The sequence below is a fragment of the Pipra filicauda genome, unplaced genomic scaffold (genome assembly GCF_003945595.2).
Source record: "Pipra filicauda isolate LSUMZ 115617 unplaced genomic scaffold, ASM394559v2 scaffold150_size2825430_pilon, whole genome shotgun sequence".
Taxonomy (NCBI): Eukaryota; Metazoa; Chordata; class Aves; order Passeriformes; family Pipridae; genus Pipra; species Pipra filicauda.
Genome location: NW_024103996.1, coordinates 39,604 through 578,528, shown reverse-complemented (window position 1 = coordinate 578,528; position 538,925 = coordinate 39,604). Strand labels below are relative to the sequence as shown.

The 538,925-nt window shown below is 45.3% G+C and overlaps 9 protein-coding genes across 19 annotated transcripts; 5 read left to right on the top strand and 4 right to left on the bottom strand.

The window, feature by feature from the left end:
- The first annotated feature begins 10,157 nt into the window (after window positions 1-10,157).
- On the top strand, window positions 10,158-22,418 carry DPYSL4 (dihydropyrimidinase like 4). Its single transcript, XM_027746320.2, has 14 exons — window positions 10,158-10,229; window positions 12,031-12,119; window positions 12,416-12,600; window positions 13,406-13,570; window positions 14,964-15,025; window positions 15,118-15,198; window positions 16,732-16,800; window positions 16,886-17,006; window positions 17,646-17,802; window positions 18,018-18,159; window positions 18,555-18,725; window positions 19,234-19,413; window positions 20,447-20,618; window positions 21,436-22,418. Exons 1-14 carry the CDS (start codon window positions 10,191-10,193, stop codon window positions 21,525-21,527), a joined length of 1,725 nt encoding a protein of 574 aa, XP_027602121.1. The 5' UTR covers window positions 10,158-10,190; the 3' UTR covers window positions 21,528-22,418.
- Window positions 22,419-25,416: 2,998 nt separating this feature from the next.
- STK32C (serine/threonine kinase 32C) lies at window positions 25,417-92,183 on the bottom strand. Its single transcript, XM_027746321.2, has 12 exons — window positions 92,046-92,183; window positions 55,993-56,048; window positions 37,744-37,895; window positions 35,239-35,412; window positions 34,750-34,787; window positions 34,034-34,123; window positions 33,334-33,437; window positions 33,125-33,241; window positions 31,162-31,287; window positions 30,898-31,029; window positions 30,162-30,229; window positions 25,417-29,343 (listed from the first exon to the last, which is right to left on the bottom strand). Exons 1-12 carry the CDS (start codon window positions 92,128-92,130, stop codon window positions 29,208-29,210), a joined length of 1,278 nt encoding a protein of 425 aa, XP_027602122.1. The 5' UTR covers window positions 92,131-92,183; the 3' UTR covers window positions 25,417-29,207.
- Window positions 92,184-118,357: 26,174 nt separating this feature from the next.
- Window positions 118,358-136,865, top strand: PWWP2B (PWWP domain containing 2B). The gene is made up of 3 exons (XM_027746332.2): window positions 118,358-118,539; window positions 125,085-126,729; window positions 136,337-136,865. The coding sequence occupies exons 1-2, from the start codon at window positions 118,358-118,360 to the stop codon at window positions 126,709-126,711; spliced, it is 1,809 nt and encodes a 602-aa protein (XP_027602133.2). The 3' UTR covers window positions 126,712-126,729; window positions 136,337-136,865.
- Window positions 136,866-221,132: 84,267 nt separating this feature from the next.
- Window positions 221,133-413,418, top strand: INPP5A (inositol polyphosphate-5-phosphatase A). Of its 2 annotated transcripts, none has more exons than XM_027746326.2 (16): window positions 221,133-221,241; window positions 267,464-267,505; window positions 276,476-276,576; window positions 277,110-277,197; window positions 318,101-318,164; window positions 321,738-321,841; window positions 329,432-329,484; window positions 333,913-334,032; window positions 349,749-349,833; window positions 379,001-379,096; window positions 379,449-379,523; window positions 392,256-392,329; window positions 406,208-406,319; window positions 410,407-410,475; window positions 411,654-411,741; window positions 411,835-413,418. In XM_027746326.2, the coding sequence occupies exons 1-15, from the start codon at window positions 221,167-221,169 to the stop codon at window positions 411,732-411,734; spliced, it is 1,239 nt and encodes a 412-aa protein (XP_027602127.1). In that variant the 5' UTR covers window positions 221,133-221,166; the 3' UTR covers window positions 411,735-411,741; window positions 411,835-413,418. The 2 variants fall into 2 exon arrangements, with proteins under 2 accessions (XP_027602127.1, XP_027602126.1); XM_027746325.2 differs by having other exon boundaries at window positions 411,654-411,690; window positions 411,835-411,966.
- A 2,019-nt stretch (window positions 413,419-415,437) lies between these two features.
- NKX6-2 (NK6 homeobox 2) lies at window positions 415,438-418,202 on the bottom strand. The gene is made up of 3 exons (XM_027746328.2): window positions 417,425-418,202; window positions 416,932-417,104; window positions 415,438-416,243 (listed from the first exon to the last, which is right to left on the bottom strand). Exons 1-3 carry the CDS (start codon window positions 417,837-417,839, stop codon window positions 415,995-415,997), a joined length of 837 nt encoding a protein of 278 aa, XP_027602129.1. The 5' UTR covers window positions 417,840-418,202; the 3' UTR covers window positions 415,438-415,994.
- A 1,215-nt stretch (window positions 418,203-419,417) lies between these two features.
- Window positions 419,418-423,419, bottom strand: LOC114001276 (collagen alpha-1(I) chain-like). The gene is made up of 4 exons (XM_039378927.1): window positions 423,380-423,419; window positions 421,151-421,544; window positions 420,666-421,003; window positions 419,418-420,325 (listed from the first exon to the last, which is right to left on the bottom strand). Exons 1-4 carry the CDS (start codon window positions 423,417-423,419, stop codon window positions 419,418-419,420), a joined length of 1,680 nt encoding a protein of 559 aa, XP_039234861.1.
- Window positions 423,420-437,002: 13,583 nt separating this feature from the next.
- On the top strand, window positions 437,003-450,341 carry LOC114001292 (opsin-VA-like). 2 transcript variants are annotated; one of them, XM_027746334.2, is made up of 6 exons: window positions 437,003-437,363; window positions 438,869-439,079; window positions 439,679-439,796; window positions 443,367-443,606; window positions 444,721-444,888; window positions 447,278-447,295. In XM_027746334.2, the coding sequence occupies exons 1-6, from the start codon at window positions 437,003-437,005 to the stop codon at window positions 447,293-447,295; spliced, it is 1,116 nt and encodes a 371-aa protein (XP_027602135.2). The 2 variants fall into 2 exon arrangements, with proteins under 2 accessions (XP_027602135.2, XP_027602134.2); XM_027746333.2 differs by having other exon boundaries at window positions 444,721-450,341.
- An 8,458-nt stretch (window positions 450,342-458,799) lies between these two features.
- CFAP46 (cilia and flagella associated protein 46) lies at window positions 458,800-523,772 on the bottom strand. 5 transcript variants are annotated; one of them, XM_039378930.1, is made up of 59 exons: window positions 523,431-523,772; window positions 522,774-522,895; window positions 521,800-521,931; window positions 519,361-519,425; window positions 518,710-518,874; window positions 517,275-517,398; window positions 517,051-517,145; window positions 516,118-516,225; window positions 515,132-515,231; window positions 513,354-513,452; window positions 511,822-512,012; window positions 509,987-510,215; window positions 508,864-508,984; window positions 506,786-506,909; window positions 505,754-505,884; window positions 504,589-504,731; window positions 503,916-504,049; window positions 503,346-503,558; window positions 501,825-502,038; window positions 501,353-501,496; window positions 500,475-500,582; window positions 498,628-498,809; window positions 496,622-496,753; window positions 495,676-495,841; window positions 493,657-493,741; window positions 493,410-493,548; window positions 492,705-492,888; window positions 492,103-492,262; window positions 490,646-490,872; window positions 488,604-488,723; window positions 488,059-488,214; window positions 487,552-487,700; window positions 486,007-486,105; window positions 485,628-485,757; window positions 484,560-484,706; window positions 483,023-483,223; window positions 481,968-482,074; window positions 481,220-481,402; window positions 480,272-480,407; window positions 479,327-479,506; window positions 478,701-478,889; window positions 478,121-478,255; window positions 477,054-477,233; window positions 475,797-475,964; window positions 474,757-474,854; window positions 473,979-474,058; window positions 473,403-473,554; window positions 471,464-471,585; window positions 470,964-471,049; window positions 469,875-470,039; window positions 468,059-468,123; window positions 467,440-467,491; window positions 467,312-467,347; window positions 466,055-466,157; window positions 464,724-464,836; window positions 462,581-462,662; window positions 460,558-460,694; window positions 460,018-460,104; window positions 458,800-459,286 (listed from the first exon to the last, which is right to left on the bottom strand). In XM_039378930.1, the coding sequence occupies exons 1-59, from the start codon at window positions 523,480-523,482 to the stop codon at window positions 459,150-459,152; spliced, it is 7,884 nt and encodes a 2,627-aa protein (XP_039234864.1). In that variant the 5' UTR covers window positions 523,483-523,772; the 3' UTR covers window positions 458,800-459,149. The 5 variants fall into 5 exon arrangements, with proteins under 5 accessions (XP_039234864.1, XP_027602137.2, XP_039234865.1 ...); XM_027746336.2 differs by having other exon boundaries at window positions 490,646-490,869; XM_039378931.1 differs by having other exon boundaries at window positions 501,825-502,035.
- Window positions 523,773-524,494: 722 nt separating this feature from the next.
- TCTN3 (tectonic family member 3) lies at window positions 524,495-538,326 on the top strand. Of its 5 annotated transcripts, none has more exons than XR_005562661.1 (15): window positions 524,495-524,586; window positions 525,252-525,370; window positions 527,133-527,263; window positions 528,190-528,298; window positions 528,371-528,489; window positions 529,598-529,633; window positions 530,101-530,175; window positions 530,263-530,388; window positions 531,400-531,495; window positions 531,689-531,786; window positions 532,345-532,510; window positions 533,162-533,299; window positions 535,298-537,040; window positions 537,826-537,927; window positions 538,173-538,326. XR_005562661.1 is itself a non-coding variant. In XM_039378934.1 (13 exons), exons 1-13 carry the CDS (start codon window positions 524,498-524,500, stop codon window positions 535,517-535,519), a joined length of 1,524 nt encoding a protein of 507 aa, XP_039234868.1. In that variant the 5' UTR covers window positions 524,495-524,497; the 3' UTR covers window positions 535,520-538,326. The 5 variants fall into 5 exon arrangements, 1 of the variants encoding a protein (XP_039234868.1); XR_005562662.1 differs by having other exon boundaries at window positions 535,298-537,412; XR_005562660.1 differs by having other exon boundaries at window positions 535,298-537,927.
- The last annotated feature ends 599 nt before the right edge of the window (window positions 538,327-538,925 follow it).

Below are 538,925 nucleotides of genomic sequence, written 5' to 3'. Positions count from 1 at the left end.
GAAAACACTTTGTCACCGACTTGCTGGGGTTTTGGTTCTAAGCCAAACATCTGGTTTATTGCAGCAGGAACTTTTGGTTGTGCTTCCTGGGCAGGTTCAGAGAGGGCAGGACCTGGAACCAGCCTTTCTTTTATCCTCTCTATGACCAAGCAGCCCCATTCCTGTGTTGTTTTAGGGATATCACACACAGCACAGAATCACAGACTGGTTTGGGTTGGAAAGGACCTTAAAGCTCATCTTGTTCCACCCCCTGCCATGGGCAGAGACACCTTCCACTAGACCAGATTGCTCCAAGCCCCATCCAACCTGGCCTTGAACGATTCACAGGGTATTCTTGTGTCTGTGGGAAGTAAAGAACAGCTTTTTCAGAGTGCAGACATCCTGCAAATTTGTGCCCAGCAGCAGCAATTTGGTGTCCTGTCTGCCTCCCCTCAAGACACCAGTGCCTTCCATCCTTAGCTTTCTCTTAGAAAGAAAACTCAGCCTAACTCTATACAGAGCTGAGACTGGCAGGGTAAAAGCCTGGTCCTCAAAGCTGGTTTAAAGATAATCATTCATTTTATCCTTCATTCCCCAAGCAGAGCAGGTTCAATTCTCATCACATCTGAAGAGTTCTCCCCCTTAATTTAGGTCTTACTGAGTTCTCATAAATAATAAGGACATGTATTTTCGTAATGTACCAAACTCAGTGTTAGCCTGAAGAATTAATTAGCTGGAAAATCTATTATAAAGAGAGCTTTTTAAAAAAAAATTGCACTATGTTTGTAAATTCATGTGTTTGTGTACACCCCCCTATGTATTTATACAATTACATTTTCACGTGCACAGTGTTCATTTGCCAGACATGTAGAGGTCAAAGCCTTTGGGGAAGTTGTTATACTGATATGTAACATCAAAGGAATTAGAAATGTATCTTTCTGAGCATCCTGTAGCAAAAGTTACCAGGAACCTTTTCTTGGCTCCTATCAGGAACCTCACCCTTTCACTTCTGATAAAGCCAAAATGTACAACAAAACACCTAAATTTTATCTGGAGGATCAAATTTTGAACAGAAATGCAAATTACCAGATTAAAAAAAATTTTTTATGAGTTCACAGTGCTGATGGTACAAATTTTTGTAAATTCATGGTCTTTATTCCTAAAGATTTAGTACAATAGTTCTAGAAAAGTGGTGCAGCTGTTTGATAGTGTCATGTGGATCAGCATCAACTCGATCACCCTTATGGTCCCTTCCAACTTGAGACATTCCGTGGTTCTGTGATCTCCTGGATATTATCTGTCCTCTCCAGTGCTGATGTAAGATCATATATAGAAGCATAAAAAACTATTGTGAAGATTTTTGGTTGAGATATATTGGGAAGAGTCCCAAATCTGAAGATTTTTGGTTGGATAATTACATGAGAATAAGAAATATTTGACTTACTCTTGAGCATTATTAGTTATTGGGATTTTGTGTTGTCAAGTCTTAAACTTCTGTTTTTCTGAGTTTGGTCTGGTTTGATAAAGACACATAAAGGCAGGGTGGCTGCTGCCCAGCCCCACCCAAGTAACTGTGCCAAATCCTTCCAGTAAGTTACTAATTCCTGTGGAATGAAAAGGGACAGGTGGCAGAGGGACCATGTTCACCTGTGGTTCTCCTGGAGTCACTGTCCAAATGCAATAAAGTGTCAGACAGATGTTGAAGGTCAGACTGTGTCCTGGGGGGGGGGAAACCTTTCAGCAGCTAATCCTGCTGGGTAGGGATCTGGGGCTCCTGGGGTGCCAGCTGGGTGGCAGGGAGGGGACAGCCCAGCTGCGAGGTGGACTGGGAGCAGGACAGCTCCATCCTGACCACACTGGAGAGGTTCATGCACAGGTGGCCGTGTCTGCCACAAACCTGTGCTGTGTGTAGGGTTTGGGTGTCTCTGTGTTCCACTAAAATCATTTTTTCTTCATGGAGCAGCTCTTCAGTGCAGACAAGGAGGGGGCTGGGGTGCCCAGTGATGTGCCTGCACTTCCAGGTCAGCAAAAATCCCAGAGAAACCTCCCCCAGGAAAGGAGAACATGTCCAAGTAACTAAGACTATCCCGGTCTCATGCAGATCTGTAGAGGCAGACAGAGGAAATTCTGTTCTGTCAATGGCTTTCTGAAGACACATTGCCCCAGGGGGCACTTTCCTCCTTGTTATAAACAAGAATGTTATAAACAGCCCGGGGATACAGCAAATGGATGAGAGGAGTGTCAGGACGGCTGTCACGGACAGAGCAGCCCGCGTTGGCAGCGCTGGGATGTCATGGAACTAAAGGGATTGTAAAATACTCACCCACCATCAAATCAAAGCCACTTTTCACCCTGTGCTGATTATACTGAGTGAGTGACTGTAGGATTCTGGGGGCTGTACATTTATAATGTACCAGATCTCTGAGAGTGTTAATTGCAGCTGTGTTTCCTAAACCCTTCATACTAAGGAAGGCAAGAGAAGGATGTTCCAGTGGGATTGAGCAGTGCCATCACCCAGAGGCCCGGGGTTCCTGCTGGGGAACACTCTTGTGTGCCTTTTCCCCAGGAGCAGGTAATGGGGAGGCCAAGGTGTTATCCTGCTTTAGTGCTGCATTTTCAGCTTGCCCGTGTGCCCGTCCTGCTGAACTGTCCTGTGCCAGAGCTGCAGCTCCTCCCTCCCTGTGCCCAGGGGTCTGTGACAGGAATAATGCTGGGGAGTGACCATTCTCGACAGGGTGTGATGCTTTATTATTTCTCAGAGCTGTTTCCTTATTTGTTTCCACTGCCCTTCAGAGCTGATGTGCAGAACAGGTGAACCAGGGGGTGGTTTATTCCCTTCTGTGTTGTGTAATTATGACTTCACGCTGTAGGGGAGACCTGGCCATGGATTTAGCATTGGAGCATATGTTTTGGAAGAGACCAGAAGTCAAGAGAAAGGCAGTGGTTACGGCCCCAAGGCTGCCAGACCTCAAAGAGCATTTAGACAACATTCTCAAGGACAGGGTGGGACTTTTGAGGTGTCCTGGGCAGGGCCAGGAGTTGGACTGGATGGTCCTTGTGAGTCCCTTCCAACTCAGGATATTCCATGATGCTGTGATTGTGTGACACCTGCACGTGAGCAGGTCTGGACAGGGAGGGCTGCTGGAGGCGAGCCTGGAGAGGTGCCATCCCACCATCCCACTCCCCCTGCCCCGGGACCTCCGGTGGCGCCGGTTGCTGCCACCAACCTGCTTCCTGTTCCCGCAGGTCCATTGGGAAAGGACAGAAAATCCATCCCCATCTGCCCAGGCTGAGTGGAGCTGAATGGCTGCTTTGTCTGCAGTTCTCCCGGGAGCCCCTCAAACACCACATTCCTGATCCCAGCTGCCCCTGGAGACACTCCCAGCCCAAGGATTTATGTCCTGAGGGTCGTTCCAGCCCTTCCAGCTGTGGCAGCAGATGGACGCAGGTGCCATAAGGGATTCCAGTCATGAATTCGCTGCCCAGGCCTTACAAACAGAGATTTCTCTAAGGCTTAACTGACAGTGACATTTATAAAATCCCCATTATTGCAAATATAGAAGACAAATATTTTAAATTAGAATCCCAGAATGGTTTTTGTTGGAAGGGACCTTAAAACGCATCTCATTCTACTCCCGGACATGGGCAGGGACACCTTCCACTGTCTCACAAGCCCCGTCCAACCTGGCCTTGGACACTTCCAGGGATGGGGCAGCCACAGCTTCTCTTTCTTCTTCTCTTATTTTATTTAGTCGGAAAACAAATTGATGCTGTTTATGTGTGTAAAAAATAGGGATATTGCCCAGCATTTTATGTATTACACAACATGTAAATATATTTTATAGCTATTGTATGTGTTTTCCATCACCATAATGACTGTCTTCTAAGAGATTTGTCTTTTAAAAAAACATTTTAATATGATTTACAATTTACATGAAAAGTATATATAAGTGTATCACGTTCACTCATATGCACCATGTACCCAAATGAAATACCCCTGATAATTAGGGGATGATACCAGCAATTAACCTAAACCAGGTTTCTAAAGGACAAAACTAACAGTTTTCAGTGCAGAATCAGCCATTTTTGTGAAAGCAATGCAGAGTTAAAATAGATCCGTTTAACCTGTTCTGGTGGGAGCACAAGAACCAGGGCTGTGCTCACACATGCTGCTTTTTAGGTGGGGTAGGAGTCATTAAATAGTTTTAATTATAAATGTTCTGCCCATTCTTTGTTATACACTGCTTCAAAGTCCAACATCAAAAGAAAATGCCGTAGGCTTCTGTGCACATATATTTGTGTGTGCAAAATGAGTAGTATCAAGATTTTATCACAAATAAATGATTTGTAATGGAAGGAAACAGCTTTTTAAAGCCCCACTATCAAGCCTCAAGGGACCAGCACTATTTTATCCCGTAGCAGAAGCAGTTTATAGCGTGTCTGTGTCAGAATTCCTCCTGTCTTCATTGGGAAGGGACAGGTAAAGCCTGATTGTGGTGGCAGAGCCCCCGGCATTCTGATTGCAGTGCAGGAGGGCGATGCCAGAAACCCAGCTCTGCCCTACCTGTGGGTTGCTTATGGCACAAAACTGTGTAGAAAAGTGACCAGAAATGGTTAGAACTCAGCTGTGCTGCTTGTTCCTGTTAGTCCCGACCTGGCAGAGCAGGGGTGGAGGTGAGGGGCACAGGCTCCAGCAGTGCCTGACATCCCCTGCCCAGCTCCAGCCTCCCCCCAGGCCCTGGAGATGCTGGAAAGCTTCGGGGGGCCCAGGAAGGGCGTTTCAGATTCCAGGCCATAAATATTAATGAGGTGAAGTGCTTTTATGCTTGTGGGCAGTTCCTGCTAAGCTCACAGGGTTTGTCAGCACAAATGGGTCGGGTCAGTAATTTTCCTTCCATTGGTAGATATGACAGTCTTAAGGCAGGAAAACCCCAGAATTTTCCAAGTCATTATGGTCAGGAACAAAGCACAGCATTGGATATGTTCACTGGGATGTCCTGCAAAACAGTGCTCTTAGTTCTTAAGTAAAAATTAGGAATTTAGTAACCAAAAGACAATGAAGGGCTGCTGATTGCTGAGATTCTCGGAGCCAGTAACCCTTCCTCCTGCCACAGAAGCCATGGGTGTGTGGTCTCAAATGCAGTCAGAATCTGACTTTTTGCAGAGACTAATTTTCACTGAGTAGATAATTACCTGAGTGGTCTTCACCTCCTCATCCTGCTCACACAGGCAGGTGTTAGGAAAAATCACATCAGGTGCATTGAGTCCAAGCTGGGGTTGCAGGTGTAATTTCTGTAAGTATGGAAAGATCCATAACTATTAGTAGCCTGATCTTTTTCTGCTGTAAATCCCCATAACTTCATAGGTCCCAAGCTGGATTCCAAACTGGGTTCCAAGCTCCACCACTGCCACCACTGGTGGGCTCAGCCACTGCCACCAGCCCCTCGCTGGGGCACACGGATGGCAAGAGTGTGGAAATGGGATTTCCAGCTCAGGGTGATGTGTTTAAACAAACCCAGCAAATCCCCTTTGCACCAGTTATAAAGAAAGAAACATATATATGTATATTTATATACATATGTCTCCTTCCATTGCAGCCTTGCTAAGAGGCTGTGCTGATGAAGGTGATCATTCTCCATCGGGAAATGTAGTGACAGGACAAGGAGTAATGGGTTCAAACTGAAAGAGGGAAATTTAGGTTGGTTGTACAGAAGAAACTCTTCCCTGTGAGAGTGGTGAGGCCCTGGCACAGGTTGCCCAGAGAAGCTGTGGCTGCCCCACCCCTGGAAGTGTCCCAGGCCAGGTTGGACAGGGCTTGGAGCAACCTGGGATAGTGGAAGGTGTCCCAGCCCATGGCAGGGGGTGCAATGAGGTGAGTTTTAAGGTCCCTTCCAGCCCAACTCAGTCTGGGATTCTATGATTCCTCTCCCATATGAAATGTGACCCATAATCTTTGAGGAATTGCATTCCTGCACTGCTCTATCCAGCAAAGCTGCCGTTTTCCACAAGCTGTGAACGCTCAGATGCACAAATATTAGCACTCCGTCCATTACCGTTTCTGAAAGGCTTTTGTCCCATTTGCACGGCTTTCTGTTAAAAAAATCTCTCTTTGGCAGGAGATTGCGGGGTGAGAGAGTGGTAACTGTGCCTTTTATCTGAGGCACGGCCAGCCCCGGGCAGCCCCGGGCGCACTGAGTGACATTTGAAGTGGCAGCTCCGCGGTCCCAGCGCAGGCACCGCGTCTGCCTTCACCCAAACCCGTTGTGACGGCCCCGCCATGCCCGGCGCTGCCACCCCGGTGCCATGAGCAGTGACAGAGCCGGGCATAAAGCAAAGTGGCATCTGGAAAAGCCGGTGTTAGTTACTCTTGGTTTCTCTTAAGTTCTGTGTCTTTTCAGGAATTGCTTCTGAGAATTCTTGGGGTGTTACTGTCCCCCTGTGAGCAGTGTGTCCCTGTCTAGGGCCTACTGAGGAGGGATGAAAGGGCCACCTGACCTCCAGGACCTGGTGTGGTGAAAGGTGTCCCTGCCCATGGCAGGGGGTGGAATGAGGTGAGCTTTAAGGTCCCTTCCAGCCCAACCCAGTCTGGGATTCTCTGACCTGCTGGCCGAGTGGGCAGGGAAGGGTTAATTCATTCCCTGCACAGTGCGGGGGCTGTGCTGGGGAGGGGGGATTCAGCTGCTCCTGAGGTCTGGGGGGAGAAGAGACAGGGAAAGGGGGATGGAGAAGGGTCAGGGAATGGGGGGTTCTCTCCTTTCTAGTCATTGGCTGAACTGTTCTGCTTCCCATGTGTCTGCCCCAGAAATTCCCCTTCCATCTGGCAAGGGTCTTGTAGCTGAGTGTGAAATAGAGAACACAGAGATAGGTCCAAGGAGGTGCACAGGAAGGGTCAGGGCAGCTGCAGGACCACCCTCCCACCTATGGGCACCACGTCCTTTGTGCTATCTCTCCTCACCTGAGGAGGTGGAATTTGGCTCCGTGGTTATCAGCTTGTCCTGTCAGAGCTTGTCAGATGAGGCAAACTTTAAATTCTTCATTCATCACTATCATCACAATATTCTGAGTGTTACCCAAAACTGTTAGGGGAGTGTTGATTAAGGAAAATGAATTATATGATATATATGGCACAGCCTAGAGAAAACAGTACATTTAACATTTAATAAATGACCTCTTTTTTTTCAGGGAAAATCTAGCAATTGGCTAAGCCTGTGCCAACTTAGACTTAACTGAGAGCTGCTTAACACAACGCAGCACAGCCCATGGAATGGAACTGAAAATCCCATGTGGGGGAGAGGAGCCCAGCTGTAGTTAATTCCTGTGTTTATTTTGTTCTGTAGGTACCTGCACTGCTTCCAAAGCTTGGCTGGAGTTTGTAAAGCTACGAAGAAAACCCCTTGATACTAAAATTCTAAACCCTCTCCCCACACTTGTACATTGACCACCTCTTTTAACCCAGCACAGGGAGCTCAGCTGTGGAAACGGAGTAAGTTGTTAAAATGTGATATTGGTACTGGATGGATGCAACGTTTTAAGGCAAAGGTTGTGGATTTTGATATCAGCAAATGATTATATTATGGAATTAATTTAACAAACTCCAGTTCTACCAGATCCTGATACCAGTGCTGGGATTCCAGGATGAGCTGCATTTTTGCTTCTGCATTTCTCACCTAAAACAGGTCCATTTTGAGTTCTACTGAAACACTTCATGTCTTAAAATATTGTATTTACTGGAAGCCCTGCAGGTGATGGTTGAGGTGTGTGTTAGGAAGTGACTTGGGTCCATCACATGGCTCTTCACTCAGGCTGTGCTCTTGCCTGTTGTGTGTTTCTGTCTCAAGTATCAGTTCTGTTTTCCCATTAACTTGACTTCCTTAATCCTGGGGGTTTTAATTACAAAGCCAACTGTACAGGACAGATCTGTGTGTAAATAAGGGATTGTGCTTATCTATATGTCAATATAAATATGTAAGAAGATTTGTACATAGGAAAGAAAAATTGGCTCCAAGAATGTTTTCGGAACTGTTTGCTCTGTATAAATGCACAGAGGGGATTGACATCCATGTGCTCCCTGACTCCACAGGAAGAGATTCCGCTGGGTTCTTGGTCTCTGTCTGTGACCCCTCTGGGCTCTGTGTGATGAGTTTGTTTGATCAGTCCCTGGCCGTGGCTTGGGGCCGAGCTGGAGCCGGTCTGCCCATGAGATGAGCTGTGTCGGGTCTCAGCTGCTCCCTCCTCACCTCTGGCTCTGGTGCATCTTCTAAAACACGGTCTCCAAGCCACAGGACCACGGTGAGGGGACAGTGCCCTCACCTGGGGGGTTCCTGCAGCCCCTCGGTGCGGGTGTACAGCAGCAGGAGGAGGGGGGGCCACCCCTTCACCCCAAACCCACCGCCATGTGTGTCAGGCCTGGACTTCTTGTTCAAGCTGTTTGGAGGATGTGGCTGTTATTTCCAGTATTCTGCTTTATAATATCTGTAGCCTTCAGTGATTCCTTGAGTGCCTTACACGGCTTGTGAACTGAATTCCTGACCAGGAAGAGACAATGCCCCTGGACCGGCGCCAGCTCCTTGGCCCCGGCAGCGTGTGTGTGCACAGGAACAGGTTTAGCTTCGACTCAGGAAATCGCCCTGTGAATACGTGTATTAAACCCTGTATGATGTGTTGTACAGTTTATAAAAAGGGATTATTGTAAACTTATGCAAAACATTAACACGGAGAAAATGGAGTTTTTTGGTCCCCTGGCCGGTGTGACCTGTGTCCTCTAATCCAACCCCAAAATCATATCCAAAATACAGAACATTGGGTTCAGTGCTGCAACAGCCCGAAACCAGGGACTGGAGCGATTGAGTACAGAATTTTACACATATTTTTGTATCGTGATTCCTATGATATATATGGACAGACTTTCTATTCCTTTGTAAAATACATAAATTATTGTCAACTTTTAATAAAAAGATCTGTTTTAAACCTTCAAATTGGATGAATTGGTTTGGGGCTGAGGCGATGGGGAAGCTGGACTGTGACGCTGGCAGCCCTGGGGCACCGGGAGATGGCCGGGGGGGCGTTCGGGGAGCCAACCACGCTCTCTCTGCCGTCACTGGCGCTGGGAGATGTCACCTCCCGGTCGTTCGTGGGGATGGGCACGGGTGGATGGGCACCAGGAGGGGCGGGGGGTCCCTGGGCGGCTCTTAACGCAGCGCTGGGCTCTTCTCCCCAGGGCGAGGCGGCTGCGGGAGCGCAGTGGCACCGGCACCGGGGGAACGCGGGGGTCCCGGGCCTATGTCGGGGCGGCAGGAGGAGGCTCTGCCCGCCTGCTTTGCGGGGCTGGGTGCGGGCAGCCCGCGGCCGCGGCAGAAGCGCGGCGGGATGTTCTGCAGCGTGGAGGATGCGTTCGACAACAAGACTCTGAACTTCGCCTCGCTCGCTGCCTCCGGAACAGGGACACCCGTCGGGGGCCACCGCCGCGACACCGACCCGAGACCCAGCCCCGACTCGAGACCTAGCCCGGACACGGGACCCAGCCCGGACACGGGACCCAGCCCGGACACTGACCCCCGCCCCGTCGCGGCCGCGCCGCTCCCGAGAGCCGCCGCCCCGGCGGAGCTGCGCGACGGCTGCCGGCAGGTACCGGGGCTGCGCCGGGACAGGGACTGGGGCACCTCCCAGAGCCATCTCGGCCGAGACCCCGCAGGGAAGGCGAGCGGGAGCCCCATTCGGTCCCGTTTCCTCCTGTCCCGTTCAGCCCCGTCCCGTCTCTTCTCATCCCATCCTGTCCCGTCCGGTCCCGTCCCGTTTCTTCCCATCCCATCCCATCCCATCCCATCCCATCCCATCCCATCCCATCCCATCCCATCCCGTCCATTCCCGTCCCGTTCCAACCCCGCCGGTCCGCGGGAGCCTCGCGCCGGGACGAGGCGCTGGGACGAGCCCGGCGAGCGGGGTTTGTGCAGCGTTCGGTCCGAGGGCGCCGAGCGGCCGCTTCTCCCTCGGGGGACAGAAATGTCACCGGCCCCGCCAGCCCCGGGCCCGGCGGGGGCTGCGGGACCGGACGGGCCCCGCTTGGTCCCGCTCGGCCCCCGCAATCCCCGGCTCCGTCCGCGGCTCCGGGAGCGCGGCCGGGGCGGGCGGGGGGCGCGCACGTAGGCGGGGACGCGCAGCCGCGGGCACGCGCAGGAGCCCCGCACACCCTCGGCGGCGGCGGCGGCGCGGAGATGTCGCACCAGGGCAAGAAGAGCGCGACCCGCACCACGGTGAGGGGCTCCCGTGCGGGGCGCGGGGTGCGGGACCCCCGAGGGCTGCGAGCCCGGGCCGGGGGCCGCGGGTCCCCCCGGCCGGCGGAGATGGAGCGGGGCGGGCGGTCCCCGCACCCCGGGCAGAGCCGGCGGTCCTGCTGCCCCCCAGGGTGGGCGCCCGGCGGTCCCGGCCCGTGCCCGGGGTGGTCGCGCCGTGCGGATCCCCCGCCCCGCCGCTCCTTTGTTGCCGGCCCGGTCGGACCCGGCGCTTTGTCCCGGGGCCGCCCCGGGGGGACAAAGGCGGGCGCGCCCCTCGGTGCGGCCGCGGGGCTGCCCCGCCGCCGACACGGCTTCCCTTCGGCGCTGGGGAGGGAAATGTGCTTGGAAATGCTTTTATCGCGGAACGGGCTTGGGGAGCGTGAGCATCTTTCCGCCGTGTCCCTGCTCCCCGCACGGATCCCGCCGCCCCAGCCCGGGGGTCCCCGCCCGCACCCCCCGGTCTCCCCGCGGCTCTCCCGGCGCTGCCGCTCGTTCGGAGCCGCGGGCGCTCCCCGGCCGGGCTGTGTGGGAGGGATTTCCCTCCTCCCGGCGCCAGCACTTCCCAGCAGGAGTCGGGAAAAATCCCTCGATAGCGATGCCTTGTTTTGTTTTTTCCACTCCTTGTGCTGGCTCGTGGCAGAGCTCCCTTGGGAACATCCCGGTGGGTACGGGAGCCGGGGACCAGCCGCGTTACTGGGCTGGGGGAGCAGATCCTGGGTGTGAGGGGCTGTAGCGGGGGTGAAGATGGGATGAGTGTGAGGATGGGGATGGGGGGAGGTTGAGGATGTGAATGAGACGAGAATGGGGTGAGGATGGGGATGGGGGGAGGATGAGGCTGGAGTGAAGATGGGGATGGGGGAGAGGATGAGGGACGGAGTGAGGATAGGGGTGGGCATGGGGTGAAGATGAGCCCCACAAGGGAGGGAGGGGCCGTCAGGCTCTCTGTGGGGCAGCAACACTGAGGCTTCTTTGATTGATGTTATGGGACAAGGGAAAACAATAAAGACACGATAAATCTTTGATAGTTCAAAAAACACAACATAATTCTTTAATTTATTTTTTTTAAGACAGCAGTGCTTTTTTAAACAACCCCGAAATGTTTCCAGGCAGTTTTTCATCTGCTGTGTGGTGCAGCATCTCCAGACTGTGCTGCCACGTGCTCGGGATTCCCTCGGCTGGTTTTGTGCCCAGGCCATGCTCTTTGTGTTGCTTATTTCAGCCTTGTTGATAGCTTTTTTAGCAACACCAGAGAGCAGGAAAGGAATCCTCTGAAATTAGGTTGCAGCTCCACATTGACATCAGCGCTGCTGCTTCCTAAATTTTCTAGTTAAAGATTCTGGGTAAAGATTCTGCAAATCTGACAACTGTGCCAGTGTCTGGCTTTGAAGTGAGGCGAGTCCTCGAGGCTTTATCTGCATCCAACGAGACTGTGAAAACTAATGAATGGCAATAAATTACCAGGTTAATGAGATGCACTGAGAAGTCTCTGTACCCAGAGCTGAGAGAGGAGGCAGCACAGATAAGAGACGTGGCTCAGCCCTTGGAGCTGGGGGTACTGGTGCTCCCTCTGCTCCCCTGGCTCCTTGAGGGACCTGTGCTCCTCCAAATGACAAATTTATGTGTTTCCCTTTGCAAATGCAGTTGTAGAATAGTCTGCATAGTCACTAAACTGGTGTGATTGCAGGGAAAATATTAAGTCCTAGACTTAATAAAGCTCAGAATGAGTAAAGTGGCATCTAAATAAAGGAATCTTTAAAATAATATGTTTTTTTCCCATTAGAGTGACCAGCTTCTAATCAAAGGAGGAAAAATTGTCAACGATGATCAGTCATTTTATGCAGACGTTTACGTGGAGGACGGTTTAATAAAGTAAGTTAAAAATTTATATTCGGTAATGTAATTTCTTAGAATGATACAGTGCTGTGAGATTTGAACAAGGTTCCTTCCCATCATTTTTCGCTTGGAAATCTGTTCCCTTTTCAAAAAAAAAGGCAGCTTTTTAGAGTAGTATCGAGAAAAAGCTACACTGGTGTAGTTCTGCAGCTGGAAAGACTTCCAAAGCACCGGCAGCCTGGGGAGAACCCAGCCTTGCAGACAGAAGTTTTTTTGGCATCTTTACTTCAAAGTTGTTGCCAGTTAACAGGAGATCTTGATTTCCTTTTCAGACAAATCGGAGAAAACCTGATTGTCCCTGGTGGCACCAGGACAGTGGATGCCTATGGGCAGCTGGTGATGCCGGGGGGCATCGACGCCCACACGCGGCTGCAGGCGCCGGTGCTGGGGCTAAGCTCGGCCGACGGCTTCTCCCAGGGCACCAAGGCAGCGCTGGCAGGAGGCACCACCATGATCAGTAAGGGGGAGCACATCCCAACAAGGCTTCTAAGCAGAACGTTGTCTAGCAAAATACACCAGGCCTGGAACCAGTGCAGAGATATTTACCCTCGTAGCACAGAAATGTTAATTTCTGCTGGAGAAATCAAAGCACTACGAACCCAATTAAAGGTGTTATGTGCCTTCCAGAACCTGCTTCCCTTGCTGCACACATGTATTAAAAATACATGGCCACTCCTGGCTCACCTCATCACAGAACAGAACAGAAGAACACTTTAAACACCTTTTAATATGTTTTGAACAGCTTTGCAAGTGTGTTTTTTGAGTTTCTCAGCTCTGACCGTGGGTTCCTTTTTTGTGTTAATGTAAAATAATTTTGACCTCTGTTTTGTTCCTGTTCTGGTCCCAGGAACCACTGTAGTATGTGACTGCAGGACCAGTCTCGACAGTCCTGGCATAGCTCCCTACTGACCCCACAGCCAGTGCTGCAGGAAATAGGAGGAGAGCTGAGGGATGTGATGGGCAGTGGGCGCTACCCTTGGGAAATGCCCCAGAGCACAAGTATGTGAGGACATGGGTTGGTCACCAGCCACTCCCACTGCTGTGCTGGATGAAAAGAAGGCAGAGTAGCCATAACTTGGAGTTTGCTTGTTCCATTTATATCACTTTTTCTGGGAAATTCATTACCCATCGTGTTTAACCAGCACTATAAAATGAACTGGTGTTGCAATGGCCCCTTCTCACAGCAGCAGGTCTCCCACAGGGACCTGTGGTGCCCCTGGGTGCCCCCTGCCCCTCCCTAACGCTGTGCAGTGTCTCCCCAGTTGACCACGTGTGCCTGGACACCGGGACCAGCCTCGTGGCCGCCTTCGAGCAGTGGCGCGGCCACGCCGACGGCCAGGCCTGCTGCGACTACGGCCTGCACGTGGACATCCCGCGCTGGCACGAGAGCCTGAGGGAGGAGCTGGAGGCCCTGGTGAAGGACAAGGGTAAGGGCAGGGGGAGCCGTGGGCAGCGGTAACCCCCAAACCCACAGCGGGGTCACCGCAGGGCCATGGGGTGAGTGGTGATGTCACTGCTGCTCCACCTGGTCCCAGGAGTGGGGGGGACATGGAGGGAATCATCCTTCCTGCGGAGCTGGGACCGCCCCGTCCTTGGCCGTCTTGGCACCAGGTTCCTGCTGTAACATCTGGGTTGTGTGCCCTCACCTTCGGGCAGTTGGCAGCCTGGTCATGGAAAGGGATTTTGGAAACTAAAGGGATGGGGTCAGGCACCCCAGTCTGGACTGCCTGACGTACAAAAAAAATGTTTAAATCAAAACCTCCAGGATGGGACTTGGTGAACAAAACTCAGCTTTAGGCATTCCGTAGAGGCTCCGTTTTGCCTGTGATTCCTGCACATCCTGAAGTATCCACAGGACGTGGTTTGCTGGAAAGCAGGCCACACAGCAGGGATTCATGCATTCACTAATACACATTGCCATGTTTGGGACTACATTTTCCTTCAGATATGCTACTGTGGGGCTAAATGACTTCAGTGTAATTTGTAGTCTTGCAAGCAAGGGTTTAATTGGCCAATTACCATAGAAATTTGCAGTGAATTTCCTATTAAAATGCAGAGTGGCTGATGTAATGGAACTATTCCGAGCTTGGAATACACATGAAATACATTTTATTTGTCATCTGATCGTAGTCTTATATTAGTTGTTGCCTCAATATAAAATATAGCAGCAATTCATAGAATCAAAGGATGATTTGGGCTGGAAAGGATCTTAAATCTCATCTCATTGCACCCCCTGCCATGGGCAGGGACACCTTCCACTATCCCAGGTTGCTCCAAGCCCCATCCAACCTGGCCTTAAACACTTCCAGGGATGGGGCAGCCACAGCTTCTCTGGGCAACCTGGGCCAGAGCCTCACCACCCTCACAGGGAAGGATTTCTTCTCAATATCCTGTTCAGCCCTGCCCTCTGGCAGTGGGAAGCCATTCCCTGTGTCCTGTCACTGCAGGCCCTTGCCCAAAGTTGAGAATAAATCATAGGCTGAAACCACCACTGGAGGAAAACCCAGCCTGGGAGCAAGGCAGCTGACTGCGCATTTGGATACGGTCACAGGGGGCACCTGAACCTAGACAGGGACCATGGGGTTTTCTTTTTTTTTGGTTCAGATGGACCCAAAGATGGGGGTTTATTGTCTTTCACAGCTCCCAAGCTTTGGGGTCAGTTCTTTTGGGGACATTTCTCACTTCAACCCTTGGTCTTGGTTTGCTTCCAGTCTAACCCTCTCCAGCACGACCCCTCAGTTCAACCACCCCTGCTCAGCCCATACCAGGTCAATGAGTTCTCAGTGGGACCACAACCACATGTCATTTTCTTTTCTCAAGGTGTGAACTCCTTCCTGGTGTTCATGGCTTACAAGGACAAGCTGCAGTGCACTGATGCCCAGGTAGGACAGCAGCATCCAGGGAAAGTCACTACCCTCACCGTGAGCATGGATAGGGATGGATCTGACGTTGGGAACTCGCTGTGTCTTGGCAGATGTACGAGATCTTCTGCATCATTCGAGACCTGGGGGCCATTGCCCAAGTGCATGCGGAGAACGGAGACATCATCGAGGAGGTACCGTGTTTGTGCCCACTGAGACTGCAGGGGCACCAGGGCACCACAACCAGGGCACCACAACCAGAGCACCAGGCAGGGGAATCCCTGACCCTGCAGTGTGGACTGGTGCCCCAAAGCCTTGGAGGGAAGGGGCTGGTGGGACCCTGCGTGGAAATGTGTGCAGGCAGAGGAATGTGCAGGAGGATCGGGGTCTCTTGTGGAATCATCAGCATCCTCATGGATGCTCACATGCACGTGGGTTCCAGCACAGGAATCTGTACGGTTCCCAGCAGGCGGTTTGGAGGTTCCTAAGGGATGACTGACTGCCTTAAGTGATGCTTTATCATATTATCTGTGTTGTTTAGAAATCTGGGGCACTTGGGAAGCTCAGGAGGTTTGAATATTTTGCTATAACACTCATGACACTTGTCAGTGCCTAAATCCACCCCTGGCACTTGGGAACTCCTTAGTGTCCGAGCCTCTGCTCATGGGCATTATTTTTCTTTTTTACCCATAGAAAAGACAATCCTGGCTCCAGCCTGCAGTCAGATAGACAAGGAGGAGTTAGACTGGCAATTCCTTCAGATCACAGTCACACCAGTGTTCAGTCTGGTGTGGGAGGAAGGTTAAACTGAAAGCCGAATCCAATCCTTCAAAGGGGCTTATTTGAACAAACAGGATAGAGGCTAATTCCCATCTCCCGGGATTTTATCTGAGAAACCTGTTCCTCATCTCACTGTGGAGCATAAAATGACCCCAGGCAGTTCAGTAACTGCAGCAGAATTTCTGTAAACTGCCAGCCAGTGTGGTGACACTGGAGCCCTGGGGACAAATTCAGAGATCTGTGACCAGAATACAGAGAAATAAACATCCTCTAAGAGGGTCCTTTAGAGGATCCTGTGGGATCTGCTCCGTGGTGTTGGATAATGTCCTTGCATTAGTGCCAGCTGAGTGGGAGGTTACATGATACACAACAGCACAGAGGGACAGGGTGAGGGGTGGGCTGGACATCTGCGTTCAGGTGCCACGTGAGTGACCTGGGGCATCCAGAGCTCATCCCAGCATCTGTCACCACAGGTGCCCTTTCCTCTGTGCCATGTGGTGAAGTGCACAGGGACAGGGAATGCTCGGGAGAGGTAGCACTTGCTGCACCCCACTGACAGGCTCTGTCCCCTCAGTGGGCTCCTGAGCTGCTCCAGGCAGGCCCAGGTGTGCAGGAAGCCCCTCTCCCTTTGCTGTAGCTGTACATGAGAGCTCTGACAGCCTTGAGGTTAGCAGTGATGGGTGTGAATCCTCCTCCTCCAGAACTGTGGGTTTGAGGGGTGGAAAGGTCCAGAGGTGCTGTTGGGATACAGCAGTTCCCATCCAGGAATGTTTCCCCAGCACAGGAATGGTCTCTGGGAGTGGTATGTGGGGTGTTCCAAGAACATGGTGCCACCTGGGCAGGTTCATGGATGTCCCTCAGCCCCTCAGGTGCCTCTGTGTCCCGTGGTGCTCTGGATGGGCTGTGCCCATCACTGACTGCTCTTTCCTTCCTCCTCACCCATCCAGGAGCAGAAGAGGCTGCTGGAGCTGGGGATTACGGGGCCAGAGGGGCACGTCCTGAGCCGCCCCGAGGAGGTAACACTGCCAGCCCTCCCACTGAGCTCCCAGTCCCACCGTGCAGAGGCCCTGAGACACCTGTGCCACGTTCTTGTCCCCACAGGTGGAGGCAGAGGCCGTGTACCGAGCCATCACCATTGCCAGACAGGCCAACTGCCCCCTCTACATCACCAAAGTCATGAGCAGGGGCGCCGCTGATGTCCTGGCCCAGGCAAAGAGGAAAGGTAAAGCTGGTCTGTGTTAGCTAGTTGAGCCTCTAAATCCAGCCAGGGATCTCACTGTAACTTCGAGGGCTGATCACTGTTATCACCCAAGCTCTCTCGTGCCCTGGGGGCTGAATCTCAGGAGCTGGTTTCCCTGGAAGGATATACCAGAGTTAATTGCTTGGAGCTGGGAAGATTGGAGGGGATGTGCTCCAAACTGTGACACATGAGAAACAGGGAGTAATTCATTTGTGAGCGTTTGTCATGAACTTAATGAAAAGGAGATCTGGAGCAAGATCCAAATTCTGACTACAGGCGGAGTGGGAAGGGCTGGGAGTGATCCTGTGGGGAGCAGGGTGGAAGAGGGGGCACAGCCACCTCTCTCCCAGCCTGGCAGCTGCCAGAGGGATGTGGGTTTAGTTTAAAGGAAGGCTTGTAGGAACATGTGTCTAGTGTAAGGAGAGAACAGACACATCCAGAACTTGCTTTGACAGCATTTCCCAGTCATTTGAGATAATCTAAAGGATTAATGTGATTCTGAAATACTGGGAATGCTGAAATAAGTGGAACTGTCATGTGTCGTTACTGTGTCCATGTCTGTGCTGTGTGAGAGGCTCATGGGATGTGGTGTGATTGTCCTCATTCCCGATTGCTCCACAGGCACAGTGGTGTTTGGGGAGCCCATCACTGCCAGCCTGGGCACTGATGGATCTCACTACTGGAGCAAAAATTGGGCCAAAGCTGCCGCCTTTGTCACGTCCCCCCCCATCAGCCCCGACCCCACCACGCCAGATCACCTCACCACTCTCCTGTCCAGGTGAGTCCCGTGTCACTGGTGCCTGAGCATACCTGCCCTGACTGCTTCCAGCCTGGATCCATCCTGATGCCATTTCCAGCAGTGGCACTGCCCATGGAGCCCAAAAAGCCGTGGGTGCCCTTTCCAGTCTGCTGGGAGAGGGGGGATATCCTGGCCAGGGAGGTGGCCTTGGCACCAACAGTGCCCCCTGTGACCCTGCCCTGTCCTTCCCCCAGCGGGGACCTGCAGGTCACTGGCAGTGCCCACTGCACCTTCACCACTGCACAGAAGGCCGTGGGCAAGGACAACTTCACCCTCATCCCCGAGGGCACCAACGGCATCGAGGAGCGGATGTCGATCATCTGGGAGAAGTGTGTGGTAGGTGCTGGAAGAGCGAAGGTGGGGTGTGAACACACGTGAGCTGTGCCTGTGCTCGGGACTGTCACAGCCTCCTGAATTCAGACCAGCTGGGAGGGTGACACCGTCTAGACACAACTTCAGAGAGCTGCTGCTGAGAGACTGTGACACACAAATCCTTCACAGTGTCTATCTTAAATTTCAGGAAAAACGTATCTCTTGTATCCTTTAGCCCACAGGGACAAGGCTCAGCTCCCCCCTTTCCCCTGTAACCACACCCTGAGGCAGTGCAGACTCTCACACCACATGGGCACGTGGGTGGGTCCAGCAGTTCCTCCAGTCATGGGGAGGGACTGTACCTGTGGTGGGCACAGGGCCATCTCCATGTGTGATCCTTCCTCCCTGCTCCTTCCCAGGTCCCTGGGAAGATGGATGAGAATGATTTCGTAGCAGTGACCAGCACCAACGCTGCCAAGATCTTCAACTGCTACCCTAGGAAGGGGCGCATCGCTGTGGGCGCTGATGCAGACTTAGTCGTGTGGAATCCCAAGGCTACTAAAATCATCTCAGCAAAAACCCACAATTTGGTAAAATATTTTTAAAATTATTTCCTGGAGCTGGGTTTAGAATCAGAAGAGAGCTGGACAGCAATGCATGTCCTCAGAAAGGTCAGATCGTTCAGCAAGCGAGGAGCTCTCTGTGTGAGTAAAGTGATGAAGGACCTTGCATTTGCTTTTAACATACAAGGAAAATATCCTTTGGTTGCTGTAGAGGGTGGCATTGGTACTGAGCGACCACTCTGAGGCAGGGAAATCTTAAGGTCAGTGTATTCTCTGTGGATTAGAAAAAGGTAAGCGCTGAACTTGGTTTAAGTATTGAACTATTGTTATAGTTTGAGTGGTTTTAGGGTTTAGTTTCTCCATTCCAATTTGCTTCAGCTCATCCCATTGGAACTTTTTATTCGGAATATGAAGGCTTAGTTAGTTCCGACTGATGGTGCATGAGGAGCCATGTACAGAAATGGGGGGATTGTTGGCTGTCACCTCCTCCTCTTAAATCCTACCAGGACTGAACATCGGGTTTTGGTTTTTCCAGAACGTGGAGTACAACATATTTGAGGGCACCGAGTGCCACGGGGTCCCGACTGTGGTCATCAGCCAGGGAAGAGTTGTCCTTGAAGATGGAAACCTGTGTGTCACCCAGGGGTTGGGTCGCTTCATTCCTAGAAAGACGTTCCCAGATTTTGTTTATAAAAGGATAAAGGCAAGAAACAGGGTAAGGAGAGTTTTATTTGCCATAATCCTGTATTTTCACCACAGTGTCTTTACATTAGTGTGTTCAGGTCACTGTGATGGCAAACCTGCAACAGCAATAGGAATATTATTAATGTTATTTCTTTCTAGGTCTCGGAAGTCTGTGTGTTGTCATGTAACTGCTGTGGTGTGGCGCCTGGCACCTCAATCAATAATTCCTAGTGCAGTATTAGAGCTCATAATGCCAGTTTTATTAGTATCCTTTGCCTATTATAATGTTAGAAAGCAAAAATACAACTTATAGCAAAGGTTTTTTTTTTTTGTTTATTGAGGTAGAGGGAGGAATTCCTCTCCTACTTGTACTAGAGAAGTTTCTGTTACTGTGTTCCCAGTGTTTGCTCTGCAGTGAGGTGTGTAGGTTCCGTAGGTACTGGAAATTCAGTAGGATAAATCATCCTGTGTGCTGGCACAGCTTTTTAAGGAGACACAAAGACATGCAAATATGCAAAAAGCTTCTTAACAGCTCTGCCCTCCTTCCCTTTTCCCTGTGCTATTGCAGGCAGTTCCATACTGCATCCTAGATGAAGGCAGAGCAGGACTCAGTTACTTACCACTTATCTCCAGAGGCAGGACCCCCAGCTCTGGGGTGCCTGAGGGTGCCTGGGGGTGTCCAGGGTGCCTGGAGTCAGGGCAGGATGGGGATGGGGCTGTGCCAGCTCCCTGCAGGACGGGAATGGGACCCAGAGATACCCCATCCCTGTAAGTGTCCAAGGCCAGGCTGAAAGCCTCTTTAAGACCATCCAGTCCAACCATCCCTCAGCACTGCCAAGACCAGCACTAACCCACGTCCCCAAGTGCCACATCCACACAGCTTTTAAATCCCTCCAGGGATGGGGACTCCACCCCTGCCCTGGGCAGCTGAGCAGCCCTTTCCATCAAGAAATTTTCCCTATTATCCAACAGGACCCTCCCCTGGCACAGCGTCAGGCCATTCCCTCTTGCCCCGTACCTGTCCCTACTCGTGCCTGACCCCTGTGCTCACTCTCCCCCCACAGCTGGCCGAGGTCCATGGCGTTCCCAGAGGGATGTATGACGGGCCGGTCCATGAGGTGCCAGCGAGCGTCAGGGCCGCAGCGCCCACGGCCACGTCGCGCCTCACGCCTGGCGCTGGCAAAGCCCCGGCTGTCCCTGTGCGCAACCTGCACCAGTCGGGGTTCAGCCTCTCCGGTAGGTGGGGGGCCCGGGGACTGGTTTGGGTGGATGTGAGTGGCCAGGCAAGGCTGGAAAATAGAAACTGTGTTTCTGCTCAGTGAAAAGCAATTTGTCCTGTGGCAGCAGCCGAGGGCCCGAGTGCAGCACTGATAGGTCTGGAATATTTTACAGTACCTGTGTCAAGGCACAAAGCCTGGCAGGGGCTGCAAGGCTGCTCCATGGAGGGAGGAAGCTGCAACCATGGGCAGGGGGAGGATGAGGCTGGAGGTGATGGAGTCACCACAGCCCTGCCTGGGTCCATGGGATGCTGCCATGGCTGTTGGTGGGTTGGGACTTCAGCCCCAGCTGCAACTCAGGGGTTGGAAGTGGCTGGGTTTGTAAAGATCGGCCAAATAACTCCATCTCCAGGAATCAGAATAGTAATCCCTCTGGTCTTTCCTCGTGAGCAGGCAATGACTCAGCATCATTCATCCTGCAGAAACCTGCCCAGCAGCTGTCGGGAGCTTGGAAAGCCAATGCTCTGCTCTAAAATGACTTCCATATTATTTTTTTAAGTGACTGGATCAGGTGGATCCCATGTTGTTTGGTAAATGTACACAGTCCCACATTTTATTATATACAAACTTTATTTACAAGAAAGCCATTTATAAAATTTTCCAGAAAGACACAATACAGAATTATGTAGTTCAGTCAAATACAGCCATTCCTAAGGGTACTATGATAGCAGAGTGTCCAAAATGATATATGGTGAAATTGCTGGTATTTCCCACTGAGGAAACACTGTGTGGTGTGTGCATTTAAAGTGGGACTCCCCTCGTTTGCTGTCCCCCAGGGTCGCAGGCAGATGACCACATTGCCCGGCGCACGGCGCAGAAGATCATGGCCCCGCCGGGCGGGAGGTCCAACATCACCTCGCTGTCCTGATGCTGTCCCTGTGCCACCATCGTGCCAGTCCCTGCCACCGCCACCACCGGGGTCCCACTGGGGCCAGGCCAGCCGGGAAGGGGACGGTGGGTGCCCTCTGTGCAGGGTGACAATGAGCAAGTGCTTGTCAGCTGTCCCAGCCCTTCCCTCGTAGGTAGAAAGTAGAGTGACCCCTGAGGTAGCACTCCCAGCCTGGATTGTCCCATCAGTATTCCTTCAGTAGCTGCTTGGAAAGCCCTTCCCCGTGCATGTGGCACCATGATGTCCCCAGGGCAGCGGGCTCAGCCCCACTGGGCTGGCTGGGGGCCAGGGCAGAAATGAAGGCGCATCCTGGCTGGATCACGCTCCTTTCCAGCAGCATCCACTGCCCGTTCTCATTGAAGAACTTCCAACCGATGAGAACTTCCATGGTTTCCATACAGTCAGTCACATCCCGCCTGTCCACAGTGCTCCAGAGCAGCCTTGGCCGTACTCCTGGAGCCACTGTCACCACACTCATGAGCCACCCCCGTCCATCTGTCTGTCCGTCCCTTGCTGATCACAGCTCCAGGGGCGGGTGCAGGCCCTGTGTCCCAGGGCAGAGCAGTGCTGGCTCTCTGGGACCCGGCCATGCCATGGGCCTGTGTCCTTCTGTCAGCCTTGTTTTTACAGATTATTTATACAGTTTCTCAAGAACTGAGTGTGGGTCCAGTACCCAATACCAGGGCTCGTTTGGAGGTTGGGTGCATATGGCACACTCTTTTATAAAGGCTATTATAACCTGCTTATTATATTTAAAGGTGTGTACATAGAGCGAACCTCTGGTCACAGAGCCATGCATGTACCTCCAGGAACAGCTCGCCGTTCCTGTCTGCTCCTTGCTTGGAATAAAGTTGGTTGGAAACCGTAAAATGGTGGCAGTGGTTGATCCTCCCAAGTCTATTTTTGTGTTTTCTTCCTTTGGGTTTTTCTGTGTGGGGATTGTACGATCCAGTCCTGACTTGCAGATTGCTGTGCTCCCCTTGGACAAAGGGAGAGGCTCCTCATCCGCTGTGTGGGCCCCAGGCAGAATCCCACCCTTCTCCTCAGCCATTCCGCTCGCCCAGGGTGCTCAGCCAGGCTCGGGGTCGCACAGCCGCCTGACCCCAAACCCCTCTGGTTTGCAGATGAACCCAGAGCACTGGGAGTGGGGGCTGGTTTGTCCCACTAAGTCAACTCTGCTCCCGGTGCCGGTGAGACGCCGGCTCAGTGAGATGCTGTGACATGTCCGTGAGATGCCAGTTTCCCTCAGGCAGTGTCAGGCTTTGGTCTCCAGCTCTGTCAGAGCAGGGAACAAGAAAGGGAAGAGGGCTGTGGAAGCACAAGCAAACATCTACTCCATGGGTTGGAGCTGGAATCGCACGTATGGTGGCTCCGGATACACGAATCCATGAGTTCGGTAGGAATGAATGTATTATTATCTGAACCCACAAATGTAAACCAGGGAGCGATTTATTTTTTGGTGGGTTTTTTTTAATTATCTGATCTGACCTACATCTCACAGCTTAATGCTGCAGTAGGTTCTGCAGCAAACACATGGGAATGCATTTATTCGTATGTTTTATATTTAGTTTTAACTTATTTGATTTCATTTGTTTGTTTTCTGATTTCTCCTGCAATTGCACCAAGACAATTAACATCTAGTGGAAGGTATCCCTGCCTGTGGCAGGGGGTGGGACTAGATGAGCTTTAAAGTCCCCTTCAACCCAAATGATTTATGACTCCATGATCTATTTTCTTTCTAAATAGAGCTTAAAATTATAGCAGTAGGAACTCTATAAGGAATAGGAAAGATAGAAGTTACAGTCTGCTGGCAGTGACCTCCCCACCACCTCAATATGCAGGGGGTGAAAGGGACACCCCAGCACTCTCAGCTTGGTAGCACTTAACAAAAGTTCTGTGGTCTCTGTCCTGGAAATATCCACAGAATTTTCCCACAGTTGGGCTGGTTAGTGCCAGGTCCCAGAGATGCCATTGCCTCTCCCACCATCACCTGGTTTTGTTCCTTCCACCCACTGCAGCAGTCCAGGGCCCAAATCCCACCATCCCTTCCCTTCGGAGGGAGCGTTTGCATTTATTCCCTCTGTCAGGGAGCTGTTGAAGCTGGCACAGCTGCCCCAGCCTACTCCTAATGCAGGAGTTGGAGCCAGGAGCATCTCAGCAGCTCTCCCAGTGCCAGGAGATGCTGAGCAGAGCTCCACAGCCGCCTAATGGAGCCAGAGCCTCCAGGAAACAAACCCCTCCATGGCACCAACAGTCTGGCCCTAATTCCTTTGGACAGTTTTCCTGCAGGCTCTAGGTCAGGGACGCTGGGGAGATGCTCCGTGCCCTTGACCGAGGGCACATCTCCAGCTCTGCGGCACCGTGGCTGCGACGGAGGAGCCCTAAATTTCTGCACTTGTGCCTGGAGTGGGGATGGATCTCTGGATTCCCTGCAGGACAACAGTGCTCCTAAGGGACAGAATCAGCTGGCAGAGGCACTAAACTATTCCTACATTTATCTCAAATTATCCCTGCCTGTCCATGTCCCTGCAGCTTTTTTATTTATTTTTATTTTGCATGGAGTGTTAGGACAAGGGGGCAGGGTAAGTTGGGATATTGGGAAGGAAATCTTCGCTGTGAGGGTGGTGAGGCCCTGGCACAGATTGTCCAGAAAAGCTGTGGCTGCCCCTGGATCCCTGGAAGTGTTCAAGGCCAGGTTGGATGGGACTTGGAGCAACCTGGGCTAGTGGAAGGTGTCCCTACCCATGGCAGAGGGTGGGACAAGATGCTTGTTCCTGGAAAAGCTGGTTCCCACAGTTTAGGCACAGAGATAATGGCACAGGGCAGGCAGACATTGAGCACTCCTGGCTGCCATGGAGGTTTGAATCCATCAGTTTTCCACCCACTGTATTTCAGTGTGGGAAGCTACCCTCACCCTGTGCCCCCCTGTAGTGAATGACCTGGCTTGACAGGTGTCCTTGGTCCTTGGGGACACCCATAGACAGCTGGGAATGCCGTCCCAGAGGCATCAAAGCGGAGGCGCCGGGCTCTGCAGAGAGGGACGAGCTCAGACTCAGACATCAATTCGTCTCGTTCCTTCACGGCTCCTTTGAAGTCAGGAGGAGCCTTCGTAGCTGCTGCCTGCGCTGTGACCCAGCAGCAGCACGTCACTGCCGAGCGAGAGAACTGATTCCTGCACTCGGGAGGGATGAGAGGGAAAAAGCAGAAATCTCCTGGCACTCCCAGGGCTGCTTTTACCGAGTTTAAGATACAAAATCCAGGGCTGTGTAAGGGGAAATACCAAATCACTGTGAGCCACAGCTATCGTGTCCTTCCTGCTGCAGCAATGCCGGGGTCCTACCACCATCTCCTCCCACCTCCAGCCCCATCCTGCTGCTCCCAAACCACCCACCTGCCCCCCACCCTAACCTCGGTCCTCTGAGTACCCCCAGCCCCATCCTGCTGCTCCCAAACCACCTGCCAGCCCCAGTGCTGACAGCAGCAGGGCCAGTTTGGACAGCGCTGGCTCAGGCCCATGGCCATGCCCAGGACTCTACTCAACCTCACTGAGACCTTCCACCCACCATGGACAGGGCCCTCAGCCCCCCTGTGTGCACCCCCAGCCTCCCTAGGGAATTACAAACACCTTCTGGCTGACACTGGAAAGTGGGACACTGGAAAGCCTGGATCCAGCTGTTCCTCTTTCAGCACCTGTTTTTGAGGTGTCTCATGGCCATGTTCCTGCAGCTCTTGTCCCACCTGGCTCCACACCAGCAGGGTGTCCCAGCAGCCCTGGATCTGGCTGGTCTCCAGAATTCCAACATTCAGGTGTTTCCATGGTTTCATGGATCTACAGCTCAAAACCCTGGAAATGACACCATATCCTTGCCAATGTTAAAAATACACATTTATTACTCCACCTGTGCAATGGCTTCCGGCAGTATCTGCAAAAACACAAACTTGTCGTAACTTAAATGTTCCGTGACATGGTAAAATTGTCATGCAAGAAAATTACAGGAATGTATTAACATAAAATACAAAGATATATTTACATATATGTGCACTGCAATAATTTTAAAAAAATACCCTACCAAGGCAACAGGATTTCAGCACTGTCCAGGGTCAAGTCCATATTATTGGCATTTTTGCTATTATTTTATTACTCTTAGTCTCTTTTTGGCAAGCTCTGGAGTAATAAAGAATTGGCAACAGAAGAAACATCAGGACCTGAACTGACATTTGTCTTCTGCACAAATTCCCAGTGAAGGCTGTGGAATTCAATGGAAACACTTAAAAATATGCAACTTTGCAAAACACAACAGAGATAAGAAAACAATCTCATGGCAAGTGATTAAAGGAGAATAATTTATAGGTGCTGTAGACGTTTCACAGCGGATAATGGCACACGCTGTATAAATCTGTCATAAAAAAAATACAGGTATTTAAATATTTATATCCAGAAAATTCCTGTGTTCTGGTTGTAGTGGAGGTGTAACCCAGAGCTGCTAGTGATGCCTTCCAGGCTGGGATTTGGGACCAGGGCTATGTCACAACTTCATTGCGAGGTTTGCTCAACATCCGGCATCAGCCAGGGCTCATCCAACACCGACGGCAACAGCGGCACTGGCACTGGTGGGAAATGGTGGGAAACCCCAGCACATCCCCAGGAATCCATTGTGGAGGGGGTGAGCTGGACATGGGACACCCTGGAAGGAGCCACAAAGACGTGGGGCCGGCAGGACCACGCTTGGCTCAATCAGCACCAGCTCGTTACTGGGACACAGCGATGGGGACACGACACAACAGGGGCCCAGAGCAGGGACGGGAGGGCCCGAGCACTGAAACCCAGCACGGGGGTTCTGACAATGAAGCAAACACTGATCTGTTTCCCATCGCTTTTCCCTTTTCTAATTGCTCCTTCCTTACCATTTCTCCTCCAGGGACTGGGCAGAAACAGGCATCAATGGAACCTGGTCCCGACGGGCTCTGGTGAGGTTATGTCCAAGCATCACTCTGGACCAACACTGAGCACTTCAGGGACATGTTCACGGTGTCTCTCCCACTCGGCACAATGATCCCAGAGCTCTGTGTCCTGGTACTGTTCTTGGGGATTCAGGTTCAGTAATGATTGAGGCAGAAGCAATTCGTCCCCAGCACATTCCTGGGGATGCACTGCTGAATTCCAGGGATGTTTCCTGAGCAGCCAGGATCTGCCCGGAATGTTTCCCCTGGGAAGGAGCTGTTCCCTAGCTTTTCCCAAGAAGCTCTCCCAGTTTCTGCCAAGTGCTGCTGAAACGTTTTGCACAATTCACCCAGGAAGAGGTGTGCTGCAAAGGTGTGCTGTCAGATGACTGACACAGAGAGGGTTTGGGCTGAGAAGCCTCCATTTCAGAAGTGAGTCAGCTCCTCCCCACACACATCAACCCCACCTCAGGGGTCTTTGTCCTAAGGAAAGTGATGCAAATATCAATTAGACATGTCATGTAACTGCCAATAGCTCTCCTGGCCTGAGAGCTTCTGGTTGAATAGGATCTATCTGCACCTCTCATATACAGGATGTTTTGGTCAAAAAATCAGTGACTCTTCTCATCATTCTGATAGTCCAAACTTTTGTTGTTATTTACAGAAAGTTGCTAAATAGTGCAACGGAATTCACTGAAACTATCCATGCCAGTGGAGTTAATTACCTGTAATTCATAACCTCTGAATAAATACATGGTTTGATCCTCATCTGCTGCACTAGGATAGGGCCGGGTGCTCCGGCTGAGGGACGTGGGATGGAGGACATGAAGTGTGTGCAGAGAGACACAGGGTGAGGAACAGGCTCCCCACAAGGAGAGCAGGGGCTGCTCAGCACAGAATGGGCCAGAGCACATGGCCTACCTGCACACACAGGTGTGCTCTGATGGGCAGGAGAAGGTAAATAGGCCACCCTGGTATCCAGTAAACAGACTGGAAGTTACCAGGGGTGGAAAGGGTAGGTCCCCTCAGCATAGCCCAGGATCAGAACGGGGGTAGGTGCCCTCCTACAGCTGGGAAAAAGAGCAGAACACATTTATTTCAGCCCCCGCTCACTGAACAGCCCAGCCTTCCTGAGCTGTCATTAACACAGCTCCTAACGAGGCACAGGGTGTGCAAGGACCAGTGGGTGACACGACGGCCTCCCAGTGTGGCCCTGGTCCCTCACCAGGCACAGCAAGGGTGGGATGTTCATCCCCCCAGGTCTGACAGCACCTGCCTTGCTCTGTCCTGAAAATAACCGCGCAACTGGACCCAGCGCTCCGACTCCTCTCCTCCTGCACACCTTTAAAGACTGCCCCAAAAATGTGCTTCTGCACAATTTTAGCCATGCAGTAATTCCCACATAAAACTGTGGGAGATGCACGGGCCATGTCACTGCTCATATCAGACAGTTTCGTACCACTTAACACCTTTCTGGTTTATTTGTGGAAACAAAAACTGCAACAAAACTTGTCCTGAAAGAATCTGCATTTGTTAAAAACTTTTCCCATCTATTTTTGCATTAGGAATATCCAGTAAGGATGCAAACACTGCAACCTCCCACTGTCTGGCAGCAAAGAGCTGTTGATGGTTTGGTGGTGCCTGCAGTCCCACCACACCTCCGGGTGCCACAACAGCTGCAGGGCTCAGTTTTAGCAACAGTAACCAAAAGCCACTCTATAGCAGATTAAACAACATATGAAGGCTCCTAAAACAAGAAAGGCAACATCCAGAGCTGGAGCAGGGGAAGGAGACCTCCCATCTTATTACGCATTTAAGACAGGTAGTGGTAAATTATATACAGTACCTGTATTTTACATTGAAAATAAAGTAAACTGAAGGGTACAATAAGATATTCCTGTCTTTCATAACCGAGCAGCCTTGCTAGGCCACTCATTCTGCCTCCAGCTAAACCTGAGCCTGTGATAAACTGTGTCCTCCAAACCCAGGCAGAGCCAGACCCTCCAGTCCATCCCACGGCTCCCCGCTGCCTGCAGCAGCCACGTGGAGAAAGCAAATATTTTAAATACATTCTGCATCTCAAATACACATTGAACCCATTACACTTTACCCAGTCCCTGAAGAATCCATGGAGTGCACAAAAAACATTTATTTGCCCGGAGTCAGGAAAGGAACTGACAGGTGACGCAAGGACAAGGAGGTGCCTGGGACGTCCTCATGCTGCAGGACTCAAACAGCTGGAGGCTCCCAGGAGCTGATGCCACCCACCACAGACTGGAGAGGCCTCAGGGCTGCTACAGCTTGCACAGGGATTGCTTGTCCCCACGCAACCTTTGTGAACAGGGAACGGGGAAAAGTCAAACTCCAACTACCTCTTCAGCCTTCCTCCCTGCTCCGCGTCTTCCCCTGTGGGACCCAAGGATGCGGCTTCTTTCCTTGTCCACTCACTGCATTAAAAACGTGCATTCAGCAACCTGACATTAAAACAAGTAAAGAAGTTGATCTCCCCTTGGCAAGTTGCATAGGCAGTGTCTTCCCCCACGACGTGCCGGGCTGGCGCTCCATAACCCAGGAGGGCAGTTCTATATGAACTCTCTGTCTCCAGCTCTGCAGGACGAGCTGTCGGTGCTCTCGGGTGGCAGCGGGGTCAGCTCGGGTGCTCAGCGCACCTGAGGCGGGTGAGCGGCGCGGGTGGAGACCCTCGCCCGGGGCTCCAGCCTAACTGCTGCCCGAGGAGCACACGGAGCTGCACATGTGCAGGTTGGAGGGCTCGGACTCAGCCTCTGCCTCGGCTTCGTCAGTGGTCTCGGAGGCAGACACGGACTCACTCGGCTGCTCTTGGCTCTTCTTTAGTCTGCAGGAGCAGAGGAACCAGGAGTTATCAGGCACCCTCAAACCAAAAACCCCCAGAAGGAGTGGGGTGAGGGTGGTCTGCAGCCATGAGCGCACCCCAGGCTGCCCTCCCACTGCTCAACAGGGGCCTACTGCAGACCCACAGTGAACAAGAGGAGGCTTCCCAGGGCACGCAAAGAGGTGATGACAGAGGCCAGTGTATCAGCAAACCACACTGAACTGCTCTGAAAACATCCCAAAATGGCTTGAGAGGATTCAGCCTACTCAGACCTCGGCCACAAGCACCTGCACTGCAGCCAGACTCTCACCCCCATCTCCTCCATGGAGCCTCCTGCTATGCTTATGGACCAAACATTCCCAAACTCGGGGAAGCAGCAGTTTTAATCCAGCACTTTCACTGCCTGCTCATGCCCACCAGAGACTTTAACACCTTCACAAAATCATTCAGGTTCAATATCGTCAAGTCTAACTTTCCCTGCCTTCATTTCCCAAAACATCATCTTCTAAAAGCAGGATGGGCAAGGAGATGCCATGGGGAAACTGAAGCAGTGTCACATACATATGTTAAATCTCAGAAGTCTCTCTGCAGCATATTTCATTTAATGGCAGTGATTAATAATCCCCGATCTTGTCTCCCTTTGTGGGAGGTCAGAGCCATTTTTCACACACAGGCAGCACCTGAGCTCCTCAGCTGACAACAGTCACCTGGGGCTAAGCCCGCAGCAAGGTGCTGCAAGCTGTCAGGCACTGAACTCTGATTCCTAAGGGAAGTCAGGAAAAAGAGTATTTTTCCCTAAAAAAACCACCCAACATACTCACTTCTCTCTGTTGAAGATGACAAAGTCCTGCTGGATAGCTTCAAGGCATTCCTGAAGATAGTCATTTTCCTGTTGAAGAAAAACATGACATGCATAAGCCACCCTATTTGCATCTCATTGCTGCCTGCAGCACCCCAGCACTCCCAGCTGTGTGCAGAAGCCTCCAGATGTGTGCAGGAGACGTCCCCCACCCCAAACCTCAGCACAATAGCTGGAGGCAGCAGGGCTGGTTGCTGTGTGGCTTTCACCAGGGGCTTGTGCCATCCACAGCAGCAGTTTTCCATAAAACACAGATCACACCATTCCCCACATAAACACAACACATTTATCCATGTATCCTGTATTTTGGGAGTGCTGTCAGCCCAAAGGAAGGACAGCCAGCGTGGGGAGAGCCCAGCACACAGCCCACATGTGTGAATCCCTGTAAACACACACAGGGAGCTGCTGCCTTGTCCCCAGGCACACGTGGGTCTGGGGCCGTGTGGGGACACGGGAACACCTCAGTGCCCAGACCTCTGCTGCTCATTTAATTTTCCAAAGTACAGACTACTGTGAAAGACTTTGATCAAACTTCCATAAAAAGAATGCTTGGTTGGCAGAAAGACTCCAATGGGGAAATGTTTTTACCAAACTAAACCTACAGCTCCTGCAGGGCAGCAGGAACAGCTGTGACACCCCCCCCCAAATCCAGCCACTCAGCCTTTTGCCAGCTGGATGCTACCCCACAGAGCACGTACAGACTGGGAGCTGTCTTTGCTGTTATCTCTCGACTTGTTCTTTGCAAGCCTCTTCTTCTTTTTGTGCAGGGGCCTCGACTCCAGAATCATCTCCTCCAGCTCAAAGGTGGGGTCACAGTGCAGGCGGCCCTTCTGCAACACAACGTGGCACGTGTGTCAGGCACAGCAGAGGCTCAGAAACCACCTCCCCAAGGGAAACCCTCTGCTATCACAGTGGTTCCTTTAATAGGAGAAGTGGTCCTGATACAGATCACTCCTACTCACATTGGGGACAAAGCCTGGCTCCACGCGCTTCCCACAGACATCGCTCCAGACCACACCAGACAGGTACGTCGAGGCCTGGATATCGCCCAGGCAGGAGAAGCGATGCTCAGGGTTCACTGTCAGCAGCTGGAGAGGGAAAAACATCAGACAGAAAAGCATTGGAGGGAAAAAGCACTGGAGGGAAAAGCACTGGAGGGAAAAGCACTCATATCAGAGGAAAAAGACAAAGCACCCAGCACCATCCTGCCTGGGACAACTCAGATAGTTCAGACATGCAGGAGCATTTCTGTTATGGGAAATACATAACTTAGTACAGAAAAAAACCTTAGAAAACGTTCTGGAGGTTGTGAAACCAGGTACTATGAGCTCCTGGACAGAGTGGGTTTGCTCCCCCCAAGCATCCCAGGATGCACAACCCTTTCCTGCAGCACTCAGCACTCTCCAGGAGCCCCATGTCTCTCTGGACCAGTTCTTGCCATTTTCCCAGAGCACCTAGAATTTGAGACCTGACCCCTTGGTTTGGGCATCTTCAACTGACCATGTCTGGTCTTCCAACTGACAGGCACCTACATGGGACCTCCACAAAATGCCCATCTGGGACTGTTTTCCTTAAGAAACTGGACAGTCCTAGGCACACTGATTCTAGGTGGTTACAATGTTCTTCCAGAAAATAAAGCCAGCACAGGGTGTTTCTCCAATGCTGAAGGTGACGGTGCACAGGGAAGGTGACGGTGGCTGTACTTGCAGCTCCCCAAGCCCAGGGATGCTGTGAAGGCTGAGTGAGCACGATGCAGGGCTGGGGCACCCCAGCGCTTTGGGGGGACATGGGGGTCCTTCTCGGCTTAGGGGGATGCTGGCGCGTTCCCGGTGAGAGGATTCCCTGGATGCCCAGCAGATGGCAATGCGAACCTGCCGAACGCGCCGCCGCTGCCTCCGCTGGAAACGCTGCTCCTCGTTAAACCGAAGCCAATTCTACAAATTGCCCGTCCAGCATTAACTCACACCAGAGGCGCTTATTTGCTGCCAGCACGGGGTGTATCTTTCCTACAGCAAATTCACCAGCTACTTTTCTGAGTTCTCAAGCAAGCCGGAGCTAAACCAACCTTCCCACCTCATCACCAGCTTCCTCCAGCTGCAGCACGAGGGGAGCACCAGGACATTCCATAGGCCTGCAACCCCCCAACAGCTCTCACAACACCACCAGACCCTTCAGCCCTGAAAAACTGGCGAAAAAGAGCAGCCAATGCTGCAGTGCAGCACACGCTCTTTATGTCATATGCCACCCCAGCCATCACTGCTGACTTTATAGGTTACAGAGCTCATGGAGAGGATGGGATGCTGGAAGACACAGCTGGGAATCTGACTGTCACATCGAGAAAAGCCATTTTGCTTCCCTTGCTGTCGAACATAGTGCATATTATTACACGGATAATAAACACAGAACGCACATCATTAATTGTGGAACCCCAGGATGGTTTGGGTTGGAAGGGACCTTAAAAATCATCTAGTTCTAACCCTCTGCCATGGGCAGGGACACCTTCCACTAGCCCAGGTTGCTCCAAACCCCATCCACCTGGCCTGGAACACTTCCAGGGATGGGGCAGCCACAGCTTCTCTGGGCAACCTGTGCCAGGGCCTCACCATCCTCACAGCCAAGAATTCCTTGCCAATATCCCATATAACTCTGCCTTCTGGCAGTGGGAAGCCATTCCCCCTTGTCCTGTCCTTCCAGGCCGTTGCCCCAAGTCCCTCTCCAGCTCTCTCGGAGCACCTTTAGGCACTGGAAGGGGCTCTAAGGTCTCTCCTAACCCTTCTCCAGGATGAACATCCCCAGCTCTCCCATCCTATCTTTTTTGAAATTAGTAGTAGTAGTAGTAGTTGGTTAATATGCTGATAATTTTCCAGCTAGTCCCATCCACACAGCAACTGACACCCAACACAGCCCCCCAGCAGGACGACGTACCTTCCGCAGCAGCGCAACCATCTCTTTGGACCAGGCCGAGGAGTACTGAACACTGACAGTGCTGAAGAGCTGCACCAGGGACTCCACTGGGTTGTTGGAGTGGATGTCATACGGCCTCTGGGGAGAGAGCAGAGAGATGAGAAGGAATCCCCTCTCCCGCTGTGTCAAGTCAGACACGCATTCCAAGGGCCAGATGGCCAGAGCCCTACCCAGCCCCGCAGCAGCTCGTAAGCCATGACTCCAAGAGACCACCAGTCCACCTCGAAGGAATAGCCTGTCCCGCCGCTCAGGAAGGAATGGAAAATCTCTGGGGCTGAACAGAAAGGGCAAAATGCAACAGGTCATTCATTGCTTCTATTTCAGTATTTCATGTAAGTCAGTGAAAAAGCTTATGGTGATTTTTATTCACTACTGCCCAAGGGGAGGTGTGTGAGGCAGGGAGAGCAGTGGCAGCAGCAGTGTGCCTGCCCTCCATGGGAGCTGGGCTATTGGGTACAGTCAGGGAGAGCCCTCCCAGTCCAGGCACGGCAGAAAACTGGAGCCCACTGGGGTGTAGCAAGTCCAAGGGTGGGGCCAGCGGAAAGAGAAGGAAGGGATGGGGATGGCAGGGTGGGATGGGGGGGGCATGATAGGATGGGGATGGCAGGACTGGTTGGGGAGGGTAGGGCAGGATGGGATGGGAGGGGGAGGCAGGGCACACCAGCAGTGATGCCTTCACCCCAGGAGTTTCACTTTTCAAACCATCAGGCTCTGCTGAATGACTTGGGCATGTGCATTAATGCCCTAAATTAATCCACTGCCTCTGCCCCAGCCAGGGCCCCTTGGGCAGCATGTGCTGAGCGTTCCCAAACTGCAAAAAAGCCCTCTCTGAGTCAGAGCAAAGGGGTAAGAGCAGCGATTGTTTCTTACCCATGTAGGGCTTTGTCCCAGCCAACGCAGTCGCTCTTTCACCATCCCTAATTATTGTTGCAATATTAAAATCTGTTAAATGGGCATGACCTTAAATAAAGACACATTTTAAGAAGGAATTAATGGCAGTGCAGTGGCAATGCAGAGTCAGAATACATTTGTTTCATAAGCTTCTGCCCTCAGACAGGGTAGCGCAGGCAGGGGCAGGTCAGGGTCAGACCCCATGGAACAGCCATATCAGATCCCAAAGCTTTCCCAGGATCTGGGCTGGCTAGGTGATTAAAGGGTAGTGAGCTTTGGATCTTGATTTTAAAAGCTTGGAACAAACCAGTAGCCCCCAGCAGCTCCAGCACTTGGCCAAATTGCTCTGGCCAGAAGCTCTAGGAATGAAGAGGACAACGGGGAAACACTATCATAGAACCACAGAATGGTTTGGGTTGGAAGGGACCTTAAAGACATCTAGTTCCAACCCCCTGCCATGCCCCTGTCTCTTCCACCAGCGAGGGAAGAGGCCAAGTGTGGGCAAAGCGAGGGGTAACCAGGAGAGGGGCTGCCCTTGGGGGATCCTCCCTGGCATTACAATGCACAATGTTCAAGTAAAAGAAGGGGTGCTTTTCCCACACTTTCCCCAGGTAAAAAGATGCCCAGTACTCAGGACTGTAAAGGATATGTTCCTGGAATGAATAAGGGAGCAAAGAGGGGCAGAGTGATCCTACCTTGCTCATCAAGGAGGATGTTGTCTGGTTTTACATCTCTGGGAAAAGAAGGAAGGTTACAGCAGGTGGAATCTCAGTCAGACCAAAGATGTAATTCAACAAAAATCCTGTAACTTTTTATCTATCAAAAATTAGGAACAAATGAAACAAAAATACCCTAACATGAGGTAAGTCCCTTTACGGTGGACTAGAAATATGCTTTTTCTGGGTAACCGGGTGAAAAAGTGGGAACATGGGACTGGTTCAGGTATCATTCCCAAGGAAAATTAATAGCACAATACCAGGGATATTTGTGTGAAGCCCTGGATGGCTTTGACACATGCCCTGGAAGGTTCAACCCCCAGTGAAGCATCAGGCTCCCTCTGATTGATGGGGCAGGACCAGCAGACAGAGGGTGCCCAGGACCAGCAAAGACAGTGTCACCCACCCCAACCCCACCACGGGCAGGTCCCACCAGCTCCCACCTGCCAGCACGGCCTGCAGGGTTACCTGTGGATGATGTGCTGGCTCCGCAGGTAGTCAAGAGCCAGAGCCATCTCACAGATGTAGAGTTTCACCGTCTCCTCAGTAAACTGAACATTCTGCTGCAGGTGATAGCGCAGATCACCACCCAGAAGCAGGTCCACCACCATGAACATGTCCTCCTCATCCTGGAAGGAGTACCTGTGGGACCAGCAGTGGGTGAGCAGGGCTTACAAACCAAGTCAGGCTTTTCCCCTCTCCTAATTATTCAGCACCTCCCCGAGAGTCCCACCACAGGCACGGAATCAGAGAACCACAGAGTTGTTCAGGTTGGAAAAGCCTCTGAGACCATCGAGTCCAACCATTCCCCCATGACTGCTAAGGCTGCCACTAACCCACGTCCCGAAGTGCCACATCCACACACTTTTTAAATCACTCCAGGGATGGGAACTCCACCACTGCCCTGGGCAGCCTGTGCAGGGCTGGACAAACCTTTCCATGAAGAAATTTTTTCCTAATATCCAATGTAAATGTCCGCTGGTGCAACTTGTGGCCATTTCTGCTCATCCTGTCCCTTGTTCCCTGGGAGCAGAGCCCAACCCCCATCTGGCTCCCCCCTCCTGTCAGGGAGTTGCAGGGAGTGAGAAGGTCCCCCTTGAGCCTCCTTTTCCCCAGGCTGAGCCCCCCCAGGTCCCTCAGCCACTCCTGGTGCTCCAAACCCTTCCCCAGCTCCATTCCCTTCCCTGGACACGCTCCAGCTCTTCAATGTCTCTCTTGCCATGAGGGGCCAGAACTGAATATGCTACTTCATATTTGAATATTTGCACCTTCCCAACTAAGCAAGCCCAGCACAAGACACGGGTCTGTTTTTTAACCCATTGCTACACCAAGCAACACTTCCCTGGAAGAATCCCAGCCAATGTTCCCCCTCTCTCCCTGTCACTGTCCTCTCCTGAGTGAGCAGTGCTGTGTCACCCCACCAGCGCAGAGCTCAGGCTTTGCCAGCCAGACACTTCGGAGAAACTTCACATTCTCAATTGCAAATAATCTCATAAACCTACTTAAAATATCTCTGCCTATCCTGAAGATGAAATGGAAAACACAACTGCTAATTTAACCAGAAAAACCAGAAAGAGATTTATATTTACTGTGGAGTAAACCGCCTCTCTAAATCTGCTGTGGGTCCCACAGGAGACTGACAGCAGAGGGATACACCAAAACAACGCTCATTGTTATATTTGGTGACTGCAGTTCCAAGGAAAGAGTATGTGGGATTGTATAATACTTATGAATCACTCACTTCTACTCCCATCTTAATGTAGGTTTATTCTGAAAGTATGAGCCAAAAGGGAAAGATTTGCTAAGTGAGCAAGTTCTCTCCAGAATTTCATTATTTTTTGGAAAAAAACATTTGTAATTCCTAAAATGCTGAAAAAAATCAGTATTAATTGGCTATTCTGGAGCAATGGATAAACAAAAGAAATGTGAAGCACTACCCACTTCCATTACTTCGGGTACAAAACTTCCTGAATTTTTGGAAGTCTCACATCTGACCAGCCTGCTGTGCATCTGGCACCACTGGAGCAGGAGGGGAGAGCAGGGGCTGCCCCAGGCTCAGCAGGTCCAGCCACATGAGTGTGCAGCTCCCCAGGAGAAACTGCTGCTCCTGCCCCTCCCTGTGGAATCAGGCACTGATTCTAGCATTCACAACACATCCCAGTAGAAATGGGATATCAGAGGTTTTCCGTCACCTCTCACTGCTGTCACTGTTCCTGTGCCCTGGGAACAGAAACCATGGAATCCTTGTGTCCATCACCATGGCACATGCCCTTTGTTTGCTCATGCCCCAGCTCTGTCCCAGCACAGGATCAGCTTGTGTTGTGCCAGTGGACCATGGGTGAAGAGGACGGATTTACTGATCCCTGCCCAGTGTTGGGTACTCCTTCACCGGGCAGGAAGGCAAGAAAGGACAGATCACACGGAGCACCCAGCAGTGGGTCCCAAGGCTGACTGCCACAGACTCATCCCAAACTAACCAACAACCCTAGGATATATTGCTCTACATTCTAAACCTTGTAAATTAATTTTTCCTACAAAATTTGGTAATTACTTATCTGAACCCTAAAGGAATACATTTTTATGTATTCTGCAGTGAATGTGCTGCAGAGCACAGTGAGAGTGCTGGTGGGGTGAGGGGTCAATGGGACTGTAGGGAAGCCAAGGAGACAGACTGCATGTTCTTTTGTACTGGAACTACCTGGACAGAATGCATTTCACAAGTATTACCAACTCAAGCTATTTGTTAGATTTCAGCCTGATTTGAAGAGGTTTTTTAAAATTAGACCCTAAAACATTGCTCAGTAACAAGGATACTTCTGCCAGTGCACACACACTCAAGTCATTATTGAGCAACTGGAAACATCACTATTTGTAGTGATGCTGAAAAAGAGTTATGAAATCCTCTCAAATTTTCAGGTGTGTAGCTCCGCAAGGATGGATGGCCCCCGAGGCTGAGGAGAAGGAGCTGCTCACCAGAGGTTCACCAGGAACACGTGCTCGATCTCCTGCAGGATCTCCAGCTCTCTGAACACGTTGCGCACCTCGTCCCTCTCGATGCACTGCTGCTTGTTCATGTACTTCATGGCATACATCTTCTCCGTGTCTCTCTTCTGCACGATGCACACCTGGAAAAGGAAAGTTAGCAACAAATTCCATATCCTCATTTGCTGCTTATTGGGCTGAGACCCACATGGTCAGCACCTCACTCCTTATCAAATCTCCCTGATCCCTGAGCTGTGACCTGGGACCTATGGACAGCAGCATCCCTGCTCCCAGTGCCACATCCAAACTGGGAGAGCATGGGCTCTGCTCCAGTTACCCACTGGCACTGGGTAACTGCAGCTGCTCTGGAGAGCTTTCCAAAGGAAATGATGTCTGGGAGAGCTTTGGCCTTGCTGCCTGTGGATGGAGACCAGCTTTGGACAACCACGGGGCTCTCTCCCAGCCTCACCTCCCCTCTGCTCTCACCCCCTGCTGCCCAGCTCAGCAGGTTGGGTTTAACCTGCTGCACATATCACTGTGCTCTGAAAGGGCAAAATAATCCCATTGGGGTTGGCAGAAAGCTATTAAAATGCAAATTTTTTACAACAACAACAAACACCTGGCCCAGAGGAATAACCCGGCACCTGTCCCCCTGACGGGCACAGAGCCCGCTGGGCTGGCACAGCTTCCCACAGCATGGCCTTCAGTGCCTCCCTCGGCTCCTCTAATGACACTTTAATTACCCAGGTGCCTGTTTTTAAAAGAGCTAATTAGCTATCAACATAACTATTTTTAAATGAACTAATGGAATGTCTACATCTGCTATAATTGTGTCTGCCCTCTTTTAATTATCAGACACGTTCGTAATTAGGATGAGCTGGATATAATTCCTCTGGCATTTGGGCATTTGGTCGGGCGCAGGCTGACCCGGGCTGGCTCCAGGCAGAGAGCAGGTCATGCTTACACCGTGTGGGAGCAAGTAAAGGGAATTTCCGTGGATGGCAGGAAACCCCAGACAGGTGGGAGCCAGGGAACTCTGCGCACCTCTAAAACGCTGCATTTGCGAGTGCTAATGGTGCTCAGTGTAATATCATTAAGGACACACTGCAGCGAGGAGGTGGCAAAATAATAGGTGGTTATCGTTTGCCTGATAAACCCCCAATTAGCAACGCACAGGAATTAACGGGATTATTTTGCCATTGTCATAACAATTACAGTAAGAGCTGGAAATCAGGTGTTGCAATAACTCTGTGCACACCTCAGACCTCACATTAGGGGCACTTTGCAGGCGGAGTGACCTGAGCTTTTCCTCTGGTGCCCGTGGGCGAGCAGCGCCCATCAGCTCCAGCTGCCAGGGACTGTTCAGGTAAAAAACTTAAGGAAAAATCTCCTTTGTGCGAACTTAATAACGATAATGAACAACCTACCACAATGCACACCACCAGCAGGATCCAGCCCCTGCCTAGAGCAGGCCGAGCTGTTTGTACATTCAATAAACCAGTGAAACATATATTTTATATTTTATAAATTCTTAAAGCAGCAAAGCCCTAACAATATCTCTTTAAAACCTGGTCGTTGCTGTAGAACTGCTCTGAAAACAAACCTCTGGATAATAGCCATCCAGGCACTGAGCAACATTCTCTCCTGAAGCCAGTTTATGCCACATTATGGCTGGAGACTCTTTAGTTTCTGGGTGCTTTGTTTTTTAGGCTATGACTTGCTGTATCTTAACAAGTATAGCACATTATATTGCTGTCATTTGCCTCTTGTTTTTCCGCAGGGCAAATGAGAGCTCAGTATAATAAATGAGAAAATGGTGAAAACTTCTTTTACTCTGTAATCATAACAAATAGTTTTCTGCAATGCAACAGCGTCACTTCCACACAAAACAACACCAGTTCCAGGCCCTCTGGAAATTTTTGTTCTCTGATTTCTGGAAAGAAACATAATTAATGGTTCATGATCACACATACCGCTCTTGGCAGGGATCTAACTCAAGGCAAACCAACACCAGGTGTCAGTGCTGCCCCGGCTGGGCTCCGTCACTTGGGTCCCCTGCCACAGGCAGGTGCCTCTGCTCATAGAAATGCACCAATGTGTTTGTGTCCCCCCAAAAACATCAGTGCCACAACACCTATCTTTTCCTTTATGTGCTTCTTCATTCATGTATCTGCTCCTGGGTAAGGAATAAACATCTCCTTGGTCACGAACCAAGAGTGTTTTTTTAATTAATCCATTTTCAGGCAGGTCTACAATGCAGAGAGTCTACAATGCAAGAAGCAGAAATTACTCTGTCCTTGTTCTGCATGCACAATGGCCCCTTGTCACACACAGGGAATGTTCAGTGGTTAAATACAGCCATTAGGAAAACATGCCAGCCCTGCCAGGCAGAAGGCAGGCATCAGCTGGGAGTGGATTGCTCAAGATGTGGCACATGAAAGCTTTCATAGAGTCCCAGATACCCCGAGCATTCAGCCACTGCCAAAGGGTTTGTGTGCTGCTGCCCCTAACAGCAGAGAAGAGGGCTGGAGCCCACACCCGGGATTCCAGCCAGGAGAGGGGACTGTAACATCTCCCAGGTCCACCTCACTCCACAGGGCCCCCGACAGTGAGAAGTCCTGTACTGTCACCTGAGTTGGCAGCTCCCCTGAATCCGGGACATCCTTCACTCAGCAGCACCAACTGCCTCATTAATTCACCAGTGACCTCAGTGATAACAAAAAAATGCCATATGGGGAAAACTGACTCTGGGCTCTGAAATATCCTCCTTAAGGTAAGAGCTCCACACATGAACACAGTACTCAGAGCTGCCTCTGCTTCCTGCACAGGCTTTGTTTTATCACTACAAGCAGCCACAGAGCTGGAGTCAGCCTGGCTTCAATCATAGAATTGTGGAATGGTTTGGACTGGAAGGCACCTTAAAACTCATCCAGTCCCATGCCCTGCCATGGGCAGGGACACCCTCCACTAGCTGGGAAACCAAGAGGAACCCCCATGGCAGGAGTTGGGCATCTCACAGGCATCCTGCAGGATGTCAGGCACGGGCAGTAGGGCTGCACCCCCCTCATTGCACCTGGGGGACCCCTCCCTGTGGTGCTCCAGCAATGCTCCCTCTGGGCACTGGAACGGGCACGGCACAGAAACCCAGCATAGCACCCAAAGCTCACCTGATTGTCCCATGGCATCTGAAAATCAGAGATGGGGACAAAGGAACCAGCTTTAATTTGAAAAACACAAATGAACAGCAGCCTGTGGAGTGGGAACAGCCAGTATGGCTCCAAATGGTTGTCCTGGAGTCAGTTTGGTGGGGGCTCTTCAGCAGCTTCCAACTCAGCCAGGGAAAACATTAAGAATTTCAAATATCAGACCACAATTTAAAGTTTAAAAACCAGAACAAACAAAAACCCCCCACTGGGACTAAATAAGAACAGATCTGAGGGACTCACCCTTTTGACTGGTTCATCTTCTACCCCCACCCACACCACGACTGTCACTCGCAGGGGTGCACCTCAGTCCTTCAGTGGGACATACACACCACTTACACAAACCAGACCATGGGCTAAAGCCTCAGGATAAACCTCAGTCCATAAGACCAAAGCACTCACTGTCACATCACAAACTGTGCACCAAAAGCAGGAAGAGTTCATAATCCACCAGGAATTATCTGGCTCCTCCCATCACTCCTTGGACATCACTTACCGAGCTGCTGCTTACAGGAGTTATTGCTACTTTCAACCCAGCCATGGTGTAAGGTGCCACAGAAATAGGAAACAGGGATTTGGGGGCTAACTGATGTTCAGGGGACTTGGGAGTTATGTTCTTTTGGGAAGTTTTTTCATTCTAGTGTATTTAGAACACTTTCCCCCATCACCTCAGCTTTTGCTGCTCTACATTTCCCTGTCCAGCTCCCTCTCTTTAGTCAGGCTTTGCCTTTTCTCTTCTAGAAATCCAATAACTTTTTTCCTGCTGATTCTGAAGGAATTCAGCAGGCTGAAATCGCCACTCAGATGAGAGATCACCTAATCACTTAATAGCATGTTCTGACTTCTCTCAAACTCATTACGAAGCGGCAGCACAATTTGCCTGGGCTCAAACAAAAGCCAGCCGTTTTTGTTCTGGGCAGGATCCACAGAGCTAATAGATACTGGGGATCGATCTCAATCTCGGCTGCACAAAGACATTTTTCTTTCTGCATATGCAGACCTGAAATGACCCTGTCCTCTGAGGGACGTCACCGTCACAGCCGATGCACAAACCCACAGCTGACTCAGGGACCTGCCCTCGGGGTCCAAACTGGGAGCAGTGGTTTTTCTTCTTGAATTTCCTCCTTCTTTGGCTTCTGCCTTTGGAAGACAATGCCCTGTAATCCTTCCACACACAGACACTCTATTGACTTTGGCTCACAGCCACCGGGACTGTGAGTGTACAAAGCTGGATTGCACTTATTTTGATTTTAGAGCAGAGTCAAGGCTTAGTATCAGCCAGCACTACACACCCCCACCAAACACCTTAATCCTGCTCACTTCTGAACTGCAGCCGAACACTGCTCTAAAGATGCTTACTTGCAGTGGTTGCACCTTGCCCATTTATATTGATTTCTCCTCCACTTCTGCTGATTTCCCTTGGGTACTTAACCCTCCCTGTTTTCCCCAACACCTATAGAGCCACCATTTTACCAGAAAGGTTGAAACTTGAAATGTGAAGCATAAACATACAATTGCCTGTGGCAACCAAAACCATCTGTAGGCTTCGGGACCACTTGGGGAAAAGAGTCTCTGCTCTGGGGGAAGCACAGCAGCAGCCTCAAGAAGGATGTTGAGGAAATGGGAGATTTGCAGCCTCTGGAGCAGGAACTAAGTCCTTCATTCTGAAGGGCCACAAGCAGTGAGGAGGCATTTGCCATGACATATAAAGAGCTCAAGCTTTTTTGAGAACTGCGTTCAGTTTTGAACACTAAATTTTACAGCAGAAATGAAAAGAAAAAAAACACAGTAACTTGTGACAGAGCCACGTAAGCACATGAATACCGCAACTCTCCGGACACCAGCCTGTCTGCTGGGCTCATGGAGAACGTCTGGGGTAAATATCAGTCACCCCAGTACAGCTGGAGACCACCTCAGCAAGGCTCTGAGACATTGGAGACAGACTGCAAAGACAGGGACAGGCAGCTCTTCCTTGCAGGGAAGGGCAGGAAGATTGTGATCACTGGTTTCCTGAGCTTCTTGAGCAAAAACAGGTAAGAAACGCTTTACTGCTGAAAGAATAACCTCAATATTGACCTTTAACAATCCATCTCCTTCAGCCAAGCTCTCCTTGGATGGCTCAGCTCTTGCACCAAGACATCGCTCACTTCTCCCAGAGTTTTCATCCTTTGGAAAGTGGCTGTAGGGAAATCCCTATCATCCAGTATCCCCAGGACCCCTCTGCTTCGCTCTTGTACCAAGAGCTACAGCCAGAATCTTGCCAATTATATATATACAAAAAAAATTAATTTAAATTCCCAGCTGCTGTCAGGAAAGCAGCAAACAGGGATCAGGATGTTCTGGACATGGCCATGGTGTCACAGCTGCACAGGACACTGAGCCACTTCCCCTGGCATTTAAAAGCATCTTTGTATCCATCCTGTATTATGATGGCGTGGATGGCAACTGAAACACAATCCTTCCCTGGTAATTAACATCTGTGTAATACTGGTAATTAAAAAGTTCATATTAACTTGTTCTACAGTTCTCACAAACACTAAAGATAAAACCAGCTAATTTTTTTTTTCTAAACACAGCCAAGACAGCAAAGCTTAAAGCTGCCTCCCGGGTGTATGTGCAGTGATACAATTACTGTATCAGGGATTCATTAAGCACATGAACCACGGGGAGCAGCTGGATGAAGCTCTGCTGGAAGCATCTCCCACAGAAACCCCCTGGGAGCAGCTCCCCTACAAGAGCAGGCCCAGGAGGATGCTGGTCCCTTGAAGGGGCTCCCTCTCTATGGATGCTGACCCAGAGCTTGGTGCCATGAGCCCAAGGGGCTGGAAACACTAAAGGCAGCCAGCACCTGCAGGAGGCTGTGCAGCCCCTCACCGCCCCTTCAGGGATGGTCCTGGGGGAGGGAGTTCTGGGCAAGGCAGACCATTTTTATCCATAGGGGGCAACGGGTCTGGTGGAATTCAGAGGGACCTCATGGAACCACAAAACGTCCTGGGGCAGGGCTGTAGCTGCACACAACCTACCGCTGACACTCACCAGGGACATGCTCAGCAGGGACACGTAACTGTAACTCTATCTGATCCTGAATAAAAAAATACTCTGAAACAATCAAAACCCTTCACTGTTTGACTGTGCAGCTCATTTAACCAGGACTCTGTCCTGGGAGCAGTTCTGACAGAGTGTCGCTGGCAGTGTTTCTCCCAGCCATTATCTCCAGCACACAAAGACCCATTTGAAAGAACAGCACATCTGCTGTGCCGGTTCCCGCGCGGTTCCCACGGCCACCTTCCTGTTGTGCCATGGGGATGGACCAGCCCGGGTGACACAAATATGTGACAGCTGCTGGCCATGATGACAGCGCTTCTCGGCCTTTCCACAGCTCATAAAATCATGGAATCCCAGACTGGTTTAGGTTGGAAGCTACCTTAAAGCCCATCCAGTTCCAACGCCCTGCCATGGTTGCAACCCACTATCCCGGGTTGCTCCAAGTTCCATCCAACGTGGCCTTAAACACTTCCAGGGATGGGGCAGCCACAGCTTCTCTGGGCAACCTGTGCCAGGGCCTCACCACCCTCACAGGGAAGGATTTCTTCCCAATATCCAATCTCAGCCTCTAAAATTGCAGTGCCTGGCAAACAAGTGCAACTCTCAGGAGCCATGCTCTAAATACAAGGTTACCAGCTCAACAAATCCACCTTCACATCTTTAAGTACTGATTTTGTTTCCTATTCTAAATACCTTGCCACATTTCACTCCTTAAGATATTTTTCATGAAGTCTTGCAACTTTACTTTTTCCCTGATGAAAAGCTGTGCTTTTCCGCAAGATTGATGGACTGGCTTGTCAGAACACCATAAATCATTAAAATCTCTTTTATGCACACTGCTGTTTGCTGCAGCCAAGTTGTAACAGCAGTTGATGAAACTTTTATTCACAGCAAGCCTGTTGGTGTTTCCAGGTCGTGTCAACACTTCCATTAAAAATCCCTTTTTCAGTTGCTTATGCTAGAGCCAAAATTCTCTCCTGACCCAAAATAACACCTGCTGTTCACAGTAGCACCTCAGTGTGCCATATATCAGAGAATCACAGAATCCCAGACTGGTTTGCGTTGGAAGAGACTTTAAAGCCCACACAGTTCCACCCCCTGCCATGGTCAAGGACACTTTCCACTAAACCAGGTTGCTTCAAGCCCCATCCAACCTGGCCATGGACACTTCCAGGGATGGAGCAGCCACAGCTTTTCTGGGAAACATCAATAGCTTCAATCTGGAGTCTTAAGAATATGTTCACTTCCTTGAAGCTCAAAAGACCCCCAGATCTATATCACCTACAGGTGTGGCCAACCCTCTGCGTACCAGCAGAGGAAACGTGCAGATACAGCTGGGAGCAGCTCAAAACACGGGCAAAACAAGGCTTGCTCATATTTTATATTTTTTTCCAGAAAGAATCTTATTTCTATCTCACTGTTGACATGAATAGCACGACCAGCACACTGAAACTATGTCAACAGAAGTTCTTCTCATTGGCACCAGTACACAGCAAACTGGGAGCTGGGATCTCCCAGTTGGTGTCTACTGGGGAATATTTCCTAATTTCCCTGCAAGAAATCATGGGAGGGGGATGCAGAATGTTATCTACCAGCTCTGAATCCTGTGATTTAATGCAACTTTAGGTGGCTCAGAGTAAGCATTTCCCTTTAATGTCACACTGAGAAAATAAGGTTCCATTAGACATTAAGCAGATGTTTCTGTAATTGAGTTTGGATATGGGGGATTATTTGACTTGCAGCTCCAAAAGAGGTGTAGACTTTTTTACCTCAGGAAAGACATTAATCCAAATAAACAAGGAGAAACTGAAGAAGTGACAGCAGAGAAACCTAAGGAATAAAAAGGAAATAAGAGCATTTTTCTTTGCTTTTGCTTGTCCTGGTTTTCCACATGTGCCCCCTCACACGCCAGCTGTACGACCTCTTTGCCAAGCCAGACACCCCAAACCTGACGTCTTTACTTCATGTTAAAATAAAAACTGCTTGCATTTTGGATCATTCTTTGGCCATAGCCTGGAGCACATGTCCTCAGTGGGGATTTTCTGACCTCAAGGATACGGAGCAGCAGACCCCCCTGGGGAGGGTCCGAAGGGGACGGAATCTGAGCTTCCCACAGTGTGGACTGCTCTGCTGAGAGCAGGGAGGAGGGCAACCCGGGAGATGTGTTCTGGAGCTGTCACACTTCCTACGGAAAGGCTGTTAAGCATCTACATTTTTGTCTGGTTTTAATCACATGCTCAGAGATCTCTGCTGGGCTTTTTCAATAATTAAAGAAGAATGAGGAAAACTCAGACCAACCTGCAGAGGTCCCTGAAGACATCATGACCCATCTTCTTTTTGCCTTTTGGACAGATCCAAACCCGGATTCACCATTTACTCCAGTCCAGCAGCACACAACACATTTACACAAGGATCTGGACCCCTGTGCACAACCACAGCTAACAAGTGTTTTCTGAATAAATTGTGCAATATCCTCCTGTGGGTGACACACATTCTGAGTTACATCTTGTATTTGGAGCCATCTCTCCTTATGGCCACGACTACATTCTGTGATGGTTTATACATTGGTCAAAGAGGCAGAATGATTTTTTTAGCTGTATATTTGATAAAACTCGGGAACAGAGAGAAATCTAATTACTTCCAATGAAGAATGGAAGGTTTTATTTAATATCTGAACGTAAATTGATGTTGAAGCCTTCCCTGATCCCAAGACAAGAACTCGCTGTGCTATTTTAAAAAGGCTCACCACTCATCACGATCTGGTGCCGCTGGGCAATGGCATTGAGACCCAAGTGGCCCCAATGTCCTTGTCTGTGCTGCTGCCACAACCCACCCCCAGGCCCCAAAGTTTCTCCTTTGTGCTGAAGGAAATAAGCACAGGTCTGACTTTTCAGTCAAGAAAGGAGATACTTGTGTTTCACAGTGCAAAACCTTGAGGAGGAATTAATGTCACTTACAGCCAAATGCTGAATTTTCCCTTGGTGGAAGCTTACTCCATTGAGCTGGTGTTTACCACCAAATTGTACATAGGGACAGACCCTGGAAGAGCAGCTGTAGAGGGTGGGGAGATGAAGATCCCTTCCAGAGTGGGGCACAGGCGCTCTGATAAACCTGGACACAGACAACCCCCCCCACTCCTCCAGGCTGGTCCATTCCTCCATCACTGTGTCTGCCTCAAGCCTGAGCAGACACAAGCACCATCAGACAGGGGCTGCCTCCACCCTGTCCCCAGGGAGCCTTCACAAGCTTCACAAGCCCTTCTGTCAAACCTACCAAACAGCACTTAATCATATCGTATTGCCAAGGTGAAGAAATATGCTTCCTATTTCTCCAGGGATGGGACTCCCACTGGAGGGCTCTGTCCAGGAACACCCTGCAAATCACAGAATCATGGAATGGTTCGCACTGGGAGAGAACTTACAGATCATCTCGTTCTACCCCCTGCCATGGGCAGGGACACCTTCCATTATCCTGGGGTGCTTCAAGCCCCATCCAACTTGGCCTTGAACACTTCCAGGGGTGGGGCAGCCACAGCTTCTCTGGGCAACAATCTTAATCTCTCCGACAAGCCTAAGAATAGCAGGGGTTAAAATTGAATTTTAGAGCAGGGCAGAGCTGAGAGCCTGGGAATGCAGCAGGGGCCCAGACCTCTAAGAGGGGCATACATGGGGCACTATCCCATCATGGGGTAAGTGGTGACCAGAGCTCCTGCATCCTGGCAAAAAGCATTGTCCAACTGCAGCTGGGAAGAACGAGTTGGTGTTAGTTCATCTTCAGTGTGGTTTGGTTTAACTGCACCACTTGCTGAGTATGAACAGATAAGTATTTTATACTGCATTGCCCTTTATTGAGAGGAATTTTTAGCACTTACTTTTAAAAAGAATTTTTAGATCAAAAATAATAACGTGGCACAACAATCTTACTGCAACTCCGTGAGCAAACGACAGGAACAGAAGGATTCTCGATGGATTTTGGACATAAATAGTAACTAAACGGGAGGTGAGAGTGGAAAGCAGAGACACAAAAGGCTTCTGTTTAATAAACACTGTTCCTTTTCATGTCTTTCTTTCTTTAAAAAAAAATCCCATTTACTTACAGCCCAGAGTGTGTTCCGAAGGGAGGTACAATTTCTGATCATACAGATAAAATACAGTTCATCACAACTGTGATGGGTCAGTAAGAGTAAAATAGTATAGAACATTAGAAAAGAAAAATGTGCAAATGTCAAGGCAATCCTTGTTGCAGTTTTATTTCAGAGAACAAAATGGCCAGTTGGTATGAAAATGGAAAGCACTAAATTTAGAGTTCATCAACATTTCTCTCCTAATATTTTAATTTTACAGAACTATCGAAACTATTATGGATTTTGCTATCCACATCACACAAATGACCATGTCCAGGACCTTTCAGCAGGTGACCCATACCAGGTCACACCTGAGGGCCCCTCACCCCATACCCTGGGTTCAGCCAACAGCCTCAGTGACGGAAAGGCTCAGAGGAAAGAGACCCAAACCCACCAAAAATCCCACCCTAATACCTCTGCTGCTCCCAAACCCTGTTCTGTATTTCCTGGCTGTTTTCTCAGGAGCCCTTTGCAGTGACAGCCTGAGCAGCTCAACCTTTCCATCAGCCTGTTCTCCACTGCCCTGTTTCCCCAGTGCCGACAGCAGTGTTGAGCAGAGAGACACGTCAACAGAGACAAAAAAGAGCAGGTACCATGAGAATTAGTCATTTCTGCCTCTTTTCCCCCCAGACCCACCAATCTTGGGCAGAGAACGCAATGCGGAGCAGAGCAGTCCCAGGGCACAGCTCAGAGCATTAGGGAGCAGTTCCTGGTTCTGAGGAGCAGGGGGTCTCCAGGCTGCCCTGCCCTGGTCCCAAACAAGGCATCTCCCAGTGCATGGCCAAGCCCCATGGTGGGGGGCTCCATGTAATGGACCCAGCTGGATGAAACACCCAAACCTCCACACAACCTTTCTGATACACCTCTAGAGGTCTATCCCACAACGACTTTTCCCACATCCTCTTTTTGCCTGTCTCCAGAGTCCACCAACATTGTTCATCCGGGAAAACAAGGCAAACCACCACGTTATTCTTAGAAGACGGGAAAAAGAGGCAACTTCAAAGGAGAAAGTCAGGCAGGAAAAGTGGGAGGAATAATAGCACATCATGTGCTCATCACTGGGAAGGACACCTCCTAGCAAGCCTGGCTCACACAGAGGTTCTGTCCCGTGGCTGCCACTGACTCCAGGTGCCCAGCGCAGGCTGTGGGTACCTCTGACTGTGGTAAAGTTACCTCAAATCCATCATCACAACAGTTGTTTCTATTGTTAGTTTTGCACCAGTTGCATCAGTTTCTATTTGTATTTCTCATGTTCCATCTTTAATTCATTGCTGAGACACAGGAAATCCCAATGGCCTTGTAGTGGCTTGTGGGCAGCTCCTGCCTTCACCACAGAAAAACCAGAGCAGGACTGTATCCAGCCTCATGGAGCTGTGTCCGTACAACTCCCATGAGATTCAAATCTGTTTCTAAGCAGGGCACAGACACATAAATGAATAGGAAGACCCATGAGAAAAAATACATCCTGTGAAGAAAAGGAAAAAGTCTCCTTCCAGAAACACCACTGATCGATGGTGCTGCCCAGAGTGACAACAGGGGTACACCCCATAATGCTCTGGTGAAATGCAGGCAGTATTTACCTTAATAAACTCTATTTGCTGTATCATGCTGATGTATTCATAATTTCATAAGAACAGCAGACATTGTTCCTTGTCATTTATGACATTAAGTGGTTTGTAATTGTATTGTCCAACCATGAGCATTAACAGAACATCCCCAACTCACAAGCTGCAGCTTCCAAGGACCTGTAGATGACCTTGATGTCCAACACAGCTTCAATTTTATTGTTGCCAGAAGCTGCATCTGATGCTGGAACCTCCCATCTCTCTGTTCCATTATCCAGCTGGTGGGGGGGTGTGCTATGATGGCTTGTCAGAACAACACCAAGATCCAAATGCTGGTCACATTTCAGCCACTGAGAAGTTTATAATTATCATTAGCCATGAAGGGAGCTTTTTTTTTCTTTAAAAGTGAGACTGCTAATGTTGTCCCTGTGAGAGCTGCAGGCTGGCACCGAGGACAGGACAAGACCCTGCCCGTGACAGGGACAAAAAAGGAGGTTCTCCTAAGGGCAGTACTAACAGAACAATAATCAGATTTCCAATTATTAATCTGATCCATGCCAAAATATTCTGCTCTTTGTCCTCAAGACAGATGATCTTTTATGGAATTCAGTAATGCATTTAGGGTGGGTTTGTTCTCATCCAGGCCACCTGACCCAGCTCTGTCCTCTCCTGCTCCCACTGCAACTCCTCCTCCTCCTCCAACACCTGCACCTCTCTGTCCCCTTGCCCCACTCCGAGGCTGGCCCTTCCGACATAAGGGTCAGGGTTGGATTCAGAGACATCTGCCACTCGACAGGCAGCATATGTTGATCCATAAAAAGGTCTCCTTAATCAAAGACCTCGAAATGAGATCGCATTTGGGCTCAGGCAGGGAGGGGGAGTGGGGATGGTGTGGGAGGATTTTGTTGTAGAATCTAATATTGAAAAAACTCCCATGTTAGAGCCAGGAAGAACCTGAGCAGCCAACAGCTACTGAGTCTTGATGCACACACAGGAATTCATGTGAGAAAACATTCCTGCTGCCACAGCAAGTTCTCACTGTGCCGACGGCAGGAGCCGTCTTGTGGTCCAGCTCCAGATGTCGCTTGGGCTTCCAGACTGAGTGGAGCCACTTTCTGGATGCTGAGGATGTGTCCTGCCAAGCCAGACACCACAGGAACATCGACCAGTGTGCCACGGGCAAAGCCAGCCATGGCAGGAACACCAATCAGTGTGCCACGGGCAAAGGCAGGCACCACAGGAACAGCGGCCAGTGTGCCACAGGCAAAGCCAGGCATTGCAGGGCCGTGGACTGCATGTACCACGGGCAAAGCCAGCCACCACAGGGCCACCAACCACCCCTTCCCCACCTACACCAAGCACTGTGGCCATGCCCCACCTGCCCCGCTCCTGGCAGTGCCAGCCCCCACACAGAGACCTGCAGGGGTGGCCCAGGACCATCTGTGGGTTTTCGGGTGGAGGATGATGCTTCTGCCCTCTACTCTCTTACCCCTCTTTCCTGTCCACAGGCCCCCAGTTGCTGGCACAAGGGTCCATCCCACCTCCCATCCCACCTCCTGTCCCACATCGGTGTGACTCATCCACAGGGAACGATGGGGGCTGAAACAAACCCCAGGCAGTATCTAATGCAAATGTTAATAAGGCACCGGGTGTATAATAATAACAAAAGTGGGCAGCTTGTACGATAAATCACTGTCTTATGAAGACTGATCCTTCAGAAACCACAAACAGGTCCCCAGTGGGGACATGCAGGATCGTGTCCCAAGCTCCTTCCAGCTGAAGTCACTGCTCACTCTGTCTCTCCAGACAGTTCAGTGGCACTTTCCACTGTAATTTTCCTGCTGCTGTCCCCACAACAGAAGACAGTGGGGTGGTGCTGGACCCCACTGCCGCTGCGGCTTTCCATGCTCTGCTATTCTCTTTCCTGTGGCTTTTACCGATGGACAGACTCTCAGCTTGGCAACGTCCAAGAACAAAAATCACTTGGTATTACCTGGGAGTGTCGGAGGGAGGATCTCCCTCTGTGTGCTCTGTGCTTTCTCACACGTCCCTGTGCAGCCTCAGGGGCCAAGTGGGACAATACCTGACCAGCACCAGATGGTCCAGCACCAGATGCTCTCCAGCACCCCAGGACCCACAGACACCCCTCACCTGGCTGTCCCCTCCCAGCAACCATGCTGCCCGTTGGCAAAGCCAAGGCATCCTTGCCTCTGGAGCCTCCCAATGACACAGCATGCAATCCAGTGACAGGGACAATGTCCAGCAGGGATGTGTGTCCCCAGTCCCTGCCCACAGCTCTGGCAAACCCTAAGCCTCATATGAGCTCCAGGACAGCAAAGGAAAAATCAAGGGCAAAAAAATATCTGTGGCAGTTTAGTACCAACGGATTAAACTTCCAGTCTTTCTTTTGGGGGAAAAAATTCAACATTTATAAAGCTGAAAAAAAGGAAAATGGATCAAGCTTGTGTTGATGTCAAAGAGAGATTCAGCTGAGAATAGACTTGAAGGGAATTTTATTTATGATGCAGCTACTGGGTGGGCATTTGTGACCTTTAGAAAATGGATTAAAGCCTTTCTATACCCAGCTCTGGGTTGTGTGAATTATTAAAGCAACAAAATCATGAAGTTGAAGTACCTGTGCAAAGCAACCCACGGCACAGCCAGCCCTCCTTGGGAGGGTCGGTGCGGAGCTGGGCACAAGGAGTAGGACACCCAGCCCTCTCTAGAGAAAACCAAAAGCCAGGTCTCCACCCCCTATGGGCCACTGGCACCCATCCCAGGCATATGGTTCCCCTGGAAGATTCCATTTCCTCCTGCTGCTGCTCATTCCATCCCCATCCCTGGTTTAATCCTCTATTTCCAAAGGCACACAAAGACATAAATTGGTGCTGAAAAACTTCAGATGTGTTCTTATTTCTTCACAGCAGTGAAGTGGATATAATGAATTCCCACAACCCCATCCAGCTTTTTATCCCTTGAAAAAGGCAGCTGGGGCTGATCTGCTGGTGAATTGAGAGGTAAGCCCAGGCAGGAGAAGGAGTTCAGGAATGAACACCCTCAGCTCCCTCATGGTTCAAACGGATGGGGACTGAAGCCAGGAGAGGCCAATTTTTACTTAGGGAGGTATCAGGATACTGCAACACCACCACCGCCTTCAGAGATTTCTGGGTCTCATCACATCTTTTATGAAGCACAGTGAACTTCAGAGCATGTTCCCCATTAAAACAGGGTCACAAACTGCACCTCATTCTGGAAACCCAGACCTGGCTGCTGCTACTTGGGAAATGGCACCAGAGCAGCCAAAACCTGAGCAACTGCTGCTGCTTGGAAAGGAGGCTGTGCTACAGGAGGAACACCATGCTGCTATGAAATTACTAAAAATCAAATCATATCACCTCTAATATGCGTGGAAAATATTACACACTTGCTAATTGGAGTAAACATGGAATTGAACATGACCTTGATTGGATTAATGGCATCTTAAAGCCGATTAAACCCACCTTTAGCAAACAGAAATCGGCCATTTACTGCAGATACACCAGAGCCACAGCTCAAGGTCTCTCAGGCTCTTCAAAAGGGATTTGTGACTTCCTTTTCCCTTCTTTTCCTATAGTTCCTGTACTGATGACCACACAGTCTGTCCTGAGGGGTGCACAAAATGAGCGTGAAGGAAATGCTGAGCCCAAAGTCCCCACGGGTGCTGGTCCCGGGTCCCGTCACCACGGGATCACACAGCATCAGATTCCACAGGTCATTCATGCACACTGAGGGCCTACACCCCTACTTTGAGATGGACGGGACACCGGCTCCTAAATATCCTCCTGAACGTGGGCAGAGAGTGGTTAAAACAACCAAAGCAACTAAACCACTCCTAAATTTCAAATACCACTTTCCAGGTAGGTAGTTCTATGTTTTCTGTAATTAAATGCAAGTTGTAAATGACTTGGTAAATGCAAAAAGCTTTTCTCAGTGTCAGAGGAAATTCAGCATATTGACATAATTATCCAGAAAGATGACAGATGAATCATTTCAGCATTTTGTTGAAAGTGTATGTACAGCTCTGATGCCTGATAGACTGCTACGTGCTAGACTTAACCTTTCTGCAGCGTAAACAGAGGAGTGAGCAGCCACAAGGAGCAGCCACGAGGAGCAGAGCAGCCTTGGGAGGCAGCTCTCTTCAAAGTCTTCTTATCCTGCCCTGGGATAATAACTTTTTTTTTCTTCATTTCACGTCCTCAGCAGAATTAATTTTCCAAGTGCTGCTGCTCAAAAGAATAAAACTCCCTTCTCTGGAAAGTTACTTTTAGAAATATGAATTTTCTTAAATCAGCTTGAAAAAAAAAAAAGTGAGCTGCTCTTTTTGAGATTTTGAGTTAGTCTTTGGTCTTTGACAGCGAGACGAAGTGACAAGACCCTGAGAGTTTCCATTCTCACCAGGAGTGTCTGGGGAGACTTTCCTCTGCTCTTTGCCTTATCCTCACAGTGCTGCCCCACAGAAGGATCTGAGCTGGTATTTAATAATTCACCATCATTTAACAGAAGTCCAGAAATTTGACAGAGCTCTGCTGCCAGCTTTTGCTCTCCTTGCTGAAGGGACGTGGCTGCAAACACCGGTGACTATTTCAAACCACCCCCTCAGTGACTTACACACTGCTGGCAATCCATTTTCATTAGCCCTGGAAGTCCCATGCAGACTTAACATCGAAGCCCAGCAGGAATTCACGGGGGTGGATTGTGCCAGAGCAGTCTAATAGATACCTCAGTGTTCGTCAGTTCACTGAGGCTGTAACGAAACGGCTTCATTAGCAAGCAGCACTAATGGCAGCACTGTGACTAACACTGTCCTTGCTCCTGACTCTCAGAAAAGCTGGACTCTACCCACCCAGACTGTGGCTGGATTTTGTGCTGCTGCTGTTACTCAACACTGACACTACTTCGTGCATTTTGAGTATTTAAAAAGAGATTTCCAGTAATCAGTAAAAATTTGGGCTCTTCTTTGGCCAAACAGGTCTCAGATCTGCTGAGAAATTTCTGCCTTTGCAAAGTCTCCAGTTTCCAGCCATCCGAGTACAGCAGGTCAGGCTGCTCCCGAGGCCATGGCCTGGTCAGACATTGCCTCATCAGGTTGCACCAGGCAGAGGGAGAAGGCAAAGGACAGGGCAGGTCACCTCCAGAGCCAGGTTCAGATTTTCTCATCCTCATGGCATCAGCTTTTGAACAAAGCACAGTGAGAGAAACCGGCCAAGCTGACGCAACCAGCAGGAAGCATGAGCACGTACAGCTTTCCCTGACGGCTCAGCTTGTCCTCAGTTTCTCTTACCAGTGTCTGGGGACACTTGTGTCCCTCTCTGAGCTGGGCTGGGCTATTCCATAGGTTTGATATCGCACGTTTCACACAATTTTCAAGGTCATTTCCCCGCCTGAAGCCCCAGTCCCGCACACAACCCTGCACCACACAACCATCCCATGAGAAGGTGACAAGCCGATTCAGTGCGTTCAGGGATCATCACCGGGGCTGTCGCTCCCACAGCTCCTGTCCACTGGCACAGGCGACTCAGCTACAGAGGGACACAACCACTGCTGGGTCACAGTAAAACAAGGGATAAAATGAATGCAACGAAGCCTTGTGTGCATCCAAGGACATGCATACACACACTGAAGGTTGCGCTGGCAGTGCAAACTCAGGTTGGAAATGCCATGAGAGATGCAGCAAAGTCACCTACACAGGCATCAAGTGAGAGTCAGTGAAAAAGGGAATGAAAAAGGACTAACACTAGGAAACCAACCAGTAACTGATTTCCAGAGCTATCCAGCTTTTTGATCATCACCTCCCACCTCTTCCCACATGCTTGGCAAAAAAAACTTGTTAAAAATAAACAATAAAACCTCTTCAGCATAACTCATTTCTGACTGGGAAAAAAGCCCAGGACTTCGGAGAACCCCCTTGACCACAGTGTGCCAGCTCAGTCCATCACCCAGGACAACTTCCAGCACCTTCCTGACTTACTACCCCCTCACCGTCCAGACACCCCCACAGGAAACAAACCGTAACGAACGTTTGCTGTGAAATGGTCACAATTGTGCTGGTAGTTTAAGACACACCCGTTTCACCAAGATGCCAAGAAATAAAGCAGCGCCAAATGGCAACAAGGTATTTTCCTGAACATTTTTCCTGTGTTCACTGAGCAGCCATCATAAAAAATATAAAAATAGCCTATTTCAGTCCTGTTACTGTTTCAATACCCCATAAGTACATAACAGCAGACACCTGATAAACCCCACAAGACCGAGCGTTCAGGCCTACCTTGCCAAAGCTTCCCTTCCCAATCGCCCGGAGAATCTGGAAGTGGTCAAAGTTCACTACAAGGTAAAGAAAAAAGAATTTAAATTTGTAAATGCTTTACTGCAATGAGCTTGCATTTAAAAGAAGGCAGGGAGACAACTAAGAACATTGGCCAAGCTTTTATTAAAACTGCTGCAGGACAGCAGTTGTTTTGTCAAGTCTCTTTTCATCTGCTTGAGGGAGCTGGCAGAGGGTTCAATGAGGTTACTATATTAGTGGTTTAGCACAAGTTAAAATACAGCTTGGACCTGTGTGGATAAAGGAGGGGTCTCAGAGCTCACGGACAAACTCCGAGCGTGGCAGAGCAGGGAACACAACGAGCCCCTGCCCCACGCCCCACACAGGACACTGCTCCGCTCCACACGGCCGCGCTGAGCCACCCATGCATGTTCAACACAGGTGGGCTGGTGGTGGTGCTGCCCAAGGGCAGCATTTAGAGGACAGGGATGGCCTTCCACTCCCTTCATGTGCAAGCCCACCTGGGCCAGACCCATTCTTTTTTCCAGAGCCAGGGTGAGAAGCAATGGCAAGAAAGGACCATGCAGCTGTAACACCTCACCACTGCCTCGATTGGCAGCTGCTGCAAACAAAATTATTTTTATACTGAAGTACTGCTGTGATCTAATTTAGTGCCACTTTTAGATAAAGAAGACGAGGTAAGGAGGAGCTCGCTGGGTGGACTGAGCTGCACTGTCTCCAGTACATCCGTCAGCCCTTGACAGTTCCACCATGAGAGCCCAATCCTGTGGGGGACCCTCAGCATTCCACGCCAGTTTTCTAGAGGAAGAGAAATGCTTGGCATGGGCTTGGGGATTTGCAGTGTGAATGATGCATGAGATGGTCAACAATGAGCACTGACCCAGTGTTTGACCAACAGTGGAGACCAAAATCACATAGGAAGAGTGGGAGCAAAGCATTCACTATAAATATTACCAGTCCCACTCCCAGATCTTAAATAAATGCACATCTGCCATCTCTGAGGATGAATCAAGAGCCCACGCATGCCCATGGAGTTCCTATTACCCTTTTGTGCTAGGCTTATATCCAAAATATTGTTATTGTCACTTTTGTGGGACATTTTCTACAGGAGAGCTCAGAAAACTTTGCCAAATGAAACTGAAAACAGAATCTGGGCCAGCTCCTACTACTTATCTCCCCACACTCCCACTCCACTCTACCAGCGACGCTGAAGGGCAAATGCACAACCAATTGGTGCATGTTTAGTTGTCTTAGTTGACATCGTGGTGATTGGTCAAAGGTTGGACTCAATGACCTTGCAGGCTTTTTCCAGCCTTAATGATTCTATTGATCTCCCACAGATTGCTCCAGGAGTCTCCATGAAAAAACCCCATGGGGACACCAGTGCCCCCCCCCATCCCTCTGATGGCCTCCCACAGCTCTGGAGGAAAGGCTCAGCTGCACAGGTGCTGTGTGAGCTCCTCATCACATCCCTTCTCCCTCGAGCTTTTTATTTAAGCAGTGGTTTACTGAGGATTTTCCTACCACCCCTATTAGAGAGGCTGCAGTGAGCAATGCAGAACTGCAGCTACAGCTTCTTCATAAATATTCTGTTTGAAATCTTCTGGTTGAAGCATTTGGGGTAACAGATCAGATGTTTTCCACGTGCGATCAAATCCATTGATTGACCTTCTGTCTCTAAGAAGCACTCCAAGAGGACACTCAGCTACAGGGAGCTCCTTTGAAGGACAGCATTTCCTTGGCAATTAAACCACATGCAAGCGCTCATGATCTGCCATCGCTCCAGGATAGCTTTTGACAATTCTTTATTATAATGTTTGGAATATTGTGTATAAAAGCATTGCCACTGAGAAAACAAACCCCAAAGTGTCATTTCCATGTATCCATGACTACAACAGCTCTGGGAAGCCTGCTCAAGTCAGCAAGCAGGAAACAAACCTAGATATGAATATTCACCAGGCCCTTGAACCTATCAGCAGAGATGTCACTTTTAATAAATTAATACACAGTTCTCCTGATGGGAAGTTCAGATGATGTTAGTGAACAGGCACTGACTGGTTTTCCAGTTCCAGTATTTTCTGCAGGATTCAGTCAGCAATCTGACAACTCTGTGTGAGCGAGCAATTCTATGATTCCATGATCCCTTTAAAGGAAAAGCAAACCTTAACATTTGAGGAAGAAAATCATAGTAGCAGTGTGTTGCTTTTTGTGCACAACACACTGAATTTCTAAAAATGACAACTTATCACTACAGAATATGTGATTATCCCTAAAATAGAAATCCTGAACCTGCCTGGAACAGTTGCGTGTGCTCCAGAGGTTCCACTCTGAGCTGACAGGAGAAAGCTGTCGCTCACCCGCAGCCAGAAGTGCTGATGATTTGGGGGTGACTGGTACGGGCCTGAGTCACAGATGCCAGTGGAGGCTTTCGTGGCAGCGAGCAGGAGGTGACAGCTGTTGCCTGTTCACAGGCCCTGCTCACCCGCTGCTGTGACTTCACATGGCACGGCTCTGACAGCCACAATCTGGAGGTACAGAAATGGATTCGGCTTGAGGACGAACTGGAGGAACTCACAAGAGTGGGAAAGGGACCTGAAAACCTGGGATGCTTTAGGAAGCGTTTCTTTACTGAGAGGGTGTCCAAACCCTGGAACAGGCCTCCCAGAGACACGGTTGTGCCCCAATCCTGTCAGTGTTCAGGAGGCATTTGGACAATGCCCCTAACAGTGTGCTTCAGCTTTTGGGCAGCCCTGAAGCATCGGGCACCGAGACTAGATGACCCCTGTAAGTTCCTTATAACTGAAAATATTCTATTCTTCTATTCCATTCCATTCCAAATCCACCTGCAATGTGCAAATCCGAGGTGCCCCGGTGCCCGGACACTCACTCACACCCCAGCCCAATGCCATCTGCTTCGCTGTGATGTCCCCGGGGTATTGCCTTAGCTCCTCACGAGAACAGGAAACTAATTGTTCCCAAATTGTTCCCATTGACTCCTCCAGCGGCTCATTATCAATGTAGCACCTTCGCAGAAGAGCGGAACTGTGGGACATAAGAACAAGAGACACACGTGCCTCTTCCTGGCTCTCCCTGGCACCAAGTGACAAACTGTGAATCACAAATAAATACCACGACCTGGCTTTGCTCAGTGTGGTGTGGCTTTGTTCTCCAGCTCCAGGAACACATGCAAGCAGGATGGCAGCATTCCATGTGCCCGAGGGACCTCCTCAAACCTCACGCAGCCCGGCCCTGCCCACAGCACAACAGGGTGCCAGGTGCTGCACTGACATCTCTGTAATTAAGATCTCACTGTAGTCACAAGATGTACTGTGGGATAAAGCAGCCTGGATGCACAGCTTCCATTTGCCAGTGAAATAAAGAGAATGAAGAGTACGTTTCTCTTTATATAGAAGGATGAGAGATGAAAAAAAATAGGGTTTTGTCTTTACTATTTTAAAGTGGTGAATTTTTTCATTATTTTTGCTGTTAATTCTTCATTTATTTAGAAGATATCTAAAAGTATAGCAAGATAAAACTACCATAAAACTTAAGATACAGAGTGGACACCCAGGTATTAATGTCCAGCAGCAGAAGCACAATGTAGTGGGATGCAGCTAGCAAACCCAGTCTCCAATACCCTCAAATCTGGGGAAACCAGTAAACTAAAAATCATGTTTTAAGGATCGAGTCAGCCTTTCACTCTTTATGTGAATGTTTTCCAGCCTCATCAGTAACAGGGACATTTACCTCCAAGACTGATTCTCTTCAACATTAAAGACCTAAGAAATTACTTTTTGAGTTTTGTAACAGCAAATGTGTCAGTGTAGTATGACATGATCTACCTTCTATCAATGTATTTCTGTATGTTGGCATCATTAATAGCATTTGTCTACCTATTGTATTGCTGCAACATATCTCGGAGGAAGCACCCCAGTAATTGATGTAGAAACATTAAATTGCGGCCACAGAACCACAAGTTTGTGGCCACAAAATGCCAAGAGTTTCATCTGGCAGGAAGGAGAGTTCCAGCTTTGATCCAAAGCCACTGCACCCATGGACTGATGCAGGAAGGTGAGGCCACCCCTGTGAGCCTCCGGGAGGAGATGGAGGGAGAAGGTGTGCAGCCCTGCAGCACAGGGGGAAGGGTGGGGAAAGACAAAGGACAACAAAAAGGAACCCAGCAGGATGAATAGATTAGGAGCAGCTTTAGAGCCACAGGGAGGGCCTGAAAAGGGAGATGGGGCAGAGAAGGGAAGGATGGCAGAGAGTCCATAGGGGAAACGGCGGCACCGCTACGAACGGAGACCTCCGAATGTTCCCAAAGAAGGGGTGAGCCTGCCAGAAACAGCATGGGAGAGAAGGGGAGGACAACAGGAGGGATAGGGGGGACTCAGTATGAAAAGTTTCCAAACTGGAGAATGAACCTGCGAAGACCAAAAGTGAGATTTGTGGTTAGAGGTGAGGTAAAGCACAGGGGGAAGGGCAATGAGGTGTGATGCCAGTAGTCCTTTCAAGAGCCTGAAACCCTTAGAACACAAGGCATCCCATTTTCTCTAACTGGAGGGCTCTGTGTGGTGCAGGAAACCACTGCTTTCCTTTCTGTCCCTGGAGAAAGCCCAAGCAGTATGTTCAGTCTCCAACGTCTGGGGCTGATCTGTTTTGCCTATTCATATCCACAGAGAAGATTATATGGGTGAGAAAAATGGAAATACAGTGTAATATGACTGTCAGGAACCTCAAGTGAGCATTAACTACCCAGGAATCCAGGGAATGCTGGTAGATAATGAAAGAAATTAAAGGTACAATACCAGCCCAGTGCTACAAATGAACCCCTTCGAAACCACGTATTCAAACATACTATTAGGAAACAACTATGAAGTCATGTAAAAATGGCGAGTTATTGTATAATTAAAAATTAATCCCTGTGACTCCTCGAGGAATCAAATGCACCATGCAAAGCAACTGCTAAGTCAGGTTAGGTATAGTGGGTTATTGATATTGGGTACAAAAATGTTTGGATTGGTCAGAAACCATTCCTAATTAGTGAAAAAATACCACGTTGGCCAGGAGCCCTTCCAAAGGAGTGCGAACACGTTGTGTTCATCTGATCTCCATCAGCGAGCTCAGGAGGCAGTAGAGAAGGAAACTCCAGCACCCTGTTCCTTGTGCTCTGTGTGCTCCACAAGTGCTATTTCTGTTAGAAAAATACATGTTACTGTGCAACAACAACCCGGGGAGGCCAACAGGTCGCTCATTAACCACTCAGCTGAGCCCTCACTGGTGCAGATTAACGAGCACTAAATGAGTTCCTGATGGTCCTGGTCAAAAGCACCAGAGACGGGGCTGTGCTTCACACACACAGGTTGCTGTACAGCCAGGGCTGTTGCCCACACACAGCTCTCACAGCAGTCAGCCTCCCAGAGCTCGGGGTGAGGTGTGTTTTCAGGGCTGGCTATGGGGCAGCCCCACAAACAGTCACCAGAGACGCCAACCACCCAACACGAGTAACCAAATGCTCCAGGGCCAACTCCAAAGACGGTTCTGTTCCTCTGTGCTCCCACGTGTCCAGCTGTTATTGCCAGAAGGGCACTGCCTCTCAGCACAACTCCCTGGTAAATGGTCCATTTTATGGTGGTACTGCATGTTAAACAGCTTCCCAGGAAATTACAGACTGGTGGTGTTGGAAAAGTAAAGGTAACACGGACATTCAACCCCACTCACATCAACACTCCCATGTAACCTGGGGGAGGTGGCCACGTGGCTCCACCGGGGTCAGGGCTCTCGCACCAGTGCGTCCCCTCTCCCAGCAGGTTCTGTGCTGGCAGGTGACAGGGACACCCACCATTAAACCTTCCTGCCCCAGGAATGCTCCAGGAGCCACTGCCAAACACCAGCACACAGCACACCTGGGCACACGTTCACCTGCTCCATGAGCGGCTTCCTGGGGCAGAACCAGCACCAACCTGGGATGGAAAACTTCATATGCAGCTGGAATAAAACCTCTCTGGCAAATAGTCAAACTCCTCCAGCTCCCCAAGTCTGAAGCAGAGCTGAAGCCGTTTGATCACAGAATCGTGTGATCTGGGCTGAAAGGATTGATAATTAGAGCCCTACCAGAAGCGACAGGAACGCACCAGCTTGATCCCAGTTCCTTGGATGTGCCTCTGTGACAAACCCCAGGCTGTTTCCCAGGGCAGATCCACACCAAGGTGCTGGTGCTGCCACAGGAGGACTCACAAGGAAGGGCTGATTCGACAGGAAAATCAGCTTCTGCCTCACAGCAGCAATCCCAGGGCCAGCCTTTACTTGTTTTTTTGCCTTTTTTCCCCACTTCTACGGCTTAGAAAATTTTATTTCAAGGAACTAAAATTGATTTACAAAAAAAAAAGCCTTTATAGCATATGTTTATAGTAGCACAACGTTAGCAATAAACAGCCGCTGGATGTTACTTAATGTGTCTGCAGCATATGTTAGAAATGATAAATGGGTGAGTTCAGGTGCCTCATGAAAGATTGAGGCTGTACTGTGTTCAGGGCTTGGTTGGGACTGCTAAAACCCCCAAAGTGAACAGAAAACACCTTGGTAAAGCTAAGTAGTTTTAGACAAATTGATTCCAACCAGGATTGTAAAGCAGGCTGGACCAGGACACTGAAGAAATTTTCCCCATTCATTTGTTTACAACATATAAAAGTGTCTCTTTTGGAATGTTTTCAAAACTGGTCTTGCCAGCACTTTTTGGCACAATAAGGCCTCTTTGTAATTTAATTTTAAAAGGTAAAAAGAATAAATAGTTACACCAAATTAAATGTTAGACCCCAGATGAAGTTTTCATTTCTCCTCTGAAATATCTGAATTTCAGGTAAAACACCCCAGTGGAGATCATCTGTGTGTGTTGGAAAGCAGCTTATAAACTTCTGGGGATTGTGAAATACCCTACTTAGAAAAACACCTAATTTTCAATTTGAATTGTTTACTATTGTTTTATAAAATCAGAAGTTCTCGACGTTTCATAGAATTACAGAATTGGCTCAGAAGGCACCTTAAAGCTCATCTCATTGCAACCCCTGCCATGGGCAGGGACACCTTCCACTGTCCCAGGTTGCTTCAAGACCCCTCCAACCTGGTCTTGAACACTTCCAGGGATGGGGCAGCCACAGCTTCTCTGGGCAACCTATGTCAGGGCTTCACCACCCTCACAGCCAAGAACTCCTGCCCAATATCTAATCTAAATCTAACCTTTGTCAGTTTAGTCTTTTAAAATCAAAGAAAGTTATTTAATTAGAAATCCTCCTGGTGACCTTTTTCCCCCCCTTTATGGGGTGTGTGCGGACCCTCATGGGGCCCCAGTTCAACAGCTCATGTCCTTAAACATAACTCCAATAAATGCTTTTTAGTGAGAGGGTTAATGTTACCACAGCCCCTTCACAGAAGTCCTCCCTTAACTACAACCAGTACATCTTTGTATTTTGGTGTCAGCCTTAACACCCATAATGGGTGGGAAGGGAAGGTGCTGAGTCCTTATGCTCCCCTTCCAGCAGGGCCTCTGTGGAGCCACCCCTGCCGCAGAGGCTGCTCCTTCATCCCAGTTGTCCTCATCAGACCTGCTGCCTCATAAAAAATGGATACTGCAGCATTCCTCAGCCTCCCCACCAGAGAAGGAAACCTGCCCTGCACCCTCAAGCTGCAGCTGAACTGTAAAACATTGAAGCCCATCCAGTGATGCTGGATGAATTCTGGAAGCGGGACGCCAGCAGGGCTGGCAGCTAAGCTTATGCAAACCCAGATTTAAGTGGAAGGAGGATGTGTCTGAAGGCCTGCTGGAGAGCCAGAGCCTCTGGATTCTCATCCAGGACACCACCACCGCCTTTCTCCTGCCAACACGCAAGAGAAGTCCTACAGCCAGGAGGACCAGCACAGGCTGGTCTTACAGTAGCCTCTCCAACAGTCATTTTCCTGTTTGGCTTTTCCCATGGCAGCCACTCCAGTGTGATGTGGGAGGGATTCCCCAAGAGAGAAGGGAAAGATCAGCATCTCGCAGCCCGTGGTGCAGGGGCAAAACCTACAGCAGGGAGCTGCCAGGCAGCAGGTTCAGCTTACCCTGGGTACACATAGCAGGGAGCTCTGCTGGCTTCTCTTACAAAGACAAGGAAGGAAATAATTAATGGCAGGTTTTACAGCTCTGTGGGGAAGCAGTTCCACCAACCAAACTTAATTGTCTCGTTTGAAGTTTCCGGAAGGCACAGCACTGGAAGGCAGTGGCACAGGCCCCTCTGTCTGTGCGAGCCACTAGGCTCTGTGCCGCCCTGGGGCAGGTAAAGCTCTGCTTTAGTATTTAATATAAGCTTTAGTACTGTCTGTGACAATGAAACACACATCACCTGGGCAAGGAGCAGGCTGAGCTGTGCCTTTCTGGCTCCATTTTAAAGCATTAACCACAGTTCAGTCCTGTCTAATACAACAAGGACAGATTCTTTTCACATTTATGCCACAGTAATAGTTCCATTGAGTGTCACCAACTTGCAGTGCAAGAAATACAGGTTTTAGATCAGAAATAATGATCTTGGCTCACCCTGTGGTCCTGACTGTACACTGGGAAACCATGAAACAAGATGTTAATTCTTTAAATCATTTCAATTCACAATTTAAACAAAAGTTGATCTGTGACAAGGCCACCTCTGAGGATCTGACACTACAAAGTGCTCCCCATCGCCAGGTCTTCAGTTCACCTGTGCCCTGAGGATGAGACAAGCCTGAATCTTGGATTTTCTCTCAGTAGGAGCCTTCTTTGAGCGAATTCCCAGGACTTAAAGGATGCGAAGGCTTTGTGTTGCCGTCCTGCCCAGGAGCATGTTTCGCTCCAAAAGCACAGTACCTTCCCATGCTCCAGCCTCTCCTCTATGTTAATCACTTCAAAGTTGCTAAATTATTCACTGCTCAGAAAATACATTTTCATTTCTTAGAGCTGGCAGCCGAGGATGACTTACAGAAATAGGTCATGTTCATCCCATAGAAGAATTACCATACACTTCATGTGCTCCCCTCCCCAGTTTCCATTTTTAAGCTCTGCTCCACATGAGGATGGGCCAAATTTAAACCGTCTGCATTTTTCATGCTGCTCCCACAGTCTCCACCATGTGCCCTGACTTTCCATTTTTAATAAATTGCACCCAGTGACAAAATTAACAGACCGACTTCTGTCTGGTGTTCCCACAGACCTGAGCAAACCACCACTACCTTGGCTTGGGAAAACTCTGTCCAGCCTGGAGCTCAACCTCCACCACCCTTGGCCTTGAAGGTTTGCACCTGCCTTGAAGGAGGAAGCAGGTTGTAGTTTTCCTTCTTTTAATTTTTTTTACCTCAATATCTCCAAAATAAACAGATTTTAACGTGACATTAAAAAAAAAAAAAAAGTGACATTTTTTGCTGGCACATTTAATTTTCTGTTTTTCCACATTGCCAAATGAAATACAATTTGCCGAGGCTTTTTCCCAGCAAGCTGTCAGCCAGAATATAGAATATGCTCAGGCTGCTGTTGTCTGTTGGGTCCACGGCAAGCTTTCCTCACTGGGAACCACAAGGAACAAGGACTGTGCTCCTGCCATGTTTTGCACTGGCAGAGGTGGCACGTGCCAGTGTTGGATTACACAGAGACCACACTGGAGCCTCCAGCCTCCGGGAACAGGATTCAACCAAGGGGAAACAAGTGGCACATGAAACCAAAGGACAAAGCAAGAGACCTTTAATAGAATCATAGAATCCCAGACTGCTTTGGGTTGGGCGAGACCTTAAAGCTCATCTCATTCCACCCTCTGCCACGGGCAGGGACACCTTCCACTAGCCCAGGTTGATCCAATCCCTGTCCAAACCTGCCTTGGAACACTTCCAGGGATTGGAATGTTCAATATCATCGCCAAAACTGATGAAGAAGAGCAAAATCAAGATCTAAGCCCAGTGTGTAGGCAGAGGAGTGAAGGGGCATGGCAGGTGGGTAAGGGAGGATGGAGGGGACCACAGCACCTCGCCGATGTCACCGAGGACACGGTGCTCTATTCTGGGCACCATCTCTGACCCAGAGTGAGTTGCACTGACTGTCTCTTCAGGCTGCTTGTTGAACAGCACATTCTGCAGCCCCAAGCGTCCTCATGCTTTGCCACCCACGGGAGCAGTACAGGGGCTCTTGTTTCCCATGGAAACCGTGCAAAGGTGTCATCCCCAGGCTGGAGAACTTGCTGCTCGTGGGGCAGCACCTGCAGCTCCCAGGGAAAGAAAGAGCAGGAACAATGAGGGAAAAAAAAGGTCCATGAACCATTGCTTGGGAATTCTAAGGTCCAAATTCAACTCTGTGCGCAATGGCAGTGGCAGAGCTTGGGGATATTTTGGCAGAATCCACAGGAGGCTTTTCCGACTGACTCTAATGAGACAAAGATTCTCTCAGTAAGGCTCTGAGAGGTGCCACTCCACTGCACCAGCCAGGTACTCAGTTTGCTTAAGCACTGGGGACCTGCCTTAAGCCAGGCCCAGTGACACAGCTCAGCACACCTTCAGCAGGGTCCACAGCCCCCCGATGGCAGAGTCCCCGGCAAACCCCAGTCCCTCCGTCGTGACTCCGCACTCCGGGATCCTGTTTGTTTGTGATTCACGCCAAGTGAGAGGGATGCTGCTCACGGAATGCAGCTGCCCTGCCATATGCAGCGGATTAATTACGGCATCGTTTGTTCCCATGGCAGGTCGAAGCGATCATTACCAACTCAGGAACACAAGTGCTAATAATAGTATTGCTCCCAATTGTATTCTGGCATTCAGCTCGTTCCAATTGTTCGGCTCAATAACAGCTTACACTAATTCCTACCAACTTTTAACACCCATATACCGAGAAATACAGAGTTCACACTGAAATGGCACAAATTCTAATTCACAGCAGGATTAACTCTTCATGCTTTAAACTTAAGTACGTGTAGTCGGGTGGCTTGCGATGTTACTCCTCCTTAGCTAAACTCAACCACACACATTTAATGATTCCAGTGCACATTCACTGACAGAGTTAATTAGGACTCCTGGGGGGCCAAGTGCAACTTTTTCAGTGTTTCTAAACTGAAAACAAAATGTTCCAGAAGCCACGCTGTGCAGCACAGGCTCTGCAAGACAATCCGCTCCTGTGAGCCTGCAACAACCCCATAATGTTTGCTGGGGAAAAGGAAAGTAGCTCAGAAAAGTATTGCTCACAGAATCACAGAGTATATAAGGTTGGAAAAGCCCCCTGAGACGATCGAGTCCAACTGTTCCCCAGCACTGCCAAGGCCACCACTAACCCACATCCCCAAGTGCCACATCCACACAGCTTTTAAATCCCTCCATGGATGGGGACTCCACCGCTGCCCTGGGCAGCTGTGCCAGGGCTGCACAGCCCTTTCTGTGAAGAAATTTTCCCTGATACACAATTTAAAATCCTCATACTGATGTTAACACCCCACACAGTCCAGACTGCAAAAGCTCATGCCTGTTCAGGAGGCATCAGCCTTCTCTTTCTGAAAAACCTCCATTCTGTGTTTCTGTCATTTCTCAAAGCAGAGAATTCACATCATGCAAAATCATCAGAAAATGCTGGAAACATCCTGATTGAGACGTATTAATCCACGTAAACCCCTTTCCACTATTCTACACCAGCAAGGCAAAGTTGGAAAAGATCCTTTTGCAGTTGCACATAAGTTACTACAGTGTTCTTACAGAAACAGTTCTGCCACAGCAGGTGCCACATTACTGCAAAGAGCCAGACAAACTATTCATTATTAAATTAGCCCCTTTCTTGTCTAATAATTATTTAAGGCTCACTTCTGCTTCCCACAAAGGTGTTGGCCCCTGCCAGTGACAGCTGGTCTGACACGGAATGTGCCCAGAGCTGCTGCCATCACCGCTGGGTGTTACAGGGAAAACCAAGCTCGGGGTATTTGAGAACAAGTCTGGTATAATGAAATGCCCTGGGAATAACAGTCAACTGGAAAATAGGGATCCTCTTAATGCTCAGAATGTTTATGCAAATATATATAATATTACCTAATACAGGCATGAATATTAACATTAAATCATCATTGTCTCTTCTGAAAATGTGACTCCAGTAAGGACAAGTACACCTACTATATTCTATAGATTCTGTAGCTGACTTAGACCTTAACCCAAATAAATACTGGTGCAATGATGCTGGACCATGTCTGAGGCCTAAGGAAACATGCCTGTCCGCCAATAGACACATGCATATTCTTGACTGAAATTCATCCAACAAATCTTAGTAAATAGAGTTATGCAATTTTATTTTGGGGGGGGGGGGGGGGGAAGGAACTGCCTCTATGTCCAGGATCGCCGTGTCCAGGCAGGAGCACTGCCACTGGACACCACATCCCAGGGCAGAGGAGCCAACTCAACGCAGCAGAGCCTGGTGCCGGCAGAGCACAGCGGGGAGGCTGTTGCCCACTGGAACCCTCTTCCCAGCCCCATGGCAGGGAGGCCACGGCACAGTTCAAGTGTGGATGTATTAGGAAAATCCCACGATCGGTGTAACAATGACAGACGAGCAGATCGTGCCATCTGGAGCTGATGGGCTCCCGGCTACATGTCACCACGATTTATCTTCCAGATTATGTGTCTGCTGATGTGCTGGATTTACAGCAGCTCCTCACATGACAATATCCCTGTGTGGCAGCTGCACACTAACAACCTGCACATTGTAATTTAAAGATACTCGCAGAAGCCAAGGCAGCCCAGGCAGGGGAAGCCTTACAGCTGGGGACTGCTTGGGGCTGTGCCGGGCACTGATGTCCCTCTCCCAGAACAGGCTGTCCCATCCTCACTTTAAGCAAACCAGACTGATTAAACACAACAACACTGTAAACTCACAGGTTCTCACTATCACCCAGCAGTCTCCCCAGCCCTTGCCATGGAGGCAGAAACCCTGTTTGGCTGCCAGGAGACAGAGCAGCCACATTGAGACTCACACCCAAAAATAGGAAAAACCCCAAACCCAGCATCTAACTGATGCCAGAAGCACCCAAGTAGACAGATAAAGGACTAATCTCCCATGAAGTGTCATAAACATAACTTTGAAATACCCCAAATGCCAACGAAGTCCCGCCTTTGTTCAAACTAGTACAATTCCCTCCAAGAAAAAAAAGGAGAGGGGAAGACAATCTCAACAAGCACGTGGGGGCAACACTGAGGGTTATTCCTACTATTAAGATCTTCTTCACTGAGGAGAGGTGATGCACCATCCAATCTTCTCACCTGTCTGTGACACTGCCACAAATCCCTCCTCCAACTCCTCGTACTCCCTCTGGTTTCCTTACAGTTTGGCCACATCTGTCATGCATCTTACTGTGAACAGCACTGAGAACTGTCAAATTCAGCAAATTTCTGATAAACTGTACAGTCAATTGAATAAAATCAAAACCTTTCCCTTCTCTCAGCCTCTGTTTTCACACTTGACATGTCGAGCACTTTCCAGCTAGATTTAATGAACAGAAAGTGTTCTCTCCTTATTCCCTAAAGGCAAATACTACTTTTCTATCTCCTGGGGAAAAAAATTGCTCAAAATCTGCTTCCTTTTGATCAAGAAACAGAGAGAGAAAGACTAAATGTTTCCTAAATTAGCTTAGTAGTATCCAGGAATAGTCAAAAAATCACTATAATGGATATATATATATCTCCATACAATGAAGAATATGTACCTTCTCACCATAATTGATCACTGGGAGGAAGGGATTTGTTTCCAGGGGAGAGGCCAAATTTCCTGCTCATGATAATGGAGACTCAGTGTCTGACAGGCACGTAGATACACCTTACTGGAAAAGCTGTGAGGACACAACTTGCTTTGTCCCTTCCAGCTTTAAATCAGTGTCCTACCACAGCCTCATCCAAGCACAAATGATACTCATGGGGCCACGGGAGGAAAATGGGGGAAAAAAAGTTCTGCATTTCCAAAAATTCCCTGCTTTTTCTTGGCTTTTCCTCCTCTTCATGAGCTGCTTTTCCAGAAGTTATTTAAGCTGTTATTCCTCGAGCTGTGCTTATCCCAGCACAGGATGAAGCCTGTCAGTGCCCAACACTGGGGATCACAACAACCCGCAGAGTGCTGAGTGAATTATGGTTCTCCCTCCCATCCCTCCCCTGTGCTGCACCATTCACCATCCAGCTGCACTATTACATGGCTCAAAAAGTGAGGAAAAATTCCAAAAGAAACAAAAACACTCTATGAAATCAGAGTCTGATCTCAGCATTGCTCTGAGCAGAGGAGAATCTCGGCACCCTGAGTGCTTCCTCCTCTTCTCAGAGACAGCCAAGCACTGCCTGTGCTGCCTCCTGACCGCACACCTGCCCAGCAAAGAGCTGGCTTATCTACACCAGAGAGGCCCAAATGCCATCCAGCATCCCAGCAAAGCAACATTTCAGCCTTTTTCTGTAAACAGTGTGGATGTCTCAGCTACCTGCTTGGAATTCCTACAGAGCATCTCCAAGGGTAACAGAACCAAGTGCTGACACTGAATCATCCCCAGACAGGAACCTCTCCCCAAAAGGCCCTTCCCAGCTGCTCTAAGCAAACCAAGGCTGACTTTGCATATACGTAGGCATTTGTTTTTCCTTTTAAAATTGCCGTGTTAATTGCTGGCTGACTCCACTGGCTCCAGCAGGAGTGGGGGAGCCCAGACGCAGCTGCTGCCATATCCCTGGTGTGGGAGGAGATGCTGGTCCAGTCAGTGCTTGGTTTTTTGTTTTTTTTTTTTTAATAAATATGTAATTTACAATATCGAACAAAATATGGAATAAATACCACTTGTCACTATCCAATGCTACAACTTCCCTTAAGCCTGTAATTACTTACAAAAGCCTTTCAGTACTGCACAGATCTCCCACAGATTTTCACTCAGTAAGTTCAGGCTGAAGTTGATGACTGTCAGCTGCGAGACAGGAGTTGATTTCAGCCTATTTATCCTCCAGTTTGATCTATCCCACGGATGAGGAGAGAAAATGAATTACATGTTATGTATGTTTATTGAAGTCCTCCAGGAGCTCCAGCCATGGCGTGGCTGTGCAGGTCACACTGACCATGGTCCCCTCTGGCAATGGCTCTGCACGGGATGCCAGTGGCCAATGAGGAGAAGGGGATGAAAAGGGTACAGCTCATCTCCCAGGTGAAAAATAGGGAATGGTACTGAAGGCCCCATCCTGCCCAGCCCTGGGGACCCTGTCCCCAGGTGTCCCTGAGAGTCCCCAGCCAAATACACCTCACAGCATCAGGAATCTCCACTCTGGTGGCCCAGTCACTGCCTAAAACACACCCTACATTTAACTGATCACTGCCCAAGGTGTGCAAAGCCCAGACGACACCGGGGGGGTTTCCAGCACCCTGTTCCAGCAGTGCACACCCACACCCCATGTGCCACCAGCTGTGGAGCCTCACGGTGGGACACCAGCTCTGCCACTGCTTGGAACAGGTTCCAGTTTGCATCTTTAGACACAAGGTGTTTTTTCATGTCTTTTGGGCAAGAAGTACTCAAAACACATTAATGTCTTGCTCTGTTAACAAAGAAACTATGGCAACACACGCAGAGCTGCCAAGAGAATTAGTGAAACAAGGTTTAGTAGTTAATAAGCAGCCAGATGATGTCAGACTCATCTATTAAGACCAGTTTATATCTGCCTATTAGAACTTAATGTCCCAGAAAGTTGGGTTGGCCAGGATTAAACAGTCTTCCTTTAAGCCCAATTATCAGTAATAAAACCAATTTTCTAAAGAATGGGGTAGAATTATCCAAAATGTGGTCAGACCAAGCCTGCATTTCATAGCAGGACTATAATGTTCCTTTTGTTAAGGAGCAATTTTCTAGATGTCAGAGACGTGAATCAAAATTTAATGTGTGTGTGTGTGTTATGGAAATGGCAATTGCAGCAGTTGCTTGCAGCACACGTCCTGCCAGGCAGCACACGCAGAGGAAACCAAAGGCTTTTATTCCCATTTATGCCAGTGCATTTCTGAGTGCACTGAAATTGTTTTTCTTTCTAATTGAGGTGATCAAGAATTCTTAAGAAATATTTTTTTCAGTAAAATTAGTTTCTAAAATGGAATAATAGTTATTTTATAGAAAAGCGCTGAATTGCAGATATACCTGCAGAGGGTTCTGTTTACCTAGCTGGGCATGTCCACCATGAGGAGACCCTGTGGTCCTCACAGCTCTGCATGGTCAGAAACCCTACTAATTAAAGTTCAGGGAGAATAAGGGACTGTTGGTGATGTCTCTTGAGCCCAAAGGGAAACACACTGACATGGGGAGTCTGTAACCCAACACTATGGAAGATCTGGAGACACGAAGCAACACACGTCTCACCATCAGCCTAATCCAAGGGCTTTGGCCAGCATCAACTCAAAACCAGTATAGAATAGTAATGTTTGTATGGAAAGAATGTGGCATACAGTGAACACAAACTAACTGAAAAAATATTAAGAGATTGCCAGTCAGTGCAAGCTCGAAAACTGCCGTAAATCCATGTCAGTGTATCCCTTGACTCTATTACCAGGGTATTAGAATAATGGTTATTGGAGTTTCGAAACCAGATAAGGTTTCTACCAAGCCAGAGATGAAAGGGGTTGAGGCTACGGAGCAAGCTCAGACCCCCCACAGGGGCAGCTGTTCCTCCATGTCCTCCCTGGCACAACAGGCCAGGCACTGTGAGCACCACTCCCCACCCCAGTGGGTCAGCACCATGCTCTCCAGAGTGCCCAAACTCATCCCCCAGATGGAAAAGGTGTTCCCTCCCTCCCTCTGGCACTGTCCCCTGGTCTCAGATCAAAGGTCAACCTTCATGGGTCAGAGGTCCTGGGCACCGGCCAGGGTCCACCTCAGTCCCTCCCCAAGCAGCCACCATGTCAAGGCTTCACTATGCATCCAACCTCTCCCCAGTTCCAGACAGAACTTCCATTCTTGCAGAGCTGCTCCCTAAGCAGTTTCCTCCCAGTCCCTGCTGTTCCTCCCAGTTTCCCCTCTGCCGCTGCTGCCATCACCGGATACGCCGCATGGGCAGGAGCACCCCCCAGACTGCCTGACACTCCACTCTGTCTCTGTCTCACTCTATTCTTAGCAACTCCCAGCTCACCGATCCTTTAAACCATCTCATCTCTGACCTACTGCATCTTCTGCACCTTCTCCTGCAATCAATCAGAAGCTCTCAATGCTTTAAGAGGGAAAGACAGGATGTTATTTCTGGACAGTTCCCGGCTCTCTCCTGAGTGTGTCTGACTCCTTCTGCTCCCCTTACGCTCAATGCAGAATTAAAGTCTCTGGCAACAAACTCCTCCTCCACTTCCTAAAGCTTTTTGTGCCATCCATCTCTAACCACGGTGTCCGAACTTCAGCTGAGCCCAGAGGAGCTGCCAGGCATTCAGAGCATGGTACAGCCAGACAGGGGGACACCAGGGAACAGGAACTGGATCTCCTGGCATTGACTGGGATCAGCCACTGCCTTCCCAGAGCTGGCACCCACAAGTGGCCGCCTCCACAGCCACCCTGAGCCTGACTGTGCTCACAACATGACGGTCTGCCCAAATTTTGCCCAATTTCAAGACACCTGGCAACTTCCCACTACAACACGGTGACTGGAAGAGAGGTGTGCTCCTGGTGGTCCTGCCGGAGCTGGCTGGTCACAAGCAGTGGGAGAGAGAGCTCCTCTAAGCCACCACGGCCCACAGACAGCACAGGCAGCTGTATGTGAGCCCTGGTCAGACCCCGTCACCCTGACACAGCTTGGCAGTCCTGGTGTTTCAGGAACACAGAACAAAAGATTTAATGGAATTTCTCATGTGTACGCAACCCCTCCGCAAAGAAAAACATTAAACAGCTTTAAAAGCTCAGCTCTTTATGTGAACATCACGGGAAAGATACGGAAACGTTCTCTTCTCTGTGAAGTGAACAGCTGAGTAACTCGTACCAGATGGACCATATTTGGATCTCTCTCTCATAAATACAATATTCACCATTTGGAATAAAACGAGTGGAGCAGCTGTCCATTGTCCCCACTTGGAGGGGGTTTGTTCATTAAATAAGCAGAAGCCAAGTAGCTGTGGAAGGAGAATCACAGAATCATTTAGGCTGGAAAAGACCTCCAAGATCATCGAGTCCAAGCTGTGACTGATCCCCACCTTGTCAACTAGACAAGAGCACTGAGTGCCACATCCAGTCATTCCTTGAATCCCTCCAGGAATAGGGACTCCACAACCTCCTTGGGCAGCCCTTTCCAATGCCTGACCACCCTTTCCATGAAGAAATTCTTCTAATGTTCAACCTGAACCTCTCCTGGCAGAGGTTGAGGCTGTATCCTCTTGTCCTGTCACACATTACCAGTCAATGCAAGCACAAAAAATGCCATAAATCTGTGTCAATGAATCCTTGACTCTCTATCACGAGTATTGGAATAACGATTATTGGAATTTCAAAATCAGATAAGGTTCCTACTAAAACAAGAGTCCTCTAATTTCCTCCTATGAGCAGTGCCACTGCAGGGGGTACAGCTGTTCCCTTAATCCACTGCACAAAGGAAGGGTGGGAATTTATGGAAGGTTGCTTTTCCTGTCTGTATTTTTCTACACAAACCCCACAACAGCTACAAAAATAAGCAATAATTAAACTGTAACCTAATCTATTGTCTTATTCATGATAAATTATGAATTACTGTATTATGGACACTCATTAAATGCAGAAGGCTGCTAAATAAAATATATCAATATTCATAACTCCTCGACCCAGTGCCCATATAACTTAATGCCAGACTTGCTTGACTCCAGCGAGGCCGACAGCAGGCTGTGCCGGGAGGATTTGGGTCCTGCTGGAGTAGGCGTAGAAGGAGCATAAATCTAAACTAGGGATGAGATGACTCAGCTGAGACCGTTCGAATGAGGCAGATGATAAAAATACCCAAAAGACGTAAGGCAAATCTCAAAAACACTCCTTTGGTTCTAAACCGGCAAGACTGGGCCATCTTTTCTCACTCATTGCCAAACCAAGCTCTGCAGCGAGGTGGGATTAAGGCTGGGATGAGCCATGGACCGGCTGCTGGGGCTCAAACCCGCACAGCTCCCCCAGCTCAGCTCTGCATCCTCCCACCATCACCCTCCTCGCACTGCTCTGGTGACACAGCTCGTTTCAAGGCTGATTGGAAAACGTTGGGAAATGCTCTGAATGGCTGGAGATGAACAGCAAACCCACAGCAAGGTCTGGAGCACTGGCATCCCCAGAGCACTGACAGGTCCATCAGCTCCACGCCACGGAGGAGAGAAGCTCCCACAGCACAGTGTGGGAGAAAGACAATGCCAGTGCCCTTCTCTTGCCAAATTAAATCTCTCCAAGGACAGACATTCATTTCTTTCAGGCTTCAGTTCTGGAGCAGAATAAGCCATCTTTATCTTATTATTTTAAAAGGCAAATTTTCCTTAGGAAAGTGGAGCTTTGCCTCTCTCAGAAGTAAGGATTTTCTCTCCATAATTGCCATTAAGTAATGGACACTCATTTAATTAAAGGCTCACTGTAATTTGACAAGAATCTCTAGAAATAATTTCTCCCTCGAATTACCTCCTTGAGACGTTTTCTGACAAGACTTAATTGAGGGAACAACCTTAACCAGGAGTGGGGGAAGCTCCCAGAGCCCCAGCCAGGAGCCTTAGGGATGAGGGTTGGTGGATCTGAAACACAGTCAATGGGTTCTTATGCCCCTCTGAATCACCCTGGAGTCCCAAAGCATTTTTCAGGAAGGAATTTGAACCCTTGCCTTAATCCATCCTTGTCCCTATCAATGGCCCAGCAGAGTGAGGGGAAAAGGGAACTGTCATAGAAGAGCATTTGATGTTCCTATTTTTAATTAATAATGTCAAACGTGTTCTGCACATTTCAGTGGGGTTTGAGAGACGTGTGCATTGTAAGCGACTCCTTGTTAACTAATTATGAAATGCAAAATCATTGCCAATTTACCATCACCAGACAATGCTACAGCTGCTTTCACATGACACAATAGGCTTAGGTTTTAAGACAGATCCTTCAAAGGCAGCAAGTGATGAGGAGGAAAATCGGGCCCTTTTCATGGTGACAATTGAGGATCCCCACTGTTTTGAACAGAGAACTCACTCTGAGACTGAAATATTGTATTCCTGCTATGATACCTGAAGCTGTTACCTCAAAATAATTGAAGACACAGGGGTGGTTTTCTCTCTTATTTTTCCATTTCCTTATTCACTTCCCCACAGTTCACCCAGTCGCTCTCAGTGACGTGTTTGCTCAGCATCTGCCACATCCTTGCAGGCAGCACATGAACACGAGAATACAGATGCTGGAAGCTGGGCTCCAGCTGACTCTGGTTTCGGAGACGAGGCTGCAGCCTGACAGTGTGTCTTTAATAACCATATCTCACATTAGCAGAACATCTTTGTTTACGCCGAACACACCACATGACATTCAGCAGTATACGAGGAAGAAGGAGCGTAATTAAATCTGTACTGTAATTGTCAAAACAAACAAGCAACATTTATTTTGCTCATTTGCTGATATAGATTCGCAGTGGAAACAGAAAAATGAAAGTGGTGGGTGGTGGATGTGGTGGATGGAGGGACGGTGGAGGAGGGTGGAGAGGCTGGGTGATGAATGGCCAGGCACTGGGAGCGGTTGCCGGCATTCCATTGGGGATGGGAGAGCCATGGTGCAGAGAGCAGGGTTACAGACAGAAAAGGCAACAAGAGCAACGGAGCAAGCCACCCCACACCCTCATTTGCATCCCTCAGAGTTCTCCTCTTAATTGCTTTTTAATTAACTGCCAGTAATTAGTGTCACCCAAGCAGACTCGGCAAAGCGCCTCTTAATGGCGTCTCCCTGCCCTACAAAAGCAATGTGTTTTAATTAGGGGCAGATCTTGGCCAGGTCATCAGGTCTGTGTGTACCTCCCACCAAACCCACCTCCCTGGTGCTGACTCACTGGTCACACTGCACCAGGGTGGCCACTGGGCTCCCAGAGGAATAAAAAAAAAACAGGAGGATTTGCATGTGTCACCCAGCTCGGGGCACACTGACCCCATAACACCACCCAAGGCAACTCTGACTGCAACACTGTCTAAGCAAGAGCATCACTACTGGTTGGTGCTGGGACCACCTGGGCAAACACCACCATGTGCTCAGAGCCAACAAATTCATTAAGAGTTTACCTGCAGGCAGGTGTGTACCACATCCTGATGTACCAAACATCCCCCTCAGAAGCACCTGTAGGAAGGAACCCGGGTACGTAGGACATGGATCTGACAACTCTGTACAGCTCTGCTTGAGCTCAACGCCTGCAAACACGGCTGCATTGAGACTACTTTGCAGCAAATCTTATGCCAAAATTGCATTGTGTTAGGACACAAAGAACTTGCAAGCACTGGGGCTTCCCAGAAAGGCTTTAAAACAATCCTGAGCTGCCATTTAGGTCACACGTGGGAAGTCTGAACTTGGGTCTGTCAGAACAGCCTTAATCACACTCCCAACAGCAGGTCCACATGAGGAACACTGGCTGCGATAAGCTGGGGGCTACCTGAGGGCCGTAAGGAGAAGCTGTCCAGAGAGGTTACGCCCATATCCTACTGGGAAGAATTACTTTTTTTTTTAACAAATGTGCCTATAATTATGGCATCATAGATAATTTCTTACATTTAATGATTATTCTTGACGGCAGTTACAGATCTGACCTTTCCCTGCCCCATCAGAAGGTTATTGTTGGTGGCAGAGAAGAGGCTCTCTGACAGCACTGGTCAGACAGACAGACAGCTCCAGGCAGAACGACGCCTATATCCAGATTTTGCCAAGGCTTGCAAACTGCTCACAGGAGACTGCTAATGAAACCTAGGGGAGGCCTCCCTGAAACCAGGAAGGGGCTTTCAGCACCCACTCTGGCTCCAATCCCACCTGCCCATGGAAAGGCCACATCCCGACCCCATTGCAAGCTCACTGTGCTGCTCTGCTCCCCTTCTTGTTCCTGTGACAAGGTCAGAGCCTGAGTTGGCTGTCAGGTGCCCAGAGCAGGGTTACCTGGGGTGCAGACAGCCACACACATACGTGTCCTGACAGCCTTGGGCAGTTAAACAGAGAGAGGAGCAAACACAGAGCACCAGCCAGCCAGGCACGGCCACCACGGCATCACTCCTGCACCACTCCCTGCCCAAAATGACAGTTTATTGTTGCTATTTTTCTTTATGCTCTGTGACATTAACAGGGTAAATTTAGAAACAACAGTCTATTTCTTTATATAGCAACAGCCAACCTGTGGAAAGCAGCGTCCCGAGACTGCGGGAGAACAGATTCCCCAGTCAGGTTTTTTTAAGGGTTGTCAGGTTGTGTTACCACTCACAGGCTGACGAGCTCAGAGAGCAATAGGGACACTCACACTTTGTCAAGGCGTGCACTGACAGGCAGGAGATGCTCCTGCCCAGCTGCACTGGGCTGCCTGGCTCCCATCAGTACCTGCTGGTACGACAACACCTGGAGACAGGGCTGGGATGGCTCAGGGATCTCATTTGTAGTAGGTGTAGTACAGAAAGTTAAGGAGTGCTGGTTAGGGAAAATGAGAACAAAATGAGCCAGTAGATTTTCACAAGATGGGCAGAGTTTCTGCTAAGGGAGAGACCAGCCCTGCCCCCCGTTCAGAGCAGCCCTGGTGCCAGGGCTCTGGTGGCAGAGGAGACCCTGCCCTCGCCCCCAAGCCAGCACCACACACAGCAGCCCCAGGTCCATGACCAGACCTTCCTGTTGCCATGGAAATACAGATAATAACGAGCAGCAAGAGTAATTGTAGAGATGGACCAGTTGCTACCATGAAATCCAATGCACTTTATCACACTGTAAGAGTATCCCATCCTCCTGCAACCGCACAACCGCATCCTGGAGAGATGGAGTCACTTGAGAGAAGGAAAAACAACAAGGCTTTGTATTTAAAAGATAGGGGGAATGGCTTACAAGGACATTCAAAGTAGACAGACCATGGCTAACCTCAGTACCATATCACTTGGAAAGGCCCTCACATGGTATTTGGAGGATTTTAAATGTTAATTAATAGGAAAGTTAGCAATGCTAATAATTACCAATGCTTTTACAAGAAAGAGCCACATGAAATCCAGTCACCACAGGTAACTGAAGTCCTCAGATCTGGTGTATTTTTTCTGTGCACCTAAAGAGAGCCACAAAGGCTGTTCAGGGCATAGAGGAGAAGGACCTGCCCACTTCTTGTTTAACTTTGTGTTCTATGCTGCAACAAACACGGAGGTATTGTGACAAAATTACTGGGCTCACAGTGACAACCGGCATGTGATGATCACACATGAGCATTTTTAAGCAAGAACCTAAAAACAGCTGAAAACAAGACAGAATTCAGCACTTCTTTTTTTTTTTTTTAAATTACATGAGAGTCTTTAAGAGGTCTGAGACTGAAAAATAGGTCTTTTGTGGAAACAACCTTCCTCATTCTATTCAATCACACATTCTATCATTTTTTTTATGTCTCCTGATTATCCCAGTTTTTCCCAAATCAGTCCAGAAGCACTGGAGCTTCCTGCAGGCTCAGTGTGTAACAGCCCCGGGACAAGAACTCTTTGTAACATCGAAGCCTCAGGAATACTTTTTACAATCAGCTGCTTCTGGTTTTCAATCAAAAGAGGCTTTTACTACTTGCCACACCAGCAAATCCATTGTGGGGCATGAAAGACAGTCTTGTTCCTCCTGCTGTGTCAGTGGGGCTGGTGACAACTATCAGAACATTGGGAAAATACACCAAAAGAAGTCAGTTGTGCACCGGCCAGATCAGTCTGACAACTGTTCTATTGCATTAGTGAATCCATAGAGAGCAGATCATGGCAGGGGCGTTGGAAATAGATAATCCTCAAGGTCCCTTCCAATCCAAACCAGTCTGGGATTCTGTGAGCACAAACCATTTGGATTCTACACAAAGGGAAGCCAACACTAACTCAGCAGTAGCTCGGCAGAAGCACTTCTGTCCCTGCTTCTCATCTGTGGGTGTCACTTTCTAACACTCCACAATTACACTGCTGCACAGACACAATTACAACAGTGAAGGGTGGTCTCTGCTGCAGCGTTTCACCCCACTGGAGCACCACAAAGAAAATCAAAAAGAATAGAAAAATAATCTCCTGAAAAAGGGCTGGACTGGCAGCTATGCTCATTTCTTGGCAACTGGATGGATCAGCACCACGGAAATGCAGTGATGTCTGGTTTGGGGTTGGGGTTTTTTAACACATGCATATTAATGAATGCACAGGCATCCACCACGAACTCCTCTGTGGCTCAGGAGCAGAGCAGTGGTGCTCTCCCCACAGGGAAGGTCCCTTCAGCACGGCCCCCCCAAGCACATCCACTGCCACCAGAGCATCCACAGCCATGATTAATGCCCTCACACACAGGGGTCCAAAGGAGCCCCCTCAGCCAACAGCTCTAAAAGGGGGTTGGCACTGAATCACAACAGAAGAACCTCATCTTCCCCAACAGGCAGTGGAGGCAGCTCAACAGCTTTTCTCCCTCAACAAGGCTGCACCTGGGGAGGTTCAGGTTGGACATCAGGAAGAATTTCTTCACGGAAAGGCTGGTCAGGCATTGGAAGGGGCTGCCCAAGGAGGTGGTGGAGTAACTGTCCCTGGAGGTATCCAAGAAACAACTCGACGTGGTACTCAGTGCTCTGGGCTGGGTGACAAGTGGGGATCTTGCATAGGTTGGGCTCGGTGACCTTGGAGGTCTTTTCCACAACCAGTGATTCTGTGTGATATATCTATTCAAAAGGCCAACAAGTCCTTTGTTCACTCGCACTGGGTGGTGAGCAGTGAGCACTGCCTGCATGTGCGTACACCGCTCTTGGAGTTAATTCAGATATTCCCAGTTGAGATCGTTTTCCCTGCGACAGCCTTGTCAACACAGCGATGATGCCTTGAAAACAAACTCTGGATTTCCCTCTCAAGAGCAGCCACTGGTGGGGTGTGCAGGCTCCAGGGCGCTATTTTGGGCGCATGGTCCTATCTTTGTCCTGAAGGCTCATGAGCAGCAGACACACTCCCAAAATACCTTTGGCTGGGATCAATGGATGTGCTGCTTGGCAGAGCTGCTGCTGCAGCATTTTAACGCCTGTGGAAATGCTGCTTCTCCACTGACCCTCCCTTCTGTGACAAACTCAGCTGAAGAGGGGAGACATGGGGCCCAGCAAGGCCATTGGCTCACCGAGGGTTCAGGAGGGAACCCAACTGCCCCGAGCAGGCTGTGCACCGGCAACGCGGCGGCAGCGCACGGCACCGGGAGCCACTGGCTCCACGCCTGGTGAACATCAACACCGAGGCAGCACCAAGAAGGGATCTGGTCTCCCTGCAACTGCAAGTGTTCCTGCACATGGGTCTGCGTTATGCCCCACATTGAGTTGGGCAGGCATTTCCCACAGCCCTGGCAATGGAAGGGGCTCTTTCTCACAAAGAAGGAAAAATTAGGAGCGAGACAGTATAAATGGGTCACACATGCTGGTGATGTCAGTAAATCTGGGAAGTAAAAAAGGAGCCACAAGAGAGTGATGAATACCTGAAGATATTTTTGCTTGATCCCAGGTAGGAGCAGTGACCCCTTTCAGTGCTCCCTGAAGTCAACAAGAAGCCTGTTCTTTCTTTTGGAGGTGTCAGAACAGATTCACTCAATGGACAGACCACACTGGTGTATCCAAGCAACCGAGCATCACGGGATGGCCCACCCAGTACCTGCAGAAGCACAGGATGGGTGGCCATAACTGCTAAGAATTGATTTCAACTCCACAAGAAAAGAGCAGACCCAAATTCACAGTGGGATGTCAAAGAGAATTATTCACCAAGTTCAAATTCTCTGGGGAAAGCAGGCATCCTACTTCTGTGATAAGAAATTCTCTGGAGCGCAGTGATGTACCAACTCATGCTGGAAAGAACATCTCTTGACAGAGACTCCAGCCACAGAGAGGAGGGAAGCCAGGTCTCGCAGTGGCACGCAGAGCAGAGGGCATCATCCTCCTCTCCAGCAGGTACCACTGCAGGCTGCAGGGGGGCTGAGGTGATCCTTGGGAGAGCCATAAACACACTGCACAGCACCTTGGGGTGCTGGTGCCCGAGCATGGGTGGCTTGTGAGGCCTGAGCACATCCCCAGGGCTCTGCATTCATTCAGTGTCCCCACCACCAACACCGCCGGGGGGCACCAGGGCCACCCATCTGCCCACTTCCAGCTGCACTAGAATACCCTGGGAAGCAAATCCCCTGGGAATAAGCCCCTGTGCAGCCTCGGTGAGAGAGCAAGAGAAAGGTCAGCAATGGAAAACCCCCAATTCAGCACAGAGCAGAGGAGGAGAATGGCCTCCGGAGAGAGCAAGGGGGGAAGCAGGGCTGCCTTTGGAGATGCCAAACTAAGAGCGTGAAAAAATCCAAACAAGGCCAGAGGAAACACTAACTAAAATAATTTCCCAAGTAGTGCTGAGGGGCAACCAGTGACTGAATTGTTTGTTGATGTTACTCAGTATTTTGATAAACAGAAGCAATTTGTTCTACTCAAAAGAAACCTGCTATTTTTTAAATAAATTCACACATTGATCTTTACATCAGAGAGCCATGTAGAGAAACACACAACAGGCTGAAACTATTCATTAATCAATCCCTAAGTTCGTCTTGCTGCAGCTGTGCTTGTTTTGACACCTGCTTGCGATGCTCCTGCTGTGGCATTTAAAGTGGAATAAAACCCAGTGGAGCAGAGGAGCAGTGACTGCCAGTGCCCCCGGCCCCCCGCATGGCACACACTGCATCAGAGCAGCCACAGAGGTCCTGGCCTGTCACTGCTTTTAAAGGTGTTACCAAGAGATCATTGCAAAGCCCCAGTATTCAAGCAGGAATTGGCAGTTTAAAGCAGCTGCCACATGCCCGTGGGTCTGACTCCCGAAGGAGCCGCAGGCGGAGGATGGGGAGCCATGCCGAGCCGGGATGTCTGAGCAGCACGGTACAGTGCTGCTATCGTCACCCCGGCATGAACACCTCTTTGCCCTTCAGCTCCACCCAGAATTCCTGCCTGTGTTGTCTGTACAGCTGTGCCTAAGCCTCAGCACTACCCAGTTACTCCAAAAATCCTGCGATGAAGCCAACCAGCGGTACCTGTTGGAGGGGTGAGAGCCAGACACGCTCGCATGCCGGGGCAGAGACCCCCAAGCCAACACCTGCTCCCAGATCCCTGTGACTGCCCACCACTGCTGACATATCCACACCCCTTCCAACAACATGGGTTCATTCCCTGAACAGGCACTGTCTGCCCTTTGGGGAACTCGGAGCTCTGTGCTGAGCTCACGGCAACAGCTCGGACCCAGGCCAGCTCTCCCGGGAGCGTTTGTACCGGTTACAGGAGCACCGGTGTATGAAAGTAAACAAAACATGTCAAGGTCAGGCCCAGGAGGCACTCGAGGTGCCGAGCTCTGGACACTGTTGGAGCCATTGGCCAGGTCCCCTGAGTGGAGATGTCAGGGAAGATCACAGCCCTTATGTAGACACACAACCGGAACCATTGGGAGAAAGAATCTTCATCCCTGCGCTGAAGGTCCTGCTCAGCTGCTTCTGTGCTGGAGGAGCCACTAATCAGTGCTAGTTCAAAGTTCTGAGCAAATCTAGACTCACATTGAAATATGAAATCATGGGGTCTGTTTGCATGTGTATGAATTATTCATGTGCTTACCACATGCGGCATTGAGCCTTTAAAGTGCAAATTATTTGGGACCAAGCTTTAGCCCTATTTTCTGTGAAGCATAAAGCACGTTTTCCAACAGTGCAAACAATCCAAGCCTAATGTGTATCATTTTCTGTGTTCCTGGCTTGCTGGTCTTGCCTGCCAGTTCCCATTAAGGCTGGAAACCAGTAACACACCAAGCAAATGTGCAGTACTCAGCTTTCCCGTGGATTCCGTGACATTTGTTTCACAAGGCAGTTTAACACACTAGGTACCTTTCACAGGAGATGATCTATATCCTTCTGACAGTGAAATGCACTGAGCTATGGAGGTAAAGTTGTATCCAGCCAACAGCAGAGGCAAGAGGAGATTCACCTGAAGTGTTTCTCCTAATCCTCACCGAGAACTGCCTGCTCAGAGGAAGAACCTGAGCTTCAGCCTGAGCCCTTCCCAGCCCTTCCTTCTGACCTTTGTCAGGCGCCAGAAGTAAAAACACATGGGAGTTGTTCAGGTGACCATCATTCGGTGCCTGCATCTCCTCACCAGTCCCAGGTACTGGAAGAGCCCCTGAACACCACCTGAGATGTAAATGAGCACATCAACATTCACACACTGTCACATCTCCTTGCCTGGCAATGCTCAGAGCCAGCTGTTCCCACACATCCGAAGCACTTTTAATTTTCCATAACTGTCACCTAAAGCAATTTAATTCCTGAAGAACAGTGGGAGAGGGAAAGAGGACACTGACACTTACATTCTCTTACATGGAGAAGCCGAGCTGCTCCCAGGCTGTCCTGATGCTCTGTACTTTGGGAGATAAACACCAAAGCAGGACTCAGCCAGCACAGATCCCCTCCCTGGTGCACACCTGAGATGTGCTGGCACACACCACGTCTAGGGGTACACCCCATCCACCAGCCCCCCCTCAGAGACTGCCACTGCTCCCTGTGGTACTTCTCTATGACTTGTGGCCACAGAAGTTGTTAGTGATGATTAATTGGGTGGTTCACTCCAGGATGCCGGGGTGAGGTGGTAGAAACTGCTCATTAACAACCACTGCAACCATGAGAGACTCCACAGCCTCAGAGGACAAAGCATTTGGAACTGGAGAGTAGCTCCATGGAAAAGAGTGGGAAAAGTTGAACCTGCTTTTACATCCCAGGCTGCCTGTGAACAATGGGCTCAGCAACGTCCCTGCCCAACTATGTCCAGCCAAGCCACACTCACAGAGACTCACCTGTGGCCACGGTGAGTGGAAAGCCAAGTCCTGACCCAGAGGCAGAACACCACTGTGAGTGAGCAACACTCTCAACTTCAAGCATTCCAACAAGAAATAAGGCAGTATTTAAAGGGAAACACATGCTGTCCCCTTTCCTGAGTGGCCTTGGGCACACACCCCTCCTCCCGCCAATGCGCTGCAGGGAGACCCCAACCAGCTGTTTAACCAGCACCCCAGTCTCAGATGGTGAAAGTTCCAAACTGCAAGAAGAGTGGCTTTTTCCATTTCTGGGAAGGTTTTTCTTGTCAAGTGCCTCTTGCTGACATTCCACCAGGCACAGCATGATGAGACCTTGCGCTCTGTCCACAGCCGGCACTGACAGCGCAGCTCTCCTGGCAGCTGGTGCTGGTCTCTGTGAGTGACCTGGCACCATCAGCTCCATGTCCTGGGACTTGTATCCCAGGAAGCACAGCTGCAGGCATGGGGGGAATGCCAGCTGAGCCGGCAAGGTCACCATGCCAGCACTGGGGACATGGTGAGGAAGGTGTGCAGATCTCCAGCCCCAACTCAAAGAGAGCCCATTCCAAGCCAGTTGTGAGGATCATGGCCTCCACAGAATACACAGAGTATTAATTTGGTCTAACATTTCACTTGAACAATTCTTCCCAATGACTTTTCCTTGATTGCCTTTGTCCCTCTCTATTTGTCCCTCAAATTGCTACCGTGTTTGTTAATTTTTTCTTACTCCAGCTCCATAAGAACAGCCCCAGCTTCCCTCAGGGCTCTTTTTACCCTGATCTCCTCTCTTCAGATCTCCTACAGACATAAGAGCCCACCAAGAATGACTTTTGTTCAGATTTCTGTCAGCACTACTGTGAAGGGACCACAGCCATCGGTGTGGAGAGGGACAGCACTGCAGCAGCAGGAGACAGTACTCCCAACAATGTACATGGTAACACACACCTCCATGACTTGGAATTGCTGAACTGGCAGGATTTAACCTGCAATAGCTCTGCTGGAAGGGGCAGTGATCCTGTGGAGGGAGTGTGTCCCTGGGCAAAGCACAGGCACAACTCCACAGATCTGGGGGCAGCAGAAACAAAGCCCTGCTGACAATGCTAAACACAGCTTTGCTGACACCTCCTTGCAATTCCCACTCCATCCTCCCCCCGCTTACTTACTTAGCTACCACTTTGATAATACAGAAAGGCTTTTTCTCTTGTTTTTAAATAACAGGGAAAGGCATCTGTGCTCCCAACCCACAGCCATGAAAGACTCAGGCTATGGAAAAGGTTCCCCTTGCAATCTGAGCAGGGAGCACTGTAGTCAGTGGTTTGCAGAGTGTGGAAGCTTAACACACCTGTATCTGACCATAAGTAGTATTTGGGATTATACAACCACCTTACAGGGCATTAGTCTGTAGATTTCAAATCAAAAGGGCAATGTTTCCTGCCCGGGGCTTTAAATTCCTGCCCAGAGCTTAAAATCCCTGCCAAGCTGAGGCGATGGAGCCGGGTTCCATGAGGAGCAGCCAAGGCAGGAGGAGCACAGCCGGCAGCAGTGGGAACAGGGATGATGCCAAGGGGCTGCCCTGGCCCCCAGGGACCAGGAGACCAGACCAGGCCATGCTGCTGTTCCAAGAAAGAGCAGCACATGTTTTATGGCACTGATCATCTCAGGAGAGGGTTTTTTTGGTCCATGGATCCATCTCCCAGGTCCCTCTCCCCGCACAGCAGGATGCCCCCAGATCTGAGGCAAACCTGGCTAGAAGGGTTTGTGTCACCACAGAGGTAATGGGACAGAGGACAAGACAGGTCAGGTTTTGCTCCCTGTCCCTCCACATCTCTGTTGCTCCGACACCTCTGACTGCCCAGCAGCACGCTCTTGCTTCCCTGAAGGTCCCAACCCCTGGAACAAACAATTATGGGGAAGAATCCCACTCTAAAAAATTAACACCGAGGTCTGTGGAGAAGGCTGGACACGATGCTCCCATTGGAGCGGGACAGAGGAAATAAAAGGAGGAATGCAAACAACTTGACAGGCTGTGACAACTGAATCCCTGAATTCCCAGGGATTTAAATGATAAGGACAGGTGGGTCTAAGAACCTACCCAAAGCTGCAGCCAAAGGCACCCAGCACTCAGCAGCCCCTGGCCAGCAGGCTCAGAGGAGGTGGCTGTAGATGCCAGGTGGGAGCCAGAGACAGGTGGGCTCTGCTCCCACAGTTTATTCTCTGTACACCAACAGCTCCACAAACGCAGCGCTCCCACTCCCGCTCCCATTCCCGCTTCCCAGGGCGAGGCAGGAGGGATGCCCGCTCCTGCTCCCGGGTGTGTGACCCCACCGCTGCCAACACATGGCTTGACATGAAAATGGGGATTATTTTAAGCACATTCCCCCAGGTTCTGCAGCTTCTCGCCCGTTTCCATGGGGACGGGTGCCATGCGTGGCTGCCGAGGCTCTCCGGCCTCCCGCGTCGATCCCTGCCAGGATGAGGAGGCTGGTGGGGAGGCAGAGAGGGACTTCAGAGCCCCCCTGGACCCAGCATGTCCCTGCAGCTTGACCCTTCAACAAACAGCACAGCCAGAGAAGCAGTGATGAGCTGTGTAAGAGTTTCCTGGTTTTCCACAGAACCACATTTTAGAGACCAGTTTCTCCGCTTGCAAGCTCCAGCAGACATTCACAGAGCAACTCCTTGAAACCTTTTAGACCCACATCAACCAACACATGCAGCCACGGGCAGACTGACCACAGCACTCCTCACCCTGCACAACCCCCCCAAACGCTGCCAGCTGCCCCTGCAATTGGGGTTTCAGCCCCAAACCCCAGCCTGCTGCCTCATCCCAGTATTACCTGAGCCAAAGAACTCCAAAGAGCGCTTGTTCCCTGAGAGGGGACACATCACAGACACTTCTCCCAACCCAGACTAACCCTGAGCACACACTTCTCAGAGTCAGGCTGCTTAACTAGGAGAGCTGCACCCATGGGCTGTAAAACTGGGAACCGGTGTTTAAAAGATGATTTTGATGCAAGTAGGATAAACCCACAAGTCTGCACCTGACCCCCTTAGGAAAAACCATCTGCACTCTGGCAGAGAGAGCCAAGCAAGGGATGGGAAAAAAGTGACTGAGGTGAAATATTAATCATGATGAAATTCACTGGGCTGCTGCATCAAAACCTTGTACATCAGCTGGAAAACTAATTCAGCCTCAGGACATGAGCAGGAACCCTCAGACCACTCGCCTCATGTCAGCGAGGGGAGGCACAGCTCAGCAGGAAGCAGCAGATGGCTTCACAGATTTTCGTGTATATTTACACACAGTTTTTTTAGTAAGCCACTTTGATTCAGGAGAAACCATAACCAAAATGCACTACTGAAATTCCTCTTCAGACATAATTGCATGGAGAGATACATCATGCTGCGGTTTTCCCCTCTCTCACACAACACAACTGTGGGCAATGCTAATAGCACTAAGTGTGCCCTGTATTTCCTCCTGCTCAGCCCAGCTGCCCAAGTCCAGCAACTCTGCTAAACATTTTTTAAATATCTGGGTTGAAACATTCCCATTGGCTGCATAATGACAGGTTGTCTTCACTTAGTATAAAAAATAATTAAAAAAAAATTTAAAAATATGGAGGCATGTCAATAAAACTTGCTTGGCTGTTTCCCAGAATGACAACAGAAAATAATTGCTGTCCACATGACAAACAAGCCTCACAACTGCTGTGCTGTGATTTCTTGCTTTCTACAACTCCCTGACAGAAGGGTGGAGCCAGGTGGGGGTCAGGCTCTTCTTCCAGGGAATAAGGGACAGGACAAGAGGAAACACCCTCAAATTGTGCCAGGGGAGGTTCAGGTTGGACAACAGGAAGAATTTCTTGCTAGAAAGGGTGGTCAGGCCTTGGAAGGGGCTGCCCAGGGAGGGAGTGGAGTCTCCATTCATGGAGGTGTCCAGGGAACAACTGGACATGGCACTCAGTGCTCTGGGCTGGGTGACAAGGTGGGGATGGAGCACGGGGTGGACTCCATGGTCTGGGAGGGCTTTTCCAACCTCAGTGTTTCTGGGATTCTATGAGACACCCCAGTGCCCTGCACAGAGAGATGTCTCACATCTGGCAGACAGGGAGTGACCACCCAGCCTGGGCCTTCTGTGAGGCTGGAGAACAAATCCACTCATGGGGTGAGGAGTTTTTAAAAGATTCTTACGGGTATAAATAACAAACCCTGAACAGCCTCTACAGACAAAGGCCAGTTTTTCCTGATGGAAAACAGCACATGGTGATAACGCTGAACCCATAAGCCCACTATGACTCACTTCAGCTTACTGAACCCACCACAGTCCAGTGCACTGTAACTCCAAGGGCTCAACCCTGAAGCCCTTCTGTTCTTTTGCCTTGTCCTCTTCTTCCCACATTTTCCCTTACTTCATTTTTCCTCCCTTCCCCTCCCCATTCATTAATTTTCTCTGTTCAGGAACAGGATTCAACACACCTCGCTAAAAACGAGCTGAGGTATCACTAGGGAGCATCTCCAGCTGGACAGGCTGGAGTTCAAGCCCATCTGATGTACGTGCAACTTGCCAGATTTCCTATGAGACTGGAACCAGCTGGAGCCACAGCTCCCACAGCCAGGGAAGCACATCTCCCTCATACCAGTGTTCCTTGGAAGCAAACACAAACATGCAGGCACTATCCTTTCACAGTCAGCTTTTCTATTAGTAGAATCCCCACTTGAAAGGCCCAGAAATATTTCCAGGGCTGTATGTGCAAACATGGAGCAGCAGGGTGTACACGCTGCGCACGCTGCAGCCAGGCAGGGCACCCGAAGGGAGTCAGATGCTACTGTCCCCAACACACAGGACCGGGCACACCTGGTCACCACCCAGCTTCACAGCCAAGGGATGTTACCTGAACTGGGGGAAAACTTAGGGGCTGGGGACACCACAGCACCCAGGAAGGGAAACAAGGAGGGAGCAGCACAGCTGTTCCTTGGGCATGACTCCCCCAGCACAGCTCCCCACTGCCCTGGCCCTAGGTGGGCGAGGAGCCAGCCCTGCACATGGGCTGCACCAGCACCGGCCAGTCTGGCGCCCAGCCCTGCTGGAAAATAAGCCCTATACCAGCACTAACAAAAGAGATCCTGAAAAAAATAGAGAGGGTTAGAGAAGATCCATAGGACAGACTCAGGAATATGAAGTTTATGCTTGGAGTAACAGACTCGGAGAGCTCGATCCATGTGTCCCATCAGTGAGGACACCAGGCAGCCACAGCCCTGACAGCAAGAGGGGGGTGTGACAAAGGTACTCCCCGGTTTATCCAGGTGAGATCCAACAGCAGGCTGCTGGGGTTGGACAGATGCAGGCTGGGGAGGAAGGGCAACTTCTACCAGTGAGGTTGACAGCAGATAACCCTCCACGGCCAGGTGTTTTACACTGAGACAGAGCAAACACGTTACTGCGCAGCCCCAGGAAACCTCTGCCTGCCAGCCCAGCCACACCGGTGTGACAGGAGGCAGTGAAGTAAGTCCCCAGGAAGTCAGGGAAGAGAACTGTAAGGGTTTAGAGTTGGATTTATCTGAGGGGAAATACTGTGCTTTGTGCTAGTACTCAGTAGAATAAACTTTAACCTTCTATTTACATACACCCTGCCACAATTCCCAGGGATCATCCGATGGATTTCGGCAGTTGGGCTCATCCTTGTGAGGAGATCCATCACCAGGAACCACCTATGGGCAAAATTTCACATACCAACCAGTCTTTTTCCTTTTTATTTTTTAATTGATTTCACATTAAATTGTCATCACTAGTAACTCTTCCACGTTATGTCACATACAAACTGCAAGTATTAACTGGCTTCTTTATCTAAGGAAGTTATTGGGATGTCTTCAGAGATCACCATAGCAACCATGCCGTGCCAGTAAATATGAGTTCACCAGAACAACACTCCAAGCACACATCAACAAGGAATGATGGAAAAGCAGGAGATATCAAGAAAGTAATGTCCTAATAATTGAGACATATTACAAAAGCACTGCTTGAAAGCACCTGATGAATGAGGTGTTCCCAGGCTCCTGTCAGTGGTCATTCACCTGCAGAGCTCAGGCTCCCTGGCTGGTTGCATACAGGCTCAGGGCACAATGAAATGCTTCTCAGAAAGAAATTTTGCTTTCAGAATGAAATTGCAGCGAAGCCTCCAATTTAAGCATTTTTACTCAGCTCGCTCGCTGTGAACTGCTAATAAAAACATGTTGGGGAAACCAACCAGCTCCTGCACCGGGAGAAGTTTGCCTGATTTAACCCCTGTCAGCTGCCAGAGCAGCACAGCCAGGTCTGGTCCCCTCAGCGAGAGGACGACAGCAGACCCTGACCTGTCCATCACTGGGCTAAGAGACTCAAATGAACGCATCTAACTCCAGGTTTATCCAGAGCACAGTTCCAGTACCCCATGCACATGGGGATTTTTGCCTGTGCTCATTTTGTGCCCCAGGGCCAATGCAGCGTTGGGCTGCCCCGGCCATACAAGCACCCATCTGCTGGGCTGACGGCTCTCCGAACTCTTCCTTCACCTGCAGTCAAAGTTTCCTTCCTTTGCTCCTCTGCAATTTCACCCTGCGCTTGAGAAGTCTAATGCAACGGTGGCATTTCGTGGTGTATTTCTACAAAAAAACCCCACAATTTGTATGTTGGGAAAAACCCCAAAGCAGCCCCTCTGCGCTGACAGCAGTGTTTGGGCGTTGATGGCCGGCGGCACTTGGTCCTTTCTCGTTAAAACCGGGGCTGTCCGCGCACAGAGTGAAACTTCACTGCTGAACTGTCCTCTCGCCGCCCCCTTCTCAGTCTCCCCGGGTTTTAACGACAACTGCCCCGTGTCCGTGGGGCGCCCGTGGGCAGAGTCCCTGCGCCCCACGGGGAGGCACCGCCCGGCCCGACACCCGCACCCGGGCACCGCTCCCCCGCCAGCAGCGGTGCTGCGGGAATTCCGTGCCGGGCAGGGGGTCTCGGCACCCCGGGGCTGGGCAGGGCAGAGCATCCCGGAGCAGGGCTGGCATCCCGGCCCGCACTCACCGTCCTCCCGCTCGTCGAAGACGGGTCTCTTGGAGGAGGATGCGCTCGCTCCCATCCTCTTCTTCCACTTGCTCCAGTGAAACATCGGGGCAGGCGGCTGGCATGCCCTGCGGCCGCTCCGCGCCGGCCCGGCGGCTCCCGCGGGCGGCCCCGCCGCCGCCCTCAGCCGCCCCGCGCCCCGGCGCCGCCCGCCCGCATGGCAGCGCCCGCCGCCCCCCGGCCCCGGCCCGAGGCGGCCACAGCGCGGCGGGGCGGGGGGAGCACGGCGGGGAAGGGGGGCGGGACGGGGGGGACAGCGAGGGGGATGTGCGGGGGGGGGGAGCGGCGGGATGCGGGCGGAGCGGAGCGCGACCGGGGGGATACGGGAGGGGTCGGACCGGGGGGATACGGGAGGGGTCGGACCGGGGGGATGCGGGCAGCGCGGCGGGGGCCAAGCAGAGCGGGGAGGGACAGGGGGACGGGAGCAGGAGCGGGCCAGTGGGATGCGGGCGCTGGGGTGGAGTGGAGCGGAGCGGGGCCCGGAGCGGGGTGATGTGGGTGGAGCGGGGCCCGGGGGATGCGGGCGGGGCAGGGCGGGACCGAGGGGCGGGAGCGGGGCCGGAGGGATGCGGGCGGTGGGGTGGAGCCGGACCGGGGGGCGGGAGCGGGGCGGGAGAAGGGGAGGCAGGGCGGAGCGGGACCGGGGGGCGGGACCTGGGGCTCGTCCTGCATCCCACCGAGCACGAGGCTTTGTCCGAGGGGCGCGATCCCGGCTCCCCGAGCTGAACCCGCCCGGTCGGTTCCCCCGGCCGTGCTCCGGCCCGCCTCCCGCTCCTCTCCCTCCGGGCGCACTCACTGCAGCACCTCCCAGCCCCGTAGTTTTTAATCTTGTAAATAAAGGTTGCCTCGGCAGGACGGGCCACCCGGCTGTGTTACAGCCAGCCTTTCGCGGCGGTTTCTGTGATCGCGCACGTCGCACATCTTGCATCGGTCACTAGTGCTCACTGCCGGCAGCGGTAGCCACTAGAAGCCATTCCCCCTTGTTCTGGCACTCCAGGCCCTTTTGAATAGTCTCTCTCCATTCTTCTTGTCGGCTCCTTCAGACTCTGGAAGGCCGCAATTAGGTCGCTGCAAAAACTTCTTCAGGCTGTACAATCCCAACTCAGCCTTTCCTCACAGCAGAGCTGCTCCAGCCCTTTAATCACCTCCGTGGCCTCCTCTGGACTCACTCCAGCAAGTCCATATCCTTCCTGTGCTGGGACCCCAGAGCTGGAGGCAGCTCTGCAGGTGGGATCTCAGCTGAGATGGCAGAATCCCCCCTGCCCACACCGTCGGATCAGCCCAGTACACGGGGGGTTTCTAGGCTGGGCCATGTCGAGCCTCTCACCCACCAGTACTCCCAAGTCCTTCTCCCAGGGCTGCTCCATCTGCTCATCTCCAGCCCAAATTAACACCAGGGGTTGCCCTGACCCAGGTACAGCACCAGCACTTTGTCTTATTAAACCTGATGAAAATGCTGAGCTGGAACACACTCGTGACACTGGTTTTCATGGCCTGTTGAACTGAAATGTCTTGTGGAATGACTGATGAAATGCATCTCTCAGAAATAACTCACAGTGCCAGCAGTGTCACGGCAAGGGACAGCCCTGGAGCCAGCAGATCACAGCTGTTACACCAGCAGTACCTTCACAGTTCCTGAGATGCTGTTTCCCAAGTTTTCATTTAAAACTTATGGTGTTTTCTTTCACAGCATGTTTTGAAATGGATACATCAGTTATTGTGCTCCTCACAGGAGGAGGCACTCATTATTTCAAAGAGCCTGGAAGTTGTAAAAGGATTACAATGGAAGGGTGTCATTTAAGAACAGTTTTCCAAAGGCAAAGAATAGTTCTCAAAGAATATTTCTTTGAGAAATCAGAAAGAATTTGCTCTCAAATAAGAAGATAGAACACTTTTATACAAGGCAGTAATTTTGGCTTTGTTTAGGGATAGGTTTGTGTTTAAATACACTGTAAATCTCAGAGGTATCAGCTTTCCTCCTTCCTTTCTCCTGTCTTTACGGTCTGTAGGAAAAGTATGAAAGATGCCATTAAACATCTTCAGTCAGTTGTCATTTCTCTCATTGTCTAGTAATATTTGGACAATCAAATCCAGAGCACAGAATCAGAATCTTTTCCCAATAAATTTTCAAGATATAATGTAGGAAAAAGTTTGGGACATAGAGATGTGATTGTCTTCATGCCAGAGGATGGTTTCATTCCACCCCATCTCCTGATTCTTTTCCCTGTAAAGTGGTAGAAGGTGCAGCACAGGGTTTGTTCAATTTTTGATTCATGAGCAGTGTAATAAATGATTTTACCTTCCCAAAGAGGAGTCAGACAGGAGACAAATGAAAGACCATGGAAGTTGGTTTGTTTTTTTTTTTTTCTAGTGCTGTGTTATTTCTGTAGCAGAATTTTACTTCTAGAACTTGAAAAGGGGCTTCCCTTCTGTTCAGTGAGCACTTGTGTCTGACACCACTATTAAACCCAGTGAGTAACATTCAGTGAGATACACTGATCCCCTCAGCAAACACCTGCATGTTAGGAGTCTCAGCACAGGTCACCCACCTCAGTGACACAACTGCAGTCACCTGAGAAAAATGCCCAGTCAGTAATTAATGTTGGTCTTACAGGAGGAAAAGAAAGAAAGTCCAAAATCTGCTCCACAGGGGTCCAGTGTAGGAAAGGGAAATGGAGAGAAAATTCTGCCTTCTTACATATCCTGGTCTCCAGGGAAACAGAGAGCCACTTTGTGTTTGAAATGAGGGAGTTTAAATAAAAGCTGACTTTCACGGTAATTTATTCCTCAAACATCTTTGGCTGTAGCTCTGACTGCCCCTCTAAGGGGCAAACATGTGAGCTGGGGGGCCAAAGGGGTCATTGGGAACAGGCTGTCCTTGAAAACTCTAAGAATTCATTACTCCTTTTTGTTCATTTTCTTCATTTTCCAGTCTTCTTTTTATGTTTTATATTTTATGAAGAGACAATCAGGCATTTTACCAGTGGAAGTCTTGGGGATACTCTGTGCATTTCTGTCTGTCCTGAAAACTGTGAACATACAGCAAACTGGATGGTTTGCTTCAATTATAAAAGAAAAAAAGGCCATGAAAGGGTTCTGGTTTTTTCTAGGGAAAGCAGTTCCCCAGCCATGAAATCCCCTCTGTCCTTAAGGAATTGCATATGCTGGACCAAACTCATCATGTTTTCATCCAGTCAATACCATCATCAAAATCCACTGACATGAAACAGGCAAAGCCAACGTGCATTCATTTACCTGGCAGAGACAATACCTGTTCTAATCTAGGACAGGCCAAAAAAATTCTTTATTAAATTCCTGGATTGTTATTTTAATTGAAGGATTTGTATAAGGAATTATTTCCTCCAACTTTCTCACACGCCTCAGTTCTGCAAGTGAATGAGTCCCCTTTGAGGAATGAGTGATCTTTCTCATTCCCAAGCATCGTGAGCTGCATATTGTATATCCTGTCAAAATTTGTATGAGGGAAACTGAAGATAATATTTAAACTTTTGCTGTTAATCTCACACTTCATTTAAGCACACGGATTTTGCAGTTTACCTCATTATGCTCTACTCTGCTGGGAGCTATTATGGTTCCCGTTCTGCCGTGTTACTGGTTGTACAGAATGGTGACAATTTTCTTCTTTCACCGCTGTAAATGAGGATCAGGTTCCCTGGTACCAGCGAAGTTATCCTGTATAAAACCAGTGTAAACAGAAATAAAACTGCCCAAAGCAGCATTACGTTCTTCATGGTTATCTGGTCTCAGGCAGCTGATGAAGCGGTTTCTAAACAAAATCACCACCAATTATCACAAAACTGCAAAGGAGGCAAATATTGTAAGACGCTCCTAATTTGGGCATAGAAACATGGGGGGGGCAAGATACCAGGATATTAAATTCCTTAAAAAGCCCTTTCCTGAATATAATGGCTGTAATTGCAATGTATTTAAGATGATGAAAGGAATATTACTGTGATTCTTAAAATTCATATGCCTTCTTCATCGAGAAGAAAATCTACAGAGAAAAGCCTATGTTTATTTTTAAAAGTTCCTCTAACAGAACACATAATTCTTTCAATAAACATTACATAAGGGGGAAATTTCACATATTTTCCTATCATTAGTGTTTCTGTAAATACTGCCAATTCTATTTTTAAAGATGCTCATAGTAATGACTCTGCGCCAGCTGTTCCAAGTCTTTAAACACCACCAGAGTTAACTAATAAATCCTGTTAGGAGATAAGGAATTAATGGATGAACACCTCAGTGAATAGGGAATTGTCTAGATGGTCACATGCAGAGTTGTGGTCAATGGTTCAATGTCCAAGTGGAGCCCAGTGAGGAGTGGTGTCCTCAGGGTCAGGATTGGGACCGGAGCTGTTTGAGATCTGTGTCTGTGACAGGGACAGTGGGATTGATGCACCTTTGGCCAGTTTGCCAATGACACCAAGATGGGTGGTGCAGTCACATACCCAAGGGAAGGGATGGGGCATCCAGAGGGACCTGGAGAGGCTGGAGAGGTGGGGCTGTGCCAAATTCATGAAGTTCAATAAGGCCAAGCACAAGGTGCTGCATCTGGGTCAGGGCAATCCCAAGCACAAACACAGGCTGGGAGGAGAATGGATTGAAAGCAGCCCCGGAGAGAAAGACTTGGGAGTGCCAGTGGGTGAGAGGCTGGACATGCCCTGGCCATGTGCCCTGGCAGCCCGGAACCCCCCCATGCCCTGGGCTGATCCCACAGCATGGACAACCGGGGAGGGAGGGATTCTGCCTCTCTGCCCTGCTCAGGTGAGACCCCACCTTTAGAGCTGCCTCCAGCTCTGGGACCCAGCATCAGAAGGATGTGGAGTTGTTGGAGCAAGCCCAGAGGAGGCCATAGAGATGCTCCAAGGGCTGGAACCCCTCTGCCCTGGAGCCAGGTTGGGAGAGCTGGGGGTGTTCACCTAGAGAAGGCTCCAGGGAGACTTTAGAGCCCCTTCTAGAGCCTAAAGGGGCTCCATGAGAGCTGGAGAAGGACTTTGGATAAGGGCCTGGAATGACAGGACAAGAGGGAATTAATGGCTTTAGGATGACAGAGGACAGGGTTAAATTAGTATTAGGAAGAAATTCTTGGCTATGAGGGTCATGAGGCCCTGGCACAGGTTGCCCAGAGAAGCTGTGGCTGCCCCATCCCTGGAAGTGTTCAAGGCCAAGTTGGACAGAGCTTGGAGCAACCTGGGATAAGTGGAAGGTGTCTCTGCCCATGGCAAGGGGTGGAATGGGATGGTCTTTCAGGTCCTTTCCCACCCAAACCAGTCCATGATTCTGTGATCACCTGCAGTGGCCCTCGGGAAGCAGCAACAGGCAGGAACAGCTCTCACAAAACCTTAAAGCCAGAACTGGTCCACTCTGACAGGGAAGGGGCTGCACCTTTCGGGCAGTGCGAGGCTCCTGCCATCCCAGGTACAGCTGCAGTCCCGTGGGATTACAGGGTTTTTACCAGCGAGTGCTCGAAATCAGAGTTGATAAAAGTACTGCCTCCCTCCCTGCCAAGCTCCCTCCTCCCACGCTGCTGAGGTAAGTGTAGCTACTTCAGTTTCTTGTTTTGGTTTAGCCTTTTACAGTATCAATGTGTATCCTGCTTAATATTCTCTATGCTGTAGTGTTTTCTCTTGCTTAATCCTGTGAAAGCGATTGTATTTCTGGTACTATTTGAGCAATTAAGCCCTTTAATTTTTTTGTGACTGCTGCCTCCTTTAGGGTTTTTGTTTTGTTTTTCTTTTCATTTAAGTCTGCTTTTCTGCTTGTGTCATTCATTTACTCAGGTTAACCAAATGCTTCACTAAGAAAGTAAGAACGTATGTTGCCATACGTTAATAAGGTACATTCTTAGAATTCAGTCATCTAGTTCTTTCAGTTATGTGACAATTAAAAAATCCATCTAAAGCTGTAGAGAGCAGCTTTATATAGAAAGCAACGATATTTCTTGTATTAGAGGAAGACAAAGGCCCAGGGTGGCAAGGCCTTGGAGGTAAAGCTCAGGAGCAGCTCAGCACCCGAACACGGTGACCAAACTAACAGCGGTTTGTGCAGAGAAAGACATACCCTGGCTGCTGCTTTGGGACTGGAGCTTGTAACTCTGGCTTGATGAAAGCCAAATGAAGCTATGGAGGGATGTATTTATTGACTTTTGATCTATTATTTCATTAGGATAAAATCTTCCTAGACAGTGTCCTGTTAAAGAAATGGTGTTTTGTTACTGTGCTGATGCTGCACAGAGAACTCGGGCTTCAGTAAGGAGGGTAAATTGGACAACTAGACTTGAAAAAAGAACACTGAACATCCTGTTTTAAGGTGATTTACCTACGTTGGGGATCTTTCCCAATCCACTTTCTCTCCCTGAAATGTCCATGAACACGTTACAGAATTCCAAACATGATGCTGAGATGAAAACTAGCTGAAATAATCCCCTCTTTAATTATTGGAATGGCGTCATTGCTTTCAATCCTGATGTATTTTCTTATGTAATCTCAAATAAAATTATCCTCAAATATTTCTTGTTTTGCATAAACAAATGCAAAGCAATATTTTTTCAGCACTGCCTTTCCATTGATCTATTTTTAATTGTCATAAATGTTGCCATCTGGTTTGCAACTATAGCTCATAATTAGGATTAAATCACCTAAGTAGCCTCAAAGAAAGTCTGTTCCTGGAAAAACATAAAGTAATGACTAGTCATACCTGCTTTTTCTTAAAATCAGGTAATAGTCTATTTAGTAGCATCTGTCTGTTCAAATTGGAGAGGAATCCAGGTTGGGGAACAGGTGCTTTGCCACATTCAGCCCAGGTTATGAGAATTTTCAGGAGCTTGTGGCCCTATAACTTAATAAATGTGAAGATTTAGGCTGATCTAGTTGTGCATTGAAGCCAATTCTTCCCGTGAAAGAGCAGCATCATATGTCAGTGCAGGACAACAGGTTGTGTTTTTTGTCTAAGGTCTTTTTTTCAGAATTCAGAGATTTCCTATAAAACAGAAGTTTCCAGGGTTCAACTTGCTCCAATACACAGTGGGCTCCTGTCTGAGTAGTCTGTGTGGGTCAGAATTCCTAAAGAAGGGGTTTGTTCCAGTGAGCCACGGTGGGAGCACTGAGAGCTGAATGGAATCCAAGCACTGCACTGAGGCAGCATTTTGAGGTGTTCAGGTTCCAGCTGTATCAGCAGGGGATCTGACAAAAACATTACTTGTTTGCCCAAAAATATATTGCCCAGGCTGTTTGTTTTGCCATGTGATGGTTCTCATGGTTAGTGACATGCTCTTTCCTATGAAGGTCAAGGTGCATTTAAGGTCTAGACTATAATAAAATGTGCCAGTTTCTCCTCTACGAACAAACAAACAAACAAACAAACAAAAAAACCAAAAAAACCCCAAACCAATTAAAATAGCTTCTGTAAGGAAATAGCTTTGAGAGGAATGCCATCAAAATAGCTTTGTTTCCTCATTTAGTTTAATAAACATGGTATAAGTCAACAAGAAAATAAATATGTCTCCGAACTCTGAATTAATTTCCTGCATTTTAAACCCTACTAGTGCTACTGATCAAACTTGGTCAGGTCACTGGGAACATAATTATCTGCATTTGTAAGATGAAGTGTCCTAGCAATGGATTTCTAATGTCATGCTAATTAAGAACACTTTATTTCAAACCAGTACAATGCCTGGCTAATCTCTGGGTAAGTCACCCCACTGCAGGAAAAACTGCTTCAACAACAGCTGATGCCTGTCCCATGGGTGATTCTGGCACACTGGGAAGGGACTCCTGCAGGGCTGGGGGTCCTTCCAAGGCTCTTGCCTTTCGCTCTGGGTGTACTCATCTTGTAACTGTCCCAAACAGGGAAACCTGCAAACAAAACTGCTTAATTGCAGTGAGGGATATCATGGACATCAGCCTGGAGGGCAAATAATAACTAATAATAATTGGAAACAGGGAGAAGAGGTTTTAAAAGTCCATGAGAGAATCATGGAATGGTGTGGTTTGGAAAGGACCTTAAATCTCATTCCATTCCACGCCCCTGCCATGGACAGGGACACCTTCCACTAGCCCAGGTTGCTCCAAGCCCCATCCAGCCTGACCTTGGACACTTCCAGACATGGGGTAGCCACAGCTTCTCTGGGCAACCTACACATTCTTATCTATGGTCTTCAATTGCTGGGATTTTTTTTAAGACAAAGTCCTTGAATAAATCATTTCCATATGTTATTGATAGAGTTGTGTATCCTTTAACCCTCTTGAACAGCGTTCTTCTCACAGAAATGTAGAGCAGCTTATGGTGTTCACATGTGACACTTTACGTACCAAGGGATACCAGCCGCTCTTTCTGGGTTTAAAACATGTTTGTGTTTTTCTCTCCCAGTACTTGCATATGGAAGGAAATGTTCTATCAATGATTTCAGAAGATTTAATTCAGAAGCTGCCACATCTGCTTTGGCTGGATCTCTGATCTAACAAGATTAAAGCTGCCCTCTAGAATCACTTACCACAGGTAAAATCACTGGTCATACAGGTAATTTAATAACAATTGTATTTGTCTTCCACTTGCCTGACTGTAATTTCATTGCAACAATCAGACTTTGAGATGTTTTTTTTTGGCACTGACCTTGGTGCAGGGGAGCAGTAAATAAGCTTGATGTTGTTTACTAAAGCTCAGATGAACTGAAAGGTACAACTGACATTACAGAGTGAATCTCTAAACTCTTTAACTTCAGAAAAGTAAGACCTGTTGCTCTTTTCAGGTGAGATTTGCACAATTTTAATTTGGTGATTATTTTTATGGTGTTGTAGGGAAGGTGGAAATGAGACCCGCAGTTACAGACCTCGTGTTTTTCCTCAGAGACAGGGAAGGACAGTTCAGTCAGAGAACATTACCCATTTATCTGCTTTTGGTGGCTGTCTGACAGGGTATTTATCACCCGTTCGAGGGATAAATGGGCTGTCCCTGGTTGGGATGGAGTGTGCAAGGAGGAAGGTTCACCATGTCCCTGTCACCCTGAGAAGTGACACTTGCTCTCACTTTGCTGTGATCACCAAAGCTTCTCTCCAGGTTTGTTAATGTCCTTGGACAAATCCTTGTTTCTCGCTCCAGAAGTGGAAGCCAACAAATCCCAATATATGGTAATTAACTGGAACAAATAAATTATTTTTTTCCACTGGAAGGAAAGAAATGACCAGCACAGGTCAGTTTGCTGGCAGTCCTGGTTCTAAAATAAACCTTTCTGTGAGGAAGCGTGAGGAGGAGAAGGAGGCAGCCCTTGGTCAGTACATGCTACAGCATTTTTCAAAGTAAAAAAACCCAAACAGTAACATCATAGTGCCTTTATGGAAACTTTTTGGGAACCTATTCATGGAAATTCTTCCTGGAAATCCTTCCCTGTGAGGGTGGTGAGGCCCTGGCACAGGTTGCCCAGAGAAGCTGTGGCTGCCCCATCCCTGGAAGTGTCCAAGGCCAGGTTGGACAAGGCCTGGAGCAACCTGGGATAGTGGAAGGTGTCCCTGCCCATGGTAGAGGGTGGGACTGGATGAGCTTTAATGTCCCTCTCAACCCAAACCATTCTAGTCTGTGATTCTACCTTGTGACTGAAACAAGGTGCTTAAAGATATTTTAGTATCACTTGTTTGTGAATCATTATATATTCTGCTTGTGATTAGAAAAATGTAGCAAATGAAGGTTATGCTTCTAAAAATAGCTGGAAAATGTCAAGTTTAACGATGTGTTGAAATCTTTTAATTACAGCGCTCATGAAATATTTTTAAATGGGACAGGACTAACAGTATTTTAATGTGGTTTGTAAATTGTGTGATTATCATTGTATGAGGGGTTGAAATCCTTTGAGGCTGACACTTTTGTGTGCATCTTCCTCAAAACTGACATCAGTTTAGTCCCTCCATGTGTTGTGCTGTATCTTGTTTATGTTTCTGCACTGACTTCAACCAGCAGCTCAGGAAATGCCCATCAGAAATATCCACTGAATATTCCTTAGTTGCATTTTGCCTTTATTGTCCATATTTGTCCGTATGTATTTGTGCACAAGTATTCCAAGCTGTTTGGAAATTCTGTGGGTATGGTTTTCCCTTCCTTTTTTGCTTTAAAAGCCACTGAATCCTCCTCTTCTAAAACAGCAAATGTGAGCACAGTGCTTTCAGGTTTTGACTGAATTGAAATGTCTTAAAATATTGCCACAAATGTTAATCCTGTGTTGAGCAGCTGCCAAAATGTTTGTTTCTCTTTCCTAGAGGTAAAGAAATATTATGACAGAAACAACCAAGCTTTCTCCACATTTGTTTTTTTTTTTTTTGAGTTTTAACAGTAAACAAGTCAAATTGCAATGTTTGGAAATTAAACCAGCCCCTTGCCTGTAGAATCTCATTTGAGCTGATCTGCTGCTGGGTATTAAAAGCTGTTTTAAAGAATGTTGTTGAAATGGCAAAATGGAAGCAGTGAGAAACTGGAAATAAGTAAAGTCTGATTTCTGTCTAGTCTCCATGTGGTAGGTACCGGGGGTGTGGGACACAGAGCCCCCCCATCCCTGTGCTGGGATGAGGTGTCCCTGTATCCCAGATATATTGGCACCCAGAGGTTCCCATCAGAGACGCTCCAAACAACAGCACATAGAGCAACCCTGGGCATTTTACTGCTGAACAGTACCAACTGTTTTCTGAGCCTGGGCATGCTGACATTTTTCAGAAGCTTAGGGTTTGCCTAAATGTTAACAGGTTTTCAGATAGATCAAAAAATATTATCTTATACGTGACATAAATGTCATATGTGCCTTGTGCTAAGCTTCCAGGCTGCTTCCCAAAACAGTAACACCAGAGTTTTTCAAAACAAGAAGCTGATGAAACTAAATACAGACAGGGCATATTTCTTTCTAATCTCATTATCAAAAATGGCTGAGCAGTTTCAGCTCAGATTTAGCCCAAGGAACGTGCTCAGCAACCCAAACAGCTGAAGCTCAGCAAAATTATAAACAACAGCAAATGATGTGTTTGTAATGGGGACAGTCAGTATCAGACTTGAAAGTGATAAGCAGGATTTCCAAAGAAAGATCAAATGCTAAATATTGGAGCAGTGCATAATGAATGGGCATAAATGCAACCTCCAGGTTATCGTGCTGGAAAGCTTTGGGGTGTACTGTTTTCCAGCACTGATGTCAGCGATAGAGAAGTCTGGATTTGCCTTGCGGAGTCCTTTTTGTCATAGGAAACAAAGGCAAGAAAAAAATTAAGGAGGAAAAATATTCTTGTGTTTCTATTTAGTTCAATGAACTTCACTCTTACAGTTGCTGCTCTTTTCTGTTTTATTGAAAAGGCAATTGAAAACTCTGCTTTCAGAAAGGAATCCTATAAATGAGCTCCTGCAGAGCTTGGTGAGTGCTCACTTCTGGTTTGAAAATATCAAAGACTTTTTTGGTTCTCAGTGTTTAATTCTGTGGTTAGACTTTTAAAAATGCTTTGATATTTATCTAAAGAACTGTTTCAATTTATCGCCAACATGTGCTATGAGAGAGGGAGAAGATTAATTATGTTATTTGTAATGAGAGAATCTCAGACTGGTTTGGTTGAAAGAAGCATTAAAGCTCATCCTGTTCCACCCCCTGCCATGGACAGTGACACCTTCCACTAGACCAGGTTGCTCCAAACCCCTGTTGTCCATCCTGGCCTTGGACACTTCCAGGGATGGGGCAGCCACAGCTTCTCTGGGCAACCTGTGCCAGGGCCTCACCACCTCACAGGGGAGAATTTCTTCCCAATACCCCATCTAATCCTGCCCTCTGGCAGTCGAAAGCCATTCCTCCTCTGGCCTCCCCAGGCTCTGTGCTGGGACCCCTCAGAGCCACCATGCCCAGAGGTGCAGGTGACCTGTGCAGGTGACCTGGGGATGTGTTTGTACCTGTGTGGGGAGGGAACTGACTGGCCCCCATGTTTACGAGGCTGTTTTCTCGGACACAGTTCCCACACTCCCAGCTCTGCTGTGCCAGTTGCTCTTGGAGCTTCCTGAAGCAGGGCTCATCCCTATGGAGTCTGTTTCCTAGAAGCATCATTTGAAGGGGAGCTTTGAACAGGGGATCAAAGCACATCAGAGAGCTGGGAAGTGGCCTCAGGCTGGAGCTGGCCCTGGTGCCCTCCGCAGTCCTACTGTTGCCCATCTGGCTTCCAGAGTGGAATGGCCCAGGCAGAGGAAGGACAGGACATCAGTCCTTCAATTCCTGCTTCACACAAGCAGCCTGTTCCTGGAATAACTCTGCTCTTTCTAGCCCAAACTGAGCAGTGACGAATCAAAAAAATGTTATTTGTGGATTTAAGCATCTTTGTGTCCCTGGGAGAAAAATGAGCTGCAGGTCTGCTGCCCTCCTGCAGTGGCCTTTCTGGCCAGATCCCAGACCAGGACTTCTTCACTGTAATACTTTGATCATTGCAGGTTTCCTGGGCTGTTACTGAGATGAGGGAATTCCTGCCATATGTGGCATTTATCCATTTCTCCTGGCTCTGTGGTGACAGGTACTAAAATGGGATGCCAGCCTTCCCACTGCGCCGGAGGCTTTGTTCAGGCCACAGCGATGGGTAAGGAGTGCTGCAGGAATTCAGGGCAGGTTTTTGGGCAGCAGTGCCGTGGTGACAGATGGCTGCAGGCATTGAGGCTTCCCAAGCTGTGCATGTGCTCCCAGTGCAGCGATTCCTGGCTGTGCAGAGGTGCCCATCCAGCCCATCTAGCCTTGCCACAGGACTGTCGGCAGTGTTTGCCTCGACCCCTCACACACATCCACTTTGGTATTTTAACAGTCACAGGGACCCTGGGAAAGGCTGGTGGGATGGATGGGTTGGGGTGTTGCTGCCTACCACGTGCCTTGCTTTGGATGATCTGTTCCCTTGGCAGAGCCTGAATGTCCATGGCATTGCCACTCGGGAGTGGTGCAACCACAGCTGCCACCATGGAATGCGTGTGTGTGTGTGTGTGTGTGTGTGTATTATACACACATGACGTGCAGAGCTCTGTCCCTCTGCCCCACAGCACCTGGGCTGCTTCAGGCTCAACTCCTCCTGTGGTGGACAGGGTGAGACCTGGACTAGCAGAGTGGTCTGAACTTTGGCCTTAATCCACGTTACTGAAGGCATTTCCCTGAGGTGGAAATGTGCCTGTCAGGGCTTCCAAGGCCCTGCACATCCCAGGCAGCCCACAGCAGAGTCTACAGTCACAGGGACCTAGCATTACCAGGCTGTCCCTGTGCCTGGGAATTCTGCCTGTGACATAGGGAAGCGTTGACAAAATCTAGTATATTTTTATGAAACACTCATGTTTTGACAAGACAGCTTTTTCTGACAAAATCGTGTTTCATGAGTTAATTCCCAGCCCACTCTTCTCCTCTGTTCCCCGTTGCTCCTAGGCTGCACACATCAGAAGCATCTGGATGCAGGGACAGAGGAGGAGCTAAAAGTGCAGCAGTGGCACTAACTCAGAGTAACTGCCTGCAGGGGCTGATCTGTGACCTCCTGTCTTCTCTTCTAGTGAGTAGAACACCAGTTTTGTGACACTAGTGCCATCAATACCAAACAAAAAGTCTGTAATGTGAACTGAGGCAAGTTTGGAGGCTGATCCACGACAGCTCTGACTCAGCTCTTAGTCTTGGGCACGTTTTCATCTAGACCTGGAATGAATTTGCAATGTTCACCTTTATTCATTGAACTTTGATTTTTTGTTGTTGTTAAAAGCTGCCTGTTCAACGACTGTGAAACCTTTGGAAGGGGAGCAGAAGTCTGAACAGTGACAAAGCAGTTTTGTTATTCACCCATGGCTGTTCCTTGATTTTATACTGGTTCACCTAATTCATGTAGAATTGTCATTAATTATCACAGATGAAAAGTTCATTGCCAGCCAACATGTTTCAAAAACGTACCTCAGACTCCAGTGTAGTGTGCACTGGTTGGGCAGTGTCATGGGGAATTTGGGATCCATGCCTTCTGTTCCCAGGACTGACAGTGGCTTGCAGGAGAGGTCAGAAGAGTTACCTGGCTTTGGATAAGTCACTGGACTGCCCAAGACTCAGTTTGCTCTGCTATGTAAAGGGGTGAGAACACAGTTATAAACTCCTCAGCCCACTAAAGGAAGCACAGGAGCTGCAGAATTGTGTGGCTGCTTCTACCCAAGAGTTCTGTAGAGTGATTTAGGAACAATTCTAAGGCCTGAAGCTTTTCGGGAGGTGATGTGGTTTAAAATGTGACTGATTCTGTAAGGGATGCTGAGAGGTGCCAGTTTGCCACCCCCAGGCACAACAGTGCAGCCAGAGCTGCAGCTACATGGCCTGGGCAACTTCCCCATTGCATTCAGATCAGAGTGTTCAAACCTCAGTGGCTTTCAGCAAGATAAAAAGAAATTTTGTTTTTCCAGTAGTGAAGTCATCTGTGACTCATTTTGATCATTTCTGTTTAAAAATAGATCCGGTTTCTTCATAACAAACTATTTTAAATCTAATTGTATTCCCAAATAGTCCTTTACAAGGTGCATTTTCAAAGCCATTTCTGCTTGTTAATTACGCAAGTCTTCCATCTCCACGTTTGTATTTTATGATTATTTGAAGTAATTTTCTAATTTGTGACTCATGGCTGTATGAAAAGGTGTTCTGGTAATTGTAGCTCTCTTAGCAAACTTTTGTGAGAATAGAGTCAGTTTGCTAAACCCCCAAAGGCAAGCATTCCTTATCCCCAGTGCATGCTGACAGCATTCAGAGGGGTGGGTTAGGGCACGGGGACACTCACTGGTTTGACAGACTCACAGTCCTGTGCAAGCTCTGTTGATATATTCATTGACAAAACCAGCAGCAAGAATTACACAACAGCATTTTCAGTCTGTGCAATAAACACGGATTTTCAGTTTTATCTGCTTATGTCACTCAGTGCCAGAAGTATGTGTACGGCACTGCTGGGCTGGTGGATTTTTGGTTTGTAGGCAAATTCTCCCTTTTAGACATTTTCTGACCAGTTTTCCTCCCTGGGATATTTCCATTGCTGTGTGGTCCCAGGTAATTCCTCTTTCCTGACCTCTCCTCAGAACTCCTGGTCTTATTACAAGAGCATGTAGTGACAGGACAAGGGGAGTGGCTTCCCACTGCCAGAGGGCAGAGTTAGATGGGAGATTGGGAAGGAATTGTCCCCTGTGTGGGTGGTTGGGCCCTGGCACAGGTCACCCAGAAAAGCTGTGGCTGCCCCATCCCTGGAAGTGTTCAAGGCCAGGTTGGATGGGGCTTGGAGCAATCTGGGATAGTGGGAGGTGTCCTTGCCCATGGCAGGGGGTGGAACAGGATGGGCTTTGAAGCTCCTTCCAACCCAGGCCATTTTATGATTTTATGATTCTGGAGGCTGATTCCATGTTGTTCCCTCATAAACTTAATGTACAGTAAAATAAAAGGCCTGTTGTGCAACCAGCATGTGGTATACTGGCGGTGCAGATAAACTTCCCTCTAAATATTTCCCCAGACATTTCAACGAGTCATTTTCCAGTAGTATTCCTGTTCAGTTTCTCTATATCCCCTCAGTTGCAATTTCAGGATAATGACTCAGCCATTTCTGGGTTTTGCTGCCTCTCAGATTAAGTTCAACTTTAGCACACTTCAAAGTAATAATTCTGATTAAAAATTCAGAGTTCTAGTTCTGGCTATGGCCTGTGAGGGAATAAGTTCTGAATGGATTTGAGATTTGAGATGAATTTTCCTTAGCCCAGGTAAGTAACTTTGTTGGTGTTGTGATGGCAAAACTCCGTTTTTCTTACAGCACTGGTGAATTACCAGTCAGCTCTGCCCCTGGGGCTGATTAAACATAAAACAACAAAACAAAACAACAACAAAAAACAAACACAAAAAAAACCACCACAACAGGTAAACAATGAGAAATCATAATGATAACTGAAAAAAAATGAGTTTTAGGAGCATTTGTTCTTCATTTCAGTGGAACTGGGACAAATCCATGTCCCATGGTGGTAACTGGATGCCCCAGTACATTCTTGGTGTAGCTGTGGTGTAGCTTTACGTGCAGCAGGTTGTATGTACCATCTCCTTGATGTGAGGAATCCTTTTGCACTTGGGTCTCAGGTCTCTCTTCCAAGAGAATAGCCCAGAAGGATCCAGCAGTTGTTCCCATTGGGATGCCTGGAAAAACGCCTTCCCACTCTGTTATCCCAGAGCCCCCCCCAGTCCCCCTTCGGCTGCTCCTGGCCTGCAGTTCCTCTCATGATGGGTTTCATTTCTTCTTTTCAAGTGTACCTTGTCAATATTGCTGGAGCTGACATTTCTAAGGAAGTAGTGTCAAATGGAGCTGCTAATTACGCTGTAAGATTTGTTTTGTAACATTCCTTTCAGCTTTAATTACCGGTAATTTAGAACCAAGGAGCTGTGCCATTAGCAATGTATTTGTCATTTCCGCAAGGGAGGTTTTACAGAAACATCCAAAAAGAGCAAATACAGTATTTTATACTGGAATGAGGAGGGCAGACAGACACAGGCAGGATTTTAAGCAGCCAGCCTGTTGAAGGTGAGGCAGGTTGGACTGTACAGTCAAGCTGGGAATGGAGATTTACAGTGACTCCAGCACTTCAATATGGAAAATATATCCTGATTAACTGGATTCAGATTGTCCATGTGGCTTTTGGTTCTGTGCTTCCAAAATACATCCTTATAAACCATATGTCCATTTAAAATAAATATCAGGACAAAGTATGATATTACCTTTCTCTTAGAGGCTTGGTACATTTATTTTCTTAGAGATTTACCAGCTTTCAGCTGTTGTGCTTTTGTTTCAATCAAAACTGACTGAAAGTATTATTTAATTCTGCAAATCTAATTAGGAAGGGAAAATTGCTACTTTTATTTCACTGCTATGAAACATAATTTATATATGTTTATAATCACCAGAAGTCTGATTTCTGAAATAGATTGTGCAACCTTGGCACTGTGCTCCCATCTCACCAGGCAGTGAGCAGGACATGACAGGTGACTGCCACCTGACCTGTCACATTCTCTTTGCCTGGATCACCTGTGCTGCACCTACTTCTGCCTGTGAGATGCTGGTGGCTCTTTGTTTCCCTGGGCAAGAACAGCTACAGGTGATGCTGGGACTGAGAAGCGACATAGACCCAAGGATTTCAGAAGCAGTACAAAGTCAGAATAATGACCTAGAAAGAGAAGAGGGAAAAATCGAATTAAAAACTTCAGCTACTTTTCTTTCATATGAAAAAATTAATGCAGCATAAAAAAATAGATTTATCAACAGATTGCATTCACTTGTGAGTGGGGGGGTTGCACTGATTAGCTGAGCTGTGGTGACAGTTTGTTTTGTCTGGACTAAGCTTGAATGGGGCAAATCATTTGCCTAGAGAAACGGTCAAAAATTTTAAAAATCAAATTAAAAACACGTGTTAAAAGACTTGGGGCTGGGAGAAATGAGAAAAGAGAAACACCCCAATGTTGTGGTAAAAAATCAATCTGTGAATCTCAAAGCCCTGAGTGGAGAAGGAGAGGTTGTGTTTGTGTGAGAGGAAGAAGCGTTAATTCCAGGGAATGTGGTTAGAGAGGCAGAAGACAAAGTTTTCAGCAGAGGCTGTTCTTTGGAGTCAGAAGAGAAGAAACACGAGCAGAAGGTTGGACTGTTTTATTGGGATGAGGACTGGTTGTGTTGGGATGAGGAATCACTGCGTTCATGGCAGGCACTTCACCCAAACAGCAGAGAGGAATGTGTACAGGTAGGAGACATTTTAGAGGGGACATAGGGGAAATTAGGATATCAGAAAATGAAAGAAGACAATTAGCAGAAGACGGGGTGGGTGGAGAGGGGAATATAAATACAATACCTGGCTGATACATGTGGAGGAAATTCCTTCTGTCTGCCTGTGTGTCATGGGACATAATCATCACATTTGTGTACAACCTCATGCATAGACCTACTTTAAAAAAACAGTTTAGTGCACTATAAATGCACCATAACTAATTTTTACAAACTGCTTGAAACTGTTCATCCACACACCAGAAGCCTGAGAGAGTTTTCTGTGTTTTCATATGGTATTTAAGTTCATATTCTTCAGACAAGCATGATTTGCTCTTTCTCACACTTTCTATTTTCCCCCCAGTATTGCAGTTATAAATTTACATTAGGAGCATAAAATTAAGAAGTTGTCAGCAGAGAAGGAAAGATGCATTATTTATGGTCTGATGGATTCCAGAAGTCATTAATAATAGAAATACTGGGCAAATTCCCACAGAATGTCTCTTCTCATGCTTAAGCTTTCCTATAATGAAGGCTAATTACTGTGGGTACCATTAGCATCAGATTGGAATTAGGGGTGTTAAAATGTGATATCATTAAAGGGAACGCAGTAAATTCAGGATATAAATGAGCCGCTTAAAATGCTAAGCAGTATGGTGAAATATTAAAATACAAAAATATCAGCTCAAAATACCATGAGACTGAAAACGAGGTCAAAATACTGATGTACAGATGAGTCTTTTTAATAAATCTAAGTTCCATGTGTGGTGTCATTAAAGGGAACCACATGCACTCCCAGAATGTCACATGATTGTTGTCTTTGTATTTTAAGCCCTTGGTTTTAATTCTTGTTCTGAGACAAATTATGTCCCAGTAGTGTTGCTTAATAATCACTATTTACCTTCAAGTTTCACCACACTTTGGCATGACCTGAGAGTGAGCAGTGCATTTTTCTATGTAGCCATGTTTTATCTTCCTTAGCAGCGCTTCATGTTTCTATCATTTTTTCTGTTTTAGTGGACATCTATTTTAGCATGCACAGTATGCAAAAACTGGCTTACTTGACATTTGATTTCTCAGGATCTCAAGTGGAATTCCAGACTGAGATCCCACCTGTATGATCCTCCTGGCTTGGCTTTTTCACTTGCAAGAGCACTACATTGGATGAGATCTGCAGACAGATTCACACGGCATATTAGAGATTTAAGTAGTTCAGTGGGTTGGCAAGTTGAATTGTTTTCTCAGAAGACCTAAATCAAGGCTGTTTCAGACCAAAACCTCTGTGAGCCCCTCACAGACATCGATACCTCCCTCACCAAGGCTCATGAGAGATGGGAACTGCTGTAGGTCAGACTGGAGTGGACTGGGAGAGGTGGGATGCCAGCCCAGCACTTGGCTGCAGGTTGTTTTTCTCATACCTTCCTCCAGCCACAGCAGAATTAGTGAGAATTCATCATCTGGAAACACTGACAGAGTTTTCCAGGAAGGAAAGCAGTGACATATTAAATAAGCTTTCAAGATGCACTATTGTGCTTTTAAAAGCATTTTCCTGTTTTAGAAGTCCAGTTATAGTTTGATTTTTTAATGTAGCATTAATGATAGAGCCAGAACTTCAAAGTTCTCTATTTCACGGAACTGTCCATGCTGCAGTGGCCAAAGGGGCTCCAAGAGAGCTGGAGAGGGACTTTGAGTAAGGGGCCTGGAGTGACAGGACAAGGGGGAATGGCTTCCCAGTGCCAGAGGGCAGGGTTAGATGGGAGATTGGGAAGGAATTCTTGGCTGTGAGGGTGGTGAGGCCCTGGCACAGGTTGCCCAGAGAAGCTGTGGCTCCCCCATCTCTGGAAGTGTTCAAGGCCAGGTTGGACAGGGCTTGGAGCAACCTGGGCTAGTGGAAGGTGTCCCTGCCCATGGCAGGGGGTGGGACTGGATGAGCTCTAAAGTACCTTCCAACCCAAACCAGTCCATGATTCTGTGAATCAGCACAGGTCATTGTTAATCACTATAGATATAAATCAGAGATTCCTTTCCCTAAGAGGCAGTCAGTGTTTGTGGAGAGGGGGAGTTTCATTAAGTGTTTCAGGGGTGTTGGCAAATATTGGCATTTCAATGCTGGAACATACAAAAGTTTTTTAACTTATTTTCTGCTATACCTTCTGCAGAATCTGTCACATTTCCTGATGAAACTACTGCCATGTACAAGGAATGCCAAAACAAAAGGGAAAGAAGTTCTTGGTTTCACTTGTGCCTGATGTAGCTGAGGTGATGTTTCTTTTCCTGGACCTGGCCCTAAAGCCAAGGGTAGGTGTGCACTCAGTATTTCCAGCAACTGCAGAATAATGGTTAGAATCAAAATAAGAAAAACACCTGGGAGTGGGAATAAAATGCCAAACATTTAATTTTCAATGAGAACTTGTGTGGCTCTTAGATATTCAAAATTATTCCTTTTATAGACTCTCAAAGTGTTTTGGTGACAAATCCTTATTGTGGAATCTTCAGTCCAATTACACTGAGCTTTCTCTTCCATTCCAGTGGCATTTTAGTGAGCAAACTGTGCAGCAGAGTACCCATTCCCACTGTGCTTACTGATAGTAATTCTCCTCTTTGCAATTTGGAAATTCATTTATTTTTGGTGTTGTTAATTGTAACATAAAATAAAAAATTAGGGTAGTAGCAAAAGCATGTCTGGTTTATGTTACTGTGTGGAGGGGGAGTTTGGTTTGGAAATGAGCAAAGTAGCGTTGACAAGTGTGTGTTGTTTTTGTAGTAAAGTGGCTTATTACAGCTGTTTTCCCAATCTCCCTTATCATTTGTTACATCCATCCTTTCCAAATAAACATATAACATACTTGAAACACTCTAGTTAGTGATTTTAAGTTTTAACTCCCCTTCAGCGGTACACAACCTTGAAAACATAGAGGATCTGGTTAGTATTCTTCAAAACAGCAAATCAAAAGAGTTCCTGCTGAGTTTTGTCTGCACAAGAACGTGGAGTCACGTTCTGTTCTGCTTAACTCATTGGAGTGACAAAGCAGGAATAAATGATGCTCTGGAGAAGCACTGTAACTTAGTTCTGTGATCACATTTAATGGTAGTTTATTTAATGGTGGTATATTTAAAGAACGATAATCCCATGGTCTTAATATTTAGAATCTGTGGGCATGCACATGAGGTTTGGGAACCTTCTGTAACAGGCAAGAGTTTTCTGCTCCCTCCCACGTGGCCCATCTGTTTGTGTTGGATGGGAGCTGGGTAAGAAGTAGTAGCTACACACTGTATGCGGGGATGGTAACGGAATGTGCCTGGGAATGCTGCTCCTGCTCCCAAATGTGAGCAGAGGGAGATGGAATCCCGTGTGTTTCTGCTCCAGGATCCAAGGAACATACTGAGTCCGTAGTTTGGATAAAGCCAAACCTTTGTGTACCTTGTGATCTCTGGACACCACATGGGTGAGCTGAGACAGGTTCGGCTGTTGGTGGGTGGGGCAGCAGCAGAGCTGGGGCACAGACCTACCTGAAAAGTGAGTGAGTTCTGTGGTGGTCACCTATTGATGAGCTGGGCCCTGCTGTGGGTACCTGAGTAATTCTGTACACAAACACGGTTCCCAGTAGGTAAAAGTCAAGCTTTGGAGCACAGTACCCTAGATGTACCCTAGAATGAATCATCAGCAGGCAGATATGAATGATCACCAAGAGAGCTCAGTTGTGTGTGAAGATTAGTACCTATAAAGGTGTAATTTGAGATAATACTAAGTTTGTTAACCTGAGATGCCGGCTGGGATGAAATGCAAGGTGTGCAAAAGTCATCAGTACCTTGGTTGTCGTCATTATATTGCATTACATCACATATTTAGAATCACAGAATGACAGAAGGGTTTGGGTTGGAAGCGACCTGAAAGCTCATCTCATTCCTGCATGGTCAGGGACACCTTCCTTTAGACCAGGTGGCTCCAAGCCTGTCCAGCCTGGCCTTGAAATTTAAATTGATTGCGTTAAAAGATCACTCTTGTTTTGACTCACAGATTGCATTTGGGCCCTTGTAGTATGTTAATGATTATTGTAGCTGTTTGCTTTGCCTTTTTGCTTCATCTGATGCATGGAACTTATTTTTAACTCCTATTCATCATGCAGAGAACTCTGTCTTTTACTCAGTCATATACATCTCATGTAATACTTATTTATACCCCAGTGTGCACTGGCAGGCTATAAATGCTGCAGGCAAATGAAGTGAGAGAAGTAGTTATGGTTATATACAGCCCTAACTCAGTCCTTATATGCACATGCATCATGTCAGTCTTAGCTTCCAGTCTATTTTTAGCTCAAAGTAGAGATCCCAGCACAGAGCTGGGATTTTACGCTGTCATGTCCTACTCTGTTTCAAAATTCCATCATTTTACAGTGGATGTGACACATTTAAACCTTGCTAGGGGCTGTGGTGGACACAGCTTTGAGAGCTTCATTTCTGCAGGGTGTGGAGGACACAAGACTCTCAGACTTGGCATGAGTCAGAAGGATTAAGCACTTAACAAAAATGATTGTTAAGGTGGATCAGCTTCTACATTGTGGGATGGATAAAAACCCAGGTGAAAGGTTTGCAGAACGATGAGCTCCATTAATCGTGAGATCCATTAACTATCAATCAGAAGGAAGGCACTGTTCTGCTCACATGCATCAATAGATTGTTGGTTTCTTTCAGAAGACAGATTGCTTTGTGAAAAATCCTTGAGATTAAAATAAGTACTAAAAGAAAACAGACCAGTGGATCCCATTTCTGTTGGACTGATTGACACTCTGAACACTGTGTTTTCCTTAAAACCCAATTAATTAATTGGTCCACAGGACTGCAGCAATTCCCCTTTCATTCCATGGAAATGCCTCCTGTTGAGAAGCTGAACTTGAGTGAACTGTTGCAGTCCAGTGTGGATCTGTCAGGAGAGTGGCCTAGGGAAGGCAACGAGCCAAGAGCTCAGAAACCGAAAGAAGGAATGATAAAATACAAAAAGATGGAAAAGAATAATTTCTTGCTGACAAACATGTAGGTGCAGCCCAGGATTTTATTGGAACATGGGAGAACAGCTCTGCTCTTAGGCAGCTCCTCTTTGCAGGTGACCAAGCCTCAGTGGTGTCTGATAAGGACTGTGCAAGTGCTGGAAAACTCTATATTCCTACTGAAAAATATAAAAGCAGTTTAATGTGCATCTTTGTCAGTTCTGTATTTGATTAATAAATGGTATTTTAGACACAAGCATATGGAATACAAAACAACTTTTGTATTTTTATTGAAAATATTTTTTCTCCAAAATTAAAAAGCACTATCAAGCTTTTATATTGTCTTATTTACTGCCTTTTGTGTTATTATTTTTGTAATTGTACCTGTGAATGTCCAGATTCTTTCTACTGAAGAGCAATAGGATTTTATATACAGAATAACAACGGACTGTAGAATCCTGCAGGTAACTTAATTTTTCATTTCTAGTATACTCAGTAGGATAAATAACTGTGTATAAATATACATTATATTGCTTTGCATTTGCATACAAAACATGGAATACATGCTTTATTTGTCATACTTTACAATATGCAAATAATGCAAACCCTATTGGGGACAATTTATTGGCAAATCATTTCTGAAACAGGGAAGTATGTGGTTGTGTGAAGGAGAGAATAAACACACTGGAGATGTTCTTAATTTTATTTTTGGTCATTAATTGCCATGGTATCAATGTTTTTTTCTCTCCAATATTCATGAACAGTTTTTTGGGTAATCAGGTAATGCCTGTAAATCTTCATCTTATAAATCTTGTTCTGTACATCCACTTTTTAAAAAGTTTTGTGCTGCTCTTTGATACCTGTCTCAGTATCCTCATGTAGTCACCACTTTCTGTGAGCATCTTCCCTGGGTTTAGGGTGATGGCTTTCCCTGCGTTCCCATATCCTATGCAGCTCCCCTTGTTGGATCACTCCGGTGGTTCCCAGCAACGCTCCAGCAAAAGGCAATGCTGTCCTCTGGTGTTTCCCGGCAGGATAACCGGCCTGCCCGCTGCTCGGCAGGGACTGGGGGCACTGGGAGCACTGGGAGGGGCTGCTGTCCTGAACATGGGACGGCACTCCAGGACGTGTCCCCTTTCGCGTCTGGGTTAGGGTTGCTTTATGCCTAATAAATACAGGAATTAAGGAAAACTCTGCAACATATTCACATACTTTTATATTGACTGTTTCAGTTTTGCTCTCATGTTTAGTTTTTCTTGTTCTCTGATCATGTCTTAGAAGCAGTTTTCATATTCCTTGGGCATGACAGAGGATATTCCTTTATTTAACACCAAAGATTTCAGTTTGCAAATTGTTGTTGGAACAAGGGGAAAAAAACACAAGGCAGCTGACCTTGCTTAATAAAACTTAGAATATTTTTTCCTGAAATTATGGGGTTGTCTTGGATTTACAATCCTGGTTTTGGGCAATTGTGCTAAAGGCGAGGACAGGTGAGCACTTGTGGTGCCATCACACACCTTGGCTCTCCCCAGAGTAAATCCTCTGTGTCTGTGTCAGATGGAGGTGAGTGTGCCCTGTCATTTCTGCTCTGTTGTCACCCTCAGTGATAATGCCGTAAGTGAGAGCCCTGGAAATAGGTTTGTTCCATAGGATTCTCCCTCTGTGAGCTGAGTGACTGCAGCAGCACAGGCACTGCTGTAAAATAGACTTGGCAGCTGTCCCATGAGCAGCACAGAGGGGAGCTTTGCACAGCGACAAATGAAGTGCCCATGAAATAATTCAAACCTACCACAGTAATTTCTCTCAGTGCAAAACCTGGGGATTTATTAACTTGAAGCACAGGTAAGGTGGTTTGTCTGGGAAATAATTTGGCTTCACAGGATAATTTTGAGGTTTTAAAGACATTCAACCTGGCAGAACAAAGACCTTTATTTTTTTTTGGTAGCTTAATTTGGAAACTGCTGAGAGAAGGCCTAACTTGGCAGCAGAGTGCCAAGGAGCAAGAGACCAGGAATGTGAGGAGTGTGGAGTTGGGGCTTTGCCTTGGCTCTGCCACCCGTGACCCCACGAGGCTCCTGAGTCAGCACTCATCAGTGTTTCCCAGCACAGCCATGTTCCATAAATAACTGATTTGGGCAGCCAGAGGTCAGAACATCTGGCAGGAGGCCCTGAGGGCAGGCAGGGCACCACTGCCTTCCCCAGGGCAGAGGAGGACATGGCACATGCTCTTCTGTAACCCAGCTGTGCTCAGGGAAAGCCAGAGATGTTCCGGTGGGTTTCCTCATGACAAGATCATGGTTTGCTCTGTTTTGCACTTCTAAAAATTAGTGTATCTGTATTGGAGGCTGTATCTCGACTGTCTATACAGGCATGTTCCAGCTGATCCTCTCAGGACATGATTACTGAACAGTGTCTGTAAATCAAGGGGAATTTTCATCATCTCTAAGGGAAAACATGTGACATTACACTATCTAGTAATATGGCAGAGAGGTGGTTCCAGATCCCACAGCTGCAGCCAGACAGGTCTGAGGAGCACAGAAAGTGAAGCACAGAAAATAAAGCAACCAAAATAATAATTTTATCATGTTTACTTAGATCCCTCAGAGAAAATAAACTGGAACAGCACATCAAACAGCACATGGGAATGATGAAAGCAGGAGGAGGAAAATGCAAAGGAACATCCCATCAAGGCCAATTCAATTCACTCTGACAAGATCTCCTTTGAATGTCTGTAAATATGTGGTTATGTCTGTCCACTGTGTCCACGCTGGTAGCTGGGCGTTGATTTGTTCTGTATATTCCAAGATGGCCCAGCTACCCCAGGTACATCCATAGTCACTGGATTTAGTGAGTGCGTGTGACAGAGGACACTGCCGGGATATTGGCTGAACCCTCTGATGAGCAGAAACTGCAGGAGCTGGGCCTGGTTAGCCCAGAGAAGAGAAGGCTGAGGGGGAATGCCATCGATGCACAAAAATATCTCCAAGGGGTGTCAGGATGGTCCCACACTCTGTTCAGGGACAGGATGAGGAGCAATGGCCATAATCTAAAACACAAGTTCCACCTCAGCATGAAGCAGAACTTCTTTTCATGGAGGTGGCAGAGCCTGGAACAGCTGCCCAGGGAGGGTGTGGAGTCTCCCTCTCTGGAGACATTCCAACTCCACTTGGACACGTTCCTGCGTCACCTGCTCCACCCACCCCTGGTATGACCCCGCCCCGCTATGGCCCCGCCCCCGGTGTGGCCCCGCCCCCGGCTGGTGCCGGTGCGCGGATCGGCCGCCAGGTGGCGCGAGGCGTTGGCCCCGCCCCTTCCCTGCCCGGCCCCACCCCTTTCCCGCCCGACCCCGCCCCGCCCGCGCACGTGCCTCGGCGCGGGGCGGTGACTGTGACGTCACGCGGGCGGCGGGGCGGTGACTGTGGCGTCACGGGCGGTGGCGGCGGGCGGCCCGTGAGGTCACGGCCCGGCCCGGCCCGGCCCGGCGGCCCCGGGCGGCAGCGGCGGCAGCATGGCCGAGCCCCAGCCCCAGCCCCAGCCCCGGGGGGCGCAGGGCGAGCCGGCGGGGGCGCCGCCGCGGGTGGGCGCGTGGGTGCCGGTGCTGGTGGAGCAGATGGTGAACGACACGCTGGTGGTGACGCTGAGCTGCGGCGAGCGGCGCTTCACCGGCGTGCTGCTGGACTGCTCCAAGAGGTACGGCGCGGGCACCGGGGGCACGGGGGCCGCGGGGCCGGGGCGGTGGGGCCGCGGTGCCCCCGCGCCCTTTGTTCGCCCCGGCGGGACAAAGCGGCGGGGCCGGACTGGCGGGGGGGACCGGACTGGGGGGGGCGAGGACCGGGGGGACCGGCCCGGGGCGCACGGGGGGGGCGGTGGTGCCCCCGGGCCGGTGGGGCCGGACCGGCCGCGGCCCCGCACGTGGCGCCGTGAGCGTGTCCCGGAGAGGGGCCGGACCCGCCGGTCCTGCGCGGCCGCAGCGCCCGGGCCAGCACTGCCCTCCCCGGCCTCCCCCCGAGCCCGGAGCCCGCCGGCAGAGCCCCGGGGCCAGGCCGGTTCCTGCGGGTCCCGCAGTGCCCCCTGGTTCCCGCTGGGCTATGGCTGCAGCAGTAGCAGCCCCGGCCCCGGCCCTCGTCGTGCCGGGCACAGCCCGAGGTCCCGGGAACCCCAGAGGGGCTTTCTCTCTAAACAGGGCACCCACAGGCTGCGGAGCTGCGGGACGGGGACCCGCGTTGGATCACCCCAACCCCGTCCCTCGTGTGTGTGTGTGTCCCCCAAACCCTGGCTCTGAGGTGTTGTTTCCCCTCCGGAGCAGGCCCGGCTGTCCGAGGCTGTGGCCGGGGTGTTGCTGGACTGTGGTGGTGCTCTGAGGAGCACGTTTGGTGTCTGTGTGCTCAGGAAGGGATGTGTCAGGCCGGCACTGCGTGGGAGCACAGCAGCCTCACCTCCCCGATTCTTCCTGGGAGATGTGTGGGGCAGGACTTCTGAGCTTCATTTTTATCGTTTATTTAGTTTCACGTGGCTATCTTGGAAAATTGGAGCACTATTTTCAAAAGTATTCAGGCACCTATGGCTGCCCGGAGTCCATAAACCAGCCTGGAGTCTGGTCCCAGCCTGAGCCTTTGGCGTCCCTCCAGCACCTCAAACCAGCTACTTCTGTCTTCTCACATTCACATCCTCTGCAGTGACACCTTTTTTACCTGTATTTTTTCACCCTAACCTTTCTCCATTATTATTTTGCTTCTTTCTTCCCCTCTCTGCCCCCAGTGGGTCCAAGAAACAGCCAGACCAGTGTTTTTCGCAGGCTTTAAGGCGCCTCTGGAGCCTCGTGCTGCCCCACCCCTGTCCTGGTCTGTGCTGTGGGAGAGTGACCAGTGGCCAGCTGAGCTCTGGGCTGTGGCCCAGGTCTGGATCTCATCCTGCTGCCATCCCCTGGGGCCGCATCCTGCCCGTGGGGGTCCCGAGTGCTGCCTGGCCTGTGGTGGCTGTGACGTGTGGTGGCCAGCACGTGGGTGAGAGCCACAGCTTCTGCTTCTGGCAGTGAGCAAGAGGGGAGTGAGAGTGTGGTTGTGGCAGGTGCCTGGCTCCTGGTGAACCCCAGAGACTTGTGGTGAGCACAGGCAGCAGGCTGAAAACACCCCCAAGATTTGAGGTGTGGAGGGGAGGAGATGTCTTGCTTGTTGTACAGCAGAGCACATGAGGTGGTCTAGCAGTGGTTGGAAGGTGAAGGTCAGGATGTGTCCAAAGGCAGCAGGAATTTATCAACTTGGTGCTGAACTTGGAGTGCCCCAAAGAGAGATGTGGCAGGGATGTGTCCCTTCCTGCTGTGCCTGGCTGATGGAGCCATGTCCTGCCAACCTCTCCATGTGTGGAGTCACTGGTACTCTGCCTGTACCCCCCGGGCAGTGGGACAGGACTGGAGGGAGAGAAGCCACCACAGCAGATTGTTTTATCTGCAGAGAAAGAGAATACCCTAAAAGATAGGGAAAGCCTGTGTGGTGGCTCTTCAGCTTTCTTTTGTGGTTTAAAGTGGTTTTAGTGAATCTGTTTTACTTAGTTGTGGCTGCCCTATCCCTGGATGTGTTCAAGGTCAGCTTGGATGGGGCTTGGAGCAGCGTGGTTTAGTGGAAGGTGTCCCTGCCCATGGCAGGGGAGTTGAAACTGGATGAGCTTTAAGGTCCCTCCCAACACAAACTGTTTTGTGATTCCATTATTATTTCTCCTAAGATGTAGTGAGTGCCATGGGCTGAGGAGGCCACCCTGAGCACCCAGGGGATCCCTATCTGTCCAGGTCCTGCCAAATGACTCCATTATTTTAGCCACAAAAGGCAGGCACAACTTTGAACCCCAAACCACCTGCCTGGGTTTGGGGGTCTCAGCCTGCAGTCGGTTGTGTGGGCAGCAGAACTGCCTGCACCCTGCCTGCACCCTGCCTTCTCCCCTGTGCCTTTAGGAACAGGGGGCTGGGGTGTAGGGAACAGCCATACTTGACTTTCCAACTGCTGGGGAATTATTTGCAGAAAAAAGTGGCCGTGTCCTTCCTGCGGGCGTCCCTTCCTGCCACAGCCTGGGTGGTGCAGCAGCACCAGGGCCTGCCCGGTGACTGGCAGTTATTTGCTTCTAATAAATTGGCTGTGCTCAAAATGAGCTCCATAGTGTCCACGCTTGAACGGAGATTTAAATGCATTTTGACTGCAGTTACACTGTTTTTGATAACAAGACTTGGCAGTTTTTTTGCAGCTGAACTTACAATTAGTTGTTTTTTAATTATGCACGGGCATAAATCAGAGGACTGAATCTCCTGTTCCAAGCAGAGGCTGGGTTGAGGTAACTGAGTCCATTTGGCTGCAGCTGCCCCAGAAAGGGGGATTACAAGCAGAGTGAAATCCCATCACACAGTATTTCCTGCTGCTTTAATCACAGTATCACAAACTGGTTTGGGTTGGGAGGGACTTCAAAGCCCATCCAGTCCCACCCCCTGCCATGAGCAGGGACACCTTCCACCATCCCAGGTTGCTCCAAGCTCCGTCCAGCCTGGCCTTGAACACCTGCAGAGCCAAGTGTGTCAGATGGAGCATTCCTTATTCTGCAGTGAGTGGAAAGACACCGGCACGAAATCCTCTTACAAGGAGCTCTGCCTGCGTGGAAGGCGGCTTCGGGCTAGGGGAGGGGAACAGCACCAGGGGCTGCAGGCACGGCAGCTGCATCAGCTCTCCAGGGGTAGGACTTAACCACCTGTAGCTGGCCTTCCCAGGGCCAAAGCAGCACAAGGAGCTTGGTCTGTCAATGCTTCCCCATCTGTAGTGTGTAGGCTAGAGGGACAGAGAAACCCCTCTAGAGTGTGTAGTGTGGGTGGATAGGGAAACCCCTCCAGAGTGTGTGGGGTGGAGGGATAGAAAAAGCCGAAGCAGCCTTGGGCTGTGGCAGGGGTTCAGTCATGCTGAACGGGTGCTGCTGGCACCTGGCAATATGGTGACAAGATAAGAGGTACCAGTGCACAGCCTCTCTGCAGCTGTTTTCCTTCCCCCTGTGCCCAGGATGTTAGGCTGGGACAGACAGTGTCTCGCAGGGAGGCATGCAAGATGTCAGAGCTTGTCTTACCTCTGCCTGGACCTGGCATGGAAGGTGTGGAAAAAGCACGATTCCTCAGCAGAACTGTTCTCTTGGCCTTTGGAGACACTTCCAGTACAGGAGTGGTTCTTCAGCGCCATGTGCCTCAGTGGGGTTTGCAGAGCTTGTCTGTCCCCATCTGGCCATGGCCCTCCTGACAGAGCCACTACCTGGCCACATGGAAGGTGCTGGTGCTGAAAATTTATCTTAAGCTGCTTTATTGTCCAGCATGGCAATTTGTGTAATCCCTCGGGCAAGGCAGGTCATGTCTTCTCTCAGAGCACTGGCACTGCTGTATAGACTCATGGAATCATGGAATGGTTTGGGTCAGAAGGAACCTTTAAGGGGTCATCCAGTTCCACCCCCTGCCATGGGCAGGGACACCTTCCACTGTCCCAGGTTGCTCCAAGCCCCATCTAACCTGGCCTTGAACACTTCCAGGAATTGGGCAGCCACAGCTTCTCTGGGCAACCTGTGCCAGGGCCTCACCACCCTCACAGGGAAGGATTCCTTCCCAATCTCCCATCTAACCCTGCCCTCTGTCAGTGTGAAATTATCATGCCTTGTCCTATTCCCAGCAGGCCCTACTGAGAGGTTTGTCCCCATCTTTCTTACAGGCCTCCCTGCTGAACTGGTGCCCTGGCACAGGGTGACAATTGGGGCAGGCAGTGCCCGGGGCCTGTGGGGTGTGCTCCATGGCATGGAGGCCGTGTCCAACCCAGCAGGGTTACAGGGTGCTGATAGGTTAATCTTACAGGGGTAAACCACCCCGTGAGTTACCCTTTGGGTGCTCCACTTGTGCTGAGTGAGGAGCTCTGTGCCAGGACGGATCCCAGGGCAGGATGTGGATTCAGTGACCTGCCCACTCAGAGGCAGGCTGTGGGAAGGCACAGGGGCCGGGCTGGCCTGCAGGAGCAGGGGGAGTGGGCTTGTGTCCACATAAGAAGCAGTGGTGTGGTGTGACCAACTCACACAACCTCACTGCATAAAATAACCATAAGTTGTAGCCATCATTGCATTTAGAAATGGTCTCACTTTGAATTGTTTTATGAACAGTGCCGACATCTCTCTCTGGCTGTGCAAACTGTACTGGCTTTCTGGGTTGTCGTTTGAAGACGCCTACGTTCTCAGTTGTCTTGTTTAAAAAAGCCTCTTAAAACAAAAGTATTTTGTTCCAAATTATGTGATTTCAACAGCTTAATCCTTTCCCAGTTAAACTAAACTGTCATTTAACAGCATGTTCTTGCATTCTTTCAGTAATGGGAAAGGACTCTCCAGACTCCTCTCCACTGGTGAACACACGGCAGTGGCTTTGTGCTGCTCTTGGTGAGGGGTGTGGGACTCAGTGGATGCCTTCAGCTCCTCTTCAGTGCCCTTCTGCTAACGCTTGGCAAAGTGCCCCCTCTCTGTAACACCACCAAGAAACTTGCCCCTTCCTTCCTGGGGGTTGGAAAGAAAGCAATATCTGGCAAGGAAGGGAATGGGAGTGTAGCATCTTAGACTGATGTTTGGTCTTTACCTGTTCTCCATCCCTTTGCGTCTCCTTCGTTGCTCCCCAGTACAGAATTTTGTTGTTACTTAAAAAGCCCCCACACTTCAGTGACGGCGTGCTCTCTGCAGAAGTGTCTCTGGAAAGCCAAGACAGCAAGTGCTGCCTGGTCAGAGTTGATGTTTAAGGGCAGATATCTGTCCCAGTGCTGTGTTAGTGCAATATTTCTAATGTCAGACCAAGGGCATAAATTCATAAATTCTGGAGACATGAATTGCTGTTGCAAGTTTCAGCATTTCAGAGGATCTGCTTTTGTCAATATCTAGGCAAGATGTTGTATCCAGACTTTGCTGGCCTGTAATGAGACTTGACCTTGAATGACAGAACATCATCATTGTTAATCTTGCTGTTCTGAAGCAGTAGTTGATTCCTTATTTGAAGAAATATAATTATATGTAGAGAGACTGCGGGAGAGGAGCAGAGCCGTGTCCTTACGAACCTGTGGCTTGAAAGTGCAAATTATGCACCCAAGTCAAGGTGTTCAGGTTTGGAATGAGAAGCTGGAAAATCAGCCGTGCAGGTACAGTGTGAAGAACTGCAGTTTCATAGCTCCCTGAAGGCTAATCCTATCACAGCCCTCCTTGGCCTTACCAGCATGCTGATGCAATAAACTGCTTTGCAGGATAAAACCTACAACTTCTTAGAGCAAAACTTTGTGCTAAGAGTTCATGGAGAAAGAGGTTTTGATCTCTGTAGCTTTCCTGGCAGAAGAGTAGGACACCTTGCCGATATTTTGCACTGCTGTTATTTTTTTTCAGTGGCAGAATTGGTTGCCTGGTCTTAAAAGTCAAGGGAGAATGTTGTGTTCTTGTGTGCTGGTTTAAAGGTAAACCAGGAGGGGAAAATGAACTCAACCCAAAAGAGAGATTATAAGTCAGAATAACAATTTAATAAAATAATACAATAAGTACGATTATACAGACAGACAATTGGTTTTAACCCACAAAACCCAAGTGTATAACCCAGCATCCTGGGGCATGAACAGAGTTCATGCAGTTTGTTGGGCCCCCTGAGTCCAAAGTAAAGGGAGAGGGGAAAAAACCTGTTGGTGAGAGAGCTGTTGCAGTCTGGTCAAAAGTGGTGATTGCAGTCTGGTTGAGGGTGGTGGTTGCAGTCTGGTTGAGGGTGGTGGTTGCAGTCTGGTTGAAGCGTGGTGATCTGCAGTCTTCCTCTGGATCCCACGAGTGGTTAAAAAAGTTCCAAGACTCCGAGATTGTATATTCTCCAGTTCAGGCAGGAATGGCCAGTACTTTCCTCAGGGCGGGGAGTTTCACAAAGGGTGTGAGGAACAGGGAGGCACCCTCCTATCTGGCAGGCCTCTTAACACCTAGGTTACAGCCTGAGGAGTCAGGTTGATCTGGGCAGAGGGTGTAAATAGTCTATTGAAAAGTTTCTGGGAAATGGCATGGAAGGCTATAGAATACACAGTTTTGGGTTACACCCATGCAGTCATGAACTGGTCCCAGCTGTCCTAACTAGGACATCTTGGTATTGAAGTTGTTGGGAGGGTTGGGGTTTTGGGGTTTCCACTTTTCAAATCTCCTGACTGTTTCTTTTCCTCCTTGCCCTTGTCACCCCATTTTAGGTCTGGATTGTTCTGCCTCCCATCCTCCTTCCCGAAGCACGAGGACCCTCCCGCTGGCGCCTGCGCTAATGGCACTGCCGATGGCAGGGATGGTGCACAGGGTGAGCCAGAGGCACTGCCCGCTGCCGAAAAGCCTCCCAAGGGGAACGGTGAGGAGCAGGTGCCCCCGCTGCTGCCGCCCCCCCCACCGGGCCTGCCCCCCTACCCACCGTACTTCGAGGGAGCCCCCTTCCCCCGGCCCCTCTGGCTGCGCCACACCTACAACCAGTGGGTCCCGCAGCCGCCACCACGGACTATAAAGAGAACGAGGAGGCGTCTGTCGAGGAACAGAGACCCAGGGAGGCTCATCATGAGCACCATCAGGCTGCGGCCCAGGCAGGTGCTCTGCGAGAAGTGCAAGAACACCCTGAACCCCGAGGACACGGCGCCGCGGCAGAACACCAAAACCAGGAGGAAGCTGAGCATTCAGGACAAGGAGCAGAAAAAGCACAGCGACTCCGACTACGTGGAGAAAAGGAACAAAAGAGAGAAGAGGGAGGATGACAAGTTTTCTGGGGAGGTACATCGAACACCAGTTATAAAAATATCCTACAGTACCCCACAAGGGAAAGGTGAAGTGGTAAAAATCCCTTCCCGGGTCCATGGCTCGGTCAAACCGTTCTGTCCAGAGCGAGTATTGCAGAACGGAGCGGGGGACCAAGAGGAGACCAGGGACTCTGAACGGTGTCGAGAAACCAAATGTTTAATGGACAAGTCAGCAGGCAGCCAGCTTGCTTCCATTCCAAAACTGAAGCTCACACGGCCAGTGCATTCCAGTGTGGATGTCCCACCCCCAAAGATACGGCTGAAGCCCCATCGCATGAACGATGGTCAGAGTGTTTCAATTTATAAGGCAGAACTGATTGATGAAATGAATGTCCTTCAGAACAGCAGGGAGTCCAATCCCGGAGCATTTTACAATGATGAATCCACTGACAGAGGTTTGGCTGAGATATCTTCAGGGAGTTCAGGTGAAGATGATGACTTTAAAAGGTTTCCCCAGGCTAAAGATGGACATGATAACTTGGCTTTCCTCATGAATTATCGCAAAAGAAAAGCAGATTCTTCTAGTTTATCAGTGTGTAGCAATGACAGTCTAGACGAATCCAAGTCTTCTAGTTCAGAAGTGACATCACCAGAACTGTGTGACTTTTTGCCTGGTGATGATGCCTCCGTCTCTTCATCTTCAAAAGATGAGCGTAAAATTGTGCCGCCACTGACAGTCAGACTGCACACCCAGAGTGTGTCTAAATGTGTCACGGAAGATGGAAGGACTGTTTCAGTGGGGGATATTGTCTGGGGTAAAATTCATGGGTTTCCATGGTGGCCAGCACGCGTTCTTGACATAAACCTCAGCCAGAAGGAAAACGGGGAACCCTCGTGGCGAGAAGCTAAAGTGTCATGGTTTGGTTCTCCAACGACTTCGTTCTTATCTGTTTCAAAACTGTCTCCTTTCTCGGAATTTTTCAAACTGAGATTTAATCGCAAGAAGAAAGGGATGTACCGGAAAGCGATCACGGAAGCTGCGAAGGCAGTCGAGCACCTGACTCCAGAAATAAGAGATCTCTTAACACAGTTTGAGACATAACTTTGCCTCCAGTTTCAGGTGAGTGCTTGCTGGACTAATGCTTTCCATCAATGCTTCCCTTCCTTAAGCTTTTTAAATGTTTTGTTTGAATTTGTTTCTCCATAAAGTCTGAGGTTTACAATTGAGAAACTTAAACATCTGGCTGGTGGTGGTGGTAATTTCAGAGATGGTGAGAAGCTTGAACTCCAGACTTTTGGAGGGACCATGGGAGTTGGAGCCCCTGTTCCTAGAGGGAAGTGCAGGGCAGCTGATCCCATGAGGAAGCAGCACTGCCTGTTCAAAGAGCTGATAAACCTGTAGCTCTGTATCAGCACTGTTTACAGCTGAGACTGAGATGTGTGGAGTATTGAGGGTGCTTCATTTGCCTGGAGGATTTACAGTTCCTACCTAGGCTTTCAGTTTCTTTGGAATACCTTTTGGTTCAAAGAACTAAAACTTCTATTGGGATTGAGATGACGTTTATCATATGTAGGTGCTGGTGCCCAGCAGTTACCTGGAACAGTTCAGGGCCCCTGAGGGCCCTTTTCTCCCCCTGCTCTGACCCTTCTGGTTTGGATTTCTTATGATGACCCCGTATGACTCTTCAAAACGATTGTGCCAAAAACTTTCTTTAACTGGGGAGCAGTACGTCAATATCTCTCACAGCACTTATGTTTGGCTTGTGCCTAAATTGTCAGTGTGTTGCTGGGGAATGGCCTGGATCAAATTAAATTCCTTTGGGCTTCACCTGCAACCTCTTTGTGTGAGGTCATTAGATGGGAGTGGAAGCATGGGAGTTGATTGTTTGTATTGGAGAAGGATGGGTCTCCCTTTCTCATCAAACAATCAAAGCTCTGCACAGAATGAAAATTTACTACCTAAAAATACAGGATGTGGTGTGATTGGGAATAGAAATACCATCTGTCATTCCAGTTGATGTTAGACAAGGGGAAAAACCAGAACTAATCGTTAGGAAGAGCCTTGTTGGCAAAGGTTGTGGCTTATGCAGCATGGTTTCTTATGTTGTCCCCTGAACTCTCTGCTCTGTTCCATGCTAGAAGGACTCTCTGTGTTTAAGCCAGTGCTGCTCCTGTAGACTCTGCTCTTTATCTAAACCTTCGTAGTGTGGTGGGACTGGGATGGTCAGTGCTCGTGTAATCCTGTTGGGAAAACAAGATTTTTTTTTTTACCCTCTGTCATGGGACTTCACCCCTTGCTCAAGTGTGATGAATGACTTAACTTTGCTTGGGTTATGACTCCATCTCAGCAAGCCTGGCTGGAGTAAATAATCAGAGCATGGCATATTTATTCTGCGTGCTTGGGGTGTGTGGACAACTGGACGCTGGAGCTGGTAAAAGCATATAACTGCAGCAGCAGCATTTAAGCTTCATCCTGCCCCTTCAGCTGCTGCTTAACTCTGGCTTTCTTATATCAGGAGTGTTTGGATTAGACCCAAATTCCTGTTAGCTTGATCAGGAGTATAAATAAACCTGCTGCCCAGAATACACTGTCCTCGCCAGTGGAAGAGTCCTGGCCAATCCATGGCTCCTCTGGACAGTGCTCTGGTTAAAGGAGCAGCAAACTTCATCCTTCTCTGAGCTGTCTTCACTGCCTGTGTGAGCAGTGTGGGACAACTGTAGTGAATGTCACCATTCCTGTCAGCTATCCTTGTCCTTGCGTGCTCTGGGTGGGCTGGCTTGGCATGGCTGGAGAAGAAGGGACAGGGTGAGGGGATGGACTGGATGATGTCCAGAGGTCCCTTTCAACCCTAACAGTTCTGTGATGAAGCACCTAATGCTTCAGATCAGACGTTGGCCGTGCCAGTCAGTCCGCGGGGAGTAGGAAAGTGTTGTGTCCAAGAGGAGTTCCAAGTCCAGACCTGGAAGTCAGAATGGGAGGATGCTTGCCCAGCCACGTCAGCCTGTGAAAAATGCTGGCTATTGGTACCGGTAGTACCAGTGCCGATGTGGTGGTTACGGTAGGACCTGGCCAGGAGATGCAGAGGGACAGACTGCAGGGCAAGGCCTCAGGAAGGAGAAGCAGCCCTTGCTCCAGAGGCCAGAGTTTTTGCAGACACAATGGGATCTGAGGTACAGAGCAGGTCTGTAAACTGGGGGAAAGAAGAGCATGTTGAGAATTACAAGAAGATGGTGGGTTGGCCTGGATTAGACCAGACCTTTCCTTCCCTCTGTGCTCTGCAGCCAAACTTCCTCATGTGTATGTGAGTATGTACATATATCATATATCACCATTTTGCTGGCCTCCTTCAGCTGGCTTTCCACAGGTGATTTCCTGCCTTACATGTGTCTGAGGTGAGCTGCCAACACAGTCTGCCTAGCTGGAGACAATATGACAGTTGAATAAAGAACTTCAGTTGCTCAAAACTAGAAAAGCAGAACCAAGCAACTTCCCATGTTCCATGTGTCATGATTACGTAGATTCCCCATCAGACCAGCATGTCTGGTGTTTTGGTACATCACTTATAAAACTTCTCATTTCAGAGAATTGCCTGTTCCTAATTCTCTCTAGTCAGGAGGATAGAATTTTATTGCTTTCCTTGATTTTCCCTAAGGTAGAACTGAAATGTTTCTTTCAGGTGCTCATTGATTGTTCTTTCCTGAAGGATGACATAGAATGGGTTGATTTGAAAGAGACCTTAAATCTCATGGAATTCCAACCCCCTGCCATGGACAGGGACACCTTCCACTATCCCAAGTTGCTCCAAGCCCCATCCAAGCTGGCCTTGAACACTTCCAGGGATGGAGCAACCACAGCTTCTCTGGGCAACCTGGTAATATTGCATGGGACCACTATAAAATCCATCGTGCTGGGATTCACCAGCAGCGGCACAAGGGCTTGTTGTCATCAGAACAAGAGTCCAGGAGGTGCCCTCAGCATGGACACTGCTCATGCTAATTCTGGGCACAGCAGAAGTTTGTGACCGGTGACACTTTCTGTTGAGAAACTTTGTCTTCTGGCACGTGATCTGTTCTGCAGAGGGTAATTACTGGAAAAAATGTACAAATAATGCAGGTCATTTGTGGATGCATTTAAAACTGGAACAATTGGATTTATTTTTTTTTAAACTTGGTCTGGGTTGAAGGAGCTGGTAGGATCACTTCTTGTTACTGCTTTGTCCTTAGGCTTTTTTTGCAAAGAGAGTACTAGTCAGGTAATGACAGGGTTTCAATGAAGTAAAACAAGTTTCTGGAAAAACGAGGCAGAGAGCAGCCTGTAGAACTCAGACTTGTAAGACACTCTTGGTTTAGAGTAGTGCCAGGGGAGACATGTCTGCTCAGCATGTGCTCGTGCCGCTCTGTAGCTTCCCTGGTGTGTGACATCAGGGAGCCATCACAAGGCACGAGGACAGCAGTTGTCACTGGCCCAGAGTGATGGATGTTCGCCTTTCTGTTAGGGAAAGCCCATCCAAGGGCCGTGACAGGGGAGCAAGGACCCTTGGGTAGGTGTCACAAATGTTTTGTTGGAGGCTGCAGCCATAGCTCCAGCTTTGCCACAGGCTTGGGCGCAGGAGGGAAGGAGACCCGTGTTTCCAAAGGCCACCCTCTCCCTGCTCCAGGAACACATCATGTGGGGCTGGACTTTTCCAGGAGCGTGTGTTGCTCCAAGCCCCTGTGTGGGGAGAGTGTTCCTGCAGGGACAGTCCCTTGGCAAGTTCAGCAGGTCCTGCTGTGCCACAGGGTCTCCTGCTCTGTGGCTCTTCATGACAGATCCCCATTCCTACCACAGCCCTTCCATGCATTAAAACCTCTTGTAAAAACTGCTTTAATGTACATCTCTGCATGAAATAAGTTTACAGGATGTATATTCCTTTGCTTTTTCAGTCTGGAAACTCCTTTATTCTTCCTCTCTTCTCTCTCCCCCTCCCCCCTGCCCCCAAACTGTGGCTGTGGAACCATCAAACTTGCAAATGCTGAAGGTTTTAATTTTACTGCCAGGAGCTTAATAGACCCTCAGTGTCAGTACATCGAGCCATCCATCACACTGCTACTGTGTGCAGCAAAATCAGAGCTGCTGCACGCTCACTATCTATAGTAACCACTAATATAAAACCTGGCACGTCATGTTGTGACTTCACCTTCAAAGACATTCAGGGCTCTGCGTGTCCATGCAGCCAGGGCTGCTGCCAGCACTTGTGAAGCAGCATAAATCACTCCTCTTTTACCTCTTCTCTTCTGTTCTACCAGTGGCACAAAAAGGTTGTATCTCTTGATATAAAGTGGTGGTGGTGATTGCTGTGTGTTTTTTTAACGCACCTGCCTAGTCACGTGAAATATTTCAGTGCAGAAGATGAATGTTTGAGATTTTTCTTGGCCTGCTTTCTGGATGCTTCAGTCCACCAGGCATCCAACTTAATTACTGCTTCTCAGTCTTCCTGCAAACATCTTAGAGTCAACGTCTCTGCACACTAATACAAGGTGGGAGAACAAGTCCAAAATAGACTGTGCTGCATTTTTGTGTGCCCTGCACTGATGGCTGGAGCTGTGTTAGGTGACATCCCGCTGATCTTCCTGTTCCCAAAAGCACATTGTACCCACGGACTGCATTTGGAGACACCTAGATCCACGCTGGTGCTCCCCATCCTGCCACCCATGGCCCCTCTCTCTCCAGTCTCTGCTCCCAGGCGTGTTTTCTGGAAATGCCACCAGGCCATACATTGTGCTATTTCTAACTGCACCCATGCTGTGCCGATGCCAAGGAATGCGATCGGCTTACGGGAGCTGTAACTTCAGCTGCTGGGGGAGATTGTATCCACCAAGGGCTTAGCAACTCCCTTGGGAGCAGAGCAAGCTGCTCCAGGGGCTAAGGGTCTCTGAGTCCCAGCTGGAGCTCTCAGCCTCTGCTGGTCGTGCTGGCCAAGCGTGCCCACGGTGGGCAGAGTGGGTGGGTGTCACCAGCCCACAGTGCACTCATTGCCTGTGAGGTCCAGGCAGGATTGGGGGCTGTGCCGGGGTTTTGGGGCAATGGGTGGGAGAGATGTCTGGACAAAGAACACGGAAACTGGTTTCTTTGAAAACTTTTTCAAGTTATGTAAAACCAGAATTTCTGTATGTTTTCCTGAATTGCATTTATTTACTCACCTCAAGTGGAGGTGTCTGAAACTGTGGCTACAATTCCCGTTTTCCCAGCGAACACAGAGAGCAGCAGGGTGGGAGTTGCGGCTGAAGGGCAGCCCGGGATGGGCAGCACTGGTCTCCAGAGAGGTGAAGCACCCCCGAGGGAATCCTCTGGTCTCCCAGGCAGGGCTCAGAGCTTGTCCTGCCTCTCCAGTTTGTACAGTACTGAGCACCTCCAAGGTGCACGTATGGAAAGGCTCCTTTGGGACAAGAAGGAATAGGGGATTTTGGGAAACTTGGCAGTGACTCTGTGTAGGGAAGGGTTCATGTGCTCTGCAGGTGAGGAACCAACTGGATCTTCACACAGTAGTTGTGCATTGCTAATGGTAACACAATGGGGTGACATGATTCATAGAATCACAGAATGGTTTGGGTTGGAAGGGACCTTAAAGACTATCCCATTCCATCTCCCTGCCAGGGGCAGGGATACCTTCCGCTAGACCAGGTGCTCCAAGCCCTGTCTAACCTGGCCTTGAACATTTGAATATTTCTCATTTTCATGTTCAGATGTCCAAGGTAGAACTTCGATCCCAAAAATTGTTGTGAATGTTCTTAAACGTTGAAAAACTTATGAGCTGCTGTTCTTCAGCCCTGACGTGTTCTGTTTTGTCCGTAAGTCCCCGTTGGTGGTGCTGGGATCAAGGTGAACAGGAGCGTGTGGACTGAGTGACAAACCCTGACTCCTTACTGTAAAAGACTTAAGGAGCAGCTTGCCTGTACCCTGCAGACAAGATGAGGATGAGCTGGGGCCTGGTTTAGTTTATTTAAATCTGTTTGCTACATTTGTTTTGCACTGTGTGTGTACCTGTATGGAACACGTGGGCTCTGCATTAGCCAGATAATGAACTCTGCGCATCCTGAGATTACGTACGGCTCAAACAGGCTTCCCGTGACCAGCAGTGAGGACACAGATGGGCCTTAATACCTTGATTTCTGGAGGGCTTGTGCTCTTCACATCTTCAAATCTCCAGCTCTTCAGTCAGCTGCAGAGTGCTCTCGCTTCTCCTGGTGCTTTTTCTGCCAGATCAGGAGCAGCATGGGACCTGCCACGCACACAGGTGACAATGTCCCTCTGGTGTGTGAGGGCTGTGGCTGTGTCTCCTGCCTGCCCTGAGGTGCCCATGGGCAGCAGAAGTGCTCCCATCCCAGCGGATGCAGCGTGAGGTGAAGGTCCACGAGTGGCTCCTCTGCCCATGCAGGTGAATGTGACTCACCTCACCTTAGAGAGGGTCCCCAGTGGTCCCACAACCCCTGTCGCTGCCCCACGTCAGCCGTGTCATCGCCTGGTCATGACGTGCGTGTCTCTGGAAGGGAGGAGCTGGGCACGTTTTAATGAAGGCTCTTCTCATTAAGCTGATGAATTTCTGAAGGAGCGAGTGGCTTCACTGACATACTAGTTCCTGTTTCATCTGTTTTAGGTCTGTGTTAGTGCAGGATCAGCCAGCCTGGGTTTCTTTATAAAGCACATTTCCTGTGTGCTCTCTGCAGCTTAAGGAATGAATTGTAGCAAATTACTAGTTTGACTTCCCTTGTGAGTGATGACTTGCTCTGTTTTGATTCAAGCCAATAACTTTAGCCATTTTTTCATGCAGAAAGCAGCCCTTTCCCAAAGCAGAAACCCTCAACCGCGATGCAGGATTTGTAGAAGGGATACTCAGATGATGGAGTTTGAGAACTCCAGTGTTGGAGAACATAGCTGCCAGCCTGCTCAAGTCAGCTGGCTTCTGGTGCCTTGAGAGTTGGAGACGGTTACAAAATGCCATTCAGTGGGCCAGAGATGGGTATCCCAACTGCCATCCAGCAACCCCCACCCACCCTCTCCCTCCTCCCACCGGAGGAAGGCATGGGAAGAAAGGACTTTCTCAGTCTGCTGCCAGCAGCAGCCACTCTGTCCTTCCCCCAAGGGGAGATGGTTGGAGGAAGACTGATTTGATGATGCTCATTTACAGCCTGCTGTTAACTGCTTTATGATTAGAAAATATTCCTCAAAATATGCTTCTTGGGCACACTTGGGGTGCAGCAACCTATAAATTGTCTTCTGCACTCCACTGCTGCTGTTAAATCTGGATTTGTGAATGGCTTTATTTGATCCAAAACTTCATTTTTTTAATTATGAACCGGCACTTGGCTTCAGGAGAGCTGCCTTGGCTCTCCTTTGGACACACAACTTAGCACCCAGGCTGTCATGAGTCAGCCTGTATCGTGTTCATTACTCACATGTGGACTGAGGCAGCAGCGATGCCTGGAATGTGGGGCTTCAGCTGCTGCTCCATCTTGGAAAGTTTTTTTAAACAGAAATCTTTGAAGTCTCTCAGGGTTGAAGCGAGAGCATACGAGGGACTGTCGCTGTGCTGCTGCTCTTAGATGCATTGAAAACTCCTGGGTCTGCTCTGCTTGCACAGACGCCTGGGCTCTCTCTCTGTGTGGAGGGTGGCCTCTGCCCTCCACCCAGCCTAGCTGTGGAGCTCTGCTGGGGACAGACACCCACCCACCTGCAGGCACAGGGTGCTGGGGCTCTGGCATTCCAAGCCATAGAGCACCCAGCTGTTCTAAAGCAGCTGGCTATATTGCTGGTAGCACCAACTTTTTGCTCCCAGAGGAGAGAGTCCCCAGTATTTGCCCCAGGTGTCCCTAATCTTTCTCCCCCAGGTAGTTCCCTGAGCAGCTGTGGTTTGGCCCCAGCCCCTGTCCCCATGGAGGGGCAGTGTCTGCCCTGGCACAGGCAGAACCCTTCCCTGGGACTTGCTTGGCATCCTGCTTCTGGTGTGATGCTTCCTTCCCCCAAGTGAGAAATTCCTAAGAATCCAACCTGCTTGAGGACTTGCTTAGCCAGGAAATGCACTTTTTCCTGTTTAGACCAAATCGTCTCACTCTGTAATCTGTCTCAAAAGGGTCAGTGCTCTCAAAGCCATTTGAGGGATATTGTTCCAGGTCAATGGGCCTCATGGAGGCTTTGGTAGGTGTACTGTGATAAACCTGCAAGTGAGTTTGTTGTGTGCTTTTGAAAGTTTCTCTGTTCCTCAGAAGGCAAATGAATAGATTCTCCTTCATGATTAAGTATGGATTTATACTCTGTCGACTGTAGGTAGTAGAGCCCTGGGGTGAGACCGTCCAGTGTCTCAGGGGTGATTCTGCTAAATACTGAAGGACTGTATGAAATCTGACTGCAGCCCTTCTCTGCAATACAGCTTTTGGGACAGATGTTCCTGGTGTATTGAATCAGCTCTTTGCATTCTCCATTGTGTGGGCACTGCTGAGGATCATTCTGGATGCTGAGTCTGGGTGAATCAGTGTCCCTTTGGGTCCCCTGCCCACAGGAGCACTGCTACTGCTGTGTCAGCAGCGTTGGGGACGTGATCCTCTTCCTGTGTTTGGTGTTCTTAGTTCATTGTGCTCTGTAAGTCACAAACCTCAGCTAGTGGGGGGTTTGAAGGTCTTTGATCTGTTCCTTCATAGCATTAATGCTGTGTGTCAGGAGCACAGATCCGAGCTGGTGTCTCCTGTGGTTCCTACTGGGCTGGAGTTGATGTGGTTGATGTGGCACAGACTTGTGTTGGGGCTGGTCAGACTCTTGGGCTGCTCAAGCTGCTGTGATGCAGCTCATTGCTGAAGTGGAGATCTCCGTGCCGTTCTCTCTCGGTGATTCTGTATCACCGAGTTGTTCCACGTGTCTTCTGGTTTCTTCACTTGATCTTGAAGGCAAATGGATCCTCCCCTTGAGCTTTTCCAATGCTTCCACATCATAACCTGGCTTACAGGGCCAGTGCAAGTCCCTCCTGCATGCAGGGGTACAGGTGAGGACTTCTCCCTTCCTTAGTTTTTGCCAGGCACATCCCCCTCTCCAGGGCATGCACCTTTCCCAGGTCACCAGCCCTCGGCCCCAGTGGCTGCTCCCTGGTGCAGGGCCAGTGACAGCAGAGGGACACTGGCTGCCCGAGGGCTCCACAGTGCCATATGCTCCATTCTGTGGGAAGAGGGGAAAGGGGGGCTGTGGAGAAGTGAGGTGTCTTTACCCCCAGGACAGAACGAGGTGACGTGGCTGCTCTGGCTCTCCATGAGCACGTTGCTGGGGCACCACAGCAGCGGTTGATGGCTCGAGCAGTTGCAGGTACTTAGGAAACCTTCTGTATGGCTGCTCTCAAGGGGAGAATAATCCTATTTTGTAGATCGTGTTTGGAAACTGGAGGCAGATGTTCTTCACGTGGCGCGCTCCGTAGGGACTCGTGGTGGATTAACCTACAGTAACCCACCTGAACAGGGACTTAAGAGTCCTTAAGCCACACTGAAGATTTATTATTGTCATTGAAGTTCATATCATGTCGGTCTTCAGGAAAATTCCCGCTCTTACTTCGTGCTTGTTAACCTGACAAGCTTCTTCCCAAGCTGCAGCCACTGATGGTTCTGCTTACTGGGCCAGCTGGAAGCAGGAGAATTCCTGGCTATATTTAGAGGGAAGCCAGAGCGTGTGTCAGTCCATCACAGTAACCTCTCCCTCTCTCCCTTTCTTCAAGGTAACAGAAGACGAGCACAGCTGTTCTCCTAGAGGGTCACCGAGTCTGTAACACCCTGACATGCTCCCCAGGAGAACCTGGAGGCTGCCGGGAGGCAGGAGGACAAGGTTCCTGGTCAGAGTGCTCTGCGTTTCATCCGGGACAGGTGACAGGCACCGGGACGTGGAGTTGGGAGGCTCTTCTGGTGTGAGGCTGGCAGGAAAGGCTTAAGGATATCTTACCCTAGAATGAGAATTTGACCAGTCAGACAACAATGAACTAGGAGAACAGCAAAAGCCACACCTCGGAATGTATTTATTACTTAAAATTAGCTATTCTTGATAAAATCCCCCAAATTATTGCTGCTGCTTATTTTACTTACGGATTTCACACACTTGTTAATTTTAAAGCTACCAAACTTCTATTCAATACTGTACTCTGAGAAATGTAATTGGGTCAGGACATGCAATAGAATGAAATCATTGTAGTGTCTTAAGTACAACGGACTCACTTTGTGTCTATTAAACCTTGGAAGATGTGCAACACACAAGGATGTGGCTGTCATTGTATCTGTTAAAGCTTTTTTGTGTCATTTGCTGCAGAGTGGAGGGAGTCAGTGGTTTCAGGTATGTGAACAAGCAGTGCTGGTGACCTGGATGGCTCTGGGTCCTACCCTGGTACTTTCCAAAGTCACCTGGAACAGCAGCACAGCCTGGGCCTGCCCGTGCTGGGTGCGTAGGGTGGGTCTGGGCTAATGGCTCCAGCCAGAGAGGGAATCCCTGATCTGAACTGACTCGTGTGCTCACACCCAGTCAACAAGTGTGATTTAAGGCCCGTTGGACGCTTGTTGGATAGAAGGATCTTCCTCCTTACACATGACCAGAGGTGACTTGCAGTCTCTAATCCAGCAAACAGCTTTTGTGACAAATTTGGAGTAGACGGTTCACAGATGAAGTGACCTATGGACAGGGTTCTGGAACTGTATTGGTTAAGTTTTTGGGTTTGTATTAGTCTAGCTTTTCCTTGGATTCCCTCAGTCCAGAAACATTAATTTGTGGTAAGCCATTGCTTCTGATCCTGGAGAAAACAGTTCAGAGTGTCCCTGCTCAGTGAAATGTTATCTGGCTGTTGGAGATTGCCTTGGAGCTGCAGGATCTCTGCACAGATCCTGCTTCCTGTCTGCTGGACCTGCTGCAGCAAACACAGGATTGAACTCTCACTGAGTTAGAGCGAGCGGGTCGGAAATCACACAGGCTCGTGTTTTCCTGGTTCGTGCTGCTTCACATTGTGGTCTTTGAATGTCAGCAAGAGAGGTCAGAGCTTCCCTTTTCAGCAATAAAGTGTCACAAGAAGAGCTCAGCTCCAAAACTGTTCTGCTGACTCCCAGTCCAGCACACAGTGAGTCAAATCTGCATCCCTTAGAACAGCAGGAAGGCTGTGGTGTAAAACATGGAATGCTGAACCAGGACAGCTGTTTCCCCAGGCCCGTTTTGGCCACCTCTGCAAACAAATCAATGAGCTTCCTGTTTTCCAAAAATAAGTGCAAGAAGGACAGCAGTATATAGTGAGGGACACGTTCCTGCACCTTGTGTGAAGCCTTTGTGCAGCGGGTGTTTACCCAGGCACCCGCTGGGCCCATCCCAGGCTGGCAGAGGTGCCCCTGTGCTGGGAGTGCTCCTGCTCTGAGAGGAACAGCTCTGCCTTTCTTAGGTCCAGTCTGTCTGGCCTCAGGGGCTCTTTGTGAGGGTTTTTTTTCTAGCATCTTCTCGAGCTAGGCCTGGGCTGAGCTGACGGCTGTGAGGTGGTTTTTGTGTTTTCTGCTCACACAGTTCTGCATTGTACAGAATCCCTGCCCCGAAGTGCTGCCAAGCATTTGGCTGTAGCATTACAGTAGTAAGCTGCAGGGAGGTACAAGCAGCCTTCTGTTCACTTAAAAATTTTTTTAAAAAGGCAAAGCAAAAATAACCAAGCCCCCACTCCCCCCTACTCCCAGGAAAAGCACGTGTCTGCTCCCGTCTCTGGTGAAGGGCTGCTCCTGCCCACGCACTGAAAGGCTGCTCCTTGCTCCGAGGCTGAAGGAGATGCCAAGCACAATAGGTGAGTGTTGGCCACATTCCTGAGCAGGCAGCCAGTGGCATTCATGAGCAGGCAGGAGCATCCTTCAGACCAGGTGTTCAATCTCTGCTGGGTGTGAGGGGGAACTGCAGTACCTCACACACAGGCCCAGGGACTTTCTCTAGGCTTGGGACATGAGATGGGTTAAGGTTTGCTCAGGTCTGGTGTTCATCCTCTAACACTGGAGTAGTCCTCAGGATGGAGCTGTTTAAGGGGATGTCCAGTTTTTCCCCACGGTGGTTTGTCTCTGCAGTAAAGCCCCGGGTGCACACCAGCCCTGCCAGATGTGTAATGGCACAGTGAGACCTGCTGGCCTTGGCCTCTGCCCTGCTCAGCACTGGCAGCTCATGCTCTCCCAGCAGTGGTTCTGCTCCTCAGGGCTGATGGAAGAGTGAGTACCTGTATTCCTGAGGGAAGCTCTCCCCTGCTGTGTCCAGGCACAGCTCCTGCTATCCTTACACCTGGGTGTGTGACATTCCTGACATTGCTGGGCCCTGCAGAAAGCAAACAATGAGCTGTTACTGCCCTAGACTCTGCTGCTGCAGAGGTGAGTGGAAATGTCAGTGTTGTTTAGGGGAAAATGTCAGTGATAGGACTCCTGGGCTCTATGTCAGCAGGCAGGAGTTTCCAAGAGCTGGTTTGCTGCCCTTTGTGCCAGGGGCTGGGCAAGGACCCTCCTCCAGAGAGCACTGGAAGGTTGGTGTGTCAGGACTCTTGTTTTCCCTGTGCTCCTTCTGATGCCAGGTGGTATGTCTGTCTGTCCCAACACCAGCTTAAAGAAGAAGCAGACGAGTGACATTTCAGCACTGCAGGTGAGTCACTGGATTTTTGCCACTTTACTAAGAATTGCCACAGAGAGTTCCAGTAAAAATGTGGTAACAGGAAAATGGTGCTTGAGAGGCAGGTGAGTGGATGGGACACAGGTCCTGCTCAAAAGCAGCAGCTCGGTGCCAGAGGTGGGTTAAACCCCAACCTTACACAGCACCAAACCACAGACCAGCTGCAGGTCTGCATGGCAGCTGCCCCACTGCTCCTTGGTGAAAAGATGACTCTTGGGGTTTGGCAAGGCTTAAAGCAAAGATCTAGCAAATTGCTTCTTTGCAATAAATGAAAATAATTTCTCAGCAAATGCAAAAGAATAAACCAAGAACACAGTGATGGTTCATTTCTTAACTGGTTTAAAAAAGCTAATGTGGAATGTTCTAAATGTCACTTTTAATAATGTGAGGTTGGAGTGGCTTAATTCAGTCTTTTATTCTGTCAGAGGAAAAGCTGCATTGGGTTAAAAACATAAATGTAACATTGAGGAATAGTGAGGGGTCTTTGGTATTCCCTGTGAACATCGAGTGGTGTTCACAGACTCCTCTATGCTGTGAAATTTCACTTTTTTTCCCTTCTTAAGGTTTCCCTCCTTATACTTTTAAAACTTGAGCAGGACTTCAGGAACCAGTTCAGTTCTTGTCACACTAAAGGCTTATTACAGTCTCCGGGGCTCCACACTGTGGTTTTGGAGGTTTCCTCCTGGACCCCACAGCTGTGCTCCAGCTCAGACAGCTGGGCTCTGAACCAACAGCCCTGCAGAGTCAGAATGGGGCTTTTGAGGGTGGGGGGGTGGTCAGGTTTTTATCCTAACATTCATCGAATCCTAAAATGGTTTGGGTTGGAAGGAATCTTAAAGCTCATCCAGTCCCACCCCCTGCCATGGGCAGGGACACCTTCCACTAGCCCAGGTTGCTCCAAGCCCCGTCCAACCTGGCCTTGGACACTTCCAGAGATGGGACAGCCACAGCTTCTCTGGGCAACCTGTGCCAGGGCCTCACCACCCTCACAGGGAAGAATTCCTTCCCTATATCCCATCTAACCCTGCCCTCTGTCAGCTGGAAGCCATTCCCCCTTGTCCTGTCACTCCAAGCCCTTGTCCGAAGTCCCTCTGCATTATTCAAACCAACACCAAACCTATCAGTATTTCCTGTAATAAGACTCTTTGCTAATATTCTAAATCTATAGATTAAATTTGGGGTTATGGTGGCAAACCATTGCGGGACCTGCTTCTGTCTAAACATCACCTGTGACATTCCCCTAAAGCTTCTCCTCTTGCCTCTCTTGTAGTTCCACACTTTTCTGTGCTCTGTTCCCCCTTTGAGCACTTCCCAGGGGTCCTCCCCCTCACCAGGCCATTGGAGCAGGTAGGGAAAGCCAAGCTGTGCCAAGGGTCTCCCAGCGAGGGGCTGCCTGCACCCCACACCCTTCCTCTTTCCACTGATGTGCCTCTTGCTATAGCCCTGGAAGTCCCCTAAAACACCTCATACGGCAGAGCAACCTTAAGAACAAGTGGTTTTTGGAAGCAGAGCCCTGGTTTTCCAGGCACACTGGCAGCTTCACACTGGAGCTGGGCACTGCTGCCCACAGCAGGACTCCCCCTGACCTTCCTCCTGCTGTGTCAGCACTGGAGTGTCCCAGGCTTTCCCACTGACCTCACATAAACATTTCTCATGATTTGAGTTTGTGACATTTCAGCTTTCTTCTTGTCCCAGTGCTGAATTGGGGAAGAGACATCTCAAAGTGAACAGGATGAGAATCCGTTTCCTGAAGAACTCTTTGCCTTTGCTGCTCACGAGGCTGCGAGTGGGGAGAGGTGAGTCAGTGGTGAGTGTCTGCATTCATCAGTTCTGACTGTTCCTCACTTCTCCTTTCCCAGCTGGGCCATGGCCAGGTAACAACATCTCACACACTTTACCCGTGGGCCTCAGACCATGTCCTCCAAGCGCATCCTGTGCTGCGGGAGCAAGGGCAGGTGGGATGTGTGAGGACAGACAAAGTGAATTCCTGCTGGCTCAGTCCCAGTGCTGGGTCCTGATGGAAAGGCAGAACAGCCCTGTTGGGTCATCCAGAAAACCAGAGTCAACCAAAGCTCCTTCTGCCATCAGGCACAACCCAGGACAACAGCATCACCCCATGTCCCTCCTAATGCACCTCAGTCACTGCTGGCCCCGTCAGGTTTCCATGGGGTTTCCAAATGCTGCCTCTGGGAAAAACTGTTTGCACAGTGAACGTGCTGGATTTTAGCAACAGTTTTACCTTGATCTGTCCTCCTAACCTGACTGCAGCCTCAGTGCAATAATCCTTCCTGAGGCTGCCGTGTCCCTTTGTAGGCAAGAGGAAAAGGGAAGTTGAGCTTTAAAGGTGGAAGTAGCTTTATCCTGGCAAAAGAGATACCACCATTCTGGAACATGGGAATTTTCTTGTTTTGCTAGATCTTCAGGTTAATATACCGTCCACTTTTCATTCCTGTTTGTAGCAGATGACTTCCAAGCAGCCTCAATTTGTGCATTTTCTGTGTCTACGGATTCATGGCTCTGCTGTGAGACCAGGGAGTGAGCTGAAGCAACAGTAGCCAGGTGGGATCTGGGGTCTCCCTGCCCCATCCCTCAGCAGGGATCCCCGGGGTTGGGGCACCTGGATCATCGCAATGACTGCCCCCACTCCCTGCATCCCAACGTGTCCATCCATCCCTGCCTGCATCCTGGCATGAGGTTGGACCAAAGGCTGCCGGGGAGTCCAGCTCTTACTGGGCATTGATCTGTCTTTCTGTGCCTCCAGCCTGAGCTCTGGCTGCACAGGAGGGACCAGCCTGGGCACAGGAAATGGAGTTGGCCAAGCATTGTGGGGATTTAGGCCATGGGTGCCCAACTCTCCACTGGGGCTCCAGCAAACCCCCTTAAAAGGGAAGCTTGCTTTAATCCAATCAAATGTCTGTCGTATGAGGAAAATATTTCCTTTCCCCTAAACTAAATTTTTTTTTTGAAATGCATCTTATAAAACACAAAGTCGGACAAGTTGTTTTTAAAGCTGATTTCTGAGGAAAAGCACATAAACTGCAAGCTGGTTTGCATTATAGACCAAAACCTGGAGCATTTGGCTTTGATAACTGAGGCCCAACGTGGCTTGAAGCAGAATGTAGCTGAAACAGGGAATGCTGAGGGCAGCTGAACGGCCTGTGGAGCAGCCCCTGCCGCTGGTTCCAGTCAGAGAAAGGGCTGGTTTTCCTTGCTCAAAGTCCTTGGTGCCAGCAGAATACTGAAGGCCCACCTTCAGTGGCTGAAGGTGACACAGGGGACAAAGCACTGGCCCCGAGGGGAGTAGGTGTCCGGTTCTGGGGGAGAGGCAGGGCCCAGCTGTGCCAAGGCTGGAGCTGCTGCCGGGGGCTCAACCTGATCCCCCTGTGTTGGGTTTCCCAATGCCCAGCCTGGAACAGGGAAACCATTTTGGGCCAAATCCCCTGAAATACAGCATCTTTCATGCATGCTTATGCCCCCCATTTGGTGGAGGGGTGCCCCAGGGACTCGCCAGGCAAGGTGGGGAGGCACTGGCGTGCCCTTGGCTGGAATTGGGCCGTGCTGCTGCTGTTGGCAAACCTGGGATGGGATGATGACATGGGGGTCACTTGGGCCACCTGTGATGGCTGCTGAAAGTGAAGGTGGTTCTCCTGGTGGACAGGCTTGGGCTTGGCAGTGAGGCTGGCAGGGAGGAGAGCGGAGGGACTGGGCAGGGGGTCACCAGCCCTGTGGGGACCTCACTGATGGGTGTCCCAGCCTTGGGGGCCCACACAAGAACACAGCATGTGTTCGCTCTGGAGTGGAAACTCAGTCTGGTTTTGTGGCCCGTGGCTGGCGTGGGGGTGGGGATCCTGCCTGCTTTGATTCTGCTTATGACTCTCCCCCACCCCATCGTTCTTCTCCACGGCGGCAGCGTTCACAGGAGCTGTAGTGGTTCTGCATGTTTTTAATTTGCTGATGGGCGTGAGCTAATGAGCGGTTGGGGATCAGGCTCTGCTGGTCGGAGCACTGTCGCCATGTGCTCCCTCCTGTCCGGACCCGCTCCTGTCCAGACCCACTCCCACCTGGCACCACAGCTCCTCCACGGAACACCCGGACACAGCCCTGGCTACGGCGAGTGATCGGTGATGCCCTTGTGCCAATGGCACCGCAGGCACCAATACCTGTATCAGTGAAGCTTAAATAAGAATCCTCATATTCCTGTGGCCTCTCCAAACCCTAATTATTTATAATTTCCACAGCTGAAGCTCTGTTGCTAAAGAAAAATTGAATTTTCCCAGCGGCGTGGAGGCTTGGCTGATGAGTCACGGCACTTTGTTAGCTAATCTTAGACCTGCTGTGAATTACTCACTGGTGCTGATACAGAGTGGGCTGAGAAAATGCTCATTTGGAGTGGATAATTTTAGAATTTGGGTCTCTTCCCTGGCAGGGGAGGGTGTGAGCACGCGGGGGTTTGGAGCCCTTGTGTAGGTGCGTGCTGCTCTCCTGAGTGGGTCTTCATATGTAAAGATACTCAGAGCCTGTGTTGCTTTCTTCAGATCCATGGGTGAATTTCAGTATGTGAGGATGCTTTAAATTCGGGAATAATGTGTGAGTCTGTGCTGAATTAGATGGATCATGTAGTAGCTGGGATAAAGGCCCGAGTGAGAGGGGGTTGAGGAGGACAGGGTTTATTTTTACAACATTAAGTGTTGAAGTTGGTAATGAGGGAGCACAAAAGTGGGTTTGGGGTGGGATTCTTGGGGGTGTCTTGTGCAGAGCCAGAAGTTGGACTCCATGATCCTTCTGGGTCCCTTCCAACTCAGGGGATTCTGTGATTCTGTGAATTCTGTAGTTCTCAGCTTTTACTCTGGAGATAACGTTTTCTTTTGAAATCCCTCAAAAGGTGGCTGAGGAAGCAAGATCACTGTGAAACATCCGTGTTCCCCTTGGAAAACGCAAAGGGATCACAAACCCCAAATCCCTGAGTGCTCCCTGGCCAGGCACATATCCCTATGGGGTCCCTGGGCAGCACCCACTGGGCTCCAGCAACCGCAGGGCAATGCCTGTGGGCAGCTGTCAAACCACAGGACCTCGTGGGAGCTTTTGGGGAGGTGGGAGGCATTTCCCTGGGGAGCAGCTGGGAATTATTCCCGCTGCTATAATGCTTTTTATCTTTCTTTTTATTATGGCTTGCAAGTGTGCGCACCAAAAATTTCATCAGCAGTTTCCCAAGAGGCCATTCCCACTGTGGCTTGAACTAAGGAAGTTTATTACAATATCCAGGTAATTTTCTCCCTGGTGCCAGACGCTGTCAGCCTGCTGATCTGTGCTGCCGGCTCAGCCCCGGGGGATGGTCCCTGACACATGAAACAGCTCTTGGTATGATAATTGCAGCAATTTCAAGAAACAGGAGTAGGGGTCTGGGCAGGAATTGCCTTTGGGAACATCTGTTTCACCTTTCTGTCTATTGCCTCTTTCTGCAAACATCTTTTAAATTTAAAAAAAAAAAACACCTTGTTCAGTATAACCCAATCCCTGGAGTGACTCAAAAATGGCTGTAAGCTACACAAGTGCAACATGTGCATACAAATGGATACCTGGTGGGAAAGGGGTGTTCAGGCATTGGAAGGGGCTGCCCAAGGAGGTGGTGGAGTCCCCATCCCTGGAGGTGTTCAAGGAATGACAGGACATGGCACTCAGTGCCCTGGGCTGGGTGACAAGGTGGAGATTGAGCACAGGTTGGACTTGATGGGCTAGGAGGACTTTTCCAACCTCAGTGATTCTGGGATTCTAAGAGAACTCCCTGGCCTCCCTCTGTCACCCTCTGCTCACAAAGAATTGAGCTGGTGATGCCAATTTTTGAGTTTCATGGTGTTCTGGCTGCACCAGCTTTGTTGTATTTAGAGACCTGAAATCCGTGACTTTCCAGAGGGAAGGCCATGTTGGGTGGGAAGGGCCTGACTCCAGCCTGCTCTGCTCTGCAGCCCCCAGCTGGCTCTGTGTCAGGCTGCTGTGCCAGGCAGAGTCAGCACAGAGCTGGCCAACGGAGCTAAATTTGGCTGTGTGGTGCAGTGGGGAGGAGTGGTGAGACATGGGGACCCCTCATGCCCCTGGTACCTGCAGGGGGATGGCCACGCTGCATCCCCAGGGGCTGTGCTTGCTCTGCTGCCACGGGCACTGCCACAGGCATCGCAGCACGGCAGCCATCCTGCACGGGGAGAAAACCAGCAGCTCTCGGACACACCAGTGATGTCTCCTCCTTCATACAGGCTGCAGAAGGCCCTGGAGGAAAGCTGGTGCTTGGCTGAATTAAACGTGCTTGCTCCATAACATTTTTCCCTGTGCTGTGCCTGATCCCAATCCCACCGCTGGGGCAGGATCTATGCCAGCGTCCTGCTCTCACCAGGGCAGCTTTGCGCCTCAATTTAATTCAGCCTTTATCCAAGGTTAAACTGTTCTTCCCATCACAGATGTTAATTATCAGCTGTAATTAATGGGTTTCCCAGCCCCCATTACAGATACTGGGGCTGAGTTATGACCAGCAGTTTGGATCAGCTCCTTGCATGGCAGTGATGGATGCTCTTTTTTGGGTGGTGCCACCAGCGTTTCCTCTATTAGAAACCACTGATGTCTCTCTGGGAAGTGTGGAGCAGCATTCTGTTTAGAAAAGCATTTTTTGTTCAGGGCTTTGGGTTTTTGCCTTTGCTACAAGTCAGCAAACAAAACTGGTGTTTACTAATGCTGCCTGCGCAAAACAGGACCTGTCACACTCTGTGTGGCGGGACAAGTGGCTGTGACCAGGATTCAAGGCCCCTTTTGGGAATTTATGGGTGCAGTAATCATTCCTTCCAGAAGTACTTTGCATCCACTGCAGTAAAAACAACCAGCCGTGTTTCACCCTGAAATGGGTCACTCAAACTGCTGTCCCTGCTGGTTTTGGTTGGAGCTGGATGGGGAAGGTGCTGCTGGGCAGTTCTCTGAGCAGGGGACACGCAGCCATAGCCCTGTTTCTGAATCGGCTGACCTTCCCAGTCCTGTCCCTCTGTTCAGTGCCACGGGAGCCATCAGAGCTGGTGGATGGAGTGAGCCCAGCACAGAAGGGACGTGGCACCAGCTGGGAAGTGCAGCAGCACCGGTGCCAGAAGGGGAAGGGCTGGGACTGATGGTAACTAAAGGTGCAGCCTGGTCTGCAGAATCTGACCATGAAGAGAAGTGAGGTCATGCTGAGACACATCCCTGTCCAATTGTGCTGTTTTCCTGTGTAGAAAATATGTTCTTGCTGCTTGCATCCGCTGTGGGGGCTGGCAGGAGCGTTGTCCCCAGTGCCAGCGCAGGCCCAGCTGTGCCCTCTGTGCCAGTCCATGCCCAGCTCAGGGCCTCAGCTCTTCTTATCAGAGAGCCCACGGCAGCTTTGAGGCTGTGTCATATCACACCTGCAGCAAAATCATTGACAAACTTTGGGAAGGATCTCATAGAAACTTACTTGTCCCTGTGAGATTGAAAACAACTCTGCAATATTGCAAATATTAATGTCTATGGTAGCAACATACCCTCCTCTCACTGAATTGCTTTAAAATACAGCAATGAACCACCATGTCACTAATGCCTTGTGGAGGAAGTGCCACTTAGGTCAATAAACATTTGTTTGCAGCAGAACTGAAAAGGCAGACAAACACGGGGAGCCTGTTATTCCAGTGACTCGGATCTTTGATTAAAAGGTGATAAATGAACTGTTTATCTACTAGAAATTGGGCATTTCAGGCATTTTGTTTTCGTATTTCAATTGCATTTATTAGGCCTTGCTAACTGAATCCAAGCACTGGCAATAATTTGCTGCTGTTGTTGCAGTTGTCTCGGGCAGAGCATTCCGGATGGATCTGGCTGTGGAGAAGGCACAGCCCCCTGTCCCGGGGAAACCCAGCACTATCAGCTTAGATCTCACCCCAGAGGAGATCCTGGGAGGTGTTGGGGGTGGGGGGGGGGAAAGAAGGAGGATGAAGGGGCTGGAGCAGTACAAGGGAATGGGTCCCCGCTTCTCTGGGGAGGAGACTGAATGGTGGGGTGTCCTCAGAGCTGTCCCCCTCACCAAGGGCTGGCTCATGTGCCATGGGCAGGGGCACAGGGAGAGTGACGGGTGTGGGCAGGCAAAGGGCAGCACATGGTGGCCCAAGGCAGGGGAATGGCAGGAGGCTGGATCCATGTTTTCCATGGCGACATCCAGCTCCCGACCCTGCGGGACCCAGGTGCAGTAGGAAGCTGGGAGAAGCTCTGTTGCATCTTTTCATGGAGCTGATGGATGTTCCCCCCTGGCACAGTGCGGATGGATGGAGCAGCGTGGGATGGTGGGAGGAATCCTCGCTGTGTTCTCAGCCGGGTGACGGTGGTGTGACCTGGGGGCCTTTCATGTGCTGCATCCAACACGAGCCCAGCCCCGGGTCCACATTGCTGTGGCTGTTCTGTTCTTCCTTAGCTACTGGTAATTATGTTTATAATATATTTATCAGGCAGCTATTCCTGACTTGTTCGAGACTCCTTATGTACCAAAGACAGCAGGCTTGAAGGCAGAGCAGCAAATCGATGCATTGTACTGAAGACCTTTCAAAATAAATCAAGTTCCCAGGACCAGCCCCCTCAGGAGAGCCCTGGGGAACTGAAATTCCCCCTCTCCATGGGTGTGTGAGCTGGGCTGGCTCTGGGAGGGGCCTTGCTCAATGTGCCTTTGCTTTTCTAGTCTGAACAAACCCAAAGAGGTGGAGGCCAAATCCAGAACAGATTGTATTCCTCCAGACCTTTCACACCATGTCACTGTGATGGGCAGTGCCTCTGATAAAGACGGGCATGTTGTCCGTTCTTGCTGGGGCTGGAAAACAGCTGGGAGCTCAGACTCTCACTTGGAGGATGCTCATGGCCCCTCTCAGCTCCTGTGCCAGTTCCCATCCCAGTTTATCAGGATGGGACATTACTCTGGGGTCATAAGAACTGCTTTCTATGGGGATGCACCTGCAGATATTTAGGATTTACAGTGCTGCATGGACAACTCTGCTTTGTTATCTCAGGAAGCTGAAATTGGTTGAAGGGCTGATGTCCTGGCTGGGGTAAAATGGGCCCCTGCCTCAGCTCCACTCCTGGTGGCTCAGTCCCATCTCTCCATGGAACAACCCCTGGCAGGGGCAAGGGTACTGCCAGCCCAGGCTCTCTGCACGAAGCTGCCTGCAGGTGAGACGTCCTCCGGAGCTGCCACCCCTTTGTCCCAGCATGCACAGACACCCTCAGCTGTGCTGCCAAAAGAGAAGTGAGCTTAAACACCACGAGCTCCTGGGATCTGGTGATTAAATAATGTGCATTTGCCTTTTATGTGCCCTTTGAGTTTCTCTTTGATGGGCTCGAGTCTCTTTCCCTTCTCCTCAGACATGAAGACGGGAAGTGAACATCTCTTTGAGGCAAAGGTTTTTGCTGGGTGGTTTTGCTGTGGATCTGGAACTGAGGGGAAGAATTCGGTGAGACACTGGAATTCTGAGCAGCAGCAGCAGCAGCAGTGCTGTTCTCCTTGTGACATGTTTTGAGGGGTGGGTGGGGAGGGAGCTCCCCCATAATGCAGGCAATGCAGAAAGGAGCTGTGCTGCAGAAATCCCTGTCCACGTTTGCTGCTGAAACTCCTCCGTGTGCAGGGAGGGCAGGGGGTCCCTCAGGGTGCTGAGGTGGGCTCCCCTCAATCCTCAGATCTTCTTGTGAGATCCAAACAATGGCACCAGCAGACCCCCCTCCTGGGGGGCTGTAAGTGGGACCCCCAAATACGGAGTGCTGGTGCAAGGGGTCAAGTCACTGCAGTCAGGCACTGACTGAGCCACCAGCTGCTGGCAACCTGCAGCCAGTGGAAAACTGACACTTCCTCCAGAGAGGGGATTAGGTGGAGAATTAAATTTAGATGCTGTTGCTTGGGGAGCATGGTAAATGGATGGCTGTAAGCTGCTGCTCCACGTGCAGCCTGTCCCGGTTCCTCCCCAGGCCAGTGGCAGGGAAACCCCGCTGGAACCATCCGGGGGTGATGAGAGCAGCAGCACATATGGGGTTTTCATAAATCACAGGGTTTGAAGTCATGGTTCCTGAGGAGAACAGTCACCTTCAATAAATCACTAGCAGAAATGAGCTGGAAAGCAGCTGCTGCCAGGCCCTCCCACACATGGTTACCAGCCATGATCCATGGGCACTCCATGGGCAGGGACAGCACAGTGACTGGGCTTTGGGGGGATTCTTCTGTAACCTGGAACATGGACAATATATACCTGTGTAGTTTTGGGAATTAACAAATGAGGCTGGCAGCTGGCTGTGCACCAGACCAGCCGGGAGCTCTACCTTGGTCCCAAAACTTTCAGAGATCCCAACCAGAAAACCTTGTTACCTTGAGCAAAATATTCACAGAATCACTGAATATTCTTAGTTGGAAGGGACCCACAAGGATCATTGAGTCCAGCTCATCAGTGAATGGCCCATACAGGGATCAAACCCACAGCCTTAGTGTTATTAGCACCATGCTCTGACCAGCTAAGCTAATCTCAGTGTCAACTGAGCTTCTTGTGCTTCTGTTTCTTTTGCCCCATTTGGCACTTGCCAGGAAGGCTGATCGCAGCTGGACAGGGTCTGGGGGTTGTGAATCAGCCAGTAACTCAGCTGAAGGCCACACAGGATCCATTTTGTGACCAGGTCATCCTTTCTAGTTAGTTTTCTGGTCAGGAGGGCTGTGCCGCAGCCGGCAGTGCGGGGGATTGGCACTGTGGCTCTCCTGGACTGGCTTGGGAGGCTCCAGCAGGAATGGCTCCCAATCCTCATGTAAACACACTGTCCATGACAGAGCCAGTGATGGCAGGTAGTGCAAGTTGATGCAGAGTTGTTTTTTGAAAGGGAAAACTCCTTCCCACCATGGGACTGCCCTGGCTGTATTGAGGTGGGACATGCTGAGAGCTGGGCTGATCAGAGCTGCTGGCAGAACATCCTTCGTGATGTACCTTGTTTGGAAATCCTCTTGCTTTGGTGTAATCTGGCTTTGCAAGATCCCAAGGGCCCCTCTGAGAGCCACACAAGGAGCTCTGCAAGCAAGTGCTGGGGACAGCCTGGGAATCTGCCCTGGGATGGTTCTGGGGGATGCTCCGTGGTTTATTGGAGTTTGATCTTTGCTTTACTTTAAAGGTTGTATTGGTTTACTTTGATGGAAGTGCTTTAAGCCCCTGCTCTTGGTGATCAGTGGGAAACTGGGGATCCCTGGACAGGTTAAGCATCACCCACAGCCATCCCTGGGCAGGTTGGCATCACCCTGCAGCCATCCCTGGAAAGGTTGGCATCCCCCTGCAGCCATGCTCTCTGTGCAGCGACCAGGGGCACGTGTGCTCCCTGATGAGCTCTGGTAGCAGTTTAATGAGCACAGAGCCACTGGGCTGGATGTAGCTGAGGCAGGAGCTATTCGTGGCCTTTAGAAATGTGCAGGGGGACAGAGAGCGATTCCCAGCAACTCAGCACAGCTCAGCACAGCTCGGTGTGCTGAGCTGTGGCTGCAGGGCTGTCACCCCAAGCAGAATTGTGCAGCAGGGACAGGTTTCCTGACACTGGCCTTGGCTTTCAGCCCGAAGCCAATGGAATGAGGGGTGTTTTCTGATCAGCTATAGCTGTCCATCATGTTTCCACATGACACCATGGTAGCTGGATCCAGGGTCACTCGTCTTCTGTCAGTCCAAGCCCCTCAGGGGCAGTGGCTGGTGACACCCCAGGACACCTCCGTGCTTTAAACACCCCTGGTGACACGTGGGGCTCCACGTGAGGACAGAGTGGCCTTGCTCACACTCAGCCTGTGCGGCCACAGAGGCTCCACTGAGTCACACCAGGTGCAGCCCTGGGATCTGGGCCCTCTTCCCTCCCAGAGCAATCAAACCTCACCCAGAAGGAGCAGAGTTCCTCTCCCACTGGTCTTAACCTCTTCAGGTACTGCAGAAGCACAGACAAGTCTTGTTGCCCTGACCAGAGTGAGGTCAAAAAACTTAGAAACAGGCAGGGGAAGAGCTGGTCAGTCTGGAGCTGGTTGAGTGGTGCCTGTGGGAATGGGGATTGGGACACTTGCCCCAGGCTGGGTGGGAAGATGCATCCCAGGGGCTGTGGCAGAGACCCCCAGGTGTGGGTCTTGAGGCAGGTGGCCTCAGGATGCCGCAGGGCTTTGGGAGGTGGTGTACAGGAGGAACCCTGGGAATATTCACTGGGGATTGTGCGTACACAAAGTCAGTGGCACAGCCGAGCTAAGACAGGGCTCAGCAGAGTCAGGGCTAGTCTGGAAAGGGAAACTGTGGTTGCAAATGGGATAGTTATGGCTAACATTAAAAACTTCAATTGTGTGTGATGTGAAATGAGCCACCTGCATTAAATGCAGCATAAAACAGCAGCCAAGAACAGAGTTTCCAAGGGGGGAACTGTTACGGTCTCTTTAGTTCCTTGAGTCAACAGAGGAGAATTTCATGAAGTTTAGGACCACATGTGAGGATTGGTCTCTGCTGGAGCTGAATCTGATGGGCAGTGTGTGCCTGGCCCCTAGTGCACTGCATGGCTGTGTTATGATCCACGTCAGCCCTGGGAAGTACAGGTCTTAGGCTGTCTCAGACACCCTGTCAGGTCTTAGGCTTAAAAAATGAATTGAGGGGGAAAAAAAAGACATTTCTGTGCATCAGCAACATGAAGATTTCCTTTGAAAGAATCCAAGCAGTGGCCTGTCACCTGCCTTGAAGGGACGCTTTCCTTCCCCAAGCAAGCAGTGGATCCCATGGTTCCAGCTGACCCCCGAGGGTGGGGTGCTGTGTCTGGGCTGACTGGAGGTCTCGGGCTCTCCCCTCGACGGCCACACTGCTGGTCCCAGCTGAGGCCCCCAGGACTGACCCTCGCACATGGAGTGGGCTGCTGGAGTGGGAAGCCCTTTATTTACTTGCCAGTGTTCTTATCTTGGGCTGTCTCACAGCACGGTGTGTGCTTTGGGCTGACTCATGGCTTCACTTCAATAGACAAAGGAATTAAAAGGACAAACAGGAGGTGGGAACCAATTTGTGAGTGGGGAGAGGAGGAAAGGAGAGCCCTCTTGGGCTTGAGCACTTTGCTGACTGGGCAGGGTGATAGGAGCGGGCCTGTGCTTGCTCTGCTTCTGGATGAGGCAGCTCGAGAATTCAAGGATTTTTTTAATTTTCCACTGCCCTTTTTTTTCCCCTCTACTTGTTTTTTTCCATGAAATGTTAAGGTTTCATCTGTCCAGGAACTCAGTGTGGAAAAATATAAATAGTTGTGACAGGGGTTGAAAGCTGAGTGAGTGAAAGCAGAGGAGATTTATGGCCAGGCTGGTTAAACCCTTCCCTGTTTGTGAGCACCGACTATGCTGAGGCACCGTAAACCCATCTGAGAGGAGCCACATTTGTGCAGCTCCAGAGGTGCAGTACAGGGAGAAACCACCCGCTGGCACTTAAGCTCACTCCTTCTCCACTCAGGAAAATGGAGGGATAAGCCACTATTCCCAACACTCCTAACGTCCAGAGGGCAGGAGGAGGCTCTACCATCTCATTTGACCTGTTTGTGATAAGTTTTGTGGTTAACGTGTGTGCTCAGCCTGCTGCACACACAGTGCTTTATTTCCCAAAGTGGGATGGATAGTGGAGGGGGTCCATGGGGACCCCAGGATCCTCCTCGTGCCTGGGCAGGGGTGTCAAGGTTTAGGCCAAGCCTACACAGCCGCTCTCCCTGCGGCAAACACGGCACAACAGAACGGGAGCAGCCACGTGGGACAGCAAAGCACAGCCGGGGCGCTCAGGTGTGGCTCACCCCCCTCTGCAGAATAGAGGCCTTAAAATCTGATTTATTTTTTCTGCAAAATCATCAGTCAAACTCAGCAATGTCTATTTCAAAACAGTCTGTGGGCACTTGGAAAGAGAAGGGGCTGCCTTTTATTTACTTGTTTATTTATTTATGGGTGAGGTTTATTTGTCTCCTGGGTTTATCCCAGGCCATAACCACCCTGTTTGTTGCCATTTGCCATCAGCTGTTATATTTAGCCATGTGTATATGACGGCAGATACACTGTGGGTTCTATTTTCAGTGGTGTCAACAACTATTTCTAAATATCACAGATCCCTGAGATGTACAAGAGTATTGAAAATACTCTGTTTCGGGGGAAAGCTTCAGCTCTGGGTTTCCATAGCGAGTTTCCAGGTGTCTCTTGCTCCAAGCTCAGCACTCTGCAATGGCAGCTCCTTGTGCAGCCTAAAACAGGCCCTGACGTTGCTCAGCTGCTGGGAGTGTGAGCCAACAGCAGCGTTAGCGCAACGCTGGAGTTCAAAGGACACACTTGCAAGGGACATCAAAAGAAAGATTTTTCGAGCAACAAAAGCCAGAGTAACCATCCCTCTCAGCAGTGCCAGGAATGTGCTGCTGGAGTGTTTGCTTTCCCTAGGATTAATTTTCTGTACTGGTAAGATGTGTAAACAGATGTTCCAGGCACCTGGGCCCAAACACTGCACGTGTGTGACCGTGCTGCTGTGTACCACACGTGCTGTACATGTTCAGCGTGGGAGCTGCTTCACACCAACCTATGGCTGTGCATAAAATCACAGAATAATCCAAAAATAATGGGAAGTTGGTACTTTTAGCCTTGAAGATGCTCACCCACATGTGACAGTGGCTGCACTACAGAGTTTGTGGCTAGTACTTGCTGTGCCCTGTACCCTCCTGCCCGGGCAGAGGTCCAGTTCTGGGGGCAGGAGCAGCCTGTGTCAGCACAGCCCCCTTGTGCCACAGGGCTGTGCCAGGAATAATAATAATAATAATCATAATAATCATAATAATCATAATAATAATAATAATGAAAAACACCAGTTTTTCTCAAGAGGCCACATACAAGTGGAAAGGTTGGTACATTTAGAACCAAGAGAAGAAATGTTCTTCTCATAGAGTATTGTATCCCTCCGGAATTCATGTATGGAGAAGATTTAAACACATGGCTTGGCTAGAATAAAAAGAAGAACTTTGGCAAGACCCTTGTGTGTCTGTTTATAACATCTGGGGCTGAGCAGGCTCTGGCCAGTTGTATCTGCATAATCAAAGCCCACTCCAGGACAAGGAGGCTGCAACGAGCAGGACAGACAGAGAATGGGAGTAGGATGGGCAGGGAATGGGAGAAGGATGGGCAGGAGATGGGAGTGGGATGGCAGGGAGCCAAATCCGACGAGTCGACTGCCCTAGCTGAGGCTGCTCAGGTCACAGGCTCACTTGGAAAACGCAGCCAGTCCTCGAGGAAGGCAAAGGTTAAAAAACAGGGAAATAGTTGGGACACTGTTTTTGAATGTGGGTGAAGAAAGAAAAAGGAAAAAAAAAACTCCAGCTGAGTTATTTCTGGCCGCTCACCTCTGTGGTATTTACTGTCTGGGAACAGCCGAGCGCATCCCGGCGCAGCCTCTGCACCCGCCCGAGGAAACATCCTCCTCCTCCCTCCCGAGCCGCTCCTGAGCCGGGCACGCCGAGTGCCGCGGCTCAGGAAGGAGCTGGAGCCTGACTGGTACTTTCCCACAGAGGAAAAGATGGCGGATTGTACTTTCAGTGAAGTCATTGTTTTTGTTACAAAAAAGAGAATGAATTTTCTATCTTCTTTTGTCCGCAGTCCATCTCATAAAAATATCCGACTGGTATACAGGGAAATATAGGTTAGTATGTGCAAAGCTCTGTGACACATCAAAACCCCTTTGGGAAAGGAAGGGCATTCAAAGGGCTCCCTGAAGCCCTGTCAGCTCCTTGGCCTCTCAGGTTTCTTTAGCGCTGGTGTGAGGGGGACAGACACCCAGGAGGCACCTGGAGAACTTCCTGCTCACATAAAGTTTAGAGAAATGTTGGTAAACAAAAGGGAGGCTTGGGAATTCCACAGGCTCCCTAAGGTGGCTGGTGGCCAGCTCAGCCCTGCCCAAGAGCCAGGCTGAACTCACCAGGACTAAGCACGTGCTGTCCCTATCCCCGGTGACAGCCCAAACACATGTCCTGACACTGTTCCTACTGCAGATTGGGGTGACTGTCATGAAACTTCTGAAATGAAACACACTTTGGGCTTCAAATGGTGAAATGCTTCTTGTGCCTCCAGCCTGGAGTGCTCCTGGCACTCAGTGGAGGGGATGGAGTGTGGCCCCTGCAGGGTCCCTGGTGCTGCCTCTGCCCCATGGCACAGACGGACCCCACACCCACCGCCCCAGACCTGCTGCAAGAGCCTGGGGGTGCTGAGGTTCATTTTCAGCCTTCAGCTTCCCACCGGGAGCATCCCTCGCTTTTCCAGTCTGCAGGACTCCTTGTGTAATTATTTTCTCAGCCACCCCTCGCTGTTCACAGTTTTTCTTATGAGTCACTAAATAATGTGTGATTTATACAGCTGTGCTTGGGGTTTGCAATAAGCATCCAGCTGAAGGCCTAAACCTGGATTTCTATGGAGTCAGGGAGTCCAAAAACTGCTCACGGGCCACGTGGAAAGGGCAGGATGGACTCAGTACCCATGAGATTAGATTGAAGGATTGGCTTTGTACTGTTCAGGAGCACTTTGTTTCCTCCTGGCCTCCTTCCTCCTCCTCCTCCTCCAATCCATAACATAAAATACTTTGAACAAGGAAAAAATGATCCAGTTCACCTCATCTCAGTGCAGTTGTCGTTTACAGGTACAGAGACAAGACGACTACACGGAAGGGTCCCAAAGCTCCAGTTCTTTGCAATAAAAATAGAATTTAGGGAACTCACTCTATAAAGTTGTTTTTCATAGCTATAAAAAGAAAATGGAAATGTTTCCCCTTGGTATGTCTACATCCTTCCCACTAAATAAGTGATTTCCTTTTCTCCTTGCTGATTAGGAAGCTCTCCTCTGGAGGTTGGCTTTGATGTCTCAGGGAAAGAAAAATCAAATTAGCAAATCTACAGGAAAGAATTAGCATGGCCCAGTTCCCTGGGCCTGGAATGAGGGATTAACCCTCTGACTGATTCCTGCTGGCTTCGGGTGGGCCGAGGAAAGAGGAGCTCTGTTGGCTTAGAGCTCCCAAAGGGCAGAACAATGGGGTGCTTGGGATTGTTGTGGAGGAGGGGGGGCAGAGGAGGGAGGCTTGGGGATGTCCAGAGAGCCTCACATGCTGCTGCCACTGCTGTGGGATGGGCACTGAGCATCCTTCCCTCCTCCATGGCTGGTACCGCACACACACCACCTTGGGGTACCCCAGGAGGTGCTGCGGGACAGCCACCAGGCATCCCGCCATCCCCCATGGCTGGCCCCTGCCATGCACCACCTCAACCCCGTCGGTGCTGGCCCTGAGCCCAGCTGGGCCCCTTCAGTGCAAAACTGGGGTACAGCAACCAACCCGAACTGCCCTGACAAGAGTTGAGGGCACAGGAGCTGAGGAAAAGCTTCAGTTAAGACAGAGCTATGTATCCCTCCTCCCTGGAAATCTCAGCTGGCTTAGTTCTACCTAATGCATTTGGGGTTGTTCAAAGTCAATGTGACACAGAGATGAGCTCTATGTTTCACTTTCTGGATAAATTGCTGTTCCAAGCAGTGCCCTAAGCATCCCCCTCCAGTGCCTGCTGAGGGCAGACTGAGCTCCCTGTCCCAGGAGCCGCAGGACCCACCCACACTTCATGGGCTGGGACAGGGCATTGCTCTCCACTCCCTGCCATGTTTTAGGGCAGAAACAGAATTCCCACTCAGATTTGTGTGAAACCAGAATTGCCCTTGGCAGCCAAGCCCCTGGCTGGTACCCAGCAGAGGCTGCACCATGTCCCCATCCCCAGCCACACTGCCAGGACCTGGTCCCCATTCCTGTCCCTATCCCTGTGGGCTGGCAGGGGCAACAGAAGCCCAGCAGCCCTCCTGAGCCAGGCAAGGGCAGCACATTCAAGGTCTATGTAGGAGCACTGTTCTTCCATTTCCTCTCATTAAGCAAAGCCTCTGCCTTGTTTATCTGAGCTATAAATAGTTTCCCTGTGTCTGCGCTTGCTCTCACTGTGGTCACTGACAGGCAGAGTTGGGGTTTGAGGATGGGGTTTTAAACCTGATGGTGTTTTTGCCTATCACTGGTGTCAGGAGGGAGTGCAAAACCAGATTAAACACAGAGAGATTAAAGGGAGAGATGTATAAATGCATCTAAAAATAACTCCCGGGCTCCATTGGGCAACAGGGGCCTGCTGTGCACAGGGCAGCACAGTGTTGTGACAGTAACAATTCCCATGATTCTCACCGATGGCAGATGGGACATGTGTGGCAGGGAGCTCACACTCCTGGCCCGGCCAGTCAGGACCCGCCGTGCCCCCGGGATAGGGACCACACTGATCACTGGCAGCTCTGCAGTGCAAAATCAAACCTGCTTTTCTCCCCCTCTCTATGCAGGAGACACTGGGGTGCTGCAAAACCCCCCTAAGCCAGGAGTGGAGCTGGTGCCCACATGAAACCCAGGTGGTGTGGCTTTGGTGGGTCTTGATCTGCATTTTCTGCCTTCCTGGCTGGTGAGGGCTCCAGTCAGGGACACAGGCAGCTCCTGCCGCAGCAGGAGAGGATGCCCTGCTCCAAGGGCTCTGCCTCCAATCACCTGGAAGGGCTCGGGCAGTGCAGATCCTGTCACAGACGGAGCCACTGCAGGGCCATGGGGCAAGAGCTGCCGTGAGGAAATGGAAAATCCCAGACCAGGGGAGACCGAAGCCAATTCCTGCACATGCCCCATGCCTGAGTAGTGCAGAGGAATTTTGGCTGATCTGTGCTGCCGGGCGGGGGGAGCTGCTCGGACAGGCCCGGGTGTGGAATTAGCGTGTGGGTAATTCCCTATCAGGCATTAGAAATACGTAAGGGTGGAGTAATGGAAAATGTGGAGAGCTGGCACACTGGCTCGAAAACCTGCTCAACAAGAAATAACCTTGGGCTGCTGGAGGTGGATGGTTGAGAAGTGTCTTTTGTGGAAGGGGGTACACAAGAGCATTAATGTGCTGCGAACAGACTCCTTTGTCTGAGAAACGACTGTTGATAACAGAGATATTCCCCTCCCTCTCGGGTGTGTGTGAGCAAGCACCCTCACCGTGTTTGCATTGCCTGCTCCCTCCTGGAAATAGACCTGTGCTCAGTATGTGTGCCCTGGCACTGCCAGGCTTTAACTGCTTCACCACCAGCACTGCACTGGCACCTCGCTGCCACCTCGCTGCCACCTCACTGCCACCTCCCTGCTTCTGTGACTCAAAACCCATTTTTGCAAATCCCAGCAGCAGGAGGAAGGAGAAAACCCAAAGGCCCACCTATGGGCCCACCTATTCCCTCACCGGTCATTGAACACACAGTGTGAAACACATCTGCCATGAATCACCCTGAAAAGCTTTCAGTTCCAACTCTTTTTCCCAAGGGAAAAAAAGGTGATCAGTTTGGCTACAGGCTTGGCACAAATCTTTTGCCAATAAAGGCTTTTGGCATTTACTCACATCCAGGGGTTTGTTCAGAGACACAGTGTTTTACACATGGGCAAGTGGTGACTTTTAAATGTGATGAGTCTTAGGAAAACTAAGGAAGTGTTCCTTGAGGGAAATTTCAGGTTGCTCTTGGAGCCCCATCAGGCACTGGAAAGGGCTCTAAGGTCTCCCTGGAGTCTTCTGTTCTCCAAACTGAACACGCCCAGCTCTCTCAGTCTTTCTGGTATCTCTGCATTGTCTGGTGACACCTTGAGTTTTTATTTAATAATTTAATTTATCCCTTCAGATTTGCCCAATTCCTACTCACAACCAACCAGAGTTTCTCAGGTACCCTGACCTTCAGAATGTGGGTTATCTCTGGTATTGCTTCCTGTGCAGCCACAGAACAGATGAAATCACACTGAACAACATGACTTCCCATAATGGCACCAAATGCTCACCGCAGCGTCACATTCCTGCACAGCACAGCAACAAACTCCAGCCTTTTACGACAGGGTTGTTTTCAGTGACTTGTCAAGATCTGGAATTTACCCTCTGAGCATGACAGGCACAGGTGGGCATCAGGAGCAGCCTGTTCCCAAGCACTGGGAACCTGCTCGAATCCTGATGGGGGCTGGTGGGCACTGCAGCCATCCTGATTCCCAGTGTCCCTGTTGCTGACTGAGGGAGCTGGGACCTATGTTTGCAAATACTTAGTTTTTAGTTTCAGCCTCTTTGATGCATGTTTCTCTAAATACTTTTATTCCATCAAACTGCTCCGATTGTTACATTTTCTTGGATTTAATTTAATCCCAGCGTTTAGCTTTGTGTTTTGTAGCAATTTTACACGAAGGAGGAAGGCTGGGAGAGGGCAATGCCTGGAGGAAACACACAGCATCCAGCAGCAGGAGCCACATCTCTGCCCAGCCACAGCATCCCCACAGCGTTCCAGCAAGGGCCACTGGCAGTGCCCTGGGACAGAGGAGAAAGTCACGCCAAGCCTCAGGTTTTTCTGCAAGCTAAAAGCAGACAGAGATTAACAACATCTGCAGAGAGAGGAGGGAAAAAAAAGGAGCTCCCTAACGTATAATTCAGGGATGAAGTTTCAAAGTCTGGATTTGGAAATCAGAGCCGAGGGCTCTGAGAGGTTCATCTGTCACTGAAACCCTGACGGTGACTAAGGAAAATGTCTGACCCAAGAATGTAAAAATCATGAATCATTTCTGAAAGTCAGAAAATGTTTCATAACTTTCATGACTTCAGACCAGCCCTCAGCATCCTGTTTGCTGCTGGCCTTTGTTCCAGGGCTGTGACTCAGGATCCATTGGGAGGGTCACCCTGAGAGAATGGAGGCACGAAACTTAGCTTTGAAAAACTGAATAAAGGGAGACATAATTTTGTCCAAAATATGTGTGTGTGTATTTACGTGTATTGCTGCTCCCCTGTCATATATATCCCTTATTTCCCAGGGTCCTGGCACATGGCTGTTGAGACTTGCACAGGTACTTGCTGGGCACCCTCACACCTGAACGCGATCCCCGCCAGTTGCTAGGGTAGCTTACTTGTTTATGTATTTGATGTGTATATATCTATATATCTATAAACACAGCTGTGTTTGTGTGTGTGTGTATGCATATATCTATATTTATATATAGCTTGCTGTGGTTTTACAGAGAAATATGAGAGTTCCTGGTCATGGTTACTTTGCAGTTTTAAATAAACCTATTCAAAGGTGGAGGAAATAACTTATGGCTGATTTGGTGGGAGCAGAATAGGACTTCAGTTTCCTGCAGGAGTTCTGGCAGTCAGGAATGGCTTGGTGGATCTGTTCCTTCCCCAGCAATATCCTACTGCAATGGTTCAGACCCAGAAAAGAGAAATCAGTGGTGGGAACTTCGGCACCAGCCCAGTGTCTCTCCCCTTGACAAGGCCATGGTCTGCAGCATCAAATAACCCCTAAAGCAAAGGCACCTCCTCTGCTGTTGGTTTTCAGTATTTCTTTCCTCATGCAGATCCCTAGAAATTCTCCATTGGAGCCAAGAAATTTCAGGCTGCTGAGAAAACTCCTGCTTTTTGGGGTCACATTTTGTGGGCCCCTTTGATCTGCGGGGTCTGGGAATCCCAGGCCAAAACCCAGTAACTGCTCATCCATTGGGTAAAATCTCATGTATCATGATGACCCCAGCTGATGGGAACCTTGGGCTGCTTCAGGGTCCCCATTTTACAGATGCCCTGATTTTACAAATGCCAAGGAGCAAATATTAATTATGGACCTGTGCTTTAGGAGAGACATGAGGGGCTGCAACTCCAGCTTTGCCTTTCAAGTTGAGAAATAATTGCTTCACAAAGCAGATCCTCCCCCGGGATTTCCTTATGCACTTCCATTTGGTGCAGCTGCAGGAAAATCACTGGTTCCACAGCCATTCCTCCCCCTCGGCCATGCAGCCCTGGGGATCAGCACACAGGGAGCTCTCACTGCAGTGCTGGTGGCAGCACTCAGTGGAACAGCCGGCCTGTTAATTAGCTTTCACCAGCCCCAAAATGATCATTTTCCTCCTGCTCCCATCCAAGCCCCTTGGTTTTAGCTAAGAAAGCCTTGCCCCGGTTTTTAGCTAAAATCCGTGGAGCCCCTACCCTGCTGCTACAGATGACTCCAGGGACCCGTGGGTACTGCTTGGTGATGGACCTGCCAGGTCAGGTGTGAGCTGATAATAAATATTCCTGTGTGCAAGGGGGAAGCAGGCACAGAGCTCCCAGTGCAAAGCCACATTTGGGGGCTGAGGTGCCCAATCCCCTCATTGCCACTGCCAGGTACGGGCCTGGGCACCCCGGTCCCCACAGGGACACGAGCCTCCTCTGTGATAAATATGAACAAAACTTATCACCATGCAGCCAACAGGGCGAAGCGTCCTCCTGGGGAATTAATTAGAGGAAATGTGGAGGCAGTGACCATGATATGCAAATCAGGATGAATTACAGTTACCAAAAAGAGATGAGTTTTGTGCTGCTGGGGTGCAGGGAGCAGAGGGGCAGGGTGCTGGGGTCGGGCAGGACAGAGCAAATCAGGGTCACCAGAAGTGTTCTTTAATCAGCTCAATAAAGCTGAAGATATCAGCTCTCTCCTTTGTGTCAGGACTGGGGGGTTCCTGCCTTCCCACCGGATTTTACCTGATGGTTTATTGTCATGCAAGGAGCCATTGCTCCAAGTGGGCTTCCACACTGAGAAATGCAAATTTCATTTCTTGTGGAAGACAGTTAATAAATGGTCCTCAACAGTTACCCTTGTTAATAGCTCTTTAATTCTCTAATGAATATTTATGAGCAGTGGCCTGAAAGCAGTGAACCTTGGACTGTATGGACTGATATTGATTGTGTTTGAAATTAAAAGAATACTGATTTTTTTCTCCGTTGGTGGAAAAGCTGAACAAGAGGAACACAGCCATCAGTTCAGGGTGGGGTTTTTTAATTTGTGGCAGTTAATAGATTATTGAAACATCCCTTGCCAGAGAAGTGCCTTTGGGAGGGTGAGTTGGTGGCACATCAGCAGCAGCTGCCCATTTTGGGGACCCAGTTGTGTCCCTGCCCATTGGGGCAGTGGCACCCCCAGGCAGCCCTGCTCCCCCTGGGCACAGACCCCACTCCCTGTCAGAGCCCTGTCCTGGTGAGCTCTCAGGGCTGCTGCCACCAGGGTTTCCAGGGTACCTTGTGACAGGATGTAAAACCTGAGGTTTCAGGCACCAGGCCTGGTGTGCTGTGACTTCTTACACAGACTCCAAGCATTCTCACAGTGCTGTGCTCCCAGATGGATTGTGTTCTCGTCTGACTGCATATCCAATGGACTGTGGAAATCTCCTTATTAGTATGACAGTGGCATATCCCCATAGCTGTGATTCCTGCCTGCCGTGTTCCCGGACTGAGGCCTTGCTGGGAGCCCAGCGCGGAACAGCTGTGCTTCCGCTCAGGAAAAATGACTCAGCTCCAGCCATGTACCCATGGATTGGGTCTCACAAAGGCTGTTTTCCCCTTGCAAAGAGGGAGCTGGAGGCAACAGGCTCTGGGCATCACCGCAACTGCGGTGCAGATTGTGGGGATTGGTTTGTCTGGAAACCCTCTTGTTCCAATTTTCTTGTTTCTTCTGCATTTGAACATAAAGAAAGCAAATAACCGTGGATTTGAGGAGCGGAACATCAAACACCGGTAATGCTGTTTTCCGAAGGATGCCAGATGAGCTCACTTGCAGGAAGACTTCCAGCAACTTGCCCTGCTGGTTGCAAACCAGTTGGGTAGGAGAGCCAGGCCCTGGCTTGCCCAAGAGCAGTGGCAGTGGTGGCACTGACGGGGGCTGCAGCTCCATCAGGCAGCATTTCCCTGGGACAGGGGTCATTCCCCACAGTCCCCATGGCCCCTACAGCCCTGTGCCCACCCCACTGCCCCCGATACGTGGCTGTCAGCCTGCTCATCCCAGCATGCTCAGGAGCGTTTCCAACACTCCTCTCCAGGGCTTCTGTTACTTACTGTGCAGTCTCTGGCTGATATGAAGATCCTAAGGCAGAGTTTTGTCACCAGATCTTTAATAAAATGGTAGAAAACCTGATGCGAGTGGTTATTGGCTTCCTGGCTGGATTAGCTTTAAAAAATTAGTCATTTAAACCGCTAGTAAATACCTGTTTTGGTTGCTCACTAAGAAAGCAAGCCAAGAGGGTTGCAGGGAGCCTATTTGCTCCAGTACTTTATTCCAGAATATTCTGCAGTATTCTATTTATCAGAATACTTTATTCTCAGATATTCTTTAACCTTTGAGGACATGAAAATCCATCAGTTCCTAAGTGTAAAGTGGCTGTTTGGAAACAGGAGCAGCACAGTTGGTCATCACTGGCTGAAACCCACCTCCTTGTTCATGTGCAATACAAATTAAGTTTGTAATAGGAGTTGATTAAAAGGGACACAGTCAGTGTTTGGGAGCATCCATCTTAGTTTCAGATGGAGTTTTCCTGAGAGTATCCATCCATCTATATTTCCATAAAATTTACTTTTTCTACACAGGACTTCACGGAAGAGAGATGAGAAATAGCTGCTCTTCCAATGCAGGATAGCACACATGGGCCCACTCACACTGGTTGTTACATATTAAGCTCCTGCATGTTCAGTGTTAAAGTTGGTTGAAACATTTCTCCCCAGAATAGTTTCAGTGGGGAGGGTGCAGCTTTCCCTAAATTGTGTTTCTAAAATGGTATTTTGAAATGAAAGATTTCAAATCAGAGTTTCACACTGAGATTTTCAATGGCTGGGACAGCTTGTTTAGCTGTTGTTGAGCTGAAATCTTTTGAAACTACTCCATGTCTCCAATTCTCGGTCTCATTTTGGATAAAATACAATGTCAAAATGACAGCATTTCCCACAGCAGATTCCTCTGTGGCTGACTTAATTCCTTGCCATGTGTTAGCTGCTGCCCAAGGCCAGTCACGACATGCCAGTGGAGAAGATGACAGTAACCCTTCCCAGGCTGATATGGCTACAGAGGGAAACTGAGGCAGCACCTACCTCACTCCACACCTCCAGTGCTTCCAACACCTCCAGCACTTCCAGCACTTCTGCCACCTCAAGCATGTTTGCATGGACTTGGGTAGCCCTGGGTACCCAAGAAAGGTGATACCTCTGCTGTGACACCTCCTGCCATACAGCACATGGGACACCCACCTGTCCCTGCCCAGCTGGCACCACAGCACAGCACTCACTGATGGCTGATTCTACAGAAATAAATAGGAAGTAGAACAGTTTCTCCAAGCTGCCTGACCTTGGGCACTGAGCACAAATGAGCCCTAATGGGCCTGACCAGCCCCACGTGGGTCCTCCCTCCACCCATGCCCAGGAACCCATTTCAGCCCAGCCCAGCCCAGCCCAGGGCTGCTGCAGGGTGCTGGGCTCTGGTTGTGTCTAACGCTGTGGGAAGTGTGACTGACCCAGCCCAGTCACCAAGGGGTTTCTGCAGGAAGTTATGTACATCTGGTTTCACCCAGGTAAGTCAAGCACAGCATTGCTGCAATTTGGGGTTTGCCATCTGCATCCTGCTGTGCCCAGCTGGGGGGCCAAATGTTTCCAGGCTGGTTTGTCCCAAGCTCTCTCAGTTCTTGCTGTTGTGTGCATGCAGGCAGGCAGCCCTGGCTGCTGGAGAACAACTCCTGGCTTTAAAATGTAGGTCAGTCAGAGCGCTGCGGGTCCTTGCACTGCAGGTCTGTAAATCTGGAGGTTTATGCTTTTGGAAATCTAGGCTGCAGAAGGCAATGCTGCTGGCAGGTTATTCTTTATCTACAATCAAATTAAATAATAATAAAAATAACAAATCAAGAAATACAAATGCAGGAGTTGCAGGTTTTATGGAACCTTACAAGGAAAATCTCCTTTTACTTTCAGGCTGCAGTGGACCCCAGCACCTTCTGGAAGGTTACAAGGAAGCCCTTGTGCAGCAGATTTCTGGTCAGAAATTGTGAAGGCTTCCAGGGAGGCATCTCGGGAGGGGGGGGGGAGGTTGGAAGGGAAGGGGCAGAAACTGAGGCCACCTCTGAAAACAGGGCTCAAACTCCAATAACATGTGTGTTCTGGGTTTGGGATGAACCTGTACCTTGGGATCTCAACTGTAGATGAACTTATGAAGCCGAGAAGGGTCATTACTGGTTTTCCTCTGTCTGGTTTATTTATTAACACACTGAACCTTCATATGAACAGCTGTCTTAAGCTCCAGCAAAACTGTCTCAATAGGTCTCGGTATCGCTGCTCAGTGTAAGGACAGGCGGGATCCCCTCTCACCCTGCCCAGTGTTCCCCTGGCTTTCCCTGTCTCCAGAATGAACATCCCAGGAGTGTTGGAGAGTGATCACACTGTGCTGGAGGCAGCACAGGACCTGCAGATGGAAACAAGGCCGAGAGCTGATCTGCCAAAGGCAAGTGGTGAAGGAGAGGTCAGTGATCCGCAGAGCTGTCTGGGCACTGTGCCACCCTCGTGTCACTGCTGACGCACGGTCCTGACCGTCCCCTGGGCTGGATGAGCACAGCTCTGAGCGTGTCCCTCATCCTCATCCCCACCAAGTCAGAGACCAGACTGCCAAGTCTCAGGGTGAGATTCCCCCCCGTGGGGCTGAGATTGTCACCCAGGCAGTGAGCCCAGGGCTGGGGCTCAATTAGCCCGTGGGCTGGAGTTACAGCCATGAAACCATCCCTTGGGGGAGGGAGCAGCAGTAGGGGCCTGTCCTTCAGCGATGCCTGGTCTCTGTCACTGTGTGTGGAACAGGAGCAGTGGGATGGGAGTGGTGAGACAGGAGTGGTGGGCAGCCCCTCCACATCTGAAGTTGTGTCAGGGAGGTTTAGGTTGGATATTAGAAAAAGGTTCTTCCCCTGAAGGGTGGTCGGGCACTGAACAGGCTCCCCAGGGCAGTGTTCACAGCACCAAGGCTGACAGAACTCAAGGAGTGTTTGGATGATGCTCTCAGGCACGTGGTGTGACTCTTGGGGAGTCTGTGCAGGGCTCTGGGTTGGACTCTATGATCCTTGTGGGTCTCTTCCAACTCAGCCTTTGCTGTGATTCTGTGATCTCGGTGCTGCCGCAGTGGGTGCTGGCGCTGCGTTCACTGCCCAGCTCATGTTGCAGCAGCACGTGCTGCTGTCTGCACATCCTTCCTGTGGAGAATAATCCAAAAGTGCTGATGAACTAGAAAGTGCTGGATTGGGAGCTCTGGCTGGTGTCCCAGCAAGAGGCTGTGTGTCATCCATGGCACCCAATGTCCCCTGGTCAGCTCCTGCCTCCCAGGCAGCAAACCCTGTCTCCCCTCAGCACAGGGGTGACCCTGCTCCACTGTGAAACACTGTTAATGACCACTGGTGGAAAAAATATTCCTTGGATTTCAGGGATACCTTTCTGAAGCACACATTAGTGTTTTAAGCATGTAGTTTGTACCTTCACTGGTGGCCAATTTCACTTGCCTGTGTCCTGACCCTGTTTGGAGCTCCTGGCATTTTGGGTCTCAGGAGGGGGAGGCACACTGGGGAGAGGAAAACAAACAAAAAATCAAAACACCCCAGAATTTCTGAACAGCTGTTGGTAACTTAGTGCTGGTATTTTACAATCTGTTTTGTAAAGGAAGCAAGATAAAGACCCCAGGCTCTATTTCTATGGCAGCATGAGGAACCTACCTCTTCCCTATGTTTTCTGTGGGCATTCATCTTTTGCAGACATCTGAAATCACAGGACTGTGGCAAAGAGACAAGGCTGGTTGTTACATGTTTTTAACACTACCAAAAAGATCTGTAGAGGGAGAACTTGTCTCACTAAATTCAGGGCACTATTTGCTGGGGAAGGAAGGGTCAGCCCTCAGGATGAAAGCCTGGATCAAAATGTGTTCCTGCTACATTTGGCATAGTAAAACGCTAAATATACAAACGGGTCCTTTATCGTGGAATACATGGCAAATGCCTTCAGTCCCATCAGCCACTCCATCACTGTCACCATTTATTTCCCAGAGCTTGTTTGGGTCAGTCAGAGATTTCTGGCACAGACAAACATCCTGTTTTTCCTTTCAGTTGGATCACCAGAGGGTTTCCAGCCTGCCTGGGAGCTGGATGGGGTGTGAAATGGTGGGTTTGTGCTGCTTTGGCTCCTTCTTGGTGCTGGAGCTGGTGGGAGGCTGCTTAGCTCCAGGCTTGCTTTGGTGTGTCCTGAAGGCTTAAATCAGAGTGTTCCAGGTACCTGGTTGCTGGAATGGCTCCACTAGACTGCAGATAACTTGTCTGATTCCACTTTTCCTTAGGGAACACTGAGGAGGGATACAAAGTTGCCACCTGAGCACTGTAGCTCCCACAGGGAGTCTTCAGTGGTCCCTGCAATCTTAGTTTTGGTTCCTTGGCAAGTGCTGGATGCCCATCCCACTGGGCTCAGTCTGTGCCTGATAATGTCTGGAGAAATTCAGTTCAGCTCCAGAGGCTCATCAGGAACCAAACTGCAAGAGGCTGATGACCTGAAACTTTCTCTGTGCTCAAAATTGTGGTATTCTGAGAGCTGTGGTTCCTCACAAGGTGGTTATAAACCACCTCAAACCTACGCACTGACCTGCTCCCAGCAGCGAGTCGGAATGCCAAGGACTTTGGCTTAAGAACTGCTCCACACGTGATGCTTTTGTGCCAGTGCAGAGGGAAGGGGATGGGAAAATAGCACAGACAGGGCAAATAGTGAGATAGTGAGACTGGGATCCATAGAACAGATCCTGGGGTCTGCTCATGCTGTGAGCTCTGGGATTTCAGCCAGGGCAGTGCTTTGAAGCAATGTCAGTGTGACCTTGTGTGAGACAGCATCAGCCCCGGGCAGGGGGAAGGCACTGAGGCACAGCACAGCCCCACATCAGGGGTCCCTCCCCAGCCCCAGGAACCTCCCACAGGGATGCGGGGATGGATGCTGGTGATGCTCCATCGTGGTTGTGTCCTATTCCCTTGGTCTTTGCTGTGTCAGAGGAGTCAGGCTCTCTATGCTTCAACAGAATTCAGTTACCCAGAGAATTTTTGTTTAACCTTGTCACTGTTCAGTGTGTTTTCCCTTGGTCCTACTGGTCTACCCCCACCTTGGTGACTGCAAACCCCCCCCCTCCCTCCCCCCCGCTCCCCTGGGCTGGGATGGAGCAGGACAGCAAAGGCTGTCACCTACAGCTCCTCCCAGCATGAGAACATTCTCCTGGGACATCCCTCACAGCTGTGGGGCCTGGTTTTGTTGTTTTTGCTGGTTTTGCTGCTGCTCCAGTGCACAGTGCTGATTCCAGACCAGCAGACACAGCCTGCATTAATTTTGCTGCAGTCTGGTGCATTAATACACTAATTATTAACCATTATAAATCCTTTTTATGAGATTCTGAGTAATAACATCTCCTGTTCTAAAAATAGACCAGGAAGGTAAGAAGGCACATAAGTGCCAAAGAAGCTACTTTAATTTCCTAATACATTTCATGCTGTTAATTTACAAGAAAACTGGTTGCTGTGGGGATTGCGGAATTAAATTGCAGCTGCGGGAGGTAAATTTGAAAGGAGGTAACATTTTTCCCCAAATGGCCGTTCTGTGTTTGCAGGAGAACCTGTGCTGGCTCTTCTGGGGGCTGCATTCCACGAGTAAAATGTGTGTGTGCAAAGAGGAGCCTTTCAGCCCTGGCTGTGTCACAGCTGTGTCGTTCACCCCCTGAGAATCAGGTTTGCATTGGCTGAACCCGACGAGTCCAAGGGACAGTGGGGAGCAGGGACAGGGGTTGGGGAGCCCCATGGTGGGGATGAAGCAGGGATCCCCATGGAGAGGGGCAGTGACAGAGGGCTGTGCAGCTCCTGGGAAGCCGCAGTGCGTGTGGCTGCAGCACCGCTCCTGTGCTGATCAGCAGGAACTGCTTCATCATAAAATCACAGGATGGTTTATGTTGGAAAAGCCCCCTGAGAACATGGAGTCCAACCCTTCCTCCAGCACTGCCAAAGCCACCACTAACCCACATCCCCACAAGTGCCATATCCACGTGGCTTTTAAATCCCTCCATGGACGGGGACTCCACCACTGCCCTGGGCAGCTGTGCCAGGGCTTGACAGTCCTTTGTGTGAAGAAATTTTCCCTACCAGCTTCCCGTGGCACAAGTTGAGGCTGTTTCCTCTTAGTCCTGTTGCCTGTTCCTTGGGAGAAGAGGCCCAAGAGGTCCAGAGGTTTCCCATGAAACCCACAGTGACTCCAGCAAGCTGTTAAACCAGTGGGAAATCAGGCAGTGACAGAAACTCAGAGGAGGGTTTTTTTTAAACCCCCAAACAGGAACATCTCAGGGGTGTTGGATAGGGTTGGTTTGAGCTGTTGCACAAAATCCTTGTTTTCTGCCCAATAATCGAACCTGACTCAGAACAAATGGCTGTTTGAAGCCCCCGGGATTGGTGAGGATGTGGAACTGCATTCGTGTTAAAGCTCAGCGTTCTCAGCAGTTCGAACACAAGTCACTAATTCCAGCAAAGACCAGGAAGATGCTGCCCGTGGCTTGGCTGACGGCTGCGGCTCCTGAGCCCCGTGACAGCCCGGGGGGAGCTCACGCAGCCTCAGCCCGGCCAGGGATTCCCACAGCCCCGCGCCGCGCATCCCATCTCCTGGCCGCAGCCTGGAACAGCAAGTGGGAGAGCTCGGGAGCGGCAGGAAAGCTGTGGCAATGCAGCAGGAGAGGAGACTCCGCTTTTTTTCTTTTATTTGCACAGAATGTTAATCCTTTGGAAAATGCTGGTTTCCCAACTGCGATTTTGCAGAGAGGGAAAGGAGGGTTTGCTTCATCGTCTGAGTCACAGACTCTGGTGAAGAGTTTGTGAGCTGTTAGAACGTGTCCCTCTGGTCTGTTGAAGCCACAGAGCTCAGCCAGGGCACTGCACAGGGATTTCTACCCTGGAGATTTGCTTACAGTAACCAAACTGCAGCTGAAATCCAGGCGTGGGCTCATCCCAGCACGGTGGGCGGTGGGGAACCCAGGCCCAGACCAAAGTGTTTCCCCCAGAGGTGCTCCAGGCGCTCCTGAGGGGGACCAGGGCACCCTTTGCCTCGCAGCACTGCCAAGTGCCTGGTGCTTTTCTTCCCCTTCAGCTTTGCCACTGGTCTGAGCTTTTGGCTGCAGGCACGTGGCCAGCAGCTGTGGCCAGATGACATGTGGCCGTGGCCATGCAGGTGCCTGATGTCACATTGTGCCACCCCGGGGCTGTGCCCACTCCCACCCATCCACCTACAGAGCATGCTTGGTGGCTGCAGTGCCACCCCCTTGAGCAGAGGCACGTCCTGGCTCAAGAAAAATGTTATTTTCAGGCAAAATTTTGAAAGAAAATTTCAATATTTGGTGAGTTTCCAAGTAGGAAATACTGCCTGCGTCTCATCTTGTCCTAAGATGATTTGCTACACTTGAGTGTGACAGGACATATCGGATGCATCCATGAAGACAGGGGCTGGATGCATGGCTGTCCAACATGGGGGACCAGGGCGTGAACCCTCACACCTTGTTGTCTGAGCTACTCAGCCAGAGTTGGGCAGCAGCAGTGCTGCCTCTCATTGACATCACCTGGCTCTCGTTCACCTCATCAAACATCATACACTATCTGGTGAATTAAAACAAAATCCCAGCCCACCCTTGGAGCCTGCCTGACACATGAGTGACTGCCCCAGGACTGACAGAGCGCTGGTTCACCAGTGGCTCAGTACTTGCAGTGTTGACTCACGGGTCGCTGGAGACCCGCGGCTCCCAACCAAACCCTCTGGCTGTCCTTCCTTGGCAGCTACTGACTGGTGGCTTCTCTGAGCACACAGGACCAACTGCTCAGAGCCTCCGTGCTTCGTGAGTCACACGCCAGAAGGACTGAGCTAGAGATGATGTACATTCTTTACAAAGCACTTGTCCCTCCCTATAGCAGCTCTTGGTACATGAAGCCAACAAACTTTTCTCTCAGAAGGACAAAGTTGGGTGTAGAGGACATGGGCAAGGAGCCCCTTGGCAGCAAGAGGCAGGGAGGTCCTGCAAGGATACGAGCACTCAGTGTACAACGCTGCAGCTCCACAGGCTGGGATAATGCTGGAGAGCTTTTAAAAGCCCAGTAGAACATGTACACAAAGGGAAGTCATGCTGTTTAGATAAGCACACCTTGACCTTCAGAGCTGCAGGCAAAGCTGCCTGTGGCTGTCTGCTGTCCCGCTCCCCAGGCAGCACCGGGCCCTCCAGGCTGGTGCCTGCCCTGTCTGTGGGCACAGCGGGGGCTCACACCAGCTGCTCCAAGACCTCCAGAACACATGTGAAATACTGGGGCAGATGGTGCTTCACCCACAGACCAGCTGCTTCTGCACGAGGATGTGTATGTGAAGGACAGCGCTGGTCCCCATGGCACGATGTGGGGTGACAGGGCTGTTCCGCTGGCTGGGCACATCTAAGTTTTCAAGCAGAGAGATCAAGAAGGAGAAGGACACAAGATATTCTGGGCTTTCAGTATTTTAAGGCCTGTTTTCATAGTCCTAAAATAGTGGTTTTCCTTGTAATAAAACACCACAATTGCTTGACAGTGCCCAAAATAATCCGTTTCCTACTCCACATTCTAGAACTGAGGAAGCAGCTGAGCCACAGAGGGATAAAGCCTGCTGTGTACGTCATGATAGGCTTGGGATATTGGGGCTCACCTGCATGCTAGGGCACATATGTGGGGAGAGAAATACTCAAGGGACCAGAACAGGCCAGGGCTGGGGTGATGGCTCCAGTGCCAATGGCTCTGGTGAAGATGGCTCTGGTAACAATGGCCCCAACCATGGCTCTGGTGGTGATGACTGGTGCTCACCCACTCACCACCCTGTGGGAAGTGGGAGAGTGAGGCATGGAAAAGCTCAAGGCTGGGACTTGCCTCAGTTCTGCCTGGAGCTGGTTTAGTCCACACTACAAGCTGGTCAGCAGCATTTGGAAAGTGCTGGGATGGAAGCAGTGCCTAGAGCTGCATCTGCCAACTCAGCACTTTCTCTATGCAAACACTCATCAAAGCCTCTGGAGGCTGCAGCTCATCTGGAGTATCCAGCCTGGGCCTAGGGGTAAAACTGGACTGTACATGAGCATCTTCATCGACATTATTTTATTTGCTCTGATCTATGAAGTAGAGCAGAAATGAGTCCCGTAGGAGACCCCCCTTTCCTATTCTTCAGGCATGAGTCTCACAGCCACAGGGCAGAGCAGATAATTAAACATGAGCTTCTGCAGGCAAATGAGAGACTGAATCCCACTAATTATGTATCTCCACCCAAACCCTGCCATGGCCTGCAGCCAAGTTACGCTGGGCAGCTCAGGACAGACACTGTGTGGCACAGACCCTTCCCAGACACACACCCACAGCCAGGGCTGTAACTGCTGGGTCGTTTTGGGAAACCCAGAGAAACAAAAATACACTTGAAAGCATTTGCAAGCAGGAATAGGGAGATTTGAATCCACAGTGGTTTCTGCTGCGAGGGCACTGCTGGGGGGAGGCTGGTGATGGCACAGGGCACTGCCTACCCATGGCACCACACACGTTCCCTTGCTTTCTGATCCCAGGGCCTTTGGTGTTAAAAACATGTGTGTTGTTTTATGTTCTCTGACTTGCAAGACTGCAAAGCTTTAGTGAAATTCCATATGGCATTTCAAACGAAAACAAGGAATGCAGATGTATGCTTACACATAAGGTAGTCAGCAGAGCACTTGTGGAGCTCTAATAGCAGCTCTGGGTTCACAAGAGAGCTCGCTGATCACACCAGTAGCACTGGCACCAGCAGGTCCCAGGTGGTCAAAGAGAACCCCCTGCAGCTGGCTGGGGGTCACTGACTTGTACAAGCAGGATTCCTGTGATGCCATTAATGATGCAAAGGATACAGATGGGCAATCCTGGGAGCAGGCTGTGCCGTGCCCATCAGGGTACATCCTGTAGCTTATTAAAATAACTCTGCCTGCCCACAGGTGGGAACAGCCAACCTGTCCCTCAGTGCCTCTGCCCGACAAACCAAGCATCCAAGGTGAGGGACAGGGCTCCTGGGAGGATGTCAGAAGCTTGTTCCAGGGACTCCACAGATTGGAAAGAGAAGCAGAAGAAATAAGGGCTCACTTGCGTGCCACTGTGCTATTTGGCCATGGTTCAGGAGCTGGAGCGTTTCTGATGATGACAAATCCCTCCCCTGAAGCAGTGCAGGCCACTGCTCCCCAGTCTGTGCTCACTTCTTCCACACCATCCCTGATGGGCTTCCAGCAGCCATAGTGCCATGTCATGGGGGCAGGAGCTGCCACCTGAGCCAGCAGCTGTTCCCTGAGTGCACTGAGGAAGAGCCCCTGCTTGTGTTAATTGTGGATATGGAAAAGGGCTCTGTGTGTGGTGAAACTCATCCTCACAGACACAGCTCCATCTCATTGTTTGGGAAAAAACTCTCCACTTAATACACCAGGCTTGGGACTCAAGCAGGTGGACTAGATTGTTTCGCCAAATCCCTTCTCTGTCATTTTATATGACACACTTCTGTAATTCCCTCATTTCCCACGTGCATTGGGAAGCAGATGGTGTCCAGGCTGCCCTGCAGCCCCCCATGGGTCTGTGGAAATTCCAGCCAGGAACTTGGTGGGGCTGAGCTGCGTTTGCTGTGTACTTCTGCAACACAGTGCCAACCCCTGCTTTGGCCCCCACTAACACAGCTCATGCTCAGAAACAGAGCTGCCCCTCAGCCCCCCAGCACCCTGGCCCAGCCCTGAGTCAGGCAGCTCCAGCAACTTCGGGTCCAGCTCCCTCCCACCCACCACAGCGGCCCTTTCTTGTGGCTATGCACATCACAAAACAATTTTGGGACAGAGCTACGTGCTCTTAAGCCACGTTTGATATAATCAGTGTTGACTGCCTCTATTTTAGAAAATAATTTATCATGCTGTTGTGCTGACTTTTCCTTTAATCTCTTTCCACAACCGATCAATTTGGAAACATGTGTTTGAGAAAAATCACCTCCAGTTCCTGTTAGATGTGATCTCTCCATCCATTATCGTGTTATTTCTCACTTACATGATCACTGAACACAGATGGTTGTCAGTAGCATATGATAAAGCAGATGTGAATCTAAATCTCTCTGTGAAATGTGGTTCAACCTTGGTTCCTGGATGCAGAATGCTGGCAGAAATGTGGATTGCTCACAGATGTGCGGAGCACACACACCTCAGGGCTGCTGCACCACACTGCAAGTAAAATGCAGCATGTGCTGAAAGAGCTGTGAATTCAACCGGGAAAAATGGACTAGCCAGAGCCAGTGAATAACCAGCTGGATCAGGAGTAAAGTGGCTACTTCCCTGGCTGGGATGTGATGTCTGTGTGTATATACATACATACATACATATATGTATGTGATTTATCAACATGGACTAGTAAATTCCATTCCTTTGGCTCCCAAGCAGGGCATGTGGTCGGGGAAGCTGTAAAAGTAACTCCCATGAAATAAGACCCCATAAAGGACATTTCTCAAGCAAGCACAGAGCCATTTCCTGGGGTAACAGTGATGGAGAGCTCACAGTCTGCTGGGCTGAGGCTGCTGGGCACTTCAGAGGGTGCAGGTGACTGGGTGAAGGAGGAGGCGTAAGAGCCATATCCTGGGAAGGGGCAATGGGAGAAGCAGCAGCTCCCTTCTTCAAAACATAAATAACACTTTGGAAAACGCCTCTGCCTTGAGATGCAGCTCCAAACACTGAACATTTTAAATAGTTTTCTTCTTAATAATGGCTTTCTAAAACTCATGTGAACGTGGGACTGGTCCTTTGACTGCAGCAGAAAAAGGATCAAATGAATTAGCATGTTAATAAGAATTTTATCCAGTGGCATAAAAAGACTTGCACAAAACCCCCACTGATCTCGGTGGTTTATGTGCAAGTACTGTATTTACTGTGGGCAATTGAAGAAGAAATAAAATTCAACTTCAACCCCATTTTGATTTGCAAGTTATGAGAAATGTTTCTGGAAGGAGCTAATAAACGTGATGGATGCACCCAGCTGTAATTGATCATTTATATAAAAAATCCTGGCAAACATTTAATTCCACTATTCATTAAAATGTTGCCCTTGCGAGACATAATCCATAAAAATGATCTATTTAATAACCATGATGTCAGGGAGGGTGAAGGTAACTTGGGATTCCAGAAGGCAAATTCCAAATGCTGATTCTCCTGTGGCTTAATGAAGTGGTCTCTGTGTCCGCTTAGCCCAGTGTAATATATGAGGAGCAGCCTTTCTCCCCCTTGTTTGAGTACATTATTTTTAAATGCCTGGGTACAATTTAAGGTTTCTGGTGTTGGGAAGAGCAAACATGAGTGCTGGACATGTTATTCCTGCTTGGCTGCTGGGCTGCACTGTGAGGAGCAGCATGTCCTGCCACAGCTCTGGGCTCAGCCCTGAGCCCCCGCTTCAGCCCTGTGTGCTCTGGCCCCCCAAAATCACTGGGGCATGTGTCTTGCCACATTCCCTCTTTCTCCTGGGAAGGTGTGTTTGGCTTCTCGAGCGGTGCTTGAGAGGCCTGCCCGAGCTGTGGCTGAGGAGATCCACCACCAAACCACTCTTGAAGCCTCACAGCCATGGGGGTATTAGTGGGACAAACTGAGGTGTCCTGCACATGGGGAAGCAGAGTCCGTGTGGGCAATGAGAGCAGGATAGGCAGTATGGGTGGTATGGGCAGTACACATGGTGTGGGATGTATGACTGGCATGGATCCTATGAGTGGTATGGGCAGGATGGATGGGATGGGCAGGATAGGTGGGTGGGCATTTCTTGAGGCAAGGCTGGTGTCAGTGCACAGCCTTGGGGTGGCACCGGCTGATGCTGAGCAGAGCTTCTCATCTTGGGCTGTTCCCATCATCCCAGCATAGAGTTTCTCCATCCCATACAAGTGAGCAGCAGAGCAGTTTGGGACAGTTTTGTATGGGATATGGGACGTTTGCTCTGTGAAGGAGAAAGGCCAGTGCCAAGCATCCCCCCCTCACCACTGCCACTGCTTTTGAGTCCTGTGAGTGAAGCACAGTTTGTATTCCATTTTTTCCTTTGCTTGGCTTTGGGGCTGCAGGGACAGAGGGCAGCAAGGGAAGCAGGAGCACAGGCAGAGCAGAGCCCACCTCTGTGCTGTGGCTGGGGGAAATGGTTTGGAGCAGCTGGGCAGAAAGTATTGTTACTCATAGGAAATGTTGAGGGATGTTCATTGATTTCTGGGTTTGGATAAACAACAAACATAGTCAGCACTGCCCTGCCTGTGAAGAATCTACTTTTTCCCCAATGAGAGCAGACAGAGAAATGCAGACAAACAGCTCAATTACTGAAATGAAAGTGCTGGTGAGAGTTAGACTACCTGGGATTGTTCAAGGCAATTGGGCATGGGAAGCCTATGAGGAATCAATGGGTGACAGCAGCCTGGGCCAGGTGCTGTGCCAGGGCAGGGTTCCCTCCCAGCCAGGCTCCTGAGACCACATATCACTGCTTGGCCTACAGGATGGCAGTGACGCCACATCAGAGCACAACTTCTGTGTTTGACCTCATTTTGTGTTTCATCCTAAGTGACCTTCCCTCCAGAGCAGCTGCACCCTTGGCCACTGCCGGATAGACAGCTGGGAAGAGGAGCCGGTGTTCCCACTGCCACATCCCAACAGTGCATGTGTCACACACTGGGGTGTGTGTCCCTGACCATGATCATGGGTCACACCTGAGGCCAGGCTGCAGACAGACACGGTGCAGAGCAGGCAGCCCCTCCTGCCTGTCCCAGCCGCCACCTCACGTCACAGCTGTCCCAGTGCAACCCAGGAGCTGAGGTGGAGGGAGAAGGGCTGTGGAACCGTGGGGTTCAGTGTTGGGGAGCACAGGGTGCATGAGGCCCCAGACCCACCCCACACCCCCAGGGCTGGGATGCGTCACACGTGCACGCCTATGGGCTCTCACCCTCACTGCCCTCACCTAAATCAAACCCCTCACTAAAGTGAGCAAGCAAGACATTGCCAGGTAATTCTAATTAGTTTGAATGGCAGGAAAAAAAATAAACCCAATTAAGGACTAATTGCAGAGTTGCCCTAATTTAGGGGATGGTGATCTGTTTCTGAGCAGATAACAAAGGCAAAGGATTTATCCTTGCTGGAGCTGCAGCATTTTGGGGAGGGACAGACCCAGTGGTCACACTGGAGAGGAAATGCACTCTTTCAACATGAGTTTTTGGCACCTTGCTTGTCCTTGTTTCCCAGTTTTTGTTCCTAGTAAACACAAAAGCTGTGTAGATGTGGCATTTGGGGACATGGGTTAGTGGTGGCCTTGACAGTGCTGGGGGAAGAGTTGGACTCAATGGTCTTAGAGGGCTTTTTCAATCTAAGATTCCACGATTTCCTGCAGCATGCCAGTATCAAACAGTGGGCTTCCCTCACATTAGATCTTCCCAAGGAAATATGTCTAGTCACCAGGTACAGGGTCAGTGTTTGTGGAGCAGGACCTCACCAGGCACTCCCACGCTGGCACCAATGGGTGCTATCTCTGCTCTCTGCTCTAAGGCTCTGACACTGCAGGTCTGCCTGTAAAGGGAGGATGGGTCCAGGCAGCACGGTGACCTGTGTGTGCAGGTGTGTGTCAGTGTGACCCTGTGCTTTTAAGTCGTGTTCTAACTGTCACTTACAAAGTCATATTGAGAGAGCAGAGGAGTGGGAGCTGGACATGGGCAGAGGAGGGTTATGATCACAGCAGGATTCCAGGCTGCACAGGAGAGGTAATTAGCTCATACCACCACGTAGAAATGTCTTCCGGAGTATTGATTTCAATAAGTTTTTGCTCAATTAGTGTCTGTCTCAGGGCAAATATTGTTACCCTTCAACTTCCCAGGGCGCTGGAAACCATCTTCCCTGACACAGGTCTTGCTGCACCAATCTGTCTCTTGGTGGCCCTTGGTGCCCCTCGGGCTCATGACAACACAACCAACCTGTCAGTTGCACCTGGGAGGTAACAGCCTAAAAAAAGGCAGGAAAGGTGGATGATTGCTGGGTTTGTTGTTTTTCAGTTAGCACGGTACCCTGCTCTTACCCAGAGTGGGAGCAGAGAGCGGACAGAGGTGACACAGCCTGAAGCAGGGATGGGGACCACGCTCCCAAAAGCCAAGGATGCTTTTGGGGGGATGAGCTGAGCAGTCTGAAGGAGCCAGGAGGGAATCTTGGGGAGCCAGGATGGGACAGGCAGGCAGCAGGAAGGCAGCGGTGCTCAGGGGTGCTCAAGGGTGCTCAGAGGTACTCAGGGGTGCTCAGCGGTGCTCAGTGGTGCTCAGTGGTGCTCAGGGGTGTTCAGAGGTGCTCAGTGGTGCTCAGCAGTGCTCAGTGGTTCTCAGGGGTGCTTGAGGGTGCTCAGCAGTGCTCAGTGGTTCTCAGGGGTGCTTGAGGGTGCTCAGCAGTGCTCAGTGGTGCTCAGGGTGCTCAGGGGTGCTCAGTGGTGCTCAGGGATCCTCACTGAGGGGTGCTCGAGGGTGCTCAGCAGTGCTCAATGGTGCTCAGGGATGCTCAGGGGTCCTCAGTGGTGCTCAGGGGTCCTCACTGAGGGGTGCTCAGCAGTGCTCATGGATGCTCAGCAGCAGTGGTCAGAGGAGAGGACTTGGGGTTTGGCCTTGTGGGTACAAAGGAATAGGGTCAGCACAAGCTGCTGTGGGGGAGTCAGTGGGTGATGGGAATCAAGGAATCATAGAATATCCTGATCTGGAAGGACCATCCAGTCCAACTCCTGGCCCTGCCCAGGACACTCCAAGAATCCCACCATGTCCCTGAGAGCATTGTCCAAACACTCCTCTGGCAGATTTGGAGCCATGACCACTTCTGTTCTCATTTCTCATTAAGTGAGAGGGCAGGTTTATTTTAACAAAATTGGTTTTTCTTAGTTAATTTCTGTTATTGCAGAGCTTTATGAAAAGCAAACACAACTGCCCTTTTGGAAATACCATTTACAGCACTATGCAACTGTATTGCACAGTTCTGTTACAGAGATTTTATGGTTTTCTGGACAAATCCTTCCATACATACCAACATGCATTCCTGAGAAATGTATTTGTTTAAGTCACAGCATCTTCTGGAAAACCTCAAGTCAGTTATGAGGATTAAGTGAACCATACTAATTTTTAAGTACTATGTGGGAATAAGGCATATAAAAGACCTTCTCCAAAGAAAGCTTATTGCTGGGGTATTTCAGGATGAGGTTGCAATGGAAGTTGACCTAATTAGACAATTTATAGATACTCAGTTACCTAATTTAAATTGGCTGCAGTGTAAGTGCCAAAAAAAATCACTTTTTACCTCCCCTCTGCCAAGTCTTCTATTTGGAAATTTATTATGTTTCAAAATACTATTGGAGCAGCATTCCAACTTTACTTTTCAAGGTTCTTTCATTTTAGAGTCATCACAGTGCACTGCAAGCAAGGTGGAATCAGTCTCACAGAGGCATTTCCAGGTAGCAGAGCAGCTCAGGAGATGCTGCTGCAGCTCATCCTGTGTCGAGTGAAGCACTCAAAGGGACAGTGAGGACTCCTGGGGGATTGATTGCCTTAACCTGTCCATCCAGAGGTTCTGTGGAACCACATAAGAGTGATCTTAAAGAGATCTTAAAGGCCATCTAGTTCTAACCCCCTGCCACGGGCCGGGATGACTTCCACTAGGCCAGGTTGCTCCAAGCAGCAAGGTCCCCCCTGAGCCTCACTTTCTCCAGGCTGAGCCCCCCCAGCTCCCTCAGCTGCTGCTCATCAGATTTGTGCTCCAGAACCTTCTCCAACTCCATTCTTGTCCTTTGGACACAGGTTTGGCTACTTGTAGGTTGGGATCATCTCAACCCCAGGCTCTTCTTCCAGCTCTGCAGCTGGTCCATTAAATTCTTCAGTTCCCCTTTTCAGTTCCTTTGTGTTCATTTGTGGTTTAAGGGAAGTAAGCTTGGAAGTCAGGCTGGAAATGGGCATTAGATATGGAGTAGTTTAATTTGGAAGTCCTGGTGGATATACTCAATATTGGGAACTTAATGTGGTTTTATATTTAGCACTGGCACTGCGACTATTCTAAACCTTCTCAGGCAAAGTGTGTACAAAAGGGCATGATCCACGTAATGAGGTGGAACAGGTGGTCTCACTGGGGGAACAGCTGGTGCAGATGTAAGTTATGGGCCTCTCGCTAGTCTAGTGAATGACCCTGTTTCAAATCCAGCCTTTTTCTCGGCAGAAGGAGCTCTGGTAGCAGGAGCTGCTGAGCAGCTTCAGCAGCAAATGCTGGCTGGGACCTTTCTGATAAGCAGCTATTCTGTAACATAATCTCTACCATTTAAACGCTGCTAAAGCAGCAGCTGACAGCCTGGATTAACCCAGCATTTGGGGAATGAGCATTATTTCCTCTGCACTGCACCTCTGTGGGGAGCCAGGGCCGAGCCCTCCCATGGGCGTCAGCCCAGGATGCTTGAATCCACGTCCAGTTCAGCTGGCCAGGGAGGAAAAGAAAACAAATTCTGGCTGATGTTTTACTCCAGTTCTCCCAGAGTGAGGTAGCTGGTGGGAATGCAGTGAAACAACAAAGGGCAGCCAAGCAAAGGGCAGCTGGGTTGAAGTGAGATGGAAGAGCTACAGCCTTGGAGCTGCAGGACAAAGGCTCCTCTGCTGGAGAACAGGCACGAGTAGGAGAGACCCCATGGCCTCTGGCTCAGTGTCACTGCTGAGCAGCCCCAGGGGCTCCCAGCCCAGCACTGCTCTATGTTGGGGTGTCAGCAGCACCTTGTGAATAATGTAGCTGGTGCTCCAGCTGCTCCTCACACCCAGACTTCAGGGTGCCCGGGGGCAGGTTTGGGATAGGAGTGTAAGGGCAGCTGGAGGCAGGAGGATGCAAGAATGCTGGCAGTGAGGAGCCAAGCCAGGAGCTTTGATTTGCTGAGGCTGTCCAGCAGCTTGCACAGAATCTGCATTGTTTGGAGGCATTCTGTAAACAGTCAGCTCTAATTTGTCTGATTTTAGTAAGATACTTTAAAATTAGATTTTGTATTTGACAGCTGTAATGGTTGTACAGTTTACAAAGGAAATATCCCTTTTATTCTGAAAAGTGCCTTCCAAGCTTTGATTTGAGAGCTTGGTGCATGGCAGCTCCTGTGGAAGACCTAGATTTAAAAAGGACCTGGAAATTTTGGCTCTGTTCTTCAGCCCCCAAAGGAGGTGCCTGTTTGAGGGGGCTGAGGCCTGTGGGATTGGCACCCACTCAGCCAGAATAACAGGACACAGTGAGAAGGAACTAAAAGCAGGCTTAGCGCTGAAATATCCAACTGCTGTTTCTAATCTGCAGTGTATTATATTGATCCCCTGAACAGAGCGTGTGGGGCTGGAAAGCACTTTATGTAACTCCTGGGGAGGAAGCAATTACCCCTAGGTGGGGGGGGGCAGCAGGAAGGGGTATTAGCAGATACCAGGTGGGTGACGTGGTGGGAAAAAGGTAGTGGGGGATTGTAGAAGGAAACTATTCGCTGTAAATCTATTGAGGTCTCTGAAAGGGTCAGCAGGAGAGAGGGGGTGCTCTGTTTGATAGTGTGCACCTGGATTACAAAGAGCTTTTAGTTGTTCTGTAGCCAACGCTGTGGCTGACGTCAGCTGCAGTTCCCAGTGGAAAGAGAGAGTTGATGTTAAAACAAAAAAAGGTAAACCCCCCCAAAAAAGCTGTAAAAGAGTGGAAGTGAGGTGCCACTGCCTGCTGACCGTAACATGGTCATACGGGCAGTCAAACGAACAAATACTGCAAGACTGCTCAAAGTGGGCAAAAAAGTCAGCAGGGTACAGGAGGACAAACACGTGAGAGGAGTTGAGAGTGCTGGGCTGTGGGGTGGCTGTGGCCACATGTGGAAGAGGTGTTGGCATTGCTGAGGATGCTCTGTCAAACACCAGCTTGATCCTGACCCATCATTGCAAAAGCAGGCAAAACTCTAGGGAAACACTGGACTGCTTCTTCCCTCTGTGCTCTGGGACATCATATGATCAAAAAGCCATAGAACTGTTTTACCAGTCTGGCCTTCAAAATGCCATATTTTATCCCTAAGCACCAATCCTGAGGGCACAGCTTTCTGTCCTGTGGTCCAGCCAGGGACTCCGTGTTGTGTGCAGGTGCTGGCACACCTCTTCTTGTCTCCTGGCACCACAAGTGTGTGCCATCTCTCCCCATGTGATTGTGCTGAGCATTTCTCATAGAATCACCCACATATCCCATTTGCACATTTGTTTTAAGCAATTAGAAAACTTTGTCAGATTGTTAACAACAATTTTGCTCCTTGTGTATCGTGTCCCAAGTCTTTCACTTCCTAAAAGCCTGGAGGACAAGGTCAAACATTCACAATAATGTGAGTCATCACAATAAACATCACAATAACGTTGGCATGATCCCAGACGAGGCTCAGGCAGACCGTGGTGCTTTGATTTCTGGAGATCGTTTCTGGAACACTTTACACTGACACCCTGTGCAGGGATCTGCAGAGGGGCAGCGTTGTCCCGTCCTGTAGCATCGGACAGTTCGGATCACAGAGCTGCTGGAAACAGGCAGGAGGCGGGGGCGAAATGGTCTTATCCATGAGAAACTGTTTGTGTTTCTGCAGGCAGAGGGAGTCTGAGCCCGAACAGCACAGCCTTCACTGGGCTGACTTGCTGCATTGTTTTGCCCTGGTTTCCAAAGACTTGTGTAGGCGGTAGAAGAGGTTTATGAAAACAAACACAGACCAGAAAAGCCCAGTGGTGTGTTCAGTCCCAGCCGCTGCAGCGCCCGGAGCCGCGGTGAGGATGCCCCGGGTGAGCCCCGCGCTCCCCTCCGGCACTGCCCGCGGTGCCCGTGCGGGTCTCCCTGGCTCGGGTCCCCTCCGGATCAGCCCCACGTGCCCGTGCCAGCCGGGGCTGGAAGCGGTGACCTGCCCTCCTCCTCGGCCCCTTCCCTCTGCCCATATCCTCGCCCCCTCCGTGCTCCCTCTCCCCCAAACCCCTGCGGTCGCTGTATTTTTTAGCCTCCTTTTGTGCTGCTTTTCCCCTTTACTGGGGACTCAGTAAATCTCCCTGAACCGATGGAAGGTCTGATTCTACCCTTCAGCAGAGAAGGAATCGGGAGCAGCGTCCCACCCCGCTGGAGGATGGAGCTGGTGGGAGGATGCCGAGAGATGTCTCCACAAACAGAGCATGACCCTCCACCCTCCCCAGCACACGCTCCCATGTCCATAGGAAAAATTGCCAAATCAGTATGTCCTCAAGCTTTTCTTTTCCTGAAGGGAACTGCATCCAAGTTTTATCTCCAAGGATTTTGTTAGACAACGTGCAGGTACTGCTCAGCTGCCAGCAGCAGGTTTGAGCAGTAAGTGTTAAACTCTTCCAAGGGACTCTGAAATAGGATGTTCACAGTGCTGTTCAGGGCATACATGGGCACACCAACAGCTGAGGACAAACCACGTCAGGGGTTTATGTGCTACAAACAAGGAACAGGCACTAAGTTGCCGGTCACAGCAGTTCAGCTGTCACTGCAATACCTTCCGCAATCAGGATTTTCTTCTTTTTTGAAAGGAACTGCAGCTAAATTTTACCTCCAAGGATTTACTTTCCAGGCACCAGTGATATGCAGACTGTAAAGGAGAGAAGAACCGGGAGAAATTGCTCACTCCCACCCTGAACTCACAGCCAGCCTCCCACGCTGGCTGTGAGAAGGGAGAAAGTGGGGGGAAGAACAAATCCCAGATTTCTCCCCAGATCTGTGACTGGGTACAGGCCTCTTGTTCATATCCTATGACATCCCAGTGACTCAAAGAAAGTTGTGACTGAGTTGTCTTTTCACTCACTTGATGATTTTTTTGTGTGACTGTAAAATGTAGCAAAAAGCATAAACAACACCATGATAAACTCTCAGGCTGGACCATTAGTCGTTGAAAAGTGTTCTCCCCCTTGAAGTACAATGCAGATTGTCTAAGCATAACATTTTGAAGTGATGCAAACAATGATGCTGATTCTTGGGATGCAAACATTGATAAAATGCCATTTTTCTCTATGTCAATATTGATAAACGTGTCTTGAAAAGCTGTAGTACTAAAGGTTAAAAAATAAAATTAACTTGCACCTATGAAATTCAGCTCTTTTAATTTATATTTATTCTTTAAAAACAACCATAAAAAGCTTCTTGTCATAATTTATTCTTGAAATGAGACTTGCCTCAAGAGTTTCCATAGTTACAGATGTTTCTGGGTTTGTAATGTTTGCACAATTGACATTTACTGCACAATGAAAACCTCTAATTGATTTTTCTGCCTGGAGAGGAGAACACAAGCACTGGGCGATACGTGTGGTGCCCGACTGGCAGCCGTGCCCGAAGGGCTGCAGGGGTGAAACAACACAGGGCAACGCTCATAAATAACGTGACAAGCCACAGGGTAAGTTCATCAGCGGAGAGCAGCAGTGGAGGGGGCAGCTGGTACCCCCCTGCCAAGCCCTAGGTCTGCTGGGACCGTCCCATGGGGCAGCTCCCACCTGGCACCAGGCAGTGTGTGGCCCTGCAGGAGCACTCAGCACTCAGCACCCAGCACTCGGCACCCAGCACCAGCCACTGTGCTCCAGACATGAGGGTGAGAAGTTTGACTCACATGAAGCATTCTCAAACTAAGAAATCTAAATCTGAAATAGAGGAAATAGTGCAGGGAGAAAGGAAATAATGGGAAGAGGCCCAAAGAAATCCTGGAAGGTGGCTGCAGCTCTGCCACGGCCCAGTGAACTCAAACATAGCCTGGGGGTCCTCCCACTCACACTGCACGCTCTTTGTGATAGTGGAGAAATACTTTCCACACTGTTTACTCAGCATGGCTGGGTGTTTGCGAGGCTGGCAGGTAAAGTGATGGTCCAAAGCAGTGACCAAAAACCAGCCTGCCCAGCCCACCCCTGAGACCAGGCACAGCCCCCCCATCCCTGTCTGTCCCCCAGTCCCTGTCTGTCACTGTGCCTCTCTGCTCTCCCACAGCCAAACAGCCATCGCTGGTCACCCACACATACTCCTTGTAGGGGCTTCAAATGACCAAAGACACTACCAAAGAAAAAAGTATTTCCACTATTATTTTTTTTTAAATGGTACTTTCAAGTGTTTGCACTAAGTTAGCTATATTGACAGCAGTATTTAAGTCCTCAAAGTGAAGATTTGGATATACAGTGCATTATATTTCAAAGTTGCCTTGTTGCATCTTCATAATAATGGGGAATGATGACTCGTTGGGGAGAAACAGAATCAATTTATACTGAGAAAAGTAAATCCATTCTCTGCTGCTGTAACTCACAGGACTGTCATTTCAGTTAAATGTGTGAACTCTTTTTCAGATGTAATCCCATTTTCTGAAATCACCTCTCACTAGGACATTCTTTTTCCTTCTTTGCTGGCTGTTAGATTATTTTCCACTACTTTTAATCAGGCAACAATGGGATCAGGAGAGAAGTATCTAAGGAGAAAACAAGGTGGATTAAAGCGTTTGAGCTGTAGCAAATCAAGAAAGATTAGGAATTTCAATTTATAGTCCCAGAGGCTAATGCGGCTGAGATCTGCAAGAGCAGTTTAATGGGCTGATGAGAACAACATCAGGCTAAACTTCTTGTCTCCTTAAATCCGTTTTCCTCTTCTCCTGCTGTTACCCAGATAGTACTTTTTCTGCTGTTTTGAGGAACCATGAGATAAAAGCAAATTATGTAAAGACATATATGGTGTGATTTGTGGGATAACTCTCTGTTGAGAGGCTGCTTGGGGTCATTCTGGGCTCCAGTGACCAGGCACTGGGGCTGTCAGGGGCTCCTGTCTGTGAGGGGGTGCAGCCCTGGGGGTGTCTCAGCCAGCCTTTTCCATAAATCTTATTCCGATGTAAAGCATTAATGACAGCGAAAATTCTTTAAGAAAACTGAAATTACTTTTAAAAAGTATTAAACGTGGCTGGAAAAGTGCACTAACTTGAGTTGGAGTTGAGGGTACTTTAAGAATTAAAAGACATTTTTCATGGAGTGGTGACAGGAGCTTGTTTCCTGCATGGAGAGTTGCCTGGGAGCCCACAGGGCTCATAAACTCAGTGGGGTTGGACATTAACCACGACTGTACAGCCTAACAGAGGGAATGGGGAACTGGAGCTGGAGTAAAGGTGTTCCTGTAGAGAGCCCTGGTGGAAAGTGAAAAAACCAACACAAAACACAGAAGGTGCCAGGGACTGACGTCGCGTGCTGTATCCTGGTGAGGGATGGGTCCTGACAGGCAGTGTGAGAGCTGTGGAGAGCATCAGCAGAACAAGCAGCACTCAAGTTCAATGTGGGAAAAGAACGGAGAGAGAGACAAAGCGAGGGGATGGGAAAACTGCTGTCATGCAGTGTCCTGGGAAGCTACAGTGGGTTTTTTGCCAGCGCCAGCTGCTGGCATGCTGCCGTATTTTAGACCCCTGCTCAAACTCTAAATTGTGTATTTCAAAATTCAAGCTCCTGAGGAATCAGCTGCAATATTGCCAATAGCAGCTAATCAGGGTTTTCCTTTTCTATTAATTTCTGTTCTTCAGCTTCCATGCTTCAATTATAGCTGACAATAACGCAGACCAGGGGGTTATTACATGGGTCAGGAACAAGCCCAGGTGAGCTGAGAGAAGCCCTATCTCGCCCCAGCACTGCCGTGGAACACATAGCAGTGACTGCCCTGGCAGGAGGACCCTAAGCCAAGAAGAGCTTTGGAGGGCCCCACAACAGAGCCCAGCTGTAGCACACTGCAGGTGACCAGCAGGAATCAAGTCATCTGCCAACAAGAAAAGGACAGCAGCGGCTGCTGATCCCAGCACTGGTCCAGTGACACTCACTGCTCCATCTCTCACCCTCATCCCTCCTCACACTGGGCTGTGCTCCAGGCAGGACTCGGGACACCACCACCCCAGCAAAGAACAGCTGGAGCATTTCCAGTCCCACTCTCCTCACTGCTTCATGCCTCAGATTTCAACCAGGGTTTATTTAAATTGGTTGGTCATAGCAGAGTTACTTTGTTTGAAGGCTAAGCCAAAAACATTTGGCAGCTGGACAAGAAAATCTCAAACAAACAAACAAACTCCCCTTAAACCGTAGGCATTGCTTAATTCTTCAGCCTTAAGCACAAAACACCTTAGAGAAATCATCAGTTCTGTACGAGTAATGAGGTCAGAACTGTTTCAGTCCAAGCTACAGCCTTTGGATTTTTAGGGATTGTTGCTTTGGCTGCAGCACTGAGCTGGACTCACTGGCTTCGAGTGCCACAGAGCCCTGGGCACCTTCCCCATGGGATGGGGCACAAGTCAGGGTGGCCAAGCAGAGGCACAGGCTGTCTTTTCCACTGTAATAACAACGAGGCAAGAAAAAGCCTAACCAGTGCTTTCCTGTCTGTTCTCCAGGAGCACGGCCCCATTTTGGTGACGGATGTGAGTCCATGCACACATAGAATTGAAATGGGACACAAGGAAACTGGCTGGAAAAAACCATTTAATGATTCCCTTCGGGATGTTTTCTACGCAAATACCCAGGTTGTGGATTTCACGCTGATTTGGTTACTGATGCAGACTGAGACTGACACACTCCGGTTTTACACTGAGGTACCAAGAAAGTGCTACAATAGCCAGCAAGGTAGAGGAGCTTCTTGCTCTTCAGGATCCCCATCTCTGCCGGCATTGGGATAACCCTGTGTGGCACTGGGGGCTCTGAGGGGCTCCAGCTGCTGACACAGGCTTGAACAATGACTGTGTCACGGGGAAGATGACAGTGTAGCATGGGGGGGATGTTCCAGACTGTGCTTCCCCTCCAGGCCAGGACCAGCTCTGTCTGTTTTCCCTGGCACGTGCTTGTTGAATGTGCACTTGGGAATCTCCAACAATACAGACACTACAGAGTCTCTGGAAAGTTGGTTCTGCCATCAGCTGAACTTACCACTAACGAGTTTCCTTGTGCCTAAACCAAACTTTTCTTGCCCCAAGTTAAGCACACTAGGTTTGTTCTGTTTGCTACAGGGAGTTACCTGTCCCCTGCCTCTTTCCAATGTCTGTGCAAGTTCTCAAGGTCGGCTGTGTCTCCTGTGGTCAGCTCTTCCACAGGCTCAGCAACACATTTTACTATCTGGGCTGTGGCTTCTGGTCATTCCCATCCTGTCATCGGGACTTTGAGCTCTGCTTCCCAGCCCTGCCATGCCCAGCCAATGTCCAGCCCAGGGGAGGTCAGCCCTGCCTGATGATGAGCAGTTCCCTTTCTGTCTCCAGCTGCCAGGTTTGGGGGAACATGGTCCACTGCTGGAGTGGCCCCTGGTGATTTGCTCCTGGGGGTGCTGATGGCAGAGGAGTGTGTGCTGCCCAGGGAGGGCTCCACGGGAAGGCAGCCAGCACTGTCAGTGGGAATGGGGACCCTGAGTGAGTCCACTGCCAGCCAAGGCTGGGTCAATGGGACCTGAAGATGGTCAGCACCACCACTGGGCACAGGGACCCTGAGTCTTGGCCTGCCCAACCACTGCTGGGACAATGAGGTCTGCAGGATGTCATCAGCCTTGGCCAGACCCAGCATCTGGCCATGCCACCACACCCTCCCCACACAGCTCCTCTGGCGATCCTGCTCCCCAGACACCTCAGGGGAAAAAACTACTGATGCTGAGAAAACCTCGCAACAGTCAGTGGTGCAGAAAAACATCTGTCAGGATCCAAACTGAGAATCCCAGTCTGGTTTTACCTCTGTCCCAAGAAACTTGAACGAAGTTTTCAGAAGGAGAAGACTAATAAATCAAGACCATACTTCTCCGGGCCCTGCTCGAGGGAGCTGGTTAAAATTAGCAAGGAATGTGGGCCGGAGGAGCCCTGCCTCATGTCGCAGCGCCCAAGCTGCGGCGCCGCACTGAGCCCGTCCTGGCGCTTCCAAAAAAGGCCATAACCAGCTCTGGGAGATCGGTCCCCGCACTCCCCACACGCCCCAGGGCACGCGGAGCAAGGTACTGGCCTTCCGACTGAGAAATGAGCTCCTAGCAAGGAAAGGGGAGGTCAAGGTCTGAACTTCAAACTCCAATTTAAATATTGGGGAAGGAATGAGATGAGGCATCCCTGGGTCCTTGTGGGTTTCAGAGTTTTTTCCACATATGGCTGAATATTAATGGATCGCTCTGCCCAAACAGTTGAAGGGAGGCTGCTGAGTCACGGACTGCAGAGAGCTCACTGCATCCCAGAGGGGAGAGTGACGGAGGGAGCACCTTGGCTGTGGCACCAGCCACAGCATGCAGCGAGGTTAAGGAAATGTCCTCTGGATGTTCCAGAGGAAAATCCTAGAGTCCCAAGCATGCAGTAAAAATCAGAGGGAAACATCTGTTACCGCAATCCCAATGGAGTCAGTAGGTTTTAGGGAGGCAGGGACAGGCCTGGCATTGCGGTGCCCAGACAGGCAGCCTGGTCCAGTGCAGGGCGGGCAGGAAGGGTTCCCAAAGGCTTCCCAGAATTCACTTCTGCTGGTTGGAAATTGAGCGTGTAAAGGGATGTCTGGCTGCTGCCTAATTTGCTCTGCAGGCAGCAGCAAGGTCCCTGCTAGCACATCCTCCTTGGCACAGGACAAAGCCCCCATGAAGGGTCAAACGTCACACGGGAGCAGCTCATTGCTGCTAAGCAGACGCCTGTTTCAAAAATTGCATGCCAGGTTTTCCTGGTTGTTTCCAGGCAACAAATAATCTGCACTTTTAAAACGACCCTTCATCTTTCTTAAGAAAAGATGGCGATAGTGGAACATGTACCAGCAACAGTGTTGAAGGCCAAGCTGAACAGGGCTTGGAGCAACCTGGTCTAGTGGAAAGTGTAGGGGGTATAACGAGATGAGCTTTAAGCTCCCTTCCAACCCAAACCAGTCTGCGATTCCATGATTAATTCTATGCCAGCCCTCGTGGCCAGGCGGCAGTGCCAGCTGCTCTCTGAAGAGCTGCCACCTCACACAACCCACCAAGGCATAGAGAAAGGGGAAGAACCATGTTGAGAGGTGAACAAGCTCAGGATCACCCACCAAATCGCCTCATTCTCCTCTTCTCCTGCTGTGTCTCTCATTGGGTGGGCCTGTGAACTGTCCAGGAGGTGGGACTGTCCTGCCTCTGTAATGGCAGCACGATGGGATTACGTGGTTTAACAACAGGCTCCTGTAGGAACTTCTTCGAGTTTGGGGTTTTGCTGCAGCCTGTGTTTCTCTCCTCCAGGAGTTCAAATCAGGAGCACTGGAGCAAGCAGTGCCCAGCAGCGAGCGGAACCCAAGGGCTCTCTTCACTATTGCCTTTCTATTTTAAGAACAGGGGATTATTGTTAATATATTTCTTGTGTTTGGTTTCTATCAGAGTCAGTTTGTTTAACTAATAGGCAGATTTATTTACTGGAAGGAGGAGGAAAGCAGCAGTTAAAAGGATACAGCAAATCCAACGAACATTAATCTTGTCCACAGCAAAACCAATGGCAGCACCTTGGAATTTTTTCAACTTTTTTGCAAGGTCTTTAGATTGTAGTCAAAATAATGCCTTAATCTGCACATTCCCAACTCCAAGGTCTGGAACAGGAAGGGCTTGTGCTGAAGAACAGTCTTTACTGTAAAATGCAATGAAACTCATTGGGCAACTCAGGAACTGATGCCAAAAAATATAATTCCCATTTATCTCAACAGGAGACTCCTTATTGCTTTCAGGGCCTACGGTATAAGCACTTTTCCAATTTAAAAGATAAAATCTCCAGCAGGAGAGGACAATAATTCCAATTTAATTTTGTCTCCTCACGTTTACCAAACAGTTCCATTCTGTTTCTTGGAGACCACTAATATTAAGATTTGCCTTTTCTGAGAAGCAATAGAAACTTTACATTTCCATCAAAATGAAATTTCACTTAAAAAAACTCAAACACAAACCCCTCCAAACACAAACAAAAAACCCCAAACAACCCCTCCCCACCCCCCCTAAAATAAAACAACAACAAACACCCTTGAAAACTCAGTTGTTTTTTTTCACTTGGGTATTCCCATCTCTCTCTAAAAAGAGTGCTTCAGACCAAACATTCCCTGTGTGAAATGTTCTGGGAAGAAGCAAGTCCCAGTGAAGTATTTTCACTTTGAACATCACATTTTGGTGAAATGCCACTTCCGTGAAAATGGGCCAGGTGGTTATGATGATCCTGCCCTGGTCCCTACTCCACCCCATGGTTTGTCCAACCCCAGAAGGGGCTGTGTTGGTGCTGCTGGTGAGGGGACCCTTCGCTGTCACCAGGGATGTGTCCGAGCCCAAGGAGAGCCAAAGACAACCAGGTGCTCAGTGGGGGATGGAGCTGTGGTGCCCAAGCACGGATCAGGGCTCTAAAGGCCACTCTGGATTCTTGGAAAGCACACTGAGTGTGAGATTAATCTCTAGATTTTGGTACCTGTACCCAGAAAAAACACAAGTTATCTGTGAATGGCAGTGATGCCTTACAAAAAGCAGTCTTGGTTCTTGGTAACCCATTGCCATTTCTTTCCATGCTTTTATCAGTGCAGAAAAACATTTGATTTTTTGTCCAGTTAAATTCCTTGAGGCTTCCTGTGGTTAAAAATAATAGTAAAGTTTGAAATTTAAAAAAAATAAATAAATACTGTCAATCTGAACATCAGCTGGCTGGAGATACTGGCAATAATTTGCTTTTAACTCCAACATCCACAGTTCCTACTCTGAAGCTAAAACTGACACTGACAACCTTTGACCACCCTGACAGTCCCACTAAAATCAGTCAGGCTGTTGACATGAGCAATAACATAATATTACTGCAGTTTATTTGGGGTTAATGATTCACAGAATCACAGGTTCCCAGAATGGCTTGGGTTGGAAGGGACCTTAAAGATCATCTCCTGGCATGGGCAGGGACACCTTCCACTAGCCCAGGTTGCTCGGTAGTAACAGGACAGAGAAGTGCAGAATGTTTATCTGCCTTTTGTGAAGCTGTGTTAAGGCACAAGTTTGAGCATCACAAAACATCCCTTGTCTCTGGGCTCACACACCCAGAGAGGGGATGCTCTCGCTTTCTCCTTCATTTACATTACAAAATACTAATTTTCTTAACCACCAAGACACAGCATTTTGTCAAAGAAAACCATTTTGTTCTCATTACAGTGTTTATGTTAAGAGGAAGAATGAGCAGCTTTGTGACAAGAAAACATCTGAGTTTTCCAAAGAAGAGGAGCAAGCTGGCTGTCACGTATTGTTTTGCCGTTGTCCTATTTGCACATCAGCGTGATCAGGTTTGCAAATGAGACTCTTGAGATCCTTTTTAGCCCCCCGCTGAGGGCAAGAGGCACCAGCTATGGATGCCACAGAGGCAGGAGGACACAGTCCCACTCCCGCCCACGTGCTGTGGGCAGTGCCAGGCCAGCGCTCACCCAACTCCCTGCAGCTGCCCACGTGCTCAGGTCTGAAGGAACACAGATCTGCCCACAGCCTTGTTTTGGATGTGGAGCTGAGCAGTCTGGTATCATCTGTCATAACCTGTTCTCAATATCCCTGCTCTGGCTTCCTGGAGGTTTTCTGTCAGCTGTGTGAGCTGCTCTGCTCCCTGCACACAGGGACAATGTTTTTCTGATGGTGAGCTCCTGACACTGTCAGTCCCTGGGCTTGGGTCCATGGTTTGGGATGCAGACAGCAGTTCCCCTCCTGTGATGACTCAAGGCACTCGCCACTGGGAGAGGAGATGGGGAAATGTTCCTGCCATTTGCCACCACTATGGAGGTCTGGGGCCAGACCCTGCCCTGCCAGGGGCACCCACCCAGCAGGGTTCCAGCCCCGTGCCTCACAGCAGCATGACACACCAGTGGGGACATTCCCTCCCCCCCAGCCCCCAGTGGACTCTAAGTCTCCTCCTCCTCTCCATTCCCTGGGAAGCCCAAGAGCCAACCTTGTCAGGCTTTTATTTATTCAGGCCAATAGGTCTTATTTCTTTGATGCTTCCCTGTGCTCATCTTTTTCACATTCATTTTGCCTTCTTACTGTTTTATATGTTCCCTAAAACCAACAACATCAGAGCAAGGATGTATTTGCCTTGCTGAACACTAGACTATCTGTCCATTAAATACTTGCTGTCCTGGGCACTCAGCTGTTTCTCACCAAAAAGCCAAAAGGATGCTTGTGCTCAGCCCTTTCAAGTCACCCTGTGCTCCCCATCCTGGCAGGATTTCTGCTCCAAAGGAACACGATTGATGCTTCCTCCTGCCACCTACATCAACCCTCTCTTCCTACAGCTCCAGCCACACCAGGCAATGTAAGACCCTGTCCAGTGAATCAGTATTAGGCCTTGCTCTCTCTTGAACAGGCTGATCATTAAAGGAGACTTTTCTAGTCAAGACACGTTACTGATTTGAGAGGTGAAACATTTCCTCTTTTAAGTACAGAACAGCACCTGGGATGGCATCCATCTGAAAGGTGATGGTGCATTGATCTTCAGAAACACAATGAATTCTCTTGGTAATCCTGATTACCTGCTCATTTGAGCTGCATTTTTCTGCTCTCTTCTACCCTCCATTATCTTCTTGCACCCTTTGCAGTTTCTCTTCATCCATTATGTTCCTCTCCCAGGAAGGCTGTGCTAGAGGAGCAGATGAAACCTTTACATCAGTAGTCGTGAATAAATGTCTGTGAGAATTCATTACCCACCATCAGTTTTAGCACCTCTCTTGGAAAGCACTGTCTGTGTGTGAAATACAACAGTCACCGTCACAGCTGATCTGGCAAGCCCTGTCCATGGAGAAGTCACCTTCTTTCTGTAAGTATACCTAGTCCTCTTGATGCTGGCTTTGTTTGCTTCTCTTATTATCTGCTGTTTGAAAAGGCTGATAATTCTGAAAATCACAGAGGGCTGGTTTGGGAGGGCTGGTTGTCTCTGACAGAGCCGCAGCACCCAGATGTCAGCCGTGGTTCTACCAGTTACTGACGCTGCTTTGGGGAAAGGCATCTCTCACACCACTCTGCTTCAGTGTCCTTTTCAGCAGAACTAATGAAGGCATCTCTGCAAAGTTTTTTTAGGCCTCGTTCCCAGTAGCTCTTTGAAGGAAAATACTAGCTGAGAAGCGGCTGGATACAGAGGCATGTAAACCAGCTCTGAGAGTGCCAAAACAAATGAGCTCGTAAAGTGGGAAAGCTCAGGGCTGCATCCCAGGAGTGAGTCCTTCCCTCCACAAATCCCTGCCAAGAGGCACATGTTCACTGCAACACATACTTTGGTTTGCATTCACTTCACTGGATGCTCTGAAAAGCCAAATTCCCGGATGCTCAAGTGCAGTTTTCTCCCCTCTTTCTTATCCCCTTGTCCCCATCCATTGGCTGCCTCCCGTAAGAACACATGGCTGAAGAGAAAGGAATGAGGTAAGGGTGGATATATGTTTATGCATTAAAAAAAAAGTACAGAAAAAAGAAACAACATGAGTCAATGGTAAAATAGTTGCAAAAAAGAGCACAAAAATAATCTCCATGACAGCGCCAACATCAAAGGCTGTCTGTGATGGGAGGGCACAGAAAGTACTGTTAGACACAGATGAAAGCCTGGGGAGGGGAGAGAAGGGAAAGCAGGAGAGCTCAGTCACAGCAGGTGTGGAGGTGACTCCTCAGGGGCTGAAAAGCCCCATTAGAGAAGTCACGAGAGGAGAAAAAGCAAGGCTGAACTGCCCCCTTCCCTCTCTAAAGGGGTCAGCTGTGGGGCTGAGGACTAAGGCAGGATCTGTAAAGTTCCCCTCCCTGTCACAGCCATGATGAGCGTTCTGGTTCCGATGATACATTTTTGACACTTATCTGTCTCCTCTGGAAAACCCCAACAAAACACAGGTAGGATCCAGTGATCCCATGCTCTGCTGGGCGCCTGTCTGGGGCTCTGTTTGTCCCAGCTCAAACCCCAAACCTTGTGTGCTACATGAGGACAGTGCTGGTGCTCACAGCAACACAGGCTTTGGGCAGAACTGGAATTCTTTAAAGAATATCTGGTTTATATAAGTCGAAATTAAAAAAAAAAAAAGAAGACTAGTTATATTTGTGAACATCAGCATAGGGGTAAGGAAAGAAATGACTGGAGTCACAGTATCTAAGGACTCAAGGGGAAGGTAGGAGGGGCGCGATCTAGGAATATGTGGATCTTTTTTGCCAGAAACGTGGGTTGAACATTCCTATTTAAATATGTTGTTAATGTCTTTATATAATTAATTTTTAAGTTGGTCACCATAGCAGCAATGGCAGACTCACATGAATGAAAATAGACTTCAGTGTAGATGAGACTAGAGAGTAGCTGGATGCTGGTTTTGCCATCTCTGTCAGTCTTGGATCCACCAGCTCCCAAGAGACTGAGTTCCCCCACCGAGGGCTGATTCCTTTGCCAAGATGCAGGGAGCTGGGCACCCTCTGACTTCTTGGGATCATCTCCTGGGAAGGTAGAGAGCTCTTTTCCATCACACTGAACTTAGGATCCGGACCCAGCTTTATTGCCATCTTCCCAGGCTTCTTTCTGCTCCTGAACAGCAAAGACAAATTTGCTTCCGCAGTCACACAAAACACTTGCTTGGTTTGTTTAGTTGGCACCTGTGTAAGGAGTAAGTGAACCCTCATACTCCATCCTCCTAAATCCAGAAAAAATAGAATCCCACTGGGCTCTGGAAGCAGAGGGCTGGTCAATCCCCAGGAACATTGCCCAGCACTCAACACATAGTTTCCAAACCCTTTTGCTGGGGCTCTCAGAGGAGAACAAGGCAGGAAAAAGCTGCCGATGGCATGGGGCTGTCATCCCAGCTCTGACGCTGTCCTCTGACCCCCCCACCATCCCTCCCCATCAGCTGGAGCCATCCTGCTTCCAAGGACAGAATATTCACAGCTGGAGAGAGGAAAGCACGGATGTCCTGCGGAACAGCTGAGTAGCTGGACATTAATTAAAACAAATCTAAGGAAATTAAATTATCTGTGACTGGCTAATAACACTGCAGAAAGTTCTCCAGTGCAAGAACAATAATGTTGTCGTGAACTTGTGGCACTGACAAGGACTGCAAGGACAGATGCAGATACCAGGCTGCTTCTCACACAGAAGAAAGGCCCCAAATCATTCCCGGAGTCCTGTAGGAAAGTGTCCACCTGTGATGCCAGAGCCATCACAGGGCCATGGAGGGGCCCCTCTTTGCCGACACCATCTGAACGGCACGATGGGAATGGAGCTTCCTCTTACTCCATGCCTTGACTTTCTCCTTGAAGGAAATCTCTGGTGGAAGATTTACACATGTCTAGGTTAACATAAACAGGGAGTGGAAAAGGAAGTTTACACCAAATGGAAAGAGAGAGAGTTTTCCAAACAGGCTTTTTGCTGAGCCTTATCTAAGTAAAACAGCCACGCTTGGCCATCCAGGGAAGGTCTGGGAGAGAGTCCTGTGCTGGGGGGCACGTGGTCACAGGACACTAGGGATTTCAATCCTGCACTCCAAGAAAACTGATTGAGATCAGGGTCATCAGGGATTAGGTAAATAAACTGCTTTCCTGCTATAGAGAGAGGCTTGATGTTCCAGTCATTAGACTGAAGAGAAAAAAACAGCTAAAAAGGAAGGTGGCGTCAGTCCTTCATCCATTCCTGCCATGGATATCAAGCAGCAGCAGCGTTTCTGGAATGCTGAAGATGTTTTATGAGAGAGATGATCTCAGGGTAACTTTTTGCCAGGCTCGATGCCTTGTTCCTGGGCTGGGTTGGGCACCTTAAGGCCTGGGGGCAGCTGGCCCATGGAGCACATGGCTGATTTCAGCTCACTTGTGTGCCCAAAGTGGGACCCCCGGCTGCTGGTGTGGAGGGCAGGGCCCCCCATGGCAAGGCTCAGGGGCTCCCTCGGGGTGCACTGCGGTGAGATGAGGGCCAGGCACTGCCCCCACCCAGTCAGGCCCCGAGCCCCTCCGGTGCAGGCTCCGTGCACGTTCCCTCCAGCCTCCCGTGGTCTTGTGGCTGGTGGTTTCCTCCCTGCTCGGTATCGTGGCGGTGCTGCACACACCAGGTCCCCAGGCAGCCGGTTACGCAGCCAGGGTCAGAAAACCAATATGGGTTTGTTTCACTTTTTTTTACTTGTTCCTAGGAAATCGAAACACGATTTTTATCAGAGATGAATTCGCTTCCATGACCATCTAGGTTTCTGCCAGAGGCAAGTGCTGTCTCTCTAGGAAGGGAGGTTCAGCCAAAGGCTCTCTGTGGCTTGGTTTGTTTTCCAGATCCACTGTACTAGTTTTCCAGCCTTTTGACCAATTTCCATGTGATTTATTAGGGACTAAGGCCTATTAACCAGCTGCAGGTTTCACTGAGGAAGGGAGGCAGGAGATCCTACTGAGAGGAGCACAGCCAGAGGGACCATGGACGCTGGTGCAGTGGACGGACAGATGGACACTGCTCCAGATGCATGGACATTGCTCCAGGCAGACGGACAGACAGAGAACGCTCTCCAGCCCAGGCTCAGTCCTTGGGGAGGGAACCGCCTGGTCTAGACCTGCTTCTCATTCTGCAGTCTGCTGAAGGGTTTGGGATTAACGAGGTGAAAGCTTGGACTCCTCAGTATTGCAGCCAGGCCACATCCCAACCAGGAAAGTGAAGCACTGAACTATTTATGTTCCAGTTCCTACAGCTATTTTTAATAGAGCTTTGGAGACTTGCTGTATTATCCTGCCTTTTTAGTGTCTGCCTCTTTTCTTAATCTCATTTTCCCTGCCCTTTCTTTATCTTTAGATCAATTTATACCATCCTTTTTATCATGGTCTAATCAGAACACACTTTATGATTTCAGATAAATGTAGTCATGGTAATTTTCCACTCCATTTAGGTCAAGTCAGGATGAAACAATTTTTTTAAATCTTATCTAGTAACCACCAGAAATGGTTCCTTGTTAAACTATCTGTCCCCTTGCTTTTCTAACTTTATTAGATTTTAATGTCAACTGTCAGTCTCCTTTTTTGGGTTCTTCAGGAAATTGGTTCTGTGCCGCAAACCAGCCTGCCAACCCTGGGAAGAAAGGCAGGCAGGGTGGCCCTTTTCCATCAGTGGGTGGCTGATGGGGCCCTTCCGTCCCTCCAGTCCCACAAGCACAGCTATTCCGTGATCTCCCTCAGGCCGTGGCAGCTGTGTGGCCTCAGCCACATGCCACACATTGGGCTGTGTGTGGCATGGGGCTGTTTGTGGCTCTTTAGCATCCAAACTGGCCTCTTGGAGCAGGGCTCACAGGCACCCAGACACACAGACAGTGGCTGGGGGTGGGCTTCACCGATACGGGCACACAGCAGCCACTGTGATAATCTGCACTAATCCATAGGGGCTTGGTACCAGCCCCCCACATCCCCTCTGCCATGGCCATGTTTGAGATTTATCTGTTTAGGGATGTTTGGGAGAACACTGCAGCAGGTTTGGGAGTGGCAGCAGAGGATGGGGAGAAATCCCATGCCAGAGCTCTGTCCCTGCTGTATAAGCCCGGATTCCAGTCCTGTCACACCAGTGACAGGTCTGTGGGCATGTCCTGTGACCCTACCTAAATTTTGGTGCTGTCACACCAACAGTGGAGCTGTGAGCACATCCTGTGACCCTGCCTGGGTTTCAGTGTGACAGGGCTGTGGGCATCTCCTGGTGATCTCGCCCAGGGCTCCACTTACTCTCTGCGGCCAGCAGAAATCTGCCTCGCTCTTCTGAAGCACGTGGACCAGGGCTCTGTTGGCTTTGGGTGACACACACTGTCTGAGGTTTAATAATATCACCAGGAATAATATTATTCAGCTTCAAGCAAGCTGGTAGAATGTTAATCTTTTCATTTGATATTGCGTGATTTCAAAAGCATTTATGTGCCAGATTGTCACACTTCTTCTCTATTCTGTCCTCTCTCTGAGGGTGGCATTGGTTCCAGCTCTGAAGTGCAAATACCAGTCCCAGAGCTCCTGCTTCCTTGCAAAGGTTAAGAACACACTGATCTACTGTTCCTGTCTGTCTGGAAAAGGGCAGGAGATGGGGACTGGGATGAGGGCCCTGGCACAGCACAGGCACAGCACAGTCCCAGCTTGGCCACAGACGGCTCCATAGCCCTGCTGGGTTATAATGGCCTCTTGCATACACTTCATATTCTGTTTATATTTGAGGGGTTGTTTTATTGACTGTTCGCAAAGGTGTATGTTCAAGACTTCTGAGGGTCTGTGAAGTGAGGGTAAAAGTGTTTGGGACAAACACTGTTTTTAAACTTCAGTGTAATTAGGGTAGTTAAACATTTTAATTTTAAAATCATAATTTGTCTGTTGGCCAGGGTGCTCTGAGGCTGGGCAGCAGAGTGCGGGACCCTCTGTGGAGGAGGAGTTGGACAGAGTTCAGGGCACCAACGGGGCTTTGGACAGGGAAAACCCAGCCCGACGAGCACAAGGGGAGGGGAAGGAGGCTCCGTGTTCCCGAGCTGCACTGAGCTCCCAGGGCGAGTCTGGAGGATGCCCAGTGCCTTGCTGCGGGATCCAATAACGGGATGTGCCACAGCACAGCTCTCCACCGCCTGTGCCAGCCTGTCTCCTGGCTGCCAGCACTCCCTCCCGCGCATGCTGGAAGGGCACAGCATTCCTTCGCCAATAACCCTGGGGTTTTTTACAGCACGTACAACTTGTTTTCGGCTGGTCTCACGTCCCCTCCCCGCAGCCCGGCCGGAGTGTCCCGCTGGCAGCGGGGCCGCCGCCCCTGTCAGTCCCCAGACGAGCCCCGGGGGTGGCTCACGGCGGGTCCGGGGAGCTGCCAACAGCGAGGTGCCAGCTGGAGAGAGCTGGCCTGCTGCCCGGGCCACTCGGACAGCGCAGGGACAGAGCAGCGAGACAGGAGAGCTGGAGCAAGCCCACCCGCCTAGGGAAGGTGTGTGAACTTGGCACAGCCTGCCCTGCCCTGCCCAGCCAGCACGTCGGGGCACTGCACTGAGGTGGGACTGCAGCTGCCCCAACACAGGGCTGCCCTGAATGTGTGAGATGCTGAAATTTTGAGATGGTGTCCAAAGGGCTCAGTGTATTCAGCCTCATCATCTCTCTGCTGTGAAGAATATACATGTACGTGAACTCCTCTAGAACAAAATAAAATCTGAGCTGCCCAGTAGCCTGCAGAGTTTAAATTCTGTGGATTACACTACAGATACTGCTGCTTAATAATTAAAGGTGGCAGCACTACGACAAAGAGTGCTAAAATCAAAGGGAAGCAAAAGGGAAATTACTTGGTGATGCTTTTATTGGGTTTTAACTGCAGCATAAAAAGATTAAAATGTAATTTCTACTTTCAAAATGAAACTGAAGTGGAAAAGAACAGACTCCCTAGGCATTGATCTCTTGTCTTTCACTGAGTTCCCTAAGACACCTCAGGACCCCTCTGTGGCACAAAACCCTCTTTCTGGGAGCTGCCAGCCCCAGGAGGGGCAGTGAGATGCAATGACCTCATTTCACTTGGAAAAAACCTCTAACATCATCGAGTCCAACCTTTCCAATCAGCACTGCCAAGGCCACTGCTAGCCCATGTCCCCAGGTGCCACATCCACATGTCTATTAAATCCCTCCAGGGTTGGGGACTCCACCACTCCCTGGGCAGCTGTGCCAGGGCTGGACAACCCTTTTCAGGAAGGAACTTTCCCTAATATCCTGTCCCCTGGTGCAACTTGAGGCTGTTTTCTCCTGTCCTGCTGCTTGTTCCTTGGGAGGAGAGACCAACACCCAGGTCTTTGCTGGTCTGGGGGTGGGGGGTAGGTTTTTAATTTTTAAGACATTTGTGACTTACCCGGGGAAGGCAGCTGAGGTATAAGGGGACTGATGCATCCGGTGCTTGCCAAATTTCATGTGTCCTGCTTTTACAGAGAGAGAAGATAATGCCCCATGCCCTTACGGCTCTCGGCTCCTCTTGCCCCAGGGAAACACTGACACTTTAAGGTCGGAAACGCCCCATGCCCAGCCCTCCCGCCCGGCCGCGGTTCCAGCAGCAGCAGCGCTATGGAAACAGCTCTCGTGAGAGCTGCTTTAATAAGTTTGGTTGTTTGTTTTGGTCTGCGCTGTAATGGGGAAGAGGGGAACTGTTCGTTTGAGGGGTTTTAGATTTCTTCTAGGTACAAGTTAGGAAGTAAACAGCCTAAAGACATGAAGTGAATGTTATCAGGAGTATGGTGCTCTAATTATAATTACATAACTCATCTTTCAATTTTATGGGAATATTAAAAGGATTCCTGGGAGAGTTTTGAACTGTCTAAAAGTGCAACAGCACAAAACCCAATAAACCTTGCCTTCGTTTGGAGGACATTTCCTTAAAGGGCCCAGCTCAGCTGCCAGGGCTGCAGTCTGTGCAGAACTGAAATTTCCTCAAACTCCCTAAAAGATAAACTGCTTCCACACTAGAATTTTCTCCCATCCATGCAATGGAGTAATGATAGCTTTTGCTGCTGTCAGGGCTGGAATCCAGAGGACTGTGTGAGTGGATGCAATGCATAAATATTTTCAGTGCATGCCTGATTTGTATAGAATACAAGATGTATTTATAGCCCTCATGAATACAAAATGAATGTGAGTCGAGAGGGAACGCTGTCTGAGTGGGCAGGAACACTTGCTGACCTCCACAGAGGGTTCAGGGGAGTTTTGGGGGGCAGGAACATCATGAGGCTTCTCCCCCTTTGCAGTCCTGGGGCTGCTGGCAGGTCCAGTTCTCATGGGCAGAGCCAGGGACACAAGAGAAACCATTCTGTAAAACTGCCTCTCCCTGGAGCTGTGCTTGCACCTGTGGGGTGAAGATGGGCCTCCTTCATGTGCCTTGTACCCCGAGCACACAACACATTGCTCCTGAGGGCAGGAGTAGAGTGCCCTGAAGTCCTCGAGGAGAGTGCCCTGGACTCTTCCACAGACACCTGAAAGGCTCGTGGCACTGCCCAGTGTGTCCCAGAGGCCAGATGTCCTCATTCTGGGGCAGAGGAGGAGGGGAGGTCATTCTCTGTACCTCTGTGCCCCAATGGCAGCTGACACAGGAGCCAGGAAGCAGAGCCTGGATGGGTGCAGGTGGGCAGAGGGGGATGTGCCCATGGTGGTGTGGGAGCAAGGGGAATGTCTGGCAGCTCCACCTGCACCTGGACCAGGCACCTGGGGTGGCCTCTGGGCAGCAAGTGGAGGAAGAGGAGTTTGCCTAGGACAGGAGGAGGACATTGGTGTCCAGGGTGGCCCGTGAGGGTGAGAATAGGTCCCGGGAGCATCATTTCTGCTGCAGCCCTGATGGACCCCATGGTCCCAGAACAAATAGGGATGGAAACAGCCTGGAATGCCTGACAGGAATGTTGGGTCTGGGTGTGTGGGCCTGGGGTCAGCAGGCAGCAAGGGGCCAAGGCAGCTCTGTCCTGCGTAGGATCCTGTCAAGGGATGGGGGGCACAGGGCTGCAGGGTGCATCATGGCCTGGGGTGATGGGGAGCTCTGCTGCTGCTCACAGGGAGCAGATGTCAAAATAATACCACCCCCATCTCACATCCCTCTGTTGATTCAGAAGCCTTAAGCAGACGTTTCCCAGCCTTTGTCCCCTCTGATCTCCAAAAACAGCCTGTAGGAAAAACTGCCTTGTGTTCCTTGGTGTGGGAGTGAGGGGGGAGGGGGATAGGTCCCTGTGGGAGGCAGCTCCAGCACCCAGAGCCCAGCAACAAAGGAGCTGCAGCTCCTTGATCCCCTCAGCCCCTGGTCCCCACAGCCCCCTCAGCTTCCTCAGCTTCCACAGTTCCTCAGCCCTCCCCCCATACCCCTGACCTCCTTGGGCTTAGCAGAGTGAGAAAGACAAAATGTTGAAGCTGTCTCATTCCCACTAGGAAATAAAAAATGCCCTTAATATTCAGGCTGTCATCATATTTTAGGTCTTCAGACGCTGCCATTTCATGGCTTGGGTATTTGTGGTTTAACTGCTTCACACCCTGGAGCGCTATCTGAAAGGAATTCATTTGGGAATCTGACTTCTAACAAGCGGGGTCTGCTAGCACAAGTGTGGGAGGAGACCAAGAAACCTGAGCAAATACCCCGGCTTTCCTCACAGCTTCACACTGCCTTTTAGTTTTCAGGGTTAAGTAATTTTCTGAATCTCCAGTCATTGGTCTAATGAAACTGCAACATACTTACCAGGTTATTCATTTTATTCTCCACGTACTCTCAATCCTGACTCAGTCATAGTGACAGTTCCTGCCTGGGAATACAAACTCAATCAAAAATCATGCTCTGAGGTTGTAAGGCTTCCCAGAAAAATGTTGCCACAAGCAAAATTACATGAAATATTAATAGGTGTTTGTTCTAGCGCAATAAATTTTAAACAAAATGAAGCTCAATGCATCATATGGTGTAATACAGTGCATTGCTCAGTGTTATATATCAAGAATCAGAGGATTAATTGGGAACTGAAAACCAATCTGAAATGTGCACTTGTATGTAAATATATGCACTAAATATGGGCATGGATTTGGGCATATGAAAATGTTCCTGTGACTTTTCCTGTTCAGCCAGAGACACCCTTCCTGTGTGTAAGTCAGGGCTCCAGGCACAGCAAGAGGGCTGGTAGCATGAAGGGGCAAATCCTGAGAGCTGAAGAGCGCTTCTGCCTGAGAGAATGTGATTTAGATTAACTATTTTTAGCTGTATCTAGTGGGAGTTGAAGAAAGAGAGTCTTCCAGGAGATGCAGAATACCACGCTATATTGGGCGCCAAAATCGGAGCAGATGCTTTCAATTACACTTAATTCACCTCAATTATAGAAAAAGTCAAAAAAATTTATAGTTACACTAAGAATATCTTTTTATGAAGTTACAAGTGTTTGTCAGCGCAGAGTGCCCATGTTACAGAGCGAGGACACTGCGACACAACCAGCCTGGGAGCAGTTTGGGACTGTTGGCAGAGCTCTGCTGCTGCTGCTGCTGCCCAAGGAACACAGGTGTGGCTGTGGACAGGGTTTACTTCACACTCCTTATTTGGGACAGTTTATCCAGTGTCTGTTTCCTGACATCAACCAGCTCTGTGCTGTATTAGTACATCCAGGAAAAAGTATTTTGTTAGAATTAACATAGGAATATGGTCTGGTGCTCGTCCTGAATCAGGCAGTGTCACAAAGACAACACTAGGTCACCCTGTCCAGAGGCTGGGACTAATCCCTGTCTTACTAGAAATCATAGCCCAGCTGGGCTCACCACAGTCACAGCAAACAGTAACAGTTCGTGACACATTTGGAGAATAGGAGATGTTTCAGAGTGCCCATGTTTCACACATCCATGTCCCCGTTGAAGAAAAAGAGCTCTCCCAGCTTCCTGGTGTGCCTCCCAGGGAGGCAAAGGAGCTCATGTTGGCACTGCTGCGACTGGCTCTGCAGGGAGACGAAGGGCTCGGATGGCACTTCCTCAGTGCCAAGTCGTGAGTCACTCTTTCCTTTGGCTCTTTTCTCTGACAAACTCTTTCCTACAGTTACACTGACTATTTATCAGCTGGAGACAGACATCAAAGCCTGGGGTTTCCACTGCCTCCTGCTCAGGGCACCACGGTGCCCCTGTTTAGCTCCTCGCTCTGCTGCAGCCGAGGCTGCCGGGCACAAGGGGTCCATGTCCCAGCCCTGTGTCCCAGCAGACATTCAGTAAGTGCTGATTTCCTAATTCAGTGTAACCTTTTCATATCCAGGCTAAGGACAGCTCGACATTTCCTCTGCTTCCCAGGGAGACTCTACAAAGCCTCTCAGCTCTGCTCCCAGTGCTGCTGCACATCTCTGGGACACATTGTGCATTGTCAAACATTTGGGAAACATTAAACTACTTTTTAAAGCCTTTCTTCACCCACTTCAGTCACTGTCATGGAAAACCTTCAGTACATGCCACTCTGCTCTGCCTGCTCCCCCCAAAATTCTACAACTTACAGCTTCCCTGTGAGGGTGGTGAGGCCCTGGCACAGGTTGCCCAGAAAAGCTGTGGCTGTCCCATCCCTGGAAGTGTCCAAGGCCAGGTTGGATGGGGCTTGGAGCAACCTCGTCTAGTGGAAGGTGTCCCTGCCCATGGCAGGGGGTGGAAGAAGAGGATCTTTAAGGTCCCTCCCATCCTGAACCATCCTGGAATTCTGTGATTTTCTCTAAAAGAGCAACATAACCTTTGTAAGACAGAAAGCAGAGAAGATGTAATGTTAACCTTGGAGTAAGCACCAAGAGGAGGTCAGGTCCACCTCTATATCACTGTGCAAGCTCTGCAGGAGAAGGGGAAGGGAGAGTTGTCTTTCAGACAAGAAAAACCACCAATCTTGGCTGCCTTTTCCAGCTTTCAGTGTGTCCATCACTGTGCTGTCTGAGCACCCTCCAGCAACTTAACACACAGCCAGTAGCTGCTCTTTGTCCTTCCCTATTGCTCTGCTGAAAGGGAAATATTATTTAACGTGGCAGAGAAGCCCTTGAAAATAACATCTTAGATGAAGTAACGTTTCCTCTCTATGCTTCATTTGCCATCCTTAGATAATGTAACGGGAACAAGGTCTTGCCAGGCTCTCTCATGTGCCCTTAAGTATTGCCGGTGCTTTAAGGGATCCTGGGAACTTTTAAAGCCTTCCTCCATCTGAACATTCTGCAAGTAACATTGCTCCAAAAACCAAAGGAATCTTTCACCTTGAATTAAATCACCATGTAAGAGATTAAAGGGCTACCTACTTTCCTTTCACTCTTCTGACATCCCTTTTTGTTCCCAAATCAGCCTGCATCCTGTTCCCTATTGATTAAGTGGATCTTTTTCCAAATCCTACACTTTGCAGAGAAACTTTGTAGGCTGCATTGTCCCTCAAACTGGCTGAGTTGTTTCTCTTTTAATAACCATTTTTCAAGCTGCCAGCAGCTCTTAAAAGTAGTTTTGGATTAAAAAGGAAGGAAGACATCCCAGGACTTTATGTTTCTAATTATGCTCCCAGAGAGCCTTGAAATGACTTTCATGAATCTATACCCAAAGCAGCCAAGCCTCTTGCTGCTCACACTGTTTCTATCCTGATACAAATCTATTCCCTTTAATGGGGCTATTACTGTTTTTAACAGGCTTACATAAGGGCAGAATGGGGGCCAGTAGGTGGTCTCCAGCTCACACCTTTTTCTTGGTTTCAGACAGCTCCTGAAGGAAGAAAGCCAAGTTAGTAAAAACAAGGCCAAAAAGTCACACATGTGGGAAAAAAGGCAGCAGATGCCCACTCATTGTTTATTCCTCAGTAGCCAAGCTGAGATGAGCCCCCAGAGCACTGTGGGCGCTGAACTTTCCAAAGCCAAACGCTCCTGGTGGGCCCAAGATGCTCATCCTCTGCAGGTCCTGGGTCCATCTACTGCCTGGAAGGGGAAGCAGAGTCACCTCGGCCATGCTAGGCTGGAGCCCAGCACTCCTGAGCAATCCCATGGGAGCCAGCTGGGACACTTTGGAGAAGAAGTTACTCCTAAATAATTGTCTGTATTTACAATTAAGGGAATTGTGTCCTTATAACAACTTTTCTATTGAAGGCTGGATTTAGCAAAAGGCACTTTGCACTTAACTGCATCCAGGTCTTGTCCATTCCTGTATTTCTCCATGGCACTCACCAGTAATGTGGGAAATACAGTTAGTCCTTGTTGAAGGCTGATGCTGGCTCACCACTTAGCCTACAAATACAGTGTCTTGTAGACTTCACATTGGGGGAAGCACTGGATATTATTCTCAGATTAACTTTCATCTACAAGGCTTCTTGGCAAAAGTATAAACAGGATCATGAGAATGTCTTTCATCTGGTTATCTGTCTCTTGACAGCTACCGAAAAAGATGGCTGCTTCTTTAAAAATGCAAACAATTTCGGCTACAAGAGGGGCAGTAAGCAATAAGTGTTCATAAAGGAACTGAAATACAGCTCTACAAATAAACTCATGGTGAGGTGTCTCTGTGGATGGCTTCTGGAGAGTAGGGAGGAGTAAGGAAATATTCACTGAAAAAAACCTTGCCTTGGAGTTACTCCAGCTCTTGTTCCTAGTTTCCTGCTTTCATGTCTTAGAGCAGAGGGAAGGGAAGAGCAGTGCCTGCATCTCTGGCCATCCCTGCCCCTCTCCATGCAGTCCCTCCCCGTGAGTCCTGGGAGCCGTCAGAGCTGGAGGGAGCTACTCTGCTGCCCACGCTCTCCTCCGGGCACTTTGTAAGCAAGTAGTGTGCTCTGCTCCTACTTTAGGGGATGAATAAACTTCTAAAAGCCATTTACAAGGCTTTGTGTGTCAGTTTTATTGCTGCTGCAGTCTCTGAAGCAGTCTGAGGTGGAAAGTCCTGTTGGCAGGGAGCTGCTGCTGCAGTCCCACCTCACCAAAGAGCTGTGCTCTTGCATCCAAGAAGTGCACTATATAAAACACCTGTACAATACATGTTTCTTGTTTTGAGCCACAGAGATAAGCAAGGCATTAAAAAACAAACCACAAACCAGAGGTACCAGCTCTGTGGCATTGTGTTGTCATGGAGTGGCTGCTCCCCCTGGTCCCTGGGTGCAGACCCCCACGGCCACTGCATGGCAAAAGTAGCACTTGTTGAGGGAACTTGGCATTTTCCAAAAAAATGTCACTCCCCCCAGGCACCCTGAAGGCTGTCAGGTTCATTCCTCAGACCTCTGCTTCACAGGAGCAAAGCAATACAGGTCGTACAGCACACAGCACACGCTGTCCTTTTTGTGGCTGGGAAATGCCATAGAACAGACCAGCTGCCCTGGCAGGACCAGGGGCAATACTGTGCCATTGTAGTGCCCTGTGCAGCCTCTGGAGCAGGGCTGCTGCCTCGGCTCTGCCGGGAGCTCCAGGCAGGACTTGGCTGGATTGGCAGAACACTCACACTCCAGCCCTTCCAGAGCACAGGGAGCAGAGGGGCCTTTCCCTTTGAAACAGCCAATCGTGCTAATGGCCTGTGAGATCACTCCAGAAACAAGCATCTGCAGTGGGTGTGCAGAGATGTGATGTGAATGCACCAGAAGCGAAATCTCTGACAAACTAATTTCTCACCCTGGAACATTCATAAAAAACACTGTGGCTAAAATTCCAGCCCAGATTGCCAGGGTAGAACATCTCTGGCAAACTGCTGTGCTGTGCTCAGTAGATGAAGATGCTGAGTGCGCTTTCATGGGGCTGCTCTGCCCCCAGATCCCATAACTGGTGATGGTAGAGCTGCACTGGCTGCCATGGGAACCCCACAGGCTGGGGGCTGTGGCTGTGCCTCACATGGCTCTCCCCGGCTCCGGTGTCCCATGGCAGCAGTGATGGCGCGTGGAGGACAGCCAGCCTCATCCCGGTCCTGCTGCTCAGAGTGACCACAGCTGGGGAAAGTCGCGGCCCCTCGAACACAGGGTGGGAGCTGGGGTGCAGTGCTGTGACTGACCTGATCAGTCACTGCATGGGAAGCAAACATTCCATGTTTGGACCAGCTCCAGAGCTCTCTCCGGTGAAGCGTGGCAGCCATTGAGATCCACTGGTGAGGTTCCTGCCCTCTGATGAGTTATTCTTTGGCTGGAAAAATCTGAAATATTAAATACAAAATTTACTTGACATAGGTGCACAAACGTTAACCTTGCACACCTCTGCAAGTGTAGGGTGAATAAAACCCTCACTTGGTGCGAATGTTTACACAAAGGGAATCGTAAGGAAAACCCCAGGCTGACTAATGACTCAGGCATTCAGGACTAGAGCAAACAACTGTGAATGCTGATTGAAGCAATCCATTGTCTCCGCCACAGGCTGAATAAACAGTTCATCATTGGCTCACTGTGAAGCTGCAGCACTTTAAATAAAGTGGCCCAACTGAACCCGAACAATTCATTGGCATTTGCTGTCAGGATCACTGTAATTCTCTCTCTTTTTTTTTATAAGGATCCTTTCTGCCCAGCTGTGCCTGCATAAGCTGGCAAGCAACAAGGTCTGTAATCTTGTTGGGAGAAGTTTTGGGGTCTAGAACAGCAGCTGCCATCAACTAGGAGTTGCTCTAGTGGGTCTCCTTCAGGGCATGTCACTCGCACAGTGCCCTGGCCACGGGAGATCCTCCCGTGACTTGGATGGGCTGTTTGCTGTTCCACGGAGTTCAACACATGTGAGCCCTGCATGCGCCATACGCGTCTGCCCTCGGCCTCGGCTTCACCCTTGTCCTCATCCTCAGCTTCATCCTCGGCCTTGTCCTCAGCTTCATCCTCAGCTTCATCCTCGGCAGCTTCATCCTCAGCTTCATCCTCAGCTTCATCCTCAGCTTCATCCTCAGCTTCATCCTCAGCTTCATTCTCGGCCTCGTCCTCAGCTTCATCCTGCGTGTTCGCTCTCCCAAAGACCTGCTTCTCCGTGGCTGCCCAGCCCCCCCCCCCCCCGCTATTAACAGGATTTAGCTAATTAGCTGCAAGCAGTGCTGTTCTCCCTCACCAATGTAAAGGGTTTACTATTTTTATCTGACTCTGGATGTTTTTGGTTCCTAGGGGATTAAGGTCATAGGGCACATATTTATTCAGATGCTGGAATTCTTACATCGTTTTTCCATTACTCAGTTGGGAAGGAGGAGCCTCAACTTTCAACTCCCTCTTCCTCCCCTCTGGCTCCGCCAGTGCCTGCTCGACCTCCCTCCCTCCCTCCCGCTCTCCCTGCTCAGCGTGGGGAGCCATCTCCTCTGAAATGAGAACGTTCTTTACTTTCACTAGTAATACAAAAACCAAATAGCTTATTTTTAAACACAAGTGGTGTCCAAGGGAGCGACAGAGCCACACAGCTACTCCATACAGTGCCCTGTTGTTTATCTGCAGCAGGAGAGTTTATTCTAACACAATTTTGAAGCTATTGCTTCCATATGTTGCTTGAAAAGAAGGATTCCGCCTTGCAGGACAATGTTATTTTAATTCAGAAAAGCTTTCCCTGGGTGCAACCCCAAAAACCCTCCACAACCTGAACTCACTACACTTAGGGCATTTAGGTAATCCAAATGCTGTGAGGTATAGCCTGAAAACATTCCTGATACACACATCTCTGGTTAACTAAATCCCACTAGACACAGTGCCCTTAAGCTGGACTGCTGAAAAGGAAGAAAGTTTCCATCAGTAGTTTTAAAACCAAGGGAACCAAAGCATCACTTCAAGATGTATGGCCACTACCATTTCAGGACCGGCTTCCCAGTGAGGCTTTACTGCAGTTCATGAGGGATTGACTGCTGTCACTTTGTTTGCTTTCTGGTGCAGAAATCATGCATGTTATGAGGCACTTTCCTCTGGTGTGCAGCATTTTAACATCTACGTGGGATATGACAGCACCCAAGTGAGCAAGGCCCCACTTTAGAACTGCACCTCCTGCAGAAAGACACTGAGATTCGTGATGAGCCTCAGATCCTGTAGGAATTTCTGCAAGAGTCTCAAGATGGTGCTCACAGTTCTGCTTTCTGCTCTTAAGTTAAAGCTTTACACACATTACCTTATATTTTCCAGAGGAGCAAAGCTACTGATCATGACCTTCACCCCACATCCATTGATCTGCTGCTGTGCAGGCTCTTGGCAGTGGAAGGCCTTGCAAGGATCCTGGAGATTTGGAGCTTGGCTTGACAGGAGCTCCCCAAAGGCTGTGGAGTGTGAGGGATGGACAGGCCATGCTCCTGCATCCTTGTCAGACCTGCCATAGAACTCGCTCCAGCTGAAATTTCCCACAGGCTGATGGCTCCAGGCTCATGAAAGTTATGCTGCTGTAGCTCAGGTGAGATGTTTGTCTTTTGTAACAGAACTTTGGCTGAGGATCCAAAACCTCACCAGGTTTAGTCCTGATTTTCTGTTCAAGTTGAAGTCATCTTTCATGCTAAAATAATTTATAAATTATGGCCCTTTTCCTCCCATCTTCCCACATAGTAAAGCACACCAGTCATTGATCTTTAAAGCCTGCTTCAGTTCTGAGTCTTCTTTCTGTCTTCTCCACATTGTAAAATATACTATAGAATAAAAATGATTGGGCAAAGAAGGCAGAGAAATATGGTACACATTTAACAATAATATTTCTATATAGAATTCCATAGTGTATTAAATCTATTTAATGAGTTTTCTAGATTAAGCTGAAGTCTAGGGAATTTTTATTATAATGCCATATCCTGTAAAAATATCTATGGTCCTGGGAGAACAGACACCATGTTAATCTATTTCTTTAACGTTAGGTGATTAGGTAATAGCCTTTCTGCAGGAATGATATTGACACTGTTACTCCTTGTGTAATTCATTTAAAAACTTCTGTTCGTCAAGGCCTTCTCTACACCAGCCCCAGGACAGATTAAAACAAGTGGAAGTGCCAGTGACTGTGTAACCTACAGGGTATAGAACAAATACAATCCCCATTTTTAACTATGCCGGGATATTTATATTTTTATATATTTTATATATGGGCAGTTCATGAAGGAATGGAGAAGACAGCATTATGAGGAATAGCTCGTGCTTTGCCGTGAGGGGCCCAGACTCTGTGGCTCTCTGAGGAGCTGTGGGGAAGCACATCCCGGTACCTGGCCCTGCTCCAGCCAGTTTCCAGACACAAGAAGGACCCACAGCCTGCCACTGTGTCCTTACCTCGACATCCCACCACTGCGCTTTACTACCCAGTGTCTGAGGTTTGCTTAACAGATTTTAAGAAAATCAAATTTCTAGAAAAATTGGGCACAGAAAAAGAACAGGATTCATCATGCCAAGTTAGGAGCCCTATGGAGACAGCAGGATTGGTCTAATCACACAGACACACACCCAAATTACATCATAGTTCTTGTTTAAAAGAAATCAAATTCTGAGAAACGTTAAGTGGCCTAAATTATAAATGAGTTGCCTCCGTTGCTGAGATCCATGTGCGAATGGTTTGCTTATGAAACTGGGAAAGCCGCAATTTCCTTCTAATTACCTTCTGAAAGCCTTGGGAAGGGCCTGGGGCAGCCCCACAGATCCCTCACCAACCGCTGCTGCCACCAGCAGCACCAAACCGTGTCCCCGTGCCCTCGAGCAGTGCCTGCAGGGGCCCGACCCCCACGTCCCCACTCGTGGGACTGGCTGGACCCTCCAGGTGGTGGGACCTCCCTTGGCCCTGAACCCTCTGGGGCAGCGGGACCCCCCTTTTGGCCAGACCCTCCCAGACCAGTTGCCCCGGTTCAGGGTGCGATGGCATCACGAAGCAGCCACACCCAGCGAGAGCTGTGCCCAAAGGTAAAGAATCCTGGCAGTCCTCCGCAGACATACAAAAACTATGCAATGATTTGGAAGGGCCAGAGGATGGGTAATTCTTCTTACCATGAAAATCGCCAGCCCTCTGGGAAGAGGGTTTAAAATTTTTTCATTAGCAAATTGCTCAGCATAAGTCCTTAATTCCCTCAGTGTGCAGCCACACAGCTCACAGCCCCCCCCCATGGTTTTCCAGGTTTTTTTTCTTTGTCTTGTTCCACCAGGCATACATGGGCAATATAATAAATCCAACTTTTTGAAACCAGTATATAGATATTGCGATACCAGTGGTGTGGATATATTCATGTTCAATAAGCTCTGCTTCCTCCTATGACTTTTTTTCCACACTAATCCTATGGCACTCTGGTCTCTGGTGTTTTTTTCTTACTGTTTGGTATGAAAAGGAGGGACTGATACCACAGAGCAGAGCTGGGAATTTCTTAACATCCCCTAGAACCCCTCTGGTAGAATCAGCTGAAAGTCCTCAACTTTTCTACAAGCGCTGGAGGAGATGGTGCAGTTCATGGACGTTACTGGGCTCTGGGAGATTGTTACGCAGGAAAGTGACCAGTGATTTGCTGTTTATATCCTGCTTTCTCTAATCTGTTCCATATATTTATAAAACTTTCCATTTCACCCCTTTATATACAAACAACTTGTTGCAACAGGGACTAAACTTTAGCAAAGAGCAAACAGACCCAGCTCGTCCCCAGCCTGTAAAGACTCAAATCCATGAATTTTCTCGAGCCTGGTCAGGTTCAGACTGGCAACACCTGAAGCAAACCCAGAGGAGTCAGGAGAGCATCGTGGTCGTTCCCTAATGCTCTGTGCTGACATGAAGCCCCAGTGCCATGGCAGTGCAGCCGGATGGCTCCTGGTGACACTCCCCACACACACTGCTGTCCCTGCTGTCCCAGGGGGGAAAGCTGAGCTTGGAGCATTCAGAGGAACCAAAACCCACCATAGTAGCACTGCATTTATGGCTGCATTTGAATAAATTACCACTCAAGCCATATTTCTACTGAATAATGAACGGTGTTGCAGCTTTCCAACACCACAGGCCCAACCTTTCCCAAGTCCTGCTGTTTGGCTTCCTGCTCCTGATGGTGAACAGTGCTGGGAATAGTACATGTAATTTCCCGGGCACTGTCCTCCTACCTGGCACTGCTCATAAAAGGCTGAGGCCACGTGATGAGCAGTCACTGTGCCCTTCTCCAGGAGCAGCTACACCTCATTTATAGATGAAACACCCCAAACACAAAGTCTATACAATGCTTTAGGTTTTCTGAAGATGTGTTTGCAAGGTGTGACTGTTTATGAGCTGTGAAAGCAAATATTTGGATGTCCTTTAGCAGACCAGACGGATCTATCTGGGGCTAAATCCTCATAAAGGAAGAGAATAAATATGAGAAACTCAAAGAGGTGGGAAAATGTACGAAAAAATCTTTTATTCAGCAAAAAGGTTAAGAACAGTAGTTGCAAACAGAGTTTGGGGTCAGGGTGGTTGTTTGGCTTCTACAATAATACTTCATTTGGCTGAAGTTTATAAGGACAAAACTCTCTGCTAATCTTTATTTGGCAAGTGACAAACACTGAAAAAACCATATCAAACATTTGTAGGTTCAGTTTCACCTGGATTGTTAGAGGAATTCAGGAAAGTTTCACTTGGAAATTATGTGTGACAACACTACAAAGGCAGCCAGAGATTGAGTATTCACCAGAAATTGATGACAGCCCTGAGACTGCTGTGAGAACACTTGTGGGATGCCTGGTAGGGAACAGCAGTATAATGGCAGAGCTAAGCTCCCCTGAATGACATGGTTAGTCAGCAGTGTGAGAGGCCTTATGTGAGGATCCAGGGGATACAGGAACAGACATGTCACTGCCCGTGTCCCACAGTTCAGCTCCAGATCCCAGTGTGGGCAACTCCCTGTGCCAGTAACTTCCCAGCACTCATCCAGCAAGTGCTTGGTTGGAAATATATTTTGAAAGATGTAAAACCACTGATTCACCCCATCCCACTCACTCACATTAGCTGCTTGCAAAGTCTCCAGAGCATCCATGTGCCTCGGAGCACCTGTGTCCAGTGACAGCAGTCCCAGCACAGCAGGGCTGGGCAGTGAGAAGTGCCCCACAGGGACAAGGGGTGCAGCTCCGTAAGTGAGGAATCGTGTGGCACAAGAATAAAACTATCCCCAGCCCTAACTGGCAATGGGCTTTTGGCAACTTCTCTGCAACTGTCTGGACTTGAGAGTGACTAATGTGTGTCACATTTCCTGTGCAAATACCACACCCCCCCAGGTACAAGGGGACAAGGCAGCTTGTGGCTGTACCTGCATTATCCTGACAAACTCAGAAGGGAAAAATGGGGAAGATGGTATTAACTCTCCCTGTTGCGTATCAAATCTTCACTGAAAGGGTTGTCAGGCATTGGAAGGGGCTGCCCAGGGAGGTGGTGGAGTCCCCATCCCTGGAGGTGTTCAAGGAAGGACTGGACATGGCACTCAGTGCTCTGGGCTGGGTGACAAAGTGGGAATCAGTCACAGGTTGGACTTGATGGTCTCGGAGGGCTTTTCCAGCCTCAGTGATTCTGTGATTCTATGAAATATAGCTGGCATAGTTGAAGACATTTATCAGCATGTACTTGTCTTGTTCAAGATGCTTTGGACACGTGCTCTTTAACAAGCTCTTTGTTGCTAACAGAAGCCACCCCATTGCACCTCGCTGAGAGTCCCTGGGTTATTGCTGGGTAGCCGGGTTGGTCCCTTACACTAATATAAAGATGCTCACAAGCTGTCTGGGCATCATCTTCTTGGGGCTCAAGTTTTGGTTCTCCCAAAGTGTCCAGTGATACTTTATACAGGGCGCTGGACTCCCAAGTAGTAGCACAGCTGCCTGCTGTTACAGGAGGGGATTTATGAGTCCTCAGTTTTATTCCCATGCCTACCAGTCCTGTAGTTTAAGATCCCTTAACCTGTGGATTTTGTCACTGCAGAGTGACAAACACTGACATGGCTACCCAGGACAGTGAAGGTGCAAACTTACGTTTGCCCTTTCCCCAGGTGACCCAACATCATCCGTGGTGGAACGAGCGCTGCTCCCCGGCCTCACCTCACTGTGGGAGCTGCACGAGGTGTCTGCTCAGCTGCCCAAGACAAGGAACAGCAGTGGCATCTCACCTCTGCAGCCTTGAGCAGCTGGAAGAAATAGAGTCACACTGAAGATACTAGCCTGTGATGTCCTTTCTGCTCTGATTCACTCCTGTACGCTCGGCATAAAGTAAATCCCATCCTACCCACTGCATAAGCCACAGAATCATGGAATCACAGAATGGTCTTGAGCGACCATAAAGACCTCGAATTCCAAACCCCTGCCATGGGGGGGAGACACCTTCACCAGACCAGGATGCTCCAAGCCTCATCCAACCCAGCCTTCAACATTTACAGGGATGGGGCAGCCACAACCTGTTCCAGTGGCTCACCATCCTCAAAGTGCACATTTTCCTTCCTGTAAATCACCCTGTCTGCAAACACAGGAGAACAGCAACATCCAAACAGTTTCAGGAACACTGGGAAGCATCCTGGTGTACCCGGAAATTATGTTTGAATAACAAATTCAGTAAGTACATTTAATTTATTTATTTTAAAGGGTTGTTTTCAGGGCATAGCATGGACTGTCACAGTGCTTGTCGGGGTAAGGGATGTCCACTCTGGCAAATACAAAGAATCTTCTCATCTGTGTCACAGGTCAAAGACCCCTGATCAAGTGACAGCATTTTAAAAGAAAATTTTAAATAAAAGAAATGGTATTTGTGATTATTATAGCAAATAGGTCCATGTCTGTCAGAAGTCACATTTGCCCTTGTTGTCTCCCGCACAGCTGAGTGTGAGCAGAGCTGCTGGTCTGTGCCATCCACAGGCAGCCCCTGTGTGCCGGGCTGTGAACAGCTCAGGCGTGTATCACCTCTAATTTCAGTGATAACCTGATCAGCTGCGGCTGCCCATAATCACAGCAAAAGGCTTTAAATACAAATAGCACTGCAGGTGTGGGACACTGAGATGGGAGTTTCATGCTCAGGGAAATATCTCACTGCCTCATAGGGCCAATCCTAGCAATGTTGAAGGACATTTAGGCCCCATGTCTAACCAAAACCTGCAGACCCCGGGCTCTGCCCTGCTGCCTCCAGCCCCTGGGGGAGCCTCCAGCCTGCTGAGGCCCTCACAGTATTCACATATTCACATCCAAACATCCAAGGTCTGAAAAACTGGTAGGAACATCTGTGCTTAGGTTACTGCACAGCTCTTCCCTGTTGAGCTGTTTCTGGCTTGAAATGGGCTCCCCATAAAACCGCCCATGTTCTGGACCCAGGTAAGCACTTATACCCACAAATAACCTTAAGAACATTTATGACCAACTTCAGGTTTTTGGGTTTTGAATCTTGGAGGCTTCTTTCCTGAGAGCCCAAGTCTGCAAGCCCAAAATTCAGCAGTACAAGTGAAGGTAGTGAGAAGCTGGCACTCTCAGCTGGAAGGCTCACTCCCCAGCCTGTAAATGAGGTACAGGGATGGCCAGTGCTCACCTGGATGGATTTCAGACACTGCAGGTTCTGCAGTTCTCAGCCAGCTGTCCTGGACAGTTATAACAGCAGACACAGACTGTGAATTTTAATTTTTATGCAGAAAATATCTCGTCGTGGACAGCAATAAATTTCTGTTGAGAAATATAACTGGGGCCATGTCCAGTTCAGAAATAGTTCAGAAGACTCTCAAATGACTTAAATGTAACTGAAGGACCCGTACCAGCTCTGAGAGCTGCCAGACTCAGTCTGACACACCTGACATTGGCAACCTGTCAAATCTGAGGTACAGATTCAACACCGAGCACCAGATTTGATGTTTTCTACTCTGCTTTCTGTGGCTCCAGAACAAAATCAATGTATGGAGCAGCCACTAGTGTGGCCCCTCCTCTCTCCCAAAGTGTAAACCAAAAAAACAACAGTGAAAATTCTGTGACCATTTCCTTCATCTGTGTTTTGCAGCCTGCCATACAGAATGGCCCGTTTAACCAACTTCTGGGATGTCTCACAAAACCCACTAAGATCCCTCTCTGAGAGAGTGGATTTCATCCCTCAAGATCAGACAAGAGCATACATTGCATTTGAGTACAACACAACATTGTATTTGAGGGGTTTATTCTGATACAGTTTGGATTTTTTTGTTGTTTTTTCCTGCCAGTAGAAAAAGCTCCTCATAAAGATCTTTCTAATAAAAGCATAAGCCAATTAGTAAAGCCATAAAGACAGGGATGAAAGTAACTCAAATATGATTATAGAAGGATTGCATAACCAGTATATGAGTGGTCCCTCCATCATCCCTTCACAATAGACAGGGAGCCCTTCCCAGATGGACAGGAGCCACAGCTCCGAGCGCTGGCCCAGCACTGCTGTACCCCTGCTTTATTCCAGTAGAAAAAGCTGTGAAAATACTGGAACTTGGGTCAAAAACCCAATAGTCTAAACCTACAAGACAACTGTCCATAGCACCTGTGCAAGCGGTGACATTGCTTTCCAAGCTGCGCAATGAAAATCCATGGGGACGGTGACATAGGGCACTTACCTGACCCTCAGGCTGACTTGAAAAATTCAGCCTCCAGATCATTTTTCCTCATAGTCACAAAGCTACTTAGTAAAAACTAACCTGATTCTTGAGCCTTCTTGCTCAATCTTAACATTCAAGGCAGGCACCAAGACTGGAAATAGTCAGACTACACTGTCTGGATTTTAAGTGCTGGAAAAACAGGAGCTGTGACAGGAAACATGAGGCAACCTTAGCCAAGAGTGGTACTTTCCCTGCAGTTACACACTGATCAGATCCCACCAGCCTTCCAGCTCTGTGCAGGGAGGAAGAGAAATACCTGATCTGCATCTGCCCCTTCAGCCTGTGGGGCTCAGCTCAGGATCAGAGCTGGGAATGCTGGAGCTGGTGAAGCTCCTGTGCACCAGATGGATGCAAAGTAGCACTTTCATACTTATTCCTATTTCCCCACCGTTACACCTAACATCCCCACTTGCAAGTTATCCTTTGCAATATGTGGAGGAAAGCGCCAGCTCTACAGCACACTCTGAGGTGTAACATTCACGTCAGGATGTGTAACCCAACCCTCACTGTGCTTTTATCTATTGCTCTTTCCCCATTGCCACTGGCAAACTTTTATACTTGGACACAGATTTGCCACTTTTTTTCCACATAGCACAGGTACAGATCTTGTTCACCTGAATTTACCAAGTACCAAAGTATCAGCACTGCACCATTGCCTTTGCAAGCTAGCTCATGTCCCCTCTACCCCTTCCCTGAATCTTCCATCGTGTTTGTACTGGGCTCCTGCAGCAGCCCAGAATATGGCTTCAATCATTCCTTGCTTTTTTAAATTGGGAACATCTATTTCGGATTGGATGTTCCCACTTGATGGGATGAACAAATTCTGGCCGTGGAGGGAACAGCGGGACACTGGCTGTGGTAGGGATCCACAGCCTAGAAGGGAGCAGCCTGAGTGCTCCTGGGCAGGCACTGCCCCAGGTCACCCTCAGAGCTGCCCGGGCTGTGCACCCACACTGGGCTGGGCCCATCCCCTCTGCTGCAGGGATGTGGGATGTTCTGCCTGGCCTGTGCTGCCCCCCACACAGCCACTGCTCTCAGGTACCACAGCACTTCACTCCGCATGCAGCGTTCTTGCTTTTGGAAACAGCTTCCATGATAATCCCTCATTGGGCGAGCCAGCTCTTGGGAATTCTTTTGAAAATGCTTTATAGATGCTGCAGTACTTTATGTTCCTGTTTTCTAAGGTTTTACCTGCTCCTTTCCTTCCAGAAGATGTGGAATTCACAGCCATCAGCCCAGGCACTGCTCAGACACTTCTAACCGTGCACAGCTGTGATGCTCTTGCACTGTAAAACTTCCTTCACCAAAGCAATTGGCAAAGTCCCTCCACATCACAGTGGCAATTCCTGCCCAGGCTCTTTACAGGGAACTTCTTGTGGTCTGCAGCCACTTCCCATTCTAGTTTCCTGTTCTTGAGCACTGCCAAACTTTTCACCTGGATGCCATATGGCTTGGGATCCCTTTCCAGCTGGGTGTAATCTGACACAGCTTCCTCCAGCATACCCTGGCTTTGATGTAATCGCTGTTGGCCAAAAGCTGTAAGACTGTGCCAAAAACACAGCAGAGAATGTTCCTCCCCCGCTTTTATTTTCTTTTTCCCCATGTGTGAACATGCCAAGGTATACCAGGATGGTGTGTTGGCTCAGCTCACCTTTGACAGCTGGTGGCTGAATCCAGGTAAAATCAAGGTGTCTACAGTGCAACTTTATGCAAGTTATCTCGGGAGCTGCACAAAACCTTAGAAGAAATTGTCCAGAGGAGTCCAGCAGTGTTCTGTGTCTCCACACTGCATCTGTGGGCCACACATTGCTGGAGGCCAGCAAGTATCCCAAGGATGAGGCAGAACTCCACAATTTCAACTTGTTTTTCATTTAATTGTATATTTAATTTGTACCTTCTGACAAGGAAGGCCAGCAGAGATTTGCCATTCGAGTTGCATCCCCGCCTGAGAAACTTTGCCACAGAGGAGACTTTAAAGGACTGACCCATCAGTTCAGCGTCACTTACACGCCCCGTGCCCAACAGCTTGCCCAGCTCTGATCCTCGGCGAGCCCCTGCCAGCCCGGGCACGGGGGTTCAGCGCCTTGTGCCCCTGCTCCGATCACCCGCGAGGCACGGACCGTGCCAGGGGCTGCTTCGCACAAAGCAGCAAAGGCTGATCTGTCGTTTCTGGGGTTTCTTTAGCAAAGATGCCGAACAGGTTCCCTCCGCAGCGGGGGTTGCCGTGCGCTGCGGGCGGCTCCGGGGCATCCCCGGGCCCTGCACGGACCCCTGCAGCCCACCCCTCCCTGAGCCCCGCTCGGGGGTGGCACCGCCGGGGGCGACCCCGGGGACACCGCGGGCTGCGCGGAGGGGCCGCGGGCCCTGGGCTGTGCGGGGCTCCCGCGGGTGGCAGCGCCCGCCCCGCCCCGGCCCGGCCGGGCAGCGCCGGGTGCTCCGCGCAGCTGGGGGACCGGCGGCCCCGCCCGGCGCTCAGGGACCGGCCGCAGTGCCGAGCCGAGCCGTGTCCCCCCGAGCCGTGCCGTGTCCTCCCGAGCCGAGCCGTGTCCTCCCGAGCCGAGCCGTGTCCTCCCGAGCCGTGTCCCGTCCCGCGGGGACAGCCGGGCCGCGGGACAGCGCCGCCGGCTGTGTGTGTATTCCCCCACCCTCCCCCGCGGGTGGCGTTGCCCTTTTAAGAGCGGCGCGGGGCGGCCGTGACGTCGCGCGCGCAGAGCGCTATCCCGGCGCGCCCGCCCGCCCGCACAGCCGGAGCGGCGGCGGCCCCGCGGAGTGCCCGGACCCGCCCGGCACCGCCACCGGTACCGCCGAGCCCGCACCGCCCCGCCGGCACCGCCGCCCTGCCATGCGCCGCGGCCCGGCGCCAGCCTCCGCCGGCGGGAGCCGTCCCGGCAGCAGCAACAGCAGCGCGGCGGCGGCAGCGGCGGCGGGCGAGCGCTGAGCCGCGGCCCCGCGGGGCGCGGATGTCCGCGGGCTGCCCGCGCCGGGAGCTCTCGCCGCGCTGACGGGGCGGGCCCGGCGCCCCGCTCGCCGCAGCGCCCCGCGCCCGCCCCCGGGCTCCCCGCAGCGCCGCCGCTCCCGGCCGCGCTTCCGCCCGCGCCATGGCGGGGAAGGCGGCGGCGGCCGGCGCCGGGGTGCTCCTGGTCACCGCCAACGTCGGCTCCCTCTTTGACGACGTGAGTACCGCGGGGGCCGGGGGGAGCGGGGGCTCCGGGGCCGCCCGACCCCGCGCTGGGGGTCCCGGCAGCCGTTCCGGCCGTGTCCCGGCGCTGCCCGGGGGTGGGAGACTCTGCCGGAGCCCGGGGCGGGGGGCGCGGGGCGGCGGCAGAGCCGCGGGAGCGCCCGGGGCGGCGGGAGCGCCCGTGCCATGTGCCCGTCGCCGGGGGACTCGCGGGGTGACACTGCCCGCAAGGTCCGGGGGCTCCGCCGCGCCCTGCCCGCCTCCGGGCGCTCCTCCCCGGCTACCGGCGGCGGTGTGACATGAAAATGCAGCATAATTTCTGTTCCGCGTAGTGTTTTCGGGCAAAACCTCGGGAGCATTTCTCCCTGCTGCAAGTAAGACGGGAGCACAGCTGAACCCAGGGAGGAAGGCTCGCTTGTGAACGGAGGCAGATGCTGAGGAGTATCTCCGGGCTCCCGAACCCCCGGGGCTGCTCCCCGGGATCCGTCGGGCTCCGCTGAAGGCAGTGGCGAAGCCCCCTGGGCCTGAGCGATGCTGACATGTCCCACAGCGCGACGGGAGCGTTTCCAGGGGTTTGCTGGTTGTAAAGCCGCGCACATCTGGCAGAGGCTTAGGTCCAGCTTCATGCTGTGTGTTGCTCTTGCCGTGTGTTAGGACAGGCTTTGCTGTGAGCTAGCCCAGCACATAGAGCGTTGAGGTACAGTAACCAAGGGGGTTTTTTTTGTGTGTTCTTCAAAGTCTGTTTTGCTTTTACATTGCTTTAAAGGCTGCCCTGAAGTTCACACTTTGATTTAAACAGCTGTGATGGAAGTATGCAGATCATCTTTTCTCCGAGTTCAGTAAACTTTTACAGTTATCACCACAGTTGTACAGTTAAATGTGTCCATATTAAGTGAACGCTGTGAAAATACTCATTCCATAGTAATTGTCGTGGTTGTGGCTTTGGACGTGTGCAGTGTCTGTGTGTAAGTGATCTCGTGGGTTTAGTGGGGTTTTGGCAGGTGATTTCTGCCGTGTGTCCTGCTTCATGTCACCGTCCCTGCCATCGAGGCCAGCGCTTCAGTTCAAAGTGCTCTGGTGCCGTGACAGAGCGGGCACTTCGGAGTACTGTCACTGTAGGGATCCCGGGCTGTCAGACCGAGCCATTTCCTGGTTGTTCCCTGTTAGTATTCGAGGCTCTGTGTGTTCCTCGAGTGTGCTGGCTGTGCGCTGTTCTGGAGGGAACACTTTTCAGCTCCAGCCAGCCCTTGCTGTGAAAAAATTAGTTTTCCACAGCAACAAAACCAGGCTCATTTAGATCAATTCCACTGCAGGTTGGGGAATTGGAAGGCTGATCTGAAGGTCTGTGTTTGTGCTCCTGGTGTGCAGCTGTTGGAGTTGGGACTGGAGGCTGCCTGGCCCGGCTTCTGGAGTTCTGTTGGTGCAGTTCAGGCACAGGAAAGATGACATTAGCTGGGCTTGGGGACTCGGCTCTTGAGCTGTGTGTTGGGGCTTCAGGTGTCTGCTCCTTGCTGGGCCCTTCCTGTGCAGTCGAGGAATATGTTTTTCTGCTGTGACCTGGAGTGATTGCAGTCGTGAACAAGGACTCCTGCTTTGATAGACTGCGCCTGAGCTGGGCCGTTCCTTTAACCCATGTTTTCCATTTCCCATTTAAAATTTCAGTTGGTGATACATATTTTAATTCAACACTACACTTTTACTCCAGTGTTGCCAGATCTCGGGGCAGTGTAAGGGTGTGAGCTGCCACAAGGTAGTGCAGGAATGCTGAGCAGTTGGGATGGTTGGACTGGGCATCCTGCACTAACACAGTCCTGCCAGCTCATGCTCCAGGATCCCGTCCACCGCTGACCAAAGTCCTCTGGGAAGCATTCCTACCTGGAGTTCCAGGCCAGGTGATCCTGTAAAGGGCTGCTGTCAGCAGGCTCTGGTGACGGGCTGGCCCTGCACGGTGGGAGTCCTGCCCCCCTTCCACCCAGGGAACCCTTGCTGGCTCTGCACTGACCCATCTCTGCGTGTTCGAAGCAGCCTGAGCAGGGCTGTGAGGCAGTGACGTGATTTGCATTTCATTTTATTAGAAGAACAACTTAAAACATCCAGGTTTGTCTGGGTGGGACAGGCTTTCCTAAATCACTGGTGTTGCTGATCTGTCTGTACTTTTGCAAAGAGGGGAAAATTGCCTTTTTTTTTTTTTTTTTGCTCTCTAGTTACCAAAAGCAGGTTATGATAACACACCAGCTTGCTTCTGCCAGGTATCCACATCCACTAATTACCTGTTGCAATGGTGACCTGGGAGCTCATGAATAAACATGAACAGTGAAGAGGGACTGCGCTGGGTTGGCTTAATTCTGCTGCTTCATTAAAAATGTTAATACGGTATTAGATCTGTAAATACTCTTTCAAGTTTCATGAACATGTGCATCTCATGAATATGAATGTGTATGATTTTTGGTACATTCATGTTTACTTAAGCATTTAATGCTTTCTAGCTATGGAAACATTTATTGTTTTTATCACAGTATATGCAGTAACAACAGATGGAGTTCAGGCTACCCCAGGGTCCCTTTCTCTATTCACCCTCCTCTGATGCCCCTGCCCGTGGCAGGGCAATTCAACTAGATGATCTTTAAGATCCCTTCCAACCCAAACTTGTGATCTCAGCCTTTCCCTCTTTTTCTCCCTCCCTGTTTCCTTGCTTCCTTTGTCTGCACTGACAAAATTTCACATGTACCTTGCGATGAGCCGAGTGCCGTGGTGGGCACAGCATTCATCTGCCTGGCACTGCACTGCTTTTGCTGTACCAGGGTTTAATTACTTTAATGTCCCGGGTATTTTTACAATCTGCTGTATCCCCTTCATTCTCTTCAGTTACTTTAGATGGCTTAATGCTGCTTCTTTTCCCTGGGACAAACACCTGGGAATGAGGTGTGAGTAGCTGGTGTGGGGAGGCTATGGAACAGTATTTTCTGTGGCAGAATCTCATATAAACACTTTTATTACAGTTTCTGCTATGCTCACATTTATGCTCTATTTCAGGAGACTCTTGTTTTACTCCATTCTAAACCCCCTGTGCAGGAGGTGAAATTTCGAGGTAGACCAGAACTTGGGACTGCCCAAAACTTCTTGAGCTATATGAAAGTGATGATGGGGAGGAGGAAGCTGTTTTGTTACCTTTTGCAATGTTTGAAAAAAAAAAATTAATTGTTGAGGGATCCGAATCTGTTTTATCTTGAGCATGATGTTGTTGATATGGCATGGCCAGCAGGATATGGCTTTTGACCCAGATGTGCAACCTAACAAAGCTGAGTGGTGGCCCAACACGGTGATACCTGGCTGTGGAACAGCTTGGGCTTTGCGTGCCCTTCTTCATCTGCTGCTGTGAAAAGGGTTTTGGTTTGAAAAATCCTTCACTGCTGCTTGTCTTCTACTTCTGCACTAGAGGATGAGCTGAGGGGGGCGTGTGGGGGCAGCTGTTGGGATCGGGCCATACGATGGAGCTGCACCAGCAGCAGTGCCCGAGCTGGCCTGTTACTGAGGTGCCTTTCCAGGTGTCCTGGTACAATGAGCAGCTGCTGGTACCTGCACTTTGAAAGAGCTGTAGGCTGGTACCTGTTTGTAGCTCTTGCTTCGTTTGGTCTTTAGGTAGGTGATAGTGTCCAACATGGACAGCGAGGGACGCAATTGCACAGTTTGACAAGGTCAGTGTCAGCCCTGCTCAGAGTGGATCTAAATGCTCACCCTGATTTTATAGCTCCCTGGGTGTCAGCTTCCACGTAATCCAGCTCTTGGCATCCCCAGCATGGGCTAAGGGCACACACCAGCCATATGCTGGTGGAGTTACTGGTAACCAGTGCCCCTACTGAGAGCTGCATGCTGTGGTCCAGGGGCGCTTTGTGGGTGGAGGCTGCACGTGTCCTGCTCACCACCAGCCCTTCACCTGCAGCCCATGAGGTGTAGTCAGTGACAGCTGAGCATGGGCTGTAAAGCAAAACCCTTTAAGTATAAATGGGGAGCAAGACTCAAAGCAGCCGTGCAATAAAGCAGTGACATGATGTTGTGCGTCCATGTACTTGTAAGATTTAAAGCTCTTTTCTGATTTGCTGAAGATGACTGGAGCAGCAACAGTACAGGCAGCACAGAGGGTGGGGGTCTGCTCCAAGATGGGGTTGTATGCTTAAAAAAATCCACTTTAACAAAAAACCCAGCGTTTTTTCTTCTTAGCAGATAGTTTTACAATTCTCTGAGCAAAAGAGTTTCTGTTAGGAGCTGGTACAGTGTTTAGCCTCCCTTAAGGATGCTCAGAGGATTATCATGTAGCCCATCTTTTCCTTTTGATTAGGTGTTATCACTGACAGCAAGAGCACACAGAACATGAGGAAGTAATAGTGGCAAAGTGCATTATATAATTACAGCTTTCTGTTAATGTGGTTTTATAATAGGTAGAGTTGACATTTTACAGGTTGCTGGCTTTCCATGAATTGCCAGTGTATCAGTGTGATGGTTTAAAAGGATTTATTTCCTATTTTATTTCATATTTAAATATGAAATCATGCAATGTGAGTAGGATACCATAGGAAGAAAGCCTTGCATAAGGATCTGGTAGTTTATTAACTTGGGTGAGCAGTAGACCATATTTTAAAGGTTTTATTCCTGTTCCAAAGTTTTCATCATCAATTTTCTTACCATAGAATTTGACTTCAAAGACACAGAATAATACTAGTCAAGCTCTCAGATTTCATGATTTTTCATAAAAGGCTGATCTGGTTTTTACTTACTTTTTCTCTTTTCCTTTTTCTGTTATTTATTTCAACATACATCTTCCACACCCTGCAGATTATTTCCTCTTTTACCTCAAATGCTTTCTTTCCCTTTTTGTACCATGTGTACTCAGCTCTTCCTGAAAGCTCCCCCCTTACTCCTCATTTATGATTTAAATCGAGGGTGTCACTGAAAAAAGGAGGCTTTTCGTTTGGAGTTTTGTGTGCACCTCAGACAACCACCAGGAAGGTGAGTGTGGCTGCCCTGAACGCACCTTCTTCTCTGTCAACGAGGAGATTCCACCAGGTTAAACTCCAAAGTTTCCTCTCCCCCAGGGCAGACCAACACACCATGCCTTGGCATCTGTGTGGGAAGAGGAAAGCAAGTGACTGAAGCACCTTGGAAGACAAACCTCAGGGAGGTGTCTGCTCCACCCCTGCAGAAGACCGGCTGCTCTAGTTGTAGCTTTGCCTTGTCCTCTGCCCCTGAACTCTTAGCTTAAATTGGAAAAAAAGGAAAAAGGCAGGCAGGTGTGACCACAAGCCAGTGACAGGCTTTTAGTATGTGGAAGTTCTCAAAATACCTCTAAGTTAGTGTAGGTTAATACTTTATTCTCTAACCATCTTCTTTCACTCTCTTGGTGAAGAACAGGAAGTGGTCACAGAAAAACAGGACTCTATGTCTTTGGTGGCTGCTTGAATGGCCTCTCGGAGTCATTTAGCATCCTTTTGGCATCTTTATTACTGAAGTGACATCTTCCCCTGATGAAACTTCCAGGGAAATGTGTTATTTGATGTTGTGGGAAAGGTCACATTAAGCACAATAATCATCATTCTGGGGAATAGTGAGTATTAAAAGAAAAATGTTACTTTTACTGCTTTTCTTCCAATAGTGTGTAGTAGTTATTTGACACTCTTAGCACTACTATCATTATTTGTACGTCATTTTTAAATGTAAATGTTCTATTTAATTGCTTTAATTTTTAACACTTTCCCTATTATTGGCAAAGATTGAAATTAAAGCAGTTATTGACAGCAAACAAAAGTGATCATTGCTCCTATATGATATTTGAAGTCAGATATAATTGATGGTTTTCATTAATGTCTTCAAGTTGTTAAGCACTTGTCTTTGTGAGTCAGTCAGCTGTAATAGATAATATTCTTGAAAGCAGAACATTAGAGCTAAGGAAAGCAATTAAAAGCCTGTGACAGCGCTGCAGGTTCTCTTGTGGTGCAGGTACCTCACACAGGGGTTCAGCAGCTCCCAGGGGCTGTTTACTGGCACTGACACTGAGTGTTTACCAGCCTGTGGCACTGAGAACTCTAGGCTGTAATTCGAGGTGGGACTTGCAGCCCAGGGATGTGGTTACAAGTGCCAAACTCCAACACGGAGAGCTTTCCTTTCACTTGTGCCTTGTGACTGGAAGGACTTTCCCTTCAGGTTTTCATTTGTCCTTAGTGAAACAGCTTCTGATCTTTCCTTGCGCTGTTTTTCAGTCGGTGAAAAGCTCTCCTGCCTATATTCCTTGCCAAATCCTGCTGTCCCTGCCTTTTCCATCTCCTTGGTTTCCTATAGTTTCACCTCTGTTTCTTTTCTAATAGAGTTCACAGTCAGAAGCTCTGGTCAGGAGAGGCTTTAATGTCCCGTACAGTTGTAGCAGGGACAGGAGTTGAAAGGAGGCCGTGGGTGACACGGGTATGCAGGGCTCCCTGCTGTGTCTCCCTGGGCTGGGCAGCGATTGGCCATCCAGCCAGGGGTTCTGCTCAGCCAAAGCTTTTGGATAAGCTGCTGCTGAAGGAGGAGAAACCCTGATCTCTTGCACACACACACGTGCTCTTGTTTCTAAGACAAACGCGTGGTTTTGTGTTTGCCCACTTCCCATGTCCATGCTTGGGGCCACAGCTGGCCAACCAGCTCTCCACCATCCACAGCCTGGGATTGTCTGCTGCTTGTGGATCACTGACAGCTCCAGAAGTGTTGGAAGCATGGCATTTGGTCACATCACATGTTTGCTCAGTCTTTGAAAGCCAGAACTAAAAAATGTTGGTTTGGGCTGGTTTGCCGATGCACGTGCAGAAAAGCTGTGTTGCTGCTCCTTTCAGGCACGCCTGGGGATAGTGCACTGAATAGTGCTGGAACCAGGTGGTTTGGGTTTTTTTCTTTGCAACACAAAGCACATTGTGTTAAATTAGGCTCAAATTTGGAATCCATAGTGTTGGATTGCAGAACTTGTGGCTGCAGATCACTGTACAGGACGCCATAACCACAGTTCAGAGAAGGACTGTGTGCCTGTGCTGTACAGCACCATCCATCCCTCAAAACAACCTGGAGAGAAAAATAACTGCTTCAGGACAAAAGGTATGTTCCAGGAGGAATGGTGGTTAATGGTGGGAATGCTGGACTGGGCTCTGGAAATGGGGCTCAGTTTGCGTTAAGCCGCAGACATCCTGCGTGACCCCAAGGAAGTGGCAGCATATTCTCCAGACAACTGCCCTTCCAATTGCCACCAGAGGTATTCCTGTGCTTGGGACAAGCTGCCAACATGGCATCCTGGTTCTCCTGCCAAAAATGGGAGGATTTTGGAAGGATGCTATGGAGATTCTGAAGCTGGTGTGGTTGGCAGGTGAGCTGGGAGCGCAGCTCTGCAGCTGGATCAGGCTGTGCGAGGGGAGAGCCGTCGGGGAACGGACCGTGCTGGCCGTGGGCGAGAGCCAGAGCGAGGACTCATTCTTTCCCCTTTAGCTCGAGGAAGGCAGAGGAGCACCGTGTACAGTCTGCAACACGAGCCTGTATGGGCATGCACCACGTTTGGTTATGGAGAAGTTCCTGGCTAAACAAAGGCTCAGTTAATCTGAGCTCTGTGAGCCTCCTGCTCAGCAAGCGGCTCCTTGGCTGGCACAGGCTCAAATGAATGGCAAAACCAGCTCTTCAGACAGGCTTTACAAGTCTCTCTTTAGTTAGGGGAGTAAGTAAAAGCAGGGAAGGATGCTCCTGTGGGTCTGTGCTTTGGTGAGGCTCACAGAGACTGTTTACAGGATGTGGATAACGTCACCTTCTCTAGAACATTCAGCTCTGGGTATGAGGCTTCACTCACACGGTGCAGGAGTGGCCGATCGCGGGCATTGGGTACCATGGGAACACACCGTATCCAAAACCTGTTTGTTTTACTTTGCTGAGGTAGAGCTGCCTCTACATGTTTGCTCCTCATTTTCCAGTTTCCACCTTGTTCTTGAAAAGAGATTTATTTTTTTAATTGTCCTTGAATGTGTCACCAAGGTACTGGGTGTTAATGGCTGGGCTCCTTGGAGCAGCTCTGTGCTGGGCTGGTGGCACTCCTGGCACTGCAGTGGGTGAGCAGTGAGTGGCACATGGGCTTTGGGAGCCCATGAATTCTTTCCTTAAAGCTTTTTAAGTGATGCCATGGGAGCTTGTTTTGAAGTTTTTTGTTTTTCCTGGTGTGGCAAACTCTCTAATTTTAGAGGCTTTACCAATCCCAGTGGGAAAAGCAAAACTAGTTTTCCCGTAGGAACAGCTCACAACTATATGCTGAACTCTGTGGCAGTCAGTATTTGTTTGTGTGTCAAGCAAACATGCAAAGAAATTGTACAAAAATTACTTGGGAGAATTCTGAATTCATTAAGTACCATCAGCTAGCATTGGCTCTGTTTTAATTACTTCAGAATTCTTGCTTATTTAGGGGGAGAATTTGTGCTTTTCTCGAACAGTCTGAGCAGTGAAGACCTTTCTGTGCACTCTTGGGCAGACAGCTGTCGTCGGGTCCAGCAGTGCAGCAGATTTGCGCAAAGGAGGTTCCCTTTGACAAAAGCATTGGGTATTTGTGACCCTGACCTCACCATTCAAAACAGTTTTTAAAACCAGCTGTTCAAAGTGAAAGTGTTGGTCTAGAATTCCTATCGTGCTTTTTATTGGAGAAAGAAATGGAAGAACTGTTTGGGGTTGTTTTGTTTTGTTTTAATTTATTTTTAACTACAAATGCTGCCAGGCACATGAAGGAGTCAAGAACTGAGTGGAACAATATGATAGGACAAACCCACTCACTTCAGAGAACTGGATGTGACCCAAAAATCTTCTGCTAAAGCTAGTTTGTTTTCATGAACTGGCAGTGCTGTTTTTCTGGGCTGGGAGGACAGGCCCGATCCCAGCTCGGCTGCTCACAGGGCTCTGCAGCCAGATCTCATTTGTCTTGTGGGACAGCATTTTAGCAAAAAGGAAGCAAAGCCTTTTCCCTTCAGCTGTCCTTACTAAATGTTAAAGTATTTATGATTTATGACCACTGTGAATCTTTTACTTATCTCAACAAACGAAGATCTATAGTTCCTTTCCCACTTTTTCCTAAGTTATATTAATGTGTGGATCTACTTGTTCTTGTAGACAGAGCTGTCAGCCAGGTGAAGGGAGATACCCTTGATAAGTAGGTGAATGTTGGTACAAGACTTGCTTGTGTTGCTTAAAAATAATGAACTTCTGTGAACATTCAGTGTATAATGAAAATCCATATTAAACAGGTAAGGGATTTGCTTTATGCTACATTCAGAGCAGTGCAAGAAAGGTCCCTAAGGAAACGCTAGAGTGTTTGTGGTACGTCCATCCTTGGAGGTGCTTGGAAGCTGTCTGGACATGGTCCTGGGCAGCTGACTGGGTGACCTTGCTTGAGCAGGGGTCAGACCTCCAGAACTCCTTCCCAACATCAACCAGACTTTGTGACAGCCAGGCATTATACATTTTTTCCTTTTTTTTTTTTTAATTGCTGATGCCATTGCCCATTGCTTTCCAGCACTTGCTGAGGCTGACTGCCTACTTCTTTGTTCAGCTTCTTTTGGTAAATCCTCATCCCATTTTTATCTGCTTTTCTGTTACAGACACAGACCATTTCCAGATGTTTTGCATAGTGACTGTGGTCCAGGAGCTGGAACATGCACATGCTTTCCTGAAAACTTGAGGAAAAACATGCATGTTGTCTGTCAGCTTATAAAGTCTCTAAATCTTGTGAAAGCTTCATCATGTCCTATTAGTGTGTGGGAATTGGAGTCTCCAAGTCAGGCTCACAGTTCTGATGGGTTTTGTTTGTTTGCTTTTCTGTTGACATTTCAGAAAATAAATATGCTGTTCCCAGTTACTTCAGAAGTGGGAAGGAGCCAGAAGACCATTCCAAGTGCCTGAGACAGTAAGGGCAGTGGATCCTCAGGGTTCAGTGGCAGCTAATGAATGTAGTATTTACCCCAAATGAAGCAGCAGCAGAGGCATGAGATGGAAAGTGATTCAATAGCAGAGTGGCTGCTTCACTTGCATGTTTCTGTTTTATCTACTACTGTGTTTGCAGTATTGCTGTTTGTTACTCAAAGCATGATTGGTCCAAAGAACTGCGCTGAGAACTGGGAAGAGATGTTGTCATAGTGCAAAAGAAAAAAAAAAGGCATTTCTCTTCTGTATGTTGTTGTTCAATCCCCTGGTCACGTACAGCAGGGTGACCTGCTATTCACATTTGCAATCGTTCACCTGGCACAGCCAGAGCTTCTTCCAGCACTGTAAAGCTCTCCTGGGCCTAGTGTCCAAGGAGCTGTGGATCCGAGGGGCTGTGTCCAGAACTGCAGATTTGTGGAACAGGGCTCGGCTCCCCTCCCTCAGCAGGACCAGGCTCGCCTGATGCCTTTGCCTCCAGCAGCAGGGCAGGTTTAGACCCTTCCCTCTGCGGAGAATTCCAGACTTGGCTCAGTAGGGTTGCCCAACCTGCATTTGTGTCCTGGGGCTGGCTGGCTCCTTTCTCCCTGCCACGGTGAGATTCTGGGTGTGGGTGCTCTGGGGAGGGGGCACAGCCCTCTGGGGACAGGGTATTGGGGCCACAGCTTGAATTCAGGAGATTTCATGGGGAGTGAGTTGCCCTACTGGAGCAGGGAACAGCACAGGCAGATTGGGCGAGTCTGAAGGATGCTCTGGGTCATAAAGGAAGGAGAGGCCTCTTGAGGCCATGGATATGTCTCTGCATCTCCCTGTCCCGTTTCTGCAAACAGGAAGCAGTTTTGCAGCTGTGTGAATTCTTTGTTGGAAGAGTCTCTGTCTCATCTGCTGCTCAAGGTGCTGGGCAGGGTTTTTTCTGAAAGCCTGTGCGGGGCTGTGTGTCCTGGAGATGGAGTGATGGAGGGACCCTGTTGTGCTACACACCATAAATGCACGAGTACTTGGTTCTGAATAGTTTCTGACTTTCAGGTTCACCCCTGCGATGAGACCCAGAAGCAGGGACAGGGACTGGAGCAGAGGAGGATGGCCAGCATTCCTATCCAGAACTGCAGCCATCTCTCTGGGATGTCACACAAATACCGAAGTACTAATGAATGTCCTGGATAATAGGCAGTTGTTTAAAAAAAACAACAAAAACAAAACAAACAAACAAAAACCACAACAAAAAACCAACCAAAACCCAACAACAAACAAACAAAAGAAAAAAACCCACAAAACCCACCAAACAAACAAAAAACAAAACAAAAAAACCAACCAAAACCGAACAAACAAAACCCAACAACAAACAAAAGAAAAAAAACCCAAAAAACACCAAACAAACAAAAAAACCCCACCAAAACAAACAAATAATACACGGCCAAGAAACAAACCCAAACAAAACCCAAAACTCCCAAATCCCCAAACAGTTAAAAGTGAATGTTAAGTAGCCTCATACTTGGCAGGAATGTTGTTACTGTTTTTTCTTCCAAATACAAGAATAAACCAGTAGTGAATCTGCCTCAGCCTTGGTGAAAAGCTGGCTCTGCTCAGGAGTCTGGAGATGCTTGGGTCATGTTCCTTAGAGCTTTTGCTGAGAACTGGAGAATATATTAGACAGCACTTTAACTGTGTTTCCTGGAACTGTGCAGACACTGACACTTCATGCATCCTAGAGGGAGAGTCCTCCAGCTGCTCTGCATTTTCAGAAGGTGGTATTTTAGTCTTTAGTGGTATTTTAATTTGTTGAAAAATCTGAGGACGTTATCTGGAGATCTCAGCAGAACTGAAACTCTTCCTTTGTCTTCACAGCACTTCTTCCAAAACCTCTTAATTAAATCCATGAACTGATTGATTTTGTTAAATGAGTATATAAAGAAGTGGGAAAACTTCTGAAGTTACTTGTTAATGTAGAAATTTCCAATAATGTTTCTGAAATGTGACATTCACAGAGACAGCTTATTAGACTATTCCATGTGTTTTGTTTCATTTTTCATGCTTTTCTTTGCCTAAAAAGGATATTTTTCCCTTAGTACGTATTTTAAGGTAGAAAAAGGCAGGTGTACAGCGTCGGTGGTTGTAGATGAGGGGTATTCATGGCCTTCCTATGTTGTTTAGGGCAGCGTATCCCTTTGATTCATGTGCCCAACCTGATGTATATCACTGTAAGTATAATCCGACATCCCGTAAAATAACTGTGGGATTGTGCAAGAGTATCTTCTGTAGAGCATAAACAAATCATAATGTGAAAATACAACAGGTAAATTTGCTAAAACCACATTTGGAATTGGGGGGGGTTACTTCAGATGACTTTTCCATGTCTCTCCAAGCACTAGCTGTGACTTACCATGGGAGACAAATCTGTGCTTTTTCCAAATAATTTAGGTAACCATGAATTCAGATGGCATTCTCTAAGTAATTTTGGAAATAGATGTTGTTCAGACCTCTGCAAAGAGAGGGTAGAAGCTGTTTTCCTCCCAAAGCACTTGATTTTGTATCTTCTGTTTTGAAAGTACTGATTTGAGTTCTGTGTTTGCAGTACTGAGACCTTTGGATCAAAGCTCTTCTCACAGCTCAACCTACTCTAGAGTCATTTGCCTTTTCATAGAACAGTGGCCCTGGCCTGTTCCTGGGAAGGTGACACACTGCTTGGCTTCCTCCAGAGGCGGAGGGTGAGCTGGATGGATGAGGGGGAAGTATGTGTGCTTTGTTCTTGCGGCGCTGCCTTTGGCCAAGTTCTGTGAGCCTGTAACATCTTCCCTCTGGTCCCTGAACCAAGTGATCTACGGGCAAACTGGCCTTTATAATAAACCAAGTAGGCTATGGGAAGCCATAAAAAGTAGCTACAGGGGCTGCTTGCCTTGTGTCTTAGGGTGATTTGGTAGAGCTGTTAAACACTGCCTCGATTAAATACTACAGACCTCTTAGTTCGGAAAACACTTGGAGTTACAGGTTTCTTTGGTCACAGTTCCTGTCGGGCTGAGTGGGGCTGGGACTGATGGTGAGGGGTGCTGCAGTGGTCTGAGATGTGCAGAAATAGCCCCGACCCCAGCACTGCTCCCTGCCTTGGAACCCAGAATTTGTCCGTCAGAGCCTTTTGCTGAGGCATTGCACCCACAGCTTCGGATGGCTCCGGCTGCACCGAGGGACTGGTGCCAGGAGGTCGTGTTAGGAGGTGTCTTCTCTGTGTGCACTGGTGAGCAGGGTGTTAGGAGTTTAGAGTTTAGAAATGCAGCTTGGTTGTGGTTAGTTGTGTAAGGGTTGTTTTTGGGGTTGTTTTTTTTTTTTTCCAGAGGTGTTTTTAGTGTTTTGTTTGGGGGTTTACATTGTGGGGTTTTCTATATTTTGAAAGGGACTGGATCCTGACAACTTGAAGAAACTGTGAACAGGTCACAGTAAATACTGCCCTGGTGAACTGTGTTTCATGTGTGTTACTAGAGAAGTGGTGAAGCTCTTCAATCCTTTTAACCCTCATCTGTGTTGGGAAGGGTAACCCAGACTGCAAGGCAATGAGTTTTCTTGGAGCAGTGCTCTTCTGTCTGTCTTACACTTTTTCTCCTCCTTTTATCATTGCCTGTGCTTCAAATATGGATAAAATGGAAATTCTCATTTCTGAAGCTGTGTTGCATAAATATTTCTGTAGTATATTGTAAGATGTACTGGATGTTTAGAGATCTCAAAACAGGAGCAGCAACTGAACTAAGTTAATATTTGTGATTAATTGAGCTTGTGGTGCCTGGAGAGCCCCATGACAAGTACAATTTGCAGTACGAAAGCAGTGTGAATTATAATGCATACTGTGGAGACAAGGTGTCAGTATGGAAAAACAAATTGTAAAACCTTCCTAAAATTCAGTGCCTGATACTGAACCTGGAGTATAGCAAGTGTTGTACCTTGTGGAAAATGTGCAAAGCAAATACCAAAGGACGTGGCGTTAACAGAGCTCATTTAAATGTCTGGGCACCTGAAGTAACTGCTGTGTGCTGGGTGAGCAGAGCTGTAGGTGCTGGCAATGTGTGTATTGGATTTGGAAAGCCTGCTCTACAGCTTTGCTGCGCTTTCTAATAACGTGATGGGTTTTGCTTAAATAACGTAACTGGGAGTAGAAGTGTGATTACTTCAGGGGATGCTGCACTATCAGCAGAGTGACCACATTGTGCATGTAGTTTGTTTGGCACTTTAGTTAATGTGCCAACCTGCCCATTAGTTCCCATGCTGTTGGGTGCACGGATCGAATGGAACACCTCCTGTCACCTGCCCTGACTCGGGACCAGAGGGGCTGCTCAGAGAATCAGCATGGTCTGAAGAGGAGCCCAGCAAATGGTTGGGTTTGTTTGTGGGTGTTAAGGATGGCAAGAACCAGTTCTCAAGCTCATGTTCCTCGTGGGGCTCTGGAAATGGCTGGGGGGGGGGCTCTGGCCAGAGACACTGAGTGCTGTGTTGTTTGGGAAGTGGTTCAGCAGACGTGCTGATAAAATTGAGGTGCACAGTTCTCTGAAGCATCCTCCCTCCAGACTGCCTGATACTTACTCCTTGGATAAATTGCAGAGCACAAACGAAGGCAGGGGGCAAAACTGCCCTACTTTCCTTGAACGGTGCTTCAGACTTTCACTGGAATTCATCGCTGCATCTTGTTTACTTCTTTGAGTGTTCTTTGCAAACATTGGCAGCATCAGACTTGGCCTTAAAAAAAGGAGAAAGCGTGCTATTTCTGTTCTACCTCATTTTGTTTAATTGAATATTTTTTAAATATGTCTGCCATTCTCACTTGGCAAGGCCCCTTGAAATCTCTAGCCATGAGAAACTCTGCTTGCAATCTGCGAACTGGGGTTTCTTTTGGTTCTCTTTCTCAAGTTGCTGTTCTTTTTTAAAACTCAGCACAGACGTTCCCAGCAGTTACAGAAGAGTGACTTAGTTTCTGACAATAGCCATACTTTGCTGACCTTTGCTAGGCTCTGTGAGTGGCTTGTCCCTGTGAGCTGGAGCTGCTGCAGGAGAGCTCGTTTGGGTGACGACAGTTGTGCTCCGTCATGGAGCACTGGAGATAACAGGGAAATCAGAACATGCCAGTTCCTGGATTTGTACCAAGTAACTGCTAATTTTGGTAGTTCAACAACATTTAGAACTAGCATGTCTGGTGCAGACCTTTTTGTAATTTGTCAAATGGAACGGATTGGTTTTAAGACATTATTTAAACCAAGTTTAATACTCTACTAGTTTTTAAACCTGGCAGATAGCTAAAGGTACAAACCCCAAACCTAATCACTGTGTTGTCTTCCTTAAGAATGATTTTTATTACTTGGTATGTTGCAGCAATATGTCTCTCTCATACTGACGTCCATCCTTCCTATCCAGGAGGGAGATGAACTATGTCACATCCTTTTATTTAATGAGTAAAAAGCATAAAGTGTACTTTGCTTCTCAATTCATGGGTTTTCATGTTTTGAACCTGGTCTTTTTTTTGTATCTTGTCTGATTAACATGAGACTGTTCTGTTCAACACTAGTTTGTCAAATGCTAATTTGTTTGTTTTGATGGGAGATTTCATAAAGTAAAATCTTTATCTATGTAAGTAACTTCAGTGAACCTTTGAGCCTCTTGGTGTGAGTAAAATGAACAGGATTTTCCACAGATATAATTAGTGAAGCCAGAATAGGTGTTTTCAAAGAGAAACAGCCCAGGATTGGGTTGGAGGATAAGAAGGTGTGTATTATTCAGGAAGGAAGTAGGAAGCATTGGAGTGGAGCTGTGTGTGAATTCTCTCACCCTTTTGTATAAGGATAACCCCACAAAGGTGATGTTTTCCTATATCTGCAAATATTTATTACATTAGATGGATTGATGTTTTAAACAAAGTAAAGCTCTTGATGAAATTTAGTGTAAGTTTCCATATGGAAACTATGTAAAATATAATCAAAGCAGACATGCAAAGTATTAACAATTGTGCTTAGCAAATCCTTTAAGGTTTTGAGAAGACCTTTATGTGTTAGGGATTAATGTGCTTTTTTTCAGATACTGAAATGGGACTTTTTCTTCTCGAACTGTAGTAATTGCTGGAAGTAGTCTGTGAAAATAATCTCACTGCGTCACTGCTGTAAAGGACTGGCCGTGTGGGTTTCGGACTCTGCCATTCCATTCCCACGCTCCTTGGGAGCCTCTCTCACGATGTTCTGTGTTACGGTGCAAACAACGTGGATTTCAGCTGCTCCTCGAGCAGGGGTGCTCTGACTACAGTTAACAGCTGCCTGAAAGGGTTACTGGATTTTTTGTTATTTCCTGAACCATCTCCTTGGACAACTTCTTAAAAACTATGCACCAAGTTTTACCCTTGCAGTGTAGTGTTTTTGCTGTGTTTTGTTTGCCTTCATCAAGTGTTGTGCATGGATGTATATAAATTGAGGGCACTGTGTCTTCAGGTCAAGGTTGTAATAATAAAAATAGGGGAGCAAGGCAGCTTTTGAACAGTCACTACTTCACGCGCGTATGGGAGCGTGTGTGTGTATGTGCGTGTGCCTCTTAGGTAAGAGAGATGCAAAGACTAACCAGGAGGCTGGATTTTGAGTGATAGGCTGCAGTGTTTACTAGCACAGTGGAACGTTGTTTGGACTCGTGTACTGTAATTAAAGTGTTTTCAGTGCAGGGAATAACTGGCAGGATAAAAACTACTGTTTTGCGGTTTTTTTTCATCTTCTGCAAAGGTTCTTTTATGCCAACGTGCTGAAATTCTGAAAAATCCTTCTCTTTGGAAAGTGGTTTCAGCTGCATCTTACAGACAAATTCTGCAGTGAAATCCTGCAAAGCAAAGATCCAGGCAAAGACTTTGCAGCTGGGTACACTGCTGTATATTTGAGGTGCTCCTCGTGTGATAAAGTTTTGTTGGGCAGGAAACAGCCTCATTCAGCCAAAGTTACTGTCTTCATTCTGCTGATTGGGACGTAACCTGATTCCTGCTTTTTTCCCTTCCAACCTTTCTCCTGCTTTTCCCTGCTCTTAATAGCTTTGCAAACATAGATTAGGGCTGTGCTTTGCAGGTTAATTCTTTCCTTTGCCCTTGTCACTCACTACATGTTGTCTAAGCGGCACAACAAAAATGGGTCCAGCGGGATGTCCCGGGGTCTTCCCAAGCTTCATCCTAAGATGCAGATTTCCATTGCAGTAAAGGAGGAGGTGGGACCAGAGCCATTCCCAAGGCTCTGAAGAAGGGGTAGGAGAGGTAGTTGTGTTGATCTTTACAAGCTCATAGCCATGGAAAAGATCCTGCTGAGGAGCTTCCTCTGTGCCTACAAAGGGAAAGGCAGATTCCACTTGTCCTACAAGCCATTCCCAGCACTGCTGGTGTGCCTTTCTCTCAGATGCCTGGCCAGCATGTTTTATTCATGTGTTTTGAGGTTAAGCTTGATTTCAGATATGCCCACAGACAGGCTTTGCAGAGGTCTTCAGTGTTTCTCTCCTTCATCCTCAGCAGAACCTGTGGACTGCTTTATACCATCATCTTCATTCTTATCTCACCTAATTAATTCCCAGGCATTGCAGGAGCCCTTGGCAGTGATGATGCTTCCAGCTCTCCTGGCATCTGTTTTCTCTCAACAGTCTAATCTACTGAGAATAGAAATATTTAATTTATAAGTTCTGCAGCCAATGTATGGGAATGCAGATGAAATTTATAATAGCTATCTGTGATCTTGTGGTTCCTTCTGAACTCTGTGAAAGGTGTCACGGAAGCTTCATATGTACTGACAGGAATGAGAAATGCTTTAAAAAAAAAAAAAAGAGAAAGGAGAGAGAGAGTTTAAATTATTCAAGGATGAAAACCTAACAGAAACAAAGCTGCTGGATTTGTAGAGTCTACAGAAACCCAGAAGCCTGTTAAACTCCATGCAGCATTATATTAAAGCTTGTGTTATTTGGTATCATGTATGAGATTAATTTGAAGATTTCCTTTAAGAATGGATTTAATGACTGGTTCTGGCTGCTGGGTTTAAGACAACCTTGGCTCTACCTCTTGGGGCCGGTGACACTGTTGCTGTGAGCAGTGTGGGAACCACTGGGAAGCCAAGCAAAGAAATGATACAAGTGTTCCCTGTGTGTGTTAACAGTTCCCCTCTGCACAGTGGGCAGGTTTCAGGAGGCAGGTGTGACCCAGCTTTGAACTGTCAGTCTGGTTTGCACCTTTTCTCCAGTGTTTCATATAATCACAGAATGGTTAATGTTGGAAGGGACCATAAAGCTCATCTCGTTCCACCCCCTGCCACGGGCAGGGACACCTTCCACTAGACCAGGTTGCTCCAAGCCCTGTCCAACCTGGCCTTGGACACTTCCAGGGATGGGGCAGCCACAGCTTCTCTGGGCAACCTGTGCCAGGGCCTCACCACCCTCACAGCCAAGAATTCCTTCCCCATATCCCATCTAACCCCGCCCTCTGGTAGTGGGAAGCCATTCCCCCTTGTCCTGTCCTTCCAGTCCCTTGTCCCAAGTCCCTCTCCAGCTCTCTTGGAGCCCCTTTAGGTACTGGAAAGGGCTCTAAGGTCTCCCTGGAGCCTTCTCTTCTCCAGGTGAACACCCCAGCCCGTCTCCAGAGCAGAGGGGCTCCTGCCCTGGGATCGACTTAGTGGCATCCTCTGGATTTGTTCCAATGTTTGCCAACACTTACTTTTTAAATGCAAGGGGAAGACTTGTGCTCATTTTCCTATGCATAGAATATGCAGTCACGTATCTGTAGACTTCTCAAGAATTCATCAGATGATTGTGTGTATATTTTTTCCCCCTTTTTCCCTCTGGATGAAGAAAAATGAGTAAATGAGGAAAAGTGAGCTTTTTATGATGGAGGAATTAATTGAAATGATTACCACTATTGCTATTGATTTACCTCCCTAAAATTGGACAGATTAAAAGTCTCTTGAAATCAGTGAATCTTTTAAAACCAGGTCCAGTAAATGGAGATATTATTCTTCTTTCTCTAAAATTCAGGGCTCAGATGGAGGGTGTCTCTGTCACTGGCTGTGTGAGGACATGCAGAGGGATCTGACCTGGTAGATCCAGCACTCAGCTGCTGAGGGTCATGAATTTGGGGAAGGGGGTTTGACTTTGTATTCATTTGCTGTTTATACTGAGGATGTAGTTGGGAAATCTGGTGATTTATTATTTTAAAACCACCCTGTTGTCAGGTGTTTTAATATCTCTTACTGATGGCTGGAATATCAAACTTTCTGTGAGGCCATGGAGGGAAGGTATTATCATTATCATTTTTTGGTAAGTCTTCTATGCAGGGATATTTTTTCTTCTTTTTTCCCCTTTCTCTAGGTATCTGCTTTTGTAGATGTCCTCATTTTTACAATGTACAGTCCTTTCTCTTAGTGTTTTTCCTGCTGTTCACATATCAATAGAGCAATAGGACTGTAATTTTCAATCCCTTGTACTAAAATAGGACGAATCTTTCAGAAACGCACCAATGACATTTTCTTCTCGGACTTTGAAGAATTCAAAGGCTCAGCTTTGTATTGTGAGGAACACCAGAGCCTGTTGGATTTGTTAGGAGCCTGGAGGCACTGCCAGGAGGGCTGTGTACTTGCAGCGTTACCTGCTTTGAAGGTGTTTAACAGTAAGATAGGAAATGAAGTTGATTCTGAATAGTTATTCTGTCCACGAGGATTAATTGTTTATAAGCAAGGTCATGTGTGAATGAATTGGCATTCAAATGACACTTTATGGATCACTTTCAAATATAAAACAGTGCTTTCTGTGGGTGTTTGCTGTGGAAAGAGGGTGTCTGTTCCCTTCTCCTGGTGCTTTCAGGCAGCTGGGCTGATAGTCCTGGGTGATGGTCTCTGATCCCTCTTGGAGCAGCTCCAGCAGCAGTGTTGACTGTGAGGGTGATCCTGGCCACAGCCGTGCTCTTGTCTCCATCAAAAGGTTATTTCAGGTTACCCAGTCACAGTGACGTGGAGCGACCTCCCTCTCCATGGGGACTGTGTGGTGCCATCCCTGTGGTAACCACCGCTCTACCTTACATGGAAAAGTGATTTTTTGAAAGTAAAGTATTTTTAGCTTCCCTAACTGAGTTGCAGCATCTGGGAAGGTGGAGGGGCCAAAGCAGCATCACCAAAATCTTTCCCGGAGTTACCTGACCATGACTTGAGCACGCTGGATTCCAGCCTTGCCACTGCCTTCCATCCCTCCCTGTGTACCCGCAGGAGCCCTCCCTGCCCAAACTCTGGGCATAGTCCAGCGGCACTGGGGTGGCTGTGCCCGTGGCCACTCGTGTCCCTGCCAGCCTTGGCGCTGTCCCTGCCGCACAGCTGTGGCTCAGGGGATGCAGCCACGCCAGCCCAGGGCAGCCCAGAACCTTCTGTGTCATTGGTGCTCCCTGCAGGGATGGTGCCCGGGTGTGTCCCGGCGCGGTGCCCATCCCTGGCAGTGGGTGCCCTGGAGAGGAGCCTTCCCCGGGCTGGGCCATGCATGAAGGATGGGCTGTTCCTCCTTGTTTAAAGTAACCTCTCAGCTGTACTTGTGATTGCTTATTAACACTCAAACAGCTACACTTCAGGATGTTTTCAAGGTGAAGGGTCCTCTCTAACACAAGGGTTATTCTCAATAATTGAAGGGATTGCTTTTAGGATTAATCCTCAGTAGTACCTACAAGCTAATGCTTGATCCTAGTAAGTAAGTTTAGAAAGGATGCTTCTGATGCTCTTAGGGTTTAGTTTTATACTGCTCTAATAAATTGTGTTCCAGACTCAGCAAATTTGGACAAAAGAGACCTGAAAGTGTTGAAAAGCTGTGTGGATGTGGCACTTAGGGACATGGGTTAGTGGTGGCCTTGGCAGTGCTGGGGAAGCAGTTGGACTTGATGGTCTGAGAGGGCTTTTCCAACCTAAGCGTTTCTGTGACTTAAATCTGGCATGGGAAGTGAAGACAGGAAATCAAAGGATGGTGAAACTGAAACTGTCCATTGGGACTGGCACAGCTGGGGCACCTTTGGGCAATTCTCTTTGAGTGCATCCATGTGCAGGATGTCAGGCTTTGTGCTGACTTTAGCTGTGGTAGAGCTCAGGTTTATGTACAGCAGAATCAGAAACTGTTTGGGCATGAGCTGCCTGCTGGGTGTTGACATCACAAGGCTGGTTCTCTGCTGTTAACACAGCTGAGGAAAAGACATTTTAACCTTAAGCTCAGGCTCTTAATGTAGTAATAAACCCCAGATCTGTCACTGTTATGTTTGTCTTGCTCTTCTACCAAAGCTGAGTGAGGCAGATGCTGCTACACGTCCCAGGGAGCTCATAAATCATCCCTAACTAGGGCATATGACAGCGCCCAGCCCTGAAGGCTGAGACAGAACGGTGGACAGTGTGTGAGGGAATGGCCCTCTCCAGGAGGTGCCCGGGCTCATCCAATGGCACCCGGACATTGGTCCTGGCAGCCCAGCTGAGGTCGTGCTGCTGCAGGGAGGGGTCTCTGTGGGATGTTGGCCTGCTCTGCCTGTCAGGCAGCTTTGTGTCCCGCGGTGTCCAGGGCTGGGGTGGCTGCACATCCCAGTGCAGGGAGTCAGCTCTCTGTGGGAATCCCTGTCAGCAGTGGTGAGGTAGATCTGGGTGGCTCCACTGCAGGTGGTCACGTGGGGAGTGCCTGGACAAACCAGTCCAAAACATGAGAACTTCAGAGCGTTTTCACAGTTAGGAAGGCCAGGCAGATATTTTCCTTCGTTCACGTCTATGTTGATTAATGCACTGTTGAGGATCTCTTTTGTTCTGATTTGGTTTCTAGTATTGTGACAGAAATGGGACTTGCTCTAGAGGAGGACACTGGGCAAACTGGGGGGGTGTTAGGGCAAGGTCTCAACTCATGATGCCTAACCTATCTTCCCCACTGCCCAGTTAAAAAGCTGTGTTGGTGGCTTCTGGTGGCCTGTGAGCCTAGGCCAGCTCTGCAAGTGAGGCAGAGCTGGAGTGCTGTGGGGGAGGCAATGAGGGCTGCAGGCGGTGAGAATGGCAGAAATGACTGAGGTGCCACATCCCACCCGACCCAAGGGAAGGGGCAGTGACAGGCAGCAGGGCTGAGCAGGTTGTGCCCAGGCCAGGAGCTGCTGCAGGTCAGGATGAGTTGCCTGATGCCAGCTGAGAGAGTGGGATTAGGGACTTGTAGAAAACTGAAGTATTTTGTGAGACCTAAAGTAAGAGAGGGAAGTGTTTGGGGATTTATGCTCTTTAAGTGAAAACATAAGCCAGATCTGGGGATCTTTCATGGCTTGCATTTCCCTGTCCTCCTGCGTGAAGCATACTGGAATTCCCTGCTCTGCTCTCCTGCTGGTGCCACTGCGCTCCAAGCTGTTTGCTTCGGAATGGCAAATGCCCAAAAAACAGTTCAAGGCCTGACCTGTGAGTTCAGTGCCTGTTCCAGCTTTGCCTTGGGCACAGATTTGCATTAAGTGCTTTGTGTCTCTGTGGAAAATAATGTATATTGGGTAATGCAGGGTGAAGTGCAGGTTAAAGTGCTTCGAAAGCACCAAAATGGACTTGGAGTCCAAGTCCTTGATGTTTTTATTATTTAATTGCTATATTTGCTTTATTTGCTGTGATGGCAGTATCTATGTAATGCATTAAGTCAGACTTCCAAGATTACAGAGTCTTCAGTTTAAAATGCTGTGTCTTTGCACTGTTATACAGTATTAGCCAGTAACATAGTTTGGGAGCAGTGGTTTTGGAAAGAATAAGTTGATTTTGGAGATGCATTGTTCAGAGTAGCTCTTGTGGGCTAAATACCTGTTTTAAGGCTGGAGTGCATCTTGCCTGGTGGTTTCCTTCAAAGATCCTGCAGGCTCACTCCTATCAACAGTAAAGGGAAATAATCTGGATTTTGTTCCTGTTTTGTCAACAAGAAATTGATAGGAAGGAATATTTTTGGATGTGAGAGCCTTCTGAAAGGGAAGTAAAACCATAATGAGACATTTGCATATCTCTAGAAGACAACAAAGGCTGCCCCTCCTCTGTGCTGACCTGTTAAGTGTTTGCTATCTTATTTACAGTAGATTGAAGATTTGGTCAGTGTGGGAACAATGATGCTTTTCTTCCTCACTGCTCCTTTCTGATACTAGTTGGTGTACTCTTCAGAGTACTGAAGAGCTCTGAATAGCAGGCTCTTGCCTTTAACAATATCCTTCTGTTCTGGAAGTGCAGGGCTGCTTCCAGGATCATCTCTGATGGAATTAGAGGGTGTTTCCTGAGTAACCTTGACCTTGGGTTTTAAGGCTACTGAGTGAAATGGTTTTGTCCTTGTTTGTGTTGGAACTGTGAATGAAGCATTAAAAAAAAAAACATAACCCATAGTTTATGCAAGTTTTCTAGGAAACTCTACTTTTTAAAAATACTAATTAAGTATTTTAATTTTAATTAAAAAAACGAAAACATTTCCTTTTGGAAATGTGGAATGAGGCTCTGAGACCCTTCCCGCTCATACTTTAACCGTATAAAAATCCAACCTAGAATGACAGATAATTGGAAGTAAAATGGATTTAATTAACTTTTGACCCTATCACTTCCTCGCCTTTTAGAGCTCAGCGAAATCTTCACCTTAGAGTTGGCAGTGCTAGTTTTAGTACACACTTGTTTCCACTGCTATTCCCTGTAAACTGTACGGCCTCAGTGTCTCCCCACTGTGTAATTAACTCCGGCAGCACTGTGGGTCATCTTGCTGTTACAGCAAGAAGTGTCACCCAAAACTCTGCCAGTGCCAGAGTCACACCTCAAGGACTTTAATTCCTCAGAGGAGATAGATCCAGAGATATATGCATATACACCCCCCATATATATAGGCATAGCATTCTGTGGGGGTGAGTGAATCTGCAGCCTGTAATTGGAATCCAGCTTGGCTTGATCCAGTGGCTGCCCTGAGCACTGTTTCTATCAGTCTGTAGTTAAGTATTCATGGTTAATTTTATGTGTGCTACAGCTCTGTCTAGGGTTTGAGAACCTGCCTGTACACACTCCTGTGATCAGGCTGTAAATATAATTACAGCTTAAAAGTCATAGCTGAAGCAGAGAACCAAGTTGAGCATGTGTAATCTGGACCACCTCATTAATAGCTTGTCTGTGTGGAATGTGCCAAGGAGAAGCCCAGTCTGATGGATCGTCAGGGAACCCCGACTGGGATTTGGCTGTGAATCTGTTGTTTTCATCCTGAATTGTTTTCTGACTGTAAAGCTGCACGAAGGGTGTGTCTAAAGATACTCATCAGAGCTGCTGCTGTCCTGGTTAAAGTGGGGCCCCATGAAGGGCTCCCCTTGGCTGCAGACCCCGTGTCCGGCTGGAGCACGGCCTGGCCATGCTCTGATGTGCCAATGGCTCATCTCGGGCTGTGCTGCAGCTCTGGGGACAAAGCAGGGCCAGCCAGGCTCTGGGGTGCAGGGTGGCGTAATGAAGAGGCTGGAAATAACCGAGTTACTGCTCTGAGGGGAAATTAATTGCTCCATAATGATATCCTCGTTTCCCCGAGCCTGGTGGGATTCCTTGTCCCGTGCCCTAGTTCTGGTTAGGAGCTGTGGCTGTAAGCTCTGAAGCAGCACATGGCATCTTCATACATCAGTCAGGGAGGAGACTCAAAACCAAGGGGACCTGCAGCTTCCAGAGCCCTTCTGAGCCCTCAGGAGTGGTCACAGCTTCATCATTTACTGTCTTTTGCACTTTATATGTACTGTGAAATGATCAGCATCATCATATCCTTACCTAAGACTGGAAATTGGAGAGTTGGGGGGAAAATTTCGGAGTTTTAATCCTGTTCGTGGATTTGGTGTGCCTTTAAGGATCTCTGACATGCCAGTTATGGTTGAAAACAAGTAGATCTGTTTTGGATGTATTAAGCTGTACTCTGTTACTTCAAGCTGTCTGCTCTCAAAATAAGTGGCAAAGCAGGTGAGCTGACACTGCGCTCCAGTGCCAGCACCTTCGTGATGTACTTGTCACATGAGGACATCTGTGCTGGCACACTGGGTGGAAAATTGAGCTCCTGATCCCCAGAAAAGGCAGTGTAAAAAAAATGTTTTGCTATGGAATTGGGGAGGAAGCTTGAGACTTCTGCTTTGATGGGACTGTGGTTGACCTCTGAAGTTGGACAACATACCAGGATGGATGTAGCCACTCTGAGTGTACCAGAACTTTAGTTTCAAGTAGAGCTATAGAATTAGGTGATATACCAGGTACTAACTACAAGTACATTAATAAATAATTACACTTAGTTTTATTAACCCGTAACTGCAATTAGGGATAAATTTTGTGTAACCATGGAAAATATTTGTGTGAAAACTTCAGGGAAACAAAAGCCAGTTGGGCACATAAGAAGGCTGTAAGAACAGGGTGGAAAAAGAGTTTTCACTTGTTCGGTTGGTTTTTACAATTCTGAGTGTAGTGCCCTCACTTGTATTTGGCTTTCTGGCAGTCAAGTACAGGTCTTACATTTTTGGAGAAGGAAATTCCATTTCTCCTGAGGATCTGAAGTTTGGGTCAGCATTCAGGTCATCTGTTGAAGCTCTTCCTTGTCCCTCTGTGTGTCAGTGCCCGTGTGGTTTTTGGAAGGAGATTGAGCATGGACAGGCTGTGCTCCACACAGGACACTGGTGACCCAGGACAGGGCTGCTGGGGTGGGTGGCTCTGGGGGTGTTGGGAAATGTCAACTGCTGAGTGGTTCCAGCAGGGCTGGAATTGGTGAGAGACCAAGGTTTTAGTGCTGAGCTCACTCTGAAAACTGAAATCTGTTTCAAGGGTAGAAACAGTTGCTACTGTGTAAAACTAAATTAATGTGATGGTGAATTATTTGCTGCAGGATTTGACAGTTTCCATAACTCTTTTCCTCTGGAATGGACTATAGATTGTGTCGGTGCCATGAGGTGGAGAACAGGCTGTCAGTGTAGAAAAGTGTGGCACAGTGAAAAATCTCCATATAGCCTGATGTTGCCACTTCTCTGGGTGAGGGAAATCTGGTACTGCAGGAGATAGTGAGCATCTTGTGTTATCTCAAACAATACTTGTGATCTCTGGGGGGGCTACCAGCTTGGAGGGGAGTCCAGCATATGCAGCGCTCTTGGGAAATCTGAAAACAAACATTTTTTTTGCTGTGTCTGTGCCACAAGCTGGGCAGCACCCTGCACACTTCTAGGAAAACTCCTGGAGGAGGCAAGGCAGAGGAATAGCGTGTTTCCCATGGCTGTCCTGTCTACTCATGTGCCTGGTAGTAAGACATGATGTCCCAGTTTAGCAGTGTGGACTGGCTCATGTCCATGCTTCTCCAGCACCTGAATCTCACTATTTTTATAATTCCTGGTCTGCCTCATTCCTGAATTCTGTGCCATGGGATCAGAGGGAATGAGAGAGAGAGAGATAGGTGAATAAAGTCAGTTCAGACCTACTTTGTTGCAGTGGGGTTGCTGTAAAGGCTGCCTTTGAGCCTGCAGCTATTGGGAGAGATTCAGCAGAGTAAGTTTAAAACGCATGATGTTGTAGTAAAGTGGTGTATTTGTTTTACACATCTGCCTTCCCACTGTTCTCTGTGATGGCTCGGTGATTTTGAATTGTTGATGCTAATTTGCAGGAATATTTTCCCTCTAGAAAAAAAAAGAGAGTTGTCCTTGATTATCCAGGAGCTCATCCCTGGCCTCAGAGTCCTGTTCAGTGGCCGTGTCCCTGCAGGGGCTGCTTGAGGGTGATGGTTCCTGAGGTGCAGCCTCTGTTCTTCCCCCTCTGTGGACCCTCTCCACGTCAGGAGGCATCAACTCCAACATGAGGGACGTGGGGCAGTTTCCAGACCAAGGGAATGGCAACTGTGTTGATAGCCTTAATTCTCAATCCTGAACTTAAGGAATTTTGCTCTTTTTTTTCTTATAAAATTAATATATTACAACATAAATGTGTTTCCAGAGCCCTCCAAGAGAAACATTTAAAAACACATACAGTTGTCCTTGTGAGTGTACCCCCAGTTCTGCAGCAGTGTCCTGAAGTGCATCCTTGTGCCTTGGTACCCACCGAGTCCACTGCAGTTTCATCTGGCTGAGGTGGTCAGAGAAAACTCGAGATGGCTTTTCCCAGTGTAAACCATAACTCAATTGGAATGTTTCAAAAATATGAATAAAATTTCAGGGGAAAAAGTCAAAGTTGTCCTTACGTTTTGTCAGAGCCTAATTGGAGCCCCGAAGCCCATTTTCCTAAACAGGAAAAGAGCCATTCCAACGCGGAGAGGAATGTTGATACTAGGTGAAGTGCACTTCCTTGTGACAGAGAAAAATAGAGGTGTTACCTCACTGCAAACAGGATATCTCTGAATAGTTAGGTTTAAATATACAACATTTTCCATGGTGGCTTTGAATTTCTGGAGCCACGGACACAGGATGGATTTGGGCTGCAGCAGTGTTATTGCTGGCTGGCGGGAGGTTTGCGTTGGTACCTCGCGATGCCGCACGTTTGGGTTTTACTGTTGGGTCAAGCCGGCTTGAATAAAGGTGTCCGCAAATTGCTTGTGGAAATTGGGTTTTGTGCTTGGTCTTGTGAATTTTCTTGTACATAGAGTACAGTAATCTGACCCCGTAGCAGTAGCAGTAGCAGTGTGAGCTCCAGACTGCCATGGGAGGTGTGAGCTGCCTACTGGCATGGAGTCACCTCCCCTCCTGGGGTCCATCCCTGAGGTGGATGCACCCTTGCTGCTGATATAGGAGGTTTTTGGAGATGGAAAATAAATTTTTCTACTGAAGATGTCTTCCCTCTGTTCCCCTCAAAGTCTGTCGTGTCAGCAGCAGTGGGTGGTGACTGTTGTGTTACAAAAAGGAGTGGTTTTCTCCAAAACACGATGGATATGCAGGACCCAGAGTACATGTTCTTGCAGTACTTGACTTGCATTTTAATTTTCAAACATGTGCTTATTCCAGTCCAGTGTGCCAGACTGTGTATGTTCAGTAGGTTGGGAAGAGTTCAGTAATTCTGGGGAAATGTATGCAGTATCAGTTCTCTTGCTGCAGTCTTGTCTCTTATCTGAGTGAGAAGTGGCTACAGTAAGGAAGAACCTTCCAGAGATGTAACTTCTTAAATAGGAAGTCTCTATCCCTGGCCATGTCTGGTGAATAATTCTGTGGATGAGTGTAGAAGGCAAAGTGCTATTTAATGTGTTGAGGGGAAAACTAAGTGTTTTGCATGTGTATTTTTTTGTCCCTTTTCCTGTGGGTTTGTCTATTACTAAGCCTGGTCATTTTTGTTCCTCTCTTTGTATGTGGGAAGCTTTCTGCCAGTGGGACTTTCTACATGGGCTTGAGAATTTCTTCAGGAGACCCACAGGGATAGTTCTACCAACCCCAGGGCAGATGGTGTTTTTCTGGCTCCTCGAGTTCAGGCTCAGTCATGACTGTGCTAATCCTCTGCCCAGGCCTGTGTTCAGTTCTGCTGCCTGACTTGGTCAGGTTGTTGGTTTGCACCTGGTCACTGTAAAAGGCTTTACCTGTCTTCTGTGTCATGTCTGTCCAGGCTGTATTCACACAAGTCACTTCAGTCTGTCACAGGTCACTTCACCCCTTCTCTTGCCTCTTCATTTATTCCACATTCTGTCCACATTCTGCTATTTTGAGGATAAGCTGCCTGACTTCACATAAACCCGCCCTGGTTTCCTCAGCCTTCCCAAGATGTTTTGTGTCAATAGTGAGAGGTTGGTTCCTAGTTGCTTGGTTTATTTGTTTGTTTTTGGCCAGAGCTTCCTCTCTTGATTGCTTTCACACTGGATTTGCCAGGTGTTTTTGCTCTCTCCCAGGGTAGAGCCTTGTAAAAATCTGCTGAAATTTCAGGGCGACACTAAAAATTTGAAAGGAGTTGAACAGTGTGTGTACTGAAACAACAGCCTTCCATGCTGGCTTCTAGCCTGCTGAGCTCCCTGTAATCTTACATTCTTGAGAGTTAATAGAATATTAAACATATATTTGCATATAGATAAAAAACATACATACGTTTACAGTTAATGAATTACGTGGGGCATAGGCTGCTGTGCCTGTGCTGGGCATAGTGAGGGGCTGGCACCCTCCTTGCTGTAATTTGGGATTTCACAGGGACCAGGGAGCTGAAGTAGAGGATGAAACCTCCAACAGATGATGCAAACGGGGAGTGAAGCTGCCAAGAGTTTACCTGGGAGATGTGACATGAGAATCTGAGTCACGCTGCAGGTGGATGGAGGAGTGCGCTCAGATTGGAAGCAGAGGCAGGATCCCTGAAGGAAAGGTGCCCAGGGCAGTAAGTTGGGTGGCAAAACTTGCTCACCTTCTGCCTGAGTAGTGAAGCTCTTTGTTGTCCCAACTATGGTGGTGCTTCACGTCTGCCATTATTGATGTAACTTCTGCAATTTATTCCTTATCCAGCTCAGTGCCCTGATTTAACCCTTTATGATTTCACTTGTGTGAAATCAGTGCTACTGAATATCAAACACATGTCCAAAAGATGTGTTATGAAGTGTGGTAAATAAATTGGGTTTGTTTTTTTACAAAAAAGACACCTTGAAAAGTATCTTTGCAGCAGTAATGCCCCTGAGCTTCTTGGAGCTCATTGCAGCCTCTCAGATCGCTGCTCACGCTGTGAACAGGGTTTTCTTTTCGCGCATGGGGCTGGAGCTTGAGGAGTTTCTGTCCTTGTCATGGGGTGGTTGGGGAAGCTGCCAACCTCCAGCCCGATACAGTAACTGCTGTAACCTGAAATCAGGAGTTTTAGGGGCCTATTAATTTACTTTCTGGCTGTTACACATTAGAGAATGCTTGCATCATGTTTTTGAGTTTTTCTGTACTCACCAGTGAGAAATTACAGTTTTCATAGGAATAACAGCTGAGGTACTCACATGGTCTTTGGAGGTTGTTTTTTTTTTAAATAGTTTAAAAAGGTGTAAATCACAGGCACAAAGCAAAACTTTGAGTGCTGAGGCAGTTGATGCAGCTGTAGGAGCTGAGGAGACAGTCTGTCTCTGAGGGGTTTGCCAGTGCCCTGGGGAGGGTTGCATAGCAGGAACCTTAATTCCCTGGATGAATTCCTGCTTTGCAGGCACTCAGTTACACTCAGCAGGTGTATTGTGAAAATGTGCTCTCATTTCTGTACTGTTTGCTTGCTGCCTGATGTGATCCTTCCCTGGTATTGCTGAAAATCTACAGAAAGGTAATTTGGGCCCTAATTCTGCCAAACGTGAGTGTGAGCTCTGCGGTGGGATACCTTAGCTCACTGACCATTTTTGGTTTACAGGGTTACACTGAAAATTGCAAAAATAACACACTAGTACCGTTTGTTAATATCTGTCCCTGTTTTCAGTGAGTTTCAAACAAAAACCTTCTCACCGAAAGCATGGGAAATTGTGCTGGAAATGCAGATAGAAAGAGATGGAAGAGCTGTACCTCTGCCAAAGTTTGCTGTGGCAGCTTTTCTCTTTGAAACACCACTTTGGTTCTTAGTAGCCCCATTGCAGCCAGGAGATTTTAGATATTAAATACCTTATGTGCCACTAACCACTGGTCAGACTGGTTTGAAAATAACTTAATTCATTGATTAATCTCTCCCCACCTGCAAATGCAGAGTCAGCTTAGTAATTTTGTTTGAAAAGTTGGTTAATAATATATTACATGTAAACCTTTATTCAGGTGGAGCTGAGACTGTGTGTACCCCAAGAGCTTTGGTGCTCTCCTCTGGGGATAGTCACAGCACTCAGAGCTGTGTATGCACAGTGATGCTGAGGGAAGATGGATCCCTTTGGAACATACTCTGTCTTGCTGAGTGTAACAGGTTTTGAAGAGCTTGATTGGAAGACAAATGGAAATTAGACAACTATGTATCAACACTTAACATGAAGAGAAGGAAAAATAAAATAGCTGTCTATAAAGACAGGAAGAGGTGAGTGTGGTATTTGGAGTACAGGGCTGGAGCGGCAGGTTTGGGGTGAGCAGGTGCCCTGAACAGAGAGGGGGCTGCACTGGGAGTGCTGCCTCACACACCAGCCTGTCCTGCCTTCCTGAGTATGGGGGGGCTCATTTATCCATATGCAGCAGGACCAGGGAACACATTAAGCTTGGCTTTTTTGACCTCTGGTTGTAGTTGGATAACCTTTATTGCGCTTCTTTGGGCCAAAGCAAAGACTTTGGGCTGGATCTTCCGTTTGAGTTTAACTTGCCATTTGTTTTACACAAGAAATGCACTGTTAACTGTGTTTTCCTTGTTGGGGGACCTTGGCACATATGGATGGAGATGTGGGAGCTTGGGAGGTGTCTGCAGGGAAAGGCTGAAGGGAGTTTGTGCGAGAGGGGAGGTCTCTCAGGTCTGGGAGCAGCAGTGGGGATGGTGCCTGCAGTGGGAGCTTGAGCATTGCTCAGACCACGGTTTCTGCTGGGAAGCCCCAACACAGGGGCTGGTGCACTAGCAAACTCCAGCATCCTCCTTTCCCAGCCAGGTGTTTGAGGGAGAATAACCAAAATGCTCCTAGTTTGGGTTATGCTGCTGCTTGCCGGTCCCTTGACCAAAGCTTGTGGTGTGGGACAGCACGATGGTTTGAAGACAGGACTGGAATTAGACATCATTGTTCGTGTTGAGGGTTGACATGTGGGGTTGGACACACAAACTGCCAAGGTAGTGTGTGGTTGTTATGAACAAGGTTTCACTTTCCCAGGGAAAGCTGGGAGTGCCTGGGCTGAGGAACTGTGGGGCTGGAGCTGTGGGGGTTTGGCAGAGAAGGGGGCACCAGGTGCTGGCGTACTGGGTTCTGTGCAGTGTGGGGGACCTCCCAAAGTAAAGATCTGTGCTGTACAGAGTGGGACAAAGTCTGCGTGCTTAACAACATCAAATGCATCAAGTGAATATAACCACTAACATGAGGAAAAACAGAGGATCCCGTAGGGCTGGGGTTCTAACAGGGTGTCTTTCTGATCTGTGCATGCTTTTTGTTTCTTTGGGGGGGGGGGTTGAATTTATTTTCAGCAATGGTTGATTTTTCTTAAACCTGAGAGAAGCTGTGATCTCACTGTTGGTTGCTCTGCAGGTTCTGTGTTAGCAGAAGGTGTGTTCTCGTAGCCAGGCGCCATCTGACACTGGGAGCGCTGACGCTCCTTGCTGCTGTTGTCTGCCTGATGTTTCCTTCCTTCAGAATCTATATTTAGTGTTAAACAGTATTCACTGTGGCACAGGGCTGGAGGCAGTTGCCTTTCAAGCCAAAGGAAGCGGTTCTCTTTAGGGATAAGAGTGAACGAGGGGCAGGATTTCCTGTGGAAACGCACCCACAGGAGAGTTGACTTTTACTTTGAACTTAATGCAGAAAAAGGCAAAATGAAAAGCCTGGACAGTTTATTCCATAGGAAAGATTGTTTTTCTCCCCTGTAACCACTGCCTTTGTGCTTCTGGGTGTGAGTTGGAACTTCTCTTGGGAGGTGGGAACAGGACTGTTTCAGAGCCATGTTTCAGTGCTTGTCCAGAACCCACAGGTCATGCAGCTCTGCTGAGGAGGGAAAATTGGGTTTTTCCACACAGCAGGGCTGTGGCGGTGGGATGAGCCCTGCAGCAGCAGATGCGTTCCCTGGGGAACGGGATCTGTTTTCCTCTCCCTTGTTAGGGTTCTATAAATAGACTGTGGGGACAGAGCCGCGAAGGGCCGAGCCTGTCCCTTTGTGGACAAGGGGACAGGCGCCAGAGCCATGAACTGTGCCAAGTCCTGAGGAGCCCCAGCTGTCACTGTGGGGCTCCAGGGGGACACCTGGACACGTGCCTTACCTACATGGGGACAGGAGCTCCGTTTAGGTGTGTGGGCAACTTGTTTACAGGGCAGGAGCTCAGGAAGGTTTGCTCATGTTTTCACCCCTCCCGTAGCTGTGTGTGTCCTCGTGTGGGTGTGTGTGGCTGGAGCCCCCAGTGGGTGTTTGTTGTCTGGGGAGACAGGCGGTCCCTGCCCTCCCACACACTGCAGCGTGCTTCCTCCCACAGCTCTGTGAACCTTCCACGGCAGCGATCATGTGTCTGACGTGTAAAGTGAAAACCTCTTTTTGTTGATTTCCTCAAAAAGTGTCCGCTCACCGTTTCCTACAGTCATTCTTGTCCATGTGGCAGGATGATGGAGCAGCTGCTCCACTGGCCATGTCTGGTCTGAGCTGGGGTTTTCTGAACTCCTGCAGTTCTTTTAAAGGCTCTGGAGAAAAAAATCAAACGTGAGCTCCTCAGTATGTAGCAGAGCAGCGGGTGCTCCTTAAGCAGTACATGAGGGCAGGTGTGAGGTGACAGCGGTGTGCAGGGTGTGTGGTGGCAGCCCTGGTGGGACACAGCTCTGCAATCCCCAGCGTGGGCAGTGGTGTGATGGGGACAGATCTCTCCCTCCCCGTGCCCCAAGGGGATCTGTGTCTTCTCCTGCTTGTCAGAAGTGGTGTTGCAACAGCAGTGGCGTATTGAGCCGCCTCCACTTACATCACTGCCTGATGTGGGGAGCATGTTTAAAAAGGGGAATATTCCAATAATGTATTTCTGTACAAAATGTTCCAGCTTTCCTGAGTAACACTTTGTCCTGTCTCAGTAAACTGCAGTGGTGTCTTTAAAACCAGAGAAAAACACTGTTCCATGCTGTATCAGCTGAACTTTCCCAGGTTGTGTTAAGGGTGTTGGTTTTGTTCCAGTTCTCCCAAGTTCTTAAGCGCACATGTTCCTGAACAGGCTGGAGTGCCACGGAGCTCCTGCCTGTGGAGCAGTCACTGTGGGCAATCCCTTGGGTGTTCTGCATCAAAAGCACTGGCCCTGTACTGGAGAAGGCAGCGTTCCCCATGTGCCTGGCAGCAATCTACCAGGCCAAGGGGGCATGTCCCGCTCCTCAGCACCTCATGAAGTGCTGAGAATCAGGAAAGAGACCAGGTGATGTGACTTTGTGTATGAGAGAGTCAGCTTTTTAATCAGTTTCTCCCCTTTATTTTTTTTTGTACTCCTTAAAGTCCTTATGAGAGTAGAATTCCTGATGGTGCCCAGGTTCACAGGATGTGTTTTTCCTCCTTCAGAGCAAATGGAAGCTCTCCTTGCTGAAGAAAGGTCAGGATGCCCTAATCCCCCTCAGGCAGCAACCCCCCTTTGAGCCAGGGGCTGCTTGGTGGTGCCTGGTGAAGGAGGCCTGGGCACTGGGGGGGCTCTGAGCATGGGGGCTGCAGACCTGCATCCTTGGGGATGCTCCCAAGCTCTGAACACATCCTCAAGTGCCTGCAATGGGGACCTGCTGGGGGAAGGGTGGGCAGAGACCCCCCAGCTCCTGCCACCCCAGCCCCCAATTCAGATCACGTGTAACACCTGTGGCAGGTGATAATGAACCTGTTGGCTGCTGCATTTGCAGCCCTTGGTCCTCATCCAGGGATGGCTGGTGCTGTGGAGAGGTTGGAGGTGCCTGGGAGCAGGGCAGGCCTGGGACATCCCAGCAAGGAGCTGCTGACCCTGCCCTGCATGGACACAGTGGACATGAACTGGGCACAGCAGGCCAGTGGCCTGCCCAGAGGGCAGAGGGGCTGGTGGGCATCACACATCCCGTGGGTGAACAGCTGGGGCCTTCCTCTTGCTTTATCTTCTGTGGGGGCTGAAATTTGCGAAGGAAGTGGGAAGGGAAGGATTGCTGCAGTGACAGCAGCGAGCTTCACTTCTGCCTCTCTCCCACAACAGGAGGAGAGTTTGTATGGCAAACTCTCTGCAAATATCTCCTTAACTAGAGGATTTGGGTATTGAGAACTGTTTTTTGTAGTTGTCCCTCTCCCTTACACCTGGGCACAGGTAGGAGGTGTGTTTTCAGGGGTGCTACCTGCCCTACTCCTGTGCAGTGTTGGACAGGTGTCCTCCCTGGGAACGCTGAAGTCCTGCCCGTCAGTGCTCACTGCAGGGAAGGGTTGCTGGAATTCCAGAATTGCCCAGTGCAGCCTTTTTGACACTGTAGTAACCTCATAAATTAACATAACGTTGCACAATCCAGAATTTGGAATATATTTTTGTTTTTAGCTCATGTGTTCATTCTTTATTTTCTTCTTTTTGTGAAAGCTGCTAAAATTCCATTTTATTCCATAAAGTGCGGTTTTTTTCTTTGAGGGGTGGGGGAGCAGGAAAATACTCACTTTCCAAACATACTGTGTTTGGAATATTTTTGCTTGGTTTTCCACTGTAACATGAGGACTGAGCCCTGGTGTGTTATTTGAAGGTGTATCCTGACTGAGACCAGACACACTGACTGTACATCCATTTTTTTTGTGTAGAAGCCCAAGGGCCTTACGGCTGTGAATGGATCTGTATAGCAATTGGGGCCCAAACACAGTCCCTGAGATTTATATACTGAAATAAAGATCTGAAAGAATCAGCATTCTAGGCATCTAAGATCACTGTTTCAATATCGCTTGATATTGAGGTTCCCAAATGAATATCAATGCCAGATTTAAATGTACCTCTGTTTTAAAAGCAGCAGGGAAGTATTTATGTATTTCATTTGAGAGTTTGCCTCTGCTGGAGCTGGCTGGATGAAACACTTTGTAAAGGGCCATGCACATGTCTCTGCCAATTTATATCTTTCTAAGCTTTCCTCTCTGCCAGGCGCCTAATGGTCTTTTGTGGAAATTAAGGGAATACTGAGGGTCTTATTTCCAATTGCACATATCGGTTCTGCTGCTTTGACTTCCTTAAAACTGTATCAACAATGTTTTATTAATTGAGCAAAACTGTTTTCCTTTTAGGACTTTGTTTCTCTAAATTGCTTGAGTTGTCCATGGCTTTGAAGATTTATTTCTCCTTGTATACTTTATTTTTACCATAAAACATCATCTAGAGACTTTCTTTGTAAATTTTTCCTCTTAGAGCAATTGTATCTTAAGGGCAGTTGTAGCACCTAAACCTTGTTTTCTGGAGTATCCTGAGGGTGCAGGAGGAAAGAAGATTGGGCTCCTGAACAAATAAGATGTCAGTAATAATATATACAGGACAACTGATGCTTCCTGCATTTGGTTGGTTTGTTGCTTGGGTGTTTTCCCCCCATCCTTCCTGTATAAAGTAAATGCCAAACATTGCTTTTGCTCAAGGACACCTGGTTATGACACAACAGTGGAAGAGGTTGCTCCAGTGTCATCTGTGAGGAGAAGACTCTCCAGGTCCCTTCACCTGAGCTAAGCAATGGATGGGCTCATTTGGCTTTTCTGGTCCCTGCTGCTCTCTGCAGCTGCTGCCCTGGTTATGCATCGCTCACGTGTCCAGCTCTCCCTCGGGCACCCAGGACTGTCTGGCATCAGTCTCCTGCCAGGGCAGGATTTGGCAGAGACTCATTTTCCCTCTGTGAGAAATAGGGCACTGTGAAGCAGCATTTAGTGCCCATGACTTGGGTGCCTCCTGAGCCCCACTATAACCAGGTGCTTTCCCTTGGGTCTCCCGTGCTGGGAACTGTGTGCCATGGAGCCCTTGGGCACTGGGTGCTGTTGGACCCCGGTGCTGTGTGTGGCACACCAACCTGTGCCACGTGGGTTTGGGGGCTGTGCCTGTGCCACTTGTCTCAGATCACTCCTGATGATCCCGGGTTGCTCATCCTGGAGCTCCTTCCCAGCATGAGATGGTTTGTCCCAGCCAAGCATTTGGCTCTTTGTGGGAGTGCCGTGTGTGTGTGTGGGAGTGTTGTGGGTGGAGGGCATTATCCTGCAGAAGAACAGTCAGTTCTAAACCACCTCTGCCAGGCTCCCCCTCAGCATTGCTAAAACAAGGCTGGCGTTTCCATGCGGTGGCTCTGAATAAAGCTGGGAATAAACTTTGTGGACTCTTGGGCCATTGATCAGAGATGCATTTATTACAGAAACCTGTACAGCAGCAAGGAGAAAAGATAACAACAATGATGAAAAACCTACTCTCAAGATCAAATTGAAATTAATTTCTAAATGTCTCCCTCAGGACTTTATTTCTGAAATAGAATGTAAACAACTCTCAGTGTCTCCTCTGTTATCAGATACTTACATTAGATCACTGCGTATTTATTAGTGTGACAAACTGTATTTTGCCATCCCCAGGGTCTCCTTGGTGGTAAATTCACAGCCAGTCTTGGGACTTTGGTATTTTGGTATGAAAGCTCTTTCTTTGGGTGGAACAGGGTGTGTTGGAGCTGCCTCGCTGACAGTTCGCACGCTGCTGGCATGTTTCTCCTGGGACTGACTCTGCAGCAATTCTGGGAAAGGCTTGGAATTCCATCCCCGGCAGAGCAGTGCTCTGTCTCACAGTGTGTGGCTTGTAAATATGGATATATCTTCTTAAGGAAAGAGCATTTATTGCTCAGAGGAATTGTTAGACACTGCTAGACAGCAATGCATGTGGCTCATGAGCTTTAGGTCAGACACGTTACTGTCTGCAAACGTGAGCTCTTACATAATATTACATTATTATTATTTTTCCATGGAACACATATCTTATTAATTTAAGGCAATATTTTATGCTGGCCTCCTGCTATGCAGTTACTTCCTGAGTTGCTGGGCTCAGGTGTCCCAGAGCTGTAGGTGTATCAGGGTGGGTGCAGTGTGTCTGTACAGAATGACTGGCCTGGGGTGCTCCCACCAGTCTGTTTATTTCTTGTGGAGAAGGCACTGGGAGCCTGTGGGACGTTCTGCTTCACGACGCCAGCACAGCATGGCTGTGAAAAGGCCTGCAGCTGTCACAGCCCACAGGATTAATAAAACGTGGGATATTTCCAAGCCTCCATAAAACCCAGCCTACAGGAAGAACTGTTTGGATCATTGGCTTTAGTGGCTGCCGTCACTGCTGGGTCTCTGTTGACTCATAGGGGCTCTGCAACTAAAAGTTTCCTGAATTTTTAGCTCTGTCCCTGTTGTAGCTTGGACATGTGAAAATTGTAACGATGTGGTAGCAGCCACAGCGACAGGGTGGATGTACAGCTGGAATATACTGGTATATACTGGAATATACTGGTGTACAGCTCTCAACACATCTTGCTTTGATTTGGCTCAGAGAGACAAATTACTAATCAGGCTTTTGTCAGCGATGGACAAGGATTTTCTTTTCCTTTCTGTTAGTCCATGTGCAAGTTCTCTTGCTTCTCTTGCCTGCCAGACAGGCCTCAGCTTGCTGGGCTCCTCAGAGGGTGGCAGAGGTCACTTGCAGCAGACAGATCCAGTGTTCACAGAGTGATGAGCCATTCACTGCTTGTGGCTCGATGGTCTGTGCCCACCACCCGCCTGGGAGACATGAGTCAGGATGATGCTGCTCCCCTGAGCATGTTTCCATACCACGTAGAACTAAAAAAACAGTTGTATATATATCCCCGTGTTCAACCTGGGGGGAGTTTTTAAAGGTTTCATTTCAAACAAAATCAGAGGGAAACCCGCAAATACACAGGACAAACCACAGTGGTGGTTGTGAGTGTGAATGTTGTCAGAGCTATATTTTATCTATCTGTGTGCAAGAGTACATATGTTTGATTTACTCTCTTTTTTGGTTTTTCCCATGCCATTCCAAAATCAGGACACAAAGCAATGGAAAACTTGAGTGTATTAATGTGGTTAATCCCTGCTGTTTGCTTACAATTATAGTTTGTGTGGTGTTGGATTAACTCTTGTTAATGCTCTTAACACGCTGGTTATTCAAATATCCAGGAGCCTTTAAGCTTTCAATAAGATGTTGGTAATAGAAGTTAAATTTGAAGCACATGGGGAGTTCACTGGGGTCAGGAGAGTTAAGATTCTGGGCCCCTCTTATTCCAGTCTTAGCAGTTACTTGTAAATCATTATTCAGCAGTAGTTACCACCCTGTGCTAGTGCCTGGCTGGATGTATCCTGTGCATGGGCTATGGAGGGGGATAAGCCCAACGGGACCATGCTCTGGCCCCACTCCTGGTGTGGTGTGTGCCCAGAGACAGCCCAGGCTGAGCCCCCTGAGTGCCAGGCCATAAACAGTGTCTGTGTGCTGCTTACCTGCAGGAAACATGGCAGTTAAAAATGGCTTAACTTCATGTTTTAAGGGTGTATCTGGATCTGTGTTAGACCTGTGTAAGCCTGGTCATGTTGCCATCAGATCCATTGTATTATTTTCTACACAAACAATTCTAGAAGTGTAAAAGTCTTGTTGCTCCATCTCAGTGTAATGTAATATAACCCTTAAGAAAATTACTGGTTATCTAACTCTACTAAAAATGTGTATCTTAAATTAATTGTACTGTGGGAATGTTATAATTGAAAGCTGAGCTTCATTAGTGCTGAGGGAAGTCTTTCTCTTTTGTTCTGTGACATTTGATTAGCTGAGGAAAGAATAGGCTTGGGACATATATTAATACTTTGACTGGAGTATCATAGAATCACAGAATGGTTTGGGTTGGAACAGACCTTAAACCTCATCTCATTCTACCCTCTTGCTATGAGCAGGGATGCCTTCCACTAGACCAGGTTGCTCCAAGCCTTGTCCAACCTGGCCTTGGACACTTCAGGCATGGGGCAGCCACAGCTTCTCTGGGCAGCCTGTGCCAGGGCCTCACCACCCTCAGAAGGAACAGTTCCTTCCCTATATCCCATCTAACCCTACCCTCTGGCAGTGGGAAGCCATTCCCCCTTGTCCCTCCAGGCCCTTGTCCCAAGTCCCTCTCCAGCTCTCTTGGAGCCCCTTTAGGCAGTGGAAGGGGCTCTAAGCTCTCCCTGTCTGTATGTGTGCACTGATGTACAACCACATGCACCTTTCCCAGGTCCACTGCTTTACTTGGCTTTCGTTCTTCTGTACATATGGGTTGTTGTGGCCAAAGTGCAGGACCTGGCACTTGGTCTTGTTAAACATCATACCATTGGAACTAAGGGACACTAAATTTGCATTTGGAAGTTGTTTGTGCAAATGTAAGTAATAAAACCACCGCGTTTAAGTAAAAGTTTGGATTTTGAAGAATCTGCACTTTTCCTTAGGTGTTTTTTCTTAAAATCATGTGTTACTCTAGTTTTCCTCATTGGTTCATCTATATTGGCTTTGAAATGTGGTGAACTAATAATGTGAACAGAATGTGCAGGTTATCTTTTTTTGTTGTTGTTTGTCAGCTGCGAGTGGAAAGTTGGTATAAAACACCACAATAACAGTACCCAGCTGATGGAGGGTTTTGTTAGGTTTTTGAAGACAATATAGGAGATCAAAATAATATATAAATAATTCTGTTGAAATAGCCCTGATGGTCAGTCATGTTGATGGACCTGAAAGCAGTTTTTGAATAAGACTGTTAGTGGTCAAACAGAACTTGATCAAAGGTTTTGCTTTTCATTAAATAGCTAGAAAACCAAGTACAGTAAAGGGAGAGGAAAATAGCCTGTATTTTATATTTTTATCTGAATGTAGCTTGAAGGAAGAGATGAAAAGGCTCTGGGGTCCTGCCTGGGACTGCACCCTAAGAGTCTGTAACTGCAGCAGGGCCAATGCAGTGCTGTGGGATGCCAGGAGACCTTTAGAGCTCAGGGTTCCAGGGGTCCCTCACCCCGTGTGAGGCTCTTGGAACTGTTTAAGTCAGGCACTTAGACGTTTGGTTGTGCCTTGTGTTCAGTCAGTGTGCAGAATCCAACTTGCCAGTTCTCCTCTGGTTCGTTTCGGAGCTCAGTGAGTTTTCACAAAGTGAGTCAAGAATTTTTTCCTTTTAGTTTAAAAAATGAGCCTATTCTTTGCTAAAAATAACCTTCACAAAATAGAACCTGCTTTCTATAATTCATCGGCTTTCTTCCATTTCCCTCTGAATGAAACGAAAAAGAAATTTTCCAGGCTGTTAATTTCGTTTCATTTAGTTCTTTCCCCTTTTTTCCTTTGAATGAAAGGCTCCTTACCCTGTCTAAATATATTTTCCCTTTCTCCTTCTTTTTGAAAAGACTCCTTCCCCATCTGAATATATTTTTGCAACAGGCTTAAAGCTTTTCTTTTGGCTGTTGGGTGTAATTTTGTAGGAAATGGAAACACTGAGGAGAAGAGAGACTACTTGTATGTTGGATTTGAAAAGCTGCTTGTTTTCAGGCTATTACCAGCTCATGTGGTGTCCATGTGTTCACGAGCTGACTGGTTTTTCTTATAAGCCTGACCAATACAGTGGCCAGCATGACATAAATAGACTTCAAGTGGAAACTTGTTATGAAAAGAGATGGTCTTAGTGGGATTTGGAATTCCAGGAAAAGGTCAAAACTGCTTTTAATTGAAGGGAGCAGCACATGCAGGACACATGTCCTGTTATTTTAACATGGATCCCACGTGGTCTGCTGTCTGGAAGTTGTGCTTGTTTGGGGAGAGAGGGTTTCTTTTTGGGAAGGGTTTCTATTTGTGGCTCTATGGAGTCAAAATGTGTGCCTGAAGGAAGGGTAGGATGAAACCAGAGCCATGCTCCCCTGGGCTTTGGGGTGTTTGCTGAGCTTGGCCCAGGGAATGTCAGAATTTGGTGCATGTTTGAGGAGCAGCCTGAGCTTAAAGTGGGCAAATAACCCTGAGGAATCCATGCTGACCAGGCTTGTTCCCAGGAAGGGGTATGGGCACAGAGTGACCCAGGGCCTGAGTCATGAGGGCAAGGGAGAATGGTGGGAAAGAAGAGCACTGAGTGCTTGAGAGAGCGCCCTAGAGCAGAGGAGGCTCTGGGGAGACCTTAGAGCCCCTTCCACTGCCTAAAGGAGCTCCAAGAGAGCTGGAGAGGGACTTGGGACAAGGGCCTGGAGGGACAGGACAAGGGAGAATGGCTTCCCACTGCCAGAGGGCAGGGTTAGATGGGATATGGGGAAGGAATTCTTGGCTATGAGGGTGGTGAGGCCCTGGCACAGGCTGCCCAGAGAAACTGTGGCTGCCCCATGCCTGGAAGTGTCCAAGGCCAGGTTGGACAAGGCTTGGAGCAACCTGGTCTAGTGGAAGATGTCCCTGCCCGTGGCAAGTGGTTGGAATGAGATGAAGTTTAAGGTCTGTTCCAACCCAAACCATTCTGTGATTCCATGATATTCCAAACAAAGTGTTAATAGCTTGGTTTTGCTTTCTTGTTCTCTCCTGCCATTGCTCGAGCTGTTGCTCTTTGGCAGATCCTCTGAGGCTGCTTTGTGGACGTGGGAGAAGGACCCAGAGCAACCAGCTGGCATGGGGCTGGAGGTGGGGGAAACCAGAAAGGAGGCTGATGAGGTGGGGTTGGGATTAGTGAGTGGGGAGATATCGGTTCATTGGTGAATGGATATGAAAGGATTTAGCATTGAAGAGGACAGGGAAAAGATTAATTTCCGTTACGTTACAAAAAGAATGAGATAATTTAATGAAGGACAGAGTGTGGAGAGAAAGGATGGGAAGAAGGCCAAAGTCTGTGGAAGACATGAAATATAATGTGTCTATTTTTAGACAGAAAAATAAGAGGATGATAAATTATCTTTCTACTTGATTGTTATCTCCAGTCCTTCAAAAACTTCAAATTGTTTCATTTATAGGAGGTGACTGGGGAGGAGTCTGAGGCAGAGGACTCAGTTACAGAATTGTACCACTCAGGGGTAAAAATGGAAGGACAGGGTGTGGTCATGCCACAGGAGGGACTGTTGGAGGAGGGCACGGCAGTGGGGAGCTGGGCAGATCCGCGGAGCATTGGGTGACAGCCCAAGCTGTGGGCAGCCAGGGGAATCACAGCAGCCACAGGGCTCACCAAAACCCAGGCTGGGCAGAGGAGTCTGTGTTGGCAGCCCCGGAGACCTCATTAGCACCTGCTCTATTGGAACTGCCTGCCCAGGGCCTTAATGGGCACCTTTCAGTGATGCTTCTTTCTCCTGCTCCAATTTGTATTTCTGTCATCACCTCTTCAAACCTTCCTGTGTCTGTGGGATCCCAGAAGGAATGAATCTGCACGCAACAGCCTTGTTCAGCACCTCTTCGTGTTATTTCACTGGGCTTTTGCCACCTGCTGTTCCTGTGTCAAAGAATCTCTGTTCTGAGCTGTGATGTTCACTTGACCCCTCACTTCTCACCCTGGATGGCACAGTTAACAACCCTTCATGGGATTAACTTGTTTAAATCCGGCCCCTTGGAGCTGGGTGTGCAGCTGCAGCCTGTGTTCAGCTCCGTGTCTCCATGCTGCTGCCTCCAGGGTAGGACAGGACACAGGGCAGTGTTCCTCAGTCCTAGTGGGGATGGGGCCTGACCCCGCAGCTGCCCCAGGGCCCTTGGCCTCATCCCTCTCTCCAGCATCCCACGGCTCCCCTCAACATCCCTCACTCCGGTTTGCTCTCCTGACTGTGCCACTTTGCCATTTTTATTGTGCATCTTAAAAGGGGAGAAAAGGAGAATGTCCTACAGCTTTTGGTGACTTGCTTCATCTCATTGTACCTGGCTTGGTTCTGCAATCATTTCCATAAATCCCTTCCCTCTGAGCCTTTGCTTTTGTCGTTAGTTAGTGTGATGGGTCTCACAGGAGTCAGGTGTGGGTTTTCAGGCCATTGGTGAGACAGTGACCATTCTTCCAGAGCTGAAGTTCTCGATGCACCTGGGGACAGTGCACAGCAGCTCTATGGGGGGACATTGGCAGTGGGCTTCCAGGTACTGACTCCTGGGGTTAAAAATAAGAAGAAAATAAAGACTTTCTGAAAACAAACAAAACCAAACTCCAAAGCACTGTTCTCCCATGAGAACCTATTTGCAGGCTGCTCCTGCTTTTTCACAAATCCAGGAGCTGGTAGAAACTGTAGCAGTGAAATGTGGCAGCAGGAGTGCCACTGGCAACTTTGATTTAAATCATCACTTATGGCTGACTCCTGCTCACACTGAAAACTCACTGGTCTGCCTTCAAATGTAGCTGTTGTGCGTTTGTTTCATGTAGGTTTGAGATTGGAATGTTCTTGGGAGCTCTGGGTATTACATATGAATTTATGTTTCCTCCAGTGGGAGGTGGGGATGGGTACAGTGATGCTTTGTTTATAGTCTCTGTTGTGCAAGGATCTCGTGCTCGGGGGACTTTCTTACTCTCTGTAACTTCCTGAAACGAGGTTGGAACCAGGTGGGGATCTGGCTCTTCTCCCGAGTAGCAAGTGACAGGACAAGAGGAAACAGCCTGAAGTTGCACCAGGGGAGGTTTAGGTTGGATACTGGGGAAAACTCCATCACCAAAAGGCTTGTCTGGCCCTGGCATGGCTGCTCAGCACAGTGGTGGAGTCCCCTTCCCTGGAGTAATTTAAAAGCTGTGTGGATGTGGCACCTGAGGATGTGGATTTGTGGTGGGTTGGCAGTGCTGGGGGAACGGTTGGACTCCATGATCTTGGAGGTCTCATCAAACCCAAATGATTCTGAGGTTCCCTGCAGATGACAAGTAAATAGCGATGCCCATCTTAGATTGGGCAGCGGAGGCAGAACAAGCAAACGTGTCCTTGGTTTTCCTCTCTGAATAACTACTGTTAATGCTGGGTTATTCTTAAAACTCAAGAGATCCCCAGGACATCTTGTGATTGTCACAAATAAAGGGGAGTGAGGAATGCATGGGTTGTTTGTTTCTTAATATCGAATTGCCTGTTGCTGAGTGAGACCCCACTCTGGCTTGGACATCAGCGCCCAGTGCTGTCAGAGCTGTGCCAGAGCCCCATGCTGGGCTTTATTGGAATGTATCATAGTCCCCAAGGTCTTGGTTTTTTGATGGTGTGAATCTGGCCCTTTGGTTTAGATCATAAACAAATCATATACAAAGCACGTTCTCAGGTCATATCTGTTTTGTAGAATGATTAAAAGAAAACAACCATCACTAAGTCCTGTGCCCCCTTTGTAACTTCAGCCTGAAGTCATCTTGAAATTGCTGCAGCTCCTGGTTTGCTTGGTTTCTCTTTGGCTGTTATAAGAGCAACAGCCCTTACTGTTCCTCAGTGGGTTGTCTCACTATGTTCAGGACGAGGGGGAGAAGAGTTAAGGTGGTACACAAGTGGTTCCTGGTGGGTATTTCTCACAGGTCAGTTTTACTGCCTGCCTGGCGGACACAGGGTTCATCTGTGCTGGCAGTGAGCTGTGCTGACCCAGGGGAAGGGCAAAGGGGGGGAGAAGAGGATGTTGTGTTCTCTCTGTGTATTAATTTAAGCTGTCCCTGAGCTTGGGCCAAGGTTCAAGCTCTGCACCCAGAGTGAGGGCTTCCATAGGGAATATGGAGAATGTTCATCACTGGGAAAAATAATTGTTCCTAAGGAGAGGAAATTTCACCTTCTTGACCAATAATGTCTCAATTCCGGAATTGTCAAAGGGTGAATAACAAAAGGGAGGTAATGGATAGCATGGGACAAACGTGGTGCATTTTCCCCTCAGCTTTCACAAACTCTTGCAGACTCTTGAGGCTCACAGGATGTTTCAGCCTTACAAATCATTACAGTACCTGTGGGCAAACCTTCATGCAACAAGCAGTCAGGATAAAGTAGTAAATTCAAAGTTGTATCCAACTACGTGAAAATAGCACACTCAATGGGAGAATAGAGCATAACAGAGGTTTCATGCCTGTATGTTTGCCTCTGGACAGGTGGTGTTGGAGCTGTTTGTAAGGGATGATGTTGAGGCTTCTCTCTGGCTTTCAGTTTGATGTGTTCTGCTCTCACATGGTCCTGCCACTGCTGTGACAGGAAAGTCTCCTGTGAGATTTTATTCCCCACTAGGATGCAAAAATTATCCAGAAGTCTTGTTGTTGAAGAAGATAAAGCTCAACAAATCAATTCTCTCCCTCTGTGATCGTGTCTAGGCTGGGCTCTAATGCTGAAAAGGCAGAACTTTGCACTTACTGTGGTTTTGCTGCTTTGGTTTTCATAACTTCTGTAGCAATCTGGAAATGCTTCTTCCAGTCTGTCCTTGGCAGGAGCTCTAATGGACTTGAGCATCCTGCAGAAGCACCGTCATCCCTCTGACCCAATTTATTAGAAGTAAATCCGGGTCACTTGAAGCTCAGGTTGGCTGGGTGTGGACAGGTCGGTGAAGTTTCCGATCCCCAGGTGATGAATGTGCCCATGTAACAGGAGATATTTCAACACAAATCAAGTCTGCTGATTTAATTGCCTGATAAACCCGTGTGGGTACAAATGCAGTGCAGTCGTATACAAAATGCACCTTCTTGGTGAGAATCAGAGGAGACTTGGAAACGAAAGGCATTGTCCATTGGCATCATGGAGGAGCATCCTCGTGTTTGTACTTTTTGCATTGATTGTGAAAAAAACTCCCCACTTGAATGTACTGAAGAAAGCAATAAGTATCAGGATATTATTATGAAAATACATTACTCTTATTCCTAATTAATTTTTGTCTTCTGTTTTTCAGCCAGAAAATTTACAGAAGAATTGGCTTCGGGAATTTTATCAGGTAAGGTAAAGCTTATTTTCATGGAGTTTTGTGAACACTTGCTTATTGGCATAATTTGTAGTGTCAGGATCTTTTGCTTTGTGAAGTGTAATTGCTAACTAAGGTAAAAGCAGCCCTGAAAAATGTCTCTTTCTGGATTTCTAAATAATCATTATAAAAATTCAGCATATAAGCACTGTTTGTTCTTATTGACAATACTCTGCCTTAAAAAAAGGATTGATGTTTTAAAAAATTCACTTTAGTTTGGCATTGGTCTTTCAAGTCTCCCGAGCAAAAGATATATTTGAGTAATTAAAAAAAATATATATGTTGTGAAGTCTAGTTTACCCTAATATTCAAATATGAGAATTACTGGCATTGGTTTGTAATAGATCAGTCCTGCGTCTGCTCTTTCTTGAAAATTTTCTTGTTTGGGCAATGTGACACTGAACCCATGTTATAGAATGTTCTGTAATCTTTGGGCGTCAGGTTTATTTTAAAAGTAAAACAAGGTCCTCTTACACATCATGTTGATGTAGTAGAGACTTGTTTAAGTAGCAAACTTCGTACAGAAACATGGAAATAAACAACAGGAAATGAGCACTGGTGGGGCTCGAAGGTGTCGTTCCTGGGAAAAGCAGCACAAGCGCTGGGTCACTCCAAGAGCTGGTGCCACAGCTGCCACAACTGAGAGTCTGAGAGCCACAGACTCACAGAATGGTTTGAGTTGGAAAGGACCTTAAAGCCTGTCTCGTTCCACCTTCTGCCATGGGCAGGGGCACCTTCCACTAGACTTTGTTGCTCCAAGCCCTGTCCAACCTGGCGACTGAAAGGAACCATGTGGTACTGAAGGGCCACAAGATTTCTTTATTCAGGCCGACTTCTCCTATAGAAAAATGGTTAAAGCAACAAAATCGTGTTTTTTCAAGTTTTAAAGTGAAACTATGTGCAACAAAGATCATTAGCAGTATCTTATCTTTTGCTTTTAGTAACTGATCACGTCCTGTACTTCTTTACAATCTCTGGTTACTGGTGCAACCTGGGACCTTTATTGTATTGTGTAAAATACTGCAGTTTGCTTTTTCTGGCCAATGGAAAGGATTTGCAAATATCTGAGGTGCATTAATCAGTCCTGCATTCTTCAGTATCTGCCAAGTTCCGATTCATCTGTTTATTTTTCTTCTTCCATCTTGGTTAATTACTGTTGTATGTACATGGTGCTTGCACTGCACAGGCATCTCAGCCAGCTTTGATTCCAGCCCTCCACGGCTTCAGGAAAAACTCTTCCTGAAGAGAAATACAAATAAACAGAACTCTTTTTATTTCATTTTCTATTTTTTTCAGATGACTGCATATTTTTCAGCATCACATGACTTATTTATATATCTTTATTGAGGAGAATCCTTCTCTGTTCACTTGTTTACTGAAGTAGGATGAGTGCTATGGAAATGCTTCTGAGTAGTTTGTGGAAAACAGGAAGAGGAGGGGAATAGAATGAGCTGTCTTAGGGCAGGGACCACTGACATGTGACTGGATGTGGTCTGTCTTTGGTCCAATGAACATTGTGTGTAGAGAATTCCAAACAGGAAGAAGGTGATCCATTAACTCTCCATGGGGCCAGTCGAGGGCAGGGTCTGGTCGAGGGAAAGTGTCACTGAGGCAGATCCGAGCCTGTCCCTCAGCTGTGGGGGCTCTGCAACGTCCCCTCTCCCTCTCTGTGCCTCTGCCCTCTGTCCCTGCAGTCTGAAAGCTGTGCTTTAAAAAGAGAGGAAGAGTAGCCAGGACAAGGCTAGCAGTGCTGTGTGTAGTCAGTGCCAGCCGTGCCCTGTGGGCCTTATCCTACTTCCCCTCTGGGTCCCTGCACAGGGTGGCTGCTCACACCACGCTCTCCAGCACAGTAGGAAGTGGAACAAAACTTGATAAAAAGCTCCTTAGGGAAGAGATGAACATGGCTGTACCAAAAGTCACTTAGCACCATCCCAACCCAGGCTGCAGAGCTACCCAGTGAATGTACAGCTTCAGGGGGGATTGTTGCATTTAATTCCACACGCACTGTACACAAACCCTGCAAACTGAGGTTCAACATCATCACTGGAAAATGGCTCTTAGTGTTTCTTTGTAAACTTGAAACCAGATAAACCGCAGACCACAGTTTTTTCCATTCTTCTGAGGAATTTAATTTGCATATGTAGTTGTGTCAGGGCAGTTTGCATAACTTCAGAGGATGAGGTCCTTGTGTAAGTAGTCAAAATGTTCTCCACGGTAAAGGAAGCACCATTACCACTCTTAGTTTAAAACGTTTCTAGAAATTAAACCTGTAATGTCTTTCAGTTGATGTCAGAGAGTGTACCAGTTACAGAGCATTTTGGGAGCTTGTTTTTAAGTTCCAGTAAATTAAAATAAGGGATTTTAATTGCTGTGATGGGTGTATACAAGTCACGTATTATCATTGATTTACTTGCCATATGCGTTTCTGAGGACATGGCAGCATATGGAGGGCTAAAATAACATTAAAATGTCACATACTAAATTTTTTAAACTTCTGCCATTGATCTACAAATATCCTACATTATTAACATGAAAAATATGGAAGATCTCATGCTGTTACTTTAAACAGTTTGTCAAGAAATACAAACAGGAAAAAAATTACTTCAAAGACCCTTTCAGAGCTGGTTTTATCAGCAGCTCCCCGCCCAGAGAACCACGAGCTGTCTGGTCACTGCCGTTGACAGCACAGTTGGATGTAGCTGAGAGGTGTTGTCCTGTCTGATCTGGTTGCCTTGGATTCATCCATCTGCAGTCCTATAGAAGTGGAGCCTGCATTTGGGTGACAGCTGACTGAATAGTTTAAAATTGATTAAAGGGGTAATTTTTTACCAGGTTACTAGTTGCTGCTTTTCCCCCAAGGAAGAGTAAAACTGAATGAAACAGGAGTTCAGCTGGACTCAGTCCCAGATATTTCATAGAATCATAGAATGTTAAGGGTTGGAAAGGACCTTAAAGATTATCTAGTCCCATCTATCTCCCCCTGCCATGGCCAGGGACACCTCCCGTTAGACCGGGCTGCTCAAGGCCTTATCCAACCTGGCCTTGAACACTGCCAGGGTTGGGCCATCTGCAACCCATGCTAGTGGGGCCTTTCCCAGGTAAGTCAGGGACTGCTGGAGTAGCTGGTGGCCGTGAGGCACTGCTGACCACTGGATCCAAGGAGGAAAGGTGGCCTGGACCTCAGACTTGCCTGTTTCCCAATGCTAGATTTATAGCGGAGCTTTTCCTCCTTGCTGCTCTGCTTTTTCCATCTGATCCCAAGGGTCAGTACCTGGCATTGGCCTTGGGGCTCTGTAACACTTTTCCTTATGGGACAAGCCCTAGGTTATGTATTCTCATTACATGTAGATAAAGGAAGACGCTTAAGGGCAGCAGCTTAAAGGAGGAGAACAAACGCCAAGCAGCTGTTCTGCTAAACATCACCTAAATATCAGGCAGAGGTGAGCAGAGAAGGCACTTTGCCTGCCCAAGAGTGTCCTTGCTTTGGGTGTTTTCTCCTGTGACCGGTGGCCTGCAAGAGGTGTCAGACTTGGGTCTGAAATAGTTTAATTTGGACTCTAGTCCTCTTTCCAGTAAAAATTCTCTTACCCCAAGAACCTATCTCGGAAACAAAGAGGGAAGGGGCTGTTGGGAAAGCGTGGAAAATGCCTGAGAACAGTGAGTTGGAGCATTTTATGTGTGATGGGGAAGAGTTAGGTGCTTATGGGATGATTTGATGAACTAGCTGCTGTGCAAATGAGAATATTCACAGAATGTGCACATCAGAATTTTGTCCCACTCATGCAAAGTGCCCGTGCCCCGGCTCACAGCCTCCGTGTCAGTGCACAGGAAAATGTACAGGGGAATAAGAAGCTTCAAGAGCATGGAGGAAGCTGTTTGCAAGGGGGGTGTAGGAGAGCAGAGAAAGGACTTTTATTGACTTCTTTATTTACTTAGGGCTTTTTTTCCTTTTCACCTCCTCCTTCTCCATGCCTTGTCCTTTCTCCAACTGCACTGGACAGGAAGAGTTCAGGAGCTGGAGCTATTGCAAACCTTCACTAATTTTAGTAACAGTCCTTTTGTGTTGTGTTCGTGGCAGACGGTCATTTTAGATGCAAACCTGGAGGCAGAGGGCTCTTTTCCCCTAGTGCAATTTTCCATGTTGCCTGATGTGTTTGAGAGTATTTTGAGCATTTACTTGTAGTTATACAGAAGTGAAAAGTTTACCTAAAAGCTAAAGGTCATCTTGGTATTGCTGCGTGGGAACTCGATGTGTTACTTGGGAAAGAAAGAAGAAGGAAGAAAAAAAACCAAACAAACAAAAAGCCCTCAAGCCAACCAAACAAAAAAACCCAAAATACAACAAAAACCCACCTAGCCACTCAAAGGTTGTTGCTTAATTATTTTAGTGGACTTAATACTGTTTGTTTTATTAGAGAAGGTGATTAACCAAAAGCTCTGTTGCAGCCCCCAGCAGCTCTTGTGAGCTGAGGTCTTGGCCCTTTTTCAGAGGACTGGAAGTTGTGGATATTTCTTTTTCTTCTCTCCTGAAGCTTTTCCTCAAGTGGGGCCATTTGAGGGTTTTCTGTTTGGTTCAAATACATGGTCTGTGTCCAGGGTAGGGATGGGGGCCTGAGCTACTGGAGCAGCACCACTGGTCTCTGGGTGTGCATTCCCTGGGAGGTGCCTTTTTTTCATTTCTTCAGACTTACAGAAATTGAAAAGACTTGGAGTGCTTTGAGACCACACATGATAAATTGACTTGTACATATTTCACAGTTCAAAGGAAGCTAAAGCTCATGCTTTGTTAATTTTTTTGAGCAGTCCTGTGTATGGACAGTGAAGGCTCAGGCTCCTCTTGTGCCTTGCTTGAATGGGGTCTGAGCCTGGTCCCCTCGCTCCGGTGCCCACACTGCCCTCTGTGGGAGGCCTGGCCGGTGGCTCCTGCCCCAGCTTCAGCAGACCCTGACCCTCCCTGGCCTGTGGCACTCTGGACCCAGGGCACCAGCACTGCCAGGGTCCCCTCCCTGTCCCCTCTCCGAAACAGGCAAAGACCTGTAGCAGTGGGAAAGTGTCAGATTTGTACTTTTCACCAGTTTTATATTCATTCAGCTATGTTGGAGCATCTTGCTCAGTTACCCACATCCCTTAAAATAACTCCTGATTGTGACTTCCTTTATGCTATTTTTGTGTATCCAGAAATTGAAAATAATGCCCAACTGCGTAACAACATTGTGCTGCCGCGAATGCAAATTACGTGTTTATGTTGGTCTCGTGTGTGATCTTTAACCTCTGGCAACTGGGAGTTTTCTGCTCTGAAGTATTCATTACTCATTATTATGTACTGTTTGTTCTTCCATAAGAGTAGAAAACTAGTAAAAGGTAATGAAGCGGAGCCAATTTGCTCTTAGTTGGAGGAGTTTTATTATATGAGAAGACATAACTAATATTCAGGTATGCTTTAGTGGTTTAACCTGCGAGGAATGCTATGACAACCTCTACTAAGCCAATGCTGCTTCCCCATGGATATATCCTCATCAATATAAGGTTTTTTGGTTTTTTTGTTTTCCTTGGGTTTTTTTTAATGCCAGCTGTGATTTCAAGTTCTCAAGGATTTAAATGCAAACCAAAAAACCTGTGTTCTGCATCTCACTTCAGAGACTGGGAGTGTTTTCTGTGGCTGCTGCAGCACAGTGGAATTGTTCTGCAGTGTTCTCTCAAGGCAGGACTTCCCTATTCAGGGCTCCCTGTGACTGATCATGAATGTGAGATAGTTTATGCCTAGATCTTACGTGAAATTGTTTATTTTACTTTTTTTGTCTTACCAGTTCATTAGTTTGATTAGCTGTGTACGAAGAGCTCGTACTGAAGCAAACTTGTCGTAATTAAAATGAGTAACACGGTGCTGGTTCTGCTGTGCCCACGGTTGATGTTACTGGGTGCATTGCCCTGGAACAGTGAGAATGGATGGACTACAAGACTAAATAATTACAACTGTTTTCTGATGATGGTAACTTCACAGAGCCGTACAAGTAGACGAGATCAGGATGTAGAGTCCAAAACTGATTTGGAGCAATAAAGCAGATGGGGAATTGGGGTGGCATTGTGTTGGGGAGCACAGATGAGCTCTGTTCTGGAGTTCCACTCCGTGGGCTGTGTTTGGTTAGTATTTCTCTGCAGGTAGTGAACAAAGTGAACCAACCAGGTAAAGTAAGGATGCTCCATAGTCCTTCGCTGCTGCTGCTGCACTCTGTGACGACAGGCTGCTGTCTGTGGTCCTTTGGGCAGCACCCTGGGAAGAAAGGAGGGAGCATCTGTACAGGGATGCTTTCTCAGCAGCTTTCTCTTAGCTGTTTGTAAACCTATAAAATCAACTAGTACTAATGTAAGCTTTCATAGTTATGGTAAGTATGTATCAGAGGAAAAGTATGTCCCAGTTGGGTATCATTTCTTGTGGGTCAGGGATTTTTTTAGCCAGCTGGTCTGTCACCTGCTTGCTGGTTTTGGTTTTTTTAATTAGACTTTCCTTTGAGTCCTACTCTGGCTCATTCTTGGTCCCTAACAATGATGGTCTGTTTTAAAGCAAGATTTCTGATATTCCTGTTGGGAGAGACCAGCATTAATGAGCTAATGAAAGTGCTCAAAGATCCTCAAGCACCTGAGTGGGAGTATTTACCTGTAACACTGACAGCAGCTCCTTTCAGAGTGCTTCAGTGAGCAGGTCAGTGTCAAGATGTGTTTCATTGATGGGGAAGCTGAGGTACAGAGGAGGAAATAACTGTCTGAAGTCACTCGGAGGCCCACAGCAGGACATTCCTTCTGTCCTGGAGGCTGACCCAGTGTAGGTTGGCAATGCTGTAACTCCCTGGGACCTGGACACAGCGGTACTCTGGGTTCCCCTTGGCTCTGGTGTGCTTGAGCTGCTACCAGGCCTCCCCTCGCTGAACTCTGTGGCTGCCTGTCCCACCGCCCCCTCTGCTGCTGGCTCTGGCACCCCCGGCTGCTCCCACTGACAGGGACTGCTCCGGGCACTGATGGAGAAGAACAGTGTTCCAGGGATGTCCCCGAGGAAGGATGTGCCACCAGCTGGTGATACACCTCGCTGTCACCTTGCCCTCTTGTGCCTGATGGCACGTGGGCGTGTGCTCCGAGGAGGCTCCAGCAGGGACTGGCACTGTCTCCTGCGGGTGCCCACGGGCCCTCCCTGCCGCAGCACGTCCCCAGGCAGGGCAGCTGTGCTGTCATGAGAAGGTGGCAGCTCAAAGCAGGGCCCTGTGACTGCTTCTGGCTCAATGCTAAGCTGCTGTGGTTTGGATTTTGCTGATCTTTAGTTCATTGTCTTTGAGTTTGATTGTCTAATGAGATTATTTGTGCTGTTGAGAATGAGGGATTTTGTACTCTGTCATCAGATCAAATGGCAGTTTCTCTCCGCTGTGGTTTAAAAGAAACATCCACAACTTCCAGTTGGGGTGTCCCATCCCTGGAAGTGTTCCAGGCCAGTTTGGATGGGGCTTGAAGCAACCTGGTCTAGTGGAAGGTGTCCCTGTCCATGGCAGGGGTATGGAATGAGAAAAGACCTTTTAACAGTAATATTAATCACTTTTGATTTCCATAATTAAAAGCAAGACTGCAGTGGTTTACCGCGTCCGTACCTTTTCAGAGTTGTAGGGTAGGCAATGAGTACAAAGGGAAAGAAATCACTGTTTTTTCAGCTGTCCTTCCCTGGGGTGTGTTGAAGGGAGAGCTCTCCAGTCCCCATGCCCACCTCCCACACGACTCTGCCCCAGTACGAGCGGGAGAGGTGCTGTGCCCTCCACATGTGGAACACCCAAGCCTGCAGCCAAGGCCTGCACAGGGCAGCTGGTTTATGATTCTGCTGGGAGCAGCTGGTGGAAACCAGCTGTTCTTCCTCCCAATGGCTGCACGGACAGCGTGGGCCTGTGCTGGCTGGAGCTGCCCAGGGCCATCTTTCAGAAGTCAGGGAATCCTGTTTCAGATTTTAGCGTGTTCTCTCCCCATGGGCTTGCACTGGCACATCATTATTGTTTCAGACTGTTCCTTTTTAGAATGGAAGTAGTTCTGCAGCTCGTGTCTGTTAATTCACAGTAAGACGTGGAATACAAGTTGTAGAGACTCAGTATCAACACAGAAACATTTTGGATGTGGTGTTTAAAGTGCTGAATAGAGACAACATAGAGAGAATTCCATAGGAGAGATTAACATGGAATGGGTGTTCAAAGCAGCAGCAAATTTATAAACACTTGATTTATAAACATTTGATTTGATGCATGCTGAGAGACAGAAGCATTCTAGGTTTTTGGTATGGTAATTGCATCCTAGTGCTGACTGCTTAGTATCTAAGATATTTGCAGTGTACAAGACTAACACCTGGAATAGCATGATGGATTTCTGTGCCTCGTGTGTTAGATATGTGTGTGTACCATAGTGTGTGTGTTATTTAAATACTTTTGTAAATAAGTATTTACAAATAGATAAAATTTGTAAATATTTATCTCTGTAGATAAAAATATCAAACACAACAGCTAATCAGCATTGGGAAATTTTGTACAAGTGGAAAGAAACCCACTTAATTTAATTGAGGTGTTTGAACTCTTCCACCTCCCAGACAAGGAGATGTTTTGATCATCTTAATGACATCAGGTCCTCTTTGAGGGGAGTTGAAAGAGTTTATTTGTATTTTAAATCCCTAGGAACTAATTTATAGTTTAAAAAGGAAAATATTAACTTAGAACACTTGAGATAATTACTGTGTATTATGAGTCTTTTATGTGGATAGCAAATGATGCTCCCCTTGCTGCTTATTGCTGTTGTGCCAGTTACCTCTCAGGTAGCAGCTGCCAGCCCTCCCCATCCAGGGGACACACCTGGATGTGTGTCCTTCATGCTGTGTGACCAGAGCTGCGGACACAGCTTTGTTAAAACTGGCTTTTCGCTCTGTTCCAGGTCGTCCATGCACACAAACCCCACTTCATGGCTTTACACTGTCAAGAATTCGGAGGGAAAAACTATGAAGCTTCCATGTCTCACGTGGACAAGTTCGTGAAGTAAGTGTTGGGGGGCCCTGGCCGGGCGTCCCCGGAGCCGGGGACAAGGGCAGAAGTGGTCAGTCACCGGCGAACTGCGGAGCTTCCCCCGGGAATGTTTTAATTTATCGCCTCCAAATCCCCGGGAGATGGGAGCGAACCGGGGGCGTGCGGGGACGAGCCGGGACCGCGCGCGCCCTCTGCGGGCGGCGGGCGGCGGTGCAGCGGCGGGGATGGGGTAACGCTGGGACCGCGGGGCCTTCAGCACAAATTACCCAAATCCACGGAGTTTTGTGAACATCGGTGGCCCGCGTCCTTCCCAGCCGTGTCCAAACGGCGCTGAGGAACTCGAGATCTACGTCGGAGGTGCCGCTGACCATGGGAGCTTTAGAGCGTCCGGGCAGGTGGCTGTGCCGGGGACACCTCTGCCCATGGAATTCCTCCCGGGGGTTCCTTTGAGTGATGCCGGGGACATCACAGCACAGAGCAATGCCGAGGCAATGCCGTACCGTTGCACCTCCCTTTACGTGTTCAATCTCTTCTTTCTCTTTCAGAGAATTGTTATCAAGTGATGCAATGAAAGACTACAACAGAGCTCGAGTTTACCTGGATGAGAACTATAAATCACAGGAGCATTTCACGGTAAATTTCTTTATTTCACAAGTTCAGTTCAACCAAACGTGAATTTCTTCGATTTGGGGGTTTTGACCCATGTGGGGCTATGAGCTGTTTCCATCCTGATGATGATTACATCTTTACTAAGAGCGCTTACTCCGTGGAATGCGTATGTGCTGGTCTCACAGGGGTGCATCCGTCTAAAATGAGTAGAATATCAATATGCACAGTCTTTTGTTTAAAATGATCGTCAAAGGCCTTTTTTTCCTCCAACAACTAACCTTGGTGGCTCCTTGCATGGGAGTCACCTCCCATTCCAGAGCCTGGCAGTGTCTGGCAGTGTGAGGTGGTGCCAGTGAGCTGGTGACGGTGCTGGTGAGGGCTCAGGGCTACTGTCGGGGATCTCCTGAGCTGGCTCACAGCCCCGCTGGCCTGGGGCACGGTGTGAAGAGCCAGAGCACAGGTTTGCTAGCACATGAGTGGTGTTTAGGTACACGTAAATCCATGTGTGCAGGACTGCCTTTCCTGCAGAGCAGAAGGGCTCGTGTGGCCATCGCCAGGGCTGTGTGTTGTGCCAACATGTCTGCTCTTTGTCTGGGTGGTCACTGCTGGGTTGTACAGGAAAGAACAGCCCTTCGGAGGTGAACAGTGACATCTGCCTTCTCCCCGGGGCAGCAACTTCCTTCTCCCCCAGGATGCTCCTCAGAGGAGCCTGGCTCCCCAGTGCCTCTGGGCTCTCTCTGGCACCGGAGGTGGTGCTGCCCAGTGGCCAAAGACAGTGCCTGCGACACAGTTCGGACAAGGAGAAACCATCCCCTGGCACGCACACAAACCCCAGCTTGGAGGCATATAAGTTTGGGGAATAAGAACCTGGACAGGTTCTTATTTATTCCTTTTTTAAATTACTCTAGCTAGAAGCCTAGCTAGCATGGAACTGGAGAGGAGGCATCAGTGTTATTTTCTCTTCCTCATCAAAGAAGAGAAAAACAAGATTATGAACTTTATTGAGCCTTAGTGGGACAAGCCTCAGCCAGTAACATGGAAACTGTCTTCTGAAGGTTTCAGAAAGTGCCGGTAGGTGAAGGGCAGTAGGACAAAGCTGCATGTTTTGGAGTCACTCACAGGTCAGAGCTGCATCCAGATAAACCCACGCCCTGGCAGAGACCCTGTGGAGTCCTGCAGCAGGTGCCTCCTGGTGTGGGCAGGGGAACTGCATTACCTGATAGACCTTCAGCCAGATGAGGTCCAGAAGTCCCTTCCAGCTGAGACCTTTCTGTGATACAGGACAAAAGGATAATTATCTGTGATCTTAATTTGGGAAACAACATAGAAGACTAATGTAATCTATTAAAAAATGCAACTTCTTTTTAAAGATGACCGCAGTACTTTATAATATTGAAGTTGTTTTATTTAGCATGAGGTACATTTATTTTTGATGCCACTATGGTGAATAAAAGGGCTGTTACAGAAGCTGACAGGAATACCAGTCATAGAGTATGTGCTCTTTGTGTCTCTGTGAAGAACTCTGTATTTTGCAAAGTTCCCAGTTCAAGAGATAACATGCCTTCTTGTTTCACATACCAGCATTATTTTCTAGGCAATGTGTTTTCTTGCAGTATTCCCCAACAACCTTTTGTATTTCTCCCTTTCCTGTCATAAGTACTACTTTGCATATTTTTTTCTTCTAATTTTTCATTTATTAAAGCTGTCAATATATTCAATAAAGGGGGGGGAAAAGACTGCTTCTACCAATATTATTTTCTGTGGAAAGCAATGTAACCAAACACATGTTATTATTATTATTATTATTATTAGTTTAAATTGCCCTCTGTTGAACTGTTGTGGGGGGAGCACTCTAGAAAGGATTTACAGGTTGTGGTGACAGACTCGAACAAGCTCCCAGTGCAGTGCTGTCATTCAAGGAGGAATGTGACCCCTGAAAGTGGAGCTAGTGGAGAAGGAGTGTAGAAAACATGGTGATTTTGTCTCTATGCAGACAAGGCAAAGCAGCACAGGTATTCTGGGATCCAGTTGGGCGGTACAGGTGTTCTGGAATCTAAGTCTTGCATCATAATTTTTAAAAGCACAGTGAAAAGATGGTCTCATAGAATGATGTTTCTGAGTTTTTTCTGTCGTTTTCAACCTGTAAGAACCTTTTAGAGCTGAATCAGCTCAGTGTGGAAAAGGGAAAACCTAAAAGATGAGTGATTATTCAATGATGTTTTGTGTTACTATCACTGAGAGGATAGTACACTGAGAGAAGTATAAAACACTCCCCTTATAAAACACTTAGGGGAGTGTTTTATACCTTCCCTGCTAGACTGTAGTAGCAGTGGCTTGGAACCAAAGCTCAAAAACTTAGAAAGGAGAGAGGCTGCACCTTCATACTGAGCTCCTTAACATTCTGACTTCTTGGAGTCTGCTCTCTGGCACTGAATGCTGACAGTCCTTGTACTCAGTTCCTGCAACTGCTGTCAGGAATCAAAGAGTCATAGAAATGGTGTTTTACACACATGCTTTGAGCTGGCAGTTCTCCAGCTCCTCTGCTCAGTGCGTGTATTTGTAACTTACGCTGGGTGACTGCCTGAGTGGGGGATTCACATGTGGTGTGTCCATTTAGGGTAAAGGTTTGGTCTTATCTCCAGTGTGGTTTGGCTTGCACGATGTCATGCATCTACTTGTTTCCTCATTAGTTGTGTTTGCAAAGTTCTGTAACTTCTGTGGGCTTTTTTCCATCCCTTCTAAGGCATAAACTTGGCAGCAGATGGTGGCCTTGTTGTTATTATATTATTACCTCTCTGTCTCTGAAATATAAACATTTATCACATATATTATTGTATAATGCTATTTTCTTGAGAAAGGGAGAAGCCCAAGCAGTTGCAGTTTGGTTAACCTTGAGCCCTGCTGCTCTCACATCCCCTTTTCTAGAAGATTTGGCATCACTTCCTCTGTAAGGCTTTCCTTGGCTTGGCTCCTGCAAAGCTAAACCAGACTTTGCTGCCCACAGTTACTCAGTTTGCCTGTGATAGGACTGACAGGCAGGTCTGAGACAGCACTGTCAGCAACCTGTCCCTTCAGCACAAAGCCTCTGTTTCTGGCTCATGGCAGCATAGGGGGGTGAGTTCCACACAAGAAATAACAACCCGGTGTGATAAGGAGGTGTTTCTAGGGGAGTGATTTGGTTTTAAAAACTTCAGTAACTCAGTGTGTATTAAGGATCAAAATAGTTCATTTGGCTTAATCAGAGACATAAAGCTTAATATCAGGATTTGTCATTTATGGTCACATACACTGAATCTGGTATAGAAGTGACTGGTTTTAGGTTTCGGATTTGTTCGAAGAGGGGGAGGAGTCGTGACGAGGGAGAGAACTGAGCTTTGGTAGGTTGGGTTTGTTCTGCTGGGAATGGTGGTAGGATGAGACTGTGTGGGATTTTGTTCCACTCAAAACTTACTAAACTCATGCACAAAGTAACCTCCGGGCTGAGCAGTGAGTGCATGGCCAAGGAAGGTGCTGGGGTGGCAAGTCCATGTCCCAGAGATAAGCTCAGCTTGCAGGCTCTGCGGGTCAGGCTGGGGAGGAGGCAGCTTTGGACAGCAACTCCTGACCCAGGGCTTTGATAAAGGCCAGGCCTTGGGAGCAGCAGAGGTGTCACGGGGAGCACAGGGATGAAGCAGCTTGTGTCACGCTTTGGAGAAACGCAGCTTTATCAGATTTAAAAATTACCTGAAGATTAATCTCTTGGCAGAGAGTGGCTGCATTAGAGCTGACGCCTGTCAGCTCTGTGAAGGTGGCAGTGCTGGAGAGCTCCCAGCAGTTATGGATGAGGCTGGTGGGTGACAGCCTCTGCAGGCCTAACGAGGGCTTCCCAGAAATTTCACACGAACTAAACCGGCAGCTCTGCTGCTGTCCCAGTTCTGACTGGAAATACTGATGGCAAATGAGTGTGGACAGACTGGCTCCCATGCTAACCAGAGGTTTCAGACACTCGAACAGCTTGGCAAGGCTTTGTGAAAGGCAGCCTCCTGTAAGTCCTTGTTTGAAAGCATGATACTTTCTTTTGTCATATAAAATGTCACTTAGGAGGTAGATCTTGTCAGAGAATGTACAGTTAGTGAAGAGAGAAGACAGAAACAAGAAAAGTGAAATAAGGCTGAGAAGCTGAGAAATTCAGTACGTTGCTTTTATTTGTTTGTGACTACACCCAACGGACTTCCCTCTTAATAAAGCAGATCTTTGCAGTTGTATTGATTTTTCCCAACATCTCATTATTTACATTCTCTGTTAATTTTATTGTACTTGGTGTATTTCATGGAAGGGGTAAATTATAAATGTTGACACTTTTCTTATGTGAGGAGTTACTCAAAAATAGTTGGGTTTGTTGAACTTTTACATTTCGATACTTCTGAAATAGCCCAAGTTAATGGTAAATAAGGTATTTTCATACTGGAATGAGAACATTCGTACTGAAGCTGAATAGCAGCCAGAAGTATGTTGATGTTGTCATCAAATCCATAACTATTTTTGTATGAAAACATGTCAGTATAATTGGTGACATTTTTATTGCAACTAGATAAAATCTAGTTGGTTCGTGCCCTGTATTTATTGATTTCTGGAGTACTCAATTAAGGTTTTATATTGCTTAGGAAATGCTTTTTTTCTTTTTCATTGTTCAGAGAAAGCAGAGGAAACCCCTGTGTAGCTTAAACCTCCCTGCTGTGTTGAACACATGGTTTCTGTAGGTTGAGAGAGAATCTTTAGTGCATCAAGTCAATTCTGAGGGTCCTGGCAAACCAGACCTCCAAGAGTGAGCAGGTCACCAGCTGCTACCTCGAGTGTTCTGTGGGTGTGTTGGGAGCTATAAAGACAGTCTGGGCACTGCCAGGGTGTGTAGGAAAAGGTTGTGCTTTTTGGTTTTTTCCCCTGATTGTTTTGACTTCACACACTCTGTACCAGTAGTTTTGTTTTAATGTAAAACATCTTACACTGAGGTAGATGAAACACTGGTGGCCTGCAGCGGCATCTAGGACAGAGCTTTACTCAAGTCATTATGCTTGATAGCATTAACCTGAGCCAGTATAATGGGGGGCTCTAGTGGGGAACAGTGGTCCTAAAAATACACGTGGACAACATGTTATTCAAGTGTGTTATTTTACCTTAAAATTATATCTGCACATTACTGAGAGAATAGTAAAGTTAATTTTTGTTAGATTAATGATACTTGAGTAATATTTTTGGTTGAGCCGAGTTCGAATAATTGGCCATTAATTGAAAAAGGAAATTGAAATGAATTTATCTTGTACATAAATCATGTCATAGTTATTAATGGGTCCTAGAAAATATCGGCCTGTTCCCAGAAATGGATGGTGTACAGTGATTCTCCTGAGCTTATTAGCTCTGGCAATTTCGAGTTTGGTTAAGTAAAAAAGATGATTTAGGAAGAGAGACGTAATTAAATTGAATATTGGGGGAATTCACATGCCTGATGAGTTCTCAGCCTGCTTCTTCATTAACAGTTTTACAGAATGTTCAGGCTTTGCAGAAAGGCAGGATTTCCCCAGGAGATGGAGCTGGAGCACCAGACTGCAGTGCTGGGGTGCCCGTGACAGCCTCCTGGGCACTGGACCCTCCAGGGCAGCTCGCTGGGACCTCACACTGCGGCTGGGACATGTGGTGCCATCGGAGTGTGAGGGCACAGCGGGACACGTGGTGCCATCGGAGTGTGAGGGCACAGCGGGACATGTGGTGCCATCGGAGTGTGAGGGCACACTGGGACACACAGTGCCATCGGAGTGTGAGGGCACACTGGGACACACAGTGCCATCGGAGTGTGAGGGCACACTGGGACACACAGTGCCACTGGAGTGTGAGGGCACGTTTGGGCACTTGCTGCTGATGGGCTGTCAGGGCACGTGTGGACACTCAAACACATGGAGTGTGTCCTTCCCCTCAGCCCCGGCTGGGACACGAGCACTCTGGCTCTGAGGAGGCCCAGGAAGGGCTCTGCTGCCACTGGGATGTCGATCACAGTCTCACATATGTCACTGTCTGTCACTGTGACTTGCTGCTGAACAGGAGGCTTTGGAGTGTGTTTTCTTGCTTCTCTGTTTACTGTAGTCTTGATCTGAATTTTCCTCTGCTACTCACATTAGCCTGTTTCCACTTTCTCCTTTTTCCTTCCTCTCCTTTCCATGGAATTCTATTTTGTATCAGTGTTTGTTTTTATAATGATATCTGTGAAAATTATGCCAATCCAGTGAAGTAGGAATTTGTCTGAGTGGGTGGCAGCAGCAGTGCCTGTCCCCAGAGATGGGGACAGGGCTGTCCTGCAAGGGAAGGTGATGCCACAGAAGGAGCCAGGAGTGTCACTCAGACTCTTCTCAAATTAGCTCCTGTGGAGTTCATCCAGGGAAGGATCTTCTGGGATCTTCTTTCTAAGGCACATGTGAGAAACCTGCAAGTGTTCTATCATCACCAGCCTCCCACATCACTCCTGAGCAAACGCTTCCCTCTGCCTCACTGTTGTTTTGGTTTTTTTCCCTAAGAAATGATTAAGTATAAATATTTTTAAACAAATCTTATTCTGCCAGTTCTTTGGGAGTTTTTTTGTTGGTACTCCAGTGTGTGGGAGCTGTGTAAGGCTGTAAGGCTGGTGGCAATGAGAGGGTTCCTGGGTGGAGGGCTATGTGGTGATCCTGGGTGAGGGCTGGCAGCGGAGCACTTGGGTGTTTGCTACTTGGGTATTTGTGTAATCTTTTTCTGCTAACTCCACTCCTAGGTAGAATAAAAGGAATAAAACTGTTGGAAAAACATGCTAGTCTTCCTCATAAAGGCCCCTAAAATTCCAAAAGCAGAGAAGTGCTTCTGGTGAGGTGTATGCGTTAGCAAAAGGGAAATGGAAAAATGAGGGTTTAAAGCCCATTTGTAGGAAATACAAGCAATGCAAAGCAGGATAGAGCCTCGTGGTGGCAGTGCCTGTCAGGAATCGAGGCTGGTACCACTCGGTGGAGACTTCACTGCTTCTGCACATCTTCCAGCAGCTCTTGCCTCATCGTGTTCATCCTCATCTTGTTCATTAAAACCCAGAATCTCTTCCTGTTACAGCCTCCTGCTTTTTGAGGGGTTTTGATGAAATACACGGTTGGGAGCTTTTTGAAATGTGCATCACGCAGTTTGACCTCTTCGTTAGCTTTTATCTTTTTTAATTGAAAAAACAGGGTTCATGAAGGGAGCTGGTGAATGTCGAAGTTAATCCTACAGCTTCTGACAAAGTCCTGGAAAAATGATTGTAGAAGTATTGTCATTCTGTGACACGGACATGTATTTACAACCACCTGAAATGAAATCTCCCACTTAATTTCTTAGGGAACTAAGTTGTCTGTCAGGTAATTGCTTCCAATCTCTTCTGGATGGGAAATGGGATCTGAAAGGTGTTTCCAAGGTAGAACCTTCCTCTGGTTTTGACTTGTCTTTTCTATGCATTTTTAAAACAAATCTTTTAAGACGGCGACAGAGTTCTTGCTGGGAGGAATTTCATGGCTTATCTTCTACCTGTTTTCTGACACTTCTATATAATTGGAAGAGGAGGAATAATTACAAAACAGTAAGGGATTTCACAGATCAGTAGCCCAATAATGCAGCCTTGGGTCAATCTCTTTTGTTTACAAATATGCTGTTGCTGAGGAAATTGGCAATAAAGCGGCTTCTTTATCCGCAGAATCGTTATTCTGTTTGTATCAGCTATGGATTTACAGTCTATATGGAATTGCATTTTCTGTGAGCTGTGGATTTGATATTCAGAATTTCACCCCACAGTTGTGCAACAGGCTACATGGAAAAAAGTGAGGTTATTTATAAGGAATAATTATAACCTGGTTTTGTAGAAACCCATCCATCTAAAAATCAGCTGAAATACTTGAAATTAAATTATAGACCGTCTGAACACAAGAGGAAATCAACTATTTCTGAACTTCTAAAGGTTAAAAAAAGAGTTTGTCTGATTGCTGCAGGAGAAGGGAGGTTAACCCAAAAAACGTAACTCTCCTTTGAGGCAGGGGTGCTGTGCTGGCAGGTCCTGGGAGGTGCCTCCCTGCACGCGGGTGGCCCTGGTGCCCGTGTTTGCATTCAGCATTTCCCGGGAGCTGTGGGTGCCTGCGATGGGCAGCCCGGTGGGTGCAGGACACGACTGCCCAGCGGCTCTGTGGGGGCATCGGGAGAGCCCGGCCCAGGAGGGACACCCCACAGCGGTGAGGGGGGCGGGCAGGCCTGCAGTCCCGCTGCCCTGGCCCTAGGGCCTGTCCCCAGCCCTCCAACCACCCCTGCCAGCCCTGGGCCAGCACTGCCTGGGGTGCTGGAGGGAGCTGGCAGGTTATGAGCAGGAGCCTGAACCGCATCAGTCAGACCTTTCCACCCGGCCCCGTGCCCTCCCTTGCTTTGCGGGAGATTTCACAGTGGGCAGCAATTGGGATTTTGTTTCCCTTCCCCTGCTCCTTGTTGTGTGTGGGAGAACCTGGAGGGCTCTGGGAGCATGGGCAGCTCCCAGTGCTGGGCCAGTGGGCAGCAGGTGACCTGCAGCACTGCCGTGGGCCGTGGATGGAGCAGAGCTGCTCTTGTTTCAGTGTAGGAGCATGTGGCATTTTTGTTTGCTTCTGCTTTATTGCATATTTAATTATTGTATGTTTTTAAAGTAATTTGTCCAAAGATTTATGAAACAGTTATTGGTTAGCTCAACACATACCTCAAACAGTAACTCTTCTCAATCATCTGCCATTTGTTTGACATCTCTGCATTTGACAGTCCAGCAATACTGCACAGATATTTCCAAGGCTTTAACTTGGAGTCCTTGGCACCTTAGGGCTTGTTGCCTGCTTTTTGCGTGATGGTTCTCAGGTTTTATTTAGCTATTTTCCTGTTTTTGTAGTACATAATACTTAAATTTATTCTTCTTAATCTGCTCTTGAAGAATAAATATAGTTCAGTTTAATACATAAATCTGTTGCATGCAAACAGTAAACAATTTTGAGGGAAAACATGGTTAATAAACATTTTCACATACTGTGAATGGAATTCAAGCCCTGTTTTCAGTTCTTTTAGTTTAGTAAAGTTTGTTTGCAGTCCACGAGCACAGCAAATCTTCCGGAGGTGAAAGGAAGAAAACCTCCTCAGCAGAGGAGCTGGGAGCAGGCTCTGCACGGGAGAGGCTGTCCTGGTACAGGTACAAGTCTCGCAGCTTTGATCGTGGCATCCATCCCCTCCCTGAGCGCAGGGATTCCCATCGCTGTCCCCTGGCCCTGTGCCGTGTGACAGCGGGTGCAGCAGAGCGAAACCGTGCCCTGGGCTGTCGCTGCCGCACACCAGGGGCTCAGTGCCCCGGCTCCCTGGTGGGCACCAGGTGTGCGGATGCTGCGATTGTGCCCCGTGTTCGCTGTGAGCACCTCCCAGCCTGGCCGGGGTGGGGGCCAGAGAGCTTCCCAAAGGCAGAAAGGAGAGCAGAGGATTGCTTGGTGCCTGTCATCTGCCGTTCATCCGTGAGAGGCCTGTGCCAAGGATTCACAACTTCCCACAGCACTGCCCTGCTGGCACCTGCTCTCTGTGAGTGCCTCGGTACCTGCTGCGTTCTGCACGTCTTGGGGACATTGAAGTGCTGTGCAGTGTATTTACTCAAACCTAATCCTTCCCTTCTAAGACACAGGGGTCCTCCTGGCCCTCTCTTTGGGCTGTGGGGCGCTGCTCAGCAGCTGTGCCTGTTGTCCCCAGTGCCCATCGGGACTGTGACCATGGCAGGTGCCCGGCCCCTTGCTGACCACTGGCCAGCAAGGCCAGGAGCACGTGCGCTCCTCACAAGGGCCGAGGGCTCAAGGGCATTTTGCATAAAGGTTTGCCAAGCGCTCAGGAGGATGTTGAGTATTTAATAGAACAGAAGGAATGGTAATGAAAAATGGTGTTATCTGCTGAAATAATTGAGGGTCTGACACAAATAATATAGCAAATGCTTTAATTTGAAGTTTGCAAAGCCCCACGTGGATCCCCTTTAGAAATTTGGAGGCCTAGTTGCTAAGTTTTGTCTTTCTACAATAAACAAAAAAAAGCCTAAGGTACAGGGCAGTCAGAAATCTTGTTTGCGTTTGTACATGGTTGGGCGAAGGGCAGGGCCGGTTACACATTGCTTGAGCAGAGCCATGATGTTATTAACAGCTCTTTTCAAGTAATGCGTGTGAGGAATTTGGTTTGTGTGACAAAGTGTTTGATTTGGAATGGTTCTGGCTTTCAAGAAAAGATGTGAGATTGGAAAATGTGAAAATAATTGCTTAAGAAATTATGAAACACTGCTTAAGGCACTTGCTAATGTGTTTGTCTGAGGCATTGAATTAATTCTTAAATAAGAGCAGCATGACTACAGAAAAATCAAATGTATGGTGTTTATTGATAGAAACTAATGGGTTTATTAGTGTTTGAAATTACATTATAATGTAGCATTTGTAGCCAAAAAGAAAGCAATCCATGAGGCTTCTCACTCCCTGACTGTGAACATCATTTGCCAGTCAGGTTTCACTGCGCAGCTCTCCGGCCGTACATTGTGGAAAGACTGGGAATGCATGTGTTACTTCACAATTAAACACAAATGAACAGGAGCAAAAGATGGAATTGTGTTATGACACCCGCTCATATCTCAGGATATGGCTGTTGATGTGAAAGGCAGCAAGCAGCCCAGTTTCCAAGGGAAAAGTGGTGAGTAAGGACCTGCGCAGCTCTGAGTGAGGTGGAGCTGGGCTGAAGCCTCAGGCTGTGCTGGCAGGAGCTGATGGATTTCAGCAGTGGAGCCGTTCCCAGGGAGAGAAGTCAGTGACAGAGGCCCAGTGAGCACCAAGTGGTGCCTCTGGCGAGCCATGAGCATTGGGAGGTTTGGATGGGAGTGTGGAAATGCCTCAGACACACTCACTGCTCTGTCACGCTTAGCACTGTTCACAGCATACAGACCCAAACTAGAGCCCTCTGACACTGAGGAAGTGTTTCCACTTAGTTTTAGAGGGCTTTCCAAGTGTCTATTGATCAGTGTTCCCTAAGAGCACAGAAATAATGTGTCTAATTTAACTGGCCACATGGAAGAGTATAGAAAAAACATTAGTTATGCCTTGAAAGGCTCGGAACATCGATAGGAGGACATAACATTAATGACTTTCCTATACACGAGCTTCAAAAATGGCTAAATGAGGAAGAAATTACAAATTTATTTTCCTATAATTTCAGCAGTTGTCTTGTTTTACTGCACCAGTAAAGCATTAAGCAATGAAATGTCACACAAGGAGTATTTTCCTGATAATTTGTCTGACATACAAAGCATATGAAACAAAAGAGAAAAAGATGGAAATGTGGGGTTTAGTCATTTTGACAAATTTAGTGATTTTTGCTCATGAAGTCTGGCTGAGAGTCTGCTGCCTCTGTCCAAACAATTCCAAATATTGCTGTTTGCAGAGTGGCTCACTGTACAGGAATAGCTTTGTGTCTCAATTCTGGCCTTTACACTGCATCCAGGTTGCTAATTTTGCAGTAATTTATTAACATAAATAAATGTGTAGCAAAACAAAAGCTACTGATCATAGTAAATTTTTTGAATAAACAGGATAAATACCAGGTCTCCAGAGGTTTGTGGTAGCAGTCGTGGTTGGGAAGGAAGCGTTGTTATCCATTCCCTTCCGTTGGCTGTGTAGTATCTAAGTACAAAAGAGTTTCAAGTTGGTTTCATTCTATTCCACGTTTTCCAGATAAACAAAAGAGAGAGAAAGATGTAAAATCTGGTTTCTGAATGAAGCAAAATTGCCCTGAACTTTGGCAGAGCTGGGCATTACTCCCAGATTACCTGCAAACCCTTCCCAGGCCAGTACCCGTGTCCTGTGCAGGATCCCTCCCTGCTGGAGGTGTTGTGGTGGTGAAGTGCCCTCGGCTGTTGGGGAGAGGCAGGTCTGCCTGTGGTGTTTGGATGAGCTTGTGCAACTGGTGTCCTTCCAGTCTGGCTGTTCAGGTTGTGCCTCTTTCATTGTGCAGGTTTAGTGGAGAAGGATTGTGTCTGGATGCAATCCTGTGTAATGTGCTCTGGGATGACCCTGCTTTGAGCAGAGAGGTTGGACCAAATGACTCATTGTGGTGCTTTCCAACCTGACCTATCCTGTGATTCTGTGTAGCATTTATCCTAACATTTGGAAAAGGCTCCCTATCTCTCACAAGGAGGCATGTTTTATTTTGTTACTGTTACCAGGGTTCGGAGACATCCATGTTCTCTGTCTTCAAACTACTAGGTCTCTCTTCCATCTGCTTTTAATAAGCATAGGAAAATTGTGTGCTATAAATAGGAATCAGCATCTGAAAAGCAGATTCAGTTTATTCCAAAGAACCAGGGCAGTGAAAGAGCAAAGGTTTGTTTGGGTCACTGACTGGGAGGGGCATCAGCTTGTCCAAGAGGGAACTTTGGATGGTATAAATACCATGGCAGGTGTAAGTCTGTCTTATACAGTGTTGGGGCTCATCATGAGCGTGTCTGTAACAAGTGCAGGTACCCTGTGCTGGTGGTGAGCTGGTCCATGTCCCCTGGAGCAGGCTGGGACAGCACGTGTTTGTAGGTATGGCTTGCTGTCCTGGAAATTATGGGAAATAGGACTGCCCAGAGACTGTGCCAGAATTTGGGTGACATTCATATTAAAAGTTCATAGTTGGTGGTTCGACCACTCGCATTAGGGCAGTGTGTGTGGTTTGGACCACAGAGGAAGGAATCGTGTAAGGAAAGGAAGTCTGAAGGGGTGGGTAACATGTGGGAATGTCTGGAACAAAGTCCTAATGATCAGGAAATCTGTGGACCCCGGAGGGTGGGAGAGGACAAAGTAAATCATAACTTTATTATAAAAAACCAATCAAACCAACACACACACACAGAAAAAACACCAAACCCCCAACAAAAACACAAACCCCCCAAGACTCCCTAACTTGTTTTGCAATAATTTGTGTCTCTCTTTCAGTTAATTACAGTAATTGCTTACTAAGCTCAGGCTCAGAAGGCTGCAGCCTAAGCTGCCTTGCATTCCTGAAAAGGTCTTCAAAAAAGATGGAGTATTTCTGTATTGACTCATTTCTTTGTGAAAGCAGCTGCAGTTATAAATCCCACATTTAAATGTTACTGTTGTTTACAGTCCCTCTTATGCAAATTGTCTTTTAAACAATAGTTGCTCTAAGGCCAGATCATTGTAAAGCTTCCTGTCCCCTTGATGCCCAGGTACCGGGTAAGACTTTGAAAACCCCTCAGTTCCAGGGCAGGAACCGACAGCACCAGCTTTGGGTCCTGATACGGATGATGTGTGTGACACAGATGAGGAGAAAAACACCCCAGTGCCTTGTCACCTTTCACTGCCAGACACACCCTACCTGGTGGTTTGGTGTTCATGCTGGTGCTGGCACCTAAATCCTCCTCTGAGACACATGCACGGACACAGGTTGCTCCCAGGTTACAGGAGTGTTGGCTTTTGACACGCTCAGGGAGAGCTGCAGTCCAATCCCCAGGTTGATGCAGTACATGGGAACAGATCCTTAGGGGAGGGATTGTTACATGCAGGGAGGTGTGGGTTTAAGGCATGGAGAGAACACAGCATGAGTAACATTTGGAAGGTGTTATTATATTTTGGGTTCTGTAATTATACTTTTGGAATTGAAAAACGTTTCCTCCAAGACCAGCAGAAGAATCTTAATACAATATAGAACTAAAGTTCAAGATTGGGGTAGGGGAGAGGAGTTATGTACCACTGTTCCAGATGTTGCTTTACCATATTTCCAGTTGCCTGTCCCAGAACTTAAATATTGTTGAAGCTTTAATGGCTTTAAAACTGGAGTTAGCACAGCTTATCAGTGACAGTGACTTTGCAGTTCACCAACCACCCTGCACTTGCTTCCTAAGGGCAGAGAGTGTAAATCTCTGCACTGGGACCCTTAGGCTGAATCAGAGCTGGATCTGCTGCTCACACTTTGGACCTTCACCCGAGGGTTGCGTTTTCCCTGGACTCACCCTCTAGGCAGGAGCAAGGACCCCTTTCTGGTGGTACCTTCATTTAGCTTTTGGGCGGTAGTGGGAGAACACTGCCTATGTGCCAGGGGCCTCAAAGCTGTATGGGGAAGGAAGGGATGAAAAAATAATTTTGAGGCTGCTATTTTCTGTGAAAGTGCAGAGCAGCTGCTTTGCTGTAAATTCATATTGAGTAATAATTCCTCCATGTAGACAAGGATTATTCTTCTATATATGGATATGATTTTTTGAGGGACAAAAAACAAAGTAACCTCAGTGGGTTTGAAAGAGTGAGAAAAATCTGAGCTAAAAAATCAGAATACTTGGGAAATTCAAACTTAAATAAACTTAAATGAACCAATCCTGAACCAGGTTGTGGAGCTGAAAGCAGTCACTTGGCAGACATTCCTTAGGATTTCTAGCGTACCAGAACTCTGCTTCATTTTTTTTGCATTTAACCACGAGCCAAGAAAATACTGCTTACAGAGTTTCTGTAAATCTTCAGAGGTGCAGTGGGTGTTTACAGGCTGGTTAAAATGCTGTGTCTCTATACTGGCTGAGCTGGAAGGATGTGTTCCTTAGCACGGATGATGGAGTGGAGAAATCTGAGGAGTGTTATCTGAGGTGTGTGTCTCCCTCAAAGCATATCCAGTGATGAATGTTTCCCATGGGCCTTGGACCTGTCCTCAGTCTTCAACCTTTTATCCCAGGTGAGAGATACCAGCTCATGAACTCGTTCCCTGCCAGGCCTCCAAAGAGCACCCAGGAGTGCCAGGATCCTTGGGCTAATCTCAGCCAGGTTTTAGTGTTTGTTTTCTGATCTCCTGATACTAATGTAAGAGTTAAAAATGTCATTCTTTGACCTGAATCCCTTTGGTTTCTCATTGACAGAAATCAACAAAACAAAAATGTTTACTGAGTTGCCAAGATTTAATTGGAAAACTAGGTGCTTTGCATTGAAATCCAAGGACTGTTCCTTCTGAACAGCGTCACAAAAGCACAGGTTCACATGTTTGGATCATTTATCAGTCACTGCAGTTCTCTGCTGTTATCCTTCAGGAGTTGACTTCAGAAGTGGGTGTCAGTCCCTCTCTGTGCAGAGGAGGTGTATGGAGGGGATGGTGTGCACGGGTGCTGCGCGTGTCTCTGCGAGTCCCGGGAAGTCTCCTTACCCTGACTTTGCAGTGTGGCTGACAGTAAGCCAGAAGCTGCTTGGCTTTCAGTTAATGTCATTACATAATGCTGCTCCTTTAATACGACCTTTAGCTCGAATACATAATTTGGAGAAATAGTCCTGCATTTACTTTTCAGTTAGTATTCTGGAGCACACCCCAGGAGGATGACTGTCATTTATTACTCTTCCAAGCATAGGACTTCATGAAGGCAATTTTTTAAAGAGCATGAGCTATTAATTATGGTGAGAAAAGAATGTGTTCCTTGGAGCAGCCCATCCGCAGAGACACATTTCCTCCTTGTCTCTGCTGCTTGTTTTCTAGGACATGCTAAGAAGAAAGTGTGAGATTTCCCCATAAATACTTCTTACTGGTACATGCTTTTGCCATTTTGGTATCCCCCTGGTTTTAAGTGAGCTGTGCTTTCAAGGAACTGATTACTGCGCTAAATGGCAACAGTTATGTTATGGTATCACCAATGGCTTCTTGGGGATAGACATCACCATTTTGTTATGAAATCCCTCGGGGGTGTGCAGTTAGTCCTTGGGTTTGAGTTGTGGTTCCGTGGCCATGAGACTACTTGGTCTGTCTGTAGAGCATCGTCTGCCTGCAGCAGTTACCTGTGCAGCATGTGCATGCCCAGGTAAGCTTGAGTCTTCCAAGGCCTGCCAACCACGGGTCCCACAGACCTGTCCCTGTACCACACACTCTGACCTGTGTACAGTAAAACCTGACTTAATGCTCTTCTCAGAATTTAGAAGTAGTCTTCCTTTTTCTGAAGCAGTACATTAGTGTTTGTGTAGTATCTCGGCTCTTACCCTGGGAGGATGGTGCCACTGAGAAAGGGAGCTTTGGAGCCCCAAGACTATATGTAAAAGGCACCTTTGAAGCCGGTACATCACAGTGGAAAGGAGGCAGCCAGATTGGGGCCGGAGCGGAGTCAGCTGCGACAGCGCAGTGGGCAGCCTGTGCCGTTTGCTTTGGCTCCTGGAGCAGCAGTGTATCCTTAAGGGCTGCAGGAAGGAGCTGTCAGGCAGGGCCACTGCGGGGTCTGTGCCTCCCCCAGCCCCGCAGCGCTGATCGATAGAGCCACCGGAGCCCCCGAGCGACGCCTCGTGCCGCAGGGATCCTCCCTCCTGCTTTCCCCGTGCCCAACTCCTTCCAGCCACCAGAACAATATTTTGAAATTTATGGAAAATTAATTATCGATTACAGATGTGCCCTGGTTCAAGGAAGGTAAAAACGAATGGATGCATTTACGATGAGGGACGTAATCCGCTTTGTGAAAGTGATTGTCTTTTGCTCTGTTCCTGCCCTCCCTCTCTTCCCCTTCTCTCTCCTCCTGCCCCCTCCCCCTTCCCGTCCACCGGGTAAGAGACAGGCCTGATAAAGTGGGAGAAGCAAGATTGGTTTTCTAAGGGCACCAGGCCCTTCATGACCAGGTAAATCATGGGCTGTCTGGCGCTGGGGCTGGGTGATGACCTGCTCCCTGTGCCGCGGCACCGCACCCCCCTGCGGGATGTGATGATGTGCACCCGGGCGGCTGCGGGGGGCTGCAGTGAAGGTGAAACTGTCATATCGATCTTTTTAGCACTAAAATATGAGCCACTTTACTCCGCTCCCCGATGCTGTGATGTGAAAAATAATAACTCGGATCCAAATTAAAAATATTGATCTCTAGAAGGTGTTGAAAGTAAATAAACACCTTCCGAAGTTTTCGGGTCAGCCAAGAAATGGTATTCAGCAATAAATGTGTCGGCATGTCAGAATCCAGGGTTCTTGATCTGTTTTTCCTTTCGAATTGATTTTTCATTACTTACTTCCTAAAAGTGTTGGAATTTGGTCCTCTACTGTTAAATCCCAGTGTTTGGGCAAATTATTTCTTTGGGGCTTATGAGGTGCTCCTAATCCACTCGCTCATTGATTGATTGATTTTTGACTCAATAAACTTGCATTACCCTTGCTTTATTTAAGGCTTCCATCATAATTTTTTGTACATTTAGGCTTGACTTTTTTATTTCCTTCTAACAGATGAGCTGACATTGGTCTATCAAACATGTGGGAAAACAATTGCCACAAGGTTAATTTTATTGCTAGCTCCATGCATTTTAAGTAGGTGCCAGGTATTTTCCACTCCAGGCTGATAAATTGCAGTTGAACCACTAAAGCATAAGAATGAACAGAAGCACTGTAACAACAACAACAGAAACCCCATAGAAATGCATCACAGAGCATAAGCATTAAATGGATTATTTTTGCTTCATTGGTTTAACTTCATTTTACATCTGACCAGCAATAGGTACGTGGCAGTGTAATGAGCTCTTTAACTGGGACTCGCTGCGGCGTCGTGAACTCTGGGGGTGGAGGTATTTATGTATTTCTGGTGAATGGAAACAGTAAAATGCAGTCACCTGCCTTTTCAAAAAGTCATTTTCTCTTACAAAGCAGCCAGTTGAGTTTTAGATGTCATAATCTTCTTCTGAACAGATCTGTCGATGTTGCTGTTCTCTGGCAGCATTCATGAACCTGCCTTAGAAGGCTGTTCCAGCGATGGCAGGGTGCTGGCTCGGTGCTGGAAGGTGGCAGGAAGGGAAGGCTGTGATGGGCACAGGAGGAACTCCCTCCATGGGCAGAGAGAGAAGTTTGGTCACTGTTGAAAAAGCCCCTGAAGCAGTTCAGTGTGTCCTGCTGCACTCCAGCTGTCCTGAGCCAGGGCTCACACCTTCACCCGTTTCTGTGTGTGGGAGTTCCCATTTTGTGTTCCTTTCCTGGATTTACTAGCCGGGGCCTGACAGTTCAAATATAGTTAAACTCGTGTGTTTATTCTGTTTAATTCAAGGAGACATGATCAATTAAGAGTAACAAAACTGAAGCTCTATAAATTACTTAAAGGAGCTGATGGCAATTTGGTCACTGTCCACTTGCCACCGTAACTGCCTCTCATCAGCCAGGTTTGGCCTTTGTTCACATGCTGGAGTTTGATTAAAATTCTAGGGGTTCATACTATTTTTTTTTATTTTTGCTTTTAAAGCCTGTGTCTGTTTGTTTGGTATTCCTGTGCCATGGCACGTAAGAGTGCTCCTGGGGCTGCAAGGCTTGCACATAGGACTCTGTAGATATCACCAGCCCACGGATGTTCGCCGTGTCCCAGGAAAACTGTGGCTTTATGTTTCATGTACATTCAGATCACTTGTGGGGAGAGCAAAGGGGAAAAAAAAGAAAGGAGATTTTTACTAATGTGAGTGTTGTAAATGCAGTTTGTAACCCGGGCATTCTTCTCTTTGTGTGTGCTAAATAACAAAGATCCTGTGTTTATTTTCAGGGACATTTTTTGATTGCAGGTTAATGAATATTCTTAGAGTTTATTCATAAAATGTCCAGTTCAATAATCAAAAAAATGGAAAGGGAGCAATTCTATAAGAGTGTAGGCCAAGAAAACAGTAAATTAGAAAAAAAAACACAGGTTCACATCCTTTATAGAGATAGAGAGCAGGAAAGAATTCCTAACAGTCTTTAAATGTTCTCTCCCTCCTTCATAGCTTTGCAGTCATCGTGCTGTGGGCATCTTTGACAGCTGTGTCTAGCACAGCAGCTCTTTTCTCCTTTCCTATTCAGGAGTATTTCCAAGTGGAAAAATGGTATTAGGTTCTGTTTTATCTCGGAAACTAAAGGCAGTCCATTCTCACTATGTATTTGGATATTTTTCTCTATTTTCAAAAAGGTTTTTATTTTGTTGCAAAAGGGAGAACTTGGAACATCATCCTCCTGACAGCTGATGATACCAGTGCCTGGGTTAAGAGATTTCAGGGCAGGAGCATCCGCAGCTGCTGCAATGCTGTGGCAGTACCTTGGTTACCTCACACTGCCCTTAGCAAACTTCCCCTGGTTCTGATATTAAAAAAAAAATAAGTCAGTAGCTGTTTAGGGATTGCTGGTTGTGTTCAATTTGTCTGTTTAAGTTAAGATCAGTGTTTTGCCCAGATTGTCTTTTAATTCAATCACTTGTCACTAGACTTTCCTAAAGAGTAAGAAAAATATGTAACTGACAGGCTGGCAAAGGTTTGACCAAGTGTATTGTGGTTGGACCATATATCAGGGGAGAAGACAAATATGATTGAGTGCTGTGTCATAGCACCACGCGTGGGAAACAAATACTCTGCACGAAATCTATTGGTGAGCAAACTGAAAAATTGTTAAGCTCTTAAAGAGCTTAAAGGCTTGTTAGCATTTTCTGACAGAAACCCACTGAAGCAGAGAACAGGAAAAAGAAAGAGCCGAAGAGTCACAATGGCTGATTGGGAATTTAGATTCGTGGTTCTGTTCAGCATCCTGCTCCATATGGGCCCTCGTGCTGGGGCTGAGACAGGGACTGCAATGTCTCCTGGAGCCTGGGAGCCTCTTCGCTCCCTGGTCTGAAACCCACTACAACTGCACAACTGTCACCTGTGCTCAGAGAATTCATCATGTTCATTCCCATTTTTAAATTGTAGGAAAGTCTCAGTAATTTTTTATAAAGTACCGCTGTCCTTTGGGAATTTGGATGGGTTCTCATGAAGGGACTGAAGCCACAGAGTTTGGGTCTAACACACCCATGTGCTGCCTCACCAGAAAGGGTTTATTTGCCCAAGACTGGTACCTGATGTTAACAGCTTTTCATGGAGACACCAGCTTAGGACAAAGACCCTCCGTCACCCAGATGAAGCCCCTCCTTACTTCAGGTGCTAAATGAAGCAAATATGCATAGGAGGTATGAAGATAGGTGAGATTTATAATCTTTTAATCCATTTGGTTTTCCTTGCCTTCTCACGGGTTAATAAAAGCCCAGTAGAAAAAAATCAGCTCATACTAGACACAGTATTAAGAGGAAAAGGTGCTTGGAAACAGAACAGAGATGAGGATAAACAAATACTGATGGACTCCCAGTAATGTAGGATTTGTTCCTGCTGACCAACGTTATTTCTTTAAAACCTTGCTGGTGCAATTTGAAGAGCAAAGTGAGGTTGAACACTTTTTATACCTTGAACAGCAAAGGTGTGTTTAACAATTCTGAATGAATCTGTCACTTGGGGTGAATTTTACCAATGCTTCCTCCGTTCTTAGGCACTGAGATCAGTGATAATTAATAAGCTTTGTAAAGCCAACACAGGCCAACATGTGCGTGATAAATGGAGCTATTATTGTACATAGGGAAACAATTAATGTGTTGCTCCATATGGTGGGATGTCCACTAACACACCCTGCTACTAATGCAAACCAGAAAAGCTTTAGTAGCATGTACGCAGATTTTATGTGAGGTACAAAGGAAAGTGTTCTAATGATGTATTAAGGCATTCATTAGAAAGTTGTATTTTCCTTTCTTTCCTTCCAGCCAGCGGGCAACAGGCTCTGCTCTGACCAGAGGGGTGAGGGAGCTGTCCTCATCCATACCCTCACCAGGCCGTGCTCTCTGCTCTACCTCGCGGGAGCAGCTGGATGCTTGAGGAGAAATGTCTCATTCAATTCTCTCAGCATGTTACTCCTCTTTAGTATATGGTCTATGAATTCAACTAGATGTAGAATGCATGTAGTATCGCGTGGTCAGCACTCATGTCTGGATTCATTTTTGGTGTTGCATGACAGGAAAATATTTGAAGAAATATTTGAAGAAATATTTGAAGCTGTTGGTGCAGATACTACATGACATTGTCAATGGTGATAATTTTGCTGTGGTGTGAGAAAAGTGTTACTTCATATTTCCTAATTCAATTTAAAAAAAAATACAAACAAACCAGAAAATATCTGTTTAATTTCCTCTTCCAAGTTTCTTGGAGAAGAGAACCCCCTGCCTACCAGATCCGTGCTTCCGTACGCTCTGGCAGCAGCCAAGTCTTTGTGCCTGTCACTGACATGAGAAGAGAAACAGTAAAGCAGTGGTTGAAGGGACCAGGGGAATCCCAGAGCAGCAGTGGCCCAACTGGTTTGACATTTTTTGGTTGGGCATTTTTTTGAAGATAGCAGTTTGATTCTGTTTTGGTGCAGAAGCTTTATAATTTAAAGTTTTCATAATTATCACAGCAAAATGTAATTAACTCACAGTAGCATTCCTATAGCCTCCCACTTCTGAATGTTGTCTTCCCAGTTTTGAATCTGCAGCTATTCCTGCAGGAGGAAGCTATTTTTCATTATAGCGAATGGCACTGGGGACTTGGGTTTGAGCTCTGCCACAGCAGCAGTTCTGTGTGCAAGGAGTGACCAAACCTAGGACACGCCACTCCCTCAGCTTGCCTTAATTTTAATTTCAGAAGTCTGTTTGTGCTACAGTTAATGCATTTAATTTAAAAACTTAAACTTGTTTTTAAAGCTCAGTTGTTTCTTTTTATTTTCTTCATTATTGTGAAAAAATTTTCATAGTCTTTGGTTACTCTCTCAGGGTTCTTCTTTAGACAGTTCATCTAAGAAAATCTGTGGGTTGATAGATTTTCTGATTAAATACTGGAGACACAGTAGATGTTTTAATTGTCCTGAGATCCATTTTTCTTGAGAGTCTGTGGCAATGTGCAGTCTGCTTTTTAGAAACACTGATTGATGAATTCTGCTGTAATTTAAACTAAAAGTTAATAAGACAGGCCTACATGGATCTGATGCAAGTTATTAGACCTGTAAGGCACTTTAATATATGCCATTTATTATTCAAAGAAGTGCAAGCCAAAAATGTTTCATGTGCACTAATAAAAATTCAATATAATTATTTCAGAGAACTTCAGGAAATGCAAGTGGTCAGATAAACTGAATTTATTAAACAATATCCAGTGACAGGAATGCTGATGGACCTCTCAGGCACCTCTGGGGGCTGGTGGTACCTTTGCGGTAGGAATTTGGTACTGCTGAAACTTCTCTTGCAGAAGTAGTTTTCTACTATTCCTTATCATTGAGTTAAATCCATGACATACAGTGTTTCACTTTTGCTATCTGCTTCAAAATATCAAATACTGATGGCTCTGTCCAGGGTTTTGCCTAAATTGCTGTGTACTTCTGAATCCTGGAGTTAGAGATGAGCTCAGGTAACAATAGCTCAGCTGCACTTTCAGCTGGTCGGACGTGAAATCCAAACCCGCTCCTATGGCTGTCTCATAAAGTTTAAGGTTTTCTATTATTAAAATCTTGCTTTGAAATAATAAATGACTACAGGCTGTCACGGCAGGGTCTGGAAAGGCCAGCACGTAGAATGGGCTGAGATTTCATCTGAGCGTAGTTGAGTTTTATAGATCTATTTATGAGATCCAATACTGTAATGATGTAATTTTACTTGTCTAATAAATGTAGCTGTACAACGACGGATAGCAAACATTTCTATTGTGACCAAAATCCTTTAAACTGCAGCCACTTTGATCTCAGAGCTCATGCTATTTAATAAATGCTGGCCATTCTTCTAACAATCACAATTATTTAAAGGGTTTTCAAAAGGGATAGAGCAAATCAAATAAAACAATTACTGTTGTATCTCATTCTGAAGTTAAGTGTATTTTTTATGTGGGTCTTGTTTAGTGTCTCCTCCCAGTTTTCATCCATTATCACAATAATTGAGTTTGTAGCTGGAATTAAATTTATCAAATCGTGTTATCCTCTTTTGAAATTGGATAGGTATCCTGGCAGTGGGAGCTAGAAGTTAATCTGCTTTGCTAAAGCCTCCAGTGGCACAGCGGCAACAGGATTGAGAAGGCTCAAACATTTTCCTGTCACCCTGGACACGATGTAATTTCTCCTCAATCCCTTGTGCAAATAATGACATTTGAATCGAGCATTAACAGGCTTAATTACTTTAAAATTGTCATTTTAATTTACACTGATATAGTATTGATCATACAAGCAGAGATTAAGCTGTTCACTGGAGCAGATGATGGGGAATTAAACATTAAAGGGTCCTCGTGGGGCTGAGAGGCCGCCCAGAGAGTGCCAGGAGAGGAATGATATTTCTCTGTAATGAACTGGCGGCATGCAGGGACATGAATCTTTGGCCTACTGGAAAAAGGGAAATAATGGGGTTTGGGAAGCATTTGCAGGTTATTCATTCGCTGCCATGCACCAATTCTCCAGTGATTCATCCACCTCACCAACATTTATTTATCTAGCAAATTCAGGAGCTCTGACCTTTCTGCTAAGTACATTTAACATAAGACAGAGTGGAATATTTCAGGTGTAACTTTTTACAAATATTAGTTATTGTTTCTTATTTTTGACTAATATTAAACAGAGTTATTTAATCTGCCATCCATACTTGCACCCATTTGCACGACTCATGATGAGCAGATGGACTTCATGAAGAGATCCAGGTATTGTGGGACTCGATGAGGTCCTCAAAGTCCTTGACCTCATTTAGTTGCAGTCTGATTTTCTTCTTTGGCAAACCTGAATTAAAGTTAATTTAAGCCAAGCTGACATGAGTTTACGTGGGTGACTAAACAGCGTGTAATAGTAAAAATGACGACTAATCCTTGTAAAGCCTTTAACCTAAAAACGTCACCACCCTGGGAGGGAGTATGCTTTAGAAGTCCTAGCAGATATGTATATATGGAATACTTTAGGGCCAAAAATTTCATTTTGGTGATTTGAATTTGTCTAATAATTTGTTTGAAATGTGGCTGGGAAACAAGTATTGCTATTTTGATAGTTTGCAGTGTAAAAATTCAAAATTAAATGTGGATGCTAAATTGTACCAAATTGATGTTGTGTTTTCATATATAGAAGCAAGTTTACTTTTTCCCCCCTGTCCTGAGCTAGTAAGCTAGTTTTCCTTATGCTTTATGTTTTAGTTTTACCAGACAAAACCATAACCAGTAGTGTAACAATGCAGTATAGTGGGCGAATCAGGGTACTTGCAGTCACTGCAATTCAAAATCGAGTGTCTCCTTTCTGAAAATGGACATTTTGCCATTTAAGAAAACATAGGGCCAGATCACGCTCTTTGACTTGAAGTGTTAAATTCTTTTCAGTTGGTAACTCTGTAAATTCCCAAGGAAGTCCATTGAAGTTAATAGCATCTGTGGGTTTGTTAGTGTAGCTTCCTTAGGATGTCATTTCTCTTGCACGTAACCAAGGGACTGGTCCTTAAGAGTGAGAAAGATGATGCAACGTGGGAAGTTGAATTTTTTTATTGCTTACATTTGTTCACTTAAAGGAGGAAAAAGGAGGAAAAAGCATTAAACGAAAATGTGATCTCTTGCTAGATCCAAAAGGCATGGGGTTAGGATTCCGAAGTACATGGCAATGATCTGTGCTTGGGATTTTTAAAAAAGCTGTCTTTGAAAACTAAGGAAAACTTGTGTATGCCTTTTTTATCAGAAAGGATGTTCTGCCTGGGATTTGGGAGAAAGTCTCTGGGTTTGGTTTTCTATAATTACAGACTTAGGAACATACTTATTTGCTCTGAGTTCCTTGTGGGTTTGGGTGCTGTTATGGGTCTAGTAGCTTTCGCTTAAAAACGTTCCTGTTTTCAGTGAAGACTGAAATGCTGGAACCTGCACTGTAGGTGAGGAAGGGTGTGCGTGGCGAAGTGGAGCATGGCTTCCCCTCGAAGGGAATTGCAAAGGAAGGGCAGCGTGTGGCTGAGATGGAGGAGGAGGATGTGCAGGCACACAGCTGCTCCCAGCAGAGCGTTCCATCCGAAAGCTCCTGGTGTCTGTTCCCGCGTCCTCCCAGGATCTGTCCCTGTGTCCCTGCAGCCGAGCCCGCATGGCTCCCCAGTGTTTCTGCTTCTGGAGCAGGAAGGAACAGTCTATCTCCAGTTCTTTGTAGGCTAATGTATCGCTGCAGACACTGGTATAGACATCTGAAATATAATTAAATGACAGGAATGCTCTATTTGTCTAAACAAGACAAAGCATGGAATGGGTTCATTTGACTTGAAACACGTAATTAGCATAACCCTTCTGGATGCTTGTTTTATCATTTGCAATATAGTCAAAGATTGATTATCGTACTGTACCTTTTGAATGTCATTAATAGAATTGTTTTGTCCACTTGATTAATATGTTGCCTCAACCTCAGAATAATCAGATTAAACTAGGTTGCCTTGTTCTTTCTGACTTGGAACATTCCTATTTCCATGCACCAACTTCTCACGAAGGCCCCAAATAAATTGTCTTTGGTGCATTTTGTCATCTCCAGTGTTTCAGCATACATCCAGCTGGGAATCTCTCCTTATGCTGTGGAATGGGTGTTGCTATAAAAATGGATTTTATAAGCTAATTAACTACTCTCTTCTAAGTTTAGACAGTGGGGGGTGGAATTGGGGTGTTTTCACTACAGTGAAAATCAACAAGATCAAGCCACTGGTGTCCATATATTTTAAAATATTTCAGATATTTTAGGTGTTATTTCACATCAGGGATCTTCAGTTTTGAATGTGTGAACCATAAGACATTAAGAGTTTGTTTTAATTTTTGTCTTATTTTCTAAATGAAACGAAATTACGCAAAACCCTGAGCCTCGCTTTTCACAGGAGTCAATACTAAAGGTTTTTAATTGTGTGATGACATGTAACATTCCTGTTTGTGATCCATCAGTTGTTGGCTGCATTAAGTCAGTGACATCCCAGCAGCTGAGTGGGTTTTGCTGCACTGATATTGCCTCATCCCAGTTAAAGGAACATTTCTATTCATTGAACACATGTATTTCAACATACTTAGGAGTGAAGTCTGTTTATCAGATCTTTCCTAAGTCCAGAAGAACTGAACTAGGTTAAAGATAGGGCCAGTCACTGCAAGGCAAAGGCCAGATCCAGAGTAAGATGTGTGCCTTGGTGCTAGTTCTGGGAGAACCTGCATCTCCTGAGCTGGGCAGAGAGGACAATGGGGCACAAAACCTTCCCTCTCTGTATGGAAACAGTGTGTGCTGCATGTACTGGGGGGGGGGGGGTTTGTGTGTACACACACATTTGCTGTAAGAGATGTAAAAACGCATGAAGATTCAAAATGTCTTAGCAACAAAATGTGAATGAAGCACAAACTTATGCTCCAGGATTAAGATTTAAGTTTCTGTCTACCTGGGTCAGTGTTTGAGGTTACTAAGTGTTTGAGTCATTGAACTTTAAGACTGCATTCATCACAGCTTCCTAGACTAATATAAATTTCTTCCCATTAAGTCAATAAGCGTGGTTACATCAGACAGCAGTTCTGTCTAGAAACTAAGATTAATGTCCATCATAAAAGTGACATGAAGAGACAACTTGTTTGATTTATACAGACTATTTTTGTCTTCTCAGTTTTAAAATAAAATCCGAGTTATTACTTCTAGCAATATAGAGATTTTCTTTCTCACTTCCACTGTTACTGAAACATTCCTTTCAGATAGTGGCTTTCGGTAATCCAAGGTGTGAGCCTGTAGGGTGAAAAGCCCTTCCTGTAGGTGGACTAACAGCACAACTGACTGATAACAGCCCTACTGTCTGATAGCTTCCACTTTGAAAGAGCCTTTTTTTTAGGCCTTTTAATTAATCTGTTTTTGTGAGAAAGCATTTTCCAGTTTAGGAATGGAAAATGCTTTCTATTTGTTTGTGCTCCGATTGAGATGTAAAAGGACAGTAGTTCTGGTAGTGCAGCAGCCCAGCATGGCTCTTGAGCCCCACTGTAATTCCGGGCTGGAATTCTGTCTTTCGGGTTGTTGTTGAGAGCAACCAGAGCCCACAGTGCCCCGCTCAGCACCAGCACTGCCAGTTCATGCAGGAGCATTGACATCATCCTGAGCAGGAGCAGATCTTCAGTTAATTCCATCGGAAACTGTAGTGAAGTCAGGCCTCGTTTGCAAGTTCAGAGGCTTTTAGTCCCATATTCTTTTTATCAAATTCCATGTGATCAAGGAGCATGAGCTTTATTTGTACAGTGGACTTTTTGTTATTGATGGATCAGCTTCATAAAGTGTCTTACGATGCTCTGCTGTTCTTGAAATGCCTAAATATATTTTCTTTACCATTTACTAGCTCAAAGCTAGAAAATAATGGTAATATGGTGATGGTAGCAAGGGGTCTGAGCAAGGTAGTGGTGACAGACTGGTAAATTAAGCAATCTTAACTCACTTTTCATATGCTCTATAGAGTCCTTTAGTTTTGTTTTTCTTTTTTAGTTTATGTTTTTTTTAAAGTCAGGGATGAATATTGAAGTGCTGCCCTTGTAGACCAGGCCCCCACCATGAAGATGGTAAAGCCTTTGGGTGCACCTATATTGTTGTTTCTGGCTCCACACTGTGAATTCCCTTATGGCAGTTCAACAGCTGAAGTTTTGTCTGAGACTTCCAAAGGTAAAGCATTAATGGAATGATGAATTGCAGTTCCAAGCAAGATATGGCAAATATATTTCCAACAGGTTCTTCCTAAACTGTTCGTGGTGTTTCCTTTGTGAAATGAGCTCTTCCATCAGGGAGGGTGGCATCCTTCCAAGTTACCCCTACCACGAAGCTGGATTTCTGCTTCAGGATAAATCCAAGCTGACGTACCTGGGCAGCTGGCAGATGTGGGCCCATTGGTCCTGGTGTGCCATTCATCTCCAGGCTCTCACCAGGATAAGCAGGTCAGGAGATGTGAGTACTGACTGTTTATGTGATGTCTATCACACAGGGGCAGCCTCACAAAATGAGTTCCCTGCACAGCAGCATCTGCTGCATCGCATGCCTGCATCCACAGCATTGCTGGAGTTTCTGTTCCTAACATAACACAATGTCCATGGATTTCCACGCTGACAAGATGCCTTTGCTTCATCTTTTCTTCTCATAACCAGTGCTCTGGGACTTGTCAAGTCTCCCCACAGTGAAACAAAGAGGAGGCAGTAGAAACAGGCCATGGCAAACCTCCTTTTGTTTCAGACTTTATAGGATGTCAAGACAAAAGGGCATTAAGGAGTTCTGTTTGCTGTGTTACCAGTGAGTCAGAGAGTGACAGTTTCTAGTTTGTTCTTGAGTAATTCAGTTCAGTAGCCAGAATTTTCAGAGAACAATGTTCTTGTCTGTCATCAGAGCAGTGGAACCTGCCTGTCTGTAACCAACTTCAAGTGAGTGTGCTAAATACCTTTTAATTGTAATTGGTCAGGAATGTGTTCCTTTAAAATATGATTATCTTAGAACATGACACCATGTAAACCAGGTATTTGTTTAGGTTGAGATGCAGGCCTGGCTGGTTTGGGGTGCACAAGGAATGTCACCATTGCACTGAGCTTCAAGTCCAGGCTCCACACTGTAACCTGTATTTCCCCTAATGCTAGAAATCAGAGCTCAAACAGAGTACTTATGAATGTACAAAATGTACCATATTATTGAAATTTTAAAAATCAATTAAAGCTTTTCTGTAATTGTCCATATGCTCTGGTTGAGTGGCCCATAGGTAATTTGTAAACTGGTTAGGTTCATTGTTGGCCATCTCTTAGAACTGATTGTCCTTTAATTAGCTTATCTCTGTCATGCATGTAATGTGATTCCCAATAAAAATTACAGGATTTTAATTGAAATTGAAAAGTTCTGAAAGGTAGAAGTATAAATATTATGTATTATATAAGTGCGTGCTCAAACTCTCATGGACATTCTGAAAAGATTTTAATAACAGGGCAGGTTTTCCACGTGATTTAATTATCAATTGACTTGACTGAGTGTTTAGATTAGAAGAGTATAATTTGGTTTATTTCATAAAGAAAAGCTTTGCATCTTTATATCCTTATTGATTTGCCAATACCATTTAATGAGTTGCAGTTGAAAAAAGTTACATTAGTTGAAATACATCTTTGGGATTGGCCCACGTAGCCTTACTTTGGAAATAAAACCACTTGAAGAAAATGCTGGACATAGTTCAAAGTTGATTATGTCAAAGTATTGCTCTGAAGTGTACATGAAGAAATGCAAAGTGGAAGGAGGCATTTGGTTATTCTGCATATAATTATTGTCTATAATTCCAGGAAAAATAGTTCCTTTTCATTAATCCTGATGTTTTCTTACGTTTGCTAAACCAGCTATGCTGCACATGTTTTCATTTATGCACTTATTTTTAGTTTGAATACACTGACATTTTTTTTAGGATTCTTCGTAACCCAGTTTTCAGTATTTTTACTGAACTTCGACAGAGTAAACTTAAATTGTTGCTGCTTTATTTTATATCGCTGTACCTCTATGGAATCAGTGCATCAACTGGTGCAAAAGGGCACAAGAACTTAAAATATCTAATCACATAAATCGTGTTGCTCTTCATTTCAGTGAAGTGAAGCCTGTTAGGAAATATCAGGTTTGGCCCTTTGTTAGTGATAATAATTAAAACCCCCATATAATCTGCATCTTGTCTTTAAGTGGAGCGGCAGTGTACGGAGCAAGGCAGTGCAGTCACTGTGCCAGGTCGGGTCTGTCTGCTCAGGGTCAGTGCAGGGACATGTCTGGTGTTTAACACCAACTCTGTATCAACAGCATCAGATAAAAGACAAAGAAAAGCTGGGAGACAGACTTCCTATTTTTTACTCTAAAATATTTTGTAGTAAGTTGGAAAAAGTCAGTAGAGATTGCTTTTCAAATACGGGCAATTCTATTGTACTTGTGATTCAGTACGTAATGGTATTGATACAAATAAGGCACTGAAAACTTTAGTTTTTGGTGATGTTTTTAGAGATTTCAGACTTTTTCTGCATGTTGCATGGAAGCCTAAGAACACAGGTGTAGGGAGGGAGTTCAGAAGGGGATTACAAGCGCATTGCCCTTGGCCCAGGTACCTCTGCCCTCATGCTCTGTGTTAAGGGGCTCCAGGTTTCTCCTGAACGTGTCAGGCAGCTGGTGTTGCTGTCCCAGATTTGAGTTTCCAGTTTGGTGCACTGAACAAAGAGCAGAACGGTGTGGATGCTGCACACATTTTCTGGAACCACCTTCAGGAAGGTTTGGCAGCGATGGCAATGCCTGAGGCAACACATCCCCACAGCCTGGCTGGGGACTGACCCCAAGGGAGCAGTGTGGTGACAACGGTGAGGCTGAGGAAGCAGCATGGTGACAGTGGTGTGGTTGATGGAGCAGTGTGGTGACGGTGGTGTGGCTGATGGAGCAGTGCACTGACAGTGGTGTGGCTGAGGTAGCCGTGCAGTGACAATAGTGTGGGTGTGTCACACGGGACCTGGTTGGACCTGACTCAGGCTCATCCCTGGGAGCGAGCCCCGTGCTGCCGGGAGGTCCCAACTCCAGCACAACTGTATCTGGGCAGCACCAGGTAGAATCACAGAATACCACACTGGTTTTAATTGGAAGGGACCTTAAAGATCATCCAGTTCAACCTCGTGCCACAGGCAGGAAACCCTAACAAGGACTGAGGTGAGACAGACTGCATCTCCTGGGACATCAGCCTTGGAAGACACCTCTGTGCTGAATGTGGAAGATAGTATCCCAAAGCGGGAGTTTGTGCAGGGCAGTGTGCTGAGGGGTCCTACTCACCCTTGTGGTTATTTTTTGTCACACGGTGTGTAGGTTTTGTGCTGGATTCTGGCTTTGGCTCATGGTGGCATCAGCACTGTCCTCAGCAGCGTTCCGAGATGGCAGGACTGCCATTGTAAGTCCTGGATTTGCAGCTGTGTTACACTTCTGGCTGTGTGGCTGCTCAGGAGTCTTGCACAGGTACCAGGTTGGTGTAGCTGGTCCAAAAGCACCAGAGCAGTTTAAATTATTAATCCCAGCTTCTCCAGCAGATTGCCATAGCACTGTGCTTGCCTTCTTCATCTCAAGCTAGAACGAAAACCAGTGATTTCAGTGTCCTCGAGGTTGATGCCCTTGCAAGAAGCTGTTCTGTCCCTCAAGTCTGTGACCCTCTTTTGAGTCTGCCTTGTTCCACTGCAGTTCATCTTTGTTATGGTAATTTAAAAATTTAACAGGTTTATTAATCCTGCAGAATTTATTATAGTCAAACATGAGATATTATTAAGTTGCTATTGTACGGAGCATTTACCCTCGCTGTTGGAATGACTTGTCCTCTGCATTGGCAGACACAGAAACATTCATTTTGTTTCCTAATTAGGAGAGCTGCAATCAGGAACCATGACAGGGTTCAGCTCCTCGGTGTACAGCATGCCAGGTTCCATAGTGCAGGCTTTATAAAATTCTCTTTAATTCAGGAACAGAATATCATTAACTTTGTAAGTGGATGAATACAATGGACAAGCAATTTAATTAACTTCTAACATTGGATGTTGGACAGGAGACAAAATGAAATTATGCACATATTTCTTATGCAGGCAGTCAACCTTGAAAGGGGCTTGATTGTGATGGGTCAGACAGGGGGACAGCTTTGTCCAATTATTTGATGTTTAGTCCTAGAATATGAAATTTGAAATTTGGTACTTTGTAAATCAATCATCTCTTATTTTGAGGCAGCTACAGAGGTTCTCTGAGATACAAAACAACCACCAGTGACTGTGACACGCTAAATACAACCTTTTACCACATGGTACTTTCCTATTTGGAGATGACCTGTATAATGCTAAATGAAATGGACATTAATGCCTCCTCATCAAATTGAATTTGCCATCTTGAGTGTATTATGTAAGAATATATCAATGAAACACTGAATTGATTTAAAGTTTTTAAAATTAAGATTATTTAGAATCAAGTCAATGTAGTAGGAGTCACCCAGCCTACCAGTTTTCCCCCAAATAAAGCACCTTTTTTTCTTATTAGAAGAGAACTGTGGTAAAGCGTTAAGCATCCAACACTGTCTCCCATCTGCTCAGAAGCCATCCAGGTTGGGTCCAAGTTCCAAGATCAGCCACTGTCCAGTGCCCAGCAGGAAAGGGTTTTCCTTGGGCTGCTCTTTCTTCCAGCCAGGCCTGGCTGCAAAAATCCATGGGACATAGAATATAGAATGTAACTGAAAAATAATATTCTGCACTTCTATATTATCTTCTGCAACCTGAGACTCAAGCTCTGTTTCTTAAAGTTCAAGAACTGTTGCCACTATCCACTGGCTCTTTGGACAATTTTTTGAACTTGTTTGTTGGGAACTTTTAACTGCCCAGAAGATGTTTTAGGCTCTCCATGAGGCTCAACACTGAAATAACCGTGAAGTATTTAGCATTTACCTGTGTATCTTTTGAGAAACACTTAGCTTATCCTGTCTGCTGTGCTTACTGATGGAAATCAGACTTTCATTCTGTCCTTTTCCATCCTGAAGAGTCAATGAATATTCTGAGCAGGGCAAGGTGCTTTGCTCTGGCTTTGACTGTCCTCGGCGGAGGTTTTGGCTCTCTGATCACACTCACTCCCTGCTGTCAGGCCTGTTAAAACTTGCTGGGGCCAAATCCAGAGTGTGGCCCTGAACTACAGCTCTGCATCCTGTATTCCGACTGCCTCCTTTCCGCACTGGTGCGGAGCCAGGCTGGGTGCCTCTTATCCTGATTGGGGCCTCCAGAGCGCTTGTGTAATAGAAATATTAAATAACAGTGTGATTAATGACTTTGTGAGAGCTCTACTTTGTGTTTAGGAATATTGATAAGTGGCCTTTTTTGTAACTGCTCAGCACACGTACACTTCCCTTAGCTCAGGTTGGCTCCTTGGTCTGTCACTAATCTTGGTTTTCAGAAAAAGAACCTCTGTCTGACTTTTTTTTAAATTGAATTTATTTCTAATTAAAATATGAAATCTTTTTGTGAAATATATAAGTATCAAAAGTGGCATTAAATATTCTTTGTCAATGTGGTAGGTTACATATGGGTTATTCATTTACTCAGCAGACATGTTAATACATAGCTCAGAGGTTTTGTTCATTAGTTTTTCTCTTCTTAAATTAACTGGTCCCAAATAATCTTTTAAAATTGAATATGAGTTTTCGTTTATTGTGACGAAATTATAAAGAGAAGATGGTAGAGATGGATCGTGTTAGCTGAAGATCCCTCATTTTGTTAGTTTTCAAAACAGGAAAATGAAAGCTCCTGGGACTTCAGTTTTATTCCAGAAAATGTACCCTGGCTGACTGCTGTTAGCAGAGACCTCTCTGAGGTATCTGTAATGACCAGGATGGCAGACAGGTTTCTTTTTTTATGTTGATCTCTTGATTAAGAATTTAAATGACTTGGGATTTAGATATCCTGGAATTTTTAAAAAACAGTTACTCCAGTCTGTCAGGTAGACAAGTCACAACCTTTACAGAAACCTAAACATATAAGCCTTTTTGAAAATATCTGAATCCTGGTAATGAGAGTAAATGTTACAAGCTATAAAACTATATATGAACACCAGTGCATCAGTTGTTTCCTGAATTACATTTAATTCAACTATTGTAAAAGCAAAAACAATTCATAATTTTTTTTTAATTATTTGGATTTTAGTGGTACATTTTATAGTGATTATCCCCCTTGATAACTGCATTATTATTGGTCCTGCACTTTGAAAGGGCTGCTGTGAAGAAGTAAGAAGGAAGAGAGCGAGGGAGCAGTGCTAGATGTTACAAGTATGTCTGGGGATGCTCAGCTACGACTCAACAGCAAAGGTTGTGGCACTAAAGTGAGTTGAGGATGGCTGGGAACCACACTGTGTGTTCTGACAGCTGGGAACACAGGCAGTCTGAGGTGATTCACCTGGCACAGAGCAGATGGAGGTCAACTTGCCAGCCTGGTACAACTGTATGGCTGGAAGAGTTGGTCTGAAAAACTGGCAGGTCCATGAAATAAATGGATTATAAACAAATTAGATTTTTTTAAGACAAAATAACTTTTGAAGTCAAAACCAGCATGTGGAAATTAATGTAGAAATGCAGAAGGGTCTTCACAGGTACAGATCTAATATAGTCAAGAAATTCCCAGGAGTTAGGGACTCCTAGTGCCTAAAGTGGACACTTTTTTATCCCTACCTGCTGCACCTGCTGCTTCTGCTTCCAGAAGACTCCAGTGCTCCAGCAGCACTGACTTAACTGGGAAATGAGCATTGGAGACACTGGTAAGATAAAAGTGCAAGTGGCTTCTTTACAGCATGGGTATTATATATATCTTATTTATATGTTTATGTTATGATGCATAACATTGGTTTAGGTTTTATGGAGTAGGAGAGTTTGCAGTGCCAGTCCTGCCACTGGTTTTACTCTTTCCAAGTGGACAATTCCATTTGCTTTAATGAGACTATCACATGTAACTGAACTATTGTTTTTAATACAGAACAAGTTCTCATGTGTCAAGAGAGTTTTTGAAGTTTGTCACTGAGTATCTGGAGCCCACTCACTTTGACACTTTATTAAAGATGTAATTATTCAAATACTTTTAACTGAAGCTGATAGCTGTGTTTGCAATATGGAGCTGTGGGAGTGGCGTGTAATTGTTTGGAATGGTCGGATTGGGCTCCGGCCGTCTGCACGTCAGGTGGAGCAGGGCTGTCCGGGCAGACTCAATGGCACTTTAATTGTATGTGCTTTAGCTGATAAGTCTAATTCAGGAAATGATAAATTGCTGGACACCTAATTTGTTTGCAAATAAAAAGCGACAGAGTATTTTATAATGAGTTAATCTGTGTACCCAGCCTGGTTTTTAACCTTGAATGGGCAATAGGCGGTTGGTGTTATTTGGCTGTAGTGAATCGAGTGTGGCAGAGCCGCAGGCAGACCCTGCACTGTCGCTTGTGGTGTCAGTACTTCATCAGTCACTGTTCAGGTGTGTTGGTACCAACCTGCCCTGCAGCTCCCCTTCCTCTGTTTTTGCGAAAGTGGCCCTTTCCCATCTCAGGTTTGTCTTTTGAAGTCTCTTAAACTTCACTGCGTCATAAATGAGTCCTGACAGTGTCCCCGTGCCATGCCCATAGCAGCTCCTGTGTGACATTGCTGTCGGCCCTTCTGGGGCCGCTGCAGCTCCCAGTGCTGTATCAAAACTAACCTTCTTATGGCAAACTAAAGGTGGGTATTTTCACAAAGTGTTTCTAAAGTGCCACAGAAATCCAAGGTAGCCAGTGGCTTGTTCCCTAGCAGAATTTTGGAGCTGTTTTGCTGTTCCTGTACCCTGTGGCAGGGCACCCTTCACACCAGGTACCCCCACACTCCCTCGGCAGGGAGGTACCCCACAGTCCCTGGGTGTTGGGGCCTGGCCTGGGGGCAGCTGGGCACCCACAACCTCTGAGCCCGGCAGCCCCTGGCTGGGGAGGTGGCAGCAGGTGGCCCCCGGCCATGGCAACCATGGCGCTGGCCCAGGCCGCAGGCCCGGGCAGTGCTCAGCATCCCCCAGGCATGCAAGGAAGGTCAGGCCCTGCCCTTTCCCATCTCAGGTTTGTCTTTTGAAGTCTCTTAAACTTTACTGCGACATAAATGAGTCCTGACAGCGTCCCCGTGCCATGCCCATAGCAGCTCCTGTGTGACATTGCTGTCAGCCCTTCTGGGGCTGCTGCAGCTCCCAGTGCTGTGCTTGCCCTGACTGAGATGTGGCCGCTCACAGACTCCATCTCGCTAATGGGAAAGTAATACCTGCTCTTGATGTTCGGGTTTATAAACATGTGAAATACTTTTTTAATTGTTGGTAGCAAAGCAGGCGGGCAATCAATAGTGTCAGGCCTGCCAAACTCACTGTTGACATTCAGCAGAGCCAAAAAGGCTGGTAGGAGATAAGGGCTTCCTGTCAGCAGTGCCCGCGCTAATTCATATTCAGACATTGTCATGTTCCATGATAAATGAATTCCTTGAACTATATTGATATAGTAGGTTAAACATTGAAAAAGTTGGGCTGAACTTTGACTTTAAATATTCATTAAAGCTAATTATGGATTTTATGACTACATGAATTACAGTTTCTATGTCATCATGGGCAATTTATTTTAAATATATTTAAAGCAATCTTTATATATTAACTATCACATTTAGTGAGGTAATGCAGTAAATGTTTACTCTGTGCAGTAATTAAATGTTTATTCAGCTATTTCCTTTATGCATTAAATCTCCACAGTTGAAATGGCCTACTTTAAAAAGAAATTATGCCAGTTAGCTGTTAAAAAAATTATAGCTGTTTAAATCTTCAAACTTTTGTGGCAAAATTTCTGTATAATCAAAGGAATAGTGTTTGTAATTATGCCAGATGTGTAATCCATCACAACCAATTTGTTTATCTTGCCATCAGTACCAGTTTTCCCAGATGAGTCTTTTGGTATGGAATAATGAAAGAAATGTCCAATTCCATAATGAGTATCATTCTGGAAGCTAATTAAACGCAGTGGACATTTAACTTCAGTCTGCTAGCAGAGAGAAGATGCCTGTTTTTTAATTCATAATACATTTTTGGGGGAGATGCAAAGCTCCTTTAATGAACGTGCCCAGTGTATTGTAAATGTTGCTCTGTGTCTACAGCTGCAATACAGGTCCACGCACAGACGTGGTAGGAACAGTCAGGTACTTCTGTCAGTCCGGAAAAAGCAGTTGTTAAAAGCAGCATTGCCTGAGATAATGCCTGGCCTCTCCCTGAGCTCCTGAGCATTTCCGGAGGGACCATTCTTACAAAAGCCAGGATGTGTTTGCCTGTGTACTCTGCAGTTAGTGACTGTGATATTGAAAGAGGTCCTGGGAGCTTACAAAAGAAATTTTACTTGCTCTACCTGCAGGGTTTTGTGTGCTGGTTTGATATTTGATTATAGGGGTGTTAAATCCAAGCTGTTTAGTTACAGTGAGCAGGGGAGACAGCAGAACAATCAGTTTTACCATCTTGTGTGTTTCTAAGGAACTTGGCCAAGCTAAAATTGAGTATTGCTCATGACTGTGCCACCTGCCTTTCTGCTTTGATGCTCTCTGCTGGTTTAGTTGGGTGTATATATATGTGTGTATATATATATATAGAGAGAGAGAGAGAGAGAGATACATATATATATTCATGTCTATTTACAATGTTTAATCTCCTCTGGGAAGTAAAATATGAATAAATTTCAGTACAGCTGCTGGCAGTGACTGTGTGGTGTTTTCCTGTGGGCATGGGTGTTATTCTGAATTGTGTATGTACTTCTGGGAGTGACTGGGCACCTCAGGCTCTGATGAAGCCCTTTGTATCTTGTCAGTCCCTGGCTTTAATAGTAGGGTAGAAATCACAGAATCATGGAATGGCCACACTTCCAGGGATTGGGCAGCCACAGCTTCTCTGAGCAACCTGTGCCAGGTTCTCACCACTCTCACAGGGAAGAATTTCTTCCTAATTCACCTGCCTAATCAGTCCCAGGAATTACATGTGTTGTCCCTGTGACCACCTGAGGCCAACAGGTTGGGATGGTCTCCCTGAGCTTCTAGAAACTTCTGGTACTCCAAAATATGATGATTTTAGTTACTAGCCCAGGAGCATGCAGGTTGGCCTGACAAATTAAGAACTTTCTGATCTGAGCCAAACTGTGAGCTACCCATTCATCACTCTGACTTGAGGCTACTGAAACGGAATCCATGACTAGTTTGTGTTTGCAGACTGCTTGGGAAGTCAAGCAGACAAGCCTGTGGCTGTTCCCTGCACTTCACTCTGGTGCGACTTCACAAGTGGCAGGGCCTGTGCCCTGCCCTGTTCATTCCCTGGGGCAGGAGTGCTCCGTTCAGGATCGGAGCAGCTGATGAGAGCTACTGCACCATGTCTGAGCCCTGCCCTCAGAAATTAGGGTGCTCTGAATGCTGGAGAGGAAAGGCTGATCCCTTCAGGGGTGACACTGTCTGAAGGGGCACAGCTGCAGAACGTGCATCGTCTCTGATGTGTGGTGAAGTCAACCTCAGTGGCCCTCAGTGCACACTGTTTTCCAGGTTTGCGCTCTAGAAGGGCTGTTGTGAAGAGGGCTGCAGTATTCCCAGAAGAAGGAATGAAGAGGGCTACAGTATTCCCAGATCGGCTGATTTACACTGGTGAAGCCTCTGTAACTGAGCAAGGAAGGGACAGTGCACAGCACAACCACTGAGATTCCATTTGAGTAGAAGCATCTATTTACAAGTGGTGTAGAACTTGTGCTAACAGCAGAAGTCATCCATTTCAACAACCCTTAAAGTGGAACAAATAATAGCTTGCTTTCTTTGCATTTGAGATGTTTAAAAGTTGAGCTCTTTGGGTGGTTTATAATCTATAATGTGTTCCTGTGTTGTATCACTTAGATACTGTACATACTGCTGCTGCTGTATGTGCCACTGCTGCTTTTTCCAAAGGATATTGAAATTGTAAATAAGAAAATAAAGCAAGGTTCTACTCTTTAAATTAATCTCATTTAACTGTATTGTTAAACTGGCATTTTATGAGAAATAAATTGAATTAACATAATCGTCGCAACAAAAGGGCCTAAGCATTAGGCCCTGGAAGGGTTTTTTATGTATATTTCATTGCATTAGGGCAGGGAATTATAAGTGCACTCCATCATTTTTACAGGTTCACATTTATGTACCTAAACCTGATTAAGTCTATAACAATGCGGAAGATAGCGATAGCTGTAATTTCCATTCCATTATAGTTTTGATTCTTTTCAGTGGGGTGTTTGGAGTTGCACAGTCCAAGGCTGTCTTAATGTTAGTGGTATCAGTTCCTGAAAATTGACGGAGTTACTTCATCACTGTCACAGATTCATTGTGCATGAGTAGTTGACACTCTGTTCTACAAGTGCAAACTATGAAACCGAACTTTTACTGCGTAACTCTTCAAAATTAGTTTTTAAAATTGAGATTAAAGCTGTAAGAAGTCTAGCAATGAGCGAATCGTGACACTCAGAAAGGAAGTTGTAGCTTGAGGATGAGTGACAGTACTGTTTTTTATAGAATTATGACACCTAAATAAAACAGGTGTTAGAGCATCTGGATTCTTCGTGGTTTACTTGTCGATATGTGACATGAGAAGCTTCAGAGTTCATAATTCTGTCACCCAGATTTGTACCTGATTTGGACAGATCACTATTTCCAAATAATTAATCTTTTTTACTTAGTCTCAGCTGTGGCATAGGGAATTCTGATGAGAATAAAGGGAGAAGTTTACCATGAAGGTGGTGAGACACTGAAGCAGCAGCTCAGGAGGGGAGGGAGGCTCCAGCCCAGGAGAGTTCTGAGTCTCCTCTCTGAGGAGACTGCATGGGACAGGGCATGGACTGGAAATACTTTGACAGCATGATCCTGCTGTCCTACTTCGTGGGAAAAAGAAAAGCTCCCTTAAAAACAGCACTGAGATGTCACAGGTGGGCTGACTTGGCCACACGTTACTGACATAGCCTGAGTTCCCATTCCAGGATCCCTTTTTCATTTGCTATTAAATTTTTCAGACTTGAGGCATTTGGGATGATACTTCCCAGAGGCTTGCTGAGGCTCCTTTTTTTTATTCTGAAGGCCATGTTAGGAGGTGAAATAAAGCTGTATCTTTATACTGAGTTCTTAAAGAGTATTATTATATAGCAAAGTGTTATCTTTATATATGTCAGATTTTGTCCTGTGCATTGAAGAAAGGGATGGACCAACTGGGAGTATCAGGTGGCAGTGCTTTTATCTTGTACCAGGATTTATTTTTTCCTGGCAGTGTGTCCTTGTTGCAGCACAGTTAACCTTGAGTCCTTCACAGGAGTGTCTCCTGCAGTTCCCTGTTCGCCTCCTCCATGTTATAAAAAAGAAGCCCAAAGGCCCGAAGGAATCTGCCTGGGTCGCAGGGACGTGTACTCATCAATTAAACGTGTGACAGTGTTTTCTGTTGGATGGACTAATATGTCAAGGAGATGGGCAGGACCTCATGTTTGTGCTTTTGACAAATCAGCAAATGTTTAATCTCTGGATGTGCAGCGTCTTATAAATAATGCAGCAGTCCCCGAGCCGAAGTGGAATGAAACTAAATCATCCTTTTTGGTTAATGCGTTGCGTCTTTTATTCTTCTCAGTAAGAGTTTATCTAGTAGCAGGCTGCTTTTTTCTCAACTTCTGTTGAGTGCATCAAATATATTTGAAGGCTTATCAAGTTCTCATTTAAAATTTCTAAATTTTTTCCTATTCCACTATAAGTCTGTTTACACTGCTTTTTGTTTCTCACTTGATTTTCATTTGCTCTCTTCTAACATGTCATTTTCCTCTCATTAACTGGAGGAAAGCAGTGTATGACATGACTGAGGAGAAGGCAAAGCAAGCAGCAAGCTCACTGTACCTGTAAGTCTCATCATGACAAAACTCCCATGGCACAAACGGAGCCAGGAAGGGACTGTTGGCCTGAGCACCGTGGTTTGGCAGCCATGGAGGGTCTTGGGAAAAGGGGCATATGGAGAGAAGACTGGAGCAGGAAGGCAAAGGGTGTTGTCCCTGTTGAGGAACTTTTTCATTCTCAGGGTAGGAAAAAAACATGTCAGGCTGTTGGGAGGTTGTGGAGCCCCTTCTGCAGAGGCTTGAGGTGCAAGTTAGAAAATGGAAAACTTTCCCTTGTTCCTGTACAACAGGCTCCAAAAGCTTTGGTTTTGCTCTGAAAGTGAAGGAGATGTTGTCATGTTTTCGTAACAGACCTGGGGGGCTGTGTTTGGGGCCCAGAAGGGCACCAGTTGGTGTCACCCGTCATGTCCATCTGTTTGGTGTTTAAATGTACACTGGCTGTGGTGCCCTTACTGTGGTCGGTCAGCTGTTAAGGATCTTCTTTATGATGGTTGATGAAACTTCAGAGAAGCAACAAAGGAAATTAATATTTTTATAGATCTTAGAAAATTTAAACGTGAATAAATTTCTTCTGTGCGGTTTTTTTTTCTAATTGAAAACCATGATATTCTTTTGAATTTAGTTAGCCAAAGTGGATATTTTTTTAATTTCATATTTTATTATTGTTTTATTACAGGCTCTAGGAAGTTTTTACTTTCTTCATGAATCTTTGAAAAACATCTACCAGTTTGATTTTAAAGGTAAGCGAAGGAGTTAAATGTTTTTAATGGACAATTTGGTTTATACATCAAGGCAGCTTTTCCATCCTCTTTTCTGATGGTGGTGCTTGGCAGTGTTTCCATGTTACACAGACTCCTGTATAATGCATGCAGGTCTCTTGGTGGCAGGTGTTGCTTTTCTTACCTTTTATAGACCTCTTAGGAGAAGTCAATGGACCGGCCACAGGTTGCAAGCTGGAGCATTAATCATTCCCATGGACCCTTGAGTCCATAGTGATCCCTGAGGGTTTCAGAACTCTGAATGGCCACAAGGTTCTTCTGTGTAGATCAGATACAGGACCAAGACCTTAACTGTCCAACAGCAATGGTCATTTTGCAAAGCAGCTAAGGTAGATTTATGGCTTAAATTACTCAGGAGCAGAGCAGGTCAGTAGGAGGGTGGCATTGTTTTAACCCACATTGATCCTTCAGGTTGGAGGTCTTGCTACATCTCACAAGTTTAAAAGTAATGCAAGATTATGTACATTAAATATTAAAAATATGATAGAAAATTATTGAATGCTTCCAGAGGTGAATATAGAAAGGATTATGTAAAATTTATGTTATTTCAGTTGAGAACTGTGTATATTTAATATAAAAATCTCCTGAGCTTCATTTAGCTCACTGAGCTGAGCCACGTTAATACTTCATCTAGCATCCCATTAATTTGAGACATTGTTGAAATGGTGGTAACTATGGAGTGTTATAATTGTCTTAATTATATAGATTCATTATTTTTGTTCTCAGTAGAGACAGATTCTTTCTGCTCGTGTAATTGAGGGTACAGGGTCTTCCTGCCCTGAAATATTTGAACGGTAGTTCTGCATGTGTAGCTACTCAAGATTTAGCCGACATAAGTCGTCCTGTCACTACTGGTTTCAGTGCTGAAGGAACATTTTCATAATAACATCACAGACAGAGTGATTTTATCTCTGACAAACCATATGGGAACACTCCATAGAGAGGCTGGCACTCCAAAGAGGCTGTACCTGGGCTCTCTCCCAGACCAGAGACGTTCTGCAGACACTCAGTAACAAACTGTGCACATGGGGGACTGAACTGTGGACACTGGGGGATGCTGGGGGTCCCAGATGTTGCCCAGGCCCTGGGTAGAACGGTCTGCTCTCCACTGCTGTGGCTCTTCATTCATTCTGCTGTGTGAATGACTTTGTGTGCCAATAATCTGTGAACTGTCTGCACACCTGAGCCCACAGCTTCATCCCACCAGCACTGGAGGAGCAGCAGTTTCACTCTGAACTCCACTTCAAGGTTCCTCCTGCTGGTCACAGACGGGATGTGTCCTGCTCCAACCACACCTGACAGGGAAATGGCAGCTGCTTCAGGAAAAGAGGAGCTTTTGGGATTTATTAATCATTGATTGGCAACATATTCGCTACTGTACAGCTTTTAAAAGGAAGTGTAAGAATTAAAAAGGGAAGTGAGAAAATGGAAGGAAAAAATGTAGGGGAAAACAATCAATAGGAAAGCAATAAGCAGATACTTGTTCCAGAAAATAAATGCTTTAAATGGTCAGTGCTTTGTTTTGCTTTGCAAAACCTTAGCAGAGCTGGCTGGGGTGGGAACCATTCACATAAAGATGGCTTTGGCCCAGGTATCATTTGGAAGGAAAAAACTTAATAAGAATCCAAGAAAATGGGTGAATCACTGTTGTAAGTCACCCACCGTTCTCATAACATAGAGCAGAATCCGTCTCCCAGCGCAGGGGTTGTAAAATATGACCGTGAAGGCTCCCATCTTTCAGGGGAAATGTAAAACTTGCCTCTTCTCGTCATGACTGTTGACGTTTTCACAGTGTATTAAGCCTTTAAATCAGAAGAAAAATCTGAGTGGATACAAACATCCTCTGCACAAAAATCATTATGAAATTCCGGTTCTGCTCAAAAGCATGCAAAAAATAGATGTTAATACACAATTCAGTATTCCTGGAACATCACTGTGGCTTTTCAAAATTCACTGCACAGTTGGATGTGACTGAATACAGACTTTGGGAAAAAAAAAAAAGATTGTCTCTGTTTTTCAGATCTCAGGAAGACGTATCTGAGTTTTAAAATGAGAACATCTTTCTCCTACAGCCTCACGTATTATTTGCTACAGCATAGAGGTGTTGGACTGTTTTCACAGTGGTCAGAGGCCCAAAAGTTTGCTTACAATTTAAACTAGTGCCAAGCTGTTTGTTCTGAAGGGCCATCCTCCAAAGAGGGATTTTAGCCAGTTCCAGTCGACCACTTTGATTTACAAAAAGAATCTTGTTCTCTGGTGTGAAGTCAGAAATGAGTAGAGCTGTTTTTAGCTGGGGACAGGCTGTGTTCCCCCTGCATTCACTGCTCAGCAGTCGTGTCAATGAGCCACCGGCTCACACATAGTGTCAGTGCCAATGTGGATGATGGGGAAGTGCCTCCGTTTGCCTAGAGCTTCTTTTGCCTTTTACTGAGGTTCTCCCAGCAGAAGCCTTCAGTCCTTACAATTCTGCCAAGTCTTCTCTGTATCCCAAATGACATCGGGATCTCTGCTGACACTGTTAAACTTGCTGGAAGAGGCACATCCATCCATGATCCACTGAGAATCGGGATATTTGTTCAGTTTTCCTGTGGGAACCATACCTCAGAGTGATTGGCACATAAAGAATGATACTTTTTTTCCCCTGAGGACACAGTGCTATATTACAGTAAATGCTTCCTCAGATTATATAAAATACTTTATCTAGACAACTTTAACTGACAGGTTTTTGTACCGCTTGGTGTTTTCACCAGATATCCAGTAGAACTGGACAATTGAGGGTTCTTGATAATAGTTGGTTTGGAGTTTTTCTCCTGTACATTCCCAGTCAAACCTCAATCCAGTTGGGTAGGTCCAGTGTTATGGCAGCTGTACAACAACTGCCCAGACTCCTGTGTCGGAGGAGTTTGTAAACTAAGTCAGGTTCTCACCTTAGACATGCCAGTACATTGGCCTGATCAGGAGAGAGACCAAGTATGAAGTGGATCAAGAAGCAGAACCTCTCCTTCATGAGCTGAGTAGATCCATAGGAATCTGTGCAGTTTCTGTCTGTGAGGAAGCCATTCATTAGAGACGTTGGAGAGTGATGTGCGTCACCCCCGAATCTCTTGTACAAAGCCTGCACCCATTCCAACTGTAAATCCCCATGCCAACCTCATATGCTGATGGCCCAAAAGGCATGATCTGAAGGACATGGGGGCTGCAGGGTCACAGAGCAGCTGGGGAGGGTTAAAGTGCAAGGGTGTGCAGAGACCACGGTCATGATTAGGGCTCCAGCATTTTACGGGGCTCTGGATAGCAGAAATGACAATATCCATAACTGTGTAGCTTCGAGGTATCTATTATAAGCAGATGTGTTTATACCTGGTTTAGTGGTCTCTGGTTTTCCCCCAGAACAGTTCAGTGCTTGCACACTTTTGATTTGCCCCGTTGATTTGCCAGCTGTTTTGCAGATGTCACTGCTTTGCCAACGAGTGCAGGAAGTTGCTCAAAATATTGAGGTTATGTATGTTAATTTTGTTTTATCTCTCTTCCTAGCTAAGAAGTATAAAAAGGTTACTGGGAAAGAAATCTACTCTGACACTTTAGAAAGCACGCCCATGCTGGAAAAAGAGAAGTTTCCGCAGGATTATTTCCCTGAGGTACGTTCGGTCTTGTGGAGCATTCCCAAATGCTGGGTTTGATTGTGATTTACTTTGATTACTTGAGCAGCTTCTCTCAGTGAAATTGTTTGCCTGTCGGTTTCTTGACACCTGCAATACATGTTTTAAGTCACGGCATGAATGTACCAAATTCCAGTGGAACTCTTTGTATAGTAGGAAGTCCTTGTGAAGGGTAGAGGCAGTGACGAAAATACTCGTTTGTGCATTTAAACCCCAAGAGATGGCACACTGTGCCATGGCAGGGCTGTCTCAGGGGGCCCTGCTCCTTGGTAGGGTGTGTCCCACAGCTGTGGCTCTGTGCACATGGATTGGGATTGGGAAAAGGGAGCTCCTGTGTGGACAAGAGTACGTGTAACGTGGACACACACTGATGGTTCCTCTGAGGCTGCCCTTGGACTCCCTCTTCTTCTCAGAAGAACTGGGGAGTGCTGCAGGTTTGGGGTTGAACGTCTTGTCAAAACCAGAAACACAAGCAGAGCTGAGGGATTTCTTCTACTGCACCTGCAAGTGCAGACCTTGCCTGTAGTTCTTTTCTTTGACATTTGCTTTAATTTTCTCATTTTTAACTTCTTAAGAACATCTAGAACATGAGTATTTAATAGTTAATGTCTTCCTCAAGCCAAGTTGAATAAATTTGTTGAATTCCTGTTACATTTGTGGATCAAACAGGCATGTTATTACTTTAATAAAAGGAAGAACTAAATAAACTTTTTAAATCAATTTAGAATTTGTAAATATACACACTTAGACATATTTACACAGTGCTTGTGGACTTGGCAGAGCATTGCATAAATAGTTACCAGGTTGATGGGGCGAAGATTGACTTTGATACTGAATTATTTATCTTTATATCTCTGTACTGGAAGGGGAACTACCTTTGACATAATTTTACTAAGCTTTTATCTGCTGTGAATAAACATTTTGAATACTTCTTTGAAGTTAAGTGTTACATCATTTAATGTAACATCATTGAAATGAAGTGTTACATCATTTTGAGGACCCCTGAGGTGGTTCCTCAGATATTCATTCCTCCCCTTTCAGGAGGGAGCTGTAGCAGTGTCTGGGGCTGACAGTGTGAGCAGGAGCCGAGTAGGGCTGAGAGTGATGTGACTGCAGTGAGAGCACTGCACGGTGTGGTCAGTGCTGCCATCCCACCTCAGAGCACTAGGACAAGTTATGGATTGCTCATTGATACCCAGGGAGAGTTATTTCCTCCCTTGTTTCACTGCTCTTGTTTCATCCTGAGACTGGCAAAGCTGCAACTTCTTCAGCATTGTTTATTACCCCTTTTACATCAACAATTCTTCACAGTCTCTTGGAGCAATAGTGGATTCTCAGGGCTTTCCCACACATTTTTGTGGAGCAGCAATTGTGTTCATTCCTTGTGGGTGCTCAGGAATCAGGTTTTCCCACATTTGCCTGAGCAGCAGCAGCTTCTCTATTCAATACACCCTCCAGTGCTGCTTTTGGGACAAACCTGTGGGGTCCAGAACCCAATGAGCAGCTAATTCCCTTTGGAGGCTCTGACACCTTCACACTGGTCGCATTGTTCCAGTGCCTTAAATGACTGTCCTGGGCAGAAAGCATCATGTTCTGATTGTCAGGGATATTGCTTACCTGGAGGAGGAATAAACAGGAAAATCTACCAATATGCGCTATTAAGACATGAACAAATCCCTGAAGCACCTTGAACGTGCAGTTCTGTTCCTGCCCTCAGCACAATTCCTGGGAATGGTGTTGTAGCCAGACAAATGGAACAGGCTGGGGGATTCACCCGAGCTGTTGCAGAGCTTTGCACAGAGGGAGAGGAAAGGGATGCAGGCTATCCAGGACTGCAATGATGGGGACAGCAGCAGATCCCTCCTGCAGCTCTGTGACTTGCTGTGCTCACCTGTGACTGTGCTCACCTGGCTGCCCCTGGCATGGGCCAGCCCAGTGTATTTCCATGAGACCTGCAAATCTAGAAAATAATTGCGGTGATATTCAGACTATACTGTTTCCGTTGGGGACTGGAGACCAAAGAGCCTCTCAAACATACAGACACAGCAACAGCAAAAACCAACAGGGACATAGTTTGGTTCTCATACACGTTTCTGTTTCTAAAGCTAAAATTAATCTTGTTATCACCCGTTTTCTTCCTAGACAAATGTTGATAATAACAATGCTAATTAAAAGGCCACTAAATAATGTGTATTTTGGAAATTTAGGTTGACCCAGCAGGAGGCACGAGCAGCTTATCTGCCTGAAGATTGTATTGACATGTTCTTGTGTGTTTTAGCCAGACCTCGCATATCACATTTGCAATTTTTTGTGTGAGAAATGGTTTAAGACTGATTTCTTTTCTTTTTATTACTGCTGCTTAAAGATGATCTAAAAGTAATTACAATGATTGAGGCATAATGCAATTCAAAATAATTACAGCCCACTGCATATAAAACTAACAAAACTTTCTGCCTTGATTTATGGGTCCTCTTGGCGAGGCATAAGCCTCAAATGATGCCTCTGGGAGCAACACTCCAGATAATGTTAGGCCATTTTAAAAAAAGCAGATTTGTGTAGTCTATCAGGCCTGAGTAATTTTTTTTTCCCATAGTGAGAAATTGGTTGTTATCATAGATCACAGATACTGCTCAAAGCTCTTATGAAAGATGAATTAATTTCACTAATGCTTTAATGCAAACCTTTCATGGAGGAGGCTGTATGGTGATAACCTTACTGCGGTCTCTCCTTTCTCAATGATGATTTATGTTGTCTTTTAGTAGATGAAACTGCCTGTATTCACAATCCATCTGCTGGCTAAAGGAATCCTATTAACAGAGGATCTGAGAAGGGACTTAATACTCTAAGGTGAAAGATGTGGTATCCCCTTTCTGGGACATGAAGTAGGAATTTTTTTCCTATTTTAAAATGTAGATCCCTCTCTGAGAGCATATAGATGACCTGTGTCATTTCCACCTGGTTTTATGCTGGCTTACAGATAGGGGAGCAGGTAGTGACTATTTGTTAAAGTAAAAATAAAGATTGTTGCTTTGAAATCTGCAATAAGAAGCAAATTTCTCTTTCCTCCTTCCCAAGCTATAGTTCTTCTTTACATTGTGTTTTCAAAACTTTCTTCTTTCCAAATACTGTATTTGGAAATATTAAAGCACATCAGTGATCCAAAAATATGAAAGGCCTGTTGTTCAGCTGCAGTTCATATCGGAGGCTGAGGATGACATTTTTAAATGGGAGATGTTGAAAGGTGCTCCAGCTCTTGGGCTGCATTGGGCCCAAAGCCTACAAACCTCTGCATTCCTCATGTTAAATAGACAAGTGAATTATTTATGGAAGTTAATAAGTGATTTATTTATGGAAGTTAAAGGAATTAAATAAATGTGTTCAATTTATGAGTATCTAAAGGCATTTTGCAGATTGAAGTGGGGGAATATACCAGTTACACAGTAAAAGTAGTGTAATTTTACGGTGCAGAGGCACAGGTGATATCCAGTGGGAGTTGCAGCTCCTTCCCGGTCTCCCGTGCTGGCTTCACCTCAGGCCAGGTAAAAGGCACAAACCCTCGTGGTTCTGTCCACCACTTGTTGCTTTTTGGCAATGACGCAGACTGGAGCATTACACGGAACCACTGACTTCCAATAGTTACAAAAGCAACTGATCTAAGGAAAGAAAGGAAGTAATTTTGGGGTAGGAACTACATTCTCCATTGTTTTTGGGTAAGTAGTCATAATACAGCTCGTTTCCTGGCTAGTTGAACACCAAGTGTGTTGCGAGCAGGTGGAACACGGGTCCTACATGAGGCTCTAAGGAGGAGGAGTTCTCACTGAGGCCATGAAGGCCTGTCAGTGCTGAGCATTGCTCGGTGCTGTCAGTGTTTGGCCGAGTCCTGCTCCAGGTTTCCCCTGGAGCTGTGGTGTTCCTTTAAGGAGCTGCAATTACACCACAGTCATCGCCACTTTAATATGTCTTTCCTTCATGCCCTGCTTTGTATGGTTGAATAAACCCTTGCTGGGTCACTATTTAATTTGATATGGTCCCTCTCAGTAAAATGATGGAGAAAAGATGAATTAAGGCTCTGTGCTGATCATTATCAATCATGGTTTGTGTGCATTACTTATTGCTCACAGTGCTTTTTGACATTAGCCCTCTCTAACCTCTCTCTTCATGTTAATGCTGTCTGGAGGTCCTTTCCCCCAATGTAGCAGGGGTTATTTATGTAGGTGGTGGTTCTGGGGGGTTTTAAAAGGTCAGCACGATCTCCTCAGAGACTCTATTCACAAAGGAAGGGCTGGCAGAATGTAACTACCAGTTTTCAAATGGTGATTTTTAAAAAATATTTTTTTTTTTTGTGCGGACTTCTGATAGCGAAGTATCAGAGCCTCCTTTACAGTGGTTATAATACATTGTTGGGAAGTGGCCTCTCAGACGTACCACTGCCCTTAAACCCATATTCACAGCGCGTGTGTGAGGAAACGCCGAGCTCTGGTGAGAAAATCTGTGGTTTACCATGTCATGAAATACAAATTGTGTTGCAAATACCTTTTCACTGGCTTGTGTCAGCATAGGCTTGTGTTAAACAGCCAGGCAGCAGTGCCAAGGGCTGGGCACACTGCGTGCTGGTACTGCTTGTCTTGGTGAGGTGTCAGGGACAGAACCAGAGTGGGGTCCTGTGGGTGCCTGGAATCAGATTTCACATTCCAGTCAGATTCCAGATGCTGCTGGAGAAGTGGATTAGAATTGACAACAGGACTTTGGGTCCCAGACACTTTGGTTACACAAAACCATAAAGTAGTTGTACGTGCATGAGCCTATGGCAGCAGGCAGGGCACATCCGAGGGAGAAGGGATCTGGCTGATGTCAGTGAGGCTCCCCCTGCCCTCCTGAAGGGCACATCCATTTTCAGGAAGTGTCCCAGGTGGTATCTCCTCAGGCATGGAAAGCTGACAGAGCAAATCTTCCTGGATGACCAGTTGCATGGGGAAGGGGCATGCTGTGGATATTGTAGGCATTGACTCTAGCAAGGACTTGAAATGCAGTCTGTCACAGTGTCCTGGAAGCCCAGTTGGTGACACCAACTGGGAAAGTTGGCCAGCCCCCAGGGTTATGGGGTGGTGACAAAGTGCAGCTGGCAGCTTGTTGCCAGTGGTGTTCCTCAGGGGTCAATGCTGGGTTTGGTACTCTCCAGCTCCTCTGTTACCAGCTTGGACAGCAGGATGGAACACACACTCAGCTTGGCTGTGCTCAGTCAGGGGAGCTGTCAGTGTGCTGGAGGGCAGAGATGCTGTGACACGGACTCCAGCAGGCTGGAGGGAACCTCATGGAGTTCAGCAAAGACTAATGCCAAGCTGTGTCCCTGCGGCAGGATGACCTCACAAAGTGCTGCAGGCTGGAGGTGACTATCCAGGAAACAGAGAAGGGCACAGATCTGATTGGACAAGTTGAAGATGTGCTTGGATGGAAGAGAAAACTACCAGCATCCCAGGGTTTGTTAGGTCCCAGGAAGGAACTCCTCCATCAATTTGGCACTCCAAGGCCACATCACATTTACAGTGTCTTGTTTGGGAACCCCATACCAGGCAAACATGGGCAGAGGGGAGCAAGTGTAGCCGAGGCACCTCTGGGGCTAGAGCAGGGAATGTGGAAGGAGATGCCAGAGAGCCCATCTGTGCCACCAGGAGAGGGAGGGGACAGGTGCTTCTGGGTGTGCAGAAACAGGATAAGGGCAACAATCAGCAGTGGCAGTAAGGGAAAAGCTGACTAAATCTGGGAAAAGCTTTCCCCATGAGGATAAACAGCAGAAGACAGGGCTAGACATGCTGTGGAATTACTGTCCTTGGTGATGCTCAAAACCCAAGTGGATGTGGCTCTAAGCAACATGGTCCTGTTGGTCCTGTTTTGGTGTTGCACCTTTTGAATTACCTGAATTACCTCATGTTGCCAAAGAAGAAAATAGCAAATGAAAAATGTCAGCTTGATCAAAGACATTATCTTGGACCACATCATAGGCTTGGACTGCTTGATTTTTAGTTCTGTGTATTTCTCTTCAGTATTTAAAAGTTTGGTGTAGTTATTTTTAAGAAGAAAGTGACAGAGCTTCCTTTTTTCGATTGAGATTAAATTTGAGCCAGTTTTTAATGCTTTTAGCATTTAACTTTCTTATTGGTTTGCTTTTGAATAAGTGTTGACATCTCAACTTGTAACTGTGCCCTCGTGATCATCACAGAAGAGACCTTACTGTGAAGACACCTTACTGGATTGTGGGATTTGTGGTTCAGCCATGGATTCTGTTAGGAAGATTTGGAGTGTTTGCCTTCCAGTCCCCTGATTGACCAGGGTGAATGCAGGACCTGCAGAAGAGGCTATTTTTCACAGTTTAAAAGAAAATATTTGTGATAAAGTAGATAATTATTCAAAATATAATTATTATTGTGGTGTATCTGGTTGGCCTTGGCTGCAGACGTTGTGCTTGTGCCTGAGGGGAGAGGGAGGTGGGTCCCTGCTCACTGAGGGGTGGTCAAGCCAGGCTGGATGGGGCTCTGAGCAACCTGGTCTAGTGGAAGGTATCCCTGCCCATGGCAGGGGGTGGAATGAGGTGGGCTTTAAGGTCCCTTCCAACTCAAACCATTCTGTGATCCTGTTGCTCATTCTAAGACAGCCCAGTTTGGGTTGATGGAGCCCCTCACTGTCTCAGCAGTGTCTGAGACTGAGGACTGTCAGTTCACAGAGGGGGAGAAAATACACCTGGCCAGTGCCTCAGGGGTGGTACCTCTGCCAGGGTGGGCTCTGCTGGGACTGGCACTTTATTCGCAATAAGGAATTGCAGTCATTTGCTACAAAATCATTGGCACCATTGTTTAGACCTGTGTGGTGCACTCTTTATTCTCAGAGCACATTAGCCTAGCCCAACATGCATTGTTTACAGGGAATAAATAGGACTCAGAATCATGTCTTCCTGTGGGAGGCTGTAATTTGTGGCAGTGGCTCAGGAGTGGTGCTGAAAAACCCCTTTTGCTGTATCATAAGTGCCACGTGTGGGCATGAGCTGATTTGTGGCTTTGTCACTGACGGTGCAGTTTTGATGGATGTAATGTTTTACCATTATTTAAATTCCCCTTAACTTTTATAGAAATATAGGGTGGGTTGGCTCAGCAGGAGAAATAGCTTTCTAGCAGATCTCATTCATTTTAATTTGATGTAAATCTCTGATGACATTTTACAGTTCAGGTAAAATTGCAAAGAGGACATTTGTGCATAGGCAGTAAGAATTTGCTGGTTTAGGCTAAGCATAAATACAGTTGTAAAGCTTTCCTGTTTGGTTATCTTTCATCTATAAACAAGTGCCAGGGCTTATATTAATTTTATATGTAAGTTTATAAATGCTGCAGAACCAAAAATATAAATAATTCCAGGATTTATAAAAGACACAATATCTGTTTTCAAGGTACTTCAGTTTGTGTTCAGTGCTTCTTGGTTACAGTGTATGGATGAGCTCTGTTTTATTTTGTTCTCTGTGTCAGTATGTTTCACAGTAATCCTCTGCCTAAAGTGACTGGCTCTTCTTTGCATATTTTTCAGTGCAAGTGGTCCAGAAAAGGTTTCATTCGAACAAGATGGTGTATTACTGACTGGTAAGTTGCGTCTTTAAGTTGTTTCTTATTACATGTGTATTATGTGTGGGTTTATTAACAACTGTTTCAAAGGAGGTACTTCCACGTGTGGATTGGTCTGTTCATAGAGCAGGTTGGTTCCAAACAGTTGCTTTATGATCAGTTGAACACACAGCGTTCAGTAATGCTGAAACAGGCTCCCCAGGGCAGTGGACATAGCACCAAGCCTGACAGAGCTCAAGGAGCATTTGGATGATACTCTGGGGCACGTGGTGTGACTCTTGGAGATAGTCCTGTGCAGGGCCAGGAGTTGGACTTGATCATCCTTGTGGGTCCCTTCCTTCCAACTCTGCAGATTCTGTGATTCCGTAAGTTGTGAAGATGCGTAACCAGATGTGGTATCCCTGCTCACACAGAGCATGAGGGTGGGACTGGTTGGGTCAGAGGAAGCTCTTGATGAGGGGAGGTCAAACAGGTTGGTGCCAGGAGTCATTCCCAGTGTGGCCCCCAGTGCCCCCCACTGTACTCTCACCACACCTGGTGCTGCCCAAGGTTGCCAGTGTCTCACCTGGGCCAGAGGGTGTGCAGCCCTCACCTCTGGGATCTCTGAGGAAAGAGCTTGTTCTCTAGGCGCTCTTTAAGTCCAGTTTCCACTGAAGTCAACAGAGGGACCTGACCCTTAAGGCATGCAGCTTTTTTAAACCAATTCCTCCTGTATTATTTTTACAGAATTTTTATTTGTTGTGTTCAGGTCAGGATTCCCATTTTAAGCCCAAGGTATGGTCTGTTCTGTGTGAGGTTGCTTATTTTCATCCTAGAGTGGAGTGAAGCAGCTGGCAGCCCAGTGCTCCCTGGTAGGGCTGGATGGAGGGGCACAGAGAGCATACAGCACCTCTTACCTGTGCACTCAGGTGCTGAGCAACCACCCCACCGAGCTGGATGTGGTTATGTGGGATGTCACCTGGCTGCCATCAGAGCAGAGCGAGTTCCTCATCAGATGTGCTGTGCAAATCTACAGAAGGATCAAACGTTTTGTTGTAGGGATCAGGCAGCATCCTGGAGAGGTGGGGCTGAGGGGAGCAAAGAACCAGCAGAAGCAGAACAGCACTGTGGTGCTAGGGGCTGATTGCTGCCTTTGGAGGAGCAGTGCCCCCGAGTGCTAACAAGGGGTATATCTCAGAGGCTGTTTGCCATCTGTGTTTGAAATTGCTGTCTTTAATACCAGTAAGAGTAGTAACAGTAATAATGTATATTGAAGGGGCAACTGATTTTCAAAACACTGTACCTGAGGGAACCTGGAAGTGTTCCTTACCTTAAACCAAGGAGAGCTCAGTAAACTCACAGGTATTTGTTGATGTTACAGTCACATACATTTTTGTGAACCTTCAACGCTTTTCCTTACTCCTGTGGTTGTTTTATGTCTTAAAATTGTAAGTTTGTGTTAATGTTCACACAGGCTGAATTTTGAGTGCTGAAAAGTGTTCTTGCTTGTTGGCATAAGCATGTTTATTAAATTAAGCAGTTTGTGCAAACTGAAAAAGCAGCAGGTTTTCTCCTTTCGTAGACTTTTGACCCTGAAATTGGGCAGGCAGCTGTGGGATAACCTAGGTTCATGTTAATTTTTCAGATCCGTATGCATGGCATGTGATTCCAGCAGTAGAGTTGTGCAGAAGTGGGTATTTAGCACTAGTCACTAATGTGGCCTTTGCTCTTGTATGATGACTTGTCCAGGTTCTGTCTCTCCTGTCTTCTGGGATTTTGTCTTTCCTGAAAAATAATGTGAATTTATCTTTAGGCCTTTCCAAGAAAAAAATGTTCTTCAGAGACAGATTTAAAGGCAGTGTTTTCTTGTGGAGGATACTAAAAAAGGGCAGTCCTTGGAAGAAGCAGTCTGTAAGGGATGTTTGAATCAGATCATACTCGGTGCTTGTACCTGCCTAGAGCAGTGAGGGTTTTCCTGGTCTGTGATGAGCTGAGCCATGGTGGTAGTTCTGTGTCTGGAATAGTCTTATAATCTGTGATTATGATCCACAGGATCTAATGAGAAGTTGAAGGGGCGAGTTATTATGAACAATTTCTGGAGAATGAAAATCAAACACTATGGAAAATACAGGGGAGTAGAAAATAAACCTAATGAGGTCTAAGCATAATGTGACTGTTCAGGGTGTGATGAGTGTTTGCACCCAGTCTCTGTGCATATAAAGAGAGTTTTGGCCATTTTCATAATCATGAGTTTTGATCAGTACACTTCTACATTCTAACAGGTCAATAGAAATATAGCCCAAACACTTGCTGTTAGTACTTCTGTGGGAGTCCTTGAGGGGAACTGTTCATTTTCTCTGCCCAGGAAAATGTCATTATAGAATGTACCTCATGCCAAAAACACTGGGCTCCCAAAGATCCAGAAAAGTGACCTTAGCAGACTTAAGGGAACTGTCCTTTTTCCTCCTCAGTGATTCAGTGAGCTGCCCCAGTTGAGTTTCTCTGTGAATCCAGATTTTCACCTCCATTATTCTTCATTAACTTATCTTTAGTGTGGACAAAGAACTAAAGAATCTTGAGGCACTCCCAAGTTTTCACATTAATTAAAAATGGAAGAGAACTACGTAACTACGTGCACTTTCATTTTGACTTTTTTTTTTTTTACTATCTTGACTATAAGGGGGAGTTATTTCTTTTTATTCCAGTAATTCTCAGTGTTTTAATAGGTGCAAGATAGTGCCCTGAATGCATTGCAGTCTTAAATACAGTTTGCATGCATAGTTCATATTTGGTAGAGAGAATGGAGTAGAGAATATACTTATAAAATTTAGGTAGGGCACCAACCTTGGGAATGTTTGCAAGTATATCAGAGGTCAGAATCCGCAACCACAATTGTTTTGATATTTTTGAGGAAGTAGTATTGGAAGATGAATGTCAGGGAAGTGCACAGCATTGCACTTTGAGAGGAGAATTCAAAAGCAGCAATACAATTTGGGGAATAACTGACTCATTACCCCTGCTGTAGAAAAGGATCAAGGGAGAAAGAATTTAATATGGCTCATTATTATCTTACTGAGATGTGTTAATAGATAGATCCTGTGAAGGACACGAAGGGGAAAGACGTGGTAATTATTTACCTGAGTGCTGCCCAGGCCTGTGATAGAGTGCTCTGTCTGGCTTTGAGTGCTGTGCTTTAGGTGCACTTGGAAAAAGGATAGGAGAGTCAGGAATGGTGGGAGTATTTTGAGTAGAGAGTGAGAACACTTGGCTGGATGCACCAGGGAGACTGGGTGCTGTCTGTCAGCCCTGCAGAAGGGGCGGAAATCAGTTTAATTTGCAGGAAAATAGGTAATATGATCAAAGTTTTAGTTTAAGGACAGGGAAATTGTAGGTGGAAGGTCTGTCATCAGTTTTAAGAACAAGCCAGCTTTAGGCACATGGAGATGGGTTATAGATACCTTCACACATGAGGCAAGCTCGTGACATGGGAACCTCCCCGTCCTTCAGGGATTCTTCCTGTTCATCCTTCAGCCAACAGGACTGGACATCTCAAGCCATCATGTTGTGTAATTCTGTATTTTGGTAGAAGTGTAGTGGTTCTACTTCCTCTTCAGTGTGAGTTCAGTGGGCAGGATGTCCTGTTCCCTGGAGCCAGATCCCTGGACCTCCCCCAGGATCTCTGGCAGAGCCCTTCATGCTGGGTGACCTGTGTGTCTGACTGTGCCGTTCTCACTGCCATCATTGCTGTGTCCAGATCCATTCCCAACTCCGTCGTGGTCTGGGAACCTCCCTGAGCACAGCTTGGGGATCCTGCTGATGCCTCTCTGGGCCAAAGCCTGTCCATGTTCTCACTACCAGGCTGCAAGTGGGCTTAGGGGACTTGTCTGGCCTAACGAGTCTGTGAGTCCGGGTCCCACAGGCACGACCCGAGGGAAGCAGCCTGGGTTCTCTTCCTAGCTGGAAGTGGTGTGTTATCTTGGCATTCTCCACACAGGGGCACATAAGGAGTTGCAGTGACGTGATTTAGCCTTTAACATCGTTAACCTTCTCCTGTCAGTAGTTTTTCCTGTTGTTTATTGCAAAGCCACAGTTCTACTCGGCGTTTAGCTGCAGCTTTGTAAACTGGAAGTTGCTTATTTACGTATTCAGTTGTGGTTTAAGAAGATGTTAGTGAGAGGGTACTGCCTGATTTCTGGACTTGTAACTGACAAATAGCTTTTCATTTTCATGTTGTGCATACTGTACTGATGGAGTCTTACCCATGGATGACCTGTCATTAGCTTGATGCTAGTCTTTGACAATTTTCTGATGATGATAGCTTAACCTGCTAAGTTTGTGTGAGTAAATATTAAGATAACATTAGAGCGAATACAGTAAGTGTTGTTATGTTGAATGCTTTGCTGATGCAACAAATGTTTTTTTTATTTTATCCTGAATCATTTTATTTTTTTTCCTTTTTTGTCATAGTGCCTTTGACTTGGTAAACATTCATCTTTTCCATGATGCTTCCAATTTAATTGCTTGGGAAACAAGCCCATCGGTTTACTCAGGAATACGGCATAAGGCTCTTGGCTATGTACTTGATAGGTATGTATTAGCCTTTCCTGGCCTCTCTCAATCTCTGTGTTCGTAAGCAGCTATGAAAGATGTTTCAAATGGCACACTCAGAAATGTAGAGGTTTTTATTCTGTCACCTAAAAATGGTTACTCCTTGCCAGAGTTTTTTCTAGACAGTGCCAATTGGAGATCACTTTATGACACTCATTCTTTAAAGCCAAATCACTGATTTGGGAGAACCGCTCTGAAGGCACCAGAAGTTGCAGTGTAGAAAGCAGGTTTATTTTTTTAATGTGTTAGTTGATTAGCTTCTTTTTAGACTGTGTGGCATCTAATAAAGCTGCCATTCAAGTGCATTTTCAGTTACAGAATAACAGACTAATTCCAGTTGGACGGGACCTCTGGGAGTCCCTTGTTCATCCCCCTGCTCAGAGCAGGGCTGGCTTCAACAGCAGATCGGGATGTTCAAGGCTTGTCCAGCTGAGCTTTGAGCAGCTCCACACATTTTGGTTTGTAGCTCCTCTGGGCCATCCACTGCTGTGTTTGACTACACTCACCGAGGAACTTTCTGTTCCTATTATCCAGCCAGAATTTTCCTCAAAGCGGTTTGTGTCCATCACCCCCATCTTTTGGCATGCACTGCTGAACAAAGTCTGGGTCTGTCTTTTCTGTAACTACCAAGTAGATAAAGCCAGCAAGAGTCCTCTGCAGACATCTTTTCTGTAACCTGAACAAACCTGGCTCTTTCAGCCTCTCCTCGTGGCTCCCTGCACATGGAGCCGGTGGTGCTTTAATCTCCACACCGGCTGGGTGCAGCAGGCAGCTCATCTCAGCAGCCACACAACATTTGTGTGTAGCCACCACTGGTATTAATTAAATTACCACATTGGTTATAATGGTATTACAGAGTGGTTCATCTGATGAGTGCTACAATATAGAGGAGAATCCCCAAAATACCCAGCAACTTACAGCTGCCCTAATTAGAAAGTCAGAAAAAAGACAGCTTTTTCTTGAGTAAGAAAAAAATGTTTCTGTGTGGGCATTGGTGTGTTGGCAGAATAAGCAAGTATTTCTCTTAGGAGGTGTCACTTGGCTTCATGTTTGCCTGAGAAGTAGAGCTTTAACCTGTCTCTTGAGAGCAACTGTGGCATTCGCTGTGATCTCCGGCGTAATGGGGTGCTTAGAACAAACTGCTGAGGCCGGAAGGAATAGAACCAGGGCACTTCCTGTGCAGTTTTCCTGCCCCGATCCCTGCTGTCCATTGTGCCGTAGGGTGCTGGGTTTGAAGGACTCTGCAACAAGACCCTCAATGAGCACGGGGCCGCTGCTGCCTTTTCCTGGAGCAAGGGCCGGGCAAGGGAAGCCCAGATGGTGCCACCAGTGCCCTTCTCTGGAGAGAGGGCTGGGCCAGTGTCACCTCTGCCCTTCCCCAGAGTGAGCCCTGGGGGGTCCCAGCCCAGCCAGGGGTCCTGAGCCCCGTCCACTGCCCAGCACAGCCCATCAGTCAGGGCCACATGGGTGATGAGGGCCGGTCCCTCGGTGGCTGAGGGGAGGGAGCACGTGCCCAGGACTTGTGGGTGAGTACTACCCAACACGATCTACTGTGCCCAACACGATCTGCTGTGCCCAACACGATCTACTGTGCTGCTGCCTTCTGGCAACTGCTCGCAGCCTCCCTGCGCATGGCAGAGGCGGGAGGGATCCCCATCCACAAGCAGCTGTCAGCTCTCCTGGCTCTCTCTGGCACCAGCCTGGAAGTTTCAGACGCTCCTGAGCCATACCAGGTTATGTTTTGGAAAATATCTCGTGATTTTTTCCTGTGTAGCTTTTCAATGAAAAAGGTTTTGAAACATGGAGTCTAAATGCCTTTCCAAACACAGTCTCTCCCAAGTTTCCTCCTTCCAAGTGGTTTTCTCTTCTGTGAGGGCGGGCAGGTGGGATAGCAGAGCCTGCCTTTTCCCCAGCAGGGGGCTGAGCAGGAATTGCTCTAAACAGGAATTTACCAGCACCCTTGGGGTGATCCAAGGATGAGCAGGAAAAAGCCAGTATGTCTTCTGTTGCATCACTTGCAAACTGCTCAAAGCATCAGAAAATGGTGGAGGCACTTAGAAGGTTTGCAAATACATAGTATTTATATAAATATAAATACATAAAAGATCCCTGATCTATGGGACAGGGGCACAGGAAGATCAGGATCTACTCTCAGTGCAGTCTGCGATGCAGATTCTTCAGTTCTGTTGCATAGAGCAGTGTGGGAAAGGCCTATTTCCATTTCATTTTTCCTTGGATCCATTGGTCTCCTCTGCTTGTCTTATGCTTTGCATGAGGGAAACCTGTGCAACCCCTTTGCATTATTTATTGCACACTTGTTTGCAGCATACAGTGTGCCTCATTAGCTAATTTTGGCTTTGGACCTCCCACGATGCCCTGGCAAGGGTAAGGTAATAGACTGTAGTATTAGTGTCAGCTGTGGGTCAGGGATGTCACGACGGTATATCATTAAAATGTGACACTGCCAAAAACTGCCCCGACTCCCCTGTCCTTAGAAAAGGAGCCCTTGGATTTTGGGTTGCCCAGTGGCACAGCGAGCTCGCCGTGGATGAATTGTCCATTCTGAGGGAGCAGCCAGCCGCAGATCCGGACCTCCACAGAGCAGTGATGGGCTGGCGGGCACAAAGGGGGAGTTCTGTAGCGCAGTGAATAATGGGAAGCCCCTTTCATCGGCAGGGGTAACCTTTTGGCAGCCACCAGCACACTCTATTCTGATCTGCTGATTGGGGAGGACAATACACTGAAGCTCACTTTGAATGAATGCTGCCACCAACAGTGTCCCCATTCAGGGGCTTTGGGAACCATCTTTGGCCATTGTCCACCAGCACTCCCTCAGACAGCAGGAAAAGGGAAAGTGAGAACAGCTATAGGGGAAAAGTACTTCTTTTCTTGGCTTTAATCTCTCTTTAAAGCTTCATAGATCTACATTTCCAGCTGAGCTACTGGAACTATGCAGTGTCAGATAAATACAGAAGAGAGAGGTTTCAAGCTGAGCTTTCAAATCCCCTTATCTGCATGAACTAATAATGCAGATTTAGTGCTGTTAAAAACAGAGACTGATAAGTCTTTTCCTTTAAAGCCTTTAAACTGCTAAAGAGCATTTAACAGCGATGCAGTTCAAACCCAGTGAACAATGCTGAGAAGGAAAACAGTTTAATGAGCTAAACCTTCACTGAATGAAACAGAAACACCTTCTCACAGTTGATTTAGGTCACTGTGGGAGTCAGTGAAAGCGCAGTTGTGTTCATGCTGCATCTTCATAAACATGAGTTACGTACAGCCTTTCATCTGGGCAACAGCTACCACAGGAGTTTGGGATGCAAACCAGAAAAGGGTTTGCAAATAAAGCTCAAATGAATCAGTTTGACTGTTCAGATTGCCAGGGAAGTTGTTTTCCTCAAAATTATTTTAACATAGGGTTTTAACACATAGGCACGAAGCTGCACGACATCCCAGCATTTCTGAGCAGGGGAGGGGTTGGGGGGGAAACAAAGGAAAAAGCGTCCAGTGAATGATTTAAAGTTTCACTAAAACTTTTCTCCTGAGAGAATCTGTTAATAATCCTAATAGCATGTTTGGGGAGTAGAAAGCTTTGTTCTTTTAGTTTGAAGCTAAATCTGCAGTGATTTAGCTTTAATAGCTTAAAAAAATGAATTAAATAGCAAGAACAGTGTTAAAGGCACTGGTATGTGCTGAGGCAGATTGAATTTGATATTTGCCATTTAGCAAGGGAGAAAAAGATACGGAGTCAGATGGATGCTTTAAAGACCGGGAGAGTTGGAATCACACTGGTGTTAAGCAAATATTTGCTTGTATCTTTACGAATACAGTGTGTATGTAGAATATTGAGGTGTGTAATGAGTCTCTGTCAGCACCAATGTAAACCCCAACTGAGCTTCCAGAAATCAGTTAGCTTGTTCCAGGTAGACACAGGTACAATAAAAACTGAATTTGCTTTAAAATGAGAATAAGAACATCTACTTTGTATCTTGTGGGGCAAAAACTTTCTTCTGGGCCCATTTTGGATAATTCCCATGTACAATTAGCCCTATTTGCATAATACTTGCTTTTTTGTATTTTCTGAAGTTAGAGGGTGTAAGCTATAAGTGAGAGTAGGAGAGGAAATGTAGTTTACATTTTAGTTTAGTCTTTCATGCATCTGCTGTAATAAATGCATGTGCACATGTCATATTAATTAATCATGTTAGCATATTAGTCATGTCCTGTGGCCACTTGCTGGGGAAAAGTGTCCGAATGCAAGAGCTGGGCTGGGGAATGAGGAGAAGCTGCAGGCCCGGGCCCTTTAACAGTGGGAAGGAGAGTTTGGGAAGGGCAGGACGTGAGGTGTTAGCCTGATCTGAGGCTCTTGGCGTGCCAGCCATCTAAACTTCCTGAAATTATCTCGAGCATTCAGATCCATAAAATGAATGTGGTTTTTTTTTAAAGAAAGTGACAGTGCTCTTCTGTTTTCCTATTGAAATGTTCCCTGGCCTAGTTCAACAGAAACATTTTTACATTACAACTGTGAAATCTTGGCATAAAGCTCCCCTTTGTGCCCTTCATTATTTTCTCACAAATATAGTCCATTGTCACATAGCTGAAGTTAATTTGATCAACATTGGGACATTTAACTTTTATGTCTGGTCAAAGGAGCTGTTTCATGCTCATTTTGGGTATTCAAAAGAAATGATTGCCAGAAAAATAATGTTACTATTAACAATTCAGAGCAATTAGTTTCCCAGGGAGAGGCGATGTGATGCACCGGCTCCACACAACTATTCTTTGTCATTTTATGGATGCTCATCAGTCAACTGTCACCTCTTCTCAAAGACCCATCCAATCTAAATGTTTCTCTTTGGGCTTTTCCCAGAACTAGCAGCTGAATGAGCAAAAGAAAAGCCACTTAGTTTCTAGGCAAAGGAAAACTTCACTCTAAAGATCTGGGTCATTTGGGAAGATCCTTGGAGCAGCTCGCTTTCCAAGAGTTTGGGATGTTTTTTTGGTTTGTTTTGGTGTTTTTTATTTTTAGGGAGTTTCTTTTACTTTATTTGTTTTTGCAACAGCGATTTTAACATGTGCCTTTAAATGTTTAGTGAAATTTCTGTGTATTCGGATAGAAAGCACTCCCGGGGCAAATAAACCTTCCAGTCAAATGTCTTCTAACAAAGGTTTAAACCCCTGGATCACATTCAAATCGACAGCTTTTCATTAAACACCCGAGGCTCAGCTCATTAATATTCGGTCATCTCCCCCTTAAACGAAGGTTAAGTGCTCTCAAAATTAGCGTGTTTGAATAATATGCTCTTTAAAGAGTAAATCCAGCAAAATTGTGTTGTTACTTTCAGCCTGTCAAATACAGCCAAAGACACTTCTCCTTCTTCTTGTTTTTCTGCTGGCTCGAGCTTTTGCATCTTTGATGCAGTTGTCAAAAATTGAATTCATGTGTCCTTCCTCTTTGCACAGACATATTGTGAATTTTATTTAGATTATATGTTTAACAGGAAAATATTTTGTATTTTATGCATTATAATGGAAAGTATACAGGAGTATAATTTTAAGGACACAATAAATACAGTTCCATATTAAGTGAATATGATGATTTCTGGTTGTCCTAGTCAGTATTTTTGCCTTTAATATGTTATTTTCAATATTTCCTTTTTGGTATTAATTAATCAATTAATTGACATTAATTAATAGTACCTACAATGTATTCTAAATAAAAGGGAATTGTACTCATCTTAACATCAAGTTTTCTTCATTCTTTCTGTTTTAAAAGCCACTTTCACTAAAACTCAGCAAGTTTAAGACAAGAGAAGACGCTAAGTTGTGATGTTCTGTTACTTTTGTCTTGCCCACACATGTATTTTATTTACAATAATCATATATACCACAGTGATATGAGAACTATTTGAAAAGGAAAAAAAGAATAGTTGCCATGACATTGGTAACTTATTTTTTTCTTTTCTTTTTGGCATTAATTAATAACTAAACAGATTGTTAATAAATTTTCAGCATTATTCAAATGGGAAGGATCTGGTTTTTTCTCTCACGGTAAATCTGTGTAAACAATAGCGTGTTTGGAAGCAAAGATCTGACATCCAAAATCCAGAACTCTTGCAGGTGTCACACAGAAAAGGTGTCACTTAAAGAAAAAATAGGGTAGATACACTCAACTAGTCTTCACTTTGCCTGCCCAGTGTGGATAGAATTGTGGCTCTTTTGGAAGAAATGCTGCAGGTAAAGCTCGGAGGGTTCCTGGAGGGGTTTCCAACAGTTGTTTTCCCACCCAGTCCCTCTGCAGCAGCGTGGGTGTGGGTGATGGCAGTGAGGGACTGTGTGGGTGTGTGTGATGGCAGTCCAGGATTGTCTTGAGTGTGGATGTGGGTGATGGCAGTCAGGGATTACCTGGTCTGGGGCTGATCTTGAAGCACTCAGAGCCTCCACCTCATCCTCCCTAAGGGCTCTACTCCTTGTTGCCTGTTTTCCAGTAACAGGATCTCCCAGACCTGACCTGTTGGCTGCTGTGTCTTTCTAGTGGAGGTTGGGTGTGCTGTAACACAGTCCCACTCCCAGGAGCACGAGCGCAATTAAACACGCCATGGAAGAAAAGAGAATGCCTCTTAAAAAAGAAATGGCTGCAAATAACTTGTTGCCTGCTTGATTTTGCTCAGAAAATGGCTTTATATGAGAATGTGCAGAGTGTGCCACATTCTCATTGAGTTATATTTTCTGTTTACTGTAATTTATTCCTTAGAGAGCCTGGAGCTGGATGAAGAGCAGTCATTAGTGTCCAGCTAAAGGTGACACTGACATAGCATCCATTGTGGTCTGTGCCTTTTCAAATCTCCTATCCTATAGCCATATAATCTTCCAGGGTAGCTATGATTCAATTAAGAAGAATCTATATGGGCTGTTGATCCAATTCTTATTCATTTGCAGAGAAATGAAAATAAATTGCTATTGTGATTTTATTTACAATGCTGGCCGTGAGCTGATGCTATGAGCTGATAGTTATAAAATGGAGAAATGGTTGAAAGAGCCCCATTCTGCTCCCATTGGAGCCTGTGGGCACCAGGCCAGTAGTCACCTTGGACATTTTGACCGCCGTAGAAAGGTTGGAGCACTGTGGGAGGAGGCTGTGGGCTCTGCATCCTGTGTTCAATGTCCTGAAAAGATTCAGATCCTCCCTAACAGGGAAGTACCCACATGTGAGACACAGAACTTCCAGCCACTTGTCTGCCTCTACAAGAGCTGGAGAGGTTGTAGCTGTCTGGGCAGATGTTGTTTGTGACTGGAAAAGTCAGTGGCTGTGACTGCCTCACCTGTTATGGAGCTTCTTTATCTTCATTCCGTTGGTGCCGGTTTTAAGGCGCAGCCAAGGTGATTCAGTTTTTCACTTCAGCAAGGAAGCAGGTCCTGCTGCTTCTCTATCCACTAGAATTTCCTTTGTTCAAACCTGGTGTTGACAGCTCTAACTTTTTTGATCACTGTGCTTTTTGGAAAGAGGGTTGTTCCCTTCTCTTTAGCACTTCAAACGTTTCTGTCACATCATCCCTGTTTTTTTCCCTCTCTTAACTCAGTGCTCCACTGTAGTGCGATTTTCAAAGGGATAATGTAAAATTGGTTGCTCGTGAGCTTTTTTCATCATTGAGCATTGTTTAGTCCTTTGCAAGTGAAGTCTCTCTGGGTTTGAGTCATTTGTATTGCCCTTTCCTAGAAGCAGTTGGGTTTATTTTCAATTCACAGTCCCCCTGAGCCCAGCTGTTCCCCTGGCCAGGCCAGCGGGAGCCTGCAGGTCTCCATTGCTTGCAGTGCTCCATGGGTGACATGGCCAGTGTTGTCACCATCCACTGCCCACACAGCCATCACAGGAGATGGGGCTGGGAAACATGCTTGTTGCAGGTCTGGCAAGACCCAAATCTGGCAAAATTCCTTAACTATCCCACTGCCGTTCCCATACAGGAGCGGTTCAGGACAGACAGTGCCTCCGGTCTGAGTTTTCCTAGATTTGTCACAAAAAATACTTTTCCCAACCTTAAGAAGTTAATGGATTAGTATCCCACTGCTGCATATCCTAGTTATTTCTGGCTCGCTTTTGCACTTTTGACACTGAGCACAGGATTTTGGCTTTGCTGTCCACATCCAAGCCCTGTGAGAATTGCAGTGTCTCGACTTAATGCAGATGAAGATCCAGCAGTTACCTGCTGCCTGCTGAGCACCAAGTGTCACCAAAACTGAAGAGCTCAGAAGCTGTGCAGAAGGATGTTAATCTTCCACGATAAAGTAAAGGAAGATTCAAAAAGCTGTACAGTTTCCCTGGTTTCTTCTTGTAGTTTCTCTTACATCAGCTGAAGAGCACAACATATCTTTGTGTGATAACGCCGGTGCTGTAGCGCTGTGTTGTCCTGTAGCAGAATTGACAAGTCCTTACATCATTATCCAGGGCTGCTATTTCATTAGGCGAATGTCAGTGTCAGGTAAGATCATGGGTTTGTCAATATAATGAAAATACCAGTCAAGTGAGGAAAAAGTCACAATTTTCCAGCTCTAAAAATTGATTTTTATTGCTCTTCTTGTAATCCTTTCTTTGGATTAAGTATTTATTATTGATGTGGTCTTTCTTTTAATCTTAATAGCTGCTGACATTGTAATTAATTAAAAAATACAGCATTTTTGTCCAAATGGCACTATATTGAAATTAAAAGTGAACATCACATATTAGTTAAACAGCCCTGGCAAATGTCTTGAGTGCTAAGATGATTGCCTAAGCTTCTTGACAATTCCCTTCATCTTGCTGTATGGTGCTTGACCTTTTGAGATGTTTTGGTGTTATTAATAGGTTTTAGCCATTATATCAGAAAGAACAAGGCACAAAAATATTATAAACTTTATCTTTTTAATGACAGTGCTACACCACCTTGGGCATGCCAATGAAGGCACTTCTATTAAGGCTTTTGAGGCACACTTAGACAGTCAGTCACAGGTAACTTGTTCTCAGAATTGATGGGGATTTTTCTGGAATTTGTCCCCAAATGTGTATTTGGAATTGCAAACGGGTGCACGCTGAGCACCGTCGGGGCTGCAGGAGGGGGGTGATATGCAGGACAGGATGGGGTTCTGTTTCAAAGCTGTTTCTGAAACCTCTACTAGAGGTGGACACCCCAGGGACCAGCTCTCGAGGTGCAGGTTTGCAAGCTGATCTCCAAGTAAAACTCAGAAAGGAAAAAGCAATGGAGATAGGAACAGCAGAAATCTGAACAGCCGCACGGTAGTCCTGTGTCGGGGTTGGTGTAAGCCAAAACCTAGTATTTTCGTCCTCTTGGTCTTCAGTTCCTAGACATGGCTGTGGCAGAAGAGAGGTTTCATTGTTGTTGTTCCGTGACATTCCACCAGAAGTCACTGCAGGAGCTGTTACTACCTCTGGCATTACAGGTCGGTGGAAAAGAAGGTGTGTATAACCTTCTTATCCGTAGGTCACCTGCCACCTCCAGAGCAGCTCTTGGCTCCCGCCAATGGGATGGCCAAGTCACTTTCTGCCTTTTTTTTTCTTTTCCCCCTTTCCAAACATTCCCCATTGGGGTAAGACCCTCACTGGCCAAGAAAGGTGAGTCGATGATGTCTTTGGCACTGTGACTCCTGCATGGATGGGGCCAGGGGCCCAGGCTCTGACATCGAGTGTGTGAGTGGCCCCACGTGTTCCCTGAACGATTTACCCAGTGCGAGAGGGTTGTGCGGTCCCTGCAGGGATGGACCCCAGTGCTGCTTCTGCTGGCTCAGCTCCACACAGAACCTGTGGTTCCAAGCTCTGCTCAGCTCAGCAATAAACAAGGTGAGCAGATTCACCAGAGAAACAATGGCCACAACCAGAGTGAGCTGTCCTCTCATCTCTGCATGCTATTTGTGATCTTCGTATTACTTTCCTTAGGAGAGGACATTTTATACAGGCAGTCACATGCTAAGGTCCCTTCCAACCCAAACTGTGTCCTTTCTAAAAGTTTCTATTCTGTGTCCTTTGTAAAAGCTTTTGTGCCTGAAACTCCCATGTGTGGCTAATGTGCAGAAAAAAGAGATCGTGGAGAGATGGCATCTTACCCCAGAAGGAAGATGTAAGGGCTCATATTAGCTGGTATTTGGCTTAAACACATTTAGTTATTATAAAAATTTGCTCACTGAATAAAATATGGCTTGACCCCTGGATTGTTCCTTCCCAAGAAATGTGACAGTGTCCCTCCTTCTCCCCCATTCAGCCTGCTTGGCAGAGCTGCACGGTTTTTGTTTTGTTTTGTTATGTTATTGTTGTGTTTAAAAAACCCAAAACCCTCAAGGCCCTCTTTTCAGTGGTGTCAAGTTAGGATGAATTGGCCAGGGAGGCATGTTTATAGACTGTGTGAAGAACTTTGTCTTTGTGTGGGAATGCTGGTGACACTGGTATGGCTTGCCTGAATGAACTGCGGTGACGCGGCTAATAAGGTGTCCTGCTGAGCGCCGCCACAGCCTTTCTCAGACCTCCCACCTAATGCCATTCAGCTCCAGCTCAGTGTAGCTAATTTTTCCCATTCCCTCAATTCTTTAGGCCTCCTTACAAACAGAAAAGTCAACTTTCACACCGAGGAGAAGATAAGTGCTTTAGGAAATAATCGTGTAAACAGAATGTTACCTTCTGACCTGATGCTGATACCTTGGTCTGAGACAAAACCCAGCTGGCTATTGCATTAGACATGGCTATTAAAAGAATAATGCTGCTGATCCTCCTTACAAAGTGCCCTGAGAAATGGTTTAGCCAAATCACAGTGCCTCCTGTCACACTGAATCATGTTCAGCTGCTCTCTTCCATGACCAAATTGCTGATATTTATCCACTTCCGTGTCTTTTCCGTTCTTGCCACACTATGGGAGGGGGAGAAGTATGAAAGCAAGGGGAAGTCAGTCATGTTTCTGATTGTCCTGTTATTTTCTGGCTGAATTTCAGTGCTTTGAAGTGTATATACAGTGCGCCATACAGTGTTTGTAGGAGAGGTGCCTTTCATGAAGTAACTTTAATTGTAAACTACTTTAATGATTTACTTCAAAATAAAGTAAATTACAAAAGGATTTCAGTGATTCCAGTAACACAGAATTGTTCGTTTTAGGATTGCACTGATTTCTGTTCTCTGCAGCAACTGAAATTAATAAATAGACCCAGATTCCCCAGATTGTATTGAGGAGAAGAGGGATCTCTGCCTCTTCCTTGTTTTAGTCTTGGTAGGGATGTGGCATTTCCTAAGTGTCTTTGAGAAAACATCCCCTGACAGTCACGTACCTGACACTGCCATCCGGGCTGAGAGGTGTGTCCTTACAGCAGAGTAATTTGGGGTACCCAGGCTCCAGAGCAGATGCTAAGCACCTGCTTCCACCGTGGCATTTGTGTGACCTCTTCCTCGGTCATCTGTGCTCCCATCCCAGCCGGGCTGGTCAGCCCAGGATGAAGCTGCTGAGTGGCACAGCTCAGGGAGGTTGAAGATTTCTCATAATTCTCCTGGTGCCCTGAGAATAACAGATGGTTTTGTCACAGGACAGGGTGTCAGGGTGTGCCATGCCAAAAGCTCTGCTGAGGGGAGGGGGTTTGCTCAAAGTCTGACCAACACAGCAGAGCAAGGACATCTCCAGTGCAGACACAGGAGCTTCTTTCTGGGCCTGTAAAGCTCTTGCTGATGCCCAACATGAGCCAAATTGCAGCTGTTAGACCGAAATAAGAATTATATGTCTTTATTTTGCAACAAAGAAATTCTTATAGTAATTTAGCATTAATTTGCACTCTTAGAAGTGACAGTCGAGTTTACTTCTTAAAAAAAGTGTGAACCACGGATTTGACTTATCAAAACATTTCAGCATGTGACTACCTTGGACTGTAAACTGTACTTGAGGTTACAATTGCTCGAGTGTTTCCTTCTCTTACTGCCCTGTTATAGCTAAAAAGCTCTTCAGCTCTTCCGTTCAACTCGTCTGCCTCTTCTCAAAATACAACAAAATGTGAAAAGAAACAGACAAACCCAACTAGTCTAGAAGACATTCAGGGTAGAGCTATCACTTAAAAATGTATAAATGATTTGAAAATGCAAAATAATTAAGATAATGTGTTCCAGGTGTGAAGAATCTTACCGGTTACCAAGAACTCCTTGTGCAGTTGCAAGTTCTGTGTTTGCAGAACTGGTAGAAGAGAAATCATCTGTGGTGCTTATAGTTGTACACTCTAAGGTTTACCAGAGACATCAGTAAGCCCAGACAGGAGGAACATGCTTTCTTCCTGGTGTTGCTGATTTGCCAGATTGAATTTGTTATATTGATTTCCAAAATGCACAGAAGTAAAAGATCTTTCTGTGGTATGTTCTGAGTGCAAACGAACTCATTTCCCATAAGCGATTCTTTCTTGAGCAAGGGCAAAGATTGCGAAGAATGAACATGTTCTTCCAGCCTTTTCAAGATGCAGACTTCTCTTTCTGGGCTGTCATCTGTTGGAAAAGTTTTTAGTTTCATTTGCATTCAGCTTTGGATCCACCCTGAATGCCTGTCCCTCCTGGTCGCCCTGCACGGGTCACAACAAGCAGCACGACCAGCGAAGGCATCAATGATCTGTTGTGTGTACTGGCACATAGAGTTGTGGGAGGGAAATATTTGTGGCTTCTGTACAGTCATGAAATCTTTAACTGAATCACCTGTTGTGTCGTAAGCTGTTTAATGTTGTGCAGGAATACAACCTTCAGTCATCCCTTTGTGATGCTCTGGTAAAAGTTGTTAAAGGAAATGGCACTGGCTCCTCCCATTAAAACCATAGGATTTATGCTGGTGACATGGATTAGCTGCTTACTTTTTATATGATTCAGATTTATCACTCCATTGAGTGATTCAGGGCAACATTTTTGAAGGACTAGTTGATTCGTGGTTAAAGGAAGGGTATTTTTATAGAAAGAAATAGCAAAGGAGAGTAACATTGATGTGGAAACCTTCCTTGCTCATCTGCAAGCACTCATTCTTGTTAAAAAACCATGGTCTTCTGAGTTCTCTGTGCCTGTACACGTGCTGAACTATGCATGTTGTGGCTCAGAACACAGAAACACGAGGAACAGAGCACTTTTATTTAGCTCTCACACCAGTCGTGACACCTGCCCTTTGTGTCCCTGGCCAGACTGGCCCCATTTCTGTCCCAGTTCCCTCTGTGCCAGTCCCCTAAGTGCCAGGATATTGCTGTACTCTTCCTTATTGCCATCTCTAGGAGAGTCAGACTCCAAATTCTTGTGCCATTGATTCAGGGCAGCTGTAGGCACCAGGGAGTGTTTCATCTCAACAGTCCCAAACTGCAGAAAGAGGTCTGAGATTTGGGAACTCTTGAACTAATAGTAAGTTCCAAGACAAGGACAGTAGGTTACATACCTGTATTGAGTTGAGTCATTTAAAGGATATTTAATTGTTAGGTACCACAGATCACTTAATAAGTACATAATTGTGTGTATCCCTTGCTGTGTCACTGTTGGGAATTTTCCTGTACACCTGAATTTCACCACCTGTGAAAAGAGATGAGTCAGAAACCACTTGGAGCATTATTGTGGAGAAGTAACATTTGGAGTCTTACTTCAGTCTGGCATGAGACACTCTTTCTGAAATGTCCAACAAGACAAGCTACAAGGAGAGAAACTGGATAAAATTATCAGTTGTAAAGCTGGCATTGATTTGTACGCAAGTCATGTTTAAATCAGGTAATGTGCAGGACTATGAAATGACTGAGTTTTAATTAATTGGCCAGAAGCAGACTAATCAGCTGGTTTGTTCATCAGTTTGGAGGCATTTTCGTGGACTATTTTTGGAATGGTCTGTTTATTTGGAAAATATGTCTTTGCATAATACAATCACAGGCATGGCTCTCATAATCCCAATTTGTTTTAAGAGGCCTTCAATGGACCTTGATGTCATTCCTGCAATATCTGTCATTCCTCTGTCAGCAGTAAATGGCAATGAGCAGAGTCAAAGCTGAAATATGAATCAGGACAGTTGGTAAAGCAAAATCAGTTGTTCTGATGTTTAAATGTGGATCCAGTTTTGCTGTGATAGTGTTAGCAAACTGTGACACTGTAAATGGTTTAAGTTTTAAGTTCTTATTTTCCTTCAGTGTGCCATGAGGGCACTAATCAAACTAATGTTTCGTGCAGGTCAGGAGTGACAGGTTTGTCTCAGAACTCCCTGGGAGCTGACAGTGGGCAGTATTTATTAACAATGCCTGCAATAATCTGTCAGCTGAATGGAGGACTGGAGATTTTCATACCAGAAAAAGTCTTTGCAAAAGATTTTCTTCAAATGATCACTGTCTTAGGCCCAATGCACACTATGTTTTCCATAGAATAATATTCCTTACATAATAGATTACTGTTGACAAAAGCTGAGATGTTTTCAGAGGAGCAGCAGTATCTCACTGCAGATCCAATGCTGTATCTTTAAAGCTTTGAGAGAAGTCTAAATGGATGTAATGCATCGGGACTTGTAAAAAGTGCCTCCTCTCCAGGCAGTGTGTGCTGGGGAGCCTCCTGCCCAGCACTGCTGGATAACCCTGCACCTGTCTGTGTGGGCCCTGCCCCAGGCTCACCTGGGCTTTCTGGCACTGTAACACTTACATGTTCATGTATCCCAGAATGTTCACAGCTTATTGCCTGCATTTGTTCCTTAGTTCTCACACCTTGCACACCCAGGGTACCAGGGTGGGGTTTTGTATATTTTGTCTGTGTAAATTCTTTGTGGCTGTGGCAGTTGAATTTTGGGTGTTTTGTATCTTTCTCAGCCACTGATAGGAGATGAGCTGTATTGATTCCTGGTTTGAAAATAAGCGTGACTCAGTGGATTCCAAGTGCCAAGATCCCCAGAAGCTGTAAAATTGCAATTGTTGGGACTGCCAGACAACTGTTGTTAACAACAGAACAGCTAATAATATCATGACAGTTTTTAATAACACAAGATTTGAAAGATGGACAGTAATGCTGTGTCTCTCTGGGCAGGACTGAGCAAAGGCTTGAGGAAAGAGTTAATCTTCACTGCACAGCTGGAGTGATCACCTCTTAGGTGTTAGCTACAGCCTCAGTAGTCTGCTATGCACAGCACAGAGAGCTGTCTCCAGGGAACTGTAGCTGAACTGGGAACCAGGGATGCTCTATGGGATGATGGATGTTTAGCCCTACCACATCACTCCTCATGTGGCTCTTAGAGTACTCACAGACACTGGTAAACGTTACTTAGACATCAGCAAACTCAAACATACTCTAAACCCACTGCTAATTCGGGGCTCCTGATTCTTAGGTGCCCAGCCCAAAACTGTATCCTTAAGCTTTCCAAGGTGTGGAGGACTTCCATGATGCTCTCAGGATTTCCATGATGTCCAAATGCTGCTTCTGTGTGATTTGTAGAAACTGCTGCAAACGTGCTTTCCCCCAGTCTGCTCTGTCAGGCAGGAAGGGGAAACCAAATGCACTGTTGTGCAGGGACTGGTGATAGAATTGCCTAAGCAAAGCAAATCAACTGAAAAATAGGCTTAATGTATTGGTCCAGTATAAACTTGTAGTTTTGATGGTTCCAATAATTATTTCTGAGACTGTGCTTAAAGACAACATATGTGTTTTTGTGCATCCTTGCATGTATGTAAAGAATGACAGGTTTGTTCTGTTTTCATTTTTTTTCCAGAATTATAGATCAGCGGTTTGAGAAAGTTTCGTATTTTGTCTTTGGAGATTTCAACTTTAGACTGGATGCCAAAGCAGTAGTTGAGGTAGGACTTCTCTTTTTCTTCTGTTGTAGACACTACCAGGTTTGATTTCTCAAATATTTTTTCCTGTGGAAAGCTAAACATGACTTAACAAAGTAATGATAATATTGACATCAGACTTTGTCAAGACTACTTTTAACAGGAACATCTGACAAGTAACTAATTGTGACTTTTGCCATCTCCCTAGAGCTCACAGTGCAGTTCCTGCACTCAGAAGAAGCACTGGGTTACATTTCTGCTCTGGGGAAAAAATAAGAGGCATTTCCTAAATGTCCATGGTAGAACTTCACACTTCAAAGTACAGGCAGCCATCAGTGCCAATAGCATCTCAGTGTGGAAGGTGACTGGGACATTTGTATTAAAAAAGAATGTACTAAACCTTTTTCATTATGAGTTGAGATCACCTTGACTTGACTGCTGAAGCTCAGCTCCGGGTAACATGGGGTCAGAAATAATACTCAGCCTGAAAACCAGTTTAATCTCCTGGTTTTCACACTTTAATTCTCACAAGTACTGAGGTGTCTTTTTGGTGTCCTTGCAGGCAGGAATGTATCTTTTAAGCCAAAAGTTGTAATTTTGTAAATCAAACAGTGGGAAATAAGTGTCCTGTGTGTCAAATGTAGGCTCCCCCCATCCAGGGGTGGTACCTTTCTCCTTCCTTACATGGTGATTAGTCCTTCATCTATTGAAAAACAGGAACTTGACTTTACAGCACTGCATATGGAACTAATAACTTCCTTCTTGGACTCCTTGATACAGTGCAGTCATTTAACCAACAAGCTTAAAGCATAATTGAAACAAAAGTCAAGTCACTAATTCAGAATATACAGCTTCATACTGCATATGTTAAGGGCTAAATCCTGCTCTGCTATGCTGCAGCTGCCATGGTTATCATTCATGTTCAGAGATCACTTGGTTTTGAACTATTATGCCTGTTTTTTCCTCAGTAGTGGTGTGATGTTATTCCTAAGGATGTTCCTGTCTGAGAACACCTGTCAGTCACTCTGCAGCAATCTCCTGCACCCAGTACTGATGAAGGGTGCTTCAAGTTTTTCCTGACTCACTCACTGCCAGCAGTCTCCAGGACTGAAACTGCAGAGGGTGTTTGCTTTGGTACCAATAGATTAAGATTTCTACATTTATATCTGTGAGTTTCAGAATGAACCACATCAAACAAAATACTGTCACCAACCCCAGAGGATGCAAACTGAGCGAGCTGCACAACTGAGCACAGGGGGTTCTTACCCTGACACAGAACTCTGCATCTTGGGAATGTTTTACCCCTGCTGGGTAATGTTGCTGCATTTGAGTACACAAGGTGTAATTGGGAGATGAATTAAATTAATTTCCATATTCTTCCTAGCTAAAGTGTATGCTTGTGTGAGTGCACAAAGCAGTAGAGTAATACAGATTTTCTTTTGATCTTTTGGAGAAGCAGCATACTCCATTAAGCAGAACTTTACACAGCTATTCTGCAACATTATTTAAGCATAATTAAAGGTGATATAGAAACTTCCATGAATAATTTACACATGCACAGGTAAAGTCACATTAAGTTTGTTTTGTAGTGTTCTGCACTTGGTGCAGTTTATGAATTCGTATGTCACAGATCCAAAAGCTTCAAGAAGTGGTTGTCTCATGCAGTTTGCTCCACAGAAGTGACTGTACAGCACCATGCCTTGGACAGCTCTGGGCACTGGGACAGTCCTGAGGGAGTCAGCAGTCACTGCACAGCACTGTTCAGCTCCTGGGAGACAGCTCACTTCCTAAAGTATAGCTTGGAAGGGCAGGGCTACAGGCCATCTCTAGTTGGAATTGTACTAGATGGGACCTGATGGTCTAGTTGTGTGTAAGGTATGTACGATCCAGTCCCAAATCCCTTCACAGCGTGGTTTGTCGATGGTGTGACTTGGCTGTGCCATTTCCCCAGATCGGGCCAGGGCCTGGCACAGCTGCAGTGGCAGAGCAGGAACAAGAATGGCCAGAGGTGCTCATGTCCCCAACGTGCCCAAGTGTGAGCCTGTGCTCAGCTGGGAACCTCCTGCTCCAAAGGACATCCCAGTCCCTTCTGACGTTTGAACATGTGCCTGTGCAAATGGGTATTAACCACTCTCTGGACTATTCAGCAGTGTAGTTAATACTGGGGGTCTTAAGGGTTAATCCATTGACCTGTCATCTTTGTGTATATTACTAAATTTATCTCTAGTTTCCTTGCTGACCTTTTGATTTCCCTCTTGAGACCACAGTGTGCTGAACACTTGGACACTGAGATACTACGAGCAATAGGTGTGGAAATACATTGTGGAAATGCAGACTGTGCTTAGAGCAAACACTAAGAATAAAGTGTATTTCTAAAGGATTTCCCAGTTATGCCGTATAAAGGCAGAATCCGAGAGCTGTTCAAAATGTGGAGTCCAGATCCCGAAGTGCAGTGTCCTAAATCACATGTCAAAAATGTCACGCTTATTAATTAATAATTAATAGGCAATAAATCATTAATATATAATTTATTGAACATTTATGGGAACCTTAATCTTAAGTCACATTGATTTCCTTGCTAGGAAAATCTGGTTTCCTGTTGCTGGAGTAATTGGGGGGGGTTGTTACCGGCACATGGGCAATGCCAGGTGCTGTTGCTGAAGTGGCTCCGGTGAATCTTTGAGTGTGTTTGCTGTGTCAGTTCCTGACCCGCTCCGGCAGCACTGTCAGGGCCAGATCCTGGCACATCCTGATCAGGCTGTGCAGCCAAGCTGGGGGCTGGTCCCTCTCCATAAAGGAGTGGAACACCAGTGCTTTGCCTTCCATTAGAGTCCAGCCTCGTGGAAGGAACCTCCCTGTTCTGGCCTGCAAAGCACAGGCACCTGGTGCTGCTGCCAGCCAGCCATGCCTTCAGGGAGTGCCTGAGGACATCCTCTGCTCCTCACCTTTTGTACCATGAGGGTTTCCAAAAGTAACCCTTGGAGGTAGGAAGTGTATTTAGTAAGGCAGTAACTGCAAAAGAAAGATCTACATTTCCCTGGGTTTGAACTCCAAGACCTGACTGTTCTGTCTGATGGCCAGATAACTTCAATTAATCCTGCATAGGGAAAGGTGGCTGAGGATTTTGCTTTGCCTACTGAATTTTTTTTTAAATGCTAGACTTTTTGGGTGGTGCAGCATTCTGATTATTTGCCCACTGCGTCAAGGTATCTTCCAGCACCTCTATTCCCAGCATATATGGAAGTGTGTACAACATAAAAAATTATATGGACTTTTATATTAGTTTGCCTATGAATTCTAGTCTATATCAGCTTCTCTGCACTGTCTCTAGTACAAGTACTGTCACAGCATTTCATAGAAACATGAATTGATGTTTCTTTACATAGAAGATGGTTCTCTTAACTTTTCCAGGAGTTCTGTTCTCATCTGTTTTAAAGCTAACACAGACAGGTCAGTGTAATCTTTGCACTTTTCAGAGCTACATTGCAAATTTGTAGTAGCGTGCATGACAAAGGTACCTTTTCTACTTCAGGAAAATTGTCTTCTAAAGTTGAGTTAAAAGGAGATTTGATGAGGTGACTTTAAAGAAATTTGCAGCAGCAGTGAGACATACTGTAGGCTGAGGTTGAAGGATATTCCAGAAATTTAAAAATTATTATGAGTTAGTGCTTTGGTTCGTAAAAAGGTAATAGGGTACAGGCTTGTAAGTTCTGAAATTAAATTACTTCTACTACTTGGCTGTCACCTGAATAAAACCAGGATAATAATGCCTGGACACATTAAGGGTAAGAAGGGAACGGGAGGTTGTGGAGGAATGATTGAGGAGGTTTATTACGAAGAACTGGTTCCTTTTGGTTTTGGTGAGAAATTAGAGAAACAAAGTGACTGTGAGAGACCACGTGGAGGAAATAAGTTTATTCTGTGCTGTCAGTCCTGGGGAGCAGGCTGCTCTCCCCTGTAGTGGCTGCTGCAGAGCTCACGGGGTTTCATGCTGTGATCAGGTCCAAGGCCATTCTGATCTCTACTTTTACCTCTCTATTTTTAGACTGAAACAACTTATTAGCATCTACTATTTTCTGTAAACTCCACGAACACTTGCTGGTGTAAGTGTGGAAGCAGAATTGGTCCCATAAATCTCTCCTTGACTCCTCATTCACGTGGATCTGTGGAAGTGCCAGTGAGAGGGTTGTGATCCCTGTCAGTATGTGTGGGGCTGCCCATGCACCATGTCCATGTGGCCTGACACTTTGGGTCTGTCACATGCAGAGCTGCTCTTTCCCCTTCTTTGTTAGAGAAGTTTTAAAAAAGAGAGATTTCCCCTTCCTACTGGTCCAGGAGCTCCTGTGCTGGAGCCTGGCGGTACCTGCAGCGTGTCTGTCCAGAGCTGCCTCCTCTCCTGTTCCCTGCCCAGCCCGGAGCATCCCATCACAGCCTCAGCTGTGCTCATCCAGAGAAGCATTTCTCCTTCTGTCTCAGTGAGCCAGTTTACCAGTCCTGCTCTATTTAAGTCGCCATTCAAGTGTTTTAGGTGGGTCTAGAACAAGGAAGAGTATTTTTTTGATCAGCTGGCCACGGTAACAGTCTGTAATAATCTTTGAGAATTACTGTATTTTCATATTTAAAAAAATCCACACTAAAACTCTTACCTATAAGTCTTCCTAATCCAATATGCCCATTTTAGGAAAGGACAGGCTTAAGAAACCAGGCTTATTTTGACTGTTTGGGAATGAAACCCTGTTTCTGTCTGAGACTGCTGATTCAAAAATCTGTTAAAGTTCCTTGTACTCCCAGGGAAAAAAGAAATGTAATTGTGTGTTCCTCAGTCCCAAGAACTGCAGCTCAGTAACACAAAGCTCAGTTTGCAAACCATCAGGCTTTAGGGGAAAGTCACATTAATTGCAAAATCCATTTGCTCTAGGTAAACCATATCCTTGCCTCGTATCCAGGAAAAAACAGGGCATTTTGTTAGGGTTGGCGGTAGGTGAGCTGGAGAGGGATTAAGTGTATCGTGTATGAAGATTTGTAAAGGTACCAACAGGATTCCAGTCGTTTTGGCCTTCAAAAAACTTTCAAGCTCTACCTGCACAACAAAAAGCAAAGTTTTCCTCTTAAAACTCAGAATTCAGCTTGTCCACCCACCCTGTCTGTTCCATGTGTTACACTCAACCAGGATATTTCCTTTCTAGATTTCTGCCAAGCAGCCCTTTGGTAAGCCATGACTGAAATTGCTGATTAAATGTTTTTTAAAAGGTAATAACTGCTCATAAGAAGTTGCATATCTGGCTCCATCATTCACTTGCACTGTGCCTCTCTGCCACCTCTGACCATGTGATTTTATATTATCCAGTAAAATAGGAATGACTTCATTCTGGCGTGACTTTTTAGCTCCCACTGTATTGCTGATGGCTACAGTGAATCACATAATTTCCATTTGATCACACAGTCTTGGCACAACATGGTCTTTCGTTCTGAAAAAGCCAGTGGTGGCATTGTATCCCTTTACTCAGCGAACTTGGGCTAGCAGAATTTGGAGGAGCAATCCTGTCACTGCCACGATGTGTGTCCGCAAAACCTCCTCCTGTGAGACACGTCTCACTCTCTTTTGAACAAACATCTCTTGTTCAAAGTAAAAGCTGTTGAACAGCTTTTCATGTTGGATTAATTGATTTAGATCTTACTCAAATCTGAAGAAATATTTTAAGTTGAACTTGTTTCATCCCATGCTTTGGACACTAACGAGGATCTCCAGCCAACAACTGACCCGTTAGTAATTGTCATTAAAAAGATTAATAGTTAATTAGGGAATTAGCACTGATCTGGAAGGCTGATTCCCAGTGAGGTGGTCAAGTGGATGTGGATACTTGATTACCTCCTCATTGTTACAGGTGGGCTTCCCTGGACAAAACAGGTCACCTGGCAGGAGAGACTCTTGCAGTACCAGAACCATCCCCAACCACCTGGCTGTCTTGTCAGGTGCATATATTTGCCTCTGTGTGTGTGTGTTTATCTAAGTAGTATTTGCAGAAGATACTTTGAATACATCAGGAAAAGGGCATGTTAGAATTGCATGTTCTTATTGTTACAAACACAGAAGTAATTTCTTTTTTTAAATTCTGACTTTTCTCCTTTGACAAGTGAGTAGTCAGGAGAAACGAGTAAAGTGTGATTGCATTAAAAGTACTAACATAGCACGAAGAGTACGTGTATGTAGTTGTAGGCATATGCAACTGTGCTTCTCTATCCCAAACCACACCAGACACTGTTACTTTTCCTGGGCAGTGATGATGTGCAGGTGTCTACACGTGTCCATTTAGGATCTCAAGTACATCCATTTAATTCTTGACCAAGTGGTAAAAGCTCCTGTAGGTCCTGCTCCATAGTGGCTGGTAGTTTAAAACTGTAATACAATTCCCTTCTTCCTGCAGTAAAGTGATACTAATCCATCATTGTAAAAGAAAAAACACAGTGCTTTATTTCTGAGATAAACCTGCACATCATGAAATAAATAAGTAAATAGAACTTACAAGCTTCAGATCATATTTTCATTCCAGTTAGAAAAGCACAGAGGATCCTGGATTGGTTTTATCTTCTCAGACAGTTCATTGTAAATACCTTCATCTCATAGAGATTTTAATGTTCTTTACAAGCTCAGAGAAATGCTGGGGAAAAAATCATGTGTAAAATGAAAGTGTAATAAAGATTTGTTAAATTAAAATGCATACAATTTCAGGTCTAGTAAGGAGAGTTTTATTAATGAATGTAAATGGCAACAAGACATCTGAGGCACCTGCTAAATGTTCATTATAAATTACTCTCATAGACATTGTGATGAGTTTCATATTGTAGCCAGACTTATAAAAGCATGCAGATTGCTTCCCCAAGGGACTGTATATTTACTTAACAGTGTAGTTAATTGCAATTATTTATTTTCCAGTGATTGCAAATGGCTTCTGCATTAAAGATATATGTGGCTATTAGGAATTATTCAATTACCTCTCTTTTTCTCAGTAGTCTAAAGCAAACCTGAGCGTGGATTCCCAGAGGTCAGTCAGTAGTGTATTAACTCAATCTGCTCCTCAGCTTTCTGCTGGGGCCAAGCTCTGTAGCCATGAGTCCCCTCAGCAGAGCAAGCTAGAAAAGTGCTCATTACCCAGCCCTGCAGCTGATTTTTTGACATCTTCCGTTCCATCCTGATGCTGCCACAGTTATTGGCAAGATTCATAGGAGGTTAATTAAATCTATCTTCAAAACAACGAGGGGCCAATGAGCCATATCCTCGTTTCAGTAGTAAATTAAATGATGCAATTGTTTCTACTTCCATCACAGATAAGGGGAGAGATGAGTGAATGGATTGTTCTCCGGCTGCCTCCTTTGGGGCCCCAGAGGGTCTTGGAGCATGTGGTCAACCTGCTTTTAATTTGTGGCCACAGGAAGGGATGACACTGCTATCAGCAGGCAGAGGTCCTGCCCAGCGTCACCGTGTGAAGGATGACACTGTAAAAACTAACAGGGTCTCTTTGAGCAGGGCTGAGCAGCCCCTCCTGCTCCAGATGCAAATTAATACAAACACGGTGACAGAGCAGAACGGAAAAGACGATGCGTTCATCAAACTTGGCACTGCCGGGCCGTAATTAAAACGTACACAAATTAAATACAATTATCTCGTGCTTTCTAGTAGGGCAGAGCATCATTAAGCTAATTAATGCCGCGGTCTGTAAGCTGGGCCCACGGCCGTGGCTGTCGCCGTGGCTGTGGGTGGCAGCTGTGCCCTCAGCTGCAGTGACGGCGGGTGACAGCGGTGCCAGCAGCGCCCGTCCCCAGCGCCCACACCTGCCATCCATCCATCCATCCATCCATCCATCCATCACCTGCTGGCATAGGAACAGTCCCAGCGCTTCTGACTGCCAGGGATGTGCCCATAGGGCAGGGGATCCTGAGAGCACACGGCAGCTCCGAGTGTGTGGTTCAGACACCGTCCCCAGACTCTGAATGAGCAAAGAAAGCTCCTGGAGCATGAGCGTCTTTCATCAGGGGTGTGTGGGTACCTGTGAGCTCCCGACAAAGCAGCCAGAGTTATCTGCAGGGACCTGGCAGCTTCCCCCAGGTTGGCAGGTCCAGAGGCTGAGACTTTGGGCACATGGAAAAATGACCTGGCCAATGGCTCCCAGTTGATAAGATGCTGATGCCAGATTTGGGTATCTGCTGCAGCCTGCCTGAGTGTAACTGCTCATCTGTCTGAGGGAGGTAGGTTCATCTCTGCTGGATGATGTGCTCATTAACAAACAGACCAAGATGTATTTGCCAAACTTTTTGACATGGCCAGGGTTTTGCCACCTGTAACATGGGGAGTTGCTGGAGTCGGAATACGGGAGGCACTTCATTGAACACTCCACCTTTAAGCGTTGGCAAGCGACTGTTCTCAGTCAGGGCAAGGATGCTCATGGTACAGCAGGGGCTGGGGCTAGAAAAACACACATATAACCAACCAGTAATAACATCTGGACTTCAAAGTTATCAAAGCAGGTGTAATTTTAATAATTGAATGGAATATTGTAATACATAGTGTAAGTCTGTAATGAGTACTTAAGTAAAGCCACCTATTGATTGGGTTTTTGCTTATATCTAGCATAGAAACTCATGAGCTTAATGGAGGCAAAATATCACCTGAGTAGATGCCGTAAAATACCTTTTTTTAGAATTATGTCATTTTAGAAGAACTGCAAAAAAGGCATTCTTTTTACATTTCAGTTTATTCCTGGGTGTTACTGTGATACAAAATTTTAACATCTATGGATGAATTATGCACTAGTATTTGAAAGGCATCCACTGATGGTATAAAAGAAAAGGAGAGTGGGGGAAGGAAAGGCTTGCACTCTGTATATGTGCAGTATATCAATATCATGTGTATACCTATTTTCATTATCATAAATGGACATCTAGAAGGAATTTAAAAAAAACCAAACCTACCGTGTATTAAAGAATGATATTTTGCTTGCTTATCGAAAACAAAATTGGGGAGAAAGAATTTGGTATCTATCTGAAAATCAAGGAATGGGATCAGATGTGCCTCTATCAGCGATTCTTGTTGCAATGGCGAGTTTTATTCTTGGGTTAGAGTTAGAAATACAGTGAGAGTTGATGAACTGAAGGCACAAAATCTCTGGATGTGTGTGCACCTATGTTAAAACATGTAAAAAATTCCTCTAACAGATTACCTGATACCTGAAAGTATTTTTTCTCAACAGTCATAGAAAAGTGCACTAAGGAACCAAGATCGATATTTTGTTAAAAAAGAGCAACCTTATTTTTATTTAGATTTGGATGCACATTTAGTGTTGCTGGGAGAAAAGCTCTGTCATTACTGTGAAGTTTGCAATGGCACCTTCTGAGCACTGACCAGTGGTAAACGGGACAGCCTCTGGGTGAATGGACAGGCTGTGATGCCTAAAGTGTGTAAAACTCACTTGTAGTGGGACATTATACCTTGATGGTGCAGTGTAGGACAGAAAGACATACTGTTATCAGGGATAGAGTAGCTTTTTGACACGTTACAAACTTTATTCATTCTTGATTTTCAAGGGGTTCTAAATAAAATAAGATATTAGTAAAGTTTAAGGGAAATAAACCTGGTGGCTTGACAAGGAGTAAATAAAATGTGCAGTCTTTAGTCAAAGAAATCCTCTAATTCAGGTTTTTTTAAAGAAAGCACATACCAGAACAAATTCTCTTGCCAGACTGAATTTTTCAACTCTGTTTAGTAGTTGAACGAAATTCTTCTAACACTGCAACCTCCTGCTAACTTCGGTGTACTTTGTAGCTCTCAGATCCCTGCCTGTCCCATTTCTTTCCTTTTCTTTAACACATTCCTCAGTATGTAATTATCACTCAATAAATCCACTTTTATATTATTTCTGCTTGATTCCATCCCACTGAAACATACATAAAAATGACAAAAATGCCTATTTCTACAGTTGAATGCTTACTCTACAGCCAATTATTGGATTGGCCCTTGCAAGAAGAATTTAAGTCCTCCGGCGTTTGGTTCTTTATGGGATCTCTGCCATGGAGCTGTCGGGATAAAGGTGTCCAGAACGTTGTTGGATTGTACCTCACAGTGCAGGCCTGTACATACAGACATGCACAGCTCCTCAGCAGACAGATTTGTTTCTCTTTCTTCCAGCTTCTTCAGCCCTCTCAGCACTAACATTGCCTCACAGGATCTGGTCCGAAAGTCCCTATTTCCCTGCAAATTAGCATAGATATCAGTATTCATTTTAAGAAGGTTCAGAAAACACACCCTGAACTGCTCAGCACCACGGAATAAGCATGTGCTGCTCGTTATTTTTACCTCCTTCGTGGTTCTTCCTTTGTTATTTCTGTAGCAAAGAGGTGAGAAACAGGCCAGCAGATTCTGTTCCCTGGCCCCTCTGAGGAGGACTCACACAGTGGTAATTTCTAAAAAATTTGTGTTCAGTGCTGGTCTTCACTGCATTTTATGATTTTTGTGTTATTAAAGGAAATGCTGATTTTTCAATCCACATGCTGTAGCCACAAATCTGTCTTTATTAGTAATACAGACAGCAATTTTACCTTTCTCAGAATACAATTTCCCATAATTATCATTTTTCCCAGTCCCAATTTGAGATGAGAATTTGACACTTCAAAGCAAAATATGCAAAATGGCAGCCCAGGAATCTGAAATCAACTGTAATAATTGCTATAACATTTAGGTTGCTCCTTCTCTAAGGAAAGGTTTGTTTTTTAAAAATTTTGAAAAGCTTCCTGGCCCTTTGTGCAGTCATGCAGCATCTGTTCAGTGGAGACCTTTAAAGATTTTCTCTTCCTCCTGTGAATGAAGCAGCAGCTGGAAGGAGGAGCTAACCTTCTGAATTCCACTGTTTCTCCCTCAGGTGTTCCAAGGTCAGGTAAAAGGGCTCCAGCCACTGGGAGAGAGCAGGGGGGCTCAGGAGCAGTCGTACCCCCCCTCCAGGCTCTTTGGTTACACTCAGTGTGAACTGTATGCGCTGTTTTACCCTAATGTAGACACTTAGTAATTGGGGATTTTCTTAGCTGGAGGATAGGCTGTAGGAGTTCAAATGAACAGGGAATGAGGTGATGGTGGGACCGTTCTCCTGCTGAAGGACTGAAGGGCCACTGGAAAACACCTTGCAAGTGTCACCTCTGTGAAATGGGGAACCTTTGGTGCCACATGGCCAGAGAGGTTCCTCATGTCCTTCATTGTGTGAAACATTTCTTAAATCTGCAGCCTGACCAGGGAGATCAAATTTGTTCCTTCTCACACAGAGGCCAAAAGAGTGGGAGGGGAGTGGGATTCAAGTTCTGGTAGTGACTGAGACCTTATCTCTTGAGAAAATTTTAACCTCTAATCTCCACATTATTTAGATGTAATCCTCAGTTCTTGCATTACTGCTTACACAAGAACTCTGTTAGGTTGTCATTTACAGCTCTTATGAGCTTTCACAAGGCTCATTAATGTGGAATATTTAAATATGCAAAGCCGTTAAGGGGTTAAAACCAATTGTATGAAAAGAGATTATAGGATCTTTATCACATGTTGTTTATCTGATCAACAGTTAACAATTTAAGACAGTATTATCCTAGTAAAAAGAAGGTTTGTTTCAGATACTGACATAAACATCCCCTCATAATAGTGGCTTTTCATTTACTGTGTTGCAATGTACCATAAGCTTAAAGGCACAACAGCTTCTCTGTGTGTCTCAATAGTGCCTGTCCAGAGTGATGTCAGTCAATTTTTGACCTATACAGTCTGATGTTATTCTCAACAATCATGGAATAGATTTTTTTTTTTTCTTTAATGGGTTAAGAGTATGCCAATAAAATCCTTGAAAAATACCGTTTTCCTTCATGATGTCTTCCTCTGGAAGAACAAGGTATATTACCCATGTGGACCTTTTTGCAAAGTCATGTTTCATCTGGCTTCTGCTGGCTTTTGTTGTTTCCTTTGTGGCTGACTTTCCACACTCTTGTGTAACTTGCCCTTTCAGTGGGACAAATAAACACTAACAGTTAAATAGCACTTTCTGGTAGAGGTTGAGAAATACTCAGTATACATGAGACAGCCCCCTGGTAGGAGTAGATTCTGAGTTCAGCCTCTGTGATGGCGCTCTTGGAGCCCACATAAAAACTGTACTCCTTGGAAACTGTTCCTTCAAGGTGGGAGAAAAGACTGTGGAGTGGGCCGTGGTTCTTTCAGGGCACACTGAATGCCTCAGGTGAGGGCCCCCCTTCCTGGCACACACTTCTGCGGGTGATGCTCCCCATCCCAACACTCCCAATCCCAGTGCTCCCCATCCCACACAGAGGCAGCAGGAAGAGGCAGCATGCTGACACACCTCAGTGTCACAGAAGGATGTGCTCAGCCTCTGTTGCTTTCCTGCCAGAAAAGGGTGGAAGTCAGCCTCCTGGAGGGAAGACATCTCCCTGAGCTTTCTTGGCCCCTGCCAGGCAGAGCTGTCAGGAACACAGGCCGAGGCCTCGGCGCTCAGCCTGCCCACGCGGTTCAGTGCAGGGGGGCTGCTCAGGGGCTCTGGGACAATTCCCATCATCTCCTGTCCAGCCTTCACACAGCCTGTGTGCTCTGGAGCACAGCAAATAGCTCTCAGATGGGAAGAGGCTGTTAGTTTGCTCTCCAGCCTCAAGAAGGGATTACAGAACGTTGCTGCTGGTTCCATCCAACCAGCTCCAATCCTCACCCTGTTCTGGCACTTGGATCCTCCTGCTCCCTTAGGGACAGTAAAGAAATGCATACGCTGAGCGAATTCTTTGTGGAAATCACATGTTTCTATAATGCTATTTCTAGATTACTTTTATTCATATAGCCCTAATACTTCCCTGAAAGTTAAACCAGATTTAATTCTTTGTTTTCAGCTGAATGCAGTGTAACTGTAGTGTTGTCATTAAACCTGCAGAACACAAACATAACCTGGATTGAGTTGGACTTTGATGTGGATCCCGTATTTCTCCCTCACTGTCATTTGGGGTTTTTTTAGTCATGAAGTCCCCTCAGCACAGCCCCTTAGCTGCCCTTGGAGAAGCATCTGCTCTCCGTGCCTTCCCTTCCGTGGGAACCACAGGATGTTCAATCCCATCCTTGGAGCAGAGTGCAGTGTGTGCTAAATGCTTGAGTGAAAACAGCTGAACTTCAGCAAGCCAAAGGTCCAGAGTATACAAGAGATTTAAATTAAAGATTGCCAAAGTGGGATGGAAATTTGTTTTTCTTCTGTCTGCCAGGTATTTTACATTATATAAAATGAATACTAGATGATAATTGCCAATATGGTGTCTTGTATTGATTTAATTCAATAAGCAGCTTCACCTCCACCTTTTGCATGCACTTGCCTTAAAATATATGCATTATGAAGGCAGTGATTCAAAGTCTTTAGGAAATCAATATCCAGACAGGATTCTGTTCTTCAAATATTGACAGCAGAATAACTCCAAGAAACAATGACAAACAATAATAGCAGGGGTAGACAAAATTAAGGCTGTAATTCTATTGTAGTCAGACTCTGCAGAAGGCTCAAACCTCTGCCTGATGCTGCATATTGTGTGTGCTCCAGCAAACAGCCAGCGCTGGCCCTTTGCTGTCAGAATTTCTGGTAAAACCTGAGACCATTGAAATGAAAGGCAATTTCTGCCAATGATTTCTATAGAGTTGGCTGTTTCAGTTGATTTTTTGCCAATAACTTGCACAGATTTTTTTTCAGCCATGAGCATGCACTGAGAAGTACAGATGGATATATGTAGGCTGTTACCATTAACATTGTTCTCACCTTTGATAATTTCTCTAGAGCTAAATGGAACTTGCATCAAAGCCTGTGAATTACAGTTTTTTAACTGAGCAGCTCTGTGTACTAATTTATTGTGGTTTTATAATGGTAATTTTAAAATCCTTTAATACGGGCAGATGAATTTCTTGTGAGTATACTTCTGAGAAGGTAAAGGATGTCCCTTATGGAGTAAACATGTCACAGTTAGTGCAAACCACATTTGTTGTTTAGTTCATACAGTTCTGAAATGACGTTGTTATGGATAGTTCAGTACTGCAATTACAAATAATACTACAGTATTAGCAGTCATGCAGAAAAAGCATTCTTCCAGTGCCATTCAAAAGCCTGGTCTGTCTTGGTTTTCTCACTCTGAAATACCTGATGACAATCCAAAAGTAGAGATAATGAGTAGTGAGTATCCACTACATAAATATGAGAACCTCTTTTCAGCAGGTGTGGAAGGCTTGTCAAGGGTAACTCTTTCCAGTATTACCCCACTTGTAAATGTCATTGATGAGCCAGCGAGATTTATTTTTAATTTCTGTCCTTTATTTTTGCGGTTTTAACAAGTGCTGAATTGACAAGGTGTCAGTATTGTACCCGAGTGAAATGTTCGAGACCTCTGCTCACGTCTGGTAGTAGAAAAATCATTAATGTTTTCCGGGAATGTACTGGAAATCTCTTTACCTTGACATATCTCTGTATAATTTAAAAAAGAAGGAAAGCTTTGAGCCACCAGTGCCTGGGTGATGTTTCCTGACTGTTAGATCAGTCATAGTCAGAAGGAGTTTAAGCAGTTAGACTGGCCAACTATAATTGCTCATCTGTAGCCAACAGACTTTAAAGTTGGTTTAGAACAAACTGGAGTACCTGGGACATTGCAGAATGCTAGAAGAGTGATAGATTTCTTCCAGTAGTTAAGAGGAAAGAAAGGAGGGAAGCACTGAGCAAGATTCTCATTAGTTGAAGACTCATTAGCTTAGACATTCATTTCAGGGAAACTAATGGAAGAATTGGTAGTGAGAAAAAAAATTGAAGGATAAAATGCAGCCACAAAACTTGCTTGAATAAGGCAGTTTCTTGTGAGATTAACAGCTTGGATGAAAGTGGCGAAGTGAAATCACATGATCCTATGGCAAGATGAGTTCTGAAAACATCATGTTTAAATTTGTGCTGGGCTGTGTTGCACAGGCAGAAGCACCAAGGGCTCACTGGCAGAGCAGTAGGAGGCAGGGCAAACAGCTCGAGCTCAGCTCCCATGGCAATGCCATGGCATAATCAGTCCGGCATCTTTAGGTATGTTTTTTTAATTGGGAATTTGGTGTTGCATGTGGCTGCCAAGCTGGTGTATTGAAATCCTCCACCGTGTGTATTGCAAAGGCATCATTTGGTGTGACAGGAGAGAGAGCAAGGCCCTGTGTCCTCTTACCCAGACCCTAGGCCGGTTCTGGGTGCCAAGGAGGAGTCTTCTTTCAGAGCTCGTAGGACCAGGTGTGCTGAGCCAGGCTTCCTTAGACCTGCACTCAGGTTAACCCTGGCTGTTGGGCACAGGGTTTCCCAGGAATGTGCAGTCAGAAGGCTTGCAGTCTCACACTCTGATGTGTTCACAGCAGTGTCCCCCTTCCTTCTATGTCTAAGTGATGTTTAGAAGCCGCTAACGGACAATTTAAAATGAAAAATCATACATGGGAAATTAGCCACGGGAGTGATTAATAAGAGCTTCTGTTTCTGGAGCAGCTACCAGAGGAATTGGTGAGTGTCCTGTGTCTTTCCAAGAGGTTAAGCCTTTCTGAAAGTTTGTTTTAGTCAAAGAGGTGCCATTTGCTTCAGTTCAAGAGGAAATTGGTGTGATGTAGGGTCTGGTGTATATGATTAGACAAGACAAATGCATGGTCACTTCTGGCTGTAGCTTTGGCTTGTGATTTCTTAAAGCTTCCTGAGCAGACTTAGATAACTTTGGTCTCAGCTTTGCTTGTCATTAAAATAATTTCTACTGAGTTTGATGCTGGTGAAGGAAGATACCACTTCTTTATTTCTTTACTATGTGCATTTCACTGATGCTAATCACCAAGTTAAATCTGCACCTGACCACAAGCAGCTGATGGAACATTCCTTTTAGCCGTCCACTGTATCCCTGATAGAGACAATCAATAGGTAAAATCTGTGCAAATGAGCGGAGTTCAAGTGAGGGCTACCCTAAACAGGACTTAAGCTATGCACCCGCCTTTGTGCCAAATTTTTCAGGGTTTTTTTTTTCTCCTGTAATGAATCCATGTATTTTGTGCATTGGAGCATGGCATGGGGCCTTTTGGATGGCAGGCTCTTCAAGAGAGAGGAAGAAAGTTTTAATCACAAAAGCAGAAACTTCAGTCGGAGAAGTGATTCCACACTTTGTTTCGTTTGTAAATGGTGCGTTTTGGCTTTTGTGAAACAGAACCCGGGTCCAATTCAGGACAGCGCTTCAGGGATTCTTTCCATGGGGCTTTTGAGTCTGAAATAGTGCACATGAAAAGAGCAGGAGATTGAACATAATTTGTTCCAACAGCTAGTCTAAGATTTTTTCCAATCAAGATTCTTTCAGCATATTCCTCTTTGTTGAGCTATAAGCAGCTTTTAAAATAATGGCATTAGCCTATATTTCAGGGCTTCGCTGGGTGTTCCCAGCTCTGGTGATTAGTTACGAGAAATAGAAATGCCTGTATTGTAATCTTTTAATGGCTATGGGAGACTTGTAAACTAAGTTGAGATTTGAGCAATTTGGAGATTTCAAAATGAGCTGTAGAGTTCATTGAGAAAGAAAAATGCATCATTGAAATTCATGGTGCCACTTTGGTTTTCTTTGCTGAGATTTATCAGTGAAAGCCATATTGCTTTCCCTTTGCCTTTATTTAAAGCTCTTCAATACATTGTTTTTAAGGTCCATTTCTTTTACAAGCTTTTCCTTTCAGCTTGCTCAGGGTATCAGGTCCTATGAACATCTGTTTGCGCCTAAAATCAGTGAGGACCTGGACTGTATCCTGCCTCCCTCCTCCCCTTTGTTTCCAGAGGCTATTGTTTCCGATTTCATGCTATCAGAGGGGCTGCATGTTTTCCTGTGTGAAGTTGTCAGAGAGATAAAAGCACAGGAGCAGGGTCACATTTCGAGGGATGGGCATGAAAAATTGGTAAAATGTATCTTGAGGGCCACCCACAAGACTTGATTGAAGAAATTCAGAAGTAGGGAGTAGAATTGTCATTTTAAAATTGTGCAGATTCCAGGCTGGAATAAGTAGTGGCGAAATAAGTGTTTAAATGGCAGAAATCCCTTAGTCAGATTTACACTTAGTTGACTTATTACTGTTAGGTAGCTTGAGAGCTTTGTAACACAGAAAATACCATTATCTTCACTGTGATGCCTGCCTGTGTCCCTTCGGTACAAGAGAGAGGGGCTTTAAGGCTTGTTTTACACCTTTCAGCCACCATAATGCACTGGGGAAAAGAGAAGCAGTACTGGAGGTGTCTACCTGGCCAAAATGATCAATATGGAATCACAGAATCATTGGGTTGTATGACACGAGACCTGCAAGGAATACAGTAAGGATGATGATGAAAAAGACAAATAGTGCAGCTTATTTGACCTAATGAAACACATTTTCCAGGAAGGAAGCACAGTACTATCCGTGTAACTGTGGCTGTGGTTTATAGTGCTGCAGACCATAGTCAGCCCAAACACACTTATCCTTTTGTCTGACATGAGTTCCAGAAGTGGCCCCCTGGTTTGAAAGGGCTCAGAGCAGTTCAGGTGCAGCAGGAGGGAAGAGCTGTGCTCGCACACAGCTGTCTGGGCAGCTCAGCACTGTCCTCCCCTCCTGCAGTGACACAGCAGGAAGAGCTACAGGTGTCTTACAGGTGTCCTCTGAAAGGACTAAGCAGCCAGGAAAAAGCTGTGCCCGTCCCTAACTTAGTGTCAGCAGAGCTAAGGCAGGGCCTTGCTAGTCTGTCTGGTTTATCTTAACTTTTCGCTTAGGTCTCTACGAGGTATGAAATGAAGTTTAACAGTGCTGGTGTAGGTCAGGGATGCACTAAGATGGTTGCTTTTATTTTAGAAGCTTGTAATGAGGATTTTGTTAAAGCACATGACAAGAAAACAAATGAAATATGTAAGTTGTACTTTTTCCAAGGCAACTGATAGATAAGGGATGCCAAGCAAGGCGTTCTCTTGCTGCCAAATTACTAAATGATATATGTGATACAAATCAGCCTAATACTGGAATTTTAAGGACATATCTTTTTTTCTATAGCTTTTTTCCCAAAGAGAACTCAATTATTTTTCTTACATGCATACATTATTTGCAATTTAATATGAGAAATCAAGTATACATTCTGAGTTTTGTTGAATTTATCAGCATTTTTGGCTATGGAAATTCAGGGCAGGGCACTAATATGCAGACTTTTTTCCACTTTGGTAATATAGCGGAAAAAATTGCTAAACATGTTTTAGAAGTACAATAAGTATTGAATTTATATCCTGTATGGTAATACTTCTGGATATTAATTGGTTTATAAATAGAAAAAGGAGAAAGCTGCAACACTGCAAATTGTGTAGCAGTTTTGTAGGTGAGTTTAAAGAAGAGCACTCCGTGAGTACTTTTAAATAGGAATATCACTTATGAGCACTCAAGTTTAACTTGCAGTGACCTTGGTCAGGGTTCTGGGTCCCACTGCAGGAGTGGCTGTGGAGGCGGCATTCCCTGCCAGCCCATGTCCAGGGCACAGAGGGGACCTGCCCCCGGAGTGCTGGGCCTGAGAGGTTTCTTACACCCAGGGTTCCCTGGGGGTCCTGCCAGCCCCAAGGCTGCCACGTGTCCCTGTGCTCCTGCTCCAGGCAGGCAGCAGAGCACATCTCAGACCAGGCATGAGGAGACACCTGGGCACAAAGTCACACCAGCACAGTTCCAGTTTGGGGGGCAAAGGGATAATCTGTCTTTCTCAGCATGACCACCACATCTTCATGTCTTGCACTGCTTCGAGTATTATGGAGAGGAACTTTAACACTGCTGATAACGCCCATTTCTGGTCTTAATGGGTGTAAATTCTTTTTGAAATCACAGCTTTTTTATACCAGCAGTTTTCTTTGGCCTACCTGTCTGATTTTGGATGGGTAAAAGAATCTATTTTGTTTGTCTCAAAAGGGAAAAGAGCAAAGCCTAGAGTAAAAATTAATAGCACATCTTAAAATCCATTACAACATCTCCCTTTTTTCTGACTAAAAGTGAGTGAAAAAGGCCTCTCTAGAGGAAATAAAGAAGAAGTTATTACAGCTTTCACTTTTTTGTAGAGTATGAAAAAGCTTTCTGTATGTTAAACAGTCTTGTGGACATCTGGCATGATTGGTTTTAATCTGCTGACTAAAAAGTCAGGATTAAATCTTGCTTTACACCTCTTTGTATTGCGGTCAGTAAAGTGACAGAGCTGCCCTGAAACAATGGCACTACTTATTCCACCCAATATGCCATGTGGTAGATCACCCCCTTTTTCAGCACCACTTCTCTGCAAAGACAATGAAGCATCTGGTGGGGTTTTCCTGTGTCCAAGATATTTTTTGTCAGTAATTTCACTCAGCCGCTCTGCTTAGCTCTCCCTCGGTGCTACTTTTTGAGACGGGGTTTGCCAAATCCAGTGGCAAGAGGTCAGGAGGCCAAAGTGATGAATTTTTATGTGCCTGTTCCTTGTGTTTCTGCTCAGTCATGATTCTTTGCGCGCTGTGCTGCCTCTGAAAGGGAGCCACAGTGAGCAATTTGTCCTCCCGGGCTGTGGAGAATGGGGAGGCAGATGAGTTAAAGTGGCGTGTACGACTGCGGACAGAGCCGCGCACAAATGTTTCCTGACGGCCGAACAGAATCCTCCTGTCACTATTCAGCGCGAGAGGGGCTTGGGAGATTTGTAGCCTGTTGGCTTTCGATCAAGTGACAAATGAATTTAACAGCACTTAAAGATACAGCAGAAAGAATAGCACTTCAGCAGCCAGCCCCAGCTGTGAATTCTAAGTGATGCTGCGTTAACACTTCTGAACTCGCATTTTTCCCTCTCTTAGCATCCTTGGGAGCTCTCTGTTTCTTCTGTGTTTCTCAACATGTTTGAATCCTGATTTGCTTTAAGGAAAAAAATTTCATCTGTGTTTCAGAAACTCTTTAGAATGGGCTTTCTGGTTGTTGACCCAGTTGGGTCCCATCCCCTCCAGAGAGTCACTGGTCCTTACAAGCAGGAGGGCCCTGGTAGTCACACTTCTGGCACAGCTTTCTGTCCCCACTCAGCAGTGCTCTCTGACACCCACCAGGGTCCAATGAGCCAAGGATCAGCATCCATTGCAGGGTTAAATCCCTCTGGATCCCCAGCCAGTGCTGTGAAGTTGCTGGTCCTCCAAGTCTTTCTCTGATCAGCTGTGTCTCAATAGCTGGCTGAGGGCTGTTGTTGGTCGGCAGCTGAGCTTTGGACCTCTCAGTGAAGGCCGTGCCCTAGGGAGTGTTGAACATTGCAGTGCTGCACAATTCATCCTTCTCACACCAAACCACACCAGAGGGGGTGCAGAGCTGCCTTACCAGGATCATGAAGAGAGGTGGTACATAGAATATGCCACCTTGTTTCCTCTCTCCACACCGTTTCTGTGTGTTGCCAGTCATTACTGGGAGTGGGGTGTGTACGCAGGCTGATCTGTCTGTCCGTTTTACCCTTCATCAGGGAGGATATAGCAAACCTTGGATCCACACCCAGCACAGTATTTTACAAAGATATCCTTTAATCATTTTGTCCAAAAAACATTTACTTCAATGTGTGAATAAGGGCTCCTGGAAATGGGAGTACTCCATGATGATTTGTGTCTTTTTGAAGAGAACTGCTGGGCAACGTGCCTGGGGACAGCCCTGCTGTCCAGAGGGGTCAGGGTGCTGCCACAGCCAGGTACTTGGCACCTGCATGACCACAGTGATGGGAGAGGCACAATTCAGCAGTCCCACCTCATGGCTCTCCAAGCTATTAGAACATAACTAGCTGAAAAGGATTATTTGAACTTACAGGCTGCTGGACTCATATTCCATTTCAAACGTGAATAAAGGAGCAAATGATGTGGAACGAGACAGGGAGTACATTGATGAGAAATGAATGAGATATGGCAGGATGAAAAGTAGTTGAGTCAGAGAGGCTGGACAAACGGGAAAAAAAGGGGAAAAATACAGTAAGGAAATGGTCCACATGCTGCATCAGCAGGGCATCACCTGGTCAGCCAGGTTTTAGTCTCACCATAACACCATACAGCATGTTTCAGTTATCAACACAGTGAATTTTGCATTCCCAGCTTGTTCAGGTCTGGAAAACAGATACATGAGATGGAAATTATTTTCCTGTCATGTTTGTTTCCTTAAAAAGTAAAGTTAACTTGGAGGAAGGGTGGGTTTTTCCCATAGACAGGAAACAGTAGAAAAAACATGGGCATCTCTCCCACTTTGCTGTTCATGATTGTGACAAGCTGATGACTCGAATGGCACATGTCCATCCTGGAGGGCACACGTCCATCCTGGAGGGCACCTGTCCATCCCACAGTTGTGCTCAGGCTTAGCAAGAGCCCAGGCCTCAGCTGCTGGCAACCCACAATGCACTCATGCCTCATGCAAGTCACTTTCCTATTCTGCATCTCAATTCTGTCTTTGTTTAAGGGACTAATTTTTTTTTCTGTTTTGCATAATAGGAAGAAGAAACAAGTTTTTTGCTTCTTTATATTTCTAATTTTGTCATTAAAAGTATTCAGTAGCTGCATAAAGGCATCTAGATTTTAGGTACATACATGGTTTGATTTCAGAATTGCCCAACATTTCATGTTTTAGAAGTCAGCTCCTGATGATAGCTACTGCTGGGAGTCTACTTTGTGGGAGCCAAAGGCTCACACTCTCCAGAGGTAAAGCCTTGATCTTGAGCTGTGTCACACCATTGATCTTGTACAAAACTCTACATTAATTTAAAGGACAAACTCCTGAATTTTGGCAGTGCTGGTTGGGAGTGTTTCTGAACCTGTGCTGAAGTCAGATGGAAGCAAGGGCTGGCTGTGCCTGCAGTGCCGGTGCGCTGGGTCAGGACTCCCTGCAAGGGTTAAGGAGGATGAGGCTGACAGACTCCAGTTACCTGGAAAGCTGCAGTGTCCAATTCTGGAAGGGAGTCAAGAAGCACCAAAGAAATTTCTTAGGTGTTGTCTTAAATTTTTGCTACTCAGTGTTAGTGCTCCCATGTTTAATTTCTTATGGCTGTAAGAAACCATGACATTTGGAGGCAGCAGAAACACAAACACCATCAGCACAAACACAGGCAAATGTTACTGCTCAAAACTAAGGCAGTTGCAAGGCACATGGGAGCAGATGGGGTTCACAAACTGTTTTGCTCTTAAAATGAAAAGAAGTAGAGGTTCTTAGTCAGCAAGATAGTTAAAAGCAAGCTTAGCTACAAGGAGAGAAGCTGCCTCGCATTTCATTCCTCCTGAATTCAGGAGAACAGAAACATTTTTCTACAGAAATAGACTTTCATCACAGATTCTGTGTGCTTCACCAAAGTCTTTGCTGAGCAGAAACAATACACCCAGTCCTCTGCTTGGTCAGCTGAAGTGAAAAAGTGTAAGTGCTCTGAAGGTTTCCAACAAGGAATTTTTCAAGCTGGTACTGCTGCTTGGCCAAAGCAGAAAAAATAATGGAAGAGAAATAATAGAATGTCTGAGTAAATCTGAAGAGGTTCACACCTTATGGGACAAGACAGCATATATTGCATACATTTCCCTAGGAAGAGTTGGACTGTTCCAGTTCCTGTAATATGAAAAAGCAAATAATTGTCTTTAAAAACATCCCTAGGACTACTTGACATCAAGTAGTGAAGCAAAATTATTAGAGGGATGGACAGGAGGAGGGAAGGGATTTTTCTAGCACACTGCTTCCAAGTTTCAGCTCTTGTAGGGCTGTGGGTTTATCCAGATCTGATCAAAGTCCTGAATGCGTATTATCGATGTCAGCAAGTGAATTTAAACTTAGACCTTAAAAAGGGGTCAGGGGAGTCCCTTTACCTTTGTCCACAGAGGCCCCACACAGTTCCATGTCCTGATTCACACAGGTGCCAGAAAGCTCCCGGTGAATTGTTTGTGAATCAGTGTTTAGATGCTTCACTGCACCCAGGCTTGAGAACATAGACAGGAAAACAAAATGAGGGAATGGAAAAAGATGTGCAACCTGACCAGAGAGCGAGAGAGAGAAAATGAGAAGGTAGTCAGCATGCAGGTGAATATGTCTGATGGAAAAGGAGTTCTAGCTTGATCTGTAATCTTGAGGAATCAGAGGCAGAGGCTTTTTGGATTTAATTCAGATTATTTTCTGAAGAAGGTAATTAAAAAGATAGTTGTCATTGCCACCAGCTGTTGGCACAGAGCAAAGCTGCTGAGGCCAGGGGCCACGGTGAGGGACCTCGGGGCTCCCTCCAGACCTAGATAGAGAAGGACAGGCTGTGCCACCAACACGTGGCACTGGGCTGGCCATTACAGCACTGAGCAAGCCATTCCAGCACCAGGCCAGCCATTCCAGGACCGAATCAGCCATTCCAGCCCTGAGCCGGCCATTCCAGCCCTGAGCTGATCATTCCAGCACTGTGCTGGCCATTCCAGCCCTGAGCTGGTCGTTCCAACCCTGAACTGGCCATTCCAGCCCTGTGCTGGCCATTGCAGCCCTGAGCCAGCCATTCCAGCCCTGATCCACCCATTCCAGCCCTGAGCCGGCCATTCCAGCACTGGGCTGGCTGCTCTGATGCCCTTCCCTGCCTGGGCTGGGTCTACAGCAATGTACTGTGCTTGAGACCAAAGAAAGACAAGCTGTTTCCAGGGGATCATTTATTATAGGGAGGCAGGAGGTCTTTGGGACAACTGGGACATGAGGATGGTGTTTTGGTGCTGAGCTTTTTTGGTCACAAACACCACCCAAAGAGGCATTTTAAAAAAATCCCAGAATATCCCTATGCCACAGATCAGTGGGAGGGATCTGTACAGAGGGAGCTAGAACGATGCCATAGGGGGTCTCCTGGGCCAGGCTCTCACTGGTGCTGCTGCAGTCTGCCTGTGAGGTTCAATCCTGACATGGTAGAGGCACAGCAGGGTTGTGTCGTGGGCAGTGATGTGCCCTCAGAAGGAGGGCCATGCACAGGGCACATGAGCTGCGGGGGCTCCCACTCTCCTTCCACTCGGCTCCTCTGCCACCTCTGCGCCCCTGGAGAGCTGACTCCTCTGGAAACATCCCAAGAGAAAGTAATTTTCCATAGAGATACTTTAAGTGGCTTCTCATTAATACTTGTTTGTATTTGTTCTTTATTCAAGTAACATTTTTGTCACTGCTGAGTTCAATTCCTGCTCCTCAGAGCTAGCTTATTAGTATTACAAGTGTAGTAACTGCTCTGGGACATTATTGCTATTTGCACACAGTTAGAGTTAACACAAGTTAATATATAGTCTAAAGGATATTTTTGCAATAGAAGTGTCTGTCCTCTCAGATAGGGTTTGATTGCTGCACCCTGGGGGACTGAGCCTGGTGATGCCCCTGACGTTTGCAGCATCTGTGAGGCCAAAAACCTCTGCGTGGCTCTGAAAAATCAGCCACGATGAGCCTCCATTTCAGGGGCGGGTAGAGTTTGAAAACCGCAGCGTTACCTGTCCTATAGCTAAATACTCACCTCCCATTCACTCAGAAAGTTACATTTAACTTTGTTTTTTCTCACTTGCAAATTTTATTTCTCTTACATCATGTGATTTGGTGAATTTGCTGGTGGTGTATTCCCAATATCCAGGAAATTGTATCAGCCCCTTGCAGGAAAGGAGGAGCCCAAACAAGTCACATTCCTGTTATTCCCAAAGTAGCAAATCTTTTACCTTGCTGATTATTTCAAATACAATTTGCGTCCAGATAATAATAAAAAAGCATTTGATTATCCTAATTTAATAAGTCTCAGATTGATTTTGAGTCTTGAGCAGCATTTCAGAAGAAGTATTTCACTGTCATAATTAGATGATACATGTACGTCTCTCTTTTCTGTCCTGCCAGAACCCACAGAGTGTGTAACCTAAAATGAAATATCTTAAATTTAACTGATTTGGTTGCTCATGTGCTCAAGACCTTATTTCACCTGGCTCCTGTTAGCAGTCTTCAGACTCTGCACTTCTCTGCTGGCACTCACGGCCACAAACACGTCTGTGTCAATCCGTGCAGATCACTGCAAATTGCAATGGCAACTACTGCTGAACTTTCTTAATTATAGAAGAGCAATGTATATTTTCTACTTTCTTTTCTTTTTTTTTTAGAAGAATTCAAAGTAATAATAAGTCCTAAGAAAAGTATTCAAATAATTGGGAAAAATAATACACATCTTTAGCATCAGTAGACAGGTGAAATAGCACAGGATGAGTGCTTGGATACCATGTTTTGGGTTTTTTTTTCCCAAAAAAAGTTTTTTTTGAAGTCCTTACAAGCATGTAATATCTCACATATTAAGAGGTGGACTCAGTCTCAAGGCTGTTCAGAAAGCAGGAGTGTGAAATCAGTGAAAAATCAGCTGCAGTTTTCAGCTGAGCAGGAAGCAGCAGTGCAGTCCACAGCTGCTCACAGTGCTTCCGTACAAACACAATGTAAAATATATTATAGACTGTTGTATGCTTTATATATATAACACGATTGTTTTTACTGTAGGTGTGCAGAAGTACAGTCTGAAACTCTTGGCTGTGTGGTGTGTATGGGGGAGCAGGTGCATTTTGAAGGTGTATTATGCAGTAAATCAACAAGCTTTCCATTTCTGAGGATTGCCAAGTTTAGGAGAAATTACAGATTTGTCTCTTGCCAGTATAAAAAAACATTCCCTCCTAGCTTTGCCTAACAGGACATCTTTCTACATCCCAAGGCCATTGTCAGGAAAGTTGTTGTTATACACAAAAATTATCACAAAAGATTTTTTCAAAAGTACTACAAAGCATCTACCTGTGTGGAGTATGGGAAAATAAGAATGAGACACAGCTGTGTTTGCTAGGGAAAGGCTGGATACTTAGCTGTCTCTCATCTCTGAATGCAGCTCTCCTGCAAGCTTTTTAACCAAATCTTATTTCCAAAGAAAAAATATTAAAAAAAAATCAGTTATGTTGAGTTTTGATATCTGATTTCCCCTCTTCTGCCCTTGTAAAAGAGTACCTTTGAGGGAATACTCAGCAAGGAACAGTGGGTTTTCATAGCATTTTGATTTTCTTTACTAGCAACAAAAAACCCCTTCATAAGCAGACTTGCCTAAAAAGGCACATGGTCCCGAAAGTTTTCTGCTTGGGTGACTACGACTGTGTAGAAATTGAAAGGAGGAGGAAAAAAGGAGTGCTCCAGCTTGTATAAGAAATGAACCTTTGCCCAATCACTTTTGTCTGTGAATAAGGTAACTTTTTGTGCATGTGAAATTTGAAAGCAATAAGGTATGTGGGTCCTTTCTCTGTATCGGTTCTCAAGAGTCGATCGAGGGGTTTTTCTTTTGGAGACGGACTGAAGTTAGGAGATAAAGCAGCTCAGGGAAAAAAATGTTCTCAAGCAGATGCCTTTAAGAGACAGAAATCATGAATTTGTTGAATTGCAACCACTCTGGGGGTGGCTACAATGACTTTTTGACAGTGACAGTAACTCTGCCGTGTCTTTTCGAGCCCTTCTTTGGCCCATTCACTCTGGAAAGCTGCTTAAGCGCACTTAAGCGCATTAGCATTTGGATGCTCGGGGACCGTATTGACCCTCATTTGGAAAGTTTAAATGAGTGAAAGATGGAGCGATTTGTTAGGGCTTTAGAAACCAGCTTTAGAGAGCGGCGGGTTTTCCGCTCTGGTTTGTTCGGGTGCTTGTTCTAATCTGGTGTGCTGTTTGAAGGGACCAGACTGATTTGTGACACATGAGCCCAAAGCGCTCTTTTTTTGGGCTTGACCCGATTATGTGTCTGTGCTCTGAATTTCAATCAGTGGGTCGGAGGGAGCGCGGTTGGGAATGGCTCACTGCTGGATTACCTCACTGGCTCCGTGCGGACACAGATGGCCAAGCAGTCAGTGCATGTCTGAGGGACAAAAGGATCATCCGACAGGACGTGGTGGGTGCGAGGGAACAGGTAGGAGGTCTGTGCCTAAAGTAAGTGGTCCCAGAAGTGGAGCCTCCATGACGATCCCAATGTCATTCCTTCTCTTCCCTGACAGGCTGAGGTTTAACCAGCCACCACCAGCATCTTCCCTCTCTTCTTCTAAACCTTCCAAAAAAAACACCTTAAAATCCTGCAGAGCAGGTGAAGTTCTCCCAGGGCAGCCTGTGGTTGTGCCTGTGGGGCTAGTGCCCCTTGTGCCAGTGGAACCTCTGATTGTGCAGACACCTACAGGTGCTTTGGCGTGTGCCAAGTATTTTAGGGTAAACCTGGAGTGAGACGTGTGTAATCCATGGACACGGCACTGCTTTTGGGGAGGGAGAAAACAGTCAGGAAAAGTTTGTCAGGAATGGACATCATTCATTCAGTGAGATGGGGAATCGGCACCTGTTCCATTCACAGACTTGAAGAAAAATGTCAGATTTGGGTTTTTTTACCAAATCACACTCAAGTTACCTATTTAAGATGAAGTTGCTCAGCTCGCTGCTTTTTTACAAACTTTGCACAGTTTCTACTGTGGCAATAGGCAGGGGCCTTTATCAAGGATCGGATCTTTTATCGAGTGGGAGCAGAATGTCCATTGACAGATTGTTCCCATTCTGGCACCAGTAACCTCAGCTGAGATCTAAAGTATTTGGAAGCAGATGGATTTTTGTTTAAATACATGTTTGGCATGTGTTTCTGCCTTCAGGAGAAAGTGAGAATGGGGAAGGGAGAAGTGAGTTATAGTTCATGGCCTTGTGTCTCATAGATAATGCAACTCTGGTAATGAATCCAAATATGAGTATTTTTATTTGTGAGAGGAAGAAGCATGTTGTAGGATGTGAAATTCTATTATCCTGTTACCACAGAACATTTTACAAGTGAATATTATGCAAAATGAAAATCTATTGTCTGGCCCTTATGAAAAGGAATGGAGCAGGCAGAGCAAGAGAAGTCTCTGCTTTGCCTTTCCTTGACTGAGTTATTTTCTTTAGCATGCTTTTGTTAAGAACATCTAGCAAAATAAGTTTTCATTCAGGATGGCCTTTGCCAGTATCCATATCTAGGGCTGTGCACAGATCCTGTCAGCAGCTTGTGCCTCAGCTGCAGCTGAGGATACTGAGCTGCCTCCCACATGCGGGGGCACATCTCTGCCTTTGAAAATTGCTGAGGTTTCCTCAGTTTCCCTTTCTGCCTGCTGCCTCGTGGTTGCCAGCAGTCAGGCAGAGGGGCAGGGGTACCTGTGCACAACCCTCATAGCTTTGCCCAGGCAGGGGGAATGCAGAGCTCAAGGTGAACCTGCCCACCCCTCCCCTCAGTTGAGATGTAGTCTATCCCTGCATTTGGAAGCTCTTAACATAGTTAAAGTTTCACTGAAAGTATAGATTCAGCGAATCTAAAGTATGTTTTTAAGTAAAATTTATGCTCAAGTGCTTTTCTAAAAGCTCCAGATTTCACCTGTTGCCATGCAGTGGAGCCAGCCCTTTGAACGGTCCATTCCCTGGTACTCCCCATTGCCAGGGAAGCTGGACCTCAGCCAGGAGAGTGGCCAGTGGACCGAAGCCCCGCTTCTGTGGAAATTCTTACCTCTGTTCCTGATGAAGTGTTGATTTATAATGTGTTTAGGCACCCAGTCCTCCAAATATCTAGAAATGTGACATTGTCTCTAATTTAAAGAATGCTGCACAGGGAATTTGCTGTCCAAAGTAAACTGTGAAAGTTGCTGTCAGATTGCTCAGGCTTCCAAAGTGTACTTGGAAAATGACTTTACAGGGCAGACGTTTTTGCAAACAAGAGTTAACCCACAGAACTGCAGTACCAATGTAGTTACCAACTCTTAGAAACTGGCACAGAACCCAGGGAGGTGTGGAGTCACGAGCTGTAAGAAGTGGTTTGGAGGATGTTTACAAGTAATGTGTGATACCTGTGAAAGAACGTGTTTGCATGGTAGCAAGTTGAAAGACTATTTGCCTTATCTGATTGATACTTTCTTAATATTGCCTGTTTCTCTCCAAATGGTAATTCAAGTTATTGTTTCAAGTCCATCATGAGTGGAAGTGACTTAAATTAGCAATGCTTTGTATTTTGACCTACAGCAAATCGTATTTCCAGGTGGGCATTGAAGATACATCAACTGATAATGTTCAATTAAATCTGGCCTTCTGTTGTGTATAAACTTGTTTCCCTTTCTCCCTTTGTGTTTTTCTTAGACACTATGTGCAAAGGCCACCATGCAGACCATCCGGGCAGCTGACACAAATGAAGTAGTCAAGCTAATATTTCGTGAATCTGATAATGACCGAAAGGTAAACAACTTAATGCCCTCAGCACCCCCGTGTAAATAGAAACGGTGTTGAATGTTCACTTTCTTTTCTACAAAGCATGAATATAGTTGTTCCAAACTGATAATGTAGAGGGAGGGGAGGGATATAGATTGTCACACCTAATGCTCAGTTAATTGGATCTGTTTAAGTGATCGCCAGCCAAGTAAATGGGCCAGCTGACAAGGGGCTTTGGACGTGTGCAAATGTTGTGTGGTTTTAAAGGGCTGCATGTCTCTGGAAGGGTCACTGCCAGCAGCTGGGTGTTGGGCAGCCAAGTCCGAGAGCTTTGCTGACCTTTCTCCTCTTTTTTTTTTTTTTTTTTTTTTTTTTTTAGGTTATGCTGCAATTAGAAAAGAAGCTCTTTGACTATTTTAATCAAGACGTATTTAGAGATAACAATGGCACTGCGGTAAGTTCAGTGCTAAACACTTTTGAAGGAATAACTTTGCAAGTCACAAATACAAATTGCATTTCTCTAACCAGCCCTTTATCCTTATCAGCTGTCCTGTCTGCAGAATGAGAAGAACCAACACAGTAACTGCTCCAGATTTCCTCATCACTGAGCCAGTTATTTAGTGTACTGGTTCTTAACTTTGGTGTGTTTACCTTCTTTTTCATAGAAAAAAATTGTAAATTAAATGTATATGACAATTCGCTTTTCTTCTCTATCCTCTGATCTGCATTTCTTCAAGCATCCTGTTTCATTACTAGCTCTTCATAGTGCACCACAGTAACTTAGGAAAAGCCCTTTGTGCAAAGCTGTTCTGAAAATACTAGGGTCTTCTGAGTGTACAAAATATACTAGAAACACAAGAATAAGTAGAGTAGAAATCTCAAACCCTGCAGCAGACTGTCACTGTTCAGGCAATCAAAAGGCTTCCCAAGAGGATAAAGCAGACAGGGAACACTAATGCTCTGATTTGTAATAAGGACTGTGATTTTTCTGTGAAAAGTGGCATTATATTTTCTTTAAGGTGATTTTATTTCATTTTGGAAAATCTGTATATCACTGCTTGCAGCTTTCTCTGTTTCATCTAAGGTTCCTAGGAATTAGGTATCTAAAGGAATACGTTCTCTGCCTGCTCACACAGCGTGTGGCTGCTTTGTGCCAGGGATAGGATGCACACAGGATCCATGACTGTCCCTCTCTCTCCTCTCCTCTCTTCTCCTCTCCTGCTACAGCTCATTCTCCCACTGTGCAGAGAGCTGGGCTATTGGAGGGCTCTCTGCGAGGCTCTAGGGCAAGGAGGGCAGCTGAAGCCCTGGTACCCTCTCTGGTTTTTAAGTGGACTTCACCTAGGAGATTAATTCCATGTGAGAATCTGAGATCTCACTCATTTGTTGAGGCCAGAAGAATTTGAGGAGTGAGACCCATGAGGGAAGCGAAGGTCGGGTTCCCCTTTCAGCACCTGCTGCCATCCCATCCCAGCGTGACTCGTGTGTCCTGTGTGCTCGCCTGTGTGGGCAACGTGCCTTCAGCACACTGTGAGATCACTTTGGGGGTTGTTGGTTTTAAATTCACAAGGTGAATGCATCCTAGGGAAATACGTAATGTTTCTTTCACTGGTGTTTTGCAGTTTTGGGGACATTTAATTCAAAGCAATAACTCTCCTCCCAATTCCATACTAATGCCATTCCCGTCACAGCTTTTCCTCCATGTGTATTGTTGTAATAACTTTTTTAGCTTTTTGTTTAAGAAGAACTCAAGTGTCTGTCATCTGTATTTCCCCCCAGTATGTTCCTGAAGCTGAGCAGAGCTGTTCCTGGTGGTGCCATTTACCATGTCCCAGTGGTATTTTGGGTGGCTGCTGGTTGATTTGCATACAGGGCCACAGGGTGTGAAGGCACAGGCAGAATCCCACAAACAAATTCCATTTCAAAATCAGTAGTCATTTCTTTCATGCATCAAGAGGCGGGAAATCTTCCAGATCAAACATGGAAGAAAAAGATAAATGATATAATGAGCCATTGGAGATAATCTAATCTTCATGGTCTAGTTAAACACGCAGCACCATGATCACTAAAAACAAACTACCTCTCTAAAAGGATAAATGTCTCTGTGCCGAATTCAACCCAAAAAATCCATCGCATCCTTCATCAACCGCCGGTCTTGTACCAGCCTGACAGAAATTTAATTCAAGCTGGCTCCTGAAAATAATTATTGTATTTTAAGAGTAGTAATCATTGGTCGGGACATGATTGAATGTGTCCATGCCTATTGACTTTTTCTATGATTTATAGCTTTGTTTAGTCGATATTCCCATCGAAATTGTATAATTAATTATAAGTGGGGCTGTCAGGTCTGCAGGATGGAGTGCCCTGATGAGTATTTGGGAAGATTAAATTTTCCTTAGCTGTACCAATGCAAGGCTTGGGAATTTTCACAGCACTGTGGCTGTTGGATAAAGATGTTTTCTGTGTGTTTAGCAACTGCTTTAGCTCAAAATCCATTGATTTTTCTGAGGGTATTTTTTTATCAGTGCAGTGTCTCTTCAGTAACATTGGAATGTGTACAGATGTGGCAAAACCTGACAAATATTTATTATCAACAGGCTACTTTATCATTGTCCATACACAGTTATTCCTTCCTTTTTATGTTGTAATCAACAAAAAGGATCTTAAGATATATTTATAAAAATGATTATTTTTTATGAAAAATCTGATATAGGTACAAATTACCTGTTTAACAGAAATTCAGTTTGAAATGCATACAGTAATCCATCAGGTCTAATTTTTCCAAACTAATCTGTATCTTACCCGACTTATCTGTACCTTATTCCGAAGTTAGCTTAGCAATTACCTATATTGATTATCTCCGAGTGCAGTGACCGTTCTGTATCATTGTGTTTCAGAAAGGAACACCCAGATTTATCCAGCTCTATGGTGACAGGAAAAAGAGAAAGCCTGTTTGAAAACACCTGTAGCAATAATGCAAAGCTGTCTTAATATTGAATTCCTGTATTCTGAATTGTATGTCAAACTTGTGCTTCATCAGATGGACCAGGGTGTGACCATAACCACACGTGTGGGTGTGTGGGGAGGGTGTTACAGGGCACCGGGACAGGTGGGACAGGAGGAGGGACAGTGTGTAGAGCTCCACTTTAGTGTCAGGCAGATCCCTGTTGCTTTCTAATTAGCAAAAACTTGGCACCTCTGACCTGGATGGTGGGACGCAGCCAGGCTGTGCTGATCAGCTCCACGGTGTCCTCCTGCTTTGGGGGCTTGCCCATGGGAGCGTGGCAAAGCACAAATGAGGCTTCTCTCATCTGCTCACACCTTCCCAGAGGCAGCATCCCCCAGGTGGGAGCCACCACTGTGCCCCCACTGCCCCTCTGTGCCCAAAGCACCCAAGGGGTCCCCGCGGGGGGCTCAGAGCACCCTGACCCCTCCCATGGACCTCCCCAGCAGGTCTGTGGTGCTGTCCACACTTCTGAGCTCCGTGGCTCACCGGTACATCACTCACACAAAACTTGGTTGTAGCTTTGGATTTGCCAGCCTTTCAGTAATAGAAATCAGCTTTCAGAGAGGAGCAGTGTGCAGGGGGTTTTTGAATAAACTTACACTTCTACCAGGTATTTTCAAATTCCGTAATTGTTTATGATAGATCAAGCTGTAAGTGGTTTTTTTTTTTCAAAAGGAGTTCCCTGTTAATTTCAAAACACTCAAAAGAAAAGCAAATGAGGAGTAATTATTTAATGAAAAAATTATAATCATGTTATTGATTTGTAACAAAGAACCACAAGCTAAATTGTATTTCTTCAGTAGTCAATTAAATAAATATATATTAAGAATGTAAAGACCTGTAATGACTACAGAGGAATGATTTAATCATTAGGAATCATTTTATAATCTTTAACCGCAATCAGAAATGAGGAATGGTGCCGACATTCCTGTCTTTCGTGTGATCCATGTTAAAGAATCAATCCAGGTAGAAGCTAATGCAGTGTCCTTAAGATTTGGACCACAACTGTGTAATAAAAGTAATCAGTGAATTAATTGTCTTAGGAATGGAATCTGATGTTACTCCTGCTAAAATCATGATCTCTTTTGCACATTGATGTTTGTGGGAGCTGGTGACCAGTGGTGAAGTTGTGCTTGCTCTGGTGGTCCTGCTGTCCCTGGTGGTCCTGGGCTCTGCTGCTCCTGCCCCTCACCAGCCCCTCTGCCAGCCCTTGTCTGTGCCTGAGCTCAGCTGCTTGGGGCACAAGGATTAGCCCAAGGGTGCTGCTGCACAGCTCCGGAATCACCAGATGGTTTAGAGGGCACTGGTGCCGTACCAGCATTCATCCCAAACCATATCTGAGAGTGTTACACTGAAAAGCCCGGTGATTTTCAGCCTGAATTTGCAAGGAATGGAAGTGGTTCCATTTCTTACTCTTAATTGTCCAGCAGTTCTCTTGATGCAGAGGGCAGACAGTGAACTCCTATGGAGAGTATGTTCTTACTCAGTTTTGAACAGTGAACTCCCTTCACAGAATAAATTCCCTTTGTTCTGTATGTCTGTTCAGCTTCAAGTGTTATGGTATGAGAAGAAACTTATAACATGCTGTAAAAACGGATTGAGTAATAAAGGTCTTGTTCTCCTTCTGAGAAGTAGTGATATAAAGTGATCTGTTGTCGTGCTAATTAACTTAGAGGTGTTGTTGCAAACAGTTGAGGCAAACATACTTTTAAATTGTGAGTAATTTATTTGTGGGTTTTTTTAGTATTCCCAGGAAATCATGAAATGATATGCAAATTGAGCAGAAAGGTTTAGTCCATGAGGGACCTCTATTAAGCTTTTTGTGGGAATATGTGTGCTGATGAAGGTTAAGGATCTGGCGTCACTGAAAATGTATTAATCAACAGACAAGATATAGCACAATGCACTCTTTCCAATGGCCTTGGCTCTGACCCTTTTAAAGATAATGGGAATACTGTCCACTAGGAACTAGATTAGGACGATCAAGTGCATTTCATCAGGGTTTGACTTGAACCATGATCCCAGAGGTGAAAAGGCAGAGGTTTATCCACTGAGCCAACCAGCCCCTGTCCAGATAAAATCTTGAATATGATGTATAAGGGCAAATTAGGATAGAGGAAGGAAATTGATTGCTTAGGACCATTGGTATCTTGGACTGGTCATAAGGAAATCCTGTGCATCCTGAAACTGCCTCTCTTATTTAAGCTGATCCTCTGAGATGCCTGATTTTCATAAAGTGCTAGTAGGAAAATGGCTTCTCGCTCTGTTCTTTTATTCAGAAACAGCATTCTCATGCTTGGAATTGCATTTGCTTAAGTTAGTGGTTAGTTGATATGCCATTGGATAAAATGCAGAATGAGCAATGACAGCGATAAGAAGTACTACCAATAAATTGTTCTCACTAGGAAACATAAATGTAAAGCTACATTGCGACACAAGTCAGTCCAGATGTGCTGGGTTAGGTATTTACTGCCAGCTTCAAATAAATAATTTATTCTGATGTAGAATTTGCCCACAGCACAAAGTTACAAATATTATTTCCTGACCATATGCCCTCTGTGCTGTTACACACAGCTGCTGTAAGCCTAAGGCTAATTCAGGTATACTGTGCTATATTTATTTTTTTAGGCATTGGTCGTTCTTTAAGTCTAGTCCAAAGAGTAGGTTCAGCATCTGTATTTGCACTCTGTAATCCAGCCTGTAGTATGATCTGCTAACGTGCTTTGCCTAGGGTACCCTCTTTAACCTGTGTGACATGCAAAAGAATATCCAGGGAGGCAATGTTTGCACCTGCATTCCAGTCCTTCAATTTGTGGATCTCACCGTCACCCCTTACAGTTAGTATTTGTGCACACAAGCACCTTGCCTGGGCTTCCACATTTTGCCCAAAGCCTACAGCAAACCAAATAAAGATAGAAAGGTGCTTAACTGGTTTTTCACCATCTCTCTGCAGTAGCCCAATCCTCTTGCACTCTCCAGGTACCCCTTACAACCTCCAGAGGGGATGCCTGCATGCACAGAGATGGGCACACACACATATAGACTAGCAAATAGTAGGTTTAACTTGAAGATTGATACTTAAGGACACTTTGATACAAAAAGCACAGCTAGAGATGAGAGTGGGGTACCCAGTTGCAAGGATGCAGCGATGGGTTCTGGTCCCTGGTCTGAAGACTTTGTGTATTTTTGTTACATAGGTGTGGAAAGAAAAACAGTATAGGAAGCACAAGCCCTAATCCTCATCTTGGTTGCTCCCAGGAGTGGTCCCACACCCCTCACTGCCTGAGCTCAGAGAGGTGGGAGCCCTGCCCAGCCTCCCCCAACACCCAACTGCCGGCGCCCAGCAGCTCCACAGCAGTGGGGCACAAGTTTGAATCCCCACTGGTAGAGGAGCACCTCCAAAGTTGGGCATCTGGAAGTTCCAGATGGATTTGTGAGATACCCCACTCTTTGTAGGGGGTACAGGATGGGTGACTGGAGCTCAGCAGACACCCCCAGGAGCACGCCTGGCACTCCAATGCCTCTGGGGTCTTGCCCGTTCCCCAAAACACTCGTGTCAGCCAAGCCTGCCTTATAGGCCTTGTCTGGTGGAAGTTTCAACCCACAGTGGGAGTTTTGCCCAAGTAAGAAACATGTTTCATAGTCTTTCCTCAAGAAAGTCCCATTTTTAACCCCTTTCCAAGAATGGTTAATTCTGACCTGTATTCTCCGTATTTCATGCTTTTGCCAAATTGCAGTGGGACAAACTAACATTTCACAGTAACAGACATATAAAGTTTAATGAAATAATTGACTGAGTGTGTCACATTTGCAAGTAGGATATTCCTAATTAAAATCTGGTTTTAAGGTCAGTGTCCACTTAGTTGCTCCTGATGTTTTGAAGGAGCTGTGTCACAAGCTGTTGTGCACGGTGTGTGAATTATTACAGCAACATTTTAGTGTCTGTTCCAGCAAAGCTGTGAAAACAGCAATATGCATGAATGCAGTTTTGCAGAGGTACATTTTTTTAATCAAGATAAGCACTGGAATCCTGAGAAAGTGAGTGACAAAATTCACTTTTTCCTATCAGAAAATGCAGTCGGCTGTGACCAGCTGGTAGTCACAGGGCACGGCCACTGGCTCGTGGGCCACACTGCCCTCACATCACTGTGATGTACTAGAGAGTATGGCTGGAGGGGTCGGGCTGGGGCACAGGGGGATGGAGGCTGTGGTCTCTGTGCTGCCTCTGGGATGCTCTGCCAGGCACAGCCAGTGGGAAGGATGGGATGTGATTGCTGCTGCAGGGCAGCGTTTGGGCAGGGAGAGCCCTTGGGCTGTGAAAGGCTCCTGTGGTCAGCAGAGAGTTCACTGATGCTGCAAGAGTGGGAGCTTGGGCTTGACCTGCATGGGTGCTTTTAGCTTCTTAACGAGTTTATCCTTTACAAGTACTGCAGTCTCCTTACTGAGAACTAATTACTTGAGTAGTACCACAGATTCTGATTCCTGATTCAGTTTTTTTCGAGTAACAAAAGTCTCCAAGGATAATATCTGGATTCTCTGGTGCATACTGGAGATCAGAGGGGTGACTGAGCCCTGCTGCCAGCAGGATGTTGGACTGACAGCCTATCCATATCAGTAGTGTCAGCCTGAAGTCCATGGCTTAGATTGAAAGGATCCACACATGGAAATTAGGAAAACCGGAATTATATGCAAAATCCAAGTGTGTGAAATATCTGAAAGGGCTACCACCTGCACTGTAAAAACATGTGAGGGACACACAGTTGGAAAATGTCGAAAGCACAGTTTTACCCAAACCAGTGTCCACCACAGGACCAACAGGCATCGGGAGGCACTGGGCATCTCTCAGGATGGGAGATACAGCAGCATGTGGACCCTGAGGAGCCCTGGAGTCAGCTGGAATCCCCAGGTGTGGAGCACACCCACCCTGCTGCCATGTGCTGGGCACTTCCCTTGGGAAGACAGCGCCCTGACCACTCCCGGTGTCACGAGGCTGCTCCAGGAAAGAGCCTGTGCCAGGTGCTCCTCAGCACTCCTATGGGGCAGCTGCAGCCATGGCCTCCCTTCCTGGGTAGAAATGTGGGAATGTGAGGAGTCAGGCTGGGAGACAGAGAAGGCAGCTCTAATGAGACAGGGCCAATAGCAGTCTCCAAGAATTGCTCTACTGATCAATAGACATCGAGGGACGTGTGGTTCTTTCCAGACATTTTAAGCAATCTAAATATTTCCATAACAGGAATATTATTTTAAGATGCATTTTCAGAGCAGCTTTCTGAAGAAATTGGAATACTTATTAGAAAATTTTCCTGTGGTTTAAATCGTTGGCACATCTCCTCAGAAAGAGCAGCATATTGGCAAAACAGGAACAAAACAGCATTTTCCTGGGGGAACTTCCTCTGAAATCAAAGATTTTTCTGAATTAGTCCAGGCCCAGGGAGCCCTCCATGCTGACAGCTGTGTGCTGCTGTGCCTCCTCACCCCCCTGATGCCGAGAACAATCTATGCAATGCCATTTCTCTGTGTACCATAGATCCACATTTATGTGGGCATTTGTGATTTGACAACACTGCCATTCAGGATGTATACATATGAAATAGAATATTAGACAAAACCAGCATAAGTGGTATGTTTATATTCAGTGATTTCAATTTTTTTCTGTTAAAACAGAATTTTAAGGAGTGGCTTCATGAGAGAAAGAAGATTAAGATTTAAAATATATAATAATGGATCATTTTACAAAGTCTTTGCTAGAGAAAGCAGGAGCTTTAAAATCAGGCAGAGTTGTGTGTGACATTTTCATGGATAAGTGGGAGGAATCAGCATTTCCACAGACCTTGATTTGAAGTCAGTAGACTGCTGAATCAGTTTCTAAATAATTTGCTGTGACTGGAAAGCTGGATAAAATTACTGTATTTCCAAAAACTCTTGGAAAAAAACGTGCTCTACAAGACTGGCAAAGGAGGTTACGGTGATCAGTGTCCACATGTTTTAATTCTCTAAGGTCATTTCTGTATGCTCATATCCTCTTTTTGGTCTGAAACTTCATTTCCCTTTCACAGCTGTGAATTCTCTGGTGGGCCCTGCAGATGGATTTGATAAATGCTGCTAATATCACCTCCTGATCTACCAGTGCTCTGACTTTGGTCTGTAGGTCTTGATGAGTAATTGCCGTTGTTCTACTCCAATGACTGAATTAAGTTGCACTGTTTAAAGGGTTCATACGTGTGTGATTTTAGCCAAGGTGGTCCCTTGCAGTGCACCAATGGACACTGGCCTTTTACTGGTGCCTCGCTGCTTTAAACTGAAGCAACTAGAATTACCTTGATTTCTGCAACTGCCTAAACTCTGTTATAACCCTTTGATTACTGTCAAGCTACATAACGTTGAAATTTAGTATTTTGTGCATCCTCTTCATCTCCTTCACTCTGGCACATAAATTCACATTTACAGCACTGCCAAGAGAAAGGGGGGAAAAGTAAAACTCCCTTCAGCAAGACAGCACAGCACCCTGGAAAACTAGCTGCCCTTAAGAGGCAATGAGCACTGCAGCTGGCACAGGCATCACCCCTAAACACCTGTAATACTCCTCAAATTAAATAGAAAATATCCTTTACTGCAAATGCAGTCGTTCCCACACACACTGCCTGGATTCCCTGCAGCACGGGGTCACAGGGGCTCACAGGCAGTACCAACTATAGATATACTACTCGTATGGATGGCTGGTATTTTCATTTGGAAGGTGTTAATCAAACATTCATGTTGGGCTGGTCACTGGACATTGTAGAGATCTTGACATAACATCAGCAACTCAATGTTGCAGCAGATAAAACAGACCGTGTTTCATCCTCGCTCTCATTGAGGTATAAATACATTGGTGAAACTGAGCTGAGGGGAAAAAGTGGTCTTCTGAACTGCCTATGACATATAATTCTGGAATGAACTGGAAGTCAGTTCTGAAATGAGCATTTTAAAATCTCTGTGTAATTGCTCAAATTACCGCAGCGCATCCTGTGACTCCTCAAAGACTTGGTCCTTAGGATGGTCTTATAATAAGTAAATTAAATAGAACAATATATTGATTTTTAGCCTTTGAACTTAATTTCTTTATCATTTTTAAGGCATTTAGAGTGACAGGCATACTCGTGTTTACTGTTAACAGCAATGGCACTATTCACAGTGCTGGTTGGGGTACAGTATGGAAGTGAGTGAGCAATTCGTGCTGAAAATTGCCATGAAAGGAGTATGTTGGGTTTTTAAAAGACAGTGTTAGATGTTTTAAAAGTAAAGACATTACCCTGTGAAAATCTGCCTGCTCCTCAGTATCACCTCACCCATATTAATTTTCATTCATTTTCTGTCACGCCAGGTTGCTCCAGACACCCGTGTCCCTGTCCTAAAGCAGACACAGTTCACTGATGCCCACGTCAGGCTGTGCCTTCTCTCACCAAAGTTGCATTGAGCGACAGTGACATTTGTAATTGTTTGTGACAAGACCTAGGGTGAACACCTCGGGTTTTCACCAAAAATCGTGCATTTTGAGATTAATGAGAACCCAAGTGCTTTTCACACCAAAAAATAGTAGTTAAAACATGCTCTTATACTGAAAACATAACTGGAGTTTTCTCAAAATGCACAGTTCAGGTTTTCATCGTCTCTCCCCTTTGTCTCCTCACCAGTGCTGCCAAGTAAACACAGAGAGGTTGTGAGGGGGTCCCACTGTGCAGTCCTGAGCACAGATAACCTGTCCTTGCCCTGTAAGAGTGAGCAGGTGTGTGTCTGCTCACTTTATGCACGTTTGGACAGAAGGTTGCAGATTCTGCAACACAGTCACTTAACAACTAGGAAAAAATAATTTATTGAAGTACATAATTATTTAATATATAGCAGGAAGTAATAGTTTTTGCAAATAATGCAGTGAAAACATTTGGCTGTTTTACATGGGAGGATGATTTCTCCACTACGAGCATTCCCTACGTACTTCCAGGCACCTAGTTGGGCTTTGGCTGTGTCATTTCAGGTTGAAGCTGTCCCTTTACCTGGGGAAACTTGGGGAACTGACAGAGCACAGCACACAATGCTGTCTTGTTCCTGTTATCTGCCCCCAGTGTCAGCAACTCATCTGCATAGCACAGACACAACTACACACAACTACAGCAAATAAACACAGCAGAAACTTCTGTGGATAATAATGCACGTCCAAATGCCCTGTCCTCTAAACCCCAGGCTTCACTGAGTTTGCAAATATCATCATAGCAAGAACAATCTGAATGTATAAAATTTTGAAAGTGTGAATTGGTGTGAGAAGACAATGCATCTATTGAAGGTCGCCAGCCCTCGGGATGCCCATGAGTAATTTATACCATTGTGTTCTGTGGAGCATTGTTCTTTCACTCAGTCCTCCAGTTTAACACTTCAGAAATAGCCCTTTCTCCTGATGCCTTCCCTTCCCTGCCCTGAGCTGTTTACTTGGAACAGAAGGAAACATGTATTTGCACCATAATAATAGACACATATTTCAAATAATAGTTTTAACTGGGGATGACAGCTTGTTTTCCAATCCCAGATATCTTTAAGGTGGAGACACATGGAGCATGAAAGGGATGGTAACATTTGTTTTCATAGCCACTGTGTATGTATTGTGGCTAAACATCTGCCTGTGCATACTGAAATACAGGATCACAGTCTGGAAACGTGAACGGTAATGAAAACATTCATTTTTTACTGAAGTACATTGAGATTGCTTCGGTGAGAATAGTGAGTGTCTGGACCAGCCCAACCTTTTTAGGATTGAGTATATTATTAGATACATACTGTAAGTTTCTACACAGATGTTTCTGAATATTTATCCAGACGTTTTGAATTCTCAGGCTTTTGGTCAGATGTTAAAACATGTACAAACTGCCCACAGTCATTGGTGACACAGGATCTTTTCCAGGGCACCATCACAGAGTTTATGTTGGAGGCATCAAAGTAGGGCAGGCTGCCTATCCCATGGCATCCTCATGCAAAGGTACCTGCATATGGCTCAAGAAGAGGCTAGGAGAGCTGGGTGGGCCGTAGAGAGGAGTTAATCAGCAGTGCAGGTGGTTCAGGTAGCTGCTTTTCACACGGATAATTAATGTGTACAAGTAGCTGCTAATTGCACGTTTCAGGAATGATTTATGAGGTGGCAGAGGGGAAAGGGGGACACAATCTCATTTCTTTGGGAACTTCTGCCATTCATACAATGGTATCAGCACAGCTGTGAGATGGGACATGATTAATGAACAGTGGGCAAACATGGGACAGCACTGTGACGCTCGTCAGGACAGAAAGTGGCCCTCGGAGCCAGGGCAGCACCGTGCCATGATGAGCTTTTGTCTTTAGCTCACTAATTCCCTGGGACACCGGGCTGCAACCCGGCTGGACTCTGGAGTAAGGTCGTTTGTGTCCATCAGAACAATTATGGTTTTAATGAGGACGATTTTCATTGAGTTGCTGTGAGCAGGTTTGTGTTTATGAACAAAGATTGTGGATATTTATTCTCTCTGTAAAGGTCCGGGGAAAACAAATGTGGCAAGGACTAATATTTATACAGGACATTAAATCTAGACTTATGAACATCTCTGTTAAACACCTGTTCCTGGCACTCTGTCTCAGCTGCTGCCTGGGAACACCTTTACCTCCTGTCACATCCCTCCGTGTCTGTCTGCCCTGCACCTCCGAAATACGTGTGCGGGACACCCCTTGTCTGCTTGCGTTAAATGTACCTCCTTTTCTGAGCTAAAGACAATACAAAGTAAAATCACACATTTTTCTGACATTCTCATGGGCTGATTCCAACACCAGTTTACTGTATTTTTTAATCCTAGTCTGGTTTGTCTCTGAAAAAGTTAATAATGAAATTTGAAGAAATGTAGCCTTGCAGTGTAAGTGCACATGCAGGTCAGCACCTTGAAGAGACAGTGTTACATGCTTCACTGATAGGAAAATGAACGTTTTGAACACTTTTCTCAATGCACTGTTTATGTATCAAAATAGTCCAGCGTGTTTTGCACTGTGTTCTAAAAACTATTCTATGAGGGCTAGACCTCAAGCTGTGTAATCAAAGTCTCTGTTTATTTCCTTTTACATAATGTATTATTTTTAAATTGCTGCAGTTCAGCATTAAAGAGTGAATGCCTTTATTTCTATTTTTTATAGCTTTTAGAATTTGACAGAGAGCTGTCAGTCTTTAAAGACAGATTGTATGAACTGGACATCTCATTTCCTCCCAGGTAAGATTCATATATTATCTATTTATTTAACTAGCTAAACCATAATTGTTACTTGTGCTGTAGGTAAAATGTGAGTGTTTCCATACTTATTGCAGAAATTATGATGATCAGTCTTCCTTTCATGGATGTTCCTTCACCCACATCCCCTCCATCACTCCACGAACCGCGTGCCAGTAGAGCTCTGGACCTCATTGTCCTGGTCCCCCTGATCCTGTCCTTTATAGCTGCTCTCAAAACAGACCTGGTGGGATTGTGTGCTCAGAGATGTGTGCAGACTTTTAAGCACTGGGCCCAGACCACCTGTTCAATTACTTTATTGCAGCCATAAAGAGAGTCTCTGCCTGAAGCTGTCTGATGACTGTGAGTGGCACCACTCATGGAGGTGCAGAGCCCAGGGCCATCGCGCAGGGAGAGGGGGATGAGGAAAGAGGGCAGGAACTTAGATTCTGCTTCTTCAGTTTCATATTATATAACTGCTAAGAGTGTTAGAATAACTTGGCTGGTTTAATACCCATGCATGATTTTTATCAGCTGCATCCCTGAGGTGAATTTTAACCGTGACTAGTATTATTATCATACAAACGCAAGCTTTTTGCAAGTGGCAGTCCTGATCAGGGGAAATCTGTGGAAAATTTGGTGCATTTTAAACATGTATGATCCCTTTCCAAGAATGAAGGAGTCAAATCTCACAGTTGCTTTTAAGGGAAAGAAATGCTGCATTCGCAAAGAAAAAGTTGAAGAAATTATAGAAAAAAGACAGATAAACCCATGCTTTTTATATACTTCCTTTTTTATAGGTACAATATTTTTAAATATTACTATTTTATCCTTTATGGACAGATAGAAAAGTATAATGTTTTGGCATACACTAAGAAAAAATTTGGAAAGCTTGCCTTTTAGTGATCATAATCTCATTACTTCTCAGCAACCAGCTGCGATACTGATTGTATTGATCCCTCGGGACAGTGGGAGTATGCACAGAGAGGTTACCACCGCTCTAAATTGTCCTTATTGATTGAGGATGGTAACAGGAGACCAGCAGTGTGTACATCTGAGTGTGTCCCACTCGTCATGTACCTGCTCAGGGAAAAGGAGGTGAGGGGAAGTAATAAGATTTTTTTTGTCAGACGAACTCTCGTACTTGATTTCTCCACCATTAGGGCTTTCAGCCAGAGCAAGGCTTGGCAAACATATGCTGTTGCATGAATAGTTTGCAGAGTCCTCAGCCCACTCTGTAAGTGCAGTTCAGCATCATGCAAAGATCAGAAGCTTGGTGTGAATACTTTGTGTGTCTTAGTCCTACTCAGTCTGTTTCCTTAACAACTAGTTAATATAATAATAAATAGGAATAGATTTTTATATACTGAAAGCTGACATGGAAGGGATGCTAACGCTGAGTTTATGTAACACAAAATTTCTTCAAACTTAAGCAGAGGATATTGATAAAATATGAGAATTGAATATGAGAATATTGCAAAAAAATACAGTATGTAAAACCAACAGGCTAAACTCATGCATTTGCAAAGAGCAAACTGGATTTACATTAGGGTGCTTTTTTCACCCATCCCTCCTCATGTCCTGTGTCATGTGCCCAGGGCTTCCTGATGCCCCTCCCATGGTCCTTGCACGGCCCCAGGCTCAGGAAGTGAGTGAGGTCCTGCAGAGCTGTGGGAGTTACTGCAGGTCAGTGTGATAGTTTTATCCGTGCAACCAAACGCATTGATTTTCCCCAAACAAATAATATGATTCATTTTTCTTTGTATTGAAATAATGACCATAGTGTGCTATTAACTGCAAAATCAGGTATTTTGAATGGGCAGAAAGCAATGGTTTTAAAGTAGGACATTTTCTTTTTAACTTGGAACCTTTTCACTGATGAAATAAAGACATTAAATATATGGCCTAAATGTCTTGGTTTCACTTGCGGTAGTTTTTCCTCCATTTTTCCTTTGTTTTTCTTTTCTGTAGCTTATGATGATTTAGCTACTTTTGTATACAGTTTGTAAATGTGCAAATACAAGTTTAATATACGTTCGTCATATATCCAGTCATACTGTATTTTGTATTTTTAACCAAAGGAGGATATACAGGAGTCCTGTATATTTAGGCTTCTTGTATCTGCTTGTTCTGCAAATGCATCAAACAAGGGCTTTGTCACCAAAGGGAGGGAGAGAGAAAGCCCTGGTCACTTTTGTGTCGGGCTTAGGGGCTTAGTTAGCAAGCACTGGAATTTAGAAGGAAGTTATAAGCAATTGTAATGATAGCCTTTAAGTAGTATTTCAGAATTTGTTTTATACATGATATTTTAATTACGGTCCACTGATTTAGTCTATGAATCACACTCTGCTTCTGTTCTTGATCCTTGGTGTTCCAGACTTACATCATGGGATGCAGACAGAGTACCTCCATTAAAACACTACTGAACAGGTCTAGTCCTGCCTTTCACAGCTCCCAGAAAAGGAAAGGGCAGTCAGGACAGTTTTATCTTTCTTTCATTTGCTTTATCATTCGTGCATACAGTTAATCACCTAATTTGTGTATAGAGTTCTACAAATCAATAGCACAGTTGCATTTCTGTCTTACTTGTAACTTTTTCCCTCAAAAAAGATGCTGGAAATTCAATGTACTCTTGAGATAGATGGAAAAGGTCACAGCCCTTTGAGCCACAGCAGACTAAGTTACTTATAAATTCATTTTTTATCAGCATAAGTTGCTTATTCTCTGGACTTTATCATGAGATCTTGCTGATACACTGCCATACCTGGCCTGGGGTTGAAAGCTTTGCTCCTTTGAGTCAGTGGTATTTTTGTAGTTAACGTCAGTGGGGTCAAAATTTTCCCCTAGGCAGTTTTAGGGGTTTGTTTTCATGCTCCTCCTAGAGTGGCCTGACACCATGATCTGGTTCCTCAGGTGTAAGTAGAGCCAGGTAGAAACAGGCTGCCCTGAAGTGACCCTGTTTGACTTCTCTGCCCTGCCTGGCACCGAGGGCAGCATGAGGTCCCGGTCCCACCTGCACACCCAGTGCCCATCGTTAATCAAGGGCTTTGTGCCCAGGGAAAACCAGTGACTCTTGCATATTCCCAGTTCTCATTTGGGATCATGGAAGGAGTTCTTCTGTTGTACATGGAGAGGACTTTTTTTGCATTTCTGTGTTAATTGTGTTAAGGCATTTTTATGTGCTTTCTCATAAAGTACACTATCTAGAGCATGAAAAAATGCAAACTTGTTTAAAAAGCTCAAGATTCTTCTTCCTTTTTTATTTAGGGACCTAAAACTCTGAAGCTGTCAGCCCTTCTCATTTCTAGGTTTTCATGACACCAAGTTAGCATTTCAATGTAGGTAGGGATAGAAATGTTGACTTCCTGGAGCAATTTTTTAACTATAAAATTCCATAATGAAATGATGGGTTGTAATATCCTGCTGGATTTTTGTTCTTCACTGTGTTTATAGCTGTTGGTTTCATTTTGCTCTTCAAAGTCCATGTGCAGTCTGCTGTCCTGCAGTTTGTTACCTGCTCTTCTCAGCTCACTGTAAATCACATCCAATAACCAGAGAGGAGCACTTAACTCTTATCACCTGTTAGAGAAAACATCTCAGGATCTTCTCATCACAGGTCTTGGCAAAAAAATAGGTCTTTGCATATTCCCAGCTACTATATTAGGTTTTAATACCAGCTTTTAAAAACTGAACTTTATATAAACCTTTTCTTATTTTCTTTCTACTCCCTGTGTTAATGGTTTCTAGAAGTAAAATTCTGATGTTGTAGAAAGCATAAAAAAGAGTCCACTGTAGAAAGTGGAGACTCTGTACTAAGCCAAGAATACTTCACAGTATTTTTGGTAAACTACTGAATTCTTGCTTGTCTCTAAGCAGTAGTACACATAATTCTGTAAGTAATTGAACTACCCAAGGTCTCTCCTGGTGTTGCTGCATTTGTCAGGTCCAGCCAGCCCTGGAGGAAATAAGAACATCCCTGAATACCTCTTCTCAGTTGGTGTTTGGAAGGGAACTGCCTCCATACCAAGTTAATGCAAATCCTCCATGCTGTGTGGTGTTCTGAGTGAGGACACCTCTCGTTTAAACCCTCTGTGGGAAGGTGTGTTACATTGACTGTCCCTTGGGAAAGGCCACATAAAACACTGTAACCGAATTAGTACAACCTTGTAGACCTGGCTTAAATCACTATAAAAGCCAAGACAGTCAATTCTGTATTTAGAAAAGCTGTTTTTCAAGACTTTACAAGTTTGTAATGACCATTACGTTTATTGTGGGTTGAAACTTAACATGAGAGGTTTCAAAACAAGAAATAAAAGACCTGCTTCCCATTGGTTCAGGGCAGGATCACAGAAGAAGAACCCCCTGCCCAGGCTGTTGCAGGGGGATTTTCCTAACCCTGTATCATATCTGCTTTGGGTTACTCATTCTGAGTGCAGCAGGCATGAGGTCAAAAGGACAAGTACAGAAGTAGAGGATGCTGTCAGGGCCAGCCACCTTCCTGTATGGGCAGGAGGGAGCTGAGTTCTACTCTCAGGGTTCCTTCTGCAGTTCACAGGACAAAATGTGAAAAACAGCTCTAGGAATGGAGACCAGAGCCTTGGCAGGAGTGATAAGATGGCAGGCGAATGCTAATTTTGGCCTTAGTTTAATTTCAGTTAAATCAAAGCTATTTTTTTTTATCTAGCCATTAATCCACAATTTGTCTTCTTTTTTCTGCCCTTTTGAAACAGCAGTTCATTTTTAAGTTTTCAAACTACTAAGCAAAATGCAAATGGCACTTGTTGGATTTTACATAAATGCATTCATATTTTTAATCGTATGTTAATTTTGGTAGGTATAGATCATAATTATTTATATAATAGTTCTGTGAGAATTTCTAGTTAAAAATTTAATTTGTATCTATAAGTGGAATGCTATTAAGGCAGCACAGCAAATTCGTGTTACTGTGTATGCAAGGGGGTTTGCACAAGGTCTCAACAGAATCTGTGTTAGTGCACGTGTGCTTCAGGACCTTCCAGTTAACTTTGAATGTGGGAAGAATTTGAGAGCCACTTCTGAGCTCTCCTGCAGCCACATCTAAAAACAGCATCTCTGCAGGCATACTTAGGAAACTCAGATCTATTATTTTTCTCCAGTTCAGTACTGTCATTTAGTTTAAGACACGTCTGCTTGATGTGATGTGAATTCTCCCTTCTGCCCTGGGTGACCATCGTTCTGCAGTGCAGAGGGAGGGGTGCTCATGTAGTCACCCCTCAGAAACATCCAGAACAAAGCCTTGACAGAGCTTAAGGACCCCTCTGACCCAAACCATTCCTTGATTCTGTGATTCTGTAACACTGACGGCATCTGCAGGCCTGTCGGTTATCTCCTCTCTGTTCAGCAGGGTACTTGATATCCCGGTATTTTCCTAAATTCCTCTTCAATTCTGAGTTCCTTCCAATTCTTAGTATATGTGCCTGAGCCATGTCAGCTCACCCCCTGTATGCCCATGCCTCAGAGGAGTGTGCCAGGGATGCAGTGAATGGGCCTTATCCCACCTGCTGTGGACCCCACATCTATGTGCTGGTGCTGTGTCTGTGGGGCTCCTGGCAGGTTCTGCCCAGGGAGAACAGCCCAGGCCAGCCTTCTCTGCCCTTTCAGAGCCCAGCCCTTCCTCATCCTCCTGAGATGTGCCAAAGGCAGGGCAGCCTGGGAGGGGGGTCACAGCTTAACGAGGAACCACGGGCTGCATGGCAAGCCTGCTGCCTTAGACAGGCTGTAAAAAATCTTGCCAATAGAGTATTTTTCCGACATTATTCACCCATTCCTATACTCCTATATTTTGAGGCCTTTTGCTTTATATGGTGAATATTCATGTTTTCATCTCATTACCCTTTGTGATCTAATGTAGCCCATAGCAACCTGAGCCATTGGAGACTAAATACAATTCAGCATTTTAAACTCTGTAAGCTCTGTCACTCACAGGCTGAACAGCCTGGCTGTGAGCAAACAGCCCAGTGTGAGGCTGCAAAGGACTTCATGGTACTCAGCAATCACTGCAAAGGGCAGGAGGTGTGAAAAAAGAAGTAACAACACTGTGGTCTGTCAATATACAGGTGGGCAATTGTTACCTTTATCACTGTTCTCCATTAATTATTATAATTATTCTTGTAGCTGTTGTATAGCAGAGATAGGAGCTGACTTTAGCAAGAGTTCACGCCCACATACAAGGTTTGCTCTCAGATAAGGCTGCATGCACAGCAATCTCATGTATTAATCATTCTCTTAAAGTGACCTACTCTTGTTGTTGAATTAGGCTGTCATGTAATTTACTGGTTGGACATACGTTTGTGTCTTAGATACCCCCTGTGTGATATTTTTCTCAAGCACACCCTCTGCACTGGCAGTATCTTGGCTTTGACACCTCTCACCAGGAGACAGGTTGAATCTCATTTACTCTCGGCAGAGTGTTTCTCCTTTGGAATTCTCTCTGGCACTGATTCTGCCAGAATCTTATTTAGACTATAATCTGGTTTTTCTCTGCCCTTGTATTTTGTCCCATGACCTTTCTCTATTCTAGTAGGTTGCACAACGGTACATGCATTTTTCTGGTCTGATTTGCCTGCTCTGCACGAAGCCAAGCCCAGAGCATTCCCTTGTTCCTTGCCTTCTGCAGAGACTGTCCAGAGCAGAACAGCCCTGCCTGCTGTACCCAGCCCCGAGGGCACCAGTGCACAGAGCCCTGAGGTCACCCATGGGTGTGAAATAGAAGGACAAAATTATGGTTTAGGTGTCAGCAGGCTGCCCTTCCTTTCCAGTGTCCTCACTGCATGTTCTCAGGTCACACACACACTGCCTGCTGTACTCTTAAAGCCAACAGGATTCCCATTTCCTAGAATATCACCTCAGTAACACTACTTGGTCCTGTTGTCCCACCAAAGGGGGAGTTGGACTCTCAAATAGATTAAAAAGTGTGAAAGCCCTAAATTATTTCAATGCTTGCTTTATCGGGTACTTTTATAACTTTTTTTTTACCAATTAAGAATTATTGTCCACTGAACAATACCTACTTGTGCACTGTAAAACGCCTCCCAGGTATTTGTTAGGTATCTGAAATGGCATGTAGATCTCTCAGCCCCCGAGGAACAAATTCCCACAGGACATGATGCAGTTGTCTGGGTGCTTCCAGTAGGTAAGACTGGAGCACAGAAACAGCTTCCCAGCTGGAAGCAGAGAGACAGCTGTCATTTCCTCCGAAACAATTAGAATTTAATCATTACAATGGCTTTTCAGAGAGATCTTATCTCCATTTTTCTCCCCATATTAAACCAGTGCCACTCTTACCATCATTCTCAATTAATTTCCAAATTGAAATAGGGTGTTTCTTTAATTTGTGAGAAACTGAAGAGAATTACCCAGGTAAGCAGTTCTGTTTGGTTTAAGGAATTGTGGCAAAGAGAAAAAGAAAGGAAAACCAATGATGTAAAAAAAAAGTTTCAAGGACTGAGTATTACTGTACACCAGGTGTGAGGTAAGGACCATAGACCATACTGCAAGCAGAAAGGAAAGCAAATTCTAAAGAGCTTGTGGACTTTGCTGCCAGCCAGACTGTCCATATTGTATTCCTGTCTGAACATGCTTCTGAAGAGCCCAGTAGTTTGGAGTCTGAACCCTGCCCCATCTCTTGCCTCGGCTTCCCAGTTATTTTTTTCCAGTATGAGACTTTATAGATTACAGCCCCAAAGTAATGTGCTCTAAACCAGGAACGTTCTTAGAAAAAGCCATGAGCTCAAGCACAGTCACATGCAGTAATATCAGGCTGTTCTGCTGTAACAAGCCAGCACTGGGTCCTTCCAAACAAGCCAACATTATTTGTAATTCCACTTATCCACTTGTAATAGTAGCAGTATTGCACACATTGAGTGGGGCACAACATTACTGTTATTAAAACAATAGAGTGTGTCCCTCAGTGTCCCCTCACCAATGCACTGGTATTGCCCAATAATCCATTTTAGTATTACCAAATAACCCACATCTGTTAGCTGGGCCTCCCCATGGCTCTGGGATGGAACAGAGAGCACAGCATGCTGGTTTCCATCAGCTACATGGCAGTCTCTGGCCCCGGGCAGGCTCTGGTCCCACAGAGGGGCTCTGGGCTGGGACCAGCCCATGGCAGCACCAGAGTGTGGCCGGGCCACGTTTATCAGCAGCAAGGGGAGATCTCCACTATGGGCACTGTTCTGGGCAGAAAGTGAAGGGCTGCATTTTGCTCTCTGGAAAAACAAAGGGACTCTGGGTTTGTGCTGGTTTTTTAAATGGAAAAAGGTCCAGAGTGACACTGGTGATACAAGAGCACTCACTCTGAAGCGTATTACAGACCTGGATTTTCCAAAGAAGTGAGTTAAGCCAAAAAGCAATATGCCCAACATAAAGCCGTAAGAAAGACTCTGAGAAACCCACCATGTCATTACCCCTCCTGTTTTGTGTTGTGCCCGGACTCAGGGCTAGAGTCCTGTTTACCCTTCTTGCCCTTTGCTGCTGGTTTGCCCGGGTCACCCCCCCTTCCCACTGTCACCTTTGACTCGGATTGTTGGTGTGATCACCATGGTGTTAGTGTAGCCTGTGCAAGTAGCAGCTGTTTAACGCATTGTACTTTAACTACTGTGTTTGCCCTCCTGATTTGGCTGAAGTGAGACGTGTATCGTGGCCAGTTGGCTCGCAGAGCATCACCAAGACTTGTTAGTGTTTTGGTACATATGAAGCAGCTAATTTAATTCAAACAGCAATGTTTCTTACTGCTCTGCTTAGATCTGCTGCCTAAGATGAGCATATGAAGATAAATTACATGGAGTCATTTGTTAGGAAGAGGACTAGGGAATGCAAATCTCCCTTTCACGTTCAGGGAAATAAAAAATGGTAATTCAGTTTGGAGGAAGAAACTAAGGATCTAGAAGCTGACAAAAATTAGATATCATACTTTGATTGGTCGAATGATATTTTACTGAAATCACACTCTGTACCAGCTCACACTAATGCTGAGTGTCAATTAAAAGCATGAAAATATTTTTATTTGTATCTTTGGCCTTAGAACTTTTGGAGCACCCAAAGGTTGAACTGGCAGTCTACATTCACTATCCTTGCTTTGGGTAAAAGTAACTTAGGCAATCTAAGAGTGTGTCAGAGCTGAAGATAAATTGTTCCTCCATTTTCTTAGAAAATACAAAAATAGTAAATAATTTTGTGATGAAGAGTGGTGGGAATTTTTTCGCTTTTGAAGTTCTCTCTCAATGTCATATGTAAATAGAAAGACTTAAAAGTGAGAGAAGGTGTAGTAAATGTGAGTACTCATACCCAAGTTCAGAAATCAAACAGACCAAATCAAAACTGTATCTCAGCTCTTCCCATAAAGAGCTCAATTTTCATTGACACTTTATAATTCTTTTCCATCTTAAATATTCTGTATTAGAAAAAAGTCAGTGATATAAAATGTGGGGACAATTGACAGATGAGCACAAGGGGTCTTCGAGTAGGAGGCATTTCCACTCCCTGAAACATGATAAAGTTTGCCGAGGCATCTGCATTTGAACCTGGATGTACAGTGCACAGTTGTTCAAAATGGCCTTTATCGTACTAAAAAAGATCAAACAGCTGAATTTTCCCCACTGTCGCCCAGTGGGTGCTGCCACATTTCCTCCACTGCCACTGGAAGTGTGCAGAGTGTAGAAAGCAGAGCCCCCAGAGCAGCACCCGGAGCGTTTCCAGGAGCAGGACATGTCGCCTGTGCTCTCCATGAGCTGGGAGCAAACTGTTAAAGGTGAGAGTCCTCCAAAGGGAATTCATTGTTTCCTGTTAGAAAGTACATTTCACCCATGTCACTAACAGATTTTATCCATTCTTACACAAGAGAAGAGTTCATTAGGAGCATTTGTCCTCGCTGGAAATGCTGGTTAAGGAGACATTTATATACACAGCATTGTTGGCATGTGTTTCAAGTTAAGGCTCTGCTGACAGGATGGTTTACGATGTCAGAAGGCTTTTCACCCTGCAGTAAGCATTTTTGTAAAGGTGTCTAATCATCTTTGACAATACCTGTCAACAGCAGTAGTGCTCTGATATTACTGGCCCTCTTAATGGTTTATTTTCCCTAAACAGTTGCCAAGTAGCTCTCATCCTTATTGACTGTGACACCAGTAGTTCATTGGACAGCCTGCTCCTTATTAACAGAGTTAGCAATTCATCAAAGTGTTTGGTTAAATTTCAAGAACATTGAGCATTATATGAGTGATGTTGCTGGAAGTTTTATTCAGAAAGCCCACCTGACCGTAATCCTGATTAAATAAGTGTAACTGAAACAAAAGTTTGTGAAATAAGATGGAAAAGCAGATGGAAGCAGCATATTGAGAAAAAGCAAATCCTAAACAACTGGAGATAAATTGTACAGGCCTTTCACAGAGATGCTCCAGCTCCAAAACTGCCTGTCCCTCCATCATCCAGAGCAGGCACAGTCAAAGTGCATTCTGCGTAACTCTACTTTCTGGCATGCACAGAGAATATCAGACTATTTCTGCTATTAATTACTCTGCTGACATGAGTGGTTAAGGTCGTAAATTCCAACTTTGCTACTGTTTTAATCAGGGCAGAAAAGTTGTTTGACATGGAATTCCTCATTTCCCCATTGTATTTTTAAACAGATATAATAGTGTGTGTAACAAACTGCTGATGATGGTTATGATGGTTACATCATCTGTAGCCATACAGAATCCTAAGGATAGGAAGTGTGTACAGCCTTACCTGACCTATAGCACTTGTATGTGTGAGCATTATATCTGTGGTACCTAGAGGCCTTTATCTGTTATGTCATCAGTTTTACACGAGCACTCACTATTCGTTCTCAAGATCACTGTTTTCTCTGCATTGCACAAGGTGGATTGTGATTGAGGCAGAATTCTTCTGAAAGGGGAGAAAAATACATCCTTTCCTGTCTAATTCTGGGACATGGAGAGTTGGTTCTCCCTTTTCCTCTACCACAGTCACTGTCCTGGTGGTTAAGACTAATGCTGCAAGCACAGAAAGATGGCACGATGCTTTCCCTCTGGGAGACTGATACTGGAATTTTTTACTTTTGATTATTTGGTGTAAAGACCTTTAAAATTATTTTTATCAGATCTGCAGTTGTTTTTATCAAACCTGTAATTATTTATACAATTCACAGATCAGAAAATCTGTTAACTAGAATTACTAAGTTTTGAATTAAGAACAGTGAGTTCCTTACTTGCCCGGAGTGAATGTTAAAAGAGGCTGGAGATGCCAGCAAACAAAGGTAATTTAATACACTTGATTGTAGACAATCTTATGCTTAATATCTTTTGGAAGATGATATTACAAGAATAGTTCTGCTTTTTGCATGCACACAACCTTAAATTTACAGTGTTCTTTGAAAGAGATAGAAATATATAATAAACTAAAATATCCTGTACCCACAATCCAGTGAATCACAAAAAAAGAAGCCCTCATGGGAATTTTGAGTTCTATTTAGCTATGACCACTATTTGCCCATCTATAAAAGAATCTTGCATATTCCAAAGTGCTTTTGACCCCTCTAGAGCATGAAGGAGGAGATCAAATAGTTACTTGCCTTTATTTTTTGGACATGTATCTCATTAGGATTTCTTATAATGTCAGTGTCAGCATTTCACTGAGAATGGGACTGGCACACACCAAAGGGGTTGGAGGGAGGGAGAAGCCTTATTAGAGTGCAGCAAGACAGAACCCTCTACACTTCTGGCTGGAAGGAAGGATTCTGCCTTATAAAAAGAAGAGCTTACCCCCCTGTATTGTGTTATTACCTACAGGTCATTTTGTCTGGATAACTTTTGCAGCATTTATTTTTATCTCTGTCCCAGCCATTAAAAATCTGGTTTGTCAAAGATACTTGTAAACTACAGTAACTTCTTGACTGGGTGATCAGTGCTGAAGACCTTGAAAAATTGGCAGAAGTTTTCACCCTGAGATAACATTAAGATCAATAAAGCAAATTGATAAATACCATTTCATAGAATATAGGCTCTTGGGTGAAATGCTGTAACACATAGCAGTAACAGATCATTCTAGGCATGGAACATCATACTTCAAAAGCCATACAGTTAATACTGTAAAAGGAAGGATTATATGAAATGTGATTGATTCTTATACCTTAAGTCACAGAAAGTAGCTTCAGCTGTGTGGGGTTCTGGAGTAACTAAAGTAAGAGGTTACGAGAAAAAGTCAACCCTTAAATTGCAGACAAAGAGCTTCTACTACGAATAGTATTACATCATCAAAATATTTCACAGACACTCAGAAATAAGCTGTACTTCTGTATGTCAGTGAAGCAGCAAATTGAATTCTCATAATATGTTTTGAAAATGAGTCTTGTTAGGTTTGATGAGGTGGAAAAGGTACTGAGATCACTGGTTTGTTCCAATACGCTCAGTACGCTTTTCTTGGACATTTGCCATGGCTAATCTTTGTAATGGCAGTGTAGCTTGTAAACCCATTTGGTAGAGAGCTATATGTCTCCGTTTCAGAGTATCACACCAAACAGGGTGGTAAATAAGTTTCTCTTCAAGCATGCAAACCCTTTTGTTACAATACCAGAAATTTTATATTAACACACATATCAGAAAAACTTCAGTATTTCCTTTATGAATTCAGTGATGAGCAGAATAAAATGCAAATGTCATTTTAAATGCACTCACACAGACATATGTAGATTTATTTTTTTAAGACATTTATCAAGGGCAAACTTCAATTCGTTCAGGCCCAATATTCAAGAAATTGAGCCTGTCACAAACCCTCTGGATTTCCTTAAAACCCCTCTTTGGCTAATCCTCCATGCCATTTTGGAAAACAGGGGGCCTTACAGCATGATGAGCCATCATCAAATGCAAAGTTCTGTCATACTAAACCAGTGAGAACATTTGGAAGAGACGAGAAGAACTTTGGCCTCAGCCTGCTGAGGTGGAGCCAGAGTTTGCCCTTCGGGTGCTTCAGAAGATTTCAGCCTGTGGGCTCACACAGGTGTATTAATTCAAGTTAGGTCCGGCAGATTAAAATAAACAGTTTCTTTTGCCTTTTAAAGCTATGTTAGAATGCACTGGAGATGCCACAGCACATTTATGATACCCCAGAGCGTAACTACCATTTAATCAGCTTCTATTCAAGATGTCTTTACAAAATAATATACTTTTTCTTAACACAATTTCATAGAGAGCTGCAGGATCTTATGTAGTCAGCATAGTTTTCCTTAAACCACATTCCTGATTCCTTAGTTCTGAAGGAATCCCCTGCAAAACCTGCTGTCTTGTCCTGTCTTCCTTTCTGTCACTCTAAAAGAATCTGTCCAGGGGAGGTTTGTACAGCTGCAGTGATCCCAGCACTCTGAACTCTGTTTTCTCTAAATTGTTCCTGGATAACTCTCCTTGAGAGAATCCTACAAAGAAATCCAATAAGATGAACCTTTATTTTTTCTTAGATTTCCTTTTTCATCTTCTGTCTATACATTTTCCATAGTCACAGTCAAGTGCCTGATTTGAAGTTGTTGTTGAACTGATTTTCCTACTTTCACATAGATAAACAGTTTGCTGTCTTTAAACACTCTCACATGCACAAGGTAGGAGGTGAGACTTTCAAAACTGTGTGTGTCTTAACATGTTAACATGTAGAGTTGTAGATCTGAGAAGAGACGTTGAGAAAGCACATGAAAAGGAAGGGGGGAGGAGGAAGGAAAAACATGTACAAGAGGTGTCCAGAAGAGCTGCTTTTTGCCAGTGAAATTTTGTAATTAGTGTGACCCTTTGAGCCAGAGGTTTCAGGATGCTTTGCAAAGAGTCACTGATGGATGTGGTTGGGATTTGTTTGCAGTTATCCCTACAGTGAGGATTCTAGCCAGGGAAAGCAGTACATGAACACGAGATGTCCAGCCTGGTGCGACAGAATCCTGATGTCCCACTCAGCCAAGGAGCTCATTCTGAAAGTAAGTACAGACCTGCAGCCTCCAGCTGCCTCTGCACCGCACTGCTCTGCACCCTGGGCAGCTGGGGCTGGGAGACACTGCCTGTCCCTGAGTCTGCCTGTGGCAGACAGTCTCCAGGGTGGAGACAGCACACCATGGCACTAAGAGAAGGGAGGTGCTTCCAGTGCTTTGCACCCCAGAGGGTGGATTTGTCCCCAGTAACCTGCTGGCAGTGACCAAAAGATGAGCTTTCCCAAGCGCTTCTTTTGGTGTCTGAGCTGCCCACGCTGGCTGCCTGTCCTCTGTCCTGTGCCACCTCTGTGCTCCTCAGTGCTGTACTGGGAGCACAGCACTGGGAAACTGCCTGCTTTAAAGACAGTAATAGAAAATACAAAGGCCCCACTAGTGCCCCAGCCCAGTCAACCCTACAGTGACATAAGCAACAGCACTGCCCATCCCAGAGATTAAGCAGGGACACAGATAGAAGCAGGTATGAGTGGTGCTGGCTGAGAAGTCATGTAATTGAGAAAAAAACCTATCCAGCAACAGCTGGAGGTACCTGAGTTACCAGAGGGGTAGATATCTCAAGGTGTTCCCAAGAATATGTCAAGTCCTAGATGGACCAAATCTGTCACTGTCTGCTGACTGAGGGCAGTCTCCAGCAGGTCCCTAACTCTGGTATACAGATTAGGTGCCTACATTTAGACATTCCCTTAGAGCCTTAAAGATACAGTTGTGGAACATTTTTAGAACATGCAATTCCTCTCGTGATTTTAGGGTATATAGGTAGGGTAAACTTGGTGATGCTCTGTCCAAAATTAAATGACCTAAATATGGTTCAGGACCCTTCAAGTTTTCCTTTTTTGATGTTTCCTCTCTCCTTGCTCCACTCTGCCTTGAGGGCCAGAACAGAGCAGGGAAGGGGTGTGGGATCCGAGGAGATCTCTCCCACATCTTTCTGCTCCCAGCTTGTTTTACCTGCCCCTCTGACTGTGGGCATGGTGCAGGAAGGGATGTGCTGCCACATTCCAGCACTGCTGCAGCGAGGGGGTCTTGCTGACCAGACTCAGTGACTGTAACACTTTCCAAACCCCAAATTGCCCAAAGTCACGTGTCTGTCTGTGTGTTCCTGTATAATTAATGCTGTTTAATGGGAGTGAATTACAGAAAATAATCTTTGCAAGTAGATCCGTGTCCTACAGCTTCATGGCTTTTTTTTTCGCCTGTTTAAATTAATTACACCCTTGAAACTTGCTCTCCTGAAGTTTATAACCTTCTGTTTCTCTCTCATCAGGGTTATTTATCTCATGATTAGACTGTTTGCTTTGCAGTATATAACTCGCTGAAAGGCTGGGAACATGTTTTCCATAGTTACTCGAATTTCAAGTCAATGCACTTCCTCACACACTTTAATGTGTAAGAAGTCGTCTGCACATCATCTCAGAGTTTCACCCAAATTTTAGACAGTGCATTTACTGCAGTATTTACTAAAAAAAACTGTGAAGCTTCTGAGAAATATAGGCTTTATAATCAAACAGTAATGTCAAAATCGGTGTTATTTGATCTTCCTATACAAAAATATCATGTGAAAAAGTGAGATTTTACCCAAAATATTACAGATGGTACTTGGTGCCCATGAAATTCCTGAAGAACAAAGGATTAAAACCATGGAAAGAGTGGCCAATGAGGGAAGATTTTTTTTCTTAAAGCTATGAATAAGGAGATAGAAGTGTACACAAAGGCTTGAAGAGTGTAAACACTACAGAGGGAAAGGAATTCTTTCTGATTATCTAGAGGGCTATAACTTGGATATAATGGGAGAAAATTAAACAAAGAAAAACAAAGTTAGAGCACTGGAGAAGTTTGGAACTGTGAGGTGAGTTACCCAATTCCCAGTGTCTGTGTAACAAAAACCCAGTCAGTTGGATCACTCAAAGCTTACTTTTAAAAGTGCACAGAATTCTGTCTCCGGAGCTTTGCATTTGCAAACTGTGATCAGGCAGTTTGGGGCATCTCCAAAAACAGAGTGACGGGTGTTGGTGAGGCCAGGCTGGCACAGGGCTGTAACCAGTCGGTCTGTACCAGCACAGGAGTTATCCAGCCCAAAGCCAACCTGGGATTCTGGCCCAGAAAACAGTCCTTAGAAAAGAATGCTGAGCTGATAGAGGAAAGGGCAAAACAACCTTACAGGTTTCTGTGGTTCTGCACAGGAAGCAGCACTGGCCTTGCAGTGAGAATTTACTCTAGACCTGGGCTTTGAAGCTTTAAAAGAAACTGTGAAGAAAGTAAAAGCCAATTTTAATTAACTGATTAGACTGTAACAAATCCTTTAAATATGTTATTTGAATTTTTAAAGGGTTTTTTGTTGTAATTATCTATTGAATATTCTTAAGCAGGCAATTATTTTGCTGTATTGATTTTTCGTATAGGCAAATAAAGAGTTTATTTTTCTGCCTTAGCAGTTCTGTATTTTATTTCAAACCAAAATTGTAATAAATCTGCATTTAAATCCCAGGTAAGGAAAGGATAGTGTGCACAAATTGCCACTGTACGGTGTGCTCAGCTACACAGTAGGCATTACAGATTGTACAGACATGGGGCTGTAAACAGCTTTCATGCAACATCATCTATCATGCCATGGTCGGTTACCTCACCATCATGTTATTTTATGCTTCCTGAGCCCTAAACCACCAAAGGTTGCCCACTGCTCGGGAGCTGCGCTGATGCCTGATCGCATGAAGTAATGAATGCTCAGCCAAGTGGATATTGTTTCTGCTTGTGCACTGCTGTAATTTGTTTATCTGTCTAAAGATTATGCAGTTGAAAATCCACAATTTTATGCTGCCTTTGTAAATTATCAAGTCGCTTTTGATGAATGTATCCCCACTTCCGATGCTGGTGGCATTATGATCTTGAAATATTGGAAAGTGCTCATGCATACAATGCAGAAGGTTATGTTTTTATATTTTTGGCAGGCAACCGTGCTATAAAGTAAATCTGACCTTAAGCTTCCTTACTGCATTAAAGATAATTCAGTTTTAACTTTATAGTCCTAAATGCTACTGTTTATATAAAGTTATTGCCCAGTCAAACTTGACTGATTACAGATGGGAAAGTCTTGACTGTTTCATACAAAATAAATTAGTATTGCCAACTAGTTTAAAGCACATCTATGATTGTATTAGAGACTGGAGAGTGTGCAGATTGCAGACTTAATTAGCTTATAGAATTAGCATAATAAGAAATTGTCTTGTATGGCAAAGTGTTTGTATTTATTCCTGAAGTGCAGTGTTAGAGATTCAAAACAGACCCTCCAAGTCACGTTTATTGCAAACGGCAGAAAGATGAGTACATTTTATTGTTCATTAAGCTACAAATGCTAAAGAAGTCGGTGTGTGAGAGTAAAGTTCGACATGGAACAAAATGAAAGCAATTCATAATAGAGACTGGAGAAATGTCATCTTTCATTTGCTGATTTTCTTAAAATCACTGAATGCTTTTTTTTTCAGATGAAGAAATTTATCTCAGAGAAATTTAACGTTAAAGATTATATTCATAACCTGAAAATAATCATTCATCTCTCTGAACATTTAAAATCCCCTATATGATGAAATCAAATGCTCTTATAAGGCAATGTGGATTGCATTTAATTCAGAGAACAACATTTATCACACCTAACTCAATGAAAATTGTGTGTTGTTCTTAAAAACAGACTGGTCAAATGTGCCAGCTGCATTTTGCAACAGAAGCCTGGAATGCAGCTACTAAGGAGTCCCTCATTTCCCCCAGCCCAGCGTCAGCCAGGAACATTTCCCAAGGCTGCAGCGCAGGGAGGAGGTGCAGAGAGATCAGGAGTTCTGTTCCGAGGGCAAACTGCACAAATTGCTGCATAAACTGCACAAAAATTACTGCAGGCAGGACTGGGCATAAAAGTTCATTTTGCACGGACTTTCTCTGGAGAAGCCAAGCAAAGATGTGTTAATATCACCTCATTCAGAAAGTGGTTTGACCTATTTGCACAATATTTTTATGTTTCTTTCTGTTTCTGTAATCTGGAAAATTCTTGGACTGACTAGTGTTTTGTTGTGTTTTGGTTTTTTTTAACTAGTCAGAAAACGATGAGAAGATAGTAATATATGACCACATTGGGCCAAATGTCTGCATGGGGGATCACAAGGTAATTAAACACTTTAGTATTGTATCTTCTAAGTTTTTATTAGGAAGGAGAATGTATGCACTAGGTTCTGTTAATTTTAAATAGGTTATATCTCTGCCCTATTTTTAAAGTAATGCCTTGAAAATGTTTCAAAGTTGAATTCAACTGAAATAAGCCAGTGTATCAGAGTAGCTGCTTGTATGGAAATCAAATAAAGAACAGGATGATGGGCACTAGGAATGAAAGCAGGATACGGTGCAAGCAAAGAGCCATCTGTGCACTTAAAACTGTTCTAAAACAAAAGTAATTTCATTGGGTTATCAGAGATGCTTCTAAATCTTAGCTTCAATTAGGTTGGTGCCTAGGTGCTTATTAGAAAAAGAACATATTGGTAGTTCCCTATTCAAACAGCAACTGATAAAAAGAATATAGGAAAAGGACATAAAATTACATAAATACCTGATGTTAAAAATAATAAAAATACCTGAAATTTACAATCTTCTCTGCTCTAAATACCGTATGGAAAGCTAAGTTAGAAATACCTCAAAACAGAGTATTTACTTTCTTAGAAAAAAGCCAGTTGAGGAATAGGAGGAAACCTCTGAAAGCCCATCTAAAATCAGCACTGAGGCTCCTGAATGATAATGCAGAGAGGGATAGTGGGTAATTACACGTGTGTGTGCACACATAAATCCAGACTCACAAATACATACCCCTGTTTACTTCCATGGGCAGAGTTCTTGTGAGACAGAGCATTGTCTTCTAAGGAAGAATGCACTTAAGGCATTGGTCCAGAATCAGCCCAATCAGGTTTTAAAATACAGAAGTTTACTAACTTACCCAGTAAATGAAAAGTTCAGTGTGTCAGCACCGGGACAGCCAGTCCAGAAACAGCAATTTTTGTTTCCTTTGTCACCAAAGTGGCATGGCACTTCCAGTGGAGCTGATTCTGTGACAGAAGGGAGACGTGTGTGGGACCTGATTCTCTTCCCACAGAAATCAGTGGAAAATTGCCCCTTAGATTTCAGTGGGAGCAGAAATCTGTGAGGAGATTATGTAATTCCCTTGTGCATTTTGTAGATAGATTAATTCAAAAACGTATTGCACCATTTTGTTGTGTTTGCTACTGACTGTAAAAAAAAAAAGAAAAAGTGTCTATTTCAAACGTGTAACTTCTATTTTTCCCTAACTTGCTGCAGCCTGTGTTCCTGTCCTTTCGAATAGCTGCTGGGGCAGGTAAACCTATTGCAAATGTGCACAAGTGTTGTGTCGTGCAGTGATGTGGTGGTAAATATCATCTTTTTCCTTTACGTTTATATTTTCTACATCATTTCCCCTGTGTTTATCTTTCTTTTTAAAAAAATGCCAATTCTGCAACAGGAAAAAGATGCCTACGAAGTGAGAAGATTTTCCGTGAAACCACCCTGTAGGAGGGAAGGCAGCACCCGAAATCCATAATCCCAACAGCTGTATTGATCAATCCAGTCCCGAGTGCCACATTTTTAGACTGCTGATCGTACACTATGCTTCAGCATCTGGACTCTGTTCGAGAGAAGCCTCACATACCTCACTGTCTTGTATGTTCATGTGACATCAAGTAGAAATGTGGAATTATTTTTTATATATATGTCACAGTTCTGTTGCCAAAACTCTAAATAGACAGCAGAGATGTTATGTATTTTAGATTTCACGACTTTCAACTTTTAATAAGTGTTTGTCAATGTGGAAAAGCTATTTCAGCATATTATAAACTTTTAAAGGTATCATGCCTAACATTATATATCTTTACCACTTTGGGGTTTTGTACATTGGATTGTATAGATAGAGATATTGATGGTTTTAAATGGTATTTTCTTTGTTGACCAAGGCTTATGGTTTGTGTTTTAGTTTTAGTATTTTGTTTTTCATTTTTATAATTTTTTTCTCATTTTATTTACTATACTGCCATGTTACATGGTTTTTGAATCACACAGCAGCTGCTTTCTATACATACATATATATGTGTGTGTATATATATGTATGTATGTGTATATATACACAGATATATAAATAATTTATAAACCTGACCAAACTTACGCTAAATATACTTTCCAATATGAATGCTTGAGAGTGCCATATCAGCAGTTAGTGTTGGAGTCTTAGCAGGTTTAGTTAAGTGTACATTGACAACCAACATTTATATAATAAATAATATATAGCAATGCCATCCTGGATACAGATATATAGCATACTATATAGCACATATATTAGCAGTTTCACTTTGTTACTCCTATAATCCCTTCTTTCTATGTAATATTAAGGATTGAATGTGAAGTTCTTAGCTAGGTTTGGGTGTAACTTTCCAGAATTTTGTAAACTGTTTTTGTCCGTCTTTTGTTACTGTTTTTTGGTGCCAAGTATTCTATATTGAAACAATAACAACACGGGAGAAGAAAAATATAGTCTGCTTCAAGTAGCAACTATATTGGACACAGACTGTATTTATACAGTGTTAAAGGAAAAAAAAACCAACAACCCAACTGTAAATTTTCCTGGTTAGTAGCTCAGTGCAGCCTACAATATAGTCTTGTTACAGACATTTTTCTCCCACCACTAAATACAACATTAAAAGGTGATTAGGGAGTCTGTTGATGAAACACAAATGTATGTTTTATTGATTTAATTTAGAACACTACAGAGTTCATGGACTGCGTGATGGCATTAGATTGATGCTTGATTTTGGTATAAATCACTACCACTGAAAATGATTTGATGTCCGCTTGCAGAGTGTTTTCTCAACAGCACAACCCGGTTTATATCAAGTATCGTTGCCCAAAGGGTGTCTGCAGCTCTGTATTGTTATTGTGCCATGTTGCATTATAACCACACAGTAATTCTATTTAAGCAAACTCAACTCATGATAACTTTGAAGGCCTTTAGAAATGAGTACTCTGGTTCTCAAGCAATAAAACTAATCATGGTGAACACGGCTGTGTCTGCCCCTTTAATTTGGGCATTGGGGATTACAGGGGAATTATTAAATTGTCACATTTCTTATTAGTGAGATACCTGTTAATCTCCTGCCAATTAACAAGGTTATTTTTCACATGAAAAACCTGTATGATAGGATGCAGTTCTGGTGTTAATCGAATCACAATACAAACCGAGGGAAAGGCACTGAGGATCTGCTGTGGGAGCGCTGACGTACGGAGGGGATGCAGCTTCACGAGCTGTTCACGAGATGCCAGTCCGCAGCAGGTCAGGAAATGTGCCACCATAAACTTCGTGATTACCTCAAGTTTCAGAAAAAAACTCCGCAGCCTTTTCCAGCTGGGACCGAAGCCTCGTGTGCAGATGAACTGGCCGGAGCCGGGAGCCGCGGGGCCGCCCGGGGCCCGAACCCCTCCAGGGGCGCAGGAGCTGCTGAGAGCGCCCCGAACGGAACCTCTTGCGGTTTCGAAGCGCAGCTTTCGCATTTAAACGGCCCCGGAGGTGTATCCGGGGCTCGTGGGGAGCCGGGCCGGGCCGATCCCGGCGGACACGCCGCTGCAGCCCCGGGAGGGCCGAGAAGCGACGGGCTCTGGCTCTGGCCCGGGCCGGGTCCTGCCGAGTCCCCTCGCCGGGCGCTGCCGATGGGCCGCGTCCCCGGGCTGCTGGTCCAGCGGAGCCGCCTTGTCCCGTAACGCGGGGCCACCACCACAACTGCGGGAAGGGGCAGGTGGGAAGGATTGGGCTCCAACGCAGGTGTTTTTATCCAGCCATTTCCCCTCAGGAGCCCGGTCCCAGCGCCCGGGCTCAGCGTGCTCACAGCCGGGCGAAGATTAATCACTAAACTCGATTCACTCCCTCCGTAAGCGCGGAACAACCGAGCGCGGCCGCGGTCACTGCGTAGGGACCTGCGGGACCCCCCGCCCTCCCCGGGAGCTGCCCCGGCAGGAGCGCACGGGAATCAATCACAGCGAGCGGCGGCACCGGGACCGGAGGTGCTCCGCGGGGGAGGCCCCGACGCCCGCCCGGAGGGGCGCGGAGCGCCAGCGGCGGCGCCCGAACAGCGCCGAGCGGGGACCGGGCCAGGCCCCGCCGCTCCGAGCCCCTTCCCACCGACGCGGGCCCGTGTCGTGCCTCGACGTGCGCGGCATCTGCGCGGGGGGTGAGGCACATCCTCGGGAGCGCGGACAGGGGCGGCCGAGCCGCGTCCCTCCGCTGTGCGTAAGGCGGATGCGGGACCGGGCCCCGTAACTGCCCGGGGAGCCGTCACGGCCCCCTCCCGCCGCGCCGGGGTCCGTGTCCCTGCGCTGGTTGCCGGGCAGGGGCAGCGGGGTCGCCCGCGGTGCGGCCGCTGCCTTTGCTCGGACTGCAAAGCCGTAGCTGAGACACGGGAAGAAAAGAACGTCTCGTTCAAAGACAAAAAAAAAAAAGCACCTTGACGGCGCGGGCGGCTCAGGCCCACCGGGCCTCGCGTGTGCAGAGGGGACAAACGCGGAGCCTCGGCGGCCGGTTCGGGCACGGGCGCACCCGCAGGTGCTGGACCGGGGCCCACAGGCACGTCCCGGGATCCCGGCGGGAAGCGGAGAGCTCACAGGCCTCCGCCGCGGATCTCAACGAGTTCGGGTCTTTGCAGCGGCCGGTACCCGGGCAGCACCGAGGGACCTGTCCCGGCCTCTACCTCTCCTCCCCGGAGCAGACCCCATCCCCCGCCCGCCGCTCTGGGACCCAGGGACCGGCGCTCCCGGCAGGTTCGGGCTGCGCTTTCAGCCGCGGGTCTCTCCTCTCCGGGGCGGGTTCCCGTGTGGCAGCGCCCGCGGCCCCCGGCAGTGGCCAGCGGGCCCGGGGCACTCCCGGCTCAGCCCACCAGCCCGACCGCAGCAGCTCCTTTTCCCCCGCGGAGCAGCACCCGGCCCGGGGGCTATGGGCACCCTACAGAAGCGTCGCGGTCCCCAGGCCCCCAAATGCAGCAGGGCCAGGACTGAGAACGAGAAATGCGGGAAGAAAGTCGCTAAAAAAGAAGCTTGTTAAATAATTTATTGATTTATACAAAGTCTTTCCAACACGTGTGGAGACATTATTTGATCCCAATGTAAAATCAAGTGTCCATTTTTCTCTCGTGCTTTTTTTTTGGGCGTTGTTTTGGTTTTTGGTATTATTAAGCATAAAATCCGGAGGCAGGAGAAATGAAACCGCCAAAACACTGAGGGACAAGGAGTGAAAGAAAACTGCCGTTTTTACACTAGAAATATACATCACGAAATCTGAAATTTACTATATACAACGTGGCTGAGCTTGGATTTGGAGACCCATAGAAAACGTAACAAAACCTGATTGTTAGGTGCAGGAGACCAGCAGGAAGGCTAAAGGAAAGAGCAGGAATCTTAAAGGGACACAAATAAAACCCAAAAAGTCGGAAAAATTTCTCTGAAATTTACATCGATGAGAAAGAAAATAATTTCATAACTTATTCTGTAAAAAATATATATACATTTCACATACATCTCAGGCTGTACAACACACCACTTCAAACACCCAGCTACACTCGCCCCATCGCGGCCATCGGCCTCCTGCCCTCACAAGGTGTCCGAGCTGGTGCTGCAGGGGCTGACAAGGGACAGGTTCGTGGATTTGTGCTTTTTCAATAGCCTTGTGATTTTTTCGTCATCTGAGTTGGGGTCCAGGGGCTTGTTGTATTCGTCATCGTCCTCATTGTCCGAGCTCTCCTTCAGCTTCTCCGTCTCCGAGTCGTGCTTCTTCTTCGCCGAGGCCATCTCCGCCGCGTGTCTCTTCCGCCACTTGGTTCGTCTGTTCTGGAACCACACCTGGGCACCGGCAGCGGGCACGGCTTAGGAACGGCCTCGGCCCCGCCGCCGCGCCCGCCCCCGCCCGCGGCCGTCCCGTTCGGTCCCGTCCCGTCCCGTCCCGCAGCGCGGGCCCGCCCTGGGCAGGGGGTGGCGGGGCCCCGAGCAGCTCCGGGGAGGGGACGCCCCGCTGGGGACACCTGCCCAGCTCTGCGGGGCCGTCCCCAGACGGAACTGTGCGGCGGTAAAAGCAGCAGCTTTGCAGAGCAGTTTTTAATTTGGAAACAGGATACGATGGGCAGAAAAATAACTATTTTTGGCTCCCGATGCACCCCAACGCTCAGATGTGCATGCAGGCTTTGCTAAAAAATTTGCGGGGTTACATAAGGTAAAGTTGTGCCAGCGGACACGATCCTCGTGGAAAAGTGACCTGTCGAAAGCAATTACCTGCGAGGAGCTTTTTTTTTTGGTTGTTGTTGGGGTGAGCTTTTTAAAATATGTCTGTCTACATTAAATCGTTTGCAGCAAAGAGAGCTCTAAAAATTGGCCTAAAATCTATCCGCTACCGAAATATAATTTAAATTCTAAAGGACTTTAAAAAAATCCCTGTACTGTTGCGTAGTATTCGTGGTCACTGGCAATTACCGAGACAGCAGAAAGCGGCCGCGGCAGGGAGCGGGAGAGGGGGGAGTCCGCGGGACGGACCTACCTTCACCTGGCTCTCGGTCATCCCCAGGGAGTAGGCGAGCCGAGCGCGCTCCGGTCCTGCCAAGTATTTCGTCTGTTCGAAGGTTTTCTCTAATGCAAATATCTGCTGCCCAGAGAAAGTCGGTCGAGAGTGTTTCTTCTTGCCGTCCTTGTCCAAAACCATCCCTGTCTGAGCTAAAACCGAAGGAGAAAGAGCTGCGTCAGGGACGGGCTCTGCACCGCTCCCGGCCCAGAACCGGGCCCCGCCTGGCGCTGCAGGGGAGCAGCCGCTTCGGGTGCCCGCCGGCCCTAGAGCGGGGCTCGGTGCGAGACACCCCGGGGGCCGCGGGGGCCGAGCGACCGGCACCGGGCCTTCCTGCCGAGCGCCGCGCCCGCTGCCTCGCTGGGCCGCCCGCCCCGTCCACCGCGCCCGCCCGCCCGCGGCTTGGGGCCGCCCCGGCTCCGCACCCCAGGCCACCTGCTCCCCGCACCCCGACAGAACCGGCTGCACTTACCGGGACAGGCGAGCCGGGGGTCTCTCCAGGGAGAGCCTTGCACCACTCCCGGCCAGAAAATGGGCGGCCGCCCCGGCAGCTCCGCCAGGGGTTTCGGGTAGCGGGAGACGGCGGCGGGGCTGAAGTACATCCCGGCCGAGGCCGCCAGCCCGTTGATGCGGGGCAGCCCACCCAGCAGGTTGCTGGCGCTGCCCACGGGCCGCCCCAGGATGTCGCTTATTCCGTGCGGTGTCCCCAAGGGGAGCTGCGTGTTGAGTCCGCCCAGGGCCGGCGCCTTGAAGCCGGAGGGGTTCTGCAGGGCGTAGGGGAAGAGGGAGGTCTTCATCTCGGCCATGTTGTGCAGCGCGGCCAGCGGCGCACTGCTGAGGACGAACGCACTCTGGCGATTAGCATCCATCTGCCCCACCGCTAACATCTGCGGGCATCAGCGAGCGCGGCTCCCTCCCAACCGCGCCGCGGCCGCTCCGCTGGAGCCCCGCGCCGCGGGAGCGTGGCCGCGGGCGGGACGGGCTCCTCGCCGCTCGCAGGATCTCAGCAAGTACCGAAGTTTGCTGGGAGCAGGAAAACTCCGGCGCTTCCCCGGCCGCGGCTCGGCGGCGCGCGCCGCCAACGTCCAGGCTGGAAAGCGGCGAAAGCCGAGTAGGGGCACCGCGGGAGTCCCGGGAGGAAGAGCCCCCGCGGCGGCGCGTCCCGGCGGGCTGCGGGCCCTGCGCTCCGCGCGCGATCCGGCGGGAGGGGGTGCGGGACCGGCGGCTCCGCGCGTGGCCCCGGCCGCGTGTCCGGCGGCGGCGGGCACGCTCCGCGCCCTCCCCGCGCGCAGATAACCGCGCGGGCACCTGCGCGCCCCGCGCCCATTGGGCGGCCGCCGCCCCGCGCCGCCGCCACCGCCCAATCGGAGGGCGGCGCGCGCCCCCACCCAGACACGTCACGGCCGGGCCGGGCGAGCGCGCGGGGCCGCACGTGGCGGGGCCGCGCCCGACGGGACCCCCGAGGGGACCCCGGGGAGACCCCCGGCCCCGCAGCACCGGGCGGCGGCACCCGGCTCTGAGCACGGAGCGGCTCCGGGCAGCGGCCGCGGGGCCAGCCGAGCGCCGCTCGAGGCGGGGTCCGGCGGCTGCGCTGCCCCGCGGCACTGGGCGGGAGGCGCTGCGCGGGAATGCCCGGCTCGATCGCTGCTCTGTCGCGTAATCGGCTCCGTCTTCAGCTGCGGGGCGGCCGTTCCCTCGCATAAGAGTCCACGTTTAAAGCGGTTCTAAGAAATGGTCTTATGCCCTGGGAATAATTGGTTTGTTCAACTTTGTTGCCTGTTCTGAAACCCACTGGCCTCGGAGAGGGCTTCCCTCCCTCACTCCGAGACGCGACGAAGGTTTTTAAAGGAAGAAAAACTGCTGTTACATCATAGCGGAACGAAGCTCGTTCGCGCGAATAAAATGACCACAGATATTCGTAATCGAAAGCATGATTAATTGTCAAGAAAAGAAGAATTCGGATTTGAGAGTTTTATAGAAAATAATTCTGGAAACGGGGCTTATAGCACGTTCTCCGCCTTAAAACTGCTTTCTCCTACAAGTCTGATGCGTTGTTAACCAAGGAAAACACCAACAAGCGGGGAGTTAAAACTTTTCCAAATGTTCACAAAGTAAACAAGACTGGACTTGATCATATCAGAACAATTATTCAAACGCGTGGTCCTTTGGATGTGGTTATGTCTGTCATCAGAATCGTTTACAGGTGAACAGGGTTTCGTTTAACCTGTAACCATAATGTTAGTGTAAGTTTGGGAAGTAATTATTCGGGCTCAGTCAATGGTCTTTGTTTTCAGCCGCTGGAATTACGGGATGTAACAGTCCGTGCGTCTTGCTTTGCGCATCTCTGTAAATAACTTGGCGTACAAACGTGAGATTAAAAACGACGCTGCGCTAAAGAAGGTTTGATAAACGACTTCATTGTTTTTCCCTCCGTCTGTTGCAAACAGCAGCAGCGCAGGGAGCAGTCACAGTGTATCGGGTTCCCGGTAGAGCCCCATTAGCTGTGTCCAGGCTCGTTTCCGCGCCGCCTGCGTGCGTTGGGAAGGGGGTGGCGATGCCACCTGCTCCCTCCGCCCCCGGCGCGGCTCTGGCTCACGGCGCCGTTGGAAGCTGCTGGAGGCGGCCCCGGCGGGGCTGACTGGCCCTCCTGGAGGGCCGCGGGCCCTCCCGGAGACTGGTGACAGCCCCTCCAGAGCGGGCAGGGGCCGGCGCGCCGCCAGCCCGCGGCTCGGCTCGGTCTCCGCCTGCCCGCACAGACCGCCGGGTTCGCCCGCGTCCAGCCGCCCTGCCGGCACCCGTGCGGTGCTTCGGGCCAGCGGCGCCTCCGCCCGCCGAGCCCGCAGGTGTTGCGCCTTGAATGGGGGCCCCGCAGCGCTGACCGGCTCGGCTCGGCTCACGGGAGGGACGCCTCCACCTCCGCCCGGGCGAGGGCCGGGCGCTGATCCAGACAGCCGGCAGCCGCTCACCGAGGAGGGGCCAAGTAGGGACGTTGCTGCCTTGGCGGGACCGATGGAACGAGGTAAGAGCGCGGCCTCCGCCGTCCGTGCTGCGGCCGGGCGACATCGACCCCGGCCGCCCCGACGGGCTTGCTCGCCGCCGGTAGCGGAGGGAGGTGGCGGAGCGCAGTGCCCGCCTGCCTCCTGCTCCCCTGGGACACCCGAAAGTGCCTGTGTCTGCGTGTCGCCGCCGCCCCGCTCCCGCAGGAGGTTTCTCAGCTTTGGCCGCAGCCGGGAGCGCGCAGACACCCGACGCGCGTCAACCCCGGCGGCCTCTGGACCTCGGCGGCCGGTGGCCCTGCGGGGGCCGCAGCCCCGGGACCCCGGTCCGCTCCGCGTGCTGGTCCCGGGGGCAGAGCCAAAGCCTCCCGCCCCGTCTAAAGGCGCGCTCGGAGGTCAGCTGGCAATTTGTATCTGTCACCAGTGACGCTTCTTGCGTTCGTCCTGTTCATTGACTTTCCTGAAATTTCATACCACTTTTTTCCAAGTGGAAATATGTGGGGTTTATCTCTGCAGACCTCCCAGCGTGATAAATCTGCTTTTGTATCTGGTCTTCCCATGCGGTGTGGCACCGAAGGAGGAAGCCGCGGGCAGGCATCGCCCGGTATCTCCGGCTCCGCGCCCCCGGCAGTCACCTCCCGCCCCGCTGCTCCCTCTCCCCGATGCCGCCGGGTCCCAGGCGCTGCCAGGCTGCTCCGGTTCCAAGCACTCCCTAACCCTTAAGCAATCCCCGTTCTGGCAGCAGAGCCCGTGACCCTCGGGGACGTCGCAGCGGCCGGGCAGCCTCCGGGGCCACGGCACCGTCCGCTACGCGAGCCCTGGCGCCGCCGGAGCCGCGCCGGGCTGGCGCTGCTCTCCCAGCGGAGAGGTGCCCTCGGTAAAATAAGCCGGGGCTCCCGTCCCCAGGAGGCAGCGGCTCAGCGGGTGCCGGAGCGCTCGCTGTCCCCGGTGCTGCCGAGCCCGCCTTGGCAGAGGAGTTTCTCGAGCGGACATAAACCAGCCCGAGGCGCTTGCGAGGGCCGGTGCGGGCGCTCTCCCGGCTCAGTGCGGCAGCGCTGCAACCCCGCCGGGGCAGTTCGGGTCGCTGCTTTCGGGAGGCTCATTTCGGCGGAGCAGAACAGGGCCGAGCCGCGGGCAGCGCCGGCCACGGGCCGGGCCCCGCCGCCCCCCGCGCCCTCCGGCCCGGCCCGGCCCGGCCTCGCCCGCCGCCGCTCCCCGGCGGCGCCCCCTGGCGGGGCCCGGTGCGCAGCGCGGTTCGTCCGCGGTGCGCTGCCCCCGAACTGCCCGGCTCCATCTCGCTGCCCCCGAACTGCCCGGCTCCATCTCGCTGCCCCCGAACTGCCCGGTTCCATCTCGCTCGCCGGCCGTGCCTGGTCCCGCCGCTGTTCCCCGTCCCGGGTGTGCCGTGGCAGCGGTGAGACGGGGCGGAGGGGCCGCAGCGCTGCCCCTGCATGGTGCCAGAGTCGGGCCGGGGCGGGGGAGACCCGCGGCACTGACGGACGTGCCGGGCGAGGTTCCAGGCGGGGGCAGGGGACGAGTTTCCACCGTTTAAAGTTAATGAGCGTTTTGGTTTGCTCGTGACATGAGTAACATTTCCTACAAATGACATAGAAACAAAACTGAAATTACTAACACCAAATTCGGCTGGGACTGAGGCATTCCAGCATCCTCAGAAAGGAGTATTTGCAGGATGTAGACCAGTATGAAATGCTACAGTACAAATAACCTCAGGCAAGTTCTGTTTAACCTTCGGTACTTGTTTTTGTCATGCATACAGCCATGGAGCTTCTGTGCAGCTGAAAATGTCTGAGAGGCTGTGGACTAAACGAAAATAAACCACGAGTAAGAATACTTTTTGGTTTAGTTTTATTGGGTGTAAAGGCATGTGCTTTCTGTCTCATTTTATGACTACAGGGAAGTCAGATGCACAGTACACGAAAGCATTCCCCAGTGTATTGTACTTTATTGCAAAGTGCAGCTGTGAAGCCCATGTAAAACCAGAGTGACTGGGGGAGTGGGAGCTCAGAGCAGCTCTCCACATGGACTTCCTTTCCCGAGTTATTCTGCTGCTGGTGGAGGTAGGAGTGGAGGAGGGAGGGAAATTGTATTGTTGCATGGAATTAGAGTGTTAGTGACAAGAGAGCAGTAAAATCCATGTCCTGGCCCTGTGATGATGCTATCTGCCTGTGTTCCTGACAGCATGGATGCTGCTTCTTCACAGCACACCTAAAGGAGATCCTTGTGTTTAAAAATGAGGGGTATTTTGATCTAATAATGCAGTCACTAGAAAACAAAGTCATTTTAGACTAGATGATCTTTGTTGAAACATCCTCACAGGATGATGTATGTTCTGGGAAAGGCCATATTTAATATTTTTCATTATTATCCTTGGCACAAAAAGTAGGAATATGCTAATGGTGCAGAGCTGAGAGTCCTCATCAGTCTGGTGTAGCATACAAGAGAAACCGGGTGACCTTGAGAACAGTGTAACAGAAATGTGAAGAAATTTAAAAATGCAGAAATGAAGTTATTGCCTCAGGATGCAGTATAATTATATTATTGTACTTAGGACAAAATGCAAAACAACATTTCATACGGCTGTGGTAGAGTTCAGAGTCTCACTTTTAGGAGAGAGATTTGTGGATTTTTTTCTTCCCCATGGGCTTGAAATTGCAGAGAACAGAAATTCTGTGCCGGAGCATGCCCAGCCATCTTGGCAGGGCTGACTATTTATGTGCTTGTCCTGGGTCTGCTTGAAGTGGCAGACTAGGGTGAAGTTCAAGACGGATGAAGAAAAACAGTTAGGTACCAAGGGGTCAGGTTTAACAATCTGCAAAATCCTTTCTCTCTCAAAATCCCGTTTTCTGTTTCCCCTTGTTAGTCTGCCAGGCAGAGGCAGCAAAGGCCCAAGGTGCCAGGCAGGTTCCTGCTGGAGTGGGTCGTTCCTGTCTGCAGATGGAGCAGGTCTTTGGTTTCAAGGTTTGTTGAGCTCCCAGCAGAGGATGCTGTGGCTGAGGGCAAAGTGATATCTTCCATAAAATCAACCTGTAAGAGGATAAAAGGCTTTCCCGTGGGCTGATCTGCCTGCAGCACGTTTGCTGTAGGCAGCATAGTTAGTTCAGTTTAGTTAGTTCAGTTCATTAGTTTGCCACCAAGCCACCTGAGTTTTATGACACTTTCAGAAAGCCAAGGAATGCACATATGGTCTGTCTTCCTGAATTGTTATCCCCTTCCTGAAAGGTGTGTGTTTGCTGCAGTGGAAGCAGAGGCAGAGGTCAGTGGGGCTGGCAGGAGCCCCGCCACTGCACCACAGAGGGCAGGGCAGGGACAGGATGAGCCTCACCTGAGGGATGCAGCAATCCAGGCTGGACTAAATGCTGTGCTGTTTTCTCTGGGCTGTCCCCTGAGCACAGTAAACTGAGCCACGTTACTCTGGCGCTGCTGTGACTTCAGCACAGTCAACTCATTCATCCAATTGTCTCCGTCAGAAATCACAGGTTTCTCTCAGGACTGCCTGTGAAAGATGATGGATTGGTTGTTGGTACGAAGCAGAATTCAGGATGATGATATGCTGGGGGTTGTCTGTGCCCAAAAGCTGGGAGGGAAGATGATACCATGGAGAACAACCACTTTTCTATCCCTTCTTTATGACAAATTAATTCCTGAAATCACAAGCAATGGTTTCTTGTCATATGGCTTCCTTTTTGCTGACGAGTTTTGCAGGCTTTTTATGGTTTGCCTGTTGCAAATGAACACTTGTGGCTGTATAAAGGAGTAGTTTGATTTTCTAAGTTTTCATGGCTTAACAAAAGAGCTCAACATAAAGCTGCCAAAACAGATTTTTTTTTTCCCAAGCTCCTCTTGGCACATTTTTATGTAAAAGTTGGATCTACTTTTTCTTTTTCTAACCTGTACCCTTCTTGGGAAGTTGACTTCATCTACCAAGCACATAGATGAGACTGCCTTTTAGTGCTTTTTAGAAAGAACAAAAGCAGAAGGTTTAGTATGTATTACAACCTTGTGCCTTTTTAAGGCTTTAATCTCATTATTGGGGTTGAGGGAGAGCTATATGTAAAAATCCTAACAAAATAACTTATTCCTGCTGAAGATTGGGTGTGATTTTGAAGGTAACATGAGGAAGTTTTCAACACCTCTGTGTGGATTGGTCTGCTTTGGATTTTAAGCCACAAGTTTTTGAACCTCTGGAAAACATGAATTCTGTTTAAGGAAAGTTTTTGTCATGTCAAAATTACCACTCATTACTGTAAATATGGTCATTGAAGGAAAATAGCATGGACATAATTTTATATATATTTTTAGGACCAGAAATTAGGCAGTATTTTTGCAGGTGATACTTCTGAGAGATTAAAGATAAACAGTTGTCAGCATTAGCTTTGTTCTCTCTGTTGTGTATCATGGCAGGCACTCTTAAGAAGGACGTGGTAGGCAGGGGTTATTTTTTTTTGTTTAATGTCCTTTTCAAAATGAAGAGCTTTTTCTACCCAGTGGATCTAGGGGCCAGTCGGTGGTGGATGGAATTGCTGGTACAGTTTCCACCAGATCGCTGGTGTTGCTGAAATTCCTGGGACTTTGATATTTTTTTTTCCCTGTCTGGAAACCCTGATTTACGTGTTGCTTTTCTTCTGCCAATGGCTTAGATTGTTGTTTGTATTAAGAGAATTGACTTCTTAAGTCACCTCAGACCAAGCCACCCACCAACCCTCTCTCCCTTCTCCAAGGTTGCTCTTTTCCTACTTGTCTCCACTCTAATAGTTTATCCTTTTAATGAGAGAAGGCTACAAGTTATTCTTTCTAAGTGAGATAAGTCCTTGTGAGCTCTATTTTGTCTCCCCAAGTCTGGGAAATCGTTTGCCCTTATTTGTATTAAACAGATGTATATACTTTACCGCAAGTCATTAGTGCTATAAAGAGATTGCTTCCTATTGATAGCCTGGATGGGGGAATTCAGGAGTAAATTGCCAATAAATAAAGAGTGTACTTGTAAGCACTATTGATTCTCTCTCAGCCACAGAGAAATGTTTTGTTAGTAAAACTCTTCCTGAATGTGCAAGTGAGGTTAAAAAAAAAAAAGTAATTAGGGATTACTGAAAGGAAGGTGAGGGGAATGGGGGATGATGTGGGGTGAGAAGCTTACATCATTTTCTTTGAAGGGTACAGTTTGTAAAGACAGCTGCTAAAAATGTGACAGTAGTTCTTCCAGACACCCTCAGAAATCCTGGAGGCAATCCTTAGAAAATTGAAGGGTCAGCACAGTGTTTCTTTCATGTGATGTATAACTACAGAGTGGTAGGAGAGTTTCCCAAATCATCATGATAGGAAATGAAAGTATTATTTGCATAGGAAATGGAATATTGGTGGGATTCAAATTCCTTTCATGTTGTCTGTGTTTTGCAACAGTCTGGAAATTGCTTTTCTGAACTGTTTGAGGAATGTTTTAACATATGCTGATGGACAGACATTAGGAGCCAATTCGGGAGCAGGTAGGAAGAGTACAGGTGTGGTTCTGAAGGACAGCAGAGTCCTTCCACTGGGAGCTGGAAGAACAGCAAACTATTCAGGTCCATGGCCGCTGTAACCATGGGACTTGCACTGCCATATATGTTTCTTCCATATTCATCCAGCTCGCTGAAGATCAGTGTTATTTACAGAGCTGTCTTCCTAGAAAGACAACAGGACAGAACTGGATGGACAGCAGGACAAAGCTGCTGTGGTGTTCTCTGTGAAACCATGGTCAGTGGTACAATTCCCATCATCTACAGTGCATAGATTCCATGATGGAATCGATATTTGTAAACTGACAGGCCATTTCTTTAAGTGTCTCAACAGAATAATGGATTATAATCTCACTTAATTTTTGGCAAACCTTTTAATTGTGGTTGATTGGAAGATTCTCCTGGTGATCTGCTGGTCTTCCTCACTGTTATTTGAAGAAGACACAAAACACTGATAAATGATGGGCATACATCAATCATTTAGTTCTATTAGACACAATTCTGGAATTACCTTGAATGTCCATAAGTAGATCAGATAAATAACATTCATTTTATGTTGTTATTCTTAGTAAAAAAAAAGTTTTATTGGACTGTTGTACATTAAAGATATCCTACATCTTCAGGAAACTGATTTCTTCAGACTAAAACAACAGTATGAATTCAGAAAGTTTCAGGTTATATGACAAATTTATCACATGCTGCTTTCTTTATGTGTTTTGGTTATGTGTTTTTCCTCACCATTAAGACATATTAAATGTGAATATATTTAAGAAATTATATGCTATCTGTAGAGTGTTTTGGTTGGTTGGTTGATTGACTGTGTTTTGGATTTTCTTTCTTTTGTTTTGTTTAAACACTTACCTTACGTTTTGTTCTGAAAAGCTCTTACAAAATTCATTACCTCTTCTCCCTTTGGGTTTTATCTACTTTTCTAGATCTCTTTCCTTCTATCTTTCTTTGTTTCCATAATCAGTGATGATGTTATTTAGGTTTTCTTTTGGAGATATGTTATATTTATTCCACAGATATTTAAAAATTAACAAAGAATGCTTTTTAAAAATCAGTTGTCAAAACACTCAAGAAAAGAACCTTCCTTGGAAACAAAACTGCTTATGCTGTGATTTGCCTTCCTGTGTAACTCTCTTCCATGTTCAGCCAGTCTGCTGAAGTTAGTATTATTTACAGTTGTTTATTGTCTTTCTAGAGAAGACAATAGGACCGAATTGAATTTACACCACCTGAGGGCACTGTAATACTATTTCACTTCGTTTTGAAGAAAAATAAAAAAGGGTAGTGTTTGAAATGGTCTCCATTTTCCTCCCTCTTACGATTACTCTCAACTTCTAGAACAAGCATACCACTGAAATGAATGAAAATCATTGATAAAAAAATGATGTGTTGTTGAAGGCAGGTGTCTTGGAAACAAGGCCATCCTTCTCTCATGGCACTAACATTGTTTCCTAGTGCCCACTGTGAATTATGATAATTTTAAATACAGTGCTATTGCTATTTTAAATGATGTGTTACTAGTGTGGCAGTGGTTATTATATAGAATCACAGAATCACTTAGGTTGGAAAAGGCTTCTAAAATCGGGGAGTCCAAACAGTAATCAAGTACCACTGCATCCATCACTAAGCCATTCCCCTGGGATGCAGTTCCAGCTGCTTACATTTGTTGCCTCTGGTCTGGGTGCAGAAAAGTGAGGGGCTGGTGTAAAAGCATCCAGTGATGATGCTGCATTCCTGTACTTACAGTACTTGTGCCACTCAGCTGAATCACAGAACCACTGACTGGGTCGGGTTAGAAGGAACCTCAAAGATCATCCAGTTCCAGTGGCAGGGGGTGCCATGGGCAGGGACACCTTCCACTAGACCAGGTTGTTCAAAGAATGTGACAAAGTGAGAAACAGGAGCAGTAAAAAGCTACTTGGAATATCCATACATGGACACTCCTGATGTTTCTTGCTTCCTCTTGCTTCCTCTGTCTTGCCATGTTTATGTTCTGTCTCTCATCTCTTCCTACACTGCCATGTCTGTCTTTTCCTTCTGCTTTCCTGTTTTTTTATCTGCTCTCAGCAATTTGATTTCACCATCTTGTTATTTTCCTTGTCTGGAGAAGGTCCCCAAGCATAGTTGAATAAGAAGGGCAGGAGCGAAGCTTCTCTGCAGGAGGCAGATGTGCTTCCAGACCCCTCAGCTTCAGCACTGCTCAGTGTACTGCTCCCTTCTCCTTTCTGAACCCTCCCAATGTATGTTCACTTAAAGCACATCCTGGAGCCTTTTTGTTCTCTTTGTACAGCGTGAAACACGGTGAAACCTTCATGTCAGGAACTAGGTAGTGTTTATAATTTTGTTAGAATAATAACCAAGTGTGCTTCCACCAGAAAAAAAGCCTCAAGACTGTACTTTTTTAGTTTTGTCATTTCAGTGATCCAGAAGTACATTCAGGAATAGTTCTATAGGTAATGCATTCTTCAATGACAAATTAGACTGACCTAAATAATACTTTTAATTTGTGCATGCTAATTGGATTGACAAAGGAATGCTACTGTTTCTTTTGCACTTGAGGACAGCAGTGAATGAGTTCAATTGGGTTTTGCATAAGAGGATTTCTTGGTAGTACTAATGGAAAATAGAAAGTTGTGTCACATAAAGTAGTTTAAAAATACGCTGGAATGACTCATTGAGGAATTATCCTGTATTAAAGAAAAATGAAAGTAATTAAAGGAATTGAAAAGCTGCATTTAAACAGAACTCTACCTTTAAAAGACATGGTATGAAACCTGTATTAGGGACAAGAATAGATATGTAGTTATTTAAGAGGTCTAAGCTCTTCCAATAAAGCAATTCCAACAAAACAGAAGGAGACAATAATGTCCTGTACGACTAGTCCTGTTGGTTTGTATGACTTAAGTTGTTTTTATAGATACTTAAGTATCTATAGATACTTAAGCAGTGAGATGAGATTAACAACTTGCAGAGGCTTTCCTTCCTGAAATCTGATCCATCCAAGACATTATTTTCTAACATTAAGGTCATCAGTATGAAATACATCCCATTTACATTCCTGAAACCTGACTAGGAAGTTAGTTCTTGCACTAGTGAGAGACTGAATTATTTTGGAGAGGACCTTTGGTGTGTGACCCATGAACCATGTGGGGAGAAGGGCAGCTGTACCTTGCTTTAAGGCCCTGTGGAAGCAGAGGTACAGAGTTCTCCAGTACCTGGGGATGGCACAACTGGAGTGCCATTGCCTGTCCAGCCTCAGTTCCTCTAGTGGAGGAATGGTGGTCTGTGGAGACCTTTAAATGCTGAAAAGCTGAGAAGATGATGAATAAGAGTGTTTTGAGGATCTCTGTGCCATCTGAAATGTTGTGCATTTTATCTCAGGGACCTAAGATGGAACTTACAGATGAGAACTGTCTTGGCATAAAGTTTGCTAATAGTTCAGTGGCTTTAGGTTTTGGCTTTAGTTTTTTAATTTTTTTGGTTTGAGGTTTTGATGCTTTAGTTTTTAGTTTTGTCTCAGTGTAGTTGAAAATCATGTTATAGTATTATTTATGGGATTAAATACAGAAATAAAGTAAAACCAATAACAAACAATACACTTGTAAAAATCACAGGGAAAATGTGGAGAGAGCATAATCGCAAAAGCATGGCAGGAACCAAACTCTAAGACCTTTTTCCAGGAGGGCAATAGCCAGAGTCATCCTTCTGTGATTGCTAAACATGAAACCCCAGCTTTCCTTGAACAGATGGTTGTTGACATAGTGGCAGGCCCTGATAGAAATGAGAGATCCAAACCCCTTCAGAGAACTCTAGAGAATGGTAGTTGAGAAGAGGAAATATGAAGGTGAAGACGCAGCAATAGAAGGGTCCTGCGTCCTTTAGTCAGCTCCAGAAGAGCTTTAGGATATGCTCCGTGTTTCACAGCAAGTGTTATTGAATGAAATAAATGTCCAGGAAGTTTTATCCCTGGAAGATTTTTACACATACAATACTAGCAAACACTTCTCCTGTGATACTGTATCAGCATGCAATGGAACTTTTTTTTTTTCACGTGTATTCTCTGTATGTAAAATCATGAGGCTTAACTTCACTTTTACATAATCTAATATGCACTCTATATCCTCTCACAAGCCAAATGACCAATGCCTCATTTTTTTTCTTGCTGGCATTAATTTTTGCTTATTTGACATCCAATTTGCCAAATGAATTATGACAGTAATCCTTACTTCTGTACTGTTGCTTCACCTGATTCCATACTATGTATTCAGGTTTTCTGAGGTCATTTTCCCTCCCCACTGCCCCTTATTTTGATAAAGATAAAGTTTGGATTTATTTATACTGATTAAAGTAATTCTGAATAGTTTTACATTAATTTTAGCTCAGATAAACTGAATTGAAAAAATTAAATATATCTTGTAGCCTCTTATGCAGAACATAAGGACTCTTTAATTGTTGATGATATAGAAAAACTATATGAACTGACATTTGGAATGAAAAAGTGGTAAAAAAACCTGTCACTGAACAGGGGTTAAAAGACTAAGAAGCAGTAGTTTAAGAAGATATGGAAAGGACTAAGAAGCAGTAGTTATAAGAATTTATGAAAAGAAGGGTTTGAAAGGACCTTCTGAGAGAGAGAAAAGATTATGAAATGTCTACTTGAATAGGAAAGGTAATTAGAATGGCAAATAAGACATAAGACATGTGAGGAAGGCAGCAAACATCATGCATTTTGAAGATGATTTTTTTTTTCTGTAAAGATATTATTTCTCTTAAAATACTTAGATCCTAATTTATGCACGGAGTAGTGTCAGGTGGAAGGTGACATGCTCAGCACATGCTTGGTACTGCAGAAAATGCAACGTCTCACTGAGTGTGAGCACACCCAGCAGGACAGAGGGGACTGACCTGTGCTATCTGCAATCCTGCTCATCTGCCCAGACCAGTTCTGAGCCAGAAGTCACATAACTGTCTTAATATTAAATCAGATCAGAGATCTGCTTGCAAGTCATTTGTCAAGTTGCATACTGTGGTGAATTTTTTCCACGAGTTAAGGAGCTTACTTTGTGCTGGATCTCAGTCTTTCCCTGACTGTCCTGAGTGTGCTTTTTGCATCCCCCCCGGGGTTATATATGAAAATTATGTGCTGGGGTGCAATACTTCTGACAGAGAAGCCAACAAGACTAGGGCAGTTATCTTTGTGCACTGCCTTTACTATGGCAGATTCTCTGCCAGCCCACCCTGCATCCTTGCAGGAGAAAGCCTCATCTTCTCTCTCAGTGCTCATTCTTTGCTTGTCTTGCAATCATTGCTGGTTTGAACCTGAAGGTCTGCTTAGCAGACTTCCATTCCCAGTTTCCCAGTGCCTGGCTCTCCAGGTCTGACGAGGCCCTGGCTGTCCCTGCCCAGGTCCTTCCAACCACGTGCTGGGCCAGGAGGGATTGTTGCAAGTGCAGCATTCCCACAGCAAGAGGAAAAGGTGGTGGCAGTGGTCCTTCAGTGTATTCTTACCAATTCCCTTCATCCCCTTCTCACTGTTAAAGCCCTGACTTTAAGGGACTCAGTTTTGGTGAAAGGATTTAATGGCATTTGGATCAGTATTAGCCTTCATTTTTTGGGCTGCAAGACATTCAAGAAATACTATTGTTTAAAAAAATTAACCCTGAGCAATCTAGTGCATCAGGAACGTATATCTGGGGAGACATTTGTGCTAGGAAAAAGAGAGTCACTGAATTGAGAAGTGATTGTTCTTTTTTCATGGAGCTCTGTGTATGATATACAGATGACATATGGTCTGGTTTAGATAGGACCTAAAACTCTCTTAAAGTAGTAACTCAGAACATTTCACTTTCTTCATATAAGTTCTCAACAATAAACTTTCTTTCCATTTCAGTATAACTGCAAAAATAAAATTTATTAGGTAAAACCTAATTGAGATGGACAAGAGAGTACATAAAAGATGCTATGCCATCAGAAAACTCCAATTATGAACTCCATTGACACTGGAGTAAACAAAATATGTGGATAATAACTTCTGGTGCATCTCAAAAGGAGGTGCTCTGGAAATATTTCCATGTGCATGAGAGTATCCACAAGTGTATTCAGTTGGCAGGAGTGGAACTTGTATTCATACCAGCCCTAGTTGGGGAAACCATTTGCAAAGAGATTGCAATTAAGTATTTACTGATAGGGCAGGAAAAACAGAAAAACCACTTTGATTTTTTACCTTTCAGACTGTTTTTTTTTTCAGAGTGGGCAGGAAGATATAGAAATGTTTCATGTAGACTCTTGAATACTCTTAATAATATCCAATATTACTATTTAGAGCAGAACCACATATTAAGTCATGAAGGATCAAGTCAGGGTCAACTCTTGAAGTCCATATTTGCAATTAACTCTCAGTAATGACTCAGTTCTTATGATTCTGTGAAATTCCATCAGTTTAATCAGAGGTTGGATGAGGTGTTTAAGCAATGAACTGACAAATTCTGCCAGCAAAATGGTACAACACATGCAGGTCTTCATGTCAGCAGTGTGCAGTCAAGACTTTTCAGCAGCTGCCTGGGCTGTGCAGGAGTTGGTCTGGGTCAAGGTAGATTCAGCTGTTGCTGTGAAGCAAAAATCTTGGCTGCTTTTTTTTCTGTTGATGCTGAATTTCAGTGTTTAACATTGTAGTTATATTTAGTCGGCTTTCAGAATATGTTACCCTTGCCAGCTGATCTAAGTAAGAAACATTAATTCTCAAAAGTTGAGCTAAAAGTAATGCATTTTGGGGCTAGAAATTAGCAGCATAACTTGGCAAAATATTACGTGTGATTTTGAAATCCCAGCGTGTTTTGTACATATCACTGCAGCCAGATTTAGCTTTGGAAGTTCTCTTTACAGCAGTCATTGTAAATGCCTCTGAACAGGTAAAATGTTTATCTCTTAAGAGAGATCACAGCATCTCCTCAGAAGTGCTGACTTTACAGCCCTTGGGGGATTACTGTAAGAGAGAAGGGAAGCAGATACATGGTGGAATTTCAGGTGGGTTCCATCCAGCGTCCTCATGAGTTCTCCATCCCCAGGCAGATGTCTGCACTGGCACCAGTGCAATCCTGGAAACAGAGTCCTCAGTTTTTGGTGCAACATCCGTTAAATGCATCTTATAATACAGCTCAGAGAGGATGTAAAATCACACATGAAAATATGAATTAAAACCTTACTAGGAATGAGTGACGTGACTCTCAAAGAGTAGGAAACAGTTACATGTGAGTTGCATCACATTCTGTGCCGTGTCAAATCAGCATCCCCAAATCTTTAATAAATATCAGGAGGATATAATTCAAAATAATGGATGTAAGCCAGTATAAGGCTGAAACTGGCATGTAAAATTGGTGTGTGCATGGACCCCAGGAGCTGCCTGATGTACATGTCCAGGACTGTCAGTCTGAGACCTCTAGAACTCTGCCCCCAGCCACTGCCACACAGGAACTTTAAAACTGGCGTGAAGACCAGCACTGGGTCAGTTTAATTGAAATGCTTTAACAAGGGAACTAGCTTTCTCACCTCTTGGCTATATTCTTGGTATTGTTCTCTGAGTTCAAGTTCCTGTGATAGCTCTTTCTTCCAGAGAATGGTCATTGGTGGGAATATAGCAAAATGTGAGGTAGTAAAAAAGGCTTTGCTGCTAAAGCTTTCTATCCTGTGGGAGCTCGACAAACACTTAAAAAGCTCCAGATAGAGGCTTTAGAGACAGATGCAGCTGGCACTGACTTTCACTGAGACCCATGTGTCTAACTGATCATAGTACCTTTGAAAATCTCCCTCTGAAAATCTCCCAGTACAGGTCACTGCATAGAAACGTTGCAGAAAAAGACAAAACCGTAGATTTACAAAAGGTGAATAATAAGTGAAAAAGGCCCAGGGACAGGTCTTTAAAGAGTTGTCAGCAGTTAAATTGAAGTGTCTTGGTGTAAAAAGGTTTGGTGCTTCAGGGTCCTACCAGCAAACACAAGTGAAAGCAGAGGAAGGTGGCTGAAGGGAAAAATGATCTGCATGCCCTTAACCAGTGAAAATCCAAAATGAGTGATGTCCTTTGAAGTTCCAGCGATCACTTGCAGTCCCACTGTCACTAAAGAGGTGGGTTAACTGGAGCAAGAAGTAAAAGGTGTGTTTATTCAGGAGCAGTCAGGAGGAATACACTGTACATAAAATGTGAAAGTCATAAGGAAGAGCCCGAGCAACACCTGAGGTGTGTGTGATGAAACCTGCCACATGTGGTAGCATCAGGATACACAGCAGTGGCAGGGCTGGCATCACACCAGCTACCCCTGACTTTTTATTTGAAGAGCAGGCAGAAGTTTCTCAGGGCAGTGTCAGGGAGCGGGTGATGCCTCGTGCTCGCCTCAGGCGACTGTTCCATGCACAGAGCCAGACATTGCTGGCAGGAGACTGTGACAGGGCTGACATTTCTCGTGCTTCATATGTTTTTCAGTTTCACCTTTCTGAGATTTTTTTTTCCAGGTTCTTCCCTAATAATGCCTCAGCTGAGAAGGTAAGGGGAGAAGTCTCTTCATTGTATACTGAGCTGTTTGAAAACTGTGAAATATTTTTGCTGCCTTCTGGTTCCTTCCTTCTTTCAGGAGCAGCTGCTCCTCCTCATCCACTTTGCACCACTTCCCATTTAACACCAAACAAAGCTTTTATGTAAAAAATACATTTTAGAAAATTAAGATGTGCTGACAAATCAAAAGCTGCAGATTGTATTCTGACCTTAGTTTCTTCAAAGATTTGGTCTCAGTCTAATGCCAAGTTTAGGGCAAATGCCATATATTTGTCTTCAGGGACTGCAGTACAAAGAAAATGTGTTTGATATGTCTAATAACAAACTTTTTAAAATAATGGTTTTTAAGACCGAAGATTCTCGTGTCTGTGATCATCTTCAAGACAGTAGGATTTCTTGCATGATTAAGTCCTCTTTTCTCTGATTGAGGGTTTCATAATAGAAAAATCCTCTTAAATAAGAAATATCATGTGAACTGGTTTTTTTTCCAAGTCGTTCCATCCAGTGAATATATGGGATAACAATTCACACTGAGCTTTTGGGGAATATGCAAATTCTGAGGGAAAACAAACCACTGAAGAGATTTTTTGCTCATTAAAATGACACTGTCTCTTCAATACCTGTAGACCTTTTTGCTTGTTGTTAAAACGATTTCTTTTACTGCTGTGTTAACATATTAGTATCATGTGAAAGCAACTGGGTGAAAAACTCAAAAACCTGTGGAAAACCATTCATAGTAACAGCAAAATAATTTCAGCCAGAATCAGTAACAGTATGAAAGCATTGCCTTTTACTGAACTGCTTTTGTGCAGTCCTCAAGGAACTGAGTTTAACTGGGCTTTGGAAAGAACTGTGTTATCATAAAGTAAACAGAGTCTTACCTGCTCAGATGAGGTGTCAAACTGCAAGACATTGTTAACATGCCTTGAGTAAATACAGTCTGCTAACAAATTGTTTCCTTTTCTGCTGCTCAGTATGCTTTTGGGGTTTTTTGCTGTAATTGGCATTAGTTTCTTATTCATAGTTAATAGAACATGTTTTGTTCAGATACCAGCTTTGTTATATATTGCTGGTTACTGAAATTCCTGCAGCTGTGCTGGTATCTTTTGAAGTGTAGAACGCCTCTTTTGTACACAGCTTTTACCTTTGGGCAAAAGGAAATCTCCCCTCCCGTTCTTTTAATGAGCAAGAGGGCAAAATAATTCCTCCAAGTCACTTGAAAGGGCAGGACAAGATTTTTCCATTGTAATCGTTCAGTGTTTTCTGAGAACAGACTTCAGTAACTGTGAGAAAATAAAGCTGCAGCTGAAAAACAAACAAAAAAAGAAACGTATGAAATCAGTTTTGAAAACCAGGTGCCGGCATGAGTCATTTTTGTACAGACACTCACACGAACTGAATCCCTAGAAAAAAATGCTTTGATGATACACCCTGAGCAACTAGAAAAGCTGACTTTACTGATAATTTTTTGCATTGGATCTTGGATGTTCAGGTTGTTACTCTCAATGTTGTGAGTAATTTTGTTGCTGGATTTGATGTGCTTAAGCATCATCTCTTTTCAGTTACCAACCATTAAAAAATATCTTTGCTATTTTGGTTATGGTAAGTAGGAGGTTTTTGGTTTTTTTACTTCAAAATTTTCAGATGCATAACTCTTTCTGCCAGCATCCAGAAACCCTTAAGATTCCTTTCTTGTATGCTGAAAGATTTTAGCCTGTGTTAATAAAGTGGTTTATGTACAAACCAAAGCAAATCTGAAGTCAGGGGACTGCATGTACAGGTAGATGTTACTCATTGTTACTCTCACTGTTCGTTTATTCGTGTATTGTACATTGTTTATGTCCAAACTGTGAACTCTCCAAGACAGGAACTGGATTGCTTTTATATTTTTGATTCTGGTTAAAACTCTGAGGATCTGATTAACAATTACTGTCCCCAGGAATTATCTCACTTACAACACAGCTGAATAATTGCTGTATTTTTGAGGTATCCTTCTTAATTTTTTGAATAATTACTGGCAGCGCTGTACAGGAGTACTGGGATATCTGTCACAGTGTTATGCCTCATGAGAGTGCAGGGACTGTGCTACCTATCTTGGGAACTGGACACAAGTAACCCTGACTGTTCGTGATTATGTTAGGGTTCAGATATATCCAGTCATTTTTATCAGAAATATATGACTTAATTTTCCTGGTGTCAGTTGTCAAGCTGTATTTCTTTTAACATAGTTACCAACTCTATTTTTAAAGTGTTACTTTGCTTCTTTGAGATTTTAGTACCAAAACTGCAATTATAATCCTTATGCCTTCATCGGGAAAGACGTCAGTAAGGTCTTGATAGAAGCTGAAATTCCACAGAATAACAGAGAACCCTCATTTGGGAGCTCTAAGCCAGCCTGAGCTGCGGGCAGGGTTCTGTACTGTGGTTTGCAGCGTTCATCTCTCCAGGGCTGCCCTCTCTCAAGAAAACCATTCAGGCGGGAGCCTCCCCCTTGCCTCCCACTGTCCCTGGGTGTGGGGAGGTCGCTCCACCCTCTTACTGACTAAAAAAAAGCTGCATTTTTACGGTGCTGAAGGTGTGAGAGGCTGCCAAGCAAACACTGCATTTCCCCCCCGGAGCGGAGCAGAGCTGAGCTGAGGGTATTTCAGCACTGCTGGTCCTGCAGGAGGAGGAAACCTGCAGCTTCCACAGCTGGGTTCTACCACAGATAAAGGCACAGCCGCAGTGGGAGGAGGCAGGAGAGGAGACGATGGGCAAAGAGGGGCAGAAGTTGCTCTGAGAAATATTCTTGCTAATCCCCACATTCACTCTGCAGCACTAAACTTTCTTCCAACGAAAACTTTTTTTCCTGGACTATTGCTGGAAAGCAGAAGCAGGGAGAGTTTGTTCACACTTCTGTTGGACACAGCAAACTTCTCCTTTTAATCCTGAATATTATTTACATATAATACATTATAATATAATATTATTTTTGCTACTGGGAGAAAAAAATGGATGCATTTAGAGCATTTGAAAATGAGTCACTCTTGCCCAGTTCCTCTGGTCCTGCCAGCTGGGATCCCTTCCGTCGTCCCTTGGACTCCATCCAGCCCTGGCACTTCAGGCTTCTGGCAGCAATAATGTTGGTGGTGACCTCCCTGTCGCTTGCTGAGAACCTGGCTGTAATCCTGGTAACTTTTAAGTTCAAGCAATTGAGGCAACCTGTCAATTATGTTGTAGTCAATTTGTCTGTGGCTGATTTCCTGGTCTCACTGACTGGTGGCACCATCAGCTTTCTAACAAATCTAAAAGGTTATTTTTATATGGGATACTGGGCTTGTGTACTGGAAGGATTTGCTGTCACATTTTTTGGTAAGCTTGGTTGTGTTTGTAGTTGTATGTTCTTTTCCTCCAACTTACTTCGATGTATTTTCCTGCAGCTCCCCAAGTCACTGCCTTTGCATGCCTTTGAATTCAGTGGTGCTTTCCCCAGATAGTCTGTACTGGAACACATGTGCAAGTGAAAAACCTCTCTCTCTCTCTGTCGTATACCTGGCCTGTCCCATGTATACTGATCATTGAATGTGTTTCATATAATGCAGAAAAGCTTGCCAATAGAATAAGAGTGTTGTGGGGTTTGTAGTAAAACAATTTCAGGAAAAAAAATCCCTATGCATAACTATTTTCAATAATTGTATTTAGGTGTGTGCATATATGGGTGAATAAGAGAGAGACAAAAAGAGTCAGTGGCTGTCCATAAACTGTGGAAAATCTCAGGGCACAGAAACCTCTTATATTCCCTACCCTGTAGTGGTTCTGAGGAGCAGAGACACACCTGTAACAGCCACTCTGCACACCTACAGCTTTTTGTGATTTATTTTTCACTCCTTTGTTCACTAACTACAAAAAAGTATTAGAAGTACTCTAAAAGGGTCATCACCATGTAGTTCCCTGTGTAAATACAGCTCTGCAGAATAAATGGGAAATAAGTTTAAAGTGGGACATCTACTTACTTGAGACAGACACTCGTTCCTGCCTCCTGCCCCTGTTTCTGAAGCTGCATAAAGACAGCCAGTAATGCTCCTCACTGCCCTAAATCCCACTCAGTGTTGATCCTCAGCCTGAAAAGGAGCCCCAAAGCTGTTCTCCACCTGTTGGATCTACACAGAGGGAATGTCAGTGAGGGACAGTGTTACCAAATCAGTTTGTGGCACGTAAGCCATGTCCTGTGGAGAAAGATGAGGCTATTTCAAGATTGTGGTGGCCAACTAGCTGATATGTGCCTAATAAACTGATAATTTGATGTTGTGGGCAGCTCTCTGTAGGTTTGAGTTTTATGACAGTCTGAAATATGACATTTTTTGCAAAGATAGCCTTTTGAAGATGTATCTTAATTGGTTCATTTGGATGGTACACATAATTTGCAGCTTTTCAGAGTAGAACCAAATGAAAAATGAAAGTCACAGTCACTTGACTGGCCCAATTAGCTGCTTGGTTTTGTAGCCGTTATACTGTAGACTGACAAACTACACAAATATGAAATTCTTATGCTCTTAGTTAATATTCAAATAAAGCACATAAGTTGCACATCCTTTCATAACTTGAGTCAATAGAAAAGGTGTCTAATGTGGTGGGGGGTCAGACACTGAAACCAGCTACCCAGAGTGGTTGTGGAATCTCCATCTCTGGAGATATTCAGAACCCAGCTGGACTTGGTCCTGCACCACCCAGTACATGGACCATGCTTGAGTGAGGAGAGGGGATGGTGACCCCCAGAGACGCCTTTCTACCCAAGCAAGTCTGTGATTCTGTCATTTGGGATGATGTTGGCACTTCAGTGAATCTGCTCAACTTTTGGTGCTGTTTTCTCGTTGCAGGCATTGTTGCTCTCTGGTCTCTGGCTCTGTTGGCCTTCGAGCGGTACATCGCGATCTGCCGCCCCTTGGGAAACCTGCGCCTGGAGGGGAGACATGCAGCCCTAGGGATTGTCTGTGTGTGGGCCTTTTCCTTCATTTGGACCATTCCACCAACGATGGGCTGGAGCAGTTACACCACCAGTAAGATTGGAACCACTTGTGAGCTTAACTGGTAAGGCCACTCTCGCACGGTGTGGTAAAGAAATGAAGCTTGCAGCTGAGGAGGCCTCGGGGGCAGGAATTTAAAGGAAAGGTTTAAACATCTCTGCAAAAAACGGATGCAAAGAAAGTTGTGATAAAACCGAGAAAAATTTTCCGTGAACGGCTTTTAAAACAAAAATTTCTAAAGGGAGGAGCTTCCAGCTCTAATGGAAATAACCACCCTATACCTTGTGCTTTTTGTCAGGAGTCAAAGATGGACAAAGAGACAGATTTTTTCAGAAGAGCGGACAAAGCCCTGAGCAAGCTGGTCTGACCCCATAGCTGGCTCCACTTGGAGCAGCAGATTGGACTACATGTCCCTTCCCACCTGATGGACCCCACAGTTCTGTGGGACTGACCTGTGGCCACAGGATCCTGTCCTAGCTTGGGGCAGGGAAATGGCCCAGGGCTCCATCTGGTGATGCAGCTAGAGTTGCAAAGGGGTACTTGGAATAAAAGCAGTTGACAAAAATATTAGAGGCAGTTTTGAAGAGCAAAATTACTACTTCAAGAAAATAGTAACACCACATATTAGTAATACATACACAATGTATTTTGTATTTTATACAGGTACTCAGGAACTTATGCTGACCATGCATACGTTATTGTGTTCTTCACCACCTGTTTTATAGTGCCTTTATTAGTGATTTTGGTATCCTACGGAAAACTGGTGCGGAAGCTAAAAAAGGTAAGAAGAAGCACTTATAAGTAAACTTTTAAAATGTTCATGTACGCAAATGTTTGGAATTTTTAAGTTTGACTTTCTATAAAGATCAGACATAAGCAGATCGGAGTTGCAGTCAGCAAACACACTCAGTTATTGTTAAATAATTATCCCTACAAACAGAAATACATGCCATGGTTAGAAGTGGTTTTTCAAAGTGTGCAGTTTGCATCACTTATTAGTCATCTATTAGTCAAACATCATACAAATGAAAGAATGTCTGCCTCATAAATAAAGAAACTGAATTACCCAGTGTTGGTTTATTCACAATTGTACTTCAATTCAGTGACATTTCTTAAGACTCAAACCAGGCAAATCAGAATGTAGCTTAAAATGACTCAGTTGTAAATTTTAAGAGTGCTGGCTACTGGCTTTTAACAATTATATGCAGTGAGATGTAGCATTTTGTAAATAATGCAGTGCTGTTTAGTAGATAAAATAATAGATTGTTCAGAAATATTTTAAAGGCTTGAGAAATGGTTTTGAATTTTATTTAATGGTTGTGTTCACCTGATTCAAAGAAGAAGCTGCAAAAAGTGAAAAAGAAGACAATAGAATAGGAAAATTCCTATCTGGAATTGGATTTTGGGACAGTATTTTAGGACAATATTAATATTTCTATTTACTGCAAAGCTGCCTTGCCTTATTGCTTCAGTAATAAATTCAGTGAATTTCTTCAGTTTACTGATGTTTTGAAAGTATTTGGGATAGTCAAATTGTATTTATTTTGAATGTTGTTCTTTCTAAGTAAAATGAAACAGAAGGGAACTTTGGGTGACACTTTGATTCTTCTGAAAGGATTTTTCTTGGTTTCCTCACGGATTCTTTCAGGGGAGAGAAGGCTGAATGGCTGGGAGAGGTTGATTTCAGAATTAAACAAAACAGGTGGGATGTGGATGGCAGGGGGGACAGCTGGTGCCTGCCAGGGAGTGGGGCCCTGAAGAGCAGGATGTGGAGATGCCTGAAGAAAATCATTGCTGAGGACTCAGGCTCTCCTAAGAGAATTTATAAAACTATGGTTCTGTTATTCTGAATATCCAGAATTTCTATTAGTATTTTATTTCACCTGTCCTGCCCTACCTGGAGAGGAAATGGGATGAAGGGGGAGCACAGGGGGCCAGCTCAATGTGGGGGAAGAGGGACAGCCCAGAGCAGCCACCTCAAGCTCCTACTCCTGCTGGGGACACAGGGCTGCCCCTGAGGACCCAGGGGGGACACAGGGCCACCTCCAGGAGGATGTTCCTGGGAGGGGAACCCATGAGGTTGCCTGGGACATTACCCCAACAGAGGGGGTGTGAAGGACAGTGAGACCACTTGCATCTAGTGCTGTCATGGGACTGCTAGAGCAGTGGCTGATCTGTTAATCAGATGCTTTAGGAGGTGCACAGAAAGGACCATTTCCTGCCTCTTAAAAGTCTGCAAGTGAAAAACAAAGCAGGTGAGATGAGGAGCAAGGGAGGCACCATCAATCACAGCAAACGTCATGAACGGCCCATTTTGCCATTTGAGTCAGGTCATGATGTCTTCTGGAAGACTGGTCAGTACCACATAGTGTGTGCCAGCATGGCCTGGAGCCACTCTGGTGTGATCTCACTGGGCTGTCTTTCTCATTCCTCTCTCTGCTGTCCAGAAAGAATAGCAGTATTATTTAAAAATCACACTTCTGGGTAAGTTGTGTGTTTCACGCTTCCCTCGCAGCTCAGTGACCTGGTGGATGGCACAGCCAGGGAACAAGGGTGCCCTCAGGGGGCCACATCACAGGTGATGTAGTTGTGACCATCTGGCTTATGCAAGTCCTGGCCTTTGGCTCTGAAAAGCCAATCCCTGCAACATAATCTGTAAATCTATAATGAATTACCATATGGCCATATCTCACAGCTAAACTCGTTTTCAAAAATCTGACTACAGTGAACAGAGAGAGGCCCAGGCACCAGAACTGGTGTCTTGGTGTTCCCAACCATCCCCTTTCCCAGATTTTGGCAGTCGTGTCCCATGGTTGCCACAATGCAGACTTGGTCCTGAGTGGCACAGTTCTGTCTTAGTGAAGTCTGCCAGTCTCTCAGTCCCGGTGACACCAGCTTTACAGAGCCAATAGTGGCTTTCACTGCAACTGCAAAGTTGATGAAAGAAATTAATTTTCAGGAAAAGATCAAATTAACAGTTTAGCACAGAGGTAAGTTGTTTTGGCAGTATGCCTTTGTTTGGAAGATAAAGCACCAGTACGTGATTCCTTATCAGTTTTTAGACAGAAAGGAAAAGCCATAGATGAGAAAAAGGCCAGGCTGACAGAGAAAGATGAAACAGCTAAAAGTGCAATCGGGGAGATTGTGTTCCTTCCCCAGGTGATTGTACTTCTGCTGAAAGGGAGGCTGGGCTGCTCTCTATGTAGGTACAGCATATATGAAAAAATGCTGTAGAAATGTCATATAGTGACAGGGCATATCTTAGGTTTGCTCAGTACTAACACAGCCTTCACTGATGCCTAAGAACTTGTACCTATCGTAACAATTCATTATTATTATTATTATTATCATTATTATTAAACATAATACATATGTATATATATTATATATATGTTATGTAACAACGACCTAAAAAACCAACATTAATTGCAATTTTCTACAGAGATGAGGGCACCCCCCTCCCCAGGAGGTGCTTCTATACCTCTAAAAGTACTAAATATGTTGAATTCTCTGAGTGCAGTTCAATGGTTATTAGGGGAAATGTCTCCATAGAGATCTAACATTACTGCAGGAAGCTAAAAGGCCATATTATGCCCAAAAAAATCTTACTTTATTGGCACATATTATTTTAAGACCTGGCATCAGTGTCTTCTAGATCCATACACAGTTATCATTGGTTACTTCCCATGTAAACTAACATAACAGTGCCTTGTTTCACTAAGTCATCAGAAACAAAACAAAGATGTTTCCCATAAAGACGTTACTTGACATCACATAATCACTGTATCAACATCTCTGCCCAGGCTGCTTGCATGATCAATGAGGGGAAGAGGGAGAGCATTCCTACTAAATGCCCCAATCCCCCTTTAATTCTGGTGTCATTAGATCATAGAGGCTGTTCTGTGAAGGCCATAAAGCACCACTGAGCCAGACAGACTCCCCTGGTGTGGCCATCCCCCAGGGTGAGGGGGTTGCACAGCCTGAGCAGTGCTGTCTGTAACACCCATATCAGTCACCTACTTGTCTGCAAAGGCTACATGGACTAGAAAGTGCTGGTATCCAGCTCACTATCTGCTCATGACTCACTGTGATGTCCTTCTTTTTCACTTTGACAATAAAAATAAAACGATACTTAAGCAGAGGAAAGTTTAGTACTGCCAGTATAGGGTAATTCCTGTCCCTGAGCAGGGACTTTGACACCCTGTGGTCAGTAACAGCCTCTTCCTGTGCTGCCACATTTGGGAAGCGCAGGTCTGTCGTCCCAGCATGGCAGGTCACTGCCCCGCTCACTAAAGTCACTGTTGGAGGCCTTGTTCTTTGTTTTTTAGAATCTTTTATCTCTTCTTTAAAGGTGTCAGAAATGCAAGGCAGGCTCAGAACTACCAGGAGACCTGAAAGACAAGTGACCAGAATGGTGGTGGTTATGATCATTGCCTTTCTGATCTGCTGGATGCCATACGCCGCCTTTTCCATCCTCATCACTGCAGACCCCTCCATCGAGCTGGATCCTTGTCTGGCAGCAATCCCAGCTTTCTTTTCCAAAACAGCTACTGTTTATAATCCAATTATTTATGTCTTTATGAACAAACAGGTACTGTATGCTCTGAAAGTGTCTTTAACACTCATATTTTGCTATTTTATCTTGCTTTATAGTGAACTATTTCTGCCTGCCTATGTGTTAGTTAACAAGCATTACAACATCCAACATTTAGAACAAAAAAAAATAATCTGCCTGCCATAAGATAGCATAAGCCTCTGTGCATTATTAAAATATGTGTTAATAATTATTAGGTTTAGATATTATAAAGGAAAATCAGCCCTTAGTGAACATCAGTTGGTTTTCTGTATGAAAATTCTGTTCTAAGACTGTCCCAGTGTATTTCAATAATTCTTCAGGAATGCAACACCAAGAAGTTGATTTTGAGGCGGGGTGGAAGTTTTCAAAGCTTGAAATTTGTTTCGGGGAAATGTTGCATTTGTGGTTGTATGTGCAGCGGGGTAGAAGCATTACATGTGCCCATGGACAGGGAGCTTTCTTCTCTGGAATGAGGGCAGAGGATCAGATGCAGATGCAGAGAAAAGGAACTGCCGTGGGGCTGGGCTGCAGTGCTGTGTGCTCAGAGTGGTAACAAGCACGATAACAAACATGCACAGATTTCTGCAGGCAATGAAGCTACTGAGAGTGGTGCCATCAAGCAGAGTATAAGCATGTAAGCGAAAAGAAGAAAAATAGTTAAGTGACTGCTGAATAGGAACTGGTGAATACATTTAATTATTCAGTCAGACAGCTATTGCTTGTCTCTCATGCTGCGGATGGCACCCTGGTCTCCCAGTGCGGGGCAGATGCTGCTCTTCCCCTGCGTGTGGATGCAAACAACAGACAGACCACCTTTGAATTGCTGGGATTTAGTGTATGAAAGCAACTCTTGAGTCTGGAGAAATGACCAGTTCTGTCCATTAGGTGTGGTTAGTTACAATCAGAAGAGGGAAATAGTTTGGGTCTTTTGAGAACATCATTAGTTCTCAGGTTTAGAGTTCTTCATGGTATCTTGGGCAAATATATTTTATAGCGTTATTTCTTTATATTCCCAACTGATTCATGAGAGAATTTCTAAGAGTTTTAGCTAACACACAGACTAATTTATAGAACTGTTTTAAAATTTCTCATGTGTTTTGATTGATCTCCTGTTTTTTCACCTTCCTAGTTCAGGAAGTGTCTGATTCAAATGTTCAGGTGCAATGCCACAGGAATTGCAGAGTCCAACGTGAACCCAACTTCAGAGAGAGCAGTGCTAACCCAGGACAGGGGAGGCAGTGAGATGTCCACCATGGCAGTTCGTAGCACCGCTTCTGAAAGGAAAATTGGAGATGAACATGGAAATTGCCAATCCTTTGCTCAGTTGGCATCTTCAGGAAACAGAATTCGTCCCATGTAGAGTGGGAGATGGGATCGTTAATGCAGTGCTACAGTGTATTTCAGCGTTACAGTCATCTACTATAAAAATGTGTTGTCACTGGGGACATTATACTCCTGTGGGCACCGGAGGTTCCAGCTCCTTCGTGCACAGAGGAGCTTCCTGGCTCTGCAGGTGCAAACGCCCACCCAGAAGGTGAGTCCCTTCCTCCTTCCTCCTCTGTGTTCCCCTTTCCAGTCCACAGCAGGCAGTGGCACCACACTGCTGTTCTCCTGTGAGGAGCAGTTGTGTCTCTGCCTCTCCCGTCCTTTAATTCCTTTTAATCGAGTTATTGATCCTGGCACAAATTATTGACTCCTCTGCTTTTGGAAACAAGGAGTACAACATAAGTACACTTTCTGTAAACAGTGAAGAAGAATGGAAATTGCCATCTTTCCATCTCAGATTAATTCACACAGTGCTGTGCAGCAATATACTTGGCTTTAGTGGAACGTCACTTGCACATGCAAAGCCAAACTAGGCTACAAGTGTAATAAAGACAGACTTCTGTGTTAAACAGCCTTTGGGATCATTGTATGAAATGTTGCTAAGAACTGGCATATCAGATTTTTAATCCTATATAAAATCTACCTTTATTGAATGCATTTTAGAAGAAAAGGCAATGGCTGACTATATTTATATACTTTAGTATGGAAAACCATTATTTCTAGAGAAGATATTAATACAATACCAATTGAAACAAATGTTACTCCGTAGTGGTATAGAGAAGCTACAGTAAATCTGTGCTGTACAGGCCTTACAATAGAAACGGGATATGGAATGAATCATCCATGGTTCAGTTTTACTTCAACAAAATCAGAATTATTCAGGGAAGAGTGTATCTGACATCCAAGACAAACATGTTACAGTAGGTACCTGCTTAGGTTACTGCTGATGTTTTTTGTTTCATCAAAGACGTAAGAATTATTCAATAAGATCTTTCTGTTGAAAGATCCTCTATAGGTAAAATGTGATCCCTGCAGGAAATGTATTTCTGTAGTGCTTTCCCTTTACCCTCTGTGGGGGCAATTTCTTTGGCCCTGCTCTTATTCCCTTTACCCAGCTCCCCACCGTGCCTCCTCTCCCAAAGGGCAGCTCTGCCTGTTTCACCCTCAGCACCCTTCACCCTGGAGGTGAAGAAACTTGACAATTCCCTTTTTTAGAGAAATTTAGTTGCAAGACACAGACAACTAACATTTTAAACACATAATTTTTAATGAGCAATTTTTATACATTGTGATCTTCCTCTTAATTCCTCCTGGACTCAAATTTATTTTGAATTTGATCCTTTTTCTATGTTCTGAGTAGAAGAATGTTCAGATTCGAATGCCCTGATTTCAGAATGGTAAGATCCAAAAGAGGTGAGTTACTCCACAAATAAAATCATGACCTGCACATGTGAGAACTCACTGCAAAAGACTCTATGGCCTTCATCTCACAAAATTTCATTAGGTGACTGTCTTTTACAGTGTCATTTTGGCAGGGCTCAATCTTAAAGCCAAACGTTGATCCTTATTCTGACAGCCACATTCTTTACCATTAATCCTGTGGCATCTAGAGCAGAAAAGTGAACATGCCTCTTTTAAATGTTTTGGAAATACTATGGGACAGGAAGGGTAAGGTGTTCAGTTATTATTGCATGCACCTTTTTGTGCTCATTAGTCTGTTAAAACAGTCAGATATGATTTGAAAGTAAAAATTCTTGCATTTAAGACTCAGATTTTCTCTTTCAAGGATATGTTGACCTAGGTTAATCACATGTTAATGGTATTGGATATATTAAATCATGAAGAATTGGCAGAAGTGCTAGTGTTTAATTAAAAGCACCAGAATTACTTTATCTCCTGAGAAGGTTAAGATATGTAAAGTACAGCTCTGTAGTACCAAATAAGGCAACAAAACTTAAGTAATGGCAGTGAAAAAACACAATGTAAAAATGCACAGAAAGCCATAGAAAATAGCAAATTACCATGAGATTCCCTGTCTGATTACTGGCTGTGTCATCCTCAGTGAGGGTCACTCAGGATGAAGTGGTACTTGTAGAACATTTCACCAAGGAAAACCTGCTTTGCATCTGTAAATTAATTGAGGACACCGGTTTGTAAAGACAGTCAAAGACACTGTCTCCAACTAACACAAGTGGGTCCCCTCCCATTAAATGCAGCAGCAGCCAGTGCAGGGTGAGCTGGGGGTCACATCACTGCCGAGCAGGGCAGGGGGACACTGACACCAGACATGAATTACTGCTCTCAAACACTATAGGGCAGGGGATTGATAGAGGACCCTCAGGGCACTGCTCACATTCCCCCACAGGGCAGACAAATAGCTTTGGCTTTTTTATAAGGGAAAGGGAGAACTACAGCACAAAAGGAACAAACCAGGAATTCTGAGAGGGAGAGAGCGTACAGAAGAAACCGAAAAGTCGTGACTCTAAGCCCTGCTTCCTTTTGCCCGGTCATAGGCAACAGCTAGAAAGACAAGGCAAGATTTTTCTCTCAGGTCCAGGGGTCTCCCATGCCCATCCAGCACTCCCCTCACAGACACCTGGGCTCCTGCAGAGATGAAAGTTCTAACAGGATTTTGTTTCCTGGACAAAACTAATTGTCATATGCCTTTATTTTCATGAGAAATAGTTTCGAGATAACCTTCAGGGACTGACTTTTAGAAAAATATTTAGAAAAACTTATTTAGAAACAGCAGCATTTTCTGAGCTGTCTGGTTATTAAAATTGGAAGATAAAAGGAAAACATGGAAGAAAACCCAAAACTATTTTCCTGTGCAGTATTAGAGGCTTCAAATTGTTCCTGTTCTCTGGATGTCGATAAAGCACTGGCACTACTTTTCTCACAGAGAATTCTTTGTTGAGGTGTTAGTTTTTTTAGTTAAAGGGAATTTTAACCACTTTCTCACTGTTTGCATTCAACTGTTCTGCTGTTATGCAGACCATTAATTAAAGGTGTAACAGCAGTATTTATACAGAAGACAAAAAGTGTTCACAGACTTCACAGTCAAAGATTTAGAGAAGCATTCTACATATCCAAAATAGCACTGAAGAAGACGATAGATAATTATGAAAAAACAAATTAAATTTGTGTTAAAGATGGTAACACTTGCACTCAGTGACAAGAATAACAACAAATGAGGATTAGTTAGAACAAAAACATGGAGACTCTTGCTTGTGAACTTCTCCGTGCACTGCAACAGGTATTGTGGACATCAAAGGTATGTGGCTGAAATAAAACAGAGGGTATGGTTTCATGAGATAAGGCAACATAGTAGTAGTGGCCAGAGGAAAAAATGAGATTAGAAGGAATAATATTAATTTTGGACATGGACAAAATATTTGTGCCAAGGTGAAACGAAGATGGTTCCCCATGTCAGAGGAGACAGTTTTACCCTTGACAAAACAGGATTGTGAGAGGAAGAAATAGTAGCAGCAGTGCCAATCACAGAAGAGATGGTCAGACTTACAGCTCTGGACACACAGCTTTGAAAATCATTGTGAAACATTCAGGAAGAGAGACTGGCTGAAACACAGGACTGGGAAGGCTGGAGATACCTTAGCAGTAGAAAGCTGGATTAGCATGCTGTTAGTGAGGGTAGTAGAAGGAATCCACAGGAGTGGAGGCACTTGCACAGGTTATGCAGGAAAGGGTGGATTGAACTTTAGAGGATGGTGAGATAAGGAGGAAGTTTCATGTCCTGAGTGACTTGCCAAGGAGCATTATCATAAGGAAATCAGTGTTTAATAGTGCGAGATGCAGTGCAGGATGTTAGGATGAGGGCTATAAGCAGTACCACAAAAACAAGTGGAAAACATAATCTGGACAACCAGGTTTACAGGTGTAAATAGACATTTGTTGGGAAGCAATTTCTCAGGGTGAAACACATGAAAGCCTGAGAGAAGAGAGTATAATCTGAGCCATAGAAGGAGAACATGGTGCCACTCACTTTGAAGAGTGTCAGATATAAGGTGATGGCTGGGGAGGGTGCAGGGAGCTCATCAGCTTCCCAGAGAGAACCACCTTTGCATTGTTCAGGGAAGGAAGCAGAGAAGGAAGAGAAACTGCATATGAGAGAAATAAGGATAAGCAGCATTCCTTCAGTCTGCCAGGAGCAGTGGGGCCAGCATGAACGTATCAATAACTTATTTCAACAGAGAAGTTCATAATTCAGTTAAATATACTGAAAATCACTTGAGCAGTACCTCAGTGGCACACAAGGGTTCATCATCTAAACCTTTGTTCCCAGTGTGAAGCTCTCTTGAAGTTTTCTGGAGAACCAGCTCATGTCTAGTTCCACATGGAGTTCAAGGCCTGACTGCCACTGTTGAGATTGGAATCATTCTCCTTTCGCACCAGCCCCTCTGGCAACTTTAATAATTATGTTTATGGTTGTCTTATATCATCTTGCCACCCTGTCAGACAAATACGGACATCCCCAAGCACAGATATGCAAATATAGGCTGCAACAGGGTGATATGAAAATTAGCAGCTCAGGACAAATAGGAAATTAATATTAGAGTCTAATTAGTCTTGATTTCATTTGGAAAAGGAATTAATTAGTCTTAATAGGACCACAGAGGCATTACAAATGTTTTCTTTCCATCGAGCAACAGCTGCATTGAACAATTAACAAATCATTCTCATAAAACACAAGGTTCCAGCAATATTTGTCACTGACCATAACACTGATGTTTTTCAGGCCCTCACAGAAGTGTTTTCTGTTAAGGGCTAATTTCATTTGGTTTATTAATATGAGAACCCCCATAACTGTGGGCAAAGGCATTTTCTTGAAGAAGGTATTTACTTTCTGCACATAAAAACAAATGGGTTTTTGTAAATGTTGATCAATTCTCCAGCATTAACAGTCTGCGTCTGTAAGAGTTCCTGTCTCTGTGAGAGGTTCTCATCTTTGATACAAACAAGGAATAATAGAATCATGAGATGTTTTCATGTTAAAATGTCTTCAGTAATGCTTTTCAGGAGGAGGGGGATACCTTCCTATTCTGCCTGTAGGTCAGAGAGTACATTTTAAAATGTGTAAACACATTGTCATAGTGGGCCAACCGAGCAGTATCAGCCTGGGCACGAAGTGCTACAGGGTTCCCAAGAGCTGATTGTTAAAGTCTTTCAATGTAACACAATAAAAAATCTTTAGATCTGCAAGCAAAAAAATGGGTGGGGGAGTGGGCTTTTTTTTCTTGGGAGTTGTGCACAGTGACTGAAGAGACACCTCTTGCATTATGCGGTATAAACATGAACATTTTACCATCTACAAAAAGTAATTTAGGCAATGGATGGTTTTAAGACCTCAAGATTTCATGACTAAAAGGTGTGAATGCTGCCAAAGTCAACTTGTACACACTTATTGTGAACTAATAAACAGTATCTTGTGTCCTTGAATTTTTGTTTTGCCACCAAGAATACATCTAGAAATCACATTCCTTTAAAAAAAAGCATTGCCTCTAGTTTGCAAAACTAGCAATGTAACACTGCACTATTCCTCTGCTTTGGGAACATTTGTTGCATTTTAATGACACAACCTGGACAAAGTACCTGCCTTTCCTATAAACCTCCCATGACACTGGGGGATAATTGCTCTGTGGTTTTGCTTAAAAATGTCAGCATTCCTTCATCAATTTACTTGTTGGTAGTGGAAATAGCTTTATATATATATATATATATATATATATATATATATATATATAAATTATGCTTGTCATAAGAGCTACCGTTGTGTTGTGAGGTCATGCTTCTTCCTTTGGGATAATGGTGAAAAAGGCACTAATGCTCAAGCCTGGCTAAATGAGTCACTGAGTGAAAACCAGAAATTATGGAAAAGGTAATAGCAATCTTAGGACCCTTGTGATGCTGGAAACCTCAGATGTTTCAGCATGGAATCACCATCTCCAGGCTCCAAAGTCTTCTGCAGTGGTACACCAGAGATGCTCTGCATTTACACTTGTGCCAGTGCTTTCTTGTGGAAAAACAAACAAATCTGTTCTCAAAGCTGTATATTCTCAAGAAAAAAAACAAAACAAAACAAAAAAACCTAAGTGGATTTTGACATGGGAAAAAAATAAAAATAGCTTTCAAAATCACTCAGAGGAGACGTTTTCTCCCAACAAATGCACTTGCAAAGGACAGGTTTTGATAGTGCAATGAGGTGACTTGTCTAAGCCTAAGTAGGTCTTAGACAAGTGTGTTCAGAGTCTCCATAACATTCCTCTACCACTATTCCAGTCTGAGTGTTCCTCCAGATATACCCAGGGCAGACAAGTTTGCTCACAGTATAACTAGAGGAATAATATGAATATTCATTGTCTAAAACCTCTTCTGTTTAATTATGACCTCAGTGAAAATGATTATCCAAGAAAACAGAGTCATGAACATTAACAATAATTCTCATCTCAATTATTGAGAAATATAATTATAAATGATTGGTGAAGAGAAGATTCCTAGAAAATTTATGATAATGTTCTTTATTATAATACTTTGTGTTATAGATTGTACTATTCTTTCTCTTTATTACATTTATATTGAAGTCTCTTTCCTTTTCTCTGTCACAAATATTTAAAAATCTGTAAGAGAATTTAAGAGCCTTTCAGCAATTTGGCACACTGGTTTTAGCTCAACTATTATCTTGCTGCATCATGATATTAATGTAGTCATCTCTCTTTAGTCTCAATGAATTGCTATAAAAATGTCAAACAATTAGATTATATTGGCCAATGCAGCCCTGTTTGATTGAGTACAGATGTAGGCCATGTCCCTTGAATCACACTGATGGAGAAGCAGAAAGGCTTGTAGAACTCCAGTGCAAATCTATTTCAATATATGTATCGCTTCGGTTCCTAATGTCAGTACTTGCAATACTAATAACCAAAAAATGCTAAATAGGTATTTTCAGATGGAATAAAAGTCAGTGTCATTCAGGAGAAACACCAATGAACTCTGCTGGAGGAGAAAAAAAAATGAAAATTATAAAACCAGCATAGAAGTCTGGTACAAACATAGATGCTGCTCCAGGGCACAGATGTGACTAAGGCAGAGGGGCAAAATGAACATTGCTTATGGGAATAGTACTGCCCAAGTCCTGTCTCTGCCTGGACCAGAAAATTTAACACTCACTTTTGTGTCAGGAAAGCAATCACTGTATAAATACTTGATAGAGATACCTGGTTACAAATGTGTCAGTGTTGCCTCTGTGCCATTCTGGTGGTCACTAGGACTGCGACCTCCCTTCTTCTTCAAGTACAAAGTGTGCAGCACTTGCATGTGCAGGCCTGGCATGGAATGAACAGCAAGGGACAAATCCTTACAGATGAAATCTCTCTCAGCCATCAGGTGTCCACACAGACCACGCGTAGTGAAAAGCTAAAGTTGTGCTGTTAGAGGTTAAAAGCTGCAAACAGCTCCTGTTCCACATATGATGAAAGTCCAGAAGGTGGGTAAGTTGTTCACATTTTGCTGCACCAGGCACACAATAGGCAAAGCATCCTGACAGTGTGTCTCCAGGGTATGAACTGCTTCAGTTGAACAAGTCTGTTTCCCACACTACCCCGGCAAATCTTGATCCCTGAGCATCTGAGCTCCTACTTGCTCTGGAGCAGCAGTGCAGGAGAAGGGCCCCTGTGATGTCAGTGATGGGATTACTGGCTAATTATCAATAAAAACAAAGGCCCAGAGAGGATCGGATGCACAGTGACAAGGTTGGAACTCTGTGGAGATCATGCTCAGTGATCTGTGCAATTTAGCTGCTGCCTCCCTGTGAGGACTAACCCACTGATTGCAGGTGCCCACCCCACACCTCAGCTGCAGCTCACTCTGTGCTCGTTCAGCTGAAATTCTGTGAGCCACTGCAAGAGTTACAAGCTCAGAGAAATTCTGAGGACATGACAGAACTGCAAATATTTTTTGAAACCCATTCTTTTCTTTCAACAGAAAATCTTAATTACTTCTCTCTGCCAGCATATTGACAGGTAATTAATAAATACCTGTCACATCAGTAGAAGAACAGACTGTTCTGGCTGCTCCTGCAATGCTGAGAACTCCAGCAGACCAGCTCATTAATACCAGAATGAAGGTCAAGATGTCTACTCTGAGCAGATTAAATGTTTTCATCACAAACTTCTCCCCCTCCATTCCTCTCCTCTTCCAGGATATTGCAGATTACAGCTCTGACTATAATTCTACAGTCACCAAGCTCAGTTTGGACTTCAGTTCTCTCACCAAGCTCACTTCAGACTTAAGAAGTTGTCCTCCTGCCATCCCCAGCAATTTTCCAAATGAATGCTCCTGTCCAACAGTATGAAACCCTTTTCTCTTACTGATGGATTGTGATCATGTCTTCATTGTGCTAATCAAAACAAATTGGGAGCACTGATTTCTCTCTTAAAATCTTGGCATTAAACAGAAAAAGAAGACAGAGAATAGCAGTGTGGACACCATTGCTGTGATATAAATATGATCTACCACCCAGTACCCGGTCAGATAATAAAACACCCATAATATATAATATTTTCACAAGAAAATCAGTACAGCTTATGGTTTTTCAAGGGAAACTACCAGCTGAAGTTTTGAAAAACTCACGTTTCGTTTGGTTTGGTTGTTTTTTTCTGCAACTCTCCCTGCAATGTATTGATGTCTTTCACAATTGACGTACTTGTGCAAAATTAAGGAAAAAACCACCCCAAGTTAAAAAGAATTTTAGATAGTAATGAATCTGATTCAGTTGACTTTGGTGTCCTTATCTGTAGCTTATCTCAGTGCACTTGTAGCATGGAAAAGTTGTTATGTCAGTTGTTGAATTGTTAAATATGGTTACGGTGGGCCCATAAGAACCAGAAGTCTGAACCACTAAGAAACTTGCTAAGAAACTTGTCTTGTGACAATAACGTTCTTTAAGCAAATTAAGTCATGAAAAAGGCCAGATAATTATAAAAAAGATTTTTAGATGCCTGTTCAGAAAGTAAAACACAAACTCTTAATTAGTGCAGCCCTAGTTCCTGGAAAAGCTGTACATCTTTGCGGGTATCTGGTTTGTCCGGACAATTTCAAATGCTAAATGTCAAGTATGAGGCCATCAAGAAAAGGGACAGGTCATGAACATTCAGTCACAGAAAGTCACAGAAAGGATGCAGTGCTCGAGCTCAGAACTGACTCTGTTTAATCTTGCCAGTTTTCACCCTCTTCTGCCATCATGTGTCAGGCTGAAGCATTTTGTGAAACAAAGGGAAAATAAATCACAAGAGTCATTCGGTCATAAAGAAGTATCTCCCCCAATGTTTCACACAGATTTGGACACTGCCACCAAACTGAAAAGCCGAGTGAAAAGAAGGAGATGTTATGTTTGGAAATTCTTGCAAAGCTATTCAAATGTATATAATGTCTACTAATGACATCTTCAATTGCTGATGGTGACACAAAACACTAAGGATTATGTTTATCGAAGATTATTGCCCTTTTAATTTCTTGTACCTTCCTGGCCCAAGATATTGGCCTTTACTTCTGAAAGGGGTCTTTATTTTGTTGCCTTCAACTGTATTGAACTCAGGATTTACAACACTCTTTTGACAGTGGAAGAATACTGTACTACTGTGTTTACAATGTTTATTTTACTATATTTAACAGTATACATACACATAATAACAGATCTCAAGATTCATATTTCAGGAAATATTATAATTGATATGTCATGCACCGGGAACACTGTTAATATTTCATACTGCATTTTTATAAAAATGGGATTAAGTGATCTAAAATTATTCCTCGTACCAGAAGTCTTAAGTAACCAACTGGAAAACTGCAATTTATTAAATATGTTGCCACTCTTTTGAAATAAAGACTACTGTGACTACTGCACCTACCGTGTTCATGAAAGATCCCACACATTCTGCTCTCAGTGGCTGAGAAACACTCTCTCATCACCTGAGGAATGACTTGGGTCTTACACAGACTAGTCAGTATGTCAGAGCACATAAGCATCCCTTCAGATTTATCTTGACCACATCCTTAAAACCTCTGTTTGTAACTATCTGTCACTGTATCCACATGGAGACACTGTAGTTGAGGCCTGAATTAACACCCGAGAGGTACTTTCAGCAGCTTTTCCTGGTAGCTTTATCTTTCATCCAAACTAAACAGAAGAAATAATTTATACTCATAGGATAGTTGGCTTCCCTTTGATATCCCATTCCTGGAGAACTTTCGGGTCAGACAGGGTGTGAAAGCAAGGGTCAGAAGGCTTAGCAGGCTGTAAAGTCACTAAATTAGTGTTCAAATGCAGATGAATGGGCTTAAATAGTCACGGGAATGATCTGTACTACAACCTCAAATCTGCTGTTATTTCCCTGCCTACAAACACCCACAGCCATCAGCTGCCATGTTTTGGGATATGCTCCACCTGTGCAAAGCAAGGAGAGAGCCCCGCTGAGGGGACAAGCCCAGCACATGGGATGAGAAACCCTCCAGTGACTGCTGATGGCAGCAGAATCTTAAAGAGGTGGCACCAGGGACTAATGTCAGAGCTTCTCTTTTTGTTTTTTATCATTTTGTGGCAAACTCACTGCAGTTCTTTCCTGCAGACCATTTACAACTACACACTTTTCTTGGACAGCTACCTACTACTCAAATTATGTTCTTGTCCTAGAATATTATCAATAAATTCACCATGATTTTTTTCCTCCTCACATTTTTCAGATTACATAAATTTTAGCTGACCAATTCTTTTCATGCTCAAATATATTATGAAATGTCATTTCTGTTATAAAAGCTAATTGATAATGTGATTTGTTATGTTGCTGAGACATAATTCAGAAAGGTATTTTAAAGCCCTTGATACATGGAATAGCACTAACTGTTTAATATTTCTTGTATGAATGGATACAGTGCATGGGAACGATGTGGTGCCACGTAGATGAAATATTTTCAGAAGCTTTTATTCTTGTTGTTTGGGCTTGTGCCAATGTCGTTCAACGAGAGAGCTCATATGTCCTGAGCTGTATCTACTGTAATTTATTCCTGGGTCATTAGTTGGTAGGATTTTTTTCCTGCAAGTTGCTGGACAATATATAATATTGTAAAAATTAAGAGCTCATAGTCAAATAAATGGGCAGCATTCTCTAGAATACTCCTCAAAAAAGTAGAGAAGTATTTAAGAATATTAATTTCATCTTTTTATTTAATAAAAAAATTTATTGCTTAATGTAATAATTTCTAGCCATTGTGAAAGTCCAGCTGGGGCACTGCACCCAGTCCAGGAGTCCCCAGTGTAAGATATGGAGCTGCTGGAGCGAGGCCAGAGGAGGCCACGGAGATGCTCTGAGGGCTGGAGCCCCTCTGCTCTGGAGCCAGGCTGGGAGAGCTGGGGGGGTTCACCTGGAGAAGAGAAGGCTCCAGAGAGACCTGAGAGACCCTTCCAGTGCCTAAAGGGGCTCCAGGAGAGCTGGAGAGGGACTTGGGACAAGGGATGGAAGGACAGGACAGAGGAAATGGCTTCCCATTGCCAGAAGGCAGGGTTAGATGGGATATTGGGAACAAACCCTTCCCTGTGAGGGTGATGAGGCCCTGGCACAGGTTGCCTGAGAAGCTGTGGCTGCCCCATCCCTAGAAGTGTCCAAGGCCAGGCTGGACAGGGCTTGGAGCAACCTGGGCTAGTGGAAGGTGTCCCTGCCCATGGCAGGGGGTGGGACTGGATGAGCTTTAAGGTCCCTTCCAGTCCAAACCAATCTGGAACTCCATGATAAAAGAACTTGCCTTTCTGAATTTGCTATTCATACATACTTAATGAATGGTTAAATATAAACCCATCTGCATTTCATCCCCCTTCTTTCCATTGCAGTTATTAGCAAGTGCTCTTTCTACACTTTTATAAGAAATCAACAGTCTTAATTCTGCTTTTGTATTTACAGCTGAAAATTTTGGTTCACTCATTCCATATTCAATTTAAAGAATGAAGACCTTCTGTACAGCACCTTCTATATCTATGCTACTGTTTAGTTCTCCAAATAATCTGAAGCCAACTTGAAGGCCCCCCTCTTGGGGGTCTCATACATTACAAGATGAACAAACCCTTCTGTGCTGCACTCAGAGTGCTTTTGCTTGCACTGTCCAGACCTGCTGGCTCCCTCTGTGGGAAGAACACCTGCTATCATTAGCACAGATAGTTTGCTATGGGAGCACCTCACTTGGAAGAATATCAGAAAATTTTGAGCTTTTAGTTCCTTAACCAAAACAGGTTCAGAAACAGCAATTTTCTACAATATTCCTTCTCATCCTTGCCTTGCTCAGTTCCATTCTTGTTCTCTGTCTTAACAGAGAAGCATCGTGGACTCTCAGACTATACCAGCTGAGCTGCTGAATCCTTCCTCAGTATAAATAAGCAGCAGGTTCCTCTCCCGTGTTAAACTGCCATTGTAAATGTAAAAGAAATATAAAAGATGTTAAGTATCTGTGCTCTTTTTCTTTTGATATCATTCCCACTTCTACCATGCATCTTCTCCTGAAGTGACTCTTTACTTTTGTATAATGATGTGCCTGCACATTGCTACAAACATATAATGGAAAAGAAGACATTATTTCTGGCACCAATTCCTGAAGGAATGAACTGATGTCTTCTGAGTGCACATTCACTCTGAAGTACAGTTCATCATCCACTCATGCAGTCCTGCTGTGATGATTTTATTGACTGCAATTTAGCACAGCAATACAGAGAACACCCCCACCACCCCAGGTTTGGTTATGCCTGCACTTCATTACTGATTAAGTAGTAGACTAAGTTATTTCCATCAGTTTCATAAATAAACCACAGTAGTAAATTATTGAATAAGACCATTGTACCTGGATATCAGTGGTTTTTCAAACCTTTGAAATCTTGACGTTTTTATCTTGGATTACTCTCAAAGAGCAGCACTGACATTTCTGAAGCATCGAAACTTTTCTGCACTTTACCATTCATGAAACTTCTTATTTCAAGAAGGTGGGAGTTAATACAAATTCATAAGAACTGTCCTGTAGCAAGGCAGCCAAGGCTCCATGATTCCCATTGAATACACTTTTTTCCAAAGCCTTTTATGTTACACAGAAAGAGACAGCACTAGAAAGGTGGCATTCAAGGTGAACAACACATTAAGTGCAGGGAAACACAGTTTCACAGCAATGAATGTGTTGAAGTATGATGTGAAAATTATTATTGGAAATAAATAAGAAATTAACCATATAGTGGATATTTGCTATACTGAACAAGTGTGAACACTTGCTTCCTTCAAGAGAAATTGCTTCTTCAAACTCAGCAATCCTTGAGCCTCCCAAATACCGTGAATGGGATTTGAAAAAGCAGCTGTGTCACAAAGACACAATGAAAAAGTACCTCATGAGACCTAAAAATAAACACATAGATGCCAGAACTTGGGAAAGGGACTCATGCCAGTATGTGGCAAAACATGACAAGTTCAGAGACTTGAAAATATCTTACACTGAATCCTTAATTTTCAGACTGGGTAACTTCAGAACAGTCTATGATCTCCTCTTACTTGGTATTGTTATCAAATGCCCAAATACATACCACAAAAAATACACGTCCTGTCTAAATTAGGTTATAAAAGGGAATAAAAATCGTGCTTCTTATGGAACACAGTTTGACAGAGCAGCTGCAGTTCATATAAGGTCATCTAATTAAATTGTGAAAGCAACAGGGAAGAAAGCAGAAATTTATATTCTATTGTGTGCATACGGAAAGTATTTTGCATGTCATTATTTTGTAATTATGGTTTATATAGCCCTAGAGCTCTTACCAGGTTCTAACTGTAACACATCAGGTAGCCAAGAATAGTATCTTTTCAATGCCATTTTAATGTTCTATCAGCATCAAACACAAAAAAACTGTTACAGGAAACAACACATCACCATTTTACTGGGGGAAAAAAAGACTCTTAAAATGGTTTTAGTTGCAATAACAATCAAAGATTTATACTTTCCATAAGTATTAAATTATTTTACATCTATTTCTACTGCTATCACTACAAATAAAGTTTTAAAGCTTGTAATTTAAAAATGCACTGCTGTTTAACAGAGCATATTACAAAATCCATACACATAATAATCTTATTTGGGATTTTGAAAAAACAAAGGTTCCCTGTGCACAGTGAAGGTTTCCCAGCACAGAAAGACCGACACAAATTACACCAAAATGACGTTGGGTAAACCATAGAGCACACAGTTGAAAAATGATGGATGAGTTGCAGGAAGATCTGAGGAAGTGTGAGCAGTCTGTTCTTCTGTTCTGTCTCCAGAAGAGCTGAGAGAATCCACTTCCGCTATAAAAATATGGCAAAAAACATTCTTATTTCTGAATATGACTAAATAGAAGAATGCTTTAAGTGCCATAATTTAACACCTCTTCTCTTTGATTAATACTCTTTTATGTTCTTGCCACTATATCTAAGAAGCATTTTCTGAAAAAAACAGAAAACTAGGGAATATTTCTGATCTGAATTCCTTCTCTCTTCAATTCTATGACAGTGCAAGTTATAACTAAAATTTATTTAATTAACCCTTATTTTAAGAGGTAAGTCTCATACACTGAAAAACAGCAATACAATTTTATAGACAGTACATTAAAAGTTGTTTTACTGAAAATCATTCCTCCCTCTCCAGCAAGATATCAGGTAATGTGCCCTTTACCATGCAGACTGTCTAAAATAACTGCTGATCTTCTTGCAGTCTATAATCCATACCATTTATGTTATGCTCCTGATGTACCTTTTCAGTCCCATTGCTTCATTTTGTAACAGTTTAGTGGAGTGCAAACTTTAGTTTTTGGTTAACTATAACAGAGCATCCCCAAAAATTTTATTTATATAAGAATGGCTACTCCAATTATGATATTGTATCAGTGGTCTTCTGACTCTCAATTCTTTTAAGAATTGTCACAGAAAATTGTCGCAGGTCACCTGAAAAGTCTCACTTCTACCTGTGAACCATCCATAGATCTACCAGCTTCTAGTTAATTTGCACAGTCTCTTGTACTAAGCTTTTTAATTCTTACTTTTAATGGAATCCCTTTTCTTGTGAATTCCACTCTTTTGAAGAATACGGACTGTCTGCCCGGTTGTTCTACCGTTGCTCAGCAAATCTGGAAAGAAATGTTAGTTTCTGTGAGTTTTTAATGAAAGTTTTGAAATACTACAAAGTATCAACCCTAGAGCCTGATGGTTTCAGATTTGAAACTCAATGCAAAAGGATACTTTACAGATCCAGTAACGTACTTCTGAGAAGGTGAAGTTCACTCCAGTTTTTGTTTTCCCCATAGCTGATGTAACTACAGGTTGCCAAGTCCTAAGGCACTGCTCCTCACTGGAGAAATCCTATTCTTACCATGTGACCATCAACAAACACCCCACTAACACTGTTTTAAGCAGGTTACTGTTCTGCTTGCAAGATCAACCTGTCAACACCACGGTGGCTCCTGCACACAGTTCACCTCCTATGGAAACTCCAGGCAAAGTTTGGTGAGGAGCAAAGGAAGAGGAGCCAGTAGCCAGGGAGATGCACACACCAGGTGTCTGAAGCAATAGCAAACACTCACTGTGGAACAGGATCTCCAGCCTCTCTGCATTCTCCTGCAGGCTCGTGTACCACTGGGTGGCCACTACACAGCCAACCCCAGTCAGGCTCAGCAGCATTGCTGTCTCTGTTGGTCTCTCTAGAGCGATATGTAGGCAACTAAAGAAAACCAAAAGTATGAGATTAATAACAGAAAAATGTACATAATGTATTAAAAAATATAACTAAATATAAAATGTTTTTTAAAAGAAGGAGAAAGAACGCCAGATGGCATTTTCTGGTATGCTGAGCATAAAGTGCTTTCTGACATTCATACAGCACCTTGAATCTCATACAATGTATTTAGGTAACTTTACATCTTTCCATGATGGAATTTTACCAGTAGGATTGCTCTCTGTCCTATTACTGTAGTTTGGGGCATCTCAGGAAATGTGAAAGGAGTGACACACTAACTTTTACAAAACACTGCAGAATATCCTTTATAACATAGTCAAAATGTTGGGAATCACATGAAAAGACATGTTTAGACACAGAATATTGCAAGAACTTAAACCCTGCTCTGTGTCATAAGTATGATGTTAATTTGGAGGCCTAAAAGCAAATCACTTGTAATGTGGGGTTTGATTTTTTACTGCTGAATATTTAATTAAGTCTCTTTGCTTAATTTTTGCTTTAGTGATGGGATAGGAGTGATACTCTGTAAGGTTGGAACTGCAGTAAACAGAAGGTTGAATTTTGGTTTTATTTGGCTCTGCTTTTCATGGTACCTTTATCAAAAGATGATAATTAAATTTTTCAGTAATTTTTGGGGAGATGCTCTGATTGTCTAAGTAGTTATGTGACTCAGTTTTAAACAAATGTTATTCTAAACTTTCAGGAGGCTTTTAGACCCAAACATGTAAGTCCTATTGATAAATTCACCAATCTATTACAGTGAAACTTCAAACGTTCTGAGTTGGAAAGACTAGTTTAAGGAATCGCATTTTGGTTTGGTTTAGGAAATGGCTGTTTAGGGGAGGTGAAAAAGGATATAAAAAAATACCAGGAGGTTGTCATATATTCAGAGATCTGCATATTTACACATATAGTTGTGTGTATAACCTATCTTACCCACAACTGATTTTAACTTATGCAATCTTGCACTAATTAAACAGTATTTTTAGAGATTTTTTTTTTCTATTTCCTTTTCATGGAATGAATAATTAGAAAAGTCAAAAGATATTTCTGCTCTCAGGATGTGCTCTGCCCTCTGGGTGCCCAGGCACAGCCTCAGGACCCTTTGTGCAGGGCCCTTCCAGCCCCCCCTCTCCTGGTTCATACCGGTGTCCCTAGAGCAGAGTCTGTAATTTGTCTGTGTTAATCTTCATGTCTCTGATGATTGCCCAGTGCTCCACTCCACCTAAACCCCTTTGCAAGGTATCCTGGCCCTCAGGAGTATAACTAGGTTATTTGAAAATTCAGCATGGACTAAGTAACTCATGAATAAAATTAGGACACTAAGACTACTCTTCTTGCTTTTAATACCTTTATACTTATTTGTCATATGCCATCTGTCAAGTATTCTTAATGGAGATACAGTAAAAGAATACAAACCCTGCCACCTGTCAACTTAAAAGCAAGGAAAATACTGAGATGCTTTTAAGGATAAAAACCCTGCAATTAATAATATTAAAAACTCTGAACAGGTCATTTAACGCGCCATAATAATTTATTTAAACAAAAATCTGTCCCATTGTTAAACCATTCAGTATATGAAGCCTCAGAGGGACTCTTAATAGTTTATTTGTTAAAGGGAAGTTTTATATACTTAATTACAACATTTTGAGAATCTTGAACTCAGTTTGGGAGGTAAGAGTAATGTAGCAAGGTTTCCGTGTCTGATTATCTTATCACTGCCTTGTAACAGAGCTTTCATCCTATTTAGCCCTATAAAGAGGCTCTTCTACTTACAGAAGTAAACAAGAATATTTGTAACTCAGAATTTTAACTTTGCTTTGAAATAATCTGCCTTATTGTGGACTTCACTGAAATCATGTTTGTCCTACCTTTTGTGGATATCAGCGTTTGTAATTCTCTGGTAACTTTGCTGTGATCGTACCAGATCCAGAAGAATCATCAAATTGCATTCTGGAAAAAAATATATTATAGCAATGGTATCTGCACTAATAATAATGTCCAGCATAATAAATATAGGTAAATTAAGCCTTTCGTAAGTTAATTACTTTCTTGAACACAGTCTAAACAACTAATATAAAACATATATTTCAGCAAAAATTGTCAAGTATAATGTAAAGGAACTAATAAAGTCATCCTAACATCATTTGATGTAATTTTGCTATGCTTTTCTATAGTGTTTTGCAGTTTTTTTGCTGTGCCACATTAGTATAACTGATAATGAAGTCCACATACCATCTTATTACAGCCAATGACCTGTATGACTCAATTCTGTAGTTATAAACTCTCAGAAGAGTTTATGCTATGCAGGTATGGAAATGTTTTCTATGCAGCTCCTCTCCACAAGTTACAACCAAGTTACACCTCCAACATGCCTCACTTTCCTTAAAGGTCTCCAGCAAAATAACTCTGAATACTCTCAGAATTAAAAGGCTTCGCCACTGTTTGGTTTGCTGTAGTTTTAATCTGTTACTTATTCTCCTGACCTGAGCAGATCTCCTCTCAATATGTTGATCTTTCCTCCTAAAGTATGTTTAAAATGCATATAAACCTATCAGTGCACATACATATTTATGAATAAAACTAAGCACACAAACTATGGTACAGCCTTCTAACCACTCTTATTGTTCTCCACCAATGACTTACTCTATGTTGTCAACATTCTTCTCCAGCTGAGACCTTTGCAAAGCTAAGTACGGCAGAAAATTTCATATAACTTGCAAATGACACTCCTGTATAGTTATCCCTATACAGAGCTTGTTTCTTTTTAAGCCTAGGAAGAGTACATTGTTTAATTTGTGATCCATCTCGACCCTGTTCTGTAATTCTGCCTCTTAAGCAGTCATTCCCTAATGTATTAATGTTTAACTGACTATTTTTCCTTAAGTATAACACATTCTACTAGGCTTTCCCAAATTATGCCCTGCGTAAAGCAAGGTTAATTTGCATTCTGATCTTGCATTTCAGGATTTGCTAAACCCCTGCATTCTCTTTCTCAGCCTGGTCTCCTGCTCAGATTCAGCAGTGATATATTTTATTTTATCATGTAAATTAGCAAACTCAATATTTAATAATATTGCATCTAGGTTAGAGCTTTCAGAAATCTCAGGCAGAATTAATCCTGGCATATTTTAAGAGTAGGACACAGGACAGGGTTTAACAACTTTCCAAAAGCTGCCATACCTGTAAATATCTGGCCTATGGATATCTGAAACCTCATCTTCAGAGGTTATATATTTCCCATAATATTTACATATAAATGTTTAAATCACTTTTAAAATCAAAGCTTCATGAAGAAGCTTCCTGTTGCCTTGCAGGGCTTCACAATCTGATGTGCACTGTCCTCCTCACTTTCACACATCAACACAATACAGCAACTCAGCTACACTGACAAATTCCACACAGCTCCAAAGTTAAGCTTCTTCCAGCTGTGCAAGGGGAGTAGGAAGAGAAAGGAAGATTGTGAATCTGAAAAACTAGTCCTGAAACTAAACCTTAGGCTATAACAAAAAGACGAATTGTTGTGAAGAAGCAGAGAAGAAAATACCTTCTCAGAGCCTACAAATGCTCAATAACACCAGAACAATCTGTCAGCATTAACCCATATCTGATGGGCAATTCTGCTTTGCCGCAGTGGAGACTTCAGAATTTTGGAGAATTGGCACCACAGAGGTTGTTCTAAGCAATAAATAATAACTTGCAACCAAATACTTAATTCCAAAGTAAAGGAGAGGATTCACTGGGAAAACCATTAGATGATGACTCAATTTCTGGAAGCTAAGAAATTCCAACATTTGGAAGTGAAGAAGGACCAAGCTTATTTGTGAGGAATAACAAGAAAGCTGCACAGCAGAATAAAACCTACACAATACAAAGGTTTTCGATTAAAAATCCTGGATCTCAAAAAAAAGCCCCTAATTACTAAGATCAATACTGTGATAATGATACAGTAGGACACACCTAGGAATAAAAGGTGATGCCATTAAAAAATATTTCTCAATTCGCTTATCTTACTTGGGATGTTCATAGCAACCAGTCTGTTCAGTAATACATGAGACATGAATCTCTCCATCCCATAGAAGAGAAATGCACTACAGCTTGTCAGCAGCTGCTCCCACTCAGCTTGGCTGAAAGGAAGGAAGAACAAAGAAAGGAAGTTACTTTTATCTTACTATTTACAAGAATACTTTTTCAGAAATTACGCACAGCAAGCACTTCAGTGTTATTTACTCCAGAAATAATTACAACAGAAGTCAGCATGCAAAGCAAGGAGACAAATCAGACTGCAGAATTCTATGAAAAATGTAGTAACTCATAGGGACTAATTAATAGCAGCTATTTTAATACAGGGGTATACTAAATTTAGTAACATCTCTTAGTGAGCAAGAGGGATAGTGTATTTTTAGATGAATACCAGTCTCTCCATAAAAAAATTTAAAAAAAAATCATTGCTGTATGCATTGTGCAGCTTTGAAATCCCAGTCTTTAGTCTAACATTCAAAGGCAGTATTTATATAGGCACCCATTGCACCCACCAGGGCACAAAGCCATTAGGGTTTGAAAAGAGATGTGGATAATTAGCCCAGCTGGCAGCAAAACCTGCAATTTGATAACAACCATCCTTCTAATTGCTAGGAAGAAATACTAAAGAATCTACTCAGTGACATTAACTAATTAGGGAAGATTCCAAAGGACTGATTGCTAAAACAGCAGTTAGGAAGGAACGTCCAGTGATGGCCATGTTGACTCATAGGACTTGTCACTGCTTGACCTCTCGAGATCCCTTTTATCCCTCTATGATTTTGATCTTAAAAGTAAAGTACTTCTAGAAAGAACGGTGTGTTTATGAATATACTCCATAAAATGGTATTAACTCCATAAACAAAGTCTGAAATTGGGAACTCTTGAGATGCACCTTGACTACTTTGCCTCTGAAATTTGTACTCCAACCTTACAGCTGACTCAGGGTACATGGAGATGCTACAGGTTTTAACACTTGGATTTAAAAACAGTTATAAGCAAAGCCAGAAATTACACTTATGCTCGCATGCTTATTCATCAAAGACTGCAGCAGGAGACTTTCTGTCAAAATTAGATTATCTACATATACAGCAACTCTGACAAAACCCACCAGGCTAAATCCCTTTGTGGCACTGTATTTCAGATCCCTAAAATATTCTGTCTACAAATCTAAATCTGTGTTTGAAACAATAACAATGGTCTGCTATGTGTTTACCAGCTCAGGAAAACTTGACCCTATTTTTATGACCAAAGACTCTGGAAACAGGCACAATTTTAAACAAGAAACATGGATAAAACAAGAAAGCAGACAGAATATTACATACCTTGGAACACGCACATTGCCAATGACACCTTCCCACTGTGCTGGGAACAGGTCACGGTATTTTTCTAGGATTTCCTTTATTTTCTGGGAAGGACTTGAAGCTTCTGTAATAACAGAATTTCATCCTTATGAGCATAACATGCTACAAACTACACTGGGAAATCTTAATTTCAAAAATTTTAAAATGAGACTATAATATTTGCAGGTCATCATTAGATTTCATGTTTTTTGAAACCTAAGTCTGGCTTTTAAAATAGAAGCAATTGTGACATTTTCAGAGTAAAAGTGTGATTCCCATTTGAAAAGTGTATCTTATAATGGACAAGAATTATTTGGTAGATGGGTTAAAGATTTTAAAAGCACAAAGAAAAAACTGTAGATACCCTGAGGAAAGGGTAAAGAATTGAGCACCAGTACTGCTCATACAGTTCTGTTCCAGAGGCTCAGAGAGGACTTAAGCAGGTGGATAAAACAACTGAATTTCCAGAGTCCTGATTTCAGAAAACAAGACTCCAACGTCACCTCTGCTCTCCAAGGACATTGCACATTTAATGACAAATCATTTTCTCTTTTTGACTATATTTCATACTAGTGTAAATTAAAGATAGACACTAGAGCCAGATCCTGAGCACATGAACAGTGCTTTATTTCGATCTGCTGTGAAGGAGAAACTGCAAATGCATGAAGCCATCCTCTGCTATGCCACTGGTTGTTCAGCAGCTGCTTTTGTGTTGTGTTCAGACTTAAAAACTATTTCAACAGCTGAAGGGAGCCAACAAGACAGATGGAGAGGGACTGTTAATAAGGGTCTGGAGTGACAGGACACAGGGAATGGCTTCCCACTGACAGAGGGCAGGGTTACATGGGATATTGGGAAGAAATTCTTCCCTGTGAGGGTGGGGAGGCCCTGGCACAGGTTGCCCAGAGAAGCTGTGGCTGCCCCATCCCTGGAAGTGTCCAAGGCCAGGTTGGATGGGGCTTGGAGCAACCTGGGCTAGTGGTAGGCGTCCGTGCCCATGGCAGGAGGTGGAACTCATGATCTTTAGGGTCCCTCCCAATCCAAATAGTCTGGGATTCTGTGATTCAATTAAAATCCTCCATTAACTGTTACATTGTTTCACTGATGCCCCATTTACTGTTCTGATGAACAGCTAAGCTTTTTTGCCAACATCTTTATGTCATGACTTCATTTTTTGGTACAAAATTTTCTCAATTCCATGGGTAAATGGTGAAGAAATTATTATTTAATATATATTACCTGCTTCACTTCCTTCATTATAGGGGTCCACAACGTCTGATAAACAGTTAAGCAGAAACAACGCGATTTAAACAACAAAAGAAGAAAGTTTATCTGATACATTTCACTTATAGTTTGTGAAAGGATACATTTAAAATTACGAGCATCAACACTCAAGGGTAAATCACGATTAACTGTTGCCTAAAAATTAAAAAGAATACATATTCTACTTCATGTAACAGTTTCAATCAAATATTAACAGTATTGCATGCTTTCTGTCAAACAACTAACAGGAAGATGTGTCAAAAAACTGCAGGATTAATGAAGGTGATACTCAACTGTCAATGGAAATTAAAAGTGTAAGTTATTCTGCATTATCTAAAATGCACAGACACCCATTACATACATACACATGTCTGCACGTAGGCAAATACAGATATACATTTATAAAAACTATATGTATACACTATATGAAATATATTGTTGCAGGACATCTTTTAGTAACTTTAAGCAGCTCCCTTGGTGGGTTATTAAATATGTCCCATTTACAAAGTACAATTCTTCCAAGAAGTAACTCCTTGCAAAATCAACAGTAAGCAAAATTTTTATGGACTTATGTGGCATTTACTCCACTTGAGAATTCTAGCACACATAATGAGCTTCTATGCAAGCCGCTTGAACACTTTTCTATGCAAGTTCTCTAACATTTTTAACAAAAAAATAAAAGCTATTCCTATAAAGCTTATTTAAAAAATGTGGAAAGTTCACCATTTGAACACTCTTTTTCTGACGTGGTTTTGATTTTGTTTCTTTAGATATTTCAACATCTGTCTCTGTGAAATTGAAAAGAAATTTTTTTTAATATAATAATAGGCAGTTTTAGAAAATAAATGTCCTCGAAGGTTTACATATATATATTGTAGTAACAACAACAACAATAAACAACAATAATAAACAGTGATAACAACAACAGGATCGAGTGGAAAAATAAAAATTCCTTTCAGAACACAGCAAGGCAAGGACATCACCCAAACCTTCTTGCCTAAAAATACTGGCTTTAAAGAGGAAAATAAGCTGGAGATGTGATCCCTTGCACATGAAGATGCTTCATTACACTGCCAATTTCGGATAGAGTTGAGCAGTGATTATCAAAGCACTTTCTAGGCCTATTGCCACATTTGTTAATTGTTGATGTTAATGGAATTACTGAAGCTTCTGTGGGACACACAGATATCAAAACAAAAAAGAAAGTGTCATATTTGAATTGGAATTTTTATTTGTTCAAGGGAATTTTAAAAAGCACAGAAAAGTGACTTCTATTTCTCACTGTATATATGACCACCACCCAGAGCACACGTTTCAGCCATTGTCACTGAGTGCCCTGAAGGCTGGGGGCAGTTTGAGATCCACATTCACACTCCTCTAGCTCATGTTCACTCACTCAGTGGCCACTGTCACAATCTAATAAACAGACACTTTGCAATTCTGCTCCCTCTCATTTATCTGCTTCTAAAATCAGGCAACCATAAAGAGTTCCACTTTAAAAAAGGGAAAAACAGAAATGGAAAAAAACCTGACATGTTATAAAACTCGTATTTCTGAAAGACCTGTAACAGGGTATGAGTGTGTATGTAAACCAAAAATATTCTAATCTCAGGTTATTTACAATTCTTTCCCTTTAGAAAGAAGAGGTGAAATGAAGGCTAAATATTATTAAATATTACAGATACAAACACTATACAAGAACCTCCCTGGAACAGAATACTTTCATGGTACAGAGTGAGATTTTCTAAACTTGGTCTGTTTTTTAACTCAGACTAAGTTAAAAAATAGTTTTAATACTTTTATGTGGTATTACCTATGTATGAGCAAAATGCAACTTCAATTTCTATTACCAGTAATAGAAGGTATCTTTGATTTATACAAAAACTGCTTACTCCCTGCATTTATTACTCACTTCTAGATCTAAGAAATGAGTTTTAAGATGACATGAAGTCAAGTTTACCAACCGTTCAACTACCTCATTTTAACTCATTTCACTGAAGAGTTTCTGTAGGGTTCAAGTGTCTGCAGTAGGGAAGTTCATAAAGCCTATGGGGATCTGATTTTGTACATTTGTAGTACAAAAACCAAGAAGAAAGTAGTTCAGAGATTAAAAGCTTTTCTCATTTGTTATTTTAAGCAGTCCTACTGTAATGTTAAAGAATATTAACAGAAGCGTAAATTCTTTTTTTTTCAGTTCAGTGGAAAACAGCTTTAAAAGGTTTAAGACCATACTTGTAAACTTGGCCTGAAACTTTGCAAGCCATTTTAGATTCCACTGACTTTTACATAATTCTTTAATGTATTTTAAATTAGGTACCATTGCATCATCAGCCTGTACATTATTGAAATAAGTCTACTGTACTATATAGTCCATCTAAAATACTAGAAACCTATTGTATGTGTCAGCCCTCCAGTAAAATATACACCACCACTCATATTATTTAAACTTTTAAGTATCTTGTTTTCTGCATCATTATGCTAAATGAAAGAATATCTTTCATTTATCTTTCATAAATAAATACTGTTTATCTAACAGTACCTGACTCAGCCAAACGTCGTCGATTGTAGAGAATCTGGAGAGAAAAATCTCTGGATACAGAACTTATTCCTTCCTCTTTAAATATACTCAGAGCTTCCAAAGGCAATTCCATAAGTAATGTATCCCCTAGTAATACCACATACAATTCTAAATCCATAGATGTCTCTAAAGAAATGAGACAGAACATGATTTAGCAGTTCTCAGTTTGTATATAAATAACTGCAGTTAGATGTAAAAACCTAAATTTGCTCTATGACATGTGAACTTCGTTGTACTGTGGATCAAGTGCACTATGCAAAAATACTTCTTTTGCTACCATTACTCCTAAGATGTTCTCAAACTTCTATGCATTTACGAGCACCAATTCTTCAGAGGGAGAAATATCCCCATATTAATAACAAACAATCTCACATCCAAGTCCAGGTATATGCAACACATTCGGGAAAATTATGTTTGGAACTGTAAAATTGCTATAGCAGTGTTTGGCTAAACAGCACAGAGTTGTAAAGGAACCCTTTTCTAATACTAACTGTGTCTTTCTCTAGAAAAATTTTGTTTATGGTATTTAGGAAAAAAAGTATTAAGTATTATTATGACAACACTTCTGTTTTACAGAGAAAGAGCAAATGCGTGGCAGACAATTTATCCACTTTTTGCAGAACTACTCAAGACATGTTTAGGGATGTACTACAGCATTAGCCTTACACTGAAGCCAACAACCTGTGAGAGTCCATGAAATGCAGAAAAAGACAAAACACAAATTGATCTACAGACTTTAAAAAGCTCTTTATTCTAGCTTTTCTCTTGAAAAAAACTGGTTTGTGATAAAGCCATTTCATTTAAGCGTCTACAGCCTGTATGGTTTGGAAAACTCTCAATAAATGCAGAAGGATAGCTCCATCCAGCATATAGATCTTCTCTTCGATAGTACTCTGAAATGCTTGACTTGATATAGAAAATAAACCAGACAAAACCAAGGCTTTGTCTTCTCCCTGCTTTAAATAAAATTAAAACTAAACTGACTGGATCTTCGTATCTGTCTGTACACACGTGCACACACACACATATTGTACTCTGAGGGGCACATACCCTGCATTCCAGCTTGTTTAGTGTCCTTGTCTTTCATGTTCTTTTTTCCTGATTCAGCTGCTGAACCTGTTACACGCTGGGATTCTCTGGGAAGAGGAATTCAGTGAAAATATTACCAGTACTAATACTGGTGTAAGTAAAAATTTTCACAGGAAACACAAAGACTAAACTCCTTCAATGCTTCCAAAATTAAATTTTACACAAAGGACATGCTCCCCTTGGAGTTCCTGTCCTCTGGAAATCCCATCTTTAAATAGTTTAATTATAATGTTGCATACTGAAGTGTAACTTAAGCTGGAGAATGGTGCTTGTTAGAAATGGCCATTAGTCTATCATGTGGCTCAGCTCTCTTAGTCTGGCATATCCTGCATATCCTGTCCTTCTGGATGTAAAACCTTCATTCAGCAGGCCACCCTTGCTAAAAGCATTCCTTTATTTGAAGGACTTGAGTCAGAGCTCTGTCTTCACAAATGATAATCGAACAAGTCAACATGTCTTACCTGATAGCAGAAAAATCAAACTGTGACAGCACTGGTTTCAGATATTCTTCCATAATTTCTAATATTTCAGAGAAATCTGATGTCAAATCAAGTCCATCATCATCTGTTTTCTCTGTTGGAGTCTATCACGCACATTGAAACAAAAATTGGAATACTTTCTCCCTCCATCCTGGTTAAATACCATTATTCATATAATTTTTTTAATGTTAAATCAGAGGCTAAATCAAGTAATTTGAAACATCATAAAATGCAAAATATGAAAAGTCAGTTTCAAAACTACTTTACTTCAAAATTTCCTATCAGCATTTTGCAAAATATTCCAACATAGCAATCAGTACAAGATGTCAATATTTACTATTTAAGCAATAATACACTTCAGCAATTTCAATGGGGAATGGCAGAAAAGTAGAGCAGGAAGAAAAGACAATGTGCTCCACCAAATAATCAGAAGAAATTGGGCAAGGACAACTTTGAGAAGTGAACAGAAACTGCACAATGAACATAGAAGAAGCAAATGAAAAAGTATGGAGAGATCAGCGGGGCCAATTTAGGAACAAACTAAACAGAATTAAGAAAATAGATAAGGAGAGAATAGAACCATGTAGGGGAGGAGGACACTGAAAACTGAGGCTTGTAAAATCCAACACAAAACCACTCCCTGGGCAAAGGAGTTCAATCAAATGGTGAGGAGTGTTGGCATTAATGACTGGGCTCCTCACTCAGGCTCTGTGGAGTTGGTACAGGCTGCATACAGGACTGGGGGTTGTAACCTGCACATTTTAAAAACCTAAGCCACTTGTTCTTGTCATCTGTTCAACCTGATGTTATCTCAGCACCTTGTTCTTTTACTTACACAACCACAGCAACCTTTACAAACTTGCCAATACAACAAGTATTGGCCATGGGTAAGAGAAAACGATCAACACTTCACCCATCTGCAATAATGGGTGTTTTAACTGGAAGATGCCAACATGATGAATAAAACAGAATTACAATTCAAGAACCAGATTTGTCAAAGTTGTGTCATTAATGACACAATGAAAACTTTTACAGAAAACTCAATATGATCTGTATTTTTTACCTTTATACTAATGATGAAAATAGGCCTATAACAGCTTTTGTTAATGCTATACTTAACAGTGAATTTTCCTGATCATTAGATAAAACCTAAGTTTTATCTAACAAAGCCAAAATTAAAGTAAATTAAAATGCTAGGATGTACATTTACTGTGTAGAAAACCATCTGTCACCTTGCAGATTAAAAGTGCTTGTGAAAGTCACAGGCTTTTCCAGTACCTTCGTGTTACACAACCTGTGCTCACTGATTGTGACAATGTCCTTAGAGAACTGAGCCTTCCTGCAGTAACAGAAAGCTTTTATCAGCTAGAATTTAAGAGGGTTCTTCAAACTTAGACTCCAACAAGACGTGTCCTTGAAGCAAAATTTTGTGACTAACAGACTTGGATCAACTGTGTCCAAATAAGGAACTGCAGTGCAGAAGATATTGTGTGCCCTAGAAAAACTTTTCCATGCTGGAAATCAGTAACAAATCTCTGGCTAAGGTAGTTTTATTTGATTAAAGGGTTGCAATCTGTGATCCTGATTTTTTCCTTGGGACAGCATGGGCTTTCATGTGATATGAAAAGCAATGTACATTTGCAAATGCAAATCTCAGAAGTACAGCACATTTTCAAGTAAACTGCATCAATTTTCAATTCTGATAAACCACCAAACATTTCAAAGCTTCTCTATGATGATGAACACAGCAACAACAGCACAGTAAGATTAAATTTTGAGGCAGACTACACAGCACTTAGTAACTGTTAAGCCTGGGGATGCTACACTTGGAATAAACTGAAAAATTCTGCATAAAGTGTCTATCATATTTTTAGCATATATTTTCACCCTATTTTAAATCTAAGGTAGTAAAATACATTACCACATCTGTTTTGGAGACAAACTCTTGCAAGTTCTGAATGACATTTTGTTTAAGGTGACTCTTCATTTTTTGCTGCTTGTACAGACGCACTTTTTCCAACAAAACACGAAACACATCAGGATTCACAGGAAATCGAGATAGTTTGGCCTGCACTGTTAAAAGGAGGATAACACCCCCTTAAGACTACTTCTGAGACATATTTGTACTTGAAGAAATGATTGTACAAAGACCACCACTTTCTAAAGCCATGGTATTTTTTTAAAATTAAATACAGACATATATATAAGCATAAAATATATACAGAAATGTAAAGTGAAAAAAACCTCTACAATTATTTATCTGTTACAACTTCAGCCTTCAAATATAAACAAAAATTCTGCAAATTGTGACTAGATACATTATACCTGATAACGAAACATATATTTAGGAATTTATTTTCCTTGATAATTAAGAAGAGTTAAAATTATTTGAAAAGGTATTTTGAAATTTTACTGACTGCAACAGTGAAAGCTATGAGCCTTCTCATAACATCACTGCAATGATTTTATATCTCAAATAAATATAAGAGGTACTTACCCATCAGCTGGGGGAGTTTTTCTTTTTGCTGTGCAGTGCTTACTTTGGGCATCTCAATCAATGAACTGTACAGATTTGATCTATGGAAAGAAGGAAAGTGCTGAGTAGATTATTTGACTGTTCAGCCTTGTTTATATGACTCATATTTATTAGATGAGTAATTATTACCCTCTAATTTAATGTGATCACAAATACTCTCAAAATGCAGGATCTACCCCCACCCTGGGTTCAAATCCCTGCAAAGTCTAGCTAGAACAAACTGAGAGCAGTAAGGTAAGTTCTTTTATTACTATATAGCCAATAAGGTAGACCTCCATTTGTTCCATGACGATTATTTAAGATATTTTAGAACTGGTGAATGCACTCAGTCAATTGCTATAACTCAGTTTATGAGTGGTTGCTGATTAGGCTGCAATCATCAGATAACTGGTGGCTTTATAAAGCTAAATATGACCCTTCCTAACATTTCCAGGAGCATAAGCAATAGGGGCTGGAAACTACTAACAGAATTTAGGAAGATATCAAGAGTGGCCTGAAACTTTTCAAGTGACCCCTGGAGATTTAAGAGAGAATTAGGGAAATCAAAAGCACAGAAAATGTCCAGCTTTGAGCTGCAGGCAGTTTTATTTATATATTAATTTGTTCGCTATGCTAAAATTCAAGTCCAGCAAAATTAGAAGTGAAAGGCAATAAATAACCAAAATAGTGATTATTTACAGGTAAAAAAAGATGACATTTGTAACAAACAATGCTAAACCAAAATGATGAAATTTTATACCTGTCTTCTGAGTGCTGGAGAATAACTATGTAGAAATTGGATGGCAATTCATCCATTATATTAAAATGTTCAACAGGAATACAGAGGTTCCTCCATGCCTGTACAATAGTTGAAAAGCAGCGTTACTTTCATAGATTTTAAAAACCCCATTCTTAGTTCTTTTATTATAAAATTGATAGCAATTCTAGGAAAGAAGGTACTAACACACACACACGCATATATATATATATATATATATATATATGTATATGTATATATATATATATGTATATGTATATATATATATATGTATATATATATATTAATAAAAAGGCCCAAACACTTAGCAGATGTGCCAGGACAAGCGACTCTGTCCAAAGAACAGGAAACACTTCCCTTGAGGGAAGTAAGCACCGGCACAGTTTGCCCAGGGAGGTTGTGGAATCTCCATCCTTGGAGATATTCACAAGCCACCTGGACACAGTCCAGGATAACTGGCTCTATGTGGCCCTGCCTGAGCAGGGGGGTTTTACAAGACGACCTTCAGAGTTTTTCTAACCTCAACTGTTCTATGATAGTGTAATTTCTGTGCAGTGCAAAAGGACGTATAAATATTAAACAAACTAAAAATACTGTAACTTAGTCCACTCTTCATAACAAGATGACTTTTTTGGCAACTACACTATTTTTGAAGTTAAAATGCTATCAAATCCTAGCAGAATACTAGCAAAAGAAGGGAGTAGGATAATTCATAGTAACGTTTGTAAAAGTCCTTCAAAATCTTGCTAAGAACAGGCATCTCCCCAACAAGTACTATAACAATTGTCTTTGGTTTACATGGCACGGTTTTGGTAGCGGGGGAAAGTGCAGGGGTGGCTCACAGAATCACAGAATCACAGAATTGTTCAGGCTGAAAAAGCCTTCTGAGAGCAGAGTCCAGCTGTTCCCCCAGTACTGCCAACCCATCACTGTCCCGTGTCCTATATACACACACAGATTTCTCTCTGTGTGTGTTTATAAAATACATATAAACCTTAATAAGAAGTTCATCTCAAAGTTACCACTGAAGTAGCAGCCAGTTGCTGTTCCACACGTTTTAGAAGATCACTTGTGTTTCTGTTTCGTTTCAAATGATTCTGGAGATGCAGCAATGCTGCCAGCTGAGAGCTGCTGGTGTTGGATGTAGCTGTTAGGAGAATACTCTTCATCATCATAGACACTGAACAGCTCTGTAAAATTTTTACATTTATTTTCCCTGACAAAAATTATACAAATACATATATACACTCTGTGTGTTATAGCATATATCTATGTGGAAGAAACAGTTTCTTGCTTTAAAGGTGAGATGAACTAGCAAAAGACTGCTGTTTGTGCTTACAGGCTAATGTAAACAGTCTGGTAATAATTTAGGAAAAGTTCTTTAATATGAATAGCTGGAATTGATTTCTTTGTCTACATTTACCATCTAGGTTCCTGTATTTAGTCATTGAAGGTCTACACGGAATGGTAAATATCATGTTCTGAACTCAGCCTTTCAAGTAAGCTGAGTCTGAACCATGAAATCCAGTATTAGCTGATTCTGATTTATCAGAAGACCTACCCAGTCTACTCCACCCATGGGTGCAAATTTAAATGTTGACAGAGAATCAGGTGCTTTCTGCTTGTCATAACTTCCTTCAGTTGTGCTGCTAATGGCAGGAAGGAAAGTAGTATAAGGTCCTCTTCTGTATTTCTACAACAGAGATCATTGTGCAGGAACTATGTGCTGTTCCTTCCTGATGTGGGGAATATAAGCCTCAGAGCTACTCTGCGTCTTCTCTGGGATGGAGGCACATATTCACATGAATGATTCACACACCTTCAAGCCATCTATGGGACCATGCTGTGCACGTGTCAATTTGACAAACTGAATATAAATGTTTCTTACACACTTCAAAATAATGAATAAATAAATCCAGAGAAACACTTTTAAAATTATTTCTTAGGGAAGAATGAAACCACATTTTGTGGTAATGTCTTATCTTAGCTAATCAAATTATAGTAATTTCTTCTTATTAAAATCTTTTCATGTATGCAATCATCAATGTAAACATCAGGTCAAACACAACAGATAACACAATTGTTAAAAAGCCAGCAATCAAATGATGTGAACTCAGCAAACATATCTTATATTTGATGACCTGTGTTACTCACCAGTTCTCACACAGGACCCTACATACGTTCCATATGACCAGTTCTCAGGCTGTGCAAATATAGTTTTGTTTATGCAACTTCCAACATTCTCTCACTGAAAAGCAGCACAAACATTGCTACCTTACCTGATGAAGTGCCAAAAACTGGCTTCCTGAAACTGGATCAAACTGTTGAAAGCATTCGGCCATTTCCAAACTAGCAGAAGTCAGTACATCAGTCATGTTCTGACTGAATGCAATCCCCATACACTGCAGCAAAGCCTCACTGGACTGAGAAAGATACTTCTGAGCCATCTTATGTTCCTTCTAGATGATAAAAATAAAAGGTTTATAGTAAAATTAATATTAAATATTTGTTATATGTACACATATTACTAGTGTGTTAGAGAAAATAAGTATTGCTTTTTTATGACTAATTTTCATGCTGCTTCTTTTTAAGGCATTTACTTTAAACATGAACAAAATATGCAAATACAGATTAAGTATTTAGCAGACAACAACATCCGTTACACAACATTAAAAAATAAATGTTTTAATACAATACTTTCTTTTAACATAAACTGTGTACTTAGCAGAATAGACTGAATTCCAGGCAATATGAGTCATTCAGAAACAAAGACCAATACAGTTGTTTCCAGTGACAGCTACCTACATTTAATCCAAACAAACCCACAAATCTCTTATCTCAGGTATTTATTCATTTTACTGGCATCACAGACTGTACATTCCCAATTCCTAGAGTGCTTTCAACTGCAGCAGTTAACAGAGATCAGCTCATGGAATTTTACACATTTTGTGACAGAAGTAATTTCTTTGTTCCCAGTCTGTGAAATGTTACGCTCCCTTCGAAAGACATGTCTGTGAGGCAGAGAGGAAGCTGCCTGCTCATCTAGCACTGGATGCTACGTGCTCATCAGTGGGAAACCACTGAGGGATAAATCATTGCTTTCTGGGAGCAAGTGGGAGAGCTCTCCTGGGAGCTCCCACATCCTGTGGGGTAGGACAGAGCGACACAGCAGGGCAGGGTTGGAAAGCTGTTTGTTGGAAGGTGTTCTGTAGACTTTTTTCTTTTGTAAGTTCAAGTTTGTGTTACAGACATTTCCATTGTTGGTTCAAACAGAACTGACACGTTGCCTGTTATTCCATAAAAAGGAAGCACTCAAATTCCAATGGAAGCTCATATGCTAATGTACCTTTAATTCCTGTATTTTCCTCCTGTCCTTATCATTATGACATTTATTAGTCAGTAAACCACTGTCTGTCCTGTCCTGTTCTCTGCATTCTGCTGAAGACAGGCAAGGTTTTCTGATGTCTGATTTAGCTTCTTCCTACCCATCACAGTAAAAAAAAAGAATAATTAATCATCCCACTAAGTAAGGCTGGCTTCATTTCTTTTCTGAAAGACTATGTGAAAACGGAGTTCATCATAATAGAAATCACTGCCTTAACTCCTTGATGGTGAGAGATTTACTAATATCATCAGACATAAAAATTTCTTAATATGTTACAATGGCAATATGAACAACAGAAACTAAAAAGGCCCCCCATACAACCTCTAAGATTTTGACTTTCTAATATTTGCACTCCATTAATTTCTTCTGAATGCTTTAATTCATCGCTGTATTTATAATGCCTCAATCAACCTTCCTTTTCTTACATGGGGTTCTTTCTACAACAATAAAGAGCAGTTTTATACAAACTTATATAGAAAAACATTGGGGCAGATAAACTGTACACACAGGAATTAATTTAAGTGCAGAAAAGAATGCATACCATAACATTGGGCTTCCAGTAAATCTCTGAATATACAGGATTTACATCAATGGCAAGGAAATGAAGAGTTTTTCCAGTCAGATACAGGCATTTGGATTTGATGTCGGGACAGCCTTTACAGAGATTCTGTACATTTGCTAACTGAGCCAGTGTAATGTGACCCACAGCACATTCCATATGCTTCCAATCCTGGCAAGATACATATTTAGGTTTATCTGCTCATATATACCCATACAGATAGAAATATACTTTTTAAAAAAATGTAACACATATCTATTCACATACCAATATGTATGTTAAATATGATTACACTTTCAACTACAAATTACCTGTCTTTAATAGATACACAAATTCATTAACAACTGATTTAAATTAAAAAAGCTCCATGTGAGATCCATAAGCAAAGTACAATCAATGCCAAGGAAAGCATGGGATAAGGGGAGGGTGCCCAATAAACCATCCCCAGGACTAAAATCACACACTTGAGCCTCCCCTGCTGCAAAAATACAGAAATGGTCTGGAGGCCCGTTTCCTCAGTAGTGGAAGAAGTTGTGCTACAGAAAACGTCCCTGGGAAACTTTGTTATACCTTTTATGCAATTCATAGCACTAAATATTTTGTATTACCTGTTCTAATGCATCCTCTTCAATGATGAATGCCTCCACAATTTCATGAGATGACACCTCTCCCAATTCTTTACGCTTTTTCTCAGTAATAACAAGATGAAATATATCCAAAAGAATTTCTACAAGATTTATTTTCCTGTTAGCTAATTGCCTCATTAATGGGATACTAATATTTGTACTCTGAAATACAAAAAAAGCAATGCAGAATTCTAATGTCACGTATTTTTGCAAATTTACCTGATAAGAAGTTAGAATGTTGTATTTCTTTTAATTAAAGAAGCAAAGATTTTAGCAATCTCACCTCAACAGAGCAGAAATATTCCAATGAAGATATTTAAGTAATTTAAAAGATAAACTTCGATGTCAAATACATTACAAAGCAATCAAAGTAGTTGCATAGAACAAGAGCAGTGGGGTTTTTGCTTTTCACATTTTAAGTACCTGGTACAAATATCCAATTCCAAGAGTTACACATGTGTACATGCAGCTGGATGCCAGAGCATAATAATGGTACACACTGGAAAAGTAGGCTGCAGGCTTCCATTACCCCCAATATACTGCTTTGAGGATAGACTTTCTTTATTTATAGTAAACTTCTGGATAAATTTTTTTTCTCCTGAGAAGAAACACTTTATGTTGAAGAATTTTTAACCTCTGAGGTATTTAGAGAATCAAAAATATCCCCAAGTTTATACTTTTTCTTTTGTAGCTATTAGATAAATTTCAGAATTAAATAAAATTGATAAAGGCCAAACAAATCCTCTCTTCATCCCTTTTTAAACTGTAAATTCTTTTGACATGCAATATTTCTTTCTATATTCAAACAATGCTTATCATTGCAAGAAGATAATCTCATTTGGGGCTTCCAGGAATTACCCGAGAATGAGTGAATATTACAACTAAACTAGATTTTTTTTAACAAGTAGGAGAAAAAAATATCCATACCTCATTAAATGCAAATAAACTCCGAACATTCTGAAACACTTCCTCAGTTTTGGATACTGCCCTCTGAGCTAAGTTGTAAGCATCTAGATAATGACTGTGTTTGTCTTTTCTGTTCCTTTCTTTCTTGGCAATCAACCTGAAGAAAACACCACCATAAATCCAAAGGAACTAACATAAGAAAATGCTTATTTTTATGGTATAAGTACTACTGAACATAGATAATAAAGCAATGAATCTATTAGATTAATTAAATAGATTACTTAATAGATAAAAAGATTAACAAAATATTGTACAGGTGTTTTTTGAAATGTTCAAACAGGAGAAGCAAACGTTCACAAGCTGTTTTTCCAAGGTCCTTCTCCTGTAACTGCCCTGCTGCAGTGCAAGGAGATGTCAAGACTAAAATTAGAGAAGAAAGGCAGACAATATTCCAGAGTACGTCTTTTCAGTAACAAAATGGCACAGGTACAAACCATATCCCAGTCGTTTTAAGGGGGTATCTTGGAAGCATCTGGGATTCCAGGCACACCATTTTCTGCACTTTTGCTATTGCACCAATTTCTAGAGAAACATTTTAACAGTAAGAAGGGTAAAAGCCTGTAAATACTTGGGAATGACTGGTGTGGCTGCTAAAAGACCTTTGCAAATGGCAAGTCAAAACACTGACTTAAGAGACCTTGATACTTTGTTTTGACCTCAAAATAGGACAAAAATCACTGGTACCACCTAAAATTAACTCTGCCTTCAGTGAAAAGAATTTTTGATTCTACAGTACTTTTCTGAATATAGAACTCGTGAAGAATGCAAACAGGCATGTAACACTGATATATAAAACATAACAATGTTATCTGCTCTTTTCCATCTTTCATTAGACTACAAAAAATAAACAATGCACTTTGTGGACTAGTTCAATCTAAATGAAATTTTTCCATAGAGTTACAGTCTTACCTACGGATATTTGCACATTCCAGCAGAATCTCAGCACTGCAGTTTTTATGCCCATAATGAACAAAATCCTTCTCAATTTGAACCAATTTATTGTAAGATTCCTGTAGCATATGTGGCAACTGAGCAGACTCAGCATTAATTGTCATATGATCTTGAGCAAAATGTATCTGAATAAGTGTTTTCCTAGAAAAAAAATTAATTACAAGACAGCAGTCAGAAAGCACAGGCTATGTTTGAGAACAGACACATTTCTCTCTGCTTTCCTTTAAATTATAAAAAAATCTATTAAAAGCCTCATAGTTCTTAAAATGTGTGTTCTAAAAATTATAGTATGCTCTTGAAAAATCAAAATACTATATTTTGAGATTAGAAATGAGGTGTCACTTGTTCCATGTATCTAATTATTGTAGTACCCAGCTCCAACAGATACCTCTGCATAGGCAGAAGGTACCTCCCACCTTCAGGTAACCTACACTGCAAACTATGCACAACAGGTTGTGGCATCTGAACTCCCTTACCAACTTACCAACTTGCTTAACAGGCAGTTACATACAAGAACAAAGAAATTGGGAAAGAAATTTAAATTTAAAAAAAAAATCCAAACCACCACAAAAATCACTTAGAAAAAAATATTTGGTAATTCACAGAATGTACCACAGTAAAACAAGGAAGCATTGTAAAAATCACATTTATTTGCAACGTAGGTGCATATTAGAAGCTAGGCATATTTGAATGAAGAGATAGGTACCTGGCTTCAAGGGATGCAATCATAAACCCCAGCTCTGCCTGCCTGCCAGGCCTCCTCAGTAACGTGGATTGGAGCACATTTACAGTGTGTCCCAGAATTTCACAAGCCTGCAGGCAACACCAGAACTTTCAGAATTCTATTTTACATGTCTATGTATAATATTAAACATTCATTTAGAAAGCTTAAATTTTGCACAGAACATGTTAATTATCTTTCCCCAATATTCCCCAACTGGCTCTTGATAACTGTAAATAAGTCTAGAAAGTCTGAGTTATGATCATACTTAGATATTTTGATGATCAAGTGAGTGATGCACATAAACACAAGGAGGGAAGATGGAGCCAGACTGATCTGGGAGGTGCAGAGCAAAAAATAGTAAATATGAGTTCAGCCCAAATCAAAATAATCCCTCCATACAACACAGACTTGCACACCTTATCAATACAGGGCAGATCATCACAGACACAAGACTATATTCATGCTGAAACTCATGAAAGTTAAGGGCTGAACAGTAAATGGATATTTTAATGTTATAGGTCAAATAGGAAAAGGCTTTTCTAAAAACATAAATATGTTATAGTAGTATCTTCCATAATCCAGAAATAGTATTTGTAAAAGTATTTGGAATACTTGAAAAGGAAAAGTATCCTAGGAAATAATATTGAAAGGTATAATTTTTAATAAATATGGAAAATAAATACTCCAGTGTTAACAGAACTGTCTGAATACAAAAGCATTCTAATCAAGAGAATCAAATCTCTGGGATTTAGTCACACATGCTATATTATAAATGCTCTTATTTCAGTAGAAGGATATAGAGAGATTAGGATATAAGAACATCCTAAAGTTTTGTGGGTAAAATCTCATTCCTAGTGGCCTGCGTGTGTTTGGAATGTGTAATTAACGTTTGTTGAACACACAGAGAAAACAACATTAACTGCATTTAACACCTAATTTTGCTTTTATCGAAATGAAAAGGCTATAATATTTCACTGAGAGGGACCATAGCTGAAAACAACCCAAACCGCAACCCCCAAACCAAAAAACTTCCTTACCATGCTCTGATTTCCTTCCCCCTCTTCCTCTAGAATTGCTTCTACCAGACTAAGAGTACTGTTGTACCAGAACTGCTCATTTCCTCCCAGAAGCTGTGCTTTCTCCAGGAGTGCTTTAGCTTGTCTATGGTTCCTTTCCAGGTTAGCCAACACAGCCAGTAAGTACAAGCACCTTGACACATCAGACAGGGCCCTCAATTCCTACACAGAAAGATATGTCATCTATATACCAAAATACACTACTGCTATTCATTTTTGTCTGTCTGTATTTTAAACTTACAGAAATAAAAAGTGAATGGTATTTCCCCAATTGGCTGTTGAATTTCTTAGTTACACCGTATAGTAATTCTTTTTTTCAAAAACATGAAGTGTCTACTTTATATGAAGAACTTCAAATCTACTTCACATTTCTTTATGTTCCCCTATATTCCACCCCACAAGTCAAATAAGCTATTTTTCTGCTATTGTTTAGTATGTATAAATCTGCTAGTGTTTGTCAGCATCTGATGAAGAAATGTGGTGATGAAAGATGTTTTTGTGAACTGATATGTAGATACCATAGAGATCCAGTGAACTCACAATAGTTACACACTATATAACCAGTAGCAGGTAAGGGACAAATCCAATATAAGATTTGTATACTAGCATACAGACATACGGGGTACTAGTAAGAAATTATATAATTAAAATTATTGTCCTCCTGAAGGTATTTTGAACTTTTCTGTATATACAATACTTAATTAATGCTTTAAAAAGAGGCATGTATTATTACTGAATATTATTCATATAATACTATTCAAAGTTTCCATGACTATGCTAAACATATATAGGTAGTTTTTACTTACATGAGAAATATTATTACACAAAATAACAGGATAATAACTACATTTTTTTAAAAGTAAAGGATTTGCTGCAATAATTATGTTTCAGTAACTTGTATAAGGAAGCACAGTGCTATAGTGGAGAGTGGTGGATATAGGGAACAGATCTGAAATGTAAACCCTTCATCGTATTGAGATGATGCAGGTTTGTTTGGTGGAACACATGGACACTTATTTCAGATCTGCCAGAATTCTAAGGTGTAATTTCAGTTTTAGCAAAACACAGTTAGCAGTAAAACCATAATGAAGTTCAAAATGAAATAAGGAGACTTTCAAACAATCAAAATGTCAAGAGGATGGAGCTGAACACCCTCTCTCTCTTCTGAGCAAACCTTGAACATCCTCCACCTATGCAAACAAACAAGGTTGGGATATACTGGTATCCTTCAAGGCCACTGCAAAGCAGACAGAGATGTTAACACTATTCCACAAATTTAAATAACCTTCAGGCAACTCCCATAAAGTTGGACTCAAACGCCATATATCTAAATGTATGTACTATACATGTAGAAACTTAAAATTACATTGGTTTGGGGTGGGAGGAGAACGTTTATTTTTGTAGTTTGATTATTATTATGAGGAATAACTGCATCAAAACGAACATTTTTTCTCCATATTTTATTAATGTTTCTTTTTCCATTTAGTTTTTATTGTACCTGAGTTGCAGCATGGGCCTCTGCAAGCAGCAGTCTCGCTGGTTGATACAAGCCAAGCTGAATTAGTACTTCAGCTTTTTCAATCCACAAGGAAGGGAAAGAAAGTGCACTCAGTCCTTTTCCTGTTGCTGCATTTAACTCAAAAACCTGAAAAACAACAAAAGTATTACACCGTCATAAATTTCAAAACTCATCTAGATGGAATATAAATTGTTATTAACTATTGTATCCCACAGTCCAGTTCTACTTTCTAACTTTGAAATTCAATGTTATATTACAGGAAAAATAGGTTTGTTGTGAGATTTGGATTCTGTAACCCTCAAAAGGCATTCAACTAGTAAGCATACACTATTATAACTAATTTTAGGACAGATTAACTACTTCACAAAGTAGCTACTGTCACAAAGAAGTTGATTCTTGGTAATAACTAAACTCAAGGGGAAAAATTATTTACAAAAGTTAAAAGAGGGGACTTGAGAGGGATTAGAAAATTAGAAAAGAAAGGTATTTTACATGCACAAGAATGGGGGGAAAAAAGAGTGCAATGTGATATGACAAAAGTAAGGACAGAATTGCCATAACAAAGAGCAAAGTGTAGGTAAGCTTTAAAAAAATCAGTAAGGTAATTATCTTCCTAAAGAAGAGACAGTAAAGACAGAGCTGAAATATTTGCATGCCTTTAAAACAATATGTAAGAGGAAGTAAAAAAGTATGTGGTAATGTAAGGGAGAAAGAAGAGAAAAAATGAGACCAAGAGTGAATACAGTGTCTTTTTTGCTTCTCAGTCCTTTCCACTGTTTTGCATTAATCCCAAAATCCATTTATAGGAAAGCAATTTTACTTTGTATGAATAGAGATTCCACTCTTGTTCTTCCTCAATACAAATAATATGCCAGGCAATCCCAGCTCAGCTTCAGCTGATGCCTGCCAGCAGAATTTAAGTAGCATGCATTTTTCATGATTTTTGTGTTCATGTATTTCTCAAGTATTACCTAAAAACAAACCAGCAAGTGCATTTAAAAAAAGCAAAGAGTAATTTAGCACAGAAACTGAAGCAGAAATAAAAACCTTTTCACTTGAATTAAGGATATTCTCATCCCTACTAATATTCAGCTCAGCATTTCCAGAAGATGTTTTAGTTTCTTCTGTTTCTGTATGTACAGTTTTTGATTTTTTCAGTGCAATCTCTTGCCTACACCTAAATCACAAGAAAGAAAAAGTAAATTCAAGTATATTTTAAAATCATCTCATAATGAAGTATCAGTGGGTTAGGAATCTTCACCATACACTCAGTCTGTGGACAGACACACAATGATCATGCACAGAAGCTAATATACCAAAGTTGTGTCCAGAGATCATGTTTTAAGTATTTTTTCCCCAACAGCACTTATCAACTGCAGGGAAAAAAGTCCCAACTAAATACAGCCTCTGCAGTGAAAATACATACATTGCTTGTTCCAAGTCACTAATATGTGTTTCTCCAGCAGCTCTCTCATGATACACAGATGCCTGACTCAGTTTTAAATCTGAACATATCAGGGCAATTCTAAAAATAAAAAGAAAAAATGTTTAAGAAACAATCAAAATCCTTCATATATTACATCATATAAACACATTGTATATAAAGAGCACACATTCCACGTGTCAATCCTACCTTCTCATGTCTTGATTAATCCTGGCAATAACAAAGACTGTAAATAGAGTAAATAGAGTAAAGACTGTAAAGAGCGGAAATGCTGTAGCTGAAATTACCCATTAACAGAGGTCACAGATTCACAGAATGTTCTGGGCTGGAAGGGACCTCTAAGGACATCTAAAGGTATGGACAGGGACACCTTCAACCAGACCAGGTTGCATCCAACCCGCCCTCAAACACTTCCAGGGGTGGGGCAGCCACCAGTAGCACCAGTCTGTCCTTCAAACCTCTACCTCTCCAACTTAATGGCAAAAACTATTGGGTAAAAGTATGAAAATATTTATAATATGGTCTCACTATACCATGCAAAACCTCCCATCCACATGTACGTGCTCACCTACCTTTCTGTATTGAGTAAAGAGTAATATAATCCTGTACACCTACCTAATCATACAGAGACATCAAGTCATAGATATAAATAAAATACCAGGAAATAAAACAAATCTTGAGGAGTCTACAAAAAAATCTGTCTGGCAACTCTTGGCTGAGAACAATTTCCTGTCAGTAAATTCCTTTTAGTCTTGTAAGACAGTAACTCAGTAATGAATTGGCAGTACAGATAAACACATATATTTTTATACATTAATATTTATCTATTCTGCTCTGTGGGCTTAGTTGCAAGCATTTTAAGTATACATTAAGTGGCATTTTGCAAACAAACAGAAAAGAAACAATTACTGCTTGTAACTAACTTCTTAAGCAAACATTATTAAATAACTTTCAAAAAAGCACAATAAAGTGTTTTAACTAAAACAGCAAAAGTTTTCTATTGTGTGCATATTATATGTTTTTAAATCAAAACTTTTAGGGTTGATCATCCATAAAAAATAACATCCTTTTGGTCACAAAAGCAAATCTCTGTAAAAACGCATTTATTAGGGAAACTTTGTGCCCTTCAGCTACAGACAAGATATTTTTGTTGCAGGAACGGAGCCTGCTTTTGACTACTTAATAGATAATACTTTTATTGAAACTCTTTTGGACTTTGTTTTTTTCAGTTAGGTGACAATAAGGCATTTCAAAAATCATTCACATGGAAGTGGCCTGGTTTCATATTCTTGTACACTTTCCAAGTGGAGATGGTGTTTAGTAACAGATAAACTTAGTGGCTTTTAATTCCACAAACCAATTCATCAAATTTCTATTAAAATGTATTAAAAAAGAAATTAAATAAAAAACCATTACAAATATAAAACAGTAAGTCTCAGAAAGCCTTGTTACTATTTAGTGAAATATTAATGGATGGTCCACTCCATTCAGTTTCTCTTCTATTTAAAATAAATAAAAGATACAAACCGAAGGTGATAGAGATCAGACAAACTTCTACATTCCACAACTTCACTAGCAATAACTTCAGCTAGTTGAAAGATGGGAAGAATCAAGTGGGGGCAAAAAATCTTCTGTAGTTCCTTAGATAAGAGATCCATAAAATACAAAGTGCAAGTCTGAAAAGAAATTTTTTTTAGTTCAATCAGTATAAACATAATTTTGTAGAAAATAACTTTTAAATTAATGACTACAGTTTCAATTCCAAAATAAACCCAAAAAAAGGTCCAAATAAACTTTCAAGCTGCAAGAGCGACAAGGTACAGAGAAAGCCAACGAATTTATTCTGTAAGTTGAGTGCATTTCACACAGGGGACAGACTAACACTTTCTGAAGTATTAATGACTCCTACGATACGAAAGTATTTTGGACAGATCTCTGAACATACACAGACAGAAACTAAAATGCAACATAGTTTTTTGGTACTCATTTTTCCCTAAATAACAAATGATCTAGAATTTTGAGGAGTATACTTACAGGTTTGGGGAAATTTTCCCAGTTAATACCATAGATATTTGTATTCTGTTTAAAAGCATCTCTGATTTCCTTAGGACATTCGTACAGGGCCCATTGTTCCACATTTGCTGGTAAGCTATCAACTTTAGGTTCCTCTTTTGCAACAGAAATATCAGACTATAATAAAAACCAAGGACACTTATAAGGTCAAATTAATAATCTTATTGGTATTAAATATTCAGCTAAAAAAATGAACTCATTTGTTTAATATCCTTTGAAATTTTCTTGGATTTGGGGGTTTTTTTGGATCCCTACACTGTGGGTTTTACAAAACAGCAGTATCTTGAACAATGCAACAATCAACACAAAAGAAAAAGTATCTGTAAATACCTGACCTGTAAAGTCTGTGTGATCAAGAGTGAACCTATGATACCCAGACTCAGAAATTCTTCACAGGTTGTGAGAGTCTGTCCAGGAAAGCATCTGAACTATTTACCATATGAGCCCAGGGAAACATCTCTCAGAAAGAGAGGACTGTTTTAATTTCACAGGAAAATGGGTCTTACTTGTGTCTTTCTGCCCTTGTCTTTTTTAGGAGGAGATTTTGACTTCAATTTCTGAGTAGTTGTAGGTTGTGAAGACCTTGATCTTGCTTTTGTAATAAGTCCTGATGCTGGCAATGATATCTAGACAATCAAATAATTATAATTATTTTCAATTCAAATTATTTTCAATTTGCAGTAATAATGATACTTGCTAGTAACAGTTATTATCCACTGCAAATCACTATCTGCAGCTGTTAACAACTGTCACATATCGTGCTCTGTTTGCAGAAGTTTTCTTCAGAAAACAACAATTTCAGAGATTTCTGGTTGCTGTATTATTTGTACAAGCATTTAGGACGATCATGCCAACGCAATTAAACAGCAGAATTGTCAAAGATGACATCATCCCTGTGGTAAACCCTACTGCTACTCTTTTTTAACCTCTATGGCTGTAAATTCAATTCTTTTGTTTTAAACTGCTAGTCTAGATACCTTCATGTTCTACGTGAAATGGATTTCATATAAAAGTAATCTACAGGACTGCAAAGAGTAATTTTGTTCTCCTTCTGGATTAGTCTTCTACAATGCTCCTAATGAATGTTATAGGAAAGAATTTTCTAAATATTTAAGCATAAGAATGAATTAATTAAAAATTTCCCTGTGCATGTAATAGCACAGCTCTGATCTTACCTAAAATAAAAAACAAACAAACAAAAACCCACATTCATTTCAGAAGTTGTATATGTTTTGCTGGAGGAATGAAGAATAAAATACAAAATATGAATAAAAAACTAATGCTGGATAATGCACGAAACATGAAAATTTCAAATTAAAGGTAACATGTCTTTTAAAAAGTCAGAAGCAGATGATTATTGGTTTTGATTATTCAGGTTTTCAGAGGACATTTTAAGATCTTCTACTGAGTTATTTATGGAGTCCTAACACTTTAGAGAGCCTGCTTTAGAAACACATGTCTTCAGTCAAGTCTGCTTCACTTTGTACTCCCAAAACAAGGAGTCCTGGAGTACTTTAATTCCTTTCATACCACATGGTTATTCTTTTTCTCACAATACTGTTCAGCTGTAAATATGATTCTTAGAATGACTGTCATTGTCCTATGACTGGCACTGACAGCAGCACCAGCAATTTTAGTTTTAACAGCTTATTCAAACAGTAGTACTCCCTTCAGATCATTTTTTCTCTAGTAAGACACTCAGTCAAGTGTAGTATGTTTAAAGTTGTGCTTGTGTAAATCCGAAAATATCAATATTCAATTTTTATTTTTCAAATTCCTGTCTTCCATCACCTTAAACTGATTTCACAATGAAATCTTAACGTATAGCAGACTTTTACATCTAACTGGAATAAAATTATGCCCAAGCTATACCTTACCAATCTAGTTGATATGTCTCAACTAAAATTGTTTCTATAATGATTTATTGCATTACTATTATTAAGTACACATTTAGTCCCTTCAAAGATTTACTTTATTTAATGTATAATTGTTTTCCTATGAGTGCTGCTGTGATTCTGAAAAGCCATTTCAATTGGTCATATCTATGAGAAATGAAATAGATTTGTTTAATTTGGAATGCTGTAACAATGAGAAAGTAATTGGAGAAATTAATGAGTGAACACAATCCTTTCAGTCACATGACAGCCCTTTTGATTCAATTTTGTAAAGGCCCATTAGAAATCACTGTTCTTCAGAACTGCCAGCAATGTCTTCAGTACATATTCTGCCACTATTAAGATTCTTTAGCAAATTAAAAATACACATTTTTAGAACCTGTTGCACAAAACATATGACTGTACCCCAGAGAAATATTGGGTTACTGCTTTTATCCCTCCTGTCTCTTCCTTATTTTCCCAAGATAAACAATTTTCTGGTTTATTTCCAAAAGCCGGGAAAATACACTAATGACACCATAAAATTGAAAACTCTAAAGACATATTTAAAACACCAAAAGAGTAGCTGGTATCACAGTTACACGAGAAGACCTGAAATAGACTGGCCACATTAAAACCCAACCCAACCCACGTCTGACCTCCCACGGTCTCACCTGCCAGATCCGGACGATACAGGCACACGCCAGCAAACAGTGCTGCTGATGGCAAGGAGAACCAGGACCAGAAATTACAGCCAGTAATGTCTGTGCTCTGAACAAAGCTTCCAACTGTTTAATATTACTCAAATCCTCCAAATTAATTTGAGGAATGATATCATTTGCTCCACTGTTCATCTCAATGTTTTCTGTGGGCGTAAATTCCGGTACATCAATTTTTTCTGTTAAAAAAAAAAGCAGTCACGTGCTCACAATGGCAGCATTGCAAAAACGTACTCAAAAGTTAAAATTTCTGAATTGAAAATGAAAATATTAAGGGGAAAAAAAGAAAAATGAAAATCCATCTACTGAAGATGTTCTTACTATTATGATGGAGTGCTACTTGTATCATGCTTTCAGCCAATAATGTAAGTTATGTTAATTAAATTATGTAAGCCTGACAGAGAAATGACATGCACATAAGGTTGGACCAGATGATCTTTTGAGGTTCCTTCCAATCTGGGCTGTTCTATATCTGAATCTAGTTTTCCTTATTATATTATTTCAGTTTCCATTAAAAGCTTTGTAAAAACTTTCTTGGAACTCAAGTGGTGTAAGAAGGCCAGTAATCCTAAGCAACCAGGTGAAACTGGATGGGAGGATCATTACAGAACGAATACAAAGTTTAAACAACCATAGGACTGTAAAAAAAACCCAACCAAACCACTAACAGAAAAGTATGAACAGAATATTGCTACTGTGACTTCAATCATATGTGTGATACTAGAGACACTGAACATTTCTCTTTCTCAATGCAAATGTCAGAAGTACTTTTCTGAACGATTTCATCTATCCACACAAAAATACGAGCAGTGAGGATGTTCATCAATGCCACACAGGACAGTGTTGTTCCAGAAATCAGATACTTTTTTCCCCAGTTGAATAATGGGGTGTTCTATCAAAACAGGTCACTGAGGCCATACTACCACAAGTGGACACAAAGTAAAAGGACCAAGGGATTTTGACTGTTACATGGGTAGCTGAAAGCACACTTCCCTTTGAAAGTCAGTTTTGAAAAAACAATGCTAAAATTCTTGACAAAGCCAAGTCAAGAGCAATGAACTTAGGTACCCAAATCTTGGGACAGAAACTGTTTCCTGCAGTTCCATCTGTCCCTCCATGAAGATGTATTTGCAATAGACTGCCCAGCACTGCTTTCTGGAAGCATCTCACAGCTCAGGAACCCACGTCAGACGGGAGCAGTATCTTACTACACCAACAGACTGAGGGGAGGTCTCCATGGCACAGCACAGAACCCACAGATAACTGAAGTAGCATTGATTAAAGACAGTGAATGTAAGAGAAAATACAGGCAAGCTAGTGCCATTCTTTGTGATAACTAAGCTGTAAATTTAAAATGTCCCTTGCATTTGCTGCTGAGAAATTCCTCTGGAGGAGAAACACCTATTCCATACCTTCCTCTTGTGAGGATTGCATAGGGAATTTCTTGCGCAGCAGGAGATCTACTGCCCAGTGCAGAGGTTTAATAGCATCGTTGAGGGGAAACTGATTACAATATAACCATTCAGCAAATTCCATCAGGTAATCAACACTCTGCAACTTATCTTCTTGTTTCTGTAAAAGTAATAAAGGAGGAGATAATTAATATTTGTTAATGTAAACCTTCAAAATGATATTCTAAAGTTTAATGTAATCTGAACAGAAGCAAAAAATAATAATTGACAGTGAGCAGTTTTACTGGCATCACATAATCAGAGTTATGATAAAGAGAATGTAACAGAAAACTCCACCAATTAATTCTTTGTTTTATTAAAACTCCTTGCTACTCTTAGAGATTTTTTCTTTGGCAGGACTCAACCAAAATTTTTTGGATACAAAAACTCAACCATACAGAGTTTTCCTACTGAAGAGCTATCTCAAAGTTATAAAAAGTAATGCTCAAGTACATGGCTCCCCTATCAGTTTAGTTCTATACCTCACACAACTGGCAATCTCATGAATCACTTGAGAAACATCCTTCCATCGGCATCAAAACAAACAGCAAGAAGTGACAAACCTGTGAAGCACTGATGGCATTCTTGAAACAGCTCAGCTGTCCAGCAGTACTTCTGGAGACTGTCGCCAAGTGACGCCACATCTGTGGCAAACGCTCTTCGCTTTCACGACTGATTTTCTGAATGGCCACCGTAAAACTGCATCCCAATCCTGCTCTCACTGTAGCCATGTGTTTGAAAATCAGGCTAGAAAAAGATCCAACAAATTATAAAAGACTTGCATTTGTATCTGTCAAGTAACTTTGTGAATAAGATAGATATAGTAGTTCATATCAGTATAGTACAAAGATGCAAAGTTTGTAAACTGTCATAAAAGGCCCTAAAACCCTGAACCCAGATAAGATTATGTAAACAGAACTCTTGATAATTTAGTTTTCATTTAATGTAAAGGGGTTTGCAGTTAGGAAAATTAGACCTTGTGCTATATAGCCACATTTCATGCACCTATTTCCTTGGAAAGTAAGATACTACTTATATACAAGTTTTAAAAAAATTCAATTTACAAATATTAACAGATTAATGACAGGAAGCACTGCCTGTGCATGTCTTTTTCATTGAAAAGACACAACGTTGTTTTCCGTTGTAAGAAGAGACAGGCTGATAAAATAGCAATATTTTCCCAATGTAAAATAAAAAAGCACTCAAGAGTTTTATACTTCTCAAGAATTGAGATGCTTAATTTAATAAAAATAAGTCAACCAGCTTACAGCTTGTGTCTTGTCTGAGGCAAAACTTGATTAGCTTCATCCAGGACTTTTAGCGCTGTCTCCCAGTCAGCTTTATCAGCATATATGTGGCATAATAACCCATATAAGGAGATTCTTAATGTCAGATCTTCCTCAGCACCTTTGAAGTATATTCAAATTATTTATTAATATATTGCAGAATTAGAATAATGGTATCACAAAATACTGGAGTTTTTTTTATTACCAGACCAAAAAAGGAAGAACATACCTGGGGGAAAGCATTCATCTGATAACCCGATACTTTGAAAATCCTTTGTAATCCACTGATGCAAAGGCCACATTGCTTTCTCTTCCTAAAGAGACATAAAAAAAAGGGGAAAACAAAAATCTTTCAGTTATATCTTTAAGGATTATTGAACTTCTGTTTCATCTGTAAACCAATCCATATCGTTAATATCAACTAGTAATCTGTAACTTAAATAGCTGCTTGAGCACATGAAAGGCACAAGCATTTCTCCAGAGTAAGTCCTATAATACAAACCCAATACGACAATAACCAGACTCAGTAATATTCAATCAGTTACACTGATTAAATAACACAAAAACTTGAAGCACTCTCAGAGAATCAGAGCAGCTGAGGTTGGCAGAGACCCTCTGGAGCTCTCTAGCCTATAGCCCTGCTCCAGGCTTTACCTGTGAAAATCTGACTATCACAATTCTCAACCAAAGGTAGGAGACTTGTTAACTGTTTTGCTCTCCTCTACAGCAGAGTTTTCCACCTTCAAGGATAAATTCATTATCTTGTTTCAAAAACGGATCCACATATGACATGCTGACTATTGAATACATAAAGGATGATGCTAATAAGTTAACTGAGCTACTGCCACAACCTTTGGATAAGTATTACATTAGCATCATCAAAGATTTATCAGATTTGATCAAATCAGCATTTACTTCCATGAAGGCACAAAATATGACTGATTTTGTGCCCTTCTGCAATGGAGTGACTGCATCAGTGGACTAGGAAAGAACTATGGATGTCATCCACCTGGATTTCTGTGAGACCTTCGATACAGTGCCCCACAACCTTGTTGCTGCTGAATTGAACAGACAGAGGTTTGCTGGATGGACTGTTAGATGGATAAGGAAGTTGCTGGGTGGCTGCACCCAAAAAGTTCCAGTCACTGGCTCAAGGTCCAAGTGGAAACCAGTAACACATGGTATCCTCCACAGGTTCTTACTGGGACAATACTGTTTAGTTCATCGCTGACATAGTCATGGGGGTTGAGAGCACTCTCAGCAAATCTGCTGCTGATACCGAGGTGAGTGGTGGGTTCATTGACTAGAGGGAAGGGATGTCACCCAGAGGGACCCTGACAGGCCTCAGCAGTGGGCCCAAGGGAACCTGGTGAAGTTCAACAATGTCCTGCACCTGTGTCAGGGCAAACCCCACTATCAGAGCAGACCTGCGGTGAAGGATTTGGGGGTATTGGTAGATGAAAATCTGGACATCTGCTGGTATATGCTTCTCCAGATGTGACTGCATTTTAAAATTGCCCTAGTTAGCCTAACCAAGGATCACTGGAGAGCAGTTCCTGCCTCTTACAAGGGTTACTACAAAATTACTATAAAATTGAAAAATGTAGTAACTCCAGAAATAATCAAATATTGTTTATAGAAAATATTTTTTCCTAACTATTATCTGAAGTTACTCACTTCTAACTCCCAAGAATTACTAACATTTTCAGACATAAAAGATCTATGCTACCTATAACTGTAAACCTCCATTATCTACATTAAAGTTTTGCTTTTTAATACAACTTACTAAGAATTCACACTGAAAATACTCTGTGGCGGTGAGTTAACTATATACACATAATTCCTTTTTATTGGTTTTAAATATATCCCTAGAAATAAATGAAACTTTAGGACTGTGCTTACGGGCAGTTACTGTTATGTATCTAAACACTGCCAAAGTCCCACTAAGCTTACAACCTTCACTGTGCTTCCAAGTACACATTGTACTCATCAGTTTCTACACACCCATAATAAGGAGACCAGTCATCATCTCTGATTATTTGTGATTTATATATGGATTGAGGAAAAATCAGTATGTGAGTCCCTACATGTGTAACGTGTGGTATGTGAATGCAGCTAAGAAACCACAAATGTGTTTATGGCAAAAAGTCCCTTTCCCCTTTTAGGAAAGGTATCTTGAAGCTTCTTTACCATCAGCATCAATCACTAAACACAAGCACAGTTTACAACACCTATTAGAAATTCTTACCTGTTTATTTTTAGATTCTGCTTTAATCATACTCTTAAGAATTATTTCAGTAGGTTCTTTAAGATGTTCTCTGTCATGTGGAGAGCCCAGCAAAGGTAAACATGCATTCCAAAAGTGTCTTGCTGCAAACATTACAAGGGAATAATTTCCAGCTTCACCTGCATGCCTGAAGAAAGAGAAGTACACCTTAATGAGGGAAAACAATCCCACTACAGCCAAAATAAAGGATTTTATTTCTACAAATATTTGGGTTGACCTGATCTGCACACCACCATACGTAATCTCAGCAGTGAGGAGTTAGCATATGAGCTTCATACAGAAGCTATTTTCCGTTTTTATATACCAAACACCTTCACACATTCAGAAGTAGCAATAAGTATCATATTAGTGACTTTATTGTATTTCTGCATAATCTTAGATCAAGAGCATTCATTAAAAAATAGCAGAAATCTACTTAAGATGTTGTCATTGGAATAATATACTTTTTTGGCTTCCTGTTATGTTAATTTCTCATTCTAAAAACCATTAAAAAATAGAACAAAACAATTATTAGCATGCCATGGATTTTGCTTAGCATAGTGCCACTGCGACACACGAACATGCCCCAAATGCCTCTAGCTGCATTCAAATAGCTTTGAGCATATTTAATGAAAATGTTACTTTGAATTCATAAAATAATTCTCCAGATAGTGATACAACACAGTACTCAGTTGAGTGAGCAAAAGCTTGGAAATTTAGTGAAAAATTATGCATTGGTATAATAAAATCAGCAACTGAATAGTTCTATTTAAAAAAAAGCAGCTTTTTGAAACTGGCAATCTGATCACCCTTCAACTCACAACTCTTTTGCATTTTATCAGTCTTGGCAGAAAATACGTTGATCCCCAAATCTGTAATCAAATTTTAGATCTGTTTTATATTAGTCTTCTCTCATAATAAAATATACCTGGCACTCTGAGCAAAGGCGTTTGATGCTGCTACACGCAGATGTTTTCTTCCAGACAAATTTTCCATTATGCTCTGTCCTTGCATCCAGGCAGTAGTGCTTAACATTTCTTGTTTCAGTCTGTTAACTGGCCTGCATAAAGGCAGATACTTCAAGAAGTGCTAAGTCTTCCAGTCTAAGACCATCCCATTTCCTATTAATGAGCTTTTCAAGTTTCTACTATATAGATGTCCCTAGCTTTGGAAGTTACAAATGCTTCTACTGAGTTTTCTTTTAAAATCAGGACACATTTAAAAACTGAACATTTTGTGAAAATAAAGAATAAAATATCTTTTTTACACCTCTAATGATTATAACTGTGAAATCAGATTAAAAAAACATTATCTATATTTAGCAAGGGAAGAAAATGGATTTTTAGTTCTCTCCCGTGTTTCAGTGTCATACATCAAACAAAATATTAGTCCAAAATTGAACTTACACAGTAAGCAATTAAAAACAGAAATCAGGAAAATCAGATTATTTCTAATACTTTCTTTTGGAATTTGTAATGCTTATGTCTGGTAACTTATGCACAGGGTTCTGGAGAAATTGATATGAATCCTATTCTACTACATTTAAAAGAAAACAACGTAGGTTTCAATGCTACAGTTAATCAGTTAAAAATTAATAAGCAAATAAATTGATACCTTTGGCTAATAGTGACTTTGTAAGAAAAGAAGAAATACAATTTGCAGGATTTTTTAAGGTCTTAGTTACAAATGCAGTCATGACCAGATGCACACTCCAGCTGCTCTGTTCTACCCTGTGTGAGAACTGACAGCCACGATCTGTGTGCACGAGAGGGCACCAGTGCCCACAGCACAACTCAGCAACACGCTCAAAATCAACCTCTCTGTCCCCAGGCTGTGCTTTATCAGGAAACACTGAGCCTGTCTTCCATTTTTGGAAACAGCACTGACAATGCATGACTACATTTCTTTGTGAAAGAATCAAATATTTTATCATTCATTACTTTGTAGATTGCTGGATGTGCAGCAAGTATACTCCCAATTTCTTTGAAGTTCTGAAAATATGTATTTCATATTAAGATCTCTTACTTGGTTTTACATGGCTTTTTTTCCCCAGGCAGAAAACAACACTGTTTTTAATAGAGAAATTATTTTGCAAAGAAAAAAAGGAACAATTATTGTATCCAAACTCTTTCACGTTTATTTCAAACTTCCTACATTCCAAAAAATTACTGCTAAATGGAGTTGACTCTCCCCTCTTCTGATAAAATTAATTCCTGCTTTTGGAGGAAATTATATAAAAAATAGAAGGATCAAAGGATGCCACCTTTTTATAATAAAGGACTCCACCAATAGATCCATTTATATATGAAATATTTTTGTGGTTTTTTGGGTTTTTTTTTCTTCGGAATCAAAGTTTCAAATAATCAGTTAAGTAAGAGACTGGTTTTTAAAGAAACGAGTTCCATTCCTATTGCACCCATATGTGTAGTGGCAATAAGACCACAAAGGCTACCTGACAGCAGAGCCTGGAATACAGGAGTTGCTGTTACCTTTCATCACCCCCAGAGCCATCCTGGCCCAGGAACTGTGTAGGCCCTTCGTGTACTAGATGCAGGTCAGCACTGGAAGCAATTTGCATCAGCAGAAGAACTTGAATCATCTGTTTTCTGCCTGGAGACTATAAAAGGGTCAAAATTGCCAGAGATCATTTCAGAAAAGCAATGCTCCCTGGGAAGATGTCCAAACACATGGATGGATGACCTGCTGACTTCCTTGGATAACAAACTTCATCTGTCTTCCTGAACTGGGTCCGGTGCCACAATCTGGAGCTCCCACTGCCTTTTACTTTCACTTTCATCTCTAACTGTATGGCTTTTTTGTAAAAAAGATTCTTTCATTTTTGGTTATGTGATCAGATGCATTTACCCTCTATACTCTTTCTTCAAAGCTTAGTTCAAGTATACCACCATATCATGCAAAATTCCAGGTACTTACACATCATATTTCTTAGTATCTCTGTTGTGGACAGAATTCCTATCTGATTCCAAGATCCTTTTGGAACAAGTTGTCACTATTTCATAGGCATGTGATACGTATGCAAAATACATAAGTCGTGTCAGTGTCTGCAGCTCCACTAAGGAATCCGACCAACTGCATTCTAAAGACAATTTCACTAACTAGGAGGGAAAAAATAAAGAAAAAAGGGAAAAAAGGGAAAAAAGGAAGAAAAAAAGTATTTAAATTTCAGGGTTTTAATATGCTCTGTTCTACAGCTTACAGCTGTGACTTCCTTACAACCAATTGGACATGGAACAAGTACATAATAAAACCATCTAGAAAACTAAGGGACTACAATTACAACCAAAATACACAGTAGAGAGGCATCATTCATCTTGTAATAAGTATATGTTGTCATATATATGGAAGCTTGGACTCCATAATCTTAGAGGTCTTTTCCAACCTAAACATATATCTATATATGTATATGTTGTTTCATATCTAGTTTCATTATAGGATCTAAATGTTTTCATCGCTTTTGTATGTATCAAAGTTTCCCCTTTTTAGGATAATGGTGCTTGTTAATGAATTGGTCCAAACAAAGATACTACAACACTGTTATACAAAACCAAGCCAGTGAAGCAACAGCTAAAGCAAACTCATAGTATTTGGCATAAATCTGTAGACTGACTAGAATTAGATACCTATATATTTATAAGGACCCAGATCCTAGTCTTGTGAAAGAAGGACTTCTACAGAAGTGTTAGCCAATGCCACCAGATTCCCAGCTAAATGGGGAAATACATCTCAGTTAAGAAAGCTCTTTACAAGAGTTAGAAATTATAACTGTGGTAATCAAACAGGTAAGGCTACAACTCCCTGTTTTGAAAATATGAGGTATAAAGCTTTCTACACTACCTCTATTGCTCTTGAACAGCCTGGTAACCAACAGGATCACAGGAAAAACATGGCACTATTCAGTGTGAGTAATTAGAGAAGACCGACCAAAAGCAAGCACTTTAAGAAAATACACATTGTATAAGAGTCATCAAAAAGTCACCTAATTCTTTAAATATTAACCAAGTGTAGTTGTTCTACCTTGTAACTGTCAAAAGTAACTTCACTATTATGTGAAGTTTCCTGTTGAAATTTTGAATACTTCTAATATGAACCCTAAACCTCCCTGTAACTCCCTGACAGGAGGGTGGAGCCAGGTGGGCGTTGGGTTCTGCTCCCAGGGAACAAGGAACAGGACAAGAGGAAATGGCCTCAAGTTGTGCCAGGGGAGGTTTAGGTTGGATATTGAAGAAATTTCTTTACTGAAAATATTGTCCAGCCCTGGCACAGCTGCCCAGGGTAGTGGTGGAGTCCCCATCCCCGGAAGGATTTAAAGGCCATGTGGATGTGGCACTTGGGGACATGGGTTAGTGGTGGCCTTGGCAGTGCTGGGGGAATGGTTGGACTCAATGGTCTCAGGAGGCTTTTCCAATCTAAACAACTCTGTGATTCTACTAAGTTTTCTCAACAAGAAAAATGAAAGGTTAGAAGCATGGTTCTGTATAGAATTTACCTGAACCCACAAAGCTCATCTGTTGGTTATGGAAACAATCTGTTAAAGCAACATAGACATAATTCTAATGCAATCTGTTCTTTGGAGAAATGAAAATACTCTGTCACAAAAATCTTCTTTCTGTCACAAATATTCAACCATTTGGAAAGTTTTAAAGGAAATAATGGTACAATAAAAGTTTCCAAATTAATTTTGCCTCCATTGAAAACTGAAACTGAAATCACATTTATAATATGCAAGTTTTAAAAACTCAAGAACTAATTAAAAAAAATACCTCAGATAAGCTAGGAACAGTGAAATCCATGAGACCCAAGCCATTACATGAATACATTTCCAGACCAATAAGAATTCTTGCCATAGGATTTTGTGCTTCATCATTATTCTAAGCAGAAACAAAAAATTCACATTGAGATTTTTTTTTTTGCAAGTCAGTAATATTAAGAACATTAGTTGAGATGACAGGGTAATAATAATAATAATAATAATAATAATAATAATAATAATAATAATAATAATAATACTTGAAAACCTCAATTTGCTTTAAGCAAGTCCTCATCTCTACTGTGTCCTTAAAAAGGGGGATTTTATGTATTTACATATTTTTAATTAACATTGTGAACTCTGAACTACTACAGTTTCAACACTAAAAATCCCCATCAACAATACAGTGAAGGTAGATTTCATATTTCACTGGGGGATTCCAGTTTTATAGACATTATTAAAAAAAAAGGAATAAAATATTGCTTTCCAACTTACTAGGTCTATAATCTACTCATAAAGAGGCCATAGTAAATGTTGATATAAATATAGATGACTTTTCTTAAAATTTTTAATGTAGCCATTTTATTATTTTACACTTATGAATTCAAGATGAATTCTGCTCAACAGTCATCATATAACAAATACCACCATGGCAGCAAACAACAGAGGGTAGATTTAAGAAATGTAGACTCATTGCTATGCCCAATGTGAAAAATTTGCTATGTTCCATAAAGATTTGTTGGAACTACAGCCAAAATTTATTTTCACATTGTATTCAAATATACAAAAGAAATTATACATTGATAATTTCAGTCATTATTAAATGAATATATGAGTTTAACTTTTCTTTGGAAAGTTTCATTATTATGCAGGATTTCAGGGAAATCATACCTCATCCTGAGTCCCAAGATTGATCTGCTGCTGATTTAACTGCTTTGCTTTCACCCAGGTAGCAATGACCTGTTGTTGTGCAGCAACAGGGACAGTTCCCTTAGGTGTGGTTCCAGTCATCACACTTAGGGCAAATTCACAAATCTAAACACCAGAAGAAAAAAAAAACCAGAAACCTGAAGCACAGGAGAAATGTGGAAAGCTTCTTGTACAGAACATGCCATTCATTAGTTATTTTAAAATTATTGCACACGCATCTCTAAGCCTGACAACATCTCCTTTAGGTGAGTTCACAAGGCAAATGGAAGTTACAGCCCTGAGCCCCAAGCTGGTAAGGAGCTCCAGTGGAGGATCTATGTGGCAGAACTGCAAAAGATGGTATCTTTTTACAGAAAATTCTACTACTGAATTTATAGGAATGGTAATATATGACAGCAGAACAAAAGGAACTACAAAAATAAGGAGGTTGTACCTCTAGGGCCGCTCGGATGTCAGAAAGTCCACTAGGATCTACCAAGAGAGACTGGGTGACATTTGCCTTTTCCTGTTTCTTTCCTGCAGCTTTTCTGCCATTGTCTACTGCTGTATCTTCTTCTTTCTCCTCAGCAGGTTTTGGCTCTGGAATCCAAGGAATAATTAGGCCCCGAGCCAAAGCGTTACATAACATCAGTAAAATCTCAGTACTTCTGTAGAAGAAAACAAAAATCAGAAGTGCATCAGATCAAAGGCAGGAATAAAATTTATTGTTTTCAAGTAATAAGTATTACTTGAAAATCTATTTTTTTCATAGAAAGTAAAATTATAGATGTTGTAAAAAAATTTGGCCATTGGAAAAGCAGTTTAAATTGTTAAAACTACAAAACCCGTAATCAATTGTCATAGTTTACATCCATTTTTTAAGCTCTTTTTATAATTGAAGCTTCTATTTCATCACAGAAAAAAAACCCTAAAATTCATATTTATGTCAGACAAACATTAAAACATAACTTTTTATTATCAAGGCTGCTATACATGAAAATAATAACTATTTTCTAACCAATTACCCTAAGCCAAACCCTTCACATGGACCCATTTGTTTCTTGTTATCATGCCAATCCACTGCTGAACTGGAGTTTTTGGGGGTACTTTTTGAGAAAACATGAACTGAATTACAATTAAGAGATTAATGCTGAGATATAAACTAACATAAGTATCAAAATTAATAAGCAGGTATTACCAGTCTTCACCTCTGCCCAAACTGCAATTTAGGTTTTGTTACCCAGTACTGTTAAAAGAGACTTATTTGCTGCTGGTCCTTTCCCTGCCTGGTGCTGAGGTCACTGCCAACAAAATGCTAAAATTTCCAGGACTGTGTCCCACAGTCAGACTTTGACTGGAGCATCTCCTCTGCAATAGTCAATCATTTTGCCACTGCATTTACTACAGCACGGGATTTCTCCAAACCACTGTGGAATCTATTCCTCTTTTCATAGTCTACTAATGTGCAAATCCCCTTTATTTATTTTATTTTCTATTTTCTCTTACTTCAGAACCAGTAATAACCACCTTGCTATGATTAGAAATATTTACAATGCATTATATTTACAATATAGTTCAACTTCAGAGTAAATGAAAACAAACTACACATCTTGAGCTGTCCTGCAAACTCATAGTCTAAGAAAATTCTCCCAGTTTTCTGACTAGCTTAACAAAATGCTATTTTTACTTGCATATTCCACAATGAAGAGAAATTAATATTGATTGGTCTAAAGTTAATACAGCTTACAGTGTATAGTAACAAAGAACAAATAGAAAGGATTCAAATGTAATTTTCACACCAGAAAATTAAATTTACCTTCTGAGCTACTCTATATATACACCAAAGTCCTTCCACTACTAATGAAAGCCATCAAGAAACATCTTTCACAGCACAAAGTGACTTATGCTGTTTGCAAAAATATTTCCTATGTTTTAGAAAAAAAGAGCATGTTCATATCCAAACATCTAAATTTACCCATTGTATCCAACAGTCTTGATGGCTCCAAGGAGAGTGTGCAGATACCCAATGATTTCCCTCTGTCTTCCTGAAGAAATCAGATGTCTATTGTAATTTAAGATATACACCACAGCATTGTGAACAATCCAGGCTTCATTCAGTTGTTCTCCTATTTCAGCTGCACGCTGGAAGTTTTCCATAGCATACTGAGATAAGCAGTCTATCCATAAACTGTAAAATTAGAGTTTTTTGATTTGGGAAAACATTTTTAAATATAAAATTTAATTATCTAAATGTTGACATAGACAGATCTAATAGTTTTTAAGCTTGGAATACTAACTTCTAGTTTCAGAGAAGTAAATGCTAAATGAAAAAGAAAATCCACACTCCAGAATGAAAGCAAACAAAAGAAAAATTTTTTCAAACTATTTTCTTAGAACCTTTTTCTTTTACCATGAAAACCTACAAAAATAAAGAATATGGTGACAATGAATTTTACTAAGGAGAAATAGCTTCTGCAATTATCTGTGTCTGATAATAATGGTCTATCAGAGTTCCTGGGTCTTGACACATATTAAGGAAAATCACCTGTATGTTTTCCATTCTGGATCATTTTCCAGAAGATATGAAACATCTCCTGGATGATCCTGGTTTGTGTCTTCTGGAGGTACAGCACGATCATTCAGTTCAACTCCCTGCAATCTTAATAAATGAACAGTTGCCTGGAAAGACACAGAGAAATAAATTATCTACAGAGGTTATCACTGTGAAAACAGACTATGACTCAGTATAGAAGTTACCTCTCCAAAAATTAGAAAATACAAAATACTTTTTCAGATGTTGTACAGGTATGTACAACTATATGAAATATAATACAAAATACTTCATAATCTTAAAATTGTCTACAGTCAATTTTACTAAATAATGACATTGAGAAAAAAACCCATATTTTATGTATATAATTTTTTTTAATCATGCTGGAACTTTAGGGATCCAGAAATATAATGTCACATGTCAAACATTTAAAGTAGAATCTCTTGTAAAAAAGTGTTATCACGACCTGCAGTGAAACTATTGCTATAGTTATGTTCACACAGTATTTTGACAAGATGCTTCATGAAACTACTTCATCCTCTAGTTCCTAGGGAGACAGACAATAACTAAACTCATAATACCAGTGCTTTAAGATGTATGCATAAAATTATACATAAAACAAAACTAAATGAAACAAATATGAATGACAGTTGTGTAATTTATTTACCTCTGCATTAATGAATCTTATTTCTGCTAGTATTCTGAGTGAATCTGTTTCTAAAGAGAAGGAATTAGCAGGTAGCAATGATTCTCCTGAGGTGTCACCTTGACCATTAACCATCATAGCTGCACCAGCTTTGCTCTTCCGTGCTAAAAATAAATAAATAACACCATTATTTATTTTCATGCAAATCATTACCCTCAATTTACAATTTACAAATCCCCACACATTCTTAAATCCCCAAGGAAGAGTTAGTAAGAAAATACTTTAAATTATTTCACATAATTAATTTTTCTCATTAGTACCATTTATTGCATTCAAAGCCTGTTCTTAGGCAGTGCTGAGACATTGGTTACCTGTGATTTTTGTTGCATTTGTGCATAAACTTCAATATTTGCAGCAAATAACTTGCTCCAGTCATTAAGTGCACACTGAAATTACATTAGTGTGAATAGACCCCATGGCCTCTAGTTAATTATTGCATTCATGGAAATGGAGTACTGAAACTTCTGTAGTGGCTGAAGTCTTTGTGTGTTTAAACCATGGACCGGGCTGACTTTCTGGTAACTCACACATCAGTAAAGAGAAAATAAGCAGTATTTTTCTTTGCTTTAATAACAAAGAGAAAGGACTCAGTTATTTGAATATAAACACAGAGTTTGTAAGAACACACCAGTTTCTATTGATGATGCTTTTGGTGCATGGTTGCCTTCAGTTTCTGGTAAGAACTTATTTTTTCCCTTTAGTTTGGAAAAAGAGTTGAAAGATTAAACATAGTTAGTCTGGAAATGCAAAACTTGTGAAAGAAAACAGGCAAATTCACGCCCTATTTTAAGCAGACATTGGAAGCAATCTAAAGAAAGGTGACCATTAGAGAATGTACCTGTTTTCTTAATACAGGTAGATACACTTCATACAAGTGCTTTCCTGCAGCATTGGTGAAACATTTCTGAAGGCAGAGTATGGCTGCAATAAAAAATGTATTGACTGATATCTAGATTTGGAAGTAGAAAGAATATTCCATGTATGCCAACAGACAGTGACAGACAAGGTGCTCATGGAACTTTGGGAATGGGAAGAAAGAAAACAGAATTGTCTGACTCCTTCAAGTAGCTCCAGTAAATAAGGAAAAAGTTCCTCTTACAACATTCAAAATAAATTGTTCACTTACTTTTTTTAGGCTTTAATATCTTCCTAAACAAGTTATCTTCATACAAGAGGCAGAATCTACATGCTGCACGGCACACATCCCAGACTTCCTGCTTACGTGCAACTTTTGCCAAATCTGCCCAAAGTATAATTCTACCAAAGAAAAAACACAACATTAATTTATAAGCAAGATTATCTTTCGCAGTTCAGGATCGAGAAAAAAATCATGTCAATAATGACGGCTAGCATGAAAAAACAATTAAATCTACTCAAAATTAATAAATGTAAGTCTTCTTGTCAGTAGCAAAGAAAACATTATTAATTTATTAATCGAAAAGAATCTCCTCAGCATATCAAGAGTGAGACAAAATTCTTGTTTTGGATGGTAACTATACTGAACTTTCAAATGTGTGTGACGACCCTAATGTTCTCTCTTAGAAAGTAAACTAAATACTTAAAAATGGATGTTGAGAATTTAAAAATACGTCTTGAAAACAAGTTTGGGTTCAAAATATTTTAGAAAACAAAAGACTTTAAATTTCATCACAGGAATTTTTAGTGCAGCAAAAAAGGAGACACCTCCTTTTACATAAAGAATGACAAAATGATAATTGTCAAAATGGAACCTGACATTTTTCTACAGGTTAATCTGACTTTCAGAATGCAAAACTTAATCTTTCACCAAAAAAGTTGTATCATATGGTGTGGTACAAGGACCCAAAAGGACGGGACACTTCCAAGTTTCAACTGCACATCAAGGACAAGCTTTATTCAACTCATCCTTCTTTGTGCTGAGCTTCTATCAACAGACCAAGTGAGTTAGGTGCATGTGAGAGCAGATTAGGAACAGGGAAAGAACACAGTTCTGCACAGCATGGGAACATAACAGAGCTTGTCAGGAATTAAACACACACTTCAATGCTTTTCTAGGGCTGATTCAATGACTCAGCCTCTTCCAAGGTACCATCCAGAAACTGAAGCTCTGCAATAGAAACTTTCCCCTCAGACACTTCTACACAAGACAAAAGAGACACTTCTGGCCTGCAGTAATTACCTCTCTCTGACATTTTCATTTCTTGAGTGTTTCAAATGCTCATCAACTTTCCCCACACTCTTAGTGTGATGCTGGGCTTTTGCACAGAGGAAGCTTATTTGACTCATACTTTTACCTGAGGAAACTTTGCAAAGAAATAAGAATTTAAAGTAGTTCTTAAATAAAAGAGATTAAAAAATCCACATGAAGGGCAAGCAATTTCAGTCACAATTACTTGGTGAAACATTCAAAATCAAGCCCTTTTCTCATTCCTTCAAGCTTTCCCCAAACCAACCAACCAACATGAAAAGATCCATATCCCACCAGCACCTACTCTGCTTTTTTCTAGATCTTCACATGTAGTTGTCCCACCCAAAAACTGATCTATGTTTGTTTGACCCCAAATATTTGAAGTACACCTCTTTTCTGACAGGACATATAGTGCTCTAGTACATTAAAAGTACTTCTGACTTTAAAATACACATATAAACAGGTTCACTTACAGCAACAAGAGGAAGGCACAGTGTCTTACTGTTCTTGCTAAATATCTTTTGCAATGCATGTCCAGCATGTGATACCTCTGTGACACCTCTGTGCTATCCAGCTATGCACAGAGCACTGACACAACCTGTCCAGTATAATGCACAGTGACAGCAATATCATGCTGGAAATAATATCAGGTTGGAAAGAATTATGGATTGAAGAAGGACATTGTTCTCTGGATCTGTGGGTACTGCTCTCACTAAATTAGCCAATCGTATACGGCAAAATAGAATGAAAGGGTTTTATGCAACTGAAAAAACCCACTACAAATCTGATGTCCTGTCCTATGTGCATTTTAATAATAGAGTTGCATATATATTTTCTTACTCCTTCAATAAACATGTGTGAGCTTGTTGCAATTTAAGCGTCATGGAAAAAGCAAAAAACTCACTGCTTAGATGACAGCCTCACGAAAAAATGAAATTTTTCACAACAAAATTTTATAAAGTCTTGTGTCAAATGAAGTCCTATGATAGTTCTAATGTTGTAATAATCTCACTCATTTTAATGACTCATCTTGGAAGGCTAATGTGTACTAAGATGTATTCTCAGGAACTTCAGAAGTAATTTTACAGTTGTCAACTGAAACTTTAAAAGCAAGGAGACTTGCATGCTTAAAATCCTCTTAATTTCACAAATAAAATGCATTTTTTCTCTTTAAATCATGCATGAAAATGGCATCGTTTTCACATACTAAAAAGGACTGCACAGAGTGGAACAGCTGATCTGTAAATAAGACTCTGGCTTGTAAGTGATCAGTTGATCAAGTTTGAAATGGGGATGTGGAGGGTCAACGTTGTTGGCCTGGCTGAGCAGGTGGCATGAGAGAAATGCAAGGTCTTCCATGGAATAAACAGACTCCTTTGGGAGCTACAGGATTCCTCCTATAGCACTTCCTACACAATCTCTACCATGGGATCACACCAGGTACACTCCAAGTTAGTGACATTAGTCACACACTTGCTTTATTACCACAATAAGAAAAAAACACTTCAAGCAGTCTGGAAAGTCTCCAACCACAGGCTGTATAGTCACAAACCAAAGCTGTGTGAGGCACAAGGAACATGCCTATTTGTGTTCAGTGTTTTAGAAGGTAAATAATGAATTGGTGCCTCAATCTCTGTACAGAACTCGAGCTCTCAAAAGCAAGATTTTAGAATAGAAAGACAAGTATAATATAGAATGAACACACAAAGTAATTAACACAGAGTATTATGGGGTGAAACTTCTGAAAACACCACTTAAAAATGACCTTGAATAAGAACATCAGGAGTTGCTCATAGTGAAAATAAACTAGAACTACTTCCAGCCCACTACAGCACAACAGGAAGGTTTAGACAAATCTGGAGGGCAAAACAACACCTTTTCCAGTATCACAGTACAACTTTTAGATCCCTAATAATATTGATAGGAACTGTGCCACAGAATTCAGCAGAACTGTCACTTCATCTGCACTGCAACACTCTCTTATGTTGCATTAGATGCTGTGTCCAGCCTTTAAGAGTGTGCAAAGCAGACAAGGTGCAGTAACTTTTAGTCACAGAAATGAACTTTACCTTTAGCTTCATTTTCACTGTCAAGGACTATTCGAAATGTATCAGGAGCCAATGCAAGACCTGCATTTACCAGAAGGGATCTCTTTTTCCTCACATCGTCCTTTTGTTTTCCCCTTTTAGCCTATGGAAAGAAAAGAACTCATTGTTATAAGGCTCATTTTATATTCCAGCTACACCTTATTTACTAAACAGAATGCAGATCATATAACTTGCTACTACCAAAAAAATACCTTTAGCAATTGTGTATCCTCATGTATCTTAAACATCATTCTGCAGTATTATTGTCATTGAAAGTGACTGTGAAACTTCTGTTTTGATATTCAATACACCAAGGATAATTTAATATGAAGTACCGTTCGTGTTGCCCATGCAACCTTACAGTATATTCCTCAGTATATAACCTGTCATTATGTTATACCTTCTTAAACAAAGAACAGTATTTATTTACAAATCAACAGTAACACATCCATAGTGCAATAACAAGGAGTTGCTACTAAATATAAAAAAATTCTTGGTCTTCTTAGAATGAGTCCAAGTCAGAGGAGGTGTAAGTGCTTTTTTCAAAGTAACACTTAAACAGAGTAAGCTTGCATGGAAAAGCATTAAAAGCAGACAAAAAAATCTGTTGCCAGCATGATTTTTGTTCAGGTGCTGAGGCAGCACAACAGAATTAGATGCAGTAACTCTTGACAATGACTACACTTTGTCTTTACATTATATTATTTAGCAGCATTTGTAAGTGTCACGTAATACTGATTTATCCTGAAGCCAGCCAGGATGTTTAGCTATTTGGACACTGCTCTCCTCATTAAATAAAACACTGTTTCATGCAATGAAATCCTAATTGCTGACAATTGCTAATAAGCTTCTTTTTTGCTGATATTTTTGCTAATTAACAACTCCCTCCCTCCCCCCAATAAATAAGTTTTTAATGTATCTGGGAAAAAATCCTCTATCACAACCTTCAGGCTGTGAAGCAGCATGACCACTTCAATGACGATTTGCTGAACGCAAGCCAATGCTGGCTCTACTAATACCCAGTTCTACTGAACAGCTGGCTCTCCTCTGCTGGAATTTAATAAACAAATCTGTTCCAGCTACAGCCCTTGTTCATCCTGATTACCTGTTCAATCATCACTCCCGCCCGGTCCTCCTGACGCTCAGGTGCCTGGTACAGCACCGTGCACCAATGAACGCGGTTCAAAGTCAGTCTCAGATGTTCTTGGTACTGCCCACTGCTGTCCACCTGAATAGCTTTTTGCAAATGTCCCACAGCAGCCTCCAGTCTATCCCCATCTTCTTCAATACGAGCTATTTCCATGTGAACTTGGCAACGCAACAACATCAACGCGCTGTGGAACACAAATTTAAGTGTAAACCGTCAAAATGAGGCACACTAAAATTCTTAGACATAGAACTCACAAAAAGGTGAAACTCAATAATTAAAAGCAACTATAGTACGAAAATTGATGCTCCCTTTATAACTGACTTGTTTCTTTCATTTTCACTATCATGCTCACACCACTCCCATGAAACCAGCATGTGTTCCCCAAAACCTGCACATTCCCCAGCCTCAGGTACACTGGGCTCCCTATCCATCACCTGCTCCAGGAGCTCAGAGCTCTACATGCTACTTTAGATTATTTTCAGGGAGAAAAAAAAAATGAGATAAATGAAAGCGATGTCATGAGAAAGAGAAAAGGAGAAAGGTTTTCAAGCCTATCAAACATCTGCCACAGAACTCATTTATGGCCACATCAGAGCCCATCTGACTGAGCAAGTCTGGCCCTTCTCCTGTGGGCCAAAGTAGCTACAATTAATGCTGCAATCCAACTGAAAATTAGGACAGGCAAATTAATAGGGGTAAGTGATTTCATTCAATCTCTAGTACAGTACCACGTCAGAGCTGAGGTTGAGTCAACTGGATTGCTATGAATACACAAGGTAACAACGGCCAAAACTATGACCCCAAAAAACCTAACCTGCAAGCTTTTAGACAAAAATGGTCATTACTGACATTGAGTATAAATATCAAAGTTGCCTATGCTGATCTGGCACTCTTTATACAAGAAGCCTAAAAATGCTTGTACAGTACAGTAATACCGCTTTTACACAAGTGTGTTTCCACTTCTTCAGGCTTCTATTTCCTCTTTATGCACCTAAAAAAATGACATTTTAGAAACACTGAAAATAGATTCCTCACCTTCCTCTGCAATACTTCCATCAGAAACCACCTCCCTTCCTGCTCAAGTGGCAGATTGTGTCAATTGTAACTCACTTCACTACAGGAGTTCTGATCTCTGCTCTTAGCAGTCAGCCTATGCACAGGTCCAAACTCAACTAAGTACCACATAGTAAGGTCTATTTGTTTGACTCAATAAACAAAAGTGAAAATACTTAGGTGCTTAAGGTTAAGTACAGCATAGTAGCAAACAGAAGAACATACTTGAAAAAAATACAAGATTTTCTTAATACAGTAGCTTTTTCAATTAAAAAGTACCATGAAAGATGCAAAAGTAGTATCTTGCAAGAAGTGTCTTATTTGATATGTAATACCAGAAGCCATGATGCTTTTTTTAAAACTAATTCTTTAATTTTATGTTCTTAGCCAACAAAAGTGATGTTAATACAAGAATCTAAACCACAGTCCAACACATGCACTCATACTGCAGCTTTGGAATTTTCTCACAAAATTCTGATTAACTAGAGTATTATTCAGTTCCTAAAGTATTTCAATATTTGCTGCAGGTCATTAAACAGTGCGACATTTTGCCTGCAAGGAACCTGTATTTCAGTGATCAATGGGGAATTGTATACAACATGCAGACATGCATTTATTACAAGTGAATGGATAATTCTCAAAGATGCTTATTATCAGAGAACTTGAGCTTTTAAATGCGTTTGATGCTGAGACCTTCCAAAGTAACAAATAAAAAAGTGCACAGCCTGGAAAATTACCTGTCAATCTCTTCAAGGGCATCAGCAACTGAGATCAAGGGCTTTCGCACGTGTTGGTGCAAGTTGTGCTGTAGCAGTGGCAAGCACAGATTCCACTGGGTTGCACAAACAACCTGAATCCCATTAGGATCTCCCAACTGAACTGCACGTTTTAAGCTTAAGTCAAGATTTTTTATCAATTCCAGCTGACCCTGGCATAAACGAAAAATTAATTAGCATATACCGCATTTAACAACTACAACTTCTTACATCTTCCTCCAAATTTTAACCTTTGGGCTATTTTCAGTAGAAAACAGTCCCTCAGCCAGCAGACTTTGGAAACTTTTTTTTTAATAATTCCTTTAATAAAAGCTTATTTTGTAAATACGTATTGATAACTAAGGAATGTTTCTTTTAGGTACTCCAGGCTGCCATTATATATTTCAGGCAGAAGTCTGCCAGCTATTCCCCTTCCTTATGATAAATAGAAATTGATAATTGTGAATATTTGTGAATTCAGAAGGCTTAACTTTTTGTTTCTTCATACTAAGGTATCAACTTTGCACAGGAGAGGAAAAAAGTAATATTATGAACAGGATTTGCCACATTGTCAATTAAATTTGGTTAATTTCATTAAATCTAAAAGCAAATCCTTACCTACATTAACAGACATGTGCCATTTATTACGTTAGTTTTAGAGGTATGCAATTAAAAACAAACAAACAAACAAAAAAACCTCTCCAACTGCAGACACCACAGCCCAGAATTTTAGAAATACCTAAATATCCTATTTTACATTTTAGCATTAGTAATGTTTCATATTATGAGGAATTACTGAACTTTTTCTTTTTTTCCAAAAGGTGAATGTAATTTCAACTCCAAAATGAGCACAGCCATAGATAGGAATAAGTTCATGCACTACCAGTTTCCATTAAATATATGCCTACTTCCCATTTTAGGAACTTTAGGTGACTTTAAGAGCTATTCTAAGATGTTCATTGTAGGCATTTCTCTAACACCACTGACAACATTGACACTTAGGCTTCTGCTTTTGATGGTCTGAATCATAACTGAGTCAACTGATCACAGAAATCTAAGAAAATCCCCCCCCCAGTGTAACAATTTATCAGGAATACTCTATTCCTCTGACATAAGAATTTGTATGAGACTGCCCATAACATGCAATCCCAGCTGAGATGGACTCGACAATCCTTAGTGGTCCCTTCCAACTCAAGATATTCTATGAAAACATCTCCCACAAAGGCAAAATACAAAAACATGAGAGGGTTGCCCTTCCATGCCTCAATGCTGCCATCTTTGCTCTCGGAAAGTTAGGAACCTCTACAGCCAGACAGAAGAGTTAAGGGAAGAATAAACAACTGTGGTTTATTTTTCCCTGTCTCTTTCTTGGTAGCCCAATCTAAAAGAATATAAAGTTTAAAAGAATTTCTGAGCAGTATAATGTAATTAAGACACACAGTCAAATGCAATTTTCCACATTTAACAAATTAAAACTTTTACTTTTCTCTCAAAGTTACTGCTAAAGAACATACCTCAACAACTCCTTTGGTGTAAGTCACAATTTTAGTGGCATTTTTTCTTCTTTCATATTCAAATTCCAGGCATTCTATTTCAATAAGTTTCCCTGGTTCCTATGAAGTATTAATACACAAAATGCTAATTTTAATAATTAAAAGGAAATATGATAAAGATGAAACCCATGAAATTACACTAACACAGCCCTGTACTTTCCTACTGAAAATCCCACTATACGAAATAATCAACTGAAACAATGCAAAGGAAGCAGAATTTATTTGAACAGCAGTTCTTTTTTTACTAAGGTGAGGCTGCAAAATAACTTTTAAATGGTCCATTGTCAGAGTTTTCAGTAAGAAAACCAGTGTATATCTGCTTTTTTCTATACTGTAATTTGATTTTAGTTCTAGTAAAATCATAAAATCTCAGAGCTGCTGGAGTTGGGAGGACCTTAAAGCTCATCTCGTCCCACCCCCTGCCACGAGCAGAGACATCTTCCACTAGCCCAGGTTGCTCCAAGCCCTGTTCGACCTGGCCTTGGACACTTCCAGGGATGGGGCAGCCACGGCTTCTCTGAGCAACCTGTGCCAGGGCCTCCCCACTCTCACAGGAAAGAATTGCTTCCCAGTATCTGATTTAAATCCACCCTCCGCCATTTGCTTAATAATGTTATTAAAAAGGTACATGCTTGGAATAAACAAGCACTAGTCAAGATAGAAAGGATTCAGCTTGATGGGGAGTGAAACATAGAAGCAAAAAAAGAGGCTAGACTTTCAACTCCTCAGGAGAGATCTGACTCTTAAATCATATAATTTCTATGTATGGATCATAGAAACATTTAAGATAAGTTTCGTTTGGTTTAAATGGGTGCAGTAGGGAAATTCAGACAGCATCTCCATTCCTCAATCATTACAATGTTATCAAATCACTCAGCATGACCTGTGTTAATTTAACATCCCTGTGATTGCAAAACAGTCAGGATTGTGGAAAACTGAGATGAACTCAGAACTGTCCCAGTCATGGTGTGACAAATACACAGAGGTGGAATTCATATCATGGCTGAGAAATTTGTCAGTGCTTGGCAAAAGCCAAGGAACTGGAACTTAGATCCAGATCTCTCTCACTCTGCTATGAAGGGGCTGCTGTCAAACCATGCTGGGCAATCTGAAGGTGGTCACTTAAAAGCACACCAACTCCAAGGGAGAAGGTTAAAATAGAAGCAAGGTTTCTCTACTGCTGCCACACAACAGATAATTGCTACTACTGTCTACACAAATACTCAAATCCTTGTCAATCTTTCATCTAGAGGATTTAAACACATCTTCCAGTGGAATGCTATGGATTTGTGTGTGATTTTAGACATGCAGGAAATGTTCAGAATAACAGGTCTGAATCAGATACCTGGAATAAAAAAAAAATTCAGTGAGGATAAACTTACCAGAAGCTCAAAGTAGGATCATTATAACAGAAATTTGAATTTAATTTCCAATCAAACTCTTGCGCAGGTAACATTTTAAAAATGTAAGCAAAAATCTACAGTTAGTATTTATTTGCCAAAATGAACTGCACTGCATATCATCCTGGTCTACCTACATCCTACCTTCTGACCTGGCATCTTCCCTCTAGCTTAGGAATAGATCACTTAGCCAAATAATTATTTATATTAATGAATATACAAATAATACACAGATGGACAGAAGATTCCAGAACCATCAGCACTATTTACTAAATATAAATATCAAAGGGGTGTGTGTATGTAATCAAAAATCCCCAAACCAGTGTAATTAATACTTACAGTAATCCCAGCACTTTTTAAATCGAGGATACATTGAGATGCCAACTCAGTGCAGTTTACTTTCAAAGAAAAATGAGCTAATTCCAGAATCAAAGGAACCCTTCAACAATAAAAAAACATCACTTCAGAGAATTTGATATTGCTCCTCCATGGAATTATAAAAACACTACTTAAAAGTAACTGTGAAATATATCTGAAAACCATGAAGTCATCTGAATATTACAGAACATGTGACTACGCCAGTAATGCTCACAGTTAACAAGGAAAAAGGAAAAAGTTTAAAGCTGACTACATGAAAAATACAAAAGTTCATCTGTTTATGATGAACATTTTTAATTAGCATATTCCTATGTAGTCTTGTACAAACAGTTCCTGAAGAAGACAAAAAATATAGAATTAAATGCATGCACGACAAAGATGGTGAAAGAACAAACTAAGATTGCAAGTAATTTTGGAAACACAATGCAGTGAACTGGCACACAAAGCAGTAAAATCCATCAGTCTGCTATCTAGGAACTAAGAACACAGACACACAGACAGAGACTGTGTTCTAACTGTCTGGGATAGGAGAAGTAATAAGATACCTGAATGTTTGTCAAAGATGATTTACCATTACAAGTAAAAATACAGTGTTACTTCCATATGCAACATCTGTGATATAACTACTAGAATAGAGGTCTCTATGTCAAACATGCTGAAGAACTGGGAAGGGCCTCAAGAAAAGCTAAAAATTAACTACAGTCTGAAAAGCACTTGTCAATTTTAAGGTCAATTTTAAGACCTTTGAAAAATCTCATTTCATTAACACGAAATGGTTACGGAAAGATTTAATCATATTACACAAAGCTGTATGGAAGAAGATACTTAATCCTGGGTTCTTTAGTAAAGTCTAATAGGGTTTTGTCTATTTTTAAGACGACCTACATGTTAAAGCAACACAAACTGTTGTAACCAACTTCCATGGGACTATGACAAGTAAAACTCACTTCACACTGAGAACAGATGCTGGAGGTACATCATATTGTTTCAAAAGTGCATATAAAGAATTCAGCTCTGTGATGGCATCACTTGGAAATTTATTTGTGTCCCACTGCCTGCAACATATTAGGAATTGGGTCAAAATTTTTCATGAGAAATATTATTGCATTCAAATTTTGAAATAACTCTAACTTCAGAATGGATAGCTCAGTCCAAGGGATCAGTAGGATACTTGGGTTTTGAAATATAAAAAAAAAAAGTTAGCAAAACCTACTTCAGTATGGCAAGTAAGCAACTCAGAGACAGCCAGATACAAAGCACTAAGAACATTCAAGCATAAGAATTAATCTTTCAGATTGTAAATTTTATTCCAGAACAAAAAAAACCTGGTGTGCAAAACTCCTTTCTTATAATGTCAGCATAAATTAATGCACTGTTAGTTAGAAAAGAATTAATGCTTCTAAAATGGGGAAATGTTGAGACATTGAAAAAAAATTACATGAGATTTTGTTATGAAGTCTAATTTTCAAAATTGTTTTATCCCTTTAAAATGTAAAGACTTCAAAAAGCATTATGCTTCCTGTCCTGTGATTTATGCATTATATTTCAGGTGTGATTTCTCCACTTCATCTTTACTTTCTTGCACATGACTTGTGTATGGAATGACAAGTCTGTTGGATATTAATGGAATTCTTTCTCCTGAGATAATCTGTCCAACACACTGCTCCCTACATCCCCAAAGAACTAGTTACCTTTTTAGCTGAGGCTGTTCTCCAGACAGGCCTGACAGTTACTACCCAAACTGTCATTGTAATTTTCCTTTTAAGAAACTAATCTTTGCAGTAGATTTTTCTACTGGCACGTGGGATACCAGAACCTGAACCTGCCTCTATAATATGCAGCATCAAAGAACAACCGGAAGGATACAATTTCATACTTACAATTTTAACATCTGCATTTTATAAATAACTAAAAAATGGGTGGAATCTTGTATGTCCTTCTCTACCTCAGAAATATCCATCAGTTTGTGATACACCTATAAAATAACAATTTAATTATTGACTAAATAAGCAACAATAGTGGAATAATCATTGACTAAGTGACTAATAAGTGAGAAACAACTTGACGGGGCTTACTGGGAGTTTAAAATATTTTTCAGCATTACCATTAGAGAAAATATTTGAGAGTATTTCTCTGGAACATTTTCCTTAATAAAGACTGCTGCAGTAGATGAAAACTCTTTTGCTTCTTCCAGTTTTGAAGCATCGAGGAAGCACTCGAGTAAATTTCTGTAGATCAAATAAATGCTTGTATTAAATATTTTTTAACATTTTCTGAAATAATTCTTATTTATATTTTTTCAACATGCTTTCTATTCAAGGTACCACTCCTAAATGCAGTACAAGCCATTAGCACTGACTCAGCATAGAAGAGATTCTCTAACTTCTACATTTTTGCTTCTCCCAGAGATATAGAGCTGTTAACACATATTTAGTGCAGATCATAAAAAGAATCTTGGAAAAGAAGGGTTTTTTTGTGAAAACTTTTCTCCACGAGATATCTGAAATTAAAAGGAGTAACTATTTAAAATTGTAGGAGAATTTCTCTAAGATTCTCCCTTAACTATGGGAAAGGCCAGTATGTCAAAGTCATCTAGTAAAAAAAATTATTCATATTGGAAACTGGAACTGGATTTTCAATACTTTATCTTATTTAACTGAGAAAGAGCCTTTGATTCCATGAAATAAATTAACAATAAAAATGATAATCATAATAAAAAATATTTTAAAAAATAAATACAAATGTAAGAAAAATAAATGCAACCATTAGTTTTATAACACAAACACATTGTGTGCACTTGCTTGTTCTTATCAACACCTCAGCAAGAGTATGTTTAGTATCAAAAAACTGCATGCATGGTATTCTACATGGTCCTTAGCATACCCCTTGGAATGTTTTTGTTACTCAATTTTTTATTTCCCTCCAGTTTCAGCTTATAAAGAAAATGCTGCACAGCAATAAACCATAAGTCACAGACTAAAAAACTAGAAAAGATCAAAAAGAGAAAGGGAAAAGGGAAGAACTATGGTAGAAGTGTAAGAGGAACTGGAAATGGTCTGTAGAATAGCAGACCAAAACATCTCTGAGAAAAGCTTGTGGGACCTTGAAAAATTACATGGACACTCCTCATTTTGCACATAAAACTCTCTCTCTCAGGAGAGTTATCTCAAAGTTTATGCTCCAGCTTTGCTCAAGAAATGTGAGAATGGTAATACATTGATAGTGATACACCATTTATTTCCAATTACTACGAATGACTCAAATACTACATCCAAAATGACTGTGCTACTTCAAATCAGATCCAGGGCGAAGCTGTCTCTGCCACTAAAATTTTAACCTCAAGTTAAATATTAAAATGAAGCATTTTTTATGTTGAGTACATTCATGTTTGTTTAAAAAGTTATGAATTAAGCTTTCCACAATAAATGTATCTACAACATTACCAAAAAAATACACCTTAGTAAAGACCACCTCAGGTGGCAGCCACATGTCTAAGAGGACTACAGAATGCCCATATGAGAAAATATAATTAAACTTACATCATCAGTTCTGCTCTCCATTCATTGTCTTGCTCTTCAATTTGGTTTAATGCTGTAACAATCTGAGAAAGGCTGGGAATAAGGCGATTGCGAAATCCAGGCTTAAGAAATGGCCTCACAAGTTGCCAATAAAGAACTGAGGCATTATATATCAAAAAATGATATCTGAAAAATAAGAATCAAAAATTTAGTATTTCGTGGACTTGAATAAACATAAAATTACAGCTTTTTAAGACACTTCAAAGAAGTAAAAATCGGAACTTTTCATTAGAGCCAATCCTGATCAATAACTGAGAAGACAAGTACAGCACAAGAATATGGTAACTCTTGCAACTACGCTCTACTCAATAATACTACTTAAAAATCAGCTAGCAGGGTGCTCTCACTCTACAGAGCGTAAGCACAAAAGCATAAGAAATGCTGAGATGTCTACCAGCCTTACACAGCATTATTCATCCTGTCCATTTAAGAGTTCAGTATTCTTGTGTTGTTACAGCAGTTACAGAAGTTACAAAATGGAAGGAAAAATCTAGAGAAAAAACCCAAACAACACAACTCGAGGTTACCTACTGAAAACCTGAGACAAACAACTGAAAATCTAAATCAGTAACATTTCCTGGGATTTAGAGTTAACCCATCAGTAGGGCCTACCTTCTATCGTGGCTGGCAAAATCTATTGCCTTCATAAAAAACAGCACAAACTTTTCAAACTCCTCCTAGAACAGAACAAAATGAAAGCTAATGCAATTTGAATATGGCTTTTATAAATCAGTACATTATTTTCCTATTTTAATACGTTCACATCTCACAAATTTTATTTTCAGACTAATCTCAGCTAAAACATACTGTCATAGGAGCTTGCTGCCATAGAAACAGAATAACCAGAAACTGGTTGCATTTTCTGTTACTATGTTTTCCTGATTTCAAATTTTAAAACTGTATTTTCAGTTTATTTCATTTCTGCCAAACACTAACTATCAGGACTGAAATTTTCCAGAACTGCAAAGCTGTATACTTTTTAAGCTTTCAGCAAAGAAAGTCAGAGACATTCGAGAGCAGATCCAGGGAGGGGGGAGGAAGAAGTTATATTGGTTTGTCCCATTAAAAAAACCTGAGGTATTTTCTTCAAAATAGCTCCAACAAGACACCTGAAACATTATGTCGGGGTGCTCTCCTATGGGGAAAGACTGAGAGAGCTGGGACTGCTGAGCCTGAAGAAGGCAGCTCAGGAGAGATCTTATCAGTATGTACAAATTCTGAAGGGAGGGTGTAAAGAAGATGGATGAGATAGTCAACAGGGATTTTTGAAAGTCTAGGAGAAAGATTCAGTGGAAATGGCAAAGCGGAGGTGGAACTGGGTGAGCAGGAAGGGGATGACAGCAGAGGAGTTGAGAGTTTGAGAGTAACTAAACTCTCAAAGAGAGCTGGAACTGACTTTCTGGGCTCTGGGATGGCATAAGAGGGGTACTGACCAATAAATGGAAACTACACAGATAAAGAGAAAACCAGAAAAAAGAGCCTGAGATGAAATATATACCAAAGTAGAGAAATTGCACTTGGCCCCTAAGAGCAAAAATATCTTAAATTTAAGAACATCTTATAATTAAGACCATAAGCATCTTAATCAACTAAGAAGGATTGCTTGGGTTGGAAACCAAAATAAGGACAAATTTATCTTCACTAAGTGAATCATGATTACTAGTCATACAGTAGGAGATGTTGCACCACTCCTATTTTCATAAATTATCTAGAACACAGCAGCGAAAAAACTTTCCAACTGATGCAAAGTGTATCACTTTTCAAATGTGCATGAAGTTTCAAAGGGACGGTTGAACAGTTGTTCTGCCCATGTGCTCTGAGAAGAAACTAAGTATAGATGACAGGGAAAAGATTCTAGTTCGAAAGTTAATTCAAGTTTATTCAAAGAAACTACTGCAACATCTGTAAGGGAAACTTGTGAATACAACACTAACTTCGAGCTACAAAGATGGTGAAGGGCCCGGAGGAGAAGCCATATGAGGAGCAGCTGAGGACACTTGGTCTGCTCAGCCTGGAGAAGAGGAGATTGAGGTCAGACCCTATCCGGGTCTGCGGCTTCCTCACAAAGGGCAGCAGAGGAGCAGCAGCAACCTCTGCTCCCAGTGAGCAGTGACAAGACCCAGGGAACTGCTGGAGCTGTGCCAGGGGAGGGTTAGGGTGGATTTCAGGAAAAGGTTCTTCCCCCAGAGGGTGGTTGGGCACTGAACAGGTTCCCCAGTGCCATGGTCACGGCCCTAAGACTGACAGAGCTCAAGGTGCATTTGGACAATGCTCTCAGGGACAGGGTGGGATCGTTGGGGTGTCTGGTGCAGGGCCAGGAGTTGGACTGCATGATCCTTGTGGGTCCCCTCTCACTCAAGATACTCCATGATTCTAAACATCTGTTAAGGCCATTTGCAGTGGTCAGATACCATTAACAGATTATCAAAGCTAACTGACCACAGTACAAGGACAAGCGAAATACTGAAGACATAAAAGAGATCCCACTCCATTTTAAAATCAGCAGGAGGTAAACACTTACGGACATGGTATCACCTAAAAGCAACACACAGACGCAGAAGTATCCTGCTGAGTTGCTACCACCTCTTACTACAAAAAGCCACATCCAAAGTACTACATGGAAACACTACTGATGAGTGCTAGAAGCACACTGCCACAGAAAGTAACCTCTCTCCTTTAGCCCTCCAGTTCCCACAAGCCCATGAAATGCTTCCTGAATAAAACTGGTAATCACTTTAAGAGTTACAGCTAAATTCGGTCTGAAAGTATCACATTTAAGTAAAAAATGAAAAGGTTGACTTCAAAACAATCAACTGCTTGAAAACTTTTGCAAGCATTCCTTTTTATTGTCCTCCCCAAAATATTTGAAATATTAGTCTAATTCAGCTGGTTTTGTTTACTCACAAATTACTCAATATGTTTTCCTCTTATTTTTCCCACAGTTCCAATTATCTTTGTGTATTTAAAATAGCTGAAAGCAAGACATTAAAACCTAGGAATAAATACTTCTAAAAACTGGTTCAATATAAAGCGACCTTTACAATTTCTCACCAAATTATCTGTAGAGTGTAGAGCATGCAACTGGCCTTGGCACAAATAGGCTCTGCCAAGAAACTGGTTCACAGGAAATCTTGCTTTAAAATACATCTGTAGACAGTCACTGCTCATTTCTGGATATCCCATCTAAGACCCCAAAAAAAGCATTTTAATATTTAAAAAATGCAACAAACAATTAAGAACTGTTAGCTTTTAAAAATGCATGCCTAATCAAGGGGTAACATCCAGCTGCATACCAGCATGCAAGCAATATTACACAAAGATGCAGACTTGTACCGGCTGTGGTACAAGCCCATTAAAATTGACTAAAATTTGAAGGCATATTTTTGTCATTTTTTATGAAAAGATAGCTTCCTTATTTAACAAAACTCCTCACTCAGTCACATAACTGCTTACAGTATTCAAAAAATGTCTCTTTTTTAACACAATTATTAATAGACAAAATTCTTAACAGAATTTTTTTTTAAGTATGGATATTAGCTGACAGGATTTTGTATGGATGTCAATTTTCAGACCACAGAATTTGATTGGATTGCAGCCTGGGGAAAAAAAAAAAGATTCATAATTAGAATGGTGCAGAATCTTCCTTCTTTCGGCTGGTAGGGTCTGTTCACAGACACATTTCCTTCAGTCATAACCAAACTGCTAACTTCAAGTTTTCCATCACAAGAAAAAACAGGCATGGCAAACTATTTTATATATGCTATGGTATACCTGCCATATTTTGGCCCAATTGAAAACTTCACAAACCGCAGTTTGATGACTGACTATAAAAAAGTGATAATTCAGAGGCTGAGTTTTAAGGGAAAATGTATGTTTAAACAATTGCTCTCCAAAACCAGAAGAGCATAATACTTCCCTCAGGCATTTCTGGGATTGTTTTTGAGGCAGTAGCTTTAACAACTGTAAATACAGTACATCATATACATATTTTTATTCAATACAGACACATTGTCTAAATTACAAACCTGAAGTGCTTGTTCAGCACATAAAACATACAAGTCAGTGCTGAAGTTATCTGAGTCAAGTGCAGATTTTCCTTCACTGGCTGATTTGATCAAGTCATAAGCATCCTTCAAAGCCTGAACATCTGCAATATGTAAGGAATAAAGAATTTATTCTTCAAGGTGGATTGACTGACTTGATTGCATTCAAATGAGCTATGTGATATCCTGTCTTTCCTTCACAGAAATAAATTAAGAATATTTAAGAAAAATAATATCAAACACATGTTGTTCAAAGTCAGACATGATTCTAAGATGAAGCACTAATAAGTCTTTTGCTATTTAGAATCACTAACATTAGCACACTAGAAAGTTAATTACTTGGAATCCCTAGTTCACAATTCCATAAACTCAGCAGTTTGATTTCTGTTGGCACAAAAATCCTTAAAGCTGTTCTGTGGAGTGAACTTGACTGGACGAATACCAGATCTTCCAGAAAAAACACTACAGCACGCACTTCTTTGCATAGCCAAGCAGCATGCTTAAAGCATTCGGAGAAAGAACGCTTTCTCCACATACACAGTTTAATTACAAAACAAGTTAGGACCAAGCCGTTTAAAGCGTGACGTTTCCTTTATTTAAAGACGGGCACAAGGTGGCAGCCGCCGGCCGCCCGCTCACCTGGGCCGCGCTCTGCGGCGCGGAGCCGCTCCCTGACGGCGGGCTCCGCCATCGCAACCGCCCCAGGCTTCACCCCGCGGGAGCGGGGCCTTTCCGAGGAGCCCTTCCGAGCGCTGGCCCGGGCAGCCGAGGGGACTGCCTGTGAGCTGTGCCCGCCGGAGGGCCGCCCCCGGCCGCTCCAGCTCCCGGCTCCCACAACACACGAGTATCCCGGCAGCGCTCCCACAGAACACACACGAGTATCCCGGCAGCGCTCCCACAACACACGAGTATCCCGGCAGCGCTCCCACAGCAGGGGCGCGCACCTCCCGCCCCTCTGGCCTCGCCAGCCCCCGCGGCTCCGGCCCCAGGCGGGGAAGCTGAGGCCGGGTCCGCCCCGGTGCCGGTGCGGAACCACCGCGGAGGGCGCGGGCTCGGGCCCGTGGGTGACACCGGTAACGACTGGTGGCTTCCTGGGGATGGAAGCAGCGCAAAGAAATGCTCTCATCGGCAACTTTTGTAACGAGAATAGTACAGGTGTCAAAGGAACCATTGGTTTGCTCCATGTCCTTTTTTTATTATAATTACTTTCTGATTCTTTCGTGCATGGCTTGCAGACTCAAACACTTCATGTGTTACAAATTTGTCCTTCCCAGAGGGCTTTTCTGTAGTGTGTTTTTTTAACATGTAAGAGAGTACAAAAATGATTTTCCGTCGCATTTTCTCGTCTGTTGCTCCTTTCCTTCGGCTCTACGGTAAGGGAGCTTAGGGCCAACTTCACAGTCTGTACTGAGGGTGCTGTCCCATCTCATTACGTACCCTGGAGTTTATGTATGACTGTGGAGATAGACACACATTCCCTTCACTCCCAAGCTGCATACTAACGTAATGCCATGAATCCATGCTCCAAGGTGGGCTGACTGACGTGGTTGCTCAAACGAGCTGTGTGACAGCCTGTCTTCTATTTTTACTCCCCTAAAGCCCCGCGTCTGGGACAAGACGAGTGGCTGCGAGGGCTCCTCCCGCAGTAGGGCCCGGCCCGGCCCGGCCGCGCGTGCGCGGTGTCTCGGCGGGGCCGTGGCGCGGCGATGCGCGGGGCCGGGGCGCTGCTGGCCCTGCTGGCCCTGCTGCCCGTCCGCGCCCCCGCGGGCACGGCCCGCCGCTCCGGCCGCAGCAGGTGGGCAGGGGACGGGCACCCGCCGCTGAGGCGCCTCCCGGGACACCGGGCCCGGGCCCCGGCGGGAACTGCGGCTCAGCTGCCCGGGCTTCGCTGCGCTGAGGCCGCGGCCCCGGGGCACCGGCACCGCGCAGCGCTGGGCCGGGGGCTGCGAGAGGACACCCGGGGCCGGCACCGCGACGGCCCAGGAGGAGCGCGGCTCGGTTACTCCGCGATGAGGCCGCTGGCGGTGCGAACTGGGAGGTCCGGTCGTAGTGAAGGGAGCATTGTACGATGGGGAGACAGTCCAGCAAGTACAGACCGCGAGATTCCGTCAGTGAGGAGGATGCTTTCGGCTATTGCAGAGTAAAATCTGTCTTCGCAGATTGCACTTGGGATGAGAACCGAGAGCAGCTGTCATACATGGACACTGAAATTTTTACCACTTTTTCGTCCAGGGACTTTCAGAGGGATTTTTGAATATAGTAATAGAGAGGCTCCACAAAGTTACTGCAATGACAAGAGAGGCTTTCTGTAATTGATTATCAGTGCAGATTGTACAACAGCACATCTAAACTGATGAAAAGTAATACTGTGTTCTGTTGCTGGCATTAATATAAAATAGGAAATTTTGCAAGGATAGCCTATTTAACAGTTTACTGAGTGTGGGGGGCTTGTCTTTGCAGGTCTGTGAGTCAAGTGTGTGTGGAAAAGTCACTCATTTTCAGAAGTAACACCCCTTATCCTACAGACATCATTGCTGTCCCTGGTGGACACGATCTGTTCTGTGTGCAGCTGAATGACTGTAAGTAACCTTTCTTCATACATCATTCGTTCACAGATTGCCTCTGCTTAGGGAATCTTTTTTTTTTAAAACTGATACGTTATAATTGTTACTGATTATTTTGGCTGTTCCAGAGGGAGCATAATGAATCGGGGTCTGATCACCAAAGACAAGCACAAAGATGATTGCACTCCGTGTAAGGGCAGGGTTTCTGGCTAAGCACAAATCAGCCTTTATCAATTGCTTGTGTATCTGAGATACTTTACTCAGTTTGCTACACTTAGAGCAGCAAGTAAGGATGTTTGAAATATCCCACTGTTATCCTTTTCAGAAAGTGATTTTTCTGTATTTTGTATTCTTTATTATACGTGCTTATTTTAATCTTCTCATCTGGCAGTGATTTTTTTACTGGTAATCATATACTCTTTTAGGATATGCCATTAACACTCTTTTCCTCTTTTCCACATTGTATTTCATTTGACTGATTTGATGTCCAACTCTCTGGCATCTATTGCTGTTCAGTAGGGTCTCACATTTGAACACACCGTTTTCTCTTTTGAGTCATTTTCTGGGAGTTTTGACCCACAGTCCCAGCTACTTCTGACCTAAATCCATGAGCATTTTAGGTTGGGTGGGGCTCAGGAGGTTAGCAGGTACAACAACTAGTCAGAACAGGGTTAGTTTCATACTATCTAGTCCTGCTTCTCAGCTCTTTACAGATGCTGCCTGAATGTTGTGTGTACATTCAGAGCACAACTACAAGTGTTTTCTTTTTCAGTTTAATGATTATACCCTCAAGTGATTATTAAGCAAGGTACTCTGTGCACCTACTTTTGTGAACCTTGGAGGAGCTTAATATTGCTTTGGCTTTTATCTCCTTCAAAGGTTTACTTGACTGCTTGATTAATGCTGTATTCAAGAGCTTTTGTTTCTGCTTGCTCCACTGTTCCTCTGAGCATCTGCGCTGCCCTTAAACAGCAGAATTACACTGAAAGCTTGTTTGGTGGTTTTTTTAATGTATGTTTTTTTTCTCCAAACCTACTAGATTACTTAAATTCTTTTTGGTACTACTGTAACTGAGAATACTGACGCTTGTCCTGTTGTCGGTAGGATCTGTGGTCCTCGAACCTTGTAAGATGTTTTATTTGGATGTATTGACAAGTTTATTGTTCGAACAAACACATTGATGAGTCTGCATAGCACATCTTTAATAATTTGCCACTTTATAACAGTGTTTTAGCAACAATAATTTAATACATTACAGCATTGTAACCATAATATTGAATACCACTGGGTCAAGAGGGAATCACTGTGGAAGACCATTCAAAAGTCTGGTTTTTAGGATGCCTATTGTCTATTTATACTTACTTTTGAGTTTTACCAACGTTAATTATTTTGAATCCATTTAATGTTACTTTTAATGATCTCATAAATTGGTAGTGCTTTGTAATTAAATGTCATGTGTGTCTAATTTGGGTATCTCACAGAAATGACAGCACATGTTAGAATAGTTGTAAAGCAGTTTTCGTGCTTTCTGGAAAGTCACTTCGTGTATTAACATCTGTTAATCATGAACAGTACAAACTACTCAGGATGTCATCCTATTCCTAGACCATATTAGCCTGTTAGAAGTGTTAAGATGGGTTAATTAATATAAGGCACCATCTAGCTTATAATTACTGAAGCTGTTCCTTTTAAAAATGTTGGCACAATATTGACTTTTATCTTTTCTAGTAATTTGATATTGGCAGATTTCTTTTTTTTCTCTCCTTTCAAACTCTAGCAAAGCTGAACTATTTCCAACAGCCCCAGGATATCAAAGAATCTGATTTTATGAAGTTCTTAGAGAAGTATGGCAGACACTCTTTCATAGCACCATCACAAGTCCAGCCATCATTCTCTGCTTTTTACCGTGTGAGTTGAAATCATAATCAGTTTGTACATACACTTCTACTAAAGCTGTCTGATGAGATCTAATGAGAACAGATTGAAAGAGTCTTACTTTTGTACCTGTAATCCATATCATCACAGAATTGTAGCGTATCCTGAGTTGGAAGGGACCCACAAGGATCATCCAGTCCAACTCCTGGTCCCACCCAGTGCACCCAAACAATCCCACCCTGTCCCTGAGAGCGTTGTCCAAATGCTCCTTGAGCTCTGGGAGCCTTGGGGCTGTGACCACTGCCCTGGGGAGCCTCTTCAGTGCCTGACCACCCTCTGGGGGAAGAACCTTTTCTTGAGATCCAACCTAACCCTGCCCTGGCACAGCTCCAGCAGTTCCCTGGATCTTGTCACTGCTCACAGGGAGCAGAGATTGGTGCTGCCCTTCTGCTGCTCTTTGTCAGGAAGCTGGAGACCCCGATGAGGTCTGACCTCAGTCTCCTCCAGGCTGAGCAGACCAAGTGCCCTCAGCTGCTCCTTATATGGTTTCCCTTCCAGGCCTTCACCATCTTCATTGCCCTCCTTTGGATGCTCTCCAGTAGCTTTAGATCTTATGATGTGGTGCCCAAAACTGCCCTCAGGGCTCCAGGTGAGGCCACCCCAGAGCAGAGCAGGACAATTCCCTCCCTCAACCAGCTGATGATGCTGAGCCTGATGCACCCCAAGATAGAGGTGCTCTGGCTACCAGAGCACACTGTTAAAGTGTTTGTTTCTCAGTTCTTTTCATTCCTTGGTGTATAGAAAGTTCCTGATGAGATTTTTGTATTTAAAAGGTTGGACAACCTTTTAGACAAAGCTGAGTGTACACAAAGAAGAGGTATAGGTTTGTCTCTCTGCCCTGATGATGACATCACCTTGTGTTCCACAGTAATTGTGATTTCTCCAAACTGTCTTTTCAGGCTGGTGATCCAATCCTAATCTACTTTGATTCATCATCTGTACTGAGCACGCTTAGACAGCCAGTAAAAATGGGAGCCAGTGGACTTTGTGTTGATGGAAATCCTGCTGGTTAGTAAAGGGGGAGGAATATCTTAGGGTGATTTGCTTCTGTTTGATCTGTTGTCTCATGTCTGAACTCAGGCTTCCTGGACAGTAAAAGTACAAGCTGTACTCGGATTTTTGCCAATTTGAGCAAGAGCTGCATGACTGACCCTGCCCTTGACGCTGCCTCTTACTACCGGGATTTCACTGTGCTGAAGGTGCATGTCAGATGTCTTGCTTTTGTGCAAAATCATGGTTGCTTGACTTTGCATTGCTTTCCTCTGCAACTCCAGCTAACTGGAAAACTGAAGGTCATCTAGTGTGTCATCCCTGATCTCCCAGTTGTTGAGGCCTTCTTGCTGGGACACCTGCTAAAACTATTGTGATTGGTGATAATCCTTCAAACTACTTTCAAGTAAATTTCAGTTATTAGCAAATTATTAATGGGTTTAACAGGTGCTTCACTGATACTTCATAGTTTTAATGGTTTATATAGACTCTCTTGCATTTTAAACAGACTGTTTTTCAAAGTATTCCTTTCTGTTCCATCAGCTTGATCAAGTAGTGCATGTACTCAGTAAAGAATGAGGATTTGTTTTACACAATATGTTAGCTCTAAAATCATATGGAAGGCCACTTATCAATATTAGCTCTGTTTACAGTCATAGATTGAATTCCATATCAGTTTCTCCACTATTTATTTTGATTTAATTTCAAAGTAATGGATTTACTATTCTGCATTCATTGTGCTGGTCTTACTGAATGTTTATATGAAAATATCTCCTCTTGCCTTCTAGAGTTTCTCTGGTGTTCCATGAGAAAACAACATTGTAAATATGAACACCTTACTAAGGCTGATGACGCTGTTCCCCCTTATATTGGAAATGTAAATCAGCATAACTGTAGTAGAGAGTATTCTATTGATCAGATTTAACTCATGTTTTCAGGGCTTTCTTTGTCATTGTGGCCAAAATTCAGTTTTTCCTTAACTGGAAGCTAAAGTAATTACTTGATGGCAGAAGAAGGAGTTCCAGGAATGGATCAGAGATATGATACTTTCAAGTATCTGCATTTTGCAGGACATTAGCAAGGCCAAGATTAAATTTGTCTTCTGATGTTCTAAAATGCATTTTGTGGATTAAGTCTGTGATTTATAGATCACAAAATGATGACAAGTTTTACACATCTGGAATAAACCAAGTAATTTTGTCAGTATAATATGTAGGTTCTGTTTAGTGATGATTTCATGACTTTAGGCACTTGCAAACACAGAAATTTACTTGGGGGTTTTTTGGTGTTATATAATGGTTTGTTTATTTTTCCCAGGTCCCAGTTAGTGGCACCATTGTGCAGTCCATGAAGGTCAGTCTCTGTCTCCAATGAAAATAATTTCTACTTCTGAAATAAAACATACTTGAAATCTTAAGCATTCATAGTAATGTCCATAGGTTGGGAACTTGGGAGAATGGGAATGTGCTGTGCCTGAGACAAGTTTGGGGTTTTTTTTAACAAAAGTGTGACATTATAGAAAAAAACAGGGATATAAGGAAGGATGTACTTTTAAATGAATGGGCACAGATAGGGCTAAAAAAACAGGGATATAAGGAAGGATGTACTTTTAAATGAATGGGCACAGATAGGGCTAAAGTCAGGGAAGGAGCTTGTTTTCTTGGAAAAAAACTGGGCATCTGGAGCAGGGTAGTGTGCCCACAGATCACAGCTACAGCAAGAAGGTAAATCTGGCTTGGATGGAAAAGCAGTGGAAGAGAGTAAAGAATGCACACTCCTTTTAAACAATTAATAATTGTTCATGTGCTTCGTGTCTCCAGGTAAATGTCACTGCAGTTGCACCACCTGGAGCTCCCCACATGAGAGACAACACATGTACCAATGTGGTTTCTGAGGTACGTGAATCTCCTTTCCTTTGCGCAGCTTAACACAAAGTTATTGCCTTTCTCTGTCTCTGATTTTCCTCTGAATTGGACTTTCAGGTGATCTATGAGATAGAATACAGTGGCACGAGTGGGATTCAGAGTGTTTCTGTCCAGTTCAAAGTGAGCAACATCTCTGGGAACCTCGGATCCTCTCTGCAGCAGCACTTCACTTTGCACTTCTGGGTCAGTGCCCTCATCCTCCCTGGGCTTTTACCAAGCTTGTAGTCTGTCGTTTGTGACCGATTTTGATACAGATGAGATCTGAAAAGATTTGAGCAGTGTCACTGTGGTAGAGTAGTAACAGAACCCTGGGATGCAGATGGTAGTTGAAGGCAGGAGGGGATGCATTTCTGGTCTCAAGTAAACCATGCTAGTAGAAAAATTCAGGCTCAGTGCAAGCATGCAGTCCTGCATTGCACAAATTTCAAGGGGCTGATTGTTTTTATCTGATTATTTTTGCTATTGCTTTGGTTTGGGTGTTTTGGGGGTTTTATTGTTGGGGTGGAAGGGAAGAGGAGTCACCAGCATGGTCTTTTGAAGGAAAGGGTTGAAGCTATTGCTTTATCTGAGGTGTTCAGTGTTTGTGAGCAAAGTTGCTAAATTTATTCCAAGTACTCATTTAACTTTGCCTGCGCAGCAGGAAAGAGAGTTACTTTGGCGGGGGTGGAAATCTCGGAAATACTAATGTGTGTTAAGTTCACATAAATCTTGTCCCATAGAGGCAATGTAAAGTTGGGTAAGTGATGACCTCAGGGGTTGATAAGTGTGCAGTGCAACCTTGTTGAAGTTAGCCCCAGAGGCTCTCACCATAAAACAATTTAGAAGTGGAATGTGCCACTAAGAATCAGGGTCAAGGCAGGGTTTGTTCTGCAGTTCATCTGTAGAATTGCCCAGACTGATTTGTTCACTTCCTCAGACACAAATGCTGAGCAATAGGAATTCATTGTCCTGAGAGCTTTCCTGGTAGTATCCACATTTCAGGTACTGACACTTAGTTTTTTACCTCCTGGACTGCAAGTGAACTTTCCAGGTAAGAAAGAGACTTTGGAAACAAATCATGGGAGTTTTAGTAGTGCATAATATTCAGTCACTCAAAAAATGGCTTACATTTATATTTGATCTTCAGAGATTAATGGATCTCATTGATGCCAATATTTTCCCCTTCTTCTATTTCTTCCCTTTGCATCTTTGTAGACCAAGACCCTCTCTCATATGTTGCCCAGAAGTGGAAACCCTGGCTATATCACTGGAGCACCATTGCTGATTGCAAACAGTGGTGCCATGCAGCATGTATCCTTTTTCTGCTACCAGTTTTTATTTATCACTGGGTTTCTTGACTTCTGGTACTCCCTTATCTGGACTTTTGTAGTCCTCTGATAGGGAAAAGGAGGAGTGTGGGGTGAGTGGATTGTTAAATACAAGATGAGTGTTCAGTACTGTCTGTTTATGCTTTTATTTGGCTTCTTGACGTGCAGTCTGTCAGATGAGTATTTTACGGAGTGAAAGTGATGGAAGTTGCTCACAGTTCCTCAGACACACGGTACAGTTTGGAAGGAACATGAGAACAGGCTGCAACCTCAGGTAACAACACACTCTGCAGTTGTCCTTCCTGACACAGCTGGAAGGTGTGGACTCACTTAGCACTCTGCAGTGCTGTGGAGCCAGAGTCCTTCCCTGAGGTCTCTACAGATCTTTCATATCCTCCTAAGAGAACTTGGATATCAGAGAGATGGGGGACCACTAGAATAACCTGAACATTGTGAAGGCCTTCTGGGACATCATGAGGCTGTAGTCTGACAATACGTCTTGGACAAGACTAGAGTTTATATTTGAGGAGTGAATTACAAAGGAATCTTTAAAAGTGATTGTTTTGATGATTTGGATTGTTCTTTTGACAGGGCGGGTGTAGAACCACTGGTGTGATAAGATGGCTAAAGAGCTGTCAGTTTTCCTTATCATGCATTACCCTGCCATATTTTTCTCCCTTCTCATTGCAGAGACCATTCCATCTGTTTAATACCAATACTTCTTGACTCATTACAGGAGCAGAAGAAATACTCATTACAAAGGCAGGATGTTGATAGTGGGATTTTTGTCCTGGAGATCACTTTGTCAAAGCTGTTATTTTCTCATTTCCAGCCTATCCCCATTACTGGAAGAGAGTAACTGTAGTTACATCCAGCAGAAGTTATACAAGGCTTTTCAGGGGATGAACAGAGCAGAGGACCTTGCTATAACTGGCAGTGCTCATTCAACCCAGACAGAAGAGTGGACGACCATTCTGGTTCAGAACTGCAGTGTGCAGGTAATATGAATGCAAGAAGACCAGCTGTGAATATTTTTCCTTTCATATCTTTGTATTGCCTCAGGGAAGCGTGGGCATCTGGACTTTCTTTGTGTGATGATCCTCTGACTCTTAGGAGTCTTAATACCTGTAAGCAGTCGTGGTTCATACTGTTAGAGTACTTAGCAAAAGAAACCCCAACAAACCCTGACAGATTTCATATTTCTCGAATCCCGTTCCCGCTATCTAAGTGGGCCAAAAGGGTTTAATACTGAATCCAGTGTTGTATTACATAGTTTTCTGACAGCCTTCTAGAACTAATAGCACCTGGTTACTTGCTATTAATTTGATATTTCTGATTTTCCATTTTCTAGGAAATTTATATATCACCTAATAAGGTTAAAAGTTTGCAACCAAAGTGCTTATATATTAATAATTATTAATCTGTCAGGTGGCCTAATGGAATGCAAAATCCAAATGGTACAGCTGAGACAAATTCTGTTTGAAAGTGAGATGGATATAGCTCCAAAAGGGGTGGTTGACCTGACTAGAAGTTAGAGAGTTAGTGCTGAAGTGACCTATGCTATCCAAAATATTGGACTTGGACCATAATGGTCCTTTTTCACTTTTAAAATACTATATTAAGTTGATAGGAGTATATTTTATTTTCAGGCTGCGAATTGCACTTCCTGTTGCGTGGTTCCTGTGACCCTGGAGATACAGATACTGTGGACTAAAGTGGGCCTCCTGTCCAACCCACAAGCTCAAATACTGGGTGCACGGTACTTTTACCAGTGTCAACCCCTGAAGGTATGTAATTAAAACCCCTCCCTCACACACAGAGGTAATTAAATGGGATTTACAGGTTGCTTAAGAACCAAGGAATCAAATGGTCTTGAAACTAAGTTGAGATTCATTGAACTTTAGCAGTGGTCTGGCTGCAATGGCAAGAGTTGTTATTTAACAGCTCCATAGATGAAAAATTGTTTCGAGATCTGTTTAGTACTGTCCTCACACAGTAGCACAACTGGAAAAGGTACCTTCTTTCCAACTCCAAAGCACCTTCTGCCACTTAAGGACTCAAACTTTAAACTTATGCTCAGTATAAAGTTGTATTTCCAAAGATTCAGTTACTCCGTGTTTATCTGGTTGTCTCTTAAAGCCTTGATATGGAATTTGAGTTGATTTATGTTTCACGGACCCCACAGCATGCTGATAATCTGTGTAAGAAGACATTTCTGTTCCTCTAGAGGTTCTGAAATCACCAGGTAGCTGAGGAAGAGACTAATGCTGATGGCAGCAGATTTGAAGAATTAAAGGAGGAAGGCTGTAAGCCAGAAGGAGGCACTCAAGGCCAGGTTGGATGGAGCTCGGAAAAACCTGGTCTAGTTGAAGAGGTCCCTTCTCATTGCAGGGGACTTGGACTAGGTGACCTTTACAGGCCCCTTCCAACCCAAACTATTCTATGGTTCTGTGATGTCAGCAGGAGCTAACAGGGTCATAAAGGACAATGAATAGTCTTTTTCAAGCATGTTTCAGTGGATCCCATTTTGGTGCATTTTTTGTTTTTGACATCACATAGTCTTTTGGGCAGCTCATGTATTTCAAGGCTTATACTTCTCTGTAAGGAAGCTGAACATGAGCCAGCAGTGTGCCCAGGTGGCCAAGAAGGCCAGTGGCATCCTGGCCTGGATCAGGTACAGTGTGGCCAACAGGACCAGGGAAGTGATTCTGCCCCTGGACTCAGCGCTGGTGAGGCCACACCTTGAGTGCTGTGTCCAGTTCTGGGCCCCTCAGTTTAGGAAGGATATTGAGGTGGTGGAGCAGGTCCAGAGAAGAGCAACAAGGTTGGTGAAGGGACTGGAGCACAAGTCCTATGAGGAGAGGCTGAGGGAGCTGGGGCTGTTCAACCTGGAGGAGGCTCAGGGGAGACCTTATCACTCTCTACAACTGACAGGAGGTTGTAGCCAGGTGGGGGTTGGTCTCTTCTCCCAGGCAGCTATCAGCAAGACAAGAGGGGATGGTTTTAAGCTCTGCCAGGGGAGGTATAGGTTAGATATTAGGGAGAAATTCTTTCCAGAGAGGGTAATCAGGCATTGGAATGGGCTGCTCAGGGAAGTGGTGGATTCTCCATCCCTGAAGGTTTTTAAGATGTGACTGGATGTGACACTTAGTGCCATGGTCTGGTAACCATGGTGGTAGTGGATCAAGGGTTGGACTTGATGATCTCAGAGGTCCCTTCCAACACGGCTGGAAAAAAAAAAAGAAAAAAAAAGAGAAAAAAAGAAAAAAAAGTGAGAAATAAATTTATTGAAATAAATTTATTGTTTTATTGGGTCCCTGCTTTATTTTATTGACATTTTATTGAAAGGATTTCATCTTGTGGTTCTGTCTGTTTCTGGCAGAAAACACTTGTCCAAAGAGACAGGTGATCTTATCTTACATAAAGTTTATAATTTTATAAAAAATAAAGCTAGCTTTGCTTCTGTTCTTATTACTAGCTAGCTGATATGTCTGTCCTCTGAATAGAAGGCTTACTCTAGCAAAGCTTGAGTCACTGCTGCCACTTTGGAGATCTGTAGCATATGATGCACAGTAGCTACTGGTCTTTCCCGTGCCCTCAGTTTACCTGCGAAGTATCAATTTGGGGAAAGAGGGTTTACTCCACTGAAAACTTAGGACACTTAACTCCTACCATTATAAAGACATCTTGCTTGCCAGTCATCTGTGGTGGGTGTCCATTAGAAAATTGAGGGGCCATATATATTTTGCATTGTCTGCTAAACTGTGCTTTCCCTCTTGTTGCAGTTCCTGAGCGCACACACGGTACCTGTGACAACTGTCGTTACCTTCACTGACATGACAGACTGGCCAGAACCACCCCGGGGCCAGCCCCAAAGGCACTGGAAACTCCCATTTGACATCTTTTTCCCATTCAAGGTGGCACTGAATTTAGAAAGCAGTTACAGAGTTGATCTGGCTGGCTATTTTTTGTTTATTCTAATAATGTCTAGTATTCTCTGCTTTTGAAAATAGATAAGGCCTGTACTTAAAGTTCAGTAAGTGAATTGGTACATTCAGAATATGTTCCAGGAAGTTGTTGGATGAAAGTATATTTTTTAACAAAGGATTTATTTTTTATCTTAAATTCTTCAGATGATGGAAAAATCTGCCCCATACAATGCCAAGTACTCCAGTGGAATCAATAGGGGGCAAGAAAATCAGAGCCTACTGTTAATAAAATGTATTTGTTGCTTTTGTACATATACTGTGTGTAGCAACTTTGTTGCTCTCCCTCATTACAAACTTTAAAAAAGGGTGCAAAAATAAACTGAAAAACTTGTAATTAGTCAGGGTATCAAGAGACATAACACAAAGTAAACAAAACCAAACATGCAGATTTTGGGGTAACTTCGCGTATTTACCTTTGTGAGTGTTTGCATGGTTTATTAGCTGGGAAAGGATTTCATGCAAGTGTCTGCTGCTTCCAGGGATTCTGATTCTGGGGCAGCCCGTGCAGGCTGCGCTGAACACTTTGTGTTCCAGTGTTACATGGGGCTGCTGGTACCAGTACAGCAACAAGCTTGGATTTTTAGGTAGACGTGGCTTCTCAGCTGTGCCTTTGCAAAGCTTTTAGTGGAACACATCTGTAGTGTGTCCTGTGTCCTCTGATGCCTCTGATCTGTGGAATCCAGAAAATTTACAGGTGACAGTAACTGAAACTTCCCAAAAGTCAAATTGCCAAGTGTGTCAGGATATAGCTTGAATGAAAAGGATCTGGCATCCCTATTTTCTGCATTATTGAGATAAATCAGTTAAGTGTGACTACAGAGATACTGTTTATCTATGAGCTGCAAATACATAAAGTAAGAATGCATCACCTTATACTGCAATTCTCTGCCATACCTCAACCTCCAACATGTCGTATTTTCTAGCTCACGTTTGGCTCCTCTGACATTTTGTCTTTGCAAGAAATGGAGCTGGAAGGAGCCTTACCCATAACCTGTTCTAGCCTGAATTAAGGCCTGTACAAATTCTAGCCATGCCATAGCAATGGATGTGCATTTAGAATCTGCAGTTTCCTATGACAGTGTATTTTAGTGTTTGTCATGTTTTTTTCCCCACTGCCTGATCTTAAGTAGCCTCCTTTGCAATCCAGTATCAGGCACGGTATGTCGGTGGCACACACCAGGCAGGCTCGTGTGTCAGATGCACAGGATGGAGTGTTTGTACTCCGTGGGAAGGGCTGGGACAGCGCTGTGGAATGTCCCTGCTGCCAGCACTGTATCTGGAGCCACCTGTCCAGCGTGTCTTTTTTGGGGCAGTAGGTCTGGTTTTACTCTGTCCGAGTGAAGACGATCTTTACTAGATGATCTTTAAGGTCCCTTTCCAAGCCTGACCATCGATTCTTGGAAGATGCAATTTTGGGTTTCAAAGGAGGAGCAGCTACAGAGCCCGCGGGCGGGGCCGGAAGCGACGTGAGGCGGCGGCGGCTGAGGCTGAGGGGAGCCGGGCCGAGTAACACCGAGCCGGGCTGGGGAGAACCGGGCGGTGAGTAGAGCCGAGCAGAGCCGGGCGGGGCCGGGCCGAGCAGCCTCGGTGCTGCCCGTTCCCCTCCCGCGCGGGGCCCGTTCCCGGCCGAGGGATGCGAGGAGAGGAGGAGGGTCTCAGCCTTGGCGCTGCCGGGCGGCACCTTCACCCCCGCTCTCCCGGACCCCGCAGGCTCCCCGGAGCCGCTCAGACTCGCGGTCCCGGTCTGGCGGCGGTCCCGGGGCGGTGCTGCCGCGAGGAGTGACCGGGAAATCGCGGTTCGGTCCCCTGCGAGCACCAGACGAGCTGGTTGGAGCTGCACGGGCCTCCACCCCCTGGGGCCCTGTGAGAGCAGAGCTGCTGTTCTGGAGGTTTTCTTGCTGGTGGTCTCTTGTGGGTACTTACAAGATTTCTCCATGCCCAAAGAAAACATTTAAATTCACCTGACGCTTGCCTGACACCTCAGAGTCACTACCTAGGTTTTGACCTGACTTGGTGATAAGCCTGTGTTCTTCACATAGTGTTTCTTCACAGTAGACAGAACAGGATCAGATTAGAAGTTTTTTTAAGTAACCTGACAGCCCTCTGAAAAAAGTAATAAAACTGTAGATAAAGGAGACTTAATGAGCAAAGCTTACAAGGTTTACCAAAAGCCTTTGGCAACTCTGTACTGTGAAGTCAGGAAGAGTTTTATTTTCTTAAATGAATAATATCTCAAATATTTCCATAAATGCTTATGCCTGAGCTGACTCTCTACTCTAAAATTGACAGATACTTGAAAGTGTTTATTTTCTTTGTCTTCCCAGATTTGCTCGAGGACACTGAGAGAAGCAATTACAAAGGGTTAAAATAAAGTTTTCTTCTTCCCTGTTCTCTAGTAAAGTATTTATGTTTAGTGACTTCAGAAGGTACATACCTTTTCCATTTTTGTGTCAGTGAATACTTTTTGTTGTGTAAAATGCTTTACTGATTTTTGTGTTTGCTGTATTCCCTTGCTGTTCTAAGCTACTCTGTACTGGATTGTTATAAAAATCATGTTCAATAGCAAAGTGAGCATCTTTCAGGCTTAGCTTCAGTAATTTTTCAGCTGCTCTTGTTGCATGTTGTGTTAGTAGGAATATGAAAGCAATGCTATTTTTATGTTTTTCTGCAGCATCCAGGGAAAAAACCACCTGAGGATCACTGTGCGTGATACTCTGAAAAGTCAGCTGAAGATGTAGTGAAAGTCAAAAAGCAAATAGAATGGTAGAAATTATCACTTAAGGAATGAATGCAGAATAAAAAAATATATTATGCCACTATATAAATCCTTGCTTTGTCCAAATTTGAGCACTCTGTGCAGTTCTGTACAGCATATTTTATATGCTGTACTCTGGGCTAATTGGGGAGGTGGAGGAAGAGCAATGGAGATGTATATATGTTGTATATATGAAATAGCCTTGATATGAGGAAAGCTCTGAGGGCAGAGCTCACCGGTGTCTGCAGCTTCCTCTCAAGGGGCAGCTCCGACTCTGCTCCCTGTGAGCAGTGGTAGGGCCCGAGGGAACAGCTGGAGCTGTGACAGGGCAGGTTTAGGCTGAATCTCAGGAAAAGGTTCTTCCCCCAGAGGGTTCTGGGGCACTGAACAGGCTCCCCAGGGCAGTGGTCACGGTCCCAAGGCTTCCAGAGCTCAAGGAGCGTTTGGACAACGCTCTCAGGGACAGGGTGGGATTGTTCGGGTGTCCTGGACAGGGCCATGAGTTGGCCTAATGGTCCCTGTGGGTCCCTTCCAGCTCAGGAGATTCTAGGGTTCTAAATGATTCTATGATTATCTTAATTTAGAAGTGAATGCAAAGGGGATAACGTGAGGTATAGTGAAGACCAAAGCCAGCACTCTTGCCCTTGTGGAGGGGTTTGTGTTACAGTG

Excerpts from the sequence above, each read along its gene's own strand:
- DPYSL4 (XM_027746320.2), top strand. The coding sequence starts at position 10,191 with ATGTCGCACCAGGGCAAGAAGAGCGCGACCCGCACCACG. Across the intron at positions 10,230-12,030 it reads AGAGCGCGACCCGCACCACG|AGTGACCAGCTTCTAATCAA; the intron begins GTGAGGGGCTCC and ends TTTTCCCATTAG. Across the intron at positions 16,801-16,885 it reads TCCTGAGCCGCCCCGAGGAG|GTGGAGGCAGAGGCCGTGTA; the intron begins GTAACACTGCCA and ends TTGTCCCCACAG.
- STK32C (XM_027746321.2), bottom strand. The coding sequence starts at position 92,130 with ATGTTTCACTGGAGCAAGTGGAAGAAGAGGATGGGAGCGAGCGCATCC. Across the intron at positions 37,896-55,992 it reads GGAAGGGAAGCTTTGGCAAG|GTGTGCATCGTGCAGAAGAG; the intron begins GTAGGCCTGAAC and ends TTCCTTTTCCAG. Across the intron at positions 35,413-37,743 it reads GTGTTCCTGGTGAACCTCTG|GTACTCCTTCCAGGATGAGG; the intron begins GTGAGCAGCTCC and ends CTGGTCCCACAG.
- PWWP2B (XM_027746332.2), top strand. The coding sequence starts at position 118,358 with ATGGCCGAGCCCCAGCCCCAGCCCCAGCCCCGGGGGGCGCAGGGCGAG. Across the intron at positions 118,540-125,084 it reads CTGCTGGACTGCTCCAAGAG|GTCTGGATTGTTCTGCCTCC; the intron begins GTACGGCGCGGG and ends ACCCCATTTTAG.
- INPP5A (XM_027746325.2), top strand. The coding sequence starts at position 221,167 with ATGGCGGGGAAGGCGGCGGCGGCCGGCGCCGGGGTGCTCCTGGTCACC. Across the intron at positions 321,842-329,431 it reads CGCAGGATTATTTCCCTGAG|TGCAAGTGGTCCAGAAAAGG; the intron begins GTACGTTCGGTC and ends CATATTTTTCAG. Across the intron at positions 379,097-379,448 it reads AATCTGATAATGACCGAAAG|GTTATGCTGCAATTAGAAAA; the intron begins GTAAACAACTTA and ends TTTTTTTTTTAG.
- NKX6-2 (XM_027746328.2), bottom strand. The coding sequence starts at position 417,839 with ATGTTAGCGGTGGGGCAGATGGATGCTAATCGCCAGAGTGCGTTCGTC. Across the intron at positions 417,105-417,424 it reads CCCCCGGCTCGCCTGTCCCG|CTCAGACAGGGATGGTTTTG; the intron begins GTAAGTGCAGCC and ends CTTCGGTTTTAG. Across the intron at positions 416,244-416,931 it reads TGACCGAGAGCCAGGTGAAG|GTGTGGTTCCAGAACAGACG; the intron begins GTAGGTCCGTCC and ends GCCGGTGCCCAG.
- LOC114001276 (XM_039378927.1), bottom strand. The coding sequence starts at position 423,419 with ATGAATGAGTTGACTGTGCTGAAGTCACAGCAGCGCCAGA. Across the intron at positions 421,545-423,379 it reads GAAGTCACAGCAGCGCCAGA|GAAATGTTACTCATGTCACG; the intron begins GTAACGTGGCTC and ends TGTCATTTGTAG. Across the intron at positions 420,326-420,665 it reads AGAACGGGGATTGCTTAAGG|ACGGGGCGGGAGGCTTTGGC; the intron begins GTTAGGGAGTGC and ends GCGCGCCTTTAG.
- LOC114001292 (XM_027746333.2), top strand. The coding sequence starts at position 437,003 with ATGGATGCATTTAGAGCATTTGAAAATGAGTCACTCTTGCCCAGTTCC. Across the intron at positions 437,364-438,868 it reads ATTTGCTGTCACATTTTTTG|GCATTGTTGCTCTCTGGTCT; the intron begins GTAAGCTTGGTT and ends TTCTCGTTGCAG. Across the intron at positions 439,797-443,366 it reads TGGTGCGGAAGCTAAAAAAG|GTGTCAGAAATGCAAGGCAG; the intron begins GTAAGAAGAAGC and ends TCTTCTTTAAAG.
- CFAP46 (XM_039378930.1), bottom strand. The coding sequence starts at position 523,482 with ATGGCGGAGCCCGCCGTCAGGGAGCGGCTCCGCGCCGCAGAGCGCGGC. Across the intron at positions 521,932-522,773 it reads GTGCTGAACAAGCACTTCAG|ATGGGATATCCAGAAATGAG; the intron begins GTTTGTAATTTA and ends TTGGGGTCTTAG. Across the intron at positions 493,742-495,675 it reads CAGAATCTAAAAATAAACAG|GAAGAGAAAGCAATGTGGCC; the intron begins GTAAGAATTTCT and ends ATGTCTCTTTAG.
- TCTN3 (XM_039378934.1), top strand. The coding sequence starts at position 524,498 with ATGCGCGGGGCCGGGGCGCTGCTGGCCCTGCTGGCCCTGCTGCCCGTC. Across the intron at positions 531,496-531,688 it reads ACAGTGGTGCCATGCAGCAT|ATGAGTATTTTACGGAGTGA; the intron begins GTATCCTTTTTC and ends GCAGTCTGTCAG. Across the intron at positions 533,300-535,297 it reads ACCAGTGTCAACCCCTGAAG|TTCCTGAGCGCACACACGGT; the intron begins GTATGTAATTAA and ends CTCTTGTTGCAG.